The sequence below is a fragment of the Carassius gibelio genome, chromosome B4, assembly GCF_023724105.1.
Source record: "Carassius gibelio isolate Cgi1373 ecotype wild population from Czech Republic chromosome B4, carGib1.2-hapl.c, whole genome shotgun sequence".
NCBI classification, from domain to species: Eukaryota; Metazoa; Chordata; class Actinopteri; order Cypriniformes; family Cyprinidae; genus Carassius; species Carassius gibelio.
The window spans coordinates 22,335,675-22,912,149 of NC_068399.1; the positions used below are offsets into that span (position 1 = coordinate 22,335,675).

At 36.6% G+C, this 576,475-nt stretch overlaps 36 protein-coding genes and 2 long non-coding RNA genes across 74 annotated transcripts; 21 read left to right on the forward strand and 17 right to left on the reverse strand.

The window, feature by feature from the left end:
* The first annotated feature begins 10,428 nt into the window (after positions 1-10,428).
* On the forward strand, positions 10,429-19,373 carry LOC127956403 (F-box DNA helicase 1). 2 transcript variants are annotated; one of them, XM_052554260.1, is made up of 21 exons: positions 10,429-10,592; positions 10,782-10,943; positions 11,027-11,526; positions 11,645-11,775; positions 12,441-12,573; positions 12,728-12,918; positions 13,094-13,168; positions 13,617-13,699; positions 13,778-13,946; positions 14,078-14,297; positions 14,466-14,553; positions 14,693-14,779; positions 14,946-15,082; positions 15,218-15,314; positions 15,533-15,696; positions 15,875-15,950; positions 16,158-16,361; positions 16,472-16,597; positions 17,057-17,163; positions 17,271-17,405; positions 18,472-19,373. In XM_052554260.1, the coding sequence occupies exons 1-21, from the start codon at positions 10,574-10,576 to the stop codon at positions 18,637-18,639; spliced, it is 3,072 nt and encodes a 1,023-aa protein (XP_052410220.1). In that variant the 5' UTR covers positions 10,429-10,573; the 3' UTR covers positions 18,640-19,373. The 2 variants fall into 2 exon arrangements, with proteins under 2 accessions (XP_052410220.1, XP_052410221.1); XM_052554261.1 differs by having other exon boundaries at positions 11,033-11,526.
* A 284-nt stretch (positions 19,374-19,657) lies between these two features.
* glt8d2 (glycosyltransferase 8 domain containing 2) lies at positions 19,658-25,983 on the forward strand. Of its 3 annotated transcripts, none has more exons than XM_052554263.1 (10): positions 19,658-19,881; positions 21,133-21,157; positions 22,671-22,760; positions 22,843-23,035; positions 23,537-23,654; positions 23,810-23,897; positions 24,086-24,198; positions 24,284-24,450; positions 24,536-24,648; positions 25,459-25,983. In XM_052554263.1, the coding sequence occupies exons 1-10, from the start codon at positions 19,732-19,734 to the stop codon at positions 25,623-25,625; spliced, it is 1,224 nt and encodes a 407-aa protein (XP_052410223.1). In that variant the 5' UTR covers positions 19,658-19,731; the 3' UTR covers positions 25,626-25,983. The 3 variants fall into 3 exon arrangements, with proteins under 3 accessions (XP_052410223.1, XP_052410224.1, XP_052410225.1); XM_052554264.1 differs by lacking the exon at positions 19,658-19,881 and adding an exon at positions 19,895-20,124; XM_052554265.1 differs by lacking the exons at positions 19,658-19,881; positions 21,133-21,157 and adding exons at positions 21,202-21,522; positions 21,657-21,698.
* Positions 25,803-32,261, reverse strand: hsp90b1 (heat shock protein 90, beta (grp94), member 1). Its single transcript, XM_052554262.1, has 18 exons — positions 32,093-32,261; positions 31,208-31,310; positions 30,696-30,837; positions 30,474-30,590; positions 29,878-30,209; positions 29,691-29,802; positions 29,476-29,601; positions 29,269-29,385; positions 29,031-29,168; positions 28,866-28,943; positions 28,180-28,245; positions 27,782-28,051; positions 27,452-27,697; positions 27,204-27,340; positions 26,673-26,751; positions 26,431-26,586; positions 26,259-26,354; positions 25,803-26,079 (listed from the first exon to the last, which is right to left on the reverse strand). Exons 1-18 carry the CDS (start codon positions 32,139-32,141, stop codon positions 26,053-26,055), a joined length of 2,391 nt encoding a protein of 796 aa, XP_052410222.1. The 5' UTR covers positions 32,142-32,261; the 3' UTR covers positions 25,803-26,052.
* A 4,508-nt stretch (positions 32,262-36,769) lies between these two features.
* Positions 36,770-49,982, forward strand: parp12b (poly (ADP-ribose) polymerase family, member 12b). The gene is made up of 8 exons (XM_052554394.1): positions 36,770-37,198; positions 38,116-38,251; positions 47,566-47,821; positions 47,901-47,993; positions 48,093-48,219; positions 48,955-49,123; positions 49,208-49,328; positions 49,419-49,982. Exons 1-8 carry the CDS (start codon positions 36,867-36,869, stop codon positions 49,517-49,519), a joined length of 1,335 nt encoding a protein of 444 aa, XP_052410354.1. The 5' UTR covers positions 36,770-36,866; the 3' UTR covers positions 49,520-49,982.
* Positions 49,983-50,119: 137 nt separating this feature from the next.
* si:dkeyp-27e10.3 (UPF0606 protein KIAA1549) lies at positions 50,120-70,315 on the forward strand. Of its 2 annotated transcripts, none has more exons than XM_052554392.1 (22): positions 50,120-51,162; positions 52,176-52,381; positions 56,555-57,859; positions 58,444-58,532; positions 58,615-58,789; positions 59,065-59,195; positions 59,295-59,481; positions 59,576-59,635; positions 59,806-59,960; positions 60,041-60,218; positions 61,384-61,568; positions 61,763-61,968; positions 62,145-62,272; positions 62,559-62,573; positions 62,661-62,887; positions 63,586-63,815; positions 64,330-64,471; positions 64,539-64,892; positions 64,974-65,026; positions 65,235-65,362; positions 65,441-65,595; positions 66,277-70,315. In XM_052554392.1, exons 2-22 carry the CDS (start codon positions 52,279-52,281, stop codon positions 66,505-66,507), a joined length of 4,437 nt encoding a protein of 1,478 aa, XP_052410352.1. In that variant the 5' UTR covers positions 50,120-51,162; positions 52,176-52,278; the 3' UTR covers positions 66,508-70,315. The 2 variants fall into 2 exon arrangements, with proteins under 2 accessions (XP_052410352.1, XP_052410353.1); XM_052554393.1 differs by having other exon boundaries at positions 64,330-64,468.
* An 808-nt stretch (positions 70,316-71,123) lies between these two features.
* Positions 71,124-77,816, forward strand: svopl (SVOP-like). The gene is made up of 16 exons (XM_052554852.1): positions 71,124-71,524; positions 72,306-72,477; positions 72,590-72,690; positions 72,780-72,878; positions 73,184-73,255; positions 73,340-73,464; positions 73,839-73,902; positions 73,983-74,108; positions 74,203-74,331; positions 75,043-75,116; positions 75,236-75,432; positions 75,525-75,636; positions 77,117-77,198; positions 77,275-77,364; positions 77,497-77,610; positions 77,715-77,816. The coding sequence occupies exons 2-16, from the start codon at positions 72,345-72,347 to the stop codon at positions 77,724-77,726; spliced, it is 1,530 nt and encodes a 509-aa protein (XP_052410812.1). The 5' UTR covers positions 71,124-71,524; positions 72,306-72,344; the 3' UTR covers positions 77,727-77,816.
* Positions 77,817-79,146: 1,330 nt separating this feature from the next.
* Positions 79,147-100,422, forward strand: mical3b (microtubule associated monooxygenase, calponin and LIM domain containing 3b). 13 transcript variants are annotated; one of them, XM_052555152.1, is made up of 34 exons: positions 79,147-79,596; positions 81,562-81,897; positions 81,983-82,190; positions 82,796-82,909; positions 82,990-83,091; positions 83,852-84,007; positions 84,211-84,311; positions 84,392-84,649; positions 85,496-85,611; positions 85,722-85,848; positions 85,920-86,004; positions 86,080-86,227; positions 87,022-87,218; positions 87,299-87,405; positions 87,495-87,572; positions 87,698-87,865; positions 90,036-90,146; positions 90,680-90,863; positions 91,418-91,512; positions 92,167-92,444; positions 92,527-92,765; positions 93,054-93,131; positions 94,094-95,296; positions 95,379-95,467; positions 96,182-96,259; positions 96,439-96,489; positions 96,582-96,821; positions 96,905-96,998; positions 97,926-97,976; positions 98,532-98,597; positions 98,714-98,806; positions 99,121-99,220; positions 99,374-99,447; positions 99,562-100,422. In XM_052555152.1, the coding sequence occupies exons 2-34, from the start codon at positions 81,637-81,639 to the stop codon at positions 99,744-99,746; spliced, it is 5,535 nt and encodes a 1,844-aa protein (XP_052411112.1). In that variant the 5' UTR covers positions 79,147-79,596; positions 81,562-81,636; the 3' UTR covers positions 99,747-100,422. The 13 variants fall into 13 exon arrangements, with proteins under 13 accessions (XP_052411112.1, XP_052411122.1, XP_052411111.1 ...); XM_052555162.1 differs by lacking the exon at positions 97,926-97,976; XM_052555151.1 differs by lacking the exon at positions 98,532-98,597 and having other exon boundaries at positions 85,920-86,227.
* Positions 100,423-101,192: 770 nt separating this feature from the next.
* tspan9b (tetraspanin 9b) lies at positions 101,193-119,846 on the forward strand. 2 transcript variants are annotated; one of them, XM_052555049.1, is made up of 8 exons: positions 101,193-101,472; positions 109,491-109,570; positions 114,368-114,559; positions 116,597-116,671; positions 116,922-117,023; positions 117,254-117,385; positions 118,082-118,165; positions 118,281-119,846. In XM_052555049.1, exons 2-8 carry the CDS (start codon positions 109,508-109,510, stop codon positions 118,350-118,352), a joined length of 720 nt encoding a protein of 239 aa, XP_052411009.1. In that variant the 5' UTR covers positions 101,193-101,472; positions 109,491-109,507; the 3' UTR covers positions 118,353-119,846. The 2 variants fall into 2 exon arrangements, with proteins under 2 accessions (XP_052411009.1, XP_052411008.1); XM_052555048.1 differs by lacking the exon at positions 101,193-101,472 and having other exon boundaries at positions 108,671-109,570.
* Positions 119,847-120,528: 682 nt separating this feature from the next.
* LOC127956394 (endosome/lysosome-associated apoptosis and autophagy regulator family member 2-like) lies at positions 120,529-132,289 on the reverse strand. The gene is made up of 22 exons (XM_052554245.1): positions 132,143-132,289; positions 129,556-129,676; positions 129,129-129,318; positions 128,893-129,040; positions 128,707-128,796; positions 128,288-128,393; positions 128,005-128,154; positions 127,472-127,560; positions 127,203-127,383; positions 126,973-127,101; positions 125,467-125,557; positions 125,285-125,387; positions 124,824-124,961; positions 124,483-124,746; positions 124,224-124,397; positions 123,913-124,102; positions 123,426-123,522; positions 123,236-123,337; positions 122,810-122,936; positions 122,554-122,732; positions 122,304-122,472; positions 120,529-121,341 (listed from the first exon to the last, which is right to left on the reverse strand). Exons 1-22 carry the CDS (start codon positions 132,239-132,241, stop codon positions 121,273-121,275), a joined length of 3,006 nt encoding a protein of 1,001 aa, XP_052410205.1. The 5' UTR covers positions 132,242-132,289; the 3' UTR covers positions 120,529-121,272.
* Positions 132,146-139,775, forward strand: LOC127956395 (cyclin-D-binding Myb-like transcription factor 1). Of its 4 annotated transcripts, XM_052554246.1 has the most exons (19): positions 132,158-132,294; positions 132,705-132,746; positions 132,871-132,923; positions 133,980-134,092; positions 134,185-134,310; positions 134,947-135,038; positions 135,198-135,297; positions 135,410-135,486; positions 135,579-135,736; positions 135,839-135,871; positions 135,953-136,062; positions 136,641-136,869; positions 136,945-137,096; positions 137,175-137,327; positions 137,419-137,504; positions 137,582-137,740; positions 138,542-138,751; positions 138,838-138,985; positions 139,233-139,775. In XM_052554246.1, the coding sequence occupies exons 2-19, from the start codon at positions 132,741-132,743 to the stop codon at positions 139,268-139,270; spliced, it is 2,043 nt and encodes a 680-aa protein (XP_052410206.1). In that variant the 5' UTR covers positions 132,158-132,294; positions 132,705-132,740; the 3' UTR covers positions 139,271-139,775. The 4 variants fall into 4 exon arrangements, with proteins under 4 accessions (XP_052410208.1, XP_052410206.1, XP_052410207.1 ...); XM_052554248.1 differs by lacking the exons at positions 132,705-132,746; positions 132,871-132,923 and having other exon boundaries at positions 132,146-132,294; XM_052554247.1 differs by lacking the exons at positions 132,158-132,294; positions 132,705-132,746; positions 132,871-132,923 and adding an exon at positions 133,020-133,456.
* A 1,371-nt stretch (positions 139,776-141,146) lies between these two features.
* tmem243b (transmembrane protein 243, mitochondrial b) lies at positions 141,147-144,366 on the reverse strand. Of its 2 annotated transcripts, XM_052554252.1 has the most exons (6): positions 144,238-144,366; positions 143,643-143,756; positions 142,896-143,127; positions 142,157-142,207; positions 141,965-142,069; positions 141,147-141,877 (listed from the first exon to the last, which is right to left on the reverse strand). In XM_052554252.1, the coding sequence occupies exons 3-6, from the start codon at positions 142,971-142,973 to the stop codon at positions 141,734-141,736; spliced, it is 378 nt and encodes a 125-aa protein (XP_052410212.1). In that variant the 5' UTR covers positions 142,974-143,127; positions 143,643-143,756; positions 144,238-144,366; the 3' UTR covers positions 141,147-141,733. The 2 variants fall into 2 exon arrangements, with proteins under 2 accessions (XP_052410212.1, XP_052410213.1); XM_052554253.1 differs by lacking the exon at positions 143,643-143,756 and having other exon boundaries at positions 144,238-144,364.
* A 129-nt stretch (positions 144,367-144,495) lies between these two features.
* On the reverse strand, positions 144,496-146,090 carry meig1 (meiosis/spermiogenesis associated 1). The gene is made up of 3 exons (XM_052554254.1): positions 145,997-146,090; positions 145,538-145,692; positions 144,496-144,775 (listed from the first exon to the last, which is right to left on the reverse strand). The coding sequence occupies exons 2-3, from the start codon at positions 145,685-145,687 to the stop codon at positions 144,647-144,649; spliced, it is 279 nt and encodes a 92-aa protein (XP_052410214.1). The 5' UTR covers positions 145,688-145,692; positions 145,997-146,090; the 3' UTR covers positions 144,496-144,646.
* Positions 146,091-146,363: 273 nt separating this feature from the next.
* On the forward strand, positions 146,364-150,515 carry dclre1c (DNA cross-link repair 1C, PSO2 homolog (S. cerevisiae)). Its single transcript, XM_052554250.1, has 14 exons — positions 146,364-146,634; positions 146,715-146,766; positions 147,281-147,365; positions 147,444-147,503; positions 147,583-147,638; positions 147,718-147,819; positions 147,896-147,968; positions 148,045-148,185; positions 148,259-148,360; positions 148,433-148,569; positions 148,992-149,046; positions 149,139-149,227; positions 149,314-149,411; positions 149,486-150,515. The coding sequence occupies exons 1-14, from the start codon at positions 146,526-146,528 to the stop codon at positions 150,364-150,366; spliced, it is 2,040 nt and encodes a 679-aa protein (XP_052410210.1). The 5' UTR covers positions 146,364-146,525; the 3' UTR covers positions 150,367-150,515.
* An 838-nt stretch (positions 150,516-151,353) lies between these two features.
* On the reverse strand, positions 151,354-157,272 carry hspa14 (heat shock protein 14). The gene is made up of 14 exons (XM_052554251.1): positions 157,154-157,272; positions 156,913-156,993; positions 156,196-156,278; positions 155,924-155,972; positions 155,705-155,810; positions 155,537-155,627; positions 155,300-155,404; positions 155,058-155,219; positions 153,933-154,088; positions 153,749-153,851; positions 153,109-153,324; positions 152,873-153,022; positions 152,680-152,747; positions 151,354-152,051 (listed from the first exon to the last, which is right to left on the reverse strand). Exons 1-14 carry the CDS (start codon positions 157,208-157,210, stop codon positions 151,964-151,966), a joined length of 1,515 nt encoding a protein of 504 aa, XP_052410211.1. The 5' UTR covers positions 157,211-157,272; the 3' UTR covers positions 151,354-151,963.
* Positions 157,273-157,371: 99 nt separating this feature from the next.
* On the forward strand, positions 157,372-159,507 carry cdnf (cerebral dopamine neurotrophic factor). The gene is made up of 4 exons (XM_052555033.1): positions 157,372-157,546; positions 158,606-158,733; positions 158,860-159,001; positions 159,095-159,507. The coding sequence occupies exons 1-4, from the start codon at positions 157,459-157,461 to the stop codon at positions 159,268-159,270; spliced, it is 534 nt and encodes a 177-aa protein (XP_052410993.1). The 5' UTR covers positions 157,372-157,458; the 3' UTR covers positions 159,271-159,507.
* A 1,398-nt stretch (positions 159,508-160,905) lies between these two features.
* Positions 160,906-188,231, forward strand: shank3b (SH3 and multiple ankyrin repeat domains 3b). 5 transcript variants are annotated; one of them, XM_052554175.1, is made up of 26 exons: positions 160,906-161,177; positions 161,281-161,951; positions 163,304-164,238; positions 166,388-166,649; positions 169,064-169,267; positions 169,360-169,431; positions 171,277-171,385; positions 173,526-173,677; positions 173,802-173,969; positions 174,135-174,251; positions 175,202-175,279; positions 175,368-175,434; positions 178,078-178,330; positions 178,880-179,043; positions 179,596-179,709; positions 179,822-179,897; positions 180,162-180,244; positions 180,333-180,457; positions 180,783-180,918; positions 181,039-181,119; positions 181,382-181,402; positions 181,826-181,962; positions 182,383-182,479; positions 182,632-184,504; positions 184,698-184,727; positions 185,368-188,231. In XM_052554175.1, the coding sequence occupies exons 4-26, from the start codon at positions 166,452-166,454 to the stop codon at positions 185,933-185,935; spliced, it is 4,923 nt and encodes a 1,640-aa protein (XP_052410135.1). In that variant the 5' UTR covers positions 160,906-161,177; positions 161,281-161,951; positions 163,304-164,238; positions 166,388-166,451; the 3' UTR covers positions 185,936-188,231. The 5 variants fall into 5 exon arrangements, with proteins under 5 accessions (XP_052410135.1, XP_052410137.1, XP_052410136.1 ...); XM_052554177.1 differs by lacking the exon at positions 163,304-164,238; XM_052554179.1 differs by lacking the exon at positions 181,382-181,402 and having other exon boundaries at positions 160,907-161,177.
* Positions 188,232-189,311: 1,080 nt separating this feature from the next.
* Positions 189,312-194,893, forward strand: tymp (thymidine phosphorylase). Its single transcript, XM_052554180.1, has 10 exons — positions 189,312-189,464; positions 190,430-190,594; positions 190,695-190,891; positions 191,114-191,212; positions 192,090-192,219; positions 192,297-192,415; positions 193,027-193,189; positions 193,296-193,523; positions 193,729-193,869; positions 194,731-194,893. Exons 2-10 carry the CDS (start codon positions 190,459-190,461, stop codon positions 194,874-194,876), a joined length of 1,359 nt encoding a protein of 452 aa, XP_052410140.1. The 5' UTR covers positions 189,312-189,464; positions 190,430-190,458; the 3' UTR covers positions 194,877-194,893.
* A 1,168-nt stretch (positions 194,894-196,061) lies between these two features.
* On the reverse strand, positions 196,062-198,148 carry lsm8 (LSM8 homolog, U6 small nuclear RNA associated). 2 transcript variants are annotated; one of them, XM_052554184.1, is made up of 5 exons: positions 198,060-198,148; positions 197,124-197,196; positions 196,631-196,671; positions 196,429-196,556; positions 196,062-196,343 (listed from the first exon to the last, which is right to left on the reverse strand). In XM_052554184.1, the coding sequence occupies exons 2-5, from the start codon at positions 197,152-197,154 to the stop codon at positions 196,253-196,255; spliced, it is 291 nt and encodes a 96-aa protein (XP_052410144.1). In that variant the 5' UTR covers positions 197,155-197,196; positions 198,060-198,148; the 3' UTR covers positions 196,062-196,252. The 2 variants fall into 2 exon arrangements, with proteins under 2 accessions (XP_052410144.1, XP_052410143.1); XM_052554183.1 differs by lacking the exon at positions 198,060-198,148 and having other exon boundaries at positions 197,124-197,295.
* On the forward strand, positions 197,940-201,449 carry si:ch73-139j3.4 (CD82 antigen). Its single transcript, XM_052554181.1, has 9 exons — positions 197,940-197,975; positions 198,083-198,195; positions 198,454-198,532; positions 198,736-198,851; positions 198,937-199,011; positions 199,136-199,237; positions 199,354-199,518; positions 199,610-199,693; positions 200,535-201,449. The coding sequence occupies exons 2-9, from the start codon at positions 198,130-198,132 to the stop codon at positions 200,913-200,915; spliced, it is 1,068 nt and encodes a 355-aa protein (XP_052410141.1). The 5' UTR covers positions 197,940-197,975; positions 198,083-198,129; the 3' UTR covers positions 200,916-201,449.
* A 25-nt stretch (positions 201,450-201,474) lies between these two features.
* Positions 201,475-208,547, reverse strand: kitlgb (kit ligand b). Its single transcript, XM_052554182.1, has 8 exons — positions 208,266-208,547; positions 207,953-208,060; positions 207,522-207,578; positions 206,920-207,078; positions 206,666-206,837; positions 205,157-205,257; positions 204,780-204,919; positions 201,475-204,678 (listed from the first exon to the last, which is right to left on the reverse strand). Exons 1-8 carry the CDS (start codon positions 208,287-208,289, stop codon positions 204,636-204,638), a joined length of 804 nt encoding a protein of 267 aa, XP_052410142.1. The 5' UTR covers positions 208,290-208,547; the 3' UTR covers positions 201,475-204,635.
* Positions 208,548-210,209: 1,662 nt separating this feature from the next.
* lmf2b (lipase maturation factor 2b) lies at positions 210,210-223,745 on the reverse strand. Its single transcript, XM_052554856.1, has 14 exons — positions 223,552-223,745; positions 218,846-219,087; positions 218,725-218,753; positions 216,485-216,678; positions 215,990-216,171; positions 215,462-215,612; positions 215,116-215,247; positions 214,583-214,688; positions 214,339-214,435; positions 213,005-213,187; positions 212,670-212,838; positions 212,464-212,575; positions 210,983-211,091; positions 210,210-210,891 (listed from the first exon to the last, which is right to left on the reverse strand). The coding sequence occupies exons 1-14, from the start codon at positions 223,643-223,645 to the stop codon at positions 210,562-210,564; spliced, it is 2,130 nt and encodes a 709-aa protein (XP_052410816.1). The 5' UTR covers positions 223,646-223,745; the 3' UTR covers positions 210,210-210,561.
* Positions 223,746-224,270: 525 nt separating this feature from the next.
* ovch1 (ovochymase 1) lies at positions 224,271-228,721 on the reverse strand. The gene is made up of 13 exons (XM_052554145.1): positions 228,535-228,721; positions 228,378-228,446; positions 228,115-228,304; positions 227,323-227,398; positions 227,031-227,220; positions 226,794-226,933; positions 226,020-226,173; positions 225,903-225,941; positions 225,611-225,830; positions 225,393-225,547; positions 225,206-225,310; positions 224,544-224,680; positions 224,271-224,473 (listed from the first exon to the last, which is right to left on the reverse strand). The coding sequence occupies exons 1-13, from the start codon at positions 228,587-228,589 to the stop codon at positions 224,312-224,314; spliced, it is 1,692 nt and encodes a 563-aa protein (XP_052410105.1). The 5' UTR covers positions 228,590-228,721; the 3' UTR covers positions 224,271-224,311.
* A 1,081-nt stretch (positions 228,722-229,802) lies between these two features.
* Positions 229,803-265,006, reverse strand: tmtc1 (transmembrane O-mannosyltransferase targeting cadherins 1). Its single transcript, XM_052554888.1, has 20 exons — positions 264,583-265,006; positions 259,981-260,158; positions 255,369-255,442; positions 254,102-254,278; positions 249,803-249,884; positions 249,537-249,640; positions 248,561-248,639; positions 248,370-248,480; positions 243,719-243,840; positions 241,642-241,809; positions 237,964-238,077; positions 237,639-237,782; positions 236,904-237,012; positions 236,671-236,773; positions 236,429-236,564; positions 236,178-236,322; positions 234,793-234,930; positions 234,278-234,400; positions 232,438-232,515; positions 229,803-230,888 (listed from the first exon to the last, which is right to left on the reverse strand). Exons 1-20 carry the CDS (start codon positions 264,882-264,884, stop codon positions 230,766-230,768), a joined length of 2,610 nt encoding a protein of 869 aa, XP_052410848.1. The 5' UTR covers positions 264,885-265,006; the 3' UTR covers positions 229,803-230,765.
* Positions 265,007-267,220: 2,214 nt separating this feature from the next.
* On the reverse strand, positions 267,221-294,691 carry ipo8 (importin 8). The gene is given in 24 exon segments (XM_052554602.1): positions 267,221-267,873; positions 268,580-268,709; positions 270,494-270,699; positions 271,184-271,404; positions 272,194-272,289; positions 272,395-272,492; positions 272,728-272,853; positions 273,220-273,286; positions 274,038-274,163; positions 274,195-274,304; positions 275,230-275,395; positions 276,437-276,526; positions 276,619-276,735; positions 277,004-277,016; positions 277,542-277,696; positions 277,768-277,902; positions 277,990-278,074; positions 279,015-279,109; positions 279,278-279,367; positions 279,453-279,609; positions 280,399-280,557; positions 280,636-280,792; positions 280,930-281,011; positions 294,467-294,691. Coding segments are annotated over 24 exon segments (2,766 nt in total). The 5' UTR covers positions 294,551-294,691; the 3' UTR covers positions 267,221-267,872.
* Positions 283,189-285,769, forward strand: LOC127956721 (uncharacterized). Its single transcript, XR_008153624.1, has 3 exons — positions 283,189-283,295; positions 283,413-283,692; positions 284,376-285,769. It is a non-coding gene; the product is annotated as an uncharacterized LOC127956721 (long non-coding RNA).
* An 821-nt stretch (positions 294,692-295,512) lies between the features above and the next one.
* Positions 295,513-300,428, forward strand: LOC127956877 (KICSTOR subunit 2). The gene is made up of 3 exons (XM_052555133.1): positions 295,513-295,993; positions 297,163-297,451; positions 299,154-300,428. The coding sequence occupies exons 1-3, from the start codon at positions 295,753-295,755 to the stop codon at positions 299,971-299,973; spliced, it is 1,350 nt and encodes a 449-aa protein (XP_052411093.1). The 5' UTR covers positions 295,513-295,752; the 3' UTR covers positions 299,974-300,428.
* A 1,466-nt stretch (positions 300,429-301,894) lies between these two features.
* srgap1b (SLIT-ROBO Rho GTPase activating protein 1b) lies at positions 301,895-333,473 on the reverse strand. Of its 2 annotated transcripts, XM_052555129.1 has the most exons (22): positions 332,802-333,473; positions 323,358-323,553; positions 321,068-321,230; positions 320,000-320,062; positions 317,953-318,132; positions 316,251-316,379; positions 314,097-314,318; positions 312,965-313,066; positions 311,376-311,573; positions 310,992-311,076; positions 310,363-310,390; positions 310,174-310,204; positions 310,012-310,072; positions 309,836-309,913; positions 308,631-308,765; positions 308,260-308,365; positions 306,657-306,881; positions 306,495-306,574; positions 306,241-306,418; positions 305,671-305,805; positions 305,226-305,583; positions 301,895-304,134 (listed from the first exon to the last, which is right to left on the reverse strand). In XM_052555129.1, exons 1-22 carry the CDS (start codon positions 332,866-332,868, stop codon positions 303,718-303,720), a joined length of 3,237 nt encoding a protein of 1,078 aa, XP_052411089.1. In that variant the 5' UTR covers positions 332,869-333,473; the 3' UTR covers positions 301,895-303,717. The 2 variants fall into 2 exon arrangements, 1 of the variants encoding a protein (XP_052411089.1); XR_008153654.1 differs by lacking the exons at positions 301,895-304,134; positions 305,226-305,583; positions 305,671-305,805; positions 306,241-306,418; positions 306,495-306,574 and having other exon boundaries at positions 306,734-306,881; positions 308,552-308,765; positions 332,802-333,444.
* A 21,466-nt stretch (positions 333,474-354,939) lies between these two features.
* avpr1ab (arginine vasopressin receptor 1Ab) lies at positions 354,940-358,137 on the forward strand. Its single transcript, XM_052554125.1, has 2 exons — positions 354,940-356,117; positions 357,129-358,137. The coding sequence occupies exons 1-2, from the start codon at positions 355,250-355,252 to the stop codon at positions 357,455-357,457; spliced, it is 1,197 nt and encodes a 398-aa protein (XP_052410085.1). The 5' UTR covers positions 354,940-355,249; the 3' UTR covers positions 357,458-358,137.
* On the reverse strand, positions 357,355-359,651 carry LOC127956289 (uncharacterized). The gene is made up of 3 exons (XR_008153523.1): positions 359,589-359,651; positions 358,178-358,261; positions 357,355-357,489 (listed from the first exon to the last, which is right to left on the reverse strand). It is a non-coding gene; the product is annotated as an uncharacterized LOC127956289 (long non-coding RNA).
* Positions 359,652-361,727: 2,076 nt separating this feature from the next.
* hcfc2 (host cell factor C2) lies at positions 361,728-367,610 on the forward strand. 2 transcript variants are annotated; one of them, XM_052554823.1, is made up of 15 exons: positions 361,728-361,997; positions 362,322-362,470; positions 362,564-362,724; positions 362,806-363,014; positions 363,095-363,179; positions 364,068-364,174; positions 364,275-364,502; positions 364,581-364,772; positions 364,888-364,943; positions 365,016-365,073; positions 365,321-365,352; positions 365,438-365,569; positions 365,672-365,857; positions 365,931-366,222; positions 367,043-367,610. In XM_052554823.1, exons 1-15 carry the CDS (start codon positions 361,838-361,840, stop codon positions 367,120-367,122), a joined length of 2,127 nt encoding a protein of 708 aa, XP_052410783.1. In that variant the 5' UTR covers positions 361,728-361,837; the 3' UTR covers positions 367,123-367,610. The 2 variants fall into 2 exon arrangements, with proteins under 2 accessions (XP_052410783.1, XP_052410784.1); XM_052554824.1 differs by having other exon boundaries at positions 365,016-365,043.
* Positions 367,611-368,501: 891 nt separating this feature from the next.
* On the reverse strand, positions 368,502-371,087 carry LOC127956676 (nuclear transcription factor Y subunit beta). Of its 3 annotated transcripts, XM_052554826.1 has the most exons (8): positions 370,859-370,995; positions 370,420-370,463; positions 370,102-370,195; positions 369,845-369,978; positions 369,485-369,682; positions 369,235-369,313; positions 369,069-369,148; positions 368,502-368,949 (listed from the first exon to the last, which is right to left on the reverse strand). In XM_052554826.1, exons 3-8 carry the CDS (start codon positions 370,193-370,195, stop codon positions 368,917-368,919), a joined length of 618 nt encoding a protein of 205 aa, XP_052410786.1. In that variant the 5' UTR covers positions 370,420-370,463; positions 370,859-370,995; the 3' UTR covers positions 368,502-368,916. The 3 variants fall into 3 exon arrangements, with proteins under 3 accessions (XP_052410786.1, XP_052410785.1, XP_052410788.1); XM_052554825.1 differs by lacking the exons at positions 370,420-370,463; positions 370,859-370,995 and adding an exon at positions 371,017-371,087; XM_052554828.1 differs by lacking the exon at positions 370,420-370,463 and having other exon boundaries at positions 370,859-370,998.
* A 2,373-nt stretch (positions 371,088-373,460) lies between these two features.
* Positions 373,461-412,228, forward strand: LOC127956706 (carbohydrate sulfotransferase 11). Of its 2 annotated transcripts, none has more exons than XM_052554870.1 (3): positions 373,461-373,696; positions 395,169-395,254; positions 408,874-412,228. In XM_052554870.1, exons 1-3 carry the CDS (start codon positions 373,579-373,581, stop codon positions 409,726-409,728), a joined length of 1,059 nt encoding a protein of 352 aa, XP_052410830.1. In that variant the 5' UTR covers positions 373,461-373,578; the 3' UTR covers positions 409,729-412,228. The 2 variants fall into 2 exon arrangements, with proteins under 2 accessions (XP_052410830.1, XP_052410831.1); XM_052554871.1 differs by having other exon boundaries at positions 373,461-373,681.
* A 4,445-nt stretch (positions 412,229-416,673) lies between these two features.
* slc41a2b (solute carrier family 41 member 2b) lies at positions 416,674-435,758 on the reverse strand. Of its 2 annotated transcripts, XM_052554385.1 has the most exons (12): positions 435,644-435,714; positions 435,454-435,514; positions 434,254-434,873; positions 433,961-434,068; positions 431,851-431,922; positions 430,710-430,854; positions 430,387-430,533; positions 427,192-427,339; positions 427,023-427,102; positions 423,777-423,908; positions 420,850-420,998; positions 416,674-417,748 (listed from the first exon to the last, which is right to left on the reverse strand). In XM_052554385.1, the coding sequence occupies exons 3-12, from the start codon at positions 434,749-434,751 to the stop codon at positions 417,563-417,565; spliced, it is 1,665 nt and encodes a 554-aa protein (XP_052410345.1). In that variant the 5' UTR covers positions 434,752-434,873; positions 435,454-435,514; positions 435,644-435,714; the 3' UTR covers positions 416,674-417,562. The 2 variants fall into 2 exon arrangements, with proteins under 2 accessions (XP_052410345.1, XP_052410346.1); XM_052554386.1 differs by lacking the exon at positions 435,454-435,514 and having other exon boundaries at positions 435,644-435,758.
* A 209-nt stretch (positions 435,759-435,967) lies between these two features.
* On the forward strand, positions 435,968-437,171 carry LOC127956463 (NOP protein chaperone 1). The gene is made up of 4 exons (XM_052554387.1): positions 435,968-436,134; positions 436,376-436,447; positions 436,539-436,672; positions 436,772-437,171. Exons 1-4 carry the CDS (start codon positions 436,065-436,067, stop codon positions 436,949-436,951), a joined length of 456 nt encoding a protein of 151 aa, XP_052410347.1. The 5' UTR covers positions 435,968-436,064; the 3' UTR covers positions 436,952-437,171.
* A 494-nt stretch (positions 437,172-437,665) lies between these two features.
* Positions 437,666-450,874, reverse strand: LOC127956461 (mitochondrial 10-formyltetrahydrofolate dehydrogenase). The gene is made up of 22 exons (XM_052554384.1): positions 450,683-450,874; positions 448,908-449,052; positions 446,994-447,228; positions 446,439-446,604; positions 446,235-446,336; positions 446,042-446,131; positions 445,068-445,202; positions 444,838-444,963; positions 444,663-444,754; positions 443,535-443,802; positions 443,338-443,465; positions 442,983-443,133; positions 442,827-442,897; positions 442,639-442,744; positions 441,651-441,738; positions 441,323-441,416; positions 441,094-441,193; positions 440,909-441,007; positions 440,648-440,813; positions 439,514-439,619; positions 439,195-439,394; positions 437,666-439,105 (listed from the first exon to the last, which is right to left on the reverse strand). Exons 1-22 carry the CDS (start codon positions 450,728-450,730, stop codon positions 439,050-439,052), a joined length of 2,772 nt encoding a protein of 923 aa, XP_052410344.1. The 5' UTR covers positions 450,731-450,874; the 3' UTR covers positions 437,666-439,049.
* Positions 450,875-452,021: 1,147 nt separating this feature from the next.
* Positions 452,022-458,940, reverse strand: LOC127956136 (sorting and assembly machinery component 50 homolog B). 2 transcript variants are annotated; one of them, XM_052553868.1, is made up of 15 exons: positions 458,775-458,940; positions 458,477-458,587; positions 458,037-458,138; positions 457,679-457,766; positions 457,198-457,304; positions 456,236-456,366; positions 456,032-456,119; positions 455,319-455,447; positions 455,163-455,234; positions 454,930-455,016; positions 454,702-454,772; positions 453,918-453,985; positions 453,662-453,808; positions 453,038-453,179; positions 452,022-452,725 (listed from the first exon to the last, which is right to left on the reverse strand). In XM_052553868.1, exons 1-15 carry the CDS (start codon positions 458,793-458,795, stop codon positions 452,680-452,682), a joined length of 1,410 nt encoding a protein of 469 aa, XP_052409828.1. In that variant the 5' UTR covers positions 458,796-458,940; the 3' UTR covers positions 452,022-452,679. The 2 variants fall into 2 exon arrangements, with proteins under 2 accessions (XP_052409828.1, XP_052409829.1); XM_052553869.1 differs by having other exon boundaries at positions 458,865-458,911.
* Positions 458,941-459,998: 1,058 nt separating this feature from the next.
* Positions 459,999-524,149, forward strand: LOC127956646 (signal peptide, CUB and EGF-like domain-containing protein 1). 4 transcript variants are annotated; one of them, XM_052554728.1, is made up of 23 exons: positions 459,999-460,189; positions 461,804-461,926; positions 467,523-467,648; positions 477,808-477,942; positions 487,783-487,908; positions 488,762-488,878; positions 497,304-497,393; positions 502,857-502,973; positions 510,619-510,741; positions 512,907-513,023; positions 513,110-513,232; positions 513,316-513,435; positions 515,304-515,414; positions 517,418-517,534; positions 518,294-518,455; positions 518,572-518,775; positions 518,881-519,042; positions 519,855-520,022; positions 520,112-520,273; positions 520,359-520,556; positions 520,640-520,792; positions 521,512-521,591; positions 521,667-524,149. In XM_052554728.1, the coding sequence occupies exons 1-23, from the start codon at positions 460,102-460,104 to the stop codon at positions 521,817-521,819; spliced, it is 3,075 nt and encodes a 1,024-aa protein (XP_052410688.1). In that variant the 5' UTR covers positions 459,999-460,101; the 3' UTR covers positions 521,820-524,149. The 4 variants fall into 4 exon arrangements, with proteins under 4 accessions (XP_052410688.1, XP_052410689.1, XP_052410686.1 ...); XM_052554729.1 differs by having other exon boundaries at positions 460,000-460,189; positions 518,297-518,455; XM_052554726.1 differs by lacking the exon at positions 497,304-497,393 and having other exon boundaries at positions 460,002-460,189.
* Positions 524,150-524,794: 645 nt separating this feature from the next.
* LOC127956747 (metallophosphoesterase domain-containing protein 1) lies at positions 524,795-557,820 on the forward strand. The gene is made up of 7 exons (XM_052554923.1): positions 524,795-525,328; positions 526,407-526,790; positions 527,650-527,831; positions 535,996-536,221; positions 553,944-554,059; positions 555,241-555,354; positions 556,612-557,820. The coding sequence occupies exons 2-7, from the start codon at positions 526,624-526,626 to the stop codon at positions 556,728-556,730; spliced, it is 924 nt and encodes a 307-aa protein (XP_052410883.1). The 5' UTR covers positions 524,795-525,328; positions 526,407-526,623; the 3' UTR covers positions 556,731-557,820.
* Positions 557,821-576,475: the final 18,655 nt, after the last annotated feature.

A 576,475-nucleotide genomic window follows, 5' to 3' on the forward strand; every position in this document is an offset into this window, starting at 1 on the left:
GACTCTAATTAAAGACTCTAGTTCTACCAAAATTTGAGGAGCAGGCTTTCCAAGTCTTTCGGGAAAATGGCCTTCCAGAAGCACTCTTCCAACCGTGTCATGTATTTTAAGAATTCCCTTTTGTTATAATAATCATGTCTGAATACGTGGGTGGATACACACACCAAAAATACCCAACAGGCGCGGGAAAAGTACCTGTAAAAACGACCAATTTAATTGAAACCTTTCAGAAAAGTTCCATGCCTTTTGGGGGTCTGTGGATGTCGGGGAATGCTGTGTGACATCAAAGTACATGTCAGAGGATTAAAATAGCAGAAGTAATCCCAAAAATCCTACTTAAACTTCAAAAACTCAATCCCAGCTAGGTATCCAGGCCAAACTCTCCCAATATGTGATGTATGTTATAGGACAGCTTGCTTTCAAATGGCTCCAGAAAGGCAGAGAACCGACCAAAAAACCTGAATTTACTTGATACCTTTCTGCGCATTCGCATTATACTGTTCATTTATCTTAAAACGGGCTGGAATTGGTGTTCGTAACTGTAAAAAAGTATTTTTTTTTCTTGTCATGGCTGATTCTGATGATGATGATGATCATAGGAAGTAGTAATCGCTGGTGCTTTGGTGCTAATCTGCTCAAAGGCTCTCTATATTTCCGACTCCATTCTCTCTGCTGTAATCGATTTGATTGATGTCTCGTGACTTATCATAATTAAAAGGCTTTTAAACTGCTGGGAGCCTGGTTAATCTGTACTTTTTGCACAGGGAGAGCCTCTTAACCTGCCTCATATTGACTTCTATATTGATCACATTCCTTTTTTTTGACTATTTATCTATCTATTTATTTATTTTTGGATGAGTTGTTGTGAACGTCTTGGTGACATGGGTTGGAAGGTTACAAGTGCGTCAGTATCTGGCCCTGATCGTTCTATGTACGTGTGTGTTTTTGTATGCTGCCTCTGTGTATTGCGTATTTTCGTAACCTTTGTCCCCCTTTAAAGCCCTGCTTGGTTCATTGAGTAAAACACAAGCGTTAGCTTTCATGCTAATGTGCATGTGTTTGTGATGAAGGAGCACACAGAAAGTTATGAATCTGTGTCCTAAAGACGTGTGTGCATGTGTGAATGAACGTCGTCCTGGCCATGAGCATAACTTTACATGTTTTAGTTGATATTAAGGGTCAGCTGTGCTGTTACTACCATGCCTAGCATTTTAAAGCAAGAGCATGTTTTTATTTTTGTTCAGATTTGTGAGATTTATGTACTGATTTTGAGGAGGATCTGTATGAATGTATTTTGAAGGGCGTTAGCACACCGAATGAGAACGTACTCAGTATCATGTACACAGTCTTTTGTGAATACTATTATTAGGTATGGTATTTAAGTATTTATGTTTGCATTTGTGTATCTATGTCACCAAAGACGTTATTTATCGCATTCAGTGTTTTCTCACACCTCAGAGCTGTCCTCTGGGTACGAAAAAATAGACTATATTTAGGGAAGACAATAAAATTATTTGTCACACCCAAACAATGTTCTTTTTTCTCTGTGAAATAAAGCACTACATAGTAGTGAGAAGAAATCTGATGTGTTGTTCTCTTTAAGAAGAAGACAAAAAAAAAATGCTGAAGTTTGGGGTCGGTAAGGTTTTTTATGCTTTTGAAAGTCTTTTAAGCTCATTTAGGCTGCATTTATGTAATCAAAAGCACAGTAAAATCAATAATATTATTACAACTCAAAATAAATGTTTTCTATTTGAATATACTTTAAGATTTCATTTATTTCTGTGATGCAAAGCTGAATTTTCAGCTGCAGCCATTGCTCCTATCTATAAAAATATATTTTTATCTTGGTTTTTGGACCTAATATGCAAAACATTTTACCTGCAGAATAAATGTATCATAAATGACAAACAGCCCTAGAAACAGTATATCTTTTTTTTTTTTTTTTTTTTTTTACATGATTCTGCATCCAAACCAATAGTGTGGGTATAAAGTCCAAGACAACTATTGTATCAGCCAGCAAAATATATACAAAAATACCTTAATATTTAGAATATTTTTTAAATGGTTAAAATTTTTTAATAATTATTTTATACTGAATTAATTTATTTAATTTATGATTCTTTTTTTCTATTCATCCAAAAATGTTTTGTATTATTCTACAGAAATATTTGCAGATATTAAATTATTTTCACTTTTCACAGATTTGCCTAAAATGCAGCTCAGGTCCTCAAGTCACCTCGTGACCACTGAATACTATTAGCAAATTAGCCAGTGTCTGTCCAGGCTTATCTGCTATCTTTATGAATCTAAAGAGCACTGAAACCACTTGAACATATTCCTTTAACACGCTACAACACCCAGATTCACAAACTTTATTACACAATGTCTCCCAGCGCACAAATCTATGTTAATGAACCAGTGATGACCCTTGGCATCCAATACAACGAGTTAAACATTAAACTGAAGTTAGAAAGCCAACAAATGCAATAAAAGTGGACCCTTTCTACTGGCACTGGGCTTGCAAGTCACCAGCTCCATGACAAACATATTCCACTTAGGAAGGAAAATGTGGCTTCCAGTAGAGCCATTAATAAATGACCAGGCAACTATCACATGGGCTACGCAACTAACAGCTGTGCAGACAGAAAAAGCAGGTCACTGTGAGATGGGTTATCCAATCAGCTGACCGTGTGATGAGGTGACCACAGCCTTTATGAAAAGCAGTATTACTTACAATGACAAAATTAATCTGGAGGACGTATAATTACATATAATAAGAGGAATAAACATTTCCAGAGTCTGTAATTACTCAATTATAGGTCCAAAGCAAAGAAAATCCATTTTAATAGAGTAAAAGGTATTAGAAATGATCTTAATAACATTTCATTATTTTATTTAGAGAAGAACACGTTCAATGTCAAAGTCAATGTCATTGACCATGTCCTTCAACAGGGTTGTCAGGTTTTCACAACAAAATCTGCCCAAAATTACTACTCAATTCTAGCCGTCTTGAGGGGGTTCCCTTGGAAAAAACACATTGCGGTGGGATTCCCTTGGTAAAGTTTGCATATCAGGGGCTGAATATCACATTATTGGGGTTGCTTAAACCCGCAGGGTCCTTCAAATGCCATTGGGCTAATGTACAGGTCTGCAAACTGGATATGAAGAAATTCTGATGGCATCAGGGTTGCAAAAAGGTGCAAAAACCCATCTGACACCACATCTCTCATATCTGTGGACTTCAGTACATGAATGCCAATGGTAATTTCAAGCTGGGATTGCATCATTCCTAACACGTGACTTACATTCAGACAGTTCTATTTCTGTTTCATGTCACAGGTTCTCATATTATAATTAAACACTGAATTCCTGGCACTTCAAAGTAAACTGAAGTTCAAGGTTATAGAAAAAAGCTGACCTCTTTTAACCTTTCAATGATTCACAATAGAGAGTTCAAAACGCTCTTACGAGAAACACTGTAATGTGTATTCCCAGTTTATCTATGTTGTATAAGTATTATATTGTCTATAAAAATATTTTGTTTTATTTTATTAAGATATGAAAAAGGCAAGTGTATGAAAGTATTCAGCTATTTCAGCTATATTTTTTATTTTGTTTAGTCAGTTATTTACATTTAATATTTAATTGAATTTTACTGTATTTCAGATTTATATATAAAAGCTTTAAAGTGGAGTATTTGATTAAATGGAGAGGAAATATACAGAAGCGGATACACTGGGTAAAAACAGCTGAGGAAATTTACCGAATCTGGCCTGGTTAAAAAAAATGAACAAATATTGTTTGAATGTATTTTTATAATATGTACTTAAGTAAATCAGGGTGGTACCAGCTAAGTGTCCGAGAAAAGAGTCAAATATAGACGCGCCTCATTTAACTAAAGTAATCAGAACATAAACGCAGCATGCTGTATTTTGCAACATGCAGTTTTTAGTTGTTTCCTAGGGTAAAATGGGTAATTATAGCCATTTAACGTTATATTTTTATAAAACACTATTGTTAACAATATGTCAGCCTCAACCAGAATGAATTTCCACGCTGTTTCAGGCTGGTTTATTGTCAGAAGTACACCAGCAACCAAAGCTTAACTCTACAAGAACTACCAAGGCAGACATTTGACCACCTTATTTACATTTTACAATGTAATAACTTTTTTTTTTTTTTTTTTTTATAAAACACATATAACTACAATACCCTGACTTTTCAGATCGCATGCTGCTCTTCTCAGCAAGGCTCTCACTGCTTCGCTGGAAACAGAAACTAATATATCTCGAAACATGGGAGGGTAAGTGGCAAACATCTTCAGGCACAGTGTGTGGGAGAGCACTGAATAGAATTATAGTTGCATACATTCATTGCAAACTATAAGCTTGCCCAAACAAGCAGTCATACACAGTCACTGTGGGTTTAGACGTCAAAATCTTGTTTCAACTCTTCCCTTTAAACAGTGAATAGTAAATTTACTAATATCTTCAGTTGCAGAGACAATGGACATCACATTGCTGCAAAACTAGAGATGTTCAAGCTGTAGTTTTGAGAAAATGAACACGTTCAAGCCATGGGTTTCACTCTAGACATTCTAATGGATGTTAAGAATAGCGGTTTTCGATTTATGAGTAAAATAATGGCTGCATGTGGTTAACATTACGTTCACGTTCTGTTCTAAAACATAAATTACAGTCAGAGCTCGACAGTGCATTCTCAAACCATTGTGCTGTTGTCCATTTAAGGACTACAAATACCACAAGTATATGAGTTTGCATTTGTAAGGACAGTAAGTAGCAACTTATTCGTATTTTTAGTGAAAAAGTGGAGCACAGCATCCTACTGTGCATTCCCAGCTAAACAGGGAACGTTCTGGCAAAGTTGTAAACAAACGTTCTGTAAATAACGTAAACAGAATGTTTGTTCAAAGCTATCTGATCTTTCACACTGTTCTCATAATGGTAGCACTAAAATGTTATTTATACATTATTAATGGAATGTTTTTTTGCTAAAATGTTTCAGGTAGATGTTCGGAATTTTTTTTTATTTTACTATTTGCTTAAGAATTTCAGAGAACATTCCACACTGACATTCCCATAATGTTTAGAAAATGATCAAATGGAATGCTCCATCAACATTTGTATAAACAAAATGTTTATTTTAAATAAATTTTTTAAATGGTTGTTCATTTACCATCGTAAAAAACATTAATGTGTACAATAACCAAACCTTCTTAAACATAATTTTTTTTCAAACGTTGAAGAAATGAAAAAATAGATTAATGAAAAACAATTATTTGAAATGCTAATTAACCATTTTATAATGTGATAAATTAATGCAACTTCTGTTGAGCTTATGTGACAATTGTGCTGTTTTACACTACTTTTCTCATATATATATTTTTTTTATTATTTAAAATATATTGTGTAAATATATCAAGAATTACTTAATGCTTGAAAGGTTGATTAATTTCAAAAGAAAAGATGATGTCAGACTCTAGCCAAGCAGGATCTCTGCTCAATCAAACACACACACACACACACACACACACATTCCTTTGTCAGGATTTTGAGCAGAGCTGTGTGTTGGACTCGTTCTGCATACGTGCAGCTTCACACGGGCAGGAATTCCCAGTCATCAGCAGCATATGGAAAGAAAATGACAAAAGGGAACCAGATACCACATGACAGCTGTTAATATTATTCCTTGGATTGAATCCCCCCAAAAATGAGGTTGGAAAGATCTGGTTGGCTTGGGATAAATTAGCATGGATTGGTAATAACTAAACAAAGGCCAAAACTTCACCTGGGTTTAATTACTATTAAAGATGCTCTGAAATAATAATGACAGGCTTGTTTTATGGTTAATACAATTTTTGTGACTAATTTGAATACCACACCAACAATGTTTTAGCATTTTAAACCTTTGAATTTAAAATGTGTTCCAATATTATTTAAATTATAGAGAGAGAGAGAGAGAGAGGGGGGGAGGGAGAGAGAGAGAGAGAGAGCTTACTTTTTTTTCAGTTTTAGCTTTAGTCATTTTAGCAATTCAGTGTGTAAACTTATTTTATTTCAGTTAGTTGCAAATACAACATTTCTAATTTGAACTTTTTTTCCCAATTTTTTATTTTTATTTTTCATATCCATATTTGAGTTCAGCTTCATTTCAATTAACAAAAAATATTTGTAATTGTTGTCACACAAAAAAAATTTAAAACCATGAAAATGTAACCAATTCAATTAAATTAGAAATTCTGAAAGAGAGAGAGAAAGAGAGAGAGAGAGAGCGAGAGAGAGGGAAGAAAACATAGACCAGTGGTTTTCAACCTTTTTGACTCCAAGAAAATGCATTATATTCGCCAGTCAAACGTTTTTGAACAGTAAGTTTTAATATTTTTAAGATTTTCTTCTGCTCACCAAGCCTGCGTTTATTTTATGCAAAATACAGCTAAAGCAGTAATATTGTGAAATATTTGACTATTTAAAAGAACGGTTTTCTATTTGAATATATTTTAAAATGTAATTTATTCCTTTGATCAAAACATCATTCACATAATTTCAGAATCATTACTCCAGTCGTCAGTGTCACATGATCCTTCAGAAATCATTCTAATATTCGGATTTGCTGCTCAAGAAACATTTATTATTATCATTATTATTATTATTTTTATTATTATTATCAATATTTACAACATTTTTTTCCGGATTATTTGATGAATATAAAGATTAAAAGATCAGCATTTGTCTGGAATAAGAAGCTTTTGTAACATTACACTATACCATTCAAAAGCTTAGAGTTGGTATAATCTATCTTGTGGAAAGGAAATTATAGAAATTAATACTTTTATTGAGCAAGGATGGGCATTTAAATAGACGTTATAATGTTTCAAAAGATTTATATTTCAGATAAATGCTGTTCTTCTGAACTTCCCATGAAAGAAAAAAGAAAAAAAGTTAGATCTCTTTAACATCTCAAATATTTCTCAGAAATTAAGTTAATTTAAGATTGAATGGAGATTTTTGCTTGAGTCTTCTGCTTCTCAAACTTGTCTCCATAGACTAAAACTCTCTCACAATAATCTCACAATGGTCTCCTTTAAAGCTTTAAAAGAGATCTCAACAACACACTGTGCTTAGATTTTTCCTCTATAGCTAAATAATCTGGGGGTATCATTTTTGTCCCCTGTAGAGCTTTAGAAGTGATCTCAACAACTTCACAAAGTGTGCATCAAGTCAAGTACGTATAAGGCACTTAAAATGGGTGGGGGGGGGGGGGTCATAAATTCAGAGAAATTGTGCAGAAATAAGGAAAATGTTACGTTTATGTCCTTAGGCATATAGTATAGAAGAAATAGTAATGTACTGGATGCCTTTATCAAAGTTGATCTACATAAAAGAGATAATTGTTGAGCACATATTGAGCCATTTGACTTGGTGCACACTTTGTAAAGTTATTGAGATCACTTCTGAAATTTAGAGGAGACAAATGTGAGAGCTCTCAAGTCTTTAGTGTAAGAGAGAAAGATCTGAGAACAGTGTATCTAAAGTTGTTGAGACCTCTAATAAAGCTTTAAAGAAGATCGTTGTGAGATTTTTAGAGTTTTTATCCCAGGAGACAAGTTTGAGAAGCAGAAGACTCAAGCAAATGTTTTCTTACAATCTTAATATAACCTCATTTCTGTCTAGGAGAAATATTTGAGATGGTAAAGAGATGTCTTTTATTTATTTTATTTTTCTTCCCTCTGGTTAGCTTCAATGTCATTTATCTACACCATTTCAATCAAAGACAATACATGCATTGCCATATTTAAAGTTTTTTATGTAGACTTACTATCCCAAGCATAAAGAACCCTCTGTCAGAACTGTAGTCTTGTGGGCAGAACATCAATGTGACACACAGCGGCACTTCAGATAACATGGGTTTGAATCCCAGCTAAAGGTACTTTCCTGCTCTTCCCGCCTGTCTAATTGTTTCCTGTCTCTACTCATACTATCTTGACCATTAAAGGTGAAAAAACACACTGCAATAAAAATCAATGGCAACCTCTGAGCAGTAAAACATTTTTATAATGGAATCTTGCAAGAGATTATAGCGAGACAATAAAGAGATTTTTGAGCAGCAAATCAGAATATTAGAATGAGTTCTGAAGGATCATGTGACTGGAGTAATGATGCTAAAAATTCAACTATTGAAATCGCTGAAATAAATTACATTTTAAAATATATTCAAATAGAAAACAGTGATTTTAAATAGTAAAAATATTTGGCTCTTCAAAGAAAAAAAAGTTATTGAGGTGATGAACAGGAATACCTTGGATTTCAGTTGTTTTGTCTTATTTTAAAACTTTTTAAGTCATCTTGAGGCCTCCTGGCCCACTGGTTGAGAACCACTTAAATGGTGCTATAAAATTCACTCAGATACTGAATGCATACTCAGATCTCTCAAATACTCTGATCATTTGGCCATGGAGAAATTTGATGAGAAGTAAGTTCAGATTGAGCTGTCTTGACTTTTGCCCTTATTGTTTTAATATAGCTGCAGGAGACGGATTAGTTCATCTATAAAGTCATCGTTTACTCACCCTCATGTCTTTCCAAACCTGAATGACTTTCTTTCCTCAATGGAACACAGAAGAAGAAGTTCTTATTCACATCATTTTTCAAGCTTAAAAGCTTCAGTTACCATTCACTGTAACTGCATGGGCAAGAGAGACAAAGAATGAGTGCCACAATGCATCTTTCAGTCACACTTTCACTCACTACAAGGCTAAACACGTCACTGTCCATGTGTTCAAATGGGTGAAACCAACTTTCACTACGTGTCCGGACAACAGAATCCCTCCTCAAGACTCTCCTCAACAAACAATTCTTTGAAAATACCACCCACTACAAACCTGTGTTGACTTAACTTGTAGTAGTTTAATACGTCATGCCTCCTTTTTCTTGAAAAGAGTTGCATGCTTGCAATTTGAATAACATTTCTTCTGAAAGCTTTGTGTTAAAGCATCTCTTAAAGCATCTCCATGTACACACAAGAGTCTTGGACTCCGGTCTTTAGAATGGCTTTAAGACGGCATTAAGTTCAAGTGCCGAATGAGAGCTTTTGATTGATTTTCAGCCCATAGATGCAGAGAGTATTATGTGCCATTCTTGAAGATCCAGAACCACCCTTGAATATTTACAGACAGTAAATGCACCGACAATTATTTATAGGCTTTATTACTCTAATTATTATAGAGTTCCAATAATATTTTAAAATAGCTTTAATTATATATTTTTTTTATTAGGTTTCTCTCTTTTAAAGAAATATCTATTTGGCTTAATTTTGTATTTGAATTTTGGTAATTTTTGTATTTTAATTGTATCTTATTCTATTTATTAATTTTATTTAGTTGCCAAGATAAAGATAATTTTTAAAAGGTTTTTCATATAATATATATACTGAACTATATAGAAAAACGTTTTTTAATAGTTTATATTAAAAATCAATAAAAACACTGTTCTCTCTTTCTCTTTCTCTCTCTCTCTCTCTCTCTCTCTCTCTCTCTCTCTCTCTCTCTCTCTCTCTCTCTCTCTCAAGCAACCAGCTCTTTACTGACAAAAATGAACAAGGTCAGTGAACCTTAACAAAAATCCCTCTACTAAGAACATGCTCCACGTCTGAGGGGGTTTTTTTGGGGGGGGGGGGGGTGTTCGTTGATTTAACAACTGTCACTAAGATTTTTGAACATAGACTTTATAGTGCATGATACAAACTTAAATTTGTATAATACATGAATGAAAACATTTTGGAACATGATATTGATGTACCATTTTCATGGTATTGCAATGTCTGATTTTAAAATCAGTTTTAAAGGATGAATTTTGAGATTTTACGTTTTCAGTTGATATATAATTTCTGATGATTTCTAAAATGTGATAGAGGAAAAGGCAATGAAGAAGTCATTTTTTTAAACAAAGGTCAAAACTCCTGTTATAATTTAGATTTTTGAAGGTGCACTCTTGTCATAAATTAATCTATAAATTTTCCTACATAATTTTTAACAAAAAAACATCGGTAAAATATTTATTTGTGAGTCTTAGACCTTTCCAACGATATATAGTTTGTCACAATTAGATTAGATTTAATTGTAATATAGTAAAGTAAATGTAGGCGTCCCGTATATGGGACGGGGGTGACAGTTAAAGGGTTAAGACAGAACACATAAGTCACTCTTTTTCGCCACCTGCAGGCGTATTTGTGTAATATGAAGAAATGGTCACTGAATGAATCAGGTGAATCATTTTGGTGAACGAACTGAAAATTAACGAATCTTTTGAAAGAATAAAAATGTTCACCACTAATCTAAACCAAATGCTGCGTGTGTTCAATCCTACAGAGCTGCGTGTGTAACGTTAGTAATATCAGAACTTCCTTACTTTTATTTTGAAGTAACATTCGAACTTTTAGTTTGTAGTGTCTCAGAGCGGAAATGGAACACTTGAAGTTGTTGTGTTTGTTTGGATGGACTGAAATTACATCTGTGGCACATCGGTGGGGCGAAACGTCTTGCCGTTTGTAAATCATGGAATCGTCCATGAAAGGTAATATTTACAATTGCATTCTTTGTTTTGCAGTTTTTCTCTTCGCACGTCATGTTGCTTTTGAGTACATAAAATAAGTTATTTAAAAGGACACAAACGCCAGTGGGTGCTGCAGTCAAAGCTCGCATTCAACTCGGACCTTGTGCGATTTAAATGGCTTATTCGCTGTCTAATGTGTCTTTTGTAAAGGAAGGGCCAAACGCAGGCACTTGGGGGCCTCAGAATGTGACGATCTGGTGAAAAATATCAAAGGGAACGAGTCTCTCACACAGCCTTTTAATGTTAACCTCAGCAACACGGATCCAAACCGGGGACTTCAGCCCAGGACCCCCACCAAAAGAAGCAGACAAGGTGTTGTTGCATGTGTCCTTGCGTTTTGCGTCCTTCTGCACAAAACACTGCTCACTTTAACTCCTATTCGTTTTGCCGTTAAGCTCCAGGTGGTGTGGGACAACAGAAAGGCATCACCAGTTTCTACGCTGTCACTGGAGTCATCAGCACCAGTCCCCAAAAAGGAACCAAGACTCCAGTGAAAGACGAGGAGGAAGAACAGGAACTGATCGGCCACCTTATCCCAAAAGAAGAAAACGTAGAAGAGGAGAAGATTGAGGACTACATGGAAGGAATCACAGAGGACATGTTCAATGAAGACTTTGATATAGGAACTAGCGTTACATCTGTCAAAAAAGAAGACGACTTTTTGGAAGTTACTGTGAGAAAAGAAGAGGATGAGGAGGACCTGGTCGAAGCCCTCCCTGATGCCCACTACGGGCTGCTAGGAGTGCAGGGAGGCCATGAGGTGCCCAAGGGCCACTTCCAGGATCTGCCTGAGGAGGTCCTGAGGGACGTGTTCGCACACCTCCCAGCAGATGACCTCTATCGAAACATCAGCCTGGTGTGCCAACACTGGAGGGCCGTCGTCATGGACCCCCGGGTGTGTTTTTGATGCCTTAACTTTGATTTTCATGTAGACTTTGTGTATGCATTAATCAAAAGGTGTTTTAGTTGTGTTGGTGGCACTGTTTTGTGACATCTCATGGTTTCTTCCCTAGTTTCTGCCTTGGAAGAAGCTGTACTGCAGATACCGTAAGCAGCAAAATGAGGCGCTGATGGAGGTGAAGTCTATCCTTGATGATAATCAAATTAACAAGAAGGATGACCTGTGTCTTCTCAATATGTTGAGGTAAGAATACCAAATGTATTAATTTAGTAAAGCAACCATGGGACTTATTGTTATTGCTCATTTGAAGCACAACATAAAGTACTTCCCAAACCCCACTTTCACACCTATGGCTCATTTTGAAGACTACATAAGAGCTGCTGATAGAGATCAAACTTGTTAGGTGACACTTGTACATCAGGGGTCGACTGTAGCTTAACGTGCTGCTGATTGGTCGGTTTAAAGTAAAAAAAAAGAAAAAGAAAAAAAAAATATAGTAGGTATAAATGAATAGATATAGAAAATTATGGGAAAATAAAATAATCATAATATTTATACCCAAAATTATAGATTTTATTCATTTATACCGAAAATCATTAGGATATTTAGTAAAGATCATGTTCCAAGAATATATTTTTGTGGATTTCCTACTGTAAATATATCCCTGACTATTAGTAAAATGTTTTGCTAAGAACTTTATTTGGATTATTAAAAAGTATTAAGAAGTATTATTTTTACACTTTCAATTTCCAGATTTTCAAATAGTTGCATCTCACCAAATATTGTTCTATCCTAACAAACCATATATCAATGGAAATATTTTTTATTCAGCAATTTCAAAAATGGACCCCCTATGAATGGTAATTTTGTGTGGTGAAAATCTCGCTGTGCATGTTTTTTTTTTTCAGGTACATGTCTCAGTTCAAACACAGCAAATGTGTGAATGTGAAGGATGTGCTGGCGTGTATTAAAGGACATCAGCTCTATGCTCAAGCTGAAGCCTGTATCAAAGACAGAATCCCAGACCTGGTGGATAATGAGGTAATGAAATCTTACGGTTCACAATTTCTGCAACTACTAGTTTATTACCCTTGTTTATGTTGCAGCTATGTGCACCTATCTGCATAACAATGTGTGTCCAGTTCCACTTTATTTTAATGTTTGATATTTAACCAATTATCGGCATGTATAACAGGGCCCAAACCCCTGGTCTGCCATGGCCCTGATACTGATTTTGGCTGACGGGGTGAAAGATATCTTGGACCTGGTAGCTCTCTTGCAGAAGTCTGGGTGTCTGCTGACCGCAGGAGGAATCTCTGAGTACCTGTGGGCTGTGGCCACTTTGCTCCTGGCAATGAAAAATAACAATATTAACATAAGCAACAGGTGAGAGACCAGTCATTTTTCTATAAATGCCCACAACATCTGCACAATGATCAGGTGGTCATTTATATCAGTTAAACAAAATTATTTTCTGGTCATGTGACTAGTCAAACAAATGCAAATACTTGCAAATGCAAATGGATTTAAATGATTCTTCACTTTTTATACCTTAATATAGGTGGCATTACAATATCTTCTATGTGCTGCATTTAATGGAGAACGCTCCTCCTCCGGCAGGCTTGCAAGACAAAAGGTGGGAATCAAATTTGGATATTGTACTTGTGTATTATCTACAGCTCCAAAGTTTTGGGTCAGTACGATTTTTTTATTTTTTTAAATAAATTAACACTTTTATTCAGCAAGGATGCATTCAACTGACCCAAAGTATTATATATTTCAGATAAATACTGTACTGTTGAACCTTATGAACTGCTGAAAATTCAGCATTGCTATCATAGTAATAACTTCCATATTAATAATAGAAAATGGTTATTTTTTAAATTGCAATAATATTTCACAATATTCAAGTTTGAATTATTTTTTATAAAAAAAAAAAAAAAAAGGAAACTTGGTGAGCATGAAAACTTTTCAAAAGAGCCCCAAACTTATTAACAAAAGTGTTTCTGTCAATTACAAGTAATAAATGTTATATTTGTGAAATAATTACTAGTATGTGATGCAGTTGTAATGATCTTTCTCAGACAGCTGATCACTCATGAGCAGCAGCAGATACTCAACCATGACATCCAGAATAACCACGTTGTAAAAATAATGGCTTTTGCTGGTGAGGGAAAAATAATTTGAATTCTTTTGCAGCTGAAAGGGTTTGAGTAGCATGTAATACTATTCTTATTTGTTGCAGGCACTGGAAAGACGACCACACTCGTGAAGTATGCTCAGCATAGGCCACATATGCGCTTCCTCTACCTGGCCTTCAACAAATCTGTGGCGATGCAAGCTCAGCGTTCATTCCCGTACAACGTCGAATGCAGTACCGTCCATTCAATGGCGTTCAGAGCCGTGGGAGTGAGGTCAGTTTATACTGTATTTATGGGATCATTACCAAAAAAATATTCACCAAACAATCACTTATTTTGAAAAATGAATAATAATTTCAATGAGCTATAACCTGAATGATTTGTGTCTCTTTTCTGCTACGCAGGTATAAAAACATGAGGAAACTGTCCAATAATTTGCAGGTGTTCGATGTGGCGTGGGTCTTGCCTGAAGGACTCGGAGGATTCGTCAATGCTAAAGTGGTGACGCAAACACTCCATACTTTCTGGGCTTCTGTAGACACCTGCGTTGGTTCAGAACATGTTCCACATAAGTACAAGAACACTCACGGAATGTCAGAATACCCAGATCATCACAAAAAAATGGTAAAGTGAAGACGTGCGGGTGTATCAGTTTACATCAGTGAATGCAGGAAATGTTGTTTTAAGGGTTACTTGATTGTAAACAAACATTACAATTAACTTTGGGTCTTTGCAGTTTTTTTTTCCAGCATTGTGACAATTAATTAAACACAATACTAAATTTCTCTCCAGGCATTTGCTACTGCCGCACAGAAGTTATGGGACAAAATGGTAGAGCTGAAGTCCAGAAAAGAGAGAGTGTATAATATGACTCATGATGGTAATTGCCAAAATTTGGATTTATTAGATATTTAAATGATCTAAATAAGCAATAAACCCCAAAACTGCTTTCATATTTTTCTTAGATATTGAATCTCTGTTATGTTTCATGTCGTTTTTCCTCTGATTGTTGTTAACAGGATACCTCAAACTCTGGCAGCTGAGTAGACCACAGCTGGACCGATATGATGCCATATTTATTGACGAAGCTCAGGACTGCACACCAGGTTAAAATAAATCTAGATTTGGTAATATCATCCAGATTTAGGTCATTTAAGGTAGCATTCAATTTTGCTTTATATTGTTTTTATTTTATTATGCTGTATTAAAGAGCTGAATTTTGTGGTTTCAGATTTTGTAATGTGTTCTTTTTGTGGTCTCTGATTTTTCCAGTCATCATGGGCATCATGCTTTCTCAGAACTGTGGGAAAATCCTGGTCGGAGATCCTCACCAACAGATTTACACTTTCAGAGGAGCAGTCAATGCTTTGCACGCAGTCCCTCACACACACATCTACTATCTCACACAGGTACAAACAAAAACACAGGAAAATGAAATTACAGATCATATTTGTAGAGCAAGTGGGCCACACACAATTCTACCACTGGGATTAACTGGTTTGTGGGTAAATGTGTTCTGATATGACCTCTTATATTTTTCACAGAGCTTCAGGTTTGGATCTGAAATTGCATACATCGGCGCTGCAATATTGGACAGCTGTAAAAAAGTGAAGCAGATATTGGTTGGTGGGAATCAGGATGGTAAGTCTAAGAAGCTATATTTAGGCAATTATGATTATTAATATTATTATATTTTTGCAAATATTAATAATTGTGGTGGTAGTAGTAATATGATTTTTTTATAAGGTTTAATAAAAATTAAATATTGTGTTTTGCTTAAAGAAAAATGAACCCTTTTGGGGTTTTTTGTTAGAAGTATGAACCTGGCAATAATAAAAATGCTATGTGTCTGTTTTCAGGGAGTGTTCGAGGGGAGGACACACAAACACTGCAGCATCTGAAGCTGGGACAGAGGCTGCCAGAAGGGAGCGTGGCCATTCTGAGCCGCTGTAATGTCACAGTTTTCAGCGAGGCTGTCCGACTCACAGACGCCAACCCCAGCTGCAAGATCTACATTGTGGGAGTGAGTACATTAAACATTTGTCCAACCTAGTAATTAATTATCTTAATGTGTCTTTTAAACCTCAAATATATTTGAAATATCTCTGACTTTGTGCAGGTTTTCAGTCAGAGAAAGTTAGGTAATGTGCAAAACATGGTTAGTGTTTCTTAAAAACAAAAATGGCAACCTCTAATTTCAGGGTGTTGAGTACTTTGGACTGGACAAAATCATGGATATCTGGGTCCTGATGCAACCAGAGGACAAACGCAAGAATGGTAAGTCACTTCTGCTTGAAGGTTTTATAATCTTAGACTCACTGTTTAACAAAATATCTTAATTGGATCACTCAAAATGCTTTCTGTAGTCTTTGCAGTATGTTTTCTGTAAAGCTATTTCAGATTATTAATACCTTGTTGGGTCTTTGAAATTGATGGTTGTTAAATTGTGCTTTTGCTTTGTTTGGATTTGTTTCTCTACTTTAGAGAGCCTTCTGATCAAGGATTACTTCATCCGAACTTTCTGCAAAGATAAGATGGGTGGATTCATTGGTCTGAAGGGATACGCCACAGCTTCGGAAGACCGCGAGCTGGAGGGCAAGCTAGCTGTGGTGGAAAAATACAACAAACGCATTCCAGAGCTGGTTAACCGCATCAAAGATCGTGCCCAGAAAAGCCCAGTGTACGCAGGTGAGTGAGACTAAAGACTAAAAGGCACTAAAGCACCATTTTTAAGAAATACTCAATGATAGCTACTCATATTTACAATCGAAATACTTTTATATCTCTGATTTTGACAGATTTTATTCTTGGAACGGTGCACAAGGCAAAAGGCCTGGAGTTTGACACAGTGGTTGTGACAGATGACTTCATGAAAGTACCATGTGCTCGACACAACCTGCAGAGAATTGGTGGTTTCAATGCAGGTTTGTGGCATTTCTTTAGGAATGGAAGTTTTTTTTTTAATATACTCTCTGTGTGTGTGTGTAAAATATAATAATGTATGTGTTGCACATTCTTACTATTATTATAATCTCTGTGTCTGAGCTTCAAAGTCTGTCTGAGCTTTAACCAAGTGACCGTCTGCACATCTGTTAAAAAAGAAAGAGTCCATTTAAGAGTGTATGTTTGTGATGATCTATGGTGATATGATAAAAAGAGCTCATGTGCAATCTGAGGGGAAAAAAGGTACAAAAACAGTAACTGGGGAGGTACTCTTTCAAAAGGTACATTTTTGTACCTTATTTATTTTTAAAATCTCCCATTAGTACCTTAAAGATGCATATTAGTACTTAAATATTTGCATAATGTTGCAGCTGACAAATCAGAATCAATATATGAAAATCCAGATATGCATATGGCTAATCTTTTCTCTCCGGCTGCAGCAAACGTCCCAGACGATGAGTGGAACCTGTTATATGTGGCGATCACTCGAGCCAAAAGAGCGCTGTACATCACCAAGACCATCAGCAACATCCTCACGTTCACTGGGGTGAGTTATTGCATTTCAGACTCATTCTGATCATTATAATCCAGAGAATGTCCAGAAATCATGAATATGAAGAATTCTTATTATTCCTGCCTCCTGGTCGTCTGTAGGAGTACTTCCTAAGGTCAAGGCTGACCAGCACTCTGCTGAGTAAAGACCCATCTGTTGTCTGCTCCATTAAAGGCTGTGAGAACCACATCACTGCAGACGCCGTCCTCAGCATGAGCAAACTCCCCGTCAGATATGTTAGTGTCTTTTTCCACATTCATTTGTTTGTCTTTTAATGGCATAGTTCACCTAAAAATTAAAACTTAGATGGAATGTACTCACCCTCAGACTATCCAACATATAGAGGTGTTTCTTCATCAGAACAGATGAGTAGAAATTTAGGATTAAATCACCTAGTTACCAATGCATCCTCTGCAGTGAATGGGTGCCGTTAGAATGAGAGTCCAAAAAGCTGATGAAAACATAAAAATAATCCACAACTAATGCAGATGACTCCAGTCCATCAGGTAGTGACTTGTGAAATGAAAAGCTGCATGTTTCATTTCAAATACATCATTAAGTCATTTTAACTTTAAAATTGGGTAAAAATACGAGTTCATAATCCATAATAATACTTCCTCCTGACAAAAAAAAAAAAAAAGTCCATCATCTGTTTTCCTATGACATTGAAATCCACTGGCATATTTGTAAAGAACAGCTTTAGACAGTTTTCCCTTGTAAACGGTGCTTGATCTGCACATATTTCTCGCCTGATTCAGGCTTTTTCTTTGGAGAATGCAATATTTTAGATAGAGAACTAATTTTTTATCCAGAAAGACATTAATTGATGGACTTGAATGGTGTAGATTACTTTGTGGATTATTGTGATTTTTTTTTTTATCTGCTTTAACTCTCATTCTGATGGCACCCATTCACTGCAGTGGATCCATTTTTTAAAAAGTGGTTATACAAAATTTCTCCAAATCTGTTTGGATAAAGAATTAAACTCATTACTTCTCAGATGGCCTGTGGTGAAGTACATTGTGAGTTGGGTGAAAGGTTCCTGCAGGTTCAAAAACTCACTTGCTGCATTGATTTCATGAATGTACTAGCTTTTCTAATCTTTTTGTATCTAGCTGTTATCTTTCTTTATATTATATAATAATGCAGTACATGTAGCAAGTTTTTTTTAAAGCTAACTGAGACTTGTTCTAGCACTTGCATATCATTGCTCTATTTGTTGATCTTGATTGCTTCCATTGTCCTCATTTGTAAGTCGATTTGGATAAAAGCATCTGCTAAATGTAAATGTATGTGTTTCAGGTGGAGAGCGTGGACGCTGGCGGTGTTCTGTGTTTGACCTGTGTGGAGCAGCGTGTGGGACCTGCAGCCTTCCTGCTCGCTCCACCAGAGAGGGTCAGATCCATGACCTACACCAATGAAAGAATAGAGCTGCCCATCAACATCGCCATGCTGCTATCTTTACTTTAAGCACCACATTAAAGTGCCCTTTTGTCTTTGTGTCTTTTGGAGTGATTTTGCAAAAGTCACAAATGTGACTTACTCAAATCTGCATTGGATTTTTATTTTATAATTTTTTAGTTATACTTATTTTAAAGTATTTTCTGTAACTATTTTAATGCTTCTAAAAAAATATATATTATCCCCCCCATTGCCAAACAGTTTTTTCCTGTTGCTTCATTTTACTTGTTCTCCCACATTGTGACTTGCCCTATTTGGAAGACACTAAACATTGACGTCAGTGTTTAAAGAAGGAGAATAAGCAGTGTGTCTTTTTCCTGGTTATTCTGGCAGCTTTAGAAGGGCCTTTTCAAGCCCTCGATAACTACAGTATTGCAACTGTTGTGAACGATGCAATAGTTGAGGAACACTGATGTTTAAGATTGAGTTTATGTCCACAGCTGTAACGTGAGTGACGTGTGGGAAGAATGTTAACTATTCCTACATAATAGTTTTAAATAAAAGACATCGTGTCAGACTAACTTATATTGTATATTCACCATCTAATCTTTTTTTTTTTTTTCAAAGGTTTCTGTGAACATGTCATTTTTTTACCATTTGAAAAAGAGGATAATTTTTTATATTTTTTGTTTCAGCAGACATTTACAAAGTGACTTGTGTGTCATTGTTTGACAATTTGTAATCATATGTATATATCTATATGTATATGTTGCACAGACTAAGTAAATCTTGGGCAGATCTGGTGCAGTCTCACAGTTTTTTTTCCCCTAATATACATTAATTAATGGTTCCTTACGTTAATAAAATTTGTAGTTTTTTGTAAATTGAAGTTATCATGCACAAGCTATTACACATCATGATTAATTAAAGTGTGTGTGTGTGTTTGTATGTATATACAAATAATGATTATGTAATAATAATGTTAGATAATTATCAAAATGTGTAATAGTATACAGTAAAATAAACGGTATTGGCCACGCCCACTTCTGCAAAAGGTCAGGACGTCCCCTGAAAGACACCGTGAGACTTGACACAGTGGCATGTGTGGATTTCAGAGATTTTAGGAAGACATCTGGACAAAAAAATGCATAGCTGGATCTCATGAGTATAAAGAAGGGAAACGCAGCACGCTGTTTCACTGGACGTCGGTGCGTTCTCCATTCTGGCCACGCCCACTCGACCGCGCCGTACAGATTAAATGAACGTCACCGCGCGATTTACTTTCTGCTGGAAATTAAACTGGAAACTCTGGTGAGTGGCCAATATAAACAATCAATGTAAACCAGTAACAGGCGTTTTTTCCTTCCTATTTTAGGATTTGCACTCCGTTAAGTTTAACATACAGACTCTGCTTTTTGTTTAGGATAACTATCAGTGATATTTGGTTATCGTTGTTGTGTGTCAGTTATTGTTAAGTCTTTGAAAACCTGTTTGCGACATTGTTTCGTTTATCTCAAGAAATGAAGATTCTCCGATATGTCTTGTTTCTACAAGGTTAGTGTTATTTTGGATAATGTTAACAAAAGAAAGGAAGACATTATATAAAGGATAAATGTAATGAAGGACATTGCGAGTATGTTAATATTGTATTGTAATATGTCTATTCAACTAATATAGACGTCCTCTAACAAAATATAGGATATATCAGTCTACCGTACATTAAATACAGATCTGTCACTGATGTAATAGTGTGTTAATGTGATTAATGAAAATATAAAATGTTGCCTTTAATAGTAGGTTAACATTACTTGTCTGAAGGATATAGTCACATCTAAAATTTAGTTTCATTCATTTATCATTGTTTTAAAAGCCAAGAGCCACACACATTGGTAACAGTAATTAGAATATTGGTATTTCTTCTATAATAGCCTTTTTACTTTTTTAAGAAATTAGACAAGAAACTGTGACATGTTTTAAAGAGGCATATAGTTAAGAAGACCCTAAATAAATGAAAATAATCAGAGCTTAGCTTTCAAACCATAATGTCAGATTTGAACTTTTTTCTGCAAGTCACTTTTTCTGGTTCCTTACTTCATTTTGAGAGGTCTAAGAAGATATGATATGAAGAGAGGACAAAAAATGAGATTTGAATTTGATTTTAGAGCTTAGTGAAGAATGTCATCAGGAAGGAAAGGCCAGGAGACTCCCGATAAACAGTCCCACATGTGTGCAAAAGTCTCGGAGACCCAAAATCCCTTTAAAAATGTGTCTTAGATGAAACAAACAAAAAAAAAAAACTAAAAATGGTTGAAATTAACCATTAAAAAGCTCATTAGTAAATAAGCGATGTGCTCGTCATCAACACCAAACCAACAAGTTCAGTTCTTAAAACTTGCTCACATTATTTTATTTCATTCTTTAAATTAGTTGCTCTGATATATTACATGTTTCACGATTCATACTTTTAAGTACTTATTTTCATTTTCTAGGTTTAGGAAAGCAAAATCAAGTTAATATTAAGTTTTATACCCCTGTGAGCCATCTTATTCTCTCCCTTTACAGATGCTGATGGCTTCGTTGAGGAAAAGTAAGTGACAAATCCAAGTTTTGCAGATTGTTTCCATGAATCCCCCCATGCATTTGTTTATTGCATCACTCTTTCATAATACATGGAAAAAACATTCAAGGTCGGTGATCATGTCCAGTGTATGAGTCACTCTGAATCAGACTCCTGATACAAAAAAAAAAAAAAAAAATGAAAAAGACTTACGTTCGTGATTTTAGACTATTCTCTTGTGAAATCTCATGGATTACTGAGATCAGTGAACTCAGAGCACATGGGATGTTTTAGTGCCTCGTTTTGCTCTCCTGTCCTGCAAAACAGGAATGTGTCCTGTGTGTGTTTGTGGTGGAGGAGGGGTCGGTCCCACTGCTCATCCCAGAGTCAATGAGGTAACCAGATTAAACCCATAAAAGTGATGTATAGCAGCGGGGTCTCTAGAAATCCCACTCTTCATAGCAGAGCACATTTACTGAAGCCTGAAGCCTTAACTTAAGTTTATTTATTCTTTTTCCATTTCACTAAGGCCTTGGCAAGAGGTACAAAGGCATGTTTTACATTAGTCGAGGTATGGAAAGCAACAAAATACACCGATATTTACTTTATCTTCTTTAGTCGACTTCAATCTGGACAATTGTAACACTAACCACAACCAAAGAAAGTTTTTTGTGTCTGATTTGCTGTATTATTTGAGTATTATTTATATACCATTATAAAATTAAAATAAACATTGAAAATTTAGCCTACTATCATAGTATTTATCCATAGTTTACATTAACTTTTATATTTTCAGTGTTTTTAGTTCTTGTTGTCATTTTGTTCTTTTAGAATGTTTCCATATAGATTTAATTGACTTTTATTTCAGTTTTAGTTTAATTAAGTGTGGTAGGATACTTAAAAAAAATTGCTAGTTAATTTTACACTTAATTACAAAGAAATGGAAAGTATCGCATTGAATTAAATGTTTAATTTTGAAGCAGAAACACTGAAATAGCATTCAAGTGTAAAATGTACTCCAATAAGCTTTGTTTTATTTTTGTAACTTAAAAAAATAATAATTTTAAGAGTAAAGGCAGGGTTTCTAATATACATACATACATACATACATATATATATATATATATATATATATATATATATTACTTTAAATTTAACTGTATATTTGTTTATGTATATTTATTTAATTTCAGCTTCATTTAAAACACCCAAAAATTTAATAGTTTTCTCCTAATTTTTTATAGTTTTGTCTTTAGTTTTTTAAACAATAACAATACGGCTTAAAAAAGGGTGATAAAACAATTTTCGCTCAGAAATTGCTAGTAAATTTCACAAAATCCGGCAAAGAAACATCAAGTAACGCATTGATTTGATCCTGAAATCTTGATATAACTCTGAAATAGTATTTTTATCTCATCACTCATACATAGTCATACAGTGACCTCTAGTGGTCATCCTTTTATTGCATATACTAAACGCAACACAGTGCAGGATTTTGTATTGTCTATTGATTAGTCTCTCTCTCTCTCTCTCTCTCTGCCAGTCAACCGTGGGCTCCTTATTCTGCTCATCATTGTGGCTCTTGCTCTTCTTTACAAAAACACCAGACTACAGACACTGCCCAAGGATTCAGGTACACATGCAGAGTACTGATATGCAAGTATAGGCTATGCATATACTCAGTTTATTATATGATCTTATTGCGGTTTATGCAGTACTTAAGAAAGATGGGGCCAAAACAGGTGTGGAGGATGAGAGAGTGTCAGACACTGACATCCCTGTGGTCATCTGTGCTTCAGAGGAGCGTATTGGTGCTGCCATCGCAACCATCAACAGTGTCTACAGCAACAGCCGTGCAAGCATTTTCTTCTACATAGTTACCCTGCGAGATGCCATCAAGAAGATAAGGTCTAATGCAAATGTAACACCGGCTAATTGCACTTGGTTGCACCCAACACATGAAGTCATGTCTTTTATTATGGTTATCATTTATTATGGTTAGTTGAATTTTATTTGCATTTAACTTTCTTCCTTTTGCAGTCAAGAAGCACTGCAGTTTTATAAAAGGCTCGCTACATTGTTTTCCTGTTACAGTAAAAAATAAACTATATAGTGAGAATTTTAAGTGTAAATAAATATCAATAAAATATTATTAGTTGAAAATAATAAAAAATATTATTATCTTTTGAAACTTAGTTTTGTTGGCTTTTATTTTTTAAACTTTATTTGTTTTATTTATATTTGTTTTATTCCAGCTATATTTCAATTAGCAATTTTTTTTATAATGTAGTTTTAGATAACAAATGCCCATAATATGTGAATCAGACTTAGCAATCCACCCTTTACATGTCTGAAAGAGAAACGAGAAACAAACTAATAAATAAATATAATTTATTTTCTGGAAAACAGGGAATATATAGAGAAGACCAAGCTGAGAAAAATCAAATACAAGATCCTGGAGTTCAATCCGATGGTATTGAAGGGAAAAGTCAATCCGGATTCCTCCAGACCAGAGCTCCTGCACCCTGTGAGTTCTTCTGGGTTACACTGTGTTACTCGTAACTCTTCATTATTTCTAAAAAGTGACCAAATGTATATGACCACCCCCTTCTTACACTCTTGTTAGAAGTTTTGAAGGCTTCTCCACACTGTTTCTTAATCCTGGTTTCTTTTGTGTTGCAGCTTAACTTTGTGAGGTTCTACTTGCCACTTCTTGGCATTGAAAATCATGCCCGGATAGTTTACCTGGATGATGATGTCATAGTGCAAGGTGAAATCCATTATTATGTGTGGAAGCATCTGAAATGGATACTTAGCTTACATTTGTACTCATGTTGCACTGATACAAAAGCTTTCATCATCAAGTTAATTATGCAAGCATGATCTCATATGTCAAGTGCATGGAATTAAACCCCTTCACTGCTCTATTCAATGATTTTTGTTACACCTGACTGACAGGAGATATACAGGAACTGTATAACATAAAGCTGAAAGCGGGACACGCTGCTGCGTTCGCCTCAGACTGTGATCTGCCCCCAACACATGAGATGGTGCGCAGTGTGGGGATGCAGGTGTGTATTTATGGATGTATGTACAGTATTAGTATTTTGATCACTTAAGTTACTGTTATATGTTGATTTTCATTTCATCCCACAGACAACTTATATGGGCTTTCTGGACTACCGTAAAGAGGAAGTCAGAGAGCTGGGCATCAACCCCAGCGACTGCTCCTTTAATCCAGGTGTTTTTGTAGCAGACATCGGTGAATGGAAAAAGCAAAAAATAACTAAACAGCTGGAGAAATGGATGGCTAAGAATGTCAGGTGATACGGTATATTGGTTCATATTGAGTTTTTATGCGATCAAATTGGTTCCCATTTAATAATTAATTTTTCCATGTCAATGTAGGGAGAATCTGTACAGCAGTGCCATGGCAGGCGGTGTGGCCACCCCCCCAATGCTGATCGTCTTTCATGATAAATACACAACCATTGATCCAATGTGGCACGTCAGACACCTGGGTAATGGTCTTCTATTATTTTGGTTAACAAATCTCAACAAATAATTAAACATTTCTTCAGTCTTATGGTCTCAAAATATATGTATTATGCCATATTTATTTTGAAAATATCTGTACTTAAGTTCTAAACTGAAACATTGATATATAAATAATATATACTCACACAGAGAGAGCATGCACAGCTGTAATTTAAGAGTAAACATGTATTTACCAGTGTTATAGTAATTAAAGTGTATTTATTATAAAGTATACTACTACTCAAAAGGGAATTCATAAATGAATTCCGAAGGAATCAATCAAGGTAATAAAATGACAGTAAAGACATGGTTACAAAAGTATGTTGCTATTTTAAACTTCCCATTCACAGAACCCTGAAAAACATTGCACTTTTCACAAAAACATTAAGCAGCACAACCTTTTTTTTTTTTTACATTTATAACAAGAAATTTTGTTCTGATCAGCAAATTAATCAGCATATTAAACTGCATAATAGGATCATGTGACAATGATCCTGGAGACACTGATGACTGGAGTTATGAGACTGGAAATGAATGTAACATTTTAAAATGTAAAAAAAAATAATAAAAAGCATATTCCCTAAATACCCATTTAATTTTTCAAAAACTTCTACATTAACCTGAGATATATGGTTTGTTTTTAACAAGAATGAATCCTTAGAATGTAGGAGTCAAAGATTAGCTCTCTTCTTGAACATCACAAGGTCTACTAAAAGCAAATGTGAAGATTTGTGAGTTTAAGCTAGCAGTAAAGCAAATCAACAAACTAATTGCCCTCTTTGTGTTTTATGAAGGCTGGAGTCCTGATACCCATTATCCCAGATCCTTTCTCAAAGATGCACGCTTACTGCACTGGAACGGCCATTTCAAGCCCTGGAACTACCCCTGCGTCCATCTGGACATCTGGGAGAAATGGTTTATCCCAGACCCCACAGGAAGATTCACCCTGGTACGACCATGAACAATGACCAATGTCATGAACCATGTCACTTTGACTTGATACAAATCAAAATGCTGAGGCTACAAAAAAAAAAAAAAAACCCCAACTAAAACACCCAAACTGGAATCCTGTTATTTTTTGGAGGGAGTTTGTAGATCGAGTAAAACAAGACACATGGTAAAAAGACAATTACACAAGTTCCTTTTACGGAAACATTTAATGGTACAGTGGACAGGAGTCAGCACTCCACAACTGGGTCAGTTAAATATTAACAAATTTACAATCATGGAGGAATGTAAAAGAAATTCCAAACACAAACGCAGCGCCTTAAAACAAAAAACAATTCATATTCCCTTAACCCACCCACACAGAGAAAAGATAACCAGCTGAGATCGCCATCTTCACTCTGCATCACAGTCGGACACCCCGTCCCTCCCAGATTTACAATTTACAACTCGTCTTTGCCTGTGCTATCCTGAAACACAGAGAAATCCATGTGTTAAGACACATTCAGACATAAGGAACCGTTAAAATAGCAGTTCGCCAATCATCTCACAGTCATGTTGTTTCAAACATCTTCGATTCTGAATTTCATGAATTAAATATGGATTTGGAACAACATGAGGGCAAGTAAGTGAATGTTTCCACACTCACCGATTCCTCTTCTGCATCTTCATCTGCCTGGACCTCCTCCTCATCCTCTGCTTCCTCTGTCTGCTCTTCTGGTTCCTCTTCTGGCTCATCCTCTACCTGTGGACACAGCAAAAGGATTTTTAGCCACAGTTCAATTGATCAACTCTTATTAGCAGTGATCGACTGTGTGTACCTGTTCATCAAGATCTATGTTCATGCTGAGCCGCAGCATACGCTCGATGCGGTCTCCGTATGCTTTAGTGTCTGCGAGTTGGTAGCCGGATCGCAGTGTGGCAGTTTCAAAGAGCACCACAGCTAAATCTGCAGCGGTCTTATCCTCAGCATCATCCTACAACACAAAGCACAAAATATCAGACAATCTGAACTCTTTTAAAAGCAACATTTTAAATTAACTTAAAGCTATGTTTGACTTACTGTAACTCTCTTCAACATCTCCCTGATGAGAGGATGTTTGGGGTTGATTTCTAATGTCTTCTTTTGGCTTGCGTAATAACTAGAGAAAAAAAAAAAAGAAAGTTTAACTTGGTTTTTATGACCATAGTTTTTCACATAGCAGGAGGTGGAATGATCACCACAACTCTAAAGGTGCCAAGTCAAGACTTTTATAGCACTTTTTACAATTGTGTCAAAGGATTGTAACAGTAATAAACCGGAAACTAGCAGAATCCGTTATAGAAACTCAACTACTGAGAAATTTCAGATTGTACAGTAGCTTTAAAAGACAGTAGTGCCTTCATTTGGCTCAAGTGATTATTTTGCAGCGGGTTCAAGTCTGTTATGACAAAAGACAACTGGCCTTTTTTGCTAGCAACATTTCGCAAAAAAATGTGACTTCTGTGACTAAACCCTAAAGATGTTGCCAGGTTTTTCCTATGCAGTTGCTAAGCTGACTGCAACTAGAATTTGCAAATGCACAGACAATTAAGACTTGCTTAGAGAACCTACTTTGTGGAAATGTCTTTTCCTGTCTGGTAAGCCTGGGCTTTCATGATCCGTTCCATGTTGCCAGACCATCCATACTGACTGGCAACCAGAGCACAGGGAGACTTGGTCAGTCTCTGAGACAAAATGGCCTTCTCAATCTGAAACGAGACACAGGGACGAACATGTTTCAGTTGAACTGCCACTTCTAAAAAAGTATTCAGTTTATAATATGCAAAACAATAGAATAAGCCAAAGAACAATAATCATACGTTGTCCTTCAGGGACTTCTCTTTCATCCAGGTGGTAAGGGGTTCGAACTCTTTCTCCAAAGCTTCTCTCTTCTCCTTGGCCTTGTCGCTCTCGTCGAATTTCACGCCTTCCTTTGCCACATTCTGGAAGCGTTTGCCATCAAACTCGGGCAGAGCCTGGATGCAGTACTCATCCACTGGCTCAGTCAGGTAAATGACCTCATATCCTTTCTTAAGAAGCCTCTCCACAAATGGAGAAGACTCAGCCTAAAATCAGAAAGATTACATGTTAACATGGAAATGGAGAAATCTTAGTAAGCAGTTCAGTTCAGAGTAAAAACACTTAAGCACCTCCTTCCTGCTGGTTCCAGCCATGAAGTAGATCTTGTCTTGCTTCTCCTTCATCCTCTCCACGTACTGCTCCAGACTAGACGGTGTGGTGTCGCTGTGGGAGGTCTGGAAGCGGAGCAGCTTGGCCAGGCGGGTTCTGTTGGAGTGATCCTCGATCACACCCAGCTTAATGTTGGTGCCGAACTCCTTCCAGAACTTGTCATTGTACTGCTCCTCGGCGATCTTCTTGATCATGTCCAGGGTCTTGCGCACCAGCTTCTTACGGATAACCTAACGAACGTAGGCACCAATGTGAGTGTTGAAAGTAATTTAATTGCTCGTACAGTAAACTCACCGCATCATCTAATTGTACATAAACAATCAAATCAATGTTATCTTGATCTGTAACATGAGCTCACCTTGAGCAGTTTGTGTTGCTGCAGAGTCTCTCTGGACACATTCAGAGGCAGATCATCAGAGTCCACCTGAGAAATGAGAACAACCTGAGTCACCAAGCATTCTTTATAGTGAGGCAGCAAAAGTTATTGGCCAAAACTTAACTATCCAATTTTGTTCCATTCAATTAATATCCCATTAAACAACGTCCATAAAAAAAAAATTGCAATTAAGTACTTTTATAAAATTTTATACAACATTTTTAAATTCCATCTTACATATATTTCTTCCAGTTTGTCCATCTAGCATTTAATTTAGGCTCCATGTCAGTTAACAGACAACTTTCATTAGTTTTAGTATTTATGATAACACTGATTATTCCCTGGGTTAAAGTATTTAATAACTTTAGAAATAGTTGACTCAAAAAACAAAAACATAACTCTTATTTTGGCAAATAAAGTTACAGTTGTACCATGTATTACATTGCAATCTATTCAAGAATTGAAATGCGCTTTACCAATGAGCCAATACACAGGAGGGCTATCACTTTTAGGGAAATGCAAGGCAAATAAGCATTACACTAAGAAGTTTAGATCTGCCACATGCTGGAAGTGCAGAATTAGGATTGTAAATGTTCTTAGGTCACACAAATGTCAGTGCATCCTAAATATCTTACTGGCTAAACTTATAAGCAGACAGAAGCACTTACAACGCCTTTGATGAAGTTGAGGTACTTGGGCATCATGTCATGGAAGTCATCGGTGATGAAGACTCTACGCACAAATAGCTAAAAGAACCAAATTGGGTACAATTAATAACTCCAATACAACATGAGAATGTGTTCTTTTTCCCACCTTATGATTACAAAAATTACCTTGATGAAGTCATTTTTCTTGGTTCCATATTCATCGAAAAGGCCTCTGGGTGCAGATGCAGGGATAAAGAGGATGGACTTGAAGGTGACCTCTCCTTCAGCAGTGAAGTGAATGTGAGATATGGGCTCATCATTGTCCTGAAAATGAAAAAGGATTCCACTTGAACTGATCCAAGATGCCTCAAAGCAAAGGATCACAAGAGTTGATTCTTTGTGTGTACAGCACAGCTTGACTCACCCTGGAGAAGGTCTTGTAGAAGGCTTTGTACTCGTCCTCCTCCACTTCCTTCGCGGGCCTCTGCCAGATGGGTTTAATGTCATTCATCAGCTCCCAGTCCCACACGGTCTTCTCCACCTGAAAGTAGTGAGGAATCGTTCAAATCATTGAGAAAAATCTATAAAATAGCTTCTACTGATGTTGCATATATGCAGCTAAATACAGTACCTTCTTAGTCTTCGGTTTGTCCTTGTCCTCATCCTCTTCCTCAACCTCAGCTTCATCTTCAGCAGCCTCTTCCTTCTCAGTCTCAGCCGCCTCCTCCTCCTCAATGGGCTCCTCTACGGTCTCGGTCTGGAAATGACAAATCGATAAGTTCATGACGTCCTCCAGCTATTTGTGAACTTCAAGCAAGGTCTGGAGTCTTTGGTGGACACACTGACCTTGCTGCTCCATACGTAGATGGGGAAGTTGATGAACTGAGAATACTTCTTCACCAGGTTCTTAATGGTCTCCAGCTCAAGGTAGTCTGAAGCCTCCTCTTTCATCACCAGCCTGAGGAAACGAGACATCTTTAGTTATAAAAAGTCAATCTACACTTTGTGTTAATTTTTAAGTTTAACTGCTTACGTAATGGTGGTGCCTCTGCCTAAGGTGTCTCCACGAGGGTCATTGATGACTGAAAACTCGTTGGAATCGGATTCCCAGATGTGCTGGGTGTCGTTGTTGTGCTTGGAGGTGACGATGACTTTATCAGCCACAAGGAAGGCAGAGTAGAAGCCCACACCAAACTGACCAATCAGCTCAGAGGTGGATTGACCCTCCTCCTGCATATCAGTCATCTTGCTGAGGAACTCGCTGGTTCCAGATTTGGCGATGGTACCAAGGTTCCTCACCAGTTCATCTTTAGTCATGCCAATACCCGTGTCAGTGATGTGAAGCATGTTCTTTTCTTTGTCGGACTGGCGAGGACAGACAAAAAAATAAAATAAATGCAGGACTAAATATTGCATAACCTCAAAACTGTTTACTAAAGAAACTAATAACTTAACATGTAAGTGTTTGCATAGCTAAACAAAGTGTTGAGTATCAAAGATATGAAAATTAAACGCTCCTCAATTTGCTCCACACATGTTTGAATTTCTTTTGCAATGCAAATGTAAAAGTCACGTTATATTTCTATGTCCTGTGGAAATGATCAGTAAGGGACTTTTTTTTAAACACACCTTGATTTTAATAGTAAGCTCTTCGTTTCCAGCAAGGGCATCTTCATGGGTCAGAGACAACAGCCGGATCTTATCCAAGGCATCGGAAGCATTAGAGATCAGCTCTCTTAGGAAGATCTTTAGGATGAAAAAGAAGAAGAATAAGCATGTGTCGATCTTGACTCCAATTTGCAAAAAAATTGAGGGCACGAAGACCTATAATATACTTTTTAATTTACTCACCTCCTTGTTCTTATACAAGGAATTGATGATCAGTTTCATCATCCTGTTCACTTCTGCTTGGAACGCATGCTTTTCGGCCTTTTCACGGATTTCTTTTATTTGCGAGGCGTTCAAACCATCTAACTGAATGGCTTCTTCCTCCCTGTTGGAGAAAATATGGATTTATAAAAGAGCGCAAAGGATGCTTGTGACATGTTCATTCCTCCAGGGACTTATTACTATTTATCCTTGGATTTTGTAGAACAACAAGACAAATGAATCAACCAGATGTCCAAACCCCACTGGGGATCATTTATGTTTTTTTTTTTTTTTTTGTGAGAAGCTAAATGTGAATATCTAAACGCTAACTCTTAAGAGATAAACAAATGCATTTTAATAAGCTAAAATAGCAGCTAAGATTAGTTTCAAGGTTTTATTTACCCCACTTTGATATCTCGAGTCTTCTAAGTGAGTGTGAGGAACATTGCTTTAAAATTCAGATCAGTCAAGTGCAAGTTCAAGTCCATACAGACCTCTGAACAACCTCATCGTCTGTGCGGGATCCGTCTCTGCTCTTTCCAAGGTCCTCTTCTACTGCGCCGTCAATGTCAACGTCATCATCAGCTTTCACCGATGCTGCAATTATGCAAAACATTAAAGATTGAGAAAAAAACAAAAAAAAAATGATGTGAACATAAGGGTGATAAAGAGCACTTTAAAGCCAGACAGTATCTATGTGGTTACTCAGTAACTTAATATAACACAGAGAACCAAAAAACAACTTTTATTTGGATCACAAGTGTTTTATAACTTAATTCCTAAGTATATTTGCTCAGCAAAGACCCCATTGTGCACAGACAGGCGGTTTGTTTGTTGTAAATGAAAATGCATTGCATGTGAAGGCAAATTTGATTAAAATTGCCCAGGTAACTTAAGACTCCCCACATCTGAAAGACCTTTTTTATTTTGATCCAGAGGCTCTCAGCTACATTTAAAGGCCTTGATGTGACAATCCAACATGGTCCAAGATCCTTGCTTAAATTCTTCTCCAAGTGTGCAATTACCATTTATTGTTTTATTATACGATATTACCTTAATAAAGGATATCATTACATGAAGGACATTTCAATCTTAAGGAAACTTCCAGAAGCACATGCTGGTCAAATCCACTCTCCAAGTCTCCATGTTTAATTTCCCGTTATGAATCATTCATCCATTTAGGAAGCGTTAACGAATTTATTCTACACATGGAGCATTATTTATTTTGTTTAAATATAACATTTAAACTTACATAGCAGAAAGAGGAAGCATACAAAGATAGCAGCATTACTGCGAACACTCAAAAGCTTTGTCAAGTTCATTGGCATCAAACTGCATAACGCGGGGTATTTCATGGCCGTTTGATAAAACGTACTCACCAAATGCCAAAAGTGCACAGAGGAGACCGATAATCCACAGTCGCCTCATTGTTTTAGAAAGAAAAACGATTTATTAATGAGAATCAATAGCAGATTAACGCCTTCAGAAGTTGCAACGCCCTCCACACCTCGACGAACTCTTGCAGTGCGTGGAACCCGAGCGAGAAGTCGGCTTTATAAACTCCTCCACTCTAGGGCTGTGCTTAGCCGGTTTGAGCCAATCACCGCACCCCACGCACAACACCGCACCAATCAGAGAGCGATCCGCAGCCGCGGTCTTCCAATCACCGCCTTACATGTCCGATTTTACACGTTCCAATCGTGGCTCGCGTTGATTGGCTCGACGGGGTGCCAGTTCATCGAGCGAGAGTTATAAGAGAATTTCGTCATAGACTGTGACTGACAGCTGATCTGGGAACGGTGTGAGTTTTGTTTAGTGCTTTAAAAGGGTTAGAGGAAACGGAACTAGGTGATTCAGAATCAGACTTAATTTAGATTCACAGTTTCCTAAATTACCAGTTGTTGACACGGTGGAAGACCACAAGAAAGTCACGATAGACTTGAGTGTTTCTATTTATTGACTAAAGCTTCAGGAGAAATTGGAATTAAAATTAGCCTACCCTTTTCATGTTTTTTGCATTTATTTGTATTTTTCCCTGTTGAATGTAACTTTTTTTTTTTTATTGTCACACACTAAAAATGCAAGGAATAAATACCCAAGAAGGAAATATAGGAAAGAAGAGATGATTAAATTAATCTTGGACACAGTTATGGACAGTGTCTGCCAGCAGATCATGGATCTCAATCTGATATCGGACAATGTTCTTTGTCTGAGATTGCAAGGAGCTTGTATGTCACTGCAGGGCTGCATTTATGATTTTTGACTTGATTTTTTGTAGGATGGCAGGATTCATTCGATCTGCAGTACCATGAGAGGCATGCACGTGCATTGTTTGACTGGTTTGTGCCCTTAGTATCTGCCACAGAAATACTGAATGCATTAAACAAATTTATGGATCCTGTAATCCATGAATGCAAAATCTGAGATGCACTCATGAAATCCAGAAGCTCATTTCACATGGTAAAAACATAAAAACCCAGTAAAGTAGGCAAACTGTGTTTGATGGATGTATGATATGGATCACATGTGTATGTGCTTTCAGTGATCTTGAACAACATGGGTATTTTACTAGTATGTGGTGAAAGGGGTTATGGGAAGTCCATTCTGGTGGCATGGTTACTGCAGACAGAATCCTGATGTTCCAGTTATCTTTCACTTCTGTGGAGCCAACACAATAATGATAATATTTATAATATTTATAATAAAAAATAATAAATACAAATGTATACAATTTTGATGCGGTGGGTGGGAGATCAGTAAAAATTTATTTAAAGAAATCTGAAGTATTGCCTCAAACAGACAAGAAAAAATAGATACAAAAATATTAAATATAAATAAAATATTGTGTTTGGTTATGTTTTTAATAATATATATAGGTACAGAGGGTCACATCTCCTACCATCGGATCCAGTCCAGTCCAGTTTAGAGCTGGGCAAGAAAAAATGGAGGAAATTCCTTGGCATCTCAAAGCAAACTGGTTCATGAGTTTCATTATTTCCTCAGTGATCCGGCGTACATTCACTCAAGTTTTGCTTTGAATACAAATATTTAGCTAATTCAGCAACTGAGTTTTCAGTCAATGATGAAATAATTCCTGCATGTTTTTCATAGTACCATGGAGTTTTTGTCAAGCAGTCTGAAACCATACCCAAAGATGACAACTGATTTGATACATTATTGGACACTACTAAGGGAGAGAGGCTATTTTTATTATCATGAGCACATAACATTTAAAAATCACACACACACACACACTAAAATTTAGCTTTGAAATCACAAGAATAAATTATATTTTAAAATATATTCAAATAGAAAGCAGCAATTTTAAAAAGTAAAAATATAAAAGTATATATACATATATATTATTAAAATATATATGGTAGTTTTCTTTTGTAAGTGATAGAAATGTAAAATGAGTGTTTAATAAATTATTCTAAAGATCCTCATGAAAATAATAATTCTATGCAGACACAGAAGAGTAAACATAATGACACAATGATCACTTCTTGGTAAATGTTAACTAGATTAGTAGTAGTAGTATACTTTATTGTCCTCGAGAGGAAAATTGTTTTGAACTACAAAATTGCTGCATGACCAACACAATCTACATAGACAAGTAAAAAGATAAAAAAAAACAATATAAAGGATTAGATTCACCTGGTCTTTCTTAGACGTCGACCCTCCAGATCACAGCAGATTGTGGAGACCCTGTTTGGGTGAAATGCATGATCCTAAGAACCTGCTACTGCATGCAGATCAAATTTTAAACATAAAAATAACTAAATACACTGATATTGTGATACATGATTAGTTCTATTAATTGACAGAAATTGCATTCATTCAAAAAAGTATCATTTGCAAGGTTTCATTGACTTATAATCTTTTTTGATGGTTTCCTCCACAGGAAGTGGAGCTGAACAGTGACAGTATGAGTTTATTGCTCAAAGTGCAACATATGCTGTCAGAGCTTTAAGTCCAAATGCATCTGCCAAAAGACAGAGATGCATTGACACAAGGGACTTGAGATGGCCAGGTCTTTTGCAGTAGCCCACCTTGCCAGCTAAGAGGTCAAACTGATAGTTGGTAAGATGTATTTCATATTTCATTCCTGCATTCACATAACTGTTATAAACAGGCATGCAAGTTATTTCTTGGCAAGGGTAAATTTGAACGCATGTAGCACTTATCTGCTCGACAGTTGCTTTGTCATCTGTGTGTGGCATTGCTGGAGGTTAGACGGCTGCATGAAATGCCAGGGATTTTCAAAGAGATCAGTTCTGCTAGATACATCTCTTGCTACCCTTGTGCTGAAGGCACAGCTATGCTACTGAAGGCCATTCATAAAGTAGATCTCCTCTCTAAATTAAATTATAAATGATGCTAGATAGGAAGATGGTTGAATTGTTCCGGCATAATATAAGCACTAAAGAGACTGAGGCTCGGATGTTGCAACTTCACCATGCAACACGACCTTGCTGTCATTCTTATGAAGCTTGGTGAGTGACTAAATAGACTTAGTGACTGCGTGCTTGAACACAAAAGTAACTTTTTGAGTTTTGGTTTCAATGGCATGTTTTACTTGAAAGTTTTGAACCACACCAACCAGCTCCAAGATGAATCACAACTTTAAAAAGTCTGAGTGCTGTGTGGTATTTATACACTACCAACCCAAGGTTAGGATAGGAATGATTAAGATTATTTTTAAGTTTTTGAAATAATTTTCTTATGTTCAGAAGGCTGCCTTGTTTGAGTAACAATACAGTTTTTGCTGTTTTTGAATGTTATTTATTCCTGTGCTGGCAAAGATTAATTTCCAATAGCTATTACTCCAGTCTTCAGTGTCACATGATTCTTCAGAAATAATTTTGTTTATACTTTATTTCGATAGTCCACTTTACATATTTTACCAATTATAAGTAACTTTGCAACTACATGTTAACTAACTCTCATTAGTGTATTAGACTGTTAGGTAAGGGGTTAGTAGAATAAGTTGAAGTACTTGCAAAGTTACTGGAGCACTGAAGAATGGAGTAATGGCTTTTAAAAAACAGCTTTGGCATGACAGAAATAAATTACATTTGAATATTCAATATTCAATTGGAAAACAGTTATTTTAATTTTAATAGTATTTGAAAATATGACTGTTTATTATTGATCAAATAAATGCAGTTTAGGTGAGCATAAGATACTTATTTTCAATGGTCCAAATTAAGTAATTCACTGCAAGTTTAAAATACGATATATAGTATACAAAAAATACTGAGAAATATAAATTCTCCTGCTGTACCTGCTGTATCATTTTGTCATTCTCTGTTCTGTCACCGATGTTTTGTGTGTTTTCATGCATAGCTGTAGTACAGTGGACAGGAGAGAACGGCTGGATCTGCTCCAGAGAGCTGCAGACATAAGGATTCACCTCCTGGGCCCTGAGCACACACTGACCAGAGACCTGGAGCTGTGAGCTCAGTTTCACTACAATATTGTAGAAGCTTTTCTACACAAATAGCATTGTGTTGCAACCAGGATTAAACCCTAGAAAGACCATGGATGGCTTTCTAGGTCTCTGTTTTTGGGCCACAGACTCAAACAGGAACCGCTGGTTGGTTTGACGGACGACGGTCCCTCACCAGATCAACTGGGGGTCTTTCCCAGGCAAATGCATCATGCAGGAGGAAACTCTGAAACCACTGAACCCAGATGAGAAGACACTTTGACACATAGTAAGAGCAGCCATGTTTCTTCTATTCTATTCTATTCTATTCTATTATTACCTTTTAACCTTATGCTGCTTACAATTTTTTTTATAAAGCTGCTTATGAAACATAGGATGTAAAGCACTATTATAAAAAAGACAACTGTTAGAATAGACACATTTTCTATTTAGAGTGACCATATATCCATTTTAGCAATTGAAAAAATCTATCTATCTATCTATCTATCTATCTATCTATACATACATACATACATACATACTTCAATCCTGTGGGCGAACGACTTTTATTTTGAAAAGAACTGGCCGTGGATACTTGGCATCGACTCGTTCTGTTTTGTTTTCACAGTTTCCGCTTTCATTTCTGAAGAAACGCAGAATAGAAACTCGGCTAATAACAGCGCTGCACAACAGCCCAGCAGTGCTCTCAGATCTGCGCAGACATGTCGGGCTACTCCCGGATCATACATTATGCGACCAGCGTGTTATGCAGCAATAAAGGTTCAATGGAAATCTCTCAGCTGCATCACAAGGTCCTCCAGCGCTTTGATATCTCCGAAGATGATTTCTGGTACGTCGTTAAGAAATGCGCCCGCTTCGCAGTGGTCCAGAGCAGACCCAGAACAGAGGAGGACGGAGAGTCCGACTGCATCGTCGTCGCCAAAACATCTCTGAGACTCTGCAAGAAATACTTCAGTAATGAATGTTACGAGTGCCAGGATTTACATCTGTGCAAATATTACGTTTACGGAAACTGCAGATATGGAAAAGGAAGGTAAGGTTGGGAAAACATCTGGATATCTAATGTAATAAATGGCCATTATAATAATTAATACAAGAGTAAATAGATATACTTATAAATAACAACAGCTATTAGCTGTCACCATGTACGTTCATGAGTTTAATGGCAAGAAAAAGAATACATTCATAACTCAATTAATTTCTGTAAGACCCATTGATATTTTGCTAATTTGCTTGCACTTTAATTTATCTAAAATTATTTTGTGTATACTGCTGTTTTGAACATTAACACTACTTTTTAAAGTTTGCACACACCTATTTATTTATTATGGCTGTTTTTCACATTTTAGAATAATAGTACACTGAATTATGAAACTATTGCGATAATAAAAAAATTAATTACAAGTTTCGTTAATATGAATAATAATAGCTATTAATATGAATTATATTTCATTGATGATGATGATGATGATGATGATGATAATAATAACAAACACCGTCAATGATTTAATGGTTTAATAGCTTAATAATTATAATAGTCATATGTTTTAAATGTAATGTTATGTATAATGATAATTTAGTTATTATTGTCTCAAAAAGCAGTGATAAAACATAATAAAAATCATTTATGCATTTTGGTTATTACGTATTTATACATGAAAATAATCTGTATCAGGCATATAAAAAGCAATATCAGTCAACCTCTTACACAAATGAGTATATGGAAATTCTATAGAGCCCCAAAAATCATTATATGCTTATTAATTAATAAATTAATTTAATTTAATTGATTAATGCATTTAGCAGACGCTTTTATCCAAAGCATTGCATATACATTGCATTCAGGCTAACAATTTTCTTCTATCATGTGTCCCCTGGGATCGAACCCCCAACCTTGAGCTTGTTAACACAATGCTCTACCACTTGAGCGTATGTGTTTGTGTTTGTCAGGAAGGAGTGTAAATTCTCCCATGATATCCAGTCACAGCATAACTATCCCCTGCTGCGAGAATGCACACTTCATGAACTGAACGAGGATGACCTCTTCCTGCTTCTGCTCCAGAACGACCCTGCGCTACTGCCAGAGGTGAGGAAATGGCTAAAACAGGAAGGCTAAAATAGCCATCTAAATGCATTTTGGACTCCATTTTCATGAGAGAATTCCTCCCCGAAGCCTAAATCATGCTATGACTGGGATATCTCTGCATTCCAGGTACCTCTCCTGCCATTTGAAATGCCCTCCTTCATTTTTTTTTCGCTGCGCGCTCAGTTACGAGAAGTTTTCAGAGTAGAACAGAGCTCATGTAACCGTTCAGACGTTTGTTCTGGCATGCTTGAATCGGGGACTGGTTACACCCAAATATGCAATGAAGTAATTGAATATTTGAGTATGTAATTAGTCCATCAGAATGAAAAAGGAGCTTGTTTTCTGCGTTATATCCTGGATAAGGTGCAATCTGATCAGTATCGTCTGTAGTCGTAAAATAAAATCACAAAAAAGCAAGACCGCAAGAAAAAGTCAAGCAGTAAGTCATCCAAGTGAAGTTCTACTTCCTAAGCCTTCCAGTCGGTATGTTAATGTTGAGGGGAGGAAAAGAAAGAAAGAAAGAAAAGAAAAAAGGAAAAAAACAAGTGGTGAAGAATGTGGTCCACATTAAGGATGAAGAGTTCCAGATGGTTCTATCTTCAGGTGTCCTAAGTATGTTTCTCCAGTTTGGTTTGGAGCAAAAAAAAAAAAAAAAAAAAAAGCAAAAAAAAAAAGGAAAGAAAAAACAGAAAGGAAAATGTCCTGTAAACAGGTAAAGTAGAATGTTGCCCTGTGATGCACTGGTTTATTCTAGAAGTTTCACTGTATTTGTAAGGCATTTAACTTGTTTACTTTAATTATTTATAAATGCATGTGTGATTTGAATATTGTAATTTGCATATACACAATGATCAAGTTTGGAATCGTTAAGATTTTTTTATGTTTTGAATGAAGTCTCTTATGCTCAAGGCTGCATTTATTTATTTATTTATTTATTTAAAACTCATGGTGGATGGCTCTATCCAGGATGATGATAAGATTATTGCGGAATGTTTTAATGATTATTTTATAAATTCGGTACGAGAAATGAGTCTAAGTTCACCAAAAATTCAACTTACACAAGCTTTTTTTTTTTTTTTATAAATATGTTTATTGTGCAAACTTCCAAACATGTTACAGACGGTAAACAGGTCAACTGTAAATAAGAAGTCTGGCATTTTTCCATTTTCTTTTCCCTGGAGGTAAATCTTTTATGTAAAAGAACATAGATGAAAAAAAAAAAAAAAAAAAAATACAAAAAAAAAAAAAAAATAAATAAATAAAATAAAATAAAAAAATAAAAAATAAATAATAATAATAATAAAGATAAAAAGCAATAATAAAAAACACTCAAAAACAAAAAACAGAAAAGGAAAAGGTACTCGATCAAATTTAAGAGTCTAGCGAAGTTAGGGAGTTAACATAAGAGAGAAATGGGTCCCATGTATTATGAAATCGTTTCACAGATCCTCTAACTGTATGTTTGATTTTTTCTAAATGAAGAAAAGACATTAAATCTTTTAACCAAGAGGTTGAGCCAGGGGGATTAGGACTCTTCCAATGTAGCAATATACGTCGTTTGGCTATGAGGGCAGAAAACGCAACAAGGTCAGCTTGATATTTATTAAACCTGTTCTCAGGGGACACACCAAAAATTGCAATTAGAGGGCATGGGGTTAGGGGGATGCCCAGAATAACAGAAAGGGAGTTGAAGAAAGACGACCAGAAGGAGTCGAGCCTAGGGCAGGAGAAAAACGTATGTGTATGATCTGCAGGGGAAAGGGAACATCTAATACAAGAATCATCCGTGTCAGGGAATAATCTCTTTAGCCTAGCCTTAGTGTAGTGGATCCTATGTACCACCTTAAACTGAATAAGGCTCAAACGAGCACAAGTGCAAGTGGAATTGATCCTAAGCAGCGACTCTCTCCACCAGTCCTCGTCTAGTGCCAGTCCAAGCTCTTTTTCCCATGTATCCTTTAGCCAAACAAGGGAAGATATTTGCGAGGAGAGTAAAAGATTGTAAGTTGGTCCAATATTGTTTTGTGATGCTGATGGAGACATTATATTATCTAAAAGAGTCTCCTCGGGTAGGTTAGGAAAGGATGTAAAATTAATTTTAACAAAACTACGAAGTTGGAAATATCTGAATCGACCATGAATAGATAAGCTAAATTTAGTAACAAGGTTTTCCCAACTACCAAATATTTTGTCTAGGAAGAGATCACAAAAAGAGACCAGACCCTTCTTTTTCCATAATTTAAAAGTTGGGTCTAGCAAAGAAGGTAAAAAGAGGTGGTTATTGCAAATAGGGGAAAGGACAGAAGGAGATTTTAATCCAAAATGTTGCCTGAACTGTTTCCAGATTTTTAGCGAAGAAAGTACAACCGGGTTATTAGTATACAGAGAAGGCCGCGTTGTAAGTGAAGCAAAAAGCAGTGCAGGTAGAGATGAAGTGCAAGAGCTGGCTTCTATAATACACCAATTAGTGTCAGGGGAATGATACCAAGTTTTAAGCTTCTGGACATTAGCAGCCCAATAATACAACTGAATATTAGGGAGAGCAAAACCTCCATCACGTTTGGGCCTTTGGAGGATTGATAATTGAATTCTGGGGGACTTGCCCGCCCATATGTATGAAAGTACAGTGGCATTGAGTGATTTAAAAAAAGATTTAGGGAGAAAGATCGGGAGAGTCTGGAAGAGAAATAGAAACCGAGGTAATATGTTCATTTTAATTGTTTCGATGCGACCCACTAGTGAAAGAGGTAGTATCCTCCATCTCTGAAGGTCTGATGTAATCTTCTCAGTCAATTCCACAAAGTTATTCTTATAAAGTGAGCTAAAGGAGTGTGAGATGTTTACACCCAAGTATTTAAAGCCACTAAGAGATAAATGGAAGGGTAGCGCGTCAGGAGGAATCAATTTCGCTAACTGGTTAACGGGGAAACATACACTCTTTGCGATGTTCAGTTTATAACCAGAAAATACTCCGAAGGCCTCTAGCAGATTTACTATTCCGTCAACACAACTTACTGGGTCTTGAACATATAATAGTAGATCATCAGCATATAGTGCTACTCTGTGTTCGACACCTCCTCTAATTATGCCTGAAAATAATGTGGATCCTCTCAGGGCTATAGACAGAGGCTCTATAGCGAGTGCAAAAAGCAATGGCGAAAGGGGGCATCCTTGGCGTGTGCCACGTGAGAGAGGAAAAGGAGGCGAGGTTTCGGAATTTGTTTTAACTCTTGCCACTGGAGCAGAATAGAGAAGACGAATCCATGAGACAAATTTAGGGCCGAATCCAAATTTTTGGAGGATTGTGAACAAGTAGTTCCATTCCACCCGGTCAAATGCCTTCTCCGCGTCGAGCGAAATAACCATCTCAGGATTTGGAGAGGCAGAGGGAGTCAGAATTACATTTAGAAGTTTACGTACACTAAATGACAGTTGGCGGCCCAAAATGAAGCCTGTTTGATCCTCTGATATAATATCAGGGAGGCAGGCCTCAAGTCGGCATGCCAGTATCTTTGCCAGTAACTTGACGTCATTGTTAAGCAAGCTAATTGGTCTGTAGCTACTACATAGGTTTGGGTCCTTATCTTTTTTTAGTATGAGGGATATCAGCGCCTCGTTCAGTGTCGGTGGCAGAACTCCCTGCTCTAATGAATCATTAAAAACATCTAATAATAAAGGAGCAAGCTGTGCAGAAAACTTCTTAAAAAACTCAGCGGAGAAACCATCTGGGCCGGGGCTTTTGTTATTCTGCATCAGAGAAATGCCAGAAGTGATTTCTTGTAGACTGAGTGGTTTATCCAAATTTTCTGCTGCTTCCTTACTTACCGATGGTATATCTAAATTATTAAGAAAAATTTCCATGACAGAGGTATCAGGGGGAGGTTCTGATTTATAAAGGTTAGAATAAAACGAAGAGAACTCCAAGTTTATGTTTGTTGGGTCTGTAGTCAGTATCTGGGCAGAGTCATATATTTGGGAAATAAAGTGAGAGGCATGCTGATGTCTCAACTGTGAGGCTAGAAGACGGCTGGCTCTGTCCCCATGCTCATAGTAAGTTGCTCTTGTCCGTTGTAATAGGTGTTCTGCTTTATTTGTTGTCAGGAGGTCAAATTCGGTTTGTAACTGCAGACGTTTAGTTACCAGAGCAGGATTTAGAGAAGAGGCATGTTGTCTATCAATGGCTAAGATAGAGTCTATAAGTTGTTGCTGCCTTAATCTTCTGGATTTAGACAAGTGCGCACTAAAAGAGATAATACGCCCACGTATAAAAGCTTTTAAAGTTTCCCATAATAGCGATGGGGAGACGTATTCAGACCTGTTGGTCTCTAAAAAGAAATTTATGTCTGAAGATACATAGTCGCAGAACTCTGCATTGGCCAACAGACTTGTGTTCAACTTCCATCCTCCTTGATGCCTATGCGAACCCGAGGGAAGACAAAACCCAATTCTGTGAGGAGCATGATCAGAGATTACTATGGCAGTGTAATCTGTAGATCTGACGAAAGGTAAAAGGGCCTTATCAATAAAGAAAAAATCTAAGCGGGAGTAAACTTGGTGGACAGTAGAGAAATAAGAAAAGTCTTTAGTTTTAGGGTGAAAGAAACGCCAAGGATCAACACACCCCACCCGATCCATAAGTGTCAATAATGTCTTAGACATAGCTGTTGGCATGGTCGATCTGGGCTGTGAACGATCGAGGTTTGGATCAACAACGCAGTTGAAATCTCCTCCCAGTATAAGATGATGAGAATTTAAATTTGGTAGATGGGAAAATAACGTGGACATAAAATTTGGGCTATCCCAGTTAGGTGCATACACACTGACTAGCACAACCGGCGTTTGATGAAGAGTACCAGAAACTATAATGTAACGACCACCAGGATCAGAATGTATATGATCGGGGACAAACTTAATTCGTTTATGTATTAAAATGGCTGTGCCCCTGGATTTACTATTGAAGTTGGAGTGGAACATCTGACCAACCCATGGTTTACAAAGCCTAGAATGGTCAATTGTACGTAGGTGAGTCTCCTGCAAGAAAACAATGTCAGCGGAAAGATACTTTAAGTGTGAGAAAACCCTGGAACGCTTAATCTGCCCCCCCAAACCCCGCACATTCCAAGTAATAAAGTTGATTTTATGTCTGGCTATACCCCCTGGCATTACAGAAGCACTTGTCATTTATAATATGTAAGGTAGACAAGACTGAGTGTAAAAATAGTAGTTTGGGAACCGAAGGTATAGAAAGAAGAAAGAGCGAGGAAAACAAAAGCCGACAAAAAAAAAAAAAAAAAAAAAAAAAAAATAATAATAATAATAATAAAAAAAAAAATAAAAAAAAAAAAAAAAAACGACAATACAAGTCGTATCCTCCCCCCTCCCACCCTTGAGTTATACCAACGAGTGTACATACAACCGGATAAGCATGAAGTGTCATATGCTCCTAACATTGTATTTTTGCATACCCTGAATATTACAGTTAACCGAAAGGAAGAGAAAAAGCAGCCTGGAAGCAGTATCGCAACCGCGAGCTTCAAAGTGGCTAACCCCAGTGACATAACAGTGCACAGATACCTATACAATTGGAGCAGTATTGCGAATAGGCTGTAAATTGTAAAGTGGCATTGCTTAGTCCCAAGCCTAAAACAGTCTTAATCATGAAACCAGAAACGGAAAGGGCTACTGCTACTGTCATAACGAAACAAAATGAACATAGCTTTCACAGCAGTCCAACTGAAGACCGACAGAACTAACCAGAATACTAACCAGAATAGCAACACCTGAATAAATATATATTCCTTTCTTTTCCCTTCCTTTTTCAATCTGTTGCTGAAGTCTCCTTGGCTAGAAAGTACTGTCGGTAGAAAGACTCCGCGGCCTCGGGAGAGTTGAAGACGTGCTCCCTGTTGTTGTGGGTGACTCGGAGGCGCGCCGGATACAGCAAGCCGAACTTCACTCCCCGCTGGTAGAGAAGCCCCTTAACTGGGTTGAATGCTGCTCGCCTTCTCGCAACCGCCGCGCTAAAATCCTCAAAGATTTTGATTTTATGGCCGTTATAAGAAGAGTCCTTATGTGACTTTGCCCACCTTAGAACAGCCTCCTTCTCCATATAGCGATGAAACCTGACAATAATCGGGCGCGGAGGATCATCCGGTCGGGGTTTCGGCTGTAGGCTGCGGTGTGCGCGGTCTAGCTCAGGTGGCCCAGAAAGTAGGTCCCCCAGCAGGTCAGCGAACAGCCCGGCCATATAAGCTCTAGCATCCTTTCCCTCCACGTTCTCCGGGAGTCCCAGCACCCGGACATTTTGGCGTTTTGAGCGGGACTCCAAGTCCTCCACTTTCGCTTTGAGCTCTGTATTCTCTTTCACCACCGATCTCAGGTCAGACTGGAGCCCGCTCACGTCCAGTTCTAGCTGTGTTAATCTGTCACTGTGGTCGGATAAGCTAGTCTCCATCTCTCTGATAGTAGAAGTTTGTTCAGCCAGGCTTAGCTGGAACGATTCGACCGACGAACGGATAGGTTCCAGGGAGCTATTTAGTAAAGCTGTGAGTTCGCCGGTCATGTTCCTCCTCAGTTTTTCAAGTTCTAGGACAAGCGTTTCCGTCGTTAGAGGTGCTACGTGGTCTTCCTCCATACTGCTACATAATTTAGCACTCTGCTGCTTTTCAGCTTTACTACCTGATTTTCCTGCTTTACTCATTTTGCTTCACGAGTTCCGTTTTGAAGCAAAGTAACCGTTACAAAATAAAGTATTATGCGATGGTGAAGGGTATTTAATGAATAAGCTAAATCGAAAGGGTGCGGAGCTCAGACAACGTGCGTCTTACCACCACATGGCTTGAGCCGGAAGTCAACTTACACAAGCTTTAACCTGTAATGATTCTGCTTTTAAATTTTCCCTAATCAACACAGAGAAAGTTGAAAATGTAATCTCACTTCTATCTAATAGTAAAGCTAAAGATATATATGGTTGTGATACAGCTTTTCTCAAACAACACAAGACATCTATTATGATACCTCTAGTGATGATTATAAACAAGTCATTTAACGAAAATATTTTTCCCAGTGTATTTAATCCTGCCATTGTCACCCCTGTTCATAAATCTGGGGATACTCAAGTGGTCTCTAATTATCGACCCATCAGTATTCTCCCAGCTGCATCAAAGGTAATCGAAAAGGTTGTGGCAGAACAACTTATAGCACATCTAGACTCTAAGTCCTTTTTCCATCCTATGCAGTTTGGTTTCAGAAAAAAACATTCCACTGAAACTGCATGTTGCTACTTCCTTGAGGAGATTAAAACTAGCTTAGATCAAGGAGGAGTGGTGGGAGCTGTCTTCTTAGATTTACGCAAAGCCTTTGATACAGTTAACCATGAGGTACTGATACACAAATTGGCCAAATACGACATTTCCACTAACGTCCAAAATTGGATAAAATCATACTTGACAAATCGAAAGCAATGTGTGCAAATAAATGGCACATTGTCTACGTCTCTTGTCTCTACTATGGGAGTACCACAGGGGTCAATTCTAGGGCCACTGTTGTTTTGCTTATATATTAATGACCTGCCTTCAGTCTGCAAGGGGATAAATATTGTTATGTACGCTGATGATACAGTATTATATACCCATGGGAGAAGTGCAACAGACGTAGCCAAAAAATTATCAAGTGTCATGAGCAAGGTTAGCCACTGGTTACATGACTCATGTCTTACATTAAATGTGGAAAAAACTGTAACTATGTCTTTTACAAACCGGTTTATACTTAAAACTTATCCGGAAATTTTAGTAAACGGCCAACTTATAAGGCATGTAGATAAATTTAAATATTTGGGGGTAACTCTAGATTCCACACTTAGTTTTAAAGGTCATGTTAAGAACTTGTGTAACAAATTGAAATTTAATTTAGTAAATTTTAGATATATAAGAAACTCCCTCACCACTGAAGCATCCAGTACTTATTTAAATGCAATGATCATCCCCCACTTTTTGTACTGCATTACATCCTAGTCTCAGGCATGTAAAACAGTCATACAACCTTTAGAATCTTTGTATAAAAACTGTCTCAAGATCCATGATAAAAAAACACGTTATTATCATCACTGTAAAATACTCATCAAATATGATATACTTAGCTTTGATAATCTAATAAAACACTCAAACTTGACTTTGCTACATAAAATCATATATAGTGCTACTGCTCCCCCTCTGAAAAAGTTTGTGACACTCTGCTCCGAAAAAACAGTGCGAACAACTAGAAGTGTCACAAGGGGGGAGTGTAGCATCCCACAATGTAAAACACAATTTGGGAGCTCCTCCTTCTCATGTGTGGCAATGAGGCAGTGGAATACTCTTCCCACGGAACATATTTTGTGCACAGATTCTCACACTTTCTCATGCCTGACAAAGAGTTGGTTGCTAAGTAAGCAAGTTTGCACTCATCTTTGAGATAGTATACCTGTGTGTGTGTGTGTGTGTGTGTGTGTGTGTGTGTGTGTGTGTGTGTGTGTGTTTATGGGGTTGGTGTGTGGGTGTGTGCTTAAGATGCTACTGAACTGTTTAAGTGTGTTTGTTGGAGAGAGAGGAGATAGAGAGTAAATGGGTTGATGGCCTCCCTGGTTCTGTTATTTACAAACTTGTTTGTCTGTAATCTAAATGGACTTCATTTTATCCATAATTCTGTGAAATTTTATAATTGTTATTTTTTTTAATTTGTCATACCTGCCCAGGGACTACAGGTGGAAATTAGCAATTGTTGCTATAACCTGGCCCAAGACATATTTTCTTGTTTAACAAGTTTAATGTTTATTTGTGCATTGTCCCTGTTTCAAATAAAATAATTTCCATTCCAATTTCCATTTCCAATCAAAAATACAATATAAAAAACGCTAATATTATTCTGATTTAAAATAAATATTTTCTGTTTCAGGATATTTTCAAATGTAATTTATTCCTGTGATGCAAAGCTGAATTTTCATCAGTCTTCATTGTCACATGATCCTTCAGAAACCATTCTAATTTGCAGATTTGGTGCATAATTATTATAAATAATTATTGATGCTCAGTTATTAAAGGGTTAGTTCACCCAAAAATGAAAATTAGCTCATAAATTACTCACCATCCTAGGATTATATGACTTTATTCTTTATTATTAACTGTTCACAGGATTTTTGATCAAATAAATGCAGACTAGGTGAGCATAATAGACCTCTTTGAAAAACATTTTAAAAAAATCATATATTTTTTTTTCAAACTTTGACCTGTAGTGTATGTCTGATATTTAAAGATTCAACTCATGCTGTATGTACACAGGTGTGTGCTCACTATAATAAAGGCATAGGGCTTTATGGGGCCTGTACCTTTATGGAGCGCTGCACTAAGGTGCACATTTGTCAGCACTTTGTGCAAGACGACTGTCTGTTCGGCCCCAAGTGCAAACGGCTGCACAGTATCGACGAGCAAAGCCGCAGGATGCTGGAGGAACGTGGTCTCGGCGGTGACATCATCCATGACCTGCCCTACATCTACCAGAACGTTTATCGCCTCAACTCACAAACTCTAAGCAGTGGTAAGGGCACTTATATTCATTTACACACATTAAATATACAGTAATGCATATTATACATACATATCCATTTACATTTCAGAACTGATCTCTGATCAAGGCGACAAACCGCCTGCTCAGATGGAGAAGAATGAAATCTGTCTCCACTTCATACGACGGAAATGCAAGTTTCAGGGTTGGTGTCCATCTCATCCAAGTTATCTCTGTTAATCTTGTTTTCTTTAAGCCATTTACATTAGATTTAAGTTATAATGGTTTTGTTTTATTGCTTCAGACCAGTGCGTTCTTGTCCACTTCAATCTTCCATATAAATGGGAGGTTAATGATGAGAAAGGCTGGAGGGATTTGAGAAACATGGAGGAAATAGAAAGAGCCTACTGTGACCCAAAGAATGAACACAGGTCAGTACAATGCTCATGCATGTGTTGACTTTACTTTTTTTTTTTTTTGCGATTAATCGTATCCAAAATAAAAGTTTTTGTTTACACAATATCTGTGTGTGTATTGTGTATATGTATTATGTATTATGTATATATAAATACACACACATACAGCATGTAATTAAAAAATATTTACAATTATATATTTATATTCATATAGTTTATATCATATATAAATATATTTAATATCTGTAACATGTATACACATGCATGTGTGTGTATTTATACGTATTAAATTTACACAGTACATACACAAATATTATGTAAACAAACTTTTATTTTGGTTGCGATTTATCTTTTATTTGCTATTTTATTTTATTATTATTTTGTTTTTATTGTATTCTTTCTAATATTTATTATTTTATCATTTATTTATTGCTTTCTAAGGGCTTTGTCTTGAAATAGAATACCAAAAATATCAGAAAATAATTTAAATAAAATTAATTTTTTTCCTTAATTTTTATTTTCTGTTTATTTTAGTTAAAATTGTAAAAATTTGATATGTTTTGTCATTTTTAATAGTTATTTTATTTTTTTTATTTGAGTTTTTTTTTTTTTTTTGCTTTGGCAATTGAAACTGAAATAAAAAAATATATTTTAATACTTGTCAGATTTTAATTTTATTTCAAGTAACAAAAGTTTATGGGTTTAGTTTTAGTTGACTAAAATGACACCGATTGCTTCTCTTGAATTTAGTCCAGGCTCAAAACCTGTGGATTTTGGGTCCATGACTAGGAACCATAACCCCGTGCGCCGACTCTCAACAGTCTCTTCCGTCTCTAAACCCGCCCACTACATCCTGACAACAGAGTGGATTTGGTACTACAAAGGAGATCATGAGAACTGGATAGAGTACGGTCAGCCGGTGAGGCAGGATTGCAAACACTCTCATTTGAGAGGAATTTAAGGGTCAGTTTGTGGTTTAGTTTCAAAATCTTATTTTCTTTAGGATGACAAGCAACGTGTGACGTCTGTAACGTCCCGAGAGCTGGAGAAAGCATTTCAGGAGGATAACAATGCAGAGGTTACTGTCCTTAAGGGAAATAGGCATTACTATGTCAGTTTCCAAGGTACTGCACTTATAACAGGATTCCTGCGGTCATTGAAAATATGATTTTATGTTATGTTATTACATAAGTATTTGACTTCTTTTTTTCCAGACATGTATCAAAGAAACCCCAAGCACAACACAAAGAGGAGGGTGCGCAGACGACCACGCTTTGTGTCTATCAATGAGGTGGAGGCTAAAGCTACCCAGTGACATACCCACACACACAAACACACACTGTTTATGGACAAGAGGACTTACATTCAAATTATGGGTTACTGATTAGGTTTTGTATCACTTTTCAAATCATATTTAAGACGTATTAATTTTAAGACATCTTAAAATATTCCATTATTTTTAACCAAAATGTACTTGTCTTTGCCAAAAAAACTAACAAAAAATAATGTGGCAACATTTTTTCATTTTTTAAGTGCTTCTGATTTATTATAGCTCAAATAACTGCTCATACCAGAGAGTCTTTCCTTCAAATGGACACATTTAGAGACTGTGACTTTAGCATCATTCTTCCTTTATTTTTTCATGCCTGTATTTGTCTGGTGTGCCTTTTGTGAATGTGGTACCTTTGTGAGGTGATCAGCTCGTGAGGTATAAACTTGCACTTTTTTCCATATCATGTATTCATCAATAAACACTCCCTGTTTTTCCTATTTAGTAATTCATTTGAATACAAAAAAATCTTTTTTTTTTTTCAGTTCTGCATGAAATAATCTTTGCAACTGTATACTAGTCAGCAGCACTAAGGATTTAATTTAGGTTCATTTGACCTCTAATAAATCTTAGAATAAATCAGGAATCCTGGTGCATGTTAAAGAGAATAATTTCTTCGGTAAGTGTTAAGGGATGTGCCCAGTATAAGAAATGATCATGATAATGCAATAATGTGCATTTTGCCTAATGTGTCCCCATTAAACTATAAAATGATGTTAACACATATCACTTTTTAGTGTCTCAAATAATCAAATCTCCCTAAGAAGGGCATAAAAAGGTATGTACCCTTTATAATATTATTTTATATTATTACACAACTTTAACAAATAACCATAGTAAGTCCACTTAGTATAATAAAACCATGGTTAATTTCCCAGGACGTTTTGGCATTTTGATTATCATGGATAAAATATAGTTAATTCGTAAATCTATGGTTAATTTTAGCAAGGGACATACTGTGAATATGTCTATGTGTAACTATGTTACTTTTTCAAATGGATTTTCAAACAACCGTTTCAGTAACAAACAATAATTACATAAAAGTTCGTCACAATACGAACAAATAATAATAATAAACAATTTAAATTAAATAAAGGGTTACTAAAGGATCCTGCTGATAGCCAATGACAGTGTCTCCGTTGTTCTTTACGTTTCTTCTGAATAAATCCAAGGGGCGGTCTTCGCCGAGTGCTGCAGATATCGAGAAGGCGTAACGTTATTTCTCCTCTGTGGAGTGTTTTATGCCGAAGACATGCGCTACCAATAGTAGCTATCTTTTAGAAGCGGCTCACGTATTTATTTAAGCGGTGCAATCTGTCCAGTGTGTTTGGAGGGGATGGGATCTTGGGATATGGGCCGTGCATGGGAACAGCAAGAACCGCTTCTTTACAATTAACGTTAGATCTACACCGGATACCGGGAAATGAACCACGCACGAGCAGCGAGCGGGGTACTATCTATAAGAGAAGCTGTCAGCATAAATATCTGATATGTTTAATCTGATTTGATCCCTTGCATTGATAGCATTGATATTCTCTATGTATGGCCGTTCTGTCATCATGATATCGGGGGTGTGAAGGGGCGCGCGCGTGAGCCGCATCCGCGCGACCTGCATCTCAACATGACAGGTAACGAAAATTACTCCGATGTACTGTATCCTTGCATGTCGATGACCGTTTAAAAATACCGTGAATATGTGTCGTATGATCTGGGTTTGGGGAGATCCTGCCGGTATGAGCGTCTGAAGATGCTGTTTTTCCATCTTTGACCCAGTGCATGCACTTAGTCTGTTCCTACACCCGCCCTATTCCATCTGTTCTGCTATTTATCTGCTTTAGATCTATAGCTGTACCTGTCTCACAAGATGCGCGCGATATTAATCTCACGGGAGCCTTGGGCCGCGCGCACCGATGATCTGTCGATATAACCCACATTCACACAGTGTGGATACTGTGACTTTATGGCGTTATAGGTTTGAACAGCATTGAAATACATCAAAAAATACATGATACTGATGAAGCATGTGTTATAGATAGATAGATAGATAGATAGATAGATAGATAGATAGATAGATAGATAGATAGATAGATGTAGTGGAACTGTATAGACTGAAAAATTATTTTTCAACTATATTAACTATTTGTGAAATGTATCCATTTTTGACTGAATAATTGTTTCACTACCATTTTTTTTACAGTATATATCAATAAAAAGATAGACCGACAGACTGTAAAAAATGGTTATTCATTTTTGGTAAAATTTACTAGCTATTTTTTTCATGAGATAGATTCATATTTATATCACAGACTTTTGATTGCAGACTTCGGGATCTTGACTGGCTTGACTGGACACCATTTGAGCATTTCTGAAACTTTTGACAGTAACGTCTGAAGAAACATCTTTAGCCATTTGCTCTTGAATGTTCTTGTCTATAAGCAAAAAAATAAACAGTATAGGCCTATACAACATATTATTTACCAAGATAATATATACACAGTATGTCAGACTCATATATGCCAGTGTTGGATACATATATATAATATGGGATGATGATGATGCCTTCAATTCATCCTAAATTAAACCATGCAATGCCAAATTCAGCTTTAATATCTAACAGTTTATGTGTTTCTTCTTCTCACAGCAATGTATAGAAAAGGAAGGATACCAAGCAGGAAGACCTGTGGTTATCCAGGAGACATTTTATCAGGGTCAGATGGCCTGTCTTGAATAAGAAACGTGTGAAAATGGAGAGCTCTGGTTCAAGGATGGAACTGAGGAGCCCGCGGCGACTGCTCGGATGTTGCGCACTTCTTCTCGCCGCAGCGATGTTGGTGGGATATGTTGCAGGTATCTCAGCACAGAGGGCAGTAAAAGTTTTGCTTTAGGCTGGTACTTTTGCTTTTTTGTCACATTTCGTTTAGTTTCTGTGGACGTACTGTGAGTCAGTATCATAAAAAGCGAGCCTTTTTCATCACAGATGATTTGACCGTCAGAGGAACGGTGAGCGAATGTTTGAGTGATTCTCTCTTTGTGTGAATGACGTGTGTCACAGAGGTGAAGAATGAATGGGATTCACAGTGAATTGTATTGAGATTTGTGCCAGACAGATTCTACATTGAAGAAAGCACATATCTACCCACAGAGTGAATTCTTAAAATGAAATTACCTTGAAGTGACACGCTGACTATACAGATTAGAAATGGTCGGCTTAGTTCTTGCACTTATGAAGGACCTTTAACATCCACAGAACATTTCCACTGCATAAAAGATTCTTTAAAAAGCAAAAAGGTTCCGCAAACCAGCTGTATATATCTATATATATATAGATATACATGTATTTATATACAGTAGATATATAGATATTATCTAAGAAGAAGAAAAAATGGCAGTTAATTAGTTGTTTTATGAAAAGATGATCAAAATTCAGTGAGTTTTATATAACTAAAATATCTGCCAATGTGGTAAGAAAAATAAACTTAATTTAAAGGAAAGCAATTTTATTTTTGTTATCTCATAGGCAGACTGTTATTATTTTTTTAATCATAAACCTTTTCACTAAATCACAAAATTTTGATAATTAGTTAATAGTTCATATTTAAATAATTTAACAACACAATTACGTACGTGTTCATTCACTGTTCTCAATAATAATGTCAATAATAATAATTAGTAGTAGTAGTAATAATAGGATTTCAACTCTACTTATAAAAAATAAAGACAAATATATTATGGTTGTAAATGACAATTTTATTGTCAAATAAAAACTGAATACTTGATAATTATAATAATGAAATGTGACTATAGGGTTTTTTAATCGGACTAATGTTATTAAACTAAATTGCAGCCTTTGCATTTTATTTTTTACATTTTTATTATGACAGGACCTGTTAGAGATAATGTTAGAGGTAAAGCCATTAAGCCCCCCATTTTTAGACCCATATTAATATAAAATATTAATAAAAATATTATATTATATTATATTATATTATATTATATTATATTATATTATATTATATTATATTATATTATATTATATTATAATATATTATAATATATTATATTATATTATATAAATAATAAAATATTAATAATTACTATAATATGGATGTTTAATTTAGCTTTTTATCAACTTACAAACCCTGTTCAGAAAACCCTGCTTTAAAGTGTTCTTTAAAAAAAATGAAAACATTTTTTTTTCTAGAACCATTCACTGAAATGTTCTTTTAAGAACCCCAAATGTTTCTTCAAAGACATAAAATTCAATTTTGGAAGCTTTATTTTTAAGATAGTCGCTCAGTAACTGGAGACAGCAGTCTGATTACCCTGAACATGTTTACGCTGGTTACACATCACTGTAAGATACAGACACAAACACACACACACACACGTGCGCATCCCAGACAGATGGATGAGAGTGTCTCAACGCTCTCTGAAAGGGAAGATGCAACTTTCAAATGCACACCCACTTCATCAGATACAAACACACACACACACACACACACACACACACACACAGTCGGAAAGGATGGGGGTTCATTAGAAGTCACACACCCTGACGAGCCCACAGCTGGGATGGAAATGTGTACTATGGTATAACAAGCCCCCATTAAAGCCATTGATCTTGCGTTGAGGAGTGTATTCTCTCTCACACACACAATCTTTCTCTTTCTGTGGCTCTGCGGTATCTGATGGTCGGTATTGATGATTGGATTTAGGAACATCAAAGCTAAGTGGACTTGGGTCTATAATAATGCGCTGCTATTCATAGACAGTTCCTCCTCTGTTTTCTCCTTTATGCCTGGGAATCTGTGTCAGTGGAATCGGCATAAGTGTGAACGTGCCCGCGTGAGCTCATTCTGTCGGTGTGAGAAATGCCTGTGTGCTCTGTAGCATACTGATGAAGCGGTCGGCGTGTGACATGCTCCTGCAACACACACGCATTAAGCATCACCATGGAAACACCTCGCCTGACCATGCCACAGAGCTATTCATAAGACTAGTGTGTGTGAGACAGGATCTCGCTTTCCCCCGTGTGAAGTTGTGTTCTCCTTCGGGATGCTCTGACAATTAACTGAGTCTAAAGTTAATTACTGAAGTTATTTCGTATGTCGATCCCAGAGTGGTTCATCTCATGGTTTTTAACACATTAGAGTCTTCATAGATAGGATTGTGTACATGATTTAAAAAAATGCAATTTCTGTCATAATTTACTCACCCTCATGTCATTCTTTTCTGGTAGGACTTTCTTTCTTCTACGAAAGAACATGCGTCTTTTTTTGTCCATATAATGAAAGTCAATTTGGACAAATTTCTTCAAAATATCATGTCAGAATATCATGTTAATCTCATATTTTCTTCTTTTTTTTGTAACTAAGTGTAGATTTTTAGATTAGATTTTTGAAGTTCAAAAAGTTTGCATATTTGATTACAAATTGGTTTAGTGGCCTAGACATCTGATAAAATAATAATTCTCCTGTTTTATATAGGTGTGTCGGGTTAAATGCATTAAATGCATTTTAAGTTAATGAGAGTTATAAAATCAGATTGCTTTTTTCATGTAACTAGTAAAGTAACGCATTACTTTTAGATTTACGAAAAAATATCTTAGTAACTTTTTCAAATAAGTAACGCAAGTTTTCCCCCCATTTAGCCTGAGACTGATTAATTTCACTTTTAGTGTGAAAAGGACCATAACAGTTGACAAAAATATAACTTTTGGGTTTCTTGTTTAAAATAAATAAAATAAGGAATCCCAGTCAAGGCGACAAAAATTAGCAAAAAAGTAAATTCATAAAATGTAACTAAGTAACATTACTTTTATTGGAGTAACCCAATATTGTAATGCAATACTTTTAAAAGTAACTTTCCCCAACACTTCTAATAGTATTCTCCTGATTGACACTTTTACTGTGTCTTTTTGGGTCCTGTCAGTGTCATTGTTCAGTTATAAATTATTATCCAGATACCCGATGAAGCAGATAGCATTGTAACAAGGAGCCTGTTGTTTTTGGTCCAGAGATAATAAACTTGCCAATTCCCATATATATGTTTGGTACCAATCTTTGGAATAATCAGTTTTACTTTTTAGCGTACAAATGTGTCATGAATACTTCGGAGATGGAAATAAATTGGGCCATCGAGCATCCCATTGTGTTCTTACAGGAAACACATACTGTATTAGCTAAAAACATTTGATATGTAATGACTGGCACAGCTCCAGAAATATTTATTTTATTCGAGCAGTTAGTGTCATTGTGACTCACTAAACAGATGGATTGCTATTTTCGAAAAGTGTTTTTTAACAAGATGAGCAACTTGATATCTGGCCTTATGAAATATTACAGGGCATGTCTATGTCTGATACCATGAAGTTTGAAGCTGTTCGACTTCAGTATATAGTGATTGAGTAAAAGTCCATGTTTGCTACTAGTGATGTTGACGTCCTCTTTCTCCCTGTGCCTTCTGCTAGTATGACACACTGGCCTACTAATGTCGCTCAGCTGCGCTTTACTCCCTCGCTTCCCCACAGTGTGCCATTCAATCAGCCTTATTACCCACAAACCCTCTGTTCTATCCTCAGTGGCCCATAATGCAGATGAAAATCACAGTCACATTAATAAAAGGGCAGCTCTCATAGCCAGTTTCAGTACCAAATGGCTCCTTCAAATAAAAAAACAGTCATTTTAAGAGTCAACCGTTTCACATTTTTATCATTATAAGATAGATGTGTATACACACTTCCAACACATTTATGTTCAAACAACAACAAAAGTGAATTTTGCATCCGATTACCCCTTTAATACTAATCCACAGAGCTAATCCCCATTGAGATGTTGTTAAAAATGACTGTGTCTTGGGAACAATCTTGGGTTTCCCTGCACTCTGTGTTATAAAAGATTTGGATAAGGTGTACAAGTTTACAATCTGTCTTTCTACTGTTTGCAAATATTGAATTTCTTGTGGTTTGGTTGTGTGCCATCCTGCAGCACACTCAAGATTTTCTTTTTTTCCATTCCTAAGTGGAGCTCCCATCCAACATGTCCAGAAGGAGCCTCAAACAGCTTCCAACAAGAACACATTCACCTCCTGCCTTATCTTCTTCATCATCATCATCATCATATTCTTCTCATCAATCTGAGAGAACCAGGCGTCCAGCTTATACACCTCCAGGTGCCAAACATCCATCATTCCCTGGACGCCATGACAGTGCCTCCAGCATAGATCCCACCCCGTCCCTCGGTTCCGAAGGGTCGGGTAACTTAGGTGATGGGGCCCAGGGTATACACCTGCTATTACGACCCCCAGACCTTCTAACACCCAGCCAGATGCCTCCCCTCCATGACAACAGACCACCGACACCAGCCCCCCCAACCCTGGTGCCACCCGAAGACCAGTATCCTGTCCACTCCGCAGAGGTGGACTGGGGCTCTGGAGACTACCTTGAAACTCTTACTTTCATGGGATCAGAAGGGGAGGAGTTTTCTCTCGTCACCACCCTTCCTACGCATGGATACGATTTGTATGATACGGAGGATGATGCCACGGTCAGCTACAACACAGCTTTCCCCTCTCGCCCCGTCCTGCCCCTCTCGTCAAGAGACCTTCAACCCAGCGTTACTGTAAAATATGGGACTAACTTAAGGACGGCCCATCCTACCGATCCCCGCCTCCCATTGTCTCCTGACTCCGCCCATGCGAGCGATATGGACGATGATTTGGATTTCGATTGGGCGGAGCTTTTTCCCATTGAGCCGACTGAAATGCTGCTTCCTGATATGAACAGTCTGGAATATTACAACACATTGCAAGCCAAAGAGAATGCTAGTATTGTGAGGAATAGGACGCACCCTCATATTATCCCTACGCACACTATGGGACCCACCCACACTCCCACTGCAACTTTGGGGAAAATCCCGATTGAAATTGACTGGACAACTCCTCAAACTATTCCATCAGTAACCCCAACTCCACCCCAAAAACCTACAAAGCCTCCCATTCCATCAACCAGCGAGACCCACCGGCCTCCTGAAGGCCCAGAGAAGGGTGTTCCTTCCATACCCACGTCCCATGTGGGCAAAACCCGAACATTGCCAACCGCCCTTCCTCCACCCGGCACCTTAGAGGGTCCAGTAATACAAGCCATTACACTGAAGCCCCCTGCTACCAAACCCCGTATTACCACCATCAAAACCACCACCACAACTACAACCACAACCACGGCCACCAAAAGCCCACCGCCTACAACTCCCAGGATTCCTCTGTCCATTGCACCCCGACAGAATGTCTGCAATATCACCAAACCGGACATGTACCTAGTCAGAGTGGGTAAGACAACTAACACAATGTATCAGTATCATGCTGGTTATTAGCCAAAATTAGAGATTTTTTAGTTTATCATATTATTTATTATTATTATTGTGCACATTAATTTTGCTTTATTTGTACATTTAGTTAAATCATAATATTATTATTATTGTGCACATTTATTTTCTTGATTTTTACATGTAATAATTTTTTTAAATCACTAATAACATGATTTTTTTTTGTTATGGTTGTGTGATGGTTTAAGTCTTATAGATTTTAAAACAATTAATTTACATTTATTTATTTCTCATGATGTGTCTATCTCTATCTATCTATCTATCTATCTATCTATCTATCTATCTATCTATCTATCTATCTATCTATCATTACTTCACACATTAATTTCCTTTTGTTTAACATTTAGGTAATCTTTAAAAAATTATTAATAATTTAACACACATTTAATGTTGAGATGGCTAAATTCTATTTGTTTAACTACTTTGTCATTATTATTATTATTATTATATATTGAAAAATGTTATAGTAAATTTTAATTACATTCATTTGTTATCATCTCTTACAACCTTCTTGTCTGACTCTTAAAGGCATGCCTAGTGGGTCATCGGTTGCGTTTGCCAAAGCTCATGTGCGGGAGATCCTTCGACGAGAGTTCAACCGTTCAGTGGAGCTCCAGGTGAGCGGGTCAGATCACAACAGGTCACACATCAGCTATTTATTATTAGCATTACTGATTTCTATCTGTGCTATTTATTCAGGTCCTCAAAGCCCCGCCCAATTTCATCTTCCGGGCAGTTTCCGGTCCACTGGTGTACACTGCTATCTCTGTCATTAATGCTCTCCGTCAATCAGCGCACAGCACTTCCTCTTCTTCCATTCTTTCCGTCACAACTATATATGCAGTGCCTGATTACAAACATCAGGTCCACACAGGTGAGAGAGTCCGAGTTTAACCAGTGAATAAATAATGTGTTCCTGTGATTCAATGGTAGAGCATTGCATGAGCAGCGCAAAAGGTTGTGGGTTTGATTCCCAGGGAACACACATACTGGTTAAAAAAATACATAAATGTATAGCCTAAATGCACTGTTAGTCGCTTTGGATAAAAGAGTCTGCTAAATAGCATAAATGTGAAATGTGAAAATGTAATGTATGTTTTATTTAAATATGAAATATATGTTTGTGACGTTAGTTAATTTGTCTTGCAGTGCTGCAGTTTGTACCAAGTCATGTGGATGTGCGTCTGTGTAGTTTCAGCGAGCGTGTAGAGAAGGGGCTACTCATGGCGTACGCGGAAGTACGCAAACGCTCACAAGAAAATGGAAATTTCACAGTTCATGTACGTAATTCCAAATTCTTTACACATTTTACATGTCACTGTTTTTCCATGACATACATTTTAAATAGTATTGATAATTCTGTATGACTGTTTGTCTAGATTGTAAATATCACTAGTAGCCTTCCTAAGGGTCAGCGGCAGCAGAAAGCACCGGTGGACATCACTTTTGCTGTGCGTGATTCTAAAGGCTTCCTAATGGGATCAGATGTGAGTGGTCACATGAGGCAGCTCAGCGCTGTGGAGTTCAGCTTCTACCTTGGTTTTCCAACCCTGCAGATCGCTGAGCGTGAGTCACAAATACACACACAGGCTCCTTGTCTCAATTTCTCATAAACTTTATTCATTTATCTTGTCTTTTTATCTCAATTCTTGTCTTCCAGCTTTTCATTATCCTGAACTGAATATGTCCCACCTGTTACGCACATCCTGGGTGAAGACAGGTATGTGAGTTTAAATTATTGTAAAGTAGCTCTCACTTGCCTAAAAGAATTAGTTCCATAAATACCATAAGCTTTAAATATTTAAAACACAGTATTAGGTGGGTTCTTGCATTCTTCATGCATGTTTCTAATGCTACTTTCATTTTTGTGGATTTGTGCATGTGTACTAGTGTTATTGGGTGTGTTGGACCAGCGTGTGAACGAGAGGACTTTCCAGGCCAAAATGGAGAGGCGAATAGCACTGCTGGTTGGAGAGGGACTTGGGATCGGGGTTAGCAGTCGGCGATGGAGAAGAGCTACTAGTATTGGCAACAACAGTGTACAGGTACATTCAAACACATTAGTGTATACAGTTTGTTTGTCTTTCCCACATTTCACATAAGCACAAACCCTGGTGTGCCTCAGATCGTGCGGACGTCCCGTCTGAATGGCCCGGACTACCCGCTGGAGCTGGTGTATTTTGTGGAAGTGGGGTCAGGAGAAAGGCTGCCAGCTCAGGCCACTGCGGCCATGCTCAACAGACTGAACCTGCAGAGAGCCGCCATCGTACTGGGCTACAAAGTACATGGAATTCTGGCCACACGTGAGTCAAAGTGGTATCAACTAAAGGCTGTGACAAACTAAACCAGCGCCAGAGAATTAGCGGCTACTGTTTTGTCACCTTGCGTCACCTTCAACTGCCAAAAATTTGCACTTGATCACACCACAAGACTACAGCTAATCGACAATTAGAATGTGTGTTCTGTGCCTGCTTGAGAGGAAATAACAAGCGGCAGTAGTCTATATTCATCATATGACCCCAGCTAACAAGGAACATTCTCAGAACTTGGTCTAATGTAAAGTAATGAACAAACATTTTCCAGTAACATTAATGGAATGTTCATTCAAAGTTATTCGGTCTTTAATAATTCTATAAATGTTTGCCCAAAAATACGTATACATTGATAGTGTTCCTGTAGCTCAATTGGTAGAGCACTGCATTATCAAGCGCAAGGTTGGGGGTTCGATTCCCCGGGAACACATAATAGGTAAAAATTGATAGCCTGAATGCACTGTAAGTCGCTTTGGATAAAAGCGTCCACTAAATGCATAAATTTAATTTTTAATTTTTAATTTATATTTATCATAGAACAGTTTTTCCTGAAATGTGACATTCGGCTAACATTCTGTAAATTATTAAAAAAAAAATACAATAAATGTAGCTACTAGCTATTGTTTCACAATGTTCAGAGAACATTTTCTGAATGTTTGTAAAATGATAAAATGGAAGGTTTTCTTAACGCTAACACAAAACCGAAAACGGTTTTTAAAAAATGTACGTTTTGAACATTTAGAAATGTTTTAAGAACCTAATGGGAACATTAGTAAAACATTAAGAGAACATTCAAACTTAACATTCCCATAATGTTTGCAGAATGATGAAATTTAATGTTTTCATAACAATAAAAATACAATCGGGACATTCTTAATGTTCAGAAATAATGTTTTCAGAACTTAACGATAGCATTAGCAAAACTTCCACAGATCATATTTTTCAGCTAGGACTGTGGATAAATGAGCCGTAAAAAAAGCACTACTTGCTTTCCATTTTGAATATGGATCATGTTAATCATTTGGTCTTCGCTATCTTCACTCCGGATGTCTTTATAAAATATATAACTTCTTAATAAACTTGATTTTAAGACACTTTTTAATAAAGCAAATGTATGATTTTTTTTTTTGCCAAATATCATGATACTCTGTTTCAGCGGTGGAGAAGCTAGCCCTGCCGCCCTCTGAGACTCAGCCCAGTAACGTGTGGCTGATCGTAGGAGTTTTGTTCCCAGTTCTTGTTGTCATCCTCATCATCATCATCCTCTACTGGAAACTGTGCCGTTCTGAAAAACTTGAGTTTCAGCCAGATGCCATGAGCACCATCCAGCAGAGACAGAAGGTCAGGGTCACTGTGAGTGTGTGTGTGTGTGTGTGTGAAAGTGTTCCCGGCTCATAGACACTCCATGTGAAGTGACGATGCTCATATTTACGCACCCATGTCAAGGGCTTTTATGGAAAAATGAGCTACCTTGCAACAGTCAATTTAGCATGTTGTATCATACTCACTGTCCATTCATGTGTTTGTAATTGTAGTTGCAGCCTCCCAGTGTTAAAGGCTTTGATTTTGCTAAACTACACCTGGGGCAGCATAGTAAGGATGACATCATGGTAATCCAAGAACCCGCCCCTTTGCCGGCGCCTGTTAAAGAGGCCACACCCTCAGAGGGCGGAGAATTGAACACTCCTAAATCAAAGAGCTCATCTACAAAAGCATCCCGTGGAGCACGCAGAAGAGGCAGGTAAGAAACGGTCTGGATTGTGTGTGAGCAGCGTCTGTTTATATCAGCGTCATTGTACTATTATTTATATTTTCAGTTTAACTGTAGTTTAATTTTTGCTAGTTTTGTGTCATTTATACTTCTTTTTGTTTTATTTTTCAAATACTGCATATTTGTTACTATTTTTGTTCTTTCAGGTTGTCTCCATCTGATGGAGATTCATTAGGAAGTGAAGCATCCAGCGGTAGAGAATCAGCCGAGGAAAGCACCAGACCTGCTGTGACACCAAGTGACAACAAACCTCAACATCGCAAGAGCAAACATTGTATTATACGCCAAAAACACACTAATTCTAGTATAATATATTGTACAATATATTAATTTACTATATTATCATACTATATATTAACTATTAATAAATAAAAGTATAATATAAAGTTGCTTTATAATGATTTGTATTGTGAAAAAAATTATAATGTATAAATCTTATTTAAAATATAAATATATATAATGTATAAATATTATTTAAATAGTAATAAATTATTAATACAATTATTGTTATTAAAAAAAAGATCTCTTTCTCTCCTCCTCTGATTCTATTTGTTCATCAGCAAAAAACAAACTTGGTAAGTGTCTTTACCCATTGATGTTGCATTCATATATTGTTAGTTACTAATTAATAATGACCTTTGACATCTGGCCTTGGTCTTCAGGTGCTCAACCCGGAAGTAGTGTGGATGAGCAGTTGTCTTCATCATCCATATTTGAGCATGTGGACCGCCTCTCTCGAGGTTCGTCAGACGGAACACGCAGAGTCTCCAATAAGATCCAGCTCATCGCCATGCAGCCCATGCCAAGCCCTCCCTCACATCCACATAACCAGGCCCTGAGTCCCAACCTGACAGACAACATGCCTGACGGAGCAGAGGTCAACAGTGAGGTTAGCAGACTCCTTTTTGTATACATGTTCGTAAAAATGACAGGCTCACACCTTAGACACAGATGTGGCATTTATTTATATAAAATACTAAACATCAAGCTATTTTTTCCTGTAACATTAAAATATACTATTATTGAATTGCAAAAGCATTGCGGTTTACTGGCATACAGTTCTAACTCTTTAAATGAAAGTTAATTTAAATAATTTATTTTAATTGTTTATTGAATTTCAGAATTTATTTACTACTAATTTGCTTACACTTTTTTAATTAATTTACTATTTTTAATAACTAAAATGTTAATGTTTAATTTTATATATATATAATAATTTAATTAATTATAAGTTTGTTTATTTTAAGTTTTTATCTGAATTGTTGGTATTTTATTAATTATTAATTCTTTTTTGGGAAGAGAAAAGTTTAATATTTCAATTTGTTTATATCGTTATTTGTAAATATAATGAAATTATATTTATTTATAAAATAATATTTATTTAACTTATTTTTATGCTTATTTATTTATTAAAATTAGTACAGTCTAAATAAATGTCTATCCTGTTTATACTTGTATTTATTTTCAACGTTAAGCACATATTTCCTTTTCCTTGTAATTCCTGATTCAATAACTCATGTATCAGAAACAGAATATTCAGCAGATATATCATCTATAAAAAAACATTCATAACCCATTCTGACGCAGATCCAAGTGGCCTTACGGCATAAATCTGAGATCGAACACCATCGCAATAAGATCCGCCTGCGGGCGAAGAGAAAGGGCCACTACGAGTTTCCCTCCATGGAGGACATCATGACAGCGTTCTGCGACAGCTCCGAACAACACCGAGTGTATCAACAAGCTCAGGAACAGATACACAAGATCCTGCATCCTGAAGAAAACACACCTTCATCGTGCAGAGAGCCACGAAAAAGGTCAGCATAATAAATCTCACTTCTACTATTTGGCATGAAACTCTAGATGGCGCAGTCCAATAGGACAATATGATAATGAAATCATTATCACATGGCACAGCTGATTGGTTGACTCCTGTATCGGCAGCCAATGAGCTTGCTGCTCAACATTCAAATATGTCTAGTGCTTTCTGTAGCAGTTGCAGCATGCTTTAGAAACCCTCCACCTTCCCCAGCTCCACCTGTATAGATCTGCTACGTGATGATTCGTGTATGCTAAATGGGGGTTATTTCATGTGCGTTATATTTGCAGCAGCAGTATTTCTTACATGTTCACAGCAGCATGTTTTGGATGTATTAGCAGACACAAGTCTCTGTACTTGCTCTGCCGCAGCAAAAACATTAGCAGATCTATTCCACCAAGACCAAACACATTAACATTGTCATGTGCATTACCATGCCAATCCCTCCGAGAGATGTCAGAACTAGAGTTTGCGATCCAGGAAAGTGAATGCAAATTGTTTGTGAATTGCAGCTCTAAGGGAAGACGCTCTCCCAGACACAGACAAAGACAGAATTTGAGTGGAAGCGGAAGTTTGAGAGACAAAGATCGCCTGATTTCTGATGGAGATGCCACGTATAGGAAGTACCCCGGGGTCAACAATGTGGCCTATGTGGTAGGGCACACACATGCACATGCCTTCACTCAACTGAAACACAAACTCATCACTCCTCTCCCTGTAGTCCGATGCAGATCAGCTCCCAGATGCAGGAAGCCCTTCTCCTACTGATGAGGTGTTTTTAGACCCTGGATCGCCGCCGTCTGACCTCGCCCCTGCCCCACCCAGCTACGTCCCTCCTCAGCCAACCATAGAAGAAGCCCGGCAACAGATGCACTCCTTATTGGATGACGCATTTGCTCTGGTCTCACCTTCTTCTCAAGGAAGCCCTGCTCCTCTAACATTCACTGGCGTTACGGCGGTCCCTGGGGTCGGAGCAATCAGCCCCGGTCAACCCTCAAGCCCATCCTTACGTCCTTCACGCCAGTGGGTCTCCTCTTCTTACCCAGAAGCCCCTATACACAGTCCTTTCTCTGCGGTGAGGGACTGTAGACATTTGAATGATGGAATCTGAATCCAAGTAATGTGAAATTTTATTTAGTTTCTCTCTGCTTTGTAGAGGTATGCTGAGTTAGGAATGTCTCCCACATCGGTTCAAGGTTTACTGCAGAGGTGAGGTGGATTTCGGGAGGTTTTATGGAATAAACTAGCAAGAGAAGTGAAAATGCATGTAAACATGAACGTGAATCACAATGTTCAAAATAACAAGTTTGAGTACAGAAAAGCAAATATGCTGCCTTATCCCACATTGTCTACTCTTAAATATTCATCAGGTGGAGATATAATTTTTACTAAGCAGATTGTTTGTTTTACTTGACAGCCAGACCCAGGGCTCTGGATATGTGGTGTCAGCAGAGATGCAGTCAGATCCTGGATACTCCAGCAGGGGGCAGTATGGAGAAGAGATGCCATCGTCTTCTCGGCCACGACCAGTAGGGGGCAGCACAGGTAAAGGTCTTAATTGGTATTTGAACGTTTGGTTTCAGTTCTATGACCATTTCTATGTGTTGTCGTGTGTGTGTGTAGGTGCACAGTTGCATCAGCTGACACAAGTGGGCTTGTCAAGTCGGATTGGACTGTATCCTGGAGTTGGCCGTAGTGTATCTGGACCTTCAGGATCAAGCTGGGCCCATTACCGCTCAGATGAGGAGATTTCCAGACCAGGATCCAACCGAGAGGCTGTAAATGAAACATGCACATTCATAATAGTATATAATAGTATATCATAAAATATGGAACATTATAAAAATTCCACAACTAATGATAGCAATTATATCATTTAATTTGTTTAATTTTATGTAATCTTTTCAGATAATTCATAAAAAATATTTTAATTGTTTATCAAATTTTATATATATATATATATATATATATATATATAATTTATATTTAAATTTAATTTATCTATCTATCTATCTATCTATCTATATATATATATATATATATATATATATATATATATATATATATATATATTAAATGTGTGTGTGTATATATATTAATTCTTTATTTAATTAATTTAATATTAATTATTAATTAATTAATTATTTTTTTTATCTCCCTCTCTGATTCCCACAGACTATATTTAAATTTAAAGAATTGAGATGTATAACATTTTTTATTTCAAATGTAAATGTAAATTTAGTGTCCATTTTATTTATTTATTTTATTTATTAATTTTATTTAATGATTAAATATAATATGTAAAATATCTAGCTTTATATATATATATATATATATATATATATATATATATATATATATATATATATATAATTTAAATTAGAAGTTTGTTCAAGCATAATCTTTGTTTTTCTCCTGATTTATGCATTTTTTTCTCTCTCCCTCTCTGTTTCTCACAGATACTGACATTCCCAGAGTACTCTTCATCACCAGTTTTCCAGATTCCTAGGATGACCCTACAGGATCCCACAACACCCCAGGGTCACCTGGATGCCTCGAGCACTGGGTACATCGCCCCTGAGGAGCGTTCTCCACCCCCCCAATCCTCTGCCTCTCTCATCAAGGCTATCAGGGAAGAACTCCAGAGACTTTCTCAGAAACAGGCTGCTGTTGTCAGCTACCAGAGTTGAAAAAGACCATCCCAAAAACCCCAGCCCTGGTGAACTTCCCAATGTACCACATAAACAAACTCACAAATACCAACACATCTCCATGGATGAGAAGCTGCTTTACACAGGATCCAAACCGAAATCTTCAAATTCAAGTACGGCTGGTCTGTTACATATGAAGAATTACTCGCAATCTTCCACACTGGTGTTGCCAAGACATCCACGATTTAAATTCCACTGCTGACATGCAGAAAATAAACTTAAGTACTCTCTTCTATAATTCACAAAGAAAAAAAACACATGTCCAGACTGTTTAGAAAGTAGACAAAGTTTCCGCATATTCAGACTCTCAATTTGCATGCTGAGAGCTGTGACAGTAGTTAATGTGAAAATACCTTCCCTTTAGTTCCATGGCTCTCAAAGTGCTTCCTCCAAATGGGTCATCTTCATGTCTCTGGATTTCCTCTGGTGCTAATACCACAATTCATTCCTGCCCAAAAACTTTCCTTTTCCTGTTCTCCCATTTATCCAAGACGGCTTATCAAGTGGAAAATGTGCTCTGTTCCAAAACCTAGTGAGCTGCTCGATGTGAAATCGGGTCCAAAGGTCCACTTAATCATGTTCGCTTAAAAGATACATTTAAGCTAAATATGTTTTGGTTAAATATGTTTTAACCAAAAAGTTATATTTTATTTGATAATATTCATTAAAACTAGATATTATCTATATATTATCAATTTATGTATTTTTATACTCATTGTATCACATTGTTAGCTTAGCAACATGCTAACAGGTCAAACCCTAAACAGAGCAAGAAAAATGTTGATTATAAAGTATTATTTCATTCAGTAACGTTCATAAAAACATTAAATATATTATTTTACTCAAAGTTTGTGAGTATTATGTATTTTTATACTTATTTAAAATATCATGCCATTAGCTTAGCAACATGCTAACGTCAAACCCTGGCCAGGGCAAGAAAAATGTTGATTATACTTTGTATTCGATAAGCTATATTTAATTTGATAATGTTAATAAAACCAACGTGTGATATTGTTTAAGTTTGTACTTATTTGAATGTCATCTCTCATTAGCTTACAAACATTCAAAATTGGGATGGGACAAGAAAAATTTTTATAAGCTATATGTAATTCGATAACAATCATACTTCAAATGTGTTTTGTACCCAGGATTTGCAAGTACTGTATATTTTACTTAGGCCAAATAGAATAACACACTGTTAGCTTAGCAAAATGCTAATGTAAAACTCTAGACGGAACGAGATATATTATGATTAAAATGTAATAACTCATTCAATAACATAAAATCTTACATTTTTACCCAACATCTCTGAGTATTTCTATATTAATTAGAGAATCACGCCATTAGCTTAGCAACATGCAATTGAAATCAATTGCAAAATCGAGTCTGTCTGTGATGAAGTTAAGAATAAGCCACTCATTAGGTTCCATGACACTGTCTTTGTAGACAGCTGTAGCTCACTAGGTTTTTGAACAGAGCTAATATCTGTCACGGTCTTCAGGTCTTGTCTTACATTTGAGCTCTGGCAAAGTCCTTTCTATAAACTGTCTCTGGCTTTGGTTAGTTCAGACTCTGCGGGGGAGGGAAGAAGAGTTACTGTTGGGATCGTAAACACTGAAGTGAGTTTCTGAGTCAGCCCACATGTGGAGATGATTGACATGCGGCCTCAGCTGCTGACCAGCATGGTTCCCATACCGATAACATCATATTATTTTGTCCAACCCGTCTGAATCTGAGGAGAGGTATCAAAGCAAGCGTTCACGATGCCCGTGTTTATTCTTTTAAGCTCTTTTTGCAAGTGGGTATTGAATATTGGCTGTCCAATCAGTTCTTTTTAACGTAGTTTCTAAGTTTATGCATATTCATTTTGCACATTTTCTCATCTTTGCACATTCATATCATTATGATGATGGAAGTCAATCAGTTAAAGAGTTTAGTGGAAAAGAGAGACAACTATACAGTAACTATATAAAGAAAGATACAAGTGAGTTCATATACAAATATTAATGTATTAACTCACTGAGCACAATCTGATTATATGTTAGAATATATGTTAAGCATATTAGATTGTATTTATTTTATATTGTTATGAAAGTGTAATGTTTTAAAGGTGTGGGAAAAGTGTTGCTATGGGACTAAAAAAACAAAAGACCAAATCACTGTTGAGGCATATAGTTCATTTAGCTTCGTAATTCAGTAGGCATTTTCAATGTATTTTCATGTATTTGGTCATGTGGATTTGCACAGAGGTATTGTAACGATTCCTATAAGAAAATGAGTTGAGGTTTAAGGCCTTGATCAGTAATCTGTTTTAAATCTTTATCCTATTTTTATTAATCTCTTTATTTTTTAGTTTAGATTTTTTTTTCTAAGTATTATTATTTAATTTATTTTTTTTACTGGGTTTCCACAACTGGAAATATCATTGAAAAATTATGTTTGAAAATTGTTCATTAAAAGATCAAATCTGATGTAATTAATATAATATTTTCTAGAGTCCTACAAGTTATTTTATTAACTTGAAATAGTTTTTTTGCGAGTGCAATAAAATGCTTTTAAAAATCCATATCCATTAATCACAAATTACTTCAAAGTTTATGGGACAAAGAGTTGTGGAAACCCATTTCTTTCTTCTTTTTTATTTCTTTCTCTCCTTAATGTTTCTGTTTTCTTGCTTCTATCATTTTCCTTCCTTCGTTCTTTCTGTTTTTCTATCGATCATGACTCCTGGAAGGCCTTAAATCGGGATGCATGTGAAGTAATGGATTACGCTTTATTTCTTCCTTGTTTATTTTGTGTGCTAATGTCTAGATGGGCATGCTAATAATCTAAAAATATTGAAAAATACAAACAAACTTGATAGAATTTAGCCTACATTGAAAGACTACTATGTAATGGTTTATGAGACTAAAAACCAGTGGTCAAAGCACAGAGAAACCACCCTGATCATCATCAAAAGAAAAAAAAAAGTATTTTATAAACCTGAATAATATTTTTGAAAGTATTTAAAAAATCAATATTTACGACTAAAATATATCATATAAAAAGTGTATTAATATGTAAATGGACATTTCTCCATATTTAAATATTCAGTATAGTCTATAGTTGACCAGTAAGAGGCAAACATCATTGGTAGACTCTCTTTCCCACTGCAAAGACCAACTGGGATTTATATTATATATATATAATTTTTTTTTTTTTTTTTTTTATTTTTGCTTATTTCTTGAACTGTATGCATTAATAAACGACTAGGTTGAGAATAAGTGTCATATTTACAGTCATTTGATTAACATGGTGCTACTCAACGTGTGTGTGTGTGTGTGTGTGTGTGTGTGTGTGTGTGTGTGTGTGTTTGTGTGTGACTCTCTGAAACCATCAAAACCTTACAGCACTGAACTAACCTTAATCACATTTATAGCAATTTCAATGTACAAATTCTGAGATTAACTGAATGCAACGTGCGTGTGTGTGTGTGTGTGTGCGGGCAATAGTATACCTCCCCTTGTCCCTATGTCGGTGCCATAGAGGATGTTATAGGAATGTAAACGAAGTCTTACAGAAAGTCAATTTTTCATTTCATATAAACTACCTGAAATCTAACAATATTCTCATCTTTTTGTTGAAGATGCTTACACCGTCTTTGTGATCCTATCGGGATATGTAGCTATATTCCTCTCATTCTGTCTTATTTCTTTCTCTCTTGGTCTCTCCCAACTGCATCCAAGTATTTGATGTTTAATGTCTCTATATTGTTGTGTAAATTAATTAATAAACAATGTGCCGTCAATGATGTCTCTTTGTGTCAGTGCTGGGTAAACGGTCAATTGTTTTGTAATCTGCAATGCAGAATACATCTACAAAGAAGAGATTAATACTACAAATGTATTTGAAGCTATTGGTTTTATCTGTCTATGTTTTAAACGCAATAGATCAATATTCAGATATGGTTGATAATAAGGCTTCAATAAAAATAAAATCGTATAAAATACAATGGGCCAATTTATAACAAGTAAACAAAACATAGCAGTGATTTAATTTACTTTTCTTGTAGTCAAATAGGTTAATGTTTTACCTAGGCGATTCATTAAGTATGCTCCACACGTGCATATATAAACAATATACAATGCTTCTTTCTTAACTTTCAAGACTAAATTTAGGGCTATTTTACGTAGTGATTTGCTGACTCGTAAACAATTGTTCGGACTGGTCTGTAAACACGTTGAACGTAAATTAAAAAGATTCGACTCAGAAAAAAGATTCATTCACGAATCGGACATCGCTACTTTGCGAATGAATTGAATGTTGCCAATCGGGATATTTTCACCACTCCCTGTTCCCTAAAAAAACCTGTAACATTACTCATGTCACCTGCCTAACAGGTCCGATGAATTACATTGTTTTCTTTTACGTGAATTCATATGTAGCCTACATTATAAACAGTGTCCACAGCACTGTTTACAAGATATAGGTCAGTAGAGGAAGGAGAAAAGCAAAACTGGCCTAAAACCTGTTTGTCCACTTTTACTAAATAGCCCTCAGTTCCTTTAAATACAGCAAAGAAACCCGATCTCCTCAGAAAAAAAGACATCGCCCTTTAAATGCTAAGCCGAGCCCTTTCTATAGAGAAGTGTGTGACGTTGTTTTACCTGTCTGCAGGTGTATTCGGGTGTTACTGCGGGAGAGGCTGGTGATGCATCTTTCTAAGGGAGTTTTAACATTCTTACAGAGACAGACGTTGGATTATAGTACATTTGTAATAGATACATATTGGATTTATAGTTTTGAAATCTGCTGGTCCTATTTTATCAGCGCTTCGTGAGACTGATTTGCATAAATCGCTGAAAGGTTTTGACACAACATACGGGAATTCTCGAACAGGTGACTGTAGGGGAAGTACAGTAACTAAAAGTGTCCACCTGGATGAGATGTGATGGGAAAACCGTCGACATGACAGAAAATCGTGTTTGATGACCTCAATTCATCATCCGATGTTATGGTAAGCATTTATTTTATTATTCTCACATACTGAGACATTTTTAAAATAAATGTATTAAATGTTTTTTTTTTTTATGTACTTTTGATCCTCAAAAATATGATTGTGACATAATACAGGACTTAAAAAATACAGTCAGTAAAGGTATCAAGAAGTCATGAAATGCTATTGAATGATTATCTTATCCATATACCATGGTATTTGCTTAGTAATGTTATCAAATAATATAATGATATTACCAAGGTATTTGTCCAAGAAATTAAGGTGTAACCATTGTTCTTGTCCAAACATTGTATCGTCATGGTATGTGTGCAATATAACCATGATGTATGTCCAAAAAAATAAACCAGTGCCATGTTCAAAAACATGGTTTAACAATGTTTAAGACTAAAAAAACATATTACCTTGGCACTATGTTTAACAACTATGTTAAAACCATAATTTATTTGATTTGATTTTATAATCACAAGAAAAATTCATGTACAAAAACAGTATTACCTGTCCAGAAACATGTTGTAACCATGGTGTATGTCCAAAAATAGACGAATACCATGGTACTGTGTCAGAAAAAAATGGTATAACCATTTTAAATGTCCAAAACATAGTATTATCTTTAATGGTGTCCAGAAATATGGTGGTATGTCCAAAAATAACCAGAAAAACGTGGTATTTTCTTGACACCATGTCCAACACATAAATTATAACAATCATACTTTCATGTAAATATTGATTTATTTCTTTCAGGTCTACCTTTTTGTTAACACAAAAGTTTTACCCTTTTCAGTGCCTACTATTCAGGAAATAAGTAGACTTTTCAAACAGGATGGCATTAAAGCGTTCGTCTTCCATGAAGACGCAGCTGGTCGATGCCATCCAGCTTCAGGAAGTGGAGCTGGAGGAGGAGATCAACACCAATAGCTGTAATAACTCTCCTGCTGAAGCTGCGGAGGCCAAAGGTGAAGAACAAACCAACAATACATCTAAAACAAAGCACTTGTGTTTATACTGCTCTGCTTGTGAGCAGCCAAGTAACAGTCAGTCATCTCAATTGATTTTTGACCTCTGTAGCCCAAGCAGAACCAAAATGCTACACCGTGGAGGATGCTGTGGAGAGCATCGGCTTCGGACGCTTCCATATATTGCTTTTTGTCATCATGGGCAGTGCCAATGTAAGAAAACTGCGTCTTTGTAATTCATTAACCAGCATACTGTGTTTTTACTGTTTACACATTTCATTGCTGATGTGCTGTGTGTGTAGATAGTGGAGGCGATGGAGATCATGTTGTTGGCTGTGGTTTCTCCTGAGATCCGCTGCGAATGGCGTCTAGAGGATTGGCAGGTGGCCCTCGTCTCCACGGTGAGGGGCTCGTCCAATCAGATCCCTTTATTTTGTTTTTGCTCTAAAGTTTGAAAGGAATGGAATGTTGTAGTGCGAGATACACACATGTGACCGTCTGACTAGTTTGGTATCTTTTTGAAGGGGAATTTCATGTTAAAAACTCATTTCTGTCCAAGATTTATATGCAAACTGAGATAAATTGTTGTGTAAAATACTTGCACACCTCTTTCCTATACACTTTTTTTTCTATAAGATGTAGAAATAATCATTATGATTATATATAATCATTATATATACTTATTTTGTTTGTGTATGTGTTTTAGATGGTGTTCCTCGGTTTCATGGTCTTTGGGGTCCTCTGTGGCTATGTTGCTGACAAATATGGACGTTGGAAGGTCGGGCGATGTTTCATTTGACACATAAGTGCTAGAGTGTGGATTTTGGGTAAATTGTTGAAAAAGATTTGTTTTTGTGCACAGGTGGTGTTTGGAGGTTTTATATGGGCAGCATATTTTTCTCTGCTCACTTCATTCTCTCCATCTTATGGCTGGTTCATCTTCCTACGCTGTATGGTGGGCTGCGGTGTCGCGGGTACATCTCAGGGGTGAGATTGTGCGGATATTTCCTCATCATTTCCACATGTACAGAACTGAATATCTTTTTCCATTTTCAGGCCTGGACAGTTATGGAAACTAATGAAATCTTTGAAGTCATATACATTTATGCATGTATATACAGACTTAGAAATGTTGATGTGTGAGCGAATTGTCCTTTTATTTTAAATTAACTGGTTCACAAACTGTTTCACAAATAGATTTGAATAATTCATTAATGATATTTTTTCAATCTTGAGCCAGTAATAACTGGGAATTTCACTGATCACAAACTGTGGCGGCCTTGATTTTCTAGTATGCATAATAACAGTGATTCAAATGCATTGAACTATTCTTCAAATTATTTGATATTTTCTTTCTAAAGGTTTGTCTTGAAGACTGAATTCATCCCGGCCAAATACAGAGCGTATCTGCTGCCTCTTGCCTCAGTGAGTGCAAAATGTAAAGTTATGTTTGACCTTCAACTGGGAAACCTTCAATACTGACCTTACCTGTGATTGGTTGACAGATCTTCTGGATGCTGGGATCTATGTTTATTATTATTCTCGGCATGACGGTGGTGCCCACAATGGGTTGGCGCTGGATGATCCGTTTTTCTATCATCCCCAGCATCATTCTCATTGGACTCTTCATGGTGAGTTTTGTTTAAATGGAGCTGAAACATGCTGGGGAAAATGGAAGTAGATGTTTGTCTTTGACTCACTTGCGCACTCTTTTCCTTTTTTTAGTTTATTCCTGAGTCTGCACGGTTCCAGGTCTCAGCAGGGAACATAAAAGGAGCTATGTCTACACTTACCTGGATCGCAAAGATGAATGGCGCCACCTTACCTGAAGGAGAACTACGGGAACCTGAAGTGGTGAGTATGAGAAGTTCCTTTTTCTTTATCTGTGTCTTTTATGACTCTAACAGTATCAGTTAATCAATAAGCAAAAGTAAATAAAATATAAACCATTTTATATTGCTTAATTGCATTTTCAGCAATATATAGATTATATTATAAGGATGCCCTGATAGTAAAAATGTAGGACAAAAACTATAAACCAATGGTTAATTGTTTTCAAATTATGATAGCAGCTTGTAAATGACCAATATAAAATTTATAATTTTAATTTAGGCATCACAGCATAGCAAAGTGTAGTATGGAAATTTTGCTCGAGATCACATTATAACATTTTCAAGATGAGAAACGTCATTAGGACATTTAAATAAAAAAATAATAAAAAAAAATAGTGAAAATGACCATGCAAAATTAAATATACAATATTTACGGATAAATAAAAAATTTCAGCCAATAACCAATATGGTGCAGATTTAGTGTACATTATTTAAAAAATATAGACAGACTCATATCCTACACACATGGATGTACTTATTTATGTAATGTGTAATAATGAAGCCAGATTTCAAAATATATAAATAGTTTGAGACAGTAGGTTCGTATTTCTTCAATGGTTATGAAGTGTAGTGAAAAAAGGCACTAATTTCTCTCATCTAATGATCATCTTTGCATTTATATGAGTGAGTGTAAACGCACTTGAGTGCAACTAACAGGACTGTTTGTATTCAGACAGAAAGAGGAAATGCTGCCACTCTGATCAGCCCTGCTTTTAGAAGAACATCACTTTTGCTGTGGTACTCTTGGTAATGTCTGACACACTTCCCTTTGGTTTGTTTCTTTGGTGTTGTGTGTATGAAATCAGCAAATACACTTGCTTGGTTACTGTGCTAGATGTTTGACACATTGCATTGCTCTTCCACAGGTTTGTGGCCTCCTTCTCCTATTATGGCTCGGTTCTGAGCAGTTCTGAGTTATTGGAGAAGAATCTTCTGTGCATGACGGACGCTGATCCAGAGCACCAGATCAAACACAACCAGGAGGAGGCGCTGTGTTACTGCATCCCATTCAACATGGCTGATTACCAGACTCTCCTCATCAGCTGTCTAGGCGAGGTGGCACGTGAGTGACCTTTGACCTTTCACTCAATCTGGTTTCACACACTCAGCTTAGTCGAATGTTAATGTATGTTTTTCCACGTGTTTCCTCTGCAGTCATACCCCTCAATATTTTCTTGTTAAATATATTTGGGCGGAAGCCCAGTATGGCCATACTCCAGGTGATGTCGGCCGTTTTCTTCATGCTTGTTAATATTTGCACAACAAGGTCAGTATATTTTTCATTTGTTCTGTAAAATGATTTAAAATGCTTATCATCAGGGTTATTGTTAACCAAAACTAGAAGCATAAAAAGCATTTTTTGTTGTTTAATTTATTTACATATACTATATATTAGGGATGCACGATATTGGATTTTGGCCGATATTCGATATGCCGATATTTTCAAAATAATTTTGGCCGATGTCGATACCGATATCGATATATATACAAATATATACTGATATATTTAAACTTTAATTTTACTGAAGAGAAATCCATGTATCTCTTCTGTACTGATTCTACCATAAATTTATTATTTTACAAATGTAGACAGACATTCACATCTGAAAAACAGGTCAATTATTTCACTTGGAGAATATCGGTTTGGCTCATCGGCAGAAATATTCATATCGGCCGATACCGATAATGGTCATTTTAAGCTTTTATCGGCCGATACCGATATTGTGCCGATATTATCGTGCATCCCTACTATATATATATATATATATATATATATATATATATATATATATATATATATATATATACACATACATACATACATACATACATACATACATACACACACACACACACACACACAGACATTTGTTTAATAATATTTAATATTTAGACTTTTTTTCCCAATGAGTTGCCAAGGCATAATTTTTTTCTAAAATAACCAAAACTGAAATAAATTTAATAAAAGCTTTACAGATATATAAAGAACAAAAACTAACAGAAATTTAACAAAAACACAACAAAAGTACTAAAATGTCAAATAAAATGAAAACAGGAAATATAAATATACAATATATAAATTTAAATATTTAAAATAAATATTAGTTCGGAATATTTAAAATATATATAAAATATAAAGCTGTAATATAATAACAATATTAAAATGGCATTGCGATTCACTAGTCCCACTTTACATCACATTATTTATTTTATTGCATTTTTTAATATTCTGTGTGCACCTAATGTTGAAATATATTTTGTACCTGCTTGCAATATCATACTGCTTTTATTATTCAATGATGAACTGCCTTTAACTATCATTTTGCATTATTGAGACACTGTTTTCCAAATGAATGTTGTTCAGTGCTTTGACGCAATGTATTTTGTTAAAAGCACTATATAAATAAAGGTGATTGATTGATTGATTATTATTGCAGTAGTAATTAATTATAGTGCCATATGTGTTTAGATACTATTAGTGTTCATTGTGTTCAATACAAAAAGTGAGTTGTGTATGTCTAGATTGTCTTTAAAAAATAAAATTGCTTTACATATTGTATATATACTATAAACAGTGTACATAAACTATACTGAAGATTTAATAAAAGTAGTAGGGTAGTATGCTTGTATGCACATAGTCAGTTACTCACAATAACGGTGTTCAAACATGTAGTGGCCCTCCTGTGACCACATGTTAGAAGTACAGCTGAAGTAGAAAACTGAAAAATGTTTCTCTCCCTTTGCAGGTTTGGTTTCACTGTACTGCTCTTCCTTCTCCGCTCTGTGGTTTCCATGAATTTTAATGTGGTCTACATTTACACAGCAGAGGTGAGACCCGACATACAGTATGAACACTCCACTTACTCTTGAAGAGTTCACTACAAAATGTGGTGTTTGTGTACAGGTTTATCCCACGGCTGTGCGCTCAATTGGAATGGGCTTTTGCACATCCTTCAGTCGAGTTGGAGGAATGATCGCACCTTTTATTGCACAGGTGCGCTATGTGTTTTACTTTGCATATGTGTATGTGTGTGTGTGTGTGTGTGTGTACATAAAGATTTGTTCAAATGTGTGCTCAACACATTTGATTTACCCAAAGATAACACTGTGTTTGCGTGTGTCATAGGTGTTAATGTCTAGGTCTGTAATTCTGGCCCTGTCACCGTTCGCCACAGCGTGTGTAATTTGTGCGTTAGGAGTGGCATTTTTGCCCATTGAGACCAGAGGACGTGCATTACTGGTAAGAATCGTCATATTTTCTCCTACATTTCTCAAAACAGATTTTAAATGAGGTCAAACTGAGAGTTTAGCATCTTGACATTTTGCTTTGTTCCTCTATTTCAGCAAGATGCCTGAAATACACCTGATGGAAATGAAGGACAATTGCACTTTTGTAACATAACATGATCACTAATTAAAGCTGGGACAATTTTCTATGAATTTTAATATTGCCTGTGTTGTGTTTTTCATGAATAATTTAGCAAAATCTGTTAAAACACTATTTTCTGTGTTGCCATATTTTAACAGGAAGTTGGTTTGGGATTGGGATCCATCAAAACCACAATTTAAAAATTTAATTAAAGTTAAAAAAATAAAAAATGTATGCATTTAGCAGATGCTTTTATCCAAAGCAACTTACAGTGCATTCAGGTTAAATTTACTACTAGAAAGTTGGTGTGAGGTATAATTAAGAAGAGAGGGAATCCTGTTTCTGTGCATTTTATTGGATAAAATTCCATATAATATGCTCTTATGAACAAGATTAGTCATTAATATTTTAAATCAAATTTTCCATAAGCATGGTGTCTGCTTAAAATTAGTTTTGTTATTATTTTGGAGTACACTATAGCAGAGAGTGGACATACGTTGTCATGTCAAAAATATCATTAACATTTAGTAAATATAAAAAGTAAAGTAATATTTTTTTTTATAATTTTTAGATTAAACCAAAAATGTATAAATTTGATATACTAATAGAAGCATATCAGAATAACAAAACCTAAACTGTCCATGTAAAAACCTAAACTCCTGCAATAATTAAGCCACTGAAAAACAATGTTTGGCATTATTCCTGCTTCGGTTATTCATTACCATTGTTTACGCAAAGAGCATATTCACATTACACATCAAGCACGTAGCCTACGTTAAAGTGATTTCGCGCCATAGTTCCAACATCAAGTTTATGCAGAGTATTTTTCTGGTTTCTTTTGGGTGAGTTAACTGCTAGAAGAGTAATTCAACACAGGCGGGGGATTTTGTGTATTTTAATATCGTTTAATATCGTAAAACGCTGTTTTTTTCCTTGACGTTTCGTCAACAGTGCCTATGCATTAAAATGTAATTCTCGTCACGTTCAGTTTCGTCAACGACTATTTTCGTGCGTAATTTTGTTTACGGCATTACCACCGTGTTATTTAAATTGCAGGACCCTCTTGGAAACCAGTGTGACAGGAAACCATTCCCTGTTGTTTCTTCAGGGATGGCCCTCAATTATCCCTCAAACAGACGAACGGGTTTCTGAATTAATAACTGAAATTATGCATTTCTCTTTAATCTAAAATGCAATAACAGCCACTTGAGGGAGACATTACGCTCTTTGTGTGTTCAGCAGGGAGTGAGACAGTCAAAAGTGTGGCAGTGTTTAAGGTAATGTTCTCCAGATTAGTGTCTCCTCCACCTCTCTTCTCTTACCCTCCCTCATCTGTGCTGTGTAATCTCTTTAAGAAGTCTCTGTCCCGGGGCAAATCAGATTAGATTTAGGGCTGTTTACTATAACACTCCAACAGCAACCACCAGCAGATCCTCTGCAATACTGAATAATGAATTTGCACGATTAACATGCTCTGCCTGGAATATGGAAACCATCTACTACAGAATCTGTGTGACATGCATGTGTGTGTCCTGAAAGACAATGTTTGTGTTTGTTGCTTGTGTGAAAGCGTGTGTGTAGAAGAGTCAGCAGGTGCCTGGTAGCTCCTTCCTCTGACCTTGGCTACAGAGAGATGGGGAGAGAAAGAGGACAGTGTGTGTGTGTGTGTGTGAGTGTGTGCTGTGTGTGTGAAGCAGTGGAGCTAATTCCTGCACTGCAGCTGTGTATATGAAACCAGAGTTAATGTGGCACCAACAGCTCTAGATCCACTTGGGAACTTGCCAGAGAAAAACAGAGCGAGAGACGAGGAAGGAAAATCATGTCAGCAACGTGTACACACCGCAGAGAAGCAGCACGGTAAATCTCACTTGCATTGAATGTATTTGTGTGTGTGCATGTGTCAGTCTGGTGCAGCAGCGTTGATGCTTTCTGACAGGATCTTAAGGAACCCATATTAATTCAGATGCTCGATAGGATGTGGAAAGAGGTGAAAAAACGTATGACTGCAGCTGCTGGATGGTCATTCTTGGTGCATGCTTACATGGTAACACTCTATATACTCAATGAATGACTGTATGGTTTCATTAGTATGTGCAAATGCACATATACAGTAGTCTCACAGTGAAATCGATGTCTGAATGGCTGACATCAGGAAAAACTGTGATCGATCCTCTTTCTGCAGCACTTGACTTGCGTTCTGTAATCCTCTGCTCTCAAACCGCACAGCAGTCAATCACAGAGACATTTGAGAGAAGAGGTCTTTTATTTTTATGGTGATGCTTTAGGGTTTTGCCCCCCATTTACATGAGGATCATGTGTGAACGACCTCCAGTAAAACCAGGGGAGTTTTCGTTTTGATAGTAACTTGTTCTTCTTCATCTTACACACACTTTCCATGAACTACTTGTGAGCATTGTATTTGCTTAAAAGAACAGATCAGGCATAAATGAGTATCATTACAATACTTTCATCATTTACGATTATTTTATGAACATTATGAATAACAAATGTACAGGTTGCTCTGTTCCAAGTGAAAATAGCTGTTTTGGGGCCTCAGTAAACTTAGAATAAAATACTTTTATGATCCTTTTATGGTGGTTTTTGTTATTTTTGGAACGTGACAGCTCCTGGTCACCATTAAATTTTAATTACAGATTTTTTATTTCATCAGGTTAAGAGAAATATTAGTCTGAAGTTCACCCTGTCTCACCCATAATCCCCCTCTTTCTCCCAGTGGGTTGCTGTCCTATGATTTGATACCTGACCCCATCTTCAAAGGTCCTAAACATTTGATACTATGTCAGTATCTGTGTTAATTCATGTTAAAAACTTGCTGTATCTTATTATATTATAAAGACAAGACACATATTCTACTGTCGTCAATTTTAAAGACAAGTCAGTGCAAGAAGGGGAAGAAATCAGCCATTAAAAGGATTTGGACACCAAAATCAAACTTAAATAGGTTTGCTTTTCATTAAATATAATCATGAGATATAAAATCAGGCATTATCTGTAAGCTCATATAATGAGTCGTTCTTATGTGGCCACTTAGAGCTCAGTTTTTTCTTATCTAGGCTGAACTGCACGGCTGAGTAATAGTGCTGAGTAAATTGAGTCAATGCAGTTACTGTAATCTTTTGTAATGTGCGTAATAAAGTGGTTTAATGTCTGGTGATTATTGCTGACTCTATGCAGCACTGTAAACCCCACCCCTTTAACTCAGCAGCCAATCAGAATGATCATTAGAGTCAGTACATCAGCCACAGACCACCCCAAAACATTTTCAATATCTATCCATCTATCTATCTATAGATTTAGTTATCTATGATCAATATCATACATATATATATATATATATATATGTATACACATATATACATTTTAGATAATACAATATAATTATAGGTGATGGGATTTATCATTATTGTTATTTGTTTGTTTGTTTGTTTACTCAAAATGTCCTAAAAACATTTGAAAACAAAGATTTTGCATTTTCAGTTGACCAAAGCTTTTCATTTTTTGGGAAGCATCAACTAAATAATCGCTTTGAAGCTTATATCTATATTAAATTCACTAATTATTACAAATTTTAACTATATAGTGTTTTTATTACTATAGTATAATAAATACTTATTATTAATCACTAATTATACTAAATATCACAAATTATTTATTGCACTTGCGTAATAATTTGTAGGAAAGTCTAAGGCAATTCAGTTAACTTAATTTCAATATATATTGAATTTACAAATATATTGTGTCAATAAAATTCTCTTGTCCAAAATCACACAGCAATCCCTGGAAATAATTTCTCCTCTTCAGATGTCCTGTGTCTGGTGCATTCTGGAGGTGAGCTGACTCCTGTGCGGGTCACTGCGGGTCGTGTGAGGAGCTAATATGTGGGTCGGCCAGTCTGAGTCGTGCCAGGCACACGCGCTGTTCGATGGCTTCGTGCAGGCCGCCACGTGCAGGGAGACCCTCAGGGCCTTCCAGGAGCTGTGTAAAGAGCTGAAGCTGCATCCAGGCGGTCAGCCGCAGTTCTACCACACTCTGAGGAGCAGACTGCACGACTGGAAGGCCAAAGCACTATGGGCCAAACTGGATAAAAGAGCCAGCCAGAGAGAGTACATGAGAGGCCATGCTTGCACCAGCACCACGGTACAAAGAGTCCCCCGCAGTGCATTGCAAGAGAGAGTTGTCTATACTAGTGCACTGACAGCTGTGTGTTTTGTTGTGTGTTCAGTGTCTGATCATAGGTGCAGGTCCGTGTGGATTGCGGACGGCTATAGAGCTGCGATTTCTGGGCGCCAGGGTGGTTCTGGTGGAAAAGCGAGATGCTTTCTCACGGAACAATGTTCTTCATCTTTGGCCCTTCACCATCCAGGACCTCCGTGGTTTAGGGGCCAAAAAGTTCTACGGGAAGTTCTGTGCTGGAGCCATAGACCATATTAGTGAGTAAATGTGAACTTGAGATCAAAACTCAGTTGAGTGCTTATTTGTGGTTTTATCGTATGCAATTCATAAGTTTAAAGGTGGCCTTGTTATAGAATTAAAAAAAATAAAAATAATCAGTATTGGTTCATATTTGATATTTGAATTAGTATGAAATGTGCTGAAAATGACTTTACATTAACCATTTAATATAAAAAAAAATAGATTTAAATTGGATTTATATAATGTAAAGTTTGTATGTATTATGTATTAAGTTAATTTAGTTTTAAGCAGTTATCAAAAGGAATATCTATTTTTCATACTGTACGTCATCATGTTGTGATACCTATATTTGTGTTGTATTTAAAATAATTTTTTTTAAATACCTGGCATTTTCCATCTTTTAATTAGTCATTTTACTCAAGTATTTCAGAATTTTAGTGGGTTTTATGATTTAACATCTGTAAATATAAAATATACCTCAAATAAACTAGTTAATACCTTAATATGCAGTATTGCTTTATCAGTTTAATGGATTTGAATGGCATCTAATGCTTATTAAAACTATTTAAATGTACTATTTTTCATGTTAATTAGATTTTATCAACATTTATGCAATGTGCAGGTATTCGTCAGCTGCAGCTGATGCTTTTGAAGGTGGCCTTGTTATTGGGAGTTGAGGTTCATGTGAATGTGGAGTTCAAACATCTAGTGGAACCTCCAGAGGACCAGAAGAAACGTAAGAAAGTAATCAAATACAATTTCACCCTAATTTTAACGGTAAAATGATTTGTCAGTTTTTAAGTTTGTCCTGTTCAGGTGTTGGTTGGCGGGCAGAGGTCCATCCCAGCTCACATCCAGTCAATCAGCTGGAGTTTGATGTGGTTATTGGGGCAGATGGTAGAAGAAACACTTTACCAGGTATCTGCAAAAACACATGGTCTCAAGCCTGTTGTAATCACAGATTATCCAATCTGAAATGCAATAAACAGATGCTTCAGTCTGGGATTAATATGAACCATTATTGGTCATGATAACAGTGTCTTCCTGGTTTCATACCATTTTGTAACTTTGGTTCCCCAGTTTCCTGCTGATTTACAATGGCCTTCCTTTTTCTCTCTCACACATTTGGCAAAACCCAAAAACGTGTTGTGCACAATTTGTTCTGTAATTTGATTTTCATTGAGGAAATTATGCCACTCATATTTTGGTTAACTAATGGCAGAAGCTAAAAAAAAGCCTTGTGCTTTAGACTCGAAGAAAAAATAAGTGTAAATGATTTAGTACAAAAGACTAGCGAAAAGTTCAAATAGAGCTTGAAAACTTAGCTACACTGCTGAATGAGATAATATATGATTCTGTGATATCAGCATCCAGAAATGATATTAAGGAATATATAGTGTAATACTAGAGTTAAAAGATATTTAATATTCAATGTCTCTTTTTATCATGACCGTGCTGACAATATATAATATAAAGTCACATATAGTTACTGAAGTACTGAAATACTGAAGTAAAAGAATCTCATCTTGTGCAATGTTGAGGAACATTGAGGAAGTTTCGCAGTCATCTATAACACACAGTTCCCCTATTCTAATTTTACCCTATTTTGGACGTCACTAATTTATTTTCTGGGATTCAAAGCCTCTGTATTATGGTTTTATTCATTATGTTCTGTTAGGGTTTCGCAGGAAAGAGTTTCGGGGGAAACTGGCCATTGCCATCACGGCGAATTTCATCAATCGCAACACCACTGCCGAAGCTAAAGTGGAGGAGATCAGCGGTGTCGCCTTCATCTTCAACCAGAGGTTTTTCCAGGATCTTCGGCAGGCTACCGGTGCCGAGTTATTTCATTATACAATATCTTACTACACTAGATAGCAAAACCTCATGGATTGCACTCAAATGTATTTTAAGCAACTAACATATATATGTTTGCATACAGCAGAAGCTTCTTTGTCTTCTCAAATATGAACGAGTTTATCATGTTTAAGATGATTAAAGCAATGATGATTATCAGTCAACTTCTTTTCTGTGCAGGAATTGATCTGGAGAATATAGTATATTACAAAGACGACACTCACTACTTTGTAATGACCGCCAAAAAGCAAAGTCTTCTGGACAAAGGAGTCATTCTGCGCGTGAGTCAAATATCATGTGTATTCATCCGCATATCGTACACATTGATTTGTGAGTGACTGTTTTCTTGTTTGTTTTGCAGGATTACGCTGACACTGAAATGCTGCTCTCCAGGAACAATGTGGACCAGAATGCACTGCTCTCGTATGCTCACGAAGCTGCTGATTTCTCCACCAATCATCAGCTCCCCACGCTGGACTTTGCCATCAACCACTATGGGCAGGCAGATGTGGCCATGTTTGACTTTACCTGCATGTACGCCTCTGAGAACGCAGCGATGGTGCGTCAGCGCAGGGGACACCCTCTGCTGGTCGCTCTGGTGGGTGATAGTTTACTAGAGGTGAGTGAACTATGAATAATTTAAAAAACGTATACAGTTAATACGTTTATTTGCCTTATTTCCTAGTAAAAGTCTATCTATCTATCTATCTATTAGTGCTGTCAAATTGATTAATTGCATCCAAAATAAAAGTTTTTGTTTACGTAATACATGTGCACATGCATGCATATATTTAAGAAAAATATGTTTTAGATAATTTTAAATAATATTTTATATAATATCTTTATATATACTTAATAAATATACACAGTTCACACACATATATTATGTGAACAAAATATTTTATTTTGAATGCGATTAATTGCAAATGTATATTAAACAAAATATGATTTTATTTGACATTTTATTCGTTTATCTTAAGAAAATCAATATACATTTTTTATCATAATATCAAAATGAAGATCCATGTTTTTCATACATAGCAATGTAATTTATAATGTTTTCATGTTCAAATTCACTTGTTGTATTTAAAATGAATGACCTTTATTTTTAAATAAAAAATATAAAAATAGCATAGAATTATAATTTGGCATTCTTTTGACCATAATAACACACAGTAATTATCAAGTTTTTGGTTCCCTTTGTTTAAAGAATATATATTTTGACACTCAATATATCATAACTTATTTTGATCAGTTTTACGACTATGCATTTAATCTTAATTTAAATTCTATTTTAACAATGTTTAAATAATTGTATTAAAAAGTAAGACAAAGACACCAATTAACAAAATGCTTCAATATGTTCTTTTTACAACATTTTGAAAACATCTGTAATATATATTTTTTGCTCTGATTCTCCTGATTGTAAGCATCTTAGTGTAATTACACAGCTCTTTTTTTATAGCCATTCTGGCCAATGGGAACAGGAATTGCTCGGGGCTTCCTGGCAGCCACGGACACGGCCTGGATGGTTCGTAGCTGGGGTCAAGGCAACACCCCTTCAGAGGTTCTGGCTGAGAGGTCAGAGCTAAAATGAGATCCCAATGAAGCCAAGGCAGATTTACGAACAATCCGTTTTAAAAAAGTAGGATTCTGTTCTAATATCCCCGTCTGTTTCTTCCCGGTCTCAGAGAGAGTGTGTATCGGTTGCTTCCTCAGACAACACCAGAAAACGTCAGTAAAAACTACAACCAGTACAGCGTGGATCCTGCTACCCGCTATCCCAACATCAACATGCAGCTCATCAGCGCTGCTCAGGTTAGAAACTTGCACTTCTAATTGAGTCATAATCGCTGATGGTGATCATGATGTTGAAAATGTGTGTACAGGTACGTCATCTCATAGACACAGGTGAGGGTCCGATTTTAAATCTTGATGCAGTCAGCTCTCCACACCCTAGACTCACACGGCAAGGTGTGTGTTACTTTATACACACCATCTACCACTTATACGGTCATACACAATCTAACATGCTGTCTGTGTGTGTAGAGTCAATGGCTCGTTACAGTAAGCTTCTGAGCTGGTGTCAGGAGCAGACGCATGGTTACATGAACGTATGTGTGACAGACTTCACAACTTCCTGGAGGAGTGGCCTGGCCTTGTGTGCTCTCATACACAGATTCAGACCTGACCTCATGTGAGTCCACACTCTTTACTCTGGGTATGAAGGAAGGTTGTGGCATAGTGGTTAGCAATGTAGGCTGGTAACCTAGTTTATATCACAGGTTGGCCAAGCTGTGAGTTGCAACGCGTTATTGCTACCATTTTATTGGGCTAAAATTTATATGGGGTGACTGTGGCACCAATATTTTTGGTCTACTTCCCAGAATGGACTGTTTTAAATATGTATATCTACTAAAAAAAATGTATGGGAGTGCCATAATAATAAGTAATTCATTACAAGCATCAGTAGCTAAATATATCATAAAATGTGTAAATAAATAAATGTACATATATTAAATGTTATTAAATGTATAAATAAAATATAGAATGTATTTAATGTAAACTTTTTTTAAAAGCATCAATAAATAAACTGGCAAAATATGGCAATAAAAATGACGTGTTTCATGATTTATTCATTTATATATGACATGTATAGTTATTAATTAACACTATGTAGTTAATAAATAAATAGGTCAGTAAATAAAATCTACATTGTGAAATATGCCAATAAATGTCAGTTACATTTCCACCTAAACTTTAATGGTTGATTATGAAAATTTTATAAAGTATTTATTCATTAACTTCACTTTTATATTATTTTAAATTGTAATTGTATTCAATTACATATATTTGTTAAAACTTTTAATTAAATATTTATATATTAATACGGCACTCCCAGTCTTCTATAGGTACTATTATATTGATGGGCGTAAGCTTAAACCTGAAAAAACTGTGTTACTCTGACACTAGTGTCTTTGTTTCTTGCAGTAATTTTGCATCTCTGGAGGAGAGTGAACCGGAGCTCAATGGTCAGCTGGGTTTGGACATGGCGGAGCTGGAATTTGGTATTTGTCCTATTATGACCGGCAAGGAGATGAGCGCACTGGAAGAGAGTGACTCTCTCTGCATGGTCATGTACCTCAGCCAACTTTACGAGCTCCTCAAAGACACAGCGCCAGCTAGTGGTCAGGACAAGGCATATCTTTTTTTATTTTAACCTTCTTTCATCTTTTTTTATATACACACTTTTTTTTTCTCCGATCAGGAAACCTGAGCTCAGAAGGGAAAGTAGGTCCGTTCTCTAGCCCGAAGTCACCAATCTCACTGCTCAGCAAACTGGGACAGAGTCTGTCCCGCAAACGCAATCCCAAGGTTCATACACACTCACAGGTACACAACTGCATTTTTTAGCAGCCATTACCCATTTTATGTTAAGATGCGCTATTTTTCCTCTCTATCAGGATAAGAAAGAGAAGGAAGCAGATAGTGTTGGAAATGGAAAGAGGAGGAGAACAAGCCAGACTGGCCAGTCAGAAGAGGTGAGATGTTATATATAAAATATATATATATATTTAGTACTGTAGAATATATAGTTAAGTTTATTTCATCTGTTAAATTTTTTTGCACATTTTTGGTGATTATCTGTGATATTTTCCTGATATAGGATGATGTTCCTCATGATAGCAAAGAAAATAAAACTTCAGGAGTGACTCCGGGGTCAGAACCGAAGGTCGTTGAGGGTCAAGGCATGGTTCGGTCCATGACGACGCTACTGCTGGCTAAATTTGAGGAAAACACACCACTGGCCTCCGCTAGTACAATTCGCAGACAGGTGTGTGAGGCTTTGTGTGATGCATGTGTTTTTTTTACATGCATAAAAGTGTGTTTGCATGTGCAAACATATATGTGACCCTGGACCACAAAACCAGTCATTTTTTACAAACTAATCAAATTTTTTATTGCTAATCAAAAATTAGATTTTGATATATTTACGGTAGGAAATTTACAAAATATCTTCATGGAACATCATCTTTACTTGAGATCCTAATGATTTTTGGCATAAAAGAAAATCGATTATTTTTGACCCATACAATGTTTTTTTGGTTATTTCTAAAAATATACCCCAGCAACTTAAGACTGGTTTTGTGGTCCTAGGTCACATGTCCATGCCCTCACAAGGTGTTTTTGTTTTTGTTTTTTAAATTTGCTTTCTCTACTCAAAAGAGCAGGAGATATGATTTAATGGATTTATTCATCGCATCAATCAGGCTTGATTAATAATGTCTTAGTCACTCATATCCATGTTTGATAGAAGATTTTTTGGGGTTTTGGTTGCTATAAAATGTCACACTTTCTCTTTTAGTCATGAGATTTGTAACATTTTCCTAATATAGAGGGAACTAGCTCACCTTGCCCATCCGTGAAAACTGCTGATTCATCCAGTGCCTGCTGCACAAATTTAGCATACACACTTCAACAGGAAGAACTAGAATTGGCAAAGCCACTATGCAGAGTTTATAAAGTGTTTTATTAGATTAAAAGCCATTCAGGTGATTGACAGTAACAGCTGCTGCATTAGAAGACTGCACCAGGGATTTTTACTCTACAATGAATAACATTTTGATGTCCACCAATCCTACTTGAAATGAAAGGAAAATTCTGTTATTAATTACTCACCCTCATGTTGTTCCAAACCTGTAAGACCTCCGTTCATCTTTAGAACACAAATTAAGATATTTTTGATGAAATCCCTGAGCTTTCTGACCTTCCATAGACAGCAACAGGACTACCACGTTCAAGGCCCAGAAAGTTAGTAAGTACATCATTAAAATAGTCCATTTGACGTCAGTGGTTCAACCGTAATGTTATGAAGCTACGAGAATACTTTTTGCACACAAAGAACACAAAAATAACAAATTATCAAATAATTACTTCTCTTTCCGGTCAGTCTTTGACATGCATTCATGACAGTATCACTTGAACGTGTCAATCCATTGCTGTCTATTTCTTCAAAAATATCTTAATTTGTGTTTTGAAGATAATAAATGAATGATGCATTTTATATACCGTGTCTTGTGTATTGCTGTCCACCCAAATGAGGGTAAGTAATTAATTTGAGAAAAAGCACACAACACAGCAGGAGCTGATGTGTTTTTGTTTCAAGCAATAGGTCAGAGTTCACTTTCTGCTGATTTAAAGCGAGAAGTTAAAAGACACCTGTGCCATAAGATAAAATGGGTCCAGTAGTGTGCAGTAATGGCTAATCTGGTTCTGATTGAATCTTCTTTGGTCTCTGGGACTGTTGGCTTGGTATGAATAGGTTATGAAGAAGCTCTCTGTGTGAACAGGCCTAGGGCTCAACAGCCTATCAGTGACTGGAGGCCATGGGACATGTGATTTTAGGATCTTAACTGAAGAATCTCAGACAGAGTGGTTTATTATCTCTACCTTATCCTTTATGCTACTTAGTGACTTTGCCATTGACTGACAGGTTTATGTTGATTTATGGATGGATGGATAGAATATGTTAGGTTGAAAATGGTATGTTGAATTTAATGGCATTCACACCAAGGACGATAACTATAATGATAACAAAAGGCTGTAACATTTTCATAATCATTGTAATTAAATGAGAATAAGGATGTCCATGTCACAACAATAACTATGATTACATGGAGGAACAATATCACTGGAATCATTTTCAGAATGAATTTTTTTTTCTGAACAATACAAATACAATTAGACTTTGAAGCACTCAAGCGGCAGATGTCATAAGTGAAGTATGTGCTTATAATATATTATTGCCCAATGACGTGGATGTTAATATAGCTCTTGTTACTTTATAGAAATCATTTTTGTTGACGTTCTCTGTTTAAGCCAATCTGTCATTTCCACACCTTTATGCTTTTATGGATATTCATGCATCATTTCTTTTGATGGCTTTCATCTCAGAAGCATTTTGCATTCCTGCTTGTTTCCTATGCTCATCTTTTGATTTGTAGAGCTACGTTCAGATGTATACGGGCGGAGTAAGCTCATTGGCTCAGCAGATATCCAATCAGATTCAGAGTCAGCAGGATCAATCTCCCAAGCTCCTTCACAGGAGGGAGTTGGTAAGAGTTCACATGTTGTGTCCGGGACAAATCTTCCCTAACACTGTGAATCTTCTTATGTCCCTTTTAGTGCCTTTATTACTGTGTGTATGACCTAGGCTTGATTTTGGTTTACCGTTATATTTACTTATTACTAATTCCTTCTCTAATCCATTTATTCGAATAAGGCACAGTGCTTTACAGCTTGGTTAGACTGTCATTCCATGAAAGTGCTGCAGTTTGTTTCTATGGCATGTGGTGAAAAATGAGCATTTGTTTAATGTTTTTCATTGTGTCATCCATATTTTATTTAATATATTAGCATTAATTTATATTTATTAAAATTAAAAATTACTGTAAATAAAAAGTAATATAAAAATAAAATCTGAAATAATACAATTATTCAAATAAAATAAAATAATGATTATCACAAGTAATAATAATAATATAAATTATTTAATGCACACTGTCACCACAGTTCTGTCCTGACAGCTGTAGTTGTCCGTGTTAAGAAACTTTATTTTGATTCTTGACCTTTGCCCTCTCACTTGTAGGGTTCTCAAAAGGAGTTTCCTGTGAATATGGGCAGCAGTGATGTGTGTTATTTCTGCGGCCGTCGCGTTTATGTCATGGAAAGGCTGAGCGCGGAGGGAAAGTTCTTCCATAGGAGCTGCTTCCAGTGTGATCACTGCAGCACCACGTTACGCTTGTCCAACTACGCTTACGACCAGCTACATGGTGCGTGTGTATGATTAATCACTTCATACTTTCACTAACAAAACGATTATTATCAGTACTTTGTGTTTTTAAGATTTTATGCTTAAATCAAAAACAATAGGTGTTTAGCTTTTAATGGATGTAGTCACAAGATGAGCGACACAGCCTGTTAAAATGTCCTGTTGTTCTGTGTTGCTCTAGGCGACTGTTTTTGACTGAACAAATTGCTCTTTTGTTACCATTGCACAGTCATAAGGTCTGAAATGAGGGTTTGTTGGGACAGGGCTTTTACTGTTGTGCAATAATGATAGTGGGGTGCACACACACACACAGAAACTGAAGGCCCTCAGCAAAATCCCTTTTAAATATTTTTTAAAAATAGGAATCAAAACACCAAAAAGGTTCTAACGGATAGGGTCGTATAGATCACATGATTCAAACACTTCAAGTTTAAAAAAAGAGGCGGCATTCAGGCCGACTTCAAGCAACTATATAAATAAGACATTTAGTCCCTGAATCAGCTACCTTTTTATTTTCCTGCTCTCTCACGTCATTTTTTCTTTTTGTTTGTACAGGAAGGTTTTACTGTAAGCACCACTTCAGCTACAGAATGACTAGCGTGGATCAGAGAAAGAGACCAGCCCCACCTGCGGCCCCTCGATCTACTCAGGTAACCTCATCAGATCACCATTAAACTTCTTTTAGATCCTCTATGTTTTGAGCTATGTATAAAACTGAGAAATTATCAGTATAATGACTATATACAGTACATCTGACAGATTTGTGAATAAATTTATGTAAAAACAGGATGCAATTTTTTAAATAACATAAACTGCAGCATAGTTTTTATTTATTGAATTTTTCAGTTTGTCATTAATATTTATATATATTTACATGTGTATATAACTCTGTTATTTGTTTATTCGGCATTTAAAGATTTGTATTTTATTTAAAATATTTTTAGATAATTCTGTTTATTTTTATTTAAATAAAAATGGAAAGGAATATCAATATCAATTTCTTTGATTAAAAAGTACTTATTTACTTTTATTAATTCAGTTTATTAAGGTGTCCTTGTTGCACATGCTAAGTGTACTTACTTTTGTAATTACAATAAATTATGCATAATTACATGCAAGTTACCCTAAACCAACCCTTAGCCAAAACCTAATCCTAACCCTAACCATATAGTTAGTACATGTACTTAATTAATATTACTCTGTTCTCAAATGTATTATTATACTTTAACAAGGATACCTTAAAGTGTTACTTTATTTATTTATACATTTATTGACATGACTTGTCTGTGTTTCTGTCTCTCCAGGCTCTCCCTGCTCCTTCCTCGGCTTCTACGTCTTTGTCCTCTCTAGGGTCAGTGGGCACAGCCACCCCACCAGACTCTTGGTCCTCCAGCGCCCAACCCGACATAGTATCCAGCCTGGCCAAGAGACTGTGTGGTACCCCAGAACGCATTGAGCTGGAGAACTACAAACCCTGCCCAAAACAACAGGACAGCCCACTGCTGGAGGTCCCAGAGGAGACGCTTGCACAGCACAACCTCAGTGCTAGCCTGCAGGAGAAAAACACAGAGGAGCAGTCCAGGTATAAAACATGCTCCTCTCATATTACTAATGTTTACTGGCATGTTTTTCCTGGATAAATCTGTCTCTTTTTTGGCTTTCAGTAGCTCTGAGTCAGACCTAGAGGAGGAGGTTGTCTGGAAGGAGGAGGGGCCAAACATCAGGACCAATGAAGAGAGAGCGTTTGACCTGGAGGAGGAGCTAAAAGAGGAAGAGGGAGGAGAGAACCAGGAAAAACAAGAGGAGGAGGAGGAGGAGGCCGAAGATGAGGAGGAGGAGGAGGAGGAGGAGGAAGAAGGAGAAGTTTCCGAAGAAGAACAAGACGAGGGAGTTTCTAGTGATGGTGGGTGTTTGTTCCTGTTAATTTTCTTTAGAAATGGCTCTGATAAAATGGGTAAAGTATGATCTTGTCTGACTATATTGTCTGTTTATTGATGAAATCAAATCAAAGAAATCATCTTAAGATGAGCTGATGTTCTATTTAATGTCTCTCGATGCCTGTTTTTGTTTATGTTTGTGTGAATTTGTATGCGAGGTGTGTTGTCATGCTTGTTTGTATGTTTATTTTTGTGCATTCACCACTGAATTTGTGTGTGTTTTGGGGTGTGTTGACATGTATGTGTATGTGTAGAGGGTGAGTACTGCCCTTGGGAGAGGGAACGGCTCTCAGGGGTGTGGCTTGAGGAAGAGGAGGCGGGGTTTGTTAAAGGTAGCACCGCCCCTGAACATTGATGGCCTTCATAAGCCTTTTTTGCATTATTTTAACTTAAAAGATGTTGTTTGCAGGTTATTCCTTTTGCAGACTGTGCATGATTAATAGTGTGTTTTTAATGTTTGTGTATTTTGCAATTGGCTTTTTATACTTTATATTTTTGGGTTACGCTATGGAAATAAGTTGGAAGTTGTTTTTTTTTGCCTGTTTTATATATTTTGCAAATTTTAAGTCACTAACTTAAACTGTGTCCTAACCAGGTACAACATGACAAGTTTTCATATTGTAATTTATTTGTTAACATCGAAAACAATAACGCTGCACAATGTAAACACTCATTTCTAATCCCAACATATTTGCTACATAGTGTTTACACTTTAATGCAGTATGCCTGGTTAGCACATACGTTTGATCACATTTGCAGTTTATGAAGTATAAATAAAGAAGTTAGCCTACTTTATAGATCCTAGACAGTAAAAATGTATGCACAGCAACAATTTACACAAAAAAAATTATGCACATGGTACAAGTAATTCTACACTAAGGTCTTAACAGTAATAATATTTAGATACACACTCATAATAGGAACTATTTGGGGGTAAAAAAAATGTATAAAAATAAAATAAATTATATACAGTATATTAATGAAAAATATAGTTTCTCATTAATATACTTTATATATCATTAGAATTAATGAGACATAAAGTTTCAGAATATGGATCTATCAAAAGTGAAAAACCTCCAAAACATTTGATTTTCTATTGTTTATTTGTACCATGATTGAACCTTTTTTACAATCTTATCTTTTTCAGGCTGCTTCATATTATTGCTTTTTTAAGAGCAACTGACAAGCTGCACCTTCCCCACAAAACTATTTTATTATGAAGATTCTAAACTCCTCTAGAATTCTTTCCCATTCTAATTTTTTTCCCTTATACTTTCATTCTTTTAATAACCAGAGTCTTATGAAGGATACAGTGATGACAAAGATATAGACACCAGTTCAGTCAGAGAGTCCAATCCATGTGACCAACAGGAACAAGACGAATCTGTTTCATTGCACCAGTCTTCTACTGAGTCCCCGCCCTCCTTGAAACCACCAGAATCAGGTCCCACACCCACACCTGAGCTATCAACGAATCCAGAGAACCCACCTGTCAAGAGGTCAGAGGTTGTAGAAGAGTTCTGGCTGAGGAGTGCCGAGATCAGGAAGAGTTTAGGCCTGACTCCTCTGTCTAGAGAATGCGACCCCAAACATACAGCAGCCCAAACATCTAACATTAAAGAAAGCTTCTACACCTCAGTCGCCTACATAACGTCCTGCAAAAGCAATTCTGCCAAACAAACACCAAGAAACTGTGACTCCAGCACACAAACTCCATCTCAAAGTACATTCCTGCCTGAACCATCTCACACTATGGACGGCGATGCAGGCATCACATTAGAAGAGCCGATAGGCCGCTCTTCTGTAATCCACAGACTAAGCATCACTGTAGAAGGTTGTGTGATGGGAGACAAGCAGGATTTGGATCTCAGTTCCACCTCATTTGGAAATGAAAGCATTTTAAATCCAGACACAGGTCTTCCTACTCCTCCGTACAGCCCATCTAGTTCCCCTCTTGTCAACAAGCAATGTCGTGCCCTTCACCAATCTGAACCGATACTGGACCGAGAGGTTATGGTCTTCTCATCAACCAGCGCTACTCCTATTCCACAGCGGGATGGTTTTAAACCCAAGCTCAATCAAGCTTGGAGTCTTCCTCCGGATGAAATTGAGATCCTGTGTGGAGACGAGGCGGAAGGGGCTTCCAGACTGCCAGAAAGATCCGGTGTCACGGAGAACGTATGCCAGATGGACAACCGTAGGCTGGAGCACAGGAGGACGCTTCCAGACCGGTTGGTTGCCCCAACGGACAATGGCTTGGAGGAGAAGGAGAAAAAGCGCAGCTCGCTGTTCTTGCCCCGTAAAAGCAGGAAGAGTATGAATGCAGCGGCTGAGGCCCAGCAGAAGCCAGGAAAGCACAAGTCCCTCTGGAAGACTGTTTTCTCAAAGTATAAAAAGGACAAGAAGAGGAAGGAGGCTACGATGGTGGCAGAAACTCTACCTGCCGCAACTAACACCGAGACAAAGCGGAAGGTGTCAGGAATGAACAGAACATCAGGTGAGATGGATGGATGGATGGATGGATCTATAAATAAACTGTACCACATGAGCATGATTTTAAGGGTGTTACCACATTGCAGACCTGTGTTTCCGGAAAAATCCGAGTTTCTCTGAAGACACAGACTTGTCCTGCCATGCTCTTCTAGAAAGATGTCCACTCAGAGCTCAGGTAATGTCAAACTCCTCTCCACTCTCTCTGATCCTTAAAGGTCACATTTCATGTTAATCTGCATATTTCCAAGGGCAAAATGCAACCATTTCAATAGGAATGCAATCCATGCAATTGGAAATTTAGTAAAGAATATTTAGTTGCGTGGTTTGAAAGTGACTTCTGTATGAGCTGTGCTTCATATGTTGGCACATTATAGACAATTAAAGTATTCTCATATCTGATGTCAAATTGACTATTTTAACGATGATCTACCTTTTGGGCCTTGAATGTTTCAGTTGCCTTGCTGTCAATGCAGGGTCAGAAAGCTCTCAGATTTCATCAAAAATATCTTAATTTATGTTCCGAATATGAACAGAGGTCTTACAGGTTTGGAATGACATGAGGGTGTGTAATTAATGACCAAATTTTCATTTTTGGGTGAACTATGCCTTTAAGACTTGGACCCTTCAGTCTTCAGATATTTTCAGTCTTACTGTATGCAACAATAAGACAAATTGCATAGCATTTACCCATGGCTGCTTAGAGCTTTATATATATATATATATATATATATATATATATATATATATATATATATATATATATATATATATATATATATATATATATATATATATATATATATAAAAAACTGGACTAATGGAATCATTTATTGCTTCGTTTTATTGATGTTGGAGGTAACTGAATGTCTTTTTCTGGCTGTGCTCTTAGCTGTGGGAAGAACTGTCTAATATCAAGTCAGACCTTCTGAAAGAAACAATATATGAGGAGGTACATGAAGGGGATGAGGTATCAAATATGGCAATTGATTTGTTTTTCAGATTTTAGATTGTGAGAGCTGAATGTAGAACATAGACATGTGTTTTGTAATGGAGTTTGTGCCGTGGTTAGCAGTATTTATCTGTGTATTCAAAATGCAGAGTATATAGAATACAAATTAATACAGTTTCTGCCTTTTCTCTCCTGAGTTGCTTTACGTGCCTCATGCATTGGCATTCAAGAGGGCGTATGCTGTTAAGGTAGCATCTTTTTATTTCAAATGTGTTGAGCCCCTTCAATCTTTAAACCCACTGGCTGAATTAGCAACACTCAGCATATTGTTCCTTAATAGAAACACAGCGTTTTGCCAGAGCTGCCAACCAAGGCGGCCACCCCAGTGTCGTCATGTCCGTCAGAGGTGGTAGGTGTTTGGGTGGTGTTCCCGGACCCTTCCAGCATAAGTTTCTGTACCACACTGTTTCAGAGAGCAGAAACGGAGGAGGAACTCAACGCCAAGCTGACACGGCGAGTGCAGAGAGCAGCGCGCAGACAGGCCAAGCAGGAGGAGCTGCGGAGGCTGCACAGGGCACAGGTGTGTGTGTGATGTATTTTGAAGCATTCTTGTTAATGTGCCTCTTTAAAAATGCATATTTATTTTTGTGCATGTCATCTCAGTTAATCCAGCGTCAGTTGGAGCAAGTGGAGGTCAAGCAGAGGCAGCTGGAGGAGAAGGGTGTAGCTGTGGAGAAAGCACTCAGAGGCGAAGCAGGTACCTGTCAATCAAAGTGGATGAGCCTCAGAAATCACAGTTTTATAGAAACTTTTAAATTGTTGGTTAATTTGTTCATTTAAAATAAAAATTGAATGAGATAAGTAACCCTGATTCAAAAAAAGATCTGCTTAAACCAGCCTAATGTGGTTTAGAGGTTTTAGCTGGTTTAAAACCATCATGACCAAGCCGGTCTTCAGCTGGTCTAGCCTGAATAAAAGTGTATTTTCTTTTTTAAGCTTAAACCTCACAAATGTTTTTATTTACGTATTTATTATATTCATTTATTTATTCAGTTACTTAATATTTTAGCCATTCTTGCAATACATATAATGTACTATGAAATGTCATCATCCTTCATGGTTTGTACCCATTATGTGTTTGTTTACAAAGTCGGTACCACTTTATATTAGGTGGCCTTAACTAATATGTACTTACATAAAAAAATAAGTACAATGTACTTATTGTGTTCATATTGTATTGTAAAACACTTTTGCTGCTATTGAGGTGGGATAGGGGTAAGGTTAGGGAGAGGGTTGGAGGTATGGGTAAGTTTAAGGGTGGGTTAAGGTGTAAAGTATGGGTCAACAGTTTAATTATAAATGTAATTACAGAAATTAAATACAGATGTAATTACATGTAGTTTTTTTTTAATAAAAGTACAAAGTAAAAACATGTATGTACACAATAAGTACATTGTACTAAATTATTAATTAAAATGTAAGTACATAGTAGTTAAGGCCACTTAATATAAAGTGGGTCCACAAAGTCTTAACATTCATCAAAAACATATTGCATATATCATTTTTATTGCTACATTCACTGCATTAGCATATTTTCAAAAAAAAACACAGGGACGGAGCAGTGCTGGATGTTCTGTTTTCTTTAACTTTTAATGGTCATGATGTGTCCTTCCTTATGATATAGACTTCTGGGGAGATTCGAGTACATCTAACCTTTTGGATGTACATCTGGGTGGTATGTACAACACATTTGACTTAGCGCTCATGCTAATGACACTAACAAACATGTTTACCGTCTATTTAGAGGTTTATAATGTGTTAACACAAATTAAACAGCTGTTTTAGTGGTGTAAAAACAGGCTTCCTGGCTTTTTTCGTGCTGTGGATCCTGTCCTGTTTGCTTGCTGTCAGCTTTGTGTCTGAATTGAATCTAGACGCTAGAGGGTAGAATTAGTTAGTTTGTATCATCTGGTGGCTATGAAAGTTTGAGATAAAGTTTGAATAGCAGTACTGTTGGAAATACAAATATAAATTGTAGTCAGGGAAGATGGCATATTTTAGAAGCTATTTTAACTTTAACTTTTGGCTAATCTCTCCGGTGGCCTGCTTTCTGAGACAGCACATTGTCAGTCAGACCACTCCCTGGACATAAACATCCAACTCGACCCATTTCAGCTTCACACCTCACATTCCTCTATTTTTCCCATCCTTGCTTGATTGCCTTCCTGAATTCCTGAATCCCTGAAGCCTTCTTCTCCCTCTTTTTTTCTGCCCATCTCTGCGGTTTTAGTCGAGCCCTTTCTAGGTTCCCCTCGTAGAAGGCCTGTCTATCTCTGTCCTTGCTGTTCCTCAGAAGGTAACAACCTCCCCAGTCTCACACCTCTAGTGCCGGTTGTGTAACAGAACTAAAATCTAAAACCTTTTACTTTTCTCTCCTGTCTTCTATTCCTTCCTCTGCCCTGCTGTACGCAGCCAAAGCTAAAGGGACAGAACACGATCATTCAGTTTATATCTGTACAGTCTTTTTTCTTTATGTAGTGCAAGAACCTCCACTTCACCAGCTAAGTACGATGTTCTCTCCTGTAATCTCAAATTTAGCTCTGTAACCTTTCGCGATGGAGTTGCATGGGCATGGCACGTTATTGATCTGCATGGCTCTCAGTACATAAAAATTTGCATCCTGTCTTATGTGGGAATCGTTTTTGTCTGCTTGCATGTTTTGATTAATTTGTATGCAGTACCTTTCAAAAGTTTGAAAAAGCCAGTTTTAATTGCTTTTTAGTGCTTAAAGTGTTTATTTGGACCCTGCTTATAAGCATATTCATGCACATGATTGCATGTCTATAGAGTGTCCCATCCTCCACTTCTCTCTCTCACAGGAATGGGAAAGAAAGATGACCCTAGTTTAATGCACCAGTGGTTTAAGCTGGTGCAGGAGAAGAATGCCCTTGTGCGCTATGAATCTGAGCTCATGATATTGTGAGTATCAATGGTTTGAATGTTTAATAATAGTCTGAACTGTGCGGACTGATCTGGCACTGTGTGATTGCATCAGGTATTACATAAGTCTTCTGCTTCTCGGTTTGGTCTAGTATTGTTTGCTATGTGCTCATCTGTGTGGTTTGTCTTCAGTGCACGTGAGCTGGAGCTGGAGGACAGGCAGAGTCGACTACAGCAGGAGCTGAGAGAGCGCATGGCGGTGGACGGTTAGTACATGCAGAAGATATTAATAGTTCAACTTCCCTTAATGCTTTGTGGTTTTCTCTCGTAATGGTTCATCAATTAATAACAGCTTCACAGCACCTCTTTCTCTCTCTCAGACGATCTGAAGGGGGAGGATGAGCTGGCGGAGGAGAGGCGTATATTGAGCGAGATGCTAGATGTGGTGGAGCAGAGAGATGCGCTGGTGGCCTTGCTGGAGGAGCAGCGAGTGAGAGAAAAAGAGGAGGACGGTGACCTGGAGGCCGTCATGCTTTCTAAGGGTTTCAGTCTGCAATGGGACTGACTTGCACGTGCACAAATCTCATCATCCTGCTTGAAGGGCTGCTCTGTGTCTGTTTGCACAACCAAAATGCACAGCTGCTGTTTTCATCAGTCTGAACCGGCCCGTCCACATGCACTCTGGGCTGTATGTGAAACTACATAGCTGTCTAAATAATGAATCCCAGGATTCGGCAAGAGACTGCAGGCTCTGATTAGAATGAATGGCAATGTCTTGCTGCCAAATAATGCTATTCTAAGACTGCTACGCTAATATGCAAAAGAACATCTTTTTGTTTGCTCTCTTTGTTGATAAAGTTAAGGTACATCTGCAGTGTTATCCAGATCCAGGGCGTTTAGGCTTAACAGAAATTAATGTAGAATGGCATATATAACCACATTGTCAATTTACAGTAGAGATTGGAGCATGTAAACTTAAATATACAAAAAAAAGGCTTCTTAGTGTATGATTGAAAAAAAAAATTGACCTGATTTAGGGCAACAGTTTCTGTTGTTTAACCTGTATAAGTCAACTTCACACATAGTTGTCCATTCTCAATATATTCACATTCATTTACTGGATTAAATGTCTTTTTTTATTTTTTATTATCTTGCACAGAATTTGTTTTACATTTTGTTGTCCCTATATTTATTCTGTAAAACTTACTTTCATTAAACAACCTTTCTTTTGAGAAAAATATGAGGACTGTTTTCATTTGGAGTTTGACTACTATTTTGTTTTTTTGGCATGAATATGGGACACTCTAGTGTCCTGCAACTTTTTTAAATGCATTAGTATTGTAATAATAATACTAATAAGTAATAAAAACTAAAAACAATGTCATATTGTTTATGTAATTACCAAAATGATTATGAATTATTAAATTATTATTAATTTTTTTTTATTTAATATTCCTGGTTTTATACACTTTTGTGATGTTTATTAAATGATTATTTGCAAAAAAATGCTATAATTGCACAAAATAACTGTATTTGGCCCCAAGTGTCTTAATAATAGGGGTGTAAAAATTTCACTACGCAATAGCAAAATTTTATAGTCATTTTAATGGGATTCATTGGAATGAACAATAAAAAAAAACATGATTTTATTTTATATATATATTTTTTTTTTTTTTTTTTTGAAGGAGTAATGTTTTTTGCAAATTAACTCTTCATATATAAGCAGCTCATACTATATAAAAATTGGCTGTCAGTCAACATTTTCCAAAGGCTACGCATATTTTTTTCACATGCTCTTTTTTGAGATAAAGTTTTCAGGGAATAAAAGGTCCTTTTGCACACCTACTTTATTACCTACATTCTCTGTGTTTTTAGGAATTGCAAGCCTCGGTATTTTTGAATGTTGTTAATTAATCACCCTCTTGTGGGATTGCGTGTGGACTGGCGCCCCCTGCTGGATACTGCCAGCAGTGTTTTCCTGTGGATTTACAGCAGTTCTCGCTCTGACCGTAAACGGGAGTGAAGTCACGCCTCTCCATCTTTCCTGCTACACTGTTTCCGTTCGTGGGAAAACTTACTGCCATTTCGATTTCTTCGAGCTCCTGACCTTTTTTTTGGACTACCATGAAATCAGAAGTCTGCTTACCGATAGTTTATACGCGTTATACGTCTATTGGTCCCAGTTAAAACAGCCTTTACCTCTATATAAACAAACGTAAACGAAAGTGTGGAGATTTCCTCGGAAAGAAGAAGAAAGCAAGTCGGAAATCACAAATTGGGCTTCCAGTAAGGTGAGTAAGGCTTAAAAAACGTCAAAAGTTCTTAATCTTGTCTATATGTTTAATATTTAACGCTACAGTTGTTTACTATCCAAGTATGTGCTCTTAGCTTGTTGTACTATTCATGTCTATCAGTTGCTAAGGCTATCCGTTTTATATAATAAAATACTTCCAGTTTTATTTTGTTAAGTGGTTATAATGTGGTATTTAAACAAAAATAATCGTATATGGAAGTTTAAATGCGTCAATCTAGATCAGCCTGTCCTAGCAGGAAAATCTCTGCTACTACGGAAACTTCTTGAGATGAAAGATATGCGACTTGCGCGGATAGATACAGAGTAGATGATGAGGTAGCCTAGATTTGGCGCTATTCGTGTAAAAAGAGTGCAAATGTGTTCAAGGCCTAGAGTTGGATTAAACTAAGCTTTTTAAGAATTCAGTAAACTTTCCATCAGTTGTTCAGTGTGTGTGTGTGTGTGTGTGTGTGTGTGTGTGTGCGTGATTAGCGCTTTACTGGAATGTGCAGAATTGGCGCATCTAAAAAGCGCATCTCTCAAAGCAGCTGCTGCAGACTCATGGAAACACTGAGCATATTTACACCATACATCATTTGCCTGTTAATGTCTGTGTTTTGGTTAAGCCTTTAATCTGAAAAAAAAAGCGTGATCCCAATTGATTAAATCAAATTGATAGCTACAGCTCTTTCATTCGGATTTAAAATATTAACTTAAAGGGTACATAACACAGTTTCACCTATTCTCATGTTAATCTTGAGTACTTATATAGTAGTACTGCATCCTTCATATTTCCAAAAAGTCTTTAGTTTTATCATATTTATAAAATAAAAATACAGCTTTCCGATTCTCTCCGGAAAAAGCCGAGCTCCTGGCGTGCCGTGAGCCTGTGCCGTGTTTCCATTAACATATATTCTTATGTGCTGATTTCCAACAAAAGACAGAAATCTGATGCAGTTGTACTTACATGAATTGTTTTTTTTTGTCACTGGGACCACTCCCAGTAATAGCAAATGATGTGCAAATCCAGCATCGATCAACATTCCACACTGAAATGACAAGAACACACAAACGCACTTGATACACTAAGTTGCTGCCCCAGAAAAAAAAAAAAAACATTCAGCCTAGTATGGTGACCCATACTCAGAATTTGAGTATTTAACTTGATGTTATTTGGAGACATCTCAAACAAATCCTATGCAGTGCTTCTGACAATTTCCCTTGTGCACTGGCGCGCTTTTCTGAGAGAAATGCTCATAATAAGGAGTTCCACCATCATCTACGTCATTAAATCCACGATCGAAAAAAACAGCCGAAACTGTACCAAGCCGGAAGTAAGATTTTCATTCATTCATTTTTCCAAATTATTTTTTACAACTTTGGCCATATTTAACATGAGAATCCATCTCTTTGACACTGCGAACAACTCTGAATAGATGGAACACCATTGTACCCCTCCTTTAATATTTTTTAAATGATACGATTTTTCAATGACAATCAGATTAATAAATTTACATGGCGCATACATAATCATAATGTGACCTAATGTTGATGTTTTTTTTAACTCTTAACATAAACTCTTCTTTTGTTGTTTTGTTATTTTTCAATATTCTTTTAGTTTTAATATTACTATACATTTTTATTTATTTTTTAACAAATGAGGTTGAGGAGACTAAGGTCATATATGTCATATATTTGGAGAACTAGTCAGCATTTTATGTCTCTGTAAATTTTAAGATCTAGGAAAAAAAATATTATTTTAAGAAAAAAATTATTTCCCCCCTGGATCTCAGTATTGGTTTTCAGTATATCTCATCAAATACCACTCATTGTACTGAAAATGTTTTGTTGACTCAAGTCTCTCTTGTTTTCATAGCCTACTTTACCATTTCAGTATGCATATAAGTCTGGCCAAGTCTCATCCACAACCAGATAGTAGAGATTGCACATCAGATTTTAATAACACCAGAGGGCAGTGCATCCCAAAATTCCTCACACCTCCAAAGAGGTCACACAGTTGATGCTAAATAGTCTTCTAAAAACAGAGAAAAGACGTCAAGTGTGAGCTAGAGCAGGTCAGAGCGCAGCCTCTTTTGAATAGCGAACAGAAAAAAGAGCTAATGACATAATTTAGGACTGAGACGGCAAATGCCCTCAGGCTGTCATACACAGAAAGAGTACATCCTGTGCTGAATGTTTGCATTAAAGGCCATTTTTACAATAATTGATCCTTTTGTGTAGCCCTTGCTCTAACTTTAAACTCCATACACATGCAAAACAACATATGCACATCGGCTTGCATTTGTGTCAGGTTTCGGATTCTCGAGAGGCAATTAATTCACCTGTTTTAAAGCTAGAATCTCATTAATCAAAGGCCTTCTTTCTGTTTTGAAAATGCAATTTTCTGCACGGAAGGCATCTTTAATATTCATGCGTTTGTAGGGAAGCTATTAAAAAATGCCATTGCTTGAAACAGTTGGTCTTATGAAAATGCCAGTTGTTATAAAAATATCAGACAGGCTGTCTTCTGCTTCTGCTGTTGCTTTAGTCGTTCTGCATACAGTCATACATCTTCAATTCAATGTGACTCGGGGTAATATTACACGTTTTACTCTCTAGCATGGACGCGATGTGTGTTGACAGATATTTCAGTGATACAAAATCTCATTATTAATGTAAAAGGTACTGAGAGATCGGCTTTAAAGTATTTTATGTGTGAATGTAGTGTGGGTAGTATTTTGCATACTACAAATATATCACAGATGTCTTTGATGCATAATTGTATACATTTAAACCAGAAGAATCATCATAAAACCTCCTTTTTTGTTGGTTTTGGGCAATATTAGCCCGAAAAGCATTTCTGTGCATACATGGAAATTGTATGCATTAACAATACCTGTAAAAAGCTGTTTTTAACCTATGGTTTGGAACTTATTAATTATAATCTAGCATGCAGTATGTACTATTGCACAGTTAGTATGCAAATAGTGATTAAACCTGAGCATGCAAGGCAGAAGGGTTTAATTTTAGACGAGTACTGAAAAAAGTGTAGTTTATTATCTTTTCTTATACTTGTGACTTCACTTGTATTTTATGCCATTTATTGACTGTAGTTTCTTTATGATTCTTAGAAAGGAGAGGCACATAGCAGGTTAAAATATCTTGTTGCATGCTGGAGTATAAAATCAGCCGTAATTTTGTTCCTTCTTTCCCAACACACTACTTCAATTTCCTTGGAAAGTGTTAAAATGTTCTTTTTGCCAGCAAGTCAACCAGCATTCCCTGGATGGGAAGTTAATGGTAGTTGATTTACATATAGGGCAGACTGTTCGGGAATACATCCCTCTTGAGTGCCCAAGAGTGCGGTTTACATGCAAGCCGACGCGTCCAGCTGAACGAAATGGCCTCTTTGAAACCACAGTCATGTACGATGAGAAACATTCCCATAAAGACACGAAAAGCTTGTTGTCTCAGAAGTTGTTGTACAGTATAGTGTACAGAGAGAAGGAGTGTGTGTGTGTGTGTGTGTGTGTGTGTGTGTGTGGGTGGGTGTGTGTGTGAAGCGCTGAGCAGGCTGGCAGGCAGATGTTCATTATAGTGTGTAAGAGATGGCAGATTGTGCTTCCTCAGAGTTTGTTTAATTAATACTCCTTAAAAACACATCTGGGCAGCATTTATTACCGTACATAAAATCTGTGACCACATTGAAGATTTGGGAATTTCATTTAAAATGTAAACTTAGAAAAAATAAACTCCTAGGTTTAAGACATTAAAAAAAGCTAATTTTTGTTTCTATAAATTTAATTAGCAATATGAAAGATTTTGCATTGTACTAGACTTATATATAATATTATATATATATATATATATATATATAGATATACATATATATACATATATACACATATATACACATATACACACATATACACACACATATATATATATATACACACACACACACACACACACACACATACACACACACACACACACACACACACACACACACACACACACACACACACACACACACACACACACACACACACACACACATATGGGGGGAAGTCGTGGCCTAATGGTTAGAGGGTTGGACTCCCAATCGAAGGGTTGTGAGTTCTAGTCTCGGGCCGGACGGAATTGTGGGTGGGGGGAGTGCATGAACAGCTCTCTCTCTCTCCACCTTCAATACCACGACTTAGGTGCCCTTGAGCAAGGCATTGAACCCCCAACTACTCCCCGGGCGCCGCAGCATAAATGGCTGCCCACTGCTCCGGGTGTGTGTTCACAGTGTGTGTGTGTGTGTTCACTGCTCTGTGTGTGTGCATTTCGGATGGGTTAAATGCAGAGCACAAATTCTGAGTATGGGTCACCATACTTGGCTGAATGTCACTTCACTTTCACTTTTCATATATATATATATATATATATATATATATATATATATATATATATTAAGAATTTGATACTTTTAGTCAACAAGGGCACCTTACATTGGTCAAATGTGACAGTGAAGACATATATAATGTTATAAAAAAAATTATATTCCAAAAATCATCTATCAAGTTTCCACAATAATGTTAAGCAGCACCTCTGTTTTCAACATTGATAATGCCAAGAAAGAAAAATATAGTGCATCAAATCAGCATATTAGAATAATTTCTGAAGGATCACGTCACAATGAAGACTAGAGTTATAATGCTTTGCATTGCAGGAATAAACTGCATTTTAAAATACATTCAAAAAGAAAACAGTTAATTTACAGTAGAAAAAACTAATATTGTGAAATATTATTACACTGTATTTTTTATCAAATAAATGCAGCCTCGGTTGAGCATAAGATACTTTAAAAAACATAAAAATCCTATGGCCCCAAAATTGTGAATTATAAGTATTATATAATAATTATATAACTATAATAAAACATTTTTAGCACTTCTCAATCTATTGCATGAGTGATTTTTGTATGCTTACTGAATAGACATCTCTTGAAGAGTTTTCAAAAAGTTCTCTGGCATGATTTACATAATGTCTGAGCACCAATACATGCCCATACTCAAGAGATTTAAGAAATCATACTAAAAATGCATATTCAACAAGGCTTTGGTAAACATTAAGAGGAAACAATGAACTTTAACAACACATTTGTTACTCTCTGTCGTTTTTCTTCTTTTCTCTCACTCAATCAGATATCTTGCAATCCTCTCTGTCCTGTCTTCTCTGTATGTATAATAAATGAGTGCTGTTCCTGACTGTGGATGTGTTAAGTACCTGTGAACAGATATTCTGCACTGTTTCTCCTGTTATGCTCTATTCAGGCACCCAGACAGAAGCCATGTGAGATGCACAAGACATAAAATATTCCAGTAGCGTATCCCAGGAGTGTTTCATGTGCCGCTATTCGGGCCTGACACTCGATGTATAGTACTACACGTGCTGTTCCCGCAAGATGCAGAGAACAGAATCAGGAGACAGTTTAATTTTAGCAAATAGTTTGCCCAAAGCATGTTGTAGTGTACTTGTTTTGCAATACCCCTGAGGGCCAAATTGTGTACTCATAAACACATTTCCGTTCAAACTATTTGACTTTTGTGTTTAAATAAAAAAACATATGTAGTTCATTGTTAATTAAAGATAATGCATGAACAAATGACTGCAAAAACAGCTGTTAACCTTATTACAGTTTATTGTTTTAAAAATGGTTTAATACAAATTATTTAGCATAAACACTTCTCTGTGATTTTAAATGTTTGATCATAGTGCATGATAAAAGTCTATTTGACGTCAAGTAAATCCTTACTAAAAAAACAGTGCCAAAATAAATAAGCAAATTAAAAACTGAGGAACAATATACATTTATGGAAGGTCCTCGAAAGTAAAGGTGTATAAATTTGCTGCCTGTGTGTGCAGTTGTGGAAATGTATTGTCCATGCTTGCAGCAAAATAAACAGTTCAGTTAATAAATCCTGTCTAATGAGTTTCCTGAGAACATCAGATCTCACAAAGCCACCGCAGGGTAAAATACACAGCAACGCACACACACACACACACACACTGAGTTACACAAGATCACAATGTCATTTAATTAGAGTGGAAAGAGCACCGGAGGGAAAGAATTATAACAAAAAAAAAACAGTCACAGGAGGATCTCTACAAAAATATCCCCCAAACACAAATATGCATGTTTAGTTACATAAATAGGGACATACAATGACTTGTATTGCTTTTATTATAATGCTTTCTTATTGCAAATTATAATGCTTCAGGCTAAGCCTAAAATAAACCGTTTTTGCATTTTAAAATAAAATTAAATATTCATTATTCATTTCCAAACTATGACATACCTGGTGGTATAGATTTCACAAAATATGTATTCTTAGTCATTATTAAAAAACAGTTGTGAGGTATAGATGTACAATCTGTTCTGTCTGTTGTACTATTGCATACTAGGGTGTCAATCATTCAGCTGATGCAATGCTGAAAATATGTCTTCCCAGAACATTCTAGTGGTTGAGAAACATGGATTGTGTAAATTAAATGTGACATTATGCCCTGCAACAGTACAATCTGTTGAACGAACTGTACTGTATGTGCTTAAATTAGACCCAATATCAGTCTCTTTTTCAAGCTGTCTCTGGCATGCTTCACTGCTGCTAACGTTAAAGGTCAGTAAGCATCTCAGCCTATTAGTTCAATGCTGTTTAAGTTAAGTTTCAATGGCATTGCTGAGCAGTTGCTTTTGAAAGGTTGATGGTAGCTGGTTGGTTGGTTAAAAAAAATAATAAAAAATAAAAAATAACTGCATGTATGGAAGTTTTGTTGTTTATCAGTCTATCTTAAAAGATCACAGGCACAGACCAAATTCTGTCCCAGTATGAAAGCAAATGCATGTTTTTTTTTGTTTTGTCCGAAGTGTGTTTCTTTAACATGTAAATGTGTTGAAAGATCATGAAGAGCACCATTCATACAACACCACATAAAAAAAACCCAGCAACAACAAATCAGATGCACTCTTTACACAGAGGAATGACCTGGAAACATTGGCACTGCACGATCTCTGCAAAATCGCTCTGAGTAAGCGAGATGGCATGAACATACAGACAGTATCGAAGGGATAAGGCGCACATGTGCTAGGATTTGATTTATTCCCTCAATCAGCTTTCATTTTCCCGCTTGCATACTGATACTTTCAAAGTTACATGGGAATAGGGAGATAACGCATCCATTGACCTGCAAACAGATTGGCCAGAGTGCAGGAGGAGGAGCCAAAGAGAGAGCGAGAGAGAGAGGGATGAAAGAATGAAGGTAGGAGGATGCAGAGAGAGGGACAGAGAGCACTAGTTGGGATGGGAAGAGCAGGGAGAGGAGATCTCTAATAATAGCACTGGAGGGAAGCAAGAGCGTGCAGAGGAAAAAGTGGTTCATGCAACAAAGCGAATCATGCCGACACAGAGCAATGAAAGAGTACGATGGAGTGAGAGCGGGGAAAGTTGAAAGCACATGCTCTGCTTTCCTGCATGCACAGCGTAAAGGGGAAAAAGACAAATAGGAAGCAGCAGGAGGAAGACGTTCTTAATTCAAAGGAATTACGATCTCGAGAAAACCCTCTTATTAGACTTCTGAAGTTCTTGTGTTTTTGTGAGCACAGCTCACAAAATCCTTTCCAATGGCAACTTTGGACACGTGTGTTAGGTTGCAGAGCGTGTGAAACATGCCCTCCACTCGGCCTTCATCCAATAATGCAGAGGTGTGAGAGCCACGAATCTGAGGTCCAGCGGAGCCCCTCATTGGACAGCGCAGAGTCAGAATTCACCCGGGCGGCCCATCGGGGTCACCGCCTGGCCGTGGGGGCATTCTACGGCTCCCGGGGGTCAAATGTCAAAGATCAAACGGCACAGAGTGACGGTGTTGTGGTCGCTGTCCCACCTGTAGGGAAGCCTCAGGATAAGCGCGTGTCTACCGGTGGGAAGTACGTTGTGTTTTACCTGGACTTGTCGTTTGTGTTGCTCCTAGAGTTCGAGAAGCTGAAGATGGCTCGCGGATGCCTGTGCTGTGTCAAATACATGATGTTCCTCTTTAACCTGCTGTTCTGGGTAAGTATCAGAGTACAGCATGAATTATCCATACTTACTTGTTGTCAAAATGCGTTCTTTGTTCAAAGTTTAATGTGCAGAAACTGCTTTAAGTAAGCTGTTTGTACAATGATTTTCCTCAAAAAAGTGAGCATGGTGTCTCTGTGGGGTTTTGAAGAAAATGCGCTGTTTGTTTGAATGGTTTAACAATGTTTGTTTCTGAGCATGTGAGCTTGGGGCGGATCATTAGAGATGTTCGCTAAGCTGAGCATCACTATTATTATTGCTCATATGTGAGGTTGGAGAATTGTGTGAATCCATAATTCTAAAGAATTTAAATTATAGTTCACCCAAAAATAATTTGCTTAAATGTAACTCTCTGGTCATCCAAGATGTAGATGAAAAGATTTGGAGAAATGTAGAACATTTACATCTTGTGTTCAACAATTGATCCTCTGCAGTGAATGGGTGCCGTCCACAAGTAATCCACACAACTCCAGTCCATCAATTACCATCTTGTTAAGTTAAAAGCTGTGTGCTTGTAAGAAACAAATCCATAATTTTAAGATGTTTTAAGCACTACTTGTGTGAACTACTCAACCAGAGAACTTTTGTTGGATTTTCATGTGAATGATTGCCAGATGCATGCAGTGTGGGGTGTTTTCTGCATACAATGTTTTTATTTTCTCCCACAGTAAAGAAATTATCAGATAAAATAAAAATAGCAGTTTTAGCCTAAAAAAAAAGGAAGAAAAGTCATAGATATGAATTAAATCCCAAGTAATGGAAATTGCTAGATAATTATTTTTCTAGTATTGTTCATCTGTAAAATACATTAGTGGCTAGAAAATGGTAGTTGTGAATGCGATCTGTATAAAACGATTTCTAAAGAAGCCAATAAAATCATAAACAACTGGAAACTCATGCATGGAAAATGTAGGCTATGCCTCAATATGTCTATCTTACATTTTCAAATAAATATTATAAATTCAAAACCCACTTAACTCAGAAATCAATCTGAATGGGTATGACTCGCCTGGTAATAATTGAATTATTTTGTAAAAAATTGTAAAAAACACAGTCAGTGTTTGTGTACATGCATGTGTGTGCTGCAGTGAGAGCCAAGGAGGGAAGTAGGTTCATCACGAGATGTTAAATGCTCTTAGATCAAAGGCAGTAATGCATATTCATCTGAACTAGAGCACTCAAACAAATCCCTCCACCTTTTCTCTCGCTCTTTTTCATTCTAACATCTCTTATAGGCCTCCAGTTTAACTTTCAATCATCTGTGTCTATGTTGTTGTTGTTGTGTAATGTATCTGCAACAGGAAGTCTGTGTGTCAGATTACGGTTCTGTGAGTTGTGAGCTATCACTCGTTTGATCTGCTGTGTGTGTGTTGTTGTTTGTTTGATTCCGAGCCAGTTTAATGACGGAAGCACCAAATCGCAAGCAGGAAACTTGAGAAAAAACTCCCGACTGATCTAAAATCTCCCACTGTGCACATGCACATACCCACATATACACCCATATAATGATGGAAAAGGGAAAATAAAAGAATAAGGAAATTATGTGAAGATTGCAAATGCCTGAAGATTGCACACTGTACACTTTAAACAGCGGGGCGGAGAGGGAATTACGTTATATAGTGTGGTTTTCTTTTCCTTCACTGGAATTTATTTTCGGAGTTTAGTTTTCCATTGAAGAGAAATTACATTTGCGTGTTGAATTACAAGTGTTACAGAGGGGTTCAATAATGTCTTTTCAGAACATAATACAAAAAAGCTTGATCCTGTCGCTTGTGTTTACAGTTGATGTATTGTCAGCATTTTTATTATATTTTTATATGGAATGTAAATGGGGTGGTGATGATGTTTCTGAGTGGAGTTGAGGAGGTGTTTTAGGTCGCTGGTAATCTATATTTCATGTGCTTGACATTACTGAGCCTGATGGCTCTCAGCTCCATGTTTAATACATGAGTCAGAAAGTTTAGGCCAGACTCAGTTCACTCTGCACAAGGTCACAAACACACACAGTACACTCATTAGTGGGTGTGAGGTCAGTTTTGCATGTGGGATCTGTTATTAACATGAACGACTGACTCAACTTTTCTAGATCTTCTGGTATGTTATTTCTAATACTTATTCATGGATGCTGCCTACATTTAATAAAAAAGTTATTTCTTTTGTTTTGCTTTTTTCCTGTCCTTTACATTTTTCCATTTTACCTGTAAATTTCCTTTAATTTCTTATCCTGTTGCTTCCCTGATATTTTTCTCTCCTTTAGCATTAAGCTCCTTTATTTCTTTCATTTCCATTTTTTCTTTTCCTTTCATTTTCTATTGATTTATTTTGTTCCTTTCCTTTTTAATTTCCTTTTGTTATCTTTATTCCTGTACTGTCTTTTTTCCATTTCCTTTCTTGCCTCTTTCTAGTCTTATCTTCTCCACATTTTCCTTCCTTTCCTTTCCTATCCCTTTCCCTCTCCATTATCCTTTTATTTCCTTTTTCAAGTTTTTACTATTCCTTTGTTTCCGGTGAATTCCTTTTCTATTGGTTTTCTTGTCCTTTGTCCTTTCATATTTATTTGTTTCCATTTTTTTATTACTTTTGTTTTCCCTGTAATTTCTATCGATTTCCTTTCTCATTTCCTTTGCTATCCCTTTTCCTGTTATTTCTTTAGTAATTTCCTGCCCGTCATCCTTTCCTTTTCCTTTTCCATTTCCTTATTCCTTTTCTGCCCATTTTCTTCCCCGTCCTTTTCAGATAATTTATTCTCTTTCTATTACTTCTTTTCATATCACTTTCTTGTCGTTTGTGTCCCTATGTTTACATTTAATATATTTTCTTTCCCGGGCCAGTTCAACTCTCTTGATCTTTCCTATCCTTTCCTTTTCCCCATGTTTATTTCTTGCTTTTTCTTATATCTTGTTCCTTTCCTTTCCTTTCCTTTTCTGTCCTGTCCTTGGTCCTTCTTTAGCCCACTTCTCTACTTTTGATCCTGATCCAGCTTCCCTGCTTCTTCTCGTCCTTTCCTCAGTCTCCTCTTCACACACCTTTATTGTGTTGATTTCTGCTACTTCAGACCATTTATCTAGTAAATGCCTACCTCCGTCCATGTTTGTTTGAGTGCAGTGCACTGTAAAGAAAACCTCTCAAACGAATAGTCCCCCAATTTGAAATGCAGGATTAGATTAAGAAAAAACCCATTATGTAGGATTTTCCAAAGGCAGAGAGAATAGATTGAATTCAATTTGTTTGTGTGTCTTCATTCTGGTAGTGCGTCATGAATACTAAAATTTAGGTTAAAAGCTGTCTGCTCCTGTGGACAGAATACTCTTACTCTGTGCTTTTCCTGTTTATGTTTTATTCTGTTATTTTCTAGTTTGTGTGCTCTGTGGCTTATTTTTCATGCTTGCATTTGCCTCCTAATTATTTCCTCGCAGACTTTCTGATTACTGTGCCATACTTTTCATTTTCATGCTTTTTTTAAGTTTTCAGCATCTTTAACCTATTTTTTCTGACTTGCTCTGCTGGTCCTCTCTTTCTCTCTCTCTGTCTCTCTCTCTCTCTCTCTCTCTCTCTCTCTCTCACACACACACACACACACACACACATACACAAACATACCTGTTTTATCTCTTATTTTTCGTACTCATCATTTTTCCAAGTGCTGTGGTTCTGTCTCATTTCAGATTCTTCATGGTTTCTCAGAGTGCATGCTGGGTATTTTCTCAAGGGAACTGAATGACACAGCTTTTCACCTTTAGTTACACTCAAAAGAACAGTGTGTGGGGAGCCAGGCCGCTGCACTGTAGGGCATATCTCGCAGTGACATACGTTATGTGAGGAAGAACATCTTGCCCCTCTAAATTTTTCATTTAAAGACCTTAAAAATATTTATTAATATTTTTTACTTTTATATTCGTATTTATACATTATTTAATTTTTAAGGACAGTTATAATTTAATTACACCGTTTAATATAATATTTTGCAAGAATATCTATTTTTTTATATTGTGCATTATAATGTTGTAATGTCTACATTTATTTAAAATAGTAAATATCCATGCATCTTCACTTTTGAGTCAGAGTGTAAAATAAATATAACTTTATCTTACTGTGAAGCATTATATACAAATGTGAACTTGTAAATCAACCTACAAATAGCTTACTTAAAGTATAGTGGACTCTTCATGGTAAACTGGGGTAAAACAATGAAAGCATTTTGACATTTATTGTTTAAAATCTAATTTTGCTTGTGCTATACGTACAGCATATTCTGGTTTTCTGTTTGGAGCTGGTCCAGGTCTGTTTGCTAACTTTCTCCTTTTGCCTGGCCTTTAGCAGACTGGACTACATTTACAGTTTGGTTACCTGAGCATGAAATTACAAGAGTTTCTCCCCAACAAGCACACCTTTTACTCTCCTACGATCTAGATACACACAAAATTCACACTTCAATACTTAACAACAACCTTCATTGCGGTTCCATTAGCATTTATATTGCTCTCACAGCAGGGGGAGCTGACACAGGTTTCGTTTAGTCGGTCAGGCATGCACACACATACCCATCTCAGTCCAGAAACAGTAAGTACACCTTACCTTGAGTGAACTTGAGTTCAGAAAGTGCCTCTCAGGTCCTCCTGAGACCTACTGAAATCGGTGGATGAAACCGAAGAGTCAGTTTTACACTTTGGGACACGTAAAAGCCTGAAGAAACACTGTCGAACTGAATGTTTATGCGTGTTTGATCCATAATGAATGGGTTTCTGTGTGTTTATTAACGTGAAATGATCTCCTCTGTCTGTTTCTCCTCAGTTGTCTGGCTGCGGGTTGTTAGGTGTGGGCATATGGCTGTCTGTTTCTCAGGGCAGTTTTGCCACCTTCTCCCCCTCCTTCCCCTCCCTATCAGCCGCCAATCTGGTCATTACCTTGGGCTCTGTCATCATGGTCACGGGCTTTCTTGGTTGCCTCGGTGCCATCAAGGAGAACAAGTGCCTGTTGCTGAGTGTAAGTCGACACCTAAACTCCCACAATGCACACTGCATAAGGAATGTATTGTTAATCCAGGGTAATTTTTTTTTCTAATTTATGCATGTTAGGTTTTAATACAATCCTCTCTGGTTGTCTTCCAAAAGTAAACTACAAAAAATGTAATACTTCATCACTTCAGCGGTCGCTGAATATTTAACTGTTCTTAGGCGCTGAAATGTAAGTTTCCATTATGCTACAAAGCATATGAAAATTTAATCATTTAGTTAAGGGGGTCACAAAAACTTTTTTAGTCAGCCAAACTTCTTTGACATAAAATAATTACTTAAAGGTGCTGTAGGGAACTTTAAAAAAATTTTTTTTTTTACATATTTATTAAACCTGTCATTATGTCCTGACAGTAGAATATGAGACAGATAATCTGTGAAAAAATCAAGCTCCTCTGGCTCCTCCCAGTGGTCCTATTGCCATTTGCAGAAACTCCATAGCTCCCGGTAAAAAACAACCAATCAGAGCTGCGGTCCGTAACTTTGTTTGTGTTCAAAATGTAGAAAAATGTATACAATAAGCGAGTACACCATGAATCCATTTTCCAAACCGTGTTTTTGGCTTGTCCTGAATCACTAGGGTACACCTATAATAAGTGTTTATATTCGGACTATTTTAGATTGCTTTGGGGGTACTGCGGCGGAGTAACCCAGTACCTTTGTGATTCTTCATAGACATAAACAGAGAGAAGTAGTTCCGGCTACGATGTTCTTCCGCAAGACGCAAGCAGTTCTGTTTATTAACCGCTAGAGCGTCAAAAGTTACCTACCGCAGCTTTAAGTACCCCCCTGAAATTTTAAGTTAATATTTAAGTAGTTCAACAACATATTATTATGTTGATTCTCTTATTTCAGTTAATGGACATTTTATGATAAGTGCTTTATTTTGAACTTTCTTTATATTTACATTTTTATGATTTCATTCTTTAGTAGATTTCCATCAGTTTCTGAACCCTGTGCAGTTCCCTCCCAAAACCTAGGTTTTCAAAATCTAGTTTCTGATAAATATGCCTAATTGTTTCTGTATAGGCACTGTAGTTTGGGTGTTGCTCTGATGTTTTTTTATTCAACACAGATTTAAAAGCAGTGCTTACCTTCATTTGTAATTACTTACGAAACGTCCACATTGCCCAGGGCTTTAAAAATACAGGTTTAAAGGAATAGTTCACCCAAAAATTCAGATTCTATTATTGATTGCTGTCATTAATTATCTCATGTTGTTCAAAACCAGTAAGACCTTTGTTCATCTTCAGAACACAAATTAAGATATTTTTGGTGAAATCCGAGAGCTTTCTGACCCTGCATAGACAGCAGTGTAACTGAAATGTTCCCAGGTCCAGAAATGTAGTAAGGACATCGTTAAAATAGTCCATGTGACTAATAATTTTATTACATTTTTTTGTGCAAAAACAAAGACTTTATTCAAGATTTCTTCTTTTCTCATCAGTCGCTACTGCTATTTACGAGAGCACTACGACACATGAATGGAAGAGAAGAAATGGTTGAATAAATTCATTATTTTGTTTTCTTTGTGCACAAAAAAGTATTTTTGTACCTTCATAAAATTACGGTTGAACCACTGATGTCACATGGAATATTTTAACAAGGTCTTTACTACCTTTCTGGGCCTTGAACTTGGTAGTTTCATTGCTGTCTATGCAGGGACAGAAAGCTCTCAGACTTCATCAAAAGATGATGGAGAGTGTAGGAGTACAGAGAAAGGCTGTGAAGCTGAGACGATGCGACTAAGAAACAAAAGAATCCTCATTTCCACATTCCACATAGTTTCTGTCAGCCTTTGGGCAACACCTAGTTGGTTTTTTTTTTATTATTATTTTGCTATATATATTTATTGATTGGTTGATTGAGAGAGGGGGTCATTTTTCGTCTGACTTTACATAATCCCATAAATTATGTAATATATATATATATATATATATATATATACACAAAGTTAGTATTGTTGGATATTAATAGTTTACTTACTTTTCTCTTCTTTTTCTTGTAGTTCTTCATTGTTTTGTTGATCATTCTGCTGGCAGAGCTTATTATGCTCATCCTTTTCTTCGTGTACACGGACAAGGTACAGTATCAACAATAAGCATCACACACACACCCTTAATCTATTACACACACACACACACACAGAGCTAACCACCCACTACACACAGACTTTCATTACCCACTCGACTGCTGACAACAACAGCCCACACATCTGCTCTTCTGGTTTACTCTCTCAGTATTCTTAAAGTTTTCTTCATTTCCAAAAAACTACTCTGTAACTCATATATTCGGATTACAAATGCTTCATGTGACTTTAAACTTTTCTGCAGGTGAGCGAGAACGCTAAGCAGGATCTGAAAGACGGCCTGAGGCTCTACAACACGGACAATAACATCGGCCTCCGCAACGCCTGGAACATTATCCAAGCTGAGGTGTGTGTGAATGAGGGCAGGTGTGATATAGGGACATCAGTGACAGTAATGGCAGTTCACTGGGAGTTCAGATAGCTGATTGGGCCACATCTTATCGGCAGCTGCTCTCCACAGAATTATGGGAGATAACTCATGAAGCCCTCCAGTATTGAACAGTATGCAGGCGTCTGCAGAAATTGCCTTTGCTCAGTGTGTAAATGATGAATCTGAATATTCACTCTGTCTCTCAGTGGCAGTGTTGTGGTGTTACTGGGCACACAGACTGGCATGATGCCCTGCAGGAGAAAACAGTTCCAGACAGATGCTGCCAGGAACACTACAAAGAGTGCGGTCGTAACGCCACTAACGTCTTCTGGTCACAGGTACAGCTGGATATTTATTATTCTATTTTGATAGTTTCTCAAATTAAAATGTTATTTTAATAGTTTCATTGATTTGTATTGTATTTTATTTTATTAATTCTTTATTTTATTTAAATAGTCTCAATTTAAATGTATTTAATTAAATATTTTATTTGCTTTTGTTTTATTTTTCTTATTATTTTAATTGATTTATTGGTGTATTTTACTTAATTTAATACTAAATTATTAGTAATTTAACACTGGTAAGTTTAATTTGGAAGCATGCCTATATATATTATATATATATATATATATATAATACTGTATTTACATAGTACAGCAAATATAAACAGCAGTTAATACAAAATTTGTATTCTAGTTTTGTATTGTAGTTGATGATATTTCTCTCTTTTTATTAGTGTTAGTAGTTTAGATTAGAATTTAGAAATTTACTAGACCAAGTCGCCCTAATTGAGATATGGTATATAGTCATAAATAGTTTTCATTTAATAATTTACCAATATTTTAGCTACTTGCTTAAACTTTAGATAACTACTTAAAATATATATAGATAAAGATAGTGTGACTATAGTTTAGCTACTTTGAGTTCTGAATGTGGTACACATTGTAAATGTTCAGAATTTATAAACCGTTTCAGAATAGCCTTCCCAGCATTACTTATAATGTTACTACACACTACTTCTTTCTGACTCTCAGGGTTGCTATGAGAAGGTTGAGGAATGGCTAAATGACAACAAACATTTGCTCGGAACCATCGCGATGTGTGTGCTGGTCTTACAGGTACAAATATTACCATTAAACATTCTGGAATGTTTTGGAAAACAGCTTTTCCTTCAATGATGTCACATCCTGTTTGATGCACATCCACGCTGAAGTCATTTTCTCTGTTCTGCAGCTGCTCGGGATGGCATTCTCCATGACTTTGTACCAGCAAATCCACAGGGCGGGAAAGAAGTATGATGCCTAGAGGAAACCCAGTGTTACACGAAAAAAAAAACAAAAAAAAAAACTCTCTTAGCAGCTAATGTATTATTTCAAACCCTGCTTCGTGCCATCACAAACTATTACCAGTGAAAATGAAGCTGTACTTTTTTTTTTTTTTTTTGGATCAGATTTAATTATGTAGAACAGACAGTAGATATTTCTGCTTGGCTGCTGAGTGGCTAATTTTTTTTATTACTTTTTTTGGGCCTGAGGTTTAAAAGCAACTGTAAGATGACAACTAATGAAGGGACTGCACTGTAAGAAGCAATTATGGATGTTCGCAGCCGTAATGCCCAACGGTTTGGAAATAGTCTATTATCGTACGGACTGCACAAAAATGCCCACATGATGTAAAATCGGATTTTAAAGATCTGTAGCTAGTAAAAGGATACATTCACTATTTCTTTATTGGACACTTGTGTACATGTAGACGCAGTTCCCTTTGCTGATGTAATATATCAATCGCATGCTGTATGTATTTCACATTCACATAAATTTACTGTACAATTGAACACAAGTGTTAGGGAAAGTGCGGTAAGATTTGTCACCTTCTTTAGCTACCAAAAAATACACTTCTTTTTGTCAGATTATCAGACACAGTATTCAGAAAGGCTCTAATTGTTTTTGTTATATTAAATAATAAAATGAACATGAAAATATATACAATTTAAAAAAAAAATATATATATATATATTATAAATATATTAATTATAAAATATTTAAAATTGTATATATATATGTGAGTGTCAAAATTTTATACATTTATATACATAAATATACACATAAATTATTTTCTACATTTTGGCTTCAAACATTCGGATTATTTTAAAGGTATTTCTGTCAATTTCATATTTGAAAAGTGTCACAGCTCACCCCATTCTTCCCTGCTTTCATTTTTTTGAAGTATGAATGTGTTTATATGTTCCATGTATGAGAGAGAGAGAGAGAGAGAGAGAGAGAGTCTGGACTAGTCATCTGCTCGCTCTGGGGCTTTGTGTCCTGGTGACTCTCTTTTCATATCTGTCTACTCTCTTTGTTTTCTCGCTCATTGATCTTTTCAAAGTGCATCTGTACTGCTGGGAGGCAAACGAGCTGTCCTACTCCGCCTACCGTCAGGGAAGAGAGGGAGATGAGATCAAAGGATGCAGGATATAGAGGTTAGGAAATAGAGGGGGGGGAAGACCTAATAACGGCCTCTCTTGAAAACAAACAGTATCATGCAATGGCACCTGAATGCGTGCAATGAGAGTTAATTTATAAGCCATAACCTCAGCGAATGGTTTGTCGCACCTGTCATTTTCCTAAAATACATTCCTACTCAGTTTGTGAGTGCTATATGTGTGATTTGATCCATGGATTTATTAGTTGCATCATTACATTATTGAATTATCAGGATAATTTATTACCAAGTGACATATCTGCATTACTGTTTAACAAACGTATTATTTTAAATAAAAAGAAAAAATGTTTGAAATAACTTGTTCTTGCCTGACATGAATATTACAAAATGCCTGCCTCCAAAAACTAAAATATGCCATATTCATTTTTTCAGCATACATTGCAGTTAAGCAGTGGCGAGCTGAATAAAAATAATGATTTTTAGGTAATACATTGTTCAGACATGTTAAATTAATGCATATTAGTGCCCAGTTTTATGTATTTTTATGTTAATATTAGTGAGTTCAAACTTAATTTGTATATTGTCTCATAGATCTCACACCATTGGATAATAAGATAATTGTTCCCTTTCTTAAAATTCTGGACTTGCTCTCGTACGAGTCATACATTTTTAGGGAACCAAGAAATAATGCAGGCGAGTCACATCTTGTGTTTACATATGGTGTTAATACATTATAAGTCATTCACTTTAAAAATATATTTACTTTATGAAGTATCTTTTAGTGAAATGCTGTTCAGTGAACAAGGAATGTTCTCAGAACTTCAGAAAATTGTTAGAACATTCAAACATAACATTCCCATAATGTTTGGAAAAATTTCAAATGGAATGTTCCTTTGAAAAAAAAAAAAGGCTCAAACTGGACATTTTGAATGTTCAGAGAACATTTAGAAATAATGTTTTTATAATGCCAATGTTAGCAGAATGTTCTTATGAACTGGTCTGGTGTCTTTTTCTGTATACTTAACACACTTGCTCCGTGTTTAAAGCGCTCTTAAAGTTTATTAAAGCAGAAACAGAATCAGGGAGTAAAACAGAACATATATTTCAACACAACTTTATACAGCTCGAAATACACAACAATACAAAATACAAAGTAGAAAACGGTATTGTCTCTTGTTCTCCTCAGAGGAGAGATGTGGAGAGAGGACGGTTCTCTCTGTAATACATGAAGGAAGGGCCTTTCTTCTCTCTTTTAGATCTGCTGTGTGATGTTTGGCATTGAGCTGAAACTAAAGAAGCTCTGAGTAGAGGTAAGACTCTGTCTCCATCTGTTGGCCAACCACTAGATATAATTGCATGAATGCTAGTGTGAAGAAGCAGGAAAATATTCCTCATATACCCATACAGGCTCATTTTGCAGTAGTTGTCAAATTTTTCACACACACCATGATGCAAATGTGTCTCTGATGCCCCTGTGTCTGTGGGAGATCATGGTGTATGGTTATAGATTGTGATTTGTTTCAGAAAGCAATGCTTTGCAACCTTTTACACATTTTAGCGGTATATATGTGATACAGTTACTTTATGGGGCGAATTTTATTTTACCTAGAGAGATTTCCTGCTTTTGGACTCACAACACAGAGAGACCCTACAGAGATATGTTCTCAGACATTTGACAGGGGATGGCTGGAAATATTATGAAACTGAAGCAGGAGTGTCAAAACACTGAAAACTCCATGAGTGTTTGTCTCTTTCTCTCCTTCAGTAGCGGGCTCTCCTCCGGTTATCCCCAAACCCATCTCTCTGACTGAGAAGACTTCAGCTGTACTGACTCGCTGTTGTCTCCGTCTGCCTGCAGCCAAGCACAGGTAAATAAAACATTAGATGAAAACAAAAAAACTATACAAAAGGTGTTTTAGTTAACCTCAATAAGCGTAAAATATGTTTGCATCATCTCCACGTTGTTACGGAAGACTTAGAGGCCGTACATTATTTTTGAATGTCTTGTTTTTTACTTTCTCTTGATCTAAATTTAGCAAAAGTTGTTTCAGTTTTTAAAAAAGCCATTTCTGCACCATTCACAACCATTCAAAAGTTTGGGGTCTGTAAGATTTTAATGTTGTTTTTGAAAGAAGTTCTGCTTGCCTAGTCTGCATTTATTTGATAAATACAGTACAAATCATAATATTCTGAAATATGATTACAATTTAAAATAACTGTTTTCTATATAAATATATTTATTCCTGTGATGCAAAGCTGACTTTTTTTGTTTTTGTTTTATTGCTCCAGTCTTCAGCCTCACATGATCCTTCAGAAATCATTCTAATATTTGATTTGGTGCTCAAGATTTGTTTTTTATTTTTTATTATCAATGCTGAACAGTTGTGCTGATTAATATTCTGGTGGACACCATGATATAATTTAAGTTCAAAAGTAAATATATTTTTATATATACATAAATGTCCTTACTGTGACTTTTGATTAATTTAATATGTCCATTAAATTTATTTAAAATAGAATCCCCAAACTTTTAATTGTGCACTGTATATACTACTATATCATGGATGAGCGAATTTGCATTCGTTTTAAATAAAAAATATTAACTTATATTTATTATATAATATTAATGTTTGTGGCAGGCTTTTGTTGTGCGACCAGTAATTAATTGATTAATAATAAATTCCACTGATATCATATGATATCCATGTATGTCCACTAGCTGTATCCATAGGTACATTATTCACTTCAATTAATATAAATTGAACATATTAACAAAATTTTGGAATGGCATCAAGCTCACACCAATGAACTGACCTTGCTTGCGATAGCTTTGAGTTTACCCAGTAACGAAGCAGTATTTGAGTAAACAACATCATCCTCATTCTCCTCCCCCTCTCCCTCTGCTAATGCACAGCTGTCCGCTGCTGGCAACTCACAGTCCTTATTGGCCGACATCACTAGTCTGGAGTATTTATATTCAAGCCTGTACAAAAAAGAAAAGTGGTCAAAAATCAAAAAGCACTTGTTTGCATCTCAAGCTGAATTTCCATTGACAGCGTGTTACCTTTTGTTCTTTTTCCAGAAATAACATGTGAGAGAAACCAAGAGGACGGCCATGAAGGCTCCGCCCCCAATTCCGGCCTTCACCCATAGGTTGACCACATCACAGTGGGCGGAGGTCTTGTTCGGGAGAGGTACTCCTTTGGTGCAAAATTTTGGTTCGTTCCACACATAGAGGGTGTCCTGTTACAAGTAGGATACATGATTAATCAGAACGATGCCAAAGAAATGATACTAGATGCATTTGTGGAAAGATGTACCTGCACTCCTCCTTTGCATGCTCCTTCTATCGAATGGAAGTCGGTTTCAGTGCAGAGAGGACAAGCGCTAGAGCTCTCCCAGAGGAAATGAAACTCACAGCCATTACATGTACCTGCTGGGCACTTGCTAAACACACAATTAAAAAGGGTTTTTTGTGATTAACATTACCATTGTCTTTCCTTCAAGCAATTACATTTTTTTGTAAATGCACATAATCAGTCCGACAATTTTTGTGGAACATTTTCTAGCAGAATGGTTCATTTCAGTGCATTTCAAACCCAACTCAAAATTAACTGGACTGCAAACCTTTGAATGTTATCTGTATTAGCATTTATATTAATAGTGGTGTTTCACTCATGGGTAATATTTCAGCTGTTGGGCTTCGACAACAATCCGTTTGTGAATAAGCATAGAAAAACACACACCTCGGCACAGTGAGCTCTCCGCGTGCACTCTTCTCAGGATTGCAACGCAGAGTCACGACTGTGCTACGGCCGTTCAGACAGGATGCTGTGGGCTGTGGAGAGCTGAGGAGAAAAAAATACTTGTATTATAAATAAAACATCATTGCACACATCAACTACCTATTTTAAACATCTTTCTTTATTTATTTACCGATAGAAGAAGTTGATATCTGGAACTTTCCATGAAGACTCAGGGAAGAGGTCTGAGCTGACAGTGACCCCGTCCAGATTTTTGTGAACCGAAGCTCCTGAGAATGGAAGAATGAAGAAAATGAGACGAGTAAGAAATTAGAACACCTCTGTTCTGAAGGGAGCTAAACACAAAAGTGCCATGTAAAAAAAAACCTTTACTGTAGGTTTGAGGTGGCCAAATTTCAGATATATTCTCTGTATTTCAATGCATAAAAGATGATTTCTGAAGGATCACGTGACACTGACGACTGGAGTAATGAAGTTACAAATTCAGCTTTGCATCACAGGAATAAATTACATTTTAAAATATATTAACATAGAAAATATATGCAGCCTTGGTGAGCATAAGAGACTTCATTCTAAAAAAAAAAAAAAAACACAATCTTACTGACCCCAAACTTGTGAATGGCCATGCATGTTAAATACTGTTAAAGAAATAAGCTCACCAAGGAAAGTGTCAGCCAGGCTGATGGACTGAGACGACAGTGATGTTCTAAAGCCCCGTCCATCTGCAGGGATGATGGTCGATTGGCACACAAATGTCTTGACGAAATTGTTAAGGTCAGTGGATTCATTTTGCAGGTCCTTACTGGACAGATCCGTAACATTATCAGTGCACACCGCCACCTTCCTCCCCTGAGAAAGAGAACAAAATATGCACTTTGTGATGATCTTAACTAATAAAAGCTATCAAATTTCTATCAAAGCAATCTATTTTTAGTCCGCTAAAGATAGAGATGTGTGTATGTGAGAGTACCTCAGCCCCACACAGACTGATATTAAACTGGTGGTAGTATTTAGTTCCCTTGGAGGTGAAACTAGGCCCATTCATGATTGACCCCACTGAACTCAAGGCACTCAAGTCGTAGGTCAGCGTTTGGTTTCGATCCGTATGCAAGAACGTGCAGTCGTTAAAACACACAGAGTGCTCCTGGACACATAAAACACACATTTTGCATGTTAAACAATGTTAAAAACCTATATAGTCATGCATTACGTCTTGGTTATACTCATACCTTGTTGTTCTTGCTTCCAGGACCACAGGGCTGACAGGCCTCCTGGCCATAAATGTGATGCCCAGAGAGGAAAGTGTTGGGCGGGCATTCCTGGCATTGGTTGGTGTCTTTGTTGATGTAGTGTCCAGCGGGACAGGGGACACAGGAAGAGCCGTCCTGCTGACTCATCATAGCACAGGCGTGGCAACCGGACGCTGAGCCATCCATCGCATTAGTCACCGTGATCGAGTAGATCTTGGCAATGTCATTTACATACTGATGCACCTGTGAGAGAAAGACGCAGCGAATGAGAACTTTTCCACATGACATTAAAGGTATTTATTTCTGTTGTAAATACTTACATCAGAGGCTTTGTTGGTGCGCTGGAAAGCCCATGTGTAAGAAACCGAAGCATTTTTGGTCATGGTGTGGGTGTACGCTTGTCTCGGTTTACTTCCTACCCACGATTCCACAACATTTGTGCTCTTCCTGTTTACGTCCTATGGAAACAAATGCATCGATTTAGTAAATAACTTGCAGATTAATTCATTATGATGTTTTAGTTGAACAACACATTTTTTAAATGCCACTACTTCAGAGCACATTCATTTCAACATTTCTGTAATGCTTGCAAAATGATAAAATAGAATGTTTCCTTACTGTCTGTATTTTAAACCTGTATTTTAAAAACTGTACATATTGAATGTTCAGAGGACATTCAGAAATAACATTTTCATAACAATGGCAATACTACATACTACATTTTTCTTTGTTGGTGCATACTACTGTTTCACATACTGTTATGGTTAAATAACTATCTTACTATCATAAAATAGAGTTCGCAGTCTGCGCTGCAGTCGGTCTCAAAGATAAACGTGATTCGGCCAAACTCAGTAGCTGAAGCATCGTCCACAGAAGTAGGAAGTCTGAGAGAGATAAAAAAAAACTTGTAAATGTTCTGTGCACAATCAACATTTTAACAGTGGAATTATATATCTGACTCACTTGAATCCAGGCACTCGTAAATTTAAGATGAGGTAATCATTATCTGATCCACCCACTCCGACACGAATGTGATCGCCAGCCACCTCCCAACCTACAGAAACAAATGCATCGGATCATAGACCATTTACTTCATCGGCCTGTGATGCATACATGCTATTCATATATATATATATATATATATATATATATATATATATATATATATATATATATATATATATTTATATACACACCGTCCAACATATATATGAATGAAGAATGTGTTTGTATAATAATTTTGTTTTCTTTACATTTAAAAAAAATCATGTTTTTATTGTTTAGAGGTATTTTACAGTTTTTTTTTTTACCAAAATAATCCAACCGCAGTTTGATTGAGATTAACTGGAATGCACAATGAAAAAACAAGGTTGTTGAAAATTGTTAAAAACGGCATTATCTTTTTTTTGCAAATGAACTCTTCATATATATATATATATATATATATATATATATATATATATATATATATATATATAAATGTTTTTTCACATTTATTAACTGAAAAATGATGAGACCATGTTCACTCAGAAAGTGCAAGTACATTTGATAAATAATTACAAAGAATCAGCAACACACTGAACTAAATATATATAGAACTAATATAAGACTAATATAGTAATATATGCTAATATTAAATTCATATTACATTAATTATAATGTTAATTATTATGCATATTTAGGTTTATTTACACACACACACACACATATATATTTATAATGGACTATTATTATTTATTTTAGTTTAAGTTTCAGTAATTTTGTTATGTGCTCTTGTAAAAAAAAAAAAAAGATTTTTATTTCTAATTTTAGTTTTAGTATGTATATGTGTGTGTGTGTGTGTGGGCATGTTTTTGTGACATATCAGGACACAACTCTGTATGTGTGTGTGTGTGTTTTTGCTTTTATTGGTGTATTTTAAATTTTGCAGATTTTGTGCTCCTAAATATGTGCTCTTGTAATTTTTATTACAAAGATAAAAAAAATACTTTTTTTTTATTAAAGATGTTCATTTTTATTTAAATGTATGCATTTAGCAGACGCTTTTATCCAAAGTGATTTCAGTTCATTCAGGCTATCAATTTTTACCTATCATTTAGCTTTAATAGTTTTTTTAATAGTTTGGTTCTTGGGGAATCTTGGGGCCGGCACTACCACGACTGAGGTGCCCTTGAGCAAGGCACCGAACCCCCAACTGCTCCCTGGGCACCGCAGCATAAATGGCTGCCCACTGCTCTGGGTGTGTGTTCACAGTGTGTGTGTGTGTGTGTGTGTGTGTGTGTGTGTTCACTGCTGTGTGTGTGCACTTTGGATAGGTTAAATGCAGAGCATGAATTCTGAGTATGGGTCACCATACTTGGCTTAATATCACGTCACTTTAGTAATCATAGTGCTTCAACTTTTTGAATTAAGTATTTGAATTAGTAATGTATTTTTTAACTTAAGCTTTTCAATTTCTATTACTCTTACCATTCATTTCATCACATTTGGAGTTGCCCACATTAAAACAAGACGTTTTCATATTCCTCGGCAGGATATTCCACCACTTGTATTCATATCCCAAAGATGGTTCAGTTCCTCCCGGGCATCTTTGACATTCTGTGCCAAAAGAAATCTTCTCTGTTAAACACCAGTACCAGTAAACCAACAGTGCTGTATAATACATGAGAATGTATCTATATTAATGTGCTTCTATATACCTGTGGTGCCATCAGAGTAGGTGCCTTGAGGGCAGGGTAAACAGGTGGAAGAGTTGTGCATGTAAAAGCCCGGATTGCAGGGTGGACAGTCCTCTTTCTCTCCAGAAGGGGGCAGAGTCACAGCACCAGTCACATTCTCCACGCACACCTGAGGCTCCACCCACCTGTACAGCATTTGGGTCTAAAATAATAACACACCAATACAAAAATGAACAAATTGTCCACACATAATTTACAACAAAACACATTCTGCATTATAATTTCCCTACCTTGCCATCACTATCACAGGCCGTGTGGATTTGAAAATAGTCTTTCTCTGAACAAGGAGGTCTTTCTTTACACTGCGACCATCCCTCCTCTAGAACACACACACACACAAACACCCACGTGGATGAACATTAGGGTGACCATATGTCCTCTTTTTCCCAGCCAGGATTTCCTTATTGGCAAAAATGTCCAGATTGTTTTCCTATTGACATGCTCATTACAGTCCTAGAGTCCAATTGGACGATTATGTTCAATGCCTGCTCACTATTGGTCAAACTACTTTTGAGTCATAACCTTCAGTAAGTATGAATACGATAGTAAAACAAAATAAACCCCAGACATTTTAGGCAATTTAGAAATACCGACCAGGAAAAAATGGATGTATGGTCATACTAGAGACATTATACACACTGAAAAAGTCTTTTAGTTACTGGATTGTATTGCTAAAATTATAACAGCAAGCCATATGTAGATTGGTTGGTAAAACAAAGAATGTAAGAAATCATCTGAATGATTGATTTTTGTGTGTTCGTACGGGAGTACTGTGTTTTGGAGCATGGTGTACATGAACTGGCTCCCTTTCCAGAGTAAGTGTTCCTGGGGCAAAGGTCACATGAGGAAGAGCCTGGGGTTTTACTGAAGGTGCCCGGCCTGCATGGAAAACACTCTGAGGTGTACGCCACACCTGCACACAAAACGTGTATATAAAAAAACAACAATGTATATCATATGACCATAAAATATCCCAAAATAAAATATCCCAACAAAAGAAGGGTGTGAGACACAAAAGCAAACATGAGTAAATCAGAATCCCACACCTTCGATCTGGATGTTTTTCAAAAGGACCGGCTTCACTGGTTTCCCACCCAAGAGCATTCCTGTGGTTCTCCAGTATAGAATATTAGTTCCTGACTTCAGGTTCACCTGTGACATACAAAAAAAAAGGCTATATTAAACATCAATACTGCAAAATCCTTAAAGGGACAGTTCACCCAAAAATGTATTTTCTGTGACCATTTTCTTACTCGCATTTTGTTCCAAACCTTTCTCTGGGACACAGAAGTAGATATTTGGCAACTAAACAGTTTGGGTTTCAACATTCTTCAAAATATCTTCAATGGTGTTCAGCAGAAGAAAAAAGTCTTACAGGCTTGGAACAACATGAGGGTGAGTAAATGATGATTGAAATGTTAATTTTGGGTGAACTGTCCCTTTAAATATGAACAATCTCACTAACCGTATGGGTTCCCCACTCTCCGTTAGAGGTGAGTTTGATCCATTTCTCACTCCCTGTCTGGTCCATCTCCTGACATTGGTCATTCTGAATCTGCATCAGAAATAAAACGTTATTGTTAGAGATATATTTTCACTTCAACACATTTGTAGAAAAAAAAACAACAAAGTTGTATAGAGTAAAACACACAAAGAACTCGAAGAAGACGTTGCTGTCGAGATATTGATAGTCAAAAGAGACGGATCCCTGCTTCATGAGATGCACTGCATACACCAGTGACACTGTGCAGTCGTCACGGTTGGATTCCAAGTGAGTTCCCTGAGGTGTCCATGAAGAACTGCAATTAAACAACACCGGTAGATCCAGATCTGTAAAAGCTTATAGAATATATGGATATATATATCAGTATGTAACTTGGCACTGACTTGTTGCAGGTCATTGATTCGTCTCCCGAACCTCCCGAGTCCATGTATGTGGCCAAACTGCTGAATCCCGCAGGAATGGAGTCCCACTGGTCAAAACGCACACCGCTGCCCAGCGAATAAGAGCCAGCCGCACATGATGTGCACTGCTGGGATGACATCTCTAAAAACTCCCCAGCTTCACAAGAAAAAGCTGCACAACATGTAAGCATGGACTCAATAGTGACACAATACAAAGACTTTCAGATGTTTTCGGACCCTCTTAAATTGAATAAATTTCATTGCTTTTGATATCAAATCATAAAACGAAGGAAATGTTTCTGTAGTGTGTTTGAGCCAGCGTTCTTTAATTTAAATTTCATATGGTTTGATATTTTAAATAATGCAGTGCATGTCCATTAAGAGTGTGTATCTGTGGTTGTTTTCTTACTGCAGTCTGTGCCTCTGACAGGCTCTGGAAGGCCTGAGCAGCTTCCCTGGCTGTGAGGAATGGCAACTCTCCATCTGGAGCCTGTGCTGTCACACTCGGTGTACTCGAAGTAGTAGTCTGTCTGAAACACACATGCAGATATCAACATATTCAAACATTTACATCAAACACAAGTTATGGTCATTAAAAGTGACCATTTTTCAAATCCACCAGGGAAAAAGATATTAGTACCGGTAGTTAGAATATAAATGTAATATTTTAGCATATAATATTATACAATATAATATTTATGTATGTATGTACATAAATATTATATTGTGTGTATATATATATATATATATTAACTTTTTTATGTATAGTAATCTGTCCTTAACATATTAATATTCACACTGACATATTCAGACATTTACATCAACCACAAATTATGGTCATTAAAAGTGACCATTTTATAAACCAGTAAGGATAAAGAGTTTAATATTTAGCATATTTTAATGCAGTGACTTTTTTTTTTCTTTTTATATTGTCATGTTTTCTGCTTTCACCACTGGAAGAGCTTATCCCAAACATGCATAAAAACGTTTTTTTTGCCTAAAATAAATAAAGAAAAGAAAAGAAAATCCTGGATGCGTGTGTGATATATATATATACCATGGACAATTTTTTGACATGCATAAGAAAGGTTTTAGGCAAAAAATAATAATAAAAAAATCCTGGATATGTGTGTGCAATCATGGAACATTTTATTTTGACATGCATAAAAAGGTTTTTAGCAACAAAATAAAATTGCCAATGAAGCATCTTTACAGAAAGTGCCCTTTGAAAACATGTTGTCAGGTAACATAAATTTGATTGAGCAAACAAACTCACCCCTACCTGGTATTTTACTGTTTCTAAAACTCTCAGGCACATGTAACAAATAGTTAGGTTTCATTTGTGTGTACAATAGGGGGTGGGGATGGTTTGGCTATCTGCCTTTTGTCCCCGGACAGTCTCCAGGGCAACGGCCGGGAGCCTTGTGACTGTTGTCATGATGATCACTCATTGCTTTTGGCTGTGGATGGTAATGAATGAAGAGTCTGATATACTCTGATAACAACCTGAAATAATGAGGCCGCTAAATACTTCCTGTGTGTGTGTGTGTGTGTGTTGTGTGTGCGTCTTTGTTGACAGATCTGTTATGCAAATCAGAGTGTGTCCAATGCTCTAAAATTCAGCAATTGTTCTCTGCTCCTTTAGGGGCCTGCTACACACAAACGGCAAATTGACCACATACACACACACACACACACACAAACACACGTATTAAATTACATATACCACCATAATACAGTGTAATGAAGTTGTTGTCTTCAGGAAGATGATAAATACATCCCACTGGAGGTGCCTGTCACCTGGTAATGCTTGATTACATTTACAGCACACACATTATCACTAATGGTGTACCTGCACCTGCCACTATTCCCCAGCATCGCCCACAAATACTCTTAAAGGAACAGTTCACCCCACAATAAAGATTCTGTCATCATTACTCACCCCGTGTTGTTCCAAACCGGAATTTTATATATAAAACAGAATGTTTTTCTATGCAGTTACAGCAAAAGGGACCTTGGACCACAAAACCAATCATAAGTACGGATGTATTTGTAGTAATAGACAACAATACATTGTATGGGTAAAAATTATTGATTTTTCTTTTATGCCTAAAATCATGTTCCATGAATAGATTTTGTACATTTCTTACTGTAAATATATCAAAACTTATTTTTTGAGTAGTAATATGCATTGCTAAGAACTTAATTTGGACAATTTTAAAGGCGATTTTCTCAATATTTAGATTTTTTTGCTCCCTCATATTCCAGATTTTCAAATAGTTGTATCTGAGCCAAATATTGTCCTATCCTAAACCACATACATCAATGGAAAGATGATTTATTATTCAGCTTTTAGATTATATATGAATATCATTAAAAATGACCCTAATGACTGGTTTTGTGGTCCAAGGTCCCAAAGATATTGTAACTGAGGCTGTCATTCTGCCCAGCATCCATCTGTTCATTTTTGGGTGAAGTGGCCCTTTAATAAACGCGTCTTTGTATGCAAATATGGATGAGGCAAGAACAACAGGACAGTCTTTACAAATTAAATGAAGGGTGGAGACCCATTTGCGTTGTATGAATATGTTTAAAGTTCATATGAATCCATTTCATAACCTCTTTAACGCGAAGGCAGCGAATAACACACAATAATCGAGATGTCATCTGATTGGCCAGCTGAGCGCCGCGTCATCATATTATAGGATTCTCGTCCGTAACCATTTTAATGTCAATAACAAGATGTTCTTTTTGCCTTATCGTCATGGATTTTGTGCATACATAACTATTATGCTTTTGTATTAAAAAAGAAAAATACGTAATAACGATAATCCGCATTAATGGCTTTTTAGAAGCTCTCAATGATGCGAATAACATTTTAGTATTAATTTTAAATAGGTGTATGCAGAAACAAAATATGCCTATGTCGTGGCTGGTTTAAACTGTCATTACGTTTAAAATGTATGTATTTTACAAAAAGGTGACATGTCGTTTACCTCTTTACACAGTGGCAGGTTGTCTGACGCTCGTGCGCAGAGGAAGAGGGTTACAAAGCGCACAAAATAACCGGATGTCCAAAGCGCCCTCTTCTCCATCGCATAAGGCTGGAATTAAAGGAAATCAAGAGATGTCGAGGATCCGAATAAAGGTAACGAAGTTTCGCGATGCCTATGCATAAACTACAGACTGAAATGCTCTGCTCAACGATAAGCTCCTGATGTAGTCGAGCTCGCGAGGCTCTGATTGACAGCGCGCGTCTGACGTCACGCCTGTCTAGTCTCCCAGTCACTTCACATGGCATCTTTTATTTAGGCCAAGTTAACTGCTTTTGTATACTCAGCTAAATTTAAGATTCACTGATGATCAAGTTCCAAAAATAAATCACATATAAACTAATAAACAAACACTATTTAGTAGAACACTCGATGTTCTTTTATTAAAGTGATTCTTATTAAGAAAGTCACGCTGGGAGAGCATGACAGACGGAGAGAGAGAGAGACAATAGGCAATAAATAATTCAGTAATATTACACCATTATATACTCTATTTATTCGTCAGGATGAAAAGAAAACAAGGTGAAAACATGAAACGACAATGAAAGTGAGTGGAAATGCATTGCATACACATCTGCAAAATATGTGTCACAAGCGTGATTATACCCCTTCCAATTTTTTTACTTTCTATAGGGCTGTAAAAATAACTTTTCGTTGTTTCAACCACACAGCAAACGATCAAACAAGCATGGTTTAGGCGTTGTCAATATAAAGATATGCCAAGGTAAGCCTACACTTGAGTAAGCAATTTTATTATTATTATTAATATTTATTTATTTATTTAGCATTTTGCTAACATTAAACAACCGTAAATTTTCACAGATTGAGACATTCTTGTTAATTATACTCTAACAGAGAAGCGAAACAAAACGGCATACAAGAAATGAATCAAAGTAAAATAAAATAAAATAGAACAAAACACAATTTTCTCTAGATTCAACAGCAGATGGCGCTGAGACTGTTATTAATCTGAAAGCGTGTTTGTTAATATATTAAAATGTATTTACCACAGATTAAAACCTTACTCTACTAACGTCCAAACATAAGGTGACAACCTACATTAAATGTGCACTTTTAAAACACAAACGAACATTCAGTCAAAAAAACTCAAACAGCTTTCAGAAGCGGAAGTCACCGGCGGGCTTCTGTAGACGCTTCCGCTCTGCATGAGAAGAGGCAGAAAAAAAAAGCGTATCCTCCATCCTGGTATTTGCCTTCATCCTGGTCACTGCGAAGTCCCCGTACCCAAAACAGGAAGTAAGTACCAAAACCAAAGCTAAATTTCACTTTCGCTCAACTCCGTGCGCGGCACTTGTATCTTTCTCTTCTTTAAATGAAAAATAACGCAGCAACATCGAATAAATACCGTCGAGTCCTCACGGCTTCATGCTGCACATAAACATGGCGTCTCATTATTCCTCATCTGCTTTTTTTAAAAGACCAAACAGGACATTTACAAGAAGCCGATAATCAGAATGGTGCATAGAATTATTCTCCAAACTGATATGATTCAGCTTTCTTCATAAAAAAATGTTTTCACATACAAATGTTGTTGTTTTTTTTTTAAGTTTGCGTTGGTTTAAATACCTATACAGAACTATATACAGCAGTATTTGTTGCAAGCAAACTGTCAGAAATTGTATATTGTTATAATAAATATCCATTTATTATACCAATCACCTATACAACCTTCATTGTCAATGCATATAAAGTGTTTAGGTTTATCTTTAGCACGTTAAAAGTGAGTGTAAAGTCTGACTGTGTGTGTATGGACCTATAGGCTGAGCATGAACACAGGAGATGTCCCGGCCACTGTGACCCTCGAATCCGTAAATTCTGTCACATTCACCCAGGACACTGATGGGAACATCATTCTGCACTGTCCTCAAAATGGTGAGACACACGACCTCATGATGTTGTGCTATATTATACTGTTTATTTTTATTTTTATATATATAATGTGCTTGTGTGGTTTGGACATGTAGATGGGGAGGATCTGGGTTCGGACGGGACCGCCGAACCTGTTCACAAACGACTGCGGTTGTCCAATGAAGACGGAGAAGACCCCCAGGACTCTACCTCGACGGAGTATTCTGTTGTCACTCTGCCAAGTGAGTATAAACACACATGTACATGTTTGTACTCCGCTTATATCTTTAAGTGAATTTCATACCAAACGATAATGCAAATATTCAGAACTCAGAAAGAGCTTTATTACCAAGTATGTTTACACACACACAAGGAATTTGAGCTTCTAGTGCAGAAGAAAGTACAGACATAGTGCAAACAAACATGAGAATGCAGAAACACATAGGAATTACGCAGAATAGATGGAATATGACAACAATATACAGAAAAACAGAAAAATTAAATGATGCACTATATACAGAAGTAGAAAAAAAACATATAATTGTTTAAATCAATGTACAGATATGTTATAAATAAATAATGATGTTTATTATATATATATATATATATATATATATATATATATATATATATATATATATATAAACCATGCTTTAATATTTTTATGAAATCAATTACCTTTAAAATTCTATATAATAAAAAAATACATAAATGTATTTATTTGTAATATTTTCTTATATAATTTTAAAAAGTTAAAAAATTAAATAAAATGAATAAATACGAAAAAAAACTTGTATGCATCACTTGCACTTAATGATGATATCATGCATTAAACTGTAAAGGGAGGTGTTATATTAACTGGTTTGTGCTGATTTTAGTTACAGAAGGTGATGAAAGTTTCGAGGTGACAATGACTGCTACGGAGATGAGAGATGGGGAGCTGGAATCAGACGACCCTTCTGAAACAACAGTAGAAACATAATTTGTTTATTAGTGCTCTACAGCTTGGTTATCAGCATTAATGGCTGGCTTTGCATGGATTTAAGACTTCATTTAGTGTGTTATTTATTTATTTATTTATGATTAGGTAGATATAAATCTCAAATATCAAAATGTTCCTTGTCAACAGGATAAGGATTCTTCTGTCCAAAAAAAAGGTAAAGACGTATCAGCTGTCAGTCAAGCCTGGTTCACCACGAAAGAGGATAAAGACACACTGGTTAATAAAGGTAAAACACATTTCTTCTTGATACAGGTCTGTGTTGTCATGCAAACCCATCTTAAGAAATATAGGACCTGATATCAGTACACAAAGTCTCATTATCTGTTATATATCCTTAGGTCACAAATGGAAACAGGGTATGTGGTCAAAAGAGGAGATTGATCTCCTGATGAGCAACATAGAGCATTATTTAAAGGTGAGCATGCATTATAGATGTATCACATATGCTGGAGGTGTCATCTTTGAGTTGCTCCCTCACTATTCTTCTGTCTGTGCATCCGGACTCAGAACCGAGGGATTCGGGACCCTGCGGAGATCATCTTTGAGATGTCAAAAGAGGAGCGAAAGGATTTTTACCGCAGTATAGCGTGTGGTTTGAACAGACCGCTGTTCGCTGTATACAGACGCGTACTACGAATGTACGATAACCGAAACCACGTAGGCAAGTAAGTTGCTTTAATTTACCTTTTAAACAGATTGACTGATCCAAATTTATCAATTATAAATGACTGGTGTAATGTTGTACATGTTCTATTCTTGTCGTTTAGATACAATGATGAGGAGATCAATAAATTGAAAGAGTAAGTTGAGCCACGAATCTTGGATGTCGTGAAGTGTGAGCTGAATGTGTGATCTGCATTGTCTGATTTGTGTGTTTTTAGGCTAAGGGAGAAACATGGGAATGACTGGGCTACCATTGGGGCGGCACTTGGGCGCAGTGCATCGTCTGTGAAGGACCGCTGCCGTCTCCTGAAGGACACATGCAACACAGGTCAGCTTTTCCAAATTTTCATTGTAGTATCCCATCAAGGAGGTAGATTATAACATATACACACACTTATATATATATATATATATATATATATATATATATATATATATATATATATATATATATATATATATATATATATATATATATATATATATATATATATATACACATGTATATGTATGTTTATTTTTGTTATATTAAACAAAATAAATATTGTTATAAAATATGCATTTAACATAAACCTAATAATTAAAAATAATATAATAGGATAATATTTAAATATTAATGACAGATTTATTACCTATTAAAATATAGTAAATTTTCTTTATATCATTATAAATTTTACATTTCATAAATTAAATTGTGTATCTTTTATTAAACTTATTAATTCATAAAAAAAGATATATTTTTATAATACTTTTTTATTGATGAAAATTAAAATGACAAAATAAAATATTACATAAAACAATTAAATTCTTATAAATTATATAACAATACCGTATTATTATGTGGTTTATTTTTATTATGCTTATTTATTTATTTGCGAGACATCATCGTAAACGCTCATGCTTTAGGAAAATGGACGGAGGAAGAGGAGAGAAGGTTGGCAGAGGTGGTCCACGAGTTGACGGGCACAGAGGCGGGTGACGTTGTAACTCAGGGAGTCTCTTGGGCATCGGTGGCTGAACTAGTCGGCACTCGCTCTGAGAAACAGTGCCGCTCCAAATGGCTCAACTACCTTAACTGGAAACAGAGCGGTGGCACGGAGTGGACCAAAGAAGATGACATCAACCTGGTTCGCAGGTAGTTCACAGCACAATTCACATTACCTGTTCACAAACTAATTATGACTCGTTAATCGTAATTATGCATGAGCAGGATGGCTGAACTGGGTGTGGATGATGAGAATGAAATTAATTGGGACATTCTGGCCGGTGGGTGGAGCAGTGTTCGTTCGCCTCAGTGGCTCCGCAGCAAATGGTGGACCATCAAAAGACAAGTGTCCAATCATAAGGAACTTCCCTTTTCTGGTGAGATATAGTCTTAGTTCAGCATGTCTGTTCTAATGTGAGTTCAGACACTGAAGCAGTGTTTTCTGTGGTGTGTAGTCTTGCTGAAAGGACTGCAGGATGTTGTGGAGGCACCGCCGTCTGCGATGAACAAGGTTGTGGTGGTTGGTTCTCGATCTGCTAGTGCTTCGCCCAGCCCCGTCACCGCACTGCAGATCCCGGTCCAGATTCCAGTGCAGATCACACATGTCTGTGAGTCCGCTTAACCTGCTGGAGTGAGTTTTTGTGGTTCTAACAGTTCAGTGGCATTGTAGATTTAATGCACCATTTTCTCTCTCCACAGCTTCTTCAGACGGTGCAAGCGGTGCCTCAGACAGTGAAACCATCACACTGAACTCCGGGGCTTTACAGACCTTTGAATTACTGCCTGTGAGTACCTCAGATTTTTCGAAACTATAAGATATATAAGCTGTGTTTATAAATCATGTGTGTAATTTCCTCCCTAGTCATTTCACCTGCAGCCCACTGGCACCCCTGGAACGTATTTCCTCCAAACAGGAACCAATCAGAGCCTCCCACTCACACTCTCAGCCAATCCCACGGTCACACTCACAGCTGCTGCTTCGCCGTCTTCACCAGACCAGATTATTTTACACAGCCTCACCGTAAGTCTTTTGTGTGCACAAGGGTTATAGTTAACTCAAATGATTAAAAACCATATTTTTTACTTGAAATGAAATAACATTAAAAAATTTTTTTTTGCTAAGGCAACTATTTTACTTTAACATTGTCTTTTTAGTTTGCTATTGAAGTACTAAAATCACCAAAACTAAAACTGAGATAAAAATAATTAAAAACTAAGCAAATGATTAAAAATTTTGATTACAAATGACAAAAGCACATGGCAAAATTACAAAAATTATACTTAAAAGTAAAAAAAAAAGAAGAAAAAATAACTATTATATTATACAGCGATATAAAAAAATTATAATAGTATATTGCTGACACTAAAATAATTATTTTGCACACATATATCCATTATGCATTTTTGGAAAAACATATAAAAATTACAAAAACAACTCAAAACACAGAATTTGTAATTACTTTCCGTTTTAATTATTTTATTGAAAGTAACATTTTGAAAATAAATAAATAAATATGAATAAAAACTACAATAGTATGTTATTGATATATATATATATATATATATATATATATATATATATATAAATTAATTAATTTGTGGGAAATAAAATGAATAAAAATGACAAAAACAATATAACAAAATTACCAAATTTAAACTTAATAAACAGAATTATTTAATTTTAAGTACTTTATTAAAACTAAAAATGAAATCAGAATATTAATACTATGTTAATGATACTAAAATATTTACCAAAATTAATGTGGAGTCGCAAAGCCTGTACTTCTCTCTCTCTTCTGCCCTCTTTCACCATCTGCATCAGACCGACAATGAGAATGTGACGGTCCAGATGTCCCACCCTGGCATCATCATCCAGACGGTGACCTCAGAGGACCTCTCGGACCCACTCGGCCAATCAGAGCTGGAGGGAGAGCAGGAGCTTGAGAAGGAAGAGCCTTCGGAAAACCAAAACAATTCTGGAGAAGAGGAGCAGAGTGAAGAGAGATCGAAAGATGTACAAGAAGAAGAAAAGGTTTCATTTTCTGAATTCATTACAAAAACGAAGTGTTCTCATGCTTCTCACCTTCCTGCTCATAAAATTCTCCTGTATTTGTTTAGACTCTGGACTCTCCTAAAGTTGGGGAAACTGTAGAGAGTTCTGCGATGGGTGAAGGAGCCGTGCTCATGGTTCCGTCTCCAAGCAGCTTTATTCCTACTAATGAGGGCATGAGCACAGATTCTGTCCTTCCGCTTGGAACACTGACAGGTAATGAACAGAGCTGGTATAACACTTTACTGTATTCTAATTACTTTTCCTGGTAGTGCAGTAATGCAATGGATTACATTTTAAATATTTGTAATTTGATTACAGTCACTAATGTCAATAAAATTGTTACTTAAGTTGCAGTGTTAAAAAATGTTTCGCGTGTTAGTATGCCCTTTAATAAATCACCAGAGATTGCAAGCTAAAACAGGTAGTGTTAGCTTTCTAACCATTGGTTTTTTCCATACAGATCCCATTCTGCAGAACCAGGAAGAGGGATCAGACTGAACCACAAGTCACAAAAACTCTGACTTTAGAGGATGCATTCCTTTATATAAGGACAAATGCAGCATGCAGGATCATCCAAACATCATCAAATGAAACGTGCGTGCATCAAAACACTTTGGTATTTATTTATCATCCTGAGCCTCATCTGTGTCTCAGTGCAGTTAAAAACATGAAATACTCTGAAACTACACTTTTTTGTGGTGTATTTAAAATGATATAATACGTTCATTATTTTAAAGTTTTTGTGTGTGTGTGTCTGTGTATATCTAGATTTGACTAGTTTTTGTAGCTTACTTTCCTGCTTAAAATTAAAAATTGATCTAAAGCTCTGTGAAGCTGCACTGTTCTGAAATATTAATTAAAGAGGCTGTACAGGAATGTTTGCATCATTCCAAATGTTCGCTAGGCTAGATGGCCATCATTTCTCAAATGGTTTAAATATTCACCTTCTCTTTAAGTTAGTGCCTATGTGTTTATTTATTTAATAAACAAAATTTTGTCACCACTTGCATGTCATTACTGTTGTCCCATTGAAATGATCTGTTCTCATTAATAAAATGAACTGAACTATTGCAGTTTAGAGATTAAGGAACAGGGAAGAGGAAATAAATGTTATTGGTTAAATCTCAGTAAATCTTAAATTATGAAGATCTGACTTCTCCCCAATGAAGGTACCTCAAAGGGTTTACTGAGCTAAAACAACTAAAGTTTTTTTTGGAGGAGAAAGGTCTCATTTCTGCACATAATACCTAACAAAATTGCAAAAATGTTTATTATTGAGGCTGCTTCTGAAAATACTCAGTTATCACACCAGCAGAAAGTGTTATTTTGGCATTATTTATGCCTTTTTATTTTTTAGTTGTTATTAAGATTTTGTTAGTTTTTATTTTTATGCGTTATGTTTTTAATTAAATGATTAAAAAAATTAAATAAATGTTATTTTAATTCGTTTTTATTTTATTTTATCAGTGATATATTAGTGCCTGAACCACAACCAAAAGAAAATTAGCAATGATACTTACTGAAATAACTTAAGGATTATTATGGGATATTTATCTTGTATTTTATTTCAGCTTTATTTCAAATACAAAAATATCGTTTTATTTTTACATTAACCTGCATACGACTTCTCTGTTTTGTGGTTTCATTTATTAATGCTGATACGCGTGTTGGCCGCAAGAGGGAGCAAACAATATGCAAATGACAAAGAAAGACATTTTGAAATGTTGCAGTTAACCCAACCTGAACCAGCTTTCGTTTTTGAGCACCTTAACAAGACTTGTATGGTAGAAACCAGTTGGTGAATTTGTGCATTTTAATGTGTTTGAAAGACAAACAAAAGTAAAAATAACTTGTGTCAATATCAGTATTTAATAATCAGTATCAATGATTCATCAGTCAGTATCTGTATTTTTCAATCCTATCATCCCTCATGGAGGAAACTGTCAAGCAGTTATTATTATTATTTTTTTATTATTATTATATTCACAAAATACTGAATAAATAAAATTAGCTTTTTTTTTTTTTTTTTATCATTCTTGCAAACCAGTAGCACTTTAAAAAAATGTATTTTGGGATATTGCAAGACTTATTTTACGTATTTGTTTGCAACCCAGAAAGTTTACAGAAAGTGGAATGCAGGCCTACTTACAAAAAGTTGTAATTATTATTATAATTATAAAAAAAATTTTTAATTAGCTGTAGATATAAGTTGATTTTTTTAATTATGAATCTAGTTTGTACAACGACAAAGACGTAAACACTTATTGTCTAAACCCAGCTGCACCATCACAAAGACCTGGTGAAGTGTGAACAGAACCTGTATTAAGCCTTTCCATGTTTCACAACTTTGTACTAAAAAATGAAGCACAACAAATGTATTTTGTGTATATGTATTTATACATTACATAAAATCCAAAATTACAACAGTTGATAACCAAAATTGTAAGGTTTTCACCATATCAAATAACACAGTGTTCAGTAATTTAGAAAAATGAACAAAAAGCATTATTTACACTGACTGCTGCATGTCTTTAATCAAGTGCTCTTATTCAAGATTGAATTTCTAATAATTTAAATACAAAATAATGATTTTTCTTAATTAGGAATGTTCCACAGGTGTGTCATGTACAAATATAAAAGCATTGTGCATTACATTGCCATGGCTTATTTCAAAACATCCCAGTCTTGTCATTACATTGGCATATAGGTAAAGCGGTGTACAGCATTAAGGGTGCAAAATGTGTGCACGGACATCCCAGAGTGCTACTGATCGCTAGTATATTTGCATCTATAATATGTTTAGTCCGCTAAAATGACTCCCAAAGGCAGACTGGCCCTGCCCACACAAATGGGGCTTGTAGGAAAATGAATTCTCCTGATTGAAGAACTCGAGTGGGGTTCTAAAGCACCCACATAATGATGAACATCCCGCTGATTGGGACGGCTCCCGTGGAAACAGCTTTATAAGGCATTGCTCTGTTTATCACGTCCCACATCGTGGAAATACAAGTTGGCACAAATACACAGCAGAACGATGGAACAGAGCATGTAGTAGATCAAGTTGCGAAACTTGGGCTCCAGGTCTCCTTGCCTATACCAGTGTATCTGAGAGAGAAAGGAAATTTTATTTCTCTTCGGCACCATTAAAGCATAATGCTTTTTAGATTACATTGATTACAAGTGCTTACTCACCAGAACCAACACTGATCCACAGACTAGCATGATACAAATGGCTAAGAATATATTCAGTGGCTTGGGAGGGAGAGATGGGAAGACGAATGAACTAATGATGGTCACCTGAAAGAGATGGCAAAACTTCAGAGTTATTAATGACAATATGATGAGCAGATATATACTGAGATCCTTATTAGTGTTAAAACTCACCAGAACGAGTAAAGACGCAAGTCCACCGATCACTAGATTGATGATTCTATCCTGAAAGTGATCCACAAAAATAGCAGCTGACAGAAAATAGTTGCACTAATAGGTGCTGCAGTAAATATTATTTATTATTTACATGGCACCAATATATGGAAGGCCACAAGAGTGAACTAAGATGGTTAAAGTTTCAAATTTAAAAGTCACGTTGTGAGATTTAAAGGAATAGTTCACCCAAAAATGTGAAATGAAATAATAAGAGTCTATAAGAGTGTATAATCCATGAAAATGATAAAAAAAAAGTCCATCCCATGTTCACCTCTCACACTTCACCATCAATATATTTGTTTAGAAATGGTTTCACTTGTAACTTGTTCTGTGCATATTTCTATCCTGATTAATACAATACCTTTTTTCTCACTGAAGAAAGCAAGATTACGAATAGAGGCTGAATAAAGGTTTTGAAACTATTTTTTTTTAAACAAGCTTTTTTTCACCTAAATATTTTTCAGCAAATTTTAATTTTTGGTGAACTACTGTATTCCTTTAAAGTCACAATTCACTTTTTTTTATTTATTTATTTATTTATTTTATGCAATACTCCTGCTAGATATTGCTCTTTATAATCCAAAATACAACCTACTATTTTTTATTTTACTACTGCAATTACAATGTGACATTTTTTTCAAAGCAAAACTGATGTTCAAGAACAAAATCATGGTCCTGATAATATAACGTGCATTACCCTGGCAGATGTCTCCCCGAACAGAGGCCTGTTGTCCATGCCGCTGGTGCCATAGGTGCGTGTGGTGAAGTCATCCATGGCCAGAGCAGTGCACACACCCTTTCCTGATATCTTCTACCAGCAGCTCCCCCTGTGAAGCGGAGGACGGCAGTGCATGTCCGCTGCTCTTTAGCTTGGGTTTGCTCCTCACGGCAAGCAATTCAGAGGCAGGACATATTCACAGTCGGGTTACCTAGAGCGTTAAATCATTAAAACGTTCACTTAGTTCACTCATTATTTCATGGCATGCCATAAGTGTGTGATATGAACTAACAAATCCCAGAGCTTCATACAAACTTTGCTCCTTTTCCCATGAATCCAAAGACTTTTATTACAATGGTGCTTCAGAGTAACACAACAAGCCTGCCTTTCTAACAATCAGCCCAAGGGTCTTGAGTTGATTCAGGCGTACTGGATCATGAAAGCATAAGAACAGCCTTAAAAATGTGTGATCGGTCATGTGAGAGCTCGATCTTGAAGTCAGTGTAGAAGTTAAGAAAGCTCTGCTCAGTTTATGTGGCTTGTGGCTTATGCAGAGCATAAGCTAAATGACTATATGTACATTACTGTTATTAGTTTTTTTGTTCTGCGAGTCAAATAATTTTGGAACAACATGATGCACATTTATTATAATAATAAACTGATGAACTATTCCTTTAACAGGAAAATTAAGCTCTTAAAACTATATATACATAATTGTATTATTACCTTGCAATTCGATGCAAATCTTCATTATGAATGGATAATGTAAAAAATTCTGGATGTAGCTCAAAAGTTATCCAAGTATAGAAGATTGATGATCTGCAGACTATTTTTACAGCTCTGTAATCAAATAAAGCAAATGGACCATTAGTGTCAAATGTCACTTGCATTCATTTCCTAGTATTGATTGTACTAGTCTAGAGTCTTCTCAAAAAGGTGGCCTATTTAAAATAGCTTCGTGGTACTAACAAAACAATCGTACATCCTTTTCAGATAAGCACGTTCATCTAAACACCTTAAAGTAAATTACTTTATTTTATGTAAAGTGACTTTATTTTTAGATTATTTTTATGTAACGGTGCAGGTGCATTAACTGTTTTTTAAATATTCACTTACATACTGATCAATAATTATAATCTATTAAACTGCCTTTTTTAGTCTTATGTGACAGCTAAGAGCAATGTTTTCACCTGGAAAAAAAATTAAATATGACCACAAACATTGTTGAAAAAGCTAACAAGCTAATGTGGAAGAAAACAAACTATCTGACAGACACAGAGGGAGTTCGAGTATAATAAACTACTAAATATATTATACTTACCTGTATATAACACACGGAGGGATTTATTGATCACACGAGTGTTTTCCGATCGGAGCATTATCCGCATGACTTCAAAACATCAGTTATGGCGACTCGCTACATGAAACCGGAAGTGACGCGCTCTTAAAGGGCCACGCTGACCATTATATGTTTACATTTTTCGTGGTTTATTAAACCACTTAAACTGAACCAGCCTACGTCTTGTAGAATTTATTAAATAGATGAAAGCTTGGCTATTTATTCACCTTAGAAATATGAAACACCAAACGGTACAATCATGTGAAATTTGTTTTTTATTTAAATCATTTGTTTTATTCCAAAATTGTACAAAGACTTACATTAAGAGTACAGTAGGACAACTCTGATCATGCATTAAAATGGCATAAGTGCTGGTGGGGTCGAGGAGCTGTCAGTACACATACACCTTCACTTTATGGACCTCTCGATCTTCACACTCCCGCTTTCTGTTGTAGTAGTAAAATGTGTTATCTCGACGCTGAAGCTTCTTCACAAACCCAGTGTCCGGCCAACGGTCAATCTGAAAAGACATCACAGCCATATTCAATAGGAAAACACTGACATTTATATTATAAACTGTAAGCTATAATTAGGTATTAATAAGAAATTAACAGACAAAGCATAAACACTTAATAATAAAAATAAATCAATAATAAAAATATCCCATAAAGCTTAGCTGATTAGCTTCATATATATAACTAGACTACCAGTAAAACTGAGAAAAATTTGGGACTAAAAATTATTCAGACACTTGTTTTGCTTAAATGTTTCAATTTAACAACTAAATGTTTTTGGTTGATCCTAATCCATTACATACTGTACCTTTCCATTTAAGTTATATGACATTATCAAGATGAATTTGTTTAACTCTTGAGTTCTTCCAGATTTTATTACCTTTTTCTAAACTTTAGCATGTAATGTGAGATATATAATGTGAGGGATGTTGAAGGTGTCTGAAAATGTTTTGGTTTGACTGTGTATATGAATAACGTTACACACAGACACAGACACACACACACACACACACACACACAAACACACACACACATACACACACACACACACACACACACACACACACACATATATATATATATATATATATATATATATATATATATATATATATATATATATATATATATTCACATTTTTATAATCAAAAAACATATCAAATATATTGCATGCCATTTCTGAATTCGGATGTATATTCTAAACACAGTTTAAGCATCACATAATGTAATAATTGCTAATACTGTAGTAATAAGTCAGAAATGTAAACCTGGACTTGTTTGACTTGTCGGTACTCCAGCTCATCTCTGTATCCAGCTTGCTGAAATCTGAACAGGTTCTCGATCTCTTCTGTCCACTGCTTTGCTCGGCTCATGGACCTCGGCTTGGCGCTGTTATCCATTAAAACTGAGCAGGACATTATTTCTGTGTAGGATAGATAAATACATCCCAGTGTTCTCCTTTGGTATAAACACAGTTTCACTACAAATTAAATTTTTGTACGAAATCAAGTTAAATCAACTTATCGCATGTAACGTTACAACAATAAACCATGCACAAATGTTTCGCTCAAAAACATTAACCGAGTAACGCCCACCTAATATTCTGGATTTACAAACTTTGACAGCTACGAATCTAGTCTAATTCACTCAGAACACGTCTTATACGCTGATTATAAACGACAATGTGTTTATATTTATTATTAGTAAGGTTTTTAATACAAACTTACATCGACGCGTGTGACAGACGGCTAAGTTGTCAACGGAAACAACCTTGCGCATCATTTGTTTCCTAGCAACAAAACTGGCTTTAAAAAAAAAGAAAACAATCTTGAGGGAGAAATGGCCAATCAAAAGCACACCCGGAATTCCACCGTTTGGTCGGCCAATTAAAATTATACCCGGGATCTTGCCTAGAAAAAACAAACCGAACAGTTCCAGAACATGCCTAATTATTTGCTATACATTGTTCGCAATTTTCCCGCAAAGTGCTGTTTTAGAGTATAACGACTACTGTGGCTTTTCGCAATGTTTTAAGGATTGTGTTCGAGTCCAGTAGATGTCGCTGTGCTATTCACGCGCTATCAAATTACAGATGTTTATTTCCGAATCACGTGGTTTCATGCCAAAGCGATGCCAAGAGGAGGACAGGCAGATGCAGGGGTGCTGCGTCTCGCCCAGAAAGAGTTCGGGTCGTGATGTTCTGACCTCTCAGCTGCCTTTTCAGTGTTTTATCGGCTCAAACTCGAAGCAGTCAGCATGAGCTCGTTTGCTGGCCGCATGAAGGAGTATCCCAACATCTCCCTGGACCGATTTGACCGGGAGAATTTACACGCCAGAGCTTATTTTCTCTCTCACTGCCATAAAGGTGCGTTTATAAAGGACATTGCATCTACAACCTTTGTTTTCTTTGACATAACGTTCCATGTTGTTGTTTATATCTAATAGATCATATGAAAGGGTTGAAAGGACCTTTACTGAAGAGAAGACTGAAGTTCAGGTGAGTGACAGCTGTAAATAATCCAACCCAGGTGACATATGAAACATTCTTTTCTTATTAAACTTTGGTTTATAAACTTTTAACTGTAAAAGTTTACGTAACTGTTGGCTTTGTCTCCAGTATCATGTAATATTATGTGTATACTACTTTGTTTTGATATGCATGACTTTAGTCTCAGATTTAAATTTGTTTATATATTAATATTTTTGAGTTATAAACGGCCTACTATTTGATGCTTCAGAATTAGCTTTCTTAAAATGTGTTTATGTACAAAATGTAAGTTTGTGTTTTCTACTTTTACTCTGTTGTATTTTGCATTTAGATTTATTGTGAACTTTAAAAACATTAAGAATTTATTGACAGATCGAAGTAATCTTTAACAGATCTCAAATTTAATAACCCTTTTTTTCTATATATCATAATTTTCAAAATCTAAATTTTCGTTTTTAAAATGTTAATTTATGTATGTTTATATGTGTGTATACAAAAAATCTGACTTTATTGTCTCCCTTAGTTTAACGGTCAAGCTGTATTGTTCATTTGTCACAAAGGAGCTCCTTCTTAATAACCCCAAATATGCATTCTGGGAAGATCACATTGTAAGTACCAATCTCCGTTATGAAATTTTTCGTGAAATGATTTTGAGAATCTAATATTTTAATCTTGTTGCATACTAGGCCCCACTGGAACTGGACAGTCCAACTCACTTATCTCTGATGGATGAAATCACTGGAGAGGTGTGTGTGTTTAGCCCCTAAATTTATTCTTCAGAGTGTTTTTGAGTTGATCTGAAGTTGTATTTGTTTTTCTGTTCAGTCGGAGGATGTTGTTGTCACTCTGCTTCCAGCGGGACACTGTCCAGGATCAGTCATGTAAGCAAAATAAGAGCATAGACATGCATCAAGAACATAAATAGAGTCCGTTTTGAATTAATATTGACTTTAACCACAGGTTTCTGTTTGAGGGTGCTCAGGGTACAGTGCTCTACACAGGGGACTTCAGACTGGCTGTCGGAGACGCAGCTCGAATGGAGTACTTGCACTCTGGAGACAGGTATTCAGATATCACATATTCAAATAAGTATAGCACATTTTTATATAACAAAAGCATTCGAATGTTTTTGCTGCAGGGTAAAAGACATTCAGAGTGTGTATATCGACACCACATTTTTTGATCCCAAGTATCATCAGATCCCCAGCAGGGTACGCATTTATCATATCCTCATATCATACAGAGCTTGTTTAAAAGGTTCATTCATTAGTGTTTTTTCTGTTTTAGGAGGCTTGTTTGGCAGGGATAAGACAGCTGGTCCAGGACTGGATCTGTCAGAGTCCATACCATGTCGTTTGGTTAAACTGTAAGGCAGCGTACGGTTATGAGTACCTCTTTACCAATCTGGGACAAGAGTTCAGCTCACAGGTCAGACATTGTTTTTTGTGTAAGTTTTCTTTCTTTATTGCTTTAAAACACCAACACTATTTATCTCTTATAGATACACGTGAACAGCTTGGATATGTTCAAAAAAATGCCTGAAATTCTGTGTCACGTGACCACCGACCGTGCAACACAGATTCACGCTTGTAGGCACCCCAAGGTACGCTCAACCTTTGCATAATGACACCGTCATATATATACTAGGCAGAGATCACAGTGGTGGTTTTCACAGGACGAGGAGTTCTTCAGGGCAAACAGGTTACCGTGCGGCTCCACTGCTCCGAATGGCATTCCTCTAAACATCATCAGCATCAAACCCTCAACCATATGGTTTGGAGAACGGACCAGAAAGACCTCTGTCGTCGTCAAGTGAGTCAGTAAGCATTGATGTTAAAATCCCAGCTGCAGCTAATAAGCTTCATGTTATGGGCATTATTAACATTTCTATTAATATTTATCTATCAGAATACGACTCTGAAATTCTCCAATTATATTGAGATTAGTTGTAAAAAATAAAATAAAATACAGTATTAAAATAAGAAATGAATTTTCCATTTAAAAAATAATTAAATAGCACTGTTAAATATAATCTTTAAAATATCAACTTTAAATGTTAGATGATGGTACAGGAAATCTGAATGTAAAATAGAATAAACTTTGCATCCAATTACTATATATATATATATATATATATATATATATATATGTGTGTGTGTGTGTGTATGTGTGATAAACTTTTTATTAAATTTAATTATATTTTAGTTATTTATTCACTGTGTCTTTCTTTTCAGGATGGGAAGTAGTTCCTACAGAGCATGCTTTTCTTTTCATTCCTCTTATTTGGAGGTGAGACAGATCCCACCGGGAAGGATATTCTTAATGTGACACACTATACACAATGTTTGCATTTTATAATCCTGTCTATTTCCTTTGACTAGGTTAAGGACTTTCTCTCCTACATCTGTCCTGTTCACATCTATCCTAATGTCATTCCGTTGGGAAAGACACTGGAAGACGTCATGGATCTGTAAGGAAAAACCTTATTTTTTGGTACCGTGTTGTCATAAGACTTTAGATTATTACTATAAAAATGTTGTTTTTTTTCAAATTCAGGTTAAAGCCATTGTGTAGAAAACAGTCTGGAAGGGAGGAGATTGTCTACAAACCACTTGGGACCCTCAAAAGAACCAGAAAGTGGTGCACATCAGAAGGTACGAGTGGCTTTCATTATTTATACAACTTTTACTATCGCTTTTAAACTTATACTGGATATCTTTCCGTTAAGGCTCAGATGGTGATAACGACCTGTTTGAGGAGGTTTCCACAGCTCCAAGGCGGCGAAAAATAACAGTGACCGACCTGACCACTGTTGCCGTTAGTGAACAGCCTCATAGCCCTAAAAAAGATTCTCATGCTACGGACCCAATGTCTTCCCTCATAGAGCCCTGTCTTTCCACACACTCTTCTAATTACATGGACTGCACTGAATCAAACGATGATGATGACGACGATGATAACGATGATGACGATAATGATAAAGATGATACCCAGCAACCTCCTATACCTCACTCATCTGATGTTGCTTCACCTCCTCCACCTTGCACAGAAAGCAAAGAAATGCCATCCTCAAAACTCACTCCATCAAAATCCAAAACAACTCTGCCTTGTTGGCAAAAGTTCTTTAAGGTGGAACCAGTGTTGACGGATGAGAGCGAACTGGATAACAGTCAGAACAACCACAATACTCAAACACTTTCCACCGAAAACACAGAGTCCCAGTCACCCGAGCTGTTTCTGGATGAAGATGAGGATGACAGCAGCTCTGTTCACTTGACTTCCTCACAGTCCACTCATATATCGGATGCAGGGATGGAGAGCCTCAGTCAAATGGACACTGTTATTTTCCAAGTGGATGAAAGTAAGGCCATTACTAGTGAGCATAGTAACCGAGGGACCAATGGTGAGGTGGTGTCAGATGTGATTGACAGCCGTGACGTCGAACCCAAGAAGGAAGAAGCCATGGAGCCGAAATCAGACTCACAGGTATCATCAGATTTTGAGCTTCCACCAACACCAGGGTCCAAAGTCCCACAACCAGAAGACCTGAAGGAACTGTACAGGAAGTTGGCAGCAGGCGAGGATGTTGTCATAAGACAGATTTTTTGATTTCATGTTTGATTATTAATTTCGGAATATTAAGTTTGTTGTACGATAGCTTACATCATGGAGTATTGTATCTTCATAAATGCTCACTGAGTTAATAAAAAGTATTAATAAATACTTCTGAGTTAATAAATAAAAAATTCTCAAGCAAATTCTAAATGTTTTTAAATTGTTATTTTAAAGGAAAACTATTAAAAGTAGTGCTGTCAAATGATTAATCGCATCTAAAATAAAGGTTTTTGTTTGCATAATATGCGTGTTCTGTATATATTTAATATGTATATATAAATACACAGTATATATATATTTTGAAAGTATTTACATCTATATATATTTATAAGTTAATATTTAATATATAAACATAACATCTGAAATATACAAATTAATATGTGTGTATTTATATATACACAGCACACGTTTAAACTTATTTTGGATGCGATTAATTGTTTGACAGCATTAATTAAAAGCAGTGGGGCACCATTTCAAAGTTGACAAACTAAAAATATCTAAAGCCAAAACAAATAAAAAATAAAGCTAAATGTAAATATATATAAAAAAGACAAAAACTAATAAAAATGACAAAAGCACATAATTACTAGAACATAAAATAAAATGTAAAATATAAAAAAGCTCATTTAAAATAATAATAAATATTATAGTACTGTATAAATAATACTAAATAACATGTTTTACCCATACCCACTGTGTAGGAAAACACCTGTATACATTTGTAAAAACAAAAAAGCTAAAAATGTCGACCTGACATGACTGCAGAGGTATCTGTACTTTACAAACTCAGGGTTTATTGTGTTCCGTGTCTTTATTGCGTACTATTTACAGATGACAAATGTGGAGAGGAGCTTTTAAAAAAAAAAAAGACGAATATTTTGCACCTGCTAGATGTGACTGCACCAGATAAGTATCTCTTCAGTCACCTGCACCTGCTTCTCTTCAGTCTACACAACATATGAAAGACTCTCTTCAGTCTGATGAGGTTGTTCATGCTTTAATGGTATCAGTGAACGCCACAGGCTTCCTTACTTCATCCAGTTATTTTGCTTGTTACATAAGTATTCATTTAGGAACATGAAGGCACATGGTAATAACAACTACAGTAAACCTGCTGGTCACAGACAACAGGTTTAAGATGACTTATGTTTTAAAAGAAAAATGCAAAGGAAAAAATAAATTAAACCTGGATATTAATTTAAATGAATAATTCACACAAATAGGAAAACTTTTTTATTTTTTTTTAATTTTTTTACACACCTTCATGATATTCTAAACCCATATAATTTTTTTCCCAAGCTCCAAACAAGACCAATAACTACTCGTTTTCTTATACTGTCTATGAATGGTTGTTGTATGGCTAAAGCTGTATAATAATTCTTCCAAAGAAAAGCAACAGGTTTGGAACAACATGAGGGCAAGTGAGTAACTTTGCTTTTAGGGTGAGCTACTACTTTAACTCAACAAGAACTTGAACATGTTTGCTTCAGTTAAGGTCTAGAGGAATCTAGAGCAGTATAAAACCACAAACAGCATGAGATGCAGGTGTTTAGGTTACTGTATGGAATTCCGTTGACGGCGGGATTCAAGGTTAAGATGCTGCAGCAGCTGTTTCTATTGTAATGGCTTCAGATCTACCGCTGCCCTGCTCTGTGCAAGTAACATGCAGTGAACCATCCCTGAAACGCAAACACACATCAGAAACGGTTTAAATAAGGACATGAGCTTTATGACAGAGCTGAGTATGATTATAAGTAGGATTTACGGATATACAGCACCGTGCCATTACACAAAAACAATTTTCTACTACTAAATAATAGCCACTGTTTGGTGTTTAATATACCCGGTTTACACTGTTTAATTTACACTGTTCAAAAGTTTGCAGTCTGTAGAATTTTTATAATGTTTTTGAAAGAAAGAAGTCTCTTATGCTCATTAAGGCAAAATTTATTTGATTAAAAATACAATTAAAACACAAATATTGTGAAATAATATTAGAATTCAAAATAACTGTTTTCTGTGTTAATCTATTTTAAAATTTAATTTATTCCTGCTCTACAAAGCTGAATTTCCAGCATCATTACTCCAGTATTCAGTGTCACATGATCCTTCAGAAATCATTCTAATATTGATTTGCTGCTCAATATTCTTATCTTATTTTCATCAACATTTTTGAGGAAACTAACTGTACATTTCCTTAAATTAACAAACAGAAAATTCTAAACAGCATTAAAAAAATCATTTACTGTCACTTTGGATCATTTTAATGCATCTTTTCTGAATAAAAGTATTAATTTATTACATTACCTCTTCATCGTCAGCACTGTGACAATATCATGCAGCTCCTCTTTAGGTTCCAAGTCTCTAAGTACCATCTAGAAAATTAAGAGTCACATTTCAAGTTAATAACATTAAGGAGAAATCAGCCGAAATGCACAATACAGGCCGAACTCATTTAATTGTAGGTTTGCACTGTAATGTCTGTTAAAAGAGTGCAAACCTGTGCGATTGGTCGCTGTGCTTGGTACAGCTCCAGACTCACTGACGACAGACTGCCAGGACCCTGTAGTGTGTGCTGGCGGCGGGCAGGGAGAGGTGTGCCAGATGGAAACAAAACCGTGAAAACCTCCTCTCCAGAGTCACCCACTTCCTGAAAGACCAAGACGCAATCTCCTGATCAATCGTGTGCTAAAATGCCATTACACAAAGCTCTATGGATGGTTTGAAGCTCCCCACCTTAACCGTGATGTCGCTGGCACAACAGTCCACAGTGATGGAATCTTCTCCGAGTGCCAGGCTGTCTTTTCCCACCAGGATGCCTGCTTGCATGGCAGCGCCGACCGGAATCACCTCATCCGGGGGGATGGAGTTCAGCAGCTCCACGTCTGGGAACAAATCCCTGATCATCTGCTGCAACTTCGGGATACGAGCTGATCCTCCACATAAAACCACCTTAGACAAGAAAGGCCTAGTTTAAAGTTTCGGGATGCCATTCTTGCTACAATTAGATGTAAAACACTGAAATAATCTACTATTTACTCTGTATACTTAAAAGCTATGCCACAGCAGAACCATTTTTGGTTCCACAAAGAACCATCCAGTCAAAGGTTCTTTCATTTTTCTCATCTGAAGAACCTTCTTTTACCACAAAGAACCTTTTGTGAAACAGAAAGGTTCTTCAGATTTCAAAGGTTCTTTATGGAACCATTTAGACAAAAAAGGTTCTTCTATGAAGCACCTTTATATTTAAAATTATATTAAATGCCTCTAAATGCTTTAAAAAAGGCTCAGTTTTATCTTTTTATGCATGAAATTTGAGATGCACATCTACAGCTCCCTCTAATGATCACACATTTCTATTGAAAAGATGTTTTACCTTGTTGATGTCAGAGGTGGACAGGTTTACTTGCTCGAGAAGACTTTTAATTGGCTGAATGCTCTTATTAAAGAGGCTGGAGCATATTAGCTCGAATCGGGCTCTAGGACAGAATCATATGAGACATAGAGATGAGCTAAAGGAATGATTTTCTGTATAATACTCATTTTGAGCTTGATCTCACCGAGAGACATTGCACTCAAAATCCATGCCATCATAGAGTGAGTCCACAAAGCAGTTTGCACTGCCCAGTGTGGAGAGAGTGTGTTTGGCCACATCAGCGCTATTCATGAGCTTTAGCATCGCCCTGGGGTTACCCGTCACACCCTGTTTAAAAGTCCTGGAGACACACATGACAAACACACGATGACATCCAGCAATGACATCCATGTAGTGGTGGGCAGTGTGAACAAAATCTGGAGTCGCTAAGATTATTATTGTTATTTTTTTAAATAAATTAATACTTTTATTCCTCAAGGATGCATTTAATTGATTAAAAGTGAGATTAAGAGCTAAAATACTTGTAATAATGCAAAAGATTTCTCAATTTCTGTAAGATTTTCGTTCTTGAAAAGACAATGGATCAGTTTCACAAAAATGTATAAAAATAAGAAATGTTTCTATTGCAGAAAATTGGCAATATTAGAATGATTTCTGAATGATCACATGACACTGAAGACTCAGGTAATGATACTGAAAATGTAGTTTTACCAACATAGGAATAAATTACATTTTAAGACATATCTAACTGTAATAATATTTCACAATATTATGGTTTTTAACTGTATTTTTATTCAAATATATAAATCCAGCTTTGGCAAGCATAAGAGACTTCTTTCAAAAACATTTAAAAAAACTGGCCTCAAAGTTATCATATCATACATATAACAATATATTTAACATTTATAGTCATTAAAGTTCAATATAAATTACACTAGTATTACACAAGTATATTTCATATAGTTAAATGCCTATTTTTTATTATAAAGTATAATAAATTGCAAACTTTTAACTTGTTTAATTTACCTTGATAATTTAATGTTAATTTAATAATTTAAATACTAAATCAATGTAAACGAATAGATAATATTAATAAATATTATAGTATATTATAATATTCAGTTTTGCATCAGTACAAAAAAAGCTGCTTTGCATTATATAACACTTGAGATAAAAACAAAAGACTTCAAATTCGTAAAGTTGCTTAGCACTGGAAACAACCTACAGTTCCCAGTGTCACTTCCGTTATCATAACAAAGTGAAAGCACACTCTTAAAAGTTAAATGTGAGGTTCGGGATATCTACTGACTTTTTGAACTCTGCAGCAAGGTGCTGCGCGAGCTCATATGTGAAGCTCTCTCCTCCGGTCCTGTGATCCGTCTGTGTGGCCAGGACCCGGTACATTCCGCTGTTCACCTCCAGGACGGTGACGCTGAGCGACGTGCCTCCGAGTTTGTACACCAGCACATGACTGTGGTGGAAAAGAGGAATGAGAATGAGACTTTAAAGCTAAAAGACTCCATTCATCTGAGATAATGCAAAAAATGGTACCTTTTTCCCAGCGGTGAGTCCTGCCCGATTCCATACGCTAGAAGAGCGGCGGAGGGTTCGTGGATCAGCCTCAGCACATTGAACCCGGCACTTTCTGCAGCTTGCCTACAACACAGCACTGACTCTTATAAAACATCTCCCATGACACAGCTTCTGGAGTTAGATAACGGTGTTACATCATTTGAATTCATTTGCATTCATCTCAAAATCTACAGACACATCAAGCACCTACAGTACCTGAGTGCATTCTTCTGCATCTCTCCGAACTCAAAAGGCACTGTTATGACAGCATCTTTCACGTCTGAACCCAAGGCCGACTGGGCCGTCTCTGCAGGAAACATAAAATAATTATGACTGGTTCACGTTAAACATACTATGAACAGAAACGAAGGATTAAGATAATACCTTTCATTTTATGGAAGATCAATTTAGCTACATCTTCAGGTGAGACATACTTGGTCGTTTCTCCTGTGTCGATTTCATATCTGGGCAGGCCACTCTTGTTGACAACCTAGGAATGAATGAGAAAACATACACCTTTTAAATAAGCAGGTGGTTTAGACTTTATAGTTACTGTTGTGATTTTTTTTCTGTCAGTATTTGAGAACAGCAGCATGTACTTACAATGCATTTGCTTTCTTCTCTGTGTGCCTGAGCATCTGGGTCATCATAGCTGTCAAATACATAATAAATCCCATTAATTTTATATTGTGGTTATTATTTATATAAATGTATTATTATTAAGCTAATGCTAATTTGGCTGTAAATAAATTCTTAATAACATTATGCAGTGATTTATCTACAGAAGTGTAAATTATTAAATTTTTATGTAATTAAAAATATGAAAATATTCTCAGTATAGTCTTTTTTTTCAGCATACAACATGAAAAACCTACTGTCTGCCTAGGATCTGCTTCACTTTGACAACTGTATTGGTGGCATTTCGTATTCTGCCCTGCTTGGCAGCGATTCCCACAATCTAGAAAAAAAGTAAAGTAAATTAAATCAATTAAATAAAACCTTTAGACCATCATATGCCCTGACATTCTTGCTTCACTTATTACATTTAAATTAAACAAATCATAAAAAATTATTCCAGACATCTTACACTTTAATATTTAACAACTATATACATACATATGTGTGTGTGTGTGTGTGTATGTATGTATGTGTGTATTTATGTATGTATGTATATATATATATAAATATAATTCAGACTCGTCTGTTGGCAGGATTTGGAGGAGTTTTGGTTTATGCATGAGCTCATTCATCTAAATCCAATTCCCAGCATTATTATATTGTTATATTATAAATTTGTCCCATGAGGAAAATGATGGGACAATAGCATACAAACAACATAATTATCCAAACACACCTATTATGAAAAATTAAGCACACTTTGTAATATAGAGACAGTACAATATACATAATACATAGTTTTCACACTATTCACTAGACTAGATATGCTTTGTAATTATGAATTTCAGTTTTTATTGTATGCTTGATTCTTATCCTTACAGATTTTGAAGGCTCTCTGCTTTTGGTCCTGATGAGAAAGCTAAAGATCATTGCATGCAGTCTGATTCTCCAGATGTCCATCACGGGACAATTACCTGTTCAGTGTCTCTGTATGCGACCACAGCTGGAGTGACTCTGTCTCCTGCATCATTTGCCACAACATCTGCTCGCCCATCCTATATGAAAACAACTACTCTTATTATAAACTGTATGGTTTGTCAGTCACACTATTATCTATTCAGCAACACAAACAAAACATATAATTTTTTTTTCGTTGCAGATATATTTGCGTTGATTAAATAAAACTGAAATGATTCGCATTCATAATTAATTCACCTTAAATACGGCAACACAAGCACATGTGTATCCAAAATGCACCCCGATGGCAGCCATGTTTCCGAAGAATTCTACCGGAAGCAGGATCTCCTATGCAAATGAGAAGGGATGGACTTCTAGGAGATGTTTAATGATGGGCGGCGTTATTAGCCAATCAGAGCGCCACTGCTCTAACGTCGACTGGAACGTCAAGAGAGCAGCGCCTGATTTAGAAACAGCTCCAAAACAGCGCCGGTGGGTGTTGGGTACTGGGTATTGAAGTTCACTTCAAAGTGCGCACAAGCGCATTTTAAGCGCACAGAGTCATGTCTTTAACCAGCTCCTTTCCCACACCGTTACTTTTGCTTTTATGTGTTGTTTTATTCTCAGTTACTGATGCAGAAGAATGCGAAGGTGAGGTTGGTCAGCTTGGCTTGCAATGCGCATGAGCCCCTGAGTTTAAAAATAGTCACCTGAACTATGCTGGGTTATTTTGCACAAGTGCATGAGCGTTTTCACAATAGTGAATACAAGATATTCACTGTATGAAGTCAATATTGAAGAGGTGAGTCCTGGTTTTGGCTTGCAAACTGAAAACCCATATTATTGTAATAGTACTAATATGTCGTATATGCGTTATTATACACTTATTCAATGCATGGTCAAACATCGTTTATGTTTAGTAAACATTACTAACATTTATTACATAGGACTTTTATTTTTGTTATTTATGAGACTGTTAAGTTATTTAAAGGCATATTTAAGACTAAGAAAATGTAAGGAATATACTGAATGGAAAACCAGTCTCTAAATGAAAATGTAGCAACGCTTCAAAGAAAACAAAATCCAATTTATCGCCATTAGTTTTTATTTTACAATACATATTCAACAAAGTGGTGTTCTTTTTGTATTGTTTTCCAGTGCATATGTCTAATTGTTTTATGATAAATTGATCAAATTTATGGCATGGCATTATTTTGCCAAATGTTGCATGCACTACAATTTCCAATAGCACAAATGTCTAAATATCCTTAAGTCAAGATACATTTACTTGAGATGCAAACTGAACATATAAAGTTTTGTTTTCTGAGACACTGAACAACATTTTGTTTATGACTAAATCAAGAACAAATAGACTGAGCAAAATCAACCTAATTCAAAGGGAAAACTAATTTCCATTATGTTTAAACGTGAACTCACTTCATTGTGTTCAATTTCTCTGAAAAAAATAACTTAAATTTGCATCTCAAATAAACGTATCTTGATTTAAGGATGCTTAGATGTTTTTATTAAAAAATAAAACAAAAATACTGAGAAATATCCCATGATTGTATGAATTTAAGACTTTCTAATTAAGATTCAAGACATTTTTAAGATCCACAGAAACCCTGTTATATAACTAATATCATATGAATTCAGCCCTCCAGTAAAAATAACCTCTGTTTATTTTGTATGTGTGTGTCTGTTTTGCAGTGTGTGTGGGGTTTTTGGGGCGGCTTTATAACTCACTGGTGCTCAGACACACAGAATTGTCCCCAGAGCTGGTGGAGGAGGGTCTGATCAGAGCCTGCACTGAGACTACTGGGAAAGAGAATCGACTCGTAAGAACAAAAAACAAGCACAGTTTGGTTCTTATTCTTCTTTGGTTCCTGGCCCATCTTTGAAAATATAGAGATTAAATGAAATATAGTGAACTGTAGTTCTAATTCTCTCCCCTTTCGCCTCAGTGTTATTACCTGGGAGCCTCCAGTGATGCTGCAGCCAAAGTGACAGGTGAGGTGAGTCGCCCCCTCAGCGCACATGTTCCTGTCCACAAAATCTGCCAGCGACTTCAGAGTAGGGACGGCCAGATCTGTGAGCTCAGATACGGTAGGGCGTATTCATGCATAAGATTCACGGCATTTGAGGAGATTTGTAATCTCGAGAGTTTTAAAAATGGAAATTCTTGCTGTTTTGACACAGAGCGTCCTGTTCTCGACTGGAGCAGGGATGCTTTGTCTAAAATGCGAGTCTTGGAGCTGAAGAGACTCTTGGCCTCGTGGGGGGAGGAGTGCAGAGCCTGTCTGGAGAAGAGTGAATTTATTGATCTCATCCAGGAGGTGGCCCCCAAACACAGAACGCACTCGGAAGAGTTCTGAGGGCCTCCTTGTGCAGCTCCGTGCTCGGGACACACTGCAGTGATGGGAGGGGCTGCACGTGCAGCTGCGCTCAGGGACACTTTTGATATTGCTCTGAGACTCCTAACTTGTAATGCTTTTCATAATCTTAGTTACGAGTAACCGTGTGCAATATGTGCACATTTCCTCAGAGTCTCATTCTCCTGTACCACTGTAAGCATTTTCTCCCGCACACTCAGAATAAATCATTAAGCTTTATTAGTTTCAGTGATTAAGAGGTTGCTTGCAGAGATGCTGGCTGTGTTTTTTGTCCAACCGTTTACTTTGAAAGGGACTAGAGCTTGTGTTATGCTCTAAGACCACTTACATCTTCTGTGTTTGCAGCTGTGGGGGAATTGCATGAAAAATATACATTTGTCCAGATCATATTTTAATCAAAAGAATATATATATATATATTTATATAAAACCATCTAGTGGTTATGAATGCAATTTCTCATACAACACTGTGTTTTTAAGCTTTATCACTATTATAGAGGTTTTTTTTGGCCCAATCTCTCTGAATATGTGCATGCTTGTTTAGAATGAATACAAATTTAAGGTATGTGTGAATATATGAGGTTTGTTTTGGCAGTTTGAAGCCATTTAGAACATAAATATTGTTTTAAAAGCATCTATGTAATTTTTTATATATATATATATAAAATATAAAAAAATATAAAATCATCAAGAATAATGAGAAAAAAAGAAAAACAAACATTAGAGAGACAATGGATGGTAACTTTTTTTAATCAACATCAAATTCATAATCATTCAATTTCATATAAATGTCAGGGAAATACATTTTTCATTTTGTTTTTTTCATATTTTTCTTTATCTTTCATCACTTTTAATCAGGTCTTAAATATTCTTCCAGCATAACAAAATTATTTAAGTACAAATATTCAATGTCTTGTGAGGCTATAGAAACACCTGAAAAAGTCTAAAAAGGGTGCTTAATTGCCATGTAAAAAAGGCAAAAACAAAGTTAAAATTCTTAAAAAGCAGACTTCCATTCGCTTTATCCAAAATATTATTATAATTTGCTTTTATTATGCAGACCTGATTTTCATGCCATTGACCTATGTGTGAATTTCTCCATCTAATTCAGTGTCACTATGGATCAGATTTGCATTTGCGTGCGTATTACATAATTATATGTCGCTACCCTGACCTCTCGTAAGGATCGCATTATTGTGACCGTCTTTCCATACACACACGGAACAAAGGACGCCCACACAACCGTGCTGATGTTTACATCTGGCGCGTTGCCATGGCGATCACAGAACCTTTCATCCCTGCTTCCGATGCTCTGGGATTTTGCTGACAAACTTTTTTATGTCATAGAACCAATCAGCCACGAGACCATCAGCGGGTTTCGTTCTCTCTCTTCTCCTCTCTCTCCCCACCCCCCAGGCTTTCTCATTCACAATCCCCCTTTTTTACCATCCAGTTCTGCTGTTCTCCTGTAATAGCTGTTGAGAAGAGAGAGAGACAGTGAGTGAGATTCAGGCCTTGCCCACGCAAAGAAGTGGGAGACTGAACCTCTCCCTATACTCTCTCTTTCTCTTTCTCTCTCTCTCTCTCTCTCTCTCACACACACACACACACACACACAGTCAGTGTATCATGCTTGCACTGTGTGGGCTGAGCTGAGCATTCCTGTCATACAGTAACAGTCTCTCTGCCTCCGCACTCTCTCTCTCTTTCCCTCTCTCTCCCTCTATTTCTCTCTTTCCCTTTCCCTCTATCTCTCCTCTTTTCTCCCTCTCTTCTCTTTCTCACACACATACGTTCCAAATACACACATTAATACACTTTCACAGTGCAGAGACGGACCCTCGTAGAGGAAGTCGAGATGGTGTGGAATGTGTGCCCTGGTTTTATTAGGTAAGTTTTATGATTTCCAACACATCCTCGGGTGAATTGTGTGCGTGTTAAGATGTTTAAATGACTGTTTGTTGGAAGATGAGAGTAATTTGTGTCTTTTCAGGCTCTCTGTGTGTCATGTTTAGTCAGCGCACCTCTGCGGATGCGGATATTTTCATTGGGCATCACTACAGGGATTACAGAACACTTTTTCCTAACAGGCAAAATGTGTGTGTGTGTTTGTGTGTGTGTGTTTGCAAGTGGATGTGTGAATGAGTGTTACATTCACTATACATAGGTGTTTCTCAGGCGAAGCCAAATCTCTGATTTGCGTAGAGTTTAATTTTGCAGAACAGACGAATATCGCCCCTTACCTTCTTTACCTGTCGCTCTCTTACGTCCTAATTTCTGTCGTGACTGAGGCCAATCTATTCAGCCCTAACGCCCACACATTAAGCCATCACATTCAGTGTTTCTTCTCCTTAACTTACACTCTCTCTCTGCTGTTCTCCCCTTCTCAATCTCCCCTCTCTAAACATCTGTGTGGCGCTCGGTGCAGGAGCACGCCTTGAGTCTTTTGCACACCCATCAGGAGGATGCTCGCTCCAGATTTGTGCTTTGGCCCTTTAAAAGCAGGCAAAGTTTCCTGGTGAACCATTTTTCTGGTTGCCATAGTGATGAGCGAGGACTTGGAGAGGTGCAGTGGTACTGGGATGCAGTGACAGCTCTTAGCATGTGAATTCTCACACTGAGATATGGAGATGCACTGAGGCTCTGAACAGAGACGGCGATGAGGTGAGACGCCCACGCGCATACACATCATTATTGCTCACAGCGCTCTTTAGCTGATTATACTGTCCCTGGATCTGAACACAGAGGTGACAGAGCCCCAAAGGGGGAGAAAACCCTATAGGGATGATGAGGGAGAAAAAGGATTTGTGAGTGAGTGTGTGTGCAATAATGAATGTTGGAGAAACTTGAGTGTGTAGTTCCTCTACGCAGAAGTTTTGCATTTAGGAAGATTGGTAATTGGGGGTTTGCTACTTTGAAACTCGACTTTCGGAGAATATAAGCCAAACTAAATGACCTGCATGTTAAGAATACATTTTAAATAATGCATTTAAACTTTGAAATTGCATTTATTGCGCAAACCTCTCGGAAGGTCAGAAAAATCTTAACCGAAAAAAATAAAAAATAAATTTCAAGCAGTTTTCTTCACTATGGTGGCTATACTTAAAATTGTACATATTGAATTACATTGAATATTTATACTGTTCCACAGATTCTGAAAATGTTTGAAAATCTGTAATTAAATATGTAATTTAAACCATTAATTTTTGGATTTTGCATGGTTGCATTAAGGGCTGACATTAATTCAACAAGTAAATTTGTGACATCGATCATGTGACTGTACAGATGGTCACATGTTCCTAAACTGAAGCTCAAAGTTCTCTGTGGATCATCTCATCATGTTGGAGAACATGATCATACAGTTGATTTAAAACAGCCTTGATAAAACAGTGCTGATTAAACTAAAGAAAGACAAACCAAATACTAATCTGAAATTCTTGCTAAAATCGTTATACCAATAATATAAGTTGTAATGACAAAATGTATTTTTTTAAAAATGAACATGCTGAATTTGTAAAAAAAAAAAAAAAAAACTTTGATCTCCACTATATTAAGAAAATCACAACTAAAATGATTTTCTTTTGTAAACAAATCTGATTTGTCAAACTACCCAAAACCCAAATCAATGCATTTACTATATTTCAGATTTTAAGAACGACTGCAGTCTTATAACTTCAGTCAAGTTCTTACCCACAGATCCAGACTTCAAGGTGTGGCTTATGTAACAGAAGCAGCACACTCGTGTGATTTCTCCTTGATCTGATGAAATCAAAAGGAAATGAAATCTTTCAGGACTTTTTGCCACTGTCATCTATCAAAGCTTCATATATGATTTCAAATATTGACATATTCAGCATTAAAAGAACTATACTACAATATTAGTGCTATATTGTAATTGTGTTAGAGGCCCTTCAAACGTGTGGTGGAAATAGAAATGCTGCTGCTCTGTAAATGCATGTGTGTGAGATTTGTAGGAAGGAGTGTGGGTGTCAGTAGCCTTCATTTCTGTTCCACAGTCATATGTGTGAGGTGAATTTTTGTATTGCCTGAGGAAAGAGTGGAGTTATCAGAGGCATGCAGCCTTTCCTATACTTCCTGCAAAAACATCCTGAGGAGCCTCAGCCCAATCCAGCCAGGAAGAAGGGCAGGAAGTTGGGCCGAGATCACGGGAAGTAAATTACAAAGCCAGAAGGGCATCGTATGAAAACAGGTCCAGTGGAAGTTTCTGGAAAATGTAACAGTGCTGGATTAAAGAAATGATGCTTCGGATTTGCGTGTGTGTTTGTGTTTGTAAGCGGGAATATGTGGGTGTTGATTCTGTATGTAAAATTGATGGGATTAAGAAGGCTTTTTTATTTCTTCATTCAGACTGGCATCATTTTTCGGTCTGACCACAACATGCTTTGATAAATGCTTTATCCAGCACCATACATAAATAAAAATCTCTTATTTATTCAATCAAAGGATCATATAATCTCTTGTTGCTACATTTTATCGATCTTAAATTTACAGTGGCACTTGAACAGGCTGTATTGAGTGACATTAGGAATGACAAATGATGTTGATTACAACCAGAATGATTTATTTAAGCGTATCTTCACCTGAGGTGTATATAGAAACATTGGTGATTGGTCGAGATGCTGAACCCTGGCTGATTATTGGTGGAGGTCCTCTAACAATGCTTTTGGTTGGTTGAGATGGTTTGAGATGGTCAGGAGACCTTCCTGCTGTAATTTCCTCTCGGTTTTCCTGCTCGGGAATATTCAGCATCAGGGTTGAGTTTGAAATCTCAGACCTCGGAGGGAGTGCCGGCACATTTGGCCCTGCTGTTTTACGAAAACAAAGTGCGCATTGTGGAATACTGGCAGAAAACCATTGGAATAAAGACGGAAAAAAAGTTTGAAATACCTGCGAATGTACAGGAACCTCACATGGGAAGTCCAGGTCAAAGGTGAACTGCTGCTTGTTTTCTTGGTTTCAATATATTTAGCTTGTTAGTGGTGTTTGCTAAAGAATTATTACTATTACTTAATACCCCTAAATACTAGGGGTATTGCTTAATACCCCTAAAATACTTAACTTTGGCATGCAATTTGTCTGTTTTGCACTATAAGTGACATGGAATGTTAAAGAGAGTGTGCTGTTACTTTTCTAAGTGATTAGATTAACGATTTTGCCTGCAAGATGTTAAAACGCATACACTTAAGGAAGGAAACTTGCCAGAATGTCTTGCCTTATGGGTGGATACTATCGAGCCAGAAGACAATAACTCAGTACACCCTAGCAACCACTTAACAACTTCCTAGAAACCACTCAGAACGTGTTAGCATCATGGGAAAGGCTGGAAACTTAATCATGGGAACTTTTGTTATGATTTCTTCTGAAAACAAAATTTGATTACAACTACCTGGGATAGTAAAATACATTTATTTCATACTAATTTTAGTTAAAAGCTGTTAACATATTTACTGACATATCGCTTATGACTAAACTTTAAGTGGAGTACCACTTGTGCACAATACACATTTCTTAATATTGAGTCTAAAATGTGTTTTTATGTCACTATTGATGAAGATTGTATGACCTTCGAATAACATCGGTCTTTAAATGCAAGATATTTAAAGTGTACCTAAAGTATTTTCCCAATTATTTCACTTAGCAAAATCAGATATCCTTCAGTTTATCTTTAACTGGACTTAAGCACTACTATAGTGCATTAAGTACATTTTATGTAATTGATTAATTGATTATTAGTTATCACATATCAATATTTTAATGCAGTTGAATCATAACATCTCAGAACTCAGTTAGGTTTCTGCTGGCCATACAGGATAGTTTGCAAATGATACTTGCTCTTTACAGGGATTTTCCATTTAATGCAAATGATACTTGCTCTTTACAGGGATTTTCCATTTAATGTTCTCTATGACAATGTCTGTTACGTAATAGAGGACTTCCCTTCTGTCTCTGTGGACAATAGTCAAGAGTGTCTGAAATGTTTTAGCTTGCATGTGATAGCATTGGAATGAGTGAGTAGGTGGACGGCTACATGTGGCCGGCTGTGATAATAGTATGGTAAAAGAATGAGGCATATTCCTCCACTGATTCCTAGTGTGGCTTAAAATGTGCAAGGTATTTATCCCTCTGAAGCATACAAAATGAATCTTTTTACTTCAAAACAATGACACATAATAATCCCAGGTGTTTATATTGCATCAAAACAGCGTATTCTGACAGAGTTCTGACATCACTGCAATAAAAGATAATATTCGTACAGTAGGTAAATCAGGCATGTTGACTGTACCAGGTAAACACAGAATGTTACTTTAACGTTAGTTTATGGTTTCCCTTGGAAAACCAATAAATACTGTTCTTTTATTTAGCCATTATTTTTATAAATGAAAATTTGATGAGTGGACCAAACATTGCTGGGAGTGTTGTCATATAAATTCCACAATAATATAAACAGGTCAGACATATTGAATTGTCTGAAACGGTCTAAAGTAATTGCCAGTGATGCTTTGGATGCACCCTCAATGGGTAAAATGACTTTTTGTAGCGCACATAATCATGCTTCAGATGGTTAAGTATTTAAAATGGGTGTCAAGAGTTCAAGAGTGCTTGTGATGCTCCAAACGGAGGGACTACAGTGTGTGTGTGTGTGTGTGATTTTGCACAGCTGACTCTAAAGAGGAAGTGGTAGCGCACCAGAACAAGCAAAGTGCTGAGTTGCCATGGTAACTTGGGATGCAGGGTTCCCTCAATTTCCATTATTCCCAAGTGGATCTGCTTCACAGTGTCCATGGCAACCACTTACAACCAATGGAGTTCCGCTCTCTCTCTCTCTCTCTCTCTCTCTCTCTCTCCCTCTCTCCCTCTCCTCACTGTCTCTGTCAAACTCTCTCATCCTGTTATTTTATCTTGATTTGTGGTAAAATGTCATCTCCATGCTTACATAAAGACTTGACACTTTGACATTATGAGCCACAAATGCACACTTTGAGCACTTACTAGTATGCAGGTAATCTAATATCAGATCTCCTAAAAACAAGCTGAACAATACATTAGAATGAGTTTGACAGGTGCATGTTGTCTTGTAGGGTTGTGAGGCCGGCGTGTTGAGCAGAACGCACACACACTCACACACACACACTCTCCCGGAGCATGCCTATCAGTCCACCTGCCGACGGCAAACATGAGGCTCTCGACCGGCCGCGGCAACAACACACTCCTACCAACGGTAATCACGGGGATGACAGCATTCGGAGCTCTCCTGGGACTAAATCTAGCTCCGACCCTATGGAGGATCTCCACGGAAATGCAGTTGTCATCCGCATCGGAATCCCTGATCTGCAGCAAACGGTGAGCGCTCCTCATATGCATATGCAGGCTCGCTCTTTTCTTTGAAATGGCTGCACTGCAGCACAGGAGTAGAGAGAGTGGCAGTGATTGGTACAGACCGAGTTGTTGGTTCAGCGTGGGAGTAAGGGGTGTGTGACAGAGGCTTACAGTATGTCGTCTACATGCACGCATGTTTCTGCACAGGGATCCACAGTCACTTCTGCTGAAAGATGCCGCATGCATGTCAATCAAAAGCCTACTTTTTTAATTGCTGAATAAATTTGCACTTCTAATTGTTTATATGTGCAACATGTTTACATAATCCTGTCAAACACAAAACTGCAAACATACCTTTCTCTACTCGCAGTATTTTCTGCATCCAGCTTAACTCCCTGCTTTCTGTCAGTGTCCGATGGGAGTACTTTGAAGTTGAGTTTTGTATCTTGCACCTCTGTTAAAGGGGTCATGAACTGAGAAATCAAAATTCCCCGGATCTTTTGACATCCAAGAGGTCACTGTGCTATACAAATATATAAAAAACTCAAAACTTTCCCATTAGTATAAAAACAGCTTTATATTGAAGGCAGTCTGCCAAAACAACAGCTTTTGGAATGTTCAGCTCTATGATGTAATAGTGGTGTGGATAAGCACCGCCTCCACAGAAGAACATCAACATCTGCTTCTACATCGCTGCCTGTTTAGCTACGCCCACATATTAGCACGTGTAGTGTAAATAATGAGAAGGGCCAACGTAGGTCTAATCATAAACAAAATGATAACTTTATTTGATTAACTTTATTTTTAATGCCAGATAACGTGAGTAAGAACTCTGTTCTTTTTTCACTTCATTTTACTGTGGATTCGTTTACAAACATGGCACAATTCGACACAGGATTTTTTAGAAAGACTAAAGCTAAAATACGTATCACTAATGCTTTATCTGTTATTACAAATCATTTGATATGAGTATTTATGCATTTAATGTAGGCTGTCAAACATACACATCTGTTAGCCAATCATATCAGTCTACAATCGTACATGCCTATTCAAAGAGAGTGTTCTGATGAGGGGGTCAAAAACAGGACAAAACTTGCTTATTACTTCTAAATTATGATGTTTTTTATGTGATCTTGAAAAATATTATAAGTGGACCTCAAAAAAGTACAGAATAAAAAAACTGATGCAGTTCAACCCCTTTAAGGTTCCTATTTTTGCCCTCTGCTTCTCATATTATAGAAACCTGTGGGCAGAAAATAATAAAGGAATAGTTTTCAAAATGAAAATTAGCTTAAAAAGTACTCACCCTTGGGCCATTCAAGGTGTAGTTTAGTTTGTTCATTGGAACAGATTTGGAGAAGTTTAATATTACATCACTTGCTCACCAATAGATCCTCTGCAGTGAATGGGTGCCGTCAGTATGAGAGTCCAAACAGCTGATAAAAACATCACAGTAATCCACAAGACATCCATCAAATAATGTCTTCTGAAGTAAAAAGCTGTGATTGTAAATAAACAAATCCACAATTAAGACATTTTTAACTTAATACAAGTCCTCTATCAATTATCTACTCCCATTAAATCTTGTTTTAATCATTACAAAAACAGATCAAGCACTGTTTATAAGCAAAAATTGTCCAAAAGAAATATGACATTAATGTTGGATTTGTTTCATAAAACCAGACAGCTTATCTCTCCACAAGACGTTTATTGATGGACTCGTGAGGATTACTTGTGGATTATGATGATGTTTTCACCCTCAGGTTATGCAAGATGTAGATGAGTTCATAGAAATAAACTCATGTTCATCTTTGAGGGCTTGAGGGTGAGTACATTTTCAGTAAATGTTCATTTTGGGTGAACTATTTCTTTAAATGGCGTTATAATATTTTATTTTATATGATAAAATATTTCTTTAAACAGCGTCATTTTTACAGTGCAAATCTCACAAACACCATTTCACTTCACTTTCAGTTAATTTAAGGAAGAAGATGAAATGAGTTCAGCACATTCTTATTGACTGATTATGAATAAATGTTCAAGACCAAATAGTACAGGCCTTGATCTCTTAAAATGATCTAAAGTGAAGTCTAAAGCCTGGTGCTTTTGGAGGAGTTATTTAATGGACAGGTAATCATGTTTTTTTTTTAAATATAGTTTTGAACTATTTGCTGCCGTAAATATTGTGGCATTTCAAGACACTGAGCAAGATACAAACTGTACATGAATAATTAAACCTGGCCTAGTCAGAGCCACGGCGCAGCAGTTAGCTCGTGTAATCCAGGGACTTTAACCCTTGGTGCGCATATGGGTGATGCAGGTTTGAGTCCAGCCTGCTACATATAAATATCACCTCATCTAGTTTCATTATGCATCAATTTCAAAATAAAAGCATCACAATTAGAAATATGATGAGATTGCAATGTATGTGTTTTCAGAAATGCCTGCGATTGGACCTTGAGGCTCCAGTGTGGGTTTGTAAGCAGCGAGTTCTGGTCACTCTGACACAAAGCCTGACCGATGTGCTTAACTATGGCCTCTACCTCCCTGCCTTTAACGGGCGCGCCGGAAAGTTCCTTGATGAGGAGAGATTGCTCAGGGAGTATCCGTTCCCTACGGTCACACCTGTACCATACCTAGAGGTGCACATCCTTCTGAGTTCTCACTTATTATATAATTAGTTCATGTTGCTATTATATTCATTTACTGGTTCAATTTGTTTGTGTGACTTCAGTTCCGTTACAAGAGGCGTGTTTACACTCAGAGCTATGTAGATGACAAGCAACTGGCCAAACTACACACCAAGGTAACATTTAACATTCATGTTCTCTATGATTCGTTTAGGGTTGGTGGATGGCTTTAAATGACCAAGAGTGGAAGACATTTAAAAATATTTATTTTTTAAAAATTACAATAATAAAAGTTACACTGAAGACTGGAATAATGCCTGCTTTGTATCACAGGAATAAATAACATTCTAAAAATATTAAAGAGGGGTGAAATGCTATTTCATGCATACTGAGTTTTTTACACTGTTAAAGAGTTGGATTCCCATGCTAAACATGGACAAAGTTTCAAAAATTAATTTGTACGTTTGGGTTTGTACGTTTGGGTAATTTTTTCCGGTTTGTCACAAGTTTCGAAAAGTTTTTTTCGAGTATGGCTCTGTGTGATGTTAGATGGAGCGGAATTTCCTTATATGGGTCCTGAGGGCACGTCTGCCGGAAGAGTGCGCGCTCCTGTATAGCAGAGCACTGAGAGGCTGAGCACATTCGTTCACTGATCAGAGCGAGAGCGTCGCGAAATGTCACAAAAGGAGTGTGTTTTTGGTTGCCAGGGCAAGACAACCCTGCACAGATTACCAAAAAAAAGCATTAAGGGACCAGTGGATGGAGTTTATTTTTACAGAGCATCAACGGAGTTGTGCAAGTGTTTTTATTTGTTCCCTGCATTTCGAAGATGCTTGTTTTACAAACAAGGCCCAGTTTGACGCCGGATTTGCACATCGTTTATTTCTTAAGGATAATGCAGTCCCAACGAAAAAGGGTCACGATCGTGTGTTGGAACCGCATGCGGTGAGTAAAACTGCTTCAAATATCTCTGTGTTGTTAGCTTAGCTATCGGCGTGTAAGCACATCAAGTAAACAACATGCGATGTTGTCATCAAACTGCACTTTCCACATGTAACTTACAGCTTAAAAAAAAAAAAGACGACATAAAGTGGAACTTAGTCATTTTCCAAAACCGCTAAGCAAATATATACAGTTTCAGTACATACCACATAGAGACGCCTTTGCTGATGCTGCTCTTGTTAAATTTCAGCCTCTGGATCTGTGTCACAGCTTCCAAACGCTCTCAACACAAAAGCCTACTGGCGCTCGTGATTCTTTAGCTCCGCCCACACGCCACGCCTCCAGTCGGTCGTGTTTTTCCGGGAAAAATCGGTACAGACTATCTTTCTCTTATGAATATAATAAAACTAAAGACCTTTTGGAGTTATGAAGGATGCAGTACTACTCTATAGGTACTCAAGATTAACAGGATATTGAGTGAAAACGAGCATTTCACCCCCCCTTTAAAATAGAAAATATAGAAAAAATTGCATGTTTCTCTGTGACAGTTTAAATGCCAAATAGAATCATGGGAGCAGCCCATGCTTTTTTAAATCCAAAAAACAAAACAAAAAAACTAGCTAATTAGAAATGCTCTCTGTCTGCGAATTATTTATTGCATTCGATTTTGCTGACATTGCATTGGCTGACATGTCTTTAAAGGATGGACTTGGAGAGGGAATGCGGCTCAGGTTAGCAAAATGGCAGAAGTTAGCAAAGAATTTGAATTAATTATAGTGCATTTTAAAGGAACATAATGTACAATTTGATTATATTCAGTCCAATTATGCTAGTCAAGGTTTCTTGCAGAATTTTTTATTTTAGATGACTATTTTTTGACTCTTAGAATTGTACAGACTGATCTGATACTATCTTTAAGACTTACTTAAATATAAGTGCATAACCTCTAACCACGTTGTTTGTGCTCCATTTGCTCCAAAAACAAGATTTCTTAGAAAAGAAATAATGGTCTAGACAACTTTCTGTTGTGAATATAGTATGTCACTTCTTAGTATTTCACTCATTTCTGTTGCTGCCAGGCCAATCTAAAGAAGTTTATGGAGTATGTTCAACAAAGGTGTGTGGACAAGGTCTGCAGGTTCCTGGAGAAAGGGCTGGACCCCAACTTTCATGATGCTGATAGTGGGGGTGAGTACTTTAGAGTATAAGGAGGCAAAGTCCTTAAACAAATGTAAATTTATGTCCAAGTCACATTTTCTTGGTTAAATATACACTGTAAAAAATAAGTGTAATTTTAACTGTAAAATTTTGTAAAAACGCTACGGAAAAAAACTGATAATAGGTTAACAGTAAGTTCCCGTACTATATACAGGGAAAAACTGTAAAAGATCTAACAAAGCATTTAATGTAAATTTACAGTAAAATTCTGTTAATTATACAGCTTTTAGAAGTAAAAAAAGAACAAATCAATGTATAATTTACAGTCTAAAACTGTAAACTGATATTCCCAGAATTCCCTGCGTGACACTCCATGTTTAAAAGTATTTTATTTAAATAATCATGTTTTTAAATAGTTATTGTTATCAGTTATGTACATTTGAGCTTTATGTTACATCTTCTGTTGCTTAATGAAAGTTTTTTGCATTATTTAAGTATCACGTGTGTTACCATGATGGTGTTTTGTGTTTCCATAAATGTGCACCTTCTATATGTTAATATATACTTCTGCTTGTGGTGAAGCTACTTGTGATGAGCTTTGATACTTCATGTGGCTTTCTCTTATACAGTACCATCTTTATTATTATGGTGGTTGTCAGTATTTTCAAGGTACAAAACAGATTTAATTTAGTGTGTTGTTGAATTTACTGGTTTATATTCACATTTTCTTGTTTGTAAATTACAGCTTTATATTGTAAAATTAACAGTTTTTGACGTAAATGTGATTACAGTTTTCTGTATTTTTACAAAATTATTCTGGCAACCACAGCTGCCAAAAAGTTTTTGTAAAAACAACAAGAAATTTTTTACAGTGTACATTACTTAGACTGTCAGAAAAAAACGACAATTTAATTTAATATTCTTACATTCAAAATGTAATCAATATTATATTTCTTCTAGCCAAGTATGGATCTAATCAATTAGTGTTTTTAAGCATTTTACAGTTATTTCAAAAATGAACTTGATGCAGTTACAATTTAAATCTATTTTATTTGTGAACTTATGTTCAGCTATTCAGTGTAATAGTTTACTATTGACTATTGTAGAATTTTTCAGATCATCAGTCATCAAAACTCGATAAACAATGATCACAGACTGGTCACAGATTTACCTAAAATTTCACCAAGCTGATTACTCACTAAAAACTCCCACAGATCGTGTTTCCAGGCTTATTCTGACATATCAGAGTGGTTGTATCCAAGTGTGTGAGTTGTTATCATACTTTATTATTAGTCTTCCCATTAACGCCATTACATTGTTTATTCAGACAGATCCCAAACACAAGAGGTGGGATTTATCGCATGAACCAATCACAGCTGAACATCACCAGTTATATTCAATCATATCACCTTTCACATGACTTTCTCTCATTAATTCTCACTTACCCCCCCATTAAACTCACAGCAAGCTTTAGGGGGTATGTTAAAAATCAGTGTGCTCAGAGGAGGCGAGAGAGATGTGGACTCATGCTGTAACTTTACTTGCTGGTGTCGCTGTTTATCTACTTTTTGATCTTATATTTTGTAATATCAGTGTTGCTTTATTTTTGTACAGCATTTTTTCCCCCTTATCCAATATTTTGAGGAGGCACAGCTTCCCTTGCCCCTGATATATGACATGATATTATATTTATATGATTCTGAATTCAAACTGTACAATACATCTAATAGGTGCCATTTCGAACAAGACTGGGTGAGAGTGAATTATCATTGAATAATAGTATAAATGTTGGTCTGTTTCTCACATAAAGCTATCATATAATTTCTGAAGTCATACAACCTTCTTTTATAATACTTTTAGGCTGCTTTTTGGAGCTTAGAGACATGATCTCACGATCTTCTTTAAATGTGTGAAAGAATAGCAAATCGGAAATTTAGGTTGTTATGGAGTAAACGAAATAATACAGGGGTTGGAACATCATGTATTTTCATTTGGCATGAAAAATAGGTGAACTGTTCTATTAAAGATTGCCTTGATTAGCATGCTTTAATGAATGTACGTTTTAGACTAATAAGCAAGGACATTCGACAAAATGTGCCAGTCATTTATTCGCTGAAACGGATTTGACATTTAGCATTTTTAATCATCTCTGCATGTGTGATGTTTCCAGAATCTCCTCTCACTCTCGTGGCCCAGCTGGACACTTGTGCCGATCTGATTAAGGTGTTAAGGAGCGGAGGAGCCCATCTGGACTTCAGAACCAGAGACGGCCTCACGGCGCTGCACAAAGCGGTCCAAACGCACAACCATGTAGCATTGACTGTGAGTTGATGCACTTTCCCTCCCACACGCACAATCCAAAGAAAGACTCATCCTTACACAACTCATCACAAGCTGTTGGGAGTCTGTTCACATATGTCCATCATATTACTTGTGCTATCCGCAGACATTGTTGGATCTGGGGGCGTCTCCGGACTATAAAGACAGTCGTGGGCTCACCCCCCTCTATCACAGTGCAATGGTTGGTGGAGATCCATACTGCTGCGAGCTGCTGCTGTACGATCACGCCCAGCTGGGCTACAGTGATGAGAACGGCTGGCAGGAGATCCATCAGGTAACGGGAAGACGCTCAGAACTCTCATTAGACGTAAAAGGGAAGAAAATCTCCCGCAGCTTAAAGTTTCATTCTCCAGCTAGACTAAATATATCCTTTTTATTGTTTGCTACACCTGCAGCGGTGGGTGATCGGAGCGCGCGTGTATGTGTTTTTGTACCATAGGCTTGTCGTCATGGAAACGTGCAGCACCTTGAGCACCTGTTATTCTATGGAGCGGAGATGAGCGCTCAGAATGCCTCAGGAAACACAGCACTACACCTGTGTGCCCTCTACAACCAGGTACGCACACCCACAAATACATATACAAACATTCCCCGCTCTCAAACCCATCAGATGCCTTCTCAAAATATCTGGTATGTTTGTAAAATTTTTCATTGAACTGTATGCAGTATGTGGTATGGATTCTTGTGCATTTTTGTAATGCACACTCATGCATGAAATTTGAGGATGACCTGCTGCATATGTCAAAATGTATGAAATGTAACTATAGCGAACTGAGTGGAATATTGTAATTGCACCCGACTCCAGCTTCCTCTGCTGGTGTGACAAATGAACCTGAAGTGATATTAACTGCAGTTTTTTAACATCATCTGTCATCTTTCATGTACATTAACATGCACGAGTTGAATATCAGGCAGACTAAAACATAAATTTTCTACTTCTTCAGTTTGAACAAATAGTGTCGATGTTTGCAACATTTTTGATGTTTGGTTTGTAGTTCATCTGTCCATTTCCACCGAATTTGACTCATTCTATACAGTTTATGTTCTATACACATTTGCATTTAGCCTAAATGAAGGTTACAGTGAGACTGAATATGTAGGCCTATTCTCTTGCCCCTGAAATTTTGGTATATGAAGGTTGAAACTGACTATATTTTCTATTGCAAAAATACGTTTCATTGAACTTTGTTTTTTTTTTTTGCCATATGAAACACACTATTACATTTCGTTGTTCTTAGTACTTGTTTTATTATAGATTATGTTTTCATCCAAATATATTAAGGATATGCTGCCTTTATTGCTTCCATACCTGATGGATTCTGTTTCACATTTTTTCAATAAAAATATAGTAGTCAGTATACATACTTGGCAGTAAGCCATAGTTATTAAACTCAGCTGGGCATCAAATCATATATAAGATATACAAGGTGTTATCTGTAATCTGCTCTCATGTTTTCTCTTGCACTCATCTCTTTTTTATTTATTCTCTCTCTGTCATATCTACAGGAAGGCTGTGCTAGAGTTCTCCTGTTTCGAGGAGCAAATAAAGAAATCAAGAACTACAACAACCAAACAGCATTTCAGGTATGAAACATCTCTCAGATGTTTTGGATCAGTTCTAGTTCCTTTCCTATTCCTTAAATCATGTTGCATACTTTTTTTTAAATCATAGGTTGCTATCATCGCAGGGAACTTTGACCTGGCAGAAATCATCAAGATTCATAAAACCTCAGATGTTGGTGAGTTGATCAGGATGAAGTTTGAATTGCTTGAAGCATCAGGCTTTGAATCGTGGGTCTATTTACTCGGCACCACAACACCATAATCGTTTTTGTGGGTTGTCTAGATGAAATCTGTTCACTCTAATTCAAACTTATTATTGGGTATCATTTCAGATAAAACCTTGATTTATTATTTAGTCTAGTGGATGCAGCACAAGTGCTCCTTTCAGAGTAGAAGCAGAAATGACAACATAAGAGTGTTTGATCATACGAAGCAGCGTGTATCTAGTAACTTTATCACAGCCTGTGTCAAAACAATCCATAGATGCATGATTTTGTATATTTCAGACTGTCCGATCTAGATACTGTTCCTATCAGCACATGTGTTTGTATTTGTCAAGTGTATGTGGGCTAATCTCTTTATGATTTCTGTGTGTTTCTCTTTGTAAATCTCAGTCATGCTCTGTGTGATGTAATCTGTGAGTCATCTGTTTGTAATCTGAGTGTGTTTCACGTGCTGATATTTCTGTCTGGTCTTCATGATGTATTTGATTAACTCACCAGTGCAAATCCACACCCAATTTGTGTGTGTGTGTGTGTGTTTTTTTTTTTTACCCCACAGGATGTGGCTCTATACACCTGCAGCTTTAACACAAAAATGTGTGTTTAAAGTGGTCATATCATGAGAAATCAAATTTCATTCAGTATACTAACTCTTGCTATATGTTTCAAAACTGAAAACGTCCTTTCCAATCTAAAAATGCCATTTAGCGCAACAGAACTACATATAAATGTTACAGTTGCATTCATAAGCTAACATTTTGCCATTGTGAATAAGATTTTTTTTGGTAGAATGTATAAAAATAAGGAGAATAAAATAGCATTTCGTTTTTATTTATTTATAGTAACATTTAAATATATAAGGCAGTAACTGCACTGTGTATTGCATCATAGACTGTCACCTGTTGTGATAGTTGTGTGTGACTCACAGTCACTTCCCTTATTACATGTTTAAGTTCTCAAGCACAGCTGCTCAGAGCATGCTGGGAAACCAAGAAGTTACTGTACCTAAATTGATTTAGTATAGAGACAAACGGTTATATAAAGTTATATATGTCCAAAATTATAATTAAAATTAAAATTAAATAAACATTAAAAATTATAATTATAATAGACATCTTGTTTTATATAGTGAAGAATAGGCAGTGTTTTTTGTACATTTGATTACTTAATACAATGTATACAGCATTTCTTATTTATTTGTTCTACTGTAGTTTTTGTGCTATTGTTTGTAATTATTTTCTAATTTCAATTTAATTGCTGTCTTGTCCTCAGTGAGCTTGGGGTTTGTTTTTTAGACTTTTATTGGACTATTATTAGTTTTTAGTGAAATTTACACTGGTGACAAGAATTATTTAATTTCTATGCTATCAAAAGTTTAGATATCTTAAAGCAAAAATAACTAAATTGCCATATATATCGTTACCATTAAATAAAATTACTTATATTGTACAATTTTGATCATATCGACCCACTCCTTATAATAATAATAATTAGTATTAGTAGAATTTTTATTATCTGTTTTATTTAATTATTATTGAAATATCTTACTGATTCTGCAAGTGTTTTTTAAACCTATAAGCAAATTAAACAAAGAGCATTTACATTTGAAGTGTTAAAGGTACAGTATACATGGCACATTTAATTATAAAGGTGAAAAAACATGAATTACTTTTTTTATAGGTTTCTGAGGTTTGATATGACCCCTTTAAATTCTGAATTTATGATATTTACATCCGTAAACCATGAACCACCAAGGACTTGCAGCCTATATGTGACCTCCACCTGACCATTAAAATAAAAATTAATTGGACATATTATAACCTTATTATAACAGCAGCCTTTTGTGCCTGAAGACGTTCTAACACAGTAGTTCACAGACGGGGTGCTAGTCTTCAGGTTATGAGTGGATCCTCTCTATCTCAGCCTGATGCAGGTTAATCTGTTCTCCTAGTCTTTTTCACCATGACAGATTGGACATATCCATTCCAGCCTCCTGGAGAGTGTTCATGATCTATTCGACAGCCGAAAATGGGATTTATTCACAACTGATAGGATTTTTTCTAGAATCCATTACAATGGTTATTCTGGTCCAGCGGGCCATTTAATGTTTCTACATGATTTCTTGATGATTTAGACAACTACACCGTAGCTGAATTTGATCCAGGTGTGTATTAAAATATAATTTCCCGAAAAAATCAATTTGGGATGGAAGAAAATAGCACGGTTACTGCAGCGCTTTTAAAAAGCTGCTTTGTTTGAATGACACAGTGGGATATTAAGAGGACTGCAATTTCCAAATGGTTCTCGGATGTAAATATATATTTTGAAAGATAAAAGTGCACTTTAATAAACATAATGTGCAGCAGTAAGAGCCAAATTGTGTTACAGCACAAATACATATTATTTTCTTTTCCATAATTGATGTGTGTGGTGTGAATCTTGTTATGTGCATGCCTGATATCTTCAACAAATTTACATAGTTTTATATTATAAGCATGGATATCAAATCGACTGAAGCAATATAAATATCGCTAGGCTCTGTGTGTTTTTATGTAAAGTATGCATAACTATTTATGTGTCGCTGTCTTCCTGTAAAAGTGCCTTTCAGGGAGACCCCTTCTTATTCGTCTCGACGGCGTGCGGTCTGCGTATCACCACGTCGCTCTCTGCTGCGATCGGCCAGTGATAACGCTCTAGATGAGAGTCTGCCAGCTCCCTCTCCGGCCCCCTCACTTCGCAGCCTGCCCCCGCTGGAGCCCGACGACACCACCTCGTCCCAGCGCAGCCCCCAGGCTGCTCACACTCACACACGTAGCCTCAGGAGACACACCCGCTCAGGAGGACACCTCAGGTGTGGAGCCAAAGGTTTCATCAAACCAATGTGAAATTTTCTTTTTTGAACACAAAATCAGATAATTAGCAACATGCCCAGACGGCCCTTTACCATAAAATTAAGTTACATTCTTTAATTATTTTTTTATTTAAATTATTTTCATTTTATCAATTAATTTACACTTCACCTCAGATGTGGAGTCATCCTTGATTTGTAGAGTAATAAAGAGAGATTTCTTCAAAGAAATATTATTATTATTATTTATTTGAATACATTTCTTTTTTGGTTTTTCCACTTTTCTAGCACAAAATTAGATGTTTAGCAAAATGGCAGACAAAATATAAAAATAAAAAAAGTATTTTATCTTTGCTTTAATTATCATTTATTTATTTACACCTCAGCTGCAAGTTATCCGTGTTTTCTTCAAACTTACATATTTTTTTGCTTTTCTATTTGAACACAAAATTAGAGATTTAGCAACATGCCTAGACTGCTCTTTTCCATAAAATAAGTTGTCATATTTACTTAATTTTGCTTCATTTCTGCACACGTGTTTGCACACCACAGCCCTGGCAGTCCTGTACAGAGAGATCCGAGTCCTCCTGCCGTGTCTCGAGGGCCCAAGCGACGGCTGTACAGTGCGGTGCCCGGCCGAACCTTCATCGCTGTCAGCTCCCACACTCCACAGGGCGAGGGTGAGATCACACTCAACCGAGGAGAGAGGGTCAAAGGTCAGTCAGCCAGCCTCTCTGTTTGAGATGCAGCAAAAAGATCACATTATTTTTATGCTGGAGTTTTCTACAATCTGTGGCATTCTGAATATTTCTTCAACTAGGGACACTTTTGGCCCTGTGGACTTTATTAAACACCCTTTGAAAAATTCTCTAGTCTACTGAATGTGTCTACTCACAGTGTTCAGTAGTGTATATACATCCATTACAGGAGAACTGAACCATCATGAACAAATTAGGAATAAAATGGCAGACTATTAGCAGAAGCTAAATTCATAACAAATTTTTATTTATTTTTTATAGTGTAATGTCTTGGTTTGAAACAATTGTAAAACAATAATATTTACACTTAAAGGCTTTTGAAAATGTAACAAATGAGATGAAGACTTGGTAAAAAAAAAAAAAAGTGCCTACCAAGACGGATTTAACATAATATTCAAGTTAAAAAAAAAATTTTTTTTTTTATATAATTGCCTGCAGTTGAATAAACATCCATAAAGGAGTTAAATATCCGAAATACAGCATTTAACAGTTTATACGTGTCTCCACCAGTGCTAAGCATAGGTGAAGGTGGATTCTGGGAAGGCTCAGTTAAAGGACGAACTGGCTGGTTTCCTGCCCACTGTGTAGAGGAAGTCCAGATGAGACAATATGACCCACGACTTGGTCAGTTTGCACATACACACACCTGAGCATTTAACAGCATTATTTTAAAGTATTCTACAGTCTAATGTTCAGATCTTATTGTTATTGATATGCCCACTCATCTGTTTCTCAGAGACAAGAGAGGATCGCACCAAGAGACTTTTCAGGCACTACACTGTTGGCTCCTACGACAACTATACCTCTTACAGGTATATATTCAACCATATAAATATATGTATGTAAATAACATCTACGTGTTCCATGCATTACTGTGCACAGTATACATACTGCAGAAGTAATATGAGTAGAATGGTATTGTGCTTTTCCAACCATTGCGTTTCTCTCTCCTTCATCCTGAATAAATAAAATATTGTGCCAGTGTAGAGAATTATGGGTATGGGAGGGAGAATCTATGAAGACAGTGAGTTCTGACAGTGCAGCACATCTGACTATTGACTTCTATAAATTCACAGTGATTATGTTATAGAAGAAAAAAGTGCAACGTTGCAGAAGAGAGACAGCGAAGGATTCGGCTTTGTGCTTCGGGGAGCTAAAGGTCTGAAACACATTCGCATACATGCATGCATGTTTGCACGAATAACATTCACATACAAATGCAGTAATTAAATGCTCTTTCTTCTCAGCTGAGACACCCATAGAAGAGTTCACACCTACTCCTGCTTTTCCTGCCCTGCAATATCTGGAGTCTGTGGATCTGGAAGGGGTGGCGTGGAGGGCAGGGTTAAGGACTGGAGATTTCCTCATAGAGGTTAAAAAACATTTTGATTTACATGTACACACACACACACACACACACACACACACTTTTAGCAAACTTTTTCTTTGCTAAAGCTGTGATTTTCAATCCATATATTCAAAAACTGGACTAAGTTAATCATCGTAATTTCCAAAGAAAAAAACAAAAACAAAATGTAATTATTTGACCAATCTGAGAGTTTGATTTGATTCATGCATGAATCATTCACAATAAGATCAATAGCATTCATTTAGAAAATAGATTGGCTGAATTTCATCATGCTTCTGCCGGATTTCTATGTGTTATATCTTTCTCTAATCCTCCACACATTTTTCAGGTAAATGGGGTGAGCGTAGTCAAGGTGGGACATAGGCAGGTGGTATCACTGATTCGGCAAGGTGGAAGTCGGCTAGTAATGAAGGTGGTGTCTGTCACACGCAAACCTGACACTGGAGACGTCATCCGCAAGAAAGGTTCTTGTCCTCTCTTCATTAATGCATGAATACCATGTATTTTTATTTTTATTTGACTGGACATCAAGAATTAGAGAATCCTGCTAAATTTAAATATTGCATTTCTTGTTAATTAATTAGCCCCACCACCTCCCAAAAGAGACCCAAGCACCAGCCTGACCCTGCGCTCAAAAAGCATGACTGCAGAACTGGAGGAGCTGGGTAAGACAGATGCTCATACAAACACACACAGATGAGCACACCTCCTTGTGTTATGCTAGGTCTCAGATAGGTATCAGTCCTTTTTTCCAGGAACATTAATGGAGAAATACTTGCAAATTAATGTCTTTCTTTCCGTGAGATGAAAGCAGTGAAAGGAGTGTGAATGATTGTGCGGTGCTAGCTTTGCTAATTCATTGCTAATGAAAATTGACCATCTTATACGCAATCTATGAGCTATAGATTTGTCCTTCTTGTCCACAAGCGTCAAGGAGAAGGAGGGGAGGTAAGAGATGAAACCAGTCTCACGTTGATGATGTCCTTTACTGGTTCTATATGCTGATTAGCATGTGATGTCATGAATGGATTTATCTAACCTGTTTTTTTTAAGCCTGTGTGTTGTTGCCTGTGACTGCGAAAAATTGTAAAGTTAAAGTATGTGTATCTGTTCGTTGTTGTTTTTTTTTTGTGGATTTTAGACAGCTATTATGTATGTTTTGTCATGTATTTGTGACTGTATATTTGTTTTTGTGTTCCTTGAGAGGCAATGTATATTATACACTTGGGATGTGTGTACTTGTATTTTCTGGTGCACCTGGTGACTGTGTTTGGTCTTCTTTGATTTGATCAGTGGAAGGACTGGAATATTTGTCAGGAATGTGTATTAAGTTTTTCTGCATGTGTGTGCATCTGTGTGTGTCCCTCACAGAGAAGTTGGATGAGATGTTGAGTTCGCCCAAAGAACCGGTTGTAGTGATGAGGCCACGTCCTCCGGATTCAGACTCCAGAGCAGCCACTGTGAAACAGAGACCAACAAGTCGCCGCATCACACAGGCTGAGATCAATGTGAGTCTGATACACATAAATACACACCATTTAAAAAAAAAGTGTACTTTTAAGTATTTTGAGTATATTATAACAATATGAAAGTTATTATGTTTTCATAAAAAAATTAATAATACAAGAGCCCTTGTTATATATGGCAATGTAGTTTCTGACATACTATGCATTGTATACAACAGATGGTGCTTATCACCACTATAGTACAGTAGCCAAATTGTGTCAGTAAAGATTTGGCTGCTGATCAGTTTTTGTTTATAATGCATATTGTCTTTAGGTTAAAAAAAAAAAGAAATTTGCTGTGACTGCATTTTCTGTTTATTTCTTTGATTGCTGATTAATCAGAATCTGTGATTTTTTTGTTGTTCTGATAGTAACTGAATTCTTGCCAGTATTTGAACACGTATTGTTTTTGTTTGTGTGTAGTCTCTGTTAGAGAGGCAGGGTTTGCCAATAAGTTCCCTGGCTGTGGACAAAAGTCACATGCAGCTGCCTCGGGGAATGTCAAGAACCAAGTCATTTGGTAATGTATCACATACACAAATAGAAAGATTCTCACAAATTCTGTCTTTTCATAAACATAAAACAATGATATAAAAAGGGCTATTAAAATACAATGATGACCAGAGATCTGATCTTTGTACACCCACAATCTCACTGAGAACTGTTTTACAGGTGCTCCTGAAGATGAAAGAATTTCAGCCTTGATTGGAGAGCATCGCTTTCCGAGAAGCTCCTCGATGACTGACAGCTTTAGACAAGATAGTATTCCGCCCCCTCCACAGACAGCTCCTCCACCACCTCCAACTCCCTACTTCCTAGATTCCGGGCCACCACCGTCCTTTCATCCACCTCCGCCCCCTTCTCGCGCTGCCAACCAGAGCCGTTCAAGCTTCCGCCCAGGGGCGGAGCCCAAACTCCATGGCCCAGTCACGACAGACCGCCAGCGAAAAACACGCTCCATGATCATTCTTCAGGACACCACCCATTTGCCAGTGGAGCCTGCCCCTATTGCAAGACCACAAACGCCTACCTCTGGAGTGGTTCCACCTGAACGTGGCCGTAGGCGTGGACCACCTGTGGAGAATCCGTATGCTAACGTAGGTCGTCTAAGTGCAGTCTATACTCCTACCAAGCCCCAGCGTAGAAAGAGTCAATTAGTCAAACAAGGACCAGTTGAGGAGGGAGCTGCTACAACTAGTAGAGACCCCTCTCCTTTGGGAGGGTCACGGATTCCCCACAGTAGCCGAGCAGAGCAGTTCCAACAGCAAGTTCTCTCTGAGAGAGCTAGAATTACACCTCCAGGTGCCCGACGCAGACCCAGCGTTTTCCTATCTGTAGAAGGAGGCACGACTGAGCCGCAAACAACCCCATTACTTTCTCAGTCCCACTCAGTGGATGAGTTGGCCGAGCTGCCTCCACCTGCACCAATGCTTTCCCCTGGCCCACCACCAGGAGGCACCACTTTTATACACCCTCTAACAGGTCGACCACTGGATCCTTCCTCACCACTAGCACTTGCACTGGCTGCACGAGAACGTGCCCTTAGTGGCCGGAATACACCCACTCCTACACCTTCGCCCACACCTTCGCCCACTCAAGGTCGAGCAGTTGAAAGGCCAGAGACAGAAGGAGGAGCGACACCACCTGCTCCTCTTGAGGCTCCTCCATCAAATTCCTGGAGAGACGAACCGGTTAGCATCACAGAAACGGCAAGCCAAGTGACTAGCGGTAGCCCTGGGTCTGGACGAAGCCTGGAAGAGGTACTTGTCCCGCCAAACGTGCAAGGTGTCCAACCTGCACTGTTGGATACAGAACATACCCCACCGACAGTCCCACCCACTCTACCTTCCCCTGCCCCTACCCTCTCAAATCTGACTGCTCGAAGTCTGACTATGAGCTCTGAGGAGGACGCGGAGCCTTACACAGTGACACTTCCCCCTGCATTGCTCTCGTCCAGTGATGAGGAAACCAGAGAGGAGCTTCGGAAGATAGGCCTCGTGCCGCCCCCTCAACCATTCTCTAATGGCCTTCTAATTAAAGAAACACCCAAAGCCACTTTAAGTATTTCACCTAGTGGATCACGGCCATCCATTGCAAAGACCTCCTCTGGTAAAGCAAGTGATTCTACGGCAGACTCTGGTGTTGAAGACCCACATATGGAGACCACCAGTACGGTTTCTACAGTCTCCAGCATGTCCACTTTGTCTTCGGAGAGCACAGACTCCACTCATGCTAGTAAACCACGTTCAGGGTTGGGGCGTGGTCGCCCCGCCCATCTCAGGGACCCACTGCTTAAACAGTCATCAGACAGTGAGCTGCTTCCACACCCACCCAGCACAGGCCCCAGCCGTCCACGCTACCTATTCCAAAGACGTTCCAAACTCTGGGGGGAAGAGCCCCGGGGCCAGATGGGTGGGTCTGATGAAAGTCGGCCTGCTGCAATGGGGGCAGAGTTGCTAAGCAAAGACACTCATTCACTGGGTGAGGAGCCACCGATGGGAGCACCTCTTGACCCTGGCAGGAGATCACCTGTGGGAGGTGCCAGGTAGGAAAGTTTAAAACTGTTAAAACTGCACCTACTTAACAACATCACATTTTGCACACCTGCATGAAACACAGCACAACTTTCAATATCATTTAGCAATAAACCCACTTGACTTTTGACACCCTTAGCCACACACCTGGTTAAAACTGCCTATCCATAACACACGTGTGTGTGTGTCTGTATGTCCTTGCAGATGTGAGGAGAATGGAGAAGAGAGTAAATCGTAGGTTTTTAGCTCTGTGGGTAAAACAACTCCTTGTCTAACTAACTTTCACTAAACCCTTTACTGCAGCCGTTAATCAAGCTGCAAATGCTACTGTGGGCTTGTATTAAAGGCTTATGGTAGTTCATTATGCAGTAACTGAGGCATTTCAGCTTCTGTCTGTCTTTGCGCAACGAAACTGGAATTTTCAGTGTACCGCTGAAGGCCAATCAAATTGCTTTTTCATAAAAAAGTAAATGAAATGAATGTTGAATCTACATTTAGTTTTTATTGCTGCATTGATTGTGGTAAGTTTATTGCAGCAAGTTTCGGATGTTTACAAAATGAATACTGAAAGCATGCTGTGGTGGAAATACTGTGAAATGTCAATGCACCATTATTTATACCCATTCTGAGGACTCCAGTTTTATATTAACTGCTCTAACTGTTATTTTATTGCATTAAGTTTTCTGCATGCTCTGCACTATCTAAACCCCAATGCTTACAGCATTGGATTCACTTTCCTTTTCTCTCACATTAGCATCCTAGTAGTTTCCTAAAAGTACTGCAGTTAAAACTGTACCTTTGTTTACTTTTTTGCTTTTGCTGCGTCTTCCTCTTTCTTATTTTTCTTTTAATTGTCTTCCATTCTCTCTCTTAGACTCTTTAGTAGTTTAGGGGAGCTTCACACCATCTCTCAGCGAAGTTACGGCACCACTTTCACAATCCGTCCTGGCAGCCGATACCCAGTGTCCCGTAGGACTCCAAGCCCTGGAGCCACACCAGAACGGAGTGAACAGCTGGGGCCTGTCCGTACATTCGGCCCTCATCACCATCATCACACAATCCTCAAGTCTTCTAGCCTAAGTTTGCCCCAGGAGCCCAAAGAGGTGCGTTTCGTCATGAGGAGCGCCAGCGCTCGAGCCCGCAGCCGTTCTCCATCCCCCTCTCCGTGCGCCTCCCCCTGCCCTTCACCTGTACTGGGAGCCCCACTCCTGGCCCTGCGGCCATTCAGGCAGCGCCCCCTAGCACTGTGGAGTAAGTATGACGTGGGAGAGTGGCTAGAGAGTGTGGGACTAGGAGAACATCGTGCCCGTTTTTTGGAGCATGAGATTGAAGGCGCCCACCTGCCTGCACTGACCAAGGATGATCTGGCAGAATTAGGGGTGACGCGGGTGGGACACCGAATGAACATCGAACGTGCACTGAAGCAGCTGCTGGAGAGTTGAGGAGAGCCAAAATGTAGGATGTAGTCCCATCACAAAATACATTTTTACCATTGAAATTTCAAATTATTTGCATTTAAATAGTATTATTTAAGTCTAACACCATAGATTCCAACTCATTTTTTTAACATTGCTCAGCCCTTATATAATATAGATTTTACCCAAACACCAACAATTTAACTCCCACAAAACCCACCATGTTTCTTTACTAGTTTGCCACCTACTAAGAGTAAAAATAACATGCTGGACAGGAGGGTGGACCTACTGCGCAATATCTGCTATTTACAGCTACAGGTCTAAGAAAATCTAACTGGCCATGTTTTTAACTGGGTCTTCTGCACAATAACAAATGATATTGCCAGCAAGCAGCCATTTCCTTCATTTGCCATGTTTTACAATCAAATGATGATGAAGGTGTGGCAATCGTACAGACCATCTGGATTTGTGTGCATTTCCTGCTTCCAGGAGAGGGACTTCTGAATTTTAGAGAGCAGCGTCAACTTGAATGCAAAGGGAAAGGAAAGAGCAGAAACGTCTCCTGTAAACAATGCCAATGCTTCCAAGTGCCCGGTATTTACAGTATGTTCACGGACCATCTTGCAACTCAATAGTAGATAGCCATGTTAATGGTGATTATAAGATGCGTTGCAGTAACTGGACTTGACATGTGACTGCAACATGTCCAAGTAAGAAAGGATCTGACAATCTGCCCTAAACCAGGAGAATAAAACTTCTCCCAATACAATACAAGTGTGGCCTTGAGGTAATACTGCCGCCATCTAAAATTTGTTAAAGATAGATATTTTCAGTCACTACATTCAGTTTTATATGTATATGATATATATGGAGTTATATATTAAAAAAAGAAGAATGTATGAGAGTAAGGTGAGATATACTTGTCTTATGCCCTGTGAGATTGTGTCATATTTGGTCTTACTTTATATTTGTTATTTTATTTGTCAACTATCAACCAATACCCTAACATGAACACAGTTACTCTTTTTTCCCCATGGTATAACTTGTGATTTGTGAGTTATAAACACATAATCTTTAGACTAGTTCATGGTCATTTATTTAAGAATTTCATAATTACGGACGAACCTTTTTTGTCTATTATAAATAAATCCTCATTAGGACTGTATGTAGAATAACTGTTTCGTTTAAACAGATGATTTGAAATGCTATGGGTTGTAGGAATATATTTGTTACCTTTTGTAAATGATAACTCAGCATCAGTCGATCATTTCATGCTGATCAATTTGTGAATTCAAGACGTAACAATGTTTCTTTGCCATGATTTGGTTATGTATTGTGCAATTACTCATTAAGGATTTAATTCCTATCAAGTCTTTCAGTTTAGAACAATATGAGCAAAATATGCTACAGTACCTAAGGGCTTTTAACATAAATAAATTAAATTGTTATTAAACATGTTTTAATGCAACTGCTAAACTGGTGAATTTGTCTGATCCCCAGTTATAAGCAAGTCTACAACTAAAAGTAATAATGTGACACATTGGCAAAAACAAAGCTTGTGTTTATGGGCCTTAAAAAGCAGTGTCTCCCTGACCATAATGACCTGGGAACATTTTCTGTTTCTAGTAAAAATGTGAAATTGTCTTCTAGTACAACCAAATTACTAAACGTAATCTGATTACAAGTATATCTACTGTGAATATAGTTATTTTTCTCAATTTCTCATTTTAAGATCCCCGAGATTTTCATATAATCAAGCAAATGTTGAGATTATATTGTTTCAAAAATTATCTGGTAATTAGCTTGACTGGTTTGTTGTGTTTGGTAAGCTGGAACAGTAGGTGTTGCTTAGGTTTATACACTTAACTAACAGTTTAACTTTGCCAGCTGAGGAGAAGAATCCTCACACTTGTCTCCTCCAGTTGGTCAATTTGCACAAAGATGTGGGTGCTACTGTTTATAAGCCATCTGCATAAAATATTACTGTACTTCCCTCATCTGTCCCTTTCCTTCTCCCTCTCATCCGATCCTCACACATTTAAGCTCTCAAACACAATTTAATTAATTAATTACTGGCGTAAGAGAAGGGTGGCAGCCATGTTCTTTTAGTTTACCACTTTTAAGAGCCCTTTCTTCTGTTGTTGACTTTTTTTTTTTTTTGTATTCTTTGTTGGATGAAGTGATGAGGATCAAGCTTTTGGCCGTTTGCTTTAAAATGAGAAAATGTACACAAAAATATAATTTGACTTGTCTGTTATTAAAGATCATCTCTCAGGCTGTGGGTATTAATCAAAGAATACATAGTTCTGTGGAGAAAAAGATTGTAAGATGTGTGTGTGTGTGTGTGTCTGTCTGTGCGCACGTGTAAACAATAATGGACATATAAAAGTTGAGAATGTGGTTGTTAAAAGGACAGAGGTCAAATTTCTACAAATTAATTAAAGTACCAATCAACAGATAAAAGAATATGTCAGATTCTAATAACATGCCGACTGACACAGCCAAGGTTAAAACATTAGCAATGCATAAATAACTGAAAAAGTAAATAAAAATTTTTTTTTAGAACTCCATGGAAAAATGTCAAGTAATCTATTAATATTCAGTGTTAGTTCAGGTTGCCTCAAATTATTAAATGCTTTATAAGCTACAGAGATTATCTTTCGTGATCTACATAAAACATAAGTGTTTTGCAAAGATGCACGTTATGGGAGATGTCAACACTAACTTGAAATCTTTGAAAAACACCCATATTTTATTGCATATTTTTAAAATGTATTGTTGCCTATTCACTCACAATATATTGTTGAACACGGCAATTATTATAAAACATGTTTCTCATGAGAGCACAGCAACATTTTCATCTTAAAAGATTACATCATAACATTTAGTTGATGGTATGTTTTTATGATGTTCACTTGTCTAAAAACACATGATCCAGCTTTACAATTATGATATTGAAATTTATGTTTATAGGACAAACTTCACCAAGAAAAGTCACAGTTTAGCAGGTTCGAGGACATTGTCAGTGCTATTGAAAACAAGCATTTATGCGTTTGGACTTTTGACTCAAAACCTTTGGTTACTGACATAAAGCTAGTGTGACAATTGTCCTGCATGGTCTCCATAAAATGTCCAACAGATCAGTAACTCATATGCATCAAGTTATCTTATATCTTTCAATCATATTTTAAAGTAGTCTACTAAAGTGAGTGTATTTGATGTTATGGACACGTTGCTCCGAATATCAAGCTAGGCTAACTATAATATAATGGCGTTGTTTTCATTCATAGAAGTTGTCAGGAAGTGATAAAAAAATAATTTGTATTACGTCAGATATGTATGCTAATTATCAGACAAAATGACTACTGTAATTCGTCGGCAGTCAATGCTGTAATTTGATGTTATATGAATGCCAGTGGCGGTTTATTGACAGTACATTCACGTTCAGAGTCAGACTGACAGGAGGCTGGTTAATGTGTCACAGACATATGCTCTGAAAGAGTGCAGTGATTCGGACTGTCCACCGCTATTTACTCTGTCTGCGGTATAAGACAAGGTAAGTGTTTGCTTTTAAATTTCATAATGTTTATCTGTGCGACCAGTCAGATGTTGGGTTTGAATATCAAGTAAACTTGTGCTAATTAAAGACAAAGAGACGAACATTTGTCAGGCCTACATTTTTATTTCAATCACTATTTAAAACAAAATCGTGAATGTTAGAAGAAAACGTCTGTCTAACGGGAGTTTTGATCATGTCCATCACTTTCACTTTCAGTACTGAATTAGCTTTTTATTTATTTATTTATTGGCAATGTTCTGTTTGCAAATGTTTGCAGTGATTGTAGATCATTTATTTCTTACAACTGCAGTGGACGGTGATTGGCCGAGAAGCCAACACCTCTAATCTCACATACATTTAATTCTATAAATACAGGTTATAGTAGCCTATTTCCATAATATATCTATTGTTTTATAATCTAAAAACCTCCCCAGCATCCTTATGAAATGCTTTTAATAGTTTTTTGTGTGCTTCTTTCTCCATAATAAATACTTGATTAAAAAAAAAAAAACCTAACAATGACTAACACGTGTAAAACATTTAATATTCTTAATGTTTCAGTATTTACTAATACATTATTAAAATAAAAAATAGGATCTGTTAATGTTAATGAACCTGAACTAACAGTTGTATTTTTATTAACTAACGCTAACATTACTGTAAATGTATTGCTCATTAATGTTCGTTAATAGGCCTACATTAACTGGCATTAAGTAATGAGACCTTATCGCAAAGTTTTACCATTTTGTTTTTTATAATTATTAAACTACAAAATATTACAATAAAAAATCAAGTTTAACGTAAAAAGAAGTACAAACTCAGGTCTGTTTTCTATGTAAATTGTTAACCTTGTTTTTTTTTTTGAGATGGACAGATGTCATTATGTAATTAAATCTACTTTAGCACAATCGATCTAAAATCTAACCCTTGACGTAACATTTTCCATTTTATGCCTCACACAGCTGAAGACAACACAGAATCCGATGTAAAGATGTCATCTGAAGACAACACTATTAGTTTCCCTGAGCTTATAAAGCTGAAACGAGACTGTGGCCAACTCAACAGAGCAGAAATAAGCACTTTTGTACAAGGAGTCACATCAGGAGCCATCGAGAAGAGTCAAATAGGTAAGAGCATAATCACATCAACTCAGTTTACAGTTTAGACACAAGCTAAGAAAATGTTTGGGTGGAATATTTCAAAAAGAATTGTGCTGCACCTGCACAGGTGCTATGCTAATGGCCATATGGCAGAAGGGCATGACTGATGAAGAAACCCTGGCAATGACAAGAGAGATGATGAACTCTGGAGAGACGTTTAAATGGCCGAAGGAATGGCTTGTGGTAGACAAACACTCAACCGGTGGAGTCGGAGACAAAGTCAGCCTTCCACTTGCTCCTGCTCTGGCTGCATGTGGCTGTAAGGTAAAGGAAATGTCCAGTACTATTTTAAACTGTAAGACTCAAAAATCAACATTCTAAGATTCTGAAATTGTTATGATGCAAAATTAATTAGAATTCTGGCGATTCTGTACTATTCCTTGGGCACAATTCTACTCAGTTACATTTTCCACTGCCAACTGCTCTGAATTTATTTTAAAATGATTGCAGCTAAGGTACTTCAGATATGTAGTTTTTTTTTTCTAGGTGCCCATGATAAGTGGAAGAGGACTGGCACATACAGGTGGCACCCTGGACAAGCTGGAGTCTATACCTGGGTTTAGAGTCAACCAGTCAGTTGAACATGTAATGATGCTCTTACTGGTTTGACTAGTCATTTTATTTCTTTAAGTATTATCAGTTATATATTATTATTATTATAAACTGAATTGAATTTAAGTTACAGTTAATGTGAATTTATCCTGATTTTATTCCCCAGTCTAACAGTTCTAACAAATAACAGTGTAACTCTTTGCAACACAAGGTTAAAAGCCATGGAAAAATGTGTATATTTTGTATATTTGGTTTAGTTACTTATTTTTATTTGAAGATATAAAGTGGTGCTTTATAGGTTGCATACATTTTTAAAAACATGAGCAGAAGGATGTTAAGAAAATAACATTTAATATTTATATAAACATTTTTAATAGCTATAAAAATATCTGTTCAATATAAAGCACATCTAAATGAGGAACTGACTAATACATACTGATCTCATAAAATCCTGTTTTAGCATTTCATAATTAATGTTGTTATTGAATATGAGTGTCATCAAATCAATTTTTTACCACTGACTGTAATCCTTATATAATGAAATCTATGTAAATGAATGTAGCCCATGTACTGATTCATCACAGCATGCCGTTTCTCCCAAACCAACGATTTAGTATATACAATATTTCCTAACACACTTCTTAATGTGTAAAGATAGAAGTCAGAACTCAGTAAAAGGTTATTACCATTGTATTATTACTACACTAGCCTAATATTATAGTATATTACACAAAATGTATATATTCATAAAATATCCAGATGCATAGTGACAATCCAGATATTTATTTATTGATATTTATGAACACAATTAATTATTTGTAAGTTATTTTCATGACTCATTATGTGATTGGCCTGCCAAATGTTACAGCCTTACAATATATTATGCATTTTATATATTGTATGTTTCTAGGTGAAGAAGATCCTAGAGGATGTGGGCTGTTGCATTGTGGGACAGACAGAGAGTCTAGTTCCAGCAGATCGTGTTCTCTACACCATCAGAGACGCCACATCAACTGTTGACAGTCTTCCTCTCATCATCAGTAAGATTGACCTGAAAAACGTCTCATTGCAGTGTTAAGCCCACATCTTATGATTATTGTTGTCCATGTCTGCACAGGCTCCATCATCTCTAAGAAAGGAGCTGAAGGTCTGAGTGCTCTTGTGTTAGACGTGAAGTTTGGCAGAGCTGCACTGTATAAAGATTTAAATAGCGCTCGGCGGCTTGCTCAGTCACTGGTAAGAGAGCTTTTAGCGTTCCATCACTAAATTATCATCTATTATAATCATGCAACATATATAAACTTTATTTTAATTAGGTTTATCAGCTTTAATGCACTGCTTAACAAATGCATGACAAAAGCAGTCAAATGTCAATGTAATAACAAAACTAAGTATTTAAAAACCATCGTTTAACTTACAAGCGGCAAAGGAGTGGATAAAGTGGAAATCAGAATTTGCCATAATGTCTTCAGAATCATTCATACATGTGAAAATCGGCTGAGAAGTAGTTGTTGTTCAAGTTGTTGTATTTTGTAGTATTTTGTTGCATATATTTTGCTTTAGTTATGATTAAGGGATAATACAAGATTTTCGATCTTACAAATGGTTGTCAAAAGCAAAAATGATATTAAATGCACCTCAAGTTTTGTAAGACATTCTACAACTAAATGGGCACTATTTTTGAAATCAGAACTAATAAGAAACAAGTATTCAATTTAGCAAATAGGGAAGTGGCAGTGTTATTATTCTGCATTCTGTTTGCAGTCTTAAATCAAATTCGAACCCAAGTCAAGATCTGTGAAAGTGATTCTCAATTTAACTGTTATACAATACTGGTGTCCATTTAGGTCACTGCAGGCAACAAGCTAGGTGTGAAGACCGGGGCATTGCTCAGCCGGATGGACGTTCCCATTGGCCAGAGTGTGGGAAATGCAGTCGAGGTGTGTGAAGCACTTGAGTGTCTTAAAGGACGAGGGTCAGATGATCTCAAAGAACTAGTCACAAATTTAGGTAAGGAGAAGGACCCACACAACAGAACTTAATTGTGATGTCCTTCGAGACAAACTGGCCACTAATGTCTGGAATAATCAGGCATAAAAGTTTTCATTGCATTTAGGTGGGTATCTATTGTGGATATGTGGCCACTCCGGTACTCTAGATAGTGGGAAAACTGAAATCGCTGTGAAACTGGAGAATGGAGAAGCCCTGAAAAAGTTTGAGGCGATGCTGGTGGCTCAGGGTGTGTGTGCGGATGTTGCACATTCCCTGTGCTCAAACGAGACGGACTACTTTGAGCACATGAAGCGTGCAGCGCATCAGACAGAGCTCAAGGTGCTAGATGATGGTAATTGTTTCATGTTCTCGTTTGAAAATCAAATATGTTAATTATTTTACATAACATTAACAGCACAGGCATGATTATAAAAAGATCGCACAGAGCGCACTATTAATATTCACTGATATTCATCTACATGCAATCATCACGTCCATTATCTCAGCAGCAGCCATTGTGTGTGTGTGTGTGTGTGTGTGAACTGTTTGATTGACAGGAGCCGTTTTGGACATTGACGGTTTGGCCCTGGCTGAAGTGCTGCATAAACTAGGTGCAGGCCGTACTAAATCGGGAGAGGAAATCGATCATAGTGTGGGAGCAGAGATCTTGGTTGAGATGGGACAGCATGTACAGAAAGGTCGGTCTCATTTATCTCAATATATGACTGTTTGGAATGAAAAATGTGAACTGTATATTTCTAACTAAAAAGTATAACTACTAAAAAATAGTATATGAAAGTTTTCAATATGGAACACTTAACAATTTGCAATAGCGATCGTATATAAAAGACACACTTCAACACAATGCATGTTTACCTTGGCAAATAGCTGCCAGTCCTAGAAATAAAATCGTGTTATTTATAAATGTCATTTGAAATAACTTTTTATTTTTAATTTGATTTATAATCCAATTTTGTATGAAACCTTTGGCAATCATATCACATGATGAGTCAAGACTGATATTAATATCGCTTCTGTTTCATTCGTCACAGTGGAAATGAGTCAAATTGCATTGTGGGATACATCATCCACCATAGTGTGCTGTGGTTGTAGACTAAACATTTTTGTAAAAAAAAAAAACCTAACGTTAAATCTGAAATATTCAATCATACTATGAGTATTAGATCATATTTAATAATAATAATAATATAAAAAAAGTGTTGATCTTTTATCTTCCTCCAGTTCATTAATCACACTGGAAATAGGTTCAGTTGCATTGTGGTATACATCACCCACTATAGTATGCTATGCTGTATACAAAACATTTTAAAAAATGTGAAAATGTTAAATCTGGTATACTCAATTATACTATGAGTAGTAGGCCATATTTCATGTCTAATAAAAAATAAAATCATATTGCCAAATTGTGGGATATATAACCCAACATTTCGCTAATGTGAAAATATTAAATTTGCATGCCGTGCACCGTATACTTAGCACCCAAATGAGTGGTACTGTAGTAGTAGTAGTTAGTAATATCCTTCTGATTCAATTGGCAGGTCAATCATGGATCAGGATTCATCACAATTGCCCTAATCCACACTTTTCCGGCCTGCAGAAAGCTTTGGTCATTGGCAGCCATGACATGTACGAGAAAGTATCACGTGTGGCAGAATTCATCCACCCAGATAACCCCATGCCATAAAAGCCTCTTTTAAAATATATTTTTTGTTTGTAACAAATATTTCAATTTTGAATGTACTGTTACCAAGAGTTTTTACAAGAAAAACGTGACAAAGACCTACACTGATATCTGAGTTCTGCATCTGGAAAATCTTTAAACATATTTGCTCAAGAGTAGCTGGAACATTACTGTAGCTCAGGTCCGCTCAATCACATCCTGTAAATTTCAGTTGGAAGCTCCAAACAAAATCACTTAAACCAGATGATCAAGGCCTTCAGCTTGCAGCCAGGTGTGTTGGAGCAGGATTGAGTACACTAGGATGGCAGATGAAATGCTGCCACCACTCATTCACAGAGGAACCGCAGCATTACAAACCACAAACCTCTGAAGAACTCCAGAATCTCAGATTACAGGCTCAGCTCTCGTTCTTCTTGTATAAAAAGCATTTACGATAATGCCTTCAGATATTCATAGATTTGTCAGAAGGTAAAAGGAATCTGATTCCATAATGTGAATTCAGTTCTGGTTTTTCAAAATGCCTTTAAAGTGTAACACTGGAGCTTCACTGATATTTTTCAATGGCATCGTTCTGCGTTTATTAAACCAATTAGTCAGTGTGATTATCTGTTTTTAATAAATGGAGGTTGGAGAAGGGATAGTAGTCCATCATGGCAGCGATGGTGAAGCCCTAATGTAATTTGCAAGTTTCAACAAACTTAAAATAAAAGCGCATTTTGAATATCTGAAGACATATCTAAAAAATAGAGAGTTCATAGTTCATCCCAAATTCAAAAGCAAAGTAATACTAATAAGTATTTTTTTTCCCCTATTGTGACAATTTTCATGATAAATTTCCACAATGTCAGTAGACAACAATTTCATTAATGTGATTTTGAAAACGAAATCCATAAATTATAATTCTTTACATTATCGTAATTTTTTTTGATAAATGCTTTACTGTCAGAAAAAAATAATGGCTCTAAAATAGGTTTCATTTGATCAATGCAAAAAAAAAATATTTGTATTCCCATTGACTTTGTTGTTGTGAAATATAACCTGGATATTTCTTTGAGAGATTCATCATATTTTATGGTTTATATTTATGACAGTCTTGATTAAGTTTAAATTTTAACTAGAATTCAACCAGGAATCAGTTACGCACATCAGTCATTATCGCCAAAAATTAAAATAAATATTTCAATCAAATACTTTCCCCACTTATTTTTTTATTTTAACACACGTAAAAAATGGATATGCATTCAGTCTATTTTCTTCAAGATTAAAAAAGCAAATAATATTGCTGCTTTTCAATGCCTGCAGATGTCCAAGTGTAAGTCTTCAAAAGGGAGACAGAATTTCTTCTAAACGTGGATTTTTCCGTCCTGGTTCAGGAAGCATCAGTGTGCCACAGAATTGAGTGGTTCTGCTCTTATGTTTCCAAGATCCAGTGCGGAATCTGTTTCTTCATCGATTTCACCGATTACAGCCCTTAAACACAAACACACAAGCCTTTAAAATCCATCTAAGTCTGAAGCTGCTTTAAACAATGTATAGAAATAGCACAAATACATACACATTATCGCCTCTGACAATATACAGTCCCAGAACCACCTGCTCTACACCCTGGGAAGAGCTGAACACCCGCTCGTGGCTTTCATCCAGGATGAGATTGATCGTCTGATCAAAGCCCTTTAGCGTCCCCTAAACACAAAACAATAGTCATAAGAAGGCTCCTTTTTTAATGCATGTTACTAAAGGAGATGAGAAAGACTCACCACAATCATTCTGCCATCTGAAGTCACAATAGCAACCGTCCCTTGAATATTGCCAGTGAAGGAAATATCAGGCTCATAAAGACATACATAGACAAAATCATATGCAATCAAGTTTATGTATATAATATATACTGGATATATAAATGCATATCTCTCTACACTATACACACAGTTAAATATATAATAATTGTATAAATAGTAGTATAATTAAAAGTTTATGCATGCCTAATAATTCAATTTAACAGATAATTAAACACGTTACTTGCATGCATTTATATATAACTCGGTAAACATACCATACACACAATGTATCATGCATATTTACTGTATATATGTTGTACATTATTACTAAAACGCCATAATGACTTCATCATGCTCAACAACACGCTAAATCACTTGATCGCGCGCGCCACAAACAGCGCCCACGGAAACACATGACCACTGTCAAGAAAAAAACCACAACGCCACCATCATGAAGTGAATCAAAGGATACGGTTAATGTAGCTCTCAAGAGCGGTAGACATCTCTGCTGGAACGTGTTTATATCCACCGCTTCTTGAGCACAACTACAACGAAACACATTCGTTTGAACCGGAAATGAGAACGGAGAGACTCGAGTAGCCGATGACATATCGGAGCAGTACTAGTCGAGTAGGAGCAATCGAACCTGTGTTAATGTATTTGTCCAGAAGGTGGCGCACTCTATAGGTTTCTAACAAGTAGGTCTATATAATACGGTTTCAAACGAGCAACCCTTGAGATTACAATCAGTTCTTGGTGAAAAGACAAATTGTTTCAAGGTCACAGTGGGGGCTGATGGAAACACTGATGGTGATGATGACGATGGAGCTTACACAAAACTATTGTGGTGGTACAATAGTGACGCTACTTTGATTTGTAGAGTCTGACATTGATGCTATATATAAGACATGGTATTGCAAACTATGGCAATTATTGGTATTAAGTTGGAGAAACAATAATAACCTAAACAATGCATTGCACAATCACAGTTAAAAGAAATAAACCAGATGATAACTTTTCACATTCTGAACTCTGTCCAAGCCCCTCATTGCAATTGAAAACACCAGGCACATGCTGTTGTAAAGCACAACACAAGTGATGGTTCAAGTTAATCATTTATGTTGTTGTTATGAGGAAGTGAACTTTAAGCCTGAGCATTTAAAGGATCTCCAGGAAACCATTATTGTAGCAAATGCTATATGAAACACACATACTTGAACCTGGGAAGAAAAAATGGATGTATAAAATAAAATCTTTCCGACAGTTTAGACGTCTACCAAACCATATTTGACGAATAACGAGGGGAACTGGTTTAACAATACAGGTAATTCTTTGAAAGTGGTATTTAAACATGGAATTTTGTTTTTAATTTATATTCATCAAGTAACATGATCTTCTTGTGACTTACCTCTGTTTTCTGTTTCCACGCAGCCTGTTTTAGATTTCATGTGAAGCTTTGACAGTTTGTTAAAGGCAACATGAAAGCAGACGACAAACTTCTGATCTTGAAATTCTTCCTAATGCTTGTCAATTCCTTCTTTGTGGTAAGATGAAATAACAAAAGATCTGTACGTTACTGGCATGGATTTGAGAGACATTTCTTGTTTATCACTTACAATGAAAGAACTTCCTGGACTGCAGTCAAATATATTAATCATACGGTGGACATTGACATGCAGCCCGTAATTAAGCTTGTTTTCTGCGAGCATGCAAAGGCAGACTTCTGCACTCGTCAAATAAAACATCTTAATTCATGCATGGCTACATGTACAAACAAGTAACAATTTACATGATTTTGACAGATTCTTGGCATCAGCATTTTTGCGTGTTCTGCTTGGATCCTATTTGATAAGGACAGCTTTGTAAGCGTTCTCAGCTCTGGTGAGTTTTCCTGTTTGTCCTAGTCTATCATTATTCAAAATAGCAGCTTATATAATGCATGTTATTGCAATTTGCCGCCTCAGATTTCCTAGAATAATGTATTAGGACATGATGTTATCTCTATTAAAAAGAATACTGGTTTACCATAGCCAATTTTAAGTAGATTTTGGTGTGTTAATGAAGCAAAACGTGTGGTCTTTCAGGACAGGAAGTGAAGGTGGTGGCTGGGGGGCTGTTTTTCATTGGCCTTGTTGTGGTTGTTGTGTCCTTGCTGGGTTGTGCTGGTGCCTATTTTGAGAGCAGATGCTTCATCATATTTGTAAGCATAATTCATGCAGTGCACAAAGACACTAATAATGCAATGAAAGCTTGCTGTGAACATTTCCTCTCCTCTGTATTTTCAGTATCTGTGCTTCTTGATCGTCATCATACTGGGTCAGCTTTTCATCACCTTCGTGCTATTGATACGAAGAAACACGGCAAGTCTTTGCATAAATTATTAGTACTGCAACGGAAAACACAGCTGGCTTCGACTTCACACACGAGGTCCCAATGATAAAGTGATTAAACAAATTGTCTAACACATGTTTCGAATGTTACCAGATTGAGCAGTTTTTGGGGGATAATGTGGACGAGATCATTATGGAGTATGGAGGAAATGAAACCCATACATCTTGGAAACTTCTAGACAGTGTGCAGACTTCTGTACGTGGCTGATTTACATCTGAATGCAAGATGACTGGATGATGATTGTGACTATTTTAGCTAACAATCAGCTATAGGAAGGTATGTTTTGATATAAGTGTATTTTTTCACTGTAGGCACAATGCTGTGGTTGGCTAACCTCAAATGAATGGAGGAACAACACAGTTATTGAGTCGCTGGGGGAGACTGACATCTACCCTTGCTCTTGTTTTAATGGTACCTGCCCTGTAATTCTGCCTGGAACACACAGCTTTGGAAAAGGATCAGACATCTATGAAACGGTTACATATGTTGCCTTTTTTCCATCATTACATCCTCTTTAGTTATCCTCCTTCTTTTAATTTGCATACTAAAGCAGTTTTTTGGTGATAGGGTTGTGAGAAGGTTCTAGTGGACTGGCTAGAGATGAATATAATCTTAATATTTGGAATGGACGTTGGGCTTCTTTTGATTCAGGTAAGGAGAGACCAAAAAATAAAAAACACATTTTTCACATATGTAACTTAATTAGATATAAAAGACAAGCTCCTTGGACTTATAATAAATAAATATAAATAATAAATAACTGTTGTATGTTTCTCCCTTGGAACTGAAGTTAACACAAGCTGATTGGTACAGCAAAAAATAAATAAATAAGAAATAAATACGAAAAATAAAATAACTGTTGTATATTTCTACCTTGCAATGCAATTCATTTCAGTTAAGAGCTTTATTTGTATTTAACCTAAAATGAATAAAAAAATAAGATAAAATACAGTAAAAAAAAAAAAATGTCTCCCTTGGATGTGCATTAAGCATTAAGTTAAGCATTTTTAGCTTGTACAGAAAAAAATCTAACCCAAAAATTATAATACAAAGTATATAATTCAAATCATTTCAGTGATTGAGCTTAACTTATATTCAACCTAAAATGAGATAAAATAAATAAATAAATAATAATATTTTTTTTTAATATATTCTCCCTTGGAAGCACATAATGCAGTTCAAGTTATAAGGTGCAAGTTCACATTCAGCATACAGGAAAACAAAATAAATAAATTAATAAATATAAATAAATATATATATATAATTGTTGGATATCTCTCCTTCGCAAGTGTATAATCTAATTTATAGTAGTGATTAAGCTTCATTTGTATTTAACATGGAATAAAATAAAATATAAAATAATATAGTATGCATTTTAGTGACTAGAGCTGAATTTTTATTTACCTTGGAATATTTCTGGAATATTACATTTTTCTTGGAATTTTACATTTTTACATATAAAAATGTAATCATTTTGTCTTGTAATGCTCAGATTCTGCAGTTTATCTTTGGCATCCAAACCTACAAATGCATTGGCCGTAAGACGAGGGAACTGCATCCCAGTAATCTACTGAACGCCATGGAGGAGAATCCTGCAGAGCAGCCTGAAATCCAGCAGCACAGTATGGAAAATCAGCAGTTTGATACTCAAACCTACGACCCTCAAATGGACAGTGGCTACTATCATCATGGTGGATATGTTGATGAGAATTATTACCAGTATAAAAATCCAGAATCTTACGAACTGGATAACAGTCAAATGTACAGTGGCCATCATAATGTGCAATACCAGCAGAGCTACAATGGCAGTTATGGTCAGGGATACATGCAGCACCAGAGCTACCATCAGAGCTACCATCCTGATGATTACTGAAGCCAGATTACTTCTCTCATGTAACGTGATCAGTTTGGGATGGGCTAATTTGCTGTTTTAAAAATAACATTCTGTATAAAGAGCAGGCTGTGGTCTGTGCCTGACCAAAGATACTTAAAACCTTCTCGTAAAACCATTGTTTTGTTTCACTAAATTCAGGTTAGTGCCTGTTCCCAGGAGTATCATTTGTCATTTTTAAAGACAACCAGCATCTTTTTCTCAAACAATTCATTCCAGAACTCTCAGGTCAAAGGCTTTTTAAGACAAAATATTTCTGTAGTCAGAGCTCAGGGTTTGATGACAGACAATTAACTCATTTTTCTGGCAGATTTTCCATTTTATTGTAATTATTGTAATGCCCCATGACAAGTTTACATGAATTTTATAACTGAGTAAAAGTGTAATATGAAAATACTGACCTGAAATTATAACCAGTATGAGACAATGCACACAATATAACTAGCGACAATAATAATTAAAACACTGTTATATGGTAAAAAGTTTTTTTTTTTAAATAAAGAATCTGAATAAAAATCTACATAATTTCTACTTGAACCATACAATTAAAAATAAACATGTTTTATATACAAGTGCTATATTTATATTATTGATTATTAGTAATCAATAGAACAAAAAAAGAAAATCACACAAACTGTATTTAAGATGCGTGTAAACCATTAGTCATCCTTTGCTTTTCGTGCCACGGAGATTCCTTGCTCTCATTTGTGATATTTGGATGATTCGAGAGGGTGTTTTGTAAATCACTGCACACTCAGACCTGCTTTATGAGTCAAGAGTTGATGCTAATGACACTGGGAGCCTTTTAGTGTGTGTGTGTGTGTGTGTGTGTGTGTGTGTGTGTGTGTGTCGGAAGCTGAGTCGGCGAGTCAAGAGTGGGCTTTGAGTGAAGTTTGATGGACGACACTCTCTATAGGCCATAAAGAGCGGCGTGTCTATCCGCATGAGAGGGCCCTTTGTTACGGTCACTCTGCGGTTGTTAGTAGCTAGGCTGACATTACCGACCTCGTGCGGTTATGAGTTGGCAGTCATGCTTTACGACAACAGTTGACAGCGCACACATTGATGGAGACAATGAGAAAGTTACATTGAGAGAAGCTTGAGATTTCCACTGCCAGCACCTGATTCTGCTCTGGACAGAGTGATGCATAGTGAGTCAATGGTGATTATCTAGACTGTCTGGGATGTGCTGGGACAGTGACACAAGTTATTCAAAAATAGCATAAAAGGATATTTTAGGTTGTATTTTGAGGGAATAGTTGATCTAAAAATGAAAACTGTATCATTTACTCACTTTAATGTTTCTCGGGACTGTTGTGGAACACAAAATGAGACGTTTTGAAGAATGTTTATGCTGCTCTTATAATGTGACAATAAGGGTTGAAAAGAGGTGAAAAAAAAAGAAGAAAAAAAAAGCCTTGTTTATCGAAATCACTTGTCTTTGGCAGTTTGAAACACGCTCCGAACCACTGGTTTGAAACAAATGATTAACAAAAATTTTGAAGCTTAACGAAGCTTTTATTCAAAGGCATCGATCACCGGCGAAAGCATGGCGCAGTGAATGCTATCTCACGACCAATTTGTATGTATTTTTCGTATGACCTTACGCGTACAATTTTGCATGTTTTGTCTAGACCCCAAAGACAGGTCGGTTTAGGGGCGGGGTTAGCTGTAGGTCAGTTGTACAAATTCATTCAAATGAATTGTGCAGCTGATAAATATGTAAGTTTTGCCCAAAATCCTATGAATTTGTATGAGTGAGGTCGTACGCATTCGTGTAAATTACCAACCTCGTAAAATATGTATGAATTGCCATGAGATTGGGTTGGCGCAGCACTGATCTGAGTGTCTCATATGCACACCGATAGTGCTAATGGTTTGAATGCTACTGTGGACTAGCTTAGGTTAATTCTCACACTTTAATAGTATTTATAGCTCCTAACAGGCAGTGTGACTATGAGAATGATTACCCTAAAACGTACGTCGGTCTGCAGTTTTCCCTTTTACTTGCGCGCCAGTGATCTTGACTTGACAGTGATTATTCTGAAGCCAAAGGCCAGCTTTGTGCAGAACACATACAAATTTAAGGAGATTTATACTGTAATTATGGCAGAAGTATTTGAACCCTTAAGTCACATATAATGTATGAACTGCATTAGGTTACATAGAAAATATCAGTGGTGTCAACAAACCAAAAGCAAAAACAGCTTATCTAATTTTTGCACTAATTTCGGTCAACTGGTTTAAAGTAATTTCATACTTTGTAGTGTAGCAGTTTAATTTAGTATTAAAATTATTATTTTTTCTCAAATGTGTACAATATATGTGACCCTGGACCACAAAACCAGTCTTAGGTCGCTGGAGTATATTCGTAGCAGATTTTCAAGTAGTTGTATCTCGGCCAAATAATGTCCGATCCTAATAAACCATACATCAATGGAAAGTTTTATTCCACTTTCAGAAGATGCATAAATCTAAATTTCGAACAATTGACACTTAAGACTGGTTTTGTGGTCCAGGGTCACACATGTATTATTTTCTAGTTTGAAACCAAAAGTGAAAATTGTGTTTATTTCTTCAAAATAGCCTAAAGGTAACCTGGTTTGATATTTTGTTAAAAATGCATTGAAAGTCAAACATTAAGTGCAGCTTAAGCATGCAAACACTGTTGTACAGAAAGAAGCAGCATGAACATTGACTAATCTATCTGATCTGAACATTGAAAAATCGATTCTAATCAGTTGGTCTTAATCTCAAGATAATGTTATTGAGTTACAGCGAGCAGGAAAACAAGACACCGGAATGATCAAGAGATGCTAGCAAGTGAGATTGAATTATGGGACATGAGTCATGTTGATGTTACATCTTTACCATGAGAGCTCTTTTCTCATGCTCACTGGGTTTCCCCATGTTGTCACGAAAACAATCAGCTCTTGTTGCGCCGCTGGAGTGTGCGAGTTAATAAAACGCAGTCGGACGATGACCTGGATTGCAGACCCTCTCAAGATCGACGGAGAAGTTTGGTTCTTCCGGCCAGAATGTGTTTGTTTGAGAAAGACAGAGTTTGAATGTGTTAAAGCTGGATGAAACGAGATACGTCAGATACCTCCTTCTTCAGAAGAAATGGATCTTCTGAGGATCCTGTCAGGTTTAGTATTGGTTACCAAATGAGTAGTAAATGCCAAAAATCTTTGCATCGTTGTCCAAGCTGTAAATCAAACGTGTTTCAAGACAAACCCATGCTCTGTTCCAAAGATGTTTTCTGGTGTAAAATAAACCACCGTCCTCATGCAATGGGGCGCTGACACAAAAAAGCCATTTATCCTCCTTGAGGAGGCCTGCAGGACCAGCAGCGTTCCTCAAAGCCAGCAAGCTGCCGCGGGCATCGCAGCAGACCAACCGATGCGCTCATCAAAGAGCCACACTTCCTGCCGGATGAAATTATCCCATAGTTTTTAGGATGGCATCCCATAATAACAGACTCTCATTGATTGGTTAAGATGGACACAAGTTGCGATTCGTCTCTTCAACTTAATTTTTTATGTGATGAGCAGGTAAGGCTTGATGAGTAAGTTTAGAACCATCCCATGTATCCCTCCTGGAACAGCCAAAGTAATCCCTTCATTGTCCGCTTCATAAACCCGGAGATTTTCACCACAAAATACTGCCAATTTCCAATGAGTTTCCTCATGCATTTTTAATTTAAACCTCTGTGTCTGCACACCCTAAAGAATCCACCCACGCCCTGAAAGGATGCCACATGTTGATGGAAAAAAAAGGCTTTGTTAAGTCTTGTTTACTAACTGGTAAACAGACAAAGACATGTTGCAATTAACAGACTGCTACCTGTCCTGTTGGCTGCTAGAGCTGGAATTAGGGAGCCCTCCGCTGTGGGGCTCGGTTCTGCTTTCTTCAGCTCCGTCGTGGGGGTCATTCAAGCTGACTTCATGCATTCTTTGCACACAGCAGTCGCTTCTTCTAAATACCTGCGGATAGGTACAGATTGAGATCATTTTGATGAATGACAAGTCCTTTCTATCATAATTAAGTTCACTGCACTGAGACATGCAAATATGGGTGTTCTCAAAGCAGAGCGCTGTCAATGCAAAAATGCCAAAAATTTCATTGAGCGCCTTCAGGGCTTCCTCACAATTATGATGCAAGCCTCTGCTGCTGGTAAACATGGCTATACTTTGTAAAGGTATATAAGGGTACTAACTTACCATCCTGACAGTGAGGACCAGAACTGCCATGCTAGGGATGATGAGCAGCGCCAAGAGCCCATGAGTCGCTCCGTTCATACCGTTTTGCTGTCTTCTTTGACCTGGCAGAACATAAAAGCACATTCCCTTCTTAGCTCTTACGTGAACAGTACACTAAACAGCATGAAGTATGTGGACACCCAAATGACACACCCTTTTGTGTTTGTTGAGCATTTCATTTAAAAAGCATTGACATTAATGAGGTGTTTAATCTCCCGAATGGCTTCCATTTTTCTTGGAAGGCTTTCCACTATGTTGGGACATGGCTGTGGGGATTCACTTTCAATTAGACATAAGAGCATCAGAGATTCAGTGTTAGTCTCCTCAATATCATTAACAAAAAATTATTATTTTTTAATTCATTGATACAATGAAGACAAATTTTTTTTATAAAGACTATAATTAAGTTATGATGACGATAATATATTTTAATTACTGTTGGCCAAGAGAATATTATATGAAAAGTATAAGACTGCAAGATGGACTAAAAACATTTTTTGAGAAAAATCTAGATTATAATTAACCTAGATTAAAATTATCCACTTTAGTGGCGAAAGCTGTAACTGAATTGTGAATGAAAGCTTGTAAAATTTAAAACTGTTTGTAATGTTGTAATGTTGAAACACATACTATACATGAGATTTACCATGTATTACAAACTTGACACGAATGCCACAGAAAAGCTCAACTAAGTTACATGCTAATCAGAATACGGTCTTTCTGCATTTAATGCACAATGCATTAAAACACACACAATGCATAAACAAATCATAAATAATTCATAATACTCTACTGCAATAATGTAGTCATTATAATGTTATTATTTAATGAGCTCAGGTTCTCACAACAAGGACAGTTTTTACATATTCGGCTAAATGTTGAAAAAATTAATATTATTTTGAAATGTTGGAATATTGAATTTAGCACTTTCACAATGTAATATTGACTAAATGTATAGGAAATGAAAAAGAATATATATAATTTTTTATATTTATATATTTAAAGAATACAAGAGAAAGACTGTGAATAAAACAAAAAATGTATACAGTAAGAGGTTGTAGTCTGGGCTTTGTGAAGGCATTCTCTTGCTGGATCTCCTGCAAATGGTTTCACATGCTTCTCTAGAATGTTATCGCATGCTTAGAGAGTGCTACACTCCTGTTGTACAAACAACATATCTACCAATTTAACTGCTATATTGTGTGTTTTGCACACATGCTCAAATTTTGCATGCATGTGCTCAAGCTTTAAGAAATTCATGTGCAGCCCAGATGGAAGCATCCTCCTTGGAACTCTGAAAGACAGCAGTTTTCAGGAGAATTGGTTGTTCTTATCCCCGGTTCTTTGATTTATCATCTTCACATCCTTTCCGCAGAATTATATATTTTTTTCCATAAAAAGATTCAATCTAGACCTGCTCATGCATCATATACATAAGAAAAAATATATATATATATTTTGCACACTCACCTGGTGTGAAAGGAGGAGCTGGCGGGGTCTTGCAAGGAGGAGGTGTGCAGTCATGAAATTTGCCAAGCGTTGATCCAGCCGCTGTAAGAACCTCTTTAACATGGTTAAAGTAACGTCTAGTCAGCCACTTTCCCCTTCTGTAGTGGCACTCAAATGTTTGCATTGTCACCTCCTAGAGAAGACAAACAATCCAGAGTGAACCGACAGCCACGACAACGTTTCAAAGAATGCAAATGTAAACGCGAGGAAATTACCAGCTCCTCATTGTCCAGAGTGAAACGAAAACCCTCCAGCATTGTTACAAAAATAGTGATGTTCGCTTTATTGGTGGACAAGTTGCCAAACTTTCGGGCCAATGTTTTTAAACTGCTTTCAACGTGATTCAGGTTCACATATAGCCAGCAAGCTCCACCCTTAGATATTAGAAAAGAAAAATGCTTATAGGTCGTCGCTTCTGGAACTGTCACAAAACACAACTCTTTAATACATAAATGTTTTATCTAAAAATGGCCCTAAAATGTATCTGGACACTTAAGCCACACTTAAAAATGCAAATGTATATGAAGTACTGTACACCTGCTAAGGGAACTAACTTTATGCACGCACAAAAATTCCCCAGCTGGATAAAAAACATTGCAAACATCAGAAAATGAAGTTAGTTTAAAGATAAGCTTAAGCATCATTTGTTTGCCACATAGTTATTTGATATTTAGACTGAAATACAAATAAAATTCATACATAAAGTGTGGCTCAAAGTGTGCAAATATGATTTCGGGCCACTGGAAATGTATCCACATGAACAACAGAGCAAACTTAGTCAACCGTATCATCAAATATTGGCATGCATCACACTTACCACATCCTTGGTGATGAAGCTGATAGGTATTCTGTAGTCATTGGGAATATTGTCACTCTGATGGGTTGACAAAACAAGAATTTTGGTTGGTTGTATACCAGGAGAAAGTCCTGACTAGACAAATGTGAAATCTTACTGATTTCCCTGCTGTAAAAAACAGCTAAAACTAGAATATTTGTTGATCTCCCAGCCTAGCCAAGCTAGTCTAAGTCTGTTTAGATGGTTCACTGCATGGCTAAACTAGTATTCAACTAGTCCAGACCAGATGAAAACATGCTCAAATCCCCTCGAAAAACAGCTTTCAGACCGGTTTGAGAGACCAATAAACCATCGCAAGCTGGAATTGAACTCTTTGTCCAGTAGGGTTCCACAACAAGTCAATGCACATTAAGCAAGAAAACAATGAATAAAACTAATTTTGCAAAACTTACCAGTGTTTCCAGCGTGGCAACATCATCTGTTAAAGGGCTTCCAATAACACCTGAGCAGGTCACAAGCCCAGAAAAAAGCAACACTAATACACAAATGCTTTCTCCGATCTATAACGAAAAAGTCTCAATGTAGTTACAGTAATACAGACGGTAAATAACGCGCGCAGTGCCAAGCACCTATCCAGTCTGAAAAAGATCATAGGATACATTCAAATCATTTCACTAGACAACCCCTATAAGGAATGTAAAGTAACCAACGATGGCATTCAACCGCGCATTCGTTTACGCTGTGGGTGTGCGTGCGCGTACTCACCTTAACCTCCCTCATGTGGAACATGGGAATATTAAAAACAAATCAGCCGTGTCTCCTTACTTTCTTCGCTTTCCCTGACAACGGAATGCAGGCATGTTTCCGCCTGTACACCTGACTGCAGATAATCACAGGACGGGCTCGGGATCAGTAGTTTTGGCGTGTCTTTCTTCTTGGGTCCCGATGGAGAGCATGGCGTGCTCAGTGCGCAATTTCGCCCCGCAGCGCTTCTGTGAATTCAATGGGGGCGGATGGACTTGTCCTCTGTGTTTAAGAGGTAGGGCGCTTTGAGTCACTTATAATGTGTAAAATAGAGAAAACTATTCAAGGGAAGATGGGTGACTCACCCAGACCTCAATCACAAGTGACACATAGGAGTTTCGTATGAATAAATAAATAAATAAATAAATGATTAAACCAGTCTGAGACTGTTTGCTGGTCTTGGCTGATTTGAGTTGGCCTCCTAGTGCTCCAGAGTCTAAAACCAACCAGACCAAATGAAATGAAAAATGACAATTAAACCAGCTGAGAAATGGGCAAAATCCCAAACTTGAAAATAGCCACAAACACCCTGAAACCAACCTGATCAGCCAGAAAATAGCCAACACCTTCTGAAACCAGACCAGACTGACCAACTGTAAAACACCAAAAAGCCCTCTTAAAGCAGACTGACGAGCCGAAAAGTACCTGAAACTCCTGACCAGAAGCAGCTCTGGCTAGTTTCAATAAGACAAATCTTGAGATTTTTGGATGGGTTATTCATAATAATATCTGACTAAACTTATAGTAACCTAATTAAACAAACGATGGTTTGCTGGTTTTACTGCCTGATAACTTGAAAAAAGTTTTTTTTTTTTTGGCGTATTTCAGAAGGGTCATATTGTGAGACCTGCTTAAGACAACGTAAACTAGCTAAGACCAGTTTAAGAAGTTTTCTATCTCTGTTTAAAAAGGTAATAACAGTTTGTAATTACAAGATGGTCCACAAAATAATTTCATAAAAGCACATAATTAACGAGGGATAACATATCTCGACTGACCAATCAGAGTCAAGTATTCCACAGAGCCGTGTTATAATACCAAATAATTACCAGTATTAATACAAATTACCATTAAACTAACACAAAATACAACGCAACTGTCAAAAAATGAACACTTCATAATCTATTTATCTATCTACACAGACACATGTAAACATGCGTTTTGAAAATATATACATTTAAATATATTGTTTTATTATAGAATTTATATTGGTCATAACAATAAAAAAAATTGTCAACATTAATGCATTAAGTTTTATGAAATGATATATATATATATATATATATATATATATATATATATATATATATATATATATATAACACACTCACATACACACACACACACACACACAGTTGTTCATTAACTCATGCTTTAATGTTAACACGCTTGGTTGAACGGCACCAAACCTAACTACAAATCTACTTACTGTACACTCTTTTAACTTAAAATAAAGCATTTGGCTTTATAATTAAACATCAATTTGATATAACCCGTTTTAAGTCCGGCATATTTAAAAGTCCACTTAGATTTCTAAAATTGTTCTTTAATAAATTAAACTCAATTAGCAGTTATGTTTCAACAAACCCAAGTGTGCGGTCACGATGTGTGTGCACTGCCACCTTGTGGCGACTAACAACTGTTGTTCAACTTTCACTGACTGACAGGTGGATTACGTTTTGACAGAACGGGTGTATCCCATACTTGTTGAGACAATGTAGAGTGATGCAAAATTAAATTTAAATATCTCGTCCAAAAAACAATCCACCCTTTCACACCATTACAAATAGCCACCTTTTCAACATTAAAATTTTAAGGTGAATAACATTTTTAAAAGTTGATTTCAGTACCTCTAAACAAAAATCACAAATTGTATGATTAGTAAAAACAACTGAGGAATAGCAGTTTATCAACAACCATTTAATGAGTTAAATAGCATGAAAAAAAAAACGCATTTGTGCTTCCGTTGTAATCTTTGGGACATCCACGGTGTATAAAGAAGGGTGTAGCAGGTGACAGCTTAAAAATGGACTCGGTTAACATTCAAAGCCATTTACATAAAGTACTGTGCATTTGACTGAGTGGTTTTGACACAGATAAAAAGGTGTAGTGGTTACACACAAATCTGAGGTGTGTGACAGGCAGAAATCAAAGATTTGATCTTAGGAAAAAAAAAGAAAAAAAAAAAAACACCTGAGAGAGAATCATTTGTCATTGTGTATGGCCAAAGACAAAGGCACAAAGTGACAGCAGGAGCTCATTTTCTCTTTCGGGGGCTCTTGTCAGAGTCCTTTTTTTCATTGGAGTCCTTCTTGCCTCCCCGGTTGGACGGAGCTGCCGTTTGGCTTTTCTCGGCCATCTCAGAGGGTTCTTTGGGTTTCCTAGTCTTGAGATCAGCTGAAACTGGTCTAGGTTTTCGGCCCCTTAAGACCCAGGAGAAGACGGCTTTGATGAGGAAGATGCCTACTAAAGTAGCTAACAGTGTTGAAAGCAGGAGGGGCCCCGAGAGGCCTTTGACGTGTTCTCGTATGAGGCTCACGGCTTGGGATACAGGTGTGTCAGAGCCGGTCTGAGCTGGGAATTTCTCCTGCAATCAATCAATCAATCATCAAAACTTGATTACCTTTCCCAATGCATGTTACTGGTGTTATTGTGGACTGAGCATATTCCTATTTTACCTTCAGTCCAGCCTCCTCTAAGAGTTTCATGAGCGTCGGGTCATCGAGGTTCACTATGGGAAAAAACTCCCTTTTGTACTGCCGCCTCCACCAAGCCAGGAGATGGGTCCTTCCAAAATGACACACACAAGCACACTCAATTTGAGAGAATATTCATACTGCAGTGCTGTTTCTCTTCTGTTAGTAAGTTTCAGGAACTAACAGCATGACAGAAAGCATGCAATTCTATTTTAGTGTGGGCTTTCACATGATGACCTCACTTCTGTTTCTAAATAACTGTGCAGTAGATGCATTTATATAAAGCAGCTTTTTTGAAGCCTTTTTTTATGTACCACAGCACCATCTGTAAGCTGAAGTATCCCTTGATCCACAGCAAACAAGTCGTATATGAATAAAATGTCTTTAATGAAAAAAATTAAACTGAAGGAATAAAAATCATGTTCAGTTTGTTACTCTAATGATTGTACAGATTTATCATTGAACTGCATTTCATTTAGCATTATTAAAAATGTCCTATATATATATAATATAAATATATATATATATAATATAATATAATATATATATATATATATAATATATATATATAATATATATATATATATATATATATATATATATATATATATATATATATATATATATATATATATATATATATATATATATATATATATATATATAAAAATAATGTAATAAAAATATATAATTTTCATTTATGAATATCCCATTTGTTTTTTGTTTTTATATTTAATATTAATTCAGGAGTAATTTTATTAATATATTATACAGATTTAACATTTACCTGTAACTAAGTGCTAGAACAAGTCTCAGATAGCTTAACAGTACATGTAGCAAGGGCTTTTAAATAATATAATAGATAAAAAGAAAACCGATAGAATAGAAAAAGAACAGAGCAAGCTAGTGTTAGGTCTTTTTTATTTTTTTATTATAATAATAATAATAATAATAATAGTATAACAAATTAGAAGAAAATAGAATACAAAAAGATTAGAAAAGTAGTTCGATTTTTTTAAAGAATATAATTAGAATAGTGAGTGCTAAAGTTAGACGGTAAATTAAAGTTGGAAGAGATGTGTTTTGAGCAGATTCTTGAAGATGGCTAAAGACTCAGCTGCTCAGATTGAGTTGGGGAGGTCATTCCACCAGGAGGGAACATTTAATTTAAAAGTCCGTAAAAGTGACTTTGTGCTTCTTTGGGATAGCACAATCAAGCGACTTTCACTTTCACAACGCAAGCTTCACACTAATTATACAAATTTAACAGTGAAATAAATTGTTAACTTGGCATAATTAATGGAACAGTGGAGTCATTAAAATAATCTTTCCCTAAAAAATTTACAAATATTTATATTATGCAATTCACAAAATAAAATGTTAAATCTAAAACCCAAAAAAAAGAAAAAAAGATGCACAATATATAAATGTGAATGAGTGTTAAAGGGAGGTATGGCGCTCACTTGTCTTTGGTAGGATCTGTGAAGTGGTAGTTATAAAGCTTGGCTTTGATAAAGACCGGTGGTTTCTTACTGAAGGGGTACTGCGCTCCATCCACCTGAAGAAGACCAACCACTACAGGAAAGAGAAACACAAAATTATAGACAATCTTAAACATCATAATCTTGATAAACAGTTAAATGGATGTAATCTGATAATGGCCACTCACCCTCTGGTTTGCCCTGTAGGAGGCGCTGTAAGAGGCCTGTAAACCAGGGTCTTGTATCAGCGCCCTCTTGAGCTGCCTGCCACATCAGCCACTCCAGCCGGGGCTGGTGAGGGCCTACTATGGGTGGGACTGCATTCACATTTCCTGGTTTATACATAGGGTTCATTTCCTGCAACAGGACAAGAATACACCAGTCCACCAGTGAGTATAAACTTTAACCTTTCCACTGAATTAAGACTTTGTGGAAACAATGGCTGTGACATTTTGAAAGGAGTAAAAAAAAATAAGTGATTTGGATTGTTGTAGCAGGGCAACCTTTTCCAGTTCCTTCTTACCGTCCATGTCAGCCCATCATAGCTGCCCTCTAAAATGATCTCAGGCCTGCCCTTAGCAGAGGTCATTCTGTGCTGGATGCCGTATGACCCGACCATCTGGAACCTCTCTACAGCGCTGTACGCGTCTCGAACTGCAGGTAATACTTTACTGGCTGGCATACCAGCCATGGATGTGTATGGAACCTGTGTGGAAACACCAACACACGTGAACATTTACTTGCATACAAAAGCTGGAAAAACTCGATAAAATATACCAGTGCAGTCCATAGATCATGTTTCATGTAGTGTGATTGAGTTTAGTTTGGTGCAATTAATTATGGAGAAAATGATGCATTAAAATTATTAACATTTAATGCACCTGCAGGTCATCTGACATTGCATGCAGTTGCTGCAAGATGATCATGTGATGTGTTCTATTAGAATGCAGTTATATGCGCCTAAAATTCAAGATGAGGCAAAAATGCACTGTTTGGGTTTTTGATTTATATTTAATCACAGGATATAGGCCAAGTTTAGCAATATCTCACGAGCAAGAGTGCCGTTTTTTCCCCAAATAGGTGCATGATTGCAAATGTGATATTGATTTTATACAACAGTTTAACAAATAAAAAGTGAATAATGCGTTTTAGACACAGTATTGTCCGTTTATGCTCAATTTTGCCAACAAAAAGTGTTTCAAACAAAGCCACAGATGAACCGTTGTGCCTTTCCAAGAAACACAGAGTGGTGTTTTATTACTGAATGAATCCACAATTTCGAACAAAGCGAGTAAGCTAATGATATAGTGATCCATTTATAAAGACTTTCTGCATTTCTAAAGGAATCAACTGTGAACCAATCAGCTGGATGAATTACTTGCAGGCGTTTTGATTTTCATATTTAGAGCCATTTAATTAAAAAATAAAAATCATTTCATTATTCCTTGTTAAAAACACAAATGCCTATTCAAAACCCATTAACATCATATCATTATTAATGTAATTGTCATGTATTTAATTAGATCCAATTATTTGAATCGCTTGAAAGCCTACTATTTGCCTAGATTGTACCAGTGCAGTCTATATAGATCAGGTTATATGCTTACGGACAGCAGAGGGCGCTGCACTACTTGTGTGTAAATGTGCATGAAACAAATAGATTTAGAATGGTATAACAATATGGTTATTTTTAAAGGAAATTGAAACAAATGAATAAATAGAAAATCTCCAGTGCAATGTAACACGAGCCTCAGAACAGGTATGCATTATCAATATGACTGGATGAAACAAACAAAAAAAAAAATCTATAATTTTTTGACACTGCAGTGGCAACCATATGTAGGACATGTAACTCACCACACTGAGGGCAAAGACAGCCGCAGCAGCTGCCGTGATGAACGCCCACTGAATGAGAGACCAGAGCTTGCTGACAATACCTCGTGTGCACACGCAACTGACAGAGGAAACAGATGGGAGATTTCTTGGCTTGTCTTTTGCACAATGGACTTTGGCAAAATCATAGGCTAAAATACAAAATCTTTTCTTTTTGTACACCCACAAAAAAGATCAGATTCTCATAACCATTCCTGATCGAGCTTACGTTAGCATGGCAGACACCGCTTCCCAGGTGAACGACAGGACACCAATCCAGATAGTGAGCTCCTGAAAAACCTCCAGAAACGCATTAAATCCCTTTGGAGTGAAATCTGAAAGAAAGTTCAGACATAAGTGGAGCAGTAATGAAGTAAATAATAAAATGACTAACTCATGTATTTATAGCCATATTTTGATTTGAGAAAGAACAATGTTGACTGAAATAGAATTCAGTTTCATGTCAAGTCACAATACATTAATCACAAAACAACTATAACCAAATCAGGTATAGCAGGTTAATCAGATGAATTTTGGGTTCATATTTCACCTCAACATCCAATGAATAAATGTTTTTCCATTTATTCAAGATATCGGTTTTGGATTGAAATACGATCTCACCATATCTCTGTGAAACTCATAACTTTTACAACAGTCAAATTCTATGTTTGTACTCATATTTATAAATCTGTTCACAAACTAAAGGAAACATCACCTCCTTTGCAAATGAGTTTTACATTTCTCATTTGAAGTCTCACTCACTTGTTTCGGATGACAGAGTTTTTTCTTCCCAGTTAATCTTCAGTTTAAAGAGAGTAATAAAACAGTAGAGGATGAACAGGTAGACAGCCAACTCTACCAGCAGCATCAAATAAGAGACCATCTGTGCGCAGCCTGAAAAACACAGTCAAACACTAAATAAAAGCTCAGAAGTGTGAACACTAGTATACACTGGCAGAACTAACCGATTAATTCACATCTACTCAAATGCTTTTGATTTTTTTATTTGAGATCTACTGAGCACATTAATTGGATCATTAGTGAAAGTCAGGGACTATTCCACAGCAAACGACTGCTCAAAACAGAAGTTGGAGATATGTGGTCATACCTCCAGGCTTTTTTTCCTGGCCCTTCTTCTTCTTTGGACCAGTATTGGAGTTGAAATGATCATCGTCCAGTAATGAGAAGCTCAGGGAGATGCTCAGCAGGTTCAGAAGGCTGCAGTTCCCCGTGAGGATGTAGCAGAGCTGGAGAAACAGCTGACAAAAAGATATGAAAGAGGCGTAAGTGAAAGTGTCTCACAGAACAATAAGACACTTTAATTCAAGAATATTCCAGGTTTACACTGTCATACTGTGTCCTACTACAGATTTCAATTACATTACTACAACTACTATTTAAAATCTTTCATAATACACAATTCCGTTTAAATATGAATGCTATTTGAGATCTCGGGTTGTTTAAAATGTCCTTTTAGAGGTGGAAATACAGTTCTTCATTCATATTAGCCTAAACTTTCACCTTGTAGTAGAGCATTTAACAATAAAAAAAACCCTTCATTTTAGATCCACTCATATTTTCATGAGGAGGGATGTGTATATCATTTAATCCAAGCATGCCCAAACATGTATCAAACCTGAATATAAAAGCCAAACAGTCTCAAACGGCGAATGGGTGCAAAGAACGTCACAAGAGGAATGATGATCTCGCTCTGCAACACAACCGCTGCTCCGAATCTCAGCAGCCAATCAGGAAGCTGATGGCCATACCAGGCCAAAGGAGTGGGGCTCATCTGGTTCTCCAAATGATGACTCAGTGCTGCAAAATAGTTTGAAACACCGAGTCAGTTTTTCCCACATAAATGTGCTGTCTGCATCGCAGTTTGTGGCTATTTTCACCATTACTTCATTCAAATTCAAAGAAACATTCACTCTAATAAACATTAGCCCTTTCAGTATTTAAATCCCTGGATTAGCAAAACCTTACACTACTGGATGTTTTATATGATCTATAAATCATTTGGGGAGTGAATTTCCAGCAAAGAGCTGTAGAAGATTTCCTCATGATTAAGAGTGGGGGGCATTATCTCAACCAATACAGAATGAATAATGTTAAAAATGATTCATTGTACCTGACAGGTCATACCACGCAGGGTCACCGCTGGCCAGCTTGCTCACACCTGTGCAGAAGGTCAGCCGGAAGAACAGCCAGCGGGTCAACCAGAAGCTCACAGGGTCATGATGACGGTAAGAGGAGTGACGCCGCAGCAAACCCAGCGGAGCTACAAGCACAGCCAGAAGCCCAGCCTCCAACAGCAGCACGTCCCTATGAGAGCATTGGAACCAATCACTATCTACAATCCACCTTGATAAAACGATAACAACGATAACAAGCATGCAGAAACAAGAAATTCAATTTTATATTAAGATATTTATTTTAAAGGAATTTTGGTCATGATCCGACAATAAAATTAGGTTAAAGGATTAGTTCACCCAAAAATGAAAATTACGCTGTGTTTTACTTACCCCGAGGCATCCTAGGTGTATATGACTTTCTTCTTTCAGATAAATCCAGCTGGAGTTATATTAAGAATTCTTTGATCTTTCAAGCTCTATCGTTGCAGTCAACGGGTGTTGCATTGATTCAGTCCAAAAGACGTGAAATAAAAATGTTTTCAATATGGATTTTTTTTTTTAGAAAAATATCCATATTGAAAACATAATCAACTGAATGTAGCTTGCACTCACAGCTGTAAATGGAAGCAGTTCTGGGGAATGCCGCATGAGGTCAGCTTTGCGCATGGCTGCACAGAAGTGACGCACACGGAAACGCAGCAGTAGAAATCAAAACAACGGTCACTAATTAGAAGTATAAAATGAAGATTTGTAAAGAAGAATTTCAGAGGTTTTTGATATAAGCCAACAGGAGACTGGTTTTCGTTTGCTAAAGTAAGGAAACTTTGCATCTTTTGATCCTGTAAACAAACATTGGTTTTCACGAGACTTATGCGCAAAGCTGACTTCATACATCATTCCCCCGGAACTGCTTTTGTTTTACAACAGTGAGCGCAAGATAGATGAAAGGGATTATTACATTTTGAATATGGATATTTTTCTTACAAAAACGTATCGATTCGCTACAGGGGGCCTTTGTTCACTCCACGGAGCAGTTTGAGACACTTTTTTACTTGATTGAAGGGCACTTTTTAGTTCACATCTTTTGGACTGAAGCAACGCAACACCCATTGAGCACCATGAAACAGCTTCAAAGATCGAACACAATTCTTAATATAACTCAAGGTGTTAGTAAAACACAGCCTAAATTTAATTATTGGGTGAACTAACCCTTTAAAACCACAATTTAGTTGAATTTATCCAGTGTTCATTTTGATTATTATGACTATTAAAGCTGCGGTAGGGAACTTTGGACGCTCTAGCGGTTAATAAACAGAACTGCTTGCGTGTTGCGGAAGGACATTGTAGCCAGAACTACTTCTCTCTGTTTATGTCTACGAAGAATCACAAAGGTACTGGGTTACTCCGCCGCGGTACCCCCGAAGCAATCTAAAATAGTCCGAATATAAACACTTATTATAGGTGTACCCTTAGTGATTCAGGACAAGCCAAAAACACGGTTTGGAAAATGAATTCATGGTGTACTCGCTTATTATATACATTTTTCTACATTTTGAACACAAACAAAGTTACGGACCGCAGCTCTGATTGGTTATTTTTTACCGGGAGCGCATGACTTTCTGCAAATGGCAATAGGAGGACTGGGAGGAGCCAGAGGAGCTTTTTTTTTTTATCACAGATTATCTGTCTCATATTCTACTGTCAGGACATAATGACAGGTTTAATAAATATGTAAAAAATATTTTTTTTTACAAAAGTTCCCTACAGCACCTTTAAGCATTTTCTTCTCAAGATAAAGACTAAATCAAAAATGCCCATCAAAATTAACAATGATTTTATGCCTTTGACATTCAGTTACTAGTGCATTTTAGATCATTGTTTACTGGACTTTTCTCATATATGGACCAGGTTCTTTAAATATAAGTCAGCTTTTTGGCCATTTAATCATCAATTCCGCTAGGAAACAGACAGCACAGTCCCCTAACTGATTAGTCATTTCTTGGACTGTAATCACATTTAATGGATAGATGCATAAACTACAGTTTGAGGTTTGTGACCAGTTTTCCCTCTCATAAACACTCACATTAACTGTCAATGCCTTTTGACTTTTAAATGCCCCAATTACAACTTCAACAATGATGGACAAATAAACAAGAGGTTATGGCTGTGTCAGTTATACCAAATGTGACGCAGTAGATCAAAATGCAAGTCATACGTGACAAATTATACCACTCACCATTCAGAGCGGAGGAAGTCTCCACCGACCTACAAAAACAAAACACATACTGTAATAAGTCCATTGTTTCCACAGAGGCTACAATGTCATAAGCTTATGAAGAAGAGGAGATTACACTGACATTGTAGAGTGAGAGGTAGAGAACCCGCAGGCAGAAGAAGACCAGACTGTCTCTCAGGGGCTCCAGGAGTACGGCGCACAAGGCCAGCGCCACTCCAACCAGGCATGTGAGCTCCAGGACCTGCTGGGGTGCCAGACCCAGAGACGGCCCCAGACCCAGAAGGGACTCCTGCTCCAGCAGGGGGCGCTGCACTTTTGGTATCTGCAGGCGCACAGGGAGAATACCCTCGTCTCCATACAAACCTGTCCAAAGAGACAAGAAAAGAAAAGGCTTAGTCAGTTCTGATCGTTCTTAGTGTTATTTCACATGATATAACGGTGCACACTGTTGATCCGTGACCTTGACCTGCTTTATCCTGAAAACATTGTTGTCATTCGACGACTGCGTTATCTTACATTGGTTACATACCGGTATCAAAATGTGATAACGTAAATAATATGGCCTTGAAACAACTTTCTATTTCAATAAAAAGACAAAAAAAACGACACAACCAGTGTGGTCTGAATCATGATCAAAAAATTAATGAAAAAAAATATTTTTACTTGATAAATACTGTAGTGTTAATTAATTGATTCTCAATGAGATTTGTAGATGCCTACCTACAGCTTCGAAATTTGAGCTGAAATTGTATTTAAAAAAAAAAAACATGTTATACATGTCATTTATGTAATACTTGTGAATATAATAATAAATAATTATAACTACACTCATGTACATAACATATATGATAAATATATACACATCATAATACAAATAATTTTTCAAATATATTTAGCCAACAATTTTTACTATACCAAATATTTATGTAAACAATAATATTTAGCCAAATATCTGTATCATAACATCTATACTCATGTAAACATGATGATAATAATAATAATAATATTTAGCAAACAATTTTTATTATAGCAACTATTTATGTAAACTTAATAGTAATAATAATAGTAATAATAATATTTTATTTCATCAGACAAATGTGCTGATCAGAAACACTGCATCATGCGGCCGGTGCTGATAGACTGCGCTCGAGGTCTGCACACAATAATAATTTGTGTTTGCTCAGTGATAGTCTAAGAACAAAGCATCAAGCATCACGTAAACATTCACTCAACAACACCACAGGCGCACACTGCCATGACGATGAGCAAAACAAACCAGACCTGTGACTTTTTAATGCCTTGAAACAAGTACAAACAGCCCACATGTCCTAATACCGTTGGATGCAAACAGGTGCACTAAAATACTGCTTTAGGCTACTCGCTAACAGTAAGTGAACGAGACTGATGCACAATACAGAGAGAGAGATCAGGAAATACTACTTTACTCTCTGACAGAACGTTGACAAACTGAACTCATTTTAATGTAACTGAACTCATTCTTAAGGTAGATGGCGGTTGGCAAAGATTGCAAAGTTGCATATCCACATTTCTGGCATGCAAGCCACAGCAAGAGTGAGCGTATAGCAGGCTGGTTTGAGTTAGAGAACAGGCCGGGTATTGTGGCAGTGTTACCGTATGACTCACACTTGCTCTTTGAATTACTCCATTTTGGCATGAGACCCAGTTCTGCCACAAGCGTCTCTTCCAGGCACACTGCCTTAGAGGATCATTTCCCACGGGAGGAAGAGAGTCCGTGCGTAATCACTGAGAGACTTGGAGTTTAGCTCTGATTGAGAAACACATTCGCAGGAACTGAAACTTGAAAAATGCCTTTTTGTTGAGTGCTGAACATGCACAGTCGGGTGGCAAATAACCCAACTCAGAATATCAAACGGGAAGAGAGCTATTATTCAGTGCACATGACTTCAACACAATTTGCTGGTGGCCAGATTTGGAAATACTCAGCTTTTTGGGATAAACAGACACTTAGCCCTAACCAAACTCTTTGAAGTCAGCATGTGAATATTTCCAAAATGATCAACAAAAAGTCTTACACTGACCAATTTTACTATTACATGTACTAAAATAAAGAAATAAGCAGAATCATAATAATTAGAAGTAAAAAGAAAACTATTGTTTTGGGCAATAAAATGATGCATTGTGTGTCTGTCTATCTATCTATCTAAATCTTATATATATATATATATATATATATATATATATATATATATATATATATATAGATAGATAGATAGATAGAGAGATCTACCTCTCTCTCTATCTTTCTTTCTATATATATATATATATATATATATATATATATATATATATATATATATATATATATATATATTAGTGCTGTCAATCGATTAAAAAAAATTAACTAATTAATCGCACAATTTTTTAAAATTAATCGCGATTAATCGCGATTAATCGCAATTAAAAGACTGAAACTTTTTGGATATGTAAATGTAAAATGTAAATAATTAATGTAAACTCAAGATAAAGAAACTATTTAAATTCAAAATATGATTGTTTATTGGAATTTTTGTTTAACTTGTAACACAGATTTTCTCATGTAAACAACATACCTGCAATAAACCATCAATATCCTCCAAATTAACTGTTGGCTTGAAAGCCATATTTATTACAGAAATAAAAACACAGGCATGTAAGTACCATTTGAATTTCAAAACAATCAATGCCAATAAAAAACAAAAATGATTTCCATGTTGAATTCTAAGTAGACTGCAAAAAAATTCCAAAGTATAGTCATTGCCAGTGCTTTAAGTGGGCCGGTACGCACCGGTACCACCACTTCCAAATATAGCTCTTGAGCGTACCGCCACCTCTCCGTGCGCCCAGAACGTGCTTGTAGCGTAACGGTACGCTCATTTGGACATCTGTTTTAATAGAGGTTTTAATCTTTTACCTGCACTGCCGATTTTCAGAGCGCCCTTCACAATGCAAGCTTCCTAATTCATCCCACCCAGAGCAGAAACTACATTACCCATTCACCCTTAAGTTACACAAGTGAATAGCGCATGTGTCGCTTTTCCCACTGTTAAGTGTCAACAACTCAACGTGGCCGGAGAATGTGTGTGAAACTCGTTGTGAGTTATACTAAAGCAAAATCTGGAGTATTTATTGTCTGATAAACATTAAAAACTGTCTGCGGAGGTTGAGTCGTCCTGCAGCCCCCGCCGGCTGTGCATTGGCTGCAGCATCTTTTTTCTAAGTTCTAAAAAAATACCGTAGACGGCAAGGCACAAATTTAGATATTCATTTATCTAATTAATCTATAGCCTATGCACAAAGACAATATGATCTTTTTGCCCCCTTTTTGTTTTAAAGCTTGATGAAGAGAGAGAGCGCAAGTTGCTGCAGCTGCGAGGAGGACCGTGATGCACGCGCACAGGAGTGATTGACAGTTCGCGGCACTGTGTACAAAAAATACTCCGCTACACAATTATTTCGTTATTTTCGTTTAAGCTTATTAATGTTAGCGTTACAGAAAGGTCTGATTTACGCACTGTTACAGTCATTGTTTTTTTTTGTTTTTTTTTAAACAATGACATTTGAGTTCATGATTTTAATGTTGCTGTTTCTTGTGGCAGACTAAATGAAGAGTAATGTTTCTTGTGGCAGACTGAAGAGTAATCCGAGTTTTATACTGAAACTTTCCGTCTAAAAGTCCTTCCTTGGTCTTATCCATATTTCTTTGCACGTTGAACACACATGGCCACAACTGGAAATAAAAAAAACTGCAACCGCGTTAATTGCGTTATTTTTTTTTAACGCGTTAAATATTTCAAATTAATCGAATGCGTTAACGCGCTAATTTTGACGGCACTAATATATATATATATATATATATATATATATATATATATATATATTAATATTAAAGCCTATAATACATTTTATTTTAACAATTTACCCCATATAGAATGACAACATTACTATTAGGGAATGTTGTCAAAAAAGGTCAATGTTTTTTCATTATTGGCTTTTTTGTTGGCCTATTTTGGTGCACACTGCAAACGTTAAATTATTATTTGCATTTATTTAATTTTTTGTAGCAAAAACGTGTGCCAATGCAGGAATAAACCCACCCTATCTACACCAAGTATGCATGTACACGCATATTTATGGAGAAAGAGAGTGTACAAACTTGTACTTGGTAACACATTGCAAATGTATGAGTAACAATGCTTAGAGGCGAGAGCTTATTAAACAGGACGAGGCGCTTCTCTTTACACACGGGCTGAGTGGGGCTTACTGACACGCTGGAAGGTGTTGGTACATGCTGCAGTAGAAAAAGGGGGAACACTCCTCCACACACATGGCATATGCATGGAACATTTTAGGGACAAAAGCTCACAGGCCCCTGAGTGATGACGGGTCACTACAGTGCGCACTCAGCACTAACTGGCGGGGATCCCAGATATCAGCACATGCGGAGGAACTGAAGCAGTGCTGCTTTATTCACACGGGCTTTATGTCTTGTCTAGTTATCTCAGAAATCTCATTAAAAATGTTTAATCCACTGCGCAAATTCAGCTCGAATAGAGATGCGGTTTGTGCACGAGGTCCTTCAAAAGTTTGAATTGAAAACCGAGAGTGATCGCCGTGACACGATGTTGCAGGACAACTGACGTTAGCCATTCGCGCTAACGAATAAATGAACCAAATGAACGACATTCCACAGCACAGTTCAAGTTCATGTGTAAACGCAACCATTCATTAGTGCCGCACCCAAAATCCACCATAGCCGCCAAACATCAATCTGCAAAAAAAAAAAAAAAAACAGAAAAACTTCCCTACCTGGTATTTGAACGTAGATGGATGCAAAAGCACACACGTAAACAAGTGCAATGCTCCACAAGAACCATTGTCTGGGCGTTTTTACTTCCCCCATCTTGGCAGCTTGCTGGAGCAATGAGGTGTCACTTTGTTTCGGGTGACTCGAGCGCTGATGCTCATGGAAAAATGAAGAGGAACCGGAGGGGTGGAGTTTGAATCATTGATGATGGGAAGTCACTTCCGCGAGTCGATTCTTTTGAACAGCTCGTTCGGATCGTTTACGTCCTGACGTAATCACGCTATCACGTGGTCCCTGGCGTTCCAACAAAATTCGTCAAAACCAAAACGTTCCAAAAGAGCCCTTTAAACCATACATTTCATTTGCATGTACATTACACTAAAATTAATTCACAGTGGCTGTTTTGTATGCGAGTTCACAAAACCAAAAAGAGAGAGAGACTCTCTTTAGGAAAACAGAATGGGAAACGAATCATTTTGCGAATCAATTCATTGAAAGATTCGATTTAAAACAATGATTTGTTCACTCGTTTGAATTTGTGGTACATGGGTGAACGTTACGCATTTTGAAAGCAGAACAAATATTCAAGCACCAAATTAGAATAGTTAATGAAAATTTATGAAACCTAAAGATAACTTTTAGCCAATATTTATTTTTTATTGCTTATAAATAAAACGTGATAAAGTAATGCTTTGCAAACAACTTGACAACGAGCCACACACAGAGTTTAATGAATACTTTAATATAGCTTTATTATAGATATTAGGCATTTTTTATACAAGTTTGTATCCATGAGTGATAGGTTGAGACTCGAGTGAACACAGCTGGTTTCTGAGGTTCACATTTCTTGCCGCCCCATGTTGTTAGCCCAACAAGGTAGTAGACCCCATTTTTTTCACACATAAGGGGTGCGCCAGAGTCCCCCTATACAAAATAAAGAATTTAAGTGACCAGAACAAGTGCATGTGAATAGTGATTTTTGAAGCTACTGTACCAAGCAGGAGGTGGAGGCTGCTGCATCCGTACACAGGAGGGACTTCATGCTGAAAGTGTCACCCCATCCCGTCTTACAGGCCTTCTCAGAAAGAGGCTTCACTCTGGCCATATGTAGGATATCAGAGTGCAGATCCACTAATATGAGAAAATAAAACAAAGCAAGTACAAAAGTTTTTTTTTGTGTGTGTGGTGTTTGCATTTATTATATGCATATTTCGTCAAGAATCACCTTGACCTTGGTCTTGAAATATGTTTCTGGTCTTCTTGTGCATTACTTTGCAATGCACATTTCTCCAATCAATCATATAAAAAATAATAAAATATAATAATAGAATCATCCATCCCAAGTGATTCCCTGTTTTCACAACAACAAAAAAAATGGGATATAAAACTCCTCATCCTATTATTACTACTAATATATATATATATATATATTAAGTGAAAGAAAAAAAAAGTATATAGTTTCATATCCGATATTTTTTTTAAATATACACATTACATATATATTTTTTAAAGTTAAATTAAAATGATCCCTGACCTACATAGGACAAACGGTTTGGAGAATGGATGGATAAAAAAAAAAAAGAAAAAAAAGAAAGTAAGAATGCTGTTGAGAATGCTATTTCATGTTGGTTTTAATGCTGAACCCCGTAAACTCACAGATAGCTTTTCTTGGTCCCCAACCAGTAGTCACACAAGATGAGGTGTCTTCATTAACCATTTCATCATCTTTGTCCGTTATGCACACTGGAAATATCATCGGCCCTGGATGAAGCACGAATTGTACAACTCTAATTGCTGATAAGGATCGCATGAAAAACAGAGATAAGGTCATGTGATTCCATACCGATTCGAGCTGGGACGGATAACCGGATCATGGAGAGATCGGAGATGGGTGGGAAGCTGCTGGTGTATGCCAAACTCTGCACGCTTTCCACAGCTGCAGTCTGACCCGACATGAAGTTCAGATCATGAGCTCCAAAGACCACAACATCTCCAGCCCTGTGGGATGAACTGTCAGAACATCACTGAGGAACAATAGATGATCTGACTCCTCTAGCTTACATGGCGAGGCAGTGGCGTGGTGCCAGGACCCAGCGCGGATGAATAAGGATGCCGCTACAATAATGCGTATCATGGCTCTGGAGGCTGACCTGCCATGGCCAGGAGTTAGGACAGGCCTCACTCACATTATCCACCTTGAATGTGCCGCCTTCTAAGGACACCACCTGCGCCAAGCCTGCTGGCAGTTGACATGGATCCATCTTGGCCTGACCACACTGCGCTGAAGCCACAACATGGAAAAGGACATGAATGATGACTAAAGCAATGAGGAATTACATGATGAGAGTCTTACCAGTGGAATCAGTTCCAGGGCTTACAGAAAAGGGTTGGCCTATATGATACAAGCAAAAAAATATATAACTGTTTTAAAGTGGCCACTGATACATCACTGAAATCTGAAAGTCCATACCATGTATTGAAGACTCGATCCATTGTTTGTAGTGGTATAGTACAGTGTAGACCCCTGGTTTTTGGGCCCTACCACATCCGACCCCCCAGCTGACCACTCCAGCAAGCTTGTACCTCTTACCTGTGAAACATGAGAGGGGCCCACCAGAGTCGCCCTGATCCAGAGGGGTTAGTGGGTCAATGGCATGTAAGAGTGTTCACAATAAAAAAAAGGAATAAAAACTATGGTAAAATCATATTATATAATTGTGTACATTTTTTTTACTAATATTCATAGTAATAATAGCATAATGTGTATATTGTAATATAATACATTTACTAATATTACTTAATTTAATAATTTATATTAAATCCTCTCTATGACAACTTGTCACATCCAATGGCTTTAATCTGGCAGACAAGTTTTATATACATTTCATTTTATATACATACAAATTACTACTACTAAAAAAATAGTAATAGTTAATAGTAGCATGAGTAATTAATATCATTTAATAAAATTATTAATATTAAATATTTAATAATATTAATAATTAATCAAGATTATTATTAATATTCTTTTTTTCCCCTCAGTTGTTGCACCACATGGCATATTTTTTATCTTATTAATATATCCTATACATATTTTTCTAAGAAAAACTATGAAATTATTTAATAAAAACTGTATTCTTTTAATGGGACACGAAGAGAAGTTAAAACATGTATACAAACATACAGAGTATCTTTTCTTGTATTTGTCAGAGCCTTAAAAAAAAAAAAAAAGCCAAATGTTTACCTGACATGCATCCATTCCGCCAGCATCTGCTCCGGCACACATCATATTATTAAGCATTTTCCCTTTGTAAAATTGGTTACATTTTTGTGGCTCAAAAACAGTTACATTGACCTCTTGAAGTCTGGAGGCACGAGGGCCATCTATAAAGAGACAGATTCATCTTATCACACATGACCATTACTAATGAAACCCATTACACAGGTTATACAGAACAAGGTTAATATATTCCTGTCTTACTCTCTCTGATGGAGCCCCAGCCGGTGACAGTACAGGCTTCCTGAGGGGGCAGATCACGGTTTAAGATGGCAACAGGCCTCACACACTCATTAAACAGCAGGGGACTCTGCAGTTTCAACAAGGCTATATCATTCTCGTTTGTCTTTTGGTTGTAGTCCTTGTGGGAGATGATTTTTTCCACCCCTATGGTCTTCAAATAAAATACACAAGAGAGTTACACAAATTAAAATGAGACCACTTCAAAAGATCCACATAAGAGGGGAGTGAGATGTAAATACACACAGACACTCACCTGATAACAGGATTCATTCGTATTCTCCAAATTGTGGATTCCAACAACAGCATTCCATAGTGATGCCTTTTTATAACTGTTTACAAACATGAAGTTATTAAAAAAAAAAAAAAATTACATGGGAAATTACATATTTGTACAAACAGTATGTCTTACATATTTACACCTCATTAAACAAACCCTCTAATAAGAATAGAGCATATATTTGAGCCCATATATCTAAAAAATGCATCCAATCTTCTGTGAAATATGACATCTTTGCTAGAAGCAGCAAAGGTTAAGAAATCTAATGATAGATATTCAAGTATGCTATAGTGCCTTTGAAGGGGCTTTATCCATTAACCAATTCAAAAAGGATACAATTTCTTGCATCAATTTTAGTTTTAATACACATATGTGACCCTGGGCCACAAAACCAGTCATAAGTAGCACAGATATATTTGCAGCAATAGCCAACAACACATTGCATGGGTCAAAATTATAACTTTATGCCAAAAATCATAAGAAAATAGGTAAAGATTGTGTTCTATAAAGATATTTAATCAATGTCCTATCATTAATATATAAAAAACAAATTTTTAATTAGTAATATGCACTGCTAAAGACTTCATTTGGACAATTTTATATATTATATTAAATATATCATTTAAAAAAAATTTTTTGCAACCTTCCAGATTTTTTTAAACAGTTGTATCTCAGCCAAATATAGTCATATCCCAACAAACCATACATCAATGGAAAGCTTATTTAGTCAGTGATGTATTTGCACTCATGGAGGTTTTACAGACTCACCGTTTGAAGCAGTGGCTGGCGGTAATAACCCACCGCAGGTCGAGGATGGCACCCCCGCAGGCTGGAGTATCGGAGTACTGCAGGGACACCTGCCATGGCCATGAGTGTGCCCATGCCTCCTGCCCACCTATAATCCGACTCTCCTCTTCATCATCATTCTCTGGGATAAACTCACGCACGCCCGCCTTGGCTGGAAACAGCGCGAGGACTCATTATGTGCAAGCCCGCAGATGAAGAACGCATTTCATTTCACTCAGCCTTACCATAACATCCATTATCAAAGATGCAGTTTCTCTCAGCTGAAGCGTTCACATTAGGATTCTCTTCAGCATCTTAAAAGAAATATAACGTTATATATAGTAGGAAACTGCATTTTCATCACAACGCCCAGCTTGTTACATGCTAGTCAATGGGTCTCACCAGCTTTGGTCCAATTAAGAGAAAGTATAAAAAATAATAAACACGTTTTACACATGTTCACAAATGTTTCATTAAAAATGCAAGAAGAAGCGTAATAATACAAAGACACGCAACACGAAAAGCAAATAGAATCCCTGAACACCTGGCGCAATTAGTGTTTAATTAAGAGAGTGGAGCAGTTCAGAGCTTCACCACTAGAGGTCAGCGTCTACACTAGAACTACTGCGGATTGAAATCACTTTAATGTTAATTACTTTCATGTTTTGCACAAATTACTGTAAAAATGTGTTGATATTATATTTATAATTTACTGATGAAAATACGTGCAGAAATTCAAAGCGAGTCCGGATACAATCACACCACACTGAAAAAACTAAATTTGCCTCAGGTATCCTTTTGAGTACTCATGTATTTTAAGTGCCTTAAAGATCTTTTTTCTCATAATAGGGTTCTTGGAGGAACCATTATAGACTTTGCAGTTCGTGCAGGAACTCATGGGATGCTTGAAGCACTTTGTTTCCAGTTCTGAGTTTCTGGAGTCACCCTTTATGTACACGGAGACCTCAAAGTGCTCAGGAGGTTCCGGGAGAAACTCAAATTTTACCTAATTTTTTTTTTTTTTTTTTAACCGAGCATGGTTTAAAACATGCTGTGGTTAAACTATGCTTAATGAATGTTTTTATTACAAATTTTCAGTTGTTTTACAATAGAATGCATATGCATACTTGTCTAAATCATACATTCAGATGACACAATTTAAAACAATTCACTATAGTCTGTGACCACTGGCCTACTGAAAGCATCTTTTTATCATGAAACCGTTATATTTCTAGACTTAAATCTTTTTACATACATTTTTCTGTGTATTCTCAATAAGCATGGGGTTTCAGATCACTACTAAAAGCAATATTTACACTTGTAACATGTTCAAATATGAAAAAGCGGTCTTGTTCAAGATCACGCAGTATTCTCCCATGTACCAATGTCTGAGATTTGGTTAGATGAAATCAAATGCGAATAATATTAATATTGCAAATTCAGTTCAAAGAGAGACTGTGTTGCTAAATCCGTTTCTATATCACATCTGTGTGTATTTTAATAATGATTTTAAAACAGTGGGATATATGGCGAATTACAGAACAATGCATTTCTGTGTGTACGAATACTTTAACACCTGGCCTTGGACAGCTATATTGATAAAAAGTGATTGCATACATAATTGCCCTCCCAGAACAATATCAACATCTCCAACACATCAACACATGCACTGGTATTGGATAATATTTATTAAATAATCATACATTACTTCACATTGGTTTCTGCTATGACATGTTTAGCACGGCAGCTGCTTCTGCCGAATTCAAGAAATGTTCTTGATAACAGTTCCTATGGCAACCAAATGTAAGTGCAAAGATTACGGTGTAATCAAGAGTACCACAGGACAATCTCCAGCCACCCCAAATATGACTAAAATCCACTTAATGACCCAGTTCAAGGATAATGTCATTAGGTATTCGTAATTCCAATTCAAAGAGACTTCAGTTTTATAGCTTATGAGGATAAAAATGATATGTAATTAACTGCACAGGTCGATATGCCTTTAGTCCAAATACATTCCACAATATTGATGCATGTACAAGATAGACGAGATCGAATTAAAGCACATGATGAACGACTCTCCCTTCATTTAAAAATCATTACGTGAAAAAAAATAAAACCAGATACAAGCAGACCACCCACAACTGATCAGCAGCGCTAGTCATGTATGATAACTCGCAGCATTGCTCTGATATGCTTTCTGAGGTTTTTGCAATCAGTGAAGCAGAACGGAGCAGGAGTGTTTGAGGGGAACGGCTCCGAAAAAAATCCCTCTCAGAGATGATGGTGCTTCTGCTCCGAGTCAAACAAGAACGCGCAAATAGTGCTTGGGATGACACGTGGGGAAAAACATGTGAAATATGTTGCTGTGAGATACTGCAGTGATGTGTTGAGGTCAACGGTATCTGCGTGGTCCAGCCCTGGATGTAGAGGCTAAAACATTCAGTCTTTTGGATTAGTTCAATCCGAGAGGCTCTCTGTAAACTCTGGAGGGGACGGAAGCAGTCATCAATCATCTCCTGAGTCTAAACCCTAGTTTGCATGTCTTAGTTCACTCCCTCTCTTCACCCTTCGGGCTCTCGGTTGCTTGTCCTTCATCATGTGGCCCACAGTTCAGGTCACATTTTTTTCCTCTAGGCCCCTTGGAGTTTTTTCTCTAGTCTGTCCAGCTTGGCCAGGTTTTCCTTCAGCAGTTTGGAGCCGGGTGAGAGGAGAAGAGCTCTTTGGTAGTACATTCGTGCTGCTGCATAGTCTCCCTAAAGAAATATAAAAAATAAAATAGCACACACCATTTCAGGTTACAATGATGTGATGAAATGTCCAGGTCATGTTTTATCGAATTAAAAGGAAAAAATAAGAATGTGAATATGCATAGTGAGAGTTTTCAATAAGGATGAGGATTCCATTTGTTAACACAAGTTACCGTAAAAATATTTCTTAATGAATTTCAAACAAATCATTTTACTATTACACTAATAAAATCAAAAGTTGTTAATATTAATGGACCAGAGCTAACAATGATTAGGAAAGTATTATGAAAGATTACAAATGTTTTGCTCATTGTAACTTCATGTTAGTTATTTTATGAACCTATAGTAACTAATAGGATGTTAAAAAAAAAATCACCATAATTTTATTAATAGTTAAGCACATTTAAAAAAATATATATATTATTATTATTGTAATGCAGTAAATAAACTTTTTTTAAAATTAGAATAATTTTTATTTTTTATGGTCTTAACAAAATGTGACTTTTTGTTTGAAATGTGAAATTATTAATATTTTAGCATTATTTGTATGCGTTATATTATAAATGTATGAAATAATGTATAATTTATTTAAATACATGATACATTTATGCTTAATTATAATTAAAAGATACAAACTCAAGAAAATGTATCTGATTTGAAAAGATTTTTATATAAAAAGAGAGAGCAGTAATTCAATAAATTAATTTTTTATAATTTTAGTTTTTGTGTTTTATATATTTTTATATTGCTTTTAATATAATTAAAAGCTTTTTAATTATTTATCACTCCTTTTTTGCTGTTAATTTAGGATAATTTGTATTTTTAATGGTTTTAACAAAATGTGACATTATTCATATTTAAGCATTATTTTTATGCTTAACTTATAATTATTTCACACATTTATAATTTAATGTATTTAAATAAATGATAAATGTATTCTTAATTATAATCTAAAGACACAAACTGAAGAAAATGTATCTGATTTGAAAAGATTTTTATATAAAATGAGAGAGTAGTGATTCAATTTATTTTTTATAATTTTTGTTTTTGTGTTTTACATATTTTTATATAGCTTATTAATTATTAAATATTTAACCTTTAATTATAAGCATAATATTATTTTACTTAAAAAATAATTTGTATTACTAGCTCTCTTAAAATGCAATTATTATAACTTAGATTAATATTATATAATTATATTAATGTGAATACATTATTTATATTAATATATTATTATGTCTTCCTTCACATTACAGAAATAGTAATTAATTTTACAAGCCACTGAGAACACATTATAACAAAAATAATGTCACAGTTGTTTATGGTCCTATATATATATATATATATATATATATATATATACACACACACTTTTTTAGAATGCATCATTGTATTTTCCTTCACATTACAGTAATAGGAATTTGTTTAGAAGCTACTGAAAATATATTATCTTTAAAATAATGTCACAATTATTTATAGTCCCCGGCTTCAATTTCTGAATGCAAACTATTCAGAACGAAGTTTTCAATCAGACCTCAAAATTCAGCCCTCATACCTTGATATGCTGAATGCCGCCCATATTCATCCAGGCTTGTGATTGGTCCGGTTTGAGCTCAACAGCAAGTTTGTAGCTCTGCAAACATTAGATCAAGACATGACATTTTATATACAGGATATGCAGCCAATGATGATTTCAACAGCCGTAAACCTTTTATAACAGTCTTGGCCTGTGTAAGAAACACGATCCATTCCAGATTAAAAAAAGCACTGGAGGCGCATTTAACAGTCTGGCTCTACCGCAGATGTGGTTTTGAAATACCGCAAAAAGCATTTTTGTTCAGGGCTATATATCAGAGCTTTGAACCGGATAGCAAAATGATGTAAACCTGAGACTAGTCTGTTCTCATCTGTCCTTTTGCTGCTTAATTAAAAGTAGAACCACAGTCCAAATATTAGATGGAGACCTGGAATGAGTCCAGGATCGAAGAACGCAACCAAAACCGAAATCCTGTCGAAGAAACTTCAGTCCTCAGAAGGCAGCCAGGAAGCAGAGAAACACATGAAGTCTGGACTGTTTATATTTGGAGATGAAAGGAGGTAGGTGATGTTCCTTTGACAGTATCAGGGCACCGGCGAGGAACAGTGTGAAGGTGAGAGAAGCAGCAAGCAGCAGAGAACACAATTATCCAACATTTAGTCTCATGTCTATCAGCAAAACTGATCCATATTCCGCCTTATTCTGACTGAGATATAAACAGGAAGGGGCCTGACTGACATGTCAAACAACCAATCACAGTCTTTTTGTGTATTGTAATGGAGATAAAGCTGAAACCAAATTGATATGCATCTTGACAAGTATGTATTGGCTCTGAAAAGGCTTTAAATGTATGTTTTCGGTCAAAGGAACAATCCCGCTGAATTCAAAATATTAATGCAGTAACATTCTGTGAGATAAATCAAAACAACAAATATCTAGGATGAGAAAAAACAAATCATAAAAAAAAGAAAATACATGTAGCAGGTAGTCTCTGAGCACACAAAAATATGCAAATGAATTTTAATCCATAAAAGCAAAGCATACTCATCATGAAAAAAAGTGAAGTTAAGAACTGTAATTCTGCATATATTTTAAATAAGTTATCAATACTGTAAAAAAAAAAAATATTTTAATGTATTGAAAGTTCAGTCAAAAAACTTTTTTTTTCCAAAAAAAAAGAAAAAAAAAAATCCCCCCAAAAATCACTACCCATCCCTTTTTTTTAATATTAGCATCCTTTTTTGTTTTAAAAAGAAAACACACACACAATTGAGGATACAATTTCACTAAAAGAAGTCTAATTACTGTATGCTCTACAATAATTATTATTTTTTTGTTTTTACAGTTGTGCTTTAGATATTAATTTTGATATATTACATAATTTTTTTTAAATATTGTATTTTTATTTAAATAATACAAATATAATTATTTTAATTTATTATTCATGTTGATATATTTAAATCATGTTTCATTATTTTCTTCCTTCACATTACATACATTTATATAAAAAAATCCTATAAACGTTATTGAGAAGAAATTGTCAAAAAATTATTCACGGTCCTAAATTAAGCCTTAATTTTCTTTATGGGAATATTTTGTTCTGAAAAATACTATGCTTTTCATAGAAGTTAAAAAGTAAATCAATCAATTCGAAAAACAAAAAAGAAGCCTCAAATCTTATGCTTCTCAGAGGACTGATAAAAACCTGTACATCTTCACTCTTGGATTTAGTAGAAATCTTTACTCTTGGATTTAGTAGAAATGGATTTATTTAAGAAATTAAACAGAGTAAACAAGTATGTGAAGGGGAGTATTAGAAGAGCTCTTCGCTCACACTGACAGCTGCAGGTGTAGTTACCTGGAAGGCTCGATCGAGCTCGTTCATCTCTCGGAGCTGGTTGCCCATTGAGAAGTGCAGCTCGGCCCTCACCGCAGGGTCTGACGGCTCCTGCTGCAGTGCTGTCTTCAATGCATCCAGAGCCTGAAACACACACACACACACACACACACTCATTAATCTGAACTTCTTTTTCCTGAGTTTCTTTGTCTCTCAGGAGGCACAGAGATTTCTCTTTGAGGCAGAGAACCGCTAAACTGAGTAATAGAGTAATGAGTAAAGGCATGAGTAATAAAAAGAAATTACATGCTATTTATTCTAGTCTAGGACGCCTCACTGAGATTCAATAAAATGTTCTTTGAACTGCCGAATGCAGTGGCGAAATTGGACCTGGGCAAAATTAAGATCTGGGATGAACTGATTCACAGCAACAAATGAGAGGAATAAAAACCTTGTGTTTGTGTTTTCCATTTTAGTGCGGGGGTAATAAAAGAGAGCGCGCATGAACTGACGCACACAAAGACGTGTGCACGCACCTCAGTGTGGTTGCCTTGTTTGCTGTAGATGGCAGACAACAAGCGGTAACATTCAATGCAGTTGCTGGTCTTTGAAATGATGCCCAGGGTCAATTTCTCGGCCTCCGCAGAGTGACCTGCCATGGCTAAAACCTGCGCCTGTGGAGACAACGAGATGGGAAGAGACAAAACCAGTTAAAAAAAGGAAAGAGGGAATGAAAGAGCAACTAGAAAGGAAGCTGAGAGGTCCCGGCCTCTGTACGTGAATCACAGTGAAGGGTCTGTGGAGACCCAATTAAAGCTGACGTTCTGCAATCTGAAACACTCCAAGAAAACCGTTTTTTGACAGGAGAACAGTAAAGAATATTTTTTAACTGAAACCCGTGGTCCTTGGTGATTCAAAAACTGCATATTTTTTTATTTTTATATGAATCATTCCTTAATATAATCCAATAGATTGGAAGAAAAATCCAGACATCAATAGTCCCAGTATTGGCCTTATTATGGATCCAACATATGTTGCGGTGTAAACCAGTTTTGTATTACTGTCTTCTTTGTAGCCGTAAACCAGTGAACAACAATCTATTTTGAATTAAACTTGCACAGGAGTCAGAGATCGGCTGCCCAATTTTGAGAATAATAAAAAAAGCATATCAAGGAACCCAAAATTAATAGTTGTGGCTCCTGACAATGCATTGAGGTCTTGTGAAGCAAAACGATCGGTCTGTGCAAGAAACTGAACCCTTTTTCCTACATTATTACCTGTAATCCACAGCCTCAGACAATGGGGCAATCCGATTCTTTTTCTGGTTCTTTTGGACAGTTTGTTTCTATTAACTGGTTCAGTTCATTAGTTCATTTACATAATCATACAATGACATAAAGTATACATAATTGAGTTATTAAAGCCCCAATAATGATGTGAAAGGTTGATGTTTTGCATGTCTAAAAGGATATAAAGCAAATAAACTAGCCTTCATCAGTTCACCCTGAATGATATCCTAAATAATATTCAGTTTCTTGCACAGACTGATTGTTACGCTTCATGAGACCTCAATATATCGTCAAGAGCCTTGGGTTTTAATCTCATGTGCCTTCATATGCTTTTTTTTAATTCTTAAAAACGGGCAGCTGCTGACTTGCATTTTCTGAATCACCAAGGACCACAGTTTCAGCTAAAAAGCTGTTCAACTCACACACACAAAAAAGAGTCACCTCTCATCTTGGATGGCCCGAGGGTGAGTAAATTAACAGCAAATTTACTATATATATTTTTTTTGAGTGAATTATCCCTTTACAACAACATCAAACCTAAACATAACTGGTTGGATTGAAAATAATTAAATAAACAACAGAGAAAGGAAATGGTGGGATATTTTTTTAGGCTAAAAAGTGACTAATCTCACCAGGGCGAGCCAGATGTCAGTGCTGTCAGGCTGAAGTGTGACCGCCTCTCTGTAAACCTCCAGTGCTTCCTCATATCTACCGGTGTTGTAGTATAAAGCCCCAAGAGGGGTCAGGATTTCCACTTTACGAACCACTTGCAGTGCCCTGAGAGAGACACACACACACACACACACACACACACCTCTGTGATTTAGCTGTGCAAGCTGGATTCACCGTTTAGACTATTCGCTTTCATTTGATCTCATCTTACCTTTTGTACCATAGCTCCGCCTCTTTATTGTCATTGGACGAGCGAAGAAGACGACCCAGGTTCACCATGGCAACATAGTGAGATGGCTTGAGACGCACCGCTTCCTGGTAATGAGAGGCTGCACGATCCCCATGACCTAAAACGGAGACGGGTATGTACAGTAGGTTGTGTATAATATGTGGTTGACATGAAGCATGTATCATAGAGTTGATCTAGTTTAAAGAGTCCTAGAAGTGTCTTACCTGTGTCCACCAGGAACACGCCGTAGTTGTTGTGGAGGTCAGAACTGTCAGGGCAGTTCTCAATACCCGTGCTATAAATCTCATTTGCTTCTTTTGAACGTCCCTACAAAAAAATGAGGGACAAAAATAAGTTTAGAAAATGTGGACTTTATTAGGCATTACAAAAAAAAAAAACAGATCAAAAAGATGACTTTGTGTGTGTATCATTTACTAAAACGGGCAGAGAGCAAGACCTGGTCAGCATACAGAGAGGCCAGGCTGGAGTACGCATCAGCAAAATGGGGACCGAACCGAATCGACTCCTTTAACATCCTCTCCGCCTCTTCCTCCTTCCCCTGAGACCTGAAAAAAAACAATATCACCATCATCCTCTTCCTCATAGACACAGACACAGTGGCTGTGTCCGAAACTGAAGGCAGCAGCACAAAAAACATGAAATTACTTCTGTGAACCACAACATCAAACACTATTTTTTATCCTTTCCAGCATTCGGTTGTACCTGGGTGCGTTCCAACCTTGGCATATGACACACAAAAGCAGCATTCTCAGATTTCAGACACAAGTCATATCACAATAGCGTTTTGTGTATTTACTTCAAAAACCAACCAATTTATGTATTTACTTCACACAGTTCTGACTTTATACCAATAAATAATGCCAGTTATAAAGTCAGAATTGGGAGACATAAACTTGCAATTGCTAGAAAATTGAATTTTTTCCTCAGAATTGGACTTTATAATTCGCAACTGTGAGTTTGCATTCTACAATTCTGACTTCATGACTTCTTTTGTCAGAATTGTGAGTTTATATCCCACATATATAATTTGATATAAGTCAGAATTGTGAAATAAAAAGTCATAATTATATATATTTTTTTATTCAGTGGCAGAAACATGCTTCCATAGTAGTATTTACTTCGGAAGGTTAGCAGTTTGTTGCTTCAGAAGGTAAAGAATTGGTGTATTTACTTCAGAAGGTTGCCCAGGTTGAAGAGAGCTCTGTTGTGTTGAGGGTTAATATCCAGCGCTCTCCTGTAATAAACTTCAGCTTCCTCTGCCTGGTGAGTCAGGGTGCCCAGATTATTCAGAGCACTGGCATGTCGAGGGTACAGTCTATATAAAAACACAGAGGCAATTTACAGATTTACATAATCAAACAAAAGCACTGATTCTTAACCAAAAGTATGAAGGACACTGGGGCATTGAGGTGTATTTTGGCAATTGGAAATGCTTCCATCAGCAGACAGAACCATTCAGCGTCAAACTGTTCTCATGCCCGCATACACACACTTACCTGAGGGCTGTTTTATAATGGTAAATTGCTTCTTGGTTTCGTCCCCTGTCCTTCAGGAAGTTAGCATAGTTGTAATGAACTTTAGCGTTGTGAGGTAAAGTTTGAATGCCAGACCTGATGGAGAAAGAAGAAAACAGATCAGGACAGATGGCACAGAGAACGAATAAGCATATCAGTCTGAAAGGATAAAAATCCAAAGAATGCAACACTTCATGCAAAATGACATTAAAAATGTGGAAAAAAAAATAACTAGGGTTATCATAGTTTCTAAAGCTAAAACTAATAAAAAGCTTTTGTTTGCAACCTCTCTCACTGCCATTAAATTTAACTTAACTTATGTACTACTTAAAATTAAAAAAAAAAAAAAAATTATACTGACATATATATATATATATATATATATATATATATATATATATATATATATATTAAAAACAATACAAATGACAAACCACAACAAAACTACAAAACCTTAACTTAAATACATATATAAAATACATGCAAAACATTTTTCATTAAAAACTAACAAAAATTACTATAATAACCACAACCAGGGTGTGGTTATGTATATATATATATATATATATATATATATATATATATATATATATATATAATGTCTGGAAACATTACTTTTTTTAAGTTTTTGAAAGAAGTTTCTTCTGCTCATCAAGCCTGCATTTATTTGATCAAAAATACAGAAAAAACTGTAATATTGTGAAATATTATTACAACTTAAAATAATAGTTTTCTATTTGAATATACTATAAAAAAAATAATTTATTCCTGTGATGCAAAGCTGAATTTTCAGCATCATTACTCCAGCCTTCAGTGTCACATGTAACATCCAGTCTATCACATGATCATTTAGAAATCATTCTAATATTCTGATTTATTATGAGTGTTGGAAACAGTTCTGCTGTCTAATATATTTGATGAATAAAAGGTTAAAAAGCTGCATCTGCATTTATTCAAAATAAAAATAAAATTTCCAATAATATATTTTCTTTACTATCACTTTTTATCAATTTAACACATCCCATATATATATATATATATATATATATATATATATATATATATATATATATATATATATATATATATATATATATATATATATATATATATTAGGGGTGTAACGATACGCGTATTCGTATTGAACCGTTCGGTACGAGGCTTTCGGTTCGGTACGCGGTACGCATTATGTACCGAACGGTTCGTTGGACTAATTAATTAAATTTGGAAAATAAAAAAGGTGTGTGAAATATAATGTTATGCGTTCAACAAGGTAGCCCAATAACCCAAACGACGTAACAGGCAATGCCCCTGACACCCCCGAAGAAAAAAAAAAAAAACACTTATATGTTTATGTTAGGCTACTCAGCAGGCGCTCGCTCACTCAGTACGCGCTGAAGGCTCGGTACCACGGAGCCCCGCGAGTCACCTGTAGGAGAGAAAAAAAATCAATCCGTGGCGACGGTTTTGCAATCCGTCCCCTCAGTTTATAAACCATCCTCATGAATTAATAAACTGTTCACTCGGTTTAACAAATCGTACCCACGGATTAACAAACCGTGCCCACGAATTCCCAATGCGTGCGCTCAGATTGTGTAAACCGTACCCTCGGTTTTTGAATCCGTACCCACGAATTCATAATCCGTGCGCACGCTTTCGCAATCCGTTCCCTCGGATTTGAAAACTGACACGCATTTTACACTTAACAGTGAAACATGCATCTAACTCCGGCAGGTGGGGTGAGGTGGGTGGAGCTTAGTATAATAAAATCACAAAAATAAGTCTTCATGTTAAGAAAGAATTGAACACAAGCATTTCCAAAACTGTCAAAGGTTATTTAAAAATAAAGCAATTCACAAATTATTTTATGACAAACATTTTTACTGTATTGTACTCATTTATTTAGCCTACAAATTAAAATTATAAAAAATAACTTTATTTTTATTTGTATCATTATTATATATTATTAAACAGGTTATGCATAAGAATCTTTTATCCAAAATAACTTACAAAAGAGGAAAAAATTACTCCAGAGTCAGTCACAATGCCAGGTTTATTGCACAATAATAATCAAGTGCTATTATAGATTATCAGCAATTGAACAAGATTTTAATGCGCATCTTTCTTATTAAATCTTTGTATTCCACCTCGTACTACACTTGATAGAGAATCACTTAAGGCACTTTGCTGTAAACCTATTCCACATAATAATATTCAATAAAACTGTATGTTAACACGTAGGAGTTTGCTGCATGAATCCGTGAGTACGGTTTACAAATCCGAGGGAACGGATTGCGAAAGCGTGCGCACGGATTATGAATTCGTTAGTACGGATTCAAAAACCGAGGGTACGGTTTACAAAATCTGAGTGCACGGATTGGAAATTCGTGGGCACGATTTGTTAAATCGAGTGAACAGTTTATGAATTCGTGAGTACGGTTTATAAACTGAGGGGACGGATTGCAAAACCGTCGCCACGGATTGATTTTTTTTCTCCTACAGGTGACGTCCTGGGCTCCGTATACGGACATCACCGCAGCGAATGGTGCATTTACGTTATAGCCGCGGATATGAGACCTTACTCTGTAGTGGAAAACGCAGGTTTTAAGAACATGCTTAATGTAATTGAGCCCCATTACAATATTCCTTCACGAGCCCATTTCAGCCATAAGCCCAAATAGAGAACCAACTGAGTAAAAACACACTCAATATAAAGAGTTATAGAGTTCAATATAAAAAGAGTTACATCTTTGTATTTGTTCATAACTACTACAACAATATTACATTTAATTTGTAAAAAAAATTTATAAGGAGCTATTTTTGTTACAGTATGCTGCTAAGAAAACACCATAGAAGATGGGTAAAGAATAGCTCCATCATTGTTCAATGTAAAAAAAACAAAAACAAAAAAAAACACATACTTTGTTAGTTTTAATAAATAAAACATTTAAATAAAAATCAAGGAAATTTATCTGCCAATTTTTTCTTTTTGCTGTATCTAAAACGTACCGAACCGTACCGAACCGAACCGTGACATCAGTGTATCGAACCGAACCGAACCGTGAATTTTGTGAACCGTTACACCCCTAATATATATATATATATATATATATATATATATATATATATATATATATATATATATATATAACTTTTTTCATTTCAGTTAGTTAATGAGGCAATTTTCATTTAGTTTGCCTTGATGTGTTAAATAACTAAAAAAAATGTATTAAAAGATTGAAAATACACATAATCGATTTTAATTCTTAATTTAGATTAAAGTTTTGTGTAATACAAATATTTAATTATTATTTAATAAAATAATATTAGTATCTCAAATTATACTAAAATCACACTGTCAATAGTCAAATATACAAGAAAAAAATATTTTAAACCATCTAATAAAACCAGCTTAAAATAACTGTAGGAATAAATAAGATGGTTTCTAGCTGCTCACTGACCAACTAAGATAGATCAAGATAGTCCAATAGCTCAGCCAGGACCTTTTCAATTGAGAATCCAGTTAGTTAACCACCTTAATCAACACTGACCAGTTAGAAACTAGCTGCCATGTTACTAAACCCAGCCTTCATCTTAAACTGGTTTACTTTGGGTCTTACAGCAGGAAGTGAATATGAACATTCACACATCCACACACACCTGAACAGGGCTTCTCTGGAGAGCCAGATCTCATTCTGTTGGACGGTCTTCCAGGAGAAGAGGAGGAGGACAACCAGCATGGACACAGTTAGTGCGGCTGCTCCCCACCGACTGACCACTGAATACAGTCTGTTCAGCCCGTGCACCACCAGAACACAGTAACCCATACTGGACAGACACAAAGAGAGCGTTGTTATGGACAAATCCTTTGTAATGTGAGCAACACTGCATAGATGGACCAATTAGAGCAGTTTTGGAACAACTGCAAACTAAGTTTTGCAAACACAGACACAAAATCGGACACATCTGTGAATTATATTTGTTGACTTGAGTGCATATTTGAAGGTAATCATGAGAAGGACAAAACGCCCTTCAATCCTCTAGCCACAGGAAAGGGGCCGATCCTATTCCACATCTCACACGGTTTATTTTCAGACACTGGTGTCACTGTTGACACGGTCAAAAAACAGCAAGTCAAATAGAATAGTACTTACTAGTGTTGAAAAAATCTGTTAAAGGAAAACAAATTGTTATATCAAATAGCATATTCCCTGGAAATATCTGTTTCATGTTTGTGGTTACTTATTCAGTGTTTCTGGGGCTTAATTTGGATTGAATATCCTTCCAATCTCATTTTCTTTGCTTTGCCTCACAGAAAACGACACCCACTCCTCAAAAAACAGACCATATGAGGACTCCTCCGGCTTCACACACAATTTCACTGCTTCCCACACACACACTCTTCTCAAACATGCGGTACATTCACAGTTCAAATGAATTTGTCTAGTAATTCTGTTGTGGAGACATCACTTGAACAAGAGTTTTACTGAAGAAATTGTGAATGTACTTGCCTGTTTAAAACTTGCATCCACAATGGTAAAGCATTATTGTTGGTTGATAAAATATTCAGAATTGCAATGTTCTATGATATTTTGGTCTCTAGATATGGCTCAGATTCTTCCTTCTGAGAAGTTTATTGATGGACTGGAGTTGTGTGGATTACTTGTGGATGTTTATCAGCTGTTTGGACTCTCATTCTGACGGCACCCATTCACTTCTGGGGATCTATTTGGTGATTAAATGATGTAATACTAAATTTCTCCACATGTTCTGATAAAAACATTCATTTTTGGGTGAACTATTCCTTTAGTTCTCTTAAAGTCGCAATGACAAAAGTCCTTAATGAATGATGCTAATTTCTTTATGTAAAAAAAAGTTCAATTTGAGGTAAATTATAACATTTTTATGAGACTAAGTATGAGCAATAGTAGCTGTGATGTTCCCCTTATATTTTTACTGCACAGACACAATTAAAGTGAATCAGAGTCTGAAAGCGACTCACATTCCTCTCATAGCTATTCACTAATGTGTGTGTGGCTGCATGTGTGTATAAAAGGTTTGGCCTTTGAGCCACCCTCACGTGTCTGACTACAAATTGCTGTTAGCACTAACAAAGACAGAGCTACTAATATTTACCCAGCATGCATAGAAAAGTACTGCCTAAACATCAAGATAAGTGCCCATCTGATCCTAACACAGGCCATTAAATTCACTGAGCACAAACCACTCATTACTCATAACTAAGTGTACTCAGGGATGTAATGCTGTGTGTACTTGTATTTATGCGTGTGTATGTGGGCGTTTGTCAGGTCACCGCTACTCTGAGCTAATAAGATCATTTCTACAACCTCTATTAAATTCCTTGCCTCGTTCAAATTTCTGTTTAATCTCGACAGTTTAGATAAACACACACACACACACACACACACACACACACACATAACAGATCAGTGGTGCATTATGGGAAGCAGGGCTCAAGACAGATTATGTACTGTTATCAGTGGTGTGTGATCCCCACAGCGGGATGAAGGAGAACGAGGGAGAGAAAATGGAAGTTAAATTTGAAATGCTTTATAAAAAATAAAAAATAAAAAGTCAAATGAAGAGCAAGGAATGTTTTCAAAGGACATTTTCTCAGCCTGTTGCAATATATTTTTACAGGCACATCCGCACACACACACACACACACACACACACATGCACACACACACACACACACACACACATGCACACAAACCTGGGCATGTAGAGAACTCTTTCCGCCACCACAAATCCCACGCGGAAGAACAGATTACTGGCTGGGATGAAGGGAAAGACCAGGAACAGCAGGCCCACCAACACCTCCTTTCCTTTCATCTTCTACACAAAGAGAGAGACGAAGCAAAGTGAGACAGATTGAGAGAGAAACCAGAGGCAGTTTGCTGAGAAACCTAAAGTTTTCTACATTTCCTGCAGAGAATGTCATGCAAAATCTGCAGCCACACTGTTATTTTGTTGCTAGAGCATTGTTCTGATACTCGGAGTGTTTTTTATGGTGGCCAAGAAAGCTCAACCTCGTAAAATTAAACTAAACGTGCAAATACAATAAGCACCAGCAAATTAAAAAAACATCTTCATAAATTTGCTGCAAATACTCGCAAAAGAAATGTTTTAAGGGGACCCCAACAAGTTTAAAAGAAGGTTAGCCATCTTACATAACTCTTCAGAGTTTATGGTGTATTTCATCAGATTATTTATGCTAATAATACCCAAAAGACTAACAAATTATTGACCAACAAAACGGTAAAGGTCAGTGACAGCACCATTGATGAGTAGACATTGAATAAGCATATCCCAGCCAGAGTTGGGGTCCCCTTATAACACTTCTGTTGTGGTTTGTGCTATTTGCAGCCTGTTTATGTATTTGGTTGTTGTGAGGATTTGTAGTGCATTTGCATTGTGAGAACTTGCAGCACGTTTCTCTAATTTGTTGTTGTGAGTATTTGCAGCGCTATTCTCTGTTTGGTTGCGGTGACTATTTTCAAAACGTTTTTGTCAGTGGTTGCATTTTGAGTATTTACATTTAGTCATCATGCCTTCATCCAAAGCTGTTTTCTGACGAGATACGTATGACAATCACATGTGATTAATCGTGTAGCCCTAATTTGCAGCAAATTTCTGTATTTGGTTGTTGTGTGTATCTGCAGTGTGTTTCTGTATTTAATTGTTGTATATAGAGCGTGTTCGCGTAAACTGTTCTGAGTATTTGCAGTGTGTTTCTGTATTTGGTTGTTGTGAATATTTGCAGTGTGTTTCTATATTTGGTTGTTGTGAGTATCAAGAGCATGTTTGTGTAAATTGTTGTGAGTATTTGCAGTGTTTCTGTATTGGGTTGTGAATATTTGCTGTGTGTTTCTGTATTTGGTTGTTGTATCTAGAGCGTGTTTGTGTAAATTGTTGTGATTATTTGCAGTGTGTTTCTGTATTTGGTTATTGTGAGTATCTAGAGCGTGTTTGTGTAAACTGTTGTGAATATTTGCTGTGTGTTTCTGTATTTGGTTATTGTGAGTATCTAGAGCGTGTTTGTGTAAACTGTTGTGAATATTTGCAGTGTGTTTCTGTATTTGGTTATTGTGAGTATCTAGAGCGTGTTTGTGTAAACTGTTGTGAATATTTGCAGTGTGTTTCTGTATTTGGTTATTGTGAGTATCTAGAGCGTGTTTGTGTAAACAGTTTTGAGTATTTGCAGTGTGTTTCTGTATTTGGTTATTGTGAGTATCTAGAGCGTGTTTGTGTAAACAGTTTTGAGTATTTGCAGTTTGTTTCTGTTTTTGGTCGTTGTGAGTATCTAGAGTGTGTTTGTGTAAATCGTTGTGAGTATTTGCAGTGTTTCTGTATTGGGTTGTTGTGAGTATTTGTAGTGCGTTTCTATATTTGGTTATTGTGAGTATCTAGAGCGTGTTTGTGTAAATCGTTGTGAGTATGTGCAGTGTTTCTGTATTTGTTTGATGTGAATATTTACAGCACGTTTCTATAATTGGTTGTTTTGAGTATCTGCAGTGCGTTTTCTATATCTGGTTGTTGTGAGTATTTGCCCCATGTTCTGCCAAAATAATGAAGATGATTTATTAATTTGTTGGTGTTTTTTTGTATTTGCATGTGTTTTCTATGGTATTCTGAGTGTTTTTTTCTGTGTTGCTATTAGGTTGTTAAGATGTTACCATGAGGTTGCAATTTTTTTTTATGTTTTTTGGGTTGCTATGGTATTCTGGGTGAAATGTATAGAAATGAAAAACACAAACATATAGAACACACACACACACACACACACACTAAACATACTTCATACATGACTGACACGTTGTTAATGGTATAGGCAATATTTCCACTACTAAGGTGGTCTTTTCACTGCAGTTGAGCTCCCATACTTTTATTACTGTTATTTGAGTGTGTATCCTTGAAATATGAGCTAGAGTTGTTTCTACTGATGTATAAGTTCATTAAATATGACAGCAGAGGAATAAAGGGTCGATACAGAGATATGAATTGGATATGAAATGTAAGGTAGAACAAGAGAGGTTGGGGGATGAAATCATAACTGTAATATGCTCGGTTTACTTTCAATAGGCCGATATGCTGATAATAAACAATAAAACCGAAGCCACTGTCTGGAGGTTAACTCTCATATCCACAGACAGGATATGAATGTTTTAATATTGATTTCTGTCTTCCAGTCCATCAGAAACATTAATTAACTTCAGATTCAGCAACAAATGAGTCGAAATGTAATGACTGTGTCAAGAAATAAGCAAAAGCTTGTATAGAAATGTGCTGATAACATTCACGGCCACAAATCATTACTATCGACACGCTCTCAGTCCTTCTTGTGTTTTAGTGTCTTTTGCATGAGATAATTAACCTAGTAAACATTGCTGTGGAGACAGATTGGAAAGTCATTAGGGTAAATCATTGGCACACAGCTCCACACGGCTAATCGGGGAAGGCCTGCCAAAAGACGCACATGATAAAGGCATGGCCAAGTGTGGTCATGTGGCTATGGGACTATTTCAGTGACGGGGAAACTATACTTTTTAATTTCAAGTTTTTTGTGTCAAATAGGTTGGTGTTTAGGTTCAAAGGTGTAAGATAACACTGACTACTGGCCGCCAGTTTTATATCACCTCAGATGATCGCAACTAGATTGGTAAGTCGCATAAAATAAAAAATACATTTTTCCGATAATATACAGCCCATTTGTACAGTAGCTTTGCTGCCTAAAGTCCACTGCAGTGATTTTTTAGTGTTATTAATTTTCTATATATTCAGTTTTCATTTAAGTTTTAGTAATTTTGAAGAACCAAACACATAAAAAGGACAAAAGCAACTGAACAAACATCTCTCTGATTATTTCAATTTCTGATATTGGTTTTCTGTTTTAATATACTTTACAATATAATTTATTTCTGTGATTAAAGCTGTATTTTCAGCATCATTAATCCAGTCTTCAGTGTCACACGATCCTTCAGAAATCATTCTAATATGATGATTTCTATCTCAGAAATAAATTATATTTTAAAGTATATTAAATTAGAAAGTATTATTTTACATTTTAATAATATTTCACAAAATAAGTTCTTTTTTTCTGTATTTTGGATCAAATAAATACAGCCTTGATGACCACAAGAAACTTTAGTAAAAATATAAAAAATCTTACTGATCCCAAACTTCTGAAGGGTAGTACACACACACACACACACACACACACACACAACAAAAACATAAATGAAAATATAGTTTTAAATATATTTAGTTTTCATTTCAGTTTTCATCATTTTGTTTTGTACTTTTTTCATTTTTATTTGCTTGGTTCATTCTATTCGTTTTTTATATTTCACTTTAGCTTAATTTACATTTATCTACTGTATATTTTTAGTAATTTTAGTACTTAAACTTTATTTACTTCAGTAACAACATTTCTAATTCTGATTTAATGATTAAACATTAAATATTTATCTATGTATTTGTATGATTTCTGTGTGTCCATCATTACAAGCAGAAATTGAAAGCAGTGCAAACACAGACAGAGACAGACACAAAACCAGACAACACTCATACACACAGAGCCTAAAAGCTTATGTTTTTCTGGGAAATATTAGAGGGCTAAAGCTGGGTCATGAGAATGATGATAGCTTTGGCATTATCCTTTTTGCCAGTTGCCATCTGTTGTCATGGCAGCACAAACAAAGGTCATCCGCAGCCTGTCCCAAAATGTCACTGGGCCAAACTCCAGTCACTGGCCCTCTTACAACCAACACATAACAAATGAAAAATACTGGTGTATTTGAGACTAATAAACAAGTAAACACACATTATTTAGGCATATTTAAAAGTTTTAAAGTGCTTAACGAAGGTCTTTGACTGCAATGGAAAAGTTTTAAAATGCCTGAAGATACTCTTTGACTGAAATGGTGTGCGGGACTATTTTTTCCAGTGTCTTTGATGCTTAAATCACATTCATGTGTCATATGAAAATGATATATGAAGAATTTCTGCCTTACAAAAAGATGATGAGCAGAAATAATTGCCTGAAGAACTGATAAAAAAAAAAGCATCTCACTTCATGCACAATGTGTGCATTAGCTCACAGCAAACATCTGCTTCATGTGAGCGCTTGCACTCATTTACACAATCAGGTTGCCATGGCGATGAGTCGTGAAGAATTGCGTTGGGAGTGAAGACCGATACAGAACAGCGGGGTGTGAGACAGCTCGAGCGAAGGCTTTTATGTCTATCGGAACGAGGAAAGCTAAATGTGTGTGTTTTTCTCATAAATGATGACAGAACGAATCTGTGGAGACGCGGTTCCTGCGGTTGTGTTGACGTGTTGAAATGCATGTGTGTGCGCAAACCTGTAGGCATGTAACACAGTTCAGGATCAGCGCCAGCATGACCACTGCCAAAGCCAGGGAAGCAATATTCCGTCCGTCCCACAGAGACTCCACTAACGGAATGCTGCCCACCTGTCAATCACAACTCAAGCAATCATTCAACATTCCATGAGATGATGCAACTGCTGTGTGTTTATGTTGATGCCATTTACCTGCCAGTCGTAGCAAAGCACTATGGGAGCCAGTAGAAGCCAGGCATTGAAGGCGAGCAGGTAGCAGTATGTAAAAAACCTAAATTGACAGCAAAGAATATAGCATTTAATTTATTAAAGGAATAAATATATAAAAAGTTTAAGCCTTGTGCTATCTAATTTGGTGTTCCCTGTGAAAAATGGCCAGACAGTATCACCAAATATTGGATTCAATTCAGTTGGTTTTTTATTTCTTTCAGGAACGGATTATTCGTAGGCCTCACTGATCTGAGCTCATGCACCTCAGTTTTTGAGTGAATATTGCCAAAATTATCCACATATAATGCTTTTTTCACTCACAACTTTAGTTTATTCTATCACGACTGCCTTTTGCTTTTGCCTCGGTAAACTCCCTAATTGGCTGCTTATTAATAGTTAATAAGGTAGTTGTAAAGTTTAGGTACTAATAACCAGACAATATGCTAATATAATTGGTCCCTATGCTAAAGTGTTTCCCAATTGTGTGTAGGCTTGTCACCCTGTGTGAGCAAAATTATTATGTTTTAGTCCAATGTGATTACATTAATCATAATTTTCAAGAGAAAGAATATCCTCTCCTGGTCAAAACAACTAGAACACAATATGAGGATTAAAAAAAGTTCTAAACAGTTTTTTTTTACAATGAATGTGAAGGATGAAGATGTTCTGGTGGTTGCAAGGGTGTTGTTATCGTGTTTTGGAAAATTTCTTCTTGACTTAAGTAAAATCTAATCCTAAACATGTCATAACATTGTTAAGAATTGTTATTCATCCACATACAATATTAATAGTCCTTTGGCAATTATAGAAGACCAAGTCTTGGACACATAAAAATCCATTAGTAATACAAGTAAAACAACAGTTCTACAGTTGTAGTGCATACAGTCTTAACTGGATTAGAATATATTTCTCTGTTAACTGAAGATGAAGATGTGTGAGGGATGACAGTTGGACCGACCTGGTGAGCAGATATGGAGAGAAGGATGCTGGATTGTCTTGCTCTGAGAACAGTGGCATGGATCCACCCATTAGCCATAAGCGGAAAAACATGATGACTGTAACCTGGACAAAAACAATTTGAACAAATGAGCACTTGAGGTCATGGGGTTTGCACCAACGTGATAGAAATGCCAGTGCTGATTTAAAAGAAATAAATGATTGATAATGAAAACAATAATGAAAATAAGCATTGCTACATTTGGCAGTAAACACATAGCTACTTACATGTAGCGAGATGACGCAAGCTCGTTTGACGAACGGGCTGGAAATTCTGACGAGCTCCTTCAACCTGGAGCGCGACAGGTGTCTGGAATGAAAGCATAACCAGATGTGACAGTCGTTTAACGGCACCACAACTCACTCAGCTGAACCCATTTTCATTCATTACTGACTTAATCAAACCATCACTGAATTACTTCACAGATATATTAATCTGTTTACTGCTGCTTTCAATTAATTACATCTCCATCTTGGAATACAGAGCTGCAAGAAAACAAATGAAAAGACACACACACATAAACACTCTCACAGTCCTTATTAAAAGTTTTTGAAATGCCACTCTAAACTGGAACGGCATCATCCTTCTTTGAGAGTGTTGGGATGTACAGTGAATTTTAATTCAGCGTGACATGACACCATGACAGCTGTGACTGGAAATGTGGGTGAGATGAATGAAAGAAAAGAAGGAGGTGGGGGAGGAGTGGAGCTCAGGCTGTACATCGCACTTTTGCTGATTGATTCAGTAAAGAGCTGCAGAGAGCTGGGCTTAATGACGGTGTCTGTGTGTGTGTGCGTGTGAGCATCAGTGCTTTTCAGAGTGTATTGTACTCCAGGGATCGGTAACCAGGCTCAAAGACAGCACTGTATTTTAAAAAACACAAGCCTCCCGTCTCTGTCCTCGCCTTTTATTGCGATTTCCATTTTCTGGCGTTTTTTGTTCTTGACACAAGAAAATTAGAAGATATAGAAATCAGGGAGGCATCTTATACTAAACAATTATTGTTTAATAAATTTAAAATCACATTCCTTTTCTTATTATGATTCATTCAAAAATACAAACTTGTATTTTTGATGTTATTCAAAAATACAAAGTCTTAATAATATTTCTCTCACTCTGAAACAAGTTTTCTTTTCTGATGACATCACCAGGGCCACCAAGATTCACCCAATAGAGATGTTTCCAGTCTAACTGTGTGCAATTCATTTTGCACATGCTATTTCAAAGAAATCAAAACATTTTCTCTACGTCTGGAACAACTTTTCTGATTGCATCATCAAGGCCACCAGGTTTCAAACAATGAGGAAGTTCCCAGTTTTATTGCGAGTGATCCAGTTGTGCATTTTATGCCAAAGAATTTGAAACGTAAAATGTAGATTTCCCAACAATATAAACATTTTCACAATACAAACGAATTTCCTTTTATGATGACTTCACCAAGTCCATCAAGTTTCCGCCAATGGGTGCTGGCTTTGCGTCAGAAGGGGAGGAGTCCTACACAGAATACAAACTGGCACAGGAATTAAATCCTGTGAACAAAATTAAGCCCTGTCTAAAATTTTTTCCTCAGTAAATATGCTCTTTTACTCGGAAACATGTCACCTTATGGGAATAAAATCAGTTGCGAATGAAATTTCATTTTAAATGTCTCCAATATTTTTGTAACCAAGCATAATTAGACCCCCAACCATGAACATACAAATGAGACGTCAACATCTTCTGTACCATTAAATGTGCTATGAAACTGGAAATAAGACAATTATAGCATGTCTATACCAAACAGTACAAATGCAGATAAACAAACATGTTAATGGAATTAGGAGCATTTATTCAGTTAATGTCAGGTGTTCGTGTTGCATTTGTAATTGATACTCCTATGAATATTGCAATGGTGTAGAGATACAGGATAGAAAAAAAAAAGTGTTGGCTTATGCATTTAATAATAACAAAGCCCACAGGAGACACTCCACCCTCTTCACTGCAAACACACACACACACCAAAACGTACATGGAGAGACAGCATGTCTGCAGGCATTACGACGACTATCAGTCACAATCACACACTATGTGTGTGTGTGTGTGTGTGTGTGTGAAAGAGAGAGACAGAGTTTGTATCTCATGTCCTCCCCAGGGTCACGGGTAGCAGCAAAGGTTTATGGGCACTTTTGAAAATCAAATAAAGCTGCAGAGCCCTCATTCCCCAGAGGGACATGCAGACAGAGAGAGGAATCTTTCCTTTGCTGTTCTTCAAGGCTGAAGAGTGTTATCATTCCCACCAGCAAACCACAGCTCATGTCACATGTTTTATATAAGTGTCACGGATGTTTTTTTCTGCTGCGTCTGTTAACGTCATTCTGCGTCTAGAATGATGAAGAACTAATATGGTTGCAAATTTAAGGATTTTAAAAAAATTATACAAAAATGTAGAACACTAAATTTTTATTAGGATAAAAAATAGGGAAATTATTATTTTAATAATTATAGTCAATAATTAAACATTTGTGAAATGTGGCACATGAATGCAAGTAAACTAATAAATGCTACAAAAATCAGATTATTCATATTAAATGTCTTAGTAATGGATTAAAGGAGCTTCCTACTGGATGTCTGAAGTCATGTGAGGTCTGTGCTGTCCCTGAGGTGGTGTGCTCTGTGACTAATGCCGAGAAATAGATGCATGTCTTGTGTTTTTGATCTCTGTAGAACACGTGTGAACGTCGAGAGAATTAGCTGGAAAACATCGCCGGCACTGAACATAATTTAAGTGCTGTAGTGATATACACAACACAATGCATTATTGCAACATGATATACATACATGGATACAAACTGTATGGCCAGATAACTTCTAACGTGTGAGTCTGAGAGGTTTTTAAGGTGTTTGGATGTGGCTGCTAAGTGGTTAAAATGCTGTTAGAACTGTTATAGTTAAAATAAAGCCGTAAAACCATGAAAAAGGCATTTCTTACACTATTCATTTAAAAATGGCAAGGCTGAGACAGCAACTTATTAGTCTAGGGGGAGAGGAATGAGTATGGGATTGTGTGTGAATGTGTGCACAGGGGTGTAATGTTTGCACACAGCACTTGAAGATCAGTCTGGTATCTCAGTCGTGCGTCTCCTTCAGTAATGAGAACCCAAGGGCCAGTCAAGGGGTCCCTATCTATTTTCCACTCACTGATGAGCTCCTTTGTTCAGCTTTTCCCACTCTCAGAGACTGAAGGCCCACCGGACACAGGGCACATTTTAAGTAGCTGAAATTGTAATTGAAGCAAATGAGGTTGACACGAGGAGAGGGAGAGAGAAAGAATGAAAGAGTCTGGGTTGAGTCGGGGAGTGCGATTGCTGTTTGTCTCGCCTGATTGACTCTCTTCAAATGCCAATTACTGCCACAGCCGACCGAAAGAGCTGAGCTGTAATTGGAAGATTGCTTTGTGTATTCTCCATCGCAGATATGTGCGTTGATGTTTGGCTAGATTGCCAGCTCACAATTTGTTTGGTACCAGTCAAACAGGAAGATTCTTTAAATGATTAAAGAAGTAAAAAACTGATTTGCTTTCATTTGAGTAGTCTACCTTTATGCAATAAAAAGACATGCTGTAATGAACATTTTGTCATTTGTGGTCATGCAACAAATACTCTAGATGATTATAATAAATACATCATTTTTTTACTTATTCAATGTGTATATTGCAATATCTTTGAATCTGCTCAGAATTAGCTTAAAGGGATTTTCCTTTCCGAAAGAAATTGCCCTGATTTATTTAAATTAATTGAACCTGCCACTGCATTTTTGAACATGAAAGTATTCTAATGGCAAGCTTTTTAGAAATGGCTAAATAGAGCACATTAAATCATTGCAATATTCGTGATGTTGCTAAATGTTTTACACAAAATCAAAGCTCTGTGTACATGTTCATGTATGTGAATACAACATACTAAATCAGTTTCCCGAAAGGTCACTACCCAAGGTCAGACTCTGTGTCGTCGGCATGCATTAGCATGTTTTGATGAGCTAAGCTAATTTTCAGACAGTACATACAACAGTCAATGTCTGTCTAGGGACTGGCGATCTTTGACCGTCTCCTAATGATTTTAAAGGTTGTCTGTGCTAGGTGATCTGACTGCATGTGATGAATGTGTATCACTTATAGCACCGTCTCAGCCTTGGGCTGATGATTGAAAGCACATGGCTGCTCCGATGCTCCGGCCACAGTGGAATTCTCCATAAACATTCCGCTGAAGATTCCATCACAGACGGCCTTCCTTAAGCCCTTTACATGCACACCAGCGAGGGATTTAAATGACTGCTATTTCAGATCTAAATCAAGAGGTGACCGACCAATCAAAGACAATTTGAGAATTGTTTGAAAAGTGATAAAATATGATCGAAACTCTGTCATGATGTCATGCATGCTGATTGTAACAATTAAAACACAAAGAAAAACAGAGCTTTCAAAAGCAATGCTAGCTGACAATAATCAGTGTCCGCTTATATGATGGCATAGAAAACACACAAACACTTACAAGATGAGTGGTTTGCGGCACAGCACCAGGAAATCGTATAGGACGCACACACCAAACACCGTAACGCCCGTCTCTTTCACCAGCATGGCACAGGTGCCCAACAACAGACTGAGAGCTAGTGACAAGACAGACACTGTGGGGGGAAACTCGTCAGCTATTCTGCTTGCTGACACACTCCTGAAAGACACACACAAAAAAACGAAGTCATCACATTTACTCTACTGTTCAAAAGTTTGGGGTTGTTTTTATTTTAAAGAAATGAATGCTTCTAGTCAGCAAGGATGCATTCAATTTATCAAAAGTTACATTAAAGACATTTCTATTTCAAATAAACGCTGTCCTTTTGACGTTTTTATTCATCAAAGAAACCAGAAAAAAAAATTCCTCAAAAATATTAAGCAGCACAACTGTTTTCAGTATTGATTATAATAAAGAATTAACAAATTCTAAGATTGATGACCAATTTAGAAAGCTAATGGCAGTAAAAAAAAATTTTGGACCCACTTTATATTAAGTGGCCTTAACTACTACATTTTAATTAATAATTTTGTACAATGTACTTATTGTGTACATACATGTTTTTACATTGTACTTATATATATAAAAAAACTACATGTAATTACATCTGTATTTAATTTCTGTAATAACATTTATAATTAAACTGTTGACCCATACTTTACACCTTAACCCACCCTTAAACTTACCCATACCTCCAACCCTCTCCCTAACCTTACCCCTATCCCACCTCAATAGCAGCAAAAGTGTTTTACAATACAATATGAACACAATAAGTACATTGTACTTATTTTTTTTATGTAAGTACATAGTAGTTAAGGCCACCTAATATAAAGTGGGACCACAATTTTGTATCTACAATTCTTTAATTCATGGCTCTATTCATAAACAAATCATGATAACTGAAATAATATCAATAAATGAATCAAATCATGACCAAATTTCAGATTTCAAGATGTATCGCAACTCAGATTAACTGGATTCTTTTGGTCTGATTTACAATTAATTTCAATACACTGAAAACAACAATTTAGTAAAAAATAATAATAATAATAAATAAATAAATAAATAAATCACATAACTGGAAGGACAATCTACACAAATATTAATAATAATAAAAAAACCTTTTCACATTCACAGATTAAACACTGTATTTTGGATCAAAATTAATACATAAATAGCTTTGGTTTGATAATTATAATCAATTATTACATTTTGTGATCAATGCATATGGAAAATACTCTGCTGTTACCTAATATAGGAGAGAAAGGATAAGAGGAACAACACGCAGGCTAACACATCAGCTCTCCCAACAATCCCAGACACCTGTAACACACAATTATGACACATTTATAATCTATAACCTTTCAAAAAAAAAAAAAAAAAAGTAATTTTGATGAAATTTTAATGTCGCAGTCATTGAGCCATTCTCCCAAAATGGTGAGTGTTGACACCCATTCCTGACGTCAGCCGGCATTCTAAATATATTCACTTCTATTGTGGCATAAAGGGTGGTGTGAGAGTGTGAACTGTGTGCGGAAAAGATGTATACATGTGTGTGCGTGTGTGTGTGTGTTTGCAATGAAGGAGAGCCACTGCACATCTAATGATCACTTCTTAGTAAGACAAATGGAGGAGAGCGAAATCAAATGAGGGGAGAGAAAGAGCGGGAAGGAGAAAACGAAAATGTGTGGGCAAGAGAGAGAGAGAGATTTATTTCCCTGTCACTGTCGGCTCAGTCTTTTTTATCTTCCCATCCCCCAAAAACGTACATCATCCATAAAGTCCTCCTATCCTCTCCTATCGGTTTCCTTGCACTTTTTCCTGCTTGTTTTTGCCAGAGGCACAAATTCTAAAATGATCCCACAGTTGACACACTCCACATCTGGAGGGTTTCTGAAGCCCATCCCCCAGACGCAGAATTCCATGGAATTATACACACACACACACGCTTCCAGAAGACACACCCCGGAGCAACACACCATACATGCACCGCTGGTGAGGGACACAGAGTGTGTGTGTGTGTTTTTCACTGCTCTGAGAAATCATCTTAAATGTAAACATATAAAGCCCAGCGGCCCTTAAAACAGCTCAGCGTCTGTGTGGTATTACAGTCCGGCTGCAGTGTTTATGGGCTGAATACAGATGTAGATGTCGGGCCAGTGGACCTATCAGCAAATCTAGCGCCAGACTTTCACAGTTGCTGTAATAAAGCACTGTTGCAGACACAAAATCACCGTCTAAAAGCATGTGTAAATGCTGCCTCCGGGTCATGTAGTATTTATGAGATAAGCGCATGTGAACGCCACCCTAATGTTGTAATGCATTCAACAACTAAAGAATATTGCAGTTATCATTTATATCTTTTTTTTTCAGTATCCATTAATAATATATTTGATGAGAAAGTGTGTGATTTCTGCGCCACTAAAATGAACACTACAAAAACATTTTATTGTATGTTATTAAATTATGATGTTTCAAATGTATAAATTATATATTATATACACACAAATTATATATATATATATATATATATATATATATATATATATATATATATATATATATATATATATATATATATATATATATATATACACATATACACACACATATATATATATACACACGTATACACAAACACAAATTTTACATTTTTTAAATAAACATTTATTTATATTACTATTTTGCATGTTTATATCCATCTATCTATCTATCTATCTATCTATCTATCTATCTATCTATCTATCTATCTATCTATCTATCTATCTATCCACATTTTAAAATACAGATTTTTCTATATACTTTTTTTGCTTTTCTAAAATTAATAAAATATTTACATTGTACTTAATTGTTCAGTTTTATTAAATTACATTAATTGCATTTATTAAACATAATTATATAATATTATTAACTGAATAATAAAACAAGCTAATTAAAACAACATTTTTCATCCTAATAAAATTATTTAATGCTAACTATCAATATCACATTATTACAATGCCTGTGATTGTAATTAGGAACTTACCAGAAGGACTGTATGTACAATCCAACACACACACACACACACAACCTGACCATGCATAATGCTATTACCCACACAGTTGTGTAGAGTTTGAATGACCCTGTACTTATCCCTCATTCCATTAAACTTTTACATTATTAGTCACTTGTGCTCCTACACATTTCCCACTGTTTGTTTCAAACAACAGCCCATTACCTGCACTAATAAACTCTTATCCTGCCTCCTATAATGGAGAATTTAACCCTGGACATTTGCAGAAAGTACATGCACACTATACACTAAAAGATCATGTTCCTAATCTATTGTTTTAACACATTTGGTCCATAAAGTAGACCCATGGATGTCGGAGGTGCTTTCAAATGTTTGGATTCAATTGTGACTACTTCTTTCCCCATGCTAAGACTGGCAATTAAACACACACACACACACACACAACATATCTACAGGGTGATTGTATATCAAGCCAGGGATCTGAAACGCTGCACTTCTCAGAAAGACCCACAGCTATACCTCATTTCAGCCAATTACCTAATTCAACAGGAATTCCTCAAGAACAGCTGCAGTCGGGCCCTGCATGCCCTGCCAACGGAGAGTCCTCAAACACACACACACACACACACACACACACACACACACACACACACACACACACACACACACACACACACACACACACACACACACACCCACCCACACACACACACACCATTCGACTGCTGCAAAACCACTCACACTGTAACCACTCACACTGTAAATGTAAAAGCTTAGAGGAACAGATAGTGGAGAGAAGCTTACACAAACACGCTTTATCGCACACGCACAGCTGAAAGCCGAGCAGGTGTTGGACACTAGCTGAAGTTCATGCGTAATTTATTTATTTATTTATTTTTTTTAAAGGTGCACGAGTGTGCAAGAAAAGTTAAGATTAGGAAAATATGACTCGTATATGCAGAAATGTTTGAAACTGTATGGGAGAGTAGAATAAGAAAAATAGTGCCGCTAATGACAGGACTTAATGCATTTTTTTCAATTAGAAGACAGTGTGAGGCCATGGGCAGTGGCCAGCGGCGGGTGGCTGTGAGGGAGGAAGCAGGACAGATGGTCAGCAGGCTGCAGGCAGGCTTCAGTACAGTCTCCGGGGAGAGACAGAATGCCAGAGAACGAAGGACTTTCATCCTCCATCAGGAGCCTGGTGACGCCTGTCAAGCGATGCTCCTCTCAACTAACAACTAGCCAACAGCCCTGCTGTGGGGACAAACCTTCGGCTGCAAGCTGAGCGATGCACAGCTGATGTAACCTGATAACCTCACCGGATATCATTCACTATGATACGGACACCAAATAACCACTATTTTGTTTCATGAAACACCATGGAGCATGTGTTCAAGGGTGAGGCAAAATGGAGGAAAACTTCTTTGTTAATTAAGGTGATAAATAGTGGAGAGTAAAAGCCAGATCTGAAGCATCACTAACAGTCAGATGTTGAGAATAAGTACGTATTTTTGGATGTTTTCGAAGGAAGTCTCTTAAAGCTGTTTATGATGAAACGTGTTGGAAAACTTGATTTATGTTCTTTTAGAAAATGACAAATTAAGCTAATCTGTTAACTGTATACTCGGATACATTATGCCATGGTGCCCATTCAGTTTAAAAGTGAGTTTGAATACATTTTGCAATCCCATTATTCCCTCTTTGTCCATCATTTCTACTCTGAAAGTGGCAATAAATTAAAGAAAAGGAAAACTATAATAATCTCCTCCCCACCCACCCACACACACAGATTTGAGTAAAGTACCTCTTTGTCTTCCATTTATTTATCCAGAGATTAATTATATTTCTGCTTGATCAATCAAAACTCTGAGGACAGCAGCTCCTCCAGCGGCCGAGTGTGTTTGTGTGTGTGTGAGTGTGTGTGTGTGTGTGTGTGTGAGTGTGTGTGTGTATGTGTGATTGTGAGTCTCATTAATGCTGGTGGGATGCAGCTGTTGATGTATGGTGTTTACACAGAGCTGACGATCGGAGTCTGGTGCGGTGGCATGGACTCAGTCCAAACAACCCAGCAAACACTCTACTGTTAACACACTCTGCAGCTCTGAAAGCAAAACTCAAACACAGTCCACATCTCCATAAAGAAACACCCTTAACTTTCACAGAACATTAAACATACAATTCCTGAATATTAAACTAACATTCATTTTGAACATATATTTATATCATTTATTATTATTTATTGAATGTTTTACTATATTAAATAAATAATTATATATGATGTATACACACACACACATATGGTTAATATATGACATGTTATATACATATCAAATATTATTTATAGCATTTATATCAATAGATAGATAGATATGCAAGAAATAATATTAAGATTTTAAACTGAATTTTTATGTTTTTTTGTTAACTATACATTTTTCTTCACAATAAAATATTTTTAAAAATACAATTTTATTAAAAAAAATATTCAATTAAAAATATATAATGTTCAGTAAATGCATTAAAATCATTTTGACCACAAGTGAAAACTTACTTATATTTGTGTGTATGAACATATAAATTGCATATAATATAATAACCTAATCTATAATATAAAAATATCATATACGTAGATAGATAGATTTTAAAATAAAGTATTAATATAATCTTGCCCAAATATAAAAATTCTCTCATAATTAGTTAAATAACTGGTTAACTTATTCTCCCTCATGTTACTCAAACTTTACGCTAGTATTTCTGTAATTAGTATTACACAGCCCTTAAAATACAACAACATATACGGACGAGTAAAAATAGAGTAGAAAAGTAGAAATGCAGTGTGTTGTGCACTCACAGCTTCGGTGTGAATGGGGTGGACAGAGAAAAGCAGTGCGGTGAGGAAAGAGAAGTTGCTGTCTTCAAACACACACTGTTCGCAGGTGAGCATGAGCAGCGCCGTCACCATGCAGTGCAGAAACACGTTCACCAGGTGGAAGTAGAATGGAGTCATGCCGCCCAGCAAAATGTTTAACCTGCAGCGAGAGTGAAAAAGAGAGAAAGAGTCACATTAAAAAGATATGAGCATGTCCTAACCAGCAAAATCTCTTGCATGTGTGTGTGTGTATATATATCCAGATAATTGCATATTCTGCATCAGTTTCTGATTGACTATGATTGTGTTCAGTCATGCAGCAGGTTTATTTTTTTACTATGGACAGACAAATTACTTTAGAGGAATGCTGCAGTTTCATGGATTTCAGGTCTGTCTCAGCACGCAAAACAAAAAGACCTGACTGTGGAGAAATCTCTGATGTTTGGTAAACACTTTTGCTTCACCTTGAGATGCAGAAGACCTAAAAGAAACCGAGAGTGAGAGACCGAAAGAGATGAGAGAAGGGAACAATTAGCCTAAAGCAATGCAACATTAATGAGGTTCCATGGTCACCTTGACTTGCAGGAGAGATTGCATTAAAATTTAGCAAGAGCACCAGAGGCAGAACATGGCATGGATTATGATGAACATTTCACAAAACATTCAATATATACATAATACTACCTCAAACTAAATTATCATCATCAGGTTAATGATGATGATGATGATATATATATATATATATATGATCATTTTCTATCTATCTATCTATCAATCTATCAATCTGTATTATAATTTTTGTATATAAAATTATATTTGTATTTTAATGGATATTATTTTTTATTTTGTTTTCCTATTTTGTAGCAATAAATATTTATATATGCTAGAAATTTATATATGTTTTGTTTTAAATTTAAGTTTTCTTTTATTCTAGTTTATACATTCCATATACTTAGATTAACTATCTATTAAAGATTTCTTCACATAAAATAAAATAATACTCTGAAATTGAATTAAAATAATTTCACCCCAATGAAAACTAGCTTCTCATTTATTCTCCCTCATGACACTCAAACCCTTAATGCTGTTACTTTCTTTTCTTTCTTGTTTATTCCCTTAAACCCAAATACATTAATATTGATGGCACTTGCTACAACCCAATTATCGTCAAAATTGAATCATGAGAAGATGCTTAGCTTGTTTACTCTAATTAAAGATGATTTTGGAGGGTCTCTCAATTAGGACTGTGAAAAGCACAAGACTTTGTCAGGACAAATGCCAGATCACAGTACTTTCAGACCAACTTGGACAGCGTACTTTGTTATGCAAGCATGAAAAAGCTGTCCATGAAGGTTCTACATGAGTCACTGAATACACCTGCCACTTGATATTTAGCTCCAAGCTTGACATTCAGCGCTCAGGGTCGAGAACAAGCCGGAGAATGAGAGGAGATGGAATGAGAGCGAGAAGGGTGACAGTTCATGAAATGATGGAGGGAAAACGATAATGACTGTGAAACAGTTTGTACATCTGCAGGCAATAACAAGCCTGTGTTTGTTTAACTGCTGCTGATTAATGTGACATTGAGACGGGAGTGTGTGTATTACAGTCTCTACAGGACAGCAAGAAGATGTCTTCAGGCCTCATCAAAGCTGAAAATAAAAATCTAGCCGTTTATACTGAGTGTGCAGTCTTTAGGTTCCATCAGACAGCATCCTTAGGCCGTTCTGCAATCACAGAGCCATGAAAAACTCTTGGTCACCACTAACATCACATAATTGCAATGCTCTCAGTGAACAGAAAAGCGAGTCCAGTTGATTTGAGGAAACTATATGAAAGGTATGGGTCACCTCAAAGTGGAAATTCTGTCATTATTTACTCACCCTTCCTGTCATTCTACAACATGGAGCATTAGAGTACAAATAACAGGGGCTGTGAAGTGCAAACAACTCCCAAAATGCACCACAAATCTATCATAAAAGTGGTCCATACGATTGTAACATTTTAGGTGTTATAAAGGCATATGATAATAGGGTTTTTCTGCTGGCTCAGTACCTATTTTTTTAGTTTTTTATTATTCTTAATATTCTGCCAACATTTCCAATGGCCCCATCCCAAATTAAAAAAATATTTTTAACACTGTTTTAGTAATATATTTGCTCGAAACACATATATATATATATATATATATATATATATATATGGTATTAGTATTTATAATATATACAAATATATATTTTATATATATCCTTTATGATTTAGCCATTGATAGCACTGTGAAAGGAACACACTAAACTTAAATTGTAAATACTGATAATGTTAACATCTGGAAAAGTTATTCTAATTCTAGATTTTTTCTGTTTGTGTGTGTGTGTAAATATTAAAAATTAATTTATTAGCCACGGTCATTATAAACTAAACTCTTGCTATGGACCAATTCTCCAAAATCATCAACTTGCATGCTCCAGGGAGGAAATGATAGCATTTAGTTTTGGAGCGACATGAAGATGATGATGAGTAAATAATGACCGAATTTTTTTGTGTGAATTAATCCTTTAAATTTGGAGGCAGCTCTAGCGTTGTGTTAAAGGCTCAGCTCTAAGCTCAAACTATAAGTCTGAGAAAGACAGCTGACGTTTTTCAAGAGTTTGTGTCAAGATGGCATCAGAGAGCAGATAAAAGACACGAGGATCAAACTGAGATACAAGAGTGACTCTGCCTGCAAGCTCACAGCTCTCTCTCACACACACGCCTGTGTTCTCAAGGGGATTCGTTTTATCTCTTTACTCATACACACACTGGGGAATGAGCAGCACCCGTTCGCTCTCTCATGACATGCACGGCACAACTGATATGCTTCAAGACTGAAGAATGCCAAAATTACCTCGCTCAAAATCTCTCCTCCAAGTATTTTAACTTTGTCAGGGTGGGAATAAGTAGCAATGTGAGCTAAAAAGAGTATTTTATGTTATTTAAATAAAACATTTTTATATAACATTTATAAATAATTAACAATCTTATAAAATACATTTTATTCTACTTCCAAATTACTTGCAATGCCAACATTTTCACTGCCACCAAAGAATAAGGTTCTTTCAAATACTAGAAATATGTGTTGTTTAAAGGTATATTTTTAAAACTTTTAAATGATTCTAATTATATTTCCCCCCTATTTATACTTCACAAGCCAACATGTCCAAGGCCACAAAATAATTCTTAGTTATTTTCAAATAAATAAATAAATGTATATATATATATATATATATATATATATATATACACACACACACATAGGTTTTAATACAATTATATATTATTATATAATAAAATAATTACTTGTATGTAACAAAATTATATATATGATATATAAATAGCCTAGAAGGACATATAATAAACTTTTATACATTTCTAGTTCCTGAATGCAACATATTGTATTGCATTGAAATTTCAGAGCTAGGAAAGTTAGTAACTAAATAACGTATAACTCATGTAGTATAAATACCTATAGGTCTTTGAGTGCTGAAACAAGACTGTGCGAAAATTATTACCAATAAGTTTACAAAAAGAAAGATTTTTATGCACTAAAGACCTAGGCAGTGATTTATCTGGAGCAGGAAGTGTCTGGCTGCTCCAAAAATAAAGGAGATAAAATATGAGGCGCAGAGTGGGCTGTTAATTGCCTTGCTATAAATACAAAACGATTCCTTTCAGACTATAAGGAACAATCCTCCTCCGTTGTCGTTGTGTTAATTCTGTTGTGGATGTTGGAGAGCTGTCAGATTCTCGCGCCATATGGACTATGACGTCATACACGCGAGAGGAACGCCCTGTGTTCTGAATCCGGAGTCAAAACACGCGAGCTTGAACTGTCTGTCTGTAACTCCTACACATGTGTGTGATAGTCTGTTTCATTTCACCATTTACGAGTATTTATATATTTATTTTTTAATGGCCGTTGTCGTGGTGAACTTTGGGAGAAAAGTAACTCTCTATAGAAACTGCGCAACAAGTGTTTACTAACATTCCCAAAGAAAACCCCAAAGAGTGGACATGAACGCGAAGCTGACGTATTTAAATATCTTTAAATGGGCGTTCACGCACAACGTTTATTTTTCATACGCGTCTGACTGGCGTCGCGTCATGAGCGTTGTGTTTTTAGGGCGGTGGGTCAAGTTCAGTTTAGATGCTTTGCGCTTCGTCATGAAGTTTCTAAATGCAATCATTATTTAAAAAATAATTTACCGGAACACTTATTTAAGTTCAGCACAATAACTCGAACACATGATATATAGTGTTAAATAAACAATAACGATGTTTTAATATCTACAACATGTAATCACTTACTGAGCCTATGTGCCAAATATGGTACTGTGCCATTTTTTATGACATGAATGGCTATCATCTTTCAGAGAATTAAACTGCTCTGATCACGTGACTCCAGCCATGTAAAATGTTCTCATGAAAGTTACGATAATTCACAACTTTGCGTAAAACCTTGCCAGACCTTAAGTTAATGTCAGAAAACTGAAATGTGTGATTAAAAGCAACTTCGGGTCACATCTTCGCAGGAGCTGATGGACTTACTTGAACGTGAGGATGCAGAGAGGACGGTAGGATTTGTGGCTGGTGTTATCAGCCATCCGCTTGCCCCAAAAGTCATTGGTGAAGATGCTCCGGAGGCTGGAGCCCGGTCTGACATCGGGATTGTTGGTGATGGCCCATATATCATCATGCACAAACTCCCCCCAGAGAGAGTTACTGTAGCAGAGCGCGCACACCGCCACCAGCGCCGCGTACCGGACTCCCACCGCCGGCCTCGGGAGCGCCGACAGCCGCCTCTGCATCGGCGAAGGAGCAGCTTTGGTCCCTCTGCTGTTCACTGTCATGTCGGTCCCCGTCTCGCATGCTGCTCGTGCGAGTCAAAAAGAGGAGAGTCGTCCCGTTCCATAGCCCGTGTGCTGCACCGAAGCCCGGACAGCGGATCAGCTCTGAATGCGTAATATCAGCGAGTGTGTGAACATATATAAGGTGTCGAAGTCTATGTAACCCGCCTACCAGCGCATGCGCAGAAGAGAGAGCAAGAGAAACTGGATGAGAAACAGAGACTAATGTAAATTAGAGAGAGAGAGAGAGAGAGAGAGAGAGAGATACAAATTAGAAAGAATGAGCGCGTAAGGAAAAAAAAACAGATGGAAAGAGGGAGACAGATGGAAACAATTATGTTATAAAAAATATTATATTCATTATAATTCCCCATTGAATACTTTTACATTTACCTCATTTTTGCATTATTTACTGTGTATATGTGTGTGTGGTTATCATATAAAAGCTTGTTTCCACTACAGGACAAAAAAGGAGAAGAAAAAGTTAATTGTGACTCATAATTTAAATAATTATATAATTAATTAATTTATATTTTCTATATTATATATTTTGTTACAATTCTGAAGGAAAAAGTCAAAATTGTAAGATTAGAATTCACAAAAAAAAAAAATGAAAAGTTGTAGGCCTACTTAAAAAAAAAAAATTATAAATATATATATATATATATATATATATATATATATATATATATATATATATATATATATATATATATTGTGCAATCCCTGGCAGGGAGAAATAAACAATTGTGAGATGTACATTCAGAAATGTGAAGAAAACAAGTTAAAATTCTGAGTTTATATCTCACAATTCTGACTTGAGATTAAAAGTCACAATTACTCTTATTTTTCATTCCGTGACAAAAACAAGTTTCCATAAATTAGAGCTAAGAAATAAAACTGGCAAAAAGCCATGTAGTTTACTAGTTTAACAAGTTTATGTCAAGCAAAGGACTGTTAGTTGGTACTAAATGTTCAGATAATGTGCTTTGATCTAAATGGCTGTAATATGAAGAATCGGTTGCTTTTTACTGTTGTCAAAATAGTGCACAAGTATACTTGTATGACATTAGTTAGGTTAAAAGATTATTGATTCAATTTTTTGATTTTTTTATAGTTTGTATAAATTGTAGTTATAAAAGAAAAAAAAATATTGAACAAAATGGCAAACAGAACCTGAAAGCATCTAATTGTTTCCATAATATCTGTTATGGTTATAGCAGTATATTTGGGCAGAAACTGTGGCTACCAAGGTGAAATTTTGAAGAAAATAAGAACACAAGAATAAAAGAATAAAAGAGAAAGATAAATGCTAATTATGGCGCGAATAAGAGAGAGAGAGAGTGATCGCAGGCAGGAAATCAATAAAGAGCTGTGGGATATTTCACACAATGATTGCACTGCCTTGACCGTGACCTGTGCTTCCACGCAGAACCAGTCTTAAGCAAATTGCTCTGGGTTTGGACTTGCTAATGGAACAGGAAGACAGGGATAATGAATCACCATGATAAACGCACTCTGAAAGATTCAGTGATGGGTGAACATCTGGCTAAACATGATTTTATGCAAGAAGTGTTAAAATTACCCTTCTGAGGGGGCCGTTTAAATACATCTGGTGGCTCCCTAGTCAAAACACTTGCAACCAGACTGAACAGTGAAACTGACTGCTGATGGTGCTTTTTTGCACTTGTGAAATAATTTTCTTGACAATTAAGCACATTTAAACACCTTCCACCAACTGTCAGTAGCAGATGCAACAAAGAAAAAATAACAAATTATATCATGGTAATATCTGAAGTACTGAATATAAAATATTTATATGTATATTTAAAGAATACATTTTTTGGAACAAAAATGTGAAAAAAGAAAAATAAATAAATAAATATATATAAATAGAAAAAAAAGCACATTTTAAATTGTAAATTCTATAAAATATAATTTCTAGCAAATATAACAATATGACATTATATATATATATATATATATATATATATATATATATATATAAATAAAAATATGGAAAAAAACTTACTTATATATATATATATAAAGAAATAAATACAATTTTCACATATTGCAATACACTTGTGCAAAATGTGCTTAACTGCTGGAAAATTACAAATAAAAATCATAATTGTACTAAAATAGGTTTCATTTTCTTAAAATAAAATGTATAATATAATTTCTTCAAGTTCTCCTTTGATTTTGGGATGAAATACGATTCGGTTAAATATGCTAAATAATATGATCCGGAAAATATACACAAATCAATGATTACATGACTACATAACCATAAAAAAATAATAAAAAAATAATAATAATAAAAAACTGCAAATCAATAGTGTTATATTAACTTTAATAATTTCAGTTAATTCTGAAAACAGACTGTTAGAAAAACAAACTCTGAAACATACAAACATATGACCGCTATAAACATCGTCCTTCTGACATCTAGTCAGTGTACGTGATCTGTTCGGGCAGAAAAATACCTACGTATCTCTGAAGGCACTGACCAACACGACAAATCCCTCCATCTGTGTGTCAGTCTGAAGCTGTGTCGGTCTGTCTGTCTCTCTCTCTCACCTGCTTGTCCCAACATGTCTCACCTCACTGCCTTGCTCGGGTTTCTTACTTACTCATTGCAAATTACCTATACACACACACACACACACACACACACACACACCCATCTGCACACATACACAAACACCCATAATTCTGTACAGATGCACAGACACACACAGCTTAGGAAAGGGGTGACCCAGAGTAACCTCTTCGACTTCACTGGTGCTTTTCTGACCAGTTTTGATGAGGTCTCAGTATTCCTATTTAGAGTCATGGATCTGAAGAGCTTGCTTTGGGTCCTGGGTTAAAGATCCCATCCATCCTGACCGAGATGTCTCTAGTCTCCAGAGGTTAAGCTGTTTCCGATGTCAGGTCTCAGATCCAAATCTAAAGTGTCAGGTATCTCCGACCTGCAACTGGAACATCTCTGCAGAGAGATGAACATTATTTTAAGTGCTTGAAGTAACAACAGCAGTCATCAGACAGATAAATAATGTAATGTGAATGTTAAATGCGCTAGAGTGACGACAAATGCTTTTAAATACTTCATCGGTGTCGCCGAGTACTACGCAAATGTTGCCGTTTTTGATTTTACACGCTGTCAATCATACACATCACCGTTTCGATTAATGTCCCGTCCATTAGAGAGGTCAATATCATAAATCATATATAGACGCGAGAATTAATAGTGCTTTCACTGTATGTTACTTTTATATTGTCACAATAAAATATTTAGAAAAACATCCTTAAAAACGTATCATGGTTTGCACAAAATATTGGTAATGATAAGAAATGTTACTTGAGCAGCAAATTAGCATGAAGGATCATGTGACACGGAAGACTGAAGAAATGATGCTGAAAATTCTACTTTGCCTCACGGGAATAAATAACATTTTAAAATAGAACACTGTTTAAATTGTAATAATATTTCACAATATTACTGTATTTTTGATCAAACAAATGCAGCCTTGGGAAGCATAAGAGACGTCCTACAGAAATATTATTAATAATTACCGACCTTAAACTTTAAACAGTAGTGTATACAGAATATTTGTACAAGATAAACATGCTTTCCGTGGAGTCTTAAAGCAGTTAACACTCATGTGCTGCTTCTAGTTAGTATCCACACTTACCAGTGTCCCTTGACTCCTGCGCTCCTCCTCTGCTGGGCAAGGTTATAGATCTCCTGCAGTTGTTTCCTCTGTTTTTCGCTTAGAGGTGACGTGAGGGACTGATACCAGCCTGCATCTGAACTCTGAACTCCTGCAACAGCAAATGTTTCCAATTACTGGTGCTGCACTTATGGACAATTGCTGAACATCAATTTATGTTGGTGTTTAAATAAATTATCAATATAAAATGTTTTTTCCTTTTGCAAAGAAAAAATGATGCATGTGATTTTAATGACCATGTTAATTAAGAAACTACACAGAATATTATTAATTAAAAAAATGAATTTGCCAAACTATAGGATCATTTCAAATGAACGAAGTAAAAAAAGATGATTAAAGATTGTGGAAAATGTGAAAATCTATCCCACAGATAGATAAATAAATGAATAAAAGGAATCACTTCTGGAAAACAGACATGATGAATTTCTAAACTCAGAGTAAGTGAGGAGGAGGGGCTTGGTGATGTAGTCTGGATCTTGTTGAAGTAAAGGTCACTTCTAAAAATAGACATTTCCAGTGTTTGAATCTCAAACTACCGGTCCCAACAGAACAAAGCGAAAAAAGCCTTTGTCGATGATCTACAAGAAACATTTTGGAATGTATAAATTGTTGGTTTTAACATGAAAGAAAAACTACATGCAAATGTGTATATTTTTCATCATAGTATAAATTACACCAAATTACGATTATTAGTTTGTCACAAACCAAAGTATACACTGGAAGAAACAAAGGTGGTAAAAGAAGATAATTTGAAGAATGTTGGGAACCAAACAGTTGCTGGTAGCCATCAATTTCCATAGTACTTTATTTCCCTTACTATATACTTAAGTCAACTTCTTATTTGCTAACATTCTTCAAAATATCATCTTTTATGTTAAAAATGAAGTGTGAATGATAACTAAACTTTTTTTATTTGAATCTAAATTGCTACATCATTTGTTCACCCTCAAGTTACTCCAAAAATGCTGAACACAAAAGAAGGCATTTTGAAGATTGTGGGCAACCGAGCAGTTTCTGCCCCCCACTGAATTCCACAGGGGTTTTGTTCTATACTTTGGAAGTCAATGGGGACCAGAAACTGCATGGTTGCCAACATTTTTCAAAACATTCATACAGGTGTGGAACAACTTGAGAATGAGTAAATGATGACAAAAGTTTAATTTTGAGGTAAACTATCCTCAAAATTATATATACAGATTTATACTTAAATGCAATACTGCATAGTTGCCTCTTCAACCTAGACACTGAGAGCCTACTGGATCATGAAGGGTCATGAAGAATCTGTTTAATTCATCAGAGTCAAGTGCTGAAACCCAAAGGTTCAGAATCATGTTAAACTAACATGCACAAGTCGTTCCTCCATTTCCCATGTCTCCGGGGTCCTGTTAGAGCGATGCAATCAGTTCTCAGTCGTCCGTAAACCCTGATGACTAAAGACCAACCTGAAGCTATATATGCCAGAAATAGTACTTCCTGTGCAGGGACTAAGTTTACCTGAGGTGAAGTGAGACAAGGACTTGATGAAAATGTGAGATTAATATAACTATACAGACCACCAAACAACAGCAACAACAAACACTGCACTCCGTAGGTCACCAAATACATAATTATATTCTATTTGCCGTGTTCTTTTGTTAAAACAGCTATTTTATACATAATTAAAAGAAATTTGTTACACTAGTCAAGGTTTTTTGCAACAAAACATCTCCTGACTCTCCTGTGACCCCTGTTTAATTAGAGCAATTGCTATGGTACCTCTAAGGGTTCTATATATGTAAATGAGGTCATTTACATATGGAAGTCTTAAAGGTACAGGCAATAAACACTCTGCAAGTGAAATGCTTAAAAACGTCTCTCAGTCACACACAATCTCACCATTCTCTTCCTCGTCTGTGCCTTGAGCTCTGGCGAGCTGCTCCGGTTTGTTGAGCTCTCGGGACGCATAGATGTGCTTAAAACCCAGGAAGAGGAGGAGGATAGAGGGAACGATCTGACCTGCAACTTCCTCCAGGACTGCAGGGCGGCTGGGCAGCTCCGTCAAAACACTCAGCCCAATGATGCACATCCTACAATCATGTAGTCTGTGGGAGACAACAATAAGCAACAACAAGCAATCATACACTTTAATTAAATATGTAGTTTGATCAAAAACAATCAATCCGTGATTGTTCAATCAGAATGCAAAAATGAGTGTGAATCAGAATTGAATTGTAATCTGAATTGAAATGTTTCTGGGAGTACTCCACACATACTGAGAGTTAATATGTTTAGAATTCATACTAAAAAGATGGCAGTTATTATTTCAAACTATGTATCCAGTAGTTATATAATTCTATTTCCTCAAATTCAAAATTCAAATTCAGTACCACAATTGAAATTCCGGAATTTAACGGAAACTTTAAACAATTCCAAAGTTAGATTTAAACAGTGTACATCCCTGTCAGGAACAGCTGCATATCAGCATAAATACAGATAAATGTGTTTCATCTAAATCAATCTCTGTTAATGAAGTGCATGTGACCTTCTGAACCAAATGTAAGGCATTTCCTGAGCAAGCAGCCTTACCCTAAGAAGAGCTCGGTGTCGTTCATCCATTGGTTGATGAACTGCGCTGTGATTGGCTCTGGGCTGTGTGGGAAGCGGATGTTCTCCAGTGTGTGTATCAGTAGAGTGGGGCTGTAGTACAGAGCTGCGATCACCACCTGTAGACAAATGGTGCGGAGCTCGGTGGACTTCACACCTCGCGTTAACCGCTCCAACACGGCCTCCACAAACAAAGGGATACACTAATAAACACACAAAGGCACCAGATTTGATGTTACATCAATGTGCACATTTGATATTGCTCATTAAACCAGTAATACACACCATTAATCAATTAAACCATACTGATCATGGCTATTATAGTTTCTTTAAACTAAAACCATTTAAGACATTTCTGGTTATTGAAATGAAACCTATACATATATAAAACAGTTAAAGCACTAAAATTATTAACTATAAAAAATAAATAAATAAACCACAACTGAACAAGAACTGAAACATATATTAAAATCCAATATAATTTATTATTACCTTTAGAAAAAAAGGACACAAACTAAATCAAAGCACTGCTAAAAATGACAAAAATAAAACCAATTTGTATGAAAAACTTAATCCAATCTAAACTAAAAATTGTAAATATTGCCTTGGCAACAAACTGAAATAAATTTAATTTGAACCACTATAATTACAAACTATGAATGAATAAATAAATGAATAACTAAATGAATGAATGAACTAAACTAAGTTTAATTAAGAAATATATTTTTATTTACTTTAAAATGACACAAAAAGTCATACAAAAAAAATATCTATTATATATCTATATATATAGAGAAAGAGAGAGAGAGAGAGAGAGAAGAAAAAGGGACATAGAAACTAATTAAAAAAAAAGGTAAAAAAAAGTGTTATTTTTGTGTGTGTATATAAAGAACACACACACAAAAATAACACTGGTCCTGACACACAAAATTAACATATGTCAAAACCCACCTAAGTTTGCATATACATATCAACCTCCACACACAACTTACCTGGTCAATGCCACGTCCACGACACTGTAATATAATAACCTCTAAAAGTTTGGCAGCATGGCATTCTGGGTCTTCCACAGCATTACTAGTTAGGACCTGGGGGATGAGGGGTCAAAAGTTCAAATGTCGAATGCATATAGAAGAATGACATAAAATACCCTTTAAATGGAATAATGTAATAGAGGAAATGCATAATGAGACCTTTTTGCACATGGTGTAAATGACCTCCAGGTATTTGGGGTCTGACAGCAGTATATTTGTGTCCACAGTAACATAATTGTGCAAGAGGGGCATCATATCTGCATCAACAAGGAAATAAATCACATCATTAACCAAGTTCTCAATATCGCCACAATCATTTTCAAATAACTCACGTAAATTCGCACATCCATCATCTTAATGACGCTTTCAACCTCGTTCAATCATGACATGATTTATAGTTTAAGGTGGAGCGGAGATATCAAGTCTGTGCTTGGCTCTTGGCTGTGTTTTACACCACAGGTGAAGTATCTGAGCTCCATGTGTGTCTGAGACCTGTGAAGTAGTCAAAGCAGTCGTGCTGGAAGACGTTGTACAAGACCCCCAACAGCCGCCACATCTGAGGGGAGATGGAATAACAGGTGAGTCCAAACGCCAGCGACAAGACCTCCTTATAAAACTCTGAAAAAGACAGAGAGAATGTGACCGATCGCTTCTGAAACAGAGACATTATGTTTTGAGGACAGTCAAAAGGATATATATTTTGCGGTATTAAAAATGAATGATATTGAAATTTTAATTCCAAGCTCCACCAAGTGGTCAAATGGTGCATTTTTAAGCGGTGTTCATACTGACAGCTTCAGAAGGTTACCATATCTCTTCTGTTTTCACTCCAATCATATCACTTTATTTATCAATGATGTCTTTAACATTTTTTTTAATGTTATTAATGAAATGTCACTAAAACGTTTTATATTAATGCAAAAATCCATAAAAAAATCATCTTGAAGTCGAAAAAAGTGTCACACACACACACACCTGCCATACCTATGATGGGTTTGTGGAGAATAAGACCGATCACCTGCAGGCATATTCCCTCCAGCTGTTGACTGATCTACGATTGATAGAAACAGAGAAACCTCATTTCTGTTTTCAGAAATATCACAACATGTTCAAACTAAGTTTGATGTAATTTAAAGAGATCTTTCAGCCAAACATGATCATTCTCATCAAGCCTATTTTCGAACAAATAATTCAGAGCAGTTTTGTGAACTGGATAAACTTACTCAATTAAAAGACATGAGTCAAAAGAACTATTTGTTCATGAATCTGACATTTCAGTCCGTTCCTTGTACAAAGTTAGTGCATGACTTAAAAAAACATGGAAAAAATGCAGTTCATTCACTTTCATTATATGGAAACAAGCAGCAAGGATATTTTTTCATATAAATATTATATTTGTATTCAAGAGTATATAATATTTTTACATAATTCTGAAATACGTGCAACAATTTTATTTAAAAAATAATTTCAATCAAAAATGAATCCAATGGATAACTGACTTTTTTGGAATACTTAAAGGCACTCTGGACCCTCAACAAAATGATAATAATAAATAAAAAATAAAATAAAATATTTTTGCAAGCTGATATACCAGCAATGAATATTATCATTTAAAATTTTGGGGTCAATAAGATTTTTAACCTATAATATTTTAAATGTTATCATGTAGACTAATTAAATATATCAATCAGTCCATGCTGAATAAAAGGATATATTTACTTCCCAAATATATCGGAAAATATAAATAAATATATATCGTTTTCTTCTCATGCTAAAACCTCATGAAAAAGGCATGTCCAGACCTCTTTTCGGTCCCCCATGATTGTGAGGATAATGTCTATGGTGCTGAGGGTACCCAGAGCCATCTCAGACTTATATTCACTTTCCTCGTATTCTTCACTCTGGATAATCTTGCTGAAGATCTCCGCCTGTGCACAAAAACCTCATTTAGCATGCAACCGTCTCCTTACTGAATGCTAAACTGAGAAGACGAGTACAGTACCAGGTTCTGATGATGTGCAGCAGCTCCTGCATCACAGGCTTGATGAAGGGCTGGATGTAGACCTTAGCTGCACTCACACAACACACAAAGGGCAGAAAGAGGGAAGATATATGCAAGTACTGGACAGGCAGACATTAATTTAAATAGGTTAATCCAATTGTTTCTTAAACCAATTACAGAGAGTCAACTAATTTAATTTAGCAAAATTAATTTGCTGCATATTAAGTGCATTAGTGTTCTGCATTTTGTTCTTAAACGGAAGCAGGCGTATTTATTTTCCTTCTGTTTGCGTCTTGATAAGCCTGCATACTTTTATTTCATTTAATCTTCTCATTCTGTCGGTTAATCAGTAACACTGTCCAGAAATGACCTTAAACACCCTAGAAACTACATTTAAATGCCCTAGCAATCCAGTCAAAGCGACTACCCTGAAAGGCTCAAGCAGAATCTACAGCAGCAACATAATAGCAGAACACACCAGCAAAATTCTGCTATTAATTCCTGACCTTTATGTCATTCCAAAACCTTCGTTCTTCTTCGGAACACAAATTAAGATATTTTGATGAAATCCGAGAGCTTTCTGACCCTCCATTTATTTGAAGTCAATGAATCACATCTTAATACTACTGAAATATTGGCCTACTGGCGATTTTACCGCCCAGCACTAAGATCCTGGATAGTATTGAGATATAATTTTTTGTCAATATAGCAAGGTTTTAGCAACACCCTAACAACCAGCCCACAGACCGTCGCAAAGGCCTAGCAACTACTTAAAAGCCACTTAGCAACACCATAGCAGCAACCTCACAAACTACATCCCTCAGAACTTCACCTCACTCCATAAACAGAAGTATTCAACTAAAAATGTGTATCACCAATTTAAACTTCCAGTCAAGGCCTCACCAAAACAACATTCAGAGACTGAGTCGTAGTACTTTTCCAGTTTCAAAGTGTTTCCCTTTCAGTGTGTGTGTGTGTGTGTGAGATCAGACCTTGCTCCTGATTCCTGATGAGAGTCTGCAGTGCAAAGGCTGCCTCCACTTTGACAGGCATCTCCTTGTCCTCCACTAGGTTCTGTTTGACCAGCTCCAAAGCGTTCTTCAGGACCAGCTCATTATGGAAACTCAAAGGACTGAACGTGTGCAGCACCCAGCACGACTGTGCACACACACACACACACACACACCACAGAAAGACCAGAATCATGCCACCATGAAAACCAGTGATGCTTTGAAGGACTCTTGACAGATGCAGTTTTGATAGCCAAAGCTCTGTGCAAAATATCCTTTCAAATTCAAAAAGTCGTGGGTTGTTAGAGCAAATAGTTTGTCATGCCCACCAGAAATGGACTATAGACTAGGAGCACAGAACATTAATAGGGTAAAAGACAGATAGCCAACAAATAACCATGCTAATTAACAACTTCTATTGCTGAAAACTGTTATAGTACCCACAAAAAAAAGAGACAAAGTATGCATTATAAAAGCATTTTTTCACAGAAGGCCATTTGAAATTTGACAGTAATTGTCCTGAAATTTATTGTTGGAGATTTTGTAAAGAACGCGGTGCTCTGATGGCTTAAACAGCGGCGCTTTAGAGGACTGAATTTGGAGACAATTGTATGAAATGCTTTTATTGTGCTGACAGTCTAATAATTAGTAATCAAGCCAAAAACGCTTTCTGAAAAGATCTTAACATTTTATTTAAGAAGACTTTAAATGTAAAGAGAAACTCAATAACTGACTAATTTGCTGTTCGGATGATAAGTTGACTATCCTGACTAAATCCTATCCTAAACCTATAACAAATTTAATAAAAAAAAATATTAATTGAAATAAAATACTTAAAATATTAAATAAAATATTCGATGAAATAAAATAAGTTAAACAATAATTTAAGAACTAAAACTATGAAATAAAACTAAAACTAAAAAAACTGAAGAATTAAAAACATTAAAAGAAATTAATAAAAAATATATTTAATGCTTTTAAATAGCAATAAAACTAATCAACGTATACAAATAAAATAAAAAAAACACTAATCCCTACTGAATAGTTATACAGTAAGCCATGTAAGGGTTTTTATTTTTCACCATATTTTCAAGTGCTTTGGCGTTATGAGGTTTATTTGATTGAGTTATACAGTAACATTTAATAATGTCATCTGGGAGTTAATGGTTGGCAGTAAACACTCACTCACCCGGGCCCTTAAGTAGCCCAGATTAGAGTTGATCAGAGGAAACACATAGTTTTGTAACATGAGCTCCGTCAGGCCCCTTTACACTGGGTTCTGCAGAAAGATAAGCACATGCAGGAACACTAATGCAGAAAGCACGTAATTAAACTGGGAGCACAGAGAAGATCTTGCTAATTAAATCGAACCTTTATCAAGGGTAGAGCCAAGGTACCGATCATATACAGCGCCCCGTACTTCCTGCGGGGGTCAGCATTGGGATCCATGAGGATCTGATGGCAAAACTCCATCATCTGAGGCAAGACCTGAGAAGGACATCAAAAATAACGAGAGCACAAACCCACAGGCGATGACAGAACCCATTTACCCCCTAAAATGTGCAACTGAATCATGCGTGACCTGTAAAAAACAGCACCTGCAATGAAATACAATGGTTATGTCACTCTGAATCCTTCCCTTGAAAGCTTCTTCCCTCCAGTATCTCTAGCAAGTAATTGTGATCAGATCTGAGTCTGGAGTGTTTCAATGGAATGTAAGCTCTGGAGTTAAAGAGCGATCTGAGGGTGGACTCACCTCCTTCCTCTTCCTTCTCTCTCAACCACAGAGATCAGCCAATCAGATCATTACACAATCAAAAACAACAGCTTCTATTCCTGGATTCACTGACAGAGGAAATGAACTCCAGAGTTTGCGAAACAAACAGAAACCCTGAAATGAGTGCGATGGTGTTGTCTTTAATAAACTTTAATGGCCAAAAGAGAAGAGAAAATCTAGTTGAAAAAAGTAAATACTACATGAATACATTAAAAACAATAAAATAAATAAATAATCATGCATTTAAAAAATAAAAAATACCATTTATTTTCCAAGTCATCAATATATTAAATATATTATGCATAGATACTTTTGAGTTATGATGAAAAAAAAAAAAAAAAAAAAAATTGACTGAAAATTTGAAAAACTAAATTTCCCAGCTGGAATGTTATAATGCTAGAGATTTTAAATCAGAAAACATCTCCCTGTTTACACCCTCTCCTCTTCATAAATTGGACAATATGAGAAATTAGTGCAATGACACAATCTTTAAAGAACTTAATGGCAACAAAAGCACATTAAGAGTTACCGTACAAAGAGATAAGGTCAAAAAAATTATAAAGCTCACTGACTAAATTTAACTCGGATGTACTCATATGGATCTTCCTGCCATAGTCTTTCATCTTCATCTTTATAGCACATCAGAGGAAACACCACCTCCTGAGTTATAGTCTGCAGAGACAGAGATATTACGCTGTATGGAAGTCATCATTTATATGAAGTCATGTGACGCTGGATCCCACCTGCATGTGCGGTTTCATCTGTCTCCATGTGAGTGAGTGTGAGACGCACTGAGTCATGTAGCTCAGCGTCTGCTGGAGGACACGAGGACTCACGTACTGTCTCTGTCTGTGCTGATCCATCAGTTTCAACAAGACCTGCAAGAAAAACAGCAGCTCGATCTTATAGATAACATGAAAAAACTATCACTGTACAATGGGACCACACACAATGTCTGCTCAGACCTGCTGGATTCCCACAGCGTATGTCTTCAAGAAAAAGTCAGCAAACTCGACATATTCCTTCGTCACATTTCCTGGACTGCTATATCTGACAACAGAAAATCAGCACAATTCAATTAATATAATGTAACATAACATAATGTAACATAATAGTTACTGAGATTATACCAAATCTACCACTAATACACAAATGTATTATACAACAATATAATTCTAAGTAATTGAATACAAAGTTTTTGTTAGTTATCCAAATATCAAAGAATATAACTCTAATACACAAAAATATAATACACAGAAATATACTACTACTACTAATATATAAAAAATAATAGTATTATTTGAATATTACATTAATAGTATATGCATTATGCATCAATAACATTCAGTTATTATGACAAGAAATACAATAAAAATTCAAAATATAAAAAAAGAATACATATTGTACAAAAAAAGTTTTTGCTTTTAAAATGTATGTAAATGATCATCCAAAATATACAATAATTATATAAGAAATAATAATATAATATAATACAAGACATTATGATTATACAAAATGCATGGCTAAAACACAGAATATTATATTTTGCCAAACAATACAATTAATGTACAAAATGTACTAATATTAGAAGTTATTGTGATCACACAAAATATACCACTAATATTAAAAAAAACACACATAAATATACTACTACTAATAATAATAATAGTAACTGAAATATTAAAAAAATAATAGTAATATTTCAATACTAAATTAATGATATAATAATAATAATAAAAATAAAGTTATTGTGATCATTTAAAATAAACATACAAAATATACAAACATAAAATGTTATACACAAATTATTTTGGTTTAAAAACGTAATGTAAATAATCATGCAAAATTATCAATTAATATATAAGAAATATAATATAATTGCATTATTTAAACTATATTAATTACTGGGTGCTGCTCTGTTTTATGTCTGCTATTGTGAGATCAATAAAGTGCCCACAAATGAGGCTTGTGTTCTGGCTTGTTTAATCACCTCTCAGACATTCTCGTGATGATGTGCAGAGCCCATTTCTTGCATTTCTACCAGATCAGTTCTGGCCGATCGTCCTCATCAGCTTCCAGAGTTTCCTGAAATTCATTCAGCATAAAGTCATGGAATCATATTTACCAATAATGACTAAATGACTGAATGAAGGATGCATTTATATAGAGCTTTATTGTGTATTGTTGCACACCCAAAGTGCTTTACTAGTGTGCAATAAGACCTTAACTGTAGATAAAGCATTGCAAACTTACTGCAGGGACGTCCCGATCGACAACTGTCTGCAGGATCTCCATTCAGTAGGTCATGACTGTGTTACTGATCAGCTGTAGTGGAAGGGAATACTGCAGACACAAACACAAACAGGGACTTAGCACTGACCTGCTGGGACTAACCTGGTACACCAATGAAAGAAATGTTCAAACACACCTGTACAGGTGCATGGAAGATCTTTAGGATTTGCTTCTGGATCAGAACTGAGATGAAGGTGGCACCAGACAGGATTTGAGTGATGAGTTGCTGGAGCCGAGGCAAGAAGATCTGCATCGCAGCCAGTAGGGGGTCCCTCTCCTCAGCCTTCTTAAACCTGACCACCACAGAACCATAATGATCAACTTCCATACCAATTTCTATTTAACCTCTCATTTAAAACATAGTTCTGAAAATTTGCTTAACTTCAGGCCAACCGAGTTGAAAATGAGTTCCTTCATCAGAACAGATTTGGAAAAATATAGCATTACATAGCTATGCTCTGCAGTGAATGGGTGCCATCAGAATGAGAGCCCAAACTGGTGATATAAACATCACAGTTGCAAAAGAGCTGCGTATTTATAAAACCAAAACCATTATTAATTTTCATTATTATTATTTTAGCTAACATCTATCCATAATATTGCTTTGTACAGTGAAAAAGTAGTCTAATCTGGATCAGGAGAGAAATATGCACAGATCAAAACAGTTTAAAACAAATATATGTTGGTAAATTTTGAAGTGAGAGGGAAACAGGGAATTAACTTTTTCAATTGAGGAAGTGTTATTATGGATTATGAACTTGTATTCTAGCTATAAATATAGTAGTTGTATTTTGCTTCACATACACTGATGGACTGGAGTCATGTGGATAACTGCAATGTTTTTATCAACTGTTTGAACTCTCATTCCGACGGCACCCATTCACTGCCAAGGATTAATTTCCCCAAATATGTTCTGGTGAAAAAACAAACTTGTCTACATCTTGGATGGCCTGAGGATAGTGAAATATTAGTGAAATATTCGTTGAACCTTGATTGAAGGTTGAAAGTTATGACATTAGCAAATGGTGAAACACCACAGGTAAGGAACTTCAAGAGAGACCAAAAACTTGTGGTCCACTCACTCGTAGTTTTTGACGAGTTGATAAAGAGCGAGCAGACTCCCGTACCAGCTCCCACCGTTCTGTGACTGCAGGTACAGGTTAATTTTGTCCACTACACCCGTCCACCGTCCAGGAAAGTCGTGTTTTATTATGGCAAGCAAATATACTGTCAGCTGAGCCCTGCCAACCAACAAAATAAAAAAGTCATTTTCAAGTAATAACACCTGCAAAGATCACATACTGGCACAACTGACTCACCTTATGGACTCTGGACAGCGAATAATGGCCTCCACCATGTTTTCTCAGATCTGTCCGCGATCATTTTCATGGATGTTGAAAGGAAATGCCACCTCTCCCAATGTGGTCTCTCGATCCTGCCAGTACTGACTCACCATGTTCTTCAAGTAGAAGGCAGCTAGAGCAAGAACATAATGACTATTTCATCCAATCAGAATGCACATGTCTCAGTTCAGATTCACTCAGCTCAATCAATTAGTATTTTCTTAAAGTACAAAAAGCATCAAAACGCTAAAGGATGAGAAAAGCTCTTACCTGCCTGTCGCACAGGAAACTCCACCTGCTCCGAAACGATGATCTGCAGCAGAGTTGGGGCGAAGTTGATGATCTTGTAGGACTGAAAAATAAAAACATTTAAAATTCATTCTGGATTCATGCGTCACTGTTCTCAGTTTTTTTTTCTCAGGATCAATAAAAATGGTGACCCAGTATAGCACCAAAAAATGTTACATTATCACACAAAATTTATGCTACCTGTAGCCAATAACTAGATTTAGAATGATGAAATTTCAATAAATTCTGCCTTTTTACAAATATAACAAACAAACAACCAACAGGATGTCAAAACTGAACTGGAATAATGAAACTAATTGAACTAAAAAATAAAAAAAATTAATTATAATTAGTGTGTTAATTTAAAAAACACAGATTTTGTATGCAGCCACATCCGCTCTTCTAAACACACATACGAGTTCATCTGGAAGAGAAATTACTTTACATGGAGTGCTTTATTTGCAAAGAGTGTGGATTGCACTGAATTGCATCAGTGGTCTGTAGCAATGGCTTTACATGCAGCAGAATCAGGACACAATGAAAAACGTCACATCACAGTATAACAACTAGAAACTTTGTTGTAGTGCACATTACACATTATTCATAGGGGATTTATTGGATTTATTCCCTCTCTGGAATCAAACCTAAACCAAGTCAGATCTTACAGCACAGGACACAAATATTATTATAATTTAGTCGGTTGTCAGAAGAGGACCGCATCTGCATATACTGTTGGACACTAATGCATTGCAACTAGTTAGTTCAACCATCGAAAGAGTAAACAAAGATAAACTCAGGGCTCTCAAGTCTCACGCATTGGGCGTGAGACTCACGCATTTCAACCTGTTCACACGCTCACACGCCACACCTTGTATTTCTTATGGCAAGCCAAAAGGGTCAGAATTACGCCTAGATTAAACGCGTTTGCATACAAAACGCCGTTTTTTACGGCGTTTAAAACGGTATTAGCGCCGTCAAATACGCCGTCCTTATAGCAGACGCCGTAAAAAACGCGCGTAAACCGTAAAAAACGCCGCAAAAAACGGCGTTTTAGTGTTTGTAAAAAGCGCCGCTTTTAACGCCGTCGGCTTGCCACAGGACGCCGTAAAAAACGCCGTTCTGAATGCACAAAAGCGCGCGTTATTTACGGCGTTTTCCTTGTAGTATAATGAGCCACGCCCGCTGATTTCCACAGCCAGTAATAATGAAATGTTCTCACCCAATCAATGATGACCTGACTCAGACCAGACTAGTTTACATCCGAGTTCGATTGTTATTTTAATCACTCGATTGGTTGGTTGGTTGATATGAAGATGGCCAGGAGAATCTTTATTTTGCGTTGTCAGCAGAAGCTGAACAATTGCACTCGACAGCTGACAGAAGATTCTGGTGTACTACAATCAACTTTAGTGAGGTAAGGATTGCTTTGTTTCAGATTATATAAAACATGGGCGCTGTCCTGCAACCATTTTTCTCCAACCGCAATTAAACACACCTGATTCAGCTAATCAAGCCCTCAACAGCATACTGGAAACTTCTAGTCCGGTGTATTGCAAGTTGAGCTAAACTCTGCAGGACAGTGATCTTCTACGACTGAGTTAAGACACTCCTGTTTCTGAACCTTGGATTTGTGTGCTGTCTTTAGCACTAAGTTGAATGTTCTTATTCTATTCTTAATTATCTCTTTTATTATATTGCTGAACATTTTGCATCCTGAAAATTCAGTACTTATAAGTGGCTTTCTTTTTTTTTAAGGCTAGAAACAATGTAGAGAAGCATTGAATGGGCGAGAGGAAGGCTGATCACTGCATCAGAAGCAGACGAGTTACTCCAAGATCTCAATGAATATATAGCAGAGGTACAAAAGCATAGGCAGCATGGACAACAAGGTAAGTAATTTCTAAACTATTTGTCTTCTCTTTAAACCTTCTAGCTATAGCTTTCAAATTGTCTGTCTAGCAGGTTCTAAGTATAAAAGATCCCATATTAACTTTTTAGTGAAGATTAATTAAAATGGTGAACTGAATTTATTACATTAGCCATTCTGAATAGATTATCTCTGATGAGATTGTCTCATCACTTTAAAAATCTTAGTACATTTTAAAATCCTTTTTTTTTTCTTTTGGCCTAATATTGTATAAACTATTGTGGCCTAAAGCAGATCATAGATTTACAATAATTTATTGTTGCAGCCAGTTCCAGTTATCAGGCTCCACTATGATCCAGGTGCACCCCATTACAGCATCACCAGAGAGCAACTTTCCTTTCTAAGGACATGTGGTTTTAGTCTTCCTTCAATAGCAGAGATTCTGCAAGTGTCTCTGGCTACCGTCAAACGCCGCATGGAAGTAAGTTTGGTTTTAGAAGTAGCTTTTTATGACTTGTCATGCATGAAAAGAGCATTTAGAATGAATTGTTCAAAATTAGTTTAAGCAATAATACTTATGTTTACATGTTTGTTCCAGGAGATTCCATTTGAATCGCTCTCTGACTTAATCTGAAATAACCGATGTAGATCACAGACATTGTGGATGGAAATGACCAGCTGGGATCGGAGGCTGTCAGGGCACAGTTACGGGCAGGTGGAAATCGTGTACAAAGACACAGAGTACGCAGGAGCTTGGTTCAAATTAACCCAATTGCAGCAGCACTACGGGACATGTCACAAAGACCACACAGAAGGTTGTACAGTGTTGCTGGTCCAAACTCCCTGTGGCACCTAGATGGCAACCACAAATTGATAAGGTAGATATCAGATTTTTTTTTTTTTTTTTTTAATTCACGTGGTAACAACCCTATTATGACTAATTGAATCAAATTAAATTTAAGAAAAGGGAAAATATTATTTGTTAAGGTACCAGCACAATAACACGCACAGCAAGATATCCTCTAATTATCATTAACAATAAAACCTCAGAAAGTATTGATGTAATTTTGTCAATATTGCACACCCCTAGTTTTTATCCTTTCAAAGAGATTTTTAACTAAATAAAATTGTGTATGATTGAACGGATGAAACCGTCATAGATTGTCACTGGCAAAAGGGATACATTAACCTCATGATTCTGCCCCTTCTAAGGCTAAGGAAAAGCATTGCAGTGGCAATGACAGGGTTTTGTGAGTACTGCATAAACTAAAGAGTTTCTGGAAAAAAAAATGTTTGGATTTGGCTGTTTTTGCAGCAAATGACAATCAAATGTTAAAGGGATTGTTCACTCAAATGAAATTCGTCACATTTAATCACCCTTAATTTGTTCAACACTTGTATGAGTTTCTTCCCTTGATCACAAAAGAATACACTAAAAAGAATGCTGGTAGCCATTGACTTCCATAGTATAAATACTATGACTTTGAAAGTTGACTTGTCTTTTAATGTCTTTTTTATATTTATTTATTTATTTAAAAGCCATTTTTCTCTTATGTTTTAGATGGAGAATTGTCATTCATGGTGTTATAGATGGCTACAGTCATCTCATAGTCTTTCTCCATGCCTCAAACAACAACCACAGCAGCACTGTAATGCCTTCTAGGGTCAGAACAGACCATGGAGGAGAAAACCATGATGTCTGTGTGATGTTGAACATTTTCAGGGGCTCAGAGAGAGGCAGCACAATAAGAGGCAGGAGCGTTCACAACTAAAGAATTGAGAGGCTCTGGGGTGACATGTGGCGGGGATTGACTAATGTATATTACAATCTCTTTCACTTCCTGGAGGCTGAAGGTATCTCTGACATAGACAAAGAAATGCACATATGGGGCTCTTCACTTTGTCTATGTGCCGAGGATCAACAGGTGTTTATCAGCCTTTACTCAACAGTGGAACAACCATGGGCTGAGAACAGAACAACACCAGACACCCATGCAGATATTTGTTCGAGGCTGCCTGGAACAACAAGGACAGCGAACCACTGCAATGGAAGAGATCTTTGGCAGAACAGCTGGACCAGCAGATGAACCTGTTCTTCAGGCACCGGCAGCAGAATCAAGCTTGCAGGAGGCACCAGTGTTTGACTGGCCAGAGGGAGTAGCTGTTCCTCAAAGTGACTTCACATTGGAGAGTGCTGCCTTAGAGCAACTTGTTGCACAAATTAATCCACTTGGTGGTTCAAGGGGACAACTCTAAGTGGATGTCCTTCAAAACATTTTTTCTCTTTTGATGTCTCTGAATCCCCAACATTAAAGAAAAATAAATGGTTATTTCTGTAATCACAGATTATGGTCACCACTGACTAATTATATGGACACTGAATTTTTGGTGAGCCAACCACTGAAGTTTGTCGTGGGTGTGGATAGATCCACTTGAAGTTATATTTTGAGTAGCTGTTACAATATTTAAGTATGGTTAAAGGGTTAGCTCACCCAAAAATGAAATTTGTCATTAATTACTCACCCTCATGTTGCCCCAAACCTGTAAGACCTTTGTTTGTCCTCAGAACACAAATTAAGACATTTCTGGTAAAATCCAAGGATGATCCACATAAGCAGCAACGGTACTGCATCTTTTGAGGTCCAGAAGGGTATTAAAAGCCATTGATAGTGTTTCAACATTAATATTATAAAGTGACGTGAATAGTTTTGGTGCGCAAAAACAAAACAACTTTTTCAACTATCTAGTGAAGGACGATCTCTGAACAATAATTCACGAAGCTTCAATTCTTTATGAATCTTGTTTAGAATTAATCTCATATTTCATCTAAAATATCTATCATTTGTGTTCTGAGGACTAACGAAAGTCTTACAGGTTTGGTACATTATGAGGGTGAGTAATTAATGACAGAAATTTCATTTTTGGGTGAACTAACCATTTAGGATGGCGTGAAATTTTAAAGAAAATAGCATGTTCACCATTTGAAACTTGAAAATAAAAGTTTCTATTTCCCACATTAAGTGTCCTCTGATTTACTTGTACATCACCAGAAAATATTTACCGGAATTGTCATTTAAAAATGTAAAAATACTTTTTTGGATTATTAAAAATTATTTTTTATATTTCATAAGAACATCCATTTTATATAAAATACTAAAGGTATACTTGAGTTATTAAAGCCAACATTCCTCTCATCTTCTGTAGTTCTTGCATTCCTTGGTGCAGGGGCTGGGCAGGTGGGTTTAAACGCCTCTATTTCATCTGTCAATCACATTAAATACTCAGTGATTTGTTTACAAAGATATGAACAGTAACATTTTACTTAAAGGTATAGTTTGTCCAAAAATGAAAATTCTCTCATTTACTCTCAACCCTCATAAAATTCATTTGTTCTGCTGAACACACCACATTTGAAAATGTCAGAAACCAAACTAAACAGATCTTATTCCTCCATAGTACTTATGTTTCCTACTATGGCAGTCAAAGGGGGATGAGATCTGTTTGTTAAATGACATTATTTCAAATGTCTTGTGTTGAGCAGAACAAAGGAATTTATACAGGTCTATAAAAACCTGTATAGAAGGGTTTAGAATAAATGATGTGAGAATTTTTCATTTTTGGGTGAACCATCCCTTTAATCATTCAGGATTATTGAATATGACAAAATTAGTGCAGGGGTGTCCAAACTCTGTCCTGGATAGCCACTGTTCTGCAGAGTTTACCTCCAACTTACCACAACACAACTGCCTGGAAATTTCCTGTAGGTCTAAAAACCTTGATTAGTTGGATCAGGTGTGTTTAATTGGGGTTGGAGCTAAACTCTCAGGACAGTGTCCCTCCAGGAGCAGGATTGGACAGCCCTGGCTTAGTGACTTTAAAATGTTAATTAAGTTTTAGAACACTTAGCCTACACCTTCCCAAAGCCAAGAGATCCTTTTAGGGCAAGGATTTTAATTTAATTAGGCAGTTTAAATTAGTTTAAATTAGTGTATATTACATAGCTACTATTCTGGATTGACTTCAGTCTTTGTTAAAATGTATCTATCCTTAAAGTTCTGTGTAAGTCAAAAAATGTTCTTTAGCGACTATTTGAAGTTAGACTCTTCTCATTTTAAATTTCTTCTTAATTAAGGCTACTACTACCTTGCCAAATTTTATAATCACAAATGTAAATTTTCAAAGAAGAGAGGTTAGAGTAAGACATTAAATCATTAATTCAAATGGCTGATTCATTCAATGAGGAATAAAGTGAATCATTTAATACCAAAGGCTGCTGTTGCTTGAAGAGGACATTGTTCTGCTGTGGCTTTGTTTGGACTCTTTTTGTCAAAATAGAGCAAAATGAGAAAATAGTTACAATTTTAGTTACTATTAATAGTAAACTCGCTCAAAATACCGTACTTGTTATATTGATTCAGTTCAATAAACATTTGCAAAGGTCCTGCTATTAGGAAAAACCCTCTTCCTCGTGTTTTAATTAACTGTATGTCATAAAATAAATTATATTGCAATTATTTACGAACAACATTTATTTTAAATGCTAAGCCTATAACTTATTTAAAGCAAAACTAAAATCTGAACTTTCTCCTCTCATTTCCATGAGTTAATCGTGACATAGTGTAACATTTGGTTGATAAACTATATACCTATTTATTATGTAAATAATGCCTTTTACTTCTCTTGTGTACTTCTTTGTACTAACGAAGCATTTATTTCATATTAGTATATTACCCTTGTGATTACTCACTGGAGTAATCTAGATACCGTTTTTTGAGTGGCTAGTATGATCCAGCAGTTCACTTCTGGGCTGAACTCCTGTGGCCAGTTGTGGGAGGTGGTGGTTAATAATTTGCTTTTTTAGCAAAAGTGCCAAGTGTTATGACCAAGAGGAGCCTACCTGAAGGATTCCATATGCTTCAACCTGTGCCCTGACTCTCTACCTGCCAAGAGGTGTGTCAGAAGAAGAGGAATTCAGGGAATTAATGCTCCTTGCAATAAAAGGATCTCTCGGATTTGGGAAGGTATAAGCGTCACCTTTTTTTTTTCTTTTTTTTTTTTTTTTCTTTCAGCTCTGTAAAAAATTGTGGGGCAAGATCTGAATGTATTTGACTGTTAAATAATAAATCAGAAAACAAATTTGGTGTAGAAACTTGGCACTTTTATTTCACCAACATTCCAGAAGACCTAAACACAGACATTGATTCACATGACCTAAAATTAAAATGACTACTACAACATCTTAACATATTTACATATTAAAATAATGACTATTAAAGTCATTGCCACAAGCAGCACTTATTTGGGTCTATAAAAATGTAACTTCTTATAAAAATGTAACTTTCCCAAAAAAAAAAATTTGTATGTTTTGGGGACAGTTTTTTTTTTTTTGGAGTCAAGAAATAAAAACATGAAAGTAATAATGTATAACGGGACATACTCTAAACAAACTTGAAAAGGTTAGGTCTATGTTTTGTCCATTTAATGAAAGTGAACCAGTTTCATTTGTTGGCCCAGCTCTTCTGCCAAATATTTTTTGCATAATTTATTGCATAATAAGTTGGATCCTTGATGACTCTACAAGGGGAAAGAATAAATGTTTTACTGAGAAGTTCTTAAAAAGCATGAATTCATTTTATACCATTTCTTTAAACCAGTGGTTCTCAAACTTTTTATACCAACCACTTCAGAAAATATTTGGCTCTCCAAGCAGCACCATAATGAGCAACATTACATTTCAGCAGCGTAGGCCTAACTATTCAGCTACAGCTCTGCACAGTTTTACACGAGGCAGTTTTATTTATTGTTGTCAGCCACTTCAACATTGTAAATACACAGTTTGAGCATTAACACTGTACTGTGCTTACATACCGGTAAATGAAAAAAAATGATTGAATTAAAATGTGTTGTACCAAAAGTGAAATAAAAACTGTACTGTACTTAGATGTAAAACAACAACAACACAACCCAAAAAACAACTTTACTCAAATAAAGATCAAATTAAAATTTATTAACGTTCATTAATGTTTCATTTAGTGATTCCTCTTCGTAGCACTAGAGGGAGCCTGAGTACCACTAGTGCTACTCGCACCACACTTTGAGAACCACTACTTTAAACAATCTTTAATTCATTTAAATTGTACTGACATTTGCGATTATCCAGAAAACACGAACAGAGTATCACGACTCAGATTTGCTCAAAATAAAAATGTAACAGGCAAATATAAAATAATGTGGCACCGACCGAGCAGTTTTAATGAGCAGCATTACAATTGGCCGATTGGAAAACCGTTCATACGTACTGGCTGTAGGAATCAGTGGGCGTGGCTCATTATACTATTAGCAAAACGCCGTAACGCGTTCTCTGTGCAACCAAAACGACGTTTTTTACGCCGTCATATGGCAACATGAACGGCGTAAAAAACGGCGTTTTCATACACACTAAAACGCCGTCAAATACGGCGTCACTGGCGTATTTTCGCACGTTTTTTACGGCGTTGTGACGTATTTTGCGGCGCAGATACTGTTTAAAACTCTGTATTTGCAGAATATTTATTTATTTTTTGTTGTTGTTTAGAACTTACTTAATTTAGTTATTTAATTTATTTTGTTGTGGAGGCAGCATCTTTATTGTCAGTTTAAGTTTTTAATCTAATAGATTTGTTTTATTTTTATTTAAATTTTTATTTTATTTCATTTGAGCCTTTAAAAAGTTTTAGCTAACAATATAGCAGTACTGACATGCACATGCAATTGTTTTATGTCAACCACATGCACTTCTCTCTGCTGTTAAAAAAAATGTTTTTTTATATTTTATTTATTTGAGTGACAAACGGTTTGATTTTATAATTATTAGACTATTATTATTGTTGTTGTTATTTCGTTTTGTTTGAGAAACGGAAAAATTAAATTAAGCTAGATGTTTTTTTCGTGGGTAAAAACAAATAAGCAAATAAACTATTCTTTAATATTTCTTTCACATGCGTGGGCGGCGTTAGGCCCATTTTTAGTCTGATTATTATATATTATTGACTATACATTGTTATCTTTACCTTAGCCGTGCGTCGCATCGAATCTTTGGGCATGGGGTATATTCCAGGCTTTAAGGAATAGGCTGCGCTGAGCGTGGGTGTGAGGCGAGGACAATGCAGATAAGAAGCCCAGACGCCACCGACCCTAGAAGTGCAGTGTTGCTCTTTATATGAGATCTATATTTGCAAGAAATATAGTCGCAACAGCCAAACAATATGAAGAAACGATGTGACTAAATTGCAGAGCTGTATCAGATGAACTCTTATTCTGCTTTAGGACAGGCAGTGAAGACAGGCTGAGTTGAAAAGTGGCGTTTCAGGGCCGCTCACGCACAAATGCATAAGCTCATTTTTATCCACAAACAAAAAAATACGAAAAATATAGCTTCATTTTCGTTTTTCCGTTTTTCAGACAGAACGAAATATTAATAATAGTGATGTAATAATAATAAAATCAAACTGTCACTCCTCTTTTTTTCTTTTTGTAACTGGTTTGATTTGATCATGTCATATCCTCTTGGTCTGAATGCAGTTATTGGATAGAATATTGTAGTAAGATTGACGTTAAGTATTGACGTTACAGTAAAAATATTACTATACATTTAAAACAGTGTATTCTTCGAATTTCAGTAGCGTGCAGATGCTCTTTTATGTCAGGACCACGGCGACAGCAGCTTGGACAATCGCTTCGCTTGCTCACATTATGTAATCTATAACTGGAAAATCATACTGTTTTTTATGAAATGTTGTTGAGAAAGAAATGTGTCGTTTTAAGGACGTAACATCTCGTTATTACGAGAAAATATGCCGTTTTAACTAAACAACTCATTATTATCATGAGAGCGGAAAAAAATGATATGTGTGAAAGCAATGCCTCAACGTATATTTGTTTGTTAAACAGCAAATCAACTCCCCTGTATACCAGAATCAGTTTGGAGCGGGGCTCGAACCAGCGGTTGTAGCGGTGTATAGTGGTCAAAAAGACTAGGACCATTGCCTCCAACTTCTGTAGCTGCACAGCTTTTACACACTCTCTGGTCGACTTCCGTTATCATGTATGATTTCTTGTATTGGAAATTAAATGACTCAAAGCTAATTGAATATTTCGAACCAGCACTTATGTATATACATAAAAGGTATTTGGGTAGTAAATGATATATAAACTAGGGTTTGTAATTGTTAAATAATTAACAGTTACATTCAAGTAGGATAAAGATGTGTAATCGGCCTATGTTCAATGTTTGTAGCGATTAAAATATATAAAAAGTTACTTAATATTCCTATCAGTTCACAGGCACTTCTTCCGCTTAAACGATCTGTGGTAAATTAGTCTGGTCTGAGTCAGGTCATCATTGATTGGGTGAGAACATTTCATTATTACTGGCTGTGGAAATCAGCGGGCGTGGCTCATTATACTACAAGGAAAACGCCGTAAATAACGCGCGCTTTTGTGCATTCAGAACGGCGTTTTTTACGGCGTCCTGTGGCAAGCCGACGGCGTTAAAAGCGGCGCTTTTTACAAACACTAAAACGCCGTTTTTTGCGGCGTTTTTTACGGTTTACGCGCGTTTTTTACGGCGTCTGCTATAAGGACGGCGTATTTGACGGCGCTAATACCGTTTTAAACGCCGTAAAAAACGGCGTTTTGTATGCAAACGCGTTTAATCTAGGCGTAATTCTGACCCTTTTGGCTTGCCATAATTTCTCACGCAGAGACATTACGAGGACAACGCCCACCAAGTTGCGGCGCTATTTTTTTAAACAGTGAAACAGGTAACGTAGAGGAATCAAGTGAGTTCCCCGAAGGCCCTGACACGCACCTGCTAATCGAATAAAAAAAATATAGCTACCGATCAGCCAATCAGAAAATAGCATTGCTGTATCCGGGTAAGATTTTTACAGGCTCGTGTGCAACACAGATCCAGACGCTCGCTGAAGTAGGTAACGTTACGGTTACAGACTTGTCAAGACAATGACACAGATTTTCACTATATGTTTTTTTTTATCAGTATATTAATTTAACATTTTTTAAAAACAGTCTAAGATATGTTTTGGTCTGATGGTTATTATGACCCCTACACGCACGCAATTTTGGCCATTATACGTGGTCGGCCGTAGCTTTTGTGCCTATTATTAGCCCACTATTATTTTTTTATTGCCAAAGTTACACGTTGAAGAGGATGCGGGGCTACTCTGACAGTTTTATATAAGAGACTTCTATAATAGGCCTATCCATAATACTTGTATGGCAGTATCCATAATAGTTTAAAAAAAAAAAAAATTTTTCTTTCCTTTTATTTTTACTGCACCTCATCCTGGTCCCCATTTTCAAAACGTTTTGCCTAGGCTATTTCATTATATTTTATCCAATGTATAATATTGATTATTGCATTCGTCTATTTCAAAGATGTCAGGGAAGAGGCAAAGGAGCAATCTTTCATGCTTTGTTCTAAAAGATCTGGGCCCGTATTCATAAAGAATCTTAATGCAAAAAGTAGTTCCTAGTGACAAAATTCTAAGAAAATTCTTAGAAATGTGGGCGTTTACTTTTAAAATTAAAGAAAAAAATCCTAGTAAAGAAAAAAGTAATTCAGAAAGCATCTTATCCCTTAAAAGAGGTCTTAAGGTAAAATTTGTTATGAGCACAGACGAGGACTTTTAAGAGGCTTAAGAGTTTCTTTAGCAGAGGAGAAAATGGCAGAAAGATGAAGAGGCAGAAGAAATGTGTTGCAGACAATGGATGACAATGAGTTAATAAGACGGTATAGATTATATAATAATTTAATATAATATAATTTAATATATAAATTAAAGTAATCACTACATTACAATATTTGGCAACTGGGAACATGCAACAATGCAATAGTGATGATTTGGGTCTGTCACAACCTTCTGTAAGCAGAGTGATCACACAAACAATTACAGCACTTTCAGAACATCTTATTGTGTCGCAGTTCATTTCGTTTCCACTGGACATTCCCACCTTGCAAGCTCAAAAAAACTGCATTTATGAATATAGCAGGTTTATAGGTGCGCACAAGCAGGGGGAATGAAACGTTAATAGTTTGTGCTATACGCTCCCATGTCTGCTTCTTGTGCCTTGCTGTGACACCCGGCCCACATTTTCCTTTAAGAATGGCCTTGTGTTCATCCACTAACTGGGCTAACAGTAAACACTGTTCCTCTGTCCAGTTTGGCTTTCTCGCTCTTCTTGGCTTTGATTCCATGTTTGATACATTAAAACCAACACTCAAACCGCCACTTAAATAGGACAGCAATCACTGTAATTGGAAAGAGTGGAACAATTTTTATCATTCTAAGCCAATCAAATACCTTATAGGAAATTAAAAGCATGGTAAATAAAAAAATAGAATTCATATACACACATATAATGTGTGTGTGTGTGTTTGTGTGTGAGAGAGAGAGAGAGAGAGAGAGAGAACGGTCAAATAGGAAAAATTACGCATGTAAATTTAAAGTGAGGATTAGAATAGACCCTATACTTAAAATCACTCTTTTTTTTCCTTCTTGGACAACCAGCCAATCAGAGTCTTCAAAAGATTGTGTCATACATAGCAACCGGTTCAACCCCGCCTCCTCACTAAGATAAACGTTTTTGTCTTTTCCTTACTCAGAGTTGCTCTCAGATCGGTCCCGAATCGCTTTTAAGCTAAGACTCCTACGTAAAAGTTTTTAAGCTAAATTAAGAGTTTTCTGAGAGGATTCTTAGAATCTTTATGAATGCGGGCCCAGCTCCCTAAAAAGGTGGCTAGGTCAGAGGAGGAGGCTGTGGAGAATACAGTAGGGGAGGGATGGGTAGTAGAGGATGGGTGCATGGAAGAGACTGTGGAGGACCATAGAGGAAACAGTGGAGAACCCACTGGAAACAGGGAAAAAGAGATGGTTATGTAGAGCAGCCACCTGTAGGTGTTCCTTTAAGAAGGAGTGGTCAACCCGATCACCATTCATCACAATGGGAACCACCAGCTCTTTTTACTGGTGCTTAGTCTGCAGACAATATAACTCCTGTGTCCATCAAGGTGTGAGGGACATAAGCAGGGAGGCTTTATAAAATAGCTGCATTAGTGTTAGTGCTTGCTCATTCAAATACCTATGCTGAGAGGGTTTTCTCCATGGTGGGATTAAACAAGACCTAAACCAGGAACAGTTTAGCACTTGATGGAACTGTGAAAAATGGCTGGCCTGGAACCACAGTGATTCAAATGGGAGCCACCAACCCCTGGCCTCAAAACCAGCTACCAACACCTACTATAAACAGCACTGACCATTTTTTCTCTCTCTCTCTCTCACACACACACACAAATAAATGCTGAATTAAATAAATATTATTTTATTTGTAAGAATATGTGTCATTTATGAGATCAGACACCCGTCCCCATCAAACCCCTGCCGCCATCGCGACCGCGGGCAAAATCTCACTCTGAACTCAGTTCAAAACTTGAGAGCCCTGTAAACTAGTGACGCAGACAGAATGATTAAACATTGCCCTGCCTTATGCATTAAATCAGGCCTTAATTTAGCATATTCACTGAATGCAGTTCTGCTCTCATTGTCAGTGTTTCTGTTTCCTAAAGAAACAAACTTCTCTCGATGGGTCACTGACCTGGTTGAGCTCATTCTCAGCCGCTAGCCTGAGGTTTGGATCTATGGTGCCCTTCAGAGCCTGTATGATTCGATTGGGATCCATTAGGCCCGATTCATTTGAATAAACTTTGGACTATCGGACAGATGCGCGAACGACCCGAGAGAGATGTATCGGATTTTACCATGGGGATTGGATTTTACAGGCAGCCCTGCCCGAGTCTGCCGTCCAGCGACTGTCATCGTCGCAAAGAACAAAGCCCCACGCGAAAAATTAAAGGGACCTCTTTTTAAAATGTGATGTTGATATAAACGCATCTAAATTGTGGCACACAGTTTGTCTCTTAAATCGAAGAGTTGGCCTATGTGTACTGTTCAAACGTATATACATTAATGCATTCTGAATAGTTTAGAATTATTGACTAAAACAATTGTTTGACAGATTTTTGTTAAATTTTACTACTGATTATTAAAGAGTCTTCGCAATATAATGTTTTTTTTAATATTATATATATATATATATATATATATATATATATATATATATATATATATATATACATATATATATATATATATATATATATATATATATAATTTATTTAAGGCAAGACACTGGAGGGTAAACATTAACTAATAGTTACCATCTTAGTTGATTAATTACACTGATAATTGCAAGCATTAATTGAAGTTTTTTAAATTGTTAGGTGTAAATATGCAAATGATGCATTATTTAATTAAATATGCGCTTATTTGGATACACTTCTAGAACAAAAATCTGAACACTGGATTAAGTCAGTTTTAAAATTCTTGTTTACAGAACAGACAGAAAACAATATATTTTTTGTAATTTTGGGGGGGAATAAAATGTTGTATATAATAGAGCAGATTATATATGAACAAATCCTACAAGCCTTCAGGATATAGACAGGAATAAAAATGTAAAGTGTGGTGCTACTGAAGTGGAGATTTAGCTCAGTATCATTCTGAGAAAACGAAAAGGTTTGATCCATTTGAGCATTCTTATATAGGATGCGCGTTTCGTATATAGTCATATTTGTCTCCTTTGGCTTGTCGTAGTGTTGTTATTGAAAAGTGTTATGGTGGCGTTTAGCACTAAGAATGCGCATTTTACCAACAGAAACCCGCTTGAATCTCTTAATTTCGATGGTTTGGTCGTTTTGGTCTTTTCCAACGATCGCAACTGCCTGGCACAACACAACGGGCGCATCAAACAGTTTTAGCGTCGTTTAATAACGCTGCAGCGTGAATGTACAGCAGCTGTAAGTGTATCTCCTCCGTGTCATCATGAGTGACACACAGCGCGATGATGAGCTGCGGCCGGTTCCTAAAGAGCGAGCCGTACTCGAGAGTTTCTTCACTCAGCTCGGGATGTTCTGGTTCGATCGGGCGAAGGATTATGTGGAGAAGGAGAAGGACGTGAGTAAGAGCGCGGGGGCCACCTGGACGTCTCTGCTGGCCGCTCTCGCGCACCTCGCCGCCGCGGAGAAAGCCTACCACAACATGACTTTCCTCGGGCAGAAACTAGGTGTGAAACAGCGTTTACAATACTGCATTCTGTCAAAACTTACTGACTGTGGTACTACCATTTAAAAACCCATTTCCGCCAAACAAGAGGGGTTAAAGATTTAGAATAAGTCAAAATAGTAATTTTTGGATTACAGACATCGATATTTTGACAAATAAAAGTCAAATTTATGAAACAATGGTTAGAGATGTCATAATTTGAGATTATGTCAAAATGTGAGATGTCAGATGGTAATTATGAGATCAATTAAATTATAATATAAAAATTATGATTATCAAAATTAGGAGAAATTACAAAGGTAAAATTGAGATACATCGTCATAATTGTGATAAAATCAAAATTAGGAGAGAAAAGTGGTCATAAAAATAATAATAAAAAAAAAACAGTCAAATGTATGACTCCTGATTACAACAAAGCTACAAATTTGACAAAACATTTATCATGTTATAATTGACACTTTTTCATAACACAATTCTATAATGTCTCAGATTTGACCAATTTTAATGTCAGTACATAATTATTTGTCTTACGATTTTCTTACATTTTTTTTCTTAATTTGTCTTAATTTTTCCACATGTCGTTATTGTGACTTTGTGATAATACTTAATTTTAATTATAAGTTTAATGAGATTTGTCACAATAGACATAGTATCTCATAAATTTTTTCTAATGTAAATCTTGATTTACCAGAGCATGATTTTTTTTTTATTACTTTTTTTCCCCACAGGTATTAAATGGTAACACTTTGTGATTATGCTAGTAATTCAGTAACATTATGGTAAGATGATGTGTTTGGACTTGTGTCAGGATAATAGTATATTTTTTGATGTGCCATAATAATACCATGGCTTTTTTGTGGGAAAAAAATGTATTACCATAGTATATGTACCATGGTAATTTGGCAAATATGGCAAAAACGTGGTATTACCCTGGTCCAAGTCAAAAAATAAGTGAAAAAAAACCCCACCTATTTAATTTTTTTTTTTTTTTTTACAGTGAATGACAGGGTAATATAATTTAAATACAGCAGATGGCGCTATGTGGTCATACATAATGCATCTCCATCTGTGTGTTCTGTTACTGAATTCATTTTCAGGCTGAATCACTAGAGGTGCCTCCTGCTTTGTATTGTTTTGATGCCATCACATTAATGTATGTGTGTCACTCAGGTGGTCAGTCATTTTTCATCCGCAAGGATTCCATCAGAACCATCTATACATCCCTGAACAACGAACTGAGGAAGGTGGTCTCCATGGGCCGCCACACATCCGGAGGCTCCACTCCCAACCTGGAGGATCTCCTGCCCCATCTGTCCGAGCAGCTGTGTCACTTCACACAGGCCAGGATGGAGATCGCAGACTTCTACGAGAAGATGCATTCTCTGGGCAGCCAGAAGACTGTGAACTCTGAAGAGCTTGTGAGCACGCTGGAGAGCATTCTGCAGAAGTACAGCTCCAGGTGAGAAACACAGGTGGCATGTGCAAACTAAATAACATGTTACGTGTAAATAACGTGTTATAGTCAGAGGGAAAGTGATGCATGATAAAGCAGCATGTGAGGCCAGCACCTGACTGCTCAAGGTGAACTCTGCACTTCACTAAAGGAAGAGAGAGAGAGATGGATGGAAGGAAGGAAGGATGCCAAACGTTGAGTCATCTCACAAATGTTATCTGATCAATTAATCAGTCAGCCAAGTGCTCAGCAGAGATTTGGTCTTTGGCAGCAGTGTTGACTCTGCAGAGGTTGACCTTGAGAAATCAGAGGTGAACTCGATCAAATGTCTGCCGGCCTACAGAGAAAATGCTTTGAATGTGAATTTTTGTGTTGCAAAAATCTATTTCCAAACCATTTTCCTCAAACACTCCCCTTCTTCCATTGTCTGGTTAAACAGGTAGCCCCGCCCCTAAACTCTCCCCATTGGTTGCTTTGTGAAGATATTCTGGTAGCGCCAGGGTTCTCTCCAATATATAACTCCCATAGAAAGTACTCCTCTGTTAGCCTTTTTTATGAAGTAGCTGACTTTTCTTTCTCTCTCTGTCATTTCCTCGTGCTATTCTTTCCGGCTGCCTGCTAAGACGTGTAATTAATGATCAGTCAGGGGTGAAGAGTTTTCACGCTGCTGCTGCTGCTGAATGCAGGAGATGTAATGAGTTCTATGCCGCCCTGCAGTATTCATGACTTTCTCAAGAACAAGCTGGTGCGGCGGTGAAAACGGGACACACAGATTGGAGGATTACAGAGATGGTGACAGTCGTCCACCTTCTTACATCGTCTCATATTGATCTCAGAGTTCCATTTCATGTAGGGCTGCGAGATATTGAAAAAACTTATTGCGATATTTCGTTTTTCTGAAATATATATTGTGATATAAAATAAAAATATTTGAAATTTCCTCAAAATGATTTTAATAGCTTTATTTGGAGAAAAAAAAAATTGAGAATAAGTTGGTTGATTTTGCTCAGTAGTGCATCTGCATTTAAAAGGATTTTACAAATCTGAAAAAAGAACCAACTTAAAACTTTTTCCACAACCATAAAGTGAACAGAATAAAAAAAAAACTTTCCACTTTTTTTGACCCACTTAATGACTATAAAAATAATGCTTTTTAATGTGATTATTATTGCATTAAAATAATATAATAAAATATGTATTTGATAGTTTAAAAAAAATGGAGCTGAAACACAAAATCATGGGCTCAGAGCTGAATTTGTTTTCCACTGTAATAAAACAAAAACAAATTGGTAAAAGAATATACTTTTGTAGTGAATATGCTTTGTAGTGAATTTTATAAATGATTAAAGAAATGACTAGTAACAATTTTAGAGTAATTAATTAATTTAGGAATTAATCCTAAAACTTTGAAGTTGAAATACTAATACACAATTTTCTTGTGAAACATACTTGAATATTTTGTTTTATCTACAACTTAAAATAATAAATCTTAAAAAGAATTAAATAATCCTGTAGTGTGTAGATGAAAAAGAAATATATTTTTCAATGACTGAAAAATAATTTAAATAAAAATAATTTTGTGAAGCGTGTAAATAAGCACAGTGACGTGCTTCACTTTGAAATCTGCAGCCCATAAGATAATTAACCTTTGTGATTTGACTATTGCATTAAATCGTATCGATATGTTGTTGCATTTGGCTTCTTTTAGATTCCACCATCCGATCCTGAGCCGTCTGGAGAGCAGCTTCCAGGTGGAGGTGGACGTGTTGACGCAGCTGCTGCGATGCCAGGCGCAGATCTCCGAGTGGCATTTCCTGCCGTCTCTGCTCAACCTGCACGGCGCCCATTCCAAACTTCAGGCGTGGGGTCAGGTGTTCGAACGGCAACGAGAAACCAGGAAACACCTCTTCGGAGGCCAATCCCAGAAGGCCGTGCAGCTGCCACACCTCTACCTGTGGTTCCAGCGCCTTCAAGCCACACTCCTAGCCAAGTTCAGCTTCTACTTCCACGAGGCTTTGAGCCGGCAAACGTCACAGTCCGAAATGAAAACCCTGACGGCTCGGACCTCCCTAGATTACTTCGGCAAGATCTCGGGCTTCATTCGCAAGCACGACGCTTCCAACGTCTCCTTGGTCTTCGACAACCGTGGCTCAGAGAGCTTCCAGGGTCATGGATACCATCATCCGCACTCCTACCGTGAAGCTCCCAAAGGCGTGGACCAGTTTCCGGCCGTCGTGTCTCTTCCCGGCGGAGAAAGGCCGGTCACGCATTGGCCCAATGTCATCATGATCATGAGCGACCGCTCCACGGAACTCAACGCTCTGGATAAGGTGGTCCACTTTTATGACGATAAAGTCCAGAGCACCTACTTCCTCACACGGCCTGAACCGCACTTCACCGTAGTGGTGATCTTCGACGGGAGGAAGTCAGAGAGGGACTCGAACATCGTGCCATTCCTGCAGGAGCTGACGGGATCGCTGAGGAACACCAAACCCTTCACCACACTCAAACCAGGCTCCAAGGGCTGAACTACTACTTAATTATCAATATAGACTCATTTCACCCTAAATGTAGTTTATTTTAAAAGGATGTTTACCTCAATATCAGTTGCTGACGCTCTTTTATTTACTGCGCTGCTGAAACTCTTGATGAATGTAATCGGTTTTATCCTTTTCCTTTGGAAATGACTATTAAAGAGGTCCAAAAGCTTCATGATTCAAACACTTTCAGACCAAAGACGAATATCACCGCTGTGGCTGCTTTGTCTTGTTTAAAAAAAAAAAAGTGTTCATGAATGAGTTCTTTCAGCTCGTGTTCCTGCTTAGCAATTATTGAATGTGAAAGGGACCCACTGCAAAGAGTTCGACTTCCCCTTTTATTGTTAATTTGCTGTGTACCACATTTTAATAGCCTTTGGTTTTTAACGTTTTGACCATTGTGTACCTTTTCATTTGCGAAATAAAGTTTGGAATTGTCTATCATACTATAACTGTACTGAAATCTTTCTATTAGGGAATAAAATTATAGTTATGAAAAAAAAAATCTTTGAGTTGAAGTGACTAGCAAAATTTAATTACTACTTGAAACTCTTTTTGATTCCAAGAGTCTTCAAATATTTCTATTGTCATTTAATGTGATATGTAGTATGGTTTGCATATTTTATCAAAATCCTTTAAAACTAATTACAGTTTAAAAGAACAATTTTTTTGATCAAAGCTGAATTTTCAGTATAATTGTTCCGGTCTTCAGTGTCACATCAAACTTCTAAAATCATAATAATAAGCTTATAATAATAGCAAGTTCAAAAGAACATTTATTTGAAATAGAAATCTTTTGTAGCATTATAAATGTCTTTATTGTCACTTCAAAGCATTCTTACTAAATTTATTTTTAAAAAGTTATACTGATCCCAAACTTTCAAATGATAGTGTAGATCAAAACAGAAATGAATGACATTTTGTTTTCAAACATTCTGCACTTTTTAAAAAGTTTGAAACCCATGACCATATTGGTAATTCAGTGCAACCCCCCCCCATGAATGAAAAAAATGGGCCCATGAAATGCATAGGTCACAACTGTACATGAGAGTTGGCAGAAGGACAGCAGCAAGGATGTACCAGCTTGCATTTGAAAAATGGATGAAGATTAATATAAATCAAAACATTAAAGATTCATATCTTTATACCCATAACTCGAGAGATAGAAAACAGGCTTGCAAAACATCTGCAAATCCAAAACCACAGTGGGGTCCAAAGTCCAAAAGTCTGAGACCGCATTGAAAATCTGGACTCAAAATCTAATAAAAAATTAACAAATAAATTCTGTGATGTATAATGAATAAGAAATCTGGGAAACATGATTACCATGTTTTACATAAATGCCTATACCGCTAAAGCAAAAGGAACAAACAAAATACAAATATACTATGATATATACATTACATTTTCATTTAAACATGGAAAAAGTGATATATTACATTAGAATGCAAAATAAAACTAGTGGGACCCCACTGCATGTCTAATCTCTATCATTTTACCTCCACTTTAGAATCAGCCAGGTTAAGGTGCATGATGGGAAATGATTCTTTGCTTTAAAGGCAGAAATTGTGTCCTCCACTCCTATGTGAGCCATTAAAAGCATCCTCGAATTTTCCTACATTTTTAACGGCATGACTGAAATAAGAGCATAAATTATTAGTGCACATATGTACAAAACATGGATTCAGGCAGACAGATTGTAACATTTAAAGGGACAGTACACTGTAAATCATTATCAAATAAACATTGTGTTGTATAGAAGATCAGTTTGCTTTATAATGAGATTTTTATTTTTGAGGGGTACTGTGTCTTTAAATCACATGTACAATGCTTTCTACTTACCGTTTAATTTTAGTATGAGCAATTTCCATCACTAAACTGAAATATATCAACAAAAAAGAACAACGCACTATTTTGAGACATATCAACTTTCCTTTATTTCAAAGACATTCAGTTTCGACTCATTTTAAAATGCACTGGAACATGATTTAATGCTACATGCCAATACAGTCCTATACATGAAAGTGCGACATCACAATGGATTAAATGTACATATTTATTATTCGTTCAGGTTATTAAATATCTGGAAAGAGCTCTAGCCTTAATAATATTTATTTCTTTATTTTTTACTTGGGGAACGACTCTTCAGAGAGCGACGGGAGCACACACCCTTGGCAGACCAGGCTCCTGCATTCAACATGCATCCTGAAAGGCACTTTCATGTGAACACAGTGTGTGTGTGTTTGTGTGTGTGTGTGGAAGGGTGGGGGAAAAATCTCAGATTGCTTGGAAAAGGACAAAAAAAATGGGTGTTGGGTACGGCGACAAACAGACATGGTCGTATGAAAGAGCACCAGTAAGAAATGAAGGTTAAAAAATAGAACGGTAGAAAAACATAAGCAGCAGTCAAAAAAAGTGGAAAAACAACCATTGTTAGTGTATAAAAAAGTGAACCAAGGCCGTTCGGTCGTAAAACTACTTGCTCCACCTTCATGCATATTTACACACTGAACTAAACGCCCTTGATCACACACACATTCACTTTCACAAACACTCAAACACACACAATCTTGTCTACAAGTGCAGTGCACTCTTTCTAACTATCTTTCACTCACACAAACACACTCAAACACTTAAGTTGTCATGTACAAGCATGAATTATCCATCACCTTGTACTCCGAACTACTCTAAGCGCGTTTTATCATGCAAAAACCCCCACACAGACACACACAGGAGAGCCATGTATGGTTAGTGTGCTCCAAAGAGTCTGCCGTTGACGATATCATACAAACACACGTACACTGGAAGCACAGGGGACGTTGAAATCGAGGATCGAACACTGTTATCGTCCGTCAGTGGAGCAGCAGAGGAAATTGTACTTGAACGACCCGAGGGAGGGCGTGGCATATAAGGGCGTGGCCTATTTCACAAACTTTCGTCATTTTCTTCACAATCCTCCCCGGAATGTCTTTTTTGTGCCTTCAGTGTGATGTTTTGCTAAAGCTTCGTTCGTGCGTTTGCCCTCGGAATGTTATGGTTGTGTCCCTCCCACGTTGTCCAATCAGGCTTCAGGGTTTGGTTTCCACGGTGAAAGGGGAGGTTTATCTGGTGATCAAGGCTTAGCGCGGTATTTTTCAGAGTGAAAACAGGAAAAACAGTGGAACATTCATGGAATACATTCGGTGTTCTTCAGTCGCCTTGCGGGAAAGGCTAAGTGATCGGGAAAAAAATTAAAATTACATTCCCCATCAAATTCCAACAAGTAAAATAACTATTTTCCCAAGAGGCACCAGGAGTCCTGTAACTCGAATTGAAGCATCAAAAAAAGCAGCAGCAACTTATAAAAACAGCGTTTTCGACACATTACTCTTGTAAGGCCTAACAAATCAAAGCACTCAAAATACATTGCACCGACTCAATGGAACATTTCCCATAAAAACAACAATGGTACTTCCTGTACAGGCAGTCTCTCTCCGCTGTCTCTGAATGTGTTCCTTATAAATGTATCTACACACAGACACGGTAAAGTCCTATTCACTTTGAGAATACACACACACACACACACCACCCTGACAACACATTTATGGATATAATATCGTAGACTAACGCTATTAGACCGTTCTGCGCATAAACTAGCTATCGGCCGTACAATCATGTCATTATTAAGAGATTAACCCTGTTCTTCGAGCAGTCGTCGAGTCTTTAACCCTGTTTCCTTCAGTTGGACCCATTGGCTTACATAGTGCCGGATTTGTCGCTGCTGAAACTCGAGGGCGGATTCTGGGGCTGCTGGGAAGGCGGAGGGTTGGCTTTGGGAAGAATGGGCGGTTTGGGCCGCAAAGCGGGTGGGCGGAGCGTCACACCCATGCGGGGCGAGGCTACGGGTTTAAAGGTGGCAACGGGGTCGTTGGAGCGCCGGGACGAAGGGCCGGGCAGCGGAGGAAGAGGAGGAAGGGGGCTGATCGGGCTGAGGGGGCTCGGGGAATCTGATGGGCTGGACAAGCTGGAGGGGGTGGAGCCGGATGGGCAGGATGGGCTGCTCTTCACCTGCTCCAGGGTGTCCAGAACCAGGTCAGGAGCCGCGGTTTTCCCATTATGCCTTTCCAGCTGGCGCAGCTCGTTCAATGCCAGACTCATGGTTTCCTCCAAATCCTGGAGAGAGAGAGAGAGAGAGAGAGAGAGAAAGAGAGAGAGAGAGAGAGAGTGATTGTGAGTGTTAACCGTTTCGGTATTACTAACACGACACATTGTGTTATTTGAGCATGCATGAGTGCGGATTTTTAGAAATCTCACAAAACTTGTCGTGGAAATTTCTGCGTCATAATGCAGAGCAAATTTAAAGAAAACAAGAAATTGTATTTTGGATAGAGAAAACAAGGCCTATAATTTTAAGTTCCCTAAACTTTTTTTCAGCAAATAGTAGATGAATGTAATATATAAATTATAATAATATCTAAAATATTTAAAATTATTATACTGTTAATTTTCTGATTATTAATTTTTTTTTAAATATTTTACTAAATTAAACTTTTTTTCAAAAAATAATAAAATATAAACTGATTATACATTTAATAAGTGTATGAAATGTAAACATAAAAAAAAATGATATATAGCTATTATAACATTTAACAACATATCACCATTTATACTGGTAATTCAACAATTATCAATTTAGTCTAAATGATAAGATTAAAGTAAAAATCAATTAAATATAAATTGTTTACATCTTTAATACACAAAAAATGAAATCTAAAAACATATAATATAATTTATCATCATTTATATTATTGTTAAATAATTGACCAATTAATAAAAGAAAATCTAAATTAATTAATATTTTCCAAAACATTATATAATAAAATGATTATACATTTAATATACAATGGTTACATTATAAATAAAAAAATATATAAATGTTATATGTGATATAGTTTTTTGATTTATATTATTGTTAATATATTTTTAATTTGATCAATATTTTAAAAAATTATTTTCTAAAATTAATACAAACTAACTATGCATTTATTACACACATTATATAAAAATTATATGAGAATCTGAAAAATTTAGAATCTGAATCTGAAAAACTGTAAAAATGTCAATGCAAAAAATTTTTACATTCTCACAAAGCGGTTTCAATTTCCATATTCCAACTCTTTTTCTTTCCTTTTAATTTTGCTACAGAAATGTCAGGAACATGTTTTTGTGAGATTTGCCTATTTGCATGTCTGTTCATAACAAACCTGTGCCATTGTGTGCGGGTTCAGCGTCTGGGAGCGTTGAATAGGTAACCCACAATGCATTGCGGATGGTGACTGGCGTATTGGAGGACTCTCCCGCTCTCTGTCCCTGCGCAGAGACTCGTGTTGGTTGATGTTGGCAGTGACGTTGCCGTTGGAGGTGGTGTTGTGTCCCATGCGTCTGTGGTGCTCAGGACTGTCCACACAGCTGTTTCCACGCAGCAGCTCCCGCGGGCTGAAATGCCCCGTTACCGTCACCGTTACGGGAGGAGAGCTACGTTCCAGCCCATTGCCATGGCAGTGACCGTCGCTTAACCGACCAGGGACACGGCGCAGGAGGGCTTCCGTCCGCTTCCGGTGTCTGAGGAGAGGAGAGAGGAATTAATAATATGAAATGCAAGGAGAAAAGTGACTAGGAGACTGAAGGCCAGAGTGTGTGTGTTCTCACCGGCTGATGAAGGTCTCAGGGATTCTTGGCTCAGTAGGGGACGTCAGTGACCGTCTGGAGCTCACTTCATCTGAAGGTGTAGGGCTGGACTCACTGTCTGTTTTCTGGCTCATAGTGTCTGACATGGCCTCATCCCTGATATACATCATTCATAAATTAAATTAAATTCTTATATTGTGTAGAGGAACTACCATATTGATTTATGGTTTTGCAGCACTAACATTCAGTGGGAATTAGTCACCACTGAACTAAACTAAACTAAATATATAAATAATTAAAATAATACACACTTCTTTTCTTATTATAAAATTAAAATAAAATTCTTGCATTGTGTAGAGGAGGTACCATATTGATTTGTTTTTACAGCAGACATTTTAAGGGGGAATTAGTAATGAAATAAATGAATAAAAAAAGAAAATATAAAATAAATACAATAAAAATGTAAAATTTATATAAAGTAACATTAACTGTAAATGTGGTATTTTAGTGGAAAGTGTTTGCTATGGTAATATTTTTTTTCTTAATTTTATCTTGTTGCCTTGAATATGTAGATGTAGCGTGTGAACTCACTCCTGCAGCGTGACGTATTGGTGTGGTATGAGTCCGTCAGTGCCGTTGTGTCGTCCCTCCCACCAGTCTTCAGACGCTCTCTGAAACAGCAGCAGAGTGGCTCCTTTTTTAAAGGTCAGCTCCCGTCCAGACCGTCCCACATAGTCAAACTTGGCTATAGCCTCCACAGACTCACCCTCTGAAAGAAAGGCAGGAAAATTCAGCATTCTGTATTTTTGGGATTAATAAAAACGAACGAGCATGCATGTATTTACCCTCCTCACTCGTCTGTGTTTCAGTCCCTCCATCCTGCTCCCCCTCCTCAAACGCTCCAGGTTCACTGTACGGACTTTCACTTAAAGAACACAGAAGATCATCAACATCCTGCTATGCACTTTAAATGTGAATATGGTAATTAGTTACCCTCATAAACTCACCAGTACTCAGTATTGCTCATGCATTTCTCATAAACCGGTCCCTCCAGCTCTTTGGTGTCAGGGAAGATGGTTTCATGGTGGATGATGATGGTTTTGACGATCTCGTTGACGTGAGCCTGACATGAGACCTGGTCCAGGAGGTCCGGGGTGGGCATCAAAGTGGGGCCGAAGCATATAGCCAAGTTTCCAGGGTCCATCATGTTCTCATCGCTGTATTGGGACAAGCTATGATGGGAAACAAACCCATGATGCATTACGTTGTCTCCTGAGTACATCGCTAAAATGATACATTCTCAATCAGAGCATCAGTCTGTTATTTTTATGAATAATATAAATTCCATATCACACCTTTACCCAACACTCTCGCTCTCAGCCTCCCTCTGTCTCTCACGGCACAGAGGTGGGAGAGGATTTAATTTCAGGTGTGAAAACGGATGTTTAGTTTAGCTGCAGTTCTCCTATTCAATGAGACGCTTCAGCTTTGCAGCTGAGTGAGTTGTGTTCGTTTGGAAGTAGCAATATTGATGAATACTTCATACAGTGTACATACATGGAACAGTAAGTATGTGGGTTTACTTTGTTTCCCTTTTGGAACAAAACTGTCAGGATGAATCAGCTAAATATAGCAAAACATATCTGAAAACTTTCTAAAAAAAATGATTCAGAGATATAACAGTAAATATAATTGCGAATGTCTTATGTAATTTATGGTAGTATTTTCAGTATATAAAATCAGACACTTCATAAGGTTATTATTACTTGTTATAAAGAGACATCTGTGTTTGTGTAATAATTTAATAATAGATAATACCATTTGACCTAAAAAAAAATTCATTTGTGTTCCCTGCATTTCTTTTGGGGTAGTCTGTATTATTTTAAATAAAATAAACATTAACTGAAATAAATTAAAATAGAAAAAGGTTTCTAATTATATATGTATATATATATATATATATATATATATATATATATATATATATATATATATATATATATATATATATATATATATATATATATATATATATATATATATATATATAAATGTATATATAAACGAATAATACATTTAAAAAAAATCAGCATTTCTAATTTTCCTCATAAAAAAAAATAATAATTCTTCTGTGTTCCTGTTTTCTTTTAGAGTCTGCATTGATTAATTATTTATTATATATAAAATCATTAGTAATTTTTATACCAGGGTCATTATCATTAACTAAAACAAATAGAAAACAAAACATATTTATTGAAAATATGAGAAATGTTAACTGAAATAAAATAAAATTGAAAAAAGGGGGGCATATATGCATATATATGCATATATATGCATATATATATATATATATATATATATATATATATATATATATATATATATGTGTGTGTGTGTGTGTGTGTGTGTGTGTGTATACTCACAAGTCTCAATTAGCTTAACGCAGTACATGTAGTAAGGTTTTATTTTTCTTATTATATAATAAATAAAAAGAAAACAAATAGATATTATACAAAAAGATTAGAAAAGCGTGTGTTTTTTGAAAGCAACATACAGTCTGTGTAGCATGTCCTCATTTTGCTAGCTATATAAATGTGTGTGAATACTCACTGGTTGAGGAATGCAAACAGGTATCTCATGACCACGAGAGTTGGTCGTGGTGTTGTGGTCAAGATCTTGCGGATGGAGAGGGCACGCTCATACAAACTCTCCGTTCCTGTTGAAGGCACATGAACACACAAGTTGATGAACAAGGAAAAGCAGACGTCCCGTGTGCTCAGACAGGCAGGGACTCTATTATATTCACATGAAAAGACAGCAGCTGTCCAAATGCCCCAGGAAACCCGAGTACTTAGCACCCTGTCATTTCCCGAATGCTTGTGCCACCGTTTCTCACACACACCTTTCCTTTCCTTTCCTTTCTCCATCCTGCCTCATACACGTACATGCACACATATGAACGCAGGGAGACAAGCACTCACGGACGCAGGCGATGAGATCGTTGAACTTCTCCTTGGGGAAAAGCGGGTTGTCCAGGTTGCGGAAGTACATTTTCAGCACGCCTGCTACTGAGTTAATGTCATGGTTATTCTCCTCGTCAGTCAAGGGGTCGTTGCCTGGGAAACAGTCACAAGATGAGACTGTATCCATGGTGATAGATCTTTTTCATTCAAATCAGTGATTTTCACATTTGAACAATGGGCTTTCAAAAAGTTATTGACATTTATTATTAAATAATCACATATATATATCACTATATATCAAATAATCTATTTTAATGGTTTTAATTTAAGGGAGATTGTTAAACCGTATTTAATCAATGCTATTTGTTTATATTTTTATATATATAATTTTTCACACAGTTACTTAACATTTTTCTTAAAATCATTACAAATTATAGGGTCAATGTCACCAATTTATTTATTTATTTAACTGGTGACACAGAAATAGCGCAAAAAAATCTTTATTTTTCACCATATTCAAAATCTTACTAATTATTTACTTTTATAATTAATAAAAATATAAAAATAATATATAATACAATGGAAAACATTTTTTTTTTAAGGTGACATTTAACAAGGAGGAGGAGGTACCATATTAATTTTTGGTTTTATGCAAGTAACATTTAGTGGAAATTAGTCACCACTTCTATAATAAAATAAAATGTTACTTCTTTTTTTTTTTTTTATTGGTGAAACAGAAATGGTGCAGAAAATTTCTTCTTAATATTATGCCATAACTTTTCTGTAAAACTGATCTAAACTTAATATGGTTTTACATTTTTTCAGAAACTTGTTTACGTCACTAAATAAAGTAAAATAAAAAATATATAATTGTAAATAAAAAGACTTCTTATGTAGAGGAGGTACCAACTATAATAAGGTATTATGGCTTTATTTATATAACATTAAGTTGAAAATAGTCACCCGTTATAATAAAATAAGATTTTTACATTTTTAATTTATCTACATAAAAATAGTATAATTATATATATAGAAATAATATTTCTTCCTCGTATTATTCTACAACTTACATTGGTTTAAAATTAATTTAAAAATTAACTTTTTTCTCTCCATATTAAATATTTGTATGATTTATATGGAGACTTTCAAAGTTCACTGTGACTGTGACTGCTTAAAAGCATAATATAATTATGAGAATTATTTACATCACGGCGTTCACAAACCTCTTTCAAAAGAATTCTTGATGTCATTGACTTCCACCTGTGACCCTGAAACCCTGAAAATACCCTGGTGTTGGAGACCTAAAAAAATACACCATAATTTAAGAGCATATGAATTTATATGTTTGTGTGATGGAGTCAGTGTTTGTAATATTCATCAGATTATATACATTTCTTACCATATAGATTAATAAAGCGAATGCAGCTCTCTACAATCAGTGGGATGGCCTTCCCAGAATCCTGCATGCAGATAAAAATAACCCAAGAGTCATTAAGCAGCTCATGGAAGTTGTACGTGAAATGTGTGTTCTGGTACAGGTGGAAACAAAAGCGGCTGTTACCTGGTGCCTGCTGTGGGAGTTTCGTCGACGGCTAAGTGGAAAGAGAGAGAGAAATGCAACTGAAACAAGAGATTTAACATTCAAAAAGGTCACGAGAACCTTTACAAATATCAAAAGGACCTTGTGATGCAGAGCAGTATATGCAAAAAGGGCATTAAAAGAAGGTCAGACATAGATGATGAGATTTACCTGGTTGTCATGATGTCTGCTCTGTATTCTGTGGACACAGATATTATATTAGACCATATTTCACTGCTCTTCAGACAAAAACTTAACTAATCTGAAACCTCAAGTAACGCCACTTACTCTTCATTATATAATTTCAAATGGTGAACACAGATTATTTGTCTTGGTTTTATTAACATGGATGATATATATATATATATATATATATATATATATATATATATATATATATATATATATATATATATATATATAGATTATGTCTTGCTAAATGTGCATGTAAAAATGCATATACTCTTTAAATACATATTTATATAAAAATGTATAATGAAAATTAATTAAATAATATTTTAATTTATGCATCAATAAATAAAAAAAGTAGTAGTAGTAGTTATAGCACTAGTAGCAGCAGTATTCATATTTATATTACAATGGAATTTAATTAATCATATAAGTAAAGAAAAAAATAAGATAAAATAATAAAAATATAATAATTATTATTATTCGTTTCATTTCTAAATCATTCTCATTTTCTCATTGTTAGCAGCCCCAGCTGCAGTAATCGTACACAATAGTAAATAATAAATATAATCATATTAATTTCACATATTTCGAGAAAGGTGCAACATCACCTTCAGCTATGCTCCTCTTCAGCATGTCATGTTTGGCTTGTAGTTTAGCGATGAGATTACTGCCTTCCAGAAACTCCTTCAGCTTCTGCAGGCACACAGATACACCCGGTCAATAATAATCCAATTACACTGAAAATTAATGATCTAATTAGTCCTGGTCATCCTTCAGTAGCCATAAACTTAGTTTAAAGATGCTGACATTGCTCTAGGCTAAATCCAGGGGTCTACAAAACTACAGTGTAAACAGATCATTGCCTGCAAAGTGTGATGCTAGGAGAATAAACATGGCGTCTGTGCTCTTTTCTGTGTCTGATGCAAGTAAACGTCTTATTCAATTTCCAAAACAGGCCCTGTTTGAGCGAGTGTGTGTGGGCCAACATTTACTGTGAAGTAGAAGAGCTCTGTTTCCTGCTGGTTGGCTCGTCTCTTGGCCAGGCTGGGTTTGCTGAGGTAAGTGTCTGATACGCTGGATTTGACTGACTCAGTGGAGCGACTGTGCTGGAAGCTCTCAGACACGTCGTAGTCTTCCATGTTCACCATGTCCTGGATAGTGCTGAGCGTGGCCTCCGATGTCTTCTTCACCTTCAGAGGGAACATACAGAGTTACTGAAGCCGTGGTGCCACGGTACGGAATAATTAGCTCATGGTCATTTTAATCCAAGGACAGTTTTCACTTGTATTTTCATATTTCGGAAGCAAGCAAAGCAAAAAACAGGTGTGAATGGAGGTCCAAAATTTTTGTGATCCAATCACACATCATTAACTAGATGTAACATGTTATGCCTGATTAAACACTTAAAGGTCTAATTCACCCAAAAAAAAGAAAATTCTGTCTTCATTTAATCACCCTCAACACCAAATCCTGCACTGTGATTACAGTTATGAGATAAGTCAGTCAGAAAGTCAAATCAGTTATTTAGACAGTTAACCCACTATTGCGAGCAAATTATTATTTTTTCTTCAGTTGGGGAAATGGGTTTTCATAATTTACAGTATGCACTTTAATAATAATCCAAAAAAGGTTAACTTTTCTCCAGTCAATAATTAAATACAATTTTGCAGTGAAATTAAAAATTGGAAATTTATTTTGGAAGCAATAATATGTGCATTGTGTTTTTTAACATGCTTGTTTTTTTCAGCCTTTTTGAAAGAAATTAATACTTTTATTCAGCTGGGACACTTTTTCATCTAAGTAAAGACATTTATGATAATACTATATGATATTATATATTGAATTTTTATTCATCACAAAATCCTGAAAAAGCATCATGGTTTCCACTAGAATATTATGCAGTACAACTGCTTTCAACATTAACTATAATAAAAAATTCTTGAGCACCAAATCGGCATATTAGAATGATTTCTGAAGTATCATGTGACACTGCGTATTGGCATCACATAAATAAATTACATTTTACAATATCTAAAAACAGAAAACAGTAATATTATAAAAAGTATATTCACAATATTATTATTTTACTCCAATACTGATCAAATAAATTAGTATTATTATGTACAACCAAGCAAATACTACAATAGTTTGCAGTACTTTTTGACAATCACACACTGTACTCAGGAACTGGTCTTATGTCATCAAGAGAAACGAGGATTTAGGAATATCCCACACACACATCCGTACACCCCTGGATCTCTACAGTAATACAGCGTTCATCAGCACTTCTGCTCGGTTCTTCACACGCTGAGGCTGCAGGAAACAGCTGGCCTCTGCCAACCACCAGCGACAAACAACCACACACTCCAGCAGAGACTGAGAAGATGGAAACAATATGAATGAATGCATCTGTAGCTGTGAAGGAGATAACACCTGACGACCAAGAGAGAAGGAACGAGAGAAGAGGAAAGGAGAAATGGAGAAGGTGTGCACGCCTGTCATCTCATTCTTTATCCTCAGTGGGGGAACTGCAGCTGCCGAGGGGCTCATTCGAGGGGAAGGGATTGTGTGTGTGTCTCACCTCTTCATTTTCGATCTTCAGTGTGGAGAGGCGCGACTGCAGCTGCTGGAACCGGAGGAGGAGCTCGGCTTGCACCTGCGGCAGTGCTGTGATTTGACTCACCTGAAATATCAACGTGCATAAATACACATATTACAGAAACCGCTCAGCAGAACAAACAAATCAGTTGAGCATATTAATTATTAAAGAGGCCTTTTTGCCATTATCAAGGACATGGATAGTAAAAAAGGATCGGAAGTGATAGGGAGAACAGCATGGTGTTGGATAAAATATGTTGTGAGCCAGACTTGAATTTGCATTTCCCATGTGACCACCAAGGCTCTGCATATCATATCAGAGCATGCATGATAACTAAAAGGTCACAGCTTGGACTAAATTTGACATAAAAATGCTGTGTGAAATTGGATAATATTTCAATTAACAAGCTCAACCATATATATCGATATAGATATGTATTGGTCTCAACACTTGAGGTTAAAATTATTATATTTGTTTGTATATATAAAAAAAATTGGTGTAGGTTTTTAGATGCTGTAAGAGGTCACCACTTTTAAATCAGATTTTCGGCTTCATGAATTCATTTGAAATGGTCTTGTGGTGTGACAAATGAGTTAAATTTTTTTTTATGAATAATCCATTTGGCTGCAATTATTATGAGGCCATTAAACTGCATGTGCAATAATTATCACATAGTTGGAAAACACTATTTAAAACAGTTTTAGGAAGACAGACTCCCATATGCTTCATTTACACAAATTAGCAAAGTTTTAGCTTATTTATGCTTATTAATGCTGAAAATCTCTCTATTATGTCAAGGCACATCACACAGGAATAAAAATGGAAGTAGCACGTTTTCGTTTTTCCAAATTAGTTTTGTTTTTGATTCCAAAATATGTAAATGTTTATATTTCTTCATTTTTGACCCCATTTATATAATCCCACAGTTCACAATATAGTCAAGCACAGGACAATTTAAAACTTTTTAACTTCTATTTAAATAAACAATTTTGTGTTTCTAGATACGATAGTAAAACTCACTACAATAGCACCGATTCATTCCTTTCCAGCACAGAAGTCAATGTAGTGTAAATGACATGTATATATTTAGATAGGACACTAGGTGGCATGTGACCTGGTCTCCCATGTGTGGCTGAAAGGAGAAGCGTGCAGGAGGGGTGAACGCTGTAGGGTGAGTCTCCATAAAGCGCTGCCGGTCATTACTGGGGTCCAGCCCCTCCACAGCCCCCTCCAAAATATCCAGGCCCTCGTGTCGAGAGGTTTCCATGCTGTATTCTGCTGACAAATAGGTGCGCAATGCCCGGCTCAGGCCTGCATGGTAGCCGAGGTCACAACACTGTTAAAACACAAACACACACACTCGATTTTAATGGAGAAGAGAACATGAATAGTGTGGATTTGTGTGGAGCTGTCAGTCAAACCCCATTACGATGGATGAAACCACTGCTTTAAAGCATTTATCTAGAAATTATCCTCCAGGGCTTGTGTTCTCAGGGTTAATTTGAAGGGTTTTTTATCCAGGCTTTTACTGTATCTCACTTCCCACCCACACACAATCTCTCTTTCTTTCCCTCTTTCACCCACCCACGTACACAAATTCTCCTGCTGTCTTTATCACAGTGCGAGCAGGTTTGACCTCTGTGAAGGTCCGATCGGCCAGATACTGCTGACCACCATCAGTCTGCTGCAAACTCTAATGAGCAAAACAACAGCCACAGCAAACCCAGTGTGAGAAATGGCTCCTCTCTTTACCATTGAGGAATCTCCTGGCCTCACTGGAAACTAGATTCGGTGTGCATGATATTTAATAAGATCTTATAGGACTGTGTGTGTGGAAAGTAGGTATTATACAGTGTGTTCGGTGCACAGTATGCACTTTTACTGATTAATTACTACAGCTGTGAAAACGATCAGTATGCAACCATAATACGCTTCATAACGCACAATGCAATGCACACAACTTCAATCTTCAATGATGACAGACAGACAGACTGATGATAGACAGAACAACAGACAGAATTACAGATGGATGATAGAAAGAAAGAACGACAGGCAGGATGATAGATAGAATGATAGACAGACAGAAAAGCAATAGAATGATAAGACAGAAACAATATAAAATTATGGATGGATGGATGGATGGATGGAGACAGAAAGAAGGAACAATAGAATGATAGAACGAAAGATAGAACAAACAATACAATGATAGAACGAACAAATGATGGAATGATAGAATTAACAAAAGAATAAACAATAGATAGATGGAACAACAGACAGAAAGATAAAACGATAGATAGATGGAACAACAGACAGAAAGATAAAACGATAGATAGATAGATAGATAGATAGATAGATAGATAGATAGATAGATAGATAGATAGATAGATAGATAGAACAACAGACAGAAAGATAAAACGATAGATAGATAGATGGAACAACAGACAGACAGATAAAATGATAGATAGATGGAACAACAGACAGAAAGATAAAACGATAGATGGATAGATGGAACAACAGACAGAAAGATAAAACGATAGATGGATAGATGGAACAACAGACAGAAAGATAAAACGATAGATGGATAGATGGAACAACAGACAGAAAGATAAAACGATAGATGGATGGAACAACAGACAGAAAGATAAAACGATAGATAGATGGAACAACAGACAAAGATAGAACGATAGATGGAACAACAGACAGACAGACAGACAGACAGATAGAGAACAATCGATAATATGATAGATAAAAAGAATGACAAGAAGAATGAAAGAACAATATATACTGTAGAATGACAGATGAATAGACGACAGACAGACAGAATTATAGAACAAAATATAGAATGATTGATAGATAAGTAGACTGATATATAGATAGAATGAATGAATGAATGAATGAAAGATCAAACAATATAATGATAAAACAAACGATAGAACAAACAATACAATGATAGATAGATAGATGCTGGAACAAGTGTGCTAGTATTCCATTCTAAACATGGTCTGTTTCAGAATGTGCTAATGTGTGCTTGTAATTAAAGGCTTTATCTTATCCCGTCCTGCCTGTTACAGCGTGCGTTTGTCTCTAATTAAAGGCACTGGAGGCTGCCTTAATTAGTGATTATTAATCAGGACTATAATTCATTACTGTGCTTGGTGAAAAAGCAAATAAATGCAACCATAACACCATGCCCTTCATGCAGTGGCAATTTCCTGCCGTCGACTCACAATCTGTGCATTACAGCACACAGCCCTAATCAGATACTCACATCAATCAAATGAGACAGGTCTTGGATGTAATATTTAAACAGAGAAGCGTTCGTGGCCTCCAAAGTCAACAGATACTCATTCCGAGCTTTCATAACCTTCAGTTTGTTCTCGGAGTACTTGGCTTGGCGCTGGGGGTAAAAAAAAGAAGAGAGAGAGAGGGTGAAGGAGAGAAAGAGTGTTGAGTAAGTGATATTTTTCCTACAAGGCAAGAAGATAAAATGTTTTTATTGACAGCCCATCGACTAACTTGTTTCTAATGGAAGTGTGTTAGCACAGTGAGGCTTGGCTTATGTCCACTTCTCTGTGATTGTAATTGCTCCTTTAATTAAAGTTCCTCGGCTGCTGGTAAAACCCACAGATCTTTTACAGCAACATTATCATTAAATCAAGCAAGCATCCTGAACATATAGTGTCAATAGAGTCAGAGTTTATTCATTTTTACATCTGGATTCATCACAGTCTAACTGATAGTTGTGTAAAGAGGTACACTACCATTCAAAAGTTTGGGGTCAGTAAAAATGCTATGAAAGAAATTCAAATCAAGGCTGTGAAACAAAACAATCTTGTGAAATATTTAAAGTAACTTCTATTTTAATGTATTTCTGGAATGGATAGCTGAATTACTTCAGTTGGATGAATAGAAAGTTCAAAAGAACAAAATTAGTTTTACTTCATCAATGTTTCTGCTGTCACCTTTAAGCAATTTAATGTATCCTTGCTGAACCTTTGAACGGTAGTGCATGCACATCACATTTATATGTTAACCAGACTGTTTTATGCTCATAAAATGCCTCGAACTGAAAAATGCACTGTTGACTCTGTCCGTCGGGATATCCTGTCTGCCTATTCTGTCCAATACTGTAACTATTGTTCATTCTAACCTCTCCTCCCCTTTATGAAAGAGAGAAATGAATGCAGTACCAAACTGTAGTGAACACATGGTGTGTCATGGGGCTGCTTGTACTGGAAAATGTATGTTCTGAAGAGAGACTACTAATATATATATATATTAGACTGCTTAATTTACACAGTCTGACATCAGTCTCCCGAGTCATTTTATACTGCCGTGGGACTCTACTGTGCCCTAAAAAACATGGTTATCAATGGTTTTTGGTTACAGAATAGTTTGCAAAATGGCTTCTCTTCTTTGCTTTTTTCCCTAGACTCCGCAGTGAAAATTTCTATAAATATGCTTTGATCGCACATGCTGTAGCTGTAATAGGATCTAATGGAATCAGTTCACAATTACAGATGTACATTTGGAAAGCACTGACGTTTATAATGTATTTCCACTCAGTCACAAAAAAATACATTAATATAGCGTTAAATCAACCAGGCATACAAAAAATTCTCAGTAAATCTTCAGAACCAACATTATAATACAGCATCAAATCATCCAAGCCAACAAGAGCAACAAAATAGGCTAATTTTCAGGTTGGTTATGCATAAATAGAAATTATTCCCTCATAATGTCCACCTAATTACTCCATAACTCCAGTTCACATTATTTCATCAAGACAAATGAACTTTGCTCTATTTCTGGAAACACATCTGGCACATTAAAATTCAAGGAATCTAATTTGCATAGTGGATAATACACTGTTAGTCTGCAAACAATTAAACACATATTAGGTATAACACGTACGGCAAAAGAAACAACAATACAATAGAAAAAAAAAAGGCAAGAGATGTGGAACTCACCTTCTCTTTCATCTTCTGGATTTTGCGGGCAGCGTTGCGCCGTTGGTGGCGATCTTCGGTGCGCAGACTAAAGACGGCCTCTCCGCCCCGGCCCTGTCGTTCACCCTGCCTCTCTGCCTCCTTTAGCTTGTTCTCTGCACTTAGAGTCTCGGAGTGATACATGTGATATGTCTTCATCACCTGCAGGGAGCAGAGCAGATGGAAAACTACATTACCCTCAAAATCCCACATAAGCAAGCCCAAAACTTTCAGTAGAAGGCAACACATCCTACTGAGATAATCTGTTTCATAAATGTCTGTTGTGCATCTGTGTCCACATGGATGCGTGTGTAATGGTTTCCATATAACATTTAAATTTAGCATTACATCACTTGTTGGGTGAATGGGTGCCGTCAGAATGAGAGCCCAAACAGCTGATAAAAACATCTTCAGGATAATCCAAAAAGCTACGTTTTTGTGTTAAACATATCCATAAATATGTTTTTAAGTTCAAACCGTTGCTTTTATTATTTTCACTAATTATATGTCCATAATATTGCTTTTTGTACAATGAAGTTGTCTTGTCTGAATCAGGAGAGAAATATGCACAAATTAAACACTGTTAAAAAGCAAAAAAATAAAAAAATAAAAAAATAAAAATTCCCAAAACAGTTCTTAAACAAATATGCTGTTGGATTTTGATGTAAGCGGACAACAGAGGATGAACTTTTCCTACGGATGCGGTGTTATTATGGATTATGGTGCATATTTTGGTCAGAAGCAATGTTTAAACAATTAAATGATGGATTTTTTTTTCATACAAACATTACAAGATATTAATTGATTGACGTTATGTGGATTACTTGCAAATTATTGTTATGTTTTTATCAGTTGTTTGAACTCATTCTGACGGCACCCATTCACTACACAGGAGCCATTAGCGTGATGTGATGCTACATTTCTCCAAATCTGTTTTAATGAAGAAACAAACTCATCTACATCTTGGATGGCCTGACGTTTAGTATATTTTAAGCAAATTTTATTTTTAGGATAATTATTCTGTTAATTTGTTATTATCATGAAATTGATGGTGACACCATACTGTCAAAAAACACTAAAGTGTTTTTGTGCAACATGCGTCCTGCTCTGCTCTAAAAACTGATGTAAATCCTTCTCAACAGGGACACAAAACTGCTTACATGAGGGCTGCAGTGAGGTGGAAACTTCCTGAGCTTTGAGTCCTGTGGTTCAGAGAATTCATCCCATTTTTAGTGTGCATTCCTCATGTTAGAGGTAAGCTCAGCTGACAGACTTAATGTGCGCTGCGTGTTTTTGTTTTATCAAGGTTATTTATGCAAGAGCTACTGGCTTTTAAGACTTCAATCCTGTCATACAAGCTCACATTCCAGGTCAAATATTCACAACTGCACATAAAAACAATTACAGGCGAATAAAATTTCTGTCAACAGGAAAGTTCCCACCCAGCTTAAAGTCAGCACTAAAATGGAAAAGACTCATCCATGCATGCATTTCTTTTTTCAGCTATTTTTTTTTTTTTTTGTGATTTTAAATATGCCACCTTTCCTTTTTTGCATTCTTTTTAGGCAAATCAACTGAGCTGTACAGGTAAACTTCATGTGACAGATTTGTCTAAGGCTGCATTTACTAGACAATTATTAACGAATGGTTTGGGACTGGATGCGTTCCTCTGGTACCATCACATCAAAGACAGAAGTTGCCAAAAGTCCACCTCATGCTGAAAATTCACTACAGAGTTGTGTAGAATAAACAGCTGCAGATTTTGCAGACAAAAGGAAAACTGCTATCACGAAGCAAAAAGCAATGCAGAAATGTTGGAACTAGTAAATGAAAGACAGATGATAGCTATACAGTTGAGTTCTGGAATAAGAGAAGTGAGAGCCTGAGAGTGTTGGTGATGGAGGGGCGAATTACATATTGATGGAATGATAAAATGAGAGAGAGAGAAAGGCACCACCAATGATGGGATGAAAAAAAGTCATCCAAAAAGAGATTGAACAGGTGATGAGAGAGAATGAGACAAGCTCACCGTGTAGAGTTCGTTAAGAATCTTCATCAGGTCTTCTTGCAGCTGGAAAATGATCTCTTTGCTCTGTGGGCCAAAAACACAAGGTGTGTTATAATGGACAGAGAGTAAGGGCGAGCAGGGTCAAACTCTAATATACAGCCAAGAATCATTGTCCTCGCTTTGTCAATTCTGAACTAACACCATAGATCAAGACAACACAAATGTTCACTTCAGGTGCACTGACCAAGTCCCGTTTTTCTTTTAGAGTGTTACAAGTGAATTTTAGCAGAGCTTTTTGACAGGATATAATATTTATTAAAAATGCATTTAATTTTTTATTTTTTTTTTTAAATAAAATATATAAAAGGCCTGAGTATTTGCATTCCATTCTTTTATTATTTTAATTGTTTTCTTTTTAATTATTTAATTATTTTATTTTAATCGTTTAGTATATATATATATATATATATATATATATATATATATATATATATATATATAGCATAATTTTTTTTTTAGAAGTTCAATAAGTTCCCAAAACTGTTTAAAACCCCCGAACACCAACATGAATGCAAAGATTGCATTTATACGAACTTGCACATCTGTAACTAGTTTTTTTTCTGTGTCTTAGTATCTGTATCTCCTGTATTCTGTATCTTACAGTATTATTTGTCATTGACTCTTCTACTATTGTTTTTACATTAATGCTGATCCGCTAAAGTGCTGTGCAGAACAAGAAATTAGCTTCCTATAAATAAACCGCCACTGCACTGGATTCTAGAGACAATGAATGCTGAATTCACATAAAATAATACACACACAATCTGAGAAAGTTGAGTTTAAGAGTCTGATAATTAATTATACTGAAATGAAAACAAACACCAATGTTACTAGAGAACATGTTCACATTTTAATTATCCAAAGTAGAAATGTGCTTAAAATATCAAGAGGTTTTGTCTCCCACCGGCTGACTGTAAGCCACATGATTTTTAACGAATGCATATTTTTTCCAGCTTTCATTTTGATGTAATTATACGTGTATCCCATCACATTATAGTACTGCCAGGAACGACCTGTGTTTGACCTCACCTTCTTGAGCAGACGCATGTTGTCCTCGCTGACATGCGTGAAGCGGGTGATGACGTTGTTGAGGTAAAGGTCGCTGAGGGTTGCGTGGTCCTTGCTCTCCCTCCTCACTTGGTTCAGCAGCAGATACCAGCAGTTGACGGGAGAAAGCAGGTTCTGGTCCTTCCTGAAAGCCACGGAAAGGTGGGCTTTTAATATATAGATGGAAAAAATAATACACAATACATATTCAAGAAAAGAAAGCTCCTACTAACTGTTCGCCAGTTGCATTTGATTTATTTTATTCATTTATTTATTTGCCATGTTATCTTAAAGAACCTCTAATTATATATTTTTTCATGCAATACATAAAGCTTATATGCTTTACTACATGCTACTGATTTGATATCTTCTAATATAGAACAAGATCTCTCTCTCTCTCTCTATATATATATATATTTATATATATAAAATGTCAAGCTTAAAATCACAAATCACAAGCTCTTGGTGATATTCAAGTGAATATCTTCATCTCTGCTGCAGGACTCTCTGGGTGGCCCTGGATTTGCTGTGCATGCTGTTTTTTGTGAGTGCCGCTCTGTGGTTTTTATCAAGTACTCATCCAAATCCACTAATGAACCATTTTGCATTTATCCTCAAGAAATGCTGGGCTTTGCTGAAGATTTCAACTGCAGTTCACTGAGTTGCCTGGATGAGGATGTTAAGGAAATGTCCTACAATCCTTAAAATCTCTATAGATGACTCCCAGCTGAACGCACTCATGAAATCTTCATAGTAAATGACTCATTAGTGAATATATCAACATACAAGTCACTGACGACAAGTTAATGCTCTGAATCTCATACCATGTGAAAAAATTATATTCCTCACCTCACTTTTCTAGAAGATATTTGATGCATTAATTCACAAACTGAATAATAGTGTCACATACAACAGCCCCTAAAAGTGTTTCAATTCGCAATGCACACTAAAATGACTACATATATGTGCATTAACCAAAAAAATATCTGACCAAGGGGCATTTTCAAGACGGCATTAAAAAAGGAGTGCATATCTTTGGAAAAATGCACCCTGAGTAAAGCGCAATGATTTAAAAAATAAGTTATTAAAATATTGTTAATAAATAATTAATAGTTGAAAATACGAATGCTCACATTTCATTAAACATACAGTAAAAACAGTAACACTGCTAAATATTTGTACAATTTAAAATAACCATTTTCTATTTTAATATTTTTAAAAATATATTTATTTTATATATATAAAAATATCTATTTTTTTAAATATATTTGATTATTAGCAATGTTACAAACAGTTGTACTGCTTAATATTTGAGTGAAACGAGTGAACGTTTTTTCAGGATTCTTTGATTGATCAAAATTTTTAAAGAACGGCATTTCATTGAAACTAAAATCTGTAACATTATAAAAACATGCATAACATTATACATGTCTACTATCACTTTTTACCAATTTTAGGCATCCTTGCGGAATAGTAGTATTTAAAATATCTTACTGACTCCAGACTTTAACTAAATGTTTTAAGCTGACCCAAACCTGCATTGCACTGCTGTCTGTGTAAATTGTTCATTTGTTCTGAGAGTGAAGGTGGTGTAACCACCTGCCAACGTGAAGGTAAAGGACGCCATTTTGTTCCACACACTTGATCTTCTATATTAGTAAAGGCTGTTGCGAAAAGACAATGGGACGCCATTTTGGACCAAAGAGGCGAATGTCTTCAGCAGCCAGTGACTAATCATAAAGCTCAGCAGGCATCCGATGGGACAGCCCCATGAGGATCAGCACACTATTCAGTGCCCAGCACAAGGAAAAAAAATTGCAACAGAAGAGAAACTGTGAAACTCCCTCCCTCTCTCTTTCTCTCACTCACTCATCCCTCATCTCTCGATTTTCCCAGAAGAATGCTATCTGCATTAATGAGACAGCAAATACACAGATGCCTGTACACACACACACACACACACACACAAGAACAATAACTACAGCAGACACAGCAATCGCCTCTCCTCTGCCATCTCTGATTTTTCAAGCATGAAGCTGCAGAGCATCATGGGTAAAGTATTCCAGACATCGCCCTAATCCACCACAAACCACAAGTCGAACAAATCAGGCAGATAGAAGAAGAAGGAATGGAAATAAGCACCTGAACCAAACGATTCGCCACTGATTCGTTTCTAGAAAATGACTCTTGAATCATTCATGTGCATTCACATTCTGGCCGTCTCTCTGTCACACACACACACACACACACACACATTTGTAGCTTCACTCACTTGTATTGTTGGTGGTCCTTGGTGCTGCGGGTTTTGGCCATGAATCGTTCGGCGAGCTTCTCCAAGTTGCGTGAATATTCGCTCTCGATCTCGGCTTTCTTCCTGAAGAAATCCTGCAGGTCCTGAAGGAGCTGAACCCGCATGTCCGTCTGCTGCTCCAGACATTTCTGCTGCTCCACTAACTGAGAGCGTATCTCTGCTCACACACACACACACACACAGTTATGTTAGCTAATTAACAATGGCCATTTCAAAGACAGTGTTTGATTTTCAATGACAGCTGCAGTGTAAGTGACATCACATGACACGTTCAGGGGCAACTTGAGCACAATGTGGGCACTGATGGGTGAAGTTGTGCTCCCTGAACCAGAGATTTTCCTCCTAACAAGACACTCTGGATTCTTCCTTAACACACTGGTTATCACACTCACTGCTGTTGCCAAGACAACAGGTAGTGGAGTGGAGTATCCCATGGGGATTAGTGTGTGTGTTTAATGGGAGAAGGAATTCTGGATTCTCCATCCTAGCTCTCATCTCCACTTCTCTTCAAACTTCACACTCATTTTCATTATAGGAACAGTTCAGTCAGAATTTAAATGTTTGCATTTATTTATCGTCGTGCTGTTCCAGTCTCATTGCAGTTTCCATACTAAGAAAGTATAAAAGTGATTCGCTTTCAGCTTTTTAAAACAGCTGCAAATGTATCAAAGAAGTAGTTCAGACTCATGCATTTATCATCTAATTCTTATGAAAAATCAGACAAGAAAATATCAGAAAGTACCATTTACTTTCAAGACAGCACAAATACAGCCCCCCCCCCAAAAAAAAAACAAACAAAAAATTTATTACATTTTTATTTTTTATGAAACTATAAAGACAACAAAAAATTGTTCAAAATTAAGGCATGAAATATAAATCTAAATATTAAAATACCAAGGCTGCATATAATTACTAATATAGTATTGAAATATTAGAATAAAAATAAACCTTTTTAAAATTTGTAATATTTTTTAAAATAAAATTAATTTCTGTGTTGGCAAAGCTGAATTTTCAGAAGCCATTCTCCATTCAAATATATAATAAATGATAATAATTATAATCAAATGAATCTGAAGTAGTGTTATTTAAGAAATATTTCTATACTAAAATAGATTTTGAATGCACATTTGCACAAGTGTTTTTTTGCATTTTTTTACATACTGTTTTATATATATATATATATATATATATATATATATATATATATATATATATATATATATATATATATAATTACTACTAATGTTTGATTGATTTTTGTTTGAGTTTTATTTATATTTCCAATTAGTAATCTTAGTCCTTGACCCTGAACTTCTTTCATTTAGTTTTCCATTCAAACTTTTCATTTCATATTTTGTTTCAGCTTAATTTCAGTTAACAAATGTTTTAATAGCTTTAGTTAAAGTTAAATATTATAACAAAGATATACAAGTTATACAAGTATACAAGTCTGCACATAAGTCCAGTTATAATATCTTTGCATGAATTGTAAGGCATTATTCACTGATAATCTAAGATGTGACTGAATCATGAGTTTGATTGGTGTACAGATCATTCTAGCTTTAACCAAATCATTGAAAATAAATATGTGAAATAAATTAGACTATTAGTACTTTTCTCATGTCCTCTTACGAATGCATCAAACACAACTCGGCCAGATTTTCAGTGAATTACATTTTAAATTTGTGTCACTTCCTCCCATAAACTATCACATATAAGTGCATAAGTCATATGAATCACAAGATATTTCTACAGCGTTTCTGCATCCTTTTGGAAGCTTCAAAAAGATTCAGTGCCTGCTAATTGTAAGTGCATGTAAAACAGACCATACGGTTTGAAACAGTGCCATAAACACTCAAATACTCCCCCTTGGACACACCACCCCCCCATACCCCATTCCATCAAAATATTCACATCGATATGGCTTTTTAAAATGGTTGATTCATACATTTTGTATCCCCAGCCCTACAGTAAATACAGGGTTCAGCCTTGGTTTTAAACACCATGAGGATACGTCATTTTCATTTTTGCACAAATTATTCCTTTGAAAACTGCATGCTTTTAATCATAATACTCCCTTGTTCCCCTTCAGCAGCTCGCTCGCTAGCCTCCTTTTCTTTCTCTCCCTCACACTTTTTTCCCCCTTTCTTTCTCTCTCCATAGACCAACTGTTTAATGTCACACTGCCTCTCGGCTCGAAATAACAGATGAGACAGCAGGCTTGGCGTGAGCTCTGCGTGGGTGTGAGTGTGTGTGTAGGAGGGACTGTGTGAGAAGTGGAGACATGTAATGCGTATGTGTGTTTGTGTTGGCTTGTTCTACATGGGTGGCATGGTGAGCAAGGTGACTCTTTGATACAATATAAGAAACACCTCAAACACAGCAGAGAATGAGATATGTTATTCAAATGATATTAAAAAAACGCCAAATTACAAGAAAAATATGTAATGTTTATTTAATAGTAGGAGCTACTGGGGATCTCCTGGCTGATATCGATAATCTCTAATTGGCCAAATATTGAACAATTAATTGGCCTAGCCAATGCATCAGTCTTTTGCCAGTCCAGCTGTTGCTGACAGAGCTGTTCTCGAGAAGATCTCCAGAGACAAAACATCCGACTGCAACGGAGCGCATCCTCACACGGCTGTTAACGCTCGAAACACACTCATCTGTCATCTGGACAATGTGCATTCGGAGCGTCCACGCAGTTTCAAATCAGTTACAAATAAACTCACTGTGAACAAAACCAGCGTGAAACAACTGCGGAACTGGAAGTGCATTGAAACTGCTTTCCAAACTGCAAATAAATAGACAGTGAGTCATTTCCACAAGCCTTTGAAGCACAAAACAGGCAGGCAATTCTAATTAAAACGATATAAAAACATCGGAGACATGTTTGTTCATGTGCATGGATTTCATCTAGCGCAGGAATAGAAAACTCCCGTCCTGCTTTGCCGAGCAAATACGTAAATATAGACATTTTACAAGCAGTGAATAATGGTGCATAAGTAATGTGCTCCAATCACTATCATAAAATAACGATTTATAATTTTTCAAATTGTTCCGTCTTCACAATTCACTGTCTATCTGGTATTTGACCTTTGAACTTGTGACCGCGGTGAGCACGTCTGATACCCTGCAGCATGCGCCCGACCCAGACTGTCTCCATGGCAACAAGGCTTCTGCTCAGCAACCTGAGAGCGTGAGGAGTGTGCAGGCATGCTGTAAAGCATCACACACACACACACACACACATTCACATATTCACATGATTTACAAAAATTGGAACTTCCAACCACAATGGCAGCAAAGTACACACTTATGCCCCCTATAAACATAAATATATCCTATTTATGTGGAAGAAAGGGGAATTCAAGTTTTTATCCTCTAAAAAAAACCCCACATACGTCACCATGTTATACGCTATTCTGCTTCTTCCCATTTATTTCCCATTTCTCCTTAGACTTCTTATCTGTGAATCCTCTCTCGCTCTCCTCTATTCATCTGAAGCTAATTTAATTCTTAATCTTTTTATTCAGCTTTTGCTCTAATCTTAGGCACACACTCTGTTCTTCCCAATCTTTAAGAAGTAAGTTCCTTGTACTTCCTGTGGTTCAGTGGTAGAGCATTGCGTTAGCAGCACAAAAGGTCATAGGTTCAATTCCCAAGGAACACACATACTGATAAAAAATGTATAGCCTGAATGCACTATAAGTCGCTTTGGATAAAAGCATCTGCAAAATGCATAAATGTAAATGTAAGAATTGTTACGTGTTAAAATACCCCAATTTTTTCTACACGCATAGTGTCAAGGAAAAGTCAGCATTAGATAAGACTTCATTCAGCACACAAGACACAACAAATGTAATCAAGCTCTCACGAATCCAAGGTCAGTAGATACGATCCGCTAAAGAGAACGTGTCAGGACTAAACAGACAGACAATGACTCAACACCAGACCAGAACCGTCATGCCATATTTAATATGACACAAATGCAAATGAGGCTTTTAGGAAGCAACAGTAAAAACATTAAAAAGGACATTTTATCCACATGAATCAAAATATAGCATTTACCCTGAATAAGCTCCATTAGGACATCTCTGTAGTTTCAAATCAAAATATAAAACCTGAGATAATCTGAAAAGCAAGTTTAGTTAACTGCGCTTTCTGCTTTAAACCCATGAGTAAAGTCAAAGACAGGCTTTAAGACCCACAATCCTTAGTAGTAAGTACTGCAGTATATGTGGTCCTCTCTTCTGTGGTCTTAAATAGATTACTGGATCGATATCTATACTTGATTAATGAGACTTACAGGGTTCCAGTTATAAATACATGCAGTGGGAGGCTGGGAAATCTGTCTGGTCTCGAGTCTGACACAAAGAAATCAGTTGACCAAATGAGCTATTTGTTCACTGTCTATTCTGAAAAAGAGGAAGTGAGGCCATATGCGGTTTCTAATCATTATTTTGAAACATGACCAGGGATAGGTACATGAGGATGGGACGATATTACATACACAACTCACATTCACACACTCCTGCAAGCACACACACACACTGTGGACATCTGGTCCTTGTCCTCCTCTCAGCATTCACCATCACCTTACTTGTATTACAATACTACTCGTCCACACATAGGCCTACACGTTTACTTCACTACCTAAATGAGGTATACCTACATTTCATAAGCTGTGTCTGAAATCACATACTAAGTATGCACTGCATTTGATGAAGAATGCACTTTTGATTATTAATGCATGTATGAATTTTGGTAGTATGAAAGGTTCGACTATAAAATATTGTCAGAAGCAGTATTGTTTCTTTGAGTGTGTGTGCTGTTTTATGAATATATATTTGGACATGCTACTAATTGGGTGTACTGTTTTTATGTATGATATAGTAGGTAAATGTGCAAATTCAGATAGACTTAAAATTGTTTTCCATAATGCTATTATAATGCAAAACAAAATATAGCCAACAACTGAACATTTTATGATCCGATAGCACAATTTGTTCTTAGCCCATTTGAACAGCCTACAGATATATATATTTAAAAAAAATTATACTTTAAATATAAAAAAAAATGATCAAATTTATCATATATTTTTTTTTTTTTTTTTAACATTATTTTAACATATTATATTATATTTAAATTCCAATTCTTATTTATATTTAATTCTATTTATTATAAAACACTATTCGTTTAATTTTACTTATATTTACATACATATTTATTTACATTTTCCCCAGTTAAGAATGTCCCCAAATAACCCTAAAAGGAGAGGTAACAATTTATTTTCCTGAAAATATAAGTAATCACACACACACCCAATTCCCTGCAATATATATAATCTAAAACGCAGTAAAGTTGCAGGTTTGCAGGTCTATATAATCTGTGTAGTTTTCAGCTAGTGTTTAAACAGAGCCGTTCCACACATAATCAACTGGCACTTTCATAAGATCAATCTTTAACTATAAAAGAAGCAGGTCGTTTCTCGTTATTTCATACTGGAAAAACCCAAAGTTCATCATTTATGTGACACAGTGACACGAACAAGAGGATGTGGGTGATCAAAACCGCTTTCTTCCTTCAGCATGACCATAAAAAAAAAAACGAAAAATCATCAGTATCATCTGGTATTATTTCTATGAATGGCTGCTGAATTCTGGAAAATCTGCAGTATAATGCTTCCCAAAGCCACTAGAAATATTCCTTTAATCTGTACAGCCCGTTTTATGTCACTTTGCATTTACTCTGAACATTTATTGTGAGATGTTTGGACTCTCTCGGCTCCTTCTCTGGGACTCTGAACAAAGAGATGAAATGTCTTGTAGCGGAGTGGATCCCCTGAGCCACAATAAATCTGATTCATACAGTCACTCTCGGCAGAGGAAGTACACCAGCGAGTCAGTCTGCGGCCTCGGATGATGATGTGTATCTGTGTGTTTGTGGCTTTGGACTGGACGGCAGCCAGAAGTGGAACCCAGCATCGAATCTCATGAGAATAATGGGCTAAAACACAGCATTATAACAATGTCATGCTGTAAGATATCAATTCATTTTTTACTGTCTTTCATTTTGTGGTTATAATCACACGTTGGAAAAGATTAAGCCTTGCATGATAACATACTGGACGCATAATTCATACACACACTAGCTATCACTGGATGACATGAGGATGGGGTTTACAATAGTGTTTCTAGTCGTATGCATGAAAAAACACAAGCTCCCTACAGGACTGAAAAAGTCACCCGCTCGTGTGCCATTTCATGCTGATGAAGCAAAAATACTGAGGAATGCGCATGCAACAACACACACACACACACGCACCAATGTTTTCCACATTAAACTGACTCACTCTGAATCAGGGTTAACTAAAAACCATAAAAAGATTTGCTCAACTTGAAATAAGTAGCCTACATGTTAACTGAAACTGTATAGATATATAGATTAAAAAAAAACTACATTTATTTCAGGTAGTTGCCATGCAGGGTTATTGAATTCAATGGAAATGAAAACTGAAACTAAAACCATGAAAATAATAAAAATAAAAAATAATATTGTGTTTAATAATATAATAAAATACATAAAATACTACATGCAGTGTGTGTGTATGTGTGTGTGTATAAAAGTTTATATATAATCTATCTTATATAAACTATTATATATAAACTATATTATATATAGACTATAGTGGCATTGACAACACAACATAATTACTTAACCTTTAAATATATTAAAATAAAAACTAAATGAAAAAATAACAAAGATATAAATAACAAAAACAAAACAAAAAACGAAAATAATATTTATTTCAATTATCATAAATGTGTAGTTTAATTTGTGTGTGTGTGTAAGATGCAGACACAGTCAAGGTCATGTGCCTCTCTTTCCTTCTAACTTCCTCCCTTAGAGAAAACCATTTCCTGTTCGGACACTGACAAACTCGAGCTGTTCCCAAGGACATTATATTTTCCGCAGAACCTGTTATTTTCAATTCTGATAAAAATTCAAGCAATCACATTTACACATCCGTGCTCACAGAACGCATTTCACTGCAGCAATTTTAATCAATAAAAATTCAATTAGGCACGTTTGAAAAGCAAACAAACGTGCGTCTGTAAGATCGGATAAACAGCGCTGTCCCTTATGACCAGAAATCACTCATCTGTCTCGATCCATCCTTACTCACACTACTGTATGCCACACACATGGCCGTACGTGCGGCCCATACTAAACAGCACTGCTGCGGCAGGAGGATTCCCTGATCTTGCTCCCTGACACACACACACACACACACACACACACACACACACAGATACCCATCGCTTCCCAATTGGACATTCACACACACTGGTGGTTGAGTATCCATGGAAACATGTACAATGCAAGAGCCTGTTGTCTGTTGAAAGCAGAGTGTACCTTTGTGCATGTGCACACAAACCTACATTTGACAACCAGAGCCGGCCATATGTTCATCCATCTTAGCCACGCGTGCGCTAACGCAGCGGCCCCAATACTACACCGATCTATCAGCATGTTGCCTAGAGACCACCCTCACCCGGACCACCATTGGCCAATAGCAGCGGAGACAGCAACTCGGTTCCTTACATTTAAATAGCAGCATTAGGTAAAGCAAATCTATGCTTTTCCCATTCCAGCATTTTTCAAAAACATTTTTCCATTTTTGAGATCTAAAAAAGCCGTAGAGCTTTGACTGACTACAGCTGGAGTGCTGGAGACAGGGGACAGCCCCCCCCCCTTTCCATTTCATCGATTACACACTGTTAAACGAGTGTGCATGCACAAGTGAACGCCCTGCTGTAAGGGCAAACAAATGATGTAGGGTGGACTGTATATGTTATTATGTTGATAATACATGTATTGAAGGATAAGAAGCATGCATTTTCATAATTCCCTCACTTAAGCCTCTCACTTCCTGCTTTTTAAACATGGTAGCTTGTTTCTAGCTAATTCAAGGTGGTTAGCAACTGGTGAAATAGCCATCTAGAGCTGGTTTTAAGCTGTTAGATATCTAGTCAAACAGATAACAAAACCCATCTTAATCCCCTTGAGACCAGTAACCACATTACTTATACCATCTGGACCATCTTCACTTTGTATGATCAGCTGACTGCTGGTTATTAGCTGGTCAACCAGCTACCTTGTTCCAAAACTCATCTTGACCACCAGCAGGTTGGTTTCAAGCTGGTAATAAGATGGTTGACCAGATACCATGTTGACCAGCTGGCTATTGTCTCCTCAACTAGGTGCCATGCTCCAAAATTAATTTTAAACAGCTTAATCTGGTTGGTTTGTAACTAAGCTGTTTGACCGGCTGCCATGTTACAAAATTAATTTTAACCACCTTAACCACCTTAATCTGGTTGTAGCTAGTTATAAACAGGTTGACCAGCTGCCATGTTGTAAAAACCATCTTGACCAGCTGGCTGTTTATTTCTAGCTGGTTATTAGTTGGTTGATCAGCTGCAATGTTGTAAAAACCATCCTGACCAGCTGGTTATCACTTCGTCAACTAGCCACCATGTTCCACAACTTATCTTAACCACATTAAGCAGGATGGTGTCTAGCTAGTATTAAGCTGGTTTCACCAGCTGCCATATTGCAAAAACAATCTCGAACAATTGGTTATCATCTTGTTAACCAGTTATCATGTTCCAAAATACATTTTATCCACCTTAGTCCGTCTGGTTTCTAACTAAACTGGTTGACCAGCTCCAATGTTGTAAATACCATCTTGACAAGTTGGTTATCATCTTGTCAACAAGCTACCATGTTCCACAACTCATCTTAACACATTAAACTGGATGACCAGTTGTCATTTTTCAAAAACCAACTTTATAGCTGGTTGCTTATTTGCAGCTAGTTTTTAAATCAGATACTATAATCCAAAACCCATCAGAAAAACCTTAAGTGGGCTGACCAGATATCATGTTGCAAAAGTCATACTGACCAGCTGGTTGGTTTGTAGCTGGTAGTAAGACACGTTGCAAGAACCACCTTGACCAGTTGGCTGCTGGTTTCTAGTTAATCCAGCAGGGTGAATAGCTGCCTGACCAGTAACCATGTTCCAAAAACCATCTTAACCATTTTGAGCTGCTTGGTCAAAGATGGTTAACCACCTTTAACCAGCAAAAGAATACAAGAAACCACTTACCTCGTTTTAAAACACACCCACCAGATTAACAATTTCAAGCAGAACGATTTAATGTTTTGAGAATCAACTGACACAAAACAGGCAGCAATAATGCAACTGAAAGACCTTATGAAATATTATTTTTGCCAACATGTTGTAAATTTAACGCATGCACAAGGTTCGTATTAGATGCATCAGACGAGAGTCCGTCTCCAGGTGCCCATCAGGTGCGAGAGTGTTCTTCTCACCTTTCACTTGGCTCTCATACTCCGTAATGATTTCCTTTTCCTTTTTGCTTTTCGTCGTGTTAGACATGACGCCTGTGTAGTCCAGATCCGCTTGTCCCTTCTGTCTGAAACCTTTCTGCTTCTCCGAGACGCGTCCCTACTCTGCCCAATGCGTCATATCTAACCAGAGGTTCAGTGCGTGATCCAGCTGCAGGAAACTGTAGTCCGTAAAGCAAAGTGATGACACTCAACCATGCACATCAACGATTATTGGACCTGCACGGTACAACAAGAGCCATGAAAAGTGGCACGTGAACCACAGGGGCGCGTCGTTACAGCCGCATCGCCAGACGCGCAAGAACGACTGGAGATGCAAGTGGCCGCATAAATATAACGCACAGGTTGAGTGCGCACGAGATAAACACGAAAGCTAGGGGAGGCACACACCGTTTCTCATCTAAACTCAGTCAAAAGAGTGAGAGAATCTCATTGTGTATGCAATAAATAAATAAATAAATAAAATCGTTAGGTGTGCGTGTTTCTTATGCGCGCGCTCTCACACTGCTGTCAATTGGTGGGCGGGTTGGGGCGTGAGCTGGGTGTGCGTGTTTGTGTTTAAGACACAAAATTGACAGTCACTCTATTTTAGGAAACATCTAATCGAGTTGTTCACTGTCCTGGTCCTTGAGAAGCCAAGCTCTGAACATTTTGGCTAGTTCTTCATTTAACACAGCTGATTTGTATCATCGGCTTATTAGCAGAGAGTACAAGACCTGAACTGGGTGTGTCAGATAACGGAGAAAGTCAAAATACTGTAGACCTAGACTGAGATCAACTGGACTAGATTTGAATACTTAACAGGGTTTATTGGTTAACTTGTGGCATTTGGCTATATGGAAACACGAAATACGATGATATAGTGGACCTAATCAAAAAGTGAAATTAACTTTAAATTTCCGTTGATATATTTTAATTTATATATTTTATACGACGCGTTATAAATGTATGCATCACAAAAATATATTATAAATAACGTATAAATGTAGTGTTTTGTTTAAACTTATTTAATGGATCATCTAGGGGCGCCAAACGATGACCCTCAATCGACTGCACTAAAAACAAAACACTGAGGCAAATATTTTAAAGTCCAACCTGAAAGTCAATGAGCTTTTCGCACACCGTCCAAATGTATTATTCAGAGCAAATGCACGATGCCAGCCAGCTCTGAGGTGAACGGAAACACCCAGGAGCCTTTCTGTAGAAAGAGCCAGTCTGACTTCTGCTGGTGCAACTCTGCAACTACAAAACAGAGGAATAAATTACAATGAAAAGGCTTCTCAATGACTCCCCCATTCTTCTCTTAGACATAAGTGGTTGAATGCTGTAGGAGGCTCTTTATGGGTCACTTATTCACCCTCACACGAGACAGCGTTGCGCCGTCAGCAGGGGGAGACAGAGAATACCAAATCAAGACAAATTCAGTGACACACTGATCTCATGTCAGTTCATATAGCATACAGAAGGGCCGGTGAGTAAAGGAAACACTTTATATTTACACACACACACGTCTCATTGGTCTACATGGTAAAATAAGTCAGATATTTATTTATTATTTATTTGTATATTGATTTATTTTCATTTGGAGTTTTTGATCACTAAGAAATTACAGTGCTGCAAGGAAAATCAGCAGGTCAGGACACAATTAAAAACAAAATCAGCACAAATCAGTACCACAAATAGTACAATGATGTATAAATATATTTCAGATAGATAGATGTGTTTACAGTGATTGGACTTTAAAATGCAGGGGGAAAAAACACACATAAAAGGGCATGAAATTCTGTTAAATTCTTTAATTTTGGGATGAAATATGAGCTAGACATATCTTGTATAACTAAACTAAAGTAAAATATTGTTAATTTGAATGGAATTATTGTAAGAAATCTAAGCATTTGAATTGCAAATGGACTGCAACATTTTAACCTAATTAAGTTGCTCTCTTTCCAAAAAACATGTATAACAACAATCTCATTACTGTTTCACATCAACAGGTCACGACATAGGTTACGTAAGATAAAGCTGTGTGTGTAGTAATGTTTATGAGACTGAGGATATAATGTCTCTCATATGACACTGATTCAATGTTTCAAAACATTGTTCAAATACCAGAACAGTAAGGCACAAGAACAGTTTCTTCCCCCAGGCAATCTACCTCATGAACACTTAAATGTTCCCCACTTATGCTTATGCAAAAAAAATGTGCAATATCCTTATATTTATTTGTTACCCCTCCATCCTAGTACATCCTGCATCTTATTCAATCCTATTCCAATATCATTTATAGCACAATTGTTTATTCACTTATTTATTTGCCTAAAATTATTATTTTTTTGTCTGGTGTTGTTGTCTCTGTGTACTGGAAGCCTGTCACTAAAACAAATTCCTTGTATGCGCAAGCATACTTGGCAATAAAGCTCTTTCTGATTCTGATTCTGATGTTTACTGCATATCTACTCAGTTATGAATTACAGAGGTCATCTGACATCACCAGAACAAGGAACAAGTGACATTACACACTCACACACACACATGTACTGTTAGCCATGGCAGTTCAGGAACTGTATATCTGTTCCAATCACTGATCACGCCCTCACTCTAACGATGTGTTTATGGGCACTTAGATGTATTTTTAGACGTCTGAGGGTCATTTAGATGATTTTAATGGACTCTATATTACATTCCTGACTAATATTTCTAACAGTTTCTCTTGGGTATTATAAAAAATGCTCGGTTCTATATGTCTTGTGGCCACTCCACTAATCCCTGCTAAATTAATAACTGTATTTTTTATTTCATTCGAGGACTAGTAAAGCTCCAGGGCATTTTTAATGGGGATCTAGTGTACAGTATGTTGAAGTGTGTAAGTGACATCAGTGAGGTTATTTATATCTGCTTTCATTTAACCGTCAATCAAACACAGGCTTCATGGCGGAGTCGCTGTGCAACAAACACTTAAAAATGTGCATTTGGAGTCTTAAAATGCATGGATAGCTTTGCATTAGATTGAAATGGTTGAAGTTGCATTTATTGTAAATAAACACTTTTTTTCTAGATTTTTTATAAAACAACAAATTATCTGGTCAAAATTAAGACATTCCCATTTCAAATGTTAGTGGGATAGAATTCATTTGATGAACTACTCTTCATCTTCACAAACTGAAGTGTTTGCAGATGCCACTTGGTTTGATATTTCATGGTCTAATGCAATGTAATTCATATATTTCAAGCAAAGCTTTAGTATGTCTCTGGATCCCATTCCAGATCCATGTTGGAAAACTCCAGACCTGTTTTCCACATGGATGAGGACATATAAATGGAGCAGATTGGATCAGTTATCTATAAATCAAGAGGTTTCCTGTAAAAGCAAAATGCTCTCAACCTAAACACCATGTTTGGACATGGGAAAAACATTTGAAGCATTGAGTCAGTAATTACACCGCTCTCATTACAGAAAAACAACGGACATAAACGTTTCCTCAAGTGCTGACTTTCCCGCAATTTGTTCTCTTCTTTCTTTCCAGCATGTTCTGTTCCTGTCAGAAAGGGGCGCTTAAAATGATGATGCCAATAATTTGATTTCTTCTTTGGTGCTTTTATTTGGTCTCCAAAGCGACAGGTTCACCCACTCACTGGCAGACCTGCCAATCACATGTTGCTGCGGTGTATTGTTGAGTTGTGTTGTTGAAATTTAAGTTATTATTAAATAAAAACACATTTAGAAAAATTTAAGCTTGGTGCATAACTAAGGTGTCAGTGCCAGCAAACAACAATTTTGTGTGTCATAACCAGTGAAGCACGTTAAGTTTGAATATGATTCATCATAAAAATAAATATCATAAAATAAATATAAAATAAAATAACAAAATAAATTAATGTATTTATATTCGTTTAATATTTTAAAAATACAATATAAAATGACATCAATTATATGTAATATAAAATTCATAATGCAGAAAAATATTTATTATTTGTTGTTTATGTATGTAAACACTTTAAAAGTTTAGCGTTGGTAATATATATTTTAAAATGTTTTAAATGTTTATGCTTAAACAGTTAAAATGTGCTCAAGGTTACAATACAACACAAAAATGCACTGAAACAGTAATTTTGTGAAATATTATTATTACTACAGTTTTCTATTTTACTTTAAAATATAATTTATTTTAGTGATGGCAAACCATTTTTTCATAGATAACTGATAACTGATACTGTGGAGTTTTATAAAGGTCAGACTCGTATCTTCAGCCCTGACTGGAAGTAGTTCCACATCCCCTCTTTCACCCACTTCCAGCTTATTAATATTGTAACCTCATGAACAATATCCCCATTGCTAGCGGGCGGACTACAATTAAAGCCCACCATCTTCAATCTCAGCTGCCATGACAACAGGGGTCAAGAAATCCCATGTAGCTCAGCAGGAAGGGGCCATATCACTCCGTATCACTGTTCTCATCACTGTGTCAAGACTTTGGCGACACAATTCACAGGAATGCTTAATGAATTACATATGATGCATCACATGAGGCAAAAAGACATAAATATAATGAAGTTCACAGAGTGCATTGAAAATGCACTGTTATTTACCAGCAGAGGGTGCCAGGACGTTTTCGACATGATAAAGCCCTCAAACAAACCCACTGAAATAAATAAATAAACTATTAAATAATTGCATTAAATGAATGTGGAAAAAGGAAGGTCACCCACATACAGTAGATGTGTCTGGTGATTGTTCGTCACGACGAGGAGATTTAGAGCATCAGCTTCAGTCATGAAGTCTGATAACTCAATAAAGCAAAAGGGATCAAATGCAATTAAATATTACTGTCGCAAAAACATAATTAGTGTAAAAAAAGGAAATAATATCATAAACAGGATCAGTATTGACTGAAATGTATATTATTTTCTTCTTCTACTGATTAGTCGATAGAAAGGTGGAAGATCTTATAAAGGTGAGAAAATAAACCTTAGTTCTAGTGAAAAGATTTGCACACAATCTTTCACTGAAACAGCGGCTCAGCAGGAAATTAAAGTGGAAAAGAGGGATAAAGTTGAGGGCCGAGGTCAAGGTTTTTTTGGTTTAGTGCTAAAATAAACGAGCACAGCTCTATCTCACAGGTAGAAACTGAGAGAGACTCAAATCTCTCCTCAACAGAAAGGTCCAATTTACAACAGAAAATTGGTGCGCTTCGACATTAAATAAGTGATGTAACGCGGCCCGAATTTAAAAGTGACTTTTTGAAATAACATTTTTGACTGGAGAACAGAAAAAAAAAAAAAAGAGTTTAAAATAATATATGCTCATGTCATAAAAAAAATCGGTTTTATTCCTTCCTTCCTAAAGCTGGAGATGTGTCAGTATATTTGGCTGCACTTACACTGCAAGTCTTAATGCACAGAACCGATCTTTTGACCATACCCTCTGTTTACACTGACTTTAGACCCAACTGGTATCCGATATCTTTGTTTATATTAATTCCTCTCTAAAATAATCATCAATGGTCGCTTTACTATGCACATGGTATATGCTTAGGTTTTGAACGGCTGTGCAATTAAAATGATTCATACATTATTATTTCCCACCATGGACAACAGCTGTCACAGATGTTTTGCAGCACAAAATCGGACTGAATAAAGATAAAGACCAGAATTAACAATATATTTCAGTTGTTATTTTATCTATAGCTTGTTAGAGGTAGAATACTTTGGTGAAATAAAGTAGCACCGAGATGACATTTATTTAAATTAATTTATTTGAATGAATTAACGAGACACACACACACAAACACACACAGAGAGAGAGAGAGAGAGAGAGAGAGACAAGCTTGCGAACAAGTTAGCACCTTATTGCTAAGAAATATAATGTAGCTTTTAATAGAGAAAATGTTGTAGCCTATTGATAAAATTCACACGCCAATTATATTTGTTTAATAAAAACATAAAAAAGATAAACAGTAAAAATTGTTGAATGTGATGGAACAAATAAAGGTTAATCAAATTAAACTCATGGATGAGGACTGTCTAAATACAACTTACTTGTGTTTCTATGCAAAAAAATTATATACATATGATCTATATACGTACATATATTTCAACAGTTTTAATCAATAGATCAATATTTAAAAATCATTTATATAAAATTTATTTAAACTAATTTATATGTATTAATATTTTTATTATTATTGAAATATTTAAATCAGTGGCCGAACTGAATCAAATTGAAAACTGGTAATTAATTAATTTAATCTTAAGTTTATTTTTATTTTTATTAATGTGATTTATTAATATTTTAGTAAATAATAACTATATAATAAAACGGATAAAACGTAATTATTTAAGCTGTAATTTTTTTTTATTATGCATGGTACCTGTGGGTATTTCTACACTCAAAAGCTGTTACTGGTCTAACAACCAGTCAGTCAGTCAAACATTAGTGCCCTTTACATGATGTATCGTCTCACCTGAACTGTGCAGTTGTTTGGATGATTTATGACTGCTGCTCCATCCTCTCATTTGCATTTGAGCGTCTGGAGGGAGCCGTCTGTTGAGCAAGATTTGTTTGTTTAAGGTCTGGAGTGTTTCAGATTGTCTGCGACCTGCTGGGGTCAAAAAGCACAAGGGGTTAAAGCTCATTCACATACTGGCCTCTCTTTCTGAAATGGCCAGTGACCACAGCTGCTTATTAATGGATGAATCTATCACTGACACCAGCTGACCTTCAGATCAACACCACCTCTGCATTCCTTCACAACATAAACAACAGACTTCCTTCAGGAGACCCAAAATAATAACACACAATAAAAAACTATTACGATTGTTGAATGTGATGGAACTGATAAAAGTTAAATAAATAAATAATGAATGAGTGTCTAAATTAAACTTACTTATGTTTATACACAACAAAATATTAAATGATGCAGTCCAAAATCTTGATTTGCCTCGCTGCCTGTATATTATTATTATTATTATTATTATTATTATTATTATTAAAACTAATTATTTTCACAGTTTTGAATAAGTAAATATTTGTAAAAGAATATATATTTAATAAAAATGTACCCCTCCTCCTTCTATTATCATTGTCATCATCATTAAACATTTTATAATAATTTATAACAATTAATTCAACTGTTTGTAATCAATGCAAGGTTTAAAATCGTTTATATTTAACATTTACATTTTTTTATCTAAACCAATTACTTAAACATTGTATGTATCCCATTAAACATTTAAACAAATTATTTTAACTATTTTAAATTAAATTTAATTAATATTTTATATTTAAACATTATTATTGTTATTATTATTTAAAACAATAATTTATTCTGTTTTGATTAATACTACAATTATCAACATTTCTTATGCATTATTTCTGCACTTTTATTTTTTCACTGAACTAATCCATATGTTTATCCATATGTGCCTTTTGTATAATAATAATAATAATAATAATAATAATAATACAAAATACAATACAAATCATCAAAAAATACACAAGTTAGTTTGGTCACACTTTATTTTAAGGTCCAATTCTCGCTAACAACAAACCATTAATTGCAACTTTTGCCTTTTTCGTTTAAGTATTGGGTAGGAATAGGGATATCGAATATGATCATGCAGAATATGTGCTCTATAACTGCCAATATGTTAATCATAGGGATGCTAATAAGCAACTAGCTAATAGTGAGAATTAGTCCCTACACTAAAAGGTGTTACCATTAGTTTTTAAGTCATTACGGTTTTTATTGTTTTACACACTATATTAGTTGAGTGCAGTGAATTCACATCTTTTTGATTTGCTGAGCTATTTGCAATTCATTCTTGTATAGAGTTCTACATAAATAATATGATGCTTCTTCAGAATTTGTCCAAACAAGAACCTTATAAGGATAAATAAGATGCCTAAAATTGAGCGCACCTGAGGCAAGCATTTGTTAAATGTCTTTGGAAGGTATTTTAGACAGGTTGATGTAATGTTTGTCTTATGGTTAGTCCCCTCGCGCTGCATAGACTTCCACAGCACACAACAAAAGAGTGGATGGGCTTTGATGCTCAAGCCTGTAAGAACACAAGAAATTAATTATGCACTTTGAAGCAAGCACCTGCTCAGTATCTTTCTGCTTTCCTCTCCGTTTCACAACACACACACAAAATGCATGTCATCTTAATACTGACAGAAGAATTTCAGGGCCACTACTTGGAAGCTTTTGAAAGCCCTCATTTAGGTTAGAGATAAGGAGCTGTTTGCATAGGAGTAAACTCCACACGCTGGATGTGTGAGGATAGGCCTGTCAGATAAATAAAAATGTCTATATGAGACACAAACACACAAATGAGACAAATGAAAATGAGACATTGAGAAAAGATATAACTGAAATCTAAAAATTTATAAAATAAGGGGAATAAAAATAAAATAAAACAAATAAGTGCTGAGACAAGGAATATGAAATAAAGGGATCAAATTCAAGAGAAATAAGTTAAAAGATAAAAAGTCAAGACAAATAAGGTAACGAGAAGTGACTGAAAAAAATAAATATGTAAAGGAATAATGTAAAATAAAATATGCTGAGACAATATGAAATAAAGTGATAAAGGATAACGAGAAATGTCTGAAATCAAAGAAATATATAAAAATGTTCTATAATATGAATAAAGCTAAATATATGTATAAAATAAAATAAAATATGATAAAGTGATAATACGCAGTAAAAGCAATAAAAGTTAGGTTACGAGTAGTGGCTGAAATCAAAGAAACATATAAAGGATAAAAAGTTTAAAGATAAATAGGGTAAAAAAAGAAGATAATGAAAGTCATAAGAAAATAAGGTGACAATAAAAGAGATTAAACGACAGAGTAAAGAGAATAGAAAAAATACACAAGAAAAGAAAAATCCAATCATGACCAAATGAGGCGACAATTGCAATTGAAAATAAATAAGGCAAAATATATAAAACAAATTAAAATTCATTAAAAGACTAGAAATGTGACAATGAGAAGAGATGAGATGAGAACAAAAAAATAACGAAAATAGTTGAGACAAGGTGTGCAGAAAATAAAAGTCAAGAAAAATGAGAGATGTCACTAAAGGCAGACAAACCTCCAGGGTGTAATGTCATATCCTTCTGCAGTCCTCAGCAGCAGCCCACATTCACTTGCTCTTCATTAGGACTATATGGAATGGAAATAAACACAATGTGCTTGTTAGAGATTGACATATGAGTCCATGGGGTCTAAAACAATTAACCAGGAATACTAATGGTTGCAAAAGCTTTTGTGACCTGAATTTATATCGGAACCCCTCTTTGTACTCTCCTGAAATCTGGAATACCGGGCCGGCACAGATATAGTTCTGCTTCTGAAACCAACCGGACACATCTGTCCTTAAAAACAACTTAACATGTATCCTTTTGAGACAGTGAGACACTCTCAGACATGAAAATATTCAGGTATGAGGAAACTGGAAGCAATTAGCTGTGTTTTTATGCATATTTCTAACAGTGGGATTAGATTTTTAAGAGACAGAGTGTTTTCTCAGTGGTAAATAGTCTGAGAAATATTTTATTAGTGCAGGAGGTTCATTTATCATAATGATCAAAGTGCTCTAGAGCTTCTTAGATCCTAGAAATCTGTCCTTGTCACTTTTATTACTCTGTTGCATGCAAACGTTTCAGTAACAAGGAAAATGGTTGTGGTGTGATGCAGCATCTGTAACAACATTCTTCCTGACATAAATACAACATTAATCAGAAATCACCTCATTCCTGGTTAGTAATCCAATATTTTGGGAACGCAAACAGTCTAAAACTTCCCTCTCATCTCTTTCTTATTGTTTTTCTCCGTACACTCATATTCCTAAAAAGGCACAATAGATGTGAGGTTTGTTTCATGGCGCAGACCATCCTGTGATGATCTGAGAGCTTTCCATCACTGGTGAGCTGCAGTCATAACATAAAATCATCTTTTCCTTCAGGGTTTCTGTGCAGGTCGAGAAACATCTGATTACATTGAGGACCATACTCCTCAAAATAACCATCAGAACCTGCCTATGCCTCCATGATGTAAGTGCATTCTTAATGCATAACTAAAAAATAAATAAATTAATTAGGTTATTAAAAATAAATAGATTAATTTGTTTACCGGATTTGCAAAATAGTAAACTTCACCAAAAAATGTCTGTCATTAAATTTAGTAGAGAATGTTTTTAAGAGGGTTGTTAAGCTCCAAAACAGACAAAAACAACACCATAAACATGCATAGAGAGTGTAAATTATTTGATAAAATAAAATAATTCCTGTTGTGTTTTACAGAGGTAGGATGATGAGGATTGTTAAACTCCAAAAAGGACAAAAACAACATCATAACATGCATAGAAGGGGTCTATATGATTTATTTTAAATGTTTAGAAATAAAATAAAATAAATTAAAATAAACAAATTCCTGTTGTGTTATCAAGAGGTGGGTTTAAAGGGATAGTTCACCCAAAAATGTAAATTAGCCCATAATTTACTCACCCTCCAGCCATCCTGTATATGACTTTCTTCTTTCAGACAAATCCAATTAGTTATATTTAAAAACATGGCTCTTTCAAGCTTTATAATGGCAGTGGGTGGGTGTTGTACACACTTGTGTGAAAATAGGACAGATATGTGCGATGAGCTACATGTTGTGATGTGAGCGAGATGTTTGGTGTTTGAGAGTCAGGTCACAGCACTGCAGATATAGGACGCAATAACGAGTGAGCAGCTCTGGGCTAATGCACACTAACAGAGCTCCATCAGCATAGCCAGATCCCCTAAGCGTCCCAGGGTTAAGTTAAGAGTCCCAGGGTCTTCTATATGATATCTGGCTCTTGTATTTTTCATGCATTAGATCATTGTGGATCATGTTATTTGGCTATATACAGAACATTTAATAAACTGACAAACAGACCCGGAGGAGAGTTTGTGTAAATGTAAATAATACTAAACTGTGTCATGGGATCAACTTCCATCATCTAAACCAGAGGCAGTGTGTTATAAACAAACCTCAACACATCTCCTGTTTCGCAGCGCTGCTGAATTTCATTATTTATGGAAATACACATGTGATGGTCAACCATAATTGCTCTCTACATATCTAAGCTAACTAAACATTTTGCGTGTGTGTGTGTGTGTGTGTAAAAGCATGAGGAAAACTTTAAACAGTTCTGTTTATTACTGAACTGCATGCATGAATGAAATTTTAAGTAAAAAAATAAAAAAATAAAACAAGTAAATAAATTATTGGCTATAGTTCTGGCTGGGTAGTTAATTTCTGAAGGTTTACCATGCATGTCAGATATTTAAGATGCATTCACTGCAAGTATTTTATAGCATAGTGAGAAAATAAAAAGAGCCTAAAAGAACTATAATAATGTTGTCTTTTATACAGTATTTATGTGTTATTTTGCACTTTATGCACTCACAAGGACCTATTTACTCTCTTCATGAACATCAAAATTCAATAGAAACAAACCCCTCAAAATTTCAAAGATTTTCACAGTAAAAACAGTAATATTGTGAAATATTATTACAATTTAAAATAAATGTTTTCTATTGAAATATTATTAAAATGTAATTCATTTCTGTGATGACAGCATCTTTAGTCTAGTCTTCAGCGTCAAATTATTCTAATATGCTGAACTTTCTTATGATTATAAATTTTATGTTTATTTGTTTTATTTTATTCTTAAACCATAATACATATATTTTCTTTTTTTATGAATATTACATTTAAAACATGATTATATATTTGAAATGAAAGTCTTTTGTAACCATTATAAATGTCTTTGATATGAACCTGTCTGAACTACTGTATACTTTTATCACAAATTCTGACATTCAAGCACAACTATGCACATGGTTTTAAGTCTGATAAGAAAAAAAATGAAATGATTCCCCTAAATCATATATGCAAATAAATCAAACTGACCTTTTGGCTTCATAATCAGAATTATGCTTTGGCCTTATGCTACACACAAATTAAAACCATAAATCCATAGACTTAGGTATGCATGCGGGTGCACTGTTTCTTGTAAGAGAGTCATTCATCATACATGTTAAACCACAGCAGCAAGTCTATGCTGCATTCCTCTGTTATTTTTTAATTATATGAATTCTCAGAAAAATATACACTGTCCTATTCCAGAAACAATTATGTGGAGGATCTTATCAGGATTGACACAATTAAACAACAAATAATGAATAACACCTCTTCAGTTTTGGCTACGAGCCCAGTGCACGTGCAAGGTCAGAAATCTTAATCGAGTTCTGACATTTTCCACTAATAAACACCCACAAGTCTAAAGACACTGGAGACCCTCAAAGATCTATGAACCGAAAGCTGTGGGCAAACACAGTCTGAGCTGCACATTTCACACTGATTTCATTTGCCGTTTTATACCAGTATGAATTATAACCACATGCTTTGACAACCAGAGGATGGCTTAGCAAAGAGATCAGGACGTTAGCGCCTCTGTTGTAACCCTCTACTGAGTGGATGATGAATGTGAGACCTCACAATCCCTGGGCAGCTGACTCTCATTCCCCAGAGCCCAAATCAAACCCAAATGGTGTACACATTGAAACATTTCTCATTCTCCCATCTGTCCATCTCTCGCTTTCATTCATCTCTCTCTCCTTCCGCTTCTGTTCCAATTCCTCCACAGCGTTTCCCACATCAACAGCTCTGCAATGCCGGAATGTGGGAGAGTACCACAGGATCCCTGACCCCAATCTTCCTCACATGAGGATTCATGAGTTGTGCTAACCTATCTGCTAACATCTCATGGGGCATGTTACGGCTTTTATTTACAATTATTATTTCCTTCTTGTCTGGCGTTAACTTTGTCAAGCTGTTTGTGTATCTTTCAGGGAGTTCCTGGTACATTGCTGAGAAAGTATACACTCCTAAACTTAAGGTTAGAAAAATATTGAAGAATCAAGATGCTTTGCTGTCTTTGGATAACAGTTGAATATGTCTGACTTGGCTCTAAATCGACTCGGAGTGGTATTGTATTCATCTTCTAGACATGAGTAGACGTTGAGTTATATTTGTCTGAAAGCAAAAAGAATTCAGAACACAACCAATCAGAATGCATCAGTCACGCTCCGTGCTGGATGAATATAAGCGCACGATGAAGAAGACACATTCCAAATCCACAGGAGAACAGGTAATCCAAGAGCGGTAACATCCAACACAAGCTTCAAGGGACAAATAATACCAGACGAAGTAATACAGAACAGACTTGAGCTTAAGTACAAACGCAAACGGCTCAAACTGCCAGTGTAACGTGCATGTGTGTTTGTATGATCTTCTCATCTGTTGATTCATTAGGCATTAATCAGCAGCTAAAACAGGAGATGCTGCCTTGAAAGGAAAGGACATTAAGAATTGAACATGACTCATCGCAGACTACATGCAAACACATGGCTAGTTGGCGGAAATTTAAAGCAGATTTTGTATTATTTAAGGAGTCCAGAAAGAATCAGACTTTGGTGTCAGTCTGTTCTAAGTTAATACAGAGATTCCGCTGTTGTCATGACAACACCACAGCCAGACTGTCCGAATAAACAACAAATAATTTCAACTGATGTGTATCTGTTCGTGTCTAACCTGGTATTATATAAATTATTCACCAGTAAAAGTATGTGCGGACACCCTGAGGAGGTTCTGCACAGACTTTCCTTTTTTTAAAAGTCAGTTCTCTTGTCGTTCTTATCATGTTTCAGGCTTAGGTGGATGTCAAAAGAACAGAAAAAGTGGTTTTAAACAGAAGCCAGTCAATATCATTGAGTGAATCGGTGGAATGAAAGCGAACATAAAACAGAGAAAATGTGTTGAATTTCAGCTTTTATCAAAGGAGGGGTTAAATCAGTGTTAATAGACTGTGATTAATCTCAGTGAAAGACTCTGAACAAAAGGTATTCATCAAGTTGCCACTGTATGGCCGATTATACAGTATACAATTACAAGAAATCCTTTCAGAATCAATTCACGATCCAAACCTCCAGTAATTTACACACTTATTCAGACGCATAGGTCACTGTGGCCACTGAAAAAACCTCATCAACGGGTTTGGAAACTTTTGACAGCAAAAGTGCCTTATATAATGATGGGTAAAAATGCTTCTGGCTTTAAGAGTTTTGTGTGAAAGCCTTGTATGAGCTAAGCTGATGATTGTAAATAATGACAGCACATTAAAAAAAAAAGACTATGCCTTGAGAAACATGGCTTGAGCATCTAAGAAAGAATCCTGTTATTTGTGCCTGCTAGCAGGCTTTTTGAGAACAGCAGTTCTGCCAAAATATGACCCCAGAAGCACCGTAGCCTCTCATTACATTCATTTCAACATTTGCACAACACATTTCCCCTAATATATATGACACATAAAAATAAAAATACCCTATTCCACAATACTTTCACGTTTAAAAGCAACAAAATACAGGTCTTTTTTTTACCCTGAAACACTAATAACATGAGTCAAATAAGTTGTAAAAATTTTCAAAATCTGAAATCTCATTCCAAAAATGCATATATTAAAACCTGGAGAGTCAAGAACGTTCTACTGAACATCTCCTTTTGTTTTTGTTTTTCACATAAGAGAGAAATTTATACAGGTTTGGAATGACATGAGGGGGAATAAATGATGGCTTAACATCCAGCAGCCAAAGAACAAACTGAATTTTTTATCTACTTCCAGCTCTAACAGTGTTTCTTGTGCATTTTTTTTAGTATCCCATCAAATCCCTCGTCTTAAGTTCAGAAAGTTTGAAACAAGTTTTTCACTTCATGTAAGTTCTTAAGAGTAAAAAAGTCTACTAAGAGTTTTCTCATCCCACTGGGTGCAGAAACAGGCTGATTAGACTCAAGAGTCCTCATTTCTTTTTATCACTTTTATTCAGCAAGGATGCATTCAGTTGATCAAAAGTGAGAGTAAAGATTTAGAATGTTGCAAAAGATTTCTTTTTAAAACATAATGTACTTTTGAAGTCGTTATTCATTAACTGGGCATGAGGGTGAATCAATAACGGTATATTTTTTATTTTTAGAGTGAACCGTCTGTTCTCTCTTCATCTGTGGTATGGATTCACAAACTTCTGTATTCCAGATTTCAGTATTTTCTTTATTTTAACGGAATACGTTGCTACGCTAGCACAAGACTGTGAGATGTCTTCAGAGGTTTAATTAGAGTAATTACTGGCTGTATAACAGAATAGCAAGAGTCCTTGGAGGGCAAGACAATGATGATTGCAACACCTCTGCTAGGTTCCTTAAGCAGGGCCTTCACAACAACTTTGCCCCTATTCAAAAATACCATTTGTTTCTTGTTGCACCCTGGAATTCTGTCCAAATCTGCCCATTTGTCATGTTGAGCCTATTCCTTGTTTGCAATTATTAAGTCCTTAATAATTCCCTATTTTCAGTCTCATTACTTGGTTTTTCTCCCATTTCTTTAAGTATAGATCTGAATATATTCACTGCATGAATTATCCAATATTCAGTTGGATTCGCTTCAAAAGCGCATGCATAAATTCACCGTAACACTGTGTATAATGTCAGGGCAAACCAGCAGCTCCACTGAGATCTACGGATCACACAGGTAGATGCTGAAAGGTACTGTAGAAATACAGATTTCTTACAACTAACAGACAAGCACATTCGAAGAGAATCCAGCCTTTAAAAAAAAAATCCAATTGCTTTTTTAGAATATGTCACCAAAGTGTATGAAAAAAAGACAGAAAAAAAGCCTTCCATCCATCTTAGACATCACACGTACCTCCTCAACACTCACACCGAGGGACGTTTTTGATTTCAGAGTAGTTCTAGCCTCAAACCTTCAATTTCGAACAAGATTGGTAATTTCAGAGAAAAAGCAATAGGGAGAGAGAAAGAGCGAGAACAAGGAAATTGACAACAAGATTACATACGCATGAACAAATTCACTCCTATTTCATTCCATTAAAACTGACTGGCACAAAGCATTCTGTCATAAAAAGGGGTAATAAATAAATAGTGTTGTTAAAGCTACAAATTTCTCTGATCAGATTAATTCATTCATTTGAACAGGCAGTAAACAGACTTAATCTGAAACACACACATCCTTCAGCTCAGCGATACGGAGAAAGGAAGGGAGGGGTTGTGAAAGAGTGTTAAGGGTTTGGGTTTAATAATTATACTGGTTTGTTGGCTTTCATTTATGAAATATGGACAATCCAATCCAATCCAAAATACTAAAGACTGTAGCAGGAGTGTTGAGAACTTCTGTACAAGAACACACACATATAGCAGAAAGTCACAACACACACACACACACACACACACACACAAATACATTTAAAGTTGTATTATTAACTAAACGGGTATAAAGTGCTAACACAGTCTTAAAGGAGTATTTCAAGGAAAAGCAAGTATTTTTCAACTAGTTAAAGAGATAGTTCACCTAAAATGATTTTTGCTATTATTTTTTTCATACTATGAAAGTCAGTGGGGACTATCAACTGTTTTTTTTTTTTTACCCACATTCTTCAAAATTACTTTTTTTTTTGTATTAAGAAGAAAGATTTTTGGTGAACTATGCATTTAATTGTTGTTGCACTATATTAAAAGTCTTCTTTTTTTTCAGACCAGAGACTGAAAAAAGGCCAAAAGGACTCTAAAACGTGAAACTTCAAACTTGACCTGTATTAACGGAAAACAGTTATACATTCCTAAAAAGTTTGTTATTCTAAAAAAAATTCATATAGCATGCTATCTATAGCCATTTTGTGAGAAATATACTTTTAAATCCATAAGGAAATCACAGCTTCTTAAACAAGCGAACAGAGTCTCACAAAGCACCTCTGCTGAAGAATTCTGCTAAATGTCTTTCTGTCACTCAGCCAAGCACTGCTGACAAGAAAACCTCAGAAACATTTGTGAATTCGTGGAAAACCAGAGAACAAGTTTGTGAGTGTGTCTATGTGTGCTATGAAAATGAGTGTCTCTTCATTGGCCTATCCCTCTTAGTTCCCTGGTCAATTACTCTAAAATATTCTGAATCACAGTGAACCCACAGATCCTCTCAGTCTCCGACACACTTGAAATGCCTCATGAAAGTGTGCTTTACAGACAAAAAACAAAACATAAAAAGGGTAGAATGGAAGGAACATGAATAAAAAAAGATGATGAAGGTGATCTCTGTTGAGACGCTGAATCTAAAACTTTTGTCTGAGTGGACAATTTCATTGGATGTGAACTGAAAAAGGCTAAAACAGGTAAATCTTCAGTCTTACGTTCAGCTAAGTCAAGTATTTTGCAATGTTTTTTGGATACAATGTAAAATCTTTTTATGATAGTCTGTGCAAAGCCTCGGTTATAAAAAACTGAGAAAATAAAACAGAAAAGCAAACTGACGGACTAAAAAATGTAATTCTTTCTTCGTATTATTGCTGCTAGACTGAGGCTTTAAGGATGAAAACAACATTGTTTTCTCTCTCAAGTGCTCAGTCATCTTTGGCAAGGTAGGAATTAGAGGTTTAAAGATGGATCTCATATTTGATCGATGACTTTAGGGTCTCTGACTATCACTGCATCCATCATAAGACTAAGATCTTGCAGGGCAGAATGACACAAAACAGACAGACCTGACAGAAAAACTCATGTATATATATATATATATATATATATATATATATATATATATACCACAACATGCGACTGGTAACTCACACAACTCACTGGGAATTAACATGCCATGAAACATTTGGAACAGGATGAGACCTGACCGAACAGAACCACGCATGATCAATCAAGTGAAGAATAACCAGAGACATCCTTCAGAAGTGGCTCTTCGGCCCCAGAATCTCGGTCTCGCTTTCTTTAATGAATGAATGACAGAGAGAGAGAAAGAGCAAGAGACAGAAAGGATAAGATAACAGAATCTGTAATGTACCTACAACATTTACACCCACAAATCTTTAGCTAGCAAACTACGACGTTCAGCAGAACACACAATTCACCGACTTGTGCAGGAACCATGTTTCTGTAAAGTAGCATTACTGAAGTTTGGAAGTCGTTTTATCAGTTTTATTGGCCATCAATCAATGAAATCAAAAAAAAGTTTGGTGTCCTGTTATCTGAAATTAAAACTAGAAATTTTTTTTCAATTTAAATTAGGCTGGAATAAAAAATTAAGTCTTAACATTAACTGATAAACATAAATGTAAATTAATAGAAGAATTCATTAGAAATGTTGCCTTGGCAGCTGACTGAATAAAATACGTATAGTTTGACATTTAAAAAACTAAAAAGCTTAAACTGAAATAGCTAAAAGCTACATTTTATTTAAAAAAAAATAAAAATAAAAATAAATATGGCTAAATATTTTTTTAAAGCACATAAAACTATAAAAAACTAAACTAAAATGTTAACGAAAACTGAAATACAAATAAAGGCTAATTCAAATTATTAATAAATAGTATAGAAAAAAAACAGGTTGGTTCCAATTTGCATGATTTGAGCAAAAATTACACAAATATGAGTTCAAATTAATTACATAGTTCATAAACAGCTGTTTAGATCAAATATACAAAATAACACGTACATTCAGCATACGTTTATATATTTACAAGTCTACTGTATTAAGAGCATGCATACACATGCTCACACTCACACACAAAGATTGCACAACTGACTGTTATTTTGAGGGGAAAAGATGAATGATTAATATTTTGTGATCATTAATCCTTGCAGGCTAAGGTACCCAAACAAATGCATCACAGATGACACTGTTAAAACACACAAACTACAGCATTAATCCCAAACTTCAGAAAAAGCTGTATTTCTCGCCTGAGGCTTTATGCATATAAATTGGACATTAAAACATAGTGAATCTGTGAAAGGGGACGGAAATTAAAATTCTCTTTTATTAACTTTCTTGCACAGATCTCTTTCCTCTCTTTCAAATACACGTCTTTATCTCTCTGACAATACAATAAACAGCAAATGGGCTTGTGTCAACTTCACAGCTGCTGTTCTGTGGGAAGACACAAGGTAGACCACTGTAACAAGGTTAAAAGATATGTGGGCTGAGAGATACAGACAGAGATGAGGGATGCATGATCTCTAGATCTGTTCTTGCCTCATGTTCTCTAATAAGGAGACAAATGCATTTTTATCTGTTTGTTCATGATGTTGTGCTGCCTACATCCTCTCTGTCCAACACTTCATCTGCTAATAATGAATCCCTAAACAGGTATAAACTTACATTTAAACTGAAAATCCTACACAGTGAAAACAGTTAAAATGACTAATGCAGTTTCTGTATGCAACTAAAGACCAGCTCTTTTCAGATATAATGACCTGCACAGTCCAAGCCCACAGAGACACCACCATACATTACAATAAAAATAGCTCAGCCTCTGAAAGCATGCACTAACTTCCCACATTCAATACGCAACTTAAAAACCTACTGCTTTATTAAAGTTGTAGGTTAGTGGAATTATTTTTGGGAAATGTAAAATCCACTGTGACTGGCTGGCTTTACACAACTTTAAAACTCACCAATATGTCAAGGTTATAGGTTACAGGAATTAAGTCTTTGGGAAAACACTTCCACTAAATTAAATATATTGCAATTAACTAGAGATTCATATTCATATATCCCAAAAAGTTTAAGTTAGCAATGAGCAGTATTTATTATTTTCTGGTGGACAGCAATGCTGATTACATATATGTATGTGTGTATGTGTGTGTGTGTGTGTGTGTGCGTGTATGTATGTATATATATATATATATATATATATATATATATATATATATATTTGGTCACTTAGGCCACAATTAAAACTGCATAAATTTTAGAACTGTATATAACAGAATATCAAAGCAAATGACATTAAATAAATTAAGTATTTTTTTACTTACTTGTTAAAACATTATTTTACATAGAGGTTGTATGGTTTTAAATTCAGACGTTTGTTAATGTGTGACTCAAATTTTCAAAAGTGTTCAAATACTTAATATAATTGTATTTGGATGCTGCTTATTATTTCTGTACATTTCACTATTCTTCTATTCTAGCCTGTACTCCGCAATCTTGATCGTTCTATTACAGCATGCTATATTTTGTAATTAATTCAATGGAGCGCAGACCTTTTTAAGTGTGACTCAAAATAATTTTGTATTTGAGCACTGTATATTAATTCTGTATTTTTCACTATTTTTACCTGATTCTCCTTTTTAAGCTTTTAACTTTCTATTGCAGCATGTTAGATTTTGGATCTGCAATTTAAAATTGTTCAAATGTGATCAAGTCTCGAAATACTATTTGGACACTGCATAATTATGTATAGCCTACTTCATAATTTCTTTCTTTCATCTTTATTCTAGCTTGTACTCCTCTGAACAGTCTTTGAACTTTCTAGAACAGCTTTTCATACCATTTCCACCTCAAGATGATGTGTTCTTTTATATTCCTCGTTTGTAGTACTCTTTGACTAAAAGCATCTGCCAAATGAAGTAATGTAAATGTGCCTCTTCTAAGGGTGAACCCTCAGTGTACACCGATTGCAGACCGCAGTCAATGGATGCGTCATTCAGCATTATTGATTACCTCGATCCATAAAGAAGGCTCATCACAGAGAGGGGGAAAAAGATAATCAGCATCTGAGACAGACGAGCATTTACTCCCACACGACTCCAATCCCTGTCCTAGCTGAAAATTGTCAACTAAGTGTCACACTTTGTATTACCGCCATGCTTCTTCAAGTTCTCAAGACACTTACCCCAGGCCATAAAACCTTTCAGTCCATCCACCTCTTTACATAAATGTTCCCAGTAAAAACCACTCTGGAATAATTTAGCATTGCTTTTGACTGTGTCCTATTTCTTCACCACAGCTCCACAGCAATGAACTGGAGAGAAAAAGGACAAGAAATATTTCAGAATGTTTTTCATATATAACAATGATTAAAAAAACATGAAATGGATTTCACAAATGTCTTCTTTTCAGCAAGTTTAGGCAGGACAAGTTGTACCTGTACCTGTTTTCTGTATATGCTAAATGCTATATATATATATATATATATATATATATCTTCAAAATTGTAAATAAAATAAAGTTTATTGGAGTACTTTATGAAGAAATTACTGATTATTATACTTGAAAATTTCATGTTTTTCAATTAAATTCAATATATTCTGTTTTTGTAAAACGTGCAGTTGACTAGCAATTTCTGAGTAAAAATTGTTTCAGAGTAAATCAACAGTATTTTTTATGTATCTGCTAATAGGTACATATACACTAAATAATGTACCACATATGTTTATAAATTTAATCAAATAGACCATGTCCTAATTAATTTTACAAATGTAGATTCTACATCAGTGACTCGCTTATCTCATTTGTGCTTTAAGCAAATGATCTCCATTAAGCAAAAGCCTAAGTAGTTATGTGAACCATGAGGCACCTGCTCATTATCTGCACTCAGACTTTCAGTGGAGATGTTGTGACTTCACTGACATCGTAATGAGGCTTACTTTCCATAAGTGTTTTGCAAGTAAGATTTAAGCTTTGTGTACAAACCTTTCTTTGCCTCTCTGTTTCTCAGTGACCACATCTGGCTCATTAAACCAAGCGCCTGCTTCATCACTGTGGAAAACCTTGCAACTGTAATAACTTGGATTACTATTACAAAATTTGATGACATTGACAAATTTTTTTTTTTTTTTTACAAAAAAGTACAATTAGGCATATATTGTAAGCATTTTACATCAAAATCAAATTGTATTTTATGGTTTGTTTACTCACCACACCTTGCTCTTTATTTACACATAGGTATACACATACATGCTCAGGCAATCGAAAATCAAGTATTGTTATATTTAATATCACATATTAAAAATGTGACTTGACTTGCATATTTGATTGAAGCATTTTTGTATGTTATAAATTAAACTGAACACGCTCCGTTGGTTCCACTGAGGGCGCGCCCAACAAATACTTGCTTTTACTTGTACGGTTGTTTTTTAGGATTCAAGAGGGTTTTTTTTTTTTTTTTTTTGGTTAGGGGCGTGCATTCGAAGAGAGAGGGAGGCTCTTGAGATTGCCAGCCTCTTCACTGTGCAGCGCTTGTCTGTCGATCGTCATGACATTTACGCGTCAGATCACCACAACTGAAGCACATATGCACCCCCAGAATGTGATCCACGTCTCGGAGACTTAAATGCATCTGTCCTCTTCAGTCTAAGAGTGCACACGCTTGAAGTCTCTGTAGGGAATTCCCATCTGCTGCCTTTTACGCACGAGAATCCGTGCGCAATGAAGCTCTGCCTGGCGCGCACCTCTCCGCGTACCTGAGAGCACGCGCAAGATTTTACGCATGAAAATCGCATCTCGTTTCCAAACCCAACCATGGGCAACGCGTCGAACCAAACCACGGCGAACAACGACACCGACCCGTTCGGCAGGAACGAAGAAGTGGCCAAAATGGAGATCACGGTTTTAAGCGTCACCTTCCTCGTTGCGGTGATGGGAAATCTGTGCGTGCTGCTGGCCATGCACAACACAAAGAAGAAGAGCTCACGGATGCACTTGTTCATCAAGCACCTGAGCCTCGCGGACCTGGTGGTGGCTTTCTTCCAGGTTCTTCCACAGCTCTGCTGGGAGATCACCTTCAGGTTTTACGGACCTGACTTTCTTTGCCGGATTGTCAAGCATCTCCAAGTCCTAGGCATGTTCGCGTCCACCTATATGATGGTGATGATGACACTGGACCGCTACATCGCCATATGCCACCCTCTGAAGACTCTCCAGCAGCCCACGAAGCGCGCCTACATCATGATCGGGTGCACTTGGCTCTGCAGCCTGTTGCTCAGCACCCCTCAATACTTTATCTTCTCTCTGAGTGAGATCCAGAACGGCTCGGATGTGTATGACTGCTGGGGTCACTTCGTCGAGCCGTGGGGCATCCGAGCCTACATCACCTGGATCACCGTGGGCATCTTCCTCCTCCCAGTCATCATCCTCATGATCTGCTACGGGTTTATATGCCACAGTATCTGGAAGAACTTCAAGTCCAAGACCAAGAGGGGCACTCTGCACAGCACTAAGGACAGGATGATTGGAAAGGGCTCTGTCAGCAGTGTCACCATCATCTCAAGAGCCAAACTAAGAACAGTGAAGATGACATTCGTGATTGTTTTGGCGTATATTGTGTGCTGGGCTCCGTTCTTCATCGTGCAAATGTGGTCCGTCTGGGATGAAAACTTCTCCTGGGATGGTAAGTTGACCAGGGTGGCAAGTGTAAATACATTTAAGCAAAGTATTAAGTAAAAAAAAATATTCAAAAACTTTCAGAGAGTTTGTTTTAAACGCAAATACTTTCTGGCGCGAACGCTGAAAGTTTGTCTTTTGTCGCGCTAGAGCGGTTAAAACGATAGGTAAACATCTTAAAGTATAAACAAAACACTGTTTTTGTTTTCGTTTATAATTATTTTAAAAATAGATTAATAAATTGTAATTGTATTTATGTGTTGTTGTTGTTTTTCGTTATATTTACCGTAAAACAAAACAGTCCAGCAACACGTGTTATGGTTACCTTCTCGCGCAAATGCTACTTCCTTTCGCGAATCTCATTTCGTAGTTACTTAAAACTTTTGGAAACCTAAATATATATAAAAAATAAATAAATAAATAAATGAATTATAAAACAATACAAGACAACCTAATCTTTCATCGGTTTTATTTCTAGCCTTAATTGGGCAATCTAGGCTGAATAATAACCCAATATATTCGCCCAATAACCCCTAATTCTGGCAATTCACAATAATAGCATCTCCAAACATAATTGCAGGCATGGTTTTAATCTCCTTGCTAATGAAAACGCTAATGTAATTTCTATAGTAATTAGAAACCACTTCTAAAAAGACCAAACAAGAAAGAACCAAAGATCAGACTGGATTCCATTTAATGTATTTTCCAGATCAGAACTTCAGTTTATCAGGAAGATATTATCTGTCTCTCAGAGGATTCTTTTCTGAATTCCATTAGCATTCCTTTGATATTACAGGATTCAAGAGGTTGTATTACAGTTTTTCATTACTATCAGTGTGTGTGTGTGTGTGTGTGTGTATATTTTTTTTTTCAAGATCGGAAGACAAACTTCCAAAAGGCAATATTTGTTTTATATAATGAAGCATTATGCAACAGCACAGTATATATATATATATATATCAGTTACCAACCCAAACTTTAACCCCAAAGCCTCGCACTCAATCCTTCTCTTTTTCAGATTCTGAAAATGCAGCGGTGACCCTCTCTGCCCTGCTGGCGAGTCTTAACAGCTGCTGTAACCCATGGATCTACATGCTCTTCAGCGGACACCTCCTCTATGACTTCTTAGCCTGTTTCCCCTGCTGGAACAAACCCCAAAACACGTTACACAAAGTGGACTCGGACAGCAGCATCCGGAGGAACACCCTCCTGTCCAAGCTGGCTACTGTCCGGACCAAAGATGGGTTCGACTCTTGGAAAGACCCATGCAACTCCCGAAAGTCCAGTCAATCTTTAGGGCTAGACTATTCCCGTAAATCCAGTCAGTGTTTGCAACTTGACTGTTAGCGCAAATCAAGCCAGAGCATTCCAGTGGAATCCTAGGAGCCAGATGGGGATAAATAAAGAAGCATGAAAATAAATGTATAAACAAAAAATGATTTCTAATGATACGGTTTTAAGAGATAAGTTGTGTAGTGAGAGTCTGCTCATTTTCTGCTTATGTAGGTTGCCTACTCAAAAAATCTGAAATATTCATGGTGAATGAGATTTTGATTGTCTCGTGATCTACAGTGAAATATATATATTTTTTTTTTAATTTTGTTCATTCTTATAAATGACGCATTTATTTTACAGATCATTATGTTGCATTGCACTTTCTATTTACCACTAAAGTCTGTGACTTCATTTTTGTGTTTTAGTATTGGTGAGAACTTCAGCTTCATTTCTTGAGCTGACATGCGTCTTATTTGTTTACACCGATAACATGAAGCTCTTTTTGACTAGCTGGGAGTAAAAGAGTCTATTGTGTCAGTGTTATGACTGACTAAACAAATGTTATTTTAGCACTGGTATATAACTTGTGCTTTGTCTTGTATTGGTCGTGCCAAACTTTAACTGAGCAAAATGACTGTTTATGCAAATATAAAAATGTACGTGTATGAAAACTGGCATTTTGTTGTTTCCAATAATTTTTTTATAAATATATAAAAATATCTCAACAAATAAAACACAGCAGTTAGAAACAATCTGTGTGTCCAGTTTGGGTAAAAATTTTAATGTACTCACCTGCAGGCCATCCAAGATGTAGAGTCTATTTCGGCATCGAAAGATTTGATCAAATGTAGCATTACTTGCTCACCAATGGATCCTCTGCAGTGAATGGGTGCCGCCAGAATGAGAGTCCGAACAGTTGATGAAAACATCACAATAATCCACAAGTAATCCACACAAATCCAGTCCATCATCAACTAACATCTTGTGAAGTAAAAATCTTATAATAAATAAATTAAGTTGTTTTTAGCTTTAAAATGTTGTCCTCTATCCATAATTTTGCTTTCTCCAGTTAAATGATTTATCATCCTTATATACACAGGCTCAATATATGTTTGACTGACAGGTCTCTTCCAGATTAAGACATATTATACTAGTAATAATGGCACTGAGATCAATGAATGATGGAATATAAACGTACATTTTTTTACCATTTCGGTGAGCTGTGGGAGTAATTTTCCACTGCTGACCAATGTCTGCAATCTTGGTTGCATAACGAGGGACCAGAACACAAGAGCAAATCTTCCACCCTTAAATGCACTGCATAACTCGCTATAAAATACTCAAACCAAGTGGTATTTGCAACCAAAAAATTTTCTCAGAACTAACTTCACATTTCTGAATTGTTCTTGTATTGATTTTTTCACCAACTGCTCTAAGGGCGATTTAGGGGATGTATAAATACAAGTCTTCTATAGTCCACACAGGTGATCCTTTACATCTGCTTCAATCTCAGTTCAGGTTACATTTAAACTCCATTCATCTCCCACAGCTTTCCCTTATCTGCTTGAAATGAAAACCCCAGTGGCTCCAATCTGCCAATCCCAGTCTTATCAAAAGGCAAGTTCTGGCTAAGCCAGGATTCAAACAAACCTCGTCACTTAATGCCGGTTTCATCCTCACACCCGAACACCACTGGCAAGCAATCAGCGTTTTATTATAGGATTCAAACCCAACTGACTGGTAATATCAGGCTCATCTTTTAAACTAAATGTTTTGGACGGGTAAAGCCTGTCTTGTCAATGAGTCAAACAGGAAAGGTTTTTTGTTTTTTAGGCAGCAAATCTAATAAAGGCAAGGGCCATATGGACTTTCAAAGACATTGAAAATATAACAGAAAGCCAGGAGAGAGGTTCCACTAAAACAAGTGGAGAGACGCACACAGAACAAACAAACTGAACTGAGGAAATCATTCCACAAAGAACCTTTAACATTCATGGAATGTTCTTTATAATGGAAAAGGGTTCTTTAAAATATTATTTTCAGAACTTTTGACTGAAAGATTATTTGAGGAACCAGAAATGATTTATGCAATGTAATGAAATCAACCTTGTGGATGTTCATCACATTTAATTATAGAGTGAAGGAGGACATTTCATGAAACATTTCATCAATAATATCTCTTCAAACAGTTCTCTGTTCTTACCAGGTCTGTCAGCCTGCTGGTGTAACTGGATCGCAGCAGATACATTGACCTCACATGCCCCTGAATAAAGAAAGATTAGATAAGTTCAGTTGAAGTTGATGTTGAAACTTTCTCTCTTCAGATTGATTCAAAGGAAGTTTATCTTTAGGGTTAATGGGGGAGAATCCAAAATAGAACAACTTTCATCATGCAGCTTGACTAGTGGAAGCTCTCCTGACAATCTCAAAGATGATGAGAACAAGCTCAACTTCACATCTCTCTTATTCTCATACTGTACATCCCTCGTAAAAGCTTCCTCTCCAGCTGCCTGCATCTTCTTCACCTCTCCCACTCAACCGGTTTCCCTTCATTAATTATCTGCTTTTTTATATTAAAATGCTGCAATCCAGCCACAACACAGTAAAAGTGTGACTCTACAAGGGGCCAGTCTTAAACAACAAACATTGTAGACACAGTCTGGTCATTAAATCATTCATTTTTTTTGCTCTGCCATGGGAATTATTCTGTCACAATCATGCCAACTCTAATATTGGAATTCGTTGTAGCGAAAACTGAGAAACAGTGAAACTTTTCAGTTCTCAGAATGATGTTTAAACTCTAAACTTCTACAGCGATTCTTCTCTTCCGGCATCCCTCGCTTCATTCCTTTCTCGCTCTGGCATCATTCTTTCTTCCATTTTGAAAATAAGCATCGCAATCTCTTTGCCACATCTATTTGCCACAGACTCCCAATCTCTGATGAATGCCTGTTCTGCTGTGACACATTATTGAATAGCAATTTATTTCACTTTTCTCACACTCTTTGTTCCTTTATTGACATTCGCAAAAACTTCTGTAGCTCTCTCTTTTCATTCAAAAGATATCGTTATGTAAGGAGTAGCTGACAGCTTGTTCTCTATCAATCTTTCAATCAATTTTTTTTTCTCTAAATCAGTGAAGGAAATGTAAGCTGTCATCACCTCAGAGAAGAGCTGGCCACATTAACCCATTGTTCTTTTTCAGTGTAATTTATAGACACAGCATGGCGTGGTTTTTCAAATTACGACAGTCAAACCATATTTTACTCCAAATATAACTTAGAATGCCCTATATTTCTCAAATAACTTTATGTATGGATTTACTCATACATCATGAAACAACTGTCTGGCACCACCAAACAAATGGCATTTCAATTTAAAACACTTTTGTTAAAAGGCCTCAACTTCATGCATGTGCACATCTGCATGCCATGGATAAAATAATTTGAGAACGGGATCTTTACATACATTCAACATTTTTGACTTCTTCAACTTCATTGTAGAAGACATAGATTTGAGTGAATCCAACTAAACCACTTATGAACCATAATGTTTAGAGTTTATGGTATGTTGTAAAATCATTCCTCATTTTCTGTGCCTCTGAAAACCCCAAATCCTGATAGACTTTTGCTGACCTCTAGGTTTCACATGAGATATTACAACTTAAACACAGTTCATGGACAGTAGATGAGTCTTCTGCCGATTGGATGCCTCCGAAACAAAATTGGTATTTTTTATCTTTAGGTTGTTATAAATATTAAATACATCGCCACTGATAGCTACCATACTAGAAATGTTACAATTTCACACAATCTGTTGCACATTCATTACAGTTATATTAGAATTCAAATAATATTTTAATTAATTTGTTTGAATATTTTAATTAATTTGTTTCAACAGCACTCACTTGCTATACTAAAAGAGAACATTCCTGTTGAAATGTATAAACTATACTACTGTATTTAAATATTTTAAATGTAATAATTTAGATTTAGATTTTTAGTTTTGTCTTCATGAATGCACTACTGTGTTTTAAAAACAATATTTCATATTCAAAATCATTTGTATTTATAATTATAATTTACTTCACCACACTTATCTGTTTCAGTAGAATATTTTAAAAGTAAAGCATTTCTTTTTAACAGTAACTTCTTTGTCTACAGCACACATTTACAAATTAAGTTTTTTTTCCTCGTGATATTCATCTATCGTATTATTTTAATGTAATGAATGGCTTTTACGGTCCCCTGGGCTTATTTTCTGTATTTGAAAAAAAAAAAAAAAAAAAAGGCTGATTTGTCGAAAGTGCGTCGTCTTTTGGTCACGTGACATGCGTTGAGCCAATCACAGAGTCGTTTTCACGCACGGGAAAGCGCTAAGAATTGTTTGCATGGAGTCCGCCTTTACGCGATTGCAATTGTGCAAAATCAGACCTATGTGAAATAACCTATTATGATTAATAAGGGGCCCATATGGAAAAGAGTGCGGTCTTACGCTGGACCCGTTCCGAGGGCGAGGCACGGGCACCGGGCCGTGTCTATACGAGAGCTGGTAGTTGTGTTTGGAGGTGGAAACGAGGGAATAGCGACCAATCTGCATGTTTATAACTCAGGTAACGTTAGTGCTGCATCATTTGGATTACAATGGATGCATCATTTATAAAAACTCATATAGAGACGTGACTTCAGATTGCATGTAGTACCCAGCAATAAATGCACTGATGGATTACTGTAAACAAATCATTGGTTAATAATATACATGAAAATAGTTAGAAATGCTACTAAACTCTGTTATCATGTTTTCATATTCATTAAAGCTGACTGGTTTATGTACATTAAAAGAATTAGAAAATCCATGATTTTGTTTTTTTAAATCCATATTTAATGCTGATGTTCACAATCTTTGATCAATGAAAGTTGTAAACCATATATTTCAGTGACTAGGCAGTGGTTCCTGCCGGCAGTGAGAGGCGATATCCCACCTGGTTGTGCCGCTCATGGCTTTGTTTGTGAAGGCACACGGATCCTGGTGTTCGGAGGGATGGTTGAATTTGGACAGTATACCAACAGCCTCTATGAACTGCAGGTGAGCGGTTGATACCTAAATGAAAGATTTATTAGTTCATGTCATGGCTTTGGGAGGCCAAGGCCATGATTTCATATCTGTTCTTTCTTTTAGGCCAGTCGATGGTTGTGGAAGAAACTGAAGCCACGCCCACCGAGGAACGCATCACTTCCATGCCCACGGATTGGCCACAGCTTCACCCTTCACGCTAATAAGTGTTACCTTTTTGGTGGAATGGCCAATGACAGTGAAGACCCAAATGGCAATATACCACGGTGTGCATATTTACATGCATTTATGGGTGTCGAATGCAAAAACACATACATACTCACATGGATATTTGTGTCTCTATGTAGGTATTTAGATGACTTCTATGAGCTGGAGCTGCAGGTCCAGTCTGGGGTTAAAGGCTGGAACATCCCTGAAAGCAGAGGTGGAGGGCCGTCAGCCAGGGAATCCCATAGTTCTGTGATGTACTGTGGCAAGGGGGGAAGTGGCCCAAAGCTGTACATATTTGGGGGCATGTGTGGGCACAGACTGAATGATTTGTGGCAACTAGACATTGGTAAGGCCTTGTTCATATTTATCAGAATGACTTATTTATTTTTATATGAGTTCATTAGCTTATGTTTTCATTCATTTCAGAGACTATGACTTGGTCATTACCTCTAATCAGTGGTCAACTGCCGCTACCCAGGAGTCTGCACACCTCCAATGTGATTGGAAACAAGTAAAGCCATTGCCTGTTTCTTTTTTGATTTACTGTAGGAAGCTTCAGTTCAGTTCAGGGTCCTAAAATAGGAAAGATAACAAAGCCCAGTATCTTAAACTTTCCATCATGTAGTGTTTTTTTACTCAGAAAGAATTAATTTTAATATTATATGTATCAGCTTAAATGCAATTAGTGCAGTCAAATGTCATATTTAAATAAAAATATTCAAAATGTATAATTTAACTTACAGTATGCATAGGAGTAAAGAAATATGTTCAAATACTCCATTTAATGTTAAGTAACTTAAACTTAACCGTTTATGCATAATAAAATCTATCTAGCATTTTGTTTTCTACTGTTTGGATGCAGTAAATCACCTAAAGATGTACATAAATCATTTAAATTGATGTGAAAATCGGCTGAGAACTGCACAAATAATTGTAACCTGAGGAAAACAGGAATCATGTCTTCATGGCAGTTCTTCTGTGGATAATACAAAATTGTTGTCGTAACCAAAAACGCTACTAAAAGCAAATCATGTTCTGTGAAAAATGTGACATTCTATAGTAAAACGGACACTATTTCTGAAATCAACACCACAAAATTTGTTAATTAAAATTTTAGCAGTTTAACATGTCACAATGGTTTCAAAATTCCCATTTGAGAAATGGCAGATGCTCCTCATGTAATGTTGACAAAACCACTCCTCTGAAAACCCATTAGAAATCCATTAGGGGTGAATTAGCCTCTTGGGTTTGCCTAGATACTGACGTCATGACTGAACAGCTCCATTGTCCATTTCCTCTCTCAGTATCTCTTTTCAGTAAAGTCAAGACGTTCCAAGTTATTCCAATGTCTTTTATATTAATTTACCTCCCAAGGTCTCATTTTATCTTCCTGTTGTAGGTTATATGTGTTTGGAGGCTGGGTTCCCGTTGGAGAGGCAGAGGATGCACTCGCCGCCGATGGAGTCAAGTGGGTCTGCACCAACTCTCTTTCCATGTTAAACCTTGGTATGCTCATGAGTATTACATGATTCTTGCAGCTAGATAATCTTTAAAATTGCTTTATTATCATTACGTGTTTTCTCTTGGTATGGTTTGCTTACTGTAGACACATTGACATGGTATGACTTGACACCAGAAGAACACCAGCAGGGATCGACTTCAGATGTACAGTTGGACAAACAGGAGGAGGGTAATGCACACTGGCCGAAGGCACGAGCTGGACACTGCGCAGTAACCGTCGGCACTCGTCTGTATGTCTGGAGTGGGCGAGATGGATACAAAAAGTCCAATAACTACCAGGTGTGCTGCAAAGATCTGTGGTACCTTGAAACAGGTGAGTGATACACTCATTAAATCAACAAAGTGTACATCTGAACATTTAAATCATCAAGATGTGATTTGTTGTGTGTAGAGAAGCCTTCCACTCCTGGTGCAGTGTTCCTTGTGAAGTCTACAATTAATATGCTACATGTCGCCTGGCGGCCCCTACCTGCGGCTGAATGTTATTTGCTACAGCTGCAGCCAATCACATCTCAGTCCGCTTCCACTGAACCACAGTCCACACCATCAGACACTGGAGACAGAAAGAAATCTGTACAAATAGGTATTACAGCTCATTCCAAGTTGTTTTGTGCTCAAATGTAATTTTGGAAAAGGCTTAAGAACCCTGTGTGTATCATTTATAATTTAAATAATTGTTATTTACATTTTCTGTCTAGACTCCCAGCCAAATGAAGATGTCAAAGTCAGAAGAGAAAAAGAATCTTCTTCCCAGGTCAGATTTCTGCATTGTAGTATGTTTCCTATATGATATTTTTAATAATCTCACAGGGTTTTCTTATTTTAGGAAAGCATTTCGAGGCCAAAAGAACTAGGTGAGGAATGGACAGACGTCCGGCCAAAAGGTGACAATGTTAGAAAAGTGAACGCTGCTTCTGAAATGTACTTTAATATGCATGTTCAGTCATATATATACCTGATAATGTGAATACTTAATAAATAATCAAAGATCATGAAGGTGTTTCCGTGATGGCATCAAACATGAATAAGGCTGGCAAGCTGAATAGTACATCTCAGCGCCACACTTCCTGTTGAAAATAGATCAACTGTTACTGTAGTTTTCCTTTCTTACTATTATATTATCATTCACAGAACGAGACATTTCTCCGATACCATCCCAACAGGTAGGGTGTTACAGTGTGTTCCTGTATTTATATAGGTATAAAGCTCCTAAAACCACTTGACACATTTCTCCCTGTGCCCTTACAGTCTGAGGACTCTGTGTGGTTTGATGTGGGTGTGTTTAAAACACTGTATTGTGAGGTTACACACTACTTCCTGCCTTCTGAGGAAGGTGACATGGCCTCGACCCTGTTTGTTCGAAACGCATCTGACAGTGAGGTTAGTGTGCGGTACTGGTTTGATACTACCACACCTAATTGTAACGGTTTCCAGTTGCGACAGTGTCTGACAGTTTTACGTCACCACTTTCTATCCCGACAGTGGGAGCTGCCGGGTCCTCATTGTTTTAAGGATCGTGAGAAGCAGGAATTGGCCTCAGGTGTCACATACAGATTCCGGGTGGCCGGACTGAACAGCCGTGGCCTGGGCAACTTCAGTCCCGTCAGCGAGTTTAAAACCTGCCAGCTTGGATTTCCTGGAGCGCCATCTGCTGTAAAAATCACCAAGGTACAATCAGTCTTCTCAGTGATGACAAACATTTTGCATTCAGAGACGTTTAGATGCTATGTTATGATTTCAGGATAAAGATTCAGTGCATATCACCTGGGAGCCTCCCACCTCTCCGTCGGGGAAGATCACTGAGTATTCCATGTACTTGGCTGTGAGGAAGAGTCGAGGGAACAGCGGGGAGCGTCCTGGCGAGCTGGCCTTCATCCGAATCTACCGTGGCACCAAGACCTCATGCACAGTCAGTGAAAGCCAGCTGAGCAATGCGCACATCGACTGCTCGGCACGGCCTGCTGTCGTCTTCCGTATCGCTGCCAAGAACGAGCAGGGCTACGGTCCGGCCACTCAGATCCGCTGGCTGCAAGGTGTGCAAAAACTTCTAAAGCTTCGACTCATTAATGTGTATCCTCATCAAATCCTCATTTGTGACCCTGGAGCACAAAACCAGTCATAAGTAGCACGGGTATATTTGTAGCAATAGCCTTCAGTGCATTGTATGGGTCAAAATGATCGATTTTTCTTTTATGCCAAAAATCATTAGGATATTAAGATCATGTTCCATGAAGATATTTTGTAAATTTCCTACCGTAAAAATATCTAAACCTAATTTTTGGTTAGTAATGTGCATTGCTAAGGACTTCATTAGGACAACTTTAAAGTTGATTTTCTCTAGATTTTTTTTTTTTTTGTATCCTCAGCTTCCAGATTTTCATGTCCTTACAACCCCAAACCAAACATCAATTGAAAGCTTATTTATTCAGATTCCAGATGATTATATTATCATAATTTCAATAATTAAATAAATATTAAAGAGCCAACTTACCTTTATAATAGCATAGTTGATGCTCCTGATGTTTATTGGTCAAGTATTTGACCAAAAATGATCCTTCAGAAATCATTATAATATGCTGATTTAGTGCTCAAGAATCCTTTATTATTAATGTCGACTTACATTTTATCAGGTTAATTTGATGAATAGAAAGATCAAAAGAACAGTATCTTTAAAAAAGAAATATTTTGTAACATTATAAATGCCTTTTCTGTCACTTTTGATCAATTTCATGTCACATAAATATATTAATTTATTTTTAAATATTCATAACTTCTGAACATTAATGTAAACTGCAATATAATATCAATGCAATATACAGTCTGGTCCTAACTGCTTCATATGTCATGCTGCAGATGCGAGTAAACTGAAATCATCAGCGGGGCAGGCAGACTCCAGTCCTCCAGCAGCAGAGCCTGACACCACTTGCAGATGAACTCTCACCCCTGATGGGTCGCAAGCTGCTGCACCGACCGCCAAAGCTCTAATACTTCAGGACTGCATTTAACTCTCTTGATTATTTTACAATGCCTTTTTCCATTTTACTCTTGTACTCTCCTGATGACTGACTGATCTCCGTTTACTGTTTTTCTATATTTTGATTGCCTTTTAATGTCATGGTTTTGTTTATACTTTAAGGTTTAGGTTTATCAGTATCAGACAAAAAGGTCATCATCACTGTAAAATGTACATATTATGTTAACACTTTTTATACCGAGATCATGCGTTTATTTTTATTATGGATTTTTTTTAATGCCTCCAAATCCCTAATATGGTTTTTGTGAGCAATATGTATTCACGCCTTAGTGGAAAAGGAGCTGCTTCCCCATATCTTAAACTGCATGTATGTTTCTTAAAATAGGCTCCTGTATTTTTAGGAACTGCATAATTGACAGTAGTTGAAACATAAACAGCTCCACCAGAGATCCCTTCATTTCAGTTTTTTCATTCGACTGAGCTCATTTTTGATTGCGTTATTTTTATTTTTCAAAAGCTGTCCAATTCTTACTCCTAAAAAGACTTTTATAGCATAACTGGAGTAAACTTTTTTTCCTGTGTCTTAATACTGACCAAAATCGCAATGCCGTTTTATATAGAATAAGTTCTAGAACAATTCAGGAAATTATTCTGTTTGGTTACCATTACAAAAACATCTACTGAGACATCCTACATTTTGCAATAAATTAGCATAAATTCTGCAATTTGGGTTAAACATTCAGTGCATTAATTACAGTAAAGATAGTAATACACATTTACCTTGCACAAATAATAACTCCTTGCATTTATATAGCGCTTTTCTAAGCACTTAAAGCATCAGGGGGCATCTCCTCATCCACCACCAGTATAATAAGTATAATCTGTCTACTGAAGGATATTTAATATCCCATTTATAGAATCACTTATGCAGTTACATACATTACATTAGAGACTATATATGTATTAATGTTCCATTAGTATGTCACTAACCTAACTATTTTTAACCGAGCTCTTAACATTTCTACAACCCTTTCTTGATTGCTAAATAAACTTTGACAATCTTGGAAAGCCTTTTTTTTTTTTTTTTTTTTTTTACACATTTAGTCCACAACATTTCAGTAACAAATGAAACATTTTTTGATGTACACTCCCATTATGGTCTTCTTGTGTAGACTAAAGTTTACTAAAAAAATGTATTGCAATAAAGTTTAGTTGGAAATACTGTTATGACGAGGCATACATCTGTTCACATTAATTTTGATCTTAATCATTTATATCAGCTTTTGTAATATTCTTGGGTGATTTTTAAGTTTTTTACTTAAACAACATTCAAACAAATACAGATCACTTTTTTTTATTCAAAGAATCAGCATAACAATTTCAGTTCAATAGGTTAATTAAGACCAAATGTCAAATCAAATGAAAATTCCCTTGATTCCCCTTCTAGCTTCCAACTGCACCATCTCTAAAATAATATTAAATACAAGGAACCCCCTCCCAAAAGTCATAATTTGGTTCGGCCTGTACCAAGTACACCATTATAAACAAACTGGCCTAAATATATAATACTGAATGAATTACAAGACATCACTTAAGATCAAATCATCCTCCTGACAACAGGCACTTCTGTTCCTGTTCTGGTACCCAGGCATCTCTTGATCTTCCTACACTGACCTGAAAACTTTGCAAGACAAGAGATAAGTCTGTCTGGACACTGGACAGGCTACTAGATATAAGTCGGGACAGTCTTCGGTCATGAGAATTGTATCTGCTGAACGCCAGGGATCTAAAGGATCATAGAAAAAAAACATTGGGTTAAATAGTGAGCATAACTAAAATCTTACAACAGTAAATGGTTCAGTGTCATCAGGAATCTTCAGTCATATATCTGTTTAACATACTAACCTGCTGGTATGAGGTGGTATAAACCATCACATTCTGTTGCTGGCCATCAGCAGTGATCAATCCTGCAGGCAACTGACCGGCTGGAAGTTCAAAGTAACACAACATTAATTCATTATGTAGACCTAAGCTAGAATCAAGCTATATGAATGAAAGAGACCGCACTTACTGAAACTGTCATCTGTAAGCTCTTCTCCAGGGCCTTCGCTGACTGTAACCGGAGTGAAGCCTTTCTCACCCTTCATAGCCTTGGAAACATGAATATGTTACTTCACCTCTAACCACAATTTGTGCTCTAAAACTGATATTCATGATGACACATGCAGGTAGTGCTTTTCTAAAAATGACATTCTACGATATTCTATTTCAAAAGTGCAAAAAAAAATATTATTAATTTTGCTTATGTAAGTGAATAATACCTCTCTGAACTTCTGCAGGTAGTTTTTAAGCGGCTCCAAGTACATGTCAAAACCCAGAGTGGACATAGCAAACAGGATGTCCTCTCCGTTTATGGTCTTGCGTTTCTCTTGATGGCATCGCTCGCTGGCCTCAGATGTGATGAAGCTTATGAACTCGCTCACACACTCCTGCACACACTCTTTTGCATCCTTTGCTATCTGTTTAAAAAGAGAGAAGACGGAAGAGATCGAGGTTACTCCTACGTAAGATTTCTATAGATGCATTCCAAAGGGACAATTCTAGCTCATAAAATATATTGAAAACAGAGTTATTATGAGTTCTCCATACCTGGAAACAATTTCTAAAATCTCTAATATTACCTTTCCGGTCTGTGGGATGGCATTCTTCATGATGCGGGCAACATTTGCGATGGGAAGGTAGATGTCCTGCTCTCGGAAATGGTCTTTACTGCCGTTGCCATCCTCATGGTCATTGTAACTTTCATCCCCATCATCTGCAAAACAAACAAACAAAAAAACATTACAATAGACAAACTACTGCTACTTAACTCATAATAACAACTTTTCTCATTATCTCCAACACAGAATAATGATTTATGGTGAGATCATGTCCATACCATCCTGGGTCTGCAAGACATACGTCCCTCCTGTCATATACTCTCCAGTTATTCCTAACTGAGTGGTATCTGTGGTGCTGCTGTCTCTGTCCATCTGAAAACACAAACAGGACAATGGGGGTTAAGACATTTATTCCAACTACAGCTTTATAATGAGCAAAAATATTTACTCATGACCCACAGCAACTAGAACACTCTCCAGAGCATTAAAACCAGTATTAATAATAATACTGAATAACCATATGTACAATATTTATAAAACATTAAAAAAAAATTAGCTGGGATTTTTATCCAAAGAGAAACAAGAAGTACACTTACAAAAGAGGAACAAAAAGTTATTCGTCAAAGAAGCAACAAAAATCCTATTAAAAAATGACGGGTTAATAAGAAAAACTAGATTAAACAGCTAGTAAAGACACTTATTCAAATGCGAATTATAAATAAATATGTAACGTTACGTGGCTTTGGATATGTTATTAATATTAATAATAACTGGTCATATAATTATTTGTATGTATTTCTGGCAGCCTTTGTTTTGATAGTCAGCTAACGTTAGCAGGTTAGCATCGTCCCAGCTCAAGCTAACAAATTAAACACATTTAACATAGGGAAATATATAATTAAAAAAATAAATAAACCTTAACCAGAAATTAACTGTCTTCTTTTATAATTAGACTTGCTGTTTATTAAATGTGGCTTCGGGGCCTCGCGTGGATGTAACGTTAGCCTCCATCTCTCCACTCAAATAATCTCTTACCCATCCTCAAACATTAATTGTTTTAAGACTTCCTCTATTTAACGGCTGCTTCGACCTGGCGAAACCTGTAACAGCTTGCCGGTATCGGCCTTTTCTATCCGTTAAACACGAGAATTACCGCTGAAGCGGATCATTTGACCGGAGCCACAAATACAAACCTGGCTCGCTCTCGCGCTGCAACTTGATTGGACGCCGGAAATGGAGCTTCGCGAGACAGTTTGTGCAAGCGTGTATGTTGATCACCAGGGGGCGCGCTGGGAATGATATTGTGCATATTAGAAGATGTTGCATTTAGCGACATATCTATGTTCCTTTTAAATCGTTTTTATTGACCTTAATCATCAAAACGTTGCTTTTCAGCATGTTCCCTTCATTTGGTTTGTTGACATGATTCATACTCATTACGTAGCCAATCTAGGCCTACATGGGAAATTATCATATAAATTAATTTTATGGAAATAGGTGGAAATCCTATACACACTTACCTCTAACTTCCTCTTATTTACCTTTCCTCCTTTTTTTTTCTTGTCTCAGGTAAAGATTACTAGTGCTTGAGCTCAGCTTGAAAATAGAAATTAATGAGGTGAATTTCACATTCAAATGCAGTATTTGTTTATCATTGCCAACTGTGAAAACTTCCCCTTTTTTCTCCCTTTTTTCCCTACATATTTGAACTTCTTTTTTCTTCATGAGTGAATAATGCACCTATGTTGATACTTCATTACTTTAAAAGTGTCATATGCTCAAAGTGATGGCAAACATATGTTGCACAGTGAAGTGAAAAGTAACTAAATGCTCTTCTTTACTTTGAATGTGGGTGGATGATATGGTTTTGTCTTTTGTCTCTGATTATTTTTGACAGTGTTTTCAAGGAAAATAAATTTGTGTAGTTTGCACCTAAAGAACAAATTAAAATGGGAAAAATTAATATGTATATACTTTTTTTTTTTTTTACTAACTTCTGTCTGAAAGCAGATTCTTGTACAAAGCTTGTACCTATAAGAGTAGAAGTTTAATCACAGCTAGCTCTGAAATATTAAAATATAATTACAAAACCTTTACATTCTCATGCCTGACCTGAGTGGAGGGAAAATATAATTATATTTAATGCATTTGAATACTTAAGGCACTGTTATCTCCTCATAAGTGTGTACAGTAAGGGCTTTAAGTCAAATAAAAATATAACAGTATTGTACCCCTGTCCTGACTGCTTATTTTGTCTAAACTGGCACAAAAGCTGTACTTACAGTCACATGCAAGCCACAAATAACTGCATTTTCCAGGAGTTTCCCAGCATACTTTCTATGCTGTAATTTCTTGCTGTACAGTAAAATCTCTCCTCTCTTCCCTTCATAGGTTCTCAATAGACATCAACAACATGACCTTGTAATTCTGGCCTAATTCCCTGAGTGCTTCCTCTTGGGAATGGACACCTCAGAAAGTGGCTCTAATCAGCAGGTCCAGAATGCAAAATCACTCATGAATTTTAAACGTTTCTGCTTCAGTCAGCACTGAATGCTGTGGACCGTGAATGCATAATTATATTAGCCACTGCTTATTGAGGAGGAAATGTTGTGGCAGTTTATATCCATTGGAATTAAGGCTTAATTTTCAATTTGGAATTGCCAAAAACTCTTCTCAAATTACTTGGTTTATTATACATTATAAATACAAATGTAATCCTTATGCCTTTTGACTTAACCTAATAATAATAATAATAATAATAATAATAATTGTTATTATTATAATTATTAAGTTTCCTTTAATTTCCTGTTTATTTATTTTTAATAATTTTATTACAGTTTTATTTATATTCTATTAATTATATTTTTTGTTTATTATTAGTTGTAATTATAATAATACTAATAATAATTTAGTTTATAAATGCACGTAGCTTAGTTTCTATTATATACAAAGTACAATATATAAATGGTTAGTATTAATAATATTATGTTTATATGTGCATGTAGTTTCTATAGCATACAAAATATGTATATATTATTATTAATTATTAATATACATGTAGATATGCATGTGTGTGTGTGTGTGTGTGTGTAGTTTATATATTATATTCAATGTATAAATTAATAATGTTTCAGCTAAAATGCTATTTTATTAAATAAATACATGTACAATTACAAACACATAAATAAATTAATAAATAAATAAGCCTTTCCATTTTGTTTGAATCAGATTAACAATAAGAACAAAAGCTACAATAATTAACTGTGATTACTATGGAAAATGTGACACTTTACCATCAAATTTAGTGGCAGACCTGGATTGATATACTGGCTCATGGATATAAGTGGGATTTACTGCAAAAATGTCAAACATTAACTAAAAACCTTTAGTTTAATTGCAATGCTTGCTTTATTTTTTAAAGCAACTTAAAATAGACCTTTTGACCTCTTTTAATCCAACTGCAGATGTAATAAATTATAACTGCGACTTTGAAAACTCTTAAAAAGTAAACAGAAATGGCAGAAAAATATTGGGGCAAGTCAAATGGAAACAAATATAAGATGAAAAGCATTTCTACAGTGTGGGCGCGCGGCGAGAGGGGGCGGAGTTTCGCCGCTGTAGACTAGTGTGCGCAGGAAGGTAGTGCACTCAAGGGAGCTGCGCTGAGATCTTTGAGACACGGACGCAGGCGGCATCAGCATCAGACACAGACCCGCTGTACGGGGCTCCGTCCCTCCGTCTCTCCGTGCCCAGCCATGAAACAGACATTACTAGACCTCATGAGGATGAGTAGGATCTGCCGGATGGTGCTGGCCACTTGTTTAGGATCTTTTATTCTGGTCATCTTCTATTTCCAAAGTATGTTCCAACCAGGTAGGACTTCGTGGTGGTTTCCTCCTAAAGGCTTTTAGTCAATTTGAGATGCTCTTTCATTCCCTTTTGTAGCCTGTGACATGGTGATTTAGTGTGGAAGAATGTGATTAATAATCAATAAGCTGTTTGAAGGAGCGCGTGCATCGATCAGCAGCAGCAGCGAGAGTGAATGATGTAGGCTACTGACTCACATCAAAGCTGCAGCTGTCTGTAGCCTATCAACAATGACGTCCGGTTTTATGTGTTTTTAATCTTTTAAAACACAATGGGTAGAGCTCGGCTCCGTTGTTTAGTGTTGTTGAGGGACGGTCATTGTCTCCAGTGGCCGGTACAGTAGAGTCACTGTATACCAAACACGCTTTGCAAACATTCATACATCAATAGACTAGCCTAACTGACACACAGTTGAGTTGACAGAGGCTACATTCGCCATGCTGCTTCTGTTCGTAACTGCAACTTATTCCGTTGTGAAATTGACAATTAAGGAAAGTGGACGAGCATAATTCCATAAATACATGGAAAAATGTGCTTTACTGGTTGAGCAATTTCCTTCATGAGTCGACTATCTATCTATCTATCTATCTATCTATCTATCTATCTATCTATCTATCTATCTATCTATCTATCTATCTATCTATCTATCAGTGTTAAAGTAGTATACTTATTTAGGCATTTTCAAAATAGCTACAATTTAAAAGTTCTATCTATCTATCTATCTATCTATCTATCTATCTATCTATCTATCTATCTATCTATGTCTTAATCCACTGGAACTTCACATGGCACATCTGGAAATTGTATTGATGGATGATGTAGGAGGTATAATTATGCCTGCTTCCTGGTTTGTTTCATCTTGACCAGAGCATGTAGCATGTCATCTGTTTTTCTGGGGAATTCCCATGCGCTGCGGATGGAAGATCCAGATAAGGACAATGAGACCTGTGTAGTAGTGCAGTAGAGAGTAACTGCTGTGGCCACCGGCACGGTGGAATGTCTCTGGAAAAGGTGAGTCATCAGCGCCACCGGCATGTGAAGGTCATCATCGTCTTACACCGAGGGGATGCTGAAGCAAGACAGAGAAACTGATGAGTTCATGTACACTCATCCAGACGTCATCTCCACATCTGCACAGGATATTTCAGAGGAGATCTAAAGTGCACAGTGTGACACATGGCCTCTTGTGTTTTAAGGAATAGTTCACCAAAAATGAATAGTTGCTGAAATCTTGCTAACCCACGAGTCATGCAAGAGTTTGTTTCGTCATAAGAACAGATTTGGAAAAAATCAGAATTGCATCACTCTGCAGTGAATGGGTTTCATCAGAATGAGAGCATTGCATTAATCCACAAGAAGTCAACATTATTTCCATCAATAAGATGTTCTTAAATTCAAACCATTACTTCTGACTAAAATATTCTATCCAATGAAATGTTGGTGTATGGAACAGGAGAGATATATGCAGAGATCAAGTACTGTTTACAGGTGAAAACAGTCCAAAATATTTCTAAACAAATATGTTGGTGGATTTCAATGCGAGAGGACAAAAGGCTGTTTTCAGTGGGTAAACCATTGTTGGATTATAGACAAGATCCAATGGTTTAAGGATAAACCACTACATTAATGGATTTGTTTCTTACAAAAACACAGCTTTTTGCTTCACAAGACATTAACTGATTGACTGGAGTCTCGTGGATAACTTGTGGATTATAATGATGTCTTTATTAGCTGTTTGGACTCTCATTCTGACGGCACCCATTCACTGCAGAGGATCTATTGGTGAGCAAATGCTAAAGCAAATCTCCAAATCTGTTCCAATGAAGAAACAAACTCACCTACATTTACCTACTCATGTAAATTTTTAGCTAATTTTAATATTTAGGTGCTCTATTCCTTCAATTCAACACTTTTTCAAAGCATCACTGGGGTGCAACAGCGGCCCATGGTCTGTTGGGATGTACAGGCATTTTTTGCATGGTGGTACGAGCAGCTGTTTCTAAACGCATCTGTGCATCCCACATGCTTATGAACAATGTCTAATATAACAGACTCCCTTATGCTCCCCTTTGGCTTGACAGGTGTTTCAGTTTCCTCTTCTGTTTGTGTGTGTGTGTGTGTGTGTGTGTGTGCCTGTGTGTCTATGGCCACATGTCCTTGCTCTTTTCTCCTTTCCTCCCCCCTTGTGTGACCTGATTTTGCACTCTAGCCCACAAACATACCCCGAGAACACACTGGCACAGCACGAGACACACACACACACACACACACACACTGGAAAGCGCCTCAAATGGACCTGAGCGGTTGAATGACAGGCTGACGTAATGCTTCAGTGTGTTTATGAGGATCAGAGAAAGAGAAGCAAATGCCAAAATCTGGGTTGGGGTGATTGGTTACAATTTGTAAACAACTAAATACTTTCTCTTTTGATAGCACAGTCATGAGACCTTATACAATATGCACACTAACATGATTTTATTGTGAATAATGAGAATGTTTTTTTTCAAAATGACAAAAAAAAAGATATAAACAGCTCTATAGCGCAAATAATACAAACATTTCAAAAAAACCTTAAGTGCTATTATAATATTATAAGCTTCACGTTTCATTTTAAATCCTCTTTTCTTCCGTGGTAATCAGCATCTGAACCTTGAATATTTAATATCTTAGATATAGTCTAAGAATAAAGGTCTGGGTTCTGATATGTCAATATACAAAATCAAAAGCCAAAGATTTCTCATCACATTTCTCTACACTGTACACTTTTTATAGCACTTTTTATGTCTCTATTTTTATTTCTCCTAAAGTATTCTAAAAGAAACATCTGAGAGAAGGTTCTAAAATGAAGAATGACTGTGAACTCTTGATAAGAGCAACTTCTGATGCTTCAGTTTTCCTCTGGGCAGGACTGTAGAGATAGGAGGTAATATGGGCTGGAAAGGAACCAAAATGAATTGTCTTAGGAGCGAAGAGATAAGGAATGTCTGCAGGGAGCTCAACATTCCTTAAGGGTTGGTTTCTCAGGGCTAAGATGAGGACCCAGACCAGCAGACCAAAGAATCCAGATTCTTCCTGAGAGCTTAGATAAGGCCATCTTTCTGTATTTCTGTGAGTGAGTTTCCCTGACGCACGGCAGTCTTTCTTCTTCATCTTTGGAGTCTGTTGAGGTGGTCTGGCATTTGATGTTTATGAAGGATAAAGGTCATGCCAACGTGAAAACAAATGATATACCAAAGCTCAAATCACACTCTCTGTTTGCCATTGCGCAACTGTTGCCTGCCAGTTCTGAGCTCATTGTTGTTTAGATTTTTTTTTTGTGTGGGCCTTTTTTTAGAGTGCATATGCAGGATATCCTGTTTGTGTGATCTTGGTTGGCCCGTTGTTTTTCAAGCTCTTCTCATCAGTGTGCACGCACCCACATGCGCAAGCTGGTCCCAGAGAGATGTGGACACTGGTGCATCTGGAGTATTAACATTTCAGAATACATTTTGACATATGATGTCATAATATTATTTATTTAATAGTAAAAAAAAAAAACAATATATATATATATATATATATATATATATATATATATATATATATATATATATATATATATATATATAAATCATATTTAATATTAATGTACTTTTCGTACATATTTAGCTATTATATAATTATTGATTATCAAGAGAGATGTGATATGCTGTCATAATATTTTTTTTATTCTTTTTATTTGTATTAATATTTTTTTAAATATGTTTAAAAAAGATATTATTTTTAATAATAAATATTATTATAATAGCAAATATATAATAGAAATAAAAGCACATACATTAAAATAGCATACATTATAAGGCCAAATTCTGTGTAATATTAAATTCAAATATATATATTCATATTAATATTAAAATATATTATAGATATATATTTGTGACTTAAATGTAGTGAAATCATGTTTGATTAATGGCCCTGATCCACATTCTCCTCGCTGCACTTCGCTGTCATTATTGCACCATGCCTTTGTGTTCGAGCCAGAGCTTGTGTTGTCGAAGCCCACCAGACCAATTTGGTTGATATTCATCTGTTGGAACGGATTGAATTTGTGGCTCACACTCGCTGATTCATGTTTTTGGGTGGCATAAGAACAGCTGCTGCTATCATACCTGCCCCCGTATCCTGATAAGCTTGTAGCATATCTCTGAAAAAATGTCAACTGCAGGAAACCCCAGCATATCTGAAAGGCTTCCTTGTTCTTTCATTTCGGTTGATGTCAAAAGCCACGCCTGCAGACAGACGGGCACATGCTTTCTGCCCATCTGTCTCCCTCTCTCTTGCCCTTCCTGTCTCTGAGATGGTTAATTGTTAAAATAATTCCCAGCACTGCCATATGTGTGAGATAAAAGGTATGCACATGTTTGTGTTTTATGAGTCAGCCATTAGGTCCATTAAGCCCAGTTTGCACCGTCTGCAGCGTGTTGTCGTGGGAGGAGCCATGTCTTAATGATGGAAAACAGCAAAAGTGTAATTTACCAAGTCCAACATCTGGATGCCAGCCACCCGCATCTGGAAGAATGAAGAGATCTCTGTGTATGGCTGATTATATCCTAAATCCCATAATAACTTAGCTTTTTTTTGTTAGGAGCCAGTGCTTTAAATATTTTGGTATAGCGACTTTGTTTTGCGTGATTATGTGTTGCTTCTTTTTTGAATTTGATAATTACAGATTCAGGAGGTCATGGTGTGTGCAGATCCCAGAAGTGGTGCTCGGATGTCGTCCTTTTAAGGCTTAGGAGAGATAAAGTTCTCAGATATGCTTTATATAAGTGACTTGGTTTTGATATTGTTTCTAAAAGTCCTTAGGAGAAACTAATTCGACAATTGTTGACATACAGCGTAAGTATAGAGGTGTAAAATGACTGTGTGTGCTGATATTTTTAACATTTGGAGTCTTTTGTTCAGATGAGAAATCAGCAGCAGACTTCTAGGAGAATCAAATGAGATCTCTTTTGTGTTTTTTTCTAATGGGCATAGTAGTGTGGGTTTGTTTGTGTGTGTGTGTGTGTGTGAGTGAGTCTCATTAGGGCCTTTGTCAACTTACTAGCTGCAGTCATTATGCTCAGCGTGGAGTGTCAGCACGTGCTGAATTGAGCGTTTTGCTGGCGAGAGTATTGATAAGCATTGATCTTGCTGTAAGACTTGAGCTATAGACTGTTAATGGGAGAACAGAAGAGGAGAAGAGGGACCTAACCACATTTGGCTATTGTTTATGCCCGTTCCCAAGATGACAGGGAGAGGTCACATTTTTGGTCTGTGACAGAATGAACTATGAACCCAATAAAGGGATCAGAATGACAAATAAACACAAACACACTCATTCAAAAGACGAAGTCAGCTGAACTACAGTTTTACATCATGATCGTAACATCATTGATATTCTACACCAAATTAGTATTATCACAGAATATTATAAACTATTTAAATGCCAAAGTATATAATATAATATAATATAATATAATATAATATAATATAATATAATATAATATAATATAATATAATATAATACATAAAGTATGTGTTTTGGGGGTCTTTATTGTCATGAAAATAATGCCACAATGCAAAATATTACTTCTTTTTAGGTATTTTTGGTGATTTTTTGTTCTGAAATACAACCTGCACATTTCTTTGTGAAATCCACAACTTCAGGTACAATTCTGAGTTTTTCACATTCAGGCCGAGAATTAATTACATTCTTGAAAAGTGCTAAAGTGAATTATGATTTGTAATAAAGGTAACGGTTTGCAAGTGTGTGTTCTTGTGTGTGTATGGTTTCAGTAGGGGTGTGTATTTGTATTTGACTTCTCCTGAATATTGTCTATTTAAAATATGGCCATAGACAAGTTATCTATCACTATTCTCTATTGCTGAACAAGCACACTTGTCTTAAACACTCACATTATATATGTTCATATGAGGTTGATTTGTTCCAGCAATACTTAATAGCTCACCCTGTCCACTGATTAAAACACATTTATCAGTGCAACATGCCAAAGTACAGAGAAAGGATGAAAGAGGCCATTAGAAAGAGACAAAGAAAAGAGCCAAATTGAGTGAGAAGATATGCGACGACAAAGAAATTCCACATTTCATGGGGTTTAAACGATCACCATGGAAACAGTGGTGTGTATGATGTGTGTTTTGGGGGATGGGGTGTGAAAGTGTAAACAGGTGTTCACACGTGTGTGTGTGTTGGTGTGGATGATTTTCCTTTTGTAGGTGTTTGTAAGCATGTGGACAGGGCTCAGTCCCTTGAATAATAAGACGATGGGTGGATACAGAGAGATTCCACGGCTTTTAATAAAACGTTTATTCATTCATTTAATCTCTCTTCCTCAATGACAGGAATCAAGGCATTGAGCAATTGCATCAGCATGAAGAGACACAAGTTCAGATTTGAGGTGAAAGAGAGAAATGGAGAGAACTTGGGCAATGCATAGACTGCATGGGTCGTGCTAAAATACTATAAAATGCGTGTAAAAGCATGCATTAGCAGCCATATTTATGTGCGTTAACCTTTTTTTGTTTAAAATCAAGATTTTAGGTTACAATTTAAGTAAACGTGTATGTTTTCCAGCATTTTAATCACTTTTACCATTTCAAATGTCATTTCTATACCACTAAACAAAAATAATGACTGTTTTCAAATGGGTTTCCCCCGAACACTCCCCTCATCTGCCATTGGCTGGACAAACTGATAATCCCATCTCCAAACTAATGCCATTGTTGGAGCCAATGTTGTTTTATCTGTAGTTGGTTGAGACACTCAGACAAACGCATATTAAACTAGAATATGAGAAAATATGAAAATATGAAAACATAACATTATAACTAGCAACGGCAGCTTAAATGGTTCAGCAACTCATTCATAAAAACAGTCACTTGTTTCACTCGTTAACGGAGCAGTGCTGTTAAATGAATAGGTTGAATGAATGATTCAGTGACTCACTCATAAGGCCGGGCATACACTGTGCGATTTTCATCGGATTTTGAGCCAAATTCTCGTGCGACACTTTTTCGGGCCAATTTTCAGCATTTTCATGCGTCGTTTGTCGTGCAGTGTTCGTGCAGAGTACAAGGGGAAACGAGAGGCGATTAAACTCTCCCGACTGGCAATCCGTTGGTCGGATGGATTTCTGCCATGTCCGAAATTTTGGTCGCCTCTCGTGAGGTATCGCACTATTGACTACGAAGCGATTTTCCGCGTTTCCCGCAAAATAAACTAAACCAAGGTGACACGGCGTGCAGTGTGGACTTAAGTGATGGAGGGAAAACTTGTGGAGTTATGGCAAAGAAAAATACAAAAAAGACGGAAGAAAATGCCTGCTTACCTCCAGTTCACGTTGCAAAATGGATGAACTATATTTGCCACAGCCTCCGAGACACCTGCGGTTCTAGATATGCCTACGCCTTTTTTTGTTTTTGGACGTTTCAGCACACAGAATTGCGCATATCACCAAAGCATGTTTATTCAGAAACCGCCACAAACATCCTGGTTCTGAGGGATCCTACATGTTGATTCGGTTGATTCCTCACGTATAGTGTGAGCAGTCAAATTGCAACTCGACGATCGGGCCATACAGTGAGCGCATACAAATCGTGAACTTTGGCTTTACATCGCATGCAATCTACTCGTACAGTTGGTACCTTGCCAAAATCGCACAGTGTATGCCCGCCTTAAGGTCAGTAACTCATTTTATTCCTGAATGAATTTGCATGATTGAACAAATCGATTAAATCAATGACAGCTTCCATGATTCTCTAATAAAGACTATTAGTAAAGTTATTTGTTGCCACCTACTGGCAAAACGATGTAACCTGCAGTTTAAAGTGACATTTAAGCATTTAAAGTGACAGACAACATAATTGTATAGTGTTTTTAAGTGAAAGCATTTGTGTGTTGTGACACTGTTGATGGTTCTTTTATATACAGTAATTTGCATCCAGAGGGACTCTTCTGGTTTGACCACTATCTCCCTTTATTTTAAGATCTCACTGTTGCATGGTCCTCTTCCAGTCTGTAATTTTGTGGTATGTGTATGTGTGTGTGTGCGCATTTGGGCTACTTTTAAACCCATACCATTTTGTTTTGAGAATAAGGAAGAGAAATGAGAAAGCAGGAACGTGGACATTATGTAGAGGACTGATCGTATTGCCTAAATATCACATGGACGTGTGTGTTTGAGTGAATAGAAGTGCTGTATAGAGTCTCATTCCAAGCCTAGTTGCAAAGCCTGGACAAAGTCTGATTATTAACAAATCTCAATGCCGTTGTTGTTTGCTTAATTCACATTTTTAGTAAATTCTCTTCTGGCCATGACATGAACACATCCCATCAGTGCACTTCCCTGTACATGTTACCATGGCATCAGTCACAGTGGCCCTTTTGGTAAGAAATAGCGATTTATGGACCTGATTTTCTGAGCATGTTCCAAATAGTAACACTAAACAAAGAGCCAAAACACAGACAGCATCGCGTTTCCACACATAAAGCTGACTGTTCTTCATAAAAGCAGTTATTTAGCAAGATCTATGTGTTAAAGATTGTCTAATATATGAGAATGCTTGCATTTCTTTCATGAAGTCTTACAGATGGGTACTATTCCATTCCATTACTGTTCTGTGGCCCCTTTATTTGCTGAGATCTGCCATATACAGACAGTAGGGTTTTCACATTTATGACATTTCAGCTGAGGATGAATTCTATTAATACTAATGATTGTGATTAATTATTTCATGGTCTTTTTTGTTAATGTCACTAACATCTTGATATGAAATGTAGGATTGCTCATAATCAAATGTTTGCAAAGAAACATTGCACATCAGGGTAGAATTATATATATATATTTTAAATTAACTAAAATATTTACCTATAAATATAATGTTTATACTTTCAATTTACAGTATTGATATTATTATTATAGTAAACAAACAACAGCAACAACAATTATTATTATTATTATTATTTTTTTTTTTTTTCAAAATTATAAATTTACTCTAATATTTAGGTTGGCTGGGTTAAAAAAATCTACAGTATTTAATAATAATAATAATTATTATTATTATTATTATTAAATGTATTATAGTAATTTATTACTAATTTACTATAGTATTATTATATTTGGAACATTATATTGTAAATTATACTTTTATTTGTATTAATATTGTTTATCAGTGTTTTAGTAAATAAGAATAAGAATAATATGTAATATTATAGTTTAAATGATTTTGTTATTTTATTAATATTGTCTATTAATATCTAATAAATACAAAAATATATAAATATCTGAAATGTTATATTTTAAATGACATATTTTATTAATTAGGTTTTTTATTATTTTAGTAATTAATAATAGTAGTAATATAAATAATAATAACACATATTACTCATTTACTATAGTAATTATTATTATATTTAGAACATTATAGTTTTTTATTAATAATGTCTGTTATGAACTTAGTAATATATAATAATAATTATATCTGTAATATTATTGTTATTAATATAGTTTATTATTATTTTAGTAAACAACAATAAAAATAACAATAACAATAATAATAATAATTAATAATGGTTATTATTATTATTAGGAATAATATTTTTTTAAAGATAAATGGTTAAACTAAGTCAAAGAGAGACACACATCTCCTATGAATGTGCTGCTGTTCTGAAAAGACGTGGTATTTCATGCTATACGTGATTGGAATTCAAAGTATATAACAATCGCAGTTATGTCAAATGATCACATATGGCCATATATAATTAATAGCACTGTAAGAAACCAAAACTGTAATATCTGTCAAGATGAGCAGAGCACAAGAGGGAGAGGAGATTCAGACTGGAAAATGCTTGAAGCGCACTTGTAATTCGGGGGTTGCCTGATTTAATGAAGCTAATTAGAGGTGTAAGTGGGTGATCTAATCAAACCACACTCTAAACAGACGGACCGTGGATGTGAGAGGCCCATCAGTCCGCCCCCTCGTGTGGAGCAGTAATGGTACGCTCCTTTGGTAATGGACTGCATGGATCACCATTGTAAGTCTCTGGGGTAGGATCAGTGAGCACATTATTTGGGTTGTTGTATCTTTCCATCTTTTCCTCATGCCACTCTAAGTCTAAAACATTCATGAGGTTCCTCAGGTCAAATCAGCGCAGTTAGACCTTGACTAATAGCACGAGACCAGCCACTGAGACAGGAAAACAACATCTGACCCACATGAATAGCAGACAACAATGCCGTTCAGAGGTGGGTTTACAGTTTTGCACAAATAAAATAGGTTGCAAATGATGATTATAAGTGACGTGACTGCAGAAAAGTGTGATACAAAGAGGTCTCGCAAGCACAGATTGCACACGAGTGTGTTCATGCCACATCCTTTCATTACAGTGCGGTGGACACAGTGTGTATTATGGCTATGATATACATTGAGTCATGTTTTGACACTCTGCAATGGAAAGAGACATTTCAAACAGCCCAGAGGTGATGAATGAAGTCATGCCGTGGCTGAAGTGTTGCCGTGTCATTTGTCTTCTGAGCATCTGGCCGACGGCTGTTTGCTTCTCCATATCTAACCATACATTAGACCTACGCTGGTTCCTCCTGATTATAGAGCTTCTGCTGCTCTGAAGACGCAGTCTCAGTTAACATGGGGTTTAGCTTCGGACTCAGACAACACTGGTTTCAATTTCATCAGTTGCTCTTTGTTGTGTTTCTGTCCTGCAGCTTCTTCTCCTTCTCCTTCTTCTTCTCTAAGGGTGTGTCATGCAGAATTAGAGGTTTGTGGTGGAAGCATGTTTGAGAGAGGAGAAACTCGGACCTAGCAGCCATAAATAGAGCCCGGCTTGCTTCACAGAGAGAATTACAATATATGCTACAGTATATGGAACTATAGGTGTTCCTGCCTGAATGTATGTATCATTTCTATCAAAAAAGGACTTTTATTCATCTTTTTCAATGAGCCAGTTCTGTCAATGAATATGAATTAGGCATATTGGAAATAGCTACCAGATATAGTATGTCAAAACTCAAAATGTGCAGTTCTTTATCTTAATGCAACCCATTTTACTTCAATAATGTGACATACTGATGAGTGAAATGAGCACAAAAAATAAATAAAATAAAGAAATGTGAGTGGAACTTGATTTTATTTGTCAGGAAGTGATTAGATTATGAAAAGTGGGCATTACATAAAAGTTTAATAAAACAATGCCTAAGTAGCTATTTGCCTCATTATTTAATAGCCCATGCATGTCTACTGGAAGTGACATCAGCATTGTGGTTTCCAAGAATTATATTGTATTATTATGTACATTTATTTATACATTGTTTAATTTAATTGAATGTTTTTTAGACATTTTTTTATTTGGAATAGCATATATAAATAATTATTTCCCAATAAGTCCGGATCATGTAGTAAATAATACAAATCGGATTTTAATATTGAATTTAAGGAGCTAATTCTACTTGACCTTACCCTTAACTCTCTGATGCATTAATTAATAATAATATTAATAATAATAATAATTAAAATGTGACTATAATTTTATTTTAATTTAATTTCATTTTAATAATTTTGCCTTTTTAATGCATTTGGGGAACATGATATATTTCTAACATGCCACAACATTATACAGCTCAGTTAGATGCTTTTATTTTAATTGCTGAGTCTAGTTTTGAGAGCTTTATTTAGATTTTGAAGCTATTTTCTGAACACACATTTAAAGTGATTTACTGCATTTCTGCTTCATTTTTAATCTGAAAAAGCCACTGAGATGGGCGGTATACATAGTAGGCAAGCAAATCTGGTGAGAGACAGATATGTTTGGAGAGAGGCATATTGATTAAAGGGTCATATTCATGCACTGCGCTCTCCAAAGCTTATGGTGCGTAAACACTTTAGAGAGTTTATCAGATACCTCATTTTTGCTTCAAAGAGCTTAAGTATCCATCATTTTAGTTCCCAGGGTCCCCGGTATAAACAAACGTCTGCCAGCTGCCAGGTTTGCAGCTTGATGTCACCCGGTGGTGTTGTCAGATGTGGTTAGATGCTGTGTTCCCCAACAAAACTGTCCACAATGACCTGAAGTCAGACGTAGTTACAGAGAGGTGAAGATGCATCAGAAAAAGAAAGAGGGAATAGTGATAGCAAACAGTTCAGTAATAGCAAAGTTCATTCTTTTTTCTCTGGAAAACAAAAAGAGAGGTGTTTGAATAAGAAAGCACCCTTTTCCCCACAATAAACCTGAATGATCCCAGAGTTCAGACACTTTTAGAAATCATTTTTAGATGTAATTGACTTCTTCAGCATCAGTTACTCTTCATTTACACAGAATTTGTTCTGTAGTCTATATATATTAATATTAATTAACTGTTTATATTTCATATTTAAATTAAACTATTTATAATAATATATTTTTAGTATGAGTACTGCTATTCTCAAATACCACAATTGCTGCATCTCTGAGCACAACAAAGCAACTAATGTTTCATTTCTGAAATGCTCATAAACACAGTCAGTCTTTTAGTTTCTGGATGAATCAGCATTTTTAAATGAATAAGTTGCTTGAATTATTCAAAGATTCACTCATAATGACAGTCGCTCATTTAATTTCTGGATGAATCTGCATTTTTTAATTAATCAGTTGCATGAATCATTCAATGGTTCACAAATTCAGACAGAAGCACGTTTAGTTTGTAGATGAATCAGCATTTTTAAATGAATCAGTTGCATGAACTATTCAATCATTAACTCATAAAGACAGTTGCTCACTTAGTTTCTGGATGAATTAGCAATTTTTAACAAACTCTTGAGCAAATTATTTAATGATTCACTTATAAATAGTATCACATTTAGTTTCTGAATGAATAAGAACTTTTTGTGAACTAATCTGTTGATCAAATGATTCACTTGTAAAGAGTATCTCATTTATCTCATAGTTTGTATTAAATAATATTTATAACTATTTATTTAGGAAGAGTGCTGTTGTACCCAAATATCTGATTCACTGTTTCTGTGGGTAAAACACAGTAGGTTGTGTTTAATTTCAGAATGAATAATTTTTTATTAAATTCGGTTGAGTTAATAATCTCATGATTCACACATGAAGACAGTCACTTCTTTAGTTTCTGAATGAATCAACATATTTGAATGAATTGGTTGACAAATGATTCAATGATTATACCTTATAAAGAGTCTTTTGATTAGTTTCTGAATGTTTATGTGTTTTTGTGAACTAATCTTTTGAGCAAAAGATGCACTTGTAGAAAGTCTTTTGTTTAGTTTATGAACGAAACAATTGATTAACTCAAAAAGACACTTTTTTAGTTCTTGAGTGAATCTGAAGCAAATGATTCAGTGATTCTCGTGAAGAACCTATTTTGTAAGATTCGGAATGAATCAGCATTTTTAAAAGAATAAATTGTGTGAGGTTCACTATTGAGTACATTTTCTGTTTTATATAAGTAAATAATAAAGTTTTATCATTATGAGATCGAGTTTAATGATTATCAAAGACTCTTCAATCATGCAGACTTTTAAGTCTTCTGCCATAGTTTTCACATCTTGAGGCAGCATATTTTAATATGGTGACAGCATTTTCAACTATTCCATCTCATTACTGTCCTAACCTGCACTAACTCTTTAAAACTTTGTCTTCCAATGTGTGAGAAGCAAAAGTCTTTGATCACTATACAGAATGCAACCTGAAATGAAGCTTCTGAGCTCTAATGGTTTCCTCTCATTGAAATGACAACAGCATGAGCTATAAACGAGTGTCTGTTTTCTATTCTCCAAACCAGGATGTGTAAGTTCCTATGGGAATGCTTCGGTTGTAGTTGGGATATGAACAGTGACTTCAGGCAGCATTTCAACTTTCTTTTCTTTTTTTGCACTCTCTCTTCTCTTTAGCTGACACAAGCACTTCCTTCCATCTTCAAGACTAGCTAATTACCCACATGGGCACACAGAGCAGTGCTTAGCATTGGCTTGGAAATGCTCCTGACAACCCGCCGATGGTTTTAAGCTTTATTGCATCATCAGTGATGTCAGAAAGTACAATCTTATTTAACCTCAGGGTCTATACGAGACTCTCGTGAGCATTATTCATCAAAGTCCAAGACCTCAAATTGGTCTTGAGAGGTGAGAGGTCAAAGATGTCACCTATGCTGTCTTTGTGTTATAAAAGGTCATTTTTCTCAGTATGTGTTTGGAAACCTCTCACCACGTCTCCATTATCTGTGTGTGGTCTGGGACTGTAAGGGAACGCACTGTATTGTTTGACTGTCTGTTGTGATTTGTTTTGATGGATGGAGCTCTTGAGTGGCAGATGGCTCTCCATCCTGCAGACGTGTTATCACACACCAGGGGGTCCGAAGACAAAAACAACTCAATGCATTAGACCACCAGCATCTCGACTTTTGTGTGATTTACAGGAGGGGTTTTCCATTTTCAATTACTATGTATGGCACTTTCCACAAAAAGGGTACAAAATAAACCCCCTTTGGTCATAGAAAGAAGGTGACATGTGTCATTTCTCTGTCACTGGCATCACCACAATTTTATTTTCACATCTAGAATTATTTTTATACGGGAAAAATTATACACTACAGCTCTAACTTTCAGAAAATGTTGTTTGTCGACCTCATAAATGTTTTAAGAGCTGTTTTAGTTTCTATTTGTTGTAAAAGAGCTTTGCAGCTTTTTCAGCGTGTTACCAAAATTTGATGTCTGAATATGGATTACAAGCTTTATTTGAGTGATTTCAAGGTTTCAAAAAAAAAAAAAAAATAAATAAAAAAATAAAAATAAATATATATATATATATATATATATATATATATATATATATATATATATATATATATATATATATATATAATTAAAATGTGATCTTTTTTTAATTTAATTTTGTAGGTTATGTTCATTATGCTCATGTTATTTCTGACATAAAATTTATAAACAAAATAGCAACACAAATTTGTAAAAATGAAACTTTTGTCCGAAGTGCCATATTTATAGAAAGTTTAATGAGCAATCAGTATGATTGTGGTAATAGCTGATGCTGAATCAGCTCCGATGGTGTCAGGCAGCCAAACACAGCCATTAGACATCAATTAGTCTATCTTTGCCATCTTGTGTATCATTCCAGGTCACCTTTAAACATGACAGCAACCTGACAGTGAATTAGGGCCTTGTTTAAGACTCCAGTACGGCATATGTATATGTTTTTGATTTGAAAATTTAGTGTTTGCTCAAGGCTTTTTTGCCCAGAGTTGCAGGACAGATGCGGATAATCCTGCGACCACCTGCAATGCAGATAAAAAAGCCGAGGATAATATTCGCAGCAAATATATGAATTAGAAAGCACTTTCGTTGACATCTGCATGGGTGTTTGTGAATTTGAGGGACGTGAAGCCTTTTTTCTTTGTCTGTCTTCAAAGTGATGCCTTTGTCGGTTAGTTTCAGATGTTATGTGATCTGAGGGACAATATGGATGGAGACAATGAGGAAAGAATGAGACGGATGAATAATGACACCCAAAGAGAGAGCGTGTGTATATTCATTGTGCACAAGGACATTGATACAAAGATGAAGAGGGACAGAACAGGAAATAGAAGGATGTAGATTTGTTCCCGATAGTCTCAAGAAAGAGTTTGGATAATGAATACAGCTGTGTGTGTGAGTGTGTGTGTGTGTGCCCATATTCAGTATGCAATTAGAGTGCTGTGTCGGCATCACGCCGACAGGATGCTGACACGCTCATAAAAAGCCCCACAAACAGCTCAAACACACTCACAGCAGAGGTCCAGTGAAGTATAATGCAGTTAAGAGTCATATTTACGACTCAGGGTTGGTTTTTGCCTAAAATGTGTGAGCGAATGTCCCCTCAAGGACAGTAAAACCTGTAATCACCTACATTGTGGAAAAGCAGTCCCTATAAGGATAACAGCTTAATAAACAGACTAGATAATGCCTTAATGGAAGTTTTCTATCAGGGTTTGGGGGATAAAAACATCATTAGCTTAGTGTGATGACAATAGAAGTCAATGTAAAGTCCCCAGTTTGACAGAAAAAACTAACATGGGCTATTAGACTCCAATTTCTCAGCTGTTTTGCTCTGATTCAGTGTTGTTGACCTACAATCCTGGGACCAGAAGAAGATATGACCACTTCTGCTATGCTCTCCCACACAGCCCTCTGATGAAATGTAGGAGAACACATCTTAAGTTGTCTGACTAAGTGGAAAGTCAGACTAATGGTGAAGACAGACTTTATTTTGTGGTTTTTATACAGAATCGGTCATCTGAGTTGAGGGAAACACTTTTAAAGAGTCTAAACAGACACTTTAAAGTGATAGTTCATGAAAAAAATTAACATTCATCCAATCTGTATGGTTTTTTTTATTCTGTGAAAAATTTAAAAAGATTTTTTGAAACATTTTGCAATATTTTTGTTATCTATACAATTAAAAGCCAATGGCAAGTTATTTTGGACCCCATTGGCTTTGATTATATACAACTTAAAGTGGTATTTTACCTAGAAATGAACAGTCACCCTCATGTCATTCCTTTATTCAAAGTGCCTCAGTGATTATTGGGCCTAATAACAAAAGACCCCATTGACTTTCATTATAAGGACATAAACATTCAGGTTTAAGATGACTGATTAAAACACTATATTTTCCATTTTGAAGATAATATTTTCTGTTTTATTGGTCTATACAATCAAAGTCAAAAGTCAGTTCTTTTGAGCCCCACTGTCTTTCATTCTACGGACAAAAACATTCTTCAAAATATTTTGTGTTTTGCAGAAAGAGGTCATATGGGTTTGGAATTACATAAGAGTAACTGAGACAGAATTTACATTTTTGGGTGGACTGTCCCTTTAAGAACAACTTTTGCACCACACCTGTTCCTGAAGGGCAACTGTTCTGCAAAGTTCAGATCCAAGACCTAACTAAACACATATAAACCAAAGAAATCAAGGTCTTCAGACTTGTTTTACTCAATACACACACATATCGCTTGTCCAGTAATTGTTATCACTCTCTTTTTCATCTATAAAAGAGGATTAGGCAGCTACAATAGTGTTAAACCTATCTGACAAAAGAGCTTAACACAGTACACACACATGCACATGAGCTTATTCATTAGGTCATAGGTGAATGGGAAAGATCATACTGTGGTTGTTTGGGTGCAGTGAGTCAGAATGTCTCGTTTTAAGTTCCCACACACACTTCTGCCTGCTTGAGTAATGCATTTCAAACCATTCAGTCAGAACAAAAAATGTAAAAGAAAATTCATAGTGAACTTCCTTCTATAAGATATTCTTCATTTTCAGAGTTTCTTTTTTTTTTTTGCCATTATAGTAATTGTTATTCGATAAATGAAAAAAATATATAATCAGAGGATTAACTGATAAAGCACAAAGAGAAATGAGAAAATGCAGCAAAGTTAATCAGAGGAAGTGGACAATCTGTCTGGTGGGAAACAAACGCACTTCCTCTCAGTCCGCATAAACACACGTTACACACTCACTCAATCAATTCTTATCAGCCGTTGTTTAACAAAGACACATTGTGAATATTGAAGTATTTAGTAGAAAGCTAATTACATTTACATTAATCTGACCCTTTTATCCAAAGCGACTTACAATTGCTATATATGTCAGAGGTCGCATGCCTCTGGAGCAACTAGGGGTTAAGTGTCTCGCTCAGGGACACATTGGTGTCTCACAGTAGATTCGAACCCAGGTCTCTTACACCAAAGGCATGTGTCTTATCCACAGCGCCAACACCACCCCCTAATGATAAGGTTAAAACCTCATCTCAATCCACAACTACAAATAAATAAACTGGTCTCTTACAAAAAAAGTACTGTACCATGGTACAGTGACAGTATCAGATGGTAAAACCATGTGTCTTTGGTATTTAGATGGTATTCCAAGATACAGTACTGTAGAGAACCGTGGAATTACCATGATACATGTTCAAAACAAAACATTCCATAGAACTAATTCAAATTTAAATTTAGATCGATAGATAGATTTGATAGATACATGGAATTACCATAGAACATGACCAAAGAATGAACAATCTAATAAAATGAAAATGAAAACAATAAAATTACATTAAGGAAATTAAATAAATATTTCTAAAGCCACTTTCTGTTCAATTCAATGCAGTCTCTGAATTAATTTTAAGCACTTTTATTAATAATTCCCCTTTCGTGTTTATCACATTTAAATTAAATTACATTTATGCATTTAGCAGACGCTTTTATCCAAAGCGACTTACAGTGCATTCAGGCTATCAATTTTTACATATCATGTGTTCCCAGGGAATCAAATCCCCAACCTTGCGCTTGCTTGCTTGCTTGCTAGCACAGTGCTCTACCAGGTGAGCTACAGGAACACATTTCTTTTATAATCAGTTGAGAGGCCCTTGTATTTTCTTGCTAATGGTTCAAAATAAAAGATCTGTCTGTTTTAGTGTGCATAGGCGAGGATCTGATGGCCTCTATTCGTCCAAATGGAGCCCTGTCATCTTTATTGACTGAAAACATCCTTTTTATTACTGTTTATACGGTTTTATGAGTGAGCGTATTTTAGTTGCAGTCTGACTTATGGATTTGTGCACTCGGAACGCTGATAAGGGAACTGATGTGTTTTAGAGTATGTTACGGGTAGATAGAAACAGATTAATCCTGCGGTATACCATAATCCTCGGCTGATGGATGGCTGCAGATATGTGACTGTGTGATCGTGGCTCAGAGATACAGGCCTGCTGGAAATGAGCAGCACAAGGTCATGTGTACCGCTGGGCTAGTTAACAATCCAGCATCTTAGAGTTTTTAACATCTATATATTATGCAGTGCACCTTTCCCTTGTTCACTGGCTTTAAACTTTGTTTGTTTGATTAGTTTAGGAGCCTAAAACATTCTTGCCTTGCTCATTTAGTCCTCTGATTTCCCCCAGGACTAAACAAGATCGCTGTGCTGCAGGTTCTTTCGTTTCCCGGATCTCTGGGATAAAATATTGGCATTAGAGCCTTATCTGTCAGCGGCAAGACATTTCACCAATGTGTAAGCCTCAGATCTTTACAGCTTAATATTCATAACACTGCTTGCTACATAGTTCGCCGCAAACAATGGCCAACTGTCTGATGACGCGGGTGAGCTGAAGGTCATGCAGCGGAGAAGGGGCAGGTGCTGTGGAACCGTCAGTGGTGTTCTCAGCATATGGGAAATTACAGCAGGTGCCTGTCCAATGGACCACAAATTTAATAACAGCCACCTGGACACAGGTGGGATAATTTTAGTGCATGAACCCATATTGAAACTCAAACAAACACACACACACTTTGCCTGCAGTTCATTGTTTCTGGGTGTAATGAATTAGCAGGCCAGATAAGGTCAGGATTTTAGGTCAAGTAAAAAAAGGAAAAGATAAGACTTTTATACTCCAAGAACGCATTGAATGAATGACAGTAAAGACCTTTATAATGTAGCAAAATATTTGTTTCAAACAAAAGCTGCTCTTTCTTCACTTTCTATTCATTAAATAATCCTATGTAAAGAAGTTTATTGTTCCCACGAAACTAGAAGGATCATGTGACACTGAAAATTCAGCTTTGCCATCACAGAATTAAATTACATTTCTTTGCCAAACAGAAATGGAAAAAAAATAAAATAATACTTTTTATTGTCTTTCATTTTTGGACAACTTGCATCACCTTTAAATTGCTTTATGCAATATGTATTTGAATTCTCATAAAATTATCCAAAAATTACATTCCTTTGTTATCTTTTAAAGCTGACACAAACGAAAAACCAGCACTTATTCAAATTCTTCCAAAACTATCCCAGAAAGTGTTGATTGGCAATCAACAGGACTTCTAGTAGCTTTTAAAGCTGACACAATGCAAACAACAACAACAACAACAAAACACTTATTTTTAATTCTCCCGAGAAAACAAAAAAAAGCATGTTGATTTTCCATCAAAGGAATTTCTGGTAGCTTTTAAAGCTGACACAATGGAAAAACCAACACTTTGGCCAAATGTGGATGATTTTTGGGGTGATTCTGCTCATTTTAAAATGGCCAATATTAGCAGAATGGTAAACGCATGTTAAAATAGGTATGAACTTGCCAGTAACAAAGCTTGTTTACTTGTTGGCTAAAATCTTAATGTACTCACTGCCTGTCTCTGCAAGCGGTTGCCAAACCTTTTGAAATGAAGCATTTTAGGCAAGACAAAACTTGTTTTTGACTTCATAAACTGGGTCAGATAGAAGCTGCACACTTTTTCCTACACTTTTTGATTTGTTCTACTGGAGAAAATTTGCCAGACTTCCTAACATACATGGAAATGGTGAGGGATGTTCTGAACCTGAATGTCAGGTTCGGATTCCATGTGATATTAAAATAAAACAGACCGCAGGATTATGGAGAAGGATTACTTCCTCCTATGAGCGAGCGAAAAACTGGCTTGCAGATGTGAGGGATTTGAACATTTCTAAAGCGGCCAATTAAATCACATAAAGCCATCTCTCGCTATCACTGGTGCGCTAATGACAACCCCTCAGGTTGTCGACCCCCTGATCCAAACTGTCTGTTTCTTGTCCAGCAGTCTCTCTGTCCCTCATTAACACATCCTTTCTGTTCTTCCGTCACTCTGGTTTTCCTTTCATCTCTCATTCCCAGGGGTCTCGGTTTCATTCGGTCCCCTTACCTCGAGCTGGATTAAACAGTAAGACATCAGACACTCTGAGAATGCTGGGCACTTACAGGCATATTAACACACTTTTAAACAATGCTTCTGTGTGCGCAAACATATACTACTCTTAACATAACACAAATACACATTTTAAGTCAAGATAATGTTACATGAGAGCGAATAAAGAACCTATGTAGCACTAAATCCGTCAGTCTCAATCTTAGCACAGAGACTGCTTTCATAGGGCACCATTTCAGCGATGCTGGTCATTAGCTTTCATGTAGTGTAATTTCAGCAGTGCCGGTCACTCTCTGCAGACTCGCTGCTGAGAGACAAACTGTATAAAACTATTACTGTCAGTTACAACATGGCAAAGCATCTACACATGCATTACCATGCTTAAATTATACCTTATATCGATTGCAACATACACACTCTAGAGATGTGTGAGTGTGTTTTGAGGCTGTGAGTTGGAATTAAATGTATTGTTTATATGGAGATTTGTTGGATGGCTTTACGGCTTTGCATTATTAAAGACTTGCCCTTTTACTGAGGGCACCCATTCAGATAAATGTGTGTGTGTGTGTGTTGAAGATGCCATATGAACACTGCACACCGCTTCAGTGAAGCCTGCCTTGTCAGGATTGGTTGATTTTGCTCCTGTCCGTCCGTGGTTGGCTACTCTAACTGTCCGTCTGTCTCTCTCTTTGTTTTTGTTGCAGTTATGAGGCGGAACCCGTTCGCAGCGGAGGGCTGCTGCCGGAAAGGCTCTAGAAACGCCCTGCAGGAGCTGTACAATCCCACGCAGGTATCGGTACGCTGCATGGATCTTATGCTACACATATCAGTTTATGGGAATGTAGATATTGCATTGCATATACTACAAAATAATACAGTAAAAAGTGGTGAAAATGTTATAAAAATTAGGTGACAGTGAGTGTTCATAAACCACGACAATGGTAAAATAATGCAATAAACATTCACTAAATAACATGAAATATATATAAAAAAAAATTCTAATTAATGTAGCTGTTAACAAAAAAAATTTTAATATATGCATTAATCCACACAGGAACCTCTTGGAATGCCATTTTACTGTTTTTCACTGTAAATTATAAATGTGGCTCATATTTAACTATTTTATATATATATATATATATATATATATATATATATATATATATATATATATATATATATAAAATTTTAGCAATATGTACTCTAAAATACATGTATTTTCTTGATATTTGTTTATATTTTTCTTTTATTTTTTATACATTTGAATATAGATGAGCTCATACAATGAAAAATAAATTGGTGCAGAAACAGTGTTCACTCAAAAATTGGCTAATATAATTCAAAATTAATTACTAAGAAACAGCATTCAACACTTTACATTAAACATGAAATCTGGAAGTAGAATGACTGAAATGGTCTTTTCTGTTAAACAAGCTCCAAATAATCTTTTATTTTTATTTACTATTTGAAAAATCTTTATTTTTTTTTTGTTTCAGAAAATGTGTTCACAAGCAGTTTATATTAAATCTGGAACCTGAATCCAGTGAATAAATCAGAAATTAACTGGATTTGATAGGACTGTGAAATATGGATGTGACATACCAGTCGAAAAAAAATACACATTAAAAAAATTAAGAGGGATTAATGATTACAGATCAAAAGCAAAGTCATTTCCACCACTGAGTGAGTTATTAAACATTACGACAAGCTTTTTTCTATCCGGAATTAAACGCACCAATGAATAGTTTGCAGTAAGATGTATTAGGAAGGTAAACAGAGTCAAATTTGATTTCATGGGTCTATAAGTTTCTGGTCCTCTCTGCATTGAGGTCAGCAGGAAAGAATAACCTCTGGACCTTCTCTGGAATGCCTGAGTATGTTACTACTACACTTACTTTTCATTTCCAATGTAAAACATGCAGGTCTAGAGCTTAGCCGAGCAGATCCGCTTCACCACAAAGCCAACATTATGTGAGGATTGATTTCTTCCGTTTTTATTTCACCTCTCTCTCTCTCTGTCTTTATTTCTCACTCTCACCTTCCTGCACATTTCCACCCACCTCCACCTTTCAGTAATTGATCGCATACCCCGTCTGTTCTTTGTCGCCCTAGCGAACGTCCTGTTCCAGAAAGCAGGGAAAGAGGGTGTAGCTGTAATAGTTTGTTTTCATCTCATGTTCAAAAACTCTTTCACCTTGAGAAATCAGGCTCAGCGCTGTCAGAACGTTTTGCACGTAAAGGAAGCCGGCAGCTCTGAAATGTCACAGCACAAGCAGTTGGTGGTCTAGTCTGGCACTACACACACACACACACTTCCTTTTATCGACTTCAAATGTATTTCTACTGAGCTAATGATTTTTTTCTATTCCTTAAAGACATATTCTGGCTTCAGAACAAGTTAAGCTCAATAAATAGCATTTGTGGCACAATTTTGATGACCAAAAATTAATTTCCACTTCTCCCTCCTTTTAAAAAAACAAAACAAAAAAAGTCAAATTTAGGCTAGAGTTACACACAATGGAAGTCAATCAATAAATCATCAATAAAACATTAAAATCCTCTTGTTTTAACAATGTAGACGCATGCAGTAAACAACATGCATGTGTGAAAATCACTTTTTGTAAAATTATATCCAGTTTTACACTTTGCTATGACAACAGAAAAACATAAACCCAACATGAAGTGCAAAAATTATTTTTTTTATGCTACAAATGTTTTCAATTAAGATTAGCATGTACTAAACCTGGAATATTATAATATAACAATCTGTGTGTTAACATGGTTTTAGTGTAAATAATCATGCACTGACATTTCTGTGTAAATTATATGCAGCGCTTTTATAAAATTATTAGTGTCACTTTTCTGCCTTCAAGCCTTCAAAGCCTCATTCACTTTCATTGTAAATGCATTACAGCAACCTTAAGTTTTTATTCGACAAATGTTGTCATTTGAGATGAACTTAGATTGAACCTGGAATATAATATGCAAGTTAACACGATTTTAATGTGAAACTTGTAATCTTCTATACAGTTTAACAACTTCATTGCCTTTTCATTGGAGCATCTAAACCCTAAAACCACAAAATTATTATAAAAATTATGATTTAAACAAGTTTACAGCTCAAAAATGATTTTAATGTGAACAACATAACTTACTAACCTTTTTTTTGTAAACTTTTATAGTTAAAAAACTTCATTGCCATGACATAGAAACGCCATAAACCCTAAAACCACAAAAAAAAAAAAAAAAAAAAAAAAAAAATGTTTAAAAACGTTTAATAACCCATTTTACTCTTTGTAACCATTGGCTGCCCTTCACATGTAGTCAATTTCAGGTTTTACTATCCTTGTAGGAACATTTCCCACAATGTAGACAAAACCTGACACACACACACACACACACACACACACACACACACACACACACACATTTTCTGATGTAAATTCAAGCTTTTAAACCCAACTGAATCCCTGGTGGATTCTTAGCGAGTCTGAATACATCTAGAGTATATTTAGACTATGTTTCCATATGCAGCAGCACATGTAAAATTCCATTCATTTTTTCCACAAATATGAGGCTTTTTTTTTAACCGCTCGTGCAGGATATGCATGAAGGCAACGGAGTCTCATTGAGTTTTGGAGACACTTTTATGGGGTACATTTAGAAAGGCCGTTGCTTATCTTGTGAATTTCAATACCCTCGGCTCACACACAGTTGCATGTAAGTTCAAGTAGCTTTACTGTGAAAGCAGCCACATTCATACAGACTATAGAAACACTAGATTCAGGTTACTGTAGGCACTCAGATAAAGCTGAAGTGTGCATTTAATAGACTAGAATACTTATACAGTATGATGTTGTAATGTTCAACAAGCATCATACTGGATATACATACAGTATGCGGTAAAACACAACACAGCTTTTATTTTTCCACTAGAAACTGTGACAGGTACTAAAACTATTACACTGAGACTATTATAGTAGATTATTCGCTCTCTCTTGCTCTTATTCTTTTACAGGCTGTTCGCCCTCTGCAAAGCTCTTTAGTCAGGCTGTAATGTGCCTCTGTTTGGCTTTTACCGAGCCTGCTGGGTAATGAGACTTTCATTCATCCGCCGAGCACTTCCGCTGTCTTTCTGTGTGAATGAGCAGGACGGTCCAAGAATCATCTGCTCAGTAAATGTTACCGTCTCGGCCCTAATGAGGACACCCCCAGAGATGTGCAGCTTGGCTTTAAGTCTAGCGGTGTGTGGAAACTCAGCAAAAAAGCATGATCATAAAAATCATGACTAGATAAAGTATTTCATTAGCTTTATTTGGCTCATTAGGGACTTTAGCAATGCAATGTGTTATGGGATAACCAACACATATGCTCTGAAAGAAGGACGCAAGTGACTGATTTTAAATGCTCTACATAGAAACAAACACCCCTCTTAAGTGAAGCACACAGGAAACTCTTGATGTTAACATAATAAGCATAAAAACAGCTGATACTTCATTATGATACTTAATTGGCATTGCTGTCAAATTGCCATCTTGTTGCAATGCATATATGCCTTATCTCGTAGATTTAGTTTGTCAAGAGTCTGTCAAGCTTCTTTTGTATTAGAAGACAGCGTGATTATGAAGATAAAATACTCTAGTAAACAAAAATATAGAAATTAATCTTAATTCTTTTTTGATATTGACAGGTGTTTCTCTTGAGTTCTTTAATTGAAATCGCTTCAGTGCATTCTGGGATTGCTTTAACAATTTTTCACTGTTATTTGTATTATTTGTATTTATTTATTAATTTCATTTTTCATTGCATTCTGGAAAACTGATTTATTGTATACATTTTGTTTTAAATTATACCAGAATGTTTTGTGAGATCATCAAGATTATTGTACCTTAAAATGCAGCATAAGTATGGCGATGCAATACATAATAATTTCAATAATAAACAAAAAAAAAAACTGAATTTAATTAGATGTTTGCCACTTTGTATGAATTTTAATATCACAATGCATTTTGGAAACTTATTCAGTATTTATTTATTTTTTACTGAGCTACAAAATATATATGAGATACTAGTGAGGATCAGTGTTGTTATTATTAGCAAAAACTAAAACTATTAGACACATTTTTGTTAACTGAAATAAAATTAAATAAAATTAAATAAGTTGCAATACAAAAATAAATAATTAGAAAATATAAACAAACAAAAACTAACAATAATGACAAAAAAATTGAAATAAAATAAAAATACACTGACTTTAACATGAAATACTGAATGAAATGGTTGCTGGTAGCCAATGACTTCCATTTTTTCTCATACTATGGAAGTCAAAGGCCACCAACAATAAACTCGTATAGGTTTGGAACAACTTGAGGATGCGACGTAAATGACAGATTTTTCATTTTTGGGTGAACTATCCCTTTAAGATTAAACCTGAGTAATCGTATCATGTAGCAAGATCATGTTACAGAAATGACTTATCCAGATATCAAAGGCGTTGCTGACGAATCAGTCTGAGAGGGAGAGAGGGATCGTGGGAATGAATGAGCGAGTCTATAGAGGTTGGCTGACAGCTGTCATACTTCACTGTGTCTAAGTGCTCTTCTGCCCTTCATCACTAGAACACGACTGCTTGATTTCATCACTGTGTGTGTGTGTGTGTGTGTGTGTGTGTGAGAGAATGATGGGTAACACCTGAGGGCCGCACACACCCCAACCATCACAGACAATTACGAAAACACGAGAAGATGCAAGAGTGGACAAGCACGGAGACGTACCCAATCAAAGAGCATCTGACTCAAAAACCCACCAACTGACACAGATATTTCACACTCTCATCTCAGTATCGGTTTCATTGGGCTCTAAAAATCCTCACTGCGTTCTTTTACTGTCAGAGTCATTTGTGGCGTTCCATATTCAGATGTTTACGGACATGTGGCTTTGCTCTGGGACTAAATTCTGGACAGGACTTCATGGAGCCTGAGCGTAGAGTACAGACTTATGGCTTTAGTTTCAGGTTCACTGAAGTGCACAATAAATTAATTCACTGTGCAATTTTTGTACTCGTATGAAAACCATTGAGTTAAAAGCATGTATATGAACTGAACACAGTTAACGCCAGAAAAAAAAGAAAGAAGCAATGATCGAAAACTAATAATAAGCAATTACAATAAATCATTTTTGTGATCAGTGATTTTCACATGATTGTTTATTATAAAAGAAATACCTTAGTCCACCAGATTTTGCTGTTTTAAAATTTAAGTCTTCATTTTATATTCTGTTCTTTATATTTTTTATATGATTTTTATTCATTTATATTTTTTAATTATTTTTTTTCTCTTAAATATAATTACTACACGAAAAAGTTAATATACAATCTGTATTAAACTGTATCTAATTGAAATAAAAAAATAAACATACATCATGCATTTAAAGTAAATTTTAAAATAAAAGCTAATTTGGAAAAGCAAAACTTAAAACGTAAAATAAACGAAAAAATAAAATAAAAAACAAGATAAAAATAAAAATCTAAGCAATTTATAAGGTTTGTCTGCCAGATCTTTAAAATATTTAATACACGCACACACTTTTTCTAAGCTGAAATCAGTAAACCATTCAAATAAAAGTGAGTTTATTAAACTCTTTGTGTGTGTGTTTGAGAGTCTTTGATAATCTTGTGAAAGTTCAGGCAGCCTTTCATTCCGCTCAAACTCTTCAGAAGAGAGCTATAATCAGAGCATCAGATGTCTCGTATTTCCTTGAGCATGCAGCAGCACACAGCTCTGACATTAGTTTGTGAACTCACTGAACTGAACTCCTCTATGCCACTTGTCTCTGTAGCTCAGTGTAAGATGCTTTTCAGGTGTGAGAGGTGGAAAATCACTGGCTTGACATTGACTTCTCAGGATCTCTCACTCTCCCTTTTTTCCCCCCTGGTACTCCACCCCCCGCCACTTCTCCTTGTCCTCTTTATGAGTCTCTTTTGCTAGCTCAGTTGGAAATGCGTGGTTTTATTTTGTTTTCTTAAGTCAGGTTTTTCTAGTGCAAAGAGGGTGTGTTTCCAAATCTAATGAAACGTAGCATAGCTTCTAACTTAAAAACACATTTCATTTATTTCATAATACAAATACATAAGTCTAATGCAATCTAGTAAGTCATTTAATTTGGATAACTGGTTTGGGGGAACAAGTTGAAATCTTAACTTATCTGTGTTCTGCGGTAAAATTAAGTGAACCAAGGTCCAAGCTCTTACTGAAGCAGTCTGGATCTTCATTAAAAATAAAGTTAATCCAATCTTTCCTAATGTTAGAATCAGAAGGAAGGCAATTCACAGACACAGCACAGCATCTTGTTGTCTTTGGTGCATCTGTATCGTTTGGTTTCTGCGTAGAACACAGCTCTGCGTTCGCCCTTCTCATTATTTACACTGCACGTTTGAATTGTGGGCGTGGCTAATCAGGCAGCGATGTAGAAGCAGGTGTTTATGTTCTTCTGTGGAGGCGGTGCTTATCCACACTATTACATCATAGAGCTGAACATTCCAAAAGCTCTCCTGTTGGCAGACTGCCTTCAGTATAATCTGTTTTTATATTAATGAGAAAGCTTTGAGTTTTGAAACTTACAGAATGTTTTTATAGCAAAATGGGCTCTTAGATGTCAAAAGATCAAAGGAATTTTGGTTTCTCAGTTCATGACCCTTTAAAATCCCTTATTTTATGTATGAGCCTAAACAAAACATACAAATTATGTAAAAACATCCATAGTTAAGCTGATTGTCATGTTGAATGATGCAACAATAGACCCATGCTATGATATCATCACCTGCCTAGAACTTTTTAGTAGCCTGCTTTATTAAAATGACGTGTAAACGCCTGTGTTTATGAGAACAACTGAGATCATCCCTGTTGTGTGGCAGTTAGCGAAATCATGGAAAAGTTGCTTCAGCATTTACAGTTCGGAAAAGTTGATTTGGTCTCTTGTGAAGCGCGTTCGCCTCCTCCTCTCACTGACACGGGATCAATTCTACTGCAGCAGCACTAACTCAAGTCTTCGCTTTGAGAGACAGACAAGAGATCCGTCAAGAAGAGCAGCGCGTCGAAGCGGGGACTGAGTGAGGGGGAGAGACGCACAAGGACACCTTTATCAGCAGCGCGCGTGTGTATGAATATGTGTATGCGACGGCTAAAAAGAAGTATTAACTGTCTGAGAGCTGGCTTGAAGTTTGGTGTTTACTGAGCAAACACAGACAGACGCGCGCGCGCACAAACTAACGCAGCACTCTGCTGGACTCATGAGTCATCATCATCATCATCTTCATCGCCTGACGGGTCCACGATGATAAGAACGATAAGGATAAACTTTCTGTGTATCAGCAGCAATTCTGCTTGAAATTCAGCGTGACAGGTTCTATTAAGGATCTGAGACAATATTTATTTATTTATATAGGCTATATATAGTATATTTATTTATTAAATTTGCTTTAAATAGATCGATTAATGCAATTTGTATAATATAAATGTAAAATTGCAATTTGCTTTCTGTTTTAATAAAATTAAAATTATTCATTTACTTCAGTCTTCAGTGTCACAGATGCGTCAGAAATCATTCTTATAACCTGATTTGGTTGTCAAGAAATATTAATGAATATTTTAAATGTTGGCTAGCCTACAGTTTTTGCTGCTTAATATTTATTGTGAAACCATGATACATTACCATTCAAAAGTTATGAGAAGAAATATTTTTATTACTGTTTGTTTTTTATTTTTGTGATTTAATACTTGTATTCAAGGACACATTAATTTGGCATTTATATTGTTAAAGCAATTTATATTTGGGGAAATGTTTATTTATTTTAGTTTATTTTTATAAATTCCTATTCAGCCAAAACATCATGTAAAGACGTAACATGATGTCATCCACACACCCCACCCACCAAAAAGAAAAATTGTTTTCAGCCTCGATAACTATAAGAAACACCGTTAACTATAATCCTGCAACACTGAAGACTGGAGTAATGATGCTGATAATCTTATGTGAAGAAAAGTGCAGACTTTTAAAATCAAATTTTACTCAGTCTTTTCATTTTATAGTGGAGGTCTCAAGTAAGGAAATCAAATGTATTTTCTGAGTTAAACTTCAGCCCTTTGAGTGTGCTAATCTCCCTCTCTGAGCTCAAATAAATGGATGATAAATCTCAGCATGAGGACAGATGGAGGAAAGGATGAGAGAGGCAAGGCTTTGACTTTCTTTAATAATTCATCTCACGCATATAAGAGCTGGTCTGACAGCTTCTGAGGTCGTGGCGGTCACAGGGTCAAATCACAGCCTGAGTGACCAAAAATCAATCTCTTAAAAAGCAGAAGTGTACTTTCAGTTAGACATTAGTGGGTGTTTTTTTTTTTTTTTTTAAATATGGGCACAGATTCATTTTTATGTAAACTGACTTGATCTTTCAATAAGACTTTCAGTGTCACATTTAGAAAATCCATCATACTGTATGTTCAACAATAATACAAACTATTATAACAATTATATTAATAAAATTATAAAAATAAAAAGATCTAAATAAAAAGAGTTTTCTGATAAAAAAATATTTGGTTCACATTTATGATATATAATATAATAATTTATATAGAATCAAATGTTTAATATATAATACATATATATATATATATATATATATATATATATATATATAATAATTATAATGTGTGTGTATATATATATATATATATATATATATATATATATATATATATATATATATATAGTCTTAAAAACAAAAGTATCTATTAAATATTTAATAATATATCAATTGAAATAGCTATCTATTGAAAATAGCTTCATCAAAATAAAAATGTTTAAATGTACTTTCCATAAAAGGCATTTGTATCATTTGAGATTTTGTGGAAATGACACTGCGGTGGAAATATTTATGATTTTTACAACAAAAATGACATCATTCTGCTTGCATTCCATTTATTTCTCAAGGATGAACATGATTAATAGACAAATTAAGTAAATTAGAGTGTGAACGTATTTTTAAGAGTTTACCTAAACTTCCACAGGGCCAAAAGTGCCAATATATTTAAGAAACATCCCGTCGCTCTCTCTGGCGGCCAAACAGACGCTTTGAATGTGTGATTATTAATGCTTAGCTCCCGGTGCTGTTTATGTTTGCTTCTTACGGTGTTTTGCATTCTTTCTATTTCAGGAAAGCCTGAAGGTGGTGAAAATAAATGTACCGCACACAAACACAAGCGTAGCTCAGACACACTCACGCATATCTGCTCTCAGTGCCCTGTTGTAGTGTATCGACTTGACAAAATGTTACAATTACCTCGGGCTACTGCCAGCTGGGTGTTTTACTGTGTGATTTGAATCTCATTAAAGGTGCGTGCCGTCATTTTTTCCTCATTAAAATTGAACACGTAATGAATTTAAGGATACTTTTGATGGGGAAATGGTTAAAATCATATTAGTAGCCTAATAAAAGCTGCTTAAATTTATATGGAAGGGTCAACATTTTGAGATCACATGACCAGATGTATACTTATTCACTTTGACTCATTATTCGACATATACAAATAATTCAAAATGCTGAATCGTTACTAGTGCATTTTGCTACTGAATGCAAATATGTCTGTTTTTCTCTCCCACAAACCTCCGCCAGAGTTTCAGTGGGCATCTGTTTGTGTGTGCCGTTCTGGTGTTTTTGTAATGTGAATGCATTCCAGCTATCTAATTGCGGTGGAGAGCAGCTATCCGTGTTGGTGTGCTGGGAATAAATTAGCTCAGGGCGTCTACAGACTGACAGAGCACCATATGAACGTGTGTTTTTGTCTGAGAGAGGGAGATACTGAGGGAGGGATGGAGAGAGAAACAAAGAAAGATAGGCCGAGAAAAAGCCCATATATCTTAGCACCGTTGTCTGCTCTGTGATAACGAGGTGAAAGTGCGTGTTGAAGATTGATGTTGGATCTGTGTGAGCGCAGGAGAGAAACAGGCAGGAATAGATTACAAAACCTGTGGACGGTAGCCTCAGTTAGGATACAGTGCTCGGATGATTTATACTTTAGATGCACGGCATTGCATGCAATAAAATTCATATTTGTTTGACATATTAATGAACATATTTAAAATTATTCATTTGATCAGTTAATCCATATGAAACAATATAGCTGATGAATTCGAAGTTAGATGCACAACACGGCTGCACTGCAAAAAAATAGTCTGAAAAATAATTGATGTAATATCTGTTTATACTTAAGATGCAATAAAATGAATAGTATCGTACTGGCTGTTCATAATGGACATTTGCTCTTCTTTGATAAACTTATCGGTTGACCACTATTTTCTAGTATTATGGAAATCCAATCTCTGTTATTTAATTTCATTACTGTGATCACAGGTATTATTCATAGCTATTGTGACAACAGAAGAGGAGCGTGACTTCAGTTATGTGTTCATATATACAGTATTGGAGATGCTTCTGTAAGCTGTTGTATGAACAGGGCTATTTGAGAGTCACATCTGTTGGCAAACATGACTTTCGATCCCAAACACAGACTTGACTGAACGTAGCTTTGGTCATTGACATGTGTAGCTGTTGTTAGTCCTCTCAACACACAGCACACTCTCTGCCCTGTGGATGTGCTGTTGTGAAGATGCCATGGTCGATTGCATTACAGATCAGAGAGAGAGGAAGGCATGAAAAATAGCAGAAAACAGGTTTGTAGAAAATGGACCTGCAGAGGTTTTTCAGGGAAAGAGAAAAGTGGCTAAACCAGGAGCCATCCAACTTTAATTTGCCTCACATTCACCGCTCTTCACCTCCTTTTTTACCTCTTACGACCCCATTTCTCCTATCTAAACCCCTGCATAATGGAGTTCAGGGCAGATAGCGGGAAAATCCGCTCTAGCTTTTATATCAAGGTTTTCTATTACCAAAGTCCTGACGTGTCTGGAGTGGACACTGTATCATTAGCTATATATGTATAAAGAGACTGCGCTTCCCAGAAAAGCTCTCAGCGTTTTGAACGGCTCTGCCAAATACAGACACGCTCCTGCTTCTGATGAGGCTCAGTGTGTAGTTTTAACTATTTTACAGAGCTACTGAGTGGAAGAGAGAGTTCATTTCATTATGATTATTCATTGCAATTAATTCTTTCATGCCGCCAGTCTCATATACATTTTTTAAATTGAAAGGAATAGCTCATGCAAAAGTGAAAATTGTCATCATTTACTCACCCCCAAAGCCTCCCCACCCCTGCCATGTCATTCCAAACCTGTATGACATTCTTCCATCTGTGGAATGCTAAAGTAGATGTTTAGTTGATTGTTAATGCTGCTCTTTTCCGTAAAAAAAAAGCAGATAAAGATGAATGGGAACAAGCTTTAAAAATTACAAAAAGCACCATAAAAGTACAAAATAAGGTATTGTGTGATATATTTTACTAAGCTGCAGAAGACTGAAGAAAGACATTTTGCAGAAGAAAGCACGTCATAAAGATTTGGAATGACATGAGGGAGAGAAAATTACAGAATTTAAATTTTTGCGTGAAATGTGCTTTAAGAATAAATGTTTACACAACATAATCTTGCATTCTGTATCTGCAAAGACATGGTTTCAGTTACCATATTAATTTATCTGCTAAAAAGGTGATGCAATGGCTCTTTATTCAAGGAATCTTTGAACCTGTCGGAGATACTGGCCACAAACTCTGGGAAAATTCCACTGGAATAGAGCACTTGAACTGATGAGAGTGGGTGTGTGTAAAAGAGAGTGAAAGAGGCTGACACACACACACACATACACAAACACACACACACACAGACAGAGAGACAGAGTATGTGGGTGGCTGTAGGTTTGAATAATGATTTTGGAGAAGTGTACAGTGCTGTTCTCTTTGTAAATGTTAGATTACATCCAACATGAAGAAACTTGATGAAATCGAGTGAAACCAGAGCTAGAAATATTGATTTCGGCTACTAAAGATATCTCAAATGGGAATAGTTCACACAGATTCCAGTGCATGTCTGAATTACTAGAAAATCTCCTGCATATATGCTAAATACTGCATTGTTAGTTAAACATTCGCCACTGACCTGAAAGGCGGACCTTTACCTTTGGCCCCTATTGAGCAGATTGAGGGAAGGGTCAACACAGCTCAGCAAGATTCCACTTTCACTGCCTCAGGCCTTCAGCAGTACTGTTCACAAGGCTTGGGTTTGTTTGATGTGGTGCGGTGAGATGAGATGGTGTGTATAGATTGCTTTTGTTACAGAGTGGAAGAAGTTCAGGATTTTAAGAGCACTCTTTAATAGGAAAAACACCACAAAATAACACTGCTTGCTGGAAGACTTATAATTGAGTGCAATAGAATTTAACATATATATGATTATAGAAAACATCAAATATCATGCACAAATACTTGATAAAACAATACATTTTAATCACATTAAACTCATTTGAAAAGTATTTTTTACAATATTTCTCTCACCTTTATCAGTTTTCTTGGATTCATTTGTCCCTTCGTGCAGTGCAGTGCATTCTGGGATTGTTATAATTTGGCCAAAATGAGGCACATTTTCTTATATAAAAAAAGTTCATTTAAAATGTAACTTTAATTTTGTATTTTTAAAAATGTGTAATTTTAAAATGTGTAATGTGTAATTTTATTGACAGTCTAGTTATAAAAAGTAGGAAATCAAAGTCAGCTCAGTCCCAAGATAATATTTTAGTAATTTACTTTGGCTTCAGTATATTGACAGAACAGTCAATTATTTAGGATATTTTAATATTTTTCCTGCAATCAAACACACTTATTATTTGAAATGACAGGAGGTTGCATCTAAAATAAACCTAAAGGGTTAAAACTAAGATTGGCAGGACGGGAGATCTCAGGAAGCATAATTAAGTGTCCCATCTGTAGAAGATTTAAACTAAGATTTTAGTAATGTCTGGTGCAAAACCTTCCCCTTTATGGCAGCCTGCTGATTTACTGTATGGTCTTTACAGTGATTTAAATGGCACATTGGAAATGAGTCTTTACATTTCCACTTACATTAAATGTCTACATTTTATCAGTTCATGCATTCCCTAAGAATCAGACCCATGACCTTGGCATTGCTATAGCTATGCTAGGCGTTTCCAAACCGGGTCCTGGAGGGCCACTGTACTTCAGAGTTTAGCTCAAAACCTAATTAAACACACCTGAACCAAAGCAATCGAGATCTTTAGACTCACTAGAAAATTCCAGCCAAGTGTATTGGACCTGGTTGGAGTTAAACTCCTCAGGACATTGGCCCTCCAGGAGAAGAACTGGATGCCCCAGAGCTATGTTCAACCATTCAACCTACATTATTGGTTTTCTCATTAATACCATTACCTTTTCTTCTTCTCTTTCTCAGGCCGAGTTCTCTGCGGCGGCGGTGTTACATCAGGCACGGAGGGATCAGGTGGCAGACACATGTCGCGCCCACAGCGTGTCCAGCCGCAAGCGTCGCGTCCTGACCCCCAGTGACCTCAAGCACCTGGTGGTGGACGAGGAACACGAGCTCATCTACTGCTACGTCCCCAAGGTGGCCTGCACCAACTGGAAGCGAGTCATGATGGTGCTGAGTGGCCGGGGCAAGTACAGCGACCCCATGGAGATCCCATCAAACGAGGCTCACGTGCCCACCAACCTCAAGACCCTCAACCAATACAGCATTGCCGACATCAACCACCGGCTCAAGAGCTACCTCAAGTTCCTCTTCGTGCGCGAGCCCTTTGAGCGGTTGGTGTCGGCCTACCGTAACAAATTCACACTTCGATACAACACCTCGTTTCACAAACGCTACGGGACAAAGATCGTACGGCGGTACCGCAAGAACGCAACAACCGAGGCACTCCAGAGCGGCGCTGACGTGAAGTTTCAAGAGTTCGCTGAATACCTGGTGGACCCGGGCACTCACAGAGAAGCTCCGCTCAACGAACACTGGCAGACGGTCTACTCGCTCTGCCACCCCTGCCACATCCACTATGACCTGGTGGGCAAGTACGAGACTCTGGAGGAGGACGCCAACTACGTGCTCAAACTGGCAGGGGTGGGTAACTCCTTGCGTTTCCCAACGTATGCCAAATCCACCCGTACCACCGACCAAATGGCCGCCATGTTTTTCAATAACATCAGCTCTCTGCAGCAAGGCCAGCTGTACCAACTCTACAAACTGGACTTTCTAATGTTCAACTACTCTATTCCCAGCTACCTAAAACTGCAGTAGACACACAAACGCAGCTGCGCACAAGTTCCAAGCTTGTTCAACAAGGTTGAGCAATGGGAGAAGGGCCGTCGCTGAAAGACACAGGCGGGGGAATCGACCAAGCACTCAAATGTAAAATTGTATTTATATCCGCAAGGACGGTTGCTTCATTTTGAGACGAGACTAAGGAGCTATCGGTCAACTGCAAATGTGGACCACTTTGAAAGTCTGATGTATTTGCCCATTGAATTGTACATTGTCAGTGTTTCCAAACATCAAAAGCAATATGATAGATTCTGAGCTGTACCTGCTCAAAAGGTTTATCTATTAATATACTCAGCCAGCTGTCGCCACCATTATTGAAGCTTCACAGAAAGGAGCGCCTAGACTAATAATAAGGCTCGAGATACAATCAGACTTGTTCTGACTTCAATTCCCCACTTCTAATTTTGTGTTCCCTTTGGAAGTTCCCTTGCTTCTCTCCAATACTCTGACGGCCTTTGTGTGTGTCTATTTATACAGTGCACATTTAAAGGTGCACACTAAAATAAGAAGACAAAAAAAGAGGCATTGAATGATGCCTCTTGAAGGGGGCATGTCCAAATGTGAGTGACAGGCAGGGGCTCCACCCACTGGGTCAGACAAGGAGCATCTGTAGCAGTCGGGAAGTCAGAGGTCAATGGCCTCAAGCACACTGTTCCCACAACCCCTCCTCTCTCGGTTGGTCTTCTTAAAGTAGGATTTGGGGTGGTTTGTTTTATTTTGTATTTGTTTATAATGGAAAAAAGTTGCTGCGAGCAGCACGCTATGATATTATTTGAATTACTCTGTGAAATAGAGATAAAAAAGACTTAATATTTTGTTTCCAGGAAAGGAAATCAGCTTAGAGCTAGAGACTTTCTGAGGTTTAATTGTCATAAGTCGTTCATCTTGCCTCATATGCAGAACACTGTTGCTGGGATACCTTGCTGGTTGTTTTGTTACGGGCGTACGGAAACGGGCAGGACTTTGTTTTCTGAGCTGTTCTCATGGGAAAGTTTCACACAGTGGTGCGTGTTTCAGAGAAAGAGGGAGAGAGAAAATGCAGGCAAATCTGTTCCATCCATTAGATGATTTAAACGTCTTTCCCAATTTGAGTTCAAACGAACACCCTTTAATTTAGCAAGTTGCCTTTTATGATCCTAATTTGCTGTGCACAAAAATTATGAAAATTGCTTATTTATTGTGCGCGACGGCCACAAATGGTGGTGTCCTAGTGCTTTATCTCAGACGCTTTGTCTGTAGCACATCTTGACTCTGGCTAAAGGCTTCTGTTAGCTTTCTCCCTCCCAAATCTCTTTGCTTTTTAGGAAAATAATGAATAAGTGAGTGCAGATTAGCAGGATTTTAAGTCCTGCAGAGCAGGGTCTTTAATGAAGACCACACACACACCCACACACACTCGTGGCAGCACCCTTAGTGATGCAGAGGGTAAAACGTGGCAAAAAAAAGCAAAGGAAAAGAAAAAAATATTTTCAAACCAAGCCACGTTATCAACTTCTCTAAGCAGTACAGCTATTCCTTTCTCACGCTGCTTTTCCTAAATCTCATCCTACCCCCAAAAATGAAAAAAGCTTTTAAAAAAAGGAAACATGGAAAACCAGTAATTACAAAACTTCTTTAAAACGAGTTGTCATTTAGTAGCATAATTATGGTAACTGATTGGCTGGTTATAGGATAAAAACTTGGATTTACATGCCAGAGATTGCACTTGATAAATCTAGCATGTGTTATATTTCACAAAGAGAAGGAAATTAATCTGTAGCAAAACAAATCACTCAAGTTTCAACTTCTTTTTTGAATCATCAGCTCAGAAAACAAAGGACGCCTAAATGGTTCCTCAGTTTAGAAACAGTTTATTTCATTTGTTCTGTAACAACAAACACGATACAGCCTCATTAGCGCCCACACGACAGCCACGCTAATACACGCATTAGCGCCCACATTAGCAGGGACAGTACCTTTCAAACTGTCAAATCTATCACATGTAGTACAGCTCACTCACGTTTCATGCAGCATTTTTCATTTTTGGAAAGACAAAAAAAATATATTTATGATTCATGTTTCCAGCTGAGCACTTCCCCAGATGGATGTTTGATCACTTTTAGCTAACTTTACACACTGTAGAACCGACAGCTAGGCTCACCATCCACACATGGCTTACCTCTTACTCTATGTGCCTGTTTAATAATCATTCTCTACATTGGTTCAGTGTTTCCGGATTTGTTTTCAGCGCGTCCGCTCGCTTTTTTAAGCTCACAAACATTCTCCAACTATCCGCAGTTTAATTTATTTATTTATTCCTCCTCTGTATTTGGGATGGACTCTGCCGGGTCACTGGGTCGGACCCTCGCACTGTAAATGGGAAATATACAAACCAAGTGAACTGTCGGATCAATGCGCTCCCTGGAGAATGCGCTCTCACTCTCTCTCTATCTCTCTCTCCCCTCTGTTTTCTCAATAAAGCTGAAACTGAAACCCTTAGCGTCCAATTTGTCACTGTCTGTGTCTCCACATAATCATTAAACTCGAGTGAAAATGTTGTCAGTTGATAAAGGGATCTTTTTAACACAGCTGTTCCTCCTCATTTGGCATGGTTTCCAGCATTTTATGCTAAGTTGATCAATAGGAAAACATAAAAAAACAACAAACAAAAAGATATTTAGATCCTGCACCGCATGGCCCTGCTCAGCTTCTTATAGGGGATTTGTTCAATTACAATCTTCCTTAAATTCTGAGGGGGTTTAATGGGCCTTATTCAGAATAAGTAGAGGCTGAATGTGATCCCTCACCTTTGGATAAACAACTTCTAAGTTTGTCTGTAAGCTTACTCTGTAGTTTGAAACCATTTATGGCTACCGTAGCTCAGCTGGTGAGCTTGTGGCCAGTAATGACAAGGGGCGGCTTTATAGTATACCTGAAAAAGAAAACATGAAAACAAATCATGTTCACGCTTATCAATGGGTTACAATAAATTTGGTTCATGAACAGACCTATTAATGATTATTTTACTACTTTGAGGTAATAAAATGCAATTCCATTGCCAAAAGAGTTCATTTTGTCTAAACCACATTTAATTATTTAATCAAATTACTGCTATTAACAAGCTTTTATATAATGAATACTAAGCAACAACGAAAATTTTTTCATAAAATACTACTGAAAGGTGTTGTTATGTGAATAACTGAAATCTCCCTCGTACTGTACAACTTAAATTAAGAAATGTTAAATTGTAATTTTGATTTTTTTTTTTTCATTTAAAAGAATGTCTCATCATAAGAGGACGATACTGGTTTCGCTCTATGTTTATGATTCATCAAAAAATCAAGTCTTAAGAGTAATTGTTTAGGAAACAGAATACAGTGGTCTTGCTCTGTGTTTATGATTCATTAAAAATCGACTCATAAGAGTCATTGTTCAGGAAACAGAATACAGTGGTTGCAGTCAAAGACTATAAAATACCCTTATATATATATATATATAGTCTTTCTAGTGCTACCAGAAAACGTGGCAAAGACATAAACTATGCACAAGCCTGCCTAAGTTTCTTTCTCTGAAATTCTATATAGGCCCTAATATTATAATATTCTATTATTTATAATATATAAAATTCAGTTCTTTTGGGAAGAAACAAATGCACATTATAAAACTCTTGTATTTTGGACTGACACTTTAGTGTTTTTGCTATCAACTATTTTAGATTAAGCCAAACTAACTGAAAAGTGCCTGACTGTTTACATATCAATCAACAATATATTGCTTTCTAGGGTGTAAGAAGAAAACTAGACTTTATTCTTCAAATATGTGGTTTTGCGATACTAGATACTCCCTAACAAAATCGTCATTACTGTATCAAAGAACCCAGTTATTAGCCTCTTAGCAAGGCCATGTTTTTGAGTCTCGGACAATATGGCTGACCTTGTGGTGCTGGCAGGGCCTCCCAGGACTTGTGGTGAGTCCAGATGTGTTCGGTTATATGAGTGCCCAGCTAAATATCAGCAAGCACTGAAGTGGGACTTTTGGAGATTTGATGCAAGAGGAAACGCAAAAGCGTGCCAAGCTTTTGTGCCACATAGGTGCAACAGATCTGTGTTACAGAAAAATGTGTGTCACTTCACTGTGAAGAAAGATTCATGCACAGTCTTTGTGCTTCAGTGGCAGGTTGTCACTTTGGTGTCAAAAGCGAGATTGCAGCCAAAACCATAACTTCGCATTGAAAATCCAGAGCTTTGGGAGTGTTTCTTGCTGAATGTGCAATTCTCATGCTACCGCACCTGCTGTGTTCATCCCCTCTCCACCATAACCTCTCAACAACGCTCAGAATACACCGATTCATTTACCGCTAGGGCGAAGTTCATCCTCTGAATTAGCTCCTTAAGCCACATCAAACTTGGCATTGCAATAGGAATTGGGTTTTCTCAGCGAACATGTGCAGGATCGAGCTGGCAGCAGTTCTCTGTCATTAACTAACTTATGAAATGATGATGTTTGTGGGAATTTAGACGTTGTTCCCTTAGGGACCGCTATGCTGTTTACTGCTAATATGCAGGTGTAGCTGAAAACGACTATAATTTGGTATAATCTCCAAGCTCTAAAACTCAACTCGCAAGATATTCTGACTGAAGTGTTCCTTAATTCCCAAGGATGAAATTGGTTGTGGTTTAATCACAGCTGAGATTTTCCATCCATCCGTTTCCCTGAGAAGTGTTCCTCAGTGCTGTATACTTGATAAATCCATAGCAATCCATTTGCTCAACAGTTGAACTCCTTCAACCCTTTGGCTTCAGCTTCAGTAAAGGAGGAATTTCACACCGTAATGGCAGAAACCGCTCTCTGTTGGTGTCTAAGAATGACTCTCGCTCACGGCTGAATTTGGCAAATGCTGATTATAAAGAGTAGGAGGATGAAGTGAACATTTTCAAAACATGGTTAAATTAAAATCATGACAGTTGACCCAAAAAATACAAATTGTGGCATCATTCACTCAACCTCATTTCGATCTAAACCTCTTTGACTTGTTTTCTTCTGGAGAATATACATATATATATATATATTTGTCCAATTGTTTTTGTCTAAAACCAAGCTGAATCCCATTGACTTTCAATGTATGAACAAAAGAGACATTTTTCAAGATATCTTCTTTTACACTCCGCATATGAAATGAACGACATGAGTGAGCAAACGAGAACATTTTCTGTAACATTTTTCTTCATTTTTCGGTAAATTATCCCTTTAAAGTATCCCTGCACTGGCATGCCACATTTCAAAACTATTTCAGGTCAAAAAGGACGCTGGATTAAATAAAAATGTTCGATAAACAGTCCAAATGGAGAGATAAAAGTGACCACAGTGAGCAAAGAGCATGCTGTCAAGTCCAGTGGCCCACACAGCTGATTGAAGTGGAGTTGTTGGATGAAGTTCTTTAGTCTAAACCATCATTTTGGCTTGTATTTAACTTTCATCTCTCATGCTTGTGCCAGGGGATGACTCCAAATCCCATCTTTAAGATGTACTCGATGATTAGGATGGCAAAGGTTGTAATGGAAGAGTGGGAGTTGTGTCGACTTAAGTCTGACTTCATTACCACAGTTCAGTGCTGCTTACACTGTCAGAAAAAGCAAAGTTATGTTATATACAACAGTCAAAATGCCTTAGATAGTGCTTTATCAATAAACCCTGCTGGAAGAATCAGCTTAAAAGAAAAAATATATATATATTTAATAAAACTGAATAAGAATCTAGGTCATCAAGGTTAAATGCATGGACTACTCTTAAGGTGCTTTATTGTCCAAAATGCTAGATCCCAATCCTCACAACATTTCCTCCTTTAAGTTCTACAAAATAATAATAGTAATAATAGTAAATGATGCCAGATTCTTAATTTAAAGTGAACTGCCACTTAAAGAAACTAAACCTGGTTATTGGAACAGCGTATCTGGTTTTTGTTAGACCAAGGTGGTCTACCAGGTCAAAACCTGGCCCACCATTTGCTAGTCAGGCAAATAACACATTCAAACCAGCTAGAGACCATGTAAAACCTTGGATTTTCCAGCAGGAAACAACAAAACCCCAGAAAAATCTAAGTCAGTTTTGAAAGTCAATGCTCTGATTGGCTCCAAAAGAGCAGTAAATTGGCTCGATGACCCGTTTGTTGTTAGTGGTGGTGAACCTGAGGGATCACGGTAAAGAGGCTGTTGGCTGCATTGGGGGATCACGGTCCCTCTGACTCGATTTGGGGGCCGTTTATGTGCAGGCTCAAATTTCAGGGCCCCCAATCCACCACACCACTCACATAACCCCATTAAACCCTGAAGTCAATAGAGTTTAACAACCATCATTAACATGGCCTGTCTAGACTTCCAAATACTCACACAGAGGCATTTTGTTTTAGACTGTCGGCAATAATATACTAGACGACGTGTCAAAAATGTTGAGTGATAAGTGACATCTGGAAAGTGTGTGTAATCTAGTCGCATTTAATAGTCAATAATGAGATTAGTGAAAGGTAATAAAAAAAATTAAAAAAGCTAGTGGGTGAATAAATAATAATAGCATGCCACCAAACTGCATATCAAGTGACAAAACGGAGCTTGGCTAATGAGTTTTAAAAGCTCCTGACAGGTTGAGTAAAGCGCAAATTTTAGAAGCACATGGAGTGCCTGATGTATTTTTTGGCAGTGCTCTTTGTCATCAAATAAAAACCCTTTATGGTCCACGTTTTATTGTTCTCACACAGCAAGCGAATACCTTCTGCTCAAATGTACATAAAGCTTTCTCATAAAAGCACAAGAGGTTTCTAAACCGATAAGAGGTTTCGCTGCATCCCTGCAGTACGAAAGACACCATATACAGGTAATTACAGTCGACAGAATTAAATTAGGACCTCAGGAGTCCAAAGGATGAAAAAAAATAAACATCAGACTGAAGGATATTGACTGTAAATTTTTATTAAACCTTTATTAAACATTTTGAGTATCAAAAAATCTTGGCAAGGAAGAAACACAAAGAATCCCCCATTGGTTCCAGTAGAAACTCTTTTTTTTCTCTCCCAATAGAAAAATGCTGTTCATGGCACTTTACTGTAGTAACAATGTACAAAAATCTTTACACAGACACACATACATATACGTCTATGTTGCACATCCACCCCATTTCGTTTGGTTGCATACATTACCATTAAATATGGACCTAGTTGGGACCTAAATCTGACATTTCCAGTCGATACTTAGACAGTTAAGTTTCTCTTCAAACGTGTGGTTGAAAGTCTATTCCCTTTTCTCAAAGCTGATATATATTAGTTCATTATACGATGCTGTTAAGCAATACAAAGCAGCAATACTTTAACTCTCGTTTATATGAATTGATCGGGCACTGGTTGAGTAAAACTGTGCGGCTATACTTGTAATAAGGTCTGACTCGACTGGACAGACATGAGTAACTGGTCTCAAGTTTTAAAAGAGACGACAAAGCAACATGGGTAAATAGGTAAAAAAGACAAAGACACATAAATAAAGTACAATCACCATTGATATTCTTGGTTTGAGGGTTTGTATTTGGTCCTTCCACTGCTATAGTGCTGATAAAGTGAGCATTAAAGCAGCTTTTCGCACCGCCAGACATCAGATGCACCAGAAATCACCCTGTTTGAAATGGTGGAGAAGCTCTGCCAGCTTTCGAATCCTTCGAGGCAGATAATAAATCATCTGGCACTTCATAAGTTTGTTTTTATGCCCGACAAGCAGCCATTCAAGGCAATAAGTGAGGACAACAAGTATGGAATTGTTTGATCTGCGGTTCAAAAGGTCAAAGAAAGACCTTAGTCACCCACATCACTGTCCTGGTCCCCGATGACCCACAAGAAGTGGAAGCTGAGAGCCAGGAAGGCGGTTCCCAACAGGTCGCCCAGTGCTGTCAGGTATGGGATAGAGAAACTGTCCGGATCCTTCCCACTTTTCCACATGGAGTGCACCATCCAGTCCGAAATGCAAAGCAACAAGAACACCTTGGTTGGAGAGAATATTGAAAAGCGTCAGCCAAGCTTCGTTCTTGGATAAAACCACAGTCCCTTCCGCTGTACCTTTGGATGAACTTTCCCACACAATCTCACACACACACAGGAAGCTCTAAACCAAAAAGAGACGGATGGAGTTATTCTAGAAGCAACACAATGTTTTTGTTTATGGAGCTGCTTTGAAAAGCTTGTCTTGGAATTAAACAAGATCCCATTCTTTTGAAAAGCAGCATTCCCATTTAAGACTAAAATCCGATACGGCGTCAGATCTAAACATCATAAGGCTTTTCATTTAGCGCAGCTCATTAAACACCGGCAAATTAGCCCCGTGTTTGTCTTCGCTGAGCATCGCAGACTATTAAAATGCTCTTTTGGATCAGTGCGGCCCAGTGGATGCCAGCTTGTTTGCTTAATGGAGATGTAACATTTCAAATCTTCATCTTGCATTCAGCTGGAAGTTAAAAAGATGGACTGCAGCAATTCCTGAAGGCTTTTTCCATGCATTTGTGAGTGAAGGATTTTCATGTAAGTGAAATAAAAAAACAAGGCCTGCCCATTAATCAGACTGACAGTTGGTGTGAAACTCTATTTGGAGGTCTGACGCTCTGGTTATCCGGCCGGCCGGCGTTCATTTATATCCGTTATGTTAAGGTCAGCGCAAGACGGTTAAAAAGCGATTCGCTCTCAGCTGCAGATTTTAAACTTCAATTTAGGTAGCAGGAAATAAATGGCCATTTTAAAGGCTATTAATTGTGCCCGCCAGGCAAGATGAGTTTTGTGACATTATTTCAATAATTAACCTTGCAAACTTTTGCCTCGCATTTTATTTCCCTTTCGCTTTTTATTAGGGTTCTATTAATTAACGATTAAACTGTTAGGAAGGGAATGCCAGAGGCCTTCCGAGTAGCTGTGGAAAGTGATGGTTTGCTAATGTACACAAGTTGTTGAGGCCTGGCAAGATTGGGCTTGTAGTTCCACCCTGCGCAAACACACGGCACACGCTTTTCCATCATAAGGACAGAGAAAGCAGTCAGAGACGCTGCATGGCTTTCATGCGTCCACTCACACACACACACGTTTACTTAGCTATCTAAATGGAGATGTATAACACTCCTGTTGTTTTATAGAAAGCTAATTATAATCAGTAGAGACAGAGTACATATAATGAGTAGTTCAACTCTATTTGAGGTTCCCTTAAGGAAGGTTGTGTCAGATTTAGCGAACTCATAAACCCGCTGAAAGCAAAGGTTAGCACAGTGTCCTTTTTAGGTTCACAGTGGCAGCAGAAAAAAAGGTTCAAAGTAAACGGAATGTGAACCGATACAGTTTAGTTTGCAATATTAGACTCACTACAGCGGATTCTTGTTTGAAAGTATGTCATTTTATCATAAAACTAGCAAACTGTTCAAAAAGTGCTTGAAAAAGATAACTACTGTTCGAAGGTTTGGGATCAGTTTTTTCTTAGTGTCTTTTTTCTTTCTTTTTTTCTTATGCTCATCATGGCTGCATTTACTTGATAAAATACAGTAAAAACAATAATACTCTTAATGGTTTTGCGGTCTAATATTTGTTTGTACTTTTTTTAGTTTTCTTTAATGAATAAAAAATGAAAAAGAATAGCATTTGGAGTCAGTGTTTTTATTTATTTATATAAATGAATACTTTTATTCAGCAAGGAAAATGTTCTAATTATAAAAAGTGATAGTAAATGAACTTATACTGTTAGAAAAGGGTTTAGAATTTTTTTTTCTCATGCAAATTTTTTGGAAGAGTAGAATGCATCATCTACGAAAAATGTCCCTGGAGAGGCATGTGAATAACCAATTTAGACCCTTCTGTACGTCACCAAAAATACTTAACAGCTATGTACTGGGAACATCATTTAACCCTGGAATGTCTTCATCTAAAGCAGACTCTGTTCTTCTTCTGGAATTCTATAGATGCCTTGTATTTGAAGACCCATGAAGGTCAGAGGTCAAGGGGCCACTTTCAGGGCACTAGACATACGTTCAACAAGCCAAGCTACAGCTGGAGCCGGCTAATAATGGTTTTGGTTTTGTTCTGAGAAGCATAATTTAGCCATATAAGGCTAAATTATATTGTGATAAAAATATACATAATGTAATGTAATAAAATATTATATAAAAATACATTTGATAAACTCAATGTATTGTTTTTTATATTTGAATTTTTTTTTAATAGTTTTTTCATTATTATAGTATTAAGTGTTTTTTGTTTTATTACGGTTAAATAAATAGTATCCAAATTGAAACTTTGTGCAAATATACGACAATCAATTCATACAACTGAGAAGTTTTGAGAAACATAAGGAGGAGAGTTAGAATTTGATGATTTATGTGCAGCAGAAAAACCCAATTAATGGCCCCACTCATTTTTCCTGTCTCTCTCTCCTGAAGAATCCTTGAAGTCAAGCAGTGCGGCTGTGGATCTCAAAGACGTGTGTGTTTAGGTTAGAGAGGGCGTTTCACGTACAATGTACACATACACACAAACTTCCTAAAAATACCCCACATTCCACACAGTCGCACGCCAGCCTCTGAATGCACTTAACCGAGGTTTTCTGTAGGTAATCTTAATTGCGATCCAAACTATTTATGAAAACACCCTTTTGGAATATCCGAACCCTCGCAGATACATACACACCCATTTACACACACAAACAACACCTGCATGCTATCGCTAATGTCATCGCTGCGTCATTCAGAGGGGAAATGGGGCATCTAAAAGCACAGGGGATTTTCTAAAAGGCTTGCAGGTTTATGATGGAAACAATTGCATGTTGTAACATTGTTATATGCGGGCTGCTGGCGGCACATTCATCGCGATTACACTGAAGATGAAATAGATGAAATCCCCAGACCTGTATCGTAAAACGGGTGTCTGGTTTTATGATTATAGCCTGACATTTTCGTCTGCTACAGGAAATGGTGCTTACAGCTGAGCCTCAAAATAGGTGTCAGATTTAATAAAAAGATATAGTGATGACAGGTTCTCTAAACAGCATGGAAATAACTGCAGCGCACAGCCTGTAAACTTTAATGTGCTAGAAAGCCCTGTTTTGTCAAACTCACCTGGAAAAGAGCCGCAGCCAAATACACGACCATGAAGACGGGCGTCAGTGAGGTATGACCCCTTTCCATCAGATCAATGGTGTACAGGAAGATCAAATGACCAGGGATGACCAGTAACAGCAGTACTTGTGCTGACCTGTGATTGGCCCCTGAAAAAGAGAGGGGGGAGAAAAATCGGAATCGGAATAACAACAATGATATTAAAGAGGTTTTGAATTGAGAAATTATATTTTGACATATGAGAGGTCCAACATTGTGCTAGAAAAACGTCCTGTAAGTTTCAAATCATAAAATGTCCTCATTAATCTAAAATCTAGCTTTTATTGAAACCGAGCTGCCAAAATGGTTCGATTCATATTTCATCTCAGTATGACATCATACTGCAATGAAAGAGTGCCTCTGCAGATCAACACCTGCTTCGACATCACTGCATCTTTAGCCCCGCCTCTAAATAAAGTAAATAATACCAAATAATATTTTAAATGAAATGCTATAGAAATATATTTTATAATATTCAAATTAAAAGCCTCATACAGAACAGTACAGTACAATTCTATTAATTAGATATCATTAGAATTATTTATCATTTTTGTATTTATATACTTTTATTGTATTTATTCGTATTTTGAATTAGCGATTCTTTTTATTTTAGTTGAAGTTTTATTCATTTTATCAGCTTTTTTCATTTTTTTATCAGTTTTTAATATTTATATTTAGTTTTATTTCCGTTTTTATTTTAGTATTAGCAACATTAGAAACTCAATTGAAACATTTAACATATAATCGCAGCATATAATCATTGCAGTTAATAGGGTTCACAGTCTGTTTGTTTTCAGGCAATTTGTAACTATCTGCATGATTTTTTTACTGTACTTTTCTGTCATAGTCCACTAATAACCTACTCATAAATATAATGTAAAAACTTTACATTTTCTGTAAAGCTGCTCTGCAACAATTTGTAATGTGAAAAGCGCTATACAAATAAACCGGAATTGAAATTTAGTTAGTTGACAAGGCAACATTTCATCTTTTTTAAAGACGTTTAAGTTTTTGATATGCATGAATGTATATCATTTTATTACTTGAGGTAAATTTCAATTAATTAAACCGATTTTTAATTAAAAAAAATAAAATAAAAGTTTTAATCTTTTACCAAACTAACTTTCCTGTTTGTCATAACAATGGAGGAAAGAATGAGCGGAATGATCTTGTCCACACTGATAGCATCCAGCATTAAGACACCTGAAACACCACAGACACAAACATCCTTCCACATGCGATCTGTGCACGTGCGTGTCTGCTCAAATTTGATTTATTCTATATATTCTAAGTGAATATTCATACAGTAAACATCTCATTCACAAACACTACACTTCTCACACCATTAGCATCCTGTCAGCCCCCGCAGTATGACTTCCCAGTGCACTCAGAGCCCTTGAAGGAGGAAGATTTATGCCCATCTTTCCAGATGGCACTGCTAAGCTTGCAGTGGGCACCGTGCCCCTCATGTACTCGGGCATCTGGACTCTGTCCCCAGAGTCCTCTTGTTTCTCTAAGAAAGAGTCCTGCATCAAAGCTTCGGCATCAACATGCCATCCGCAGCCTCTGTTGTTTATAGGAAGCATGCTCTGCTTTTCTCCGAAATGGATTGTTATACACAAACCACCGTTACACACACTCCATTAAAGCTAATGTATACACACTTGCAAGCCCTGGTAAGGGATGTTGCTCTAAACACTGGTTACTTGTTCTCGCTCTCTTTAATAAAGGCTATCAAAACAAAAACTGCCTTCGAAGTGTGTTTAAGTCACTCTCTTTAAATTTGTAGGATGTTATGAGGATTTAAAATGACACGAGCAGTTTGGAGCCCTTTAGCAGACATGCTCCACACATACTGAGCTGTGGTGTATGTATTTATGTATTTAAAATATTAATTTTCACATAAAAATTACGTCAGCACCACATTTCTGCCAGTTAAGGAACAATTTCCACCACAACCAGTAATTTTGTCTCTTATAAAATTAGTGGGCTTGTTAACCAAAGAGATAATTGTATCAGGGAAGAGTGTTTGATTACATTTCAGAATCAGAAGAAAAAGAAGAATTAGATGAGCTTTGGTACCAAGTATGTTTACACACACAAGGAATTTGACTTGACGACAGGAGCTTCCCGTGCAGAAGAAAGTACAGCATAGTGCAGACATGCATAGGAATAACACAGTAGGAATGCAATATAACAGAATTAAATAATGTACTATATACATCATAGATGTTTAAATAAATGTACAGATATGATATAAGTGTGCATATATGTTATTTACAAAGTGTGCCCTTAAAAAGTGTAAAAATTTAGGATTCTGTCTATAAATATGTCAGTTATTATGGATGTTGTATAATTAGGAAAGTTTAATTGTTCATGCTGGATATAATATATTTTTGTGCCTTGCTGTTCTAGTGGTCAGGTTTAGATTTCAATAGTAGATTCTTATGTAATATTTTATAAATGTGTCAATAAATTTTATCAGATTACTCGATTAATCGATGGAATTTTTGGTAGAATACTCGATTACTAAAATATTCAATGGCTACAGCCCTAAACAATATTATTTAATTGTGTATTTAGGATTCACAAAAATACAGTTATTTTATTAACAAAAAGGTTTTGGATTTCATTTCCACCACAGAATTTATGGAATATTTTTATGTAGTGTAAAGGATATTTGCTCATGAAGGTTCATTCAGAATTCTCTTGTGATGTATATTCACTGGTGGACATTGCTCATGGACAAATTAAATAAACTAGCATGTGTGCTTAAAGGGTTTGAATTCTCAAAATGTACAGGGTCAAACATGGCTATAAATTGTATGAACTAGAATGTGTCTAGGTTGGTGTAATTTAAAGCACACTGGGGCAATTTTCGGGGTTACCTGTGCCACAGAAGGTGCGGCAGGGGTAGTAGCAACCCTTGGCCTCGTCAGGAACCTCTCCAGGGGTGCTGTGTAAGTGCAGGTAGGTGGATATCCGACTGGACTGGATGGCCACCAGGTTTCCTCCAATACCTATAATAACAGTACACAAAGAAAAAATCTGAATAAAAACAAAAACAAAAAAACAGTTGCCTGTTTCAGACAAGTTTGAGACTTAAGTAAATCTGCGAATAACTGTCATGTCAGTGAAACTTCTGCATTGAAATCTATGTATACAGGCCTTATTTTTTTTCACTGGCAGCCATGAGTCACCAGTACTAACTCTGCTTTTGTCCCCCGCCTCTTTATCTCTCTCTTTCTTTCTTTCTTTCACACACCAACACGCTCAGCCCTTCCCTTCCCTCCCCCCCCCCCCCTCTCTCGCTCTCTCTCTTTCTCCTGAGTAAAGTAGAGTGGTGTTCAGAGCCGCAGTAACGATATGTCACGCCCAACAGTTCTGGGGTAAGACAAGCAAGTGAGAGGAAGAGAAAGACAGGAGACAGAGGACAGAACAAAACGGACAACACAGAGACTGGCTGAACATACACTTTCTCTCCTCTTTTTATACCATCTGGCTTGTCACTTTGCTGAACTAAAACATCTGCTTTTGAAATAGAACTAAACAGAATGAAATGAAATAGAATCAAAAACAATGGATATTTGTAAACAGAACAAAACAAATCAAACAAAATAGAAGTGAAAAGAACAAACACACAATAAAACTACATAAACTACAATTGCACAGAGCAGAATAGAGCAGAAGGACTAAATAGAATGGAACATAATAGAATATAAAATAGAACCGAACAGCACAAATAATGAATCTAGATGAATAGAATAGAATTAAACTGAAATAAAAAATGATTGAAAAATTCAATTGAAAATAATAAAAAAAAAATAGACATTTTAGTGAAGTAAGACACTGTCAAATCCATCAACCAACTGTTGGGGGTTTGGGAATTGCTTTAAAAAGCTGTTGCCCAACTTGCCACTCCAGGAAAAAAACAGCCAGAAATGGTTCTTTCAGCTCAAAATGTTTAGTAACTGAGAGTGGACAGTCAAGACAAATGGACATTATTTAAAACAATATATACATTCAGTTCACAGCCTAACAGGAAATTGAAAATCTGATTTACAATGAAGCACAGCAAATCAATTTCTCACATACAGTAGTGCATTCACGCCCACAATGGCAATAACATTTCCCATCGTTAAAAAACAGACCTGAGGGAGAACAATTATCTGTTAGCACAGCTCAGGCTTCTGCACAGTTAGCTCCAACAAGGCCGTGTTTACGTTTAATGCAGAGGTTACCATTACGCCACACTGTGCCACGTCCCTGTGGCAGTGCTGGAGAGACGCCATCTTTATGAAGGAGTGTGTGGGAAGGTGTCTGCGGTTTAGATTAACTGGCCAGGTCTAAAATTTCTCCAATTTCTCACAAACAAGCAACAACATGACATTTTGGATATGGGTTGGAGGCATGAGAAAGGACTGTATGGGAATTGTTTGACCTTTCCTGGAGCAACCAGGTCCAATTAATCTGATGCTTGTTTAAGCTATGTCTGCCAACAGGAAATGGAGATGATATGCAACCTCATTTCTGTCCAAACAGTGGGATTAAAATATATGTACGCCTTAATCTGGGTCACAGATCTGATGAGACTTTGGCTAGGTGTGCAGCAGGGCTCTATTATGGGCCCAATTTGCTATCGGTAAGTACACTGTCTGGGTTGGGATGTGCAAAACTAATTATTTCTAATATGTATAATTATTAGGCTGGATACAGGTTTATTTGACTCCCATTGGACAAGTCCTAAAGGGAATTTTTGTAAAACATTGTTCTGTTCAAAACAGAACTACTTTAAACTCAACAAATAGTTTTAAAATGCAATGTTTGCAGTGCAGTGAGACAAAAAATAGCATGAGATGCAATTTCATAGTTATGCCTGAATGTATAGATAGATGTTGTAGTTTTAATTGGAATGAATTTAAAGATGCTTTTCTGAGAGAGTTTTATTATACATGTCTCATGGCTAAAGCACAGCACGTTAATTAAAGCAGTGCCACCAAAAACCTTTATACTAAAAAAAATCTAGATAAACCACACTAATTGGTTTGTTTGGCAACCATTCGACCACTGTGACCCATCCACGTACTAGGGGTGATAAGAGAGGTCTGACTTTGCTCTATTTATGTATAATGGAAACCATTTTCCTCTACCAAAGTGGCACATGAGCATGTGTATGTTGCAATCATTTAAATTACCTTCTCTGACTCGCTTCCTGTTTGGCCAGACAAACCACAGAAGCCTCTGTTACTCATCCTATCTCACTCTTTCCTCTTGTTTTGAGTTTCTCGGTAATTCATTCTCTACTCAGTTCCACGTCTCTCTTAGAAATGAAAATAAAATCTTTGATTTTGAGATATTCTGATATAAATTCTGTCTTCTTTCACACACATGCAGAGATTCAAACAGCTGTTTGGTGGTCTGGGCGGGAGAACACAGACAGGTTGCAGACAGCGTAAATGTCTCTCATTAGTGTGCTTTAATTAAAAATCGTATGGCTCTTTGTGGAGGTGCCATGGTCCTGGATTCAACTCAAGCTCAACCACGGCAATTAATGACTTCTCCCTACAGCTCAATCTCATCCAACTCTATTTCAGCTTAATTCCATCCTTTGGCTTTTTCTCAGTATGGAAATGCTCATTAAAATCTGAATATATATATATATATATATATATATATATATATATATATATAGAGAGAGAGAGAGAGAGAGAGAGAGAGAGAGAGAGAGAGAGAGAGAGAGAGAGAGAGAGAGAGAGAGAAAGAGAGAGAGAGAGAAAGAGAGAGAGAGAGAGAGAGAGAGAGCGGTTATTGCAGAGATTTTTCTTTGAGGTAATAACAGTCTGAAAGGGGACTGAAATATCAGCTGAGAGCAACAATGTGTGCCGTGGAGATGGGTGCATCAGGAATAAAGGTCTACAAATTAAGGTTTTAAAAGCTTAAACCTTTTAAAAGACAAATAAGACAAATAAGACAGGTTAAAATGGAGATACTGATGAAGTTTGGCCTATTATGCAGAGTATTGATCAAAATGTCAAGAATTATTCTCCAGTATTGACAAGTGCTGTACTATTCGTGGAGGAAGACAAACAGTACAAGCTCTTTAGAATATTTTTGTATAGAATAACAAATCTCACCATTGATAACAGGCGTGTAAACCACAATCCCAGCCAGGTTGGGATCAGACACTGTTTTGTCCAGAATGAGTCCTCCAATACTGAAATAGGGACAATGTTTTTGTGTTAGAGGGGAGAATCTGCGAATCTGTGGCCAGGTGTGTGAGGTGTGTGTATGTGTGTATCACACCTGCTGATGAACATGGCAGTGATAACGGGCTCCCAGCCCGAGTAGAGCAGCTGACGGCTGGCGGGATGTTTGGAAGAGATGACCATCCACAGCGGAGTCAGACACATGAAGAAGGCACACACCAGAGACGACACATATGGGTGAGAGTCTGATCCAACAGACAGAGAGAAACACCTCAGTAAACACAGATTCTGTTTGTATTTTTTTGGGACACTCACGGTTCCTTCATGCTCTCAGTTATGTGGCCAAAATGTTATACAAAATACGGTCTAAAAGATTTCTGTCACAAAAATATTATTTTTTCGAAAGAAATTAAAAGGGTGCATTAAATTGATCAAAAGTGACAGTAAAGTCATTTATAATGTAACAAAATATTAATATTTCAAACAAATGCTGTTCTTTTGAACTTTCTATTCAAAAAAATCCTTGAAAAAAAAAGAAAATCTAATTATGGTTACCAAGAAGAAACTTTTTTAACACTGATAATAAGAAATGTTGCTTGAGCACAAATCAGCATATTAAAATGATTTCTGAAGGATCATGTGACACTGAAGACTGGAGTAATGGCTGGTGAAAATTCAGTTTTGCCATTACAGGAATAAATTACATTTTATAATATATTACAATAATAAAAAACTTTAAGTTGTAATATTATTTCACAATTTTGCTGTTTTTATTGTCATTTTCCCATAAGAGACAGAAGTGATACGGCAACAGGAGTGTCGTCCTGCTCTCTGACCGCACTAGAACCAATTTTCTGCCATTTTTCAAAAACTGAGATGGATTGACAGGAGCCATAACAGGAGACTGACAGGAAAAAATGTTGTCAGCTTTGCTTCCGTTCAGACAGAACATATACACTGAACTCAAACTATGTTGGGTTTTGGAATATTTTGAAAATGTATTTAAATATATTTACGATGATTTTGCTGGCAACACAAAACTAAGAAATATTGTGAATATCACAATAAATATTATACTGTTTGTATTTGCTTTCCCATCATAAGTTTCCTAAAGATTATGGCATTAAATACATATATGATTTTTTTTTTGTCTCGTGAACAACTCAACATTTCAGTAGTATCTTGAGTTTTTGTTTCATTATCACGTGGCACATTCTTCATTTTCAAATTGACGCAAAACCTATGATTGATTTGATTCCCAATTTGTTTTGCGGCATTGCACAAAAATGTTCATGTTCATCTTAATGTGGCACCCCGATCAGGACGGACAGTTATATTCTGCTGCTGTGTACATGCAGCGGTACTGACTGGCTCTAATTGGATTTGAGCAGATTGAGTGAAAAAATTAGCTTAAAAAAAAAAAAAAAAAAAAAAAATTCCAATCTTTTAAAGCAGACAGAGACGCAAAAGAGGTCTCACTTTTTGCAAAATCACACATTAAACAGCCTTAATCTTTAAATCCCAAACATAGAGGCAACATCTTTGTGACTATATTTAGTGTGAGAGCCTGACAGGGCAGTGGTGTGCACTAATGATGGCAGAAGCCTCTCTTCTCGGCTGGTTGGCATGGCTGATATGGTTTTGGCGTGGCGCGGTGGTGCCATTTGCCTTGCCCTCACCTCACTTCACCTCTCTCAGAAAAGGAAAGACTAAAAAAAGGAGCACTCAGTCTGGGGCTTATCACACTGAGTCATAATGGACCGAAGCCCCATTAAACTCAACATTAAGACTCCAGAATGCTGCTCAGGATGGCCCATGTGTAACTTTCACACTTTTTAGATATAGTGTTTGTGTGTGAGAAAGACGCTGGCTACTTGGCTATGCTTGTTAGGGCCAAATGTTTGAAAAAGTTGTCACAAACAAAGAACCACTTTGAAAACCAAATTTAAAGTGATCATCCATATTTAATAAAACTGATACATTAACTGATCCTTGATCCTTTCAAATAGGTTTTACAGTATGAATAAGAACAGACAATTACTGACAATAAAGTTAATTTCTAAATTATTTTTTTTTGTTCTTTGTTAGTTACATATTTAATTAAAAAAAGATTTAATGATTTATTAGTGTAACATTAACATTTAATAATATAAAATATTTAGAAGTTAATTTATAAATGATTTTTTGTGTTCTTTGTTATTTAAATATTTAATTAAAAAGATTTAATGATTTATTAATGTAACATTAACATTTAATAATATAAAATACTTAGAAACATTTTATATCCTTAAAATATATAAATAAACACCAAATATAAATAATTGCATATTACATACTTTAAATAGAATAATAAGGTAATAACAAAGTGAAATGGGGAGCTGGCAAAAATGTAACATTTAATAATATTATATAATATTTTCATGATATTAAAAACTCTCTCTCTGTCTGCATAGAAAAATTATAAACATATAAATCTTTAAAATTTATACAATATAAATCAAGCCATACATTTTAGAAAAATAAACCGTATATAATACCAAACATGAATGAATGAAGGGACAAGAATTTTAATTTCTAATTATTCTAATAGCACCATTTAATGATAAAATATTTTCATAATTTAAAAATATACACACACAATATATATATTTTAAACACACATATACAAAAGAATAGCGAGAGATACATACTGAGCCCTGTGTGTGTGTGTGCGTGTGTATTTCATGAGAATGTGGATCTGCGGACCTAGCGAGTTCATGCACTGTATCACAACACTCTCATTGTCCTGAGCCAGACTCATTAGCAGCGTGACCCTACCCATAAAACATATCAACCCCACTGCCCCATAAACTGTAACTTACACACCTCACATCTGCTGACACCTGCAACAGAGTGTGAGAGTGTGAAATGTGCTGCTACGCTTAAGATATATAACTGATCACACTTTAATATGACAGATGAAGACTGAAATATGTGACGTTTTTCCACATAATATTCTTTTATTCAGCTTTATGGCAAATGCATGGAAACCGAATTCTCTCGAAGCTAAATCCAAAACAATGGATTCTTGCGCCCTCTTGTGCTAGAAAACTGAAAGTATCACTCTTTCTCTGTTACAGTTCCTAGTGTCTGCTGTCAACAAAGGTGGCTTTCTTTGAAGGCTGATAATGTGACTCATTTGTACAAACATACTTTGAATTTGAGTGTGCATATGATGCCAAAAATGCTGTCTAGCTAGGCAGCTCACTAGGGTTCGGAACAGAGCCCTTATTTTTGTACACATCCTTCTCACCTAGGCAGTTGTAGAGGCCCTGGCTGATCCACGCCAGGATGGCCAGCGTGATGAGGTCACCAAAACTGGCAGCGATGGGGGTGGCTACATTATCAGGGTTGATGCCTGTCTTCTTAGAGCCCACAATCACACCCACCATTAATATACCTGAAGAGAAGAGGCATTGTTCACCTTACTCACTTGGAACTGGACATTCATAATGTGAAACGTTGCTAATAACAAATGTGGTTTTGTGATTGAACAATGTGGCCATTATTTGTTGTGAAAAGAAACGCTTTAGTAAATACATGTAAGAGTATTAGAGGTTAATCTGTTGTACAGACCCTGTAGCAGAGATGCTATGAAGGCTGTTGCGACGCTACTGGAACACAGCAACACAGCGTGACCGATCTGGAACTTTCCCTCAGGAATCCAACCCAGTACAACGGCTGCTACTGCTGCCAGGAACCCTATTACTGTGGCCTGCACCTGAGAAAGAGAGACGGACAGAGTTAACAATGGGCTTCATTTATTTCAAAAATGCATATACTTTTTTAAATTAAATATATATTTGGTTATTTATTGAATTATTTAATATAATTTTTTTTATATATATTTGACAAATATATTTTACAGATAAAATAACCTAAAAAATTACAAAAATTATATATATATATATATATATATATATATATATATATATATAGACACACACACACAGTACAGACCAAAAGTTTGGACACACCTTCTCATTCAAAGAGTTTTCTTTATTTTCATGACTATGAAAATTGTAGAGTCACACTGAAGGCATCAAGGGCTATTTGACCAAGAAGGAGAGTGATGGGGTGCTGGACCACAGTCACTGGACCTGAACCCAATTGAGATGGTTTAGGGGTGAGCTGGACCGCAGAGGGAAGGCAAAAAAGTCAACAAGTGCTAAGCATCTCTCGGGGAACTCCTTCAAGACTGTTGGAAGACCATTTCAGGTGACTACCTCTTGAAGCTCATCAAGAGAATGCCAAGAGTGTGCAAAGCAGTAATCAAAGCAAAAGGTGGCTACTTTGAAGAACCTACAATATGACATATTTTCAGCTGTTTCACACTTTTTTGTTACGTGTATAATTCCATATATAATTCCACATGTGTTAATTCATAGTTTTGATGCCTTCAGTGTGAATCTACAATTTTCATAGTCATGAGAATAAAGAAAACTCTTTGAATGAGAAGGTGTGTCCAAACTTTTGGTCTGTACTATATATATATATATATATATTTATCTTTAATTACTTCTTATATACACACTTACATAGACACTTTACTTTCTTTTTGTTTTATCACGGTCTGTGTAATAATGGAAACCCGTAATCTTGGTAAGATCTCTCTTCCTTTTCCAGGTAAAAACCCTGATGCAAAATAACCATGTGTGAACGTATTTTTAATTTTCTGAGTCTGTACTGTGCATGTAACCCTACTGAAAGCTTTTACCTGTTTCAGCGCCAGATTCCCAATAATAAGATTCCACTTCTCTATGGGTGAGTCCATTTTCCCCACATTCACCTAAAGACAACAAAATTGATTAATTTTTTTTTTTTTTTTCTCATTACTATTACATTCAGTCACCAAGACTGTGGTCACTAAGATGTGACACATATGTCTTATGCACATTTTCTAGCACTTCCTAACTGAAATGCAAAGGCAAAAGGTTGTCAAAACATTGATAAATGATAAATATTTCAAATATGTTCACCCAAAAATAAAAGCAACTTTATTTAGAACCATTAAGATCTTGTGCAGTGACAAATTTTACATTACTGTTATGCAAAAAAAAAAAAAAAAAAATAATAATAATATTATATATATATATATATATATATATATATATATATATATATATATATATATTCAGAATATTATTTAAATTGCAACATATTTATTTAAATTGTAACATTTATTTAAATTGTAACATTTATACATCATGGTAATATATAATAAGTTGTACTGAATTTATTGTAATTAATTACAATAATTACATTGATTTATATTAACAATTTAATTTACATTCATCAAAAAAAAAAAGAGATTAACAATGCAGAAAAATCTTCATGCCCCTAAAAAGAGGCTTAAAATATTATATAAAACACAATGTTTTCTTTTAATCTTTTAATTCTGGACTTAAAAGCTAAACCAAGAAAACAATAGTATGTGACCAAATGCCTTCTGTTCTGAGTGGTGGATTTTGGCATTGGGTATTTTACATTGAAAAGAAAACTGACATGTCAAGTTAATAATATTTTTGGTTTGGAATAGATCTCTGCCCACAGAATAACAAGATGGCCGACTCTACAACCGATGAGCCAGTGTGTGCGCGCAAGTGTGTGTGCTTAAGAAAACACAGGAAACAAATATAAAGTGAAAGAGCAGCGTGTAGGAGAGAGCCGTCTGAGGTCAATAGACTCAGTGTGTGTTTTTCTTTTTTTCCCCCCAGCTGCATGAGGGTGAACAGAAGGCCTGTACTTTCACCCTTCTCCTCTGCTCGGTCCACACCGCCAGGGTTTGTTTATTCTTTCACCTCGAGGGGGGACGACAGATTTGCCATGAGGACACTAGACGCTAAACAGCATGAGCTGAAACCCCTCTGAGCTCTAAAGTCCCAGACTGACAAAAAAAAAAAAAAAACACACACTAGCTGACAAAAAAATAAAATGACTCGGTCAGCAGATATCAGCCGAGTCTCCAGCGCCCAGAGGAGAGGAGAGTGGGAGAGAATCTGTTACTAAACTAGATTATATAATCTAGTCTACGCACACAAACAAACCCACCTGAGACTTTAACTATGGAAAAAACGTTTTTAAAGACGACAAGAAACAGCATTTGCAACATTTTTTTTACAAAGGTCAGAAATGTAGGTCCTAATGTTGTGTGGCAAAAATGCCTCCAAAATTCATGTTTCCGCAAAAATAACTAAATAAATAATTTAAATGACTAAATAAAAATAAAACTAATAATTGTATACTATATGCACATAAATAATATTTTAGATTTCTAGATAATATTTAATACATTTTACCTTTATTTATTAAACACTTGATGTTCAGTTGCTGTGGTTGACGAGATATTGACATTAATGCTTACGTCAACAGAAAATACATTAGTGAGGTCTAAGAAGTAAATATAGTAAAAGATTATAAAACAATCCTTTTCTTTTAAAATATTGTGCACAACAGGGTATTTAGACAGTAAAGATTCCATGTTGTGAGATTCCATGTGTTTTTCTTACTCAGAGACACATTGGGGTTGGAATACTTCTTGAGTCATAACCATAATAACAGGCTTGCTAGATATTTTATCACTGATATATGGTTTTTACTAGCAGGCCTGGTCTGTGGAGATGGGCACTGGATTGAATCGTCAGGTCCCTTCCAGTGAGAGCATGCCCAAAACAGGCCAAGATCTCTTCATGAAGCAACTTCGCATCAGTGGAACACTTCTTATCAGAGCTGACAGTCACTTCTAATCAAATGACAGGCACACCTAATGTGAGCTAAAGCAGGATCCAGATGTGTGAAAACAGCTGGAAGATAGTTAGGATACTGACCGCTGTGGAAAGCCTGGAAGCGAGGGTCATCTCTAGGTTTCCTTTCAAACCCAAAAGAGCCGGAACCAGGATGAAGATCTCTGTAATGTTTTTAAATGCTTCCCAATGCTGAAAAAAAGAGAAGAGAGATTTCTATTCGGAATTCGGTCTATGGAGTTTTTCTCAGCTGAGGGTACAGGGTCCACTAAGGGGCCTCAACAAACTTCACATAAAAATAAAGAAAGACAAACAGGTTTGGTCTGGAAACAACATAAAGGTGAGTAAATGCTGCCTTTAAAGTTTCAAAAACTCACTTGTACTATATCCAGCACAACTCCGGCTGAAACCGTCCCGAACCCAGCTAGAAGGAAGGGCACCAGTATCTGCAATGCCATGGCGAGGGGTGACTCTTTGGGCATATTTCTAGTTGCCTGCGGCTGCCCTTCCTCTTCGCTCTCCTCTTCCTCATCGGCCTCTTCTCCCGAAAGCCTGCCCTCAGGCAGCATGGGCTCTGTCTCTGTATAGCGTCCTTCTCCGGCATCAGACAGGCTGATGGACGTTCGGCTGCTACGGTCCGAGTGGCGGCGGGGCTCACGGTGGAACCCGTTTTTGAGGGACTCTGGCTTGGGTGTGCCGAGGTCCACCATGGCTAGCCGTTCCTCCTGTAGTGCAGTGTAACCAGCAGGTACCATGGTCTGAAGCAAGCAGGGTATGGGTCTAAATGAGATGGAGCTCCAGGCTCCTCCAGCCTGAGCTGCCAGACTAGGGCTCAGGGAGCTGAGCACAGCGCCCCCTATGGTTCGGAGGCTCATATTGCAGACAGAAACCAGTTGGGCTCATGGCCCTCTGGACTTTGAGAAGAGCAGCAGATCAGCAGAAACAGCAGGTGGCATCCATAACAGCTATGAAGAAGCTTTGACAGTATCGCAGTGACCTGATAGAGATAAGCACAGAGGAAATTTTGTGTCACACAACAAAAGTGTCACATTCGAGGTTACAATATCATTATAGGCTTTCTTTTAGTATGTCAGCAGCAGTTACTTGAGCTAGATGCTGAACTGGCAGTCACAGTCAGTGTTTAGTACACAGTCTAAACTGTATTAACTTAAACATCAGTTACTAAATACTTACTTGGAACTAACTTCTGAACCCCTTCATTATTTATATTTATGGAAACGTATAAATACAGTTATCTGACAACTGCAAAATAATAATACAAAAAAGAAATAATAATAATAATAATAATAATAATATTATATATACACACACACACATAGCAAAATTCAAAGAACTTATAAAACATAAAGAAAATGAACAAATGCATCATATAATGGGTTCAGAACAACACATTATTATGCCTGTAAGTGACTAATCACATATTTTACCGATTTTATTAGAAATATAACTTTACCAATATATTATGGTGATGATGATGATTTTAATCTGGACAAACTAATTTAAAATTCCTGATTTGTTAAGTTTTTATGGTTTATGACCATCAAAAAATACTAAACCTTTATGGATGACTTGTGCATTGGAATCACCCCCAAAACATCCTAAATATTTTCTGGCTGCCTGGTGGTAAACAATAATGATTAACGTTAATCATTTAAACAAATAAAGTCTGGACGAATGTAACGAACGCGTTATTTTATTTAAACAATCTCTCTGAAGGGTGAAAAGATAATAAAGGACTGTAGTTACCGTGATATTTTTGTTCCGTCGAGACGAGCTTCTGCTTCTCTACTCACTGGATTGGAGCTAGACTGTGACAGCGGCGCCGCGTCATCACTGCGGCGGAAGCGAGCACGTATTTCAAAATAAAAGACTCATGAAATCACGTTGAAGCACATTAAAACTTAAATTTGAATTTAATCAATATATCAATATATCAATATATATATATAACAACCTAACAATAAAAAAAGAAGAGATAAAAAAGAGATAAGGAAATAATGAAACAAAAAAAGCATGCTATTTAAAAATGTGTGCAGCACTTACATCCAAAACTCTAGAGGGCGCCAACAGTGTCTCAACCCTACAACACGGAAGTTATCATGTTGTGTAAAAACCATAGTTAAAAACACGTGGATACAAGTGCATTTGTAAATGAGAGGAGCTAACCATGGCTCAAACACAAAACAATATTAAGAAAACCTCTTCTGGAGACTTGTTGACCTGTGGCAACGGAAAAGGTGAGACATTCTTTGAGAAAAAAAGACTCGATTCCAGGTTTACAGATGAAATTAACCACAGACAGAGTTTAAATAAACATTTGACCAGTTGAGAAGAACTACTCTCAAATCATGATGTAGAAATGTAAAAATTAATCTATATCTCAGATGTGGTTTGTTGTTACTTTTTATTTGCATCATAACCAAATATAATTTTGGGAACACTTAATCATAAATGAATTATTAACTTTGATATCTCCAGGAATCCATGAAAAACTTCTGTTGAACTCTAAAAGTGCTTCACTGCAGACAGAAAGGCTCCCCAGGAGTAGTGGTGAGTATGTTCATGTCATCAATTGGATTATCTTTAATGCATAATTAAGCTATAATCTATTAAATAGGAGTGTATTGTTTCTGTGTGCTAGTCTTGGCCAGACTGCATAGTTTCCTTCCCCAAATGGCCCAAGCCAACGAGTCTCTAAGACAGCAGATGGACGAGGCTCCTGCTGGGTTCTTTGACATTGAGAGTGTGGAGGATGCAGAGAAAATCATTGAGATGGTGCGTCTGGTCTCACCACCAGCTGTAGTTCACCTTAACGTGTCTAAATATGATCATATTTCACCTTTTCCATAATAACCAGATGTGTCTTCCTTGCAGGATGTGGCTCTGGTTGAACTGGAGGATTCAGAAAGCAGTGAAGAGGATGAGTCGTCATCATCATCATCATCAGAGGAAGACAGCTCAGAGGACGAAGTGCAAACTGTCACGGCAAAGACACTCAAACTTCCAGGTGACAGAAAGAAAAAGGCCAACATCCAGGTGATAAAGAAAGAGTGAAAGAACACATACAGTCAACTGGAGCTCTGGGAGAGCGCTGGACTCACGCCAGGCCATTTCTGTGCCTGTTATAGAAGTATATAACCTTTCCAGGTTTGGAATGAGCACAGACCAGTGATTTTATTTCCTGGTGAGCTGGCAGAATGACATTTCATGTTCTTTGGAGAGATTTTTATCCAAAAAAGTGAGTGATTAAAGGAGTAGTTCACCAAAAAAAAAATTTTTGCTGAAAATGTATTCATCCTCAACTCAAGCCATCATCAAGATTCATCATCGTAACAGATTCGGAGAAATGTAGCATTACATCACTTGCTCACAAATAAATGCAACGTTTTAATGATGGATTTGTTTCTTAAAAATATGCAGCTTTTTAATTCAAGACATTGATTGCTAGAGAGGGGTTCTGTGGATTATTGTGATGTTTTTATCAGCTGTTTGGACTCTTCATTCTGACGGCACCCATTCACTGCAGAGGATCCATTGGTGAGCAAGTAATTTGATGCTAAATTTCTCCAAATATGTCCTAATTGAGGAAACAAACTCATCTATATCTTGGACGGCCAGAGGGTGAAAACATTTTCAGTAAATTTTAATTTTGGGGGAGACAAAAATTTACTAATTTGTGTCATCTCATCTCGAGTATGCTTGAAAAATGGATTATATTCTGGTATGAACTATATTAAAAGTCCAGTGTTTCAATCAAGAAAAACAACGTTTTTTCAGTTTACATTCTTTATTGTAAAAATGGTTTCCCGACGCTCCATACATTTTGTTTGTAGCTGCTATAAAGTTGAAATACTGTTGTGTGTAATGACTGTTTGGCAATATGACACTTCAATACTCATTGTACGTATGATAACATTTAATCTTTTTTCAAATGCATGTCATTGCTTGAAGTGTTCATGCATCATGAATCTTCAGCGAACATTTGGCAACCGATACTTTCAGTCATTTTAACAAGAATGTGTCCAAATACTTCACACTGTTATTGAATTCAAGAGTAAGCTATTACATATTTTCTCATCAAGCATGTCCAGTATTTTTGAACAAAATAAATAACTTCCTTTCAAAAAGAATAGTGTGTTCATATAATTTTCCTTTGTCTGGAATGCAAAATTAAATATATAAAATAAGACAAGTTGTCATATCCTCTAATAAAATATATACAGTTATGCTAATAAAAGTGAGTGATGTGAAAATGCTATGCATAATAAAAACCCTTGGGATGTACAAATATGATAATACAAATTTCATAAAGTGGCAGTGATGCAACATGGCTTTTAAATATAAGACTATAACTGTAATACTAAAGTATGTGTGTGTGTGTGTAACTGGCTGAATAGCTTAAAAACTGAAATATGCTGAGGCCACAAACACCACCATTTAAAAGTTCAGGGTCCGTCTTTTTGATAGAAATAATACTTTTATGCAAGAATGCATTAAATTGATGAAATGCGACCGTAAAGACAATTCTAATTTTCCTACAATCAATGAGAAGAAATATTTCATGAGCAGCAAATTCAGCTTTCCATCACAAAAAATAAATTACATTTTAATATAAACTTAACTCGATATTTCACAATATTACTGTATTTTTTATCAAATAAATGCAGCCTTGGTGAGACTTCTTTCAAAAACATAAAAACTTGCTGACGTCAAACTTTTGAGCTATTTCTATTTCTGTTTCAGTATCACGCAGCAGTTTCATGTTCAGCGTGGATAGACAAATGACTTGCCTCTGGAAACATGATTAGGAAATGCTCAAGATCATTGTAGAGTTGTGGTTACTTCCTGAAAGCGACTCAGTCTGATAATTCACTGTACCTCAGTATGATCCCCGTTTCCTAAGTTAAAAACAATGCTTGATCTGGTTTGTGGCTGAATCTGTGTCCTGTGGTCTTTTGCCATTTTGTCAATTTTTTTAAAAAACATTGTTAGCCAGTGTAGACTGCTGAGTCAGGATCTGTCCCACTCCAAACAGTTCCGGGAAAAAAAGGGGGATTAAAAAATGTAGGCACATCAGTGTAGTCATGGCAGGAAATGCTTTTCCTATCTGGCCGCTTCAGGCTGCAGTCACGGGGCATGCAGTCTTTTTCATTCAATACTCCACTGTCACAGCTTTAGTCCGCAGGTACTCGTGCAGGGCTTCTTCACCTGTATACACATACACATGGTCCACATGTTCATGAATCTGGTTTTAAAGTGATACAGAGAAACGATGCAGTGTGTTTGTTTACTCTTACCAAGATCTTTCCCAAACCCGGACTGTTTGAAGCCTCCAAAGGGAGCCGCCACATCGGTTTTGTTGTAGGTGTTGATGAACACGGTTCCCGCCTCTAGTCTCTCGCTCACGTACATGGCCTTGTTGATGTCCCGGGTGAAGACTCCGGAGGCCAGGCCGAACTCGGTGTTATTGGCTCTGCTCAGAACCCCATCTACATCACTGATGAGCATCAAAACATATTACATGTTGTTCAGATGAGCTCCTGCCTTGGATTTAGATCAACTTGCAGGTCTGACTGGCACAAGTCGTCCTACTAAGGTGCAAAAAAGGCAGCTTACCCATCTTTGAATTTGGATACCACCATAACAGGGCCAAAGGATTCCTCTTTGGCGATGAACATGTGGTCCTCTACATCTGTGAAGACTGTGGGCTCCATGAAAAAGCCTGTAAGCATAAATAGACAGATATAAAAATTAATATATGAACTAAAACTACTAAAAATTATTTTTGGCAACTGAAATAAAGAAGAAATAAAACATAATTATTAGATGAAACATTGAAACTTTGAAAACAAAAGAAAATTAGAAGCTTCCTGAAATAAGTTTAAGTACTTAAAAAAAGAATAAAGAAAAATGAAAAGCTCATAAAATGACAAACTATTAAAATGAAAATTAAATGAAAGACTATGGGATTCATTCAAAAAGGCTGTAAGCATAAATAGGCAGGTATTAGAAATAGAATAACTATTTCATTAACTAAAACTACTATAAATATTTTTTGGTTACCGAAATCAAATACAAGTTGAAACATTGAAACTTAGAAAACTTATTTCACGCAGCATTTCAAATTTTCTTTTACGTACTTAAAAAAAATTAAAACTGAAAAAAAAAAAATATATATTTAAAAAAAAAAAGATATGAAAAATAGCGAAAGTGCATAAAATGCTTAAAACTATAAAAATTATATTAAACAAAAAAACTGAAAAAAAGAAATGTCATGTATACAAGGCATGTATACTACATTGTTTTGTGGTTTCGTGTGGACGCAGATATTTCTTGAGATGAGGGAAAAAAAAAGATCAGATAGGGAAAGCTCTGGCTTTAAACTGTAATTAAAATGCAACACTTGAACTTAAATGAAAATGAGAAATGGTCCCTTAAAAGCTGAATGAAATCATTTAAAGTACTAATATTGATTAAAATGAAATAAAATAAAGCTAAATATAAAGAAGAGAAATATATATATATATATATATATATATATATATATATATATATATATATATATATAATAAAACTAATAAAAATGGCAAAACACATAACAAAATCGGTACAACTTAAAACCTAAAAATAAAAGCCAATTACAAATATTAAGAAATACTATTATAGCATATAAATTATACTTAAATAACGTCTTATTTGCATTCCAAAACATCCAGGTCCACACACCCTTTTAAATCAGAGATGTCTCACCTTGTCTGTCCACCTGCCTCCCGCCGTACACAAGCGTAGCCCCCTCCTTCACGCCGAGCTCACAGTACTCCACCAGCTTGTCCAGGTGAGCCTTGTGGTTCTGAGGTCCGTGATCTGTGGAGCGATCCAACGGATCTCCAATCTTCATCTTCTTGATTTCCTCAACCTGAGCACACAAAAACACACCAGTTTGTTATCATCCAGAAGCAGTTTGCAGGATTTAATATACTGTACAATCAGTGTTCAAAAGGAAACACGCACCACTCTCCTGATGTACTCGTCATGAATGGACTCCTCAACAAACAGCCGGCCTGCAGCAATGCAGTTTTCTCCCTTGTTGAAGTAGACCGAGCTCATGCCCTGCAACGTACACACAAACACACAGGAAGCTCAAGACCACGATGATCCTGCATCTTAAACTTTTGACACTAGTTGTCTTCTCTCACCATTCTCACTGCTTTGTCCATGTCGCAGTCGCTGAAGATGATGAGGGGAGATTTACCTCCCAGCTCCAGAGAAACCTTCTTCAGGTTACTGACCGCACAACTGCAACAGAAACAACAGATATCATCAGCTGGAGGCTCTTTCAAACCATATAAGCCGTTTGAATGATTCACTGTCATTGTACATGACATATTTGAGTATAACTTTAGTGTTGACTTGAATGGGACTCACCTTTTCATGATTTGTTTGCCTATGGGAGTAGAACCTGTGAAACCCAGCTTACGGATATCAGGGTGATCAGACATCCTCTGGCCCACCAGACCACCTGAGAGAAAGTTGAGTCATAAATAACACTGATCTTATATCAGTGACAACAGGATTCCTTAAAGCTTTTTTTGGTATGGAATAAATATGTGCTTTAATAAATAGACACGCTGGACATTTCTGCTTTTCAATCTTCTTTGAATGTCTTGTCCTATAGATGTTTATTATGAGTACATTAGTGTCAATGAGATCAATTTGTCAATACAACTTGAAATATGAGTCAAAATCCTGATACCTGATCCTGGTACAATGTTGATGACTCCTTTGGGAATGCCAGCTTTGACTGTCAACTCCGCAAACTTCAGCGCAGTTAGTGGAGTAACCTGGGAAAATCAAGGGAATTTATGTCTAGTTTGTATCCAGTTATTATCTATTTTTGGAAGGTAAATAATTCATCTTTTTTGTATATTGTTTCTTTATTCAGTTGCTATTTATTTAATAGTAGCTGTACTTTAGTTAAAATAATAGTATATGTATTAGTTTATATTATATCAGATAAAATATACATTAATATAAAACAATATAAACATTATAAACTGCAAATTTCAGTGTGGTTAGTGTGAAAATATAGAGAGAATATCAAAAGAAATAAGAATATAGTCTAGTTTGTATCCAATAGTTTGTGTTCTCACACTAACTGTACTGATATTTACTGAGTTTATGTTTGTATTTATATATATTTATATCAATGTATATTTTTATACATATACATTTGTATTAATATTATATCAGATAAAATATACATATAGAATATGTATTAATTTATACTCAGGAAATATCAGTGCAGTTGGTTGGAGAATACAGAGAGTCATATTTTGTATGTAATGTATATATATACTTATTAAAAAAAAAATTAAATATATATATATAAATATATATATATATATATATATATATATATATATATATATATATATATATATATATATATATATATATATATATATATATTTATTTTTATTTTTTTACTTTTTTTTATATGTTTTCTAATTCAACTTTTATTAATTTATGCAACGGTATTTTTTAACATAGTATAGGGAGAATATAGAGAATATAAAAATAATTGAGAGTATAGTCTAGTTTCTTTTCAGTATTATTCTTTTGGGAAAAAAAAATCTGTATATTTAGCTTTTTATTATATAGCTTATTTATACAATTAATAATAATGTTAATGAATTTAATATATATCATATATATAACTAATAATAGCCTGTGTGTTTTACCTGAGCAGGTTTCAAGACGAGTGTGTTTCCCGCCGCCAGACAGGCTGCACTCTTCCATGCCAACATCATAAGAGGGTAATTCCAAGGAATCACTATGGCACACACACTGAGACACAAACAAACACCATCTTACACATGTCTGCTGATCATATTTGCATACACTCACACACACATTTACAATCACTCACCCCAGAGGCTCTTTCTTTGTAAAGGTGAGGTTGCGATTGGGTCTGGCCTGATTGATGGGTATCGTCGAGCCCTGCGAGGAACAGGACATGATGCATCAGTGACAGGAAAATATCAAATGATGGCCTGAGTGAACACACACACACACACACACACACCTGGATCTTGTCGCACCAGCCAGCAAAGTATCTGAATGTCTGAATGGACATGCCAACGTGTGTCTTTAAGGCCAGTGTATAAACGGCACCAGAGTCAATGGTCTCAATAGTGGCCAGCTCCTCCTGGTGTTCCTCCATCAGGTCAGCCAAACTACACACAAAACAAGTCAAAAAATTCCCATTGTGTTGCAAATAAATTATGCCCAACAGGAAGTTCTCTGAGAAATCCATTCTAGGTCAAATGATTGCACTGTATTACTATTTGTTTTGCAAATGAGTTTGGTTTTACATATATACATCAAAATGGTTGCCCAGTGGCTTAATTAAGTCAATAACACTCTCTAACACATCTTACCGGTAGAGCAGCCGTCCACGGTCACGAGGGTTCATCTTACCCCAAGGTCCGTTGTCGAAAGCCTCTTTGGCTGCACTAACTGCTCTGTCCACATCTGCCACGGATGCATATGACACCTTACAGATCACCTGAAACACAACACAACCATTAGTCATGCCAGGGATGAGTTCATGTGAGTTTGCGATGACTGGACGTACCGAACCGTCTGTTGGGTTCACCGTGTTGTATGTCTTTCCATCTTCGGCATCTTCGAAGTTGCCGTTGATGAAACACTGATGTGGCATCTTCACTGTCATGTTATTGACGTCTTTTGTCGCGTAGTCGATGACTAGCTCCTCCTCCCGGTCTTCTCCTCGTAGGCGGCGGACGAACATCTGGACGAAGCTCTGGAAGGTGGTGGCCATGTAGACATCTTCATTCTGAAGCTGAACTCCTCCGCATTTCTGCTTCACCTCCTCTACCAATCTAAACCAAACAATCACAATAGGCCCTTTTCACATGACGTCACAAAACTTCCGTTTTGACGCGAAGCAGGGTATTCTTACTTCTGCCAGCATAGTAAAGCGCTAGCTGTAAGAGTTTGGTAACGCTCCTTCAGCAAAGTATGATTTAATTCACCAGTATTACAACCAACAGCAGAGACGCATAGTATACACACAGCAACAGGTAGTTTACTAACAAGGTGACAGCGCCAACTACTGGCCTGGCATACGTAATGCATTGTTTTTGGCCATTTTCGCAGATGTGTGTAAACAGGAATAGTTTGAAAACGTTGTTGTGTACATATGAAACTTAAAAAAAATGCAAGGGAAAAACTTTTCCGTTTTTGACTACATCATTGTCGTGAAAATGTAGCCTATGTAAATGACCTCTGTTATGAGTGGCTAATCTGTTTGCATGTGAAATGAACTCAAAATACTTCTGCTAAGTTGATGCATACTAAATCAGCAATCATATGTAAATCATGTTAATGTGATCATGAATGTGATTGTGGTGTAAAAATCGCAACAATGGACATTTTTGCCTTTTAGTTTCAGTGTTATTATTGTTAATTAAAAAAAAAAAAAAAACTATTAAAAGTCAGTGAAACACAGCTGGGATAAATATAAATGTACAATAAAAAATAAAACTTAAAAATGAGAAATGGAATTGCATGGAAACTAACAAAATTATAACATTTTACCAAATAGTTGAAATTTTACTAGAATAAAAATGACTAAAAATAAAAAAAGAAACTGAAAAAAATTATAAATATAGTATATATAAATAAATAAGATTAATAAAATAAAACAATAAAACCATAAATAAACGAAATTCAGACCCACCTGACTACATCCATGGAAGCAGCTCCAGACTTAAAGAAATCAGTTGTGTCATCAATAACTGGAACATTACTCAGAATACCTTTCCAGATCGCCTAGACAAGTATAAAACAACATGAAAAATGACATAATTGCTCGGATATATGCTACAATACATTTCTGAGGCACATAAACATACCCTGATTTCCTCTGCCATTTTCTTCTCATCGTCTGTGAGATCCAAACTGGCAGCCTCATCTGAAGAGAAGTATTTGGATGCAGGAATCATCTTTCCATCCTCGAACTGCAGGTTCTTCACCTGGAGCTGCACAGTCATATTGTAATTAATTCTCTTTATTATGAATTTGTAGCACAGACTTAATGCATTCAAAGCCTAGAAGCTAAGTAAATAAAAGAGCAGAAGCTAACCGCTTTCCCATCACACCCAAACAGTATAAGCCCAGATTTGGCAATGAGTCCAGGCTGAGACGCCCCTTCCACTTCGATTGGCTGACCTGCAGGAACTGACCCGCTCAGCATCGATGAGCTGTACAGCGTTACTGGCTACACAAAAGAACACACATTACAAGTCAGAAAAACATTATTCACTTAACATCTTATAGCAGGACTATCAGAATTAGAGTTTTGAGTCTAGAGTTTGTCTAAAGTAAAATGTTTAGAGCTGTCAAATGATTAATCGCAAAGTAATCGCATCCAAAATAAAAGTTTTTGTTTACATTACATTAGTGTGTAAGTATATATAAATACAAACAGACATGTATATTCTTAAGAAAAATATATTTATATATTAAATATATTTATATAAAATATAATAATATAAATATACATGTAAATATTTAGCAAATATGTAATGTATGTGTGTGTACTTATATATACATAATAAATAAACACAGTACATATACATATATTATGTAAACAAAAATTTTCATTTTCACGATTAATCGATTGACATCACTAAACATTTTTGATACCAAATAAGTAGTCTCCCCTAAAAAGAAGCCCTTTTACTAAATTATAAAAACATAAATATTTGTATTTATTCAAGACTCATTCATACTATGTGAGTAAAATATTTAGAATGATTTTCTAAAGATTTACACAGATATTTATTTTTATAATTTCTTATTTTTCATTTGCAATAGCTTAAATAACTTAAGTAATATTTTTATATTATTAAAAAATATTACATTATTTTTATATATAATATTTATATTATATATACAAATATTTATTGTATTATATTTTACTAAAGTAGAATTTTGTAAAATATAATATATATGAATTGATCTCATTTGAAATATGCATCTTTTTGTTATGGTCCCCTTTGTGGCCTCATGCCATAAGATTCCAGATTCAAACGGACTTTTGTTTAGGAAATGCACCTTTCCATCAATGACAATCCAGGCACCCGGAACTTTATCATGACCACGGATCCAGTTATGAATGACCTCTGCTGGCTGAGCCATATTCACCTGGAGAAAGAGAGGCAAAGACAGATAAAATGATGTTCACTTCCTGGACCTTCTTTGCTAAGCTTTATCTGGACTGATTAACATAATTGTCTTTAGGTCTCACCTTAGCATTGGATTTCTTTTGGATTCCCTCATAGCTGGCTCCTTCTTCAGACTGAGGGATCTTTGGAGCTTTGCCGTCTGCAATGAGCTGTACAGCTTCGACCTGTTTGAACAAGATTTGTAAGTCAACTTGATTTCATGAACCTCATCGGAGTCAAAATCTAACATTTAGTTTGCATAAAAAGTGTTTTTGAATCATAATCACCATAGCCTTGATGCCCTCTGGAAACAGAAAGCGGTTATAAAGTGTGTCCACTGTATCGTTGGGCTCTACTGGACATTCCTTTTGAAGCAGGATGGGGCCGGTGTCCAAACCATCATCAGCCCAGAATATACTAAATCCTGCTTTCTTATCACCTTCGATTAGTGTCCTGAACACACATATTTAAATCCATTTATTTTAGAGGAATAGTCCATCAAAAAATGACAATTTTCTAAAAATCGACTCACCCTCTGGCCATCCAAGATGTAGATGAGTTTGTTACTTCATCAGAGCATCACTTGCTCACCAGTGCATCTTCTGTAGTGAATGGGTGCCGTGGATTATTGTGATGTCTTTATCAGCTGTTTGGACTCTCATTCTGACGGCACCCATTCACTGCAGAGGATCCATTTGTGAGCAATTTATGTAATGCTAAATTTCTCCAAATCTCCTCCAATGGAGAAACAAACGTACATCTTGGATAACCTGATGTGGGCGAGTATATTTTCAATAAATTAACATTTTGAGTGTAGTAATAAAGAACTGGTAAAATCTCACCAGTTAATGGCAGAGGCTCCTCGGTGTCTAGGCAGGATGGAGGGGTGATAAATGATGGAGCCGTGTTTGGGGAAGTCGATCACATTCATAGGGATGAACTGGGAGCAAAAGGGCATGACGTTCAGCTCGGCGCCCACCGCTTTGTACGCCTCCACCACCTCTGGGATGGGCTTACCCTTCAAACGCCACCGTGGGAACTTAAACACCGGCGTCCCGTCCTTCTCCGCCACCACCGCTGAAGGTTAGAGAGAGAGATTGATTCTGAGAAGTTATATAAGGTCACACCTGGCACATTCAGACTTCACTGAACTTATCAAATCAGAATGCATACTGAAGTCAACTAACCTTGTCTTTTATATCTGAATCTATGAATGTGTCAGTAATAAACTGCAGGCTGAGTATTACCACTTTATCAACACCCGGTACCCTGGGAACTGTTCTCCACCTCAATGCAGTCATTAAAATGATAATCAGCATATTAAGTAATCATGATTTGTTGGAGATGAATCAAAAAGTAACAATTCAGAGTGCTTTCTCTATTTCAACTAGTTCTACAGTCAACCTGTGTATAGACAGCAGATGTAATTAGGAATGGAGTTTATTATGTTTTCATTTAAAGGTCTAGTTCACCCAAAAATTATGTCATTATTTACTGACTTTCCACTTTTTCCAAACCTGTTTGAGTTTCTTTTCTCTGTAGAACACAAAATATATATATTTTTTAAAGAATGTTGGTAACCAAATATTTGACGGTGGCCTTTGACTTCCACAGAATTTCTTTCCACACTATGGAAGTAAATGGCACAATTGTTTGGTTATTTTTGGGTGAATTATCACTTTAGCTTTACACTATACATGTATATTCATATTTTATTAAATTTACAGAATAATCCTGCAACTCTAAACAATTTTCGAAAAAATAATTAATAAATACACGAAGACGAGTAGTTTTTGGAGATAACTATAACTTTTGGAGTCATTCCATGTTGATAAAATGCAATAAATAAATATAACATAAATGTGTGTGTGTATACATATACACCTATAATAAAGTGTTATAAATATACTTTTATAATTATAATTACAAATTATGATGCATTAATAATTGTATAGTTTATATATATATATATATATATATATATATATATATATATATATATATATATATATATATATATATATATATATATATATATATGTGTGTGTGTGTGTGTGTGTGTGTGTGTGTGTGTGTTTGTATGTTATATATATTTTTTATTTTTGTACTTATCAATATGCATGGAATTTATAATTAAATTATAAATGCATAATAATTTTTTTTTTTAATTATTAAATATTATTAGATAATCAAATATATTTTAAATAGTAAAAAATATTTTTTAATTTTTGGGGGCACTCAACATAGGGCAATGGTATACTGATGTACTGAGTGTAGATCTTTACCATCATTCATACATTCATACATGCAAACTCTTGTAAGAATGAAGTTTCTCCTCTTTGTTCTCACGTACATCCCAAATGCTCTGATCACTGGAGGACTTTTTACCTCACATGGCTTCACACCACTTTCACCAAAACAATGTGGTCATTATGCGGGATGTACTTCTTCTCTGACCAACACTACACTGCTCCCGCGCCTCACGCTAACATAAACACTCAATGTGCCAATGTGCTGCTCAGGCATGCGACCTCACTTCTTCTAAGTGCTCATTATAACTATGAGGGCCTTAATGTTATCCACAAACCTGATCAATTTGATTAGAGATGTTCAAAAGAAGGGGGGCTTTCTCATTTTCCTGTTCTCCATCTCTCACTTCTACTTCTGTGACACTTCCCATCCCCCATGACACCACTACAGTAACAAAAAACGGTTAGCGCTCCTCTCTATCCCACCCCCGCCCATCTGAGACTCACCCAGGGGGTCCGCCTTGCCATCCTTATCAGGAACTGTGAATACACCCACAACTTTATGGCCCTGCTTGCGAAGGTTTGTGTAGACTTCCTGTCCAAACAAGCTCTGGCCAATCAGAGCCAGCTTCAGCTTATTTTGGTAGTAAGCCTGTGAGAAACAGTATTATAATGTTAAAACATTTGATATATGGTACACTGTAAAGTGCCACAGACATTAAAATATGAAACATAATCAGTGTATAAGTCCAATTACACGATATGACCCTTTGTTCTCTGAATCCAATTATTGCTGTGATATTCATATTTAGCAGCTGATTTAGTGTTCAGTGTATTATGGGTCAATGTCAATAAATCTCAGTAAGTCAAAAATTATTTAAAAGAGGACATATGGTTTTAAAATATAAATTATACATACATATATATATATATATATATATATATATATATATATATATATATATATATATATATATATATTGTTATTTATTCATGTCTGAATAAATAAATTCAGTAAATATTCAATAAATACCAAGAAATTCAGTCATTTTTCCTTTCTTTCTTTTTACAATCTTTCAAAATACTTTTAATTCAAATAATGCTAAAAAAGGAAAAATATTTAAAATATAAATAGTATATTTTATCATGTTTTGCATTCTTATTATATTATTTTTATTATTTAAAATAAAGAAATAAATGCCAAGCTACTTATACCAAGAATTTCAGCCCTTTAATGAGACTTTAAAAAAATCTAGCCTATCAAATGACTTTTAATTTTAATTTAGATCATGATAAAAATGGAGATATTGAATGTTTTAAAAATATAAATGATACATTTTACAATTACTGTTGTTGTTATTATGTTCAATATTGTTTGAATAAATAAAATATTATGCCAAACTATTTATACCAAGAAATTCAGCCTTTAAATGTTTTTTAAACAATCAATCCAAAAACTTTCATTCAGAAATCATTATTATCTGTATGAATGACATTTTTTTAATAACTTTACAGATCTCGACTAAAATGAGCACAACATTGTCTATTGTATTCATTGTAATTTTATTGTATTCGTTTCTATTTTGTACTGTTATTACTATTTGTATTTTCTTTTTCACTAAACGTTAAGTTTTAATCTTTGTTTTGTGTGTGCATCTGATGTTTCTGCAAACTGAAAGTGTGCTGCACAATGGGGCTAAAATTAAAGAGTTGCTGGGAGACACAACCAGCTAAAGCATTGCTTACACTGCAAACATGTAGTGAAGTTTAGTATGGATTGTCATAGGAAGATCATGCAAGCAAAAGGTTTATCTATCAGTGCACATGTGATCTCAAGTTCTAGTTTGAGTTCTAGTAATAGTGACTTTAGTAATATGATCTGCCTTCATATTCTAGCCCACTGCTGATGCAACTCTCCACGGATCGGTCCACTGGAAGTAATGCGACGAAGCAACGTGGCAAACATTAAATCCCAAGCCGGTTTAACTATATAGAACCCCATATCTAATTAACATGCATACAGTGTCCATATGTAGTGAATTAATACAAAAGTGTAACACCTACAACACTGCATTAAGATACTGGGTTATATCAGCTGACAGCACACTTACAATAACTATGCATGTGTAAATCCTATATTATAATGTTATTTAAGGGTTCGCCAACATTTAGAAACTTATTTTAAGGTCTATGCATGTCTGTCTTCAATGCAGCACATTTTTCACGCATGCATTCATTCATATCTATGGCAAATCAACAATGCAGAACATGCGATTACTCACAGAGCTCGAGGAGAATTTCCTTATGATCGTGTTCGCCGTCCACAACATGGTGAAAATATTATAAACACTTAAAGAAAGGTTAAGTTTGAAGTCCGGGGTGGTGGGCTGGGAACATGCGGTACTGTAAACTCACACCTGCGGTTCGCTGACTGACTGTATGTGGTCAATGTGGAAGCAGAACCAGACTGAACCGACGCGAGTTCAGAGCGTGCGCGCTCCCGGGACATACGTCACGGAGCCTATTCATTCAGACAGATGCGCGTAACCGTAGCAGCGTAACCCTTAATAATAAAATGACTTAAGTTAATAAAATGTAAGCAATAAACCGAAGCCAATATGTTCTCTTAATATAGGACGTCAAGGAAGCACACAATAAATTGTATTACCAACACTAAAAACTTTAAAAGTGAAGCTTCCAATCAGTCATTACTTTTAAATTCATCTTACAATTTATAAAAATTGCACAAGTCTTAAATCAAGATACATTTACATCAGAAGCAAAATGACATGCAAGATAAAAAAATTGTTTTCTGTGAAAATTATTTAAATGAAGCAATTTTATGATTTAAAATATAAATTTGATTCAAAGAGGAACTCTTTCATACCCCGTTGACAGATATTTGTTCGTTTTAAGCATAAACCCACCTCATTTTATTTAGTTTAAAAAAAAACAAGACTTCATGTCTTCATTTCGCATTTCTTAAGTAAATGCATCTTTATTTAGTTACACTGTAGATGAGTAAATATTGAATTAGCAAAAATATAAACTAAAACTCTTGGTAAGATATTCTTTTTTTTTTTTTTTTGCAATGTAAGCAATGCAATGCAAGACTTTTTAAGGCCTTAATTTGTGGAAGGGTAAAATAAAATGATACAGTATTTGAACACACAAAACTCAATCTCAAATCAATCTCAACACAAAACTCAAAACTCAACTTAATCTAACAACACATCAGAGTGCATTATTGTAAGTTAGCTGTTAAAACAAGGGGTGTGTGTTTGGTCCCTACCTCGAGGTCAGTTATTTGGCTCAGGAGGGATCCTGCAAATAGTTTGAACACATTTCTGTTTACTTTTCCATGACAAATATCAAGCTGTTCATGATCTGCATGTTACCTTTGACAGACAGAAAACAGCTCGTTTTGCCACTCAAGAGTCTAAAACTATTTTTCTTTTAAACAAGATGAAAATATAGTTCAATATGAGCTACTGACATTTTTGTTTTTCATTATCATATATTTTATCCTTCATTCTGTATGGTCCTGTAATCCTGTACACCGTTGCCATGTAAAATGTAAAAAAAAACAAAATTTATGATCACAAAATAAGAACAAATACATCAGGGAACCAAATAGTTTATTTTGGTGCACAATAAATTTTAAGTTCACACAATAATAAAAAGTGTCCTAATTATAAAGCACTGCTGATGGATATCACAAAGGAGACTTATGGCTGGAAGAAACTCGACTCACTAATCATTCAGTGAGGTCCTAGTTTGGCATTAGAGGAGAAAACTGACTGAAACATTAAACAAAAAGATTTAAAAGGAAATAAGGTGCTTTGTTCAAGTCAAATAGCTACAGGATAAATGCATCATTTAATAATCCATTCTTCATTCTCATTATTCATCCAAGGGTTTCATCGCAATAGCAGGGGCTGCTTAAATTATAGCACATATTTGAGCTGACGGAAGTGTGGGTTTGAATTAAATTTCTGGTTTATCAGCTTGATCATGAATAATCTCTAATGCTCTCCTCATTGGAAAAAACTAACTATTTCAGCACCTGCAGTCTCCTTGCAGACTGGATATGGTTATATTGTCCTTGACTAAACCCTGGACTCTTATTCAAACAGTGAGAGGTATGCAGGAAAACTAAGTATTTTTTTCTCTTACAGGTACAAAAACGAAGTGCATCCTCAAGAGTGTGCATGCAGGAGGGATCCCTCACAGTTCAAAATCCAAAAATCGCTAACAGTAGGACGGCAGTTTTACAAGCTCACAGGAAACGGATGCCTGCTCCAAACTGCACACCATCACATATCCTGTCAAAGAACAAAAAAATCATTTAGGATTCAAATCCTTGGTTACATTGCTCTGCAAAGAGGTAGCTATTAAAGGTTGAGGAATTTTCAAAACTCGATTCAATTTGACAGAGAACCAATTGAAAAAGTCAATCGAAAGCAGATCAAACAGTTTTTTGTCAACGCCATCGTTAATTCAAAACATCAGATTAAAAAGGTAGAAAATGAGTGGTTTGGTTAAACAAAAGAGCTCATCATTAATTACAATTCAAAACTGCCTTCATTTGGCCAGTGATTCAGTATGAATGTGGTTGAGTGGATGTGTGTGTGTACCTGTCTCCGCTTTGAACACCCATGGGGAAGCAGTAATTGAGTTCAAGCCTAGCAATGTTTCCCAGTCGCAGAATTATTCCTGCGCCGTAAGACCATCTGATACACTCCGCTAGCTTCTGCAGATGTGCGTGTGGACCCTCTCCTACACAAACACGATGCATACAGTCAAGCTTAAACTACTGTAAATCGAAGAACAGGGTGATTTAAACAAATAGTTTTCACAATACTCAGCCAATTGTTGTCTTGAAATTGAAAGAGTCATACTAAAGTTTCACTGCAACAACGGCATCCCCATGTGGACAAAAGGCTTCGTTGCATACATACAGTCAAGAACTAGAGACTAGTGTGATGTTAGTATCAAAGACATTATTTTAGTTTTTTTATTTTCCATTTTAATTGAAGTTAAAAATTATGTTATTTTGTTTTATCTTCTATCTTAATGTATATCATTTTTCATGTATTTTTTTTTTCCTGGAAATTATTATAAAGTTAAACTAAAATTTAATACATTTTTCAAGTAATGGGATTTTAGTTTTAAATAACAACAAACTGCATTTCCTCAGTTGAAACAAATATTTTTTTTCTAGACTAACAAATGACAAGTTTTGGATAATGACTACTGACCGTAGTTGAGATTGCAAAGGTTTCCAGCATTAAGGAAGAAGTGTGTTCTGAAGAGGTCAGCCAGGCCGCGTTTGTTCGAGCGGAAGGGGAGGGGCGTATACAGGTGAAGCCCACCGGCCCAATACGCTTCCCCACCCAGATAATCACCTGATCAGGTAAGATTTCAAATTAGAAACAAACTTTAAGAAAACTATCATTAAGAGAAAAAAAAAATTACAAAGAAATAGTACATTGAAATTTTTTAGTACACCTTTACCTTCACTCTGAGGGCCTATACTGTACATGCCAAAACCTCTCACACTGGTTGGGCCGCCCAGGTAGAACCTGGCATAAAAACACATCCACAATGCAATTTGTAAAATGCTATAAACATGTTCAGGCTGATTCACGTTTTTTTGAGAAGGTGAGGATTTAAGGGATGAGAGCATCTAATTCACGTCTAAATTAGCAAAATTTGCTTACATGTCTTCAGTGAATGGCTTTTTATTTGAGCAGAGAATGATTTTGTCATTAATATCATCATTCTTTAGAACCGTGCTGATACAAGATGGCTTTTATTAAACCAAATAATCCGTTACCTAATTTCATATTCCCAGTCAAAAATGATGTGGCTTTTAAAAAACTGCTTATAAATCTCACAGTATCACAAACTCTTGGAATTAATTTTATTTTCTTTCAATTAGCACAGATTTGATGTATGTTTTTTTAACTGACTTGACTTCTGGGATCTAAATTGATGCACCTTGGTTTTATAGTAAAAAAAAATAATAATAATAATTTTCATTTAAAACAGGAACACCACAAGTGTAAGAAGATGGGCAAAGTATAAAATATGTTTAAAACATTTCTGAGAAGTTGCTGTAACTCGTGTAAGCTAAATAAGCTTTAGTCTTACTTAGAGATAACACTAACTAGCATTTTCTGGGTCAAACTGACTAGAACACAACATGAAACATAATTATAAGTGTGTGTATCTTTATAAAACTTAAAAAAACGAACAATAAAAGCATCCAATGAAAAGCAAACAAACAACTGCACACCTGTCAGCAATGGAGGTCGGCTGACTCCCAAGAGGATAGATCATCCCTCCCCATAAAGATGCAGATAACACCTATAAGAGAAAATCAATACACTTACTTAATATTAATGTCCAAATACCACAAATGTCCTTTAAAGCACCTGCTGTCTTTCAAAGGCAGTTAAAGCATGACAGACAATGCCAAAACCAGAAAAATCTCTAACATCACGCATTAATCAAGATCACTCACCGATCCCCAGATAAATTCTTTGTTAAGCTGCAGCTCAACGTCTTCTTTGAGAAAGCTGGCATCTCCACCGGTGTATCCTGCCAGCTCCTAAACCAACAGAGCGAGCACAAGATGCTAAACCTTCTCCAGACAGTTTAAATCAATGATGGATATCGAGAGGCAAAAGTGATAGTGAGTGAAGGAATACAAGACAGCTACTGATATGTTCTGGGCTGATGTTCAAGTCAACACACCTGGCTGATCCGCAGTAAGGCACCTCTTCGAGGCAAGATAGCAGAGTTTCTGCTGTCTATTATCATGGTGTGCTAGCATGAGACAAGAAATCAGTCATTAGTCCAAAACCAGGCAGCCAAAGCACTTGGTGATTAAGGCAGCGTGGAGCATCTTACAGAAAGAGCGGATTTAAGTGTGTGGCCACTCTCCTCTCTCACAGCAAAGGACGCGCTGCGGGCCAGACATCCCAGTTCACGCCACACGCCCTCCCATTTCAGAGTGTGATCCGTCATCCACAGAGGGAACTGCAAGACACATATTGCATTATATCTTTAATTACTGAAGAAACAGTAGAAATGGAGAAATTTTGCATTATCTCACTTTCTCACCAATGGATCCTCTGCAGTGAATGGGTGCCATCAGAATGAGAGTCCAAACAGCTGATGAAAACCTCACAATAATCCACACAACTCGGTTCCGATAATTCCGATAATTAAAATCCGATAAGGACAACAGGGAAATTACTTTTTCATTGATGCAATAATGCTTCGAAAGCAGTATTATGGATTAAGCACTTGTAATCTGGCCTGAAGCGAAGGTTTAAAGTTAAACGTTTTGTTTCTTACAAACCGCTTTTCACTTCACAAGCTGTTAACTGATGGACTGGTGTCGTGTGGAATACTTATGGATTATTGTGATGTTTTTATCAGCTGTTTGGACTCTCATTCTGACGGCACCCATTCACTGCAGAGGATCCACTGGTGAGCAAGTGATGTAATGCTAAATTAATCCAAATCTGTTGTGACGAATAAACTAAATCATCTACATCTTTGACGGCCTGAGGGTGAGTAAAATTTCAGCAACTTTTTACTTTTTGTTCATTTCTTACATTGAGCTCTGTAGAAACTCCCCTGTCCGTCTCTTTAAGAGAGCTCCACGGGAACTGCCCGGTGACTTTGTAGAGGTTTAGAGTGAAGCTACACAAAGCAAAGACGTCAAGCTGTTAAATATCTATTCAACATCACTCTTATTTTTACAGTTCAAAAGTGAACACACTTCACCATCAGTATAATTCTGTTTATAGAAATCATACTTGCGTTCATAAAAGCCCGTCTGTGGTTTAAACAAGGACAGGCCATATGATGTCTCCTTAGTTCCATAGGAGAACTGAAAGGTGAGCTTCTCTCCACGTCCTAACATATTTGGAAGTTTAATGCCCAAAACCTTCAGAGGAACGAACACACAAATGCAGTTACACAAATTGACACATTATGTAGAAACTACACACATAAACTGAGAGTGGATGATAATAAAACAATACTCCATACTGACTGAAAATGTTATTAGAAATATTATTAATATCGGTATTATTATTCATAATAAATATTCTATTTATTAAATTTTTTTAATAGTCTGAATGGAGATCTCATTTGAGAGTAACTGTGTCTTCACCAGAGCGTTTTTAGTATTATTTATATATAATACATATTTTTAATGAGCTCTTATTCTTATATGTGACCATGGACCACAAAACCAGTCATAAGTAGCACGGGTATATTTGTAGAAATAGCAAAAATTTTCTTTTATGCCAAAAATCATTAGGATATTGAGTAAAGATCATGTTCCATGAAGATATTTTGTGAATTTCCTACCGTAAATATACAAAAACTTAATGTTTGAGTAGTATGCATTGCTTAGAACTTCATTTGGATAACTTTAAAGGTGATTTTCTCAATATTTTGATTTTTTTTGCACCCTCAGATTCCAGATTTTAAAATAGTTGCATCTCAGCCATATTTTGTCCCATCATAACAAACCATACATCAATGGGAAGCATACTTATTCAGACTTCAGATGATGTATAAAGCTCAATTTCTAAAAATCAACCCTTATGACTGGTTTTGTGCTCCAGGGTCACATATTTCCAGCTTTCATTTTTATTTCAGTTTTAGTAATTTTAGCACTGCAACTTAAAGTTATTTTAGTTAGTTGGCAAGGCAACATAGCAAGGGTGGGATGCAAAGCAATAAATGCGTGAATTATGGTTCTTCTTACCATACTCCCTTCATTGTTTCCAACCATGGTATTATAACTGCCAGTAAGTCGCTTAAGCTCAGTCACCTCAAATGTAACATCGAGTCCATTTGGCAGCGCATCTGCTCCTAAAGAGGACATCAAAGAGACATTGTACAAAGAACACAATAGCTGAATTTTAAGGCATAGTGGACTCCTCTATGAAGTTAACAGGAAAATCCTGCAAATATATTTATTATGAAGCCGGGTTCAATTTCTTAACTTGTCTCTCCTATATACAGTATTTGCTACATATCTAATACTGACAATAAAAAGGCTGACCTTTAGACCTATTGCTCTTCTTTATGAGTATGTAAATGAACTGATGTAGGTTAGCATGTTGAAAGTCAGTGCTAGACAGCCTGTCTGAGGGGAATGCAACAACTCAGTCCAGAAAAACTGGACACTTTCCACTGAACGGTATATAACTGAATCAAGCATGAAGATGTTTTGGATGTAATACCTTCTGAAATGTCAATCACCACCTCCACATCTCTGAATATGCCTAGACGGAGCAACCTCTGTCTGGCCTCGTGGGATTTTCTCATCACCTGTGGAAACACTGAGCTTGTTACCTCATTTCATAATTAGTGATCGAGCAATATGTTTTTTTTTTTAAATGGCTGGTATCTATATATATAATGCTGATATGTTTCATACAATTAAATGACATACGTAAGATGTGCTTATTGAGTGTTTTACATTTACATTTAGCAGATACTTTTATTTGAAGGGAAGTTATATCCAATGGATGATTTGGGTCTATCACCGCTCATATTAACTTAACCAGACAAACACTTGGACCTTGACAGCTCACTTACTTCAACCAGGTTCCTGGCAGTGAAGACATCAGAGATTTCATAGCCCAAGTAATCCTCTTTAGTTCTGCCCAGCCCTTCAATGTTGACATTCTGGACAACAACCTAAATGAGAACAATCATGTGAGACTGCAGATTTTGGACATGGTACCACAGTAATACCATGTTTTTGGACATGTACCATAGTATTATTGGAAATACTTGATGCAAATACAGTACTACTGTATACTGGAAAATACTATGGTATTATTACCATCAGATACTATCACTGTTTTATTGTTGATATAAAAATTGTTATATTCATGTTCACCAAATTCATGCACTATGAATTCTAACATGGCATGATGACTGCAGTACATAACCAAAAAGCATGACAGCTAAAAGTATAGTATAAAAGTATAAAGATTTTAAAAATAACTCAGTACGAGTTTAACACAACTTACATCTTTATTTTCTAAAACCTCTTGTTTAGTTTCTTGCACCGCCTCCATCACTTCCAAATCATCTGGGTTCACGCCCAAGTCTCGCCCATGCATGGGGTAAGAATCCATACTCTACAATACAAACATGACCAGTTTGGGATTTTGCACATATACAGTCAAATCCAGTGGCACTTGCACAAAAACGCATTGGACCGCTTTCTGTAACAATACAACACGGAAAGCAAGCAATAAACCTGAACACAAGAGGTCACAGACAAAACAAGCATATTTCACCCCGAGTCTTTGGTAAACGTTTTACCCGTGCGTGCACAGTCCCCATTTCTAGTGCAATAATATCCTAAACGTATTGAATCCGCTCAGCTGACCGTGGGAATGTAAACTATCGCACTATAATAAAGCAGTGAACCCAGCCCCCTTCAAGGAGGACGCCATGACACGCAACTGCTAGGCGAACCTGGACGGCGATTGGCTAGAATTATGTGACGTCCCACACAGTAGGCGTGTTCTTGTTCTGTGCGCCGTTTGCGTGCCTTTGCGTTGCGCGCTTTCAAAAGTGGAACACTGGAAATAGGAGTGCGTTTTTTTTGACCATAGACATATTTTATGGTGCATATATCAGATAGCCACAACTAGGAGGACCAACGTTACGAAAGTTTGTTTTGTAAACTTACTATCAAAGAAAGCTGTTTTGCTGATACCTTTTTAGTGTCCTACCTATGAATATGCTAAGCATTCGGTACTGTTGTATTTTACATGGCTTTTATGGTCATGGAAAAATGTAATATTTCACGGATTTAAATTTGTGATTTACAGGCCGGGAAAAATAATGTAATTAGTGTAATCTTATCATTAAAAAAACAAAAATCTAATCAGTTGTATATTCTCTCAAAGTCACAGAAATTAGAAAATATTTGTTTTAGTTTTTCTATTAAATCTAGAAACTGTTCATTTTAAATGCAAAATGCAGTCTCTATACAATTATATTTTAAAACCATCACCATTATTAATAATACATTATCAGGCACAGTACTCTTTGTAATGATGTCATTCCATTTCTCCGGGAGAGGGCAGTATATCTTCTTTAGTGTTTGGTATATTTATTGATTAACATGACTTTTAACAAGTCGCTACTTTTACAGAAGGAAGTTGGGAATTTTTTTTTATTGTTTTTTCTCACTCAGTTTTACAGCAAGCTGTCAGTCACAATTGCGCATTTTATTAACTGTGAATTATTACAAAATCTACATTTTATATAATGACATCATGTGTGTATAAAGTTATCTATTTCCTTAATATAGACTACTTATTTATGTAACGTATTTTATTGCTTAATATGTATCGATACTCTATCTATCTATCTATCTATCTATCTATCTATCTATCTATCTATCTATCTATCTATCTATCTATCTATCTATCTATCTATCTATCTATGCACTCTCTCTCTCTCTCTCTCTCTCTGCCCCCTTCCTTCCACCTCCCATCTCCTCCTCAAATGTGCGCAAACCAATCAGCAGGCGTCTCGAGGCTCGGGCTCTCGTGCTCTTTCTGCCAGCAGCAGCAGAAACGCTTCTTATCAAAGAAACGCACAACTGGAGAAGTCCATTCACTCAGAGCCTCTAACCATGGGTCCTGCCTGCTTCTCTTGGGACGTCTGTTTGTTTTTCCTCCTCATAAATACTTTGGATGTCATGGGAAATGTTGGAGTCGCAGGTAAGTGTCCTCCCCCCCATACCTTTCACATTATTTATTTGGTGAAACTCCTAATACATGATATAGGATGTAAGTCAGTGGTTGCATGACTTTGCAAATGATTTCCATGTAATTGCATTACATTCTTTAATCTATTATTGAACCTGAAATGGCATTCATCTAGAACAATAATTTAGTCAAACTTTGTATGACTACATACTTTTGTCCTTTCATTAAATACATAAAGTAGACTATATGCGTATGTGAACGCGCCCGTCTTGTTTTACGCGTGTTATTCCTTAAGAAGAGCTTTTGCCGGGGTCTCTTCGGACTCCCTTGGGGTCTAGGAGCATGAGCCGCCCTGATGGGGTTGGTTCGGGGGCTTATCGACCCCTCACTCCTCCACTATCATCAATACGCATTGTGTCTCTCCACAATGAATGCCTTGAAAAGTCAATAAAAAGACAAACGATAAAAACAGATCGTCGGTTCTTTTTAACCACGACACTACTACTTGATTTAATGGTGTTTTATATTTTCATTTGTGTATTTTAAGTCGAACGCATGCGTTTTGAAATAAACAAGGGGATGAATTGCCTAACTCATCTCCAAATGAGTTTGACGATTGCGCATAGACGACTTTTAGCTTTTTATGTTTTGCAGCTTTTCAAATAGACATTATTTTATGACATTAAGTGCTGAAATGCACAAAAAGTACTCTGATTTTCTCTCTCCGTGGTTTGGACGTTGGATAAAAAGAGCGCAACATTGCGCAAAAGGTGCTCCGTTTGCGTACAGTTTAAAGAAACACTTAATTTAGTTCATACAAATGATAAAAAGCCAGAGGAGAGGTTGAAGGACCAGTGGTGTTGTACTGGTAAGGCTACACATCAAAACCCAACCAAACCACCTCATTTACCTCTTCAAAAAGACACTTTATCTTAAATGAGCTTTCCAGGAGTCTGCTTATTCATACATTCATTTCTTTATTCACTTATGTATTTAGAGCTTGAATAAGCATAATTTCTGCTTTTTAGGTGAATCAGTATATCACTTTATTGGACACTCTGTTGGTTTTTCTTGGCTGAAAAGCTAAACGTCTTCTTTCTGGACTGCTTTTGTCCCGTCTGAGTAGATTTGGTTATTTTTGCTCTGTTCTGTTTTCTTCAACTTCACCCGTCTAAACCAGCAATAAGATCCTTATAAGAAAAAGCCAACTGCTTTCAGATCAGTGACAAAGAGTACCACACCCCAAACTCCCTGTCAGAGATACGTAAAAACATAGATTTAGCATAAAAGACAATGTATACTGAATTCAGTTTGACTATAGTTTCTCTTTAGGTACATTGATGTGCTACACTTGGATGGATTTAGGTGTTTCTGGAACTCATTCTTGCTCTTCTGTTTGAATGTGTTTGGTTTGTAAAAAAATAGAGATGAACAAAGAGATATAAAAGCTTTTATTGAATTTAAATAGAAAGGTTGTCATGTTTTTAGAAACTGACATCAGCTGACTGGAAATCTTCAGCTATCTATTAGACCAAAAAAGTGGCACTTTCTGTCTAATGTGACACTATTCAATTGCACAATACGATTGCATTTAGCTAAATCTTTGCCCATGTGATTACTCCACAGATGCCGATGAGTGCTCCGAATCCACAGACGACTGTCACATCGATGCTCTCTGCCAAAACACTCCAAAGTCCTTCAAGTGCATCTGCAAGACTGGTTACAAGGGAGATGGCAAGCACTGCGAAGGTGAGGAAGACAGATCTCTCGCCCTCTGTTTTGCTCATTCCATCCCCTGTCCGCCTGTCTGTCACACACACTCTCAGTCAGGTCATCCAGCTGTTCTCTAGCTCCTGCTGTGGGTCTTAATTAGTGAGGAGGAAGTGCAATGTGAGGGTGAGAGGTGCTGGGAGGGTAAAACCTGCTCCAGTCTTTACACTTCCCTCTCCCATTCTGCTTGAGAGCACAGCACAGCTGGAGCCAACATACACACGGTCAGAGCGGATCACAGTCACACACTCACTGAAACACTCGCAGATAAATGAACATCATGTAATTTCTTTACACACGCACATAGATCTATTAAGCAGGTATAGTGGACATGCATACTCTGTTAAATGTCGGGGGAAAGTGCTGAAAAGGTCTGTACCTGTGCTCATATTTGCCAAGATGCCAATCTCAGAGACCTCTCTCCCCGTTTCACTCACATGTGTGGAGCTTGTGTTTCAGAAAAAGCATGAAGTGTGCTCTCGACCTATTATGACACCCGACACCCATTCGTAACTGCATTAATGAATTAGGTGGATGTGAAATGGCATTGCACCAGACTGCTCCACGGTTAGCGCTTAATACTCCTGTCTGAGGCCAGACAGCGTGGGCTAGAACAGCATCTTTTTATTTCTCTAAGGATACATTGGGGATGTTCTGGACTTTACAGAAGCCTTTTCCTCCCACCTTTAAACCGCAGTGTACAGTTGCAGGGCAATGAGGCTGTCAGTTACGCTGAATCCAACCGGGCCGCTTCGCTCTTAGCATGTTAACTATGCGTGCATGTGTGCGTCTCCTCTCAGTTTTGGCTCTTATGCTGTCTGAGCGGACATTCCGTCCACAGTGTAATGTGGTGTATTGTGGGAAGTGGGGGGGCTGTTTTGTCTGAAGCAAAAAGCCCATTAACACACCCCATACCCACCCTTTAATTAAAGCCCTGCATGTTTGGCTTTGAAGAAAATTAAGAAAACACTTTCTAACACTCTAATGCAGTCATGTTGTCTGTCTACACATCAGTGCGTTTGTAGCTAGTAAAGTCTGTTGAGCATGAGGAGATTCATAACCAATAAATGTAACTTTAAACTGTTACAGATACAGAGAAAAAAATCTGTAATTAAATCACAGTTACTTATGAAAATATTAATGATTGCATCTGAATATTTTCTGTAAAAAGCTTTATATATGTTTCATATGAATAATTGTTTTATGTGCATGATGCATTCTGCCATTTAAAGGCCTTTAAGTAAAAAATGCTATTCTGATGCTTTTGCCTGGTTCTCGATATCTCAGCCTGTGCTCATATTTACCAAGATGCAACCCAGAGTAAAATTGTATTGCTCGGAGGTTCCTCTTTTAAAGGTGATCTCAGATACATTTAATTTATGTATGGCCATTGTCTCAGATCTTTCTCCTGAAACACCGTAATTGCAGACAATTCATTAGAGAAAAGAAAAATCTCCTTAAAGGAACCGTTCACCTAATGTTTGCTGAAAATCTCATCTCATCTAATATTTAGATGAGTTTGTTTCTTTTGAAAACAAACGGTTTAAATATGGATTTGTTTCTTACAAACATGCAGGTTATCGCTTCATGATCTTTAAATTGATGAATTGAACTCATGTGGATTATTTGTGTATTATTATGATGTTTTTATCAGCTGTTTGGACTCTCATTCTGACGGCACCCATTCACTTCAGACGATCCATTGATGAGCAAGTGATTTAATATTAAATTTCTCCAAATCTGTTCCGATGGACAAACAAATTAAGACTGTGTAAGTTTTCAGTAAATTTTAATTTTCGGATTTGTACTATAAGATCAATCTTTAACTTTGTTTTTGGTCATTCCAAATAAATAGTGCTTTCCCTTAAGAAAGGAAAATATATTTACCAATATATTTCTTAAAATATATTGTGATATACTGTATTATATTATTTTCCCTTTTTATTTTCTAAAATATTATATATTTGAATACATTTAATAATATATTGATGATACATATATTATATAATATATTGCAAAATATACAAATGATTGCCGCTTTCAATATATTGCAATATATTGGAAAAAATAAATATGAAATCCCATATATAAGAATATATATTACATGATATTTTCCAATATACTGCAATATATTTTTGTTTCATAAGGGTTAGATGGTGAGAAGTACATGGACAACAAAAACAGGTTTTTGAGCTGTGTCGAGGTGCATCTGCTTGTAATTGTGAATTTGTAACTGCAGCTTCTCTGTATTATCGTGAATGATGCTGTGGCTGACACTGCTGAAAGATTTGGATTCGGATTGTGCCAGAAACAAAGCCGATGAAACAGAAAAATGTGTGAGCCGATGAAACGGGAAGAGAGGAATGTGTATTTGCTTGTTTCTGTCAGTGTAAGGTTAAGTGATGTGTGAGCTGTGATTTGTAAACCTGCTTTACATTATGTAGCTGATGTTTTTTGAGGGCTGGTGGACATCATTTATACGCATGCTTTAAAATGCTTCTGATGGTGTTTCCTACAGCAGATGCTATAATGCAATTAAAATGCTCTTACAGCAGAAGTGTGTCTATTTTTCGGTGTTAAAATACTTTTTCCTGTCCAGCTTAATATGCAGAGACTATAAGCAGCCATTTGTAGGTTGATTCCCCTGAAAAATGTAAACGCTGTGGCTCTGTGGCACTATCAAAACATTGCTATGTTTGTTTGAGCATCCCGACCAGCATGACGCAGCAGCACTGGCTCAACCAATGGCTTGAGTTGGGGGTGTGGCTATCAGAAATTAAAAGCATTACACGCTTTCAATACTTTAAAGTCAAAGTGGAGAATTATATAACATGCAGTGACATAGTTGTGACACAAAGCTTCATTCCACCCCCTTTTGGGCTTTATTGATTATGCAAATTGATTAATTAATGAGATTCATCAGGGGGCGGAGCTCACAAGGGAATCCACACAGATCACAAATCCCCCATGATGCAAGGGTTTATTTGCAGGGGTGGAGAGATTAAACAAAGCCTTAACATGACTCAGCATTAGGTCAGTGAGTTTACCTGGGAGAGAACTGTCTTGTCTGCCTCGTTTTTTCTCTCTCTCTCTCTTTCCCTCCATTCCTTTTTTATCTCTGTGTCTGAAAGAGGTCAGGTAATTGTCGCCTCTGAAGAAGTGCCCTAGTCTCTGAGTCTGTGTGTGTGTCTGTGTGTAGTTGTGCTTCTAAGTGTGTGTTCATATGTTTCAATGAGAAAATGTTAGAAAAGGGGATGGGGGGTGGTGAGGAGGAGACAGATAAATGTAATGAGAGATGGAGGTGTCGACCCATTACTAGGCCATTGTCTGCCTGGTGTCTGTGGGCTCGTCACAGAGCTGCCGATGCTGTGATTGGCTGTTTGAGTGTGCCCACCCTTCATCCCTGACCCTCCCCTCACAGGACACATCAGTCTCTTTGCTGCTTTATGTGCCACCACACACACTAAAAAGCTTTAAATGTAGTTGACATGAAACTTCAAGCTGTGTCATGTGGAGTGACATGATATAATTCATCTAAAACTTTTTTTGATCAGCATTTTATTATACTCTACTATCTGGTCAGTAACATATTTTAAAGAAATTTATACTTTTATTCAGCAAGGATTAAACTAACAGTTAAGACATTTATAATGTTACTAAAAGAATTGTTCTAAAATTATATATAGTTCTTTTGAACTTTATATTCATAAAATAATCCTGGGAAAACGGTATTGTAGTTTCCACAAAAATATTAAGCAGCACAACTGTTTTCAACATTTATAATAATAATAAGACAGCACTTTAATAAATGAATTATGAAACAATGGAACATGGCTTCAAAAATCTAAGAGGCCGCATGCTTCGGTTTAGTGACGTTTTACACTTCATTACTGCTTTCTGCTCATTTACCTGCACTAAACACCAGTAGTGGAAACTCACATTATCCAGGCGTCATCATTTGTCTCTGTCCTAGTCAATCAAAAAGTTTTTTTTTTTTGCTGAGCCCTCAGTTTTGGTGCTCTCTGCATGGCACGTCTTTCAGCAGTTAGGATTTGGACGTGTTGTGTTGGGCCGAGGGGTGTTGAGGTTTAGCCTCCCGCGGGCTCCTCCCCTGCTGAGGTGTTAGCGGAGGTGCTTAATTTGCTCGATGGGATGTTGAGCATAAACACTTCTCCTTCGATTAGAGATCTGTGCATGTTGACAGCGGAAACCTCAGCAAGCATCAACCCGAACTGTCGGCTCACTGCCGGGTCAAATCAACAACAGCTCCGAGACAGGAAGTATGTCAGCTTGAAGCTAACTAGCCGTCCACCTCTTTAACAAGCCCGTCCCCCTCACACCTTCACTGACACACTACATACACCCTGTTAGCCTTGCAAACGGCTGCAACACATACCTAAAAACATTATCACCTCAAATCAAACTCCTTTTCTTACTGTTCTTGGATGGTTTGCCTTTATAATGCTACTGACGGATACATTGAGTCTCAATCACTAATAATTGTGTGGATTATTTCATGAAAATGTTTATATTAGACCCACTTTATTGTTTTAAAGTGGCCTTTCATATGGTGAGATCTAAACTTTAACCTTTGAATCTGTCATTCTTCCATATTATTTACCTTCAGGGGTCTCCCTCCGTCCATCTGTCTCTCTTTTCTCTAATTTGACCTCTTCCTGCAGATGCATTGGTTTTCATGTTCACTAGATAAAACGGTAGTGAAACATGAACTTTTTGTTTGCTCCAGAGTGTTTATGGATGTTTTCATGATGAGTTGGCTCCATGCTTGTCTACTGTGATGGCCCTTTTCTTCACAGTAAGCCAAAACCGACACTCTTTGATAGAAAAGAGAAACAAACAGTGAATAAAATGCTAGTGAAGTATTTATGCCTCTATAATTTTGGTGTATATCTGCATGTGTGTGTGATTTGTGTTTGTGGCATGAGTATGTGCGCTAGAAAGTGTTCACTCAATATTTTACTGTCTGGATAGATTTTTGGTTTTGAGAAGATGTAGAGAAAGAAAACCGAGACATTCTTAAACGCAGTTCTCACTGTCCTCATAGCCGCAGTTGCACAATGTGGCTTGTGTGTTTTTTTTGTGGGAAATAACGTGGATATTTTTAGTTTGTGCTGTATGTCTCCAAGAGCACAAGCCAGGTTTATTAAATCAAACACTCCAAGGTAGCGCAAAACACAAAGCAGATACCAACGATCATCGTCTGGCAGAGAACAGTCACTTGCTGTCTATCTGATTTCAATGCATTCAAGTGTGTGTGAGTGAAAGAGAGAAATATTGTGTTTATTTAAGTGTCCCTACTTACGTCTGTCTCCTGTACAAACTCATAGCAGCAATGAAAGCTTGTTTCATAAGCCTGCTCTTCTTAAACCTCCTTATTTAACCTCTACTTAGTATCATTAACAGATTTTTTTTTGCCATTTGAACAACTCTTAACCTATGTATTAATCTTCAGTGTGTAACTCATCTGCACCGTTTGTACAAAAAACGATTGATGGATTTCATATTTGTCTGATCTCTCTGAACTGAGTTTGTGTGTGTACGTTGTCTTTTTCAGATATGGACGAGTGTGAAAATGACTACAATGGTGGATGTGTTCACGACTGCATCAATATACCCGGGAACTACAGGTGCACATGCTACGACGGATTCATGCTGGCAGATGATGGGCACAACTGTCTCGGTAAGATGCTAGAAAGAAATATACGCACTCAGTTGCCTCTCCTGACAGATTTACAGATGAGGTAGTCCCTCGTCATCTCTTTCCCTTGCTAATGACCTCTGTAACGACCCCCCTTTGTAAACGTAAACAAATCTGCCTCAGCGATCTCCGCGGAGCGCCTCGGAAAAGGCCAGCCGAGCTGCGTCTCGCTCCAGTATTCCATCCCCATTGTGACAGGAGCGCGCCAACAGGAACCTTGTGATTATTTTCATCTCTTAAAAATGTCACCCAAATGTCACCAGTGGCGCAATCGCGTCCAATTCCCAGAAATCGGCAGTCAGGTCCGATGTTTATGTTAGCGTTTAAAAATGGAAGTAGGGGAAGAAAAGGCTGAGAGAAAATTAATAACTTGCCATCTCATATTTATTGGAATAGTTCAAAGATGAAATTCCATGACCCGGAGAGTTAGGGCCGGGTCTCATGGTTTTGCTGGATTGCAGTGGGGATTCAGGAATTTGTTAAAAAGTGTGTTTTTTATAGCGAGTCTGTCTTTGTTACCCCTCTAAGTGATTGCAGATGTGTCTTTGGTTGAAAGTGACCTATCAACCTGAAGTGTGGTGGCTTTATGGTGTCATGGTGACTATGTATTACAGTCCAAACATCAATGTCACAAGAGATAAAGAGAGAGATGACAGCACTGATGTGCCTCTGAGCAGCTGGATGAAGAACTTGAGCCGCTCTCCTATCTCATCTCCTCTCTGCTCTCATAATCCAAAACAAATTTGTGCACCGAATCCGAGTTTCAGGATGCTGAAGTCATTTTTCATTAGCCGCTGTAATGATAGTGGATACCAGAGCAGGACATCAGGGCTCAGACCTTCAGAGACCTTTAGCACCTCCTCCGTCTTCAGCAGCATTCTTTTATATGGTTTCCCTAATTTGTGTCTTTTTCAAAACAAATGAGGCGGTACAGTGGTGTCATCAGATAATAGTAAAACCATGGTAATTACTTAGATATCACAAAGTACTTAAAGGTGAAGTGTGTCATTTCCAATCCGATCTTGTGAGAATTTGTAAACACTGCAAGTTGGAAATTCCAAAATAATTTGTATGATCTGACTGGTACAAAAACTTATGATTTAAAACGTCACCATGGAGGGCCACCCCCAGTTGGCGATTTTGTATGTGTTGGTGCAATTTGACAGTATGATTTGTAAGTAAACCATGACCCCACTCCTATAGCTGGCAATTTCATATAGATTTGTATGATCCAACTAGTCTAAAAATGGATGATTTGAGGATAAAACCAACCCTACCCATAGTTGGAGTTAATATGAATTTGCACAATCTGACTGGTAAGAAAACGTCCCCCAAATCCCAACCCTAATTGATGATTTCATATTATTTTATCTGGGCTGATTGGCACAAAAACATACAATGTGCAGGTAAAACATCCCCATAAAGGTCCACCCGTAATTGGCAATATCATATGAATCTGTATGATCTGACTGGTATGAAGCATACAGACAAATTCTGAAAAAGAAAATCACAACCAATTTACTGAAATACTTACAAATTGTCATGAGACCGTTGGTCATTTCTGTACCAATAGAAGCACCAAACAACTGAGAAAGTAATGATTTTTTCACTACCTCAGTTGTCCTCCATTGATGGACCAAACAAACAGTCCTGCCTCTAAATCATGCAATTGAATAAGACAACGTTGCGAACATTTGCTTATAATTTTATCACAGTAGCACTAATAAAGTCTGTCTTTGCTAAGCAGTCTAATGCATCGTTGTTATTCTGATCAAAACCACTTGTTGAACTAAATGCTTTCATACTGTTGAACTATTGGCCTAAAACAAGCAATTAGGCGCTCTTAAGTTATTCCTTTGAATATTATGATACAACCATGAAATCCATGCCTATGGAACCAAGGTATTAGTACAATTTCTTAAAACTCTTATAATACTGATCTATCTCTATACTTCTTTCTTTCAAAATCAGCCCTTCATTTTTCACTTTCTCAAACTTTTCTTTTTTATCCTCCTCCTTAAAATCTCTCTTTCTCTCTTTCTCCCGTCATGTCTTTGCGCTCTCCCTCGCTCTGTATTTTCTTGGTTATCTTGGCTGTGGGTCTCTTTGGAGTAACTCCAGGCTGTTTCCCTAGAGGCGATAGACTTGCCTTCTATTTGACATCTTTATTGTGGAATGTCTCAAATACAAGTCTAAATGATGGCTCTGGGAACTAAGACAAGGCCGTAGAGGGCCATCAGCAGCACTGAGGGGGCTCTCCTGTTCGAAACCCCCTTCTTCTATCGCTCTTGTTATATCTTTCCCTCCGCTTCCAGTTTTCTGTGTCTGACTCGCCACATTTCTCTTCATTTCTTTCCGTCTTGACTTCTCTCCTGGATTTTTTGTCTCAGCCCTCTCCTCCTCTATCTAGAAATAGATTGACACAGAAAAAGTCAACCATTTTAGAGGTTTTTCTCTCCTCGTCCTCTTCTTTGCTTTGCATGCAGTCTTTTTTTAGTTAGTTTTCCTAATCTTCAGTCGAGAGTTTCTATATAGCATTTTTGGCATAAAGTTTATTACCACATAAAATGATTCCAGTAAGTCTCTGTTTTTATACAAGGGCTAAAATTGTCTTTCGGTAGATGAAACACTTAGTCGGTCAAAGAGTTGTCGTCATATGGTGCTTCGTCATGTTTCCTGTTACTCTCTCCTGTCTGCTTAATGCTGATGCTTCTCATTCACACATCATCTGTGTGTGTGCGTGTGTGTGTGTGTGTGTGTTTGTTTGCTCTTTCGAAATCTTATTCATTCTCATTGGCGCTTTAACGTCATATGACATGTTCTAATAGCACCCTCATTGGCATCTGTGCACATTATGGAAAGTTAGATGGAAGTGAAACTATTGAACTATTGACTTTCTTGAAAGGTTAAATGAATCATGTTTATGATGACCTTTTCCTGTAATCTATTTTTTTTTGTGTGTTTTTGACATTCTATTACATTTTCTCCTTGTAACCTTTTCTGAGATAATGAATGACGTCTTTTAACTAGATTTTTTACATTTCCTGATGGAAATGTGATTAGTTCATACAAAGCTCTCCATCACATGTGTGTTGTGGGTGATTTGTGTTTGTTTATGTTTTCAGGTACCAGTAAAAGTAGTATTCAATTCAGTTTTAAATCCATTCCACAGATATCCAATCCGCCCAAGCAAGAGTAAAGCACATGAGCAATAGCAATAGTGATGCTTGCCTTAGTGTGGCTTGTGCCACTGATTATGTTCGGCATAAACACACACACGCACACACTCACAGAGTGTGTTCAAACAAACCTACTGAGCGCTAACCAAACCGCGAGCTCTTTGAAACGGTACGGAAATCAGTTCTGTGGCTTGTTTGCCTGGCTGATCTTGTGTAGGAAGTCATTTTAGATCTCCACATGTTAACAAGTTAAAGCTTTAATTGATTTAAGATTGGCTAATAGGGAGCTGATTAAAGAGCAATTTACTGCAGTTCCTCTGTCTTTTTCATTTCCATTCTTATTTGTTTTTCTCTCCATGTAGGGCAGCTGGACTCAATGTGTAGATCATTTGGCTCTTTTTTTTTTTTTTATGAATGTCTGCACTGCTGCTGCTGTTTATTTATCTTTTGGCTGCTTTTCCCTTCTCGCTCCAACATCAGAATTGGAGGAGAAAACTCATGTAGTTACAATTACAACAGGGTTGATGTTGTAACAGAGGTCACTTTAAACAAGAGAAATCTCAGTCCCGTTCAGTTGTACCACTTCTGGACACTTCTGTTGAATTATTTCTCTTCGCTTCTGTTTTTTTTCTTCTGTTCTTTGTGTCTTCATTTGAATTCTCTTCTAGTCACTTTTTTTTTTTTTTTTTTTTCATTTCACATTCATTTGTTTGTGCTTTTTTTCTCCACATTTCCTTGCTTCACTTCTGTTCTCTTCTAATGTCAGATCTGTTTTGTTCTGTTTGCTTCATTTCACTTATGTTTACATTGCTTCTTTTATCTTAAAGGGGGGGTGAAATGCTATTTCATGCATATTGAGTTTTTTACACTTTTTAAGAGTTGGATACCCATGCTAAACATGGACAAAGTTTCAAAAATTAAGTTGTACGTTGGAACAAAAATACTCCTTCCGGTTTGTCACAAGTTTCGGAAAGTTTTTTTTGAGTATGGCTCTGTGTGACGTTAGATGGAGCGGAATTTCCTTATATGGGTCCTGAGGGCACTTCTGCCGGAAGAGCGCGCGATCCCGTATAGCAGAGCACTGAGAGCACAACAAACTTCACTGATCAAAGCAAGAGCGAAATGTCACTGCACAGATTACCCCCCCCCCCCCAAAAAAAACAGCATTAAGGGACCAGTGGATGAAGTTTATTTTTACAGAGCATCAACAGAGTTGTGCAAGTGTTTTTGTTTGTTCCCTGCATTTCGAAGATGCTTTTTTTACAAACAAGGCCCAGTTTGACACCGGATTTGCACATCGTTTATTTCTTAAGGATAATGCAGTCCCAACGAAAAAGGGTCACGATCGTGTGTTGGAACCACATGCGGTGAGTAAAACTGCTTCAAATATCTCTGTGTTGTTAACTTAGCTATCAGCGCGTAAGCACATCAAGTAAACAACATGCGATGTTGGCATAAAACTGCACTTTCCGAATGTACACCTTAAAAAAAAAAAAAAAAAAAAGACATAAAGTGGAAATTAGTCATTTTCCAAAACCGCTAAGCAAATATATACAGTTTTAGTACATACCACATAGAGACGTCCTGCTGTAGTCATTGCTGCTGCTGCTCTTGTTCAATTTCAGCCTCTGGATCTGATTCTGGATCATAAATAAATGGCTGAATCTGACTGTTAGCCATGGTTTGTTTTGGATGATCTTTTTTTCCTCACGGTAATGTCACAGTTTCTAGCGCTCTCAACGCAAAAGCCTACTGGTGCTCGTGATTCTTTAGCTCCGCCCACACGTCACGCCTCCAGGCGCTCGTGTTTTTCCGGGAAAAATCGGTACAGACTATCTTTCTCTTATAAATATAATAAAACTAAAGACTTTTTGGAGTTATGAAGGATGCAGTACTACTTTATAGGTACTCAAGATTAACAGGATATTGAGTGAAAACGAGCATTTCACCCCCCCTTTTAAGTTTCTGTTCACTTCACTTCTATTCTGTTCACACCTATTAAGTTCTTTTCACTTCACTTCACTTCTGTCCAATTCTTTACGGTTCTTTTCAGTTGTTTTTTTTTTTTTTTTTTTTGTTCCCAGAATTCATCATGGGTTGGCAACCTAGTAACATTTCCTCCTCACTATCCGCACTGAACCTGAGATCGTTCGTCAGCTTACTGGAAATGTATGCGATGCGTTAGTGTATGATCATTACATATCACATCCTGATGTCACGTGTCTTTACAGGATGTGTTTGAATGCATGCACATATTCCAGAAATTCACTGGCAGTGTGAACAAACCAACATATTATCAGTGTATTTTCCCCGAACATCTGTGTGCAAGGGGCTTATTTTGCTCTTCTATTTACCTTACTTCACTTTTTTTCTGTTGTCTTCTATTCTGATCTTTTCTGTCCCAGTTTGTATAGTCCTGTTTACTGCTGAACTTCTATTGTTACTGTTCTGTTCCATTCAGTTTATTTCTCTTCAACTCACTTCAGTTCAGTCCTCTCCTCTTACTCTTTGATTCTTATGCCTTCTCTTTTATTCTGCCCTGAATTTCTCTGTTTCCTCCTCCCTCATCTTCTCTCTCTCCCTTTCTTTTTCTCCCTGTTGTATCATGTCATCTTAGATCTCCTCCAAATTAAAGTTTACATAAGAGCAATCAAACAAAACAAAAGCATTCTAGTTTAAACTCGCAGACCGGGATGCCAGGGCTCTTGTTTAAATTTTGGCAGAGAGGGCCTTAATTGAGAGATGACAGCTGAAATGTTATTTTTTTCCCTCCTTTTAAAGCAAGAGAGGGCTGTCACACTGATGATATCTGTTTCCATTCCCACATTAAACACGACGCACATTACGCTCGCAGCTATAGAGTCACTCGAGAGAGACAGAGGCAGCCAGTATGTCTTCTCCAAACCCTCCTATCAAATATTTCCCTCGTCCGTGAACTGACAAATGAGAAGCAAGCCACCATGACTGGATTGTTACATGTGGCAATAAAGAGATAAAGCTTGTGATCTGGGTGGCCTCATATGTGATGGTATTATTCTAAGGAGAAGAAATGTGTTCCAGGGAGGAAAGAACAATAGTAAAGGGAAAATGGAAAGAAAGAGACGACAACCTACAAAAAAGCAACATGGCATTTATTTTGGAAGGCGCAAGGTTTCAGCCACAAAGTTTCATTAATTCTTTAAACACTTGTAAATGAAGATTGCAAATTATTTAGAATGTGCTTGGGGGTAAAATCTAATTACAAAAAGCTTGTGTATTTAGGGTGTTACATGGCAACACTTTCCCAAAGGAAAATTTTATTGCTCAAAGTTTGCTCTTTTATAGCTTAGGAGACCTGGAGTTTTTGATTATCCTTCGGTTATCATTATTATCATTTTTATTTGGTTTTTCTCGTATACTACTCCTGAAAATCCTTTGGAAATGCAGTCACAAATTACACTGGTGTCAACATACACCACTGTTGAACTGTTTGGGGTCAGTAAGGAATTCCATAAATAGAAGCATTTGATGACAGATTTTTCAGACTTTGAGAATCCTTTAAAATAGCACTGCAATTTTTTTTGAAAATAGGCTCAATTTCCAACTCCCGTTAAGTTAAACAGTTGAGTTTTAACATTTTCGAATCAATTCACCCAATCTCCGGATTTGGTGGTAGCACTTTTTGCTTAGCTTAGCATAGACCATTGAATCTGATTAAACCGTTAGCATCTCGCTAGTTTCTATTATTCTACTATAGTTCCTAGCCACATCGGCCTAGAAAATTGCAACGTTTCATTTTCCGTCGGTCTTAGTACACAATGTAACTACAGAGGAGTCAAGTTTTAAATAGGAAAAATATAGAAACTCTGGTCATTTTTGAACGAGATGCTAACGGTCTAATCAGATTCAATGATCTATGCTAAGCTAAGCTAAAAGTGCTACCACCGACCCAGAGATTGGCTGAATTAATTCTAAAACGGTAAAACTCAACTCTTTAACTCTAGGGGAGTTAAATTGAGCCTATTTAAAAAAAAAAAAGTGGAGTGTTCCTTTAATACGTTATATATTAAATCAATGCAAAATAGAAGCAATTTCACAGGTAATCTCATACTTTTAAACCCTGCCACGTAGTACAAAAAACTTTTGGTTCCTGGGACAGACAGGGATGCCTCTGTGGACAAGGGCAAAAAGACCCCCTCTCTTGATAGGTACAGTAGCTAAAAGGACAGTAAAGGCCTTGCTGTCTTGGCTGTGTTAACGAGACGCACCGCAGATGCTAAAATAAGAGTTATGTCACCAGGTAATGCCGGAGCCACATAATAAACCACTGTGACCAATTTAAACTGTGGTTGTGTCTGCATGTTGTGGATAAGATTACGTGTGTGTGTGTGTATGTCCTACATTCATACATGTCTTTCAGCTGATGCGTATTATTGTAATTTATTCAAAGAAAATAGAATAAATAGCATGTCCAGACTTTAGCAAAGAAATTAGCCCTAATAATGTGTACACACCAACAAAATCCACTCAGGACACAAAGCCCGAGTTCATTAGACAGTTAGTCTCCTTTAGCTCAGTAGTCTTAGCTCGTAAGCTACACGGGAGATGATAGTGAAGTCATTTGGCTGGATAATGTGCTTTTGTGCCACCACGTACAGGCGCTAACGGCTGTAAAGGCTGGCTCTCTGCGCACTCCAAACAGACAGGGCATTAAACATAAACACACGTCCACATTAGCTGTCACACAGTGCCATTATCAAAAGACGTGGAAACAGTCACTGCAGTCTCTATCTACAGAAAACAGTGACTTTAGCGTGTTTGTGAGTGCAGTGCTGATAATTCACCTATGACAGTGGAGGAAACTGGCATGTTGTTTCCACACCTCATTTACATAAGCTTTGATGCTCATTCAGCCTTCCAGTTTATAACATTCAATGTGAGTTTTATAAGTAGCTTGTAAACAATAGAACCAGATTATTCTAAAACAAGACAGATGGAAGCATACCTACAAAAATTTGCCATGTATCTGTTCATAAATGTCAGACTATTATTTTCTATATTCTTTCTAAATGTAACTCTTAATGAAGCTATTACTATATTTTTTTTTCTATAATGCATTTTATAAAAATATGCAGAAGTTGTCTTTGTTTCTCACTTGTTAAACAATATTGTTGTGCTGTATCATTTCTCCTCTTAAAGTTTAGGGCATGCCTAAACGTTTAGGGTTATTAATGACTTAATGACTGTATGACAACATGGAAGCTCAATAGTAAAAAATTAAACACAGTTATTTATAGGTATTTTTAGGTAAAGTATTTTTGGCTCAGATAATATTGTGTTTTGATATCTATTAGTAATTAAAATTTTATGAGAATGCTACCAGAATTTACTGTTGTCTATTCAAATTATAAGCATAAATGTTTTAGTTCTGTTTGGTTTAATTTGGGTTTTGCATTTTGTTTATTTTGTTTCACTTCAATTTAGTTTTTTGTTTGTTTTTTGTTGTTTTTGTTTGATCAGATTTGTTTTGCTGTGTTTTATTTAGTTTAATTTAGATTTAGTTTTTGTTTTTTGGGGGAGGGCTGTTGATTTGGGTTTGTTTTGTTTCATTTTGCTTTATTTATTTTTTTGCTATTTTGGTTTTGTTTTGTTTCATTTGGTTTTGCTTGGTTTAATTTTGTTTTTTGTTTTGTTTGTTTTTTTATTAAATTTTTTGTGTTTGGTTTCATTTGGTCTTTGTTTTTTTTTGAGGGGAGGAGGGTGATTTGGGTTTGTGGTTTTAATTTTTCAGGAAAATTGACCTGTTTTGTGGTTTTTTCTCTCATGTGCTTCCCATGACCCAGTTATTCCCCTTTCGTTGAGTTAGTCATTTGATTCACCTGTGTCCCGTTAAATACCCCTCGTTAAGCCCTGCATTTAAAGTGTTATCTGTTGTCGTCTATATTATGTACTATGTGTATGTTCCTGCCAAGTCTTGTGTTACCCCTTGTTTTGGACTATTAAAGGCTGTTATCCTGATACTCCTTCATCTCTGCGCTTCTTTGCATCTCACATTAGCAACGTGACATAATTTGATTTTGTTTGCTTTTGTTTGGGGCATTTTTGTTTGTTTGGTTTAGTTTTGTTTGGGGTTTTGCTTCTTTTTGTTTTGCTTTGCTTTTCTTTGTCTTGTTTAACAAAATACCAGAGTAATACGACCAGCATGTGCATGTTGTCTATTCAAATTACAGCTATGTGGATTCCAAGCACGATCCCCTTTAGTGGTCTTGAAGTATCTATGGTGATTACGGACCTGTAACCTCTAGCCTGGGTGGGAAAATATGTTGTCATGAACATTCAGCAGTGACGAGTGACAGAAGAGTGGCAGTGGTGTTACTCTGAGACATAATAGCACCCCTGAGAGAGAGTTATGGGCTGCCGACTCCACAGAGGCAGGTTGCTGTGTTAAGGCTGCATAAAACTCACTCATGTGTGTTACTGGTCTCCAGTGTCACGCTGTTACTCAAACCAACATACCCACAATGCCATTTATAGAGCTGTCAAAGCAATAAGCAAACACACATACAGATTGAACTTATAAGATACTCTCATGCAAACAGATTTTAGTTTAGCCAGAGTATTTAAAAAGTAGCCACTACTGAAGGTCTTGATGTCGGATATTGCTTTAAATTTCTTATTTAAGATGGAATGATTGGATGTCTGTTTTCTGGTTTATTTGTCTGGTAGATGGTTTGGAAACTCATTTATCAAACTACTCATTTAATCAACATTCTTCAGTAGCTGCATTCTTCAGTAACCGATAGTCTCTGAGAGGAAATCAAGGAAAATCATCTCCGGATAAACAAACACTGTTGCAAATACCTGAGCTGAGCCGGCTCTGGTTACGCAGAGAGACAAAGCATGCTGGTTTTGCCCAGATCCTTGTACTTGAATGACTGTGTTTGTGTGCTTTGTAATGACCGTGTGTGTTTGTGTCTCTTTAGATGTGGATGAATGTCTGGACAACAATGGCGGCTGTCAGCAGATCTGTGTGAACACCATGGGCAGCTATGAGTGCCAGTGCAAAGATGGCTTCTTCCTGAGTGACAACCAGCACACCTGCATCCACCGATCGGATGGTGAGTCTCATCCTGTTAATACTGTATTTTTGTCCTACTTCAATGAGCCAGTCATTTCATTGTAAGCTTGTTTGTGTAGTTTTGCCATGTTGGTCTAAATTCCCACTCTATTATGTAATTAAATTTGTGCCAAAATTTTTGAATGTAGTATGTGGAGTACTGATAAAATATTATATTATATATATATATATATATATAAGTTTTAAGCTGCAAATTTAGGTATAAATACATAAAAATCTAACTGCATTTCAAATTTGTGTAATTTACAGAATTTTTAAAGAATGAAAAGACGATAACAAAAAAGAAAATTAACTTATGATGTTGGTTTCTCATTATTAATAATTTGAATTATCATAAAAAATATTATTATTTTGTAATAATAATAAATTAATTATCTTATTATAAAAATGAAATTATACACGCTTTAAGATGCAAGTCAGGTATGAATGCATAAAAACATAGCACTGCATAATAAAACTCTTCCAAGGTATATCATAGGTATATTATCATGCATTTTGAGATGTGCAGTTCAGTGTTTTGTTCTAATTATAATAAACACTATTTTTGGACTGTTTGTGGCATATTTATGAAAAGTAATGTGATAGTCTGTTACTTTCACTGTTATTGATGATATTACCCGCTGGTGAAAGATTGTCATGTCCCATTGGGCTATTTTCATATTCTTTCATGTGTCCTTGTGTGCTCTATAATTCTCACTGTGGCTTCAGAACAGCCAATTCTGCGACATCTCACTTCTGTACTTGTCTTGAACCATGGACAGAGCTGAAGGTCAGAGGTGGAAGTTGAAGGCATGAACGCGCAGGCGGCCACTAGGCATGTCTTTGTGTTTGCATGGTGCATTCGGTTCAAATGCTTGGTAAAGTCAGTTGTGTCGTGTGACTTCATGACGTGTGCATGTGCAGATCATGCGACCCTCTTGTGCTTTCTCATTCCGCCTGTCAGATTTAACTAATGATGCTTCTCCACGTTGAGGCGGATGCATTCCCACACACTACGCAAATCTAAACGGTTCGCACACATAGTCATGAATGAGAGTGGGTTGCTTCGTTATCGCATCTTTGATGTCTCTCACAATCATGTGTGGAATGTGGAGAGGAGTGTACGACCCTCTTCTTTTCATCCTCTCCTAGTTTTAAGGCTTTGTTCAGAATATATATATATATATATATATATATATATATATATATATATATATATGGGAGAAGATTGGAGAGGGAGGAGAATGATAGAGCCAGCCAGTAGCTGTACAGAAAAATATAGAATATTAGAAGTGGGATAGAGAACCAGAAATGCTCCATATTTGCTTTTTGGGAAGCTCATAAGTCTTTTGCTGAATATCTGCCCCTGCAAGTAGTATTTTTACTTGAAAAGCAAAACTTTGGTAAATACTGTAGTAGTGTGTGTTTTTTATGTGAGTGCGTGGTACGTTTGTGTACTTGTCTGTAAACAAGCTAAAGGGTTGTTTTTGTGGATAGCTAACTGATGTGCTGTGGCAGTCCTGGATGGCTCTGCACGCTACATGCGCACACACACACACACACACACACACACACACAGCTCTATGTGTCCACTGTAAACAGAAGAGGAATCAGAAACTCTCTACTGGAAAGACTGGGCATCTTTTACATTTACTAATTGTAATTGTATGAGGAATGCAGTTTTGCTCAAAGTCAACAAGAACCTTAATATAATATAATTAAATCAAATAAAAAAGAGCCAATGATTATCCTTGAAATTCATGCTTTTTTAAATAATTTTTTTAAAGTCTCAATTTTGAAAAATGTACACTTAAGCCTGGTTTTGTGGTCTGTTATTTTGATTTGGTACTATTTAAATATAAGCTATTTGACATACAAATCTTTAAATAATTTACAGATGTCAATAATTATTACTGTTAATAATAATAATAATAATAAATGTATCATTTGTTTATTATTTTAGATTATTTAAAAACAATATAAAATGACATAAAATGATTATTTAAACTGCATAACAAAAATGAATGAATAATAATTTAAAATAGAGTTTATGATGATGGATAGAAACAATTTGGTTTGGTGCTGTTAGTAGTGCAGAAATGGCAAACTGCACCTTTAAGCCCGCGTACAGTCTTCCTCATCTGCCTTGGTCAGACACACTGATTACAAACAGGCAAGCTTTCACAAGTTTAATCTCACCCTAAATGAACCTCTCACCTTCTTTCATCACCCTCACTCATCAATAGTGTGTGTTTGGGAATCTGTGTGTTGAATGTGTGTATGTTTCTTGTTTACAGTTCGTCTGTCACCAGTATGGCCCATTGGCTCGTGTCTAAGACTTATGTATATGTGTGTGAGAGAGTGTGAGAGAGACATGTGTGGTGTTGTGTGTTTACAATTCTTCATTCACCAGTGTGTCCTACTGGCCTGAGTCTAGCGCAGTGTCATATGAGTGTGTGTGTGTGTGTGTGACATTGGCGCCGTCTGTCTGCTGTGGAAAACTCGAGCTCTATAAGAGGCCATGTTCTTTTGACTAAGGCTTCTGTCAGTTCTGTTGACCTGTGTCGGTCACCGTTTTACTGTATGTCCACTTCTGCAACACCTCATGTAGTTTATGAAAGAATGTGGTTTACAGCAGTTGTTGTGGGCTATTTATGAATATGCATAAAGGAAAAATCATATGCAATAAGCTGTCTGAATAGACAGATGGATAGACGGACAAAAGTGCAAAGACAGTTTGAGGGATGAAAAGACAGACATATAGATAGATTAAGATTAAGACAGATCTTATCTAACAATCTATTTATCTCTCTCTCTCTCTCTCTCTCTGTCTATCCATCTCTCAGTCTGTGTATATCCATCCATTCCTCAATCAATCCATTCATCAGTCTGTCTTTCCATCTGTGTATCGTAGCGAGTTGAAATAGTAAGACACATGTACACAAGTACACACACAGAAGGAAACGATAAAGCCTGATAGCTGTGAGTTGTCTGTGATTTTTATAGTTGTGTCTCAAACATTCCTGGGAAAGGGTGACTATTGTTTTGTTGGATCCCTCTAGTTTACACAGTTATAAACTGAGTTTATGCTCCAACCTAGTGAATGTAAACCCTTCACTTTCTGTCATCTCTATTCCCGCTTTGGATAGAAACAGATTGTAGATTCTTTTTTATTGCCGTTTCAGTTCCCCTCATTTGCTTGCATTTTTTTTCTCTCTGTAATGGGGAGCAGGTTGAAGATTAATATTTATGCATCTATAAGGAGACATATTACCTATATAATATAATATATATAATTTTATTTATTACTTTGTTGCATGCCATTTCGGACCTGGTCAAACTTTAAATGAATTTCCTTAAGACCTGATCATGCTGCTGTTTATCCGAGCGGTCCAGTTTGAAAAACGAATCCCTGGCTCCTAATGGGATTTTAAATATGGCACAAGATGTCCCCACATGTTGTGAAAATAATAACCTTGTAAATTCTTCTCAACCGCAGAAATCCTGGCACTCTTGGTGGGTTATAAATTAGGACTTTACTTTTTTTTTGTGCGCTGCCAAACGCCCGTCGGCTTCATCGGACTCGGAATGGTAGAGGTAACCAATTGGTTTGGCAGTGTGGTGTGAATGAATCAGAACCTTTCCTAAATATTTAAAGGAATATTTCACCAAAAAAGGAAAATCCTGCCATTATTACTCACCCCTGTGTCATTCCAAACTTGTATTCTGTTATTTTTCATTTGAAACAAGAAGATAACATTTTTAACTGACCTGTATATAGTGACAAAGCCCCCAAATTGACAAAAAAGCACTATACATACAATGCATGCTCTAAAGTGATGTTCCTGGCTGTGTACTATGACATGACAAGCTTCAGGCCTATCTACGTGTCTCTCTCTTTTTTCTCTGTCTGAGAAAAATCATTAATGCGTTGGCTCACCCCAGCGCCACCCCTACTGCTCAGACGCTGGCGGAGAAATGCAGGCTGATGATTTATGAGCATATGAGAGGAATACGACCCAAACACATGTACACACACTCACACACACATACACACACACACACACACACTGCAGTCCTTTTCACACCTTCCATAACCTGATAGAGACACATTATCACATCTGCACATGAACATTTGTTTATTGTAAGATCCTTCCTAAAGCAGACGTATCCTACACTTGTCCTACATAAAACTGGGAACCGTCTCAATAAGACTGGCATTGGAAGGTGCTGGAAATTTCTGAGTTAAAACCCTTGCAGATAGAATATATATTAGATGTTTGGGGTCACTAAAATATGTATATATATATATATATTATTATTCAGCAAGAATGCATTAAATTAAAACAAAAACATATATATAATGTCACAAAATAGATATTCCTTTAAAGCTTCTCATCATCAAAAAAGCCTGAAAATAAAACTGTATCATGGTTACCATAAATATATTAAAGGGGTCATGACATGAGAAACCAAATTTCCCTTTATTTTTAATAGGATAATATTTCAAATTGTAGAGTTTATTTTTAATGCCATCCTGGATCGTGTCAGAGGATTGTTCGGAGCGTTTTGTTAACGTGGCACAGTGTCATGGAGAGTTCACAAAGAAACATTTTTTTTTTGATAGATGAAATTGTAAGTGCGTAAATGGTAAACCGTAAGTAAATGATTTAATAATGCTTTGTCTGGAAATTACCGTTTTACTTTGATCATGTTGTCAAAACACTCACATGCAAAAGCTGGGGGGGGGGGGGGGCGTTGATATGGTTTCCTATGCTATGACGTTAGCCAATCATAACAATGGCCTTAATATCTAATATTTATGTGTGTGTGTGTGTGTGTGTGTGTGTGTTCAAAAAACTGAAGTTGACTTCAAGGAACAAATTAAAATTATATATATATATATAAAAAAAAACTTTAATTATTTTTCACAATGATGCTGTTTTACTGTATTTTTGATTACATAATTGAATGACTTTAAAAACATTTAGAAAAATTGGACAACTGGATCGAACATGTCACATTTCTCTTTTCGCCCTCTTTTCCTTTCATTTTCCAACTTTCTTTTCTCAGTCCTGAGGAGGATAATATCAGAAAAGGTGGGATGAAATATAAGGATAAACAGTAGAAGGCAATGTGTTTAGTTGGAGGGTGTGAGGAGAGGAAGTGGGCAAAATGAAGCCACTGTTAACACACACACACACACAAACACACACCGAGAATTTTTTTTTGGTAATAATAGATTTTATGCTGTTTTCATTAAAATACCAGCATTAAACTCGAATGGTCTTGGGAGGAAAGCCATTAAGTGTGTGTGTGTGTGTGTGTTTTAAACCTTTCACTCAAACACTGCCACTCGCTCTTGTCCCGAGTCGCGAGCAAACATCCTGCTCTGATGGTGGAATCCTGCAGGGTCACGGCAGAGGTCAAAGGGCACGAGCATAGCTGTGCTTGTAGTCGTAGTGATGCTGTTTTTTTTTTTTTTTTACATTAAATGGGGAATGATTTAGGACTCTTTAAGTGAAGTGTTTTAAGTGGTGTGCTAAGAAAACTATTTCAGTCCTCTCACGGTCGAAACTTGGGCCAGTTTTAGGGTGGAAGAACTTTGATTGAACTGTACCAAACACACACACTGGCTTACAAACACAGCACATATACTCTGAGGTGCTGACAGCGAGTGGGCACTGAAGGTCTTGCCCACCGTCTTCCGCTGGTTATAAATACCGTGATTAAATATTAGCTTTTGAGGTGAAGTAACCTTCATAAGCTTCTGCGTTTCCGCTTTTGCTCTGTTTTTATAGTTTTCTCTCTGTCTTTTCCCTAATAGTTTTTTTTTTTCCAGAGCGATGTACTTTGACTGTCGCAGGTGGGGTCATGTTGGTCGGAGGGATGGACTGTCTATAAGGAGCATCGGAACTTTTCCCTTGACTTGAGGGCCAGCTGTCGAAACCTGTTTAAATATACAAAGCAAATATACTTAGATTTAAAAGAAGAAAATATTCTCTGGCTGGATCATATAAAGGGACTTCTCACCCAAAAAGGAGAATTCTGTCTGATTTTTTTTTTTTTTTTTGTGTTCTAAAAAAGTATTGACATAGTACTAAACTACTAAAAACTAAAACAGTAAACAAGCTAAAATTAATATTCAAATGGAATATAAAAATAAAATGTATTCAATATGTTATTATAAATTTATTTTGATACTAAAATAACGCTGTTCATATAGTATTATATTTTTAGTTGTAATATTTATTAATTCAATTATTGTATAACTGTTTATTTGTTTTAATAAGTCTAAATAGTTCCGATAGTATAGTATGCAAGAAAATGTGTCTGAAATGTGGGTAAATTATAAATTTGTATTTTAAAGTGCTCTAAAATTATTATATCAAGAATTTAATAAAATTCACAGTTGATATTAAATATATGTGGTAGTTAATATAGTGGGGAATTATCTGCTGTGGGTTGCAATTACAGATACAGATCACTGGTTGTGTTTTTAACTCCAGTCCATCGCTTTTTGGAAGAGGTGCGCAGGAGAGGTGGTGGTGCTTTTTTCTTTAGATTCTCTTTCTCTCTCTTTTGCTATATCTGTCTCTTTCCTCGCTGAAGAAAACAGCTGCAACATGTCAGGACTGAGGCTAAAAGTGTGTGTTAGCTTATGATCCCACTGAAGTCACCAGGTCTTTGTAAACTTTCAGGTTCAGGAAAAGACATAAGTAGAGAGAGAATAGAATCGCACATAGACACCGGAATACTGTCTCTTTCTCCAGTCACTGTGACATCATTAAGGGTCACTGGGTTAGCTGGGGAACGTTCCAGAAAAAGGTCCACTTTAATGTTAAACGTAATTAATAAGCTTGTGTGTGTGTGTGTGTGTGAGAGAGAGAGAGAGAGAGAGAGAGAGAGAACTTGTGACGAGCTGTTAAGAAAGCTTGTGTTTGAAGAAGAGATTGGGGAGGGTTTCTGGAAAGGGCTGTTTTCAGTTGAAGGACATCAATGGTTGCTGGTGAAAAAAGAGCCTCATTGAAATTCATGGCTTAGTACCTATAGCATTGTGCATTTGGAGAGAGATTGAAAGTCTGACAGATTTCAATTAAAATGGCATTTGCAAGAGATGGGAAAAAGAGGGGCCTGTGGATGTTTGTGTGTGTACGCGCTTGCGTATAGGTAACTGATTTTTGAAGTAAATTTGATGCTTAAAGACAGAAAAGATTTAACCCTTCAAACTTGATATTAACCAGGGTTACTGTGGAAATGGTTGCATCACTTCCTGTTAGCCAAGGGATCATATTGTATTTTTCATAGATTTCATCATTTCTGTATGTGTGTGTGTGTGAGTTCAAAACAGTCATAATTTAGTTTTTAATGACCCTTTTAACCATTTCTATGGTCTTTAGAATTAAGCATGCTACTGTGTCTTTAAGATAAAATTGCATTTGTGCATATGAAATGAGTAAGATTGGTCTTCCGCTCCAGTTTACTTCAAAATGTGCAAAATGATTTGTATGATAAAAAATTATTAAAGAAAAATAAACTTTTTAGATGTCTCGTAAGAACCTGCAGAGTAGCAGGTGCTACACACTGCCAGAAACAGCACAAAGTTGAGCAGGTTTTCATATTTGTTTCCTTCTCAGAAAGTTCAGAATTTCTTTTATTTCTAAAGATTATAGAATATTTATTTTACACTGACATCTTGAATGCATCTTACAATTTTACAAGCCGGCCAAATCACATGGACTCCTCCTAAATATTTCTGTGTTCGCCTCACCTGCTAAAACAAAAGTTTTCCACCCTTATAAAGAGTTGTCGGATGTGGGGCCGCCTTCAGAGGTGTTTTACTTCAAATTTATCAACATTACGTTGATGTTCAGAGCTACAAAGACAGATTCCATTCCATTCTGTCCATCTATGGACATCTGAGAGCGTGTCTTCGGGCCAGAAGAAACACTGGGTTAAGCTGTACTGTAATTGGTGTATAAATTATTATACATTAGACTTTAAAAGGTGGCTTCTCTTTTGACATTGCATTTGGGGCTTTTAGAGCACTTATTTAAAGTGGTGGGTTCATGGGTAACAGAGCACACGGACACACAGAGTGCATACTGATATTAAACACATATGTGCATGAGGCGGCTGTCTTTTTCTCTCAAGCGCTCATTTAAAATTTCCTGTAATTGACTTTTTTTTTCTCACATTTTCTTGAGTGCTGCTGTGGATATACACAGATGGAGGAATGACAGTCTAAGGTGAAAGGGGTCAATATTTCGTTTTCTTTCCTGTCTGTGTTCTTCTGACAGCCGTGTGACATGTTTAAAACTTTAGCCGGGCCGACGGTCTTATTTGATCTCCAACACTTCCAGTTAAAACACCGCCAAAACTTATGCAGCCTAATGAAGTCTCAAAGTAGTATTAGTCTGCCAGTCGCAGGCCTAGAGTAAAGGTTGCTAGTAAAAATGCTTCATAGTAGCACACATTCCCACTCTCTTACTCTTGGGTGAGAAATGTGGCAGATCTCTTTGTCGTTTAAAGGTTTGACGACCTCTCCAAAGTCCACGGTAATTGGGCACATCAAGGTATCCTCCAGAATGCCGAGAGAAAAGCGGCCCACTTTAGGCTCTGTCCTGAGAGCACTTAGCACTTCTGAAGAGGCTACAGAGGGGGCAGAGATGCAAGAACCTGCCATGTTTCCACGGAGACTTGCTTTTGTGTACACACACATTCTTTTCTCATTGTTTGACCTGAATATGAGGAGGATGCCCATTAGAGAAGCCCAACAGTTCCTCTCTGTCACCCCTTGTCTGTGTCTTTTATTCAGGGCTTTCATGTTATCATTTTGTTTAGGAAATTAGGAGGATCCACTCAGAAGGGTGAGGTGCTATGTTAGAGAATGGCAGTAAACTCTATGTACAAGATCAGAGGGAAATAAAAAGCGAATTGAAATGTATGGCCTTTTTTGAATTGCAAATGGTCAATTTGTATATATCTAAAAATACACATTGCCGTTCAAAAGTTTAGGATCAATAAGACATTTAATGTTTGTCAATATGCTCATTTTCTTATGCAATTTATTTCTGGGACGCAGTGCTGAATTTTCATCAGCTGTTACTCCAGTCTTCAGTGTCACATGATCCTTCAGAAATCATTATTATAAGCTGATTAATTATCAGTGTTGAGACTGGTGTGCTGCTTAATATTTTTTGAAACGTGATTCTTTTTTCTTTGATGAATCTATTTTTTGAAATGTGATACTTTTTAATTTGATTCTTTGATTCCTTTTTAACAATATAAGTGTTTACCTTTTGAAGCATCATGGCTCTATTTTATTTTTTTATTATTAAAAAAAACATTATTTAATAATAAATACAGTGTGAAAGCCAATAATTGCTTGGAAAAAAATCAACCAGTATGTTCTTCATAATTTCTCTTTTTGTCTTCTCTGGAAGAAATGAAGTCACACGGGTTTGAAATGATATGAGGGTGAGTGAATGATGACCGAATATTAATTCATGGGTGAATTATTCCTGTGGGTGAAACAGGAGGAGAGATTTTGCAATCTCAGAATAAAATAGGGAAAAATGAAAGAGGAAAAAAGGAGTGTAGATGTTTGCTGAGCATGTTGTCCGTGTAGAGAGTCTTTGTGTGTGCTTCCACGGGTCAGCCGGTGTCAGTGTTGTTCTGTGCGTGGAAAAAGGTCCCGTGGCAGGAACATTAAAGTAATTTACACCACTCATGAAAATCACACGCTCATCTCCAGGAGCCTGTCAGAGGAGTGTTTGTAATGGGAAGATTACACGACTGTAACTCAGGTTTCTCTCTCTGTCTTTCTTTCTTTCGGCAGATGGGATGAACTGTATGAATAAAGACCATGGCTGTGCCCATATCTGCAGAGAGACTCCCAAAGGTGGCGTGGCGTGTGAGTGCCGCCCAGGATTTGAGCTAGCCGAAAATCAGCATGACTGCAAATGTATGTATCAACTTCCCGAAATTACTGATCTTACAAATATCAATTTGCTGCCTCTCTCAGAATTCAAAAAATATACTTAAATTATGCAATCCCTGGCTAGAATATATATATATTATAATTTCATTGTATTATTTATTTTATTTGTTTCAGGTATAAAATCTTTAATAAATGGGGAAAAAAATACTTGATTTAAAATGGCCACATAATTATAATAGATGTAGCTACAAATTATAACGTCTTCATGGATGCATTGATCTCATCCAAGTTAATGACACTTGTTTAGATTCTTTTCAAGTGGTATGAAAACCCCCCTTCGTTTTTTCTTCTGGCCACAAGTTGGCTTCTCAATATACATCTCAAAGGAAAATGGCTGGTGGCATCAAAGCTAAACAACAGGTTTACGGATTGATTTTAGTCTATCCTCTAATACTGATCTCTCCTTAAACAAACCACCTCAGCCACTGATCTGTCAAGGACGTATTAGTTATAGTGCTGTGGCTCTGGCCTGAACATCTGGAGAGCTTTCATCTATAATTCGTCATTCTTTTTTTTTTAATGCTAGTGGGAAAACCGTGGACCGAAGTCCTTAAAATTCTTGTTCATCCAAGTGTTGCACAATGTTTTAGATGTGAAATATCTGGTCAGTCTCTTTGTCCAGCCAAAGCACTTTGACAACAACAAAAGATTCTGGACATAAGTTTATTTTTCTATCCTAAATATTCCAGATTATATAAATTTTTATTTAGCATTTTTCTCCATCTGTCCATGACTAGATATGTACCTTGATTAAAAGGCTGTCCATGGCGGTACACTTTTCTTTTTAGCCCTCCTCACAGTTCTTGTGTGTTACCAGTGACATGTAACTATGGAAATGGTGGTTGCCAACACACATGCGATGACACCGACATGGGGCCCGTGTGTGGATGTCATCAGAAATATGCCCTGCATTCGGACAGCAAGACCTGCATTGGTAAGTGGCTCACTCTCATACACACACACACACACACACACACTGCCGTTTAGCTCTTCTAGCAAAGTTCTTCATGGAAACCTTGGCCCCGTCATATTTACACAATGAGCACAGGGGAGAGAGTGAGGCGAGTGAGCTTTACCAGGGTTATAAGTGCAAGGCTGTTTCTGACAGATTGGACAGAATGTTTGTTGAAGGAGATTTTGTAGGCCGGCCGAATGGTCCATATCACAGTTTCCGCACTGAGGGTCCCAGTACGCTGTGGTGAGAGAGTGCATTGGGTACGGCTAACCCCAAAGATTGGCGTCACGTCTCAAAGACGACCACCCCACATCCCAGCCCATGTGGCATCCAGGAATGAACTGCTTCCTTGTGGTTCAAGACTGTATAAACATATGCATTGTAGCATCCTCCAGTCATGAAGCAAAGGCATAGTTCACCCAAAGATGAAAAATCTGCCATTATTTACTCACCCTCATAATATGCCAGACCTGTATGACTTTTTGTCTCCCGCAGAATATGAAAGGAGATTCAAACATCTCGTTTCATACTGGAGGTTGTTTAGCTACAAAATTAATAGAAAAGCACCATAAAATGTACAAATCATCAAAGTCTCAGATCTCATTTTTGTTCACAAATAAATCAAGTGTGGTTTTAATGCACTTTGTTTAATGTGCACATCATTTTATAGTGTTTTTTTTGTAGGGATGCATGATAAATGGGATTGCTTTTTATATTTGTGCATGTTCATTATAGCATATTTCTACATTTAGTTTGCCTAAGGTTTAAAGTTAAACATTAATCATTTATGTATAGTTTCATAACACTATTATATATAATATTTAATTCAGAAGGACTATTCATTTTTGCACAGTAGATTATAATGTTATAATGACTAAATTTACTTGTACCATTTAAAGCAACTTTACCAGGGTTATATATAAATATTTGTATTTTTGTAACATATGTAGTAAAATCATCAGTAACAGACACAATTTTAATATCAGTGCACATGGCGTATATACCTTCTTTGTAGTTTCACAGCCAGTTTTCATTCGCTTTTACAGGTACTGGTCATATAATTAGAATAACATCAAAAGTTGATTTATTTCACTAATTCCATTCAAAAAGTGAAACTTATATTATTTTCATTCATTACACACAGACTGATATATTTCACATGTGTATTTCTTTTCATTTTGATGATTATTACTGACAACCAAGGAAAATCCAAGATTCAGTATCTCAGAAAATTAGAATATTGTGAAAAGGTTCAATATTGAAGACACCTGGTGCCAGACTCTAATCACCCGATTAACTCAAAACACCTGCAAAGCCTTTAAATGGTCTCTCAGTCTAGTTCTGTAGGCTACACAATCATGGGGAAGACTGACACCTTGCACAAGGAGGGCAAGACACAAAAGGCCATTGCAAAAGAGGCTGGCTGTTCACAGAGCTCTGTGTCCAAGCACATTAATAGAGAGCCGAAGGGAAGGAAAAGATGTTGTAGAAACAAGTGTACAAGCAATAGGGATAACCGCACCCTGGAGAGGATTGTGAAATAAAACCCATTCAAAAATGTGGGGGAGTTTCACAAAGTGTGGACTGCAGCTGGAGTCAGTGCTTCAAGAACTACTACGCACAGACATATGCAGAACATGGGTTACAGCTGACGCATTCCTTGTGTCAAGCCACTCTTGAACAACAGACATCGTCAGAAGCGTCTCGCTTCAAAAAGGACTGGAACTGCTGCTGAGTGGTCCAAAGCTATGTTCTCTGATGAAAGTAAATTCCTTTGGATATCAGGGTCCCAGAGTTTGGAGGAAGAGAGGATAGGCACACAATCCACATTTCTTGAGGTCCAGTGTAAAGTTTCCACAGTCAATTCAAGTTTATTTGTATAGCGCTTTTTACAAAATAAATCGTTACAAAGCAACTTTACAGAAAATTATGTTTCTACAATATTTAGTAGTAGCTAGTAGTTTGTGCACATTTGACAGGATTTTAGAAAAAATAATAATAATAATACAAGACGTAGTCAGCTAGACGATGAACTATCAATATTATTAAGTTATTATATGATTCAGTCACACATTTAGCAATAATTGTTAGTTCTGTTTGTTGATTCAAGGTTAGCATCATCTGGGGTCCTCTGAGGGTCAGCATCATCTCTTCTCAGGTGTTCTGGATCCAGACTGGAGCTTGTTTAAATCCTAGTTACCACGGGATGTAAATCCCGTGGCGAAACATAGAAACAAAATACAGACATCATTAGCATAGCTGCTGATCCAACAAAGTAAAATTAGTTTAACCCAAGCTAATGAATAAAAATGCAACTTTGAACAGATGCAACTACACTCACAATTAAAAAGAAACATTATTCGAATGCTTGGCGAAAGAGATGTGTTTTTAATCTAGATTTAAACAGAGAGAGTGTGTCTGAACCCCGAACATTATCAGGAAGGCTATTCCAGAGTTTGGGAGCCAAATGTGAGAAAGCTCTACCTCCTTTAGTGGACTTTGCTATCCTAGGAACGACCAAAAGTCCAGCGTTTTGTGACCTTAGGGTGCGTGATGGGTTGTAGCGTGGTAGAAGGCTAGTTAGGTACGCTGGAGCTAAACCATTTAGGGCCTTATAGGTAAGTAATGATAATTTGTAACTGATACGGAACTTAATAGGTAGCCAGTGCAGAGACTGTAAAATTGGGGTAATATGATCATATTTTCTTGACCTCATAAGGACTCTAGCTGCTGCATTTTGGACGACCTGTAGCTTGTTTATTGAAGAAGCAGGACAACCACCTAGAAGTGCATTACAATAGTCCAGTCTAGAGGTCATGAATGCATGAACTAGCTTTTCTGCATCAGAAACAGATAACATGTTTCGTAGCTTGGCAATGTTTCTAAGATGGAAGAATGCAGTTTTTGTAACATTGGAAATATGATTTTCAAAAGACAAATTGCTGTCTTATATAACACCCAGATTTCTGACTGTAGAGGAAGTAACAGTACATCCGTCTAGTTGCAGATTGTAATCTACAAGATTCTGTGTAGTGTTTTTTGGTCCAATAATTAATATCTCTGTCTTATCCTAATTTAATTGGAGAAAATTGTGTGTCATCCAATCTTTTACATTTTTAACACACTCTGTTAGCTTAGATAATTGGGAAGTTTCATCTGGTCTCGTTGAGATATATAGCTGAGTATCATCAGCATAACAGTGGAAGCTAATTCCGTATTTTCTAATAATATTACCAAGGGGCAACATATATATTGAAAATAGAAGGGGACCTAGGACGGATCCTTGTGGCACTCCATATTTTACTGATGATAAATGAGATGACTCCCCATTTAAGTAAACAAAATGGTAGCGATCGGACAGGTAGGATCTAAACCATCTTAGAGCCTGCCCTTGAATACCTGTATAGTTTTGTAATCGATCTATGAGTATGTCATGATCTATGGTGTCGAACGCAGCACTAAGATCAAGTAAGACTAGAAATGAGATGCAGCCTTGGTCTGACGCAAGGAGCAGGTCATTTGTAATTTTAACAAGTGCAGTTTCTGTGCTATGGTGGGGCCTAAAAGTCAGTGATGGTTTGGAGTACCATGTCATCTGCTGGTGCTGGTCCACTGTGTTCTCTGAGGTCCAAGGTCAATGCAGCTGTATACCAGGAAGTTTTAGAGCACTTCATGCTTCATGCTACTGAACTTTATGGAGATGCAGATTTCATTTTACAACAGAACTTGGCACCTGCATACAGTGCCAAAGCTACCAGTACCTGGTTTAAGGACCATGGTATCCCTCTTCTTAATTGGCCAGCAAACTCAGAAAATCAATGGTGTATTGTGAAGAGGAAGATGCTATATGCCAGACCCAACAATGTAGAAGAGCTGAAGGCCACTATGGGCTCTCATAACATCTGAGCAGTGCCACAGAATGATCGACTCCTTGCCACGCCGCATTGCTACAGTAATCCATGCAAAAGGAGCCCCAACTAATTATTGAGTTCTGTACATGCTCATACTTTTCATGTTCATACTTTTTAGTTGGCCAAGATTTCTAAAAGTCTTAAGTAATATTCTAATTTTCTGCCATACTGAATTTGGGATTTTCCTTAGTTTCATTTATAATCATCAAAATTAAAACAAATAAGCATTTGAAATATGTGAGTCTGTGTGTAAGGAATGAATATAATATACAAGTTTCGCTTTTTGAATGAAATTAGTGAAATAGATCAACTTTTTGATGATATTCTAATTATATGACCAGCACCTGTATAAGATGTTTAAGAGAAGTGTAACTATTTTGTCTAATAAAGCTACCAAAAAACACTTCAAATTCCATTAAAAATGCTCTGTAATTAAATGTGCATAGATTTAAATATGACTTGACAGGTTTGTCGTTAGTAAGAGAAAACTTAGAGATTGACCTCATGTTTACTGTTTCTTCTGCAAATCCCAAATGCTTGCTTTAGTGGTTAACGGCTAATTCAATGATGGAAAAGCCTATTCGTTTTGACACTCAGGAAGCGACACCGCTAATTTGGTCATTCATCTTCTTGCCTGGCTTTCATGCTCTCATTGTCTCAAGCACACAGCTCCACGCAACTATTAGAGCAGAAAGACTTCTGAAGTACCTTTGCTCTAGCGAAAGTATGGAAGGATGGTTTGGGTGAGAGAGAGATGTGTGTACTTGACTCGGTTTGGGAAGATGAGCTTGATGATGGAAATTTCATCGCTGAGCTCTCTATGTGCAAAACACATTCATCATCCTGATAATGGTGGAAAAGCCAACCAGCCGGCCCATGGAGTTCTGCCACATTTGCAGAAAGGGAAAACTTTATACGCCATGCGGGTGCGGCTGCATCCAGGGGCAATACTTCAGAAATGAAGAGGAAAAGGGCTTCTCTTTCGTTTTCAGTTCTCTCTCTTTTGGAATTCAGAAAGACAAATGACCCGCTGCAGGTAAGTTAATTCTCATGCTTGTTTTCTTAGGGTGAACCTCATGTCCTCTGCGATGTTAGACTGGCTTTTATGAGTTGTTGTGCCAGCGTGTGTGCATGAGTTCCAAAGAGCATCTTTTATGTCATTTGGAGCTCACATGTCTTTGCTGTCTCCTCAATGAACTTACTGAAACTGAAGGCCAGCTACCACATCATTAGCTGATGAAAGATTCTTTCTGTTATGAGACTACATACGCCCCAAGTTTAACATTTAGATCAGTCGTTATCATTGCTCAAGGTGTGCGTAAGCATAAAACCTTCCAGACAGTATGTGTGCACATGAGCTGGGACTAAAATGCTGGATAGTTTACCCCCAAGTGAAAATGTTATTGCAAACCTGTATGATTTTCTTTCTTCTGTGAAATTATAATATGTAATATTTAAAAGAAAAAACGTAAATAGGGTCCACTGCTGTTTTGGACACCTTAAAGGTTCATCTTAGTATCTTTAAGCATTAGTGTGTGGGGGAAATTAGATTTTTCAAAATATCTTCTTTAGTTTCCTGAAGAAAGTATGGGTGGTGAGAAAATGGCTGAATATTGATTTTTGAGTGAACTATGGCTTTATAGTTAGCTTTTAAGCAAATCTGTTAAACAGCAGTTTTTTATGGTTGTACACACACACACACACACACACTTCAATTGGGCACAGGATCAGAAGCACAAAATTGTGTTTTGTTGTACCTGCTGATTGCCATACACTGGATTGGTTCTTCTCTCTCTGGCAGCTTATAGCCCGGAGCAAGCTCTCTCCCATCAAACTCAATTAACTTTTCCTTTCCAGCCTTCACGGAGTGACACCGAACTGCCGCAGGGACCAGAAGAGGAGTGTAGAGACTTCTCCCACCCCATCCCTGTCTCCCTTCTCCTCTTTTCTTCCTCCTCCTCCTCCTCTAGCTCTCTCTCTGTCTCTCTGGACCCTTGCTGTGGTCTGTGTGTTTAGCTGTGCTGTGTGGATCTGGTCTTTCCCTATGTTTAGCCCTCCTTTAGGATCCCCCTTTCGCTCCCGTGTGTGCCGTGTCTCATGGGCTCCCTGCTCTTCCTCCTGCCTCTCTGGTGAAAGTTACTGATTGCCTGTCTTGTCTGCAATTTAAAGGGTGATTCTGACTGGAATAAAGAGGTTTATAAGCCAATCTACTAACGAATGCAAGAAAGAAAGGGTAAAACGGTTAAAACGCACCTCTCAATTGCAGCCTGATCAACTGTAGCGCCCCCAACAATCAGAAACCAGCATCCCCTCTGACCAGCCGATCTGTACACCAGTCCCGCCCCCCTGCCTGACCCTCTGAAATCAGCCAGCCAATGGCATCTCCTCGTCCTTGACCCCTTCACAACACAAGCATGAACCAACCCCATCTGCAACCTTGAATAAAAAGTCACTTAACAATGCAAAACTGGCCTCCACTCCACTTTCAACTCTTTTTTTTTTCATTTAGAGCATTGCCAGCATGTTTTCCTTCTCCCTGCTCTCTCGCTTTCTTCTTATCGGCTCACTTCCTGTCCTCTCACACTAACGCACGAGCTGTCTTTCACCTGCATGGTTTTGTCCATGTGAAATTTCTTTCTATTCTGTAGTTTTTTTCCTTCTTTATTGGTAAAAAAACATTGTAACCCCTCTGTGCTTTTTATGGTTACTGTAGTCACATTAGAGGTAGCGGACTATTGATAAGTTTGTCTTTTGCTTATTTATTTTTTCTGTGACATCGCACTCACTCCAACCTCTGATTGGTGGAGTCCTTTAAATGGGGCCAGTCAGAGCCAAGTCTTTATACACACAAATCATAAACACAAATAGTACAGAGAGATTTCCATAAACATGCACACTCAACGTTATTTTAGTGTCCTCCAGTCTGACTGAAGACGGGAGGACAAACAGACTTTCAGTGCCTGATATTAAAGGGAGTGTTCACCTAAAGACATTTACTCTTCCTCATGTTGTTCCAGACCTTTATGATTTAATTTCTTCTGTGCAATGCAATAGAAGATGTGAAAAAAGGAAGAATGTTCATGCTGCTTTTCTTGCGTACAATGAAAGTAAATGGGGACAAATGCTGTCAAGCTTCAAAAACAACAAAAAAGCTAGTCTCAACTTCGATGTGTCATTTTTTAATTTATGCAAATGCAAATAACATAACTTTCAACAAATAAAGATTTAACATTTGGTCTGTTCTTTACACGAAGTTATCATATGGTATCAAAAACTCTGAACTCATACATTCAAATTTGGCAACCATATTTGAAGCTATGTTAAGAAAAATAAGATGATTTTCAGCAAATACAAAAACTTATGTTTTCAGAAGCCTACAAATTTCATCAGACGGGCTGTATTTATGGTGCATTTTGACAGCCTCTGTCCCCTTTCGTTTAACAGAAAAGAGCAGTGTGAATATTTTATTTAGTATCTAATATTGGGTTCTGCAAAAAATAGAAAGTCAGACTTGGTTTGGAACAGAGAAATAATGAAAGATCTGTCATTTTGGGGTGAACTGTCCCTTTAAGGCAGATGTCCACATCCTGATTGGCCCTTTCTTGCCTCCATCCATTCAGGATTGGCTCCCTGCAGCCCAGAACCCCGCCCCCTAACACTCTAACACCAATCCTGTGCTTGTATCTGCATGCTCAGAATCCATTACCGTCCTCACGACACACACCTGGCCATTCCCTACACTCGGAAAATGGTTTTCTGCATTGACTTTACTGTCAAAGCCAGTTGTAATATGTGTTCCATAGACAAACAGGCAACCAGCGCTGCCCCAGACTCTTTCATTCATCCACCTCTCAGCATGCCACACCTTTCTCTCATGGATCCCACCATGAGGCATCCATCCTTCTCATGTCATCCTCCTTTCAGCTTTCCCTCTGTCACTGAGTGTGTCCTTTCTGTGTCCTGATTTGTCATCATCTCATGATCATGCGGTTTGACTTGTATCCATCCTTCCCCTGTTTCTGTACCTCTCTATTTCTCTCTCTCTCCCTCCTTTACTGCTCGTCCTCTCTGTTGCTGAGGTAAACAAGTGGCCTTTTGATATGGAAGACGAACTACAATGGAAACAGCATCTTACTGCCAATCTCAGTCCCTCCCGTCCAATCCCTGTCCCACTTTTGATAAGCTCCTCCCACATTCCCATGTTCGTTTTTTCCCTCATTTCGGGAGATCTTGATATTCTTTTATTTGTTCATGTGATTAACACTCTAACAGGGTTATTTGCACTCCTTCATGGCTTTACGCCTCTTGGCTTTGTCTGGGCTCAAACGCCAAGATGGTCAGGCAGCCCGCGTCCCGGCGTCTACGTCCACGTCAGCGGGGGCGTGTCGCCAGAGGCGGGTCGGCCTGTAGCGGGGCTGTCTGTGCGGGCGATGGACATTGGGCTTCTCATTAACCTACTCCTCCCTGTTTGTCCCCTGTCACTTGTGTTTTAGAGAAAGATGAGGCTGCAATTGAGAGCTCTGAATTCAATTCCACGTCAGTAGCTGATGTGGACAAGCGGGTGAAACGTCGTCTACTTATGGGTAACTCTTTTCTTCCTCTTTCTATGTGTTGCCATGGCGCTTGTGCTTCTACCCCCTCGTTTCTTTCTGTCCTTTAGTTTGTTTGAGTTGCTTTGCTTTCCTTTGCCCCTCCCCCGAGGACACTCGTTCAATATTTCTGTCTCTGACCCTACTACAAATTAGAGAAATGTCCCTTCAAAAATGACAAGGTTCCTTTTGCACTCTCCTTAAACTGTCTTCGATGCCGTCTCCTCTTCTCTTTGACAAAACAACACGACTAACAACTGACCGCTTCCATCCACTCCCATTTCCAAAGACGCCAAAACAAATATGACACTGGATTACCTCTACACTGGATAGTAAACCAATCTTCGCTTTTCCAGTTGAGCGTTTCACTGTATGACTGCAACATTAGGCCCGTTTTAGACAGTGATTAGTTGAACTGAAGGAACATTTGTGGGCTGAATACTGAAAATAATGGCAGGATAATTTTATGGAAGAAGAATGACATGAGGGTTGGTTCAGACCATTCCACATCATAGGATGCTGTGGGCTGTGGTGAACCGCAGCGGAAGATGCCTGACATCATTTTTTACGCTCTATTAATAGTATGTGTTCTAAAAAATTAAACATTGGCATTTATCATCTGCCCGCATTTACTCTCTGTCATCTGCGCTCCATAAACTTAGTGTCTGTAAATTTGTTCACCATTAAGAGTGTTTCTATTCTCCATGCTTTCCCTATTTTAAAGTCAACATGAAATGCCAACCCCATTTTACTTTCATACTTACGCTTTTCTAATTGAGCCATGCTTCAATTAGAAAAATGTAGGGTTTGATTTTATCAGTTGAGCATTAATGGGTCATGAAAAATGGGTGTTAAATACCAAAATGCACTAATAAATGCTACATTTTTTGTCATTAATTTTTTTTAATGCACCACTACTTCGAAGTCACTGTAAAATAATTATTTTTACCTGTATAATGGTAGAATTCGTGACCCTTTAACAGAAAAAGAAAGCCATACTGCCAAAGCAAGTTATTCTATTGGATGCCTTTTGCTAACTGTAATACTGTGCGCTGATGAATTGCTCACATTAAGACCAAGAACGTATTAAGAAAGCAAATCGTTCAACTTTGGTTTCATGTTGACTGTAATGTGTCTTTAATAGAAGAATGATCATTTCCAGGGTGCCGAACAGAAATGCAGAATAAAGTTTAAGTTTACAGTCCATTTGCTACCGATAGCTCTCCTAAGAGAGAGAAGATAACTCACACAGACTCAATCCCCAGAAATAAATCAGCCATTTAGCCATTTGTCCTTGAATTCATGAACCAAGGCCAAGATGTTGTCAGACAGACACAATGAGGTCGTAGAGGGCTCATTTGTTTTATATATATATATATATAAGCATAGATTCATCATATCCGTGGCAAAGATTTTATTATAATTTTAAAAACAAAAAATACAATAATTTGAGGAAATTACATTCAGTCCATTTTTCGGTTCACACATTTCTTACTACCGATTGCTTTTGACAATTTTAGGTACACCCAGGAACCTGATGATGCTGAAATTTCTTTCTTACAATCTTTATCACCTTCCCTCTTTCTTTGATAATTTCTGAAATAATGTCTTTGGTTTATGACATTACTTTCTCCTCCCTGTAGTACTGTAGCTGCATTGAAGAAAGACAGAAGTTTAACCCTAATTTGCTTCTCCCTCATTTCAGTTTGCTGCCCCCCTTGAGCTGTTATTTAATTATTTTCTTCCCTGTAATGTGTTTCTCTTCCTTTTTAAAATCCTATAATGCGTAGAAATGTTTTATGGATGGGCTGGAGCTTTTTTTTTTTTAGTTATTTTATTATTTTTGTATATGATATCTATGCTCTTTTTTAATATATATACAGTGCCTTGTGAAAGTATTCATACCCCTTAATTTTTTTCAGGTTTTGTTGTGCTGCAGCCTTATGTTAAACTGCTTTAAATCACTTTTTTTTTTTCAAAAATCAATCTACACTCCATACTCCTTAATGACAAAGCACAAAACAGGTTTGTAACAGCTTTGGATGTCTTTCAGAAATAAAAAAACTGAAACAATTCCTTTGCATAAGTATTCATAACCTTTTCTGGGACTCTTGTAATTTAGCTCGGGAGCATTCATATTACTTGTAGATGTTACTACACTTGGAGTGGAGTTAAACTGTGGCTAATTAATTTGAATGAGTCTGATTTAGAAGGCCACACACCTCTCAATAAAGGTATAACAGCTGAAAATGCATAGCATCATATATGCAGATGGGAGAAACCTACAGAAGGACAAACGTCCCTGCAACACTCCATTGATCTGGGCTTCAGTGTGGCAAGATTCAATCCTCTCCTCAGTGAAGGCACATGAAAACACACATGGAATATGCAACAAAACCTCTAAAGAGGATTGTGAAGAACAAGATTCTCTGGTCTGATGAACCTCAGTTCTAAGCATCATTTTTGGAGGAAACCAGGCACTGCTTATCACCTGCAGAGTTGCATCCTGAAAGTAAAGTGTGCTGGTAGCAGCCTCATGCTGTGGGGATGTTTTTCAGTTGCAGGGACTGAGGGACTCGTCAGTGTAGAAGGAAAGTTCAGCACAGCAAAATATAGAGATAGCCTAAATGAAAACCCAGTCCAGAGCATTCAGAACCTCAGACTGGGCAGAAGGTTCAACAGGACAATGACCCTAAATACACAGCAAGAGTGGCTTATAGACAACTCTCTGAATGCCCTTGAGTGGCTCAGCCATAGCCTTTGGATTGAACCCAATGAAACATTTCTGGAGAAACCTGAAAATGTCTGCCAGCACCCATCCAGCCTGATAGAGCTTGAGAAGAGAAGAGGTGAGAAGAAGGATGGCAGATAACTGCCAAATGCTGATTTGCAATGCTTGTCGCATCATACCCAAAAAGACTTGAGACTGTAAAGTTGCTTCAACTAAGTACTGGGTTAAGGGTATAAATACTTACGCAATGTACCTATTTCAGTGTTGTATTGTCAATAAATTTGCAAAGTTGTCACAAATCTGTTTTGTGCTTTGTCATGATGGTGTATGAGTGTATTATGATCTGGGAAAAAAGTAATTTAAAGCAGTTTAATATAAAGCTGCAACAACAAATTTTGGAGAAGAAAAGGGTATGAATTCTTTCGCAACACACTGTATATATACTGTATTATATAATGATTTAAAATATATAATATATAATTATGTTATGATATATATTCTGACAAATTTTTCATTATTTTTTAATACATAGTCAAAAGTTGTGAAGAGTTTAAAAAACTTGTCGACAAGTCACATGTGATGCCATCATCATTTAAACTCACTGACCTCGCTATTTCCCCAGTCTAATATCATATTTCAAGTTTCATGATACACAAATGGGCTCGTTATGACATATTCACAGGAATAGCTTGGCTTTGCATGTGAGTGTTTGTGCAAGTGTGTGCGTGTGTGTGTTCTATCACACAGGAGCCACAGGAGAATGCTAGATTTGACACTCGGCGTTCCCGCTTCATCCTGCCCTCCTGTCACAGCTGGGGCCAACAGCACCAGGATGTGACCGATCCTGACAAATTAAACTGGAAAGTCAGTGTCAGAAAGAAAGCTGCTATTGTACCCAGGCATGATGGGAAACCCAGAGACTGGAGAGGAGGAGAAGAAGAAGAAAAGAACGTGAGACACTGACCACAAGGAGGTGTTTTCAAAAGGTGGTCACTTAGCAGCAGGGGGGAATTTGATCTAAATATACTGCCATGTGTCCGGCACATGTGGAAAGGGGCTGATTCTGATGCGTTGACCTCCAGAGCGTGATCCAAATAAACGTCACACACCTCTGGCCAGCTGTCTCTCGGCACCGACCATTCAAGATGGTGCACAGCCCGGATTTATCACCTCATCTGAAAGTTGTTGAAGGCAATGAAGCCCTCGATGTGAGGAAGGCCTGTGTGGTTTCCTCCACCTCCCAAAGAAGGGCCGCTTTTCAGCAGTGGGACGTTCAGGCAAATTCTCTCAAGTCATCTGTGGACTTCTAGTTTTATCTGGCCATGTGCCAACAGGAGCGGCGAACAAGAACATGATGGTTGAGGAATCTTCATCTTTCGTTGTGGAGTTGCGGAATACTGCACCCATTTAGAGTTAGCCACACCTCTTTTTAAGAACTTTTGGAGCAGACATTCACAGATAACTTAATCAAACATTGTTTGCATGTCCCATGTACATGTCCTTGGGCAAAATACAGTCCAGCTGTTCTTGGAGCAGTTAAATTGCCCATAGCATTAGACACTAATAACAGGGTCTTTTGACATGCTTAATAAATCATTAACAGAAAGCTACTTCATCCACTCCCCCATCCCACAAAAAAAAAAAAAAGTCCTATTTTGGACAGAGATCTTCTACGCCTAGACTCTTTTGTGTCATTAGCCAAATTTCCTGTGGGTCTTTGTCTTGGACTGTGTGGTCAACAAAAAGCAAACATGATGGCTTAAAGCAAAGATCCCAAATGGACATGTTGGCTCCCAACCTGACAGTAAATCATCTGACCTGGAAAATCAGACTTCGTTGTAGTTAACCTTGCACCGTGTGCTAACCAGGTGTGATTATGGGCATAAAATCTGGTCCAATCAGAACACATCTGTCTGATGTGTAATGTGGAGTGAGTTTGGACCAATGAGATTTCAAAGTGGGTGGAGCTACTGACAAATCTCATGCAAATTTGTGGCAGTTTTTTTGCATAAAATGCATTTTTTTAATATATGAACATGATTGTGTGATGACATCACATTATACGTAAGACAAGTTAGCAGCTGGAACTTTAGTTGTATATTAAGATTAATCAATTAAATTTCATAATTGAGTAAAGCAATTTTATATGCATTCAAATGCAAGTAAAAAACAATGTTTTTCTCAGTTTAACTGCTTATTTTGACCTTCTCTCCACAGTCATTCATGTGACAAGACTAACTCTCTGCTTTCCACCCTCAACCCAAACACTATCCATTTCTGGTTCCCCCTCTGTTAACTTTAACCTCAGGATAAAGCACTCTTTCCTTTTTTTATTTCACATTTTGATTGACCAAGTTGCCAAGGAAGTCTTTATCTTTGGCTTTAGGAGGGCTAAGGGACGGTTCTGATTTCATGCAGTATGTGTTTTATGTCTGTCACGAACCTTGTCATCTTCTGAGTTCAAGTGCCGTATTAGTTTCTTGATTCCTAATAAACCACCAGCTGCACCAATTGAGATTCATTTTTCACATGCACTCTTCCAAAAAACAAATAAAGAATAAAAATAGTTGTGGTCAAGCCTAGCTCTCAAAACAACTGCACATCCTCACTTAGTTCTTAGTTAACCGTGTCTAATGCTGTCAACAGCTGTTGAAAAGTGATTTCTAATTGTGTTTATGCTTCCTTACTTCCTCTGCCTGTCCCGTCCTGTGTGTTTGTTTACCCAGAGACCTGTGCGGTGAACAACGGCGGTTGCGATCGCACTTGCAAGGACACGGCCACCGGGGTGCGCTGCAGTTGTCCGGTGGGCTTCACCCTTCAACCCGACGGCAAGACCTGCAAAGGTCAGTGTAGATGCATGTTGTTTGTGCGACTTGTGTTTAAAGTTGCATGGAGCATGTCCTGATTTCCTCTCTCCGTGTGCTTCTGAATGTCAGGGAACAATTTGAGATTTCCTGTATTTAGACTGCAAGGCTCGGATTAAATTGGAGGCACGTTATTAGATGAATTCTTTTGCTCGAAATGGTCAGGTATTGGCGGATGTGTGAGGGTGTGTGATCCCAAGCCAAGACCAACTGGCTTTGCGTCCGTTTGTCCTGTCGTGTGGAATGGGTCGGTGATGGCCGTGTTGTTGTTGCTTTGGCTGCGAAGCATTTCTTCTTCCGAAATTCCAGCTTTGACGTCAATGACCAGGGGTTTCAAAGTAAAACTACCGCGGAGCGATCTTGGCATGGGATGATGGTGGGTTCTCTCTAAACAAACACACTCAAGAACTCACTGACCATGCTATGGTCCAAGAGACTGACACACTTCAAAATTAATCACTTCCTGTTCTACCTAAATTGGTGATAGCGAACACGTATCACTGTACCTGTGGGTCACTTCAGGAGAATGTTTCTGAAATTGGCTGCTTTTTCCTTTTTTTATTTTCCTGAGTGGTTGCTGTAGTGACTAGACGTGGTCATGTGACCGTTTCTTCAAGAAGGAAGAGAATGTAGCACATATGTGCATAAAACAGCCCAGTCTGCGCCATACAGTGAGACGCCTCTGCAAACCAACCGCTGTTTGATTAGTGAGGCTGTCATACAAAACCACACATACATATAAACACACAATCATAGCGCCGTCCTGAGGTTAGAAGGCCTTTAAAGATCTTTCTTTTTGTGTGCCGATGTATTTCCTGTTGAAACAGGAAGTTTGGGCAAGACCCTTTTTTGTAAATAATCTAGTTTTCATCACATCCGCTAGAATGATTTGCTACTGAAACCAAGTGTTTAATTGGAAGAGAAAAAAAATTAAGTGCAAGATGATTCATCAATGTGTCTGCTGGGAATTTATAGTTAATCCAGCCTAAACTGATTTGCATGTTTTTAAGATGGTTTAGGATGGCTGTTAAGTGGCTGTTAAAACCAGCCAATCATTAAGGCTTTAGGTTTAAACTGTTTAAATAAACATTGAAAGGTTAATGTTGTCAACTTTCAGGCCTTTAAAGGTATAGTTCACCCAAAAATGAAAATTACCCCATGATTCATTCACCCTCAAGCCATACTAGTTGTGTAAGGCTTAGTTATATTAGTTATATGAAAAATGTCCTGGCTCTTTTTATAATGGTAGGGAATGGCTGCTGATTTTTTGAAGTCCAATAAAGTGCATCCCTATATCATAAAAAGTACTCCACATGGCACTGAGGGGTTAATAATAATTTCTGAAGTGATTTGAAGTTTAAGAAAAATATGCATATTTAAAAGTTTATGAAACATAATCTCCAGCTTCCACTAACTGTCGTACGCTCGTGCATAAGAGAGTGGTGTTCCAGTGTATAGATGTAGGACGTAGTTAGCAGAAGCTAGAAATTATGGTTTATAAAGTTTTAAATATGGATAATTGTCTTACATGAATGCATCGCTTCGCTTCAGAAGGCCTTCATTAACCACCTTGTGGAGTACTTTTTATGATGAATGGGTGCACTTTATTGGACTTCAAAAAATCAATAGCCATTCACTGCCACTGTAAAGGACTATTTTAATATAACTGAAAGAAGAAAGTCATATACACCAAGAATGGCTTGACGGTGAGTAAATCATGAGGTCATTTTCATTTTTGGGTAAACTATCCCTTTAAGGCATAATACCACAAAAATACCACAAAATGTCAATTTTATGGAGTCTTTAAAATTTTCCAGCTGTTTTAATAAAGGCATTAGTGTATTGTGTTAGCATGTTCTTTGATTGGACAAAAAATGAGTGCAAGATGAGTCAATATTTTACAGTACAGTAGAAATACTATAAATGTATGTAATTATGTAGAAATATATGGTAAAGATGTAAAAAAAAAGACAATCAAATACTATAAATCCACACTTAAATCATCTTAAGCTAGTTTGCATATTTTTCATCTGGTTTAAAATGGCATCCCAAACTGGACAAGCTGTTTGGCTGGAACCTTTTAAAACCATCTGACAGACCTGGTGAGACCAGCGTACCATTTTAGGCTGGTTTAAACATTTTTCAGCATGGATTATTTCATTTTGTCACTTTTTAGAGGCACGCCAGCATAAAAAATGTTTAAAGTTAAGAGAAATGAACTTCACTGAAGTACCATTTCATGAGATGTTTCAGTTTTTTCAATTTTATGTGAGTTTGAATGTGATGGCATTACAGAGGTGTATTGTGTTACTGTGAGGTGTTTTGTGTATCTCTGTGTTTGTACTGTAAGATGGATGTTGGTCTGGTTCGACTGTGACCCGCCCTAATAATTAGGTCCGCCTGAGGGTCTGCCTTCATAAATCCAGCACAAGGCCTTAGATCTACTCACTGACACACCATTTATCACACACACACACACACGATCATGCACTCACACACATACTTTTGGGTCAATTATCACAGGTGTGCTGTGCCAGTGACCACTTATTACTGCCTGTTAGTGAACTCTGTAAAAATAGCATGTAATCAAGCTCTTCAGTAAATAAGAACAAGGGTGCAAAAACAGGGCTGAGATCCACCTAAGGGATGTTACATTGGACTGTGAACGTTAGATCTGATTAGACCTTATTTTAAATAAGGTAAATTTATAGTATTAAATAATTATTAATATTAATCAACTTCTTATATTTTAGAAATGGGCTTTTCTTTCTAATTTTTAAATATATATTTATATATTTTGTTTAATCTAGAGTCAGTCAAGCTGCGTGTAGGAATATACAACCTTGTATCACATGTAATAAATAAATAAACCACACTTTTTTATTTTTTTAATAAAATCATACTCTTAAAATATTTTTTTAATAATATAATATTATTATAACATTTTTTAATAATATTTATAATATTTGTCTTTACTGTTAAATTTAGTTTAACCTATCTAGAGTGAATCAAGTTGTCTATGTGTGTTGCCTTAAGGAACATAAAATATCCCCTTTATTTCCATATATATATATATATATATAACAGAAATATAGAGTAAATGACTGAATGTTACATCTTTAACATTTATTTAGCTGATGGTAAGTGGGTTAGATTTAAGTCTGTGGAGGCTGAGACAGATGAAAGCACAATAATGATAGGTGTTCAGTCCTCATATGTAATTGGGATGTAAATGTTGCACATAACAGAAAAGACGCAAGTGCCACTTACATAATAACCCAGGCGACTCTACACTTATTCCAACGTTAACCACAGACTAAACAGAAAAGTGCATCACATAGAGATCACGCTGCTATAATAAGTGTGTGTGGGTCGTGCACATGTCTCCGAGTGACCTTTCCTTATTTTTCCACTGTCCTCTTCACTTTATTTCTCTCACACTTTCTTTCTGCGTTGTCTCGCAGGGAGCTGCCCCATCTTGTCTCTGTAACATAATCATTTCAATATAAACTATTTAGGGCATGTTTAAATGCCTGAATTTGATAAAAGGCCCTTCGTTGGCGATGACAGACAGGAGAGCCCAGCCAGCGCGCTGACAGACGCACACTCGATCGCAGATAGTGAGTGAGAGGGAGAGCGAGGGAGGAGAGGGAGAGTGATTGAAACGACTGCGAACAGTTTCCAGATGTTTGATTAGAAGGTGTGTGTGTACGGTGTCATCAGGGGAAATGAATTATGGGAACGAACAGTTTGTCTTGTGTGCGTGTGCTCTCATATCTGTGTGTTTCTTCTGTCCGGCTGATGGTACCCCAGGCACGTCTCCGCTGGCCTGCATACTTGCGTGTTTGGGGCTGAAATGGTTTGAAAGGAGAGTTTAGCTTTAGTCAACCATGCTGGTCATTGCTGTTCTGCTACTAGACTAGAAAATAACTGTGCTGGTCTGTCTATCATTGTCATTTATCACTTTAACTTTGAGTCTCAAACTATATACTGTATATAAATATAATATATATATATAATTAATATAATAATGACAATAGCAATATAAAGAACAATAAATTACTTTATCATTATTGTTATACACTATTATTTATAAAACAAAATATTTAATAATTATTTAATTATTATTATTAAATGTAGATTAATAATGGAATAAGTTTTCAATTTTAAACAAATATTTGGAAAATGTAATTTGGAAAATATCGTTTGGATTTTACCTGTACTACTAATTTTAGGTTGTCCAGATTAGTCGAATTTAAATAGACATTCAGAATTAAAAATATATTCTGTTTCGTCGATCTTATGCTGTTGGGGTCTTCAGAAAGCTCATCTGTCCTCACGGTGTAAAGACTAGAGCTGGTAAGGGTCATAGCAGGCCTGTTTTCTCCATCACTTCTCCGGTTCTCTCTCTGATCGGGACAGTGAGCTCTGGCACAGAGGATCCATTTGTATTAATACATGCTGAGGCCAGTAATCCACACAATAGCAGCCAGTCGGCATCACCTCGGATGACACCGGCCCCGACGGACCCCTACGCGCTCTGAAGAGTTTTAGTGTCGGGGGCGAAATCACGCTGGTTTTTCCTGGCGGCTCTGGACAAGCAGCGCCTGTGTTATTACATGGCAAAATCCCTTTATGAACAAAGCAAATAAAACAGGCCATTTAAATCTCCAAAAAATACACTGGCGTGCTCAACGGCACATTTCTCAGAGATTAACTAGCCTGAGGTGAGCAGCCTGAAAACGATCTGCAAAAACACTCCTTTTGTTAAAAACGCTGTCCTAACTTATTTGTAGAGGTTCATGTTTCCACAAATGTATTCATTTTAATTGCTTTTTTTCTCTAAATATTTGGTAAGGCTACACACATCCCTGAGTACAGACAAGCTCATGGGGATTGCACATTCTTCTTGCAAGCTTGCTTGCTTGCTTTCGAATCAGATCAGGTTAGCGTAGCACTTGTTTTTTAAGGACGTTTCTGAGTGCCGTGTGTGTTTGCTCTCCTCGTTTCCGATCGAAAATCGATGTAGATGAATCCTCGCAGCCTCTCGGTCTCGCCCCTGCAGTTGTTTATCATTTACAGATGTGAAAAATGTCCAGTGTTTGCTTAAACTCAAAGCTTATTTAGTCTCATTAAACTTCATTATGTGGAATATCATTAGCCCCCTGCCTGCGCTAAGGAGCCATTGGAATAAAGTGCATGTGTGTGTGTTTGTGTGTGTGTGTGTGTGTGTGTGTGTGTGTGTGTGTGTGTGTGTGTGTGTGAGTGTGTATTAGGGAACTGTGAATCCTAAATCACTGTTAAATATTCCATTATGTCATTTGCTCTATATAGTTTTTACTCTGTTAATGAATCAGCGTAATGTTATAATTGTTATCAATCTCAGACAACATCTTTTCAGTATTGAAATTCTGATGTTATATTAAAATGACTGTAGAACATCTTAACCTGAACAGGTTGGTATAACATAGACTGATTTGTCCTGTTAAATTAAATTAAATTAAATTAAATTAAATTTTATTTTATTTTATTTTATTTTATTTTATTTTATTTTATTTTATTTTATTTTATTTTATTTTATTTTATTTTATTTTATTTTATGCATTTTCATGTCTGTACTCTCCACCAATCTTATAATGGGAATATAGAGCAAATGACTGAACTTTGCATCTTTAACTGACAGGTAGACAGGAAATAAGCTGACAGAGATGATAAAGCACTTCCTTTAGGTCACGGAGAGCGACTGACCTCATGGCACAGGCTCAAACTTGCTTTTATCAGCTACTGTAGCTTGAGTCCTCTGATGCTGCCGACATCTGAACCATTCAACCCTGAGGATGTCTAATATGTCAAGACACACAGACTGAGACAAGAAAAGCAGACTGTATTAAGTATTATTTTTTTATATTTATATCAATATTAGCTTAACATTAGGAGGCCCTGAGCTGTTTGTCCTATAACTTCCATCATTTAACACATCAGTCAAAAGACGTTGCAGCGAGGTTATTCTCCTGTCTTACTGCTCTCTTTCTGTTAATCTGCCTTCTGGAGGAATAGAGCAGCAGAGATGAATGATTTAGGCATTGTAAAATGGTTAAGATTATGTGGATTTTAAAGCCAGCAGGGTAAGTTGTGGTCACAGCTCCAGTCTGAGTGATGGACACTGAAACAGGAAGAATATAATCATATAAATCAAACACTGTATATTTCCAGTCTCTGTGTTAAAAAGAAAGTGATTCATATTTTTCATTCTAGCTGGCTCAGAGTAACTTTTTAGCACACTGGTGTACAACTATTTGACATTTAATACCTAAGGTTATCTGTTTAAGTCTATTTTGTACAGCAGGATCCAAAAATCTGAGACCACACTGAACATCTGCTATTCGAATTCTAAATTTAACCTGGCAAATCAGGAAGTTTTAGAATTTTGATGAGTTTAAAACAAAGAAAGTTTATGATATCAAATTAAATGTTGTTATTCTTTTGTTAGATTTTTTTTCATATAAAAAGTTTAGGCATCATTATAAATTATAATTGTATTTTATGTAATAAATCATGTTTTTATTTTTATGCAATTCTATAATATAATAATTATTATTGGAAACAAGTGTTGTGGGTGAAATTTAAATATGCTAATTAACACCATTTTCTCAGACTTTTGCACTACATTTCAGATTATGTATTTATTTTTCTCTTTGGTTATGTTGTTCAAAAGTTTGGGTTGCTAGGAATTTGTTATGTTTTTGAACGAAGTGCTCGTCAAGGCTGCATTTATTATTTATTTATTAAACAAACAGTAATATTGTGTCATTTAATTACAATTTTAAAATAACTTTTGTTGTTTATTTTAATGTATTTTAAAATATAATAAATGTTTTTGTTATGGCAAAGCTGAATTATAAGCAGCAATTACTCCAGTGTTCATTGTCATGAATCTTCAGGAATCGTTCAAATATTCTGATTTGTTATTTAAGAAGCATTATTATTATTAATGTATATCAAGTGTCAAATCTGATAAATATTATGCATGCAATGCAAAATAATTATTTTTTTCATAAAAAACAAACAAAAAACAACTGCACTGATCCCAGACTTTTAAATGGTAATGTATTTAGTTTAAATGCAGTTACTTGATATTAAAAAGTGGATCTGTGTAAAATAAAACCATAATGATTAGGAATAATTGTTGATTTGTGTAAATTGACGCATGTTACCCGCCTTGTGTAGCGGTGCCGCCCCGTGTTCAGTTAGCATGTTTATCTGTGGTCTTAAGCTTGGTGGAAACTTTCTGTCCCACCTCAGTTCAGTTAATATTAGTGCAAACCTGAGCCAGCGTGTGTTTGCTGCAGCTACTGAAATAACTGCAGAGGAAACCCCAAACTCCGCACACACACAGTTTCCTACACACTTGTTGATAGGATTAGCTTTTATTGGGTTTGTGGATGGTGTGCCAGCATTGGCTGATATATTTAAGATGATGTTGTGGAGCTGTGTATGTGGCTGCCTGTTTAGGAAAACTGTTTATATATCCAAAAAGCTGTTTATGAGAATACTTGTACTGGTTTTACACCTCCCATATCAGTGTTATTCACCATTATTATCATTATCTCTCTCTTCTTTGCAGACATCGACGAATGTTTGGAGAATAACGGAGGTTGTGATCATTTCTGCCGGAACACAGTGGGCAGTTTTGAGTGCAGCTGTCAGAAAGGACACAAACTCCTGACTAACGAACGCACCTGTCAAGGTGAGTCACTTTTCACACTACATTGTTTCTGCTTTCTGGGTGGATTTTTTTAAATTAATGTTTTAGATGTTCATGGGTCTATGACTATGACACTATATGATTCATCTTAAAGGGATTGTTGACACCAAGGTAAAAATTCTAACATAGGCTTGCTTTCTTCTATGGAACAAAAAAGGAGATATTGATATTTAGCAAAATGTTAAAACTGCTCTTATATTTGGTTATACAACTTCATGCTCAAGTATCAATCAAAAGAATCAAAAAGTATCAGAATGGACCTAAATGTTATTTATTGAGTGAGAATCTTCCTCTTTACTGCAGTTTTATTCTGTTAAACAAAAAAGGAGATATTTAGCAAAATGTTCAGGCTGCTCTTATACTTTGTTATGCAACTTCAAGCTCAAATATCAATCAGAAGTATCAAAAAGTGAACTTAATTTTTTTTTTATTGAGTGAGAATCTTCCTCATTACTGTAGTTTTATTCTGTTAAACAAAAAGGAGATGTTTAGCAAAATGTTCAGGCTGCTCTTATACAAACAACAACTTAAAGCTCCAAAAATAACAATGAAAATATCATACATGACTAAAACAATTTATAATTTTTTTAATAAATTTTATTTTTTTATTTGCTAAACATCTTCCTTTCCACTGTAGCTCTCAAATTGCACTTATACTTGCACAACAACAGCTTGACGTTTCTCTGAATAGCGAGTTGAAAATTTAAATATCTGTACAACTTAAAGATCTCCTAGATTTGGAAAATAGGGCAAGCACAGTTTTGTTGTACTTTTTTTCATGCTTTTTTCAAATTCAGAGCAGGGCGCTCACCGTTGACTGCCTGCTGTTTTTGTTTGGAAAAGAGCAGCATTATCTTTCTGCAAAGTATCTTCATTTTCATTTGATGAATATTCATTTTGGGTGGAGTAGTGTTTTAAATCTACTGATACTTACATTGGTCGACATGTGGATAGAGAAGCTATCTACACACACTGTCCCATCAGAAGCACCTCATGGGCTGGCTGTTGTTTGGGTGGGATGCTGGCAGGCGTTTTGCGTTGGATGAGGTGTGTGTGTGTGTTTAGTTGAGTTTACTGGAGGTGAATGGTGGCGGATTCCTGAAAGCATGTCGGAGCACGAGTAGGAGTACAAACAAAAATTATTTTATTAAGCTAAACATAAAACCACCCTATTCCTGACTATCAATGTGTGGGGTGTGTATGTTTTTATTGAGGGTTGTGTTGGTGAAGCGCTATGTTTTGGCTATGCCAGCTCTGGTAAGATGGTCTTTCTTTTTGTCATTCTTATGTCTTTTTGTACATTGTCCCTTGCTTTATTTTTATAGCTACACTTTTAGTTTGGAATTATTTATTTGCTTTTCTTTTCTCTTGATGCCGGACTATCTATCTATCTTCTCAGATCGGTTTTCAGGCCTCATTCATCTGTGGAAATAAATCAGAAATGAATTGGATGTGCATTTGTGTTAGCCATGTAAGCGGACAGATTGGATATTCCCTTGTTAATGAGTCGTACGCCACTGGGGAAAAAAGACGGTGGTGTTTGACGTCAACTCCGATGGACGCTTGTTGCCAAGTATATGGTTTTTCTGCAGAATGTTCTGGTTCACTGTTCCTGCAGGTGGCTTTTTGGTTTGTGGGTTATAGTGATCACCTCCCCCCGGAATGTGATTTTGATGGATGATGTAAAAAAAAAATTATTAATAGCATTTGGGCTGGTTTTGTTTCACAGACCTGGCAACCCTGTTCCCCGGTCAGTATGTCTACACTGGGTTGTTTCAGCAAGTGTATAGTGTAAGTACAGATATAAGATATAGGTAACTTTTAACAGAAGATGTAAGCTGATTGTCAAAAAAGAAAAAAAAATTCAAATGTGCCAAATCATCATGATGTGCAATTTATGCATGCCAAAAATTACTTTTGTTTGGAATTATAAATGGTTGTTATTGTGGCTTTGAATATAACCCCCATATATATAAAAAAAGTCAAAAGAGTGGGCTGTTTTTTGTATTTTAGGATACTGATGGTGAGTATCCAAGGATCCTGATGAAATCACTATTTTTGGTGGTCATTTTTACTGCAAGCCAGGAAAGTATTACACACTTGTGATTTGCTTTAATGGTGTTGTGTTCTTTGGTTGTTCTCTGCAGATATTGACGAGTGCTCCTTTGAGAGGACATGTGACCACATCTGCATCAACTACCCGGGAAGCTTTGAGTGTGTGTGTCACAAAGGTTACAGTCTGTATGGCCTCACACACTGCGGCGGTGAGTTCACAATCTCAGAACCAGCCAATGGTTCTCACTCTTGTGAATATGAAAAATCACAGTCTGATATGCAAACTGTGTGACAGATATTGACGAGTGCAGCATTAATAATGGGAGCTGTGAATACAGCTGCGTTAACACACCGGGCAGTTACGAGTGTGTGTGTCCTCCTGGCAAAAAGCTCCACTGGAACAAGAAAGACTGTGTTGGTGAGTCCTCCCTTCGTTCCTCGTCTCGAAATATCCCATGATGTTTGCCGTTTCCATGGTAACACACCTCGCTTGTCCCTCAGAGGTGGTAAAATGCCTCCCGAATGGAAAGCCGACACCTCGTGCTCAGCTCAGCTGCACCAAGACAGGTGGAGGGGAGGCGTGTTCACTGTCCTGCCCGTCAAATGCACTTTTCCTGGCAGGTCAGTACCTCACTTTTTGGGATTTCTGTGGAAGTTAGCTGAACATCATGTGATTCTGCATTGTTTTCAGAGACATTAAGAGCAGTTTGATTTGTTGAACATGAAAAATGCAGATGACATACATATGAAAGGAAATTATTTATTTAGATTAAACACTCCGTTTTATGGTTATTGGCTTAAACAGTTGTTGCCCTCTGCTGCCCTCTAGTGGTTTAAAACGTATATCACATGTGCAATAGGCTCAGTCTATTCACAGAACAGAACAAACCATAATCATTAATAAATGATGATGAAGAGTTTGATGGAATGAGCAAAAACTAGCCAGAAATGACAAACTGTATGAGAATTAAGCTTGCTACAACTTGTAAAGACATTGAACTGTCATAACTCTAAATGTTGGAGGACCAAACAAACCAAAAAAGGGCAAAATACGTATACCTGGCTCATGTGAATGTGATTTTTGACTTTCTGTGAGAAAGTGACTAGAAAGGAATGTTGCGGCGATATTTCCTAAGTACATCTATCATCTCTGTGGACTGATTTGGTAAAGGTATTATGGTGTTAGATGCCCAAAACTTGTCTCTGACTGTCAAATGTTATGCAAGGACCATCAGTTTAGAGGAATGTGCATAAACATATTAACACCCAGAAGTAACTTTCAGACAAGTCCTGATTCATTAAACCATGATTCATCTGTGCAGCTCTTACACAAGGGCTACACTCTCACCCGCTACAATCTAAAAAACTCTAGTTTGCACTACAAAACGTATTCAAAATATATCTAAGCATCCTTTAAGTAAACTAGGTCCAGAAAATGTTTTTTTTTCTTGCTTGTTTGAAGCACAAATGTACTAAAATACAGCTATTTTTATTCTTAAAACAAGATTTTTTTTATTATTCTAATTATGTTTAACGAATTTCAACCCTTTTTGAGTAGAAAAAAAAGAATGAAATATTGTTCATTATAACAGCTTCTTTCTTTCTTTTAAAGCACAGATCTACTGAATTTTATGCTAAAAACTGTTTTTAATGCAGTGGATGTATTTCAAAAAGTATAAAAAGTAAGTATAAAAAAATTTCATGAGCCCAATGAAGTATGCACCACAAAAAAACAACTATTATTTATTTTTTAAATAAATAGCTTTCTTAAAATTAATTTACAGAGAATGCTGTATAATTTCAGTCCTAACCCCACTGGTAAAGTGGGGTTTTTTTTTATTAGCATAAAATGACTAAAAATAAAATTATATGTATAATTGTTTGAAAAAAAATTTAATGTTGAAATAAACATTGCAGTATGTACATGGAAAGTAGTGTACATTATAAAAGCTAATTTGCATTATAATATATTTTATGCTATAAAAAATGTATATGCACTGATCTGAAGTGAGTTCTAATAGTATGTGCTAGAATAAATCAAATGAATAAAATCTAAATTTCATCTTTAAATAAGAACCATGTGAATCTGAGTATATGAGTATTTATCTTTGTGAGTGTGTGTGTTTAGAACTTTTGGATTCTCTCTACGTGTGTGTTAATGGTCTCCCCGGGTTCACACAGTGAGCACTAAAGCTGTATAAAACCTCTTTTAATCCTCCTTCACCCGGGGTCTGTAGCCTCATGCCAACAGAAATATTCAGCCTGCCATTGGACGATTTGTGGCAAGGCCAAAGTCAGGCCAATGACTCTCTAGACAACTTCTCAGTACTCTGTCATCCTGACAGCCAATCCTCTCCACACACACACAAACACACAAATACATCATACACACACACTACAAAACATTACTCAGGCACATGCAGCACCTGGACCTGGAGCATCTGTTTAAAAGCTTTCTGTGTGTGTGTGTGTGTGTGTGTGTGATTTAGACTCTGAGAACAGTTACACTCTGAGCTGCGGTGTACCTGTCCAGCCAGGTAAAGTTCCAGTAAAGAGGAACGTCACTACTTCCAGCAGTAGCTCCCTGCAAACCTGCACAGGTACATCTTTCATCTGTCTACGTCCTGTACTCATTTGTTAAACTGTGGGTTATCTGCTCAGCTCTGAGACAAAGGCTACATTCTCTCTCATGAACATGCATGTCCAGTGCTACAGTTAAGTATGCACTACAAACACTAGTCCAGCATGCATTACAGAGCTAGCTTGCACAATAGGTCCTGTCCCAAACACTTCATGTGCACTTGCGGTCTTACGAACTTACAATGGCCACCACGTGTCCGTTAAGTCCACGAGACTGTAGAGTGCCCCATTTGTCATTTTAGTGTTCAGAAGGGTGCTCGCGAGCGCCCCCTTTCGCGGCCCTCGATCCGCACTTCTGCTTCTACCTGTCAGTCAAAGTGGCATTACGTCACCAAAGTGTGGATTCAGAGGAAGACCGCGAGGGTTTAGGGTGCTATTTGGGACAGGGCCATAAAGTATAGTATGCACTGCAAAATATAGTGCACTACATCATTCATTCAAAACACTCATTAGACCAAACACTTGCTTTTCATGTTTCCTTCCATTTCCTTTTATCTTCTCTTTCCTCTTGTTTTCTTCTTCAGCTGCTTGTTGTTTCCTTTATTTTTCTGTTCTTCCATTTCTGTTTCTTTCCATAACATTACTTTCCTTATTATCTTTTCTTTAAATCCTGTTTTCTTATTTTTCTTGTTTTCTTTCCAAAAATATTTATGTTCCTTGTTTTTCCTGTTTCTCCTGTTCTTTTTCCTGATTTTTTTTCCTTTTTCCCCATTTCAGTTTTTTCCTTTTTCTTTTTCTTCCCTTCCCTTTGCTTTTCTTTTTCTTTTGATTCTTTTCTCTTTTTCTTTTTCTGTTTCTTTCCAGTTATCTCCATTTCCCTCTTCACTATTTTCTTGTTTCTCTTTCCTATTTCTTTTCCTTGCTTTCCCTTTCATCTTTTCCTTTTTCCTTAGTTTCCTCTCCATTTTTCTTTCTCATTTCCTCTTTTCCTTTTTCCTCTTTTTGTTTCCTTTACCTTTTCCTGTTTCCTTTTTTTAATTTCCAGTTCCTTTATTTTTCTTTATCTCTTATTCAGTTTCACTCAGTGCAATGGCATTGCCGACATTCACATGCCTTTGCCTTGTCCCAGAATACCTATCTGGCTTTTGTGGCCCCTCCAGCGGAGATCAGACAGGACAAATGTAAAGTCATGTGGCAAGACCTGTTCCACTCCATTACATTGCATTACAGACATTGGATCACTAAAAAAAGAGCTCAAACGCAGATCCGCGAGGAGAATTAGGACAGGTCCTATCATTCAGCCCCGCTGAGGTCACAAGCACGCTACTATTATCCCCAGTACTCTCTCTTTCCCAGCTCTCAGAATTCGACATTCCCCATGTGGTTCGTTGTGTAGATTTTGGACGGCAAAGCAAGGCACAGACAGACAGAAAGGCTGCTTAGAAATACTCTCGCATACACACACGCCGATTCTTGTTTTGGACGGCATACATAGGAATGCTGTGAACCTGAGTAAATGACTCTGTGCTGGCTGCACATCTACATGCTGACAGATTTGAAATACACAGATGGGATTCTGCCACAGCGGCTCCTGAGGGCCTCTACACACGGGGCCCGGGGAGAACGAGTAAACAGACGGTTCACACTCGATTCACACATTCTAGAAAAAAAAAAAAAAAAAACATCGCTTAAAGGTTCACTACCAAACTCCTACCACCACGTCCAAAACCGCCACACGCTCACTATGGTTCTAGAAGAGCAGCTGAAGTCCTCAACCGCAGTGTGTTCTCTCTTCAACTCTTGACCCTTTGTCTCCCATCATTCTCTCACTGACTTTGGACTTGTTGTGCTAAACTAGATACTCACATTTCTAATACTTTGGAAGGGGCCGCTCAGCCCACAGGACAGATTTAGTGTGTTTGAATGTTGGATTTCTAAAAGGCCTCATATTTTGTTGTTTTCCATGATTATTATCCAAACCGTGCGAGTGAAAGTGAGACTTTGCCGATTTCCTGTCCATCAGAGATGCTGGCCCAGCCTGTGAAGCAGAAAGCGCGCTTTAAGATCAAAGACGCCAAGTGCCACCTGAGACCCCGCAATAAGGAGAAACACAGGGATATGGGAAAGCAGGGCCTGCAGGGTGAGAAATAACATGCCAGACACTGCACATTTAAAAACTGTTTTCATAAAATGATAAATACTGAATGCATTCTCTCTATTCTCCTTTCTTCTTGTTTTCGGCTTTCCCCCTCTTCTGTTTCCTGTTACTTTTATATTTTTCCCATTTCTTTTCTTTTTCTGGTATTCATATCCCCTTCTCATTTTATTTCTCTCCCTTTTCTCTTCTTCTTTGTCCTGTTTCCTTTCCTTTCAATTTTCATGTTTTGTTTTTCTTTTCCTGTTTCCTTTACATTTTTACATTCAACATTGTCTTTTATCCTTTCCTTGTTGTCCTGCTTCCTTGACATTTATTTCCTGTTTCTTTTCCTTTACATTTTCTGCTCCTTTTCCCCTTTTTTCTTCTCCCTTGTTTCCCTCTCTCCTTTTCTCTTCATGTTCCCATTGCCTATTATCTTCTCCTTTTCATCTTTTCCCTTTCACAATTTTTTGCTTCTGATTTCCATTTCCTCTTCCTGTTTACTATACATTTTTCTTCTCCATTTCATAATCATTTTCTTGTTTTGTTTGCGTTATCTCTTCAACCTTTCCCTTCTCTTCTTTTTTCATTCCCTTTTCTCTTTTTTCTTTCTCCTTTATTTCTCTGACCCTTTTACCCATTTCTATTTTCTGTCTCCTCTATTTTATTTCCTATCCCATACCCTTTCTTCCTCTTTTTGGTTTCATTTACTTTTTTTGCTTTTCCTTTTCTTGGCTCCTTTTATCTTTTCTTTTCTTTCAGCAGCTGGTCAGTTCCCCTGCACAGATGACTGTCAGGTGACATTTGTGAATCTGAAGTGCGACTCGTCCAAAAAGCGCCGTCGTGGCCGCAAATCTCCATCCAAGGAAGTCTCCCACATCACAGCAGAGTTTGAGATGGAAATGAAAGAAGAGGAAGCCTCAGGTAACATTGCCTTCATGCGTCTACAGTAGATCTCTCTGTGGACACAATTTCCATGTGGTCCCATCTGTGCCTTTAGAATGTAAATGTGATCGTTTTCATCTTCATGTGTGTGTCAGAATCATGTAATGTGGACTGTGTGCGTGAGAAGACCAAACAGAGGCTGCAGAATGCCATGCGCACACTAAGGAAGTCCATCAGTAAGCAGCAGTTCTACATTCAGTTCTCCGGCACGGCGTATGAGGTGGCCCAGCGTGCCGTGCGGCAGACAGAGGGAGATGAGACCTGCAGTATAGGACAAGTCCTCACCGACGGGAAGTGTGGTGAGTATTCTGGGAAACGCTTTTGTTTTCTGATCTGGTGTATTGAAGACGGTTTGATAAGTCTGTGTGTCTGGGTGCGCTTCTGTGTGTTCGTGTGTCTCCCAGTCAGCTGCAGTGTGGGAACATTCTACAGCGGAGAACAGGAACAGTGTGTGATATGTCCACCGGGAACCTATCAGGACAGAGAGGGCCAGCTGTCCTGCGAGCCCTGCCCCAGCACCGAGGGACAGGGCATCGCAGGGGCCAAGAACGTCTCCGAGTGCGGAGGTGTGTGTGGATACATGTTATCATACACTCAATCAATGAATAGCTTTGTGATGGTAATGAAACACCTATTGATTATTGGAAATGTTTCATGCGAGACCATCCCCTTTGTTAAAATTAATCAATACATTTTAAAATTCGGGGTCAATATAACCTGAATTGAAATTGCAGAATTGCTCATTATCATGCAAATGTGAGATTTCTAATGAAAGGCTGAGGGACGTCTAGATCAATTGGTTGGTAGAAGCTTAATTTGACCATTTGGGCTGCTCAAGCTCAACCACAAACCAATTCTAATCCATTTTTGGGTGAGTCTCATACGTGCCACAGTGCACACAATGCTCATAATACTTCAGTGCTTCAGTTCAATTGACTATTGATCGAGAATTCTTTGCTTTTAGCTCCCCCTGGCGGAATTTAAATGTCATGACGTATAACTCACTGAACCATGACAGATCACATAAAATAATTAAGACAGTTATTAAAAGAGTTTTTAACGTTGATGATAATGAGAAATATTTTTTCTGAGAAGCAAATCAGCATATTACAATGTTTTCTGAAGAATCCTGTGACCGACAGTAATGATGCTGAAAATTCAGCTTTGCATCACAAGAATAAATTGCATTTTTAAATTGAAAACACTATTTTCATTTGTAATGCCATATCACGATATTGCTATTTTTACAGTTTTTAAAAAAATATAAATTCAGCCTTAAGAGACTTCTTTAAAAAAAAATGTTTTTGAAAAAGTTCTGTTTTTATTTCTTATATGTTTAAAATTGTATAATATAATATAATTCTTTCTCTGGTTGTAGGCCAGTGTCCTGCCGGTCAGTTCTCTGCTGATGGTTTCCGTCCATGTCAGCCTTGCCCGCTGGGATCCTTCCAGCCTGAGCCGGGCCGTGTGTTGTGTTTCTCTTGTGGAGGAGGACTCATGACTAAACACACAGGCAGCACGTCCTTTAGAGACTGTGAAGCCAAAGGTATGCTGGGAAACAAAGCTACTCCTGGTTAACACTTAAGCGTGCTTATTTCTTATATGTTTTGCATTCTCTCTTCCCCATATTTCCAGTTCACTGTGCTCTTGGGCATTATTATAATGCCACCACACACCGATGCATCCGGTGTCCGTCTGGTACTTACCAGTCTGAGTCGGGACAGAACTACTGTATCACCTGCCCTGGAAACACCACTACAGATTTTGACGGCGCTAACAATGTGTCTCACTGCAAAAGTTAGTCAGATACTTGCAAATCCATTTACAGATGACGTAATAAGCAGTGATTTCACGGCTCTGTCTGTTTTTATCCCTTTATTAGATCAGCTATGTGGTGGTGAGCTGGGTGATTTAATGGGCTACATCGAATCTCCCAATTATCCTGGTGACTATCCATCTAATGTGAACTGTGTCTGGACCATTAACCCTCCGAACAAGAGGCGCATCCTTATTGTTGTACCAGAAATCTTCCTCCCTATTGAGGATGAGTGCGGGGATGTTCTCGTCATGAGGAAGAGTGGTATGGTTTACCTATCGTTTTGGTTGCTGGTTAATAATTGCAGCAAGAATCCACATGATTGAGCTCTTCCCCTCTCTTTTTAGCCCAGCCCACTTCCATCACAACTTATGAGACATGCCAAACTTATGAGCGACCGATTGCCTTCACGTCCCGCTCACGCAAGCTGTGGATCCAGTTCAAATCTAATGAGGGAAACAGTGGAAAGGGATTTCAGGTTCCGTATGTCACTTATGATGGTAAGATAAAGTCAGAACACAACAATGTAAACATTTTCATTCACACACAGTAAGGTTACATTAGAAGTGAATGGAATAGTAGATTTAGTCAGTGTTTATTACTAATACACAATTCAAAAGTTTGAGGTCAGATTTATATAAAATATATAAATAAATAATACTTTTATTCAGGCATTAAATTGCTCAAAAGTGACATTTAAGACATTTTTTAATCTTATAAAATGCTTATTTTATTTTATTTTTATTTCTGTCCTGGATTCCTGAGGGGAAAATGTCGTCCAATGGCGTCCACAAAAATATTCAACTCTCCACAACACGATGATCAGAAATGTTTATTGAGCATCAAATCAGCATATTAGTATGATTTCTGAGGGATCATGTGGCATTAAAAAAAATTCAACTTTACCATCACAGGAATAAGTAATATAAAAAAATACATTTTTAATATTTAAAATATATTAAAATAGAAAATAGTTATTTTTAATTGTATTATAATAATATTTTACAATACTGCAGTTTTTACTGTATTTTTTATTAAATAAATACAGCCTTTTTACATTCATAAATATTACTAAAATTGGCATATGGTACAAAATAGATTTGAAAATCAGTAGTGACTGTAAAAAAAAAAAAGTTAAAAAAAAATTCCTGAATAATAAATACTACATATTGTATATCAGTTTTTGTTGATGAAAGTGAATGTGTGTTTGTCCTTACAGAAGACTACCAGCAACTTATAGAGGACATTGTTCGAGATGGTCGACTGTACGCTTCAGAAAACCACCAGGAGATACTAAAAGTGAGTGTGTGTTTTCATTACCGCAAGCAACTGTCAACAAACTTGACTTTTAATGATCTGATTCTGTGTTTCCAGGATAAAAAGCTGATTAAAGCTCTGTTTGATGTGCTGGCTCACCCTCACAACTACTTTAAATACACCGTGCAGGAATCAAAGGAGATGTTCCCACGTTCCTTTATCAAACTGCTACGCTCCAAAGTCTCCAGGTTTCTACGGCCGTATAAATAGAAACCCGAACATTTCTTCCTCGACCCCGGCTCTGTCCCCATCTCTCTTCCTGTCTTTTCTCCACTAGCTCCCAGAAGGCCTCACTACTGCAAGAAGATAAAGACGTTTGGCCTTCTTCCTGTCTGAGATTTGTCCATCTGTCCCTTTTTGTCTTTGTTTGTTTCTTGTTTGCTAATATTTATGTGCTTGATTTTGCAAAAAGCCCTCTTTGGATGTTTGATATCTACAGTATATATTTGTATATGTGTGTGTGTATATATATGTGTGTGTGTGTGTGTTTGTGAACAAAAAATGATGTGCAAGCTTATGGCGTATTAAGACACAAACAGACACACACAGATATATATTCTTGTTTTGAAAAGGTTATTTTCATGCCCCTAATGTGCACAAGGGGTTTTAATATCCTAGTGCACTTAAAGTTTTATTTTCAAACTGTATGAGAAAGGATTTGCTGTCTGCTCTGACCACAACATGAGAAACAAAGCCAGATAAATGAAAGAAAAACAACAACAACAACAAAAACAAGATAAAAGACAAAGACTACCTGTCGGTACGAGAGTTAGAGATTCATGTACGTTGTTTAACTAGTATTTGGAGCTTCATTTGCACTTGAATTTTATATTGTAGAGAATAAGGAATCGTAAGTGTTTCTTAATGTTTTTGTTGTATAGAGATGTTTTACTTTGGTTGTAGAAACATGAAATGTCCAAACTTCCCCTCTACAGGATGCAGAAAGATATTCCCACCTATCTCTCTCCTGAAACCAGAAACAGATTTCATAATAATCATCTCATGATAAGGTTTTTTTTGCAGTTTAACATAAAAAAAGTGTTGAAGTACCATAATGTTTCATTGGGTCTGTACTTAGCCTGACAAGTACTGTATAAGATTGCTTCTATCATGTGTTTTAATTTCACATGATGCAATGAGTTTGTCATTAACATGGCTGTTATTGTGCATGAAACATTTGGAGGAATTGTAAATATGGTGATTTTTGGCAAGTCAGATTTTAGTTTGAGCTGGATGTGTCATAAACTCATGGAAATGGGAGAGTTTTGATTCAGAACAACGAAGAATTCCATTTGGATTAAGAATCTTACAGTCTATTACATAGTTATAACACATCTATTACATAGTAATAACATATCACCTTTGTGCTGTGCACAAAGACTCATATTTTGCTCTTCTTATTGAACTGTGGATGAAAATCAGAGGCTGTTTGTTGAATAGATGACATACCTGAAGTATGTGAATGTCAGCTGGCTGAAAAAAATCCAGAGATCAGATTATTTCACCTCATAAATCAGCAGAATTCAAAAGCGAACAAACAAAACAAAACAAAACAAACAAACAAAAAAAATATATATATATATATATAGTGTGAGTGTCTCTAGTTCTGGTACAGTTTTATTCAATATTATTTGCGCATTTTGTGAAAACTGATATAGTGATCTTTTTTCAAGTGTATGGACTGTAGAGGAGTGAGAGAAAAGGCAGAAAAATAAAAACCAAACCACAAACATCTAAATGTGCCATAAAGTCACATAAATACAGATAATATTAACTCATTTTGCAGTATTCTGCGTTGTTTTGCATATATTCCAGTTTGGGAGGGAGGGACGGAGTGATCATTCTAAAGCTGCTTTGTTATATGAGCACTTATTCATGCTTGTATTGCTAATATCCACATATCGACAGGGAAACACATTCACTATTGCATCCAGCATAAATAAACATACCTTCATGCATGCACACACAAATGCATTACCTAATCCGTATTATGCTATCACAGTAATTTATGATTTGTGAAATAACCGCAGGTTGTCTATGATTTTTGTTGGTGTTAATCACATGTTATAGTCTCATTTGATTACTAAAAAAAAAGGCATGTGACTATTTGAGGAACTGTTGCCGTTAGAAAAGAAGACGACGAATGTTTGACATGTAATATCAACTTATACACACACCTCCATGGCTTCACACACAGATATAAGTACTTAGCCCCTCAGATGGAGAGAGTGACTCAAGACTGCTGCTGGCGTGATTTGTAAGCTTTATGAATAAAGATGTGTAAATGATGTACAAATGTTAGTTTTTTTTTAAAGTTAATATTTACAGTAGAAGGAAACAATATACTGGGGAAGGTGACAGTCTAATATGTACAGGACTGTTCTGGAAGGCTGTGTTTGATATGCTTCTCATCATGATAAATGACCACATTACAGAAGAATGAACAGTTCTGTAGTGTGACATCAACCCCGGAGGATGTGTAAAAGAGAATGGGAACTGTTGTTAAGACCTCACTTTATTAATAAATCATTCAAATCCTATGTTGAGTGTGTTGTGCTGCTCTTCATTTGAAACATGTGTTGATCATATACTAATTATTAGTATATTAGGTAAAATTAATGAAGTGGAAAATTAGGAAAAATGACCCTAATGTCAACTTAGGTCATTTTGAATGATTTGTCGCCCTCTTTTATTAACATATCCTAAAATATAGCTAATGCAGATGTCTCCCCGCAAAGGGGCAGTGTGCACCAAGATTTCGCAATTTCGAATTAATTCTTAATTTATTATTATTTTTTTTGCTTGCTTTTTCAGAATATTTGAACTCGTTTGTAAAGTAAAAAAGGTTGATATTCGTATTTTTTATTTTAAACTACCAGACAGTTCAAGATCGACTGATGTCCGATTAGTACACTTTTATCTATACGTTTTAAAAAGCTATTGCTACTTGCATGCAGTCAATGTTTAGACAATGTTTAGACAAAAAATACCATCTTTGGTTAGACTGCACAGATAAGTAATAGATATATATGGTATTTATTATTAAATATTAAGCTACCCCTCCGACTGAAACAAGTGACTTGACGGGCTAGGACACATCCTACTACGGGAAAGGAATGTCTCATGAATATTAATTACGTGCGTGACGTTGACACAGCAGACGCCTTACTGATTGGTTGAATGGGAGACGTTGGATTTGATTCCGCTGAGGAAAGATTTCTGTTTGAACGCGCTTTAGCGTTTAAGGTGTTTTATATACAACGATAAAAAACGTCCAAAATTACAACTAATTGTGTACAAAACTATCAAATAACACAATAACATGGATTTAGTTAAATTAATATAGATTATTATCGAATATAATATTATACTATGTCTGCGGATGGCGTTACATCAACAACAACACCGGTTCTATTAGCAACAACGAAATACTTTTTTATGATTATGAATTAAGTACCATGACTGAAAGCTCTTGGCCGTAGTAGGATTCGCAAGAGGAGGAGAGAAAGATCCAAAGCAGCTGAGGGGGAGTGTCACACACACACACACACACACACATACACACACACACACACACACACACCGGGGCACCACGCGACTTCAGTTCAAACAAACCAGCGCGATCCTCTGCAAACAGGAGCTCTTCTCTGTTATGTACTAGGCGTCTTTACCTGCACGTCTCCGAAAACGTTTGGCGTCAGACTCTTGAGTTTGAATAGGTAAGTATATTTCTGGTATGTAAATCAGCACCGCATATCTTTTGAATATGCATGAATATGTGTAAGAGTGCGCTTTTATAAATGATGCTAGTCTGTCTGGAAAGCGGAGACAGTTAACGTTACCATAGATACAGCCGATACCTGAACGCATGTTAAACGTGCGTGATTGATTTTTGGCACTGATATTCTGTTTTTTGTTTATTTGTTATCTAAACAAATTCCTTAAAAGCATACAGTGTTTGTCTGGCATAAGGCATTTTGTAAAATTAGACTCCGTGAAAAGCAACTTATCATGCAGTCAAGCCAATTAAACTGGTAGTTAATTTAGACTCTTTTTGTGAACCATATTACACTAAAAAAAATTAAAGTAATAAATAATAAAATAAAATAAAGTAAAATGCAAAATACTATACATGGCAAACATTCAGTCCCATGGTTTATATCTAAGTATCATTCTTTAAACATCTGATTCCTTTAGTTTACCATGCATCGCCACTTTACTTTTTTTTTTTTTTTTTGTAAGAGTAATGTATGATATTTTTGTTTTGTTTACACTTAACCATCTACTGCTACTATTATTCAAAGCTTCAGTCCCACATAGTTTTACTTAGTTTGCTTAGTCATCATCCATCTTTTATGTAGAATAGGAAAAAAAAAATTATAATATCACTACATTTTTTTTTAGGTCTTTCTAAATAGTTTGAGCACTTGTGTATTTCTCAAGGAATGGAGTAGAAAGCTTTCAGCTTCTTTCCTCCTTGTTATTTCAGTTCAAAATAACATTTTAGCTCCCCTTTCTTTCTGAGGGCTTTTGTGTCCTCTGTCTTCCCAAACAATTGTCTCTATTGCGGTGCATTTTTTTTCTTCTTCCGTCTTTAAAGTGCAGGGAACTCTATTGTTAGACATAGAAATCTTGACAGAATGGTTACCATGGCTTTGTGTAAGATCTCAGCACTAACGCACAGGAGAGTGGGACATACCGCCGTCAACCGCATGTCTGATTGTGGGTTTTGATAATATGCCGCTGTCACCGCTCACATCTCCCTTTATCTTGTATCTCATACTTTTTTATCCTCAGGTGTATTGTGGCCGCTGGTGCATTGTGATTGAGGGGAAGCATGCAGGCTCGCTATCCCAGCATCGGAGCTGTACGGTGGGCCAACCACTGAATACGGTTCTGGACTGTCCCAAAAACTTACACAAGACCATCTCACCCCAGTGGAGGCCCTTTAAACAAGCACTTCCGGACAAGTGCGCCTGTGTGAGAGAGAAAGCAATAGTGGGTGTGTATTGCCATGGCTTTCACACTTTCCGAAATCATGGCAGCCCGACGACAGCAGCAACAGTCTCAAAGAAGTGGAAGAGGAGTGGTAGAGGTGGACGAGTACAGCTCCAACCCGACTCAAGCCTTCACCTTCTACAACATCAACCAGGGTCGCTTCCAGCCGCCCCACGTCCATATGTAAGAAAACATGCACAATTTGTATGGGTCATATATGGATGAATTGTTGTCCAAAAATTCGTCCATTTTTTTTTTTTTTTTCAATTTAGATTTTTAGCAGCACCACTTTAATTTGCATTCTGACAGCGTGCTTTGCTTTAGCTGACAGTTTGCGCGTTCAAATTATCTCGGGGGATGTTCATCACCTTTAAAACACTGTTGCTACAGCCATGAACATTTAGATGAGTATGTTTGGTTATCTGTTTTTTTAAGCATCTTACACCATGAGGGTTGCGTTTTTTAAATACTAAAAACTCTTCTTGAAACCACCCAGTTGGGTTCAGGTGAGCTAAAGATTTTTAATGATTCAGGGCTTCTTTAAAAGAGATTTTTTGACTAATGACTAGCTGAATAATGGAACCATTGTCTTTAGAGCTGATTTAACAACATTAACTTGAATTAGTCTCATATTCTAAGAAATTTGCATCATTGTTTAATTTTCAACTGAATTGTATTAACAAAGTGCTGTATAAATAAAAGTGACCTGACTTGACCAAGCGTTCAGGGAACTAACTAACTAATCGCTTTTGAAAATATGTGATTTTTTTTTTTATTCATGCCAATTTACAAAGGAAAACAGGTCACAACTATATATTTGCAAATGTGAATGTGTGTATGAGTTTGTACCTGTGCGTGTGTCGTCTGTAGAGTCTGTGTGGTCGACCCAGTAGGAGATGCTCTAAAGTGGGCCATCCTTATTCAAAACTCTGCCATGTCCCTCAGAGACCAGTTTCTGCAAATACAACTGCGAAGCCATGAGAGAACGATATATAACCTTATGTATTCCCACACCTCTTTCTCTCCCTCTGTCTCTCCACAGGGTAGATCCGTTACCCCACGACTCCCCCAAGCCCCCGGGCTACACGCGGTTTGTCTGTATCTCTGACACGCATTCACGCACTGACACTATTCAGATGCCGTACGGTGACGTCTTACTGCACGCTGGAGACTTCACAGAGCTCGGCCTGCCCAGTGAAGTCAAGAAGTTTAACGACTGGCTCGGTGAGATATTTTATTTTTTCTCTCTTCCTTAAGAAGCTTTTGTCAGCAACTTAAATTGAGATCAGATTCAATTTTTTACTTAATACATTTATGGGATCATTGCATCTCTAAAAGTGTCATAGGGCTAAATCTGCATACTTTTTAAAGCATTTTCTGGATTTTTTGGATTTAAATATGATAAAACATATTAAACTGAGCTGAGAGAGCTGCAGTATTATTCATAGCAAACAAGCATAATTATATTAGCCAAAGTATTAAATAAATGAACATGCAAGATATGTGGGATGTGTGTAGATCTGTGAATGTTGCATGTTCAAAATCTGCGGAAGCCTAGATGTTTGAAATAATGAATTATGCACTATGAAAACACAACTCAAAAGCTTTTTACAAATAAATTGTTATTGTTAATTTTTTTATTTAATATATTGATAGGCAATGAAACACAGAGGTCTTTTGTCAGAAATCCTGAAAAAAAGATATATATTTGAAGTTGTAGCCTTTGATAAAAGTCCTTTTATCACAAGGAGAATATGGAGGTTTAAGATGTTTATCTTATAGACCATCAGAGAGGCATGTAGAGGTCATTGTCCTCTGCATGCCTCTTTTTTTAAATTTATAACGGCTATGTACACATGTGCATGTCCAAAAAGATGAGGATGGCTCAGTAATAAAGAGAATCAGAAGGATGACTGGAGTTGTTTCAGGAGAGGGAATAGAAAGCAGGAGATCTGGATGGATGGATGGATGTATGGAGGTTTGTCAGCGGGGTGCAGGAGACACCAGTCAGATAAAGACTCCCGCTCGTGTGTCTCATCTTCTTTACCACTATTGATTCTCTGCTGTCCTGCCTCTCTCTTTCTTTCTGGTATGCCGTCCCTGTGCCAAAAAGGAAGTTCTCGCTTTTGTTCTTGCGTTTGTCTCTGTATAAATATTTATAACGTTGGTTCTTTTTCTCATCTCTGTATCTTTGCTCCCGTGTATCTGAGAGAACTCGCAGCGCACATGCTTCCTTTCTTTATCCAGCAACAATCCTCAGAGATATGATTTACTTTTTACCTCACAATACTTTAAAGTGTGTGCAAATACACACTCACGGCTCACACGGACCTCCTCATATGGTGATGCTCTTAACTCTAACCTAGTCTCATGGACATTTTCCTTGTCAGTTATATATATTTTTTCATTGCTTCCACACTTAAGTGCTTTGGCAAAATCTGTTTCCTCTCTTTTTGCATGGAATCTTCAAGACTGAAATTGTCCGCTTTAATATTTTAGTCAGTTGGGGTACTTTAATAATAGAGTATCACCTTAGACCTCAAAGTAGGCATGGTGAATACAAGGTGCAATAAAGCAACTCAGAGAAGGTCTGGAAGCATGTGAATTTGTTTATTGTAGTAGATAACGTGGAACCATCTCTAGTTGTAGGTTAAAACAGAGATTTGTGTAATAGCTTAGTAAACTGGTGTTATGTGTCATAGTTGTTACTGTATTGGGTGTTTTAGCACAGCTGGAATGCTTTAATAAAATGGTGCTCACAGTGTGAGACACTGAAAATAAACAGTAAGATGTGTCAGAGCAATCAAAGATGTCTATCTTGTGTGTGTTTATATAGACAAAAACATTGCAGAATACGGTAGATTGCTGTGGACTAAATGATTTATGATCAGTGATATGGAAATACACAATTTATTGTCTTCTAAAGCCGCTTTTTGTAATGTCTATGTAATAATTTACTTATCTGCCAAAATAATTTGGTCTCTTTATCATCAATTATAGGCTTTCCTAAGTAAAAAATAATTGCCATACAGTACACTAGTGCTCATGATTATATTGTCATTGCAGCCTGTTGACCATTTGACCACTGTTGTGACCTGTAGATGTCCCATTCTTAATACTTATTTGTCATCTAGTACCTTTTTACGTAATGTACTTTTAAATTTTTTATTGGTTATGAAATGAGTGTTTTGGTCGATTTACTAGATTTCAAATTTTTCAATTGTGTGAGAAATTATTACAGCGTTGTCTCTTTTCCCGTTTGTCTGCCCAATCAGTTAATTTGAACTAGACCGAAGAAACCGTGAGGAAGTCCAGATGTTCATGAATTAACAGTGATAATATATGAATGTGTAGCAGAAGTGTCAAAGCGCAGTTAAAGCTGCGTGATTTTAAGCAAATCTATATCCTCAGGTCTCCGTTTGTGTTTATCAGCCTTGAATCCTTGAAATGTATTTGGCTGCTGAAGAACTGTTCTAGCACAAGAAACCGTGTTTGTCTTCTTCTTGTATCTTCTGGGCTTACACCGAGAACATGCTTAAGGATCATTTCTTGGATCTTTCAAGAACTGCGTAAAAGGAAAGATCTGACATGACTTCCCAGCAATCACAAGTGATACTACAACCTTTCTGGAGATCATAGACATGGCTGAAATCTGCTGTACTGGCAGGATGTTTTGCTAAAGAATGCAATCAATAGTTTTAGTAAGTTATGTCAGCGTGGACTCCAATAATCCAGTCCAATCTTAGATGAAGTTAACTTGTTTGAGCACTCAATTTTTTTTTCCACGGGAGGTTTTTCTGTAAGTTTAAGACAATTTGCGGCATAACCAAGGCTGAATTTTGAGTATGAGTCTGTTCTTGCATTGTTTTTCCTGCACCTTTTCTGTGTGGAAGTCATTATGTGTAGACAAGGGTTAGAGAAGCGAATTGAAATGGATAATATACTTTTCTTTCTCTCAGGTCAGGAAGGTTCGGAAGTTCTCCCGTCTTGTTCTGTCCTGTCCACACATTATGAATAATAGATTAGCCCAATGGTGATGTGACAGCTGTGTGGGCCGTGTGAGATGTGTATTCGAGTGTGTGGGGTGGAAGAATCTTGGGAGAAAAGTTTACACCTTTCTCAGTCCTTTTCTTTTCCCTCTCTCTCCTCTCAACTTCGGAGTTTTCCCTCCGTTCTCCCTCTCTGGTCTGTATCTGGAGAGAAATCCGTCATGAAACTTTAATGTGCTCTCCCTTTTTCTCCCTTCAAGCTCTACAGCTCTCTTTTTTGCGTTTTTTTTTCTCCCACCCTGCCATAGGTTTACTCAGCTGAAGGTTTAGCTGTGGATTATTAACGAGGAAGCTTGACACTCCTTTACGGTTTCTCTCTTAAAGTGTAAAACAATCTCAGACAAAGATGAAATCTTTGTGTAGTTTTGTGGTTGAATACTTAGTGCCTATGGACCTGTGTGTGTACAGCATATCATCTGTTTAGTACTGTAACATCTTATTTTTTTCTTAAATGCTTTTTTTGCAATTAAAAGAATTTTGGTGTAGATTTTGCATGGAATATTATTTTAAAAAGTAACAGAATACCTAGCTCAGAAATTACATTTCTTTCATTATTTAACTGTGTGCTTTTATTTTGCTTTTTTTAAAGGAGAAATTTTGAGAGATACATTTCTCTTTTCCATTAAATGAAAATTCATAGTGACCATGACCTGTCAGGATTTAAAATGGAAATAAAAGCACTACAAATGCAGCCCATACAACTCATTCTTCAGGTATTTTGCAGTATGATAAAGAGCATTTTCATTTCATTTCTGTATCTCATACATGTAGTTTTTAATATTCAAACATGTATAGTTTTATGTACAGATCCAGTGTATGTTCTCACCTTGTGCCCTGCCACCTTTGTGTGAGTGTGTGTTTGAGCCTGAATGCATGGGTGGATGCTGTGTGTGTGTTCCTCTTATAATACTGTATGTTTACATTTCACATGGGCACATGAAGAAACACAAAGAACACCTACACTGTTTGTGTGTTTGTGCACGTTGGCAGAAAGATTCTTCACTCCAATTCTTCAAAGCGTTACTGTTTTCTGTTGAACCGGGATTATGGACTGAAAAAAAGATCTAAAAACAGGGAATAGGGTGAACCGAAGGGTTGAAACAAGTGTCACAAATATGCTTTAAAGGGGTCACATCATGAGAAATCAAATCTTCCTTGATCTTTTAAAATAAAAGTGTTTGATACACTATGGAAATGTGAACTCAACTCAGTCCAAAATGTCCATCTATTGAATCTTAGCTGAAAAAAAAAATGTTAACTTCAGATAACAGATAAACACATGGCCGGCCGCCCACATTTGAACTTTATACTTCAAGTGGTACATTTCACGGATTGTCTTATGAATCTGTTGATACTTTGCAAAGTAGCTGTTATTGAATTATGGGATGGTGCAAACCAAAAAACAGCTCACACAGCAAAGCATTGCTACCCATTTCACATTTGAAGAAGGTGTTTTTATACAGCCTTAGACATCTTAAAAGCATGTTAATAGTTAAAAAGGGTCAGAGAGAGGGTTAAAATGACCTCTGGGGATAAAAACCTATTTAAAAAAAATATGCATATGACTGTTTAATAGGCTATTTCTTCTCCAAATTCTCTAAATATAAAGGGGAAATCTATACAGTTTTGCCACTTGCAGTCAGAAAACTTTATTCATATAAAATCAACCAATCAGCACCACCACAGTCACAGTTTTCTGATTCTGTTATATTGTACAGTTTGTTCTTTAGTAAAACAAACTAAACAAAACATTTAATCAATCAACATCACTTCACTTCTTCACTTTTGGATGCAAGGGAAGTAAAAAAAAAAAAGTTAAAAACTAAAAATATGAGTATCGAATGATAAACGCTGTGATAAACAGAGAAACTTTATAAAGAGAGGCATGTATTTTCATATTTTCCTTTTGATGTATTGTAGTGACATTAATTATTTATATATAGTCAATGCACTGCAAATGCAGCATGACAGCATGACAGTTTTAAACTGAACTGCAATGTTTTTTTTTTGTCTTTTGCCTAAATATGACAAAATATTTTAATCTCATGTACTCTCAAGCTCTGTGATTTTCCACTTTATTTTTCACAATATGCCATGATTAAATTCCTTTTGTGGCATATTTGTTAAATGCACAGTTATGATACATTCTCAGCCAGCCAACTTACAAGAAAGTACACGTATCACGTAGGTGGCAAATGTCTCTGGAACGTCTGCGGCATCACACACAGCGCGAGACAGCACCATAATCCTCTTGAATGAGCTCTGAATTTTGGAGGTTGGAGGATTTGCTCCATCAAAGTCCAAAGACCACCCACCAGAACAGAAATGACAATAGCACTCAAATCCGGACACTTCCTCTGGGCTTATGCACCTCTAAAACCCTGATTCTAATGGTCCACCACACACACACACACACACACACACACACACACACACAGAAATATGTCAATGTTGCAGCTCAAAAGACATGTTTAAGAGTGAGATGTTTTGTATGGAAAGTGTGTGTGTGTGTGTGTGTGTCTGAGTTGTTGAACATGCTGTTTTCGCTGCACGTATGTGTCTGTGTGAACACGCACAGGCCTGCATTCATCCTCTTTAATTGCGCTCTTTTTGAAGTGAAAAGAACAGAAGCTGCCTGTCAGATTCATAGTGAAATTTAAGCTATTGCCACCTTGAAAGTGCTTTTGAAATCAAAGACAAAGGGCCCAAGAAGATAGAAACTAATAACAACAAGCAGCACACACTCGTCCGTGTGTCCGGATTAGGCATTTTTGGGCTGAAATCGGCATGCTTTTTTCTTTTCCCGCTCCTTCTCATCACAAAAGCTTTGGGCTCGTCTTTTCCATCCTCCCTCTTGCTGGCGTTTTGTATTTGTGTGATTGATTGCTTCCAAAGACTTTTTTTTTTTTTTTGCTTTGTGTTTCTAAGAGAATGACTCCATTGTAAAATGGTGATTCTCTCTGTAATTCTGCCTTTTGAAGGAGTCGTGCCGTTTGTGGAATCCATATGAGAGAGAAAGGAGAGAAAAGAAAAGCAATGAGTGCACGGAGATGAACATATGCACGGGGAGATTTTCACACTTTTGCAGTGCCTACACATGTATGTGAAACTGATGGTGCACAACATAAACACAATACGGAATACTTATCTTTTTTTGGATGCGAGGATGCACATTAACAAATACTTTATGTGGTGAGAATATAGATGAGCAGAAGGAGAACTGGTCAGTCGTGATCCCAAAAGACAGGGTTGTTGATGGCAGGGAAAGCAATGCTAAATGAAAATAATACAATGCAACTAAGTAAATAGTAGTGCATGATTAAGACAGCAAGATAAACAGGCTAATCAACTTTTAAAATCCAATCCTTGTATCCAATCCACTTTTTATTTTATAAAATATTTTTGTTATTTTTTATATTTTTTTTAAATTAATCTTTAGTTTATTTTTACATGCTAGATCATTTTGAATCTAATGTCTGGGACCCTGAAGTAAAGGATCTAGTGTGACTCTGAAGGGATTTCTTTTGTAAAAATAACTGCTAACTGTACATTGTTCCACTTTTCACATAGATATTTGCCTAATATATATTAAATATTTATTATACTAGCAGAAAACGACTGCATAGTGATACAAGAAATATAAAACTCAGACAGCATGTAGGAAATCTGTTGCCTGGTGTAACAAAATGCTTGGACCAATCAGAATGGAGTATTCTATAGACCTGTGCAATATAGACAGTGTATTGACAGCTGTCTGGGAAATTGATGTTGAATTATGGATTTGACATGCATTAGAAGATATGAACTCTCTTAAATCAGCTTGGAAATCAAATCATATCAAGGTAAAGCAAACGACTGAGCTGGAAGGTAGTTCTTTATTACGTGTATTACAAAAGTGTTGAGCAACCATGAAAGACATCAGAGCTTTGCCTCTGGAAGGAGGCTTTAAATCTCCAAAACTCCTGTGCTGATCCTTGTGAAGCATCTGCCATACACACATAAAACCCTCAAATTTTGCCCATGTCTTACTTTTACGATCATCTCCCAGCGATGGTAAAATTGTGCTTATGGCCGCAGAATTTTAGAGTTGCCGTAGAGTATTGTGCTTGTGTTAAGTGTCAGGCAAATTGCTGTTAAGTCACACGATTTGAGCTTAAGCATGTGCGATGGACTGTGTGTGTGCGTTCTGTCATTTTTTTTTTTTTTGTAGGTCCTGAAAACCAGCACCCCCCCACATCCTTCCCGCCCACAATTTAATTGCCGCTTTTCAGGGACGCGCTTGGCTGCGTAATTGTCAAAACACAGGCTGACTGAACTCTCTGTCACACCTCAAACCTTACACTTTCTGACGCATCTCATCTCTTTTATGACACTTTTCAAATAAAGGGAACATTTCCAGATGTTTGGCGTAATTTCGCCTCGGATCTGCAGGGCTGCGGGGAGAGCGATTTGGAGAGAGGAGATTTGTGGGGACAGACTGTCTTTGTGTTTGTCAGGCGTGGACAGGTTCGCTTCCCGGTGCGGTGGAAATTTTTATAGAACCGTGAAAAAATGAAGATGGAGATGGAACGCGGAGTAATAATATTTGTGCATTTATTGATGTCAGAATTATGAAGTGCCATATTAATTTCCATTGTTTCAGAGAAAAGTCGAAAACAAGCTCTTTAAGAGTCCTGATTTATTGCAAGCCAAAAAACACAAACTCAACCAACTTAATACCTCAAGGAGAATGCTGTAGCCCACCTTATTGGCAGGCCCACTCGGCGTCTATGCCTCTAGAAAGCAGCGCAGATTTCCAGTATTCATCCGCCTGTCATTCACAGCGCTACACATCCCCCTTTCCCTTATCTGTTCATTTATTAAATATTTTGGTTAATTCAAATATGCTTTCAGCTACCATTAAATGCGTAGAGTCACTAAGCCCTGTTTAACACTTTTGGTTAAACAGATATTTATTTTTTATTTTTTTATCCCTTTAAATTCAGTGTAGAAAATGCAAAAAGTCTACAGACTTTGTTTTATTGGTGGAAAATGGTTCAATACTGATCTGTTTGCATTTTTGAGCCATACATGGAGTAATGAAGTCCATAAGTAGTGGTAATAGCTATATTGAATATTGTAGTTATTCTAGCTATTCTCATAGCTTTTCATTGTCTATAAAATGATTTATAAAAGTCCTTATCACTACAGATGACATGGGAAGTTATAGACATTTGCTAGTAAAATGTGTGGGAGACGTGCATTTTCTTAACATGCCAACATTGCATGAATTAATTAAACCAATGATGCTCTTTTAATCAAGGCATTTCTTCCATGATAGCTGTTTTCTCTTTCCTTAGGCACTCTGCCTTACGAGATCAAAATCGTTATAGCCGGGAACCACGAGCTGACGTTCGATCAGGAGTTTATGGCAGACCTGATAAAGCAGGATTTCTACTACTTTCCTTCGGCCTCCAAACTCAAGCCGGAGAACTACGAGAACGTTCAGTCCCTGCTCACCAACTGCATCTACCTGCAGGACTCTGATGTTACCGTCAGAGGCTTCCGCATCTACGGCTCACCGTGGTGAGTCTCTCTCTCTCTCGCACGCTTTCTCAAGTCTTCCTGTCACCATGTTTGTCACCATATGTTGTTGTGTTGTCCCTTCCCCCTCAAGTCTTCCTCCTTTTTTGCTTCTTCTTCCCTCATTCTGTCTATCTCTCTTGTTAATACTTCTTTTGCCACCCCTCCATGTCCTGCGATGTACCTCTGTGCCAGTGTGTGTGAATAAGTATGTGTGTTTGTGTGACTTGTAGGCCCTGAGTTCTATGTATAAATACAGATGTTTTGTAACTGCATGCTAGGTAATTGTTTTCTAAATGAATTTGGCCTGCAAAACAGCGTGTGTGGGTGTATTTTCTAAGCAAAAAATGTCCTTACGAGACTAGTAAAACGCAATGAAAATGAAAAACAAATTCAAAAGGGTCTAAATTATGTCTTTAGTAATTATATTTTAACATGTTTATATTAAAAGCAATAAAGTGACAGAAATTCATCAAAAAAATATTTTAATAATAATTAGAAAGAATTGTAATAATTGTTATAGATATTAATAATTAATTATTTAGTATCTATTATTATTATTATTACTATTAATGTTTTACAATAATTATCAATATTTTAAGCATTATGTCTAATAAATAAATTAATAATATTTATATTATTCATTTATTTGTTTGTATTAATTTTTTGAGGTAGTGTAGTGTTTTAAATGATTACATTATTTTTATTATTAAATTAGCTATCAATTTATCATTAAATATATATATTTTTTTTTTTCAAAAAGTTTTCTTTTTGGGGTTTGGGATTGGTTTGGTAGTGAACAACAAGATGATCTCATGAAGTCAATGATATTTTCTTATTTTCTAGCTATGTGTAAGAGGTGGAAACTGCGTGTGTGTGTGTGTGAGTGTGTGTGTGTGTGTGTCTAAGGTGTATTCACTGACAGACGGCTTCTCCAAATATCTCAGTAAGCTCTTACAACATCAAAGTTGATAAATAAGCGTTTATTTATGTGAGTGTGGCTTGTCAAGCTGATGGTGTTTACAACAGTCATGAACTCATGAGCTAGATTAAAACCATCTAGTATTAATCCACTCCGATATGTCCTGACAGAAATCCTCATCTCGTGCCAGCCTGCTTGTGTGTGTGTGTGTGTGTGTGTGTGTGTGTGTGTCTACACCATACGGACCTAATAAAACCACTGAGATCTGTTCTGCCATAGGCGAAGACAGACAGAAAGTGCATCTGTGAGCTTCTCTCTGTCTTTTATCATCATCTCCCTCTGTGTCAGTCCATCAAGTGCTACATTCATTTCTGTCCTCCTTTCACTGAAGACGTTCCACCACACTAGGGCAGAGTGGCAAATCTCTCGTCTCCATGTAGATTTTGAGTCGCTGGATTTATGGGCCGAGTCCAGTGTTGCTGCGGGCGATGGCTGTCTGTGATCTGTGCAGCACTGCATCGCTCAGTAGAGTCGTCCATCTCTTTATTACTTCATCTTGAACTTTCCAGCTTCTTCATTCATTGTTCTGTTCCCAAAGCTGTCCATTGAGGATGTATTTTAAGATACGTTAAGAGTCGAGGCTGTTCCAAATTATAGGCAACTTATTTTGATACCTTGTTTTGGCCAGATTTTCATCACCACGTGTCCTTCACAGAGAAAGCGAAGTATTCCAGATATATAATAAGTATTCAAAGTCAGTCACTTATTTCAGTTCAGATGTCACCTTAGAAGTCAACTGCCTATGTAGGCAGAAGTTAGAAGGCAGTAGGTTTTGGAACGGAGCATACAATATGTTGTCCCTCCAACTACTCAGAAGCTCATTAGAGACCAAAGCAGCATCAGTTCACTGCTCTTCATCTCTCTCTTATCTTCTGGATCAAGTTCTGTTTTTGCATTTCAGTTTATCTGCAATTTCAGAAAAAAATGTGTAAAATTTGAACCTTTAGGAGTATAAAAGCTGGTCACTGGGACAGTACACATGTTGTACTTTTGTACCTTCACTAAAGGGTGAATATTGGTACTGACATACATCCTTTAGTGGTTCATAATATACAAATGTTTACCTTTTGAGGGTACTGCCTCAGTTACAAGCTTTTGTAACCCTAATTGTACAATATTTGCAGATTGGATTCTAATGGAATAAGTAAATTTTTGCACACTGTTTCTGACAGTGGGCTAATAGAGTCACTTAAAGCAGTTCAAACACAGTTTGGGCATTTTGGATGTACGCTTGAGTTCAAAAACAACTTTGGTACAACTGAATGAACCAAAATGCAGAGGCCTTCTTTCGTACCTACTCTGATTTATTTAGAATAGCTGAAATTGTGGTCATAATATATATTTTTTTATTTGATTTAATTTGGCATGCACAACAGTGTGTGTTTTCATCTAGGTAACAAAAGTGACCCGGAAAGGGTTGGTTTTAAAATATAAATAATATTTAATAAACAACACGAGTCTTGACGCTATGGCCAAAGACGTCCACTTGTATATATATTGCTGTAGCAGCAGTGTATTAAACCTTCTAAGAGGGCTTTAGCCTGCAGATGAAATGCTAAATTAACCACTAAAGTAGAAAAAAGTTATAATAAATAAAATGTCTGAGAATAGTCGACCTCTCTAATCAACTAGCCGGTTGTTGGACCCATCCTTACTCGTAATCTGCATGCTTTCACGCACACGCTCTCTCTCTCTGCTGGGCTAAATGAGATCTTGGCACGTTGCATTCTTTCCTAAATCCTGACTATTTGTCATGCGGTGATGCTGGAATGAAAAGAACTGCATGGGGGAAACATGTGGCGTGTTTTTCTGTTCTGCTGACGCTAATGCAAGTTTACAAGTCATTTGTCATCTGCAGATCTGCAAATGCAGGGATGCGTGGTGTGTTTGTGTCTATTTGTGTGCGTGTGTGTGTGAGCCGGTGTGGGTGGATGAAGTATTAAGGATGGCTGTCCCTTTCAGAGAGCGTGAAGCACAAACAATGTGTAGGACCCACAGCACATATCGCTCTGAGCTAAACACACAGTTTAAACTTTCCCACATCTCCTGCGTATGCGCTCATATGGATGGTTACTCACAGACGTGGTGACAAGTCACGATGATGCTCGGTGATCACAAACACATCCTGTGTGCCCTGCAGGGGGTTACCGTCAGTGGAAAGCTGCTAGCTGAATGTTTATGCACCGGCAGTAAAAGAGCAGGTAATTGGGGAAATAAAATGAAGTTGCATTGAAATTAAAAGACTTTTGGCTGTAAATAAGATTGTGATGGTTTGCCTTTTTATATGCACAATGTGCAAAGACAAAAGTGATATTTTTGGACTTTTTGCTCTTTTATTTAGGTATTTCTCCAGAGAAAAAAAAGACCCTAGGAATCTCATGTCTCCTCTAGAGTTCAAAATGATATCTAAACCATGTCACGAATCTGTGCTCTAATTTATATTTTATACATAGAAACGACATTCTATATAATCTGTATTGATTTTATATTTATGTTAATGTGCAATTTCCTTTTTTTTCCCTTAATAATAATAATAATAATAATTCCTTCCATTTATATAGCACTTTTCTAGGCACTTAAAGCTCTTTACATTGTCAGGGGGTATCTCCTCATCCACCACCTTAAGAGTGAAAGTGTAGTGACAATGTAAAATATGTATAAAAGGGATGGAACAGGATTTGCAAATGACAAAAGAGAAAAACTGGTGCTACCTGCTAGGTCTTTGCTTTGCTGTCAGTCTTTCTGAATTGTAGACTACATCATTAAAAGCAAAGGAGATTAAGTGTAAAAGATTTTTGTCAATCACTTTCTGTCTGTCTCATTCTCTTGCTCTGAGGGGCAGCAGGGGGCTTCTTATGTTGTTATGTAGCACAGCAGGGCATCCATAAGCAAAGACAGATGATCACCGACAATGTTCTTGATCACCTGGTTGCAAACATATATGTGTAGGTTTGTGGCCAGTGCTGTTATTGTAGACATGTTTCAATCATTAGATATTTTGCTGTAGCATTTAACATTTTTGGATTACAAATTAAGGGTTTAAAATAGTTTTTAGTATTTAATTCAAATAGATTATAGAAAAAATAGTTTAATACATAAATTTTGTAGTGTATGAACTGTATTCCTAGCGAGATTTCTTGATGACTTCATAAGTTATTTTAGTCATACTTCTCAACCCATATGTTTGTATGAATGTGAGATTTATTGTTTAAGCATTTTTAATGATGTTATTTAAGATCAGTGATCTCCGTTATAGGAGGAGAAGAGAACGGAAAGAGGAGGGGATAAAGCATAAAGAAGCAAAAAGACTTTTTTTCCCCAGTAAAAGTGAAATGAAAATAGGAAAAATGTTCGCTATCCAGTGACTCCACGAGGAATAATTAATGCCAGAGATGCAAAAGACTCCGTAATTAGATTTTTTAATTATTGAGGATTTGCTTCTCCTCTGTAGTGGCCCAATTAAAGAAGCTCATCAAAAAAAAGAAAAAAAAAAAAAGAAAGTAAAGTGAAAGACAGAGAGGGTGTGCGTTTTTCTCTTCTCTTCTGTTTTGGTGTGCATGCCTCTCTTGTGTTTGATGACTCCTCTTCACTGATGAAGGGGACACGGCACGAGATGCTAATAAACGGCCCTTTATTTGGACCTGAGGAACTGAGCCTAATGATGGAGAGGGGAAGAGGTCAGTGTGGTGGTGGATATATATAAAACAGCGCGTTTAACTGCTTGACCTTGTCAGCGCATCTGTGTGAATTAATTAAAGTGACGGCTGATGTGGAGAGTGATTTGAGAAGAGAGGAGAGATTAGTACAGTATCAGTCGTGTCTCCCCACAGGGAAAAGAGCTCACCACTTCGGCTATGTAGGGCTGGCCACAGGAGGACCTCCTCAATTAACATCTGAGATGCTTGAGGGAGAGCGGCCTAGTCCTGTCATGTAGACCACTCACGCTCTAAACACTGAGAAGTTATTCGACCTTGTCTCTTTCCAGCTGCTTGAGAAGATCTTAGGTTTTTTATTTTTTATTTTATACTTTTTCACATGATTCATGTCTTGGACTTCAGGCATGAACATTATAGTCATTATAGTATATATTATATGAGCATTATAATAGGGAAAAAGGTCAAATTTATTTCAGCTTCAAACTGAAAATGACACAAATGTCATTGTACTTGTCAGTGTCAGAAATGCATTTTTTTTTTTACTTCCATATATTACCTTACTATTTTTGAAATCCCAGTTTGTTGTCCAGTCATGTAATTTAATTGATTAATTAGGATTAATTCTTTAGAAAAGCAACTATAGGTTGTATTTATTTATTCTATTTATTTATTATCTTATTTTATTTTACCACCAATATAATAGTAATGTTCAGTGTCAAATTTTATTTTTTTTACCTTCTAAAGTTTTTTAAACCTCCATTTATTACCTTTATATATGTAATTATTTTTCTTACTTAATAAAAAATGGATCATATTATTGTTACACAGAACACTCCGTTTGTTGTACCTTTATGAGGACATTTGTTTTCTACAATATAAAACCGTTTGTTGTCCATTAGTCTTCATTTATTAAATAATTAATTTTAACAAAAAATGTAAATATTCACTTTAGTGTTAAACCCTGTAACAAGATAGGCCTAGAATTTTATATTATAATATATTAATTCTTTATATATTGTTATAACCATATATTGATACGTATATGGATCACCGATAAAAATAATTACATTTTTTGATCAACATTTTAAATATCTATTGCATTTTTGAACACTGTGCCATTCTTGACTCAAAACCTTTTTAATATCTGACCCTAATAACAGCAAATTATGGATAATAATTAGCTCTGATTTAAAACATAACCAACAAACTTTTTTTTTTTTTTTTGCGGGGGGATAAAAGCAAAAAAAGGTTTGAGCATTATTTCAAGGGTTATCTTGTAGCCTAATGCTTAATTCCATTGAGGAATTTTGACATAAATCAAGGGTCTTGACTGAATGTTACCTGTAAATAGGTTTCCAAAGTGAAATTCCTCTCTAACACCGTGCTTGTGTATTCACACATATGTGAGTGTGTGCAGCTCTGGGGAATTTCTACATTCTCATAAACACTGAATCTGTTTACCTGCAAAACAGACGAGATAATTCAGCTTATCTCTGTACTTCTGCATAACGTCACCCGCTTTATCAGTCGCGTTCTGCATCTGACTGCGACATAAATCGAAAAAAAAAGATGATCCAGAGAATAAATTATACACTGTATTAAGCAAAAGACGGACCATACAATGGTTCGTTCCCATCCTGCATTCATCTTGTCCTCCCTCTCTCTTGTCTTCGCGGCTGCTGCCTCTTCAGTGCTGGCTGTGGCGTGTGGTTGGGCGTCAGAATTAGCTGCCCCACAGCGATGGCTAATCAACACACTTTCACACTTCCTGAGGAGGAGGATATGTAACCCTCTCCCTCCCTTTTAATCTTTTTCTCTCCTTCCCTCGCCACTCCTTTCTTTTCCGTGCTCCTCTTTTCTTCTCCGTCTCCCTCCTCCCGGAGAACTTGGAAATAATTTGAGTCTCCTGGGTTTTTACACATTCTAATTTCCAACTAAATGGGACATCTGTTTGAGAAAAGGAAGATTTGCCACGGTTGCTACGGCAACTATCACTCTGTGGGAAAGAGAGGGAAGAGGGAGGAAAAAAATGTCCAGCAGTTACACAGGCGGAATTAGCCGCTGAATTTTCGCAGCACCGTCACAATCCCAGACAAGCACTTCTGCGCTTCCTCACTTTCTTCATGTTAACTCCCTCTCCTGCTCATTACACCTCTCTTGCTCTCGATTCGGAACTGGATATTTCTTTCCTCCACACAGCTGTGGAGGAATGAAATGCGGTACCATGTGGCAAAACTTGTGTGGCTAGTATTTTTGCCACCAATTAGAGATGGAGACATTTTATTCCCTTACACAGATGCACATTCACACAAATGTGATTATCTGGGGTAAAAGGGGGTCTAAAAACATTAATTTTTTTATGATCCTCATTTAAAAACGAAATCCATTGCTGTTGTATTAGAAGGAAAATCCTTTCTGATAAAAGAAATGGTATTGTCCAGTGTCAGAAATTGATAAACTTTCTTTCATTCTTTCTTTCTTTTTATTTCTTCCTTCTTTGGAGGGCATTTTGTTTTTCTAAAAAAAACTATTTGGTATTCATTTGTGCTTATTTAGCAAGTAAATTGTATGAATGAATAAATGAAAACTATTTTTTACATTTTATGCTGGCATTTTTCTTCAGTAAACCGAGATTATCTAATATACATAGACTCAAAACGCATCTTTTTAGCTGTGCATTTATTGAATGAGCACTGTGCAATGTCCGAACTGATTGCACTATATTTTCAATGTTTTATTTTATTATTATTTTTTTTTTTATGTAAAATCATTTTCTAACTGTTTTTAAATGTTTTAATCATTTTAAAAGTTTTAAAATTGCTTGTTTTATTTTTATTATTTTTCTTCATGATTATTTTACTTTCTTTTATGTAAAGCACTTTGAATTACCATTGTGTACGAAATGTGCTATATAAATAAACTTGCCTTGCCTTGCCTTGCCTATACAATACTATACTATAGAAAGGCCTACAAAACAATATTTTAATATATTTTATAAATCTATAAGTTGGTATATCCATAATATATTGATGTGTATATATAAACATTTTATCCACATCCTAAATATGTAGAGCAAGTTGTCTGTGTGTGTTTGCATTGTATTGCATTGCATTGCACTGCAGTTGTATTAACTTTTTTTATAAACAACATTTTTTTAAAATGCATTGCATTTTTATTGAAACAAGCTAATATGCTGGCGAAAGTTTCATATGGGCAAGCTGAGACAGAAAATCGAGTTGAAATTGCATCAGTGTGTCGACTGAGTCTCTCAGCTGAGCTGAAAGGCCATGCTGGCAAGCCAACACAAAGCGCATTAACACAGCAGGAGTAAGTTTCTATGACCTGACCAGTTCACCTTGCATGTGTGTGTGTGTGTGTGTGTGTGTGTGTGTGTGTGTGTGTGTTCATTACCCAGAAGGCGATAGCTTTGCATCACTCCAAGCTGCTCCATATGAAAGTCTCATCTCTAACACACACTCATGGCCATTGACACACGTTCACACTCATTTACATACACACACACACACACACTGGTGCTGCTGTCCTGCACCTGCTCCTCACAGTTCAGACTAGAGGGGTCTGGCGACAGCTCTCTCTTTCTCTCTCTCTCTCTCTCTCTTTTAAACACACACACACACAGCCTTGATATTGCCCTGTTAACTCAGTCATTCTCTTTTAAACTCCCTCCATTTCTAGCCTGCTCTTTCCTCTCTGTCTGCTCCGACACCATGTACAAACTGCTAACACACAACAGAACGTATTGCCAATGCAATTATAACGTATGACGGAGTGTTTGAGGGCTTCCAGAGGGAGCTCATTAGCGCTGCATGCACGGTGTCTGTTTGAGTCGCACATATCTCTCAGCGCTCCTAAAATCCTCCCGGAAGAAGAACGAGAGACAAAGCTAAGGGACCCGATGGAAGAAACAGAAGTAATCGTTCAGTGAAGTATCTCCAGACACCGTGTGCTTTGTAGTTTAAAGACATATTGCGCAAATATTCCGAATTTTTCTTCTTTTGCTCTAGGATACTATACAGCATGTCTTTAGTTTTGTCAAAAACTTCAGGAAAGATGTTTGCAATGCTTTTAAAAAGGTTATTCTGTTTAATGATGGTTTTTATTCTTGTCACTAACATTTAGATATTAAAACTGAATAAAATGTAACAATAAAACAACCAACTAGTTTAAATGATTCTTTAAAAATCCATAGATATCATCATTAGTTAATAATCTCTGTTAACGCTTTCTCCATGAGACTTGTTTTCCGGGTTTGGTCAGGTGACGTTCAACATATACCCAATATCTATGCATCTGAGAAATATTGAGTGATAATAAAGAGTGATGCGTGAGACCAGCATAGTTTTTTGAGAAGAATGAGGTCAGTTTAACGGCACTTTAGAACAATTTTTGATAGAATACTGAAACTGACCAATCAGAATCAAGTATTCTAAAGAGCAGATTAATACATTTAAATAAAGATTAGCTTCTCAAAAAAACCCCATGATTTTAGTGTTTGTGCAGGTACTGTTACAGGCATACAGTATGTCATGAAAGAAAAAAAAACTATTTATGTTAAGCAGACAAAACCAAGACTGTGAGCCTTTGTTTTTGTGTTTAAGAGAAAAACGAATTTGTTATTTTTCTGCTTTTCTTCCACTCGATTAACTTTTGTCATCTCTTCTACTCGTCGTTTTTGTGTCTCACCTGTTCTGCTCTTCTTCATCTTTGTGAAGGGCCATGGGGATTCTTTCAGGAAGTTTGAGACCTCTTGCTTGTCTTTCATGGTATAAACGAGAAGTTTAATTTAGTATTGCTCACGATTGTTGAGCATCTTCGTCTCTTCTGCGGACACACATACACCTACACACAGTAGAAAGACAAAAGCTTCTCTGCAGATGTTGTCCATTGAGGCTTTTTTTTTCTTGCGGTAAGCATTTATTAAGCTTGATTTTTCAAAAGGAATACCGAATGTAGCCTTGCAGACGCAGAGCTCTTTATTCATGCAACCACGGACGTTTAAGAACTGTATTTTGAAAGCTTTAAAGGGCTTTTCCTTTAAAGTCAGTCCATGCATTCTGTCATTATTTACTTATCCATGTATTTCAAAACCTGTATCACTTTCTTTCTTCCGTGGGAGACAGAGAATTTGCACTTATTCGGCATGTAGTGTCATTTTTGACGTGAATAATGTCATACTCCATGGGATCTCGTTTTGTGTGTAATAGCCAATTGCGCTGCGCCAAATCTGAATATGCTAATGTGTTAATGAGATTCTCTTTTTATATTCAGCATGCAATAAGAGAGTCGTACGGGTTTGGAACGACATGACGGCGATTAAACGATGGCAAAATTTCATTTTTTGCGCGATCAGTTCCTTTGAAGCCCTGATTCTGCTATCAAACAATTCTGTGTGTCCCTGCTCTTGGCTCGTTATGTTAATCAGTGCTGTGAATGTTCCTGTTGATGAGTGTGAGTCCACACAGCTGTTCTGAAGTCTGCTGTGTGCCCAGGCCAGTACGTGTGTGTGCGTGTGTATAAGTTTGAGAGACGTGTCAGGCTGTGTGGGCAGATGTCTCTTTGCACCGATGGGTTTGTTACTGCTGGTTTTCGGAGTGTCCGGATCAGATGCGGTGGAGCAGAAACATTCACCCAGGGTCCAAATTCATTATCCACCCCCCAATTTATACTTAAGACTATCATTAATGCTTAATTGTCGGCAGAAACTGTTGCCTGGTGGTTAACACACATGCTCCGACACATTGAGCTGTGGTGCTCATTCGATTCATGTAAGTGTTTCGTATCTGCTGCGCTTTCTCTACTGTCAGTAATATTACTATAATTCTGTCATTTATTTAAGATATATTTATTTTATATACATTATTATTTATTACTTTTTATATACATTATTATTTATTATTTTTATATAAATTGAAATATTTAATATAGTGAAGTGAAGTGAAAGTGACATTCAGCCAAGTATGGTGACCCATACTCAGAATTTGTGCTCTGCATTTAACCCATCCGAAATGCACACACAGAGCAGTGAACACAAACACACACTGTGAATACACACCCGGAGCAGTGGGCAGCCATTTATGCTGCGGCGCCCGGGGAGCAGTTGGGGGTTCGATGCCTTGCTCAAGGGCACCTAAGTCGTGGTATTGAAGGTGGAGAGAGAACTGTACATGCACTCCCCCCCACCCACAATTCCGTCCGACCCAAGACTAGAACCCACAACCCTTCGATTGGGAGTCCAACCCTCTAACCATTAGGCCACGACTTCCCGTATATATAGGCATTATATAGTTAACTTTATTTTCCAATGCGAGTGACTTATTATTGTAAAGAATTCATGCATTATTTTATTTTATTCAACAGCCAAACTCAATTGGTTTTCTAATCGATATATATATCTATATAATTTTATATATTATTTATATTTTTTTAATTTATTTATTTTGGAGGGGGGGGGTCTCTATGATAATATATATATATATATATATATATATATATATATTAGGGCTGTCAAAAATAGCGCGTTAACGGCGTTAATTAGTTGTTTGTTGTTAATTACGTCAAATTTTTTAACGCATTTCACGCATGCGCAGTGTGACAAATTATTCAGGTTAGGAAAGTCTCGTCGATCTCTGAATTCTCAAGAAAATAAAAAACAGCGGCGAGTGCCGCGACGAAAACACCGAAGAAGCTTAAGGTTTTACCTCAGTTACTCTCAAATACATTCATGCCAAGCTCGATAAACAGAGAAGACTTTGGTAGTTGATACGCTGGAGCTTCTTCCTGTTATAGCGTCCTGTGTTTCATACATGCAATGCAGCGAAAATTACAGCTGTTTGGAAAAGCATTTGCATTTTTACTTGGTTTTACTGGCACTTGAAGCCTTCAGATCGTGAAAATATCGATCCGTATTGTGGCAGAGCAAATGAACACCTCCCAAAAACAAGAGTGCCCAGAGTGCTGCTTATGTGATGGTGGCGCATGTTTGTGTTTCTAAGTTCATTCTTTCGAGTTTCTCTATGCATAATTTCATAGATATGTGGCTATATTTAACCACTGGTTCACCTAAAACTCTTACACTTTCTGTAGTTAATTGGCATGGTTTGATATAGTGCTCAGGTAAATTTGATCTAAGTAGCCTAAATGTTAAACTTTTGAAATTCAGAAAAAAAGAACCACATATTGATGAATCAATACATGAATATATTGTAGGCTATCTGTGTCCTTTTATTTATCTTTTGGTATGCATTTCAGAAAAAAAAATGGTTAGGATTCAGGTGTAATTGCAAATAGTGATTAATCATGATTAATCCACTGAAAATTCTGATTAATTTGATTAAAAATTTTAATCATTTGACAGCCCTAATATATATATATATATAATGTATTGCAAATCCTGCATTATTAATTACTGAAGTGTCTGTAGATGCATGTGTGTTTATGAACGTGTTTGTGTGTGTGTATGTGTCGTGGCCAGTAGTCTTAGTTTCACTTTTGCATGCTGAGTGTTGCATAAGTCATGCTGGGGACCAAATGTCCCATATTTACCACGTTTTAACCCAGAGCCAGACCGAGACAGAGTGGGGGACTCTGTTAAACACTGAAGTTGTGCAGAGCATGTGCAGCTATGTCTGACAGAAACATAAACAGACCCACACACTCCTATCGGCTCAAGCCTGGTCTAATCCCTTTATTGTCAGAGACTGATATACTCTGCCTTCCAGGGTTTCTCTGTTTCTTTCTCTGGTTTTGTGGAGTGTGTCTCTCCTGCTGTGCTGCTCGGACTGGAGCCCCATGTGAATGGACCGCTTGCTTCTCTTAGATTAAACATCAAAGTCCAGCCGGCCCTGCAGTTCAGCATAATACAGCACAGCACACTGTGCTAAATATACAACACGTCCTCAAAAATAAAGCTACACTGTGCTGAATATGCAACACTGCCCAAATATACAACTATAAAACACAGCACACAGCACCAAATATACAGCACTGGCTCACAGTTTATTCTTTTTAATATGTTTAATATAATTGTTGAAAGCGTGATGTGCTTGAACCCTTTTGTTAAAGTTAAATCTTTAAAGTCGGCATGAAATTTAAAAATCACCTTTCATACATGTATATTATATCATTTTATTGACTCATGTATTTTCAATTATCCATGATATAATCATTCGATATATTTATTTTAATTGAATTCAATAACTGACCTACATTTAATTTATACTTCTTTTTTGATTCTATGTGATAAAATAAAATAATAAAAATAAACACGTTAAATAGAAACACATTAATTGGTAATACTTTTAGTATTTTATTTTAGTGTTTTAAATCTATATTTCATTTTTTTTTCAATTACAGTTATTTTAAATATTACCAATTAATGTTTTTTTTTTCTCCCTTTTTTAACAAGGCATTTCATTCAGAAATAGCATGTTTTCATGCCAGGAAAAGTTTTATTATAGTTCATTCATAGTACAAGTGTGAAAGCGAGCACTTGTGTGATGTTGACAGCACTTCGCCGGTAAATCTCAGTGGACCGTTGTGACCTGCAAGCTATTAATTGAAACAGGCTCTCTTAATGAGGTTATGTGTGTGTGTGTGCACGGTAAAGAGGCTGTCTGATATTGCCTCTCAACTCTTCAGAGATGTAACGGCTTATCCCTGTAGATTCCCAACCTCCTCTTCTCCATACACACATCTGGGTCAGTGTCAGAAACATCACATTACTAATTATTCAGTTGCATACCTGCTACTGTGCCATGTGCATACACTTAAATATCTTAAATACACACACACACAGAACAATGTGTACACCTCCTCTGTAATTAGGGTCAGGAGACCACCAACATCTGTAATTACAGCAGCCACAGGTGAGGATGTTGAACAAAAGCTCTCTTTATTTGCAGTTGGCTTGTGTTTGTGTGTATGTGTATGCATTGCAATGTTCCAAAATATGAAGTCAGCATTTTGAGGCATTGTGAAAGCAAAGTGGACACTTCAGGGGTCAGTTCACCAAAAAATGAAAATTCTCTCATCATATACTAGTTCTCAAGTTGTTCCAATCTTGAATTTCTATGAATTTCTTCTGCGGAACATAGAAGATGTTTTGAAGAATGTTGATAACCAAACTATTCCCCATTGACTTCCACAGTGTTTGTTTCTATACTGTGGAAGTCAGTGGAGCCTTTTTGCTTACCAACATTCATCAGAATATCTTTTTTTATTCAACAGAAGAAAAACAACTTGAGGGTGAGTTAATGATGACACATTTGTAATTTTTGGGTGAACTATACCTTTAATAAAGCTATCTAGTAAGATATACCACAGTCCCAGAATGCATTGCTCCTAAATCTATGTCCACATTTATCATAATTAAAAAAACATTTTTTCCTCTGTTTTGGACTTTCATTCACACTGAGATGGCGTTTTTGTCCAGTGATTACAGAGCTTTTTGAAGACGCTTTTCCAAGTGGGTAAATTCATTTTTCAGTATAGACTATGAAAAATGGAGGTATTTGAAAACGATATGTTAAGTCATGTGAAGCATATTGTACCCATATATATTTTTGCTTGTACATGTGTTGATGTGATGGAATATTATGTCTGTCTATGTGTCTCTCTGTATCATCTCAATCAGCTTTTATGATGTTTACGCATGAGCAACAATGTGTTTTAAACATTTTCAGACTTTTCAGTGTAGATGAGCAACTTTTGGAAAACTTACTTAAAACTTTTAAAAACTTAAATGCGCTAGTATTGACATTTTCAAATGAAAACAGTGGATGCAGTAAGGGAACTGTTGATAACTAAAAACAAATTTCTGTGAGCTTTGAAGAGTATTGTTAAAAATAAACTATTTTATTATTTAATTTGTATATTTTATTTAATAATTGTATTAACTTAGCACCGTGCTAACAGCAAATTCTATCGAAATCAGTGGTGCATTAAGTCTTTGCCGACTTACTCCCTGTTAAGAAACACAGTTCCCACAGTCCTGGAAAACCTTTCAACAGTATTTTTCAGGCTTAAAAAAGGTTAAGAAAATTAATACAATCTTAAAAGGTCATGGAAAAGTTGTGGGAGTTAAATTGTCAATATATAATTTTTTTCTAGGTATGCTGAGTTCAGAAGTATTTCTTCATTAGAATGCATCTTTAAAACCGCTGAGTTTATGCACTTGATGTAAGCAGGTCTCTCAGCACAAACTTTACTGATCCTTCAGGGACATTTTTCATATTTCTACTCCATGTTCTCTGCTTATTTCTCCCCAATTTTCATACACAGTTGATCTCTCCACTCAAAGTGCACCACCTTACCAGCAGCATGAATTGATTTAGATTTCACATTGCTGTGAATCATTAATGCATTCTTTAAAAAAAAATCTAGATTTTCTTTTAACTCCCATCTTCTTTTCCTTTAAAATCCTTGAAGTTAACCAATTTGATGAAATATTGAAGCACAGCCGCCACACAGCCACCCCCCTCCCCCTCCCCACCAGCAACATGTTTAACTATTTATGGCAAAATTGCATCAATATAATTTGGCCAAGAGAGGTTTTGCATGAACTCACTGCTTCAACCCAAACCATTCTTGACCCCTTCTTTAAATAGACTGTTTTAAAGTCAGTGGTGACCAACAGACATTAACAACAGGGCATTTCCAGTTCAACTATCCAATTTAGTTTGGATTTTATTAGTGGTTTCTGCTGAAGTAAAATGGATGATTACAAAAAGAATAGAATGCTCTTTTTGAATTGGTAACATGATACACTATAGACAACACCATAGCAATGTGGCGATGAGTTTTGTGTGAGCAAACACCCTTAACATTTGCTTCAAATATTAAAAAATGTTGTCTGCAAAGTATTTTTTCTACTTTTGTGCTGATGTGGCATCATGGGAGTAAAGGCATGAAAGCAAACAGCTGCCTTTGCTTTCTATTCACCTTGACAAACAAAAAAAACAACATCTGAACTGATAAATACACAGATGGTTTAGTACATCAAGTACACTAGTCACCCGTTGTCTCATTTGAAGGAATTGCACATGTTAGTCTGATCTTCTGGCTTGATGCAATCGCCATAGCTTGTATTTTTAAGACATTTTAATGCCATTTTCACAGCGTCTGGCTTTCTGTCTGTGCTCACACACAGCCATCTCTCTCATTTTCTTTCTGTTTATTAACCTCTCTGCTAAATTAGAAAAATCTGTTTGGTACTCCAATGATGCATTCTTTCTAGATCCAGTGTAATTGAGACGTCCCTGTAAAGATGAATATGAATATTTAAATAGCACCACCAATATGCAAAGGCCATTTTAAATGATTGAAGATTAGAGATGTGAATCAATCCGACTATGTCTGCGGCCCTTCGGATGTTTGATCATAAATGTTTAAACTGATGATAGAAGTGATTTGAATAATAATCAGGTGAAATCAAATGAAAATAGCATTTGCTTTCCCATGAGTCCCTTCTTTCGTCTTGACCTTCTTGAAATGATGGAACCCAGGGCCGATCTGGATCGCTCCTCAAAGGCTCTGTGTGTGTGTGTGTGTGTGTGTGTGTGTGCTGTGCGGGACACTGATGTGTCAGCCAGCTATAAAAGTAAACGTTTCAAGTGACTGCTCTCTATAAATTACAAAATCCACGCAGAGGCAAGGGAACCTTCATGTGTAAACTGACACAAGCACACACACACACACACACTCAGAGTCTTTCAACATACTCGCACACATAAATGTGCAAATCCGCTACAGCAGAGGAAGATGGATCTGGGGACAGATTGTTAGTGACATGTTAATTTCTATACCGTCACTCAAGCTTGGTGCATCTGCAATCAAAGTGATGGGGCATAGGCAAAACCATCAACCCCCTCGCTTTCCTTACATACTGTCTGTCTCTACCTGTTTTTTTCCCTTTCTTGTTTTTCTGTTCCCCCTCCATTTCTCTTTTTCAATCCGCCTTCCCTATATATATATATATATATATATATATATATATTTAATTAAAATGCAATCAAATATAAAGTTACACTTTATACATTTTCACTATTAAGAAAGAGTTTTCCCTCAGGGAACTCCTATTTGCTGCTTATTAGTAAGTAAGGTAGATTTTATAGTAGTTATGTTTGGGTATTGGGTAGGGTTAAGGGATCTAAAATACGGTCATTCATTAATTAAGTACTTTATAAGTATAGTCAATATGTTAGTAATCTGCATACTAAAAAGCAACTAGTTAATAGTGAATAGAGTTCGATAATCTAAAGTGTTACTAATTTCACAAAATAAAAAAAATATTAATATTTATTATATTGTTTTTAAACTTTTATTTGAATTATGTATAATATTTATTTACTCTACAATATTTATTTTAATGGATTTGATATTACTATTTGTAATATCTTCTGATAACTAAATTAATAAAATAAAAAACAAAAATAAATGTTTATTAAATAAATTGTATCTCGTTTTGTTTATATGATGTTCAATTAGAAATCTCTGCCAATGGAGACCATGTGCCGTGGATTGAACAAATGCACGAGTGGTAATCCTCCTATGTGCTGCGCCCACTTACCAGTCTTTATGCTCAGTTTGGACTACTGGGCAAACGTTACATCACCTGATTAATATTCATAAGCCAAGCTTTTCAAATTATCTCTACGCCCCTGCTTTTTTGGAAAGTGATGGCAGAAGGATGACAGTAAATGATGGGAGGTGGGGAAAAAAAAGATGAGGACACAATTTAAGCCGTCCTTAAACCTGAGACTTTTTCATTCCTGTTTAAACTTTTTTTTCTGTTACATTTTATAAAAGATACGAGAACGATGTCAGATCAAAGCGATTGCTATTTGTGATTTGGGGATTTTTTATTTTGTTGTTTTATCATCATAGACCCAAGATCTCTCACAGATACTCTATATACAGATTCTAATGGAAATGTCATCTTGTTTTCCTCAGCGATAGAGCAGTCTGGGTAAAAGATCAGTGAAGCACAGCGTAAGATATTGGCAATAATGTTCACGGTCACATCAGTAAGCCTTAACTGTGTTTTTTCCTCCTTTATGTATTTTTTCAGGCAGCCATGGTACTATGGCTGGGGTTTTAATCTACCACGAGGACAAGCACTGCTGGACAAATGGAATCAGATCCCAGATTCCACGGATATTCTTCTCACACACTGCCCTCCTCTGGGTGAGACCTAAATCACACACAAACACAAAGCATGCGGTAATGGTTATTCCCCATTATGTTGTCTTCATCCTCTCACACGCACACTCTTTTGCTCTGAGGCTTTGGCAGATGGAGTTGCTACAGCAGGCTGCTAAAGCATGCAACACTGAGATGCTGTTCGCAGTGCAGCAAATCCCTTCGCACATAGTAAAACCTTCACACACACAGTCATATGTACCTAGAACGGAAGTTTGTGCATAAAGACAGCTGTGGTTTAAAACACTAAGCTTTTGGGCTTTCAGATTGTGACAGTGTGTAATTCTCATGGTAAAGACGTCTCACTATACGTTTGTGCAAATGTGGCTGTTTATCATAGTGTTGCAAATTAGCCCCAGTTGACGTCTCTGAAGATTCACAGCGAGTCTGTGCATTATGTATGTGTTGACATCAGACTACAATTGTAAAATCAACGTAATGATCATTTTGGATTGAGTTTGTTCATATATAAGAGTAAGTCTCTAAACAAGTCTATTTTCATTTGCATATAAAAAAAAAACAATTAAAATACAGAGCAGATGAATGCAAGAACATGTCCTGTGTAAACAGCACTTAACTGAGGCCTTGAAATCTATACGTAATGTAGGTTTGGAAATCAAGAACTGATTTGAAATCTGGACCTCAACTTCTAGATGTTTAAACACAATTTATTGGGAGAGGAAAATAAAATCCAGAATGTGAATTCCTAATCCTACTATGGTTTAGGCTTAGCTCATGAATATTAATTAGTTCATGAATAAGTTGCTTGGTAACCTTCCTAGAGCGTCCAGTCAGATACTCTAATTAAAATTCAGTGAGTCAAGATTTCACCCTCTTTGGGTTCTCAAAATAGCACCTCGGAAATGCAAGATGTCAGGATGTTTCGTTATGGTGACTTTGTAAAAAAATCCATTATTTCTTCATTAAAATGACTAAAGCATCATTCAGAACATGAAACACTAAGTGGAATCAGAACTACAGTCTTTAAACTGGTTATAAATCTCTTGCCCTAACTTGATACGTCTGGTTTTTTTTCAGGCTGTAACTCTAAAAGCATAAATAAACCAAACTGTCCATTCTAACATCATATATTTCTGCATATTCTACATATTTTCCTTTGCCTTGTGATGTAAATATTAGTCATTATAATTTTTTTTTTTTTTTAGGTTTTTTGGACTGGGTGCCCAGGAAGATGCAACGTGTTGGCTGTATGGAGCTACTGAACACTGTCCAGAGGAGAGTTCAGCCCAAACTACATGTATTTGGACACATTCATGAAGGTAATTACATGAAATGATAACTTTCACAATTGTCTATAAATCACATGCATGAAATGCACACAGCCCTGTGATCTCAAACATATTTGTTCATGCTGTTTTGGGGTTAGCGGGGCAGAGTCTGTCCCATGCTGCTTTGCCTTCTGACAGCTCTATAGCAAAAACTAGATCACATTCATATTCACAGTTTATTTAGCACACACACTCAAAATGCTTTTAATAAAGGATTCTCATCTTAGTCGGTGATTTGAATGCATTTTACACATGCAAGCTAGTGTTTTGTGCTTTGCATGTCTGTGTTTGACTCTGTGCCATGTTTATGTTATGGCACAGAAATGTACAAAAGCATCTTCACAGTCCACACATAGCAAAAACTGCAGCCGTTTGCTTGCTGTTTGCAATTTCGTAGCAGATCTAATAAAATCTTAAAAAATCTTAAAAGTATTTATCCCTCATTAACACTGCATGATTATTTGTACTTACCATTTAGCATTTAACAATTTAAACATCATTTTTGACCTTATTAAAGGAATAGTTTAAAATGAAAATTTGCTGGAAGTTTACTCTCCCTCAAGCCATCCAAAATGTGAGTTTGTTTCTTCATCAGAAGAAATTTAGAGAAACGTAACATTACATCACTTGCTCACCAAAGGATCCTCTGCATTGAATGGGTGCCATCGGAATCTACAATGGAATCCATACAAATCCAGACCATCAATTAAAACACTGTTTACAATAACATGCAAATAAAATGCAAAAGAGTTCTAGACAAATATGTCTGTGGATTTTGATGTCAGAGGACAACAAGGGATGGACTTTTTCACTAGAGGAAGCATTATTATGGATTTTCAACTCTGGATTATGTTATTTTGGCCAGAAGTCATAGTTGAAAGTTAAAAAAACACAGCTTTTCTCTTCACAAGGTATTCATAGATTCATTGATGTACTGGAGTTGTGTGGATTACTTGTGGATTATTGTAATGTTTTTATCAGCTGTTTGAAACGTCATTCTGATGGCACCCATTCACTGAAGAAGATTTATTAACCAGCAAGTGATGTAATGCTGAAGTTCTCCAAATCCAGCAAACTCATCTACTTTGATGGCCTGAGAAATGTTTATGTTGTGGTGAAGTATTCCTTTAATATTTATATCGTGTTCACCTTTTTAAAAAGCGTGTCAACATATTTTCACCAAAACATCACGTGCATGACATTTTCCAACTTAACAACTCGTAATAACCTTGTGTTTGTGTGAGCTAGGTTACGGTATGATGACCGATGGAACCACCACGTTCGTTAATGCCTCGGCATGCACGGTGAACTTCCAGCCTATGAACCCGCCCATCGTTTTCGACTTGCCCAATCCCAGGAGCTCATGATTGAACTGGGACCCGCCCACTGCCCCCTTCTTTCAATCAGGGTCTCTTTTTGAACGTGTACGGATGCTGCGTAGTGTATATAAAGTGGACGAGAGATGCTAATTTGAATACTCCCAAGGATATTTTCATCCATTTTTGTGACCTGTGACACTCTTAGACACAAAACGGTGGCGTTCAGCCTCTCTGACACGGACGTTTGAACTGCTTTCTGAATTTGACTCTTGTGTTGCACTTGAATCGGCGTGACAATCGTGTGTACTTAAAGTCATGGAAGCCAATCAGTGCTCGAGATGATGGAAAGCCAAGCTTTCTTCTCATTGGCTGGCACTTATTTAAGGAAATTTGTAACCTTGTAGCCTCAATGGACAGCTGACTCTGGATCCACTCTTGAAAGGTACAGGATGTGCCCAGAGGAAACAATGCGCTATGGTGCAAACAAGATTGTTCAGGGTCTTTACCATTTCTATCCTTCTCTCTCTCTCTTTCTCTGGGTCTCAGTCTCTCATCCTACTTTTCCCTATCTGCTGTGTTGCTATATGTTCCTCTTTTGAACGTGGGGCCATGTTGGGTTTCACTGGGGGATGAAATGGCCCTAAACAGGAATGTAAAATTTAAAATATTGATGGTGAAAAAGAAACAAAAATATTTTCCAGTGTTCTCAGCATTTTCATGCCTTCTTTATTGTTCGATTTACTGTAAACGTGTAAAACTGTGAGTGTGTTTTCAAGCAAACGGTCCTTTACTAAAGCAGAGTGGACTTTTACAGTAGTTTGAAGTGTTTGTTTAAGTTCAAATATTTAAAAGTTCTTCTAAAGCGCCGCTGTTAATGTCCCTCCTCTGAATATCAAAGACTTGCCATGCACGCAAAGTGTGCTTTTCATAACAAGAATATGTTGCACTTTGATCCACTTGCTCCCCACTATAATTTATTAACATTCCTCCTGGCGATAATTTATTCCCATGTGTTTTACAGCTCTTCAGCATTAACTGTGTCTGGCATTAGGCCTAATATGACGCTTCTGTTAGATGTGCAGAGGGTTTTCATCTCCTCCATATAAATGGATGAATAAAAATGAACAAATCGAACGAATTATTACTCTGTGTGTGTGTGTGTGTGTCTGTGGGCTCCTGTGTGTACGAATGCGATCAATTGCTCCACTTTCATAGCCTGAGGAATAGAACGAATCAGAGCACTGAGAGATCGAAGAGATAAAAAGAAAAATATTGGAAATGCCAACTAGGAAGGATGAGCTGATGTCTGGCAGATGGATTTCTGTCTCATCTTGCTTTCTTTATTTTTTTAAGGGGTTTTCTTGCTGTTTGTACACTTGGTCAGAGGTGGCTTTCCTCTTTTTTTTCTTTCTTCATTCATTCTTGCCCGTATGAGGCCTTTTGAAGACGTTGTCGTCAGGTTTACTGCTGTGTTTCAGTAATTTTTTTCCTAGCATGCTGTTCTCAATTTCCAAACAGATTCTGTGCGTTGTTAATTCATTGTGTTGTGAAATTTCAATGATAAAGATACAATTTGGGAGATCCTTTTGTTTTTCATCACTTAATTTTATGCCATCTAAAGAGTTATTGTGTTGAAGTCTTACAAAACTGCTGCTTTTTTTTCTGGAAAACTACACACTAATATTAATGCTCCAAAATTGCATTGAACAACTTCATTGTCTTCCATGTGAAATAAACTGATATAGACAGGCAATGACATCATCAGAATATCCTCCTACAAGAAGTTACATGATTTATAAACATTTGGAAATGGGGTTATTTTACAACAGCAGTATTATTTATACCAGTAAAAATTCACATTCTTTTATATATTCTGAGAATAATAGGAATACACTGATATTACATTTTGGAATTTTTATTTACTGATAATTTTTGCTAATTATCAGTGAACTGATAATAATTTTCTTGTCATGGCCAATTACTTATAAATGGCTGATATTGAAAATCAGTAATATTTTATATTTATATAAATTTAAAATATTTAAAAGAAAATCTGTTATTTATTTAGACATCACATATTTGTTCTCTAGATTATGAAAAACATATAACTTAAGATTTGCTAAAGAGCCTTATTAAATTGGAGCTTGTAAAGAATAACCTACTTTTGACAACATCTGACACTTGCATAAAAGAACCTTTCTTTTATGCAAGAATCAGATGTTGTCGAAAGTAAGAACCCTCCACAATGATATATCTAATATCTAATCATAAAATAAAAACAAAAAACTCTCATATCAGCTGTTTACCAATGTACTGTGCAAACAAAAAACTAGGGATTGTACAGCGTATGCAAAAAATGAAAATATGACATCATGTGACTTCCTGAATGCATGATGTCATTGCCTCTTGCTATGTACTGTAAATAGGGTTTTTCCTTAAGGTGATGATCTAGAGCTTAAAACATTGCGGTTTGCAGTGTTCAATTTAGAGCATTAATGTAAACATAAGAGTAATTTTTAGTTTTCTGGATTGTGTCCTCCATCTGTAACTAACTGGGTGGACTTGCACACGTTTTCCAGCAATTTCTGCGGATCATTCAAACAAATGAAATCTAAACTCCATCAACCTCTTCAATTAAAACTTATCCCCATTACCAGGGTATATCCTCATTCTTCTTCAATCTCCCTTTCGCTTCTGTATTTTTTACTCTATCTTCGTTTGAGATTAGTCGATTCCACATTATTACACTCTCACTTTTTAGTCCTAATCAAAAGACTCAGAATTTCATATCAATTATCTGCACGTGACTGAAACTTAATTTATGTAGGTAAAAATTGTCCTCAGTCTTGAATCACTTCGGCCTTCCTTCTTCCACACCTCTGCACCTCCTAATGAAATCTCTCATTCATATAATTACATGAGTAATCCTGCGGGATGGAAGGTAATTTATTCCAGGCTGGCTTTTACTATGCCATTAAAGATTCTGTTCTCTGTTATCCTTCCCATCTCTGGCCGCTTTTTACCTACATGTTCCCTATTACTCTCCTTACGCGCCACCTCCATTTTCTTAGATCTTCTCTCCCGCTCTTTACATCTACTCATGTGCCATCCACTGCATCCTCTTTAGTACACACCATCAACATCTGTCTCTATTACGACTTGTGTGCTTTACACAACAATGTCCTCTACTGTCTGTCTCTCTTTCTCCGTGTGTCTCTTATAAACTCGCAAGTACGTCTTCGACATGTTCTTGTCAGCCGATTCAGGCTCTTAAAGCTGAACAAAAGGCCTGGTGTAGTGCATTTTAGCGCTGTTAAACATCCCGGGGCGTGCCGTCTGGCTCGCGCTGAAAATACTTGATGCCAGTCGAAGGAATACGGGTGGAACAAATGCGTATGCAACTGCCGCTGGAAAAAAGAAAACACAAAACAATTAGCCGCAACAATGCATGCTGATTACTGTCATATGCTGCTTATTTATGAACAATGTTTGTTGTGACAAAGATGTTTAATTTTCATTGTCTTTGAATTACTCGTATCCTGAAGCAGAACTTGGTTGACTTTTTCTATAAAGAAACCTTTTCACATTTGGAAAATTAATGCTGTTATTTGCTACGGTGTCAACCTTAATGACAAAAAAAAGTCCTCCGGGAAAAATGTATTTTAGATGTGAATAATTTTCACTACTTATTACAGTTAAGTAGATGCAGGAGAATATACTGCTTTATAGGGGTGTTTATATACTTTTATTGCATGTGGCCGATGTCCACTTTTGGGAGGTGTAACATGCTGTGCTCTATATAAAATAATCTTTAAACAGTAATAATTAAAATGTGTACTTCCTTATCAACCATATTGTTTCAAACAAAGCAGTCTTCTCTTGAAGTAAGACTGTAGGAGACTATCTGTTGTGTAATAAATATTTATATGTGTATATGTAATATTTAAATCCAGCGCTGGATCGTAAATTCATAAATGTAATGCACTATGAAGTATGCAGCACCTTTCTGGAGTTATGGATTCCCTTAGTTTCATAACACTTGAATCCCACTCTTTCCGAAATTAGACAGATACGTAACACTCTACTTCTTTGATCTCAGCTGGATTGCATTAAAAAATAATCCGTGAACATGATTCTAATATTTTTCTTTATAAATCTGACCATAACTTTAAGCTTCATTGCGCTTCATGATTTTTTTTTCTTTTGAAAAAATTTAATACATTCATTCAGCAAGGATGCATGAAATTGATCAAAAGATTTCTTTTTAACTTTGTATTCATCAAAGAATCCTAAAAAACTAATGATCACCATTTACACAAAAATATTAATCAGCATAACTGTTTTCAACTGATAATAATGAGAAATTACATTACACTTTTAACATTTACATTACATTTATGCATTTAGCAGACGCTTTTATCCAAAGCGACTTACATTGCATCCAGGCTAACATTTTTTTCCTAACATGTGCTCCCTTTAAATATATGAGAAAACAATTATTTAAATTGTAATAAGAAGTTTTCGCAGACTTAAAAAAAAAATAACGTGTTTTTTTTGTTTGTTTTTTTTTTACATGTAACCTACATATGAAGAACTGTAAGACATAAAGTTGATTTATTATTTGCAAGGTCAAGATGCATTGTCCTGGCTGGCTTCATTAACATATGAAACATCATCACCACAAGCACCTCAGGGGCATTGATATGGACGAAGAACAATAGTAGCTATTTCATTGCTTGCAGAATACAAATGGCTAACTCTTGGAATAAATAAGTCTTATTTATCTTTTGTAACTCGCAACAACGTTTAGTCATTTGGTCATAATGCAGAACAATACAGCACAAATAGGCTAAGAAATGTTAAGATGCCAAATTTAGCTTGGGTTGCCAGGTTTAGCCTCTCCCTCCCACTTTTAGCATGGCTTAGGGCGTCAAGGACATACTCCGTGGGGAGTCACGCAGAACCAGCACACCCCCTCACTCTTTTGTTCTGTGATGGTTCTTTCACCATGCCAAAAATGATGAAAACTCCCAATTCTGTCATCAGGAAAGTGTCGGAATAGAGCCTCGGGGTGGGAGGTCCCTGCTGATTTCTTACCCAATCTGGTGCCCGCTCTCTTTTCTTACCAGCATACAAGGCATTTGCACCATTATCAACAGACTAGAAACACCATTATACTAATGCTGTTTTGATGATGTCCAAAGTGTCCTGTACCGAAGCCATCTCTTCACCTCTTGATGTTGGATGCTAGCTGCATCAAGGCCTCTGTTTGAGGCCTCTGTGGCGTTACATATTTTAGAATTAATTTTCTTCATTAAATTAGGTGGGTACAATGACACAAAACAGAGAATAATGAATGTATGCACTGCATCCTGTACCGTGTGAGTTTTTGCTGATGTAGTCTCAAAAGAAAAAAAAAAATCGTTGTTGAAACAATTTTTACTCTGAAATTGATATTATGATATTAATTTCATTAATAATTACATAGTATATTAAACACTGACATTTTGAAGACTGAAATAGTGTTTTCAGCTGGCGGTTAAAATGGGTACTGAAGTCCAAGTTCAAAATATTGCTCAATTGACTCAATTATCAAAGGGGTTGCCAGATTAGCGCATACAAGAAGAACAAGTACAATCGACAATGGAAGGCAACAAGCCTTACATTGTAAGCTAATGAGTTGATTTATCCGTGGATCAATATGTCTCTGGTCATAGAGATTTTTGGATTAATGCTGAGTTTTTTTAGTTCTGGTAGAATCTATAATCTCTGACTCAATTCGTTTGTTGGCTTCCATGTTTGCAGTGCGCTGTGTTTTCCACCAGCTGACAACCAGGGGTGTCAAAATACTATTGGGTAAACTAGCAGTGGGCGAAATCACACTGACCAAAACAAAAACAGACATTCCGACATGGAACACGTTTCACACTAGAATAACTGGCTGTAGAATTATTTTTCAGAGAAACATGTTTCCTAAATATCTGCAAACATATTAAGGTATTTTTATGTTTTATTCACCACAGTCAAAAAATTACAAACAGCGTCTTTAAACATCCTCCAAAAAATCTTCAATCTGTCATTTCTTGCATTCTAGCAGGAACAGAGTGATCTAGAAGATGAGTAAAAGTCAGTCAGCGTTCATTCCTCTCTTCAAACTTTTTTCTTCTGACTCACTTTCTCTTTATAATGCTATTGAGAGATTTGACAATGTAGGTAAAATGGGAGACAGTTATTTGGCTTTCTATCCAAGGTCTCATAGTCTAGGATGAAAAGAATGAATAGATATATCTGAACTATTCAAAAAAATGAATCTGGAAGGTGAAATACTATATGATCCTTTTACAGGTGCACCGGGGTCCTTGATCCTCTAAGTAACGATATGAATTGTTCATAATTGATTCATTTTATTCTGCGCCCTAGACTGCTGAATCACATGCCTCTGGTTAGAGAGAAACCGATGACATCATGCCTGTAGGATGAGGTCATAGTAATGATGATTTACTATGACATTATCCAACATTGATTTTACAATTCATGAATATCTTGAACTTGAGCTGCCTAGTAAGTAAGGATTTCATTACACATTTATTATTTACTTCCTAAAACATTATCTGTCTGTCTAAAGTGCAGGTAAATTAACTGAATCGCAGAATTGGAAGGCAGTGGCCAGGTTTCTCACCATTTCATTTCCTTTAGCACAACCACAACTATTGAGAAATATTTATTCTCAACATATAAAAAGGTTTTTAATGCAGTTAGTGAAAATTTTTCTACAGAATATGCAAGGATAATTACTTACTCACAATGACATCAAGCCTATCTGCATTATTATATCATGATCATGATGTAATAAATCTGTGGTGAGACCGAGAATCTAAATAGCAATGAAAGTACGGTTATGGAGTTATTTGCATATTCGCATACTAAGAAGTGCTACTACAGGCGTACTGATGACAGAATATGAAGGAAAGCAGACAGATCTTGGACATGTCAAGCCATCTGTTCTGAGAGTCTGAAATGAGATATTGATGTAACAGGTTTGATACATGCTCAGCGAAAGCTTATTGTATCAAATCCGAATGAGTCTATTTGCCATTTACACTTTATCTTCATACTTCATCCGTTGCTCTTCGAAACATGTACGCACATGTATTTTTTCGACACGTGTATATTCCTGTCGTGCCATAGGATTGGCTAATGTTATTGTGTAGATGTTGGCTCTGGTGCCAGGTTTGAATTCCAGCAGGTGCTGTGCAATGGTTTCCTTGGTGACAAACTTCAAACTGTCTTACAAGTCTTGTTCAGATTCTCTGTCCGTGAAGTGGAAAGCAGTGAAGATGGTCTGCCAAAATCCATCACATTCTCCAACATGTAATCCATCATCAGATTAGCATGCCGAGAGATTGACAATATGCATGACTCTAAACACATTCTGGCTGGATTGATTTGTGTGTGTGTGTGTGCGTGCTGGGTTTTGGTCTGGTTTAGTTGTCCTCCTCTTTGAATAAGAGATCTGATCTCCCACCATCACCAGACACACAGCTTCCAGCTGCACAGATGAACATTAATATGAATATTTGCGTGGAAGATGCATTTCTTTGCATGTTTTTTATAACTGCATATCAAAGATATCTCCAGCTCGGTGTTAAGAATGTTACGCTAAATTCCACGGTGATTTTCAAAGGCTGATAAGTCCTGTTTTAAAAGATGAAAGAAATGTTCATTTTAGATATGAGAACTTTATATTAGATTATTTTCCTCATTCAGATCATTGTTTATCATCCGGTTTTGTTTCAGGACCCAGATTTACATTGGACATCAAATACCAAACTGAATCAATTTCTGTCTATCTATCTGTCTGTCTGTCTGTCCATGATTATTTATTCTGTCTATTGATTGTTTGTTCATTTATTCTATCTGTCGACCATTTGTTTATTCTGTCTATTTATTAATTGCTCGTTCATTCATTGTCTATTTTGCAATTGTTTTTTCTATGCATCTATCAGTGTATTAGTCTTAATAACAGCCAATAATTCACTGCACAAAACGTTCAGCACCAACCGAGTTTTTTGATACTTTATCTTACAAGCAAATGTTATATTTTTGTTTCTGATTTTCTGAGTGTCATTTTTGGATCATGACCTATCGTTGTAGTATTTTTATTAACTGAAAGCTTGAAAGTGCCTATAATGAATCGCTCCAAGGATTCGTGTTTGTTAGTCAGTACTGTAGCCCACGCAGAGTAATGCCTACAGTGATTCCTCTGAATATATTATCTCTGAATATCTCACATATTACATTTAAAATATAACCAATATTTACTTTGCGTATTGTTGTAAATGGTTTGTTTACAAAGCGAGAGCAGCAAATTTAAGGATGCACTTCTAAAGGGGAGTTCTGTTTGTGTATGGCTTTTGAAAACAACAGATGAAATAAAAACTAGTACTGCTGCCCACTTTACATTTAATTACCTTGCTTCACTTTTCCAATCTGGAAAACAAAAAAACAAGTGCCGTGAACAGAGAACTTTTTGGCTGGCTTCCTTTTAATAGGGTTTTTAGAGGATACAAATTAAAACGATGTCCTGCTGCTTGCAGGCAGCCTCCAAAGAATATAATTAGCTGGAACATCTAGAAATCAAAATTATTCAGTGTTTCTGTTCTTTTGTTTGCTCTAATGAGATACGAAGAACATGTAAGCTATATTTGTGCAGCGAATAATTTCTCCAATGACTCATGAAGCAAGAAATGGGATGCTTTTCAGGATGTGTGTGCACTCTCCAGAGAGCCTCACACGTTATAGAGGCAAAATGAGTGCCCTGAATGTTGATATTAGGCTCTTCACACCTTCATAGCTCTGCAGGAAGATGGCTTTGGGAGGGTTAGCCACCTCTGAATCCCAGTGCACGAGATAGACACAGCCTTTTTCCCCATCTCTCCTGATCCTGCAGTTAACCTCATGTGTGTGGGTGTGTGTGTGTGTGTGTGTGTATGTATATATATATAACTATTGTGTACTTTCATCCAAACTGCATCTGATTGGTTGTTGCATATTATGCAGCATTAATTTTGCTCTTTGCTTTTTCTGTGGAAGTAGCATTGGCATATTTGTTGTTGGATTTTGATCAGCATCTCTTTCCAAATTTATCTTTTGACAAATGTGCAACAGCATAAAAAATGGCTGGAAAGGAAATACGTTAACTGTAGTTTATGCTTCAAATGAAAAGACAGAACAAGACGAAATAAATTTTTCAAAATACAAGTTTTTTTTGTTTTCTGCAGAAGAAAAAGTTATACTGGTTTGGATTGACTTGTGGTTGAGTGAGTGATGATGGTGATCCTTTTTTTTGAATGCCTTTTGACAGTTTTGCTTTCACAAATGGTGAATGCTTCTTAAGCCAATAATGTACTACTTTAGAAATCAAAATGATCCATTAGCCATACATTCCCTTGGAGATGTGTTTATGTTTTCCCAGAGACACTGAACAGCCTATAAAAGATAATAACGGGCCCAAATCCAGACGTTTTCTGTCCTGTATTAATGCACTTAAAAAGAAAAAAAAATCTGCTAATAAATCCAAGCATATATTTTGCCTCACCCTCAAAGCTCTTTGAAGATTTTAAGTTGCATTAATGTATTTTCCTGTGGTTCAGACACACTTTCAGGTGGTGATTGTCTGGAGGACCCCACCATCTATTTTTGTGTCACTGAGCTCTTGTGTCTTGCCGAGTGACTTCATCAGTACGTGAAGAAAAACATCACCCACTGACACTTATTTGTGAGCATTTTGTTGACGTGAGAACATAAATTGGGGTTGTTTGTAGATTCTTTTTTCATTGAGAGTGGGTGGAGAGATTTATGTGGTATAAAACTTAACTAGCCCAGCGTGACCAACTCAGTCGACCAAATTAAATGGATATTTAAACCAAAACGTTTGTCCTTTACTTACCCTCAATTTTTTCCAAACCTGTATGAGTTTTCAATTCTTCTGCTGAACAAAAAAAGAAGGTATTTGGAAGAATGTGAATAACTAAATTGACTTCCATAGTATTTTCCCCCTAATGGAATCAGTTTTCTTCCACTATGCAAGTCAATGGGGACCATCAACTGTTGGAAACTCAAACAAGTTAGGAATAACTTGAGGGTGGGTACATGATGGCAGGATTTTCATTTTTGGGTGAACTGTCCCTTTAATTAGACAAACAAAAAGACCAAAAAACACATGCTGATTCACCTGCTTTCAAGCTTCTACTTTCATTCTGAAAAGTCATTATAGGTAGATTTTGTCAAGCTAGTAAACCAGCAAACCCAAGCTAAAGTATTCATAAAATCTGGTCAAACAGCACATCTTTGCTGATTTATTGGCTAGACCATTACCAAACTAGCAAAACCGAATCACATCTGACTTCATGCTGACAATTGCATTTTTAATCTCACATCACGGCTTTATTTTGATAACCCCTGTCTCTATATCTATATGATGAATAAGCACAGAGCACATTAACTCATATCTATGCAGATCTCTCATGCACCAATGTTAGGAATGGCTTGTAAATTTTACACTCTCACACATACACACACACACAGAGAGTATCAGGAATCACAGCACGTCTTAGCGCCCTGCGCTCTTCTCCCCAGTGTTTGCATGCGGCTCTGTCTGACTCCAGACCCGCTGCCGAGGTTCATTACGATCTGCTGTAACACCAAACCGCTGTTTGATCTGCAGTTCACTGGCTTTATTATTAAGACAAGACACCCCCCCCCCCCCACTTCTTTACAGACTATAAAGACAGATGGAGCGCCTGTCCGCAATGGAAGACTGTCTCTGAGAAAGGTGGTGCATGTTTTTTTTTTACATTTTGGATTATTTCATAAAAGCGAGGAAACATCATACTGTTGAATACATATTTGAGGTGCTTTGGAGAAAGGGGTTGTGGATTTCCGTTAGGATTTATGCTTTTGAGACTTAAAGATTAAAGATTAGGAGGAAGACTCTTCAGTCGACGTACCGCTGACAACAGACAAACAGATGTCGTAGATTTATCATTTTATCTTTTTAGATGCTTTAGATTTCAGTGAAATGGCTTGTCATGTTTTGCAACAAATTTGACCTCTAAATGTCACTCATGTAGAAAAAGATGGAAAGTCTTGTTTGTTGTTTGTGTGGCATAGGAATTTAATAAGATCTCTCACATACCATCATCAAATCTTTCATCAGAATCTCACTGTACCCACCTCAGAGTAAAAAAAAAAATTACATTTTGAATTTTTCTTGTAGCCACAACTTTATTTCTCTAAAATTTAGCTTTTTTTCTCAGAATTATGATCCAGTGTGACTATTTTAATTGTGACGATATATCTCACAGTTGTGTCCTCCTTTCTTATAATTGCAACTTCATTTATCATAATTCTACTTTTTTCCTGACACTTTACAGAATGTTTTATAATTGTGAAGTTTGTCTAGCAACGTAACTTTATTTATTATTTTAAAGTGTTTCACAATTAATTATTTTGATTTTTACTCTTTATTATTTTACTCTGTATTCAAACCTATCACTCCCATCCAAACAAGGTAAATCTAAGATAGTTCAGCCTAATAGGAAAATCTGATTTTTTGCCTTTTTTTTTTTTATGTGTCAGAAATTTAGTAAGATCTCTCATCTACTCTCATATGGTAATTTTGACTGTTCCTAGAAACTAGTTATCACAATTACACTGTTTCACAATTACAGCATTTATATTTTACATTGTGAACTTTTCTATAAATTGCAATGTCATAATGTCCTTATCTCATAATTGCAACTTTATTTTGAAATAATTGTGACTTTCAATGTTTTAATTGTAACATTGTATCTACCAGTTTGATTTTATTTTATTTGGACATCAGTCATCAATGAATTGCACAGTTGTTGAACACACTCAAACTTCACTAACCGCTGCACTAACATGTTATGTGTTGAATTTATTAGGTGACCTCAACCTCAGAATTAAGGGGCATTCAGGCTGACAGCAGTTACTGTAGTGTACATTTTAAGAGGTATCCAGTTACCTCTGTAAGAGGTAAATGATCTTATTCAACTATAGCATCTGGTTATATCAGGCAACTCCAACTGACAATGATAATCTATAATGAATGTCTTTCAGTTGCTTTTCTTGTAAATCGGTGGCCCATTACATCAGAAACATCCCCTAAACATATTCAAAAGGTACATTAGAGAGCACAGGGTCAACTGTCCGCTGGTGGTTCATGGAAAAAATAGAGTTTGTTTGACTAGACTGTATGCCTTCCACATAAACTAAAATCATCAAAGACCAGCGGTGTTCTCCACATGTCATGTGGGATGCGACGCGAGGCTCCATAAACCACATAACATATTCACCAGCAGACATCTTAGTTCGGGAAGCGTGAATTCATATTTCAGCTTCTAATCAGCATTTACCTCCTCTAATTCTCCTCTATTAATTTCTCCTTTGATAATACACTGATGTGTATGTGTGTATGGTGTGTAAGGCAAACACTCATATGGACAGTGTGTGTTTGTGTTTGTGTTGTGCTACAGCCCACCTGGGATTTCACATCAGGGTTGGAGAGTCAGTGCGCTGCAGTAAAGGCAATGACCCAATTAACAACAAAGTCACATCACCGGGTGGCCAAACAAGCTGCTTCAGCAAGGAACAAAAGGAGGAGGAGAGACTCCCCACTTCCGTTTGAGGGGGGATAAAACGACGTCCGTGCGCGTTTCCATGGTGAACACCCCCACACGCCGTGTGTTTTGCGTGTGCTACCTTTGCAGGCATTAGTCATAATTAACAAGGCTACTCGGGAGATTATTTTCTGGGCAAACATTTTAATTAAAATTGTTCCCTCAGTTGCGTGCATGCCATCTCTTCACTTAGTGCCAATTTCCACCCCTCTGTCCTCTAAAAGCAAGGACTGCTGCGAGGGGGGGCCACAGATGGTGGCTAACGTCGGGAACGGAGTGATCGAGTGGGGTAAAAAAAAAAAAAGGAAATGAATAAATAGTGTGTTTGTTCTAATGAGATTCTCTCGTGGCCCGCACAATCAACTCAATTGCCCTCGGACAACTTCGAGTTCCCTGAAGCGATGTCTGACACCCCTCCCCTGAACAGTGTTTGCGGAGTTTACACCTTTGAATTTCGACTTTGACATCCTGTAGTTGAGAAAAGGGAAAGGCAAAATAAACAACTGCATTCAAGAAGATAAATACTCTAAATAATAAGGATTATAAAATAATGAATACTTTTTGGGCCCTTTTACACACCTGCCGCAATGCAGCCAAGTGTTTGTTGCTAGTTTCAGCCCGACACAATTGTCGTTTTCATGTCCTGCGCCACGTTTTTTAAATGGCAAATGCATTTGCTGGTCTGAAAAAAAGGTGTGTTCAGGCGCATTGTTGGCGAGTTGCTATTTTGAGGCAACTGAAATAGACTGCGCCATTGACTTTAGACCAGGTTTTAGTTGGTCAGTGGCGCAGTCTATTTCAGTTGCCTCAAAATAGCAATGCGCCAACAATGTGCCTGAACACAGCTGTGCGCTTTAGACCTTGTTCTTAGATCGTTAAAATAGGGCCCTACATTTAATCATTCAGCAGATGCTTTTATCAGTAAAGATTAGGAACATCACAAGCTCTTTATATAAAGGTCCATCAATATCCTTAGTACCCACAGATAAGTTTAATTGTAAAATTAGTACAAATAAAAGTCACTAATTTCTTTTAAATTATGATTTTTCTGAAATGTTTTTTGAGTACTTTCAAGAAAATGAAACTGTTTCTGTCATTACTTTTACCTTGTGTTTTTCTGTTAAAGACTGTATGTGCAAAAACAGACTATTATGATTGTTCAGAAGCAATCAAAACCATTTGCAACCTATTTTATTTCCAAAGCAGCACGTATTTCTAGTCAAAACTAGATATTCAATGGGGACAATTTAAATGTATCCACTGGGAGTCCTGTAGATGTGATCAGGGCTGAAAAATAGAACCAGGAAGAAACAGAACATTAATTTTCAAAATAATTTCAGATTAGAATAATATGCACCAAATACCCACCAAAAACCAGGAGTGTCCATTAGAAAAGTAAATAGAGTCTGTTTTGATTTCACAATGATTGCATGGTGCAGAGACAGATGATTATGATTGTTTAATGTATAAATGTAGTTTGCCTAAATCAACAAGCCATAAGCCACAGATCCATGAAAAAAAACTCATTTTTGTGACAGTCTGCTTTTATAAAAGGAATGAATGTTCTGAATCTTTTTTTAAACTCCTAAGACACCATTTTTTATGACTGAAGTCTATATGAAGAAACTCACACAGTTATATATATATTGTGTGTGTGTGTGTGTGTGTGTGTGTGTGTGTGTCTTCACGAAGACATTATCTGACTTCCCATCTTGGAGTCTTTCTTCTCCGTTAGTCATGTTCAGGTTGATCTCGCTGAATTATATCACCCGTCACTCAAGCAGAAGCTCTGCCTTCTTTTGCTCTTATCGCTGACATATCTTTTTACTTCACTGCTGCGGTTCACAGCAGAACCTCCCACTGTTCAGTCTAAAGGTTTAGTCAGTTCAGGTTTTCAGAATTTACTGAAGACCTACTGCAAAGAGGCAATAATCAAGCAGGAAATGGCTCACATAGCAGGGAAAAAACAATGCTAAATGGACAAATCAAGTAATAAACTTCTTAAAGAGTAATATAATAAAGTTTATATTTATGGATATTTAGGATTTTTTTGTGTGTGTGTTTTCACTCACATGTTCAGTGTAAAATCAGGATCCTAGAAATGACCCAAAAATGTAAGTTATATCATTATTTACTATTTTATAATAATAAATATTTGAAGTTTTTAAATCCATTCATTGTAATTCCTTGGGATAAATTACCAGTACAATCATTTCAAATTTCTCCTTTCATATTACATATGAATTTTGGAAGTAAATGATGACAGAATTGTCATTTTTGTGTAAACCATCCCATAATCAATCAGTTGATTGCCAAGCAATACATCACAAGCACTCTTATACCTTTAACAAACTCTCATAACTACTCTTACTCCCAAAAAAATGTTTTGCAGTAAACTAAATATTTGAGCTAAAGGAGTTCAAAATATGAGTGGCACGGTATCATTTTTACAAGTCGGGTAGGGTGTGAAGCAGGCTGCTTGGGTTTACTGTATGTGGGCTAAATGCACACTAATGAGGGACCTGGCTGAGCGAAAGCTGAAAGCAATTAGATGCTGTAGAAATGAACCTGTCACTGCGTATGCCCATGAGTCTCATCAAAAACCTGATGAGGAAATTTGACTGCCAGGCACAAAGTTTGGGGGAAAAAAGTCCATGATAGAAAGGAGGATTTTTCTGTCACTTCCCATTTTCTGTCATAATCACCCCGGTGCCTGCTCTCTGATTGGTCGCAATCAAATTGTGATCGCTTCCTAATGCCTGGACCTGCAGAACAGAAATATAAGAGCTGCTGGATTCATTAGCCTATAATCCTCCCATTTCTCCTTCAGTTTCTTTCTCTTCCTCCCATCTACTTCTGAAATCTGCCGCTGCTCTCTTTAAACAGTGATTCCCTATTCTCCTCAGCAGCTCGCGCTGAAGGACGTGTCCATATTTGTTCTAGGTGAACTGGCGGAGAGCCGCGGTCACTGCTTTTAGTTTAGCTCCAATCTGCAAAGTTAAAAAGCCACATGGGCGGGAGATGGTGAAACTGCCTCGGGCCGGCTGAACTTCTGCACCCTTACCTTTGATGTGTACGCCTTGATCTTACTGCGTCGAGTCTGTTCCCCAAAGCACCGTGAACGAGGAGGATACTCACAGACATTAGTATAACTCTATCACAGAAACATAAATCTATCTATCTATGTTTTAAGAAGGATTGCAATAAAAAATAATACAGAAACCCCCCGAGGTCACAGAAAAAGAGTTTGCTGTTCTAAAACAAGTAAATAAAGTGATGCTAACATTCTTAGTAAATTCCCTGAGATAATGACTGTGCTTTTCAGCTTCAGGGGTGTGCATTAGCCTGACACCTGCAGTTGGACTGCGAAACCTGGCAGCTTTTTAGTGGTGGGAACGGAGTCAGTCATAATGCCTCGTGCAAATGGACCTCCCTCATCATCCCTCAGGTCCTGGCACGAGAACGGCAGCCGTACACGGAAAAGAGGAGCAGCTACTATATATACCCCACTGACTCCTGGGTAATCACATCCTGCTGTCGCCCAAAGAACTTCTGCTTTAATTGAACTCTTATTAGGTCCGCTGCCAAATCAAGCTCTGAAAATGAGAGTCTCCTCCCAGATGTGCTTTCAGCTGCCACTAGCCACCCAAACTCCTGGTTAGCGGCTCAGAGGAGACAAAATGAGGTCTCGTTCATTCACGGATGCGATCGAATGACTGCGATATTCACTCGGCTTCACCTCTACGCAGACTTTGCCTGAGGAAGAAGATCTCTTTTATCGCCTTGAATGCCTTTTGTTTTTGATTAGCTTTTTTGAATACAAACTTCTGTAATTAGAAGCAAAACAGCTTGAAAAGTGGATTAAAAATGTGTTTTTTGGAATAATTTTTTTTTATATCTGACAAGCAGAACAATTCCAAATGAATTAAGTTTAGTTTTAAATTTACGCTTCAGTCTAAGTTGAAGAATCATGAAACTGCAGCCGGTTTAGAAAGAGAGATAAAAAGATCAAATAAGGGGGAATTTCTTTACTATATATATGTATAGGAAAAAGGAGTGGATATCTTAAACAATTAATGAGATGAAAGATAGAGATCTCATATCATTTTTATCCCCTTGTTGTTCCCGTTGCATGTTCCCTTTAGCTTTCTCCCTCTCGCTTGTTCCCTCTCGTCAGAGCCAGCTTTCCATTAAGTGGTCGTCCACCGACTGGCTTCATTTTGAGCCTGGCATATGGCCATGCTTACAGCATGTGTGTATGTGTGTGTGTGAATGGCCAGAGGACCACCAGACCTCAAAACATTTTCATGAGTGTTATCGCCAGTGTCACCATGTGCCAATTAGACGTCCATAATTAAACAGGAACTAGGGTACAGGGCATCTGTGACAAATGTGTGTATTTGCAGCCTGCACCACCTCTAATAGATCATCACTTTCATTTTCCTTGGCAGTTTTTTTCCTAACATGCACCAGGTTTTTTTTATTTTTTTATTTTTTATTTTGTCTGCAATCATCTAAGACACAAAACAAGAGGCTTGTTGTTTTATCTGTAAACGGTAAACGCTGAGTCCCACTATTAAACGTTATGTTGTTATGTTTTGTTGTTGTTAAACTATGTTATGTTATGTTTTTATGTTGTTATGCTGTGTGTTATGTTGAGTTATATATGTAGTAATGTTGTTATGTTTTGTTTTCTAAAACTGTATGCTGTGTTGTGTTATGTTGTTGCTGTTTTTATGTTGATGTTTGGTTGTAAAACTGTATTTTGTGTTATGTTGTTGCTTTTATTTTGATGTTTTGTTATAAATCTTTATGTTGTGTTGTATGTAGGAATGCACCAGAATCGAAATTTTTGCCCGAAACCGAACAAAAGGAAACACTGGGCCGAATACTAAACACGGTTTTGCCAATTTTTTCCTTTTTTACCCTTGCATAAATTAAATGGCCAAAATGTGTTTTTTATGCTTTTGTCTAAACAAGCTAAAAATCACAATAGGAAAGTAAATAGGTGTTCAATTTCATGTTGACTTTAAACAGTTTGAAGTGTGAAAAGCCCAGAAGAGCCAGAGGAGGGACCTCAGAGAATGAGAAAGAGAGCAGAACAACTATATGTTTGACACACAGTATGGATATCACACAACTATTAGTGTGCTGTGCTGGTGTAACAGTCTCTGAGGTGAAGGACTACAGTCCTAATAGAAAACTGATAACTGATTCCAGCGTGAAGGAGGAAGCATCTGTCACAAAGTGCTTCATCACTTGAGTGTGTGTATGTGTTTAAGCACATCAGTCATTAGCCTGAACAGCTGTTTTAAGCTTCACACCACTTCTTCTAACAATAATCACCACACACACTGGTTCTGTGTTTTTTATTTATTTGTATTTTCATTCTTTGGGATTTTTGATAGACTACAAAGGTAACTTTGTGCATGTGGTCTTTGGGGATAAAAAAATTGCACAATATAATCTTTCATTTCAATAATAATTCATGATTTAATCAAATTTATATTAAAAAAATTGATCACGTGATTTTTAATCTAAATATGTTTAGATAATACAATAAAAACCTAAAAGCTTTAAATAAATACAATAAAAGGATATTTATATCCCCATTTAGGTAAATGTATATGTGCAATTGTCTGTTTTATTGCTCATACTGCAAATGTGATGGCGGTGGAGAGGAGGGAGGTGTTAGAGAGACACAAACTCTGAAGAAGAGGGAGGAGGCTGTTTGGAAAGAAATGAAAAAAGAACAAAGAAAAAGAATGAACAAGGGGTTCAAAGAGGGATTGGGAAAAAGTGCAAAATGGATAAACAGAGATACAGAATGAATATAAGGTGGTGAAAGAGAGAATGGGTGTCTCTGTAGGTCTAATTTGCCTTCTCTGATTTAATTTAGTAAATTCCTCAATTTCATTATGCGGAAAACAAACAACCTACTTAATATCGGGAACGTGAACAAAGCAAAAAAAAGTAGGAATGCATTCTTTTAAGCCACCTGTGCTGGCTGGCTCACTCTGCCTGATACAAATTAATACATTTAGTCCTTGAACAAAAATATCCGAGACACAAAAATGGCATTTGATAATCGAGTCGTGCTCTTTTATTCCAAAATTAATCTGTAATTTTCTAGAAATAATTTTCCCAATTGTACAATTTAACCTTTTCCATGGAGATTAAATTGTTCAAAATGAGACCGTATTGTCACACATTTATATGATACATATTTATAAACTGTTCTGGGGTCACAAACAGGTCAGTCAGTATAAATTATATTTTTGAATTTGATACTGATCATAAAACCTTTTTTCCATAAAGCTACACTTTTTCTGATTAAAATTTTATATTTATAAAAATGAATAGTACTTTTGAAAAATTGCAGCCTAAAACAACTATATTTTACAAAGAGCGAGTCTCCTCATTGGAGCCGACGTGAGATCACATGACCATGCAGCTAAATATTCACTTCATCTCAATAACCCCTTTATTATTGGACACTTTCACTCACAGAATAAATAAGTCATGGCTGACTGCAAACAGTGCTTTTTTACAATGCCATTTGTCATTTGCCTGATGCTAGATGTCTATATAAGATGACTGAGTGCACTTTTTTTTTATCTGACTTCTTTTTAAAAGCATTTCTTGTTGTGTATTTTGTATAGTTCTAGAGCTGACAAAAGTAGAAAGGAAGTCAAGGTAACTCCAAAAGCAGCCTCACATGGGAATTCACTGGAGGGTCACTCCAGGGACGGGATTTTCAACCTCAAAAACACACTCTGCACAGTAAGCAAAGCATGCCACACGCACACAGACACCTATTTCAGTCATGCATAATCAAAGCACAGTCTCCTATGAAGTGCCCTACATCCTGAAAATGCTCTAATCCACCACACGAAGTCCCTTAAGAGTCAGTCAGAGTGGGTCCTATAATAGAGCGCATAGTTTTTCATTAACACGTATCCGTTCTGTGTGTGTGCGTGTGGCTAATGGAGCCCGGGCTGGGCTCTTAACACTAGCGCATTCACAGAGGACTTCGGCAGATGGCAGTTCTGGCACTGACTGAAGCCTCTCTCCCATTCAATGATGCAC

Bases quoted from the DNA above. Each gene is read 5' to 3' on its own strand.
- mical3b (XM_052555150.1), top strand. From the start codon at position 81,637: ATGTGGGTCGGCCAGTCTGAGTCGTGCCAGGCACACGCGCTGTTCGAT. The intron at 91,513-92,166 runs GTAACCTCATCA...CTGTCTCTCCAG, and splicing joins CGGCCCCTCGATCTACTCAG to GCTCTCCCTGCTCCTTCCTC. The intron at 99,448-99,561 runs GTTAGTACATGC...TCTCTCTCTCAG, and splicing joins AGAGCGCATGGCGGTGGACG to ACGATCTGAAGGGGGAGGAT.
- tymp (XM_052554180.1), top strand. From the start codon at position 190,459: ATGTCATCTGAAGACAACACTATTAGTTTCCCTGAGCTTATAAAGCTG. The intron at 193,524-193,728 runs GTAATTGTTTCA...TTTGATTGACAG, and splicing joins GCTCAAGGTGCTAGATGATG to GAGCCGTTTTGGACATTGAC. The intron at 193,870-194,730 runs GTCGGTCTCATT...TTCAATTGGCAG, and splicing joins GGGACAGCATGTACAGAAAG to GTCAATCATGGATCAGGATT.
- LOC127956463 (XM_052554387.1), top strand. From the start codon at position 436,065: ATGGCTCAAACACAAAACAATATTAAGAAAACCTCTTCTGGAGACTTG. The intron at 436,135-436,375 runs GTGAGACATTCT...TGATATCTCCAG, and splicing joins GACCTGTGGCAACGGAAAAG to GAATCCATGAAAAACTTCTG. The intron at 436,673-436,771 runs GTGCGTCTGGTC...TCTTCCTTGCAG, and splicing joins CAGAGAAAATCATTGAGATG to GATGTGGCTCTGGTTGAACT.
- hsp90b1 (XM_052554262.1), bottom strand. From the start codon at position 32,141: ATGAGGCGACTGTGGATTATCGGTCTCCTCTGTGCACTTTTGGCATTT. The intron at 30,838-31,207 runs GTCTGTATGGAC...TTTCTCCAACAG, and splicing joins GACGATGAGGTTGTTCAGAG to GGAGGAAGAAGCCATTCAGT. The intron at 28,246-28,865 runs GTAAGTGCTTCT...CTCATTTCTCAG, and splicing joins TCAACTTCATCAAAGGCGTT to GTGGACTCTGATGATCTGCC.
- dclre1c (XM_052554250.1), top strand. From the start codon at position 146,526: ATGAGCTCGTTTGCTGGCCGCATGAAGGAGTATCCCAACATCTCCCTG. The intron at 146,767-147,280 runs GTGAGTGACAGC...TGTCTCCCTTAG, and splicing joins AAGAGAAGACTGAAGTTCAG to TTTAACGGTCAAGCTGTATT. The intron at 147,639-147,717 runs GTAAGCAAAATA...CTTTAACCACAG, and splicing joins CACTGTCCAGGATCAGTCAT to GTTTCTGTTTGAGGGTGCTC.
- svopl (XM_052554852.1), top strand. From the start codon at position 72,345: ATGGCATTAAAGCGTTCGTCTTCCATGAAGACGCAGCTGGTCGATGCC. The intron at 72,691-72,779 runs GTAAGAAAACTG...CTGTGTGTGTAG, and splicing joins TCATCATGGGCAGTGCCAAT to ATAGTGGAGGCGATGGAGAT. The intron at 75,117-75,235 runs GTAATGTCTGAC...GCTCTTCCACAG, and splicing joins CTTTTGCTGTGGTACTCTTG to GTTTGTGGCCTCCTTCTCCT.
- si:dkeyp-27e10.3 (XM_052554392.1), top strand. From the start codon at position 52,279: ATGGAGAGCTCTGGTTCAAGGATGGAACTGAGGAGCCCGCGGCGACTG. The intron at 62,888-63,585 runs GTTAGCAGACTC...ATTCTGACGCAG, and splicing joins GAGCAGAGGTCAACAGTGAG to ATCCAAGTGGCCTTACGGCA. The intron at 64,893-64,973 runs GTGAGGGACTGT...TCTGCTTTGTAG, and splicing joins TACACAGTCCTTTCTCTGCG to AGGTATGCTGAGTTAGGAAT.
- LOC127956136 (XM_052553868.1), bottom strand. From the start codon at position 458,795: ATGGGGACTGTGCACGCACGG. The intron at 457,767-458,036 runs GTAAGTGAGCTG...GTGTTTCCACAG, and splicing joins CTGCCAGGAACCTGGTTGAA to GTGATGAGAAAATCCCACGA. The intron at 453,986-454,701 runs GTGTGCAGTTGT...TTTTTATGCCAG, and splicing joins CCGACCTCCATTGCTGACAG to GTTCTACCTGGGCGGCCCAA.
- LOC127956403 (XM_052554260.1), top strand. The intron at 15,951-16,157 runs GTAAGTCACTTC...TCTCTACTTTAG, and splicing joins AGAGGACAAACGCAAGAATG to AGAGCCTTCTGATCAAGGAT. The intron at 16,362-16,471 runs GTGAGTGAGACT...TGATTTTGACAG, and splicing joins GAAAAGCCCAGTGTACGCAG to ATTTTATTCTTGGAACGGTG.
- tmtc1 (XM_052554888.1), bottom strand. From the start codon at position 264,884: ATGACAGTGAACAGCAGAGGGACCAAAGCTGCTCCTTCGCCGATGCAG. The intron at 255,443-259,980 runs GTGAGTGCACAA...TGTGTGTTACAG, and splicing joins ACCCCATTCACACCGAAGCT to GTGTCTGGGATTGTTGGGAG. The intron at 249,885-254,101 runs GTAAGTGTTTGT...CTTTCATTCCAG, and splicing joins TGCCGCAAACCACTCATCTT to ACACCTGTCGCGCTCCAGGT.
- avpr1ab (XM_052554125.1), top strand. From the start codon at position 355,250: ATGGGCAACGCGTCGAACCAAACCACGGCGAACAACGACACCGACCCG. The intron at 356,118-357,128 runs GTAAGTTGACCA...TCTCTTTTTCAG, and splicing joins TGAAAACTTCTCCTGGGATG to ATTCTGAAAATGCAGCGGTG.
- lsm8 (XM_052554184.1), bottom strand. From the start codon at position 197,154: ATGTCTACCGCTCTTGAGAGCTACATTAACC. The intron at 196,557-196,630 runs GTGAGTCTTTCT...TTTTGTGTTTAG, and splicing joins CAGATGGCAGAATGATTGTG to GGGACGCTAAAGGGCTTTGA. The intron at 196,344-196,428 runs GTATGTATTTGT...TTTGTGTTTAAG, and splicing joins ATTGTCAGAGGCGATAATGT to GGCTGTAATCGGTGAAATCG.
- LOC127956877 (XM_052555133.1), top strand. From the start codon at position 295,753: ATGAGTGACACACAGCGCGATGATGAGCTGCGGCCGGTTCCTAAAGAG. The intron at 295,994-297,162 runs GTGTGAAACAGC...TGTGTCACTCAG, and splicing joins TTTCCTCGGGCAGAAACTAG to GTGGTCAGTCATTTTTCATC. The intron at 297,452-299,153 runs GTGAGAAACACA...GGCTTCTTTTAG, and splicing joins CTGCAGAAGTACAGCTCCAG to ATTCCACCATCCGATCCTGA.
- si:ch73-139j3.4 (XM_052554181.1), top strand. From the start codon at position 198,130: ATGAAAGCAGACGACAAACTTCTGATCTTGAAATTCTTCCTAATGCTT. The intron at 199,238-199,353 runs GTACGTGGCTGA...TTTTCACTGTAG, and splicing joins TAGACAGTGTGCAGACTTCT to GCACAATGCTGTGGTTGGCT. The intron at 199,694-200,534 runs GTAAGGAGAGAC...TGTAATGCTCAG, and splicing joins TTGGGCTTCTTTTGATTCAG to ATTCTGCAGTTTATCTTTGG.
- parp12b (XM_052554394.1), top strand. From the start codon at position 36,867: ATGTCGGGCTACTCCCGGATCATACATTATGCGACCAGCGTGTTATGC. The intron at 37,199-38,115 runs GTAAGGTTGGGA...TGTGTTTGTCAG, and splicing joins TGCAGATATGGAAAAGGAAG to GAAGGAGTGTAAATTCTCCC. The intron at 38,252-47,565 runs GTGAGGAAATGG...GTATGTACACAG, and splicing joins ACCCTGCGCTACTGCCAGAG to GTGTGTGCTCACTATAATAA.
- meig1 (XM_052554254.1), bottom strand. From the start codon at position 145,687: ATGTCCTGCTCAGTTTTAATGGATAACAGCGCCAAGCCGAGGTCCATG. The intron at 144,776-145,537 runs GTTTACATTTCT...ATGTCTTTTCAG, and splicing joins GACAAGTCAAACAAGTCCAG to ATTGACCGTTGGCCGGACAC.
- LOC127956676 (XM_052554825.1), bottom strand. From the start codon at position 370,195: ATGGACAGAGACAGCAGCACCACAGATACCACTCAGTTAGGAATAACT. The intron at 369,149-369,234 runs GTAAGTGCGGTC...TTGAACTTCCAG, and splicing joins GCTTACAGATGACAGTTTCA to CCGGTCAGTTGCCTGCAGGA. The intron at 368,950-369,068 runs GTTAGTATGTTA...ATGATCCTTTAG, and splicing joins ATACCACCTCATACCAGCAG to ATCCCTGGCGTTCAGCAGAT.
- glt8d2 (XM_052554263.1), top strand. From the start codon at position 19,732: ATGAGTATAAAGAAGGGAAACGCAGCACGCTGTTTCACTGGACGTCGG. The intron at 19,882-21,132 runs GTGAGTGGCCAA...CTCCCTTTACAG, and splicing joins AAATTAAACTGGAAACTCTG to ATGCTGATGGCTTCGTTGAG. The intron at 24,199-24,283 runs GTGTGTATTTAT...TTCATCCCACAG, and splicing joins TGCGCAGTGTGGGGATGCAG to ACAACTTATATGGGCTTTCT.
- kitlgb (XM_052554182.1), bottom strand. From the start codon at position 208,289: ATGTTCCACATGAGGGAGGTTAAG. The intron at 207,079-207,521 runs GTAAGTGTGATG...CTAATATCTAAG, and splicing joins GCTTCATCACCAAGGATGTG to GGTGGAGCTTGCTGGCTATA. The intron at 205,258-206,665 runs GTGAGTGTGCAA...ATGTTCTGCCAG, and splicing joins AGCTCCTCCTTTCACACCAG to GTCAAAGAAGACAGCAAAAC.
- cdnf (XM_052555033.1), top strand. From the start codon at position 157,459: ATGTCTTTAACCAGCTCCTTTCCCACACCGTTACTTTTGCTTTTATGT. The intron at 157,547-158,605 runs GTGAGGTTGGTC...TCTGTTTTGCAG, and splicing joins TGATGCAGAAGAATGCGAAG to TGTGTGTGGGGTTTTTGGGG. The intron at 158,734-158,859 runs GTAAGAACAAAA...CTTTCGCCTCAG, and splicing joins CTGGGAAAGAGAATCGACTC to TGTTATTACCTGGGAGCCTC.
- hcfc2 (XM_052554823.1), top strand. From the start codon at position 361,838: ATGATTAATAAGGGGCCCATATGGAAAAGAGTGCGGTCTTACGCTGGA. The intron at 363,180-364,067 runs GTAAAGCCATTG...TTCCTGTTGTAG, and splicing joins TCCAATGTGATTGGAAACAA to GTTATATGTGTTTGGAGGCT. The intron at 364,773-364,887 runs GTATTACAGCTC...TTTTCTGTCTAG, and splicing joins AAAGAAATCTGTACAAATAG to ACTCCCAGCCAAATGAAGAT.
- LOC127956747 (XM_052554923.1), top strand. From the start codon at position 526,624: ATGGCTTTCACACTTTCCGAAATCATGGCAGCCCGACGACAGCAGCAA. The intron at 554,060-555,240 runs GTGAGACCTAAA...TTTTTTTTTTAG, and splicing joins CACACACTGCCCTCCTCTGG to GTTTTTTGGACTGGGTGCCC. The intron at 555,355-556,611 runs GTAATTACATGA...TGTGTGAGCTAG, and splicing joins ATTTGGACACATTCATGAAG to GTTACGGTATGATGACCGAT.
- LOC127956394 (XM_052554245.1), bottom strand. From the start codon at position 132,241: ATGGAGAAGAGGGCGCTTTGGACATCCGGTTATTTTGTGCGCTTTGTA. The intron at 129,677-132,142 runs GTAAACGACATG...TGTGTGTTTCAG, and splicing joins ACCTGCCACTGTGTAAAGAG to ACAGACTACTACTTCGAGTA. The intron at 127,561-128,004 runs GTACGAACACAC...TGTGTGTTCTAG, and splicing joins CTCCAAAACACAGTACTCCC to AGGAGGGATGGTCGCAGTGT.
- tmem243b (XM_052554252.1), bottom strand. From the start codon at position 142,973: ATGGATGACTTCACCACACGCACCTATGGCACCAGCGGCATGGACAAC. The intron at 142,070-142,156 runs GTGAGTTTTAAC...CATCTCTTTCAG, and splicing joins TTGCGTCTTTACTCGTTCTG to GTGACCATCATTAGTTCATT. The intron at 141,878-141,964 runs GTGAGTAAGCAC...TTTCTCTCTCAG, and splicing joins GTGGATCAGTGTTGGTTCTG to ATACACTGGTATAGGCAAGG.
- slc41a2b (XM_052554386.1), bottom strand. From the start codon at position 434,751: ATGAGCCTCCGAACCATAGGGGGCGCTGTGCTCAGCTCCCTGAGCCCT. The intron at 431,923-433,960 runs GTCAGTATCCTA...TGTTGTCTTTAG, and splicing joins CTTCCAGGCTTTCCACAGCG to GTGAATGTGGGGAAAATGGA. The intron at 417,749-420,849 runs GTGAGTTTGACA...TCTCCAACCAAG, and splicing joins TGGCTGCGGCTCTTTTCCAG to GTGTTCTTGTTGCTTTGCAT.
- hspa14 (XM_052554251.1), bottom strand. From the start codon at position 157,210: ATGGCTGCCATCGGGGTGCATTTTGGATACACATGTGCTTGTGTTGCC. The intron at 155,628-155,704 runs GTATTATCTTAA...TGTTTCCTGCAG, and splicing joins GATCTTCCATAAAATGAAAG to AGACGGCCCAGTCGGCCTTG. The intron at 155,405-155,536 runs GTACTGTAGGTG...GCTGTGTTGTAG, and splicing joins ATGCAGAAGAATGCACTCAG to GCAAGCTGCAGAAAGTGCCG.
- ovch1 (XM_052554145.1), bottom strand. From the start codon at position 228,589: ATGTGTAAAACGTGTTTATTATTTTTTATACTTTCTCTTAATTGGACC. The intron at 227,399-228,114 runs GTGAGTCTGTAA...GTTTGTAAACAG, and splicing joins GCCAGCCACTGCTTCAAACG to TTATAAAAAGGCATCACTAT. The intron at 225,831-225,902 runs GTAAGACTCTCA...TTGTGGCTTCAG, and splicing joins CCCTGGAACTGATTCCACTG to CGCAGTGTGGTCAGGCCAAG.
- LOC127956395 (XM_052554246.1), top strand. The intron at 132,924-133,979 runs GTAAGCCTACAC...ATGGACCTATAG, and splicing joins CAATATAAAGATATGCCAAG to GCTGAGCATGAACACAGGAG. The intron at 137,505-137,581 runs GTGAGTACCTCA...TTTCCTCCCTAG, and splicing joins AGACCTTTGAATTACTGCCT to TCATTTCACCTGCAGCCCAC.
- LOC127956646 (XM_052554728.1), top strand. From the start codon at position 460,102: ATGGGTCCTGCCTGCTTCTCTTGGGACGTCTGTTTGTTTTTCCTCCTC. The intron at 513,024-513,109 runs GTGAGTTCACAA...ACTGTGTGACAG, and splicing joins TGGCCTCACACACTGCGGCG to ATATTGACGAGTGCAGCATT. The intron at 520,557-520,639 runs GTATGGTTTACC...CTCTCTTTTTAG, and splicing joins TCTCGTCATGAGGAAGAGTG to CCCAGCCCACTTCCATCACA.
- tspan9b (XM_052555048.1), top strand. From the start codon at position 108,995: ATGCACAGCGTAAAGGGGAAAAAGACAAATAGGAAGCAGCAGGAGGAA. The intron at 109,571-114,367 runs GTAAGTATCAGA...GTTTCTCCTCAG, and splicing joins TCTTTAACCTGCTGTTCTGG to TTGTCTGGCTGCGGGTTGTT. The intron at 117,024-117,253 runs GTGTGTGTGAAT...TCTGTCTCTCAG, and splicing joins GGAACATTATCCAAGCTGAG to TGGCAGTGTTGTGGTGTTAC.
- LOC127956706 (XM_052554870.1), top strand. From the start codon at position 373,579: ATGAAACAGACATTACTAGACCTCATGAGGATGAGTAGGATCTGCCGG. The intron at 373,697-395,168 runs GTAGGACTTCGT...TTTTTGTTGCAG, and splicing joins CCAAAGTATGTTCCAACCAG to TTATGAGGCGGAACCCGTTC. The intron at 395,255-408,873 runs GTATCGGTACGC...TCTCTTTCTCAG, and splicing joins AGCTGTACAATCCCACGCAG to GCCGAGTTCTCTGCGGCGGC.
- lmf2b (XM_052554856.1), bottom strand. From the start codon at position 223,645: ATGGGGGAAGTAAAAACGCCCAGACAATGGTTCTTGTGGAGCATTGCA. The intron at 218,754-218,845 runs GTCAGTGTAATC...TTGTTTTTGTAG, and splicing joins TCTACCTCTCACTCTACAAT to GTCGGTGGAGACTTCCTCCG. The intron at 212,576-212,669 runs GTGAGTGGCCAT...TCTTTCCTGTAG, and splicing joins CCTACAGGGCAAACCAGAGG to TGGTTGGTCTTCTTCAGGTG.
- shank3b (XM_052554175.1), top strand. From the start codon at position 166,452: ATGCCTATCAGTCCACCTGCCGACGGCAAACATGAGGCTCTCGACCGG. The intron at 169,432-171,276 runs GTAACATTTAAC...TGTTGCTGCCAG, and splicing joins TGGCCAAACTACACACCAAG to GCCAATCTAAAGAAGTTTAT. The intron at 179,898-180,161 runs GTATATATTCAA...ATAAATTCACAG, and splicing joins GACAACTATACCTCTTACAG to TGATTATGTTATAGAAGAAA.
- srgap1b (XM_052555129.1), bottom strand. From the start codon at position 332,868: ATGTCTAACACGACGAAAAGCAAAAAGGAAAAGGAAATCATTACGGAG. The intron at 306,882-308,259 runs GTGAGTATTCAC...TTCCCATCATAG, and splicing joins CTGTTTGCATTCCTCAACCA to CTTGTCCCAATACAGCGATG. The intron at 305,806-306,240 runs GTGAGTTCACAC...GATGTATATCAG, and splicing joins CAATACGTCACGCTGCAGGA to GGATGAGGCCATGTCAGACA.
- LOC127956461 (XM_052554384.1), bottom strand. From the start codon at position 450,730: ATGTTGTGGACGGCGAACACGATCATAAGGAAATTCTCCTCGAGCTCT. The intron at 442,745-442,826 runs GTGAGTGATTGT...TTTGTGTCTCAG, and splicing joins ACAAAGAAAGAGCCTCTGGG to TGTGTGTGCCATAGTGATTC. The intron at 441,008-441,093 runs GTGAGAGAAGAC...TGTACGTTGCAG, and splicing joins TGGACAAAGCAGTGAGAATG to GGCATGAGCTCGGTCTACTT.